The 576,716-nt window shown below is 40.2% G+C and overlaps 4 protein-coding genes across 8 annotated transcripts in view; 3 read left to right on the top strand and 1 right to left on the bottom strand.

The window, feature by feature from the left end:
- The window catches only part of LOC124790067 (adenylate cyclase type 9), a 153,062-nt gene extending 134,745 nt beyond the window's left edge, over positions 1–18,317 (top strand). Inside the window, exon 9 of the mRNA XM_047257632.1 lies at positions 15,580–18,317. Within this exon, the coding sequence (XP_047113588.1) occupies positions 15,580–17,366 (1,787 nt within the window). The 3' untranslated portion in view covers positions 17,367–18,317. The remainder of the gene's footprint in view (positions 1–15,579) is intronic.
- A 41,982-nt stretch (positions 18,318–60,299) lies between these two features.
- Positions 60,300–261,107, top strand: LOC124788273 (fatty acid hydroxylase domain-containing protein 2). Of its 4 annotated transcripts, XM_047255486.1 has the most exons (9): positions 60,300–60,509; positions 147,952–147,972; positions 158,127–158,301; positions 173,931–174,034; positions 179,278–179,423; positions 223,690–223,871; positions 224,278–224,550; positions 225,055–225,223; positions 259,834–261,107. In XM_047255486.1, exons 3-9 carry the CDS (start codon positions 158,135–158,137, stop codon positions 259,903–259,905), a joined length of 1,113 nt encoding a protein of 370 aa, XP_047111442.1. In that variant the 5' UTR covers positions 60,300–60,509; positions 147,952–147,972; positions 158,127–158,134; the 3' UTR covers positions 259,906–261,107. The 4 variants fall into 4 exon arrangements, with proteins under 4 accessions (XP_047111442.1, XP_047111441.1, XP_047111439.1 ...); XM_047255485.1 differs by lacking the exon at positions 147,952–147,972 and having other exon boundaries at positions 60,306–60,509; XM_047255483.1 differs by lacking the exons at positions 60,300–60,509; positions 147,952–147,972 and adding an exon at positions 131,857–132,093.
- Positions 261,108–292,821: 31,714 nt separating this feature from the next.
- LOC124787751 lies at positions 292,822–296,820 on the bottom strand. Its single transcript, XM_047254618.1, has one exon. It carries the CDS (start codon positions 296,588–296,590, stop codon positions 295,469–295,471), a length of 1,122 nt encoding a protein of 373 aa, XP_047110574.1. The 5' UTR covers positions 296,591–296,820; the 3' UTR covers positions 292,822–295,468.
- A 370-nt stretch (positions 296,821–297,190) lies between these two features.
- Positions 297,191–559,299, top strand: LOC124788353 (probable phosphorylase b kinase regulatory subunit alpha). Of its 2 annotated transcripts, none has more exons than XM_047255616.1 (25): positions 297,191–297,444; positions 308,407–308,565; positions 308,822–309,038; positions 356,297–356,379; positions 356,474–356,665; positions 390,519–390,707; positions 394,093–394,245; positions 405,120–405,293; positions 406,766–406,979; positions 414,396–414,505; positions 426,253–426,400; positions 449,361–449,433; positions 459,649–459,740; positions 472,410–472,574; positions 472,704–472,854; positions 477,324–477,460; positions 482,018–482,190; positions 484,588–484,710; positions 496,109–496,198; positions 516,211–516,349; positions 516,454–516,506; positions 529,578–529,736; positions 554,568–554,621; positions 554,697–554,900; positions 558,751–559,299. In XM_047255616.1, the coding sequence occupies exons 1-25, from the start codon at positions 297,367–297,369 to the stop codon at positions 558,976–558,978; spliced, it is 3,558 nt and encodes a 1,185-aa protein (XP_047111572.1). In that variant the 5' UTR covers positions 297,191–297,366; the 3' UTR covers positions 558,979–559,299. The 2 variants fall into 2 exon arrangements, with proteins under 2 accessions (XP_047111572.1, XP_047111571.1); XM_047255615.1 differs by lacking the exon at positions 426,253–426,400 and adding an exon at positions 422,730–422,877.
- The last annotated feature ends 17,417 nt before the right edge of the window (positions 559,300–576,716 follow it).

Here is a 576,716-nt window from a genome sequence, read left to right as displayed (position 1 = left end):
GTGGTTGGGAATGGAGTGAGACAGGGTTGTAGCCTATCCCCGATGTTATTCTATCTGTATATTGAGAAAGCAGTAAAGGAAACAAAAAAAAAATTCAGAGTAGGAATTAAAATCCATGGAGAAGAAATCAAAACTTTGAGGTTCGTCGATGACATTGTAATTCTGTCAGAGACAGCAAAGAACCTGGTAGAGATGTTGAACGGAATGGACAGTGTCTTGAAAGGAGGGTATAAGATGAACATCAACAAAAGCAAAATGAGGATAATGGAATGTAGTTGAATTAAGTCGGGTGATTCTGAGGGAATTAGATTAGGAAATGAGACACTTAAAGTAGTAAAGGAGTTTTGCTATTTGGGGAGCAAAATAACTGATGATGGTCGAAGTAGAGAGGATATAAAATGTAGACTGGCAATGGCAAGGAAAGCATTTCTGAAGAAGAGAAATTTGTTAACATCGAGTATAGATTTAAGTGTCAGGAAGTCGTTTGTGAAAGTATTTGCATGGAGTGTAGCCATGTATGGAAGTGAAATATGGACGATAAATAGTTTGGACAAAAAGAAAATAGAAGCTTTTGAAATATGATGCTACAGAAGAATGCTGAAGATTAGATGGGTAGATCACGTAACTAATGAGAAGGTATTAAATAGAATTGGGGAGAAGAGGAGTTTGTGGCACAACTTGGCAAGAAGAAGAGACCGATTGGTATTACATGTTATGAGGCATCAAGGGATCACAAATTTTAGCATTGGAGGGCAACGTGGAGGGTAAAAATCGTAGAGGGAGACCAAGAGATGAATACACTAAGCAGATTCAGAAGGATGTAGGTTGCAGTAAGTACTGGGAGATGAAGAAGCTTGCACAGGATAGAGTAGCATGGAGAGCTGCATCAAACCAGTCTCAGGACTGAAGACCACAACATCAACAACAGCAACAACAACAACATACTTGTTCCAATGGCAGGGAAAGCAGGTGTCATTTTGCTGGGTGCCAGGGCATGTAGGGATACTGGGAAATGAACAGGGCGATTGGGCTGCATAGTACAAGATGTGGCAAATTGTCCTATTCCGTTACAGGCTGTTGTTTCTGGATTACGTAGGAAGTGCATGCACAGGGTGTATTAGACCCGGGAGATCCGGGAAGAACCCAGGAATTTTTTAGAATTCCAGGAATTTTTTATTGTTTTAGTTTTCTGTTAATTTTTTGTAATTTTGACTGGTACGAACCGACACTCTAACTAAGGAGATTACTGTATGCCACTACTGCAGAGTAATACTTCAACAATAAAACATAAACGAGAGAAAAAAATGAAAATAACTTAAATTGCAAAGGAAATGCGCTGTATACGACGACGACACACAGTGCCCATGCAAGCATCTGCCAACAGCAAATTGTGTCAACAGTTTTAGGAAGACAATGCAATGCTTCTTAACAACAAATTGCCTCGGATGAGTGTGAAGTCACAACTGTTTACATTAGATTCGTTTTAGCAGCTATGAACGAGCTCATGTGCATGCGCAGTTTAGTCGCATTTGAGTAGTAGATTCTCCCGCTTCTGGCTACAGGAATGTGGCTGTTGGCTGCAAAAGCAGTCGCTTCAAGCATCTAGATGCTACCAGGAATAGGGGGCGCCAAATTCATATTCTTGAGGGGAAAAAAAAGACTTGTTTCACAAAGCTCCTAGCATCCAGCGAACGTTGGTCTATCGATTATTCATATGATTTTGATACGCATCCCTGTCAGTTTTTGAACACATTTTAGTTGATTACTGAATGAATCATAAGTTGGTGTTTGAATGTGTGTATAGTGTATGTGATGTCTCTGTCAGGAGAATCCTCGTCGCATCTGGAAATAAACTTTCCGCAGACAAAAGGGGACGGGGCTATATGAGCTGAGCAGAGTAAACCCGAACAGATGAATGCCAATCGCTGTCTGATTATGTGGTTGATTGGGTTTGCGAATGATCAGCATTGTTATAATTACTAGCGAAATCCATAAATTCAGACTACCAGAATGGAAATAAACGACTAACAGGAATAACAGGTGAGAAAGATTACACATTATCTTCTCGGGGTATCCAAGAAAATGAAATTCTGACAGAAAATTTTAGGCCAGATCGCTACACTAGTAAGGACCAGTTGAACAGTCCCCGGCTAGCAGCCGCTTAAGTTCTATTCTGGAAGTAATGCGGAAAACTTGTAGTACAGACATGTAACAACGCCTAACCGGAGAATAATTGGGGGATAACTAAATCGGTGATCCTGATAGGGGTAGTGAAGTTAATTGGTGAACAAATTTTGACAATGGTAGGAATAGCTACAGAATTGGTGATGATAAGATTGTTTGTTAGAACGAGGAAGGAGGAGAAACGGGTACATCACACATATTATGGAAGAATAAGACGATTCCAAATTTATATAAAAAATTTGCAACACTACTATTCGATCTCATGCTTGAGAAACTGGTGCGTATGAACGAAATGTGAAACTATTTCCTAACATAAAGCTTTTTGCTTGTAGTAGGCCTTGTAGGCATTTGATATTGGTACTTCGTGAATTATATTCTGTCGTGTTATAAAAATGACCATTTGTGCCAAAACAGTCTCGTTTATTTGGTGTGTGTTACAAAATTGCTGCAATATTAGAAAGGCCTATTTTGTTTTATCTAGCAGACAGTGACAAAATAGAAGTAATCAGATCGAAAAACCACACAAGTCTTGGGTATTATTTGCATTAACAGCTTTTTCAATGTTAGATAACGACATTTCGATTTTTCATGTAGCAAAACGTTTGATGAACTTTGATGAGGTAATAGATTATTTCGCAGAAAGGAAAGCACGCCATGTAAAGCTGTAGCAACATTAGAGAGGAAAAAATGCTAGGAGCTAAGGATTGAAGAAATGTGTACTTTCTTGTGAGACCTTAACTTTTCCCGGCGAATCAAATGTTCAAATAACTTACGGGTTTGCTGCCGGGTGACGTTGTCGGACGCTTACAACAGCCAAGCAAATCCGCTATTGCAGAACATTGCCTTGACACCGGTCATCCTATGGAATACAACAACACGGAGATTCTGGCTTGCACGTCAAACTATTGGGATAGTGTTATTAAGGAAGCTGTTGAAATCAGACTATCAAGCAACCTTATTAACAGAGATGGTGGATTTTGTTTAAATGCTGCTTGGAATCCAGCTCTGTCTCTCCTCAAAAAACAGAGGGACAAAATAAGTGCTACCTCACCTGTTACTTAATAGTAACCATCTATATTTCTGACGTTGGTTATCTTTGGTTGTGTTGACACTTGTTCTGTGTGTGCTATCTTCCTTGTTTCTCCTCTATGAACTGAGGTATTAAATTTGGTTGCACATTTTTTCTTCCTTGCATTTGTGCCTTGAGAATGGCAGGGTGTGCTCCTGTCGAAATATCGGCGGTGTCCGACGACGTCACCCGGCAGCAAACCCGTACGTTATTTGTGTACTTTCTTGCTTGTCCCTTGTCTTCATTGGTTTTATGCTTCCTATATTTAATTTTATGTCACACAAAACAGCAAGTTATTAGCTAATGGGCAATAAAGAGTGCAAATTTTCTGAAGAGTTCTTGTTCTCCCGATTACAAATAATCCCATCCGCTATTAATTGCGAGATTATTATTATTATTTTTATTATTATTATTGTTATTATTATTTAAGAGGGGCAGGCTGTCAAACCGGCCGACTGGGAGCAGGAGAGGCACCACGGACATTTCAATTTCCACTGTCCTGAATATAGTTGGATGGCATCCATTACAAAATATACACGTTTCGATTCCACAGAGCGAAATACAGTGACATGCGGTAGAAGAATGCGGAATAGAAGAATAGAAGAGGTGTGGCACTGCACTTTGGCACACTTTAAGACCAAATAACATGTCTTACATTTCCTCTAACACACATGTTTTATGTTTCAGACTTTTCAGAAACGTGTGTGCTGTAAAATGAACATGTTTTTGAAAATTTGATTTTTTTTAGTATTGATCTGGTTAGCAAATATCGTAGATCCGGGGCTCATGCGCAGAGCAGTCTGAGTTATAGTGGGTAGTCTCCACATGACCCGTGTTTACATTTAGTGATTTTGCTGCTTCCCCTTCATTTACTCTCACGTCAAATGAAAACAAAATGGATATCTGTGGCCGGGAGCTATCAAGTGAATTAAAATATATTCACATAATTATGGAGGGCTAAAATATGTTATTAGTTTCAGATGTTATTTCCACCTTTCTGATGCCATAATAAAGAACCAAACATGATATAATACAGTACTGGTGCTCCAGGAAAATTTACATCCCAGAAACCACACTGAAAAGCTTAATATCAGGTCGAGGTTTACTTCATTTGGAATCTGGACATAAGAATGTGCACTTTAAGTATGCAGTTTAAACGTGCAAATTTTAGTATGGTTCACGAAATTCCGATGCTCTTGGAGTATCCTCTGATGTCTTGTTTCTTTTATGACATAATGTATGATGTTTCAAGGTTTTACACGAACGTACATACGGGTTTTCTACGTCATGGTAGCTGCGCAAGCGCGGTGTTGACTGTTATCTGCACTCTCTGGCAAGTGCTGAAATGAATCTGTTTCTGACAGATTGCGGGAAAATATTGCAAATGGTAGTTTGAAAAGCATTACTTTCAAGGTAAATATCCTTTTACGTAAGTTGAACTACTTGTGAGACTGTACCATGAATTTCTTGAATCACAGAGCGTTTGACTCTCATTTAAAAATCAACTCTTTGACGATGAACCATTTAGAAGAATTTCCAACCCTGAAGATCAGACATTTATGTCATTATTAAAAATTTTACTTGCACATTTGTGTGATATATCTTAAAGTGTAACACGCGCAGAAAAGATCAACATTGTATGCGAAAGCTTAGCTTCTCTTGCAGCTTACTAACCTTAGAGACCAATAATATATGTGAAAGCTTTGCTTTTCTTGTAGCAACACTATGTATATTAATTTAAACTATTAACTTTCCCTGTTTATGTGTTTGTGCTACTTGACAGTGATGTTGCTGTTGGCTGACTACATCACGTGTCCTATGCTCTGCATATCCGCTGTCATCGGCTGGCGAGATCACATGACATGAGCTATGACTGGCTTACAAAAGTGCATCGCAGTCTCGATTTCAATGATTCAGAAAGTAACATGCAATGTTTGGTGGAATTCCAATGTATACTTCAGTAATAAGAAAATACGCAGCGTACATGTTGCTGCACATCCCTGAGTTCTGTTTTCTAAAGTGCCGGGAAATTCTATGCTCGTGTAGAAAACCATAACCATTCAAATGATTGATAAATCTTGAAGTTTTGAGGGAAAATACACTGCCACTTAACATGGAAAAAGTGTGGTTTTACTCGGGAGAAATCTGGGAATTTTTTTTCCTTGTCCGGGTACACACCCCTATGCAGGTCTGGGGTGAGGAATGGCTAGTGGTGACAGACAATGAACTGTGGTTGGTGAAGTCGACTGTCCAGCCGTGGCGTTGCTGCTGCGTATTACTCAGACGAGTTGAAGCCCGATGTCTTCACATCGGGCACTGCCCTCTTACATGTGGCTTCTTACTAAAGTGAGAGGATCCCCCATTTTGTGATGCTTGTGGCATACAAATCACAGTATGCCATATTTTAACAGAGAGCTAGTAGATAGTGTCGGAAGTTCCATGCGGCTTTTTGCGGATGATGCTGTAGTATACAGAGAAGTTGCAGCATTAGAAAATTGTAGCGAACTGCAGGAAGATCTGCAGCGGATAGGCACTTGGTGCAGGGAGTGGCAACTGACCCTTAACATAGACAAATGTAATGTATTGCGAATACATAGAAAGAAGGATCCTTTATTGTATGATTATATGATAGCGGAACAAACACTGGTAGCAGTTACTTCTGTAAAATATCTGGGAGTATGCGTGCGGAACGATTTGAAGTGGAATGATCATATAAAATTAATTGGTAAGGCGGGTACCAGGTTGAGATTCATTGGGAGAGTGCTTAGAAAATGTAGTCCATCAACAAAGGAGGTGGCTTACAAAACACTATCGAATATATTGCTTCCCCCTACTTATACCTCCCGAGGAGATCACGAATGTAAAATTAGAGAGATTAGAGCGCGCACGGAGGCTTTCAGACAGTCGTTCTTCCCGCGAACCATACGCGACTGGAACAGGAAAGGGAGGTAATGACAGTGGCACGTAAAGTGCCCTCCGCCACACACCGTTGGGTGGCTTGCGGAGTATCGATGTAGATGTAGGTGTAGAGCACTTTATACCGTGATGCAAGGGCAGAGGCAACTGTCAGTGGGGATCTGCCTCTATTTTAGCTGATGATGAGACAAGTGTGACTAAAGTTTTAAAGTTTTGTGATGTGTCTGGACTCTGCTCTAAGCTTTAAGGCTGGAGTTTTTAGTGTGTTGCAGAGTGGCTGGCTCCTCCTTTTTTTATTCTTGCTGTCAGCCAACCACGTCTGTCTGGTATATTGTTTTAACTCCTTGTTCCCCTTTCTTCCATTTCATTATGTTTTTATATTGGCATGATACTTCATTTCAGGCTTCTGTGTGGGTACACACATGGTTTTCAACATTGTGTTCCTTTTAGTTTCCTTGCTGTTTTGTACTCCTGTTTCGAGTCATTTTCTGACACTTACCTCAAGCAGTTTTCGCATAGGCACTGAAGACCTCGCTGTCATGCACCCATCCAAACGTATCCTCCACTTTCATCCCCAGCACCTGTGCTGTATTCTAAAAGCTGATAAAATGGATGCTGTATGAACTGTTCAGCTTGATTTTTAAATTATTAAGAAGTGAGTTTTTAATGTGTGTTCAGGGAGATTGCCTCGACTGAGTCTCTCTCATTGTAAGTCTCTGCCAACATCTTATTGAAGACTTCAGAAAAGCTACATAACTGTGGCTCCAAGTAGACAATGTAATAATCATCGTCAGCATGGACAGGAAACTGAAGCTCAGTAAATTGCAAAGACCGTTGTAGAAGATATAATTCTGAAACACAGAGCACCCTGTGTAATGATCTCTGACCATTGAAAAGTTTCCAGTTGAGAATAACATCAGAGGTAATCTCTCTTTTCAACATTGATGAACATCAAGAATGTATCTGTCAACATCTGATTAAAGACTTAAAAACTTCATTACCAGGGCTCCAATTAGACAACATAAAATACATCACCTTCGCGAACTGGAACTGGAATACAAGTGGTACATTGTTCCTAAGATACGTATATTCAGGAGATGTATGTATCCCAAAACAGCAATGAGTCAGCTGCACATAAGGCATCCTTCAGTGTTTTCCAGAGATGTTGGTTAGAACGTGACAAACTGGCTGAAAGGATTCGACTGAGTCATTAAATACAACAAGGGGATAATGTTATGTGTTCGGCAAATGTGTACTGTTACTTAGGTGGTACTGCCAGCAGTGATTCAATGGGATGCCCCCACCCCCTCCGAGCCATTGCTCAGGAAATGCCTCATTTAGAAATACACTAACATCCCCAATATTGTGGGGTGTGGGTATCATCCGACTGGAATATGATGTTGGGAGGAATCTGTATAACTACATAGTTCACCAACATGTCGAGATAGATGTGTCCTGTCACTCCATAAAAAAATGGATGAGTCACACATTAACTTTGGGTGTGCCCCTTTTGTTTTCAATCACTTCTCTTGGAGTCTCACTTCCCCATATTTGACAGTTACACTGGTTAACTTTGCCACAGATATGGATGGTAGATTCATCACTGAACAGCACTGCATTGAGATAGTCATTGTTTTAATTTATATGATGCACCATGCCAACACCAAAATCACATCATCTGCAGTGATCCTAAGGCTTAATGTGATGCAAAAGTTGGAGTCTGTAAGTACACATCTGGAGAGAGGTTTGTGCACAGTGTCATGCACCATAAAATGGGAGAGGTCTTGTTCCCTACTAGCTTGTCTAATGGATTTACCTGGGCTTCTAGCAAATGCTTAGCACACATGTTCCACAATCTCTTCGCTCACATGCATTTTAGCATGTTTTCCAGCATTTGAAATCAAACTTTCCATTTCTTGAAGGTTTCTGTCCCACAGATAAATGGATTTACATGGGGGAAGATCCAAGTTCCATTCTCTTCTTGCACGCCTTTTTGACCATCAGGAGTATGTCTGCCAGCTACACAGTAATGGTTTGTGCATATGCACAATATGACTCTGTGCTGTTCTTAAAATGGTGAGGATCACATCTTGCAGAGTGTCTATCGATTGCATATTTACCCAACAACATAAAATGTCGAATTCTTTCATTATAAGTATTTGTTTGTGTATAGCTCTAGCCCAGACACCCTGTATTTCCAATCATAGAAAACAAGAATTAAAAAGCCAAATATTACAAAAGTAGGGGAAGATAGTAACATTCCTCACTCTGTTGGACATGTTATAATCAAACAAACAAAATGATATAGCAGCCGTCTCCTTTTAAGGCACCAGCTTGTAGTTGAATTTATGGTACGAAGAGTGTTTGCGCTCAGGAACAAGCAGATATGGTCTTTAAAAATAACAAACCATGCATGCGTATTTCCTTCAGGCCACTCCAGCTATGAGACTTAAGTAATCTTGCTCTCATTCACACAGAAGACTTTTTCATCTGCCAGCATGATGCACAAATTTGTCATATTTGTTGTATATCTGTTTAATTACATACTTTTTAACAGAGTAGATTGTATGTTCTGTCGAGAGGACAGACTTAATGTAAAACTATTGATTATCATAAGTGAGCACAGACAAATGTAATGAATTTTTGTAGATTTTAATGTGATGAAGAATGAATTACTCAGAAGATTTTTGTCTTTTGGTCAGATGGTTCAATAAATCTCAGACAGTAATTTAGTTCATTCTCTAACATACATTTCAGTAGTCATAACTTGATTTTTTACCATGTTAATTACATGACAATTAATAAGACACTAAAAATATTGTGAACATTTCTTTATACACTGTTCGTTGAATAATAATCCAATCCACTAAAGCTGCTTTTTTCATGTATTTAATTTGCTGATACTAGTTTCAAGCAATGGGTCATTCTCAAGCGGTGCCTAAATACAATCAGACTATTATCTGCATTGTGTGTGTGTGTGTGTGTGTGTGTGTGTGTGTGTGTGTGTGTGTGTGTGTGTGTCTGTCTGTATGGTGTTTGGTTCTATTATGTAAAACTATTGATTATCATAAGTGAGCACAGACAAATGTAATGAATTTTTGTCGATTTTAATGTGATGAAGAATGAATTACTCAGAAGATTTTTGTCTTTTGGTCAGATGGTTCAATAAATCTCAGACAGTAATTTAGTTCATTCTCTAACATACATTTCAGTAGTCATAACTTGATTTTTTACCATGTTAATTACATGACAATTAATAAGACACTAAAAATATTGTGAACATTTCTTTATACACTGTTCGTTGAATAATAATCCAATCCACTAAAGCTGCTTTTTTCAGGTATTTAATTTGCTGATACTAGTTTCAAGCAATGGGTCATTCTCAAAGCGGTGCCTAAATACAATCAGACTATTATCTGCATTTTGTGTGTGTGTGTGTGTGTGTGTGTGTGTGTGTGTGTGTGTGTGTGTGTCTGTATGGTGTTTGGTTCTATTATGATTTTTACTTACATTATATGATCTTAAATGTTTTTTAAAATACAATGAACTTTGTGCATTGTTGTTACAATATTGATTTATGTGGCAGAGATATGGTTTGGTATTAAAAATATATCTTTCATGAAAATCAATTTATATTGTGTATTTACATGGAGAAGAAATAAAAACCTTGAACTTCGCCGATGACATTGTAATTCTGTCAGAGACAGCAAAGGACCTGGATAAGCAGTTGAACGGAATGGACAGTGTCTTGAAAGGAGGATATAAGATGAACATCAACAAAAGCAAAATGAGGATAATGGAATGTAGTCGAATTAAATCGGGTGATGCGGCGGAAATTAGTTTAGGAAATGAAGCACTTAAAGTAGTAAATGAGTTTTGCTATTTGGGGAGCAAAATAACTGGTGATGGTCGAAGTAGAGAGGATATAAAATGTAGACTGGCAATGGCAAGGAAAGCGTTTCTGAAGAAGAGAAATTTGTTAACATCGAGTATAGATTTAAGTGTCAGGAAGTCTTTTCTGAAAGTATTTGTATGGAGTGTAGCCATGTATGGAAGTGAAACGTGGACGATAAATAGTTTGGACAAAAAGAAAATAGAAGCTTTTGAAATGTGGTGCTACAGAAGAATGTTGAAGATTAGATTGGTAGATCACATAACTAATGAGGAGGTATTGAATAGAATTGGAGAGAAGAGAAATATGTGGCACAACTTGACTAGAAGAAGGGATCGGTTGGTAGGGCATATTCTGAGGCATCAAGGGATCACCAATTTAGTATTGGAGGGCAGTGTGGAGGGTAAAAATCGTAGAGGGAGACCAAGAGATGAATACACTAAATAGATTCAGAAGAATGTAGGTTGCAGTAGGTACTGGGAGATGAAGAAGCTTGCACAGGATAGAGTAGCATGGAGAGCTGCATCAAACCAGTCTCTGGACTGAAGACCACAGCAACAACATTGTGTATAAAATTTAGGATTGCCTCTTGTTTTAAGTTGTCTGTGACATATAAAAATGTTGTCTAAGTTCTTAATGTATTTTTTTTTAATTTCTAAGTTATGTTTGTCTGTTTAAAATGTTGTTAGGATTTTTTGCCAATGTGTATGTATTTCTATATCCTTTAAGATGTTCATGAAGTTTGCCTTTTTGGAACTATGAAAGATGGAGAGATTAGTGCTAATGTCTGTGGTAGAGTGTGGATTTTCTTTAGATGCATAACAAATGCAAAGAGATTCTTTTCACTTTTGTTTACTTGTTCTTTGTATTTTGTAATAACTTTCATCCTGTTTGTCCAATGTAGAACATGTCAGAATTGGTGCATTTAATTTTACATATTCCTGAATGGTCATATTTTGTAACTTTGTTCTGTGTATTGTCTTCATTCGTAGTTTATTCTCTGTGCAAATACTAATTTTAATATAACGAAATGTGTCACAAATTTTTTTCAGAAATATTCCACAGAGAATAAATTCTAAAAATTTTAAACAAACAAAACCCACAAAATCTGAAAAGTGACTGCGAAAAGTAACTGTGTAATTCTGAATAGACTGAAAAATCAGGTAACCACTTGCAAGTAAAGGTTTATTAGCCCTTGACCATGGTTTTGATATTTGTAAAAATACCTTCTTCAGAAGTATTGGTCCTAAAAATGCATGCACCAGTTACAAAATAATTTTTACAAGCATAATAGAATATTAATAGAAAAATATTTGTGAAGTAAACATACGCACTTATTACATCACATGATGCCACAGTAGATTAGATGAACCCGAGCGGCTCTTGTCAAAAACGAAATTGATGAATCAACAGTTATTGCAAGCCATGGCTTCAGATGGTGCCAGATCACATTTATCATGCTTCAGAAAGACTACTCATTAGTAAATGCCCTCAAGTAGAAGCTCTTTTCAACATGTAAATGCAATAGGTGTCACAAGATAAAATATTTGTGTAAGCTTCATATACCTTATTCCAGAGACTAAAGCCAACTGTTACAAATTTATGGCCTCAAGCAACCAAGAAAAATTGGGCTAGGAAGGGCACTAAATGAATGTGCATAAGAACTGCACCTTGGTTGTGTTGAACAACAGCATTTTATATTAAAGTACGAATGTCATTTCCTCTACAAGGCTGTTAAAAACATAATAAATTTACAGGTGTACATTATGTATAAAATTATTAATGCGTTTGTTGACAGAGTAAAATCACACACAAATTCAACATGCAGAAGGTAGATTTCTGTTTACAAAAGATCACGGTTACAAATGCAGGGGGAAAGAAGAGTAAAAACATAAGGTAAAACAACCTAACCAATAGGAAAAAACTTCTGCTTAACACTACGGAAGCTTATGCAATAAGAAAAATGGGGAAACAGTTGGCACTATGTACATGCACATAAGCACTGTGTCTTGCTGGTGTTAAAAAAGTAGCATAATTTTACAGTAAAGCTTTATGACAATTTCTTATAGAAGGCCACTAACAAATGGAACAGTTTTAGAGATATACATTAAATACTGCACACTAAAGCTCCGTGCAGTATCACTGTGCTACATAAATATTTTATGGATTTTATATTTAGTGTATACCTCTAAAATTCTTGCATTTTTCAATGGTCTTCTATAAGAATTGTCAAATCACTTTAATTTAAAATTATGCTATTTAACACCAACAAGACTCAGTGCTTTCACGCGTGTATATAGCACCCACTGCTTTCCCATTTTTCTTATCGCTTAAGCAGATTTTTTTCCTGTTAGTGACATTTTAACTTATGTTTTCTCTTCTTTCCCCATTGCATTTGTAACAGTGGTCTTTTGCAGACAGACCTCCACCTTGTGCACACTGAATTTATGTATAATATTACTCTGTCAGCAAATGTATTAATAATTTTATACTTTATGTACACCTGTAAACTTATTATATTTTCAACAGCCATGTAGAGGAAATTTCATTCGTACTTCATTATAAAAGGCTGTTGTCAACACAACTAAGGTGCAGTTCTTACACACATGTGTTTAGCATCCTCTGTAGCCCAATTTTTCATGGTCTTTTGGGGCTGTATATTTGTAGCAGTTGGCCTTAGTTTCTGACATAAGGAACATGTAGCTTACGCATTTATTTTATCTTGTGATGCCTGTTACATTTACATGTTGATGAGAGCCTCTACCTGAGGACATTTACTAATAAGTAGTCTTTCTGAAGTACAATACATGAGACCTGGCGCTATCTAAAGCCATGGCTTGCAATAACTCTTGTTTCATCAACTTCATTTATGACAAGAGCCGCTCAGCTTCATCTAATCTATTGTGGCATCATGTGATGTAATAAGTGAGTACATTTACTTCACAAATATTTTTCTATTAACATTTTATTATGTTTGTAAAAATTATTTTGTAACTGGTGTACACGTTTTTAGGACCAGTGCTTCTGAAGAAGATATTTTTACAAATATCGAACCCATGGTCAAGAAATAATAAACCTTTATATGCAACTGGTTAGCTGATTTTTCAATCTACTCAGACAATATATTGAGAACTTTGACAATATATTGAGAACTCTGACAAAATTTTTAACTGTTGTAGATAATTCAAAACCTAAGAGGCAGTCCTAGATTTTGCATATGATAGAAATTGATTTTTGTCAAAGATATAAATTTGAAAACATAAATACCTCTGACACATGAATTGACACTGTAAACAGACATGTGCAAATAATTCAAAACAAAATAAGGCACACATAAAAGACAGTTGTAATTGGCAAGCTTTCAGAGTGAGTGGCTCCTTCTTCAGGCAGAAGGGTTGAAGGGGAAGGAAGAGGGGTGAAGGAAAAGATGTGGAGAGATCTAGGGAAAGGGGTAGATTTCAGGAAAGTCACCCACAACTGCTGGTCAGGGGAGGCTTACCACATGAGATTAGAAGGAAAGAATCTTTCCTTCTCATCCCGTGCGGTAAGTCTCCCCTGACCTGTGGTTCTGGGTGACTTTGCCGAAATCTTCCACTTTTCCTAGACCTCTCCAGTCCTCTCCCTTCTGCTTCAACCCTTCTGTCTGAAAAAGGAGCCATTGGCACTGGCTCTAAAAGTTTGCCAATTACAATCGTCTTTTATGTGCGTGTTCTGTCGCCACTTGGTGAGTAGGTTTTTTATCTATCCAATTAAATTATTTTTTTTAAACAAAAGATTATTATTTCAGTATGACAAACAGCCAAAATTGTAAAATAGCTCTTTTTATTATTAGATGATGGCTAGTTTTGGGTTTTTATTCATAACCCATTTTCAAATCATCCATCAAGTTTTACAACTTTGGCTCTTTGGTTGAGTGTCATATTGAAATAGTATCACAAGTTGCTGACCCTTCAACATCCTAGAATGATAGGCATTGGTGAAAAAAGATTGTATCTTAAAAATAATGTTTAACCCTTTCACTGCTGCAGGTGAGCTCTTTGCATTCCATACTTAGGCTGCTTTTCTTGTGGCTGTACTGCTAGTTAAATGCTGGTTCCTATGCGGAGAGATAGCGTTCTAGCTGATATGAAATACTTACCGTCTGATTTTTCAAAACAATTGGGTGAAAAACTTTGGTTTTTACACATCTTACAATCTGACATCTTCACTGGATAAGGAACTGAATTTTTTTTCATTATCCATCATACTTACTGTGCTGCATCAAATTAAGTAAAACATTGCATGAAATATTAAAGAGGTAAAAATGCATTATGTAACTTTTCTTATGGTTGATTTTTAGCTCATACATTGCAGTGAATGAAATGTAGATAACATATTGAAATATTATTTAAAATTGTGAGCAGAAGATATCTCATTTCGTTCACATGTTATTGGGTTTTATATCTGAAGGACATCAAGAGCAATGTGCTCATACGTGTCCCTGCGCATCGCAAATCATATGGTCATAACAATCATCATATCACATAAAAAATTCAAGATACCATGACAAGGTTTCCTGCAAAAGATAGCACACAATGAGGCACATATATTGTGTTATAAACACTCACAACTTTTTTATTTGTGGAAGTAACTCATCCGCAGCAGTGAGAGATCGGTGGCTCAGGGTGCTCTCAGACATCCATAAATCTGTAGTAAAATCCAAGCAGTGCACGTATACGCTTCCACAGTACCTGGGGAATGGCATAGCAGGTCTTGTATAAATCCCACAACAGCTAAAGGGCTAAGAATACATGACATCAATAAATATTGTAAAACAAACAAAACTTATACATTTACATGTGTATGTAGTGCTATATGTAGTGATAATCGTTTAATTGAATGCAGGTACCACTTGAGAACGAGCTGTTGCACCAATCCAGAGTCAGCAAATAAAATATAAAAAACAGCTCTGTTGGATTATTATTCAACTATATGCGTTTCCTGCTAAAAATGTTGTTGGTGTCCAGAAATTTGTGATCATTGTTAGTATAATGTTGAAAATTACCATTCCTTTCTGATAACTATAAAGCAACTGAATTTTCTGTGATAGGAAAATAATCAGGTAACAATTGCAAAGTTACACTTTTACATTTCTTTTCTTGCATGAAAATTTTATTGTGCCTCCCTCAAATCTCTTAATTGACATTTGTGCAATGGTAGAATTAGTTAACAATTGATGATGGTGCTAGCTTTTTTCAGGTTTTGATTTCACTCTGAAAGAGTTTGATCACTTTTTTTGAGATAAGAACTCAAATTTGTATTATATATGTAAAAAATAATAGTACATTTTTTCATATGTGCAGCACCATTTGCAGCACTGTAGTGACACAATAAAAAGTTGAGAATGATTCACAGTATACCAGATTCATTAAAAATCAAGTTATTTGTGCTGAATATTTGAGACCTAGAAAATTGTCATTGTTGTTTTTGATTAGTCTGTTTTTAAACAAAGTACTGTTATGTCTCTCTTCTTTTCTAGATCCAGATCGGAGACCAGTTCAGTTGCCACCACCATTATCAGATAACTTGGGAATGTGTTTCCAAAGTCTTCGAAAGCAGTCAGATCTACAGTTGATAAAATGTGTGCAGGACAGCGCTACATCACAGCGAAGCTATTTTGTAAAGCCGCCTCTACGTGGTTTCTCATTGTTTTTTCGGCAGAAGGAAATGGAAAAAGAATATAGAGCCAATGCTCATCGTGTGACTGACAAGACTGCTGATTCTCCTCCAACTTTAGCTACTTCAAGATATAATACATACTTCGACATTCTCATATCTGCATTAGTTTATCTTGCAGTCACAGTTTCTCTTTTCCTGTTATACAGGCCCACAGTTGCTTGGATTTCTGTTTGTGTGGGAGCAACAACAGTGCAACTCATAGCAGTGTTTCTTTGTATCAGTCAACTGGTTGCAGCAAGACATGTGAGTTTAATTGGAAAAAGGATCTCCAAAAGACTCTTGAAAATTTTCTCAAGCTGGTACCCATGGCATTTTATTGGGGCTGTCCTTGTGAGCTTGCCTGTCATATCTGTTCTTGTAAATTTTGTATGTTTAAATTTTGAAGAAGCTTCAAATGCAGACTTTTATTATAGTTACTTGTTATTTGTCAGTCTGGTTCACTTTTGTAACTTTACCCAACTAAATTGCTGGATGAAAAGTTGCTTGGCCACACTTGCCGGAGTTTGCTACATTGCATTAATAGCTAGTCACACTTGCCCATTTTTTATTAACATACCAAGCAATTTTTCAACATGGCTTAGAAGTGTAAATGCCAGTAATGAAAGTATTTATAATTGGAATGGCCAAATAAAATTAGCTGTTAGGAACTCCATACATAATGGAATTGCTGCTTCTGAGTTGAGTACAAAAGAAGTAAACATTTCCAGAAAATCTGAAGCATTTCTGTATGAACATGTATATCACATAAATAATTTGTATCATGGAGAAATTTTTCTAGATGTTTTAATGTTACTCATATTAGTTTGGTTTTTGAATCGTGAATTTGAGATAAGTTACAGATTGAGTTTTCATGGAAATGTAGTAGCTGCAAGAGATAAGGCAAGGGTTCAGAACATGAAAAATCAGGCAGATTTACTCTTGCATAATATTATTCCGAAGCATGTGGCAGATCAGTTAAAGAACACTGCCAAGTATTCTGAAAACCATCATGATGTTGGTATAATATTTGCTTCTATTGTAAACTTCAATGAAATGTATGATGAATCTTATCTTGGAGGAAAGGAATATTTGAGAGTTCTTAATGAACTGATTGGAGACTTTGATGAATTATTAACAAAACCAGAATTTCGAAATGTAGAAAAAATCAAAACTATAGGAAGCACTTTTATGGCAGCATCAGGTCTGAATCCAGGTGTACGTAGACAAAGTCAGCATCCAAATCAACATTTGTTTGAATTAATGGAGTTCGCTATAGCTATGCAAAAAGTAATTGATGATTTCAACCGTAATTTATTAGAATTCAATTTAGTTTTGCGAGTGGGTTATAATTTTGGTGATGTAACAGCTGGTGTCATAGGAACAAAGAAACTGTATTATGATATTTGGGGAGATGCTGTTAACATTGCTAGTCGAATGGATTCAACAGGTATTCGTGGTAGAATTCAAGTTGGTGGAGCTTGTTTGCCCATATTGTCAGAACGATATGAATTTGAACCGAGAGGTTCAGTTTACGTTAAAGGTAAAGATCATATGGAAGTTTTCCTTTTAAAAGGGAGATGTGGAGAAGTAAGTGCAGTCAGTGGTTGAGAGGTGATAACGTAAATGTTAACTTGCAATGAATTTGGTACCATGTATCATTTAAATGCCAAATATTTTACACAAATTAAATCTTTCATGGTGAAGTATAATTATGGAGTCTATTCACTGCACAATGTAATGGAAAAAGAAGAAAGTATTCTTGATTGTCTTGATTAACTTGTACACTCATCTACTTTGAAGTACTGTCACTGAATTAAACTACTTTCTTGTACATCCTCCAGAAATCCAAATACCATCCTGATGCTTGTGCATAGGTCACCACATCATTATAATTTCAGCTTATATTTTTGGTGCTTTTGTAATGGCTGATCATTTTGTTATTTTAACGTGGTCTTCATAAACAATTAACTTGGAGAAACTGCCACAACTGGAGTGAATGAATGAGATTTTATATGCAGCATTCTAATATCATAATCATGCACAAGAGAACAAGTTAATTTGGATATCTCTCGTTGATTCAGCTTATCAGTACTGGGCCTCAATTACTGTTAAGAGGAGGCTGATTGATTCTTCCTATACATATAGTTAGTGATTCCTGTGTTGTGGCTCTCTCTCTCTCTCTCTCTCTCTCTCTCTCTCTCTCTCTCTCTCTCTTTTGTACAGTATTCATTTCTGTGCTATGCAACATACTGATAATCAGAAAGTAAGGAAAGTAAGTTTTCTGTTACTATAACATGTGATAGGACTTAGATATTCATGCTATTTCTTGCATCTCTAAGCCAGTCTTTATACAGTGATGCTATGCCAAATTGTACCACATGGAAGTATTATGAAGTTATGAGATCCCACATTAATTTTGTTTCTTAAACAAAATTTTATTTGGGAATTATTGTTTGTTTATTCCATGCTGTTCATCTGCTGCTGCTGCTAACAGCCTCCTGTGTTACATGAGCATGCACATAATTACAGTATCAGAACCTCATATTTGCATAACCAATAATCCTTTACAGTTTTTTTTTATTTATTTATTTATTTTTTTATTTAGTTGCTGATGCCAGAACTTAGTTTATGGTAAACTTAGTTTTTTCTCCTTCTTTATTCTTCAGTAGTATTGTTATTGCCCTGACACAAAAATCTGATTGTGTCATTTGAGTTTTCAAAGGATTTTGCATTTCACACATGCTTCATATACAATTGATGCACACCTGCCAGTTGGTGGAAATGCCCATTTGTGTTTCTGATAGAGAGAGGGCTGTTATATTGAATGAAAAGTACTTGAATAATGTCATAGGCAAAGGAGAAACATACATCACCGTCATCTGAAATATAATCAAATAGAGAAGATCAGTGTAGCAAAAATTTGATTTCTTTTCTGCAGAAAGTATGAATACTTTAACTTTATCGGTGGTAGTATGTCATTAATACACACACAATCACTAGGAAATGTTGTGTACTGTTTTCCTAACAGTTCCCCTTCTTAACATAAACAATGAACTCTATAAATCACAGACAGTGTCAATTAACTTAATTTAAAACAGAATGATGTTAATATTTGCAGCAAGAGAAGAAAGTCTTGACTAATAATTACCAAAAAGAGGGAATAGAAGAAGTGGTAAGATGAAAATGTTTTTAAGACACCTTAACACTCATTCAGGCTGGACCTTTAACATTTATTTTAACCAATTTAAAATATTTGTTCCATTGCAATGTTTTGGGGTTTTCTTATGTCATTTTTTGTGTATAACACAAATTTTGAGAGCTAATTTGTGTAAATTGTATGCATACATTATGTCTGATGTTACAAAAAACAAAAATGTGTGTGTTTTTAAAGTAAAAAAGTTATTAACAGGAAGTAAAAGGAACTGAAACAGTAAATTTATGAACAAGAAAACTTTCTAGGACAAGGCACCACAAGCAGTTGTAGTAGCATCTGCTTTACTGCTACTTTCTCACATGTCTTGACCATTTTGATATAAAGGGGAACAAGCTTTGTGTTTAAAACTATTTATTTCTATCAGAAGCAAATTAAATTTTGAGCTACTTATCTTTATTGATGCCAGTATTCTGAACTTCCTTGTAAAATCAGTGGGATATTTTCTTGACTACAAATAAGTGCTGAAAGTATTTTTTCCTTTGTGTGTCTGCTTTTATCACTGAAAAGTATTATTTTGTAATTATCTTAAGAGAAAATTAAGTGTGAATTTTTGCGTTATTGCTTCAGTGCAGTTCAGATTAAGAACTTACCTTTTAGTGCCATGTGCTTTGCATTTCAAAGTGGGAGGCTATTACATCTGTAGTTACTCCACGTCTTAATACTTCATATGGCATTATGATTTGCAATACTCAGTGAAATGAGTGGCATAAACATAGACAGCTCACTATACAAAGGAAGCAATTGCCAACACATAGAAAGTGATGACTGCTGTAGGTCCCCCCCTCCCCCCCTTTTGTGTGTGTGTGTGTGTGTGTGTGTGTGTGTGTGTGTGTGTGTGTGTGTGTGTGTCAGTGGAAGCAGTTTCCTGTTTGCTCATCATAACTTCCATTACATAATGAATAGTTGCCTTTTCTTGTGATATTTGTTATCCAGGATTTTCCATTGAAATGTTAACCAGATGTAAATAATTTTCCACTGTGCTGTTTATGCATGTAGTGCGATACTCGTCATCTCAATCATTGTTTGTCAGTTTTCAATGAAAGCTATCAGTAGTAGTTGTTTTGTTCCCGGTTTGCATCTGTATGAAATGAAATTTTTAGAGGCCTGGAAAGCTAAGAATCTAATGTTTGGTACACCACAATTCTACAGATACACAATATCATATTCTGCCATAATTTAATATCATTCCATTATTTGTATATGTAAGATCTGTTCTCTAAGGTTTTGAATTTTAAGGGACATTTGATGTTAATGATAGCCTGACCATATAAAGAGCAAAGCAGGTGCTACAGTCAAACTAAATTTTATCATTTAACATAAATAATTCTGATAAAAACATGTTTGGTGTTGGATAATCGTCACAGACACTGATAAATGGTAGTTCTTAAAGAACATTTCCTAAAATAATATGTAAGGAGATTTTCTACGTACTTGTGTTGTGCGTATCTATTTTTAAATGATGACACAAACTTCTGTAATCTCAGATGGTTTCTGTAATACTGTAAATTGTAAGAATAATGTAAAATATTTCTTTTGCTTGTTGAGAGTAATATGTGTTACATATGAGGGCTGAAGTTATATAATGAGTGCTGAATTTATGGGAGTTGAGTTACCATGTCATATGAGGTATGATTTTCAAAGGTATATATAAAGTATTCATCCCTGTTGCATCATCATGTTAATGTGCCTTGTACAGTATGAATAGTACTGGATTGTATCTCATTTGAGTTCCTAATGTTGCATTGATAAAAGATAAACCCGCCGTATTTCAGCTGATCAAAGTTGTCAGGCTATATTTCAGTACAGTATTATAAAGCACTGTGCCTTAAGAGTTATTTTTGGTTACAGTTGCTGCATCAAACATCTCTTCTCTTGAAAAATGATTGTGGTGAATTAAATTATTCAGCTTTATCTGTTTTTGCAAATTCTTTTTGTTGGGCAACAAGGATGTGTCTTCAATCAATTAGCACCAGTATTATGTTGTTATACCAATAAATAATTTAATGTTTATTTTTTTATGACTGTATTAGCTAGTCACATATGTTCAGAAATACTTAGTGTTTAGAGATCACTAAATAGTGGTTTAGTCGTTATATGTAGCAAATTTACAATTCTTAGTTATAAAATAATTTCTTTTGTGATTTTGTAAAGTAGAAAGGCCATTGTAATTAGCTGCCAGACAGAGTGGGAACATTTCTGTACTTGAACTATGTATGTAGTTAATACAGAATGTTGATCACAAATTATAGAAGTTTTTCCACGCATACTATTCAACTCAGCATTTAGATAATTATTTTTGAATTTTATATGCTTATCATATGCTGCTGACCTTATTTCAAAGTTAAGTGCTCTGTTGAGTTTCCAGTTAGGTGGAAATTGTCTAGATTTAAAAAACTGCACTACTGTATGGCTTATCAAAGTATGTGAATTTTATTATCTGTAACAGAAAGCAATAATGAATGAAATTGTGAAGTGTCTTGTAGCTCCAGAGATACTACTTATCCATTGATAAAGTTGTCTTGGAATATATGGGTCTGAAAACATTTAACTACGTGATCTAGATAATGCTTCATAATTCCCATTAATAGGGCATTCTTTTTTGTATTGTCAGCTTTTAGTCATAAATTTCTCAGCAAAAGTTTGTCAACAAAACCTTATATGTGAAGTCAGAAGTAGGTTTTGCAAGTGTACTGAAATCATATTCCATGATGACTTTGAGATATGTCAGAATATTTAGTTACACACACACAATAATAGTATTGCCATTCGTGTAAAGAGCTTTAAATAAATGTATGCATTGTTATGTTTTCTAATGCTTAAATGCCTGTTGTATCATAGTGGCCGTATCATTTTCTGTTTTTAAAAAAATATAGTATATATTACATCAATTAGTAGTGTGAAATTACACCATATAGTATATTCTTTTGGTTTTGTGCTTGGATTGCAGTTGCATGTATTCCACATGTTAAGTACTTTAACAATACAGAATGAAAACAATTGTTCTGTGACCTATTCATCACTTGACAATATATTATTTGCTAGAAGAAAAAGGTTGATGTTATTTATACAAAAGGGAATAAGAGGTACCATTTCGGAACTTTTATTCTAGAAGAATCATAAGTTTCTTTCTCTTGTGGATCAGGCAGAAACAAACATAATGTTAAAAATGCTTTCTTTTCATTCATTTATTGCTCCATTTCTCTCTCTTGTTACATATGATGATTGTTTCATTTGAGTGAAATAGTCCATTATATCCTATTCTCTTCATTTTCACTTTCACCCAAACACATTTAGAATGTTGAAGTTAAAGATGGAGTGGAAGTAGTCAACATTAGTTGTTCTTTTCTGAGCCTCTAGAAATATTTTTAGCTGAGGAAAAGTGGCCCCTCATTGAAGGTTACTTTTGGTAATATGTATAAAGGTGCATTCATAAAATCAACATTTTAAAGTACTGTAGAAGTTTCTCAAATTGAGTGTCACTATCTGTATCTATATTGCAATTCCATCAACTACAATGGACTGTTTGGTTTACAGCCTAAGGAATTACTGTCTGATAAGTATTAAACACTATTTACAGCATGTTCCCTACAGTATTTAATGCTACTACGTGTTCCTTTGTTTACAGTAGTGCTTGTGATGAAGTCAGGAATTTGTTATTCATTTCTGTATTGTTAAATGCTATGGAAATTGCCATAATTATTAATATATTCATTATCAAATGTCATTGTATAGTTAAATCATGCAACTGTCAATGTGTAATGAACACAACTAATGCTTTAGTGGAAAGCTAACAAGATGTTCATGTTTATCACATTTCAAGTTACTCAGTTAAATTGAAGCTGTTAGATGTTAGTGCAAGAAAGTAAAGACTTTTAGTAACTACTTTAACAAATATATTGCTCCGGCAAAATGATTCTAGCTCTGTATAGAATATATTTGACATATAAACCACTGCATATGATACAAAAAGATAAAAAAAGGGAGATGATACTTTTTAAACCTGTCTATTGGATATTGCAAATTTTGTATGCATTATTTCCAGTTGCAGAAATTCTGAAATTATTTTCTTTTGGTATACAACTTTTTATCTCACAGTTACAGCTTTACTACTGCAACTGGCATGAGCTTTTCTAGCCTTTGCAATATCTTTTTATATAATAAGATAGCTTTTTATATGTGTATTTGCCTTCTTTGGAGACTCAGTGAATTTTTATTGTTGTGACAATAAAAGCCAATGTTTCTCGTTAATATTATTCTTCTTTGTCATAAAATAATTTAAGAGCTCTTTGATATTTATTAAACTTTTTGCAGACTTCATGGAATGAAACATTGCCACACAGGAGAATGTGATGATCAGCTCAACAGCAGTAAAAACCAATGTGTGTGTTTCATCTGACTGCATAAATGTAAACTTTTTTTCTCTCCATTAAGGACTAGTGTTGTTCTTACTGCTTAAAATTAAAATTGCTGTGGGGCTCATATTATGAACATTGCTCAGATGAAACTTTCACTTCTGGTAGAAATCTAAACACATGCACTGGAGTGAGCTGTTGTGCATTTTGAGAAAAAAGCGTACACAGATGAACCAAAACATTATGATCACCTGCTTAATAGCTTGTTTGTCCGTCTTTGAAACAAAATACATCACTGATTATGCATATCAGGGATCGAACAGTTTATTGGTAGGTTTATGGAGGTATATGGTGACAGATGTCTACTCATAGGTCAAGTAATTCACATAAATAACGGGATTCTGATTTGTATATGCACGACACAGATATGTTCCATAGGGTTTACATCAGGCAAATTTGGTCACTGAAGCATCAATGTGAGTTTATTATAATGCTCCTCAAACCACTGCAGCATGGATCTGGCTCTGGGACATGGACAATTATACTGCTGAGAGTATACATCACTGTTAGGGAAGACGTCAAGCGTGAAGGGATGCAGGTAGTTTCACAGCTGCCATTGTGCATTCGATTACTACCACCGGGCCCTTGCAAGCATAGGAGAATGTCTCCCATAGCCTAATACTGCTCCCACCAATCTGTGTCCATGGCAAACTGCAAATTTTGAGCCAACATTCACCTCGATGACGGCATTTTGCGGAAATGATCATAAGACTTGGTGTAGTAAAATGTGATGCACCCAAAGAACCAACACATTTTCATTGATTGACGGTCGAAACCCGATGGCACCGCGTCCACTGCAGTCGCAAATGACAGTATCGTTGGGTCAACGTGTGAACAAGTAGGTCTGCTGCGGAGCTCCATGTTCAACAATGTTTGACAAATGGTGTGCTCCAAAACACTTGTGTGTGCACCAGCATTGTGCTCTTTTGGCAGAGATGCCACAGATGCCTACTTTATAGAGCAGACAAGCCTCCGAACCCCATGTTCTGTGAAATATCATGGATGTCCAACCATTTAGCTGCTATTGATAGTCTCACCGTCCTTCTACCTCTTTCCATAGATGCTCACGACAGTAGCACTTGAACACATAAACCAGCTTCACCATTTTTGAGACACTTGTTCACAGGCTCTGCATAATAATAATAATCTGCAATTTGTCAAAGTTGCTTATCTCAATGGATTTACCCATTTGCAGCCCATATCTTCACTAGGGTGATCCCCCATCTGTGTCTGCTCCACTTACATTCTTTTGTTACCGCATAGCGTGCCCACAGTGCCACCAGGCAGCATCCAACATTGTAGTGGGCAGTGGTCATAATGCTTTGGCCGATCAGTGTATACGATGTTTGACTGGAAAGTAAGTACCATCACTAGTATCACAGTTCCAGAGGTTTGCACTCTTCTCTCTGGTTCATTTTCTTCCCACTGGCGCCATTACAGCCAGATCGTGTTGTGTTTACATTTATTAGTGATCTTTCAAAATGTTTAAGATAACATCTGAGGCAACTGACATAATATAAGTTTGGAAAGCATAGAATGTTAAATCCACTGAAATTCATCATAGACTTGTAGAGATTTATGACGAAAATTTAATGTCTGATGAAATGGTAAGAAAGTGGGTGAGACAGTTCAATAGTGGATGAATCAGTGTTCATAACGAAGCATGGAGTGGGTGGCCTTCAGTTATCGTTGATGGTTCGGTTGAGAAAGTGAGTAAGAAAATTCATGATAACTGGTGGTTCACAATGAGAGTGCTTTGTGAGAGTTTCCACAAACTTCAAAAATTGTTTTGCATGAGATTGTCACAAATCACTTAAATTTTTGAAATTGTGTTCCATTTGGTTCAGAAAATGACTATGGATGATAAATGGGTATTCATTGGACAAATATATTATACTAGAACTGACATGTGATTAGATTTTCACACAATTTGGGTGCATAGATCCTGAGAAATCGGTATCCAGAACAACCATCTCTGGCCGTAATAACGGCCTTGATACGCCTGGGCATTGAGTCAAACAGAGCTTGGATGGCGTGTACAGGTACAGCTGCCCATGCAGCTTCAACACGATACCACAGTCCATCAAGAGTGGTGACTGGCGTATTGTGACGAGCCAGTTGCTCGGCCAACATTGACCAGACTTTTTCAATTGGTGAGAGATCTGGAGAATGTGCTGGCCAGTGCAGCAGTCAAACATTTTCTGTATCCAGAAAGGCCCGCACAGGACCTGCAACATGCGGTCGTGCATTATCCTGCTGAAATGTAGGGTTTTGCAGGGATCGAATGAAGGTTAGAGCCACAGGTTGTAACACATCTGAAATGTAACATCCACTATTTAACGTGCCGTCAATGCGAACAAGAGGTGACCGAGACGTGTAACCAATGGCACCCCATACCATCACGCCGGGTGATACGCCAGTATGGCGATGACGAATACACGCTTCCAATGTGTGTTAACTGCGATATTGCCAAACACGGATACGACTATCATGATGCTGTAAACAGAACCTGGATTCATACGAAAAAATGACATTTTGGCTTTTGTGCACCGAGGTTCATCATTGAGTTCATCATCACAGGCGCTCCTGTCTGTGATGCAGCATCAAGGGTAACTGCAGCCATGGTCTCCGAGCTGATAGTCCATGCTGCTGTAAACGTCGTCGAACTGTTCGTGCAGATGGTTGTTGTCTTGCAAACATCCCCATCTGTTGACTCAGGGATTGAGACATGGCTGCACAATCTGTTACAGCCATGCAGATAAGATGCCTGTCATCTTGACTGCTAGTGATACGAGGCCGTTGGGATCCAGCACGGCGTTCCGTATTACCCTCCTGAACCCACCGATTCCATATGCTGCTAACAGTCATTGGATCTCGACCAACGCGAGCAGCAATGTCACAATAAGATAAACTGCAACGCGATAGGCTATAATCTGACCTTTATCAAAGTCGGAAACATGATGGTGCGCATTTCTCCTCCTTACACGAGGCATCACAACAACGTTTCACCAGGCAACGCCGGACAACTGCTGTTTGTGTATGAGAAATCGGTTGGAAACTTTCCTCATGTCAGCACGTTGTAGGTGTCGCCACCGGCGCCAACCTTGTGTGAATTCTCTGAAAAGCTAATCATTTACGTATCACAGCATCTTCTTCCTGTCAGTTAAATTTCGCGTCTGTAGCACGCTATCTTCGTGGTGTAGCAATTTAATGGCCAGTAGTGCATGAGCTACATTGTTGTCATGAGGCGTGTGCTGTGTATGTCCATACACAATAAATATGCATTTTCAACCATTGGTCCCCTATTTCAATATAATTGATTGTGGGTCCACTGTCACCTGTTTCAAACGGACCCAGAAGGTTTGAGACACCCTGTATGTTGCTTCTTCCTATGTAAGGGGTTGTTATAATTAAAGTGCAGCCAGTCACAAAGGTGCAGTGTGGGCTGTAATTATAGTATCTCAGAGAAACTAGGTAGATATTCTAATGCAGTGATGTGGAACCAATTTAAGCTGGCAAAAAATAGTTGCAATTTTGGCCACATGTTCAAATCTGCCACTGTGAAATAAAGAAAGATGATTAGAAATATTTCTGTATGTAATGGATTAGAAATGGGACATGGGCAGAAAAGGTCAAACAAGGAAGAAAGGCATAATGTTGACTTTATTATTAACACCACTTTCACAATTTGTTCCATATGAGCACCAGAGATCTCAACAAGAATCTGTACAGTACCAAATTTTCACCTGGTGGACAAAATTAGAACCAATTTTCTTTCCAGTGTCAATCAGTTCCACATTAATGTGTTAGCTTATCTACCAAGTTTCGCTGCTATGCACTGAATCTGCATCAGTAGCTGCGCTTAAATTATATCCATCCAGTATATCTCGCAGAAAGACCATGAAGATAAATTAGAGAGATTTGAGTCCACACGGAAACTTACCAGCAATTGTTCTTCCTACAAACCATTCACAGCTGGAACAGGAAAGGAGGGTTGTGACGGGTACCCTCCACCACACATCACAATTTGACTACCAGAATACAGATGTAGATGTTTTCCTTTGTTACTACTTCTTGAGTCCTCAATAAAAAAGGTATCACCTTCATTCTCTGATTTGTCATCCACAATCAATTTTTGAAGGTTATTACATTACGTAAGTTGATAAATAATTTTAATTATGGTGTTATAAGCATTTTTCTTTGCCTGTGTAGTAAAGTTCCTGTTTGTACTCATTGATTCAGAAAGACAGGCAGGGAAGTGCACTTTCACCATTACTCTTCACTCTAGTGATGGATGATATAATGAGTAAAGTAGCACAATTAATTGGTGAAAGGAAGATGAAAGCTATGGAGTTTGCAGCAAGGATGTATCCCAAATCAGTAAAAAAGTTATATACCAGTCATACGGTGTCCTGACCCTGACATATGCATGAGAGATGTGGGTTACGAAAGGAAGAGAGAAAAGCAAAGTATAAGCTAGTGAGATGAAATTCTTGAGATACAGTATTGGAGTGACAGGGATAGACAGGTTAAGAAATGAGAGGATCAGAGAGTTAATGAAGGTGGAACCGTTACAGGAGGAGATAGAGAAATCAAGGCTGAGATGGTATGGACACGTTAAGAGAATGGAGGAGAAGAGGATACACGAGATGAAACTGGAAGGAAAGAGACCAAGAGGAATATTAAGAGACAGATGGGTGAAAGGAGTAGAGGAATGCGACCAGAAGAAATGAGAAGACTGGACCAAGGTGAAGACAGAGAGATGGTGGCAAGACAGAAGATGATGGAAAGGCCTATGTTCCATACAGACCCGGCCAGAGGCTAGAAACTGTCCAAGGTGGTGGTGGTGATGATTCTTGATAAACGTGTAGATGGGCCTGCAAACAGTCGTAACTGCACATATGAAGACCTTTCACGTATCACAACCTGCCAAGAACAGTAACACAATTCAAAAATTCAGTACTTGAGAAATCACGACTTGTAGAATAAATTCTATAAAACTTGCATTGAAGTACCATAAGCTTCCATTAAATTTTAAATAAGTACTGTGGCAGTAAATTCCATTATAATTTTTATGCATGTTGGGGTACTTCACACACATTTTTCATTGACAACATAAAGATTGCCATTTTTTGACTTGTGACACTTTCCTTGCCGGAGTGTGATATGATCATTGGATTTTTGTGTTTGCAGTAGAGTTATATGAGATATAGTTTTGCAGAATATCCATCCATAAATCACTGAGTAGAAGTGTGTAAACAGATAATTGTTATTTGTCACTGACAAGCCCAAACAAAACAATAAATGTTATGTGGAACAGCTAGGCAAGGTTTGGAGTAAACATCTTTCACCTTTTAATTTACACACTTTGTTTAAACAAGACCCAAAGTTTTTCAGTTAACAAAAAATTCCCAGTGTTTTAAGAAATTTAATTTAAATAAAAACATGTAATATAACCCACAGCCAAACTCAAGTGCTTGAGGAAGGTTCACAATTCCTAAGAGTAATGTTAAGCATTACAAATTACACTTTTATGTCAATTAAAAGCAACTTTTTTTAAAAAAAAAGTTTTAAACAGTTTAAGCAAAACAACTGTTTAAGAGACACCACCAACATATATTTTCAGGACATGCTTTGAATTATGTATGACTGCTTAAAAATATTGAAATCTGTATGATTCTAATGTACTTAATAACAATGTCTTTCAGTTAAGAAACAATAAGGAAACTCTTAAAATATTAATCATTTGAGAATAAGAAAAAAAAAACATTTGAGAGGCCCTGACAAAAGTACACTTTCAATGTAAGCTTTCAATAAAATTGTATAAATGCTGTATGTAACTCTTAATTCAGTGAGCCATCTGCCAAGCTGCCATCCCTCTGTTATCACAGGTCCAGGCATCCTTCCACTCCATCAGAATGGTGTCTTCTTATACAAGGCGTAGCCCTCATGCTGACAAAACTATAACACACCAAGGCATGTGTTAACAGCCAGTTCCATACCACTAGTCGAGAAGTAGTTTCGTTAAACATACATGGGAGAGAAATATAAATCGGGTGCGAAACAGCACAGTGTCTTTGTAAAACCACAGTCAGTATCGAAACACTGAGCTACCAGGGGCTCAAAAGGCAACGGGCAGGAATCAATGCTCACAACGCCACATGGCCGTATCAAACCAAAACACCAGAGAGGTGTTAAGGAGACCCAGAACAACCAAGAGGTGGCCGACAGATGCAAAGGTTAAAGCAAACAGCCACCTAACTTAGTTCAACTCAGAGGAGGCAGCTACTTGCACAATTAACAGGTGAAGTTAGTGATACACACCCATTACCCAGATGTTGGGTGGACCTTCATAATAATTTGATAAATATAACACAACTGCCAGCAAGGTGACACTATCCAGGCTCATTCTTTCAGGAATTCACATGAGCAACTGGCTAAGCCATAAGTCAGTTTTTGCAAATAGGGTCAAAATTCATGTCCGGGATCACAACACTACACCCACTCCACCAGATAACAGAAGTTAAAGGAGGACACTAAGTTGTGGAAAAACGACCAATGATCCCCATCAACTGGATGAAAACATCTGTGGCCCTCTCATTTTGAAAAACAGTGGGGCCATCTCTTGTCTGTTCTGGCAGTCGCGTACTAACTCCTACTGCCCCTTTCTTCTGGGCAGAGATGCTCCACCCGACTGCCCTGCATTGATCACGCCTCCTTGCGACCACCATCGCTGAAATCGAGCTGCTGCTGAGAGGTGAGTGCCTCCACCAGAACAAGAACATCTCAAAAGTGAACAAATGAAGGATAATACACCTTGTGAATTCAAGGAATGTGAGTTGCACCGCACAGTCTCCCCTGTCAAACCCACAGAAACTCCCTTCCCTTTCGATGTGTTAAGTGGTCAGGGAGGAGGCTAGTTCTCCTTAACCTGGGAAATGTGAACCCTGAACAGCTCACACAATTAAAGATTGTGCACAAGCAAGTTGACCGGACTCAGTACTTGGACATCTCAAAGGGACCCAAAAACTGGGGTACTAACTTACTAGAACAGCCCTTCCCCACTTCATGGTTAACATTGGGGCTGCACACAAAAACCTGATCACCTACCTTGCCCTAAACTCTCTGTACCCCTTATTATTATGCTCAACCAACCTCTGATGGGCCTGCAGAATGTTTCAATAAGCCTTCATCCAGTTCTCCTGCGGTATCTTAGCATCAAGTTGGCCAGAGGTGAATTAACTTGATAGCCCAACACAAGAGAAGCAGGGGCAGCCTTCAGTGACTCATGTTGGGCCCTGTTAAAGACAAAATTAAGCCATCCCATGGAGAGGTCCCATTTACTGTGCAAATTACTATGGAGTACAATAAGAACCCCTTTCAAGTTGCAGTTAACGTGTTCTGCAAAACATGGTTGAGGATGATAGGGTGTAGTTGTGATGTGGCAGATGCCTGCTCAAAATGAAATCTCCTAAAGCCCTTAGGTTTAAAAGCTGGGGATTATCGCTGACCAAATACCTCTGTGGGCCAAAGATGCAAATTGTCCCCAGGAGATGTCGAACAGTAATAGGGTCCTTAACCCTGTAACTAGGAATGAACCAACAGAACCTTCAGAAGGTATCCACTACCACAAGCACATACCGGTTACCATTGTGAGTGCATCGCAAGGGACCAACATAATTGATGAGTCACTTATCCAGGGGATAAGTTTCCCCACTAGATTGCAGAAGACCTTTAACATTAAATTTTGCTCATTTGCAGACTTCACAGTCACTCACCAACAACCAAACATCCTTATATAAGGAAGGCCAAGACACATGGTGCCTAATATTAGTAATAGTTTCGTGGACACTTAAATGCCCTCCAACCACCATGTGATGAAAGTACCGGAACACAGGCTGGACGAACTGACTGTGCAAACATATCTGAAAAATCACCTGATCCCACCCCACAACGAACTAGGCATTTATGAATAAGATGACTGGTCACCTGTTCCACATTCAACAGCTTATTCTTAATGGCCTTAATCCTGCAATGACTGTCATGTCTTTTCCTGAGGTCCACGCAAAGTTCTGGGACTTCGAATAGTATCCTGCCTGCACAATCCTCTGGGCTCGAATACTTCTCCAACAGCTGAACTCCAACCTCAAACATCCGACTCAAGATGTCAGCCACCTGATTTTCAGTGCCACAGATATGCTTCACCTTGAATGAGAAAGCCAAAATTCGGACACCCTACCAAGTCATACAATATATCTTATGTGGACATGCAGACACCCAACAGAGGTCATGATTATCTGTCTCAAACAAGAATTCACAGTGCTCAGGGTAAAACCTAAACTTTTCTAAAGCAAAAAGCACCATTAGTGCCTCCCATTCATAGACAGAATACTTAAGCTCTCCTGGTGACAATCTTCAAGACGCCTAGGTCACTGGTCCACACTACCCTTCCTGCTCTTAGAGGGAGGACTGCCACGAGTAGAGGCATCAGTTTGGACCACAAGAGGCAAATCAGAATTTGGTATAGCTAGGATGGGTGGGTTACTAAGAAGGATAGCTTCAAAGGATGCCTGGTGAGTTTGATCCCAACAGAAATTAACTCCTTTCCTACATAATTCGTTAAGAGGGGTGGCCTATTGTGTGAATATATGCACATATCAGCGGAAATAGTTGGCCATGTCAGTGAATCTGGTATACCCCTTTTTATTTACAGGAGGGGAGAATTTTTGGAGATCCATCATACATTCCTTATCTCTCCTAACCCCTTCGGCAGAGTCTAAATGGCCTAGAAAGAAAATCTGCTGGTGCGCCAAGGTGACCTTAGAAGGCTTCACTGCCAATCCTGCCTCTCTAAACTTCTCTAACACTGCTTCCAAATGCTGCAAGTGTTCATTAAAGGTAACACTATAGATAACATCATCATCCAAATAGGTGTATACACACTTAAATTTTAAGTCACCGAGCACCCCATCCAGTAACCTGGATAAAACAGTGGCTCCTGTTGACAGACCAAACGGAACTATGTTAAATTCAAAGAGATTCCAATCCGTACAAAAGGCAGTAATGTGCTTGGAATCTTCTGACAGCAAAATTTGATAATAGGCTTTCTTCAAGTAATAAATGGTGAAATACTTGCTCAAGAGAACCATGTGAAACAATTATGAATATCAGGTAAAAGCACAGACTCCAAGGTAACCTTTTCGTTCACCAACCTGTAATCAACTACGGGTCGGAACTCCCCCTTACTACCCTTATGAACCAAGAACATAGGTAACGTGTAGGGGGAGGTAGAAGGTTTTATGACCCCTTCACAAAACATACTGTCTATCAGGGCAGGCAGGCTCATCATCTTCGGGGGGAATAACCTGTAGGGCGACTGACAAACCGGAACATTGTCAAACAACTGGATTTTGTTAGTCATGCCGAGCCTATTGGTGAGGACTTCTGGAAACTCACGTCAATTGATCCCTTTATTGTGGCTCCAAATGACTCATTTCATAACACCCAGTAGCAGCCAATACAGAATACACTGGCAATGAGATATTGCATGAGCATAAACCGATTTGAATCTCAGGATATAATTTAAAATAAATAGTGCATTTTTGGCCATCCAATGTTAATCCAGCATAGTACATAAAATCACAGCATAGGATCAAATTAACAGACAAATTCTTAACCACTAGCAACTTAACTGGCCAGGACAACTTTGCAATACTCAAACCAACCTCAAACTCACTGACTAAAGGCATCTGATGGCCAATAACAGATCGACATTTCTGAGAAGAAGTTCATAAGGGAGCAAACGTACATAAAGATCAATACTACAGATATTAATGATAGCCCAGCAGTGATACTGAGCTTCCAGAATCAACTAGCTCACAGACTGTCTCCCAATTCAACTGAGCACACACAAAGCGTAAAGGCTCATGCACTATGTCCCCAATTCAGCGACAATGCCTATGAAAGGAAGCTATAAAATACTTTCCCAACTTCCGACACCATCAACTGCTTATCTCCCCTTTTTGCTGAACCTTGTACTCATGAACAACATGTCTCACCAGCCAGCAATTAAAACAGACTTTGGATCGTTGTCACGGGAGCACTGTTGAATTCAGGTTGAACCGAACAGCCACTAGCTACCAAACAACCAAAATATGATTGAAACTGCTGATTTTCAGTACAACTAAGCCCCTCAGTTCTGGAAAGTAAAGCACTTAGTTGATAAAAGGTGGAAGGTTTACTAGCAAAAGTGATGCTTGATCGATCCTTGGGCCTCATCCCGTCCAATATGTTATTGACAATTTGACCCTCGGGGACTTGCAGTTCTAAGGCCATTCTCGCAAGTAATTCTGTATACTCTGTATATGTCTGTGTAATTAATTTACTCCATGGTGTCATCCTTAGTAGGCATCATTAGAGATAAGTAGAATGGGTTGTCATGATAAACTAGTTTTAGTTTTCTTGTGGTGATTAATAGCTTTAAAATACTTGAGAGCATAAGAGATGCCTGCTTCTTAATCTATAAGTAGTACAAACCAATGAAGTAGCTTACACTAACCTCCAACACTGTCCATCTTTAGAACTGACCCCGCTTAAGCATAAATTTGGCTGCTAAGGACCATCTCCACAGGTGAGACAGTGTTTCTAACGTTTCCAGTGACAGGGCATTTATCGCTACGGAGCATGTTGTCCATGCACATATAGGCAACACTGTGATCTGTGTATTTTAGGAAGAGTATCTGGGCTTTCTGGGGAGTGGCAGATACTTTCATAATCTGTATGTGATTGAATTATTGCTTTAAAATGTTTAGATACATTAATGGATGTGATCACCATTTTAAGACTGAAACAGCTTTCATTATATTTAACAGGTTTCCATTTATCTTTTATGACTGTTACATTTAGTGCCCAAGTCAGTTTACTATCTAAATTCATTCCCAAGTATTTTACAACATTTTTAATTGGTAACGTAAATGGGCCCATCTAGATGTTCATTATATGAGGGCCTCTGTGCTTGGAGAAGAGGCACTCCATAGCTACGGGCTCATAATTTTTCTGTTGTCTGAAATGTATCCCTTGTCCTCACGACATATTTTGCACTCTTTGTTGTTTATCAGAGAGAAAGGATGTGAACCAATTGGAGGCCAACCCCCAGGCCCCATAGCAATGTAGTTTCAGAAGCAGCAAGTTATGCCTGATTAGATAAACACCTTAGACAAGTCTAAGAATATTCAAGGCTTAATTCATTCCTATCAAATGCATTTAGGGTCATCTTCATTAAATGAAAGACTGCTGTTTCTATTTATCAGTTTTTCCTAAACCCATTCTGAAGATTAGTCAACATGTTGTTCTTATTGAGAAAGTCAGCTAGCCTAATATACATTACTCAACTGATTACTTCAGAAGAACCTCTCAGTAGTGCCACTGGTGTATAAACATCAGATGGTGCAAGAAAAAGGATGTTGGTTGATCGATCTCCTTAACTCATATGATCTGATGCAGACTTTTATCCAACTAGGGTGCAGGGAAACAGTAGCACAGCCATAGACAATATTTTTACTCATTCTTCATTACAAGATGGGCATTCTATTAGTAAAAGGGTGAATAGCCTTTCAGACTATTATGCCTAAATTTTAACACTAAAAGGCTTTTGCACTCAAACAAATGTTACATATAATTACAGACTATTTAAGAAAGCTAATCCAATGGCAATAGAGAGTTTTTTAAACCTCGTTAAGGAACAAGAGTGGCGGGGTGTTTATAGTGCAGATGACATAGATGACAAATATAATGCTTTCCTTGACACATTTCTCATGCTCTTTGCAAGTTGCTTTCGATTAGAACATTCTAAATGAGGTAATAGCAGTGAAAGGTAGTCTGGGTGGCTGACTAGTGAGATGAGGATATTGTGTAGAACAAAGCGGGAATTATATCAAAATGTTAGAAGTAGTTACAATCGAGCTACAATAGTCCCTTACAAACAGTATTGTAAGATACTTAAAATGTTACTAGGAAGGCAAAGAGTATGTGGTACACAAATAGAATAGATAATTCACAGGATAAAATTAAAATCATATGGTCAGTTGTGAAGGAAGTGTCTGGTCAGTGGCACAGGGTCGACGATATAAAGCCAGTTTGTAGTAAAAATATTTCTGTTACTGATAAGTCAGATATATTTACAGTATTTAACAGTAATTTTCTGAGCATTGCTGGTGGATTAAATAAAAACTTAGTTTCTATGGGGAATCATATAACTCCGAGATTGATGTCTGAAATACTCCTCTATGATACTGACAAGAGGAAGATTGAGTCAATAATTAAATCACTGAAGAGTAAAGACTCTCACAGATATGATGGAGTGCCTAGCAGAATATTAAAGTACTGTGCTGCACATGTTAGCCCTGTACTTAGCCATATTTGAAATTTTTCCTGTAAGAATGGTCAGTTTCCTGAATGATTTAAGTACTCAGTAGTAAAGCCACTTTATAAAAAGGGAGGAAGGGATAATGTAGACAATTTTAAACCTACTTCTATGCCATCAGCATTTACTAAAGTTATTGCAAAGGCTGTGTATGTAAGGATAATTGATCACTTTATATCTCACAATTTGCTATCAAATGTACAGTTTTGATTTAGAAGTCGTTTAACAACTGAAAATGCTGTATTCTCTTTTCTCTGTGAGGTACTGGATGGGTTAAATAAAACATTTCAAAAGCTAGGTATATTTCTTTTTTCTTTTTTTTTTTTTTACTGTGTTGATCACAAAATATTGCTCCAGAAGTTGGACCATTACGGAATACCGGAAGTAGCTGACAACTGGTTCATCTGTTACTTTAGTAACAGACAGCAAAAGGTCATTATTCACAGTGTTGAGAATGGCTGGGATTGGGGTCTTGAGTGGGTACAGTCAAATAGGAGATGCAACAGGGGTCAGTGTTGGGACCACCCCTGTTCCTTATTTATGTAAATGATATGCCCTCTAGTATTACAGGTAATTCTAAAATATTTCTGTTTGCTGATGACACTAGCTTGGTAGTAAAGGATGTTGTGTGCAAATTGGCTCTGTTTCAAATAGTGCAGTTCATGACATAAGTTCATGGCTTGTAGAAAATAAATTAACACTAAACCTTAGTAAGACTCAGTTTTTACAGTTTCTAACACACAATTCAAAAAAACTCAACATTTTAATGTCACAGAATGGGCATATGATTAGTGAAACTGAACAGTTCAAATTTTGAGGTGTTCAGGTAGATAGTAAACTGTCACGGAAAGCCCAAGACTTAATGCTCCCATACCTGCTATTCGAATGGTATCTAAAGTAAGTGATCATTCAACACAAAAATTAGTCTACTTTGCTTATTTTCATTAGCTTATGTCATATGGTATTATATTTTTGGGTAACTCTTCCCATTCTAAAAGGATATTTTTGGCTCAGAAACAGGTGGTTTGGGCAATAAGTGGTGTAAGTTCGCGAACCTCTTGTCGACCCCTGTTCACTAGTCGGTGTATTCTGACATTGGCCTCTCAATATATACATTCTTTACTGTCATTTCTTTTTAACAATATCAGCTTATTCCCAAGAATAAGCAGCTTTCTCTCAGTTAATACTCAGCAGAAATCAAACCTGTATATGGATCGGAATTCCCTAACTCTTGTGCAGAAATGGGTGCAGTACACTGCTGCATCCATTTCCAATAAGCTACCACAAGAATTCAAAAATCTTAGCAATAATCCATGCACTTTCAAATCGAAACGGAATGGTTTCCTCTTGAGTGACTCCTTCTATTCTGTCCAGGAATTGTTGATTGTGTTTACTTAAACTTATGGCTTGACTTTTTTTGGATTCAAAAACATTTTATTTTTATCTGTTATTACCTTTACATTGTAATTTCATGTACTGATACATTCCATTACCTTTAAGATTTGCTCCTCAATTTGGTCCTAAATAAATAAAATGTACTATCCTTTTTCCAGAGTGCATGTATTATGGATAGTTTTAGGTTTGATGGAAAGATTCTTGTCCTGAAACAAGTATTATTAATGTCACTAAGCTTGGAATCTATACTGGTGAAACATCTACATCCGTACTCTGTAAACTACTGTGTAGTGGATGGCAGAGGGTACTTCCCACAGTACCAGTTATTATGGCTTCTTCTTGTTCCACGCGTGTCTGGAGCATGGGAAAAATGACTGTTTAAATAGCGCTGTGTTCACTATAATTAATCTTATCTTGTCCTCACGATCCCTACAAGAGTGACGCATAAGATTTGTGGTTTATTTATATATTCATGATTTAAAGCTGGTTATTGAAACTTTCTCTGCATAGTGTGCATCCACCTTCAACGTCTACCCATTCAGTTTCTTAAGAATATCTGTGACACTCTCCCATGGGTCACAAATATGTGATCATTCATGGTGCTATTCTCTGTATATGTTCAATATCCCCTGTTAGACCTATCTGGCACAGATCCTACACACTTGAGCAGTATTCTAAGATGGCTTGCATGAGTGTTACATCCAGGTACTTCTGTGTGTTGGACAATTGTAACTGTGACTTATATTGTAGTTATAGGATTTATGTTTTCTTGTTTTGTGAAGTGCATAATTTTACATTTATGAACATTTAAGGCAAGCTGCCAATCTTTGCACCACTTTCAAATCTTATCAATGCCTGACTGAATCTTTGTGCAGCTTTTTTTCAGACTACTTCATTATAGATAACTGCTTCATCTGTGAAAGTCTGAGGTTAGTACTAATATTATCTGCAAGATCATTAAAATACAAATTGAATACCAGGAGCCCCAATACACTTCCCTGGTGCACATCCAAAGTTACCTCTACATCTGCCAATGACTGTCCAATAACCTGCTGTGTACTCCCTATCAAGAAGTCATCAGTCCTGCCATAAATTTCACTTGATTTCCCTATGTTTGTGTAGTGCCAGTTAAATATATCGGTGATCTGGTGATCATCTTCAACAATTGCCTTAATTTTTAATTTTTGAGTTTCAGGTTTTACTTTTACTTTTTCCTTCTTTCCAAACTAATTTTGTTTTGTTTCTTTGCCTGTTGATACGTGAATCATTGCTTAGCCTTTTTGCTGTGAGTAAAACTTTGCTGTGGACACTTCAGTATTTTCTAAGATAGTTTTACTGTCACATTCATTCTGAAATGTCTGCTGAGATTTCTAATGGTGAGTAATGATTTTGAAATCCTTTGTAAACTGATGAGCCATAACATATGACCACCTGTTTAATAACTTGTCTGTCTGTCTTTGGAATGAAATACATCACTGATTCTGCATATCAGGGATCCGACAATTTGTTCGTAGGTTTTTGGAGGTATATGGCTAATCCCAAGGCTAGTTTCAGAAGCAGGCGACCAGGTCATGTAATTCACATAAATAATGGGTCACTGATTTGCGTACGGGGTGATGGTGCCTGATAGTGACCTAGATGGGTTCCATACATCTTACATCAGGCGAAATTGGTCATCGATGCATCAATGTTAGCTCACTATAATGCTCTTCAAATCACTGTAACACAGCTGGCACTGAAACACTCACAATTATACTGCTGAAAGATGACGTCGCCATTGGGGAAGACATCAAGCATGAAGGGATTCAGGTGGTTCTCAGCTATCAGCATGCCTTCGATTACTACCACAGGTCCCATGCAAACACTGAAGAATGTCTCCCATAGCTCAGCCAGCGTCCATGGTGTGCTGCATGTTTCAAGCCACTGTTCACCTCAATGACAGCGTTTGTGGAGACAACCAATGAAATAGCGTAGCAAAAATGTGATTCACCCAAAGAGCCAACACATTTCCATTGTTTGAAGGTCGAATCCTGATGGACCCATGCCCATTGCAGTCATAATTGACAGGTCACTGGATCAACATGTGAACATGTAAAGACAGTCTGATGTGGAGCTCCATGTTCAACAATGTACGATGAACAGTGTGCTCTGGAACACCTTGTGTGTGCACCAGCATTGTACTCTTTCAGCAGAGATGCCACAGATCACCATCCATCCTACTTTACAGATCAGACAAGCCTCTGAACCCCAGAATCTGTGAAGAGTCATGGACGTCCAGCTATTTAGCACATAGTGGTAGTTTCACTCTTCTAGCTCCTCCTGTAGATTCTCGCAACAGTAGCACGTAAACATTCAACCAGCTTCAGCATTTTCAGGGTACTCATTCACGAGCTTTGCATAATAATAATCCACCCTTTGTCAGAGTCACTTATCTTAGTGGATTTCCCCATTTGTAGCCCATATCTTTGCTAGAGTCATCCCCCGTCCATGTCTGCTCTGCTTACATATTTTTGTTACTGTCTCACATGTCTGTAACGCCATCTGACAGCATCCTGCATCACACTGTGTGATTATGATAATGTTTTGGCTGATCAATGTAGTATCCATGTGTTTATCATTAAGTTTAATTCTCCTTAATGGGAATGCCATGAAATAACAATATTTGAAGTGTGTGCTCAAATAATACTGTATGGTGCATTTTACAGTTTTTAGGAAAGTGACAAAAACTGTTACTTCCATAGAATTGTTGCAAAACAATAATTTAATAGCAGATATGTATTGTTTGTACATACAGGTGTTGAAAACACTTGGTTGTGCTTTTTGAAACTGATCTAAGCATAGTTTTCTTTTTTTTAAATAAGTAAGCAGTAAAACGTAAAACACTGCATAGCAATGGATATACAGCACTATTCCACATCACCCTGTACTCTGCTTTAATGATAAGGTTGTCTGGAATCCAAAAGCTGTTAGTAAGAAAATTATAACAAGATAAAAATTATATTTATTGCAAACTGATTACTTTGGTCTTAACAAAGCAATAGAACATAAGTTCATTATCAAGTTGAGACACAAATATGGTACATTAAACTCAGTTGTCACACTGCTGGTTTTTGTAAAAATGTCTGTTCATTAGTATTGGTATTTTGACATTAGCCTCTCAAATAATAATAATAATAATAAGCTACCACACAAATTCAAAACTCTTAGAAGTAATCCACAGTCTTTCAAATTGAGACTGAAGTGTTTCCTCATGGATCAATTCTTCTATTATGTTGAGGAGTTCCTTGAAAAATTAAGCTGATTCTTATGTTATATTGTTTACTGTGTTTACTTAAAATTATGACTTGACTTGTTTTGGGTTGATAAACATTTTATTTTATCTGTTATTACTTTTATATTATAATTTCATCTACTGACATGTTCCACGACCTCGGAGATTTGCTCCTCAGTTTTGTCCTGAACTAGATGTAAATAAATAAAAATATGAACTGCTTATTGAATTATCAGGAATCATTTTGATAAATAATCTATATATTCTGCAGAGGGTGAGATTGGGGTGCAGATATTCTTTTGAGAATATATTCCTGCTCTAATGGCTCATTTGGGAAACTCGAAATGCGTTCCCAAATCAGAGCTTGGTCGTCATATGATATGGCATGCGGCCTATTGAAATATTTTTCTCTCCCACCTTTAGAAGTGATTATTTCATCTTTTAGTTCACTTTGAAGAGTCTTTATTTGTCACTGGGTGATGCAGAATATGTCAAGCTATGTTTTTTGACATACTTCTTTTGACTGGACTTTCATTTGAATGTAGCTTGTTTCCATGAAAACTGTCTGTCTTACGTTTCTTTCATCTGGCTGGCATGTCTATTTCCATGGATTTTATCAAGTAAATGAACTGCTCATCGTATGCCATGGCATGATATTCTTCATAAAGCTTTAACTTAATTTCCGGGTTTCTATTCTTGCACCCTTCTTTTGAGCACATTTCTGTGTTGCATATATGATCCTGGATCATGCAGCCAATCAGTATTACTATCTAACAGTCAACTGTATTATCACATTTCACATTCCCTTTTAATAAAATAGCTGTGCTTAGATTGTGTATTATATTCTTTGTTGATTGTAACTACACAACCTTACTTAATTTTATTCAGGTTACATATTTTGCTATAATGATTTCAGAATATGTACATAATGTATACTGTTAGGGCCATGTACTCTACAGGGAACACATACTGCTGTACAGAACACATATGCTACTCTACAGACATGTACCTTTTTATGAAACTCATACAGCATTATTCTACTCACCTGTGTTAGAGTGTTGATACGGTGGAAGAGACCAAACAGCGATGTCATCAGTCTCATTCAACAGGGAAAGATGGGGAAGGAAGTTGGCCATGCCCTTTCAAAGGAACCATCCCAGCATTTGCCTGCAGTGATTTAGGGAAATCATGGAAAACCTAAATCTGGATGGTCGGACGTGGAATTGAACCATTGTCCTCCTGAATGTGAGTCCAGCGTGCTAACCATCTGTGTTAGAAGCTGTTTCACAGGATCTACTTTCCTTCTCATGATTTATGTTCCAATCCAGCATCACTGACCCTTTTTCTCTTAATATCCTGCCAATTACTGTTAATTTTCCTTATCTGCGCAGTATTTGCACATTTCAAACTGCTTGCATTCTTGTAACATACAGCATTGTTCAAGCAACAAAACAACATGAGGTTCTTCGCTGTTTAGTGCTGCCCTCCCACATTAAACAGGTCGACTATTACAGCAGGTGCTGCAGACTGCCACATACAACATTATTCCATGCAATTCTAGCTGGCCGGTGTGGCCGTGTGGTTCTAGGCGCTTCAGTCTGGAACCGCTTGACCGCTACGGTCGCAGGTTTGAATCCTGCCTCGGGCATGGCTGTGTATGATGTCCTTAGGTTAGTTAGGTTTAAGTAGTTCTAAGTTCTAGGGGACTGATGACCACAGATGTTAAGTCCCATAGTGCTCAGAGCCATTTGAACCATGCAATCCTACAAAATGTCAAAGTGTGCCATACAGCATTATTCATGCATACACTTCATTTATAGTCAGTGAAAAGAGGTCCATGTTTCTTATCTACATCATCATTGGGGTCTCAGTCCCAGTGCACAAATTTCAGTATGCTATTAAAAATTCCTACGTTGTTATCACATTTTTCAATGATTGTACATTTCCTAATGTTCCCATTCTATATTACATTTTAATGCCATGTGGTCAAAAAAACCAATATCTGTTACTTCAATATTATAGCCCCAAATAACTTCCTGTTTGTTGGCAAACATCTGAGTTAGTGTTGTAAAATCAAACAATAGAAAGTCACAATAACAAAAATTGTGAAAAGGATAGATTGCTCCTCCTCGACATTGAGTCGCAGACAGGCACATCGAAAAGACTGTTATACATTTAAGCTTTTGGCCAAAAGGCCTTCCTCTGAAGTTGAAAATGCACAAACATTCACACAAGCACAACTCTCACATATTATAGCCATTATATCTGGCTGCTGAGTCCAGCCACAGTGGTCAGAGACAATGGGCATATGTGAGTGTGACTTGCACTTTTGTGAATATATGTGTGTGTGTGTGTGTTTTGTGTGAATTGTACTTTTGTGAATGTGTGTGTTTTTTACTTCAGAGGAGGCCTTTTGGCCAAAAGCTTAAATGTGTAACAGTATTTTTGTTGTGCCTGTCTGTGGCTCATTGACTCATCTACACTGTAAAAGCAATCATCCTTTTCATGATGCTTTTGATCAAATGTTGTTTTGGACCCATCTCACTATCTAGTAATTTCATCCACAGCTGGCTGCATGTTGTATGAGCTAAAAATTGATATGAAAATCACCAGGCACTATTAAATATTTTGACATACCTCTTAATTCATGTAAAAGGTCTTCCAAATTAGCTAAGAAGGTCATTTGTTGGGGACTAGTAGATGCAAGTAATGGTGTTCCATATTCTGTCAATTCACATGTACACTACAGTCTCAGGCAACTGAAACCACACTCAGTTGCCTGAGACTGCAGTCTTGTGTGTGAGTTGCATTTGCATTTGTGTGTGTGTGTGTGTGTGTCTATTGTTGTCAAAGGCCTTAATGTCCAAAAGCTTTAATTGTGAGAGTCTTTTTGTTGTGCCTATCTGCGACTCAGCATCTCCACTATATGGCGCTATAGCTGCACAAATGGGTGTGCTTTGTAGCCAGTGCTCAACTCCTCTGAGATTACCATTTAAAATGACTTCCAGCTCACACAGTTTGCTGCCTAGATCTTGCGGATTTTTCAGTAACAATGTTTAGGGATTGACATTTAGATTTTGCGAGTTGTTGCTCTCCTTGGCTCTCTTCTTCTGATTGGCTGTCAATTGCTTCTGCTGGGTGCTGCTGTTGCTGATGATGGTGATAGCTCTGCTAATGATGGTGCTGATTCTGCTGAAGGTGGTGGTGGTTGTTCTGCAGAAGGTAATGCTCACCCTGTCCACTATATTTTCAAGAAAGCCACATTGCCCCCCCCCCCGCACCCGCCCTTGTGTTGTTCTAAATGGCGAGCACCTCAGGAAGCTCAGCATTCATTTGCTGGGTGGGGGCTTGCGGAACCTGGGTTTCCTGAACTAGGAACTGGTGAGCGATGCTAGTCCTCTGTAACCATAAGCTGTGGGCATGTTTCAGCGAACACTATGTGGAGCAGCATTGGAATGTTTTGTGTCACAGAGAACAGGGACCTTGGATAGACCACTCATATCATCATGATAGTAAAAATCTTTCTAAGAAAGCGCTCAATCTCAAGGTGTGCTGCACACTGACAAGACACTTAATTGTTGAGGTGTGACAGTCATTATCAGGCAATCTCTGGGGAACATGTATTTCAGTTGTACAAGGCTTAGTCAGGCAAAAGGGGCTGTGTCTGGATGGACACTCACTTCCCTAGCTGCTTGTGGAACTTCCATGAAGTTTAAATCACTTACTTTTACTCCCAGCAGTTCTGGTAGTCCATTGGGCAGTATTAATGCCCAAATCCTAAAGATGCCTCACATGGCTAGGCCACCTGAGACATCTGTGGATTTCAGTGCAAGCAGAAATAGTAACAGACCATATTCCATGACAGATAATATGTTTATCACTGTCGAATGTGTCAAAGATTAATTTGAAAAATGGTCACCTTTCTGCATATATAAAGTTCTAGAGGACTTAAAGGACAACTTAAATCCAGTAAGAGGCTGTGCAGTCATACACTCCTGATCAAGAAACTGAAGGCTACCCAAGTGCACAAGTTGTTAAATACTAAACTACTTGAAGAATATGCTATCAACCACGAGTTTCACACTGGGCTAAATTGTTGTAAAGGAGTTGTGATGTGCCAGGGCATTATGGGTATGGATCCAAGGAATTCTAACAGGAATGGGAAAGTGAACATGTCACTGAAGAATAGAGTTCCATGAAGAAAGTTGATAGTGAGCTTCAGAAGGCAGAGACTTTTATCCTGACAGTTAGTCTACTAATGTTGCCAAGTATATTGTGCCAGGCTTTTTCTGACTTCAATCTAGGCCCTATGTACCTAATCCAATGTGTTACTTACTGTGTTGGTCACACCACCGTGGGTTACAACTGTCAGGTAAAATGAAGATTCAGGTCCACTGCCCATGAAGCACGTCTTTAATGTACTGCCCACACATGTGTGTCAGTTGCTCCCAAGCACATCCAGTTTGGACTTGTCTTCAAGTAAGAGAATAAAATACAGGATGGTAAGTCACCCAATGCCTCTTCTATTTTGAGACAAAAAAGAATACATTTAAGACCACAGCGCCACCCACTTTTGTGAAGTTGTTTGCCTTAGCATTGAACCTACTTGTACAGAAGACTAATGTTGGTGCAAGACTTCGATAGCTGAGCAGAGCACATCAACCTGCACCTGTAAATGCAGCAGTAAGCCCGCTCCACTGGCCACACAGTCAATAGAAGAGATCCAGCAAAATGTTCCTCTTAAAACAGCCTTGACACCATCCCCGAAGTCCAAACTGGGGATGAAAACCAACAAACCGAAACGACCTGGTCTGAAGCTATCAGACCATGTGACCTTGGTTATGTCTGATGGATGAGACAATAACCTTACTATGGACGGTATGTGTGTTGATGTCTGCCTGAGGCTACTGGCGAGTCCATCAAGTAACCCTCCTCCTGCACTCCCCCCTCCCCTCTGCTGCAACATCACACTACCATGGAGGAAAGACAGAGAACAACCTCACCCTTAAGATGGCTATAATACTTCAGTGGTACTTGAATGGGCTCAGGACATGTGTAGGAAATATGTCTATTAGCTCAGGATAAAGTAATATGCATCTGCATTTTAAATTACCTGACACGCCTGAGCTATGTTGCTTCATTCTCCACAACATCCATGGCCTTAGTGCAGAGAGAGCTAAAGGATGAGTGGCTATATTCATGAACAATACCTATCATTCCTCACTTCCCTCCCTGACATCCAGCCAACAAGCAGTCGCTGTAACTGTGCATGTGCATCATAGCTTGACAATCTGTTTGCTCTACCTGCCCCCACATGAGGTGCTGGACTGAAGAGGCTCTCCATGACAACATTATTCAGCTCCACCATCCCTTCATCCTCTGTGATGATTTTAATTAACACACTGTGCTTTGATCCTCTGCAACCACATGCCTCAGGAATAAATCAGTTGAGAGCCGTCTTATGCCCTCATGTGAAAATTTGTTGAAAATTTGGCAGAGCATGCACTTCAACACTACTATCAATCTCTCACTATGCTCTCAAGCCCTTGCACACACTGCTCAATGGGAAGTGGTCGATAACTTGCACTCAAGTGACCTTTCCCAGTCTAAATTGACCTGCCAGACAGAGTGGTGCCCAAAAGAAAGACACTGTGATGGGTGCCCAGTAGGACAGACTGTATGCTTTACAGCCAACTTCCTGTGTTTTAACAATGTAAGAGCATCCATCCATAGTCTTCAGGTCAGCAGAAAAGGCTGTTTGCTTTAGGTGGAATGCTGAATGCCACTTTGCAGTCAGGGTTGTGTGGGCGGCTCTACATAGGTTCAAGTGCAGGCCAACAGCAGAAAATCTTGCAGTTTTTCAGGTAGCAAGGGCAAATTGTTGCTGAGAGTAAAGTAAGAAGAGTTTGTGCTGACAGCTCCTGACCACCATAAACAATTCCATTAAGAGTACAATTAATGAGAGACCAACAGGACGATTTACAGAAGAAGAGGAAGGTGCCTAGGGTTGTGTTATGGGGAATGGAAGTCTTCTAACCAACCCATAAGACACTTCCCATACTACAGTAGTCTGTTCTGTCACAGTTGTCAACACTGTCAGTCAGGATTCAGCTTTCTGACTCTACAAGTGGTTGCTGAGAGGGGCAGTTTGGACTTTAGTTCTATCACTAATCAAGAAAACAGCTGCACTTTCTCCACATGGGAGTTGGATTCTGTGCTACTTGCAGCTTGTGACACTTAATATGGTCACAGGAGGATCCATTATAGTATATTATGGCTTCTCACAGTAAAGAGTAAAGAAATCCTCCTCACCCTTTTATTCCTCATAAACTTTCATTTCCTTGAGTTTGCTGTTACTCCTGCATTAGAGAATTTCTGAAGTGTCCTCCTTAGTAAATCTACATGTTCCTCCCAGGTGTGGGTGATTATAAGACTATTGTCAACATTTACTCTCTATCTACTCTGTGAATTGCCACTCAAACTTGTGATGGAGGCCTAAGTTTAGTGATAGTGTCACATGACTATATGACTGGAATGTTTAACTGTTGACAGCAAAAAGGCAACAGTCATTACTGCTGTGGTGAGGCAGATGGGAAGATGGGTACACCGATATGTTGGCACCTATGTCTGTTAGGAATTGCAGTTTTGAGTAGTGCTCTGTGACAAACAGCCAATGAGTCATTTGGAGAGCCCATCACTGTCACTAATGACTTCCGAGAAGTACCCCATCTCACACAGAGGGATTGCGCTCCTGCACATCAGTGCCGGACTGCCTGTGGTACCAACAAACTTTTGGAAGGCAGTTAGTAACATTTCCTTGGTGAGTGGTAGCACTGTGATTGGCAACTGAAACACTGTGTTTTTGCAAAGTAGGACTTGCACAGTAAGTTTAGCAATTTATGCCTGCAGTGACGTGAAAATATTGTCTGACTGTGGGCAAATATCTGCTACACATGTGAATGAGTACTTCTCTGCAATACGGTCCACAGTTTGTACAAGCGTGTCAAGATTGCAGATGCATTCTGTAAATATCTTCTGCAAATCTAGTGACAGATGCAACAGCCAGATGTTCTGTAGATTGTCTTCATTGACTTGCTGGAGTCCACAGGTGGACTGCAGTAACTGTGAAGTCAAGGTTCACCTAACTCCTCAGTATGAAGTAACTTTTCTAGACCTTTTGTTTCAGGCTGTGACAGTTGTTGAGTATGGTGGTTTTAATGGTTGGTTACCAGTCAGTGCCTCATGATGAAGCCAAAATGTCCTGTACTTCTGGAGGAGGAGGAGGAGATTAGTATTTAATGTCCCGTCAACAAGGAGGTCATTAGAGACAGAGCACAATCTTGGATTAAGGAAGGATGGAGAAAAAAAGCTTCTGTGTCCTTTTGAAGGAACCATGTTGGCATTTGTCTTAAGTGATTTAGGGAAATTGTAGGAAACCTAAATCAGGATGGTTGGAAGAGGGTTTGAACCATCACCTTCCCGAATTCAAGTCCAGGGTGCTGACCACTGCTCTACCCTGTTTGATGTGTACTTCCATAGTCATATCTTCATTCAACACAGTGAAAACGTAATTGTACTCAGTTTCAGAAGCAGTCACATGAGCTAGTGCAAACTGGCTCTCAAGTTATGGAAACCGCAAGACTGGGTTTTGCTGCCAGCATTATGATGGTTTGACCATGACACAGTTAACTAGTGTGCTTGTGGAAATATCAACAATCTGTGGTGAGTCCTGCACTGAAAAATTACAGTTCAGTGTATGGAAGGCACTTGGCATGATTTCTTTGCGTCTGACATTTGAAGTGGCACTGCATGAAGCATCAGTTAACCCAAGAAATAATGTCGAGATCATTCACACACTCTCTCACTCACTTTCTGATGAGCCAACCTTGGCTCAACTTGTGTGCAGGGTAAGCATTGGCCACTATTCCTGCAGTCCCTCATCAGACCAGCCTATCGGATGCATAGGGCATCCCTTGGCTGTTGCAGGGTTTCAAGCCCATAACAAGTCAGGCCAATGTGTCATTGGCCTGTGGTGGATTGGGTGTCCCAGGTCCTGGGTGAGCCTATTTTGTAACCATTCAGTCTCACCATAAAACAGTCGTGCAGACTGGCAGAAGTGGTCCCACAATAGCAGGATACCTGTCTTCTTGTGCAGCTGGGTGGTTGGATAGCACCACAGAAGGCACAGAGTCAGCCTAAGTACTTGGTTCTGCACCCTATGCAGCTTGTCAACATGAGTGTTGGCAGTGTTGCCCCATACCACGGCAGCATAGGGTAGCAATGGTGATACTAGGGCCAGGTGCAGGGTCATGCCATGGTGAGGCGGCAACATCGACATCAGTTGAGCAGAGGGTGCAGGACATGAAGACACCATGCAACTCTGCTCTTGACTTCCTAGATGTTTGGCCTGCAGGTTGACCTCTAGTCCAGAGTGACCCCGAGGTATCTGGTGGTTCTGCTCCACCCTTGATCATGGTTGGCATAAGTCTGGAAGCAGCAGCCTTCTAGTGAAGACCTCTACCAGGCTCTTAGTAGCATTATACCTTAGCTACCATTTTGTCAACCACACACCCAGCATGTCACAGATTAATTGGACTTGTCACCTCATTTCAGCAGCGTCCATATTCCTGGTGAGCAGTGTGATGTCATTGGTGTAGAGAGCCAACTCACACACTCCACATGTGGAGTACAGCAGAGGTCCCAAGTGCAGAGTCCTGTGGTATTCGAGCCCATATTGGCCAGTGGGTTGAAATACCATCTTCCAGACAGATGTGGAAGATCAGGTCAGCCAGGTAAGACCTAATCAAGACCCTGTGTGACGTTGGCACCCCATGCACAAAAAGTTTGTAAATGAGACTGTCATGCCACATGGAGTCAAAAGCTCTGGATACATCGAGGAACACCATCCCAAGGCATTCCTGAGTCTCCAGAATTCGCATGGCCTCCTCCATCAACCACATGAGTTGGTGGATGGTGGAACGGCCCCCGCAAAACCCAAACTGTTTGTCCTAGAGTATTCACTCTTCTTCCATGTGCCACAGAAGTCATTTAGCATGCAACTGCTCATACTCCTTCTGTTGGAATTGTGTGAACAAATTATTTTGTGTGCGATGGCAGCAAAGTGCATCATGTGATATGTAGCAGACCTGGTGCTATTGTATGCTCTGAGTTTTATGTGTGTAATATAGTGTTCCTTGGTTGTTTGGTTCAATGTATTTTACCTAGAAGTGCAAATATAGTTAGGCACTAAATGTCTCTTACTCACTATTATTTATTCAACTGCAATGGTTCTGATAGGTTATGAGCCCAGCAACGCATTTGGAATAAGTATATCCATTATGTATTAGTCAGAAAGTATTGGAAAAGTACTAACTAGTGCACTTGCATGAAGTACAAGTTATCCTTACAAGATGAACGCAACTCTTTTGTATTATTCTTGGGTATAACTCTTTACATTAAGAAAGATCAGTGTTACTATTAAAATGAATACGACACAAATACCACAGGTTGAAAGATTTATGGGTCGCAAAAACTAGGCAAGGTGGAAATTTGCAGTATAACCGTATTTACATTTGGACAACCTATGGGATATGGTGGATGGGACAATGGAATCCACAGATCAGAATTATTCAAGTAAGGATAGGAAAGCAAAATGAAAGTTGATATTACTGGTTGACTCAGTGAATTCACGTTGAAAAAGTTGCGACAGTGAAAGAAGTCTGCAACAAATTACAAAGTGCTTTTGAGGATGGAGGTCTTACAATGAAAGTAGGATTATTACGAGAGTTAATTACCACTCAACTGGACAAATGCAAGAGAGTAGACAAATACATCAACAAAATAATAGCCATTTCGAACCAACTGAGAAACATTGAGTTTGAGATCACTGGCGAATGGATAGGGGCACTACTGTTGGCAGGACTGCCTGAAAGGTATGTGCCTATGATTATCGGGCTGGAAAGCTCAGGTACACCGATCACGGGCGACAGTGTTAAAGTGAAAATCCTACAGGATGTAAAGAGTACTTCAAGCTGTCATGTATTGGAGAAGGAAACTGCATCTGCTCTTTATTAAAAAAACAAAAGGAAGAAATCAGTGAGGTGCTACAGCTGTCAGAAGAAGGGGCATATTGCATCTCAGTGCAAAGAAAAATTAATACCAAGGTCAGGAACGCAGTAAAAGAGGTATGTTGCTGATAGCCCAGAGAGAGGGCCCAATAATAAAGGTAAGGCACTCTCATGTTTTTATTCTTTTAAGGATGTGGGTAATTGTTGACTGGAATGGATTTTAGACTCAGGTGCACCTGTGCGTATTATTAAAGACAAATCTCTTCTTGATGATGTTGTAGATGTGAGTCATATGGGAATATCTACTGTTGATGGCAGCAGGCTCCACTGCCATTTGGCTGGGAAGCTATACCTATATGTAAGTGTAAACTCTGATCCTAATATGGTTACAGCACATGATGTTCGTTATGCAAAAAGTGTTGTGACTAACCTACTGTCTGTAGGGGAAATTGTCAAGAAGGGAAACACAGTCACTTTTGACATACATAGAGCAAGAGTAATCAACAAAAATGGTGAAGTTATAACTACAGCAAGTAATGACAGGAGTATTTTTAGGTTGGATGTCATTGATAGTAAACATAGAAATATTAGCCATCCAGTATACTCGGTGGAAGGTTTTTTATGGCACTGCGGACTTGGACACCTAGATTTATTTATTTATTTAGATTTTTTCATGTGGAGCTATCAATATGATGGCTTTTGCAAATGTAAGGTACTTGTACATTATTTTAGAGCTCTTAAACTTAACCATTTAAAATTTTGTTGAGTGAATAGAGACACTTTCAATTAAGAATTCTTTCAGTTTTGATTTGAATTGCTTTTTATTACTGTTTTTCATGGACTCTGGCAGGTTATTGTACCATATCAGTCCATTAGTATATGGGCTCTGGTCTGTTATTTTTAATCTTGTTCTTTGTCAGTGGTATTTCTCTTTGGACCTAGTGTTGTGGTCATGTATATCACTACATTTAGTTACTACTGTTTTCTGTGAGACAAAAAAGTAATTAATTTATAAAGATACTAAGAGTAAATGGTGAAGTATTTGCGTTGTCTGAAAACATCACGGCAAGAGTGTTTATAGCCTAGTCCATGTATAATCCTTAACCCTCTTTTTTGTAGCAATAGTGCTCTGTTAAGGTGAATGTCTGCAGCGTAACCCCACATTTCTATACAGTAGCTAAGAGGGGGATGGATTGTACCATAATACACAGTTTTAAGCATGTGGGTGGACACCATTTTAGACAGTTGTCTAAGAAGATACAGCCCATTGCTGACTTTTTTGCATACAGCATTAATGTGGATAATCCACCAGAGGATTGAGTTCAGATGAACCCCTACAAATTTACACTTGTTTTCTTCCTCTGCCACTATGCCACATACCTCATTTATGCATGAGTGGTGTGAGCTGCCAGTTGTAAATATTTGCATCTGGGATTTATTTACATTGACCTTTAATCCTTGTGCATTAAAATATAAACTTAATTCTAGTATCCCATTACTTGCTGAAAATTTCAGTTCCTCACAATCTTTACCATGAAATAAAACTGAGGTGTCATCAGCATAATTTACAAGGTGCATGTTAATGGGGTGTACAACGTCATTAACATATGCAAAAAGAGGAAAGGCCCAAGAATTGAGCCTTGAGGGACTCCCTGCGTCCTGTTTCACTTGATGGTTTACTGAATCAAAAGCTTTTCTCAGGCCAAGGAATATTCCAGCTGTGTGCATACCCTGTTGTATATTGCTACATACTTCATGGAAGAAACTGGTAACAGCAGTGGCCGTGCTTAGGCCTTTCCTAAACCCATGCTGCGATTCGGTAAGCCTTTTTGTGCCTTGACAAAAATGTTGTGAGTTGTGATAGGATATGTTATGTTATGTTATGTTAACCGGGGACCTAGAAACGATGGAGAGGCTCCGTCCCCACCGTAGCCGCAGTGGTCCACAACCCCACGACGACTACTGCAGACCACTTCACCCCTCCGCCACCCCACATCAAACCCAGGGTTATTGTGTGGTTCGGCCTCTGGTGGACCCCCCAGGGAGCGTCTCGCACCGTATGAGTGTAATCCCTATGTTTGCGTGGTAGAGTAATGGTGGTGTACGCATACGTGGAGAACTTGTTTACGCAGCAATCGTCGACATAGTGTAGCTGAGGCGGAATAAGGGGAACCAGCCCGCATTTGCTGAGGCAGATGGAAAACCGCCTAAAAACCATCCACAGACTGGCCGGCTCACCGGACTGCGACACAAATCCACCGGGCGGATTCGTGCCGGGGTCTGACACTTCTTCCCGCCCGGAAAGCCGTGTGTTAGACTACACGGCCAACCGGGCGGGCTTGTGATAGGATAACTGTTTCAAATATTTTACTGCAGGTAGGGATTAGTGATATTGGTCTATAATTTGAAAATTTTTCTTTACTTCCCTTCTTATGGATTGACTGAATTACACTCAAAATGGGGTTGCTGAGAGGGCTAATAGGACCATTGTCGAAAAAGCAGGGAGCATGATAACTGATGCTGGATTATCAAAAGATTGTTGGGCAGAGGTGGTATCAACAGAGACTTATATTTGGACGATAGATCTCCTCCAAAAGCATTAAGTAATAGAAGGCCCTATGAGATATGGGTGGGAAGGAAACATGACCTAAGCAATATAAGGGTTTTTGGTTGTGATGCAGCGGTGCACATTCCAAAACAGCTGAGAGGAAAATGGGACCGAAAAGCGAGAATTAAAACGGCTACCAATTAGTGGATCCATTGAATAAAAGGATAGTTACAAGAAGAGATGTAGTATTCTTTGAAAATAGAAAGGACTCTGAAGAGGGCAAGACTACTAAGTTAACATCATCTAGTTCTGAGAGTGAAACCTTATGTGAAGAAGAGAAAGTGAAGGACAGGAAGAGGACAGTAAAAGGCAAATGGAGACTATTATGATGACAATGAGTTTGAGGACAAACAAAATGAAGAGAACAATGTAAGGCACTCTTCTCGCATACCAAAACCGAAAGAATATACAGATTTTGATATGTATGCAGCCCAGTCTTTTAATGATGAGCCAGCAACAGCAGCAGAAGCAATGACTGGCCCAAACGCTCAAGAATAGAAAGAAGCGATGGAGAGGAAATTGGAATCTTTATCTCAGAACGAAACCTTTGAATGTCTAAATATGCCGACAGATAAGAAACCATTACAGGCAGGATGGGTATTCACTTTGAAGAGCCCCGAAAATTCATCATCAAGATATAAAGCATGACTTGTAACTAAAGGATATTCGCAAAAACAAGAGGTAGATTACAAAGAAACTTTTTCACTTGTAGTCAAGTATGCCTCATCGAGATATCTTTTAGCCTTGGCAAAACCACTCCGTTTACAGGCCACAAGTGGCCCATCGGGACCATCCGACCGCAGTGTCATCCTCAGAGGAGGATGCGGATAAGAGGGGCGTGTGGTCAGCAGACCGCTCTCCAGATCGTGATGATGGTATTCTTGACCGAAGCCGCTACTATTCAATCGAGTAGCTCCTCAATTGGCATCACGAGGTTGAGTGCACCCCGAAAAGTGACAACAGCGTATGGCGGCCTGGATGGTCACCCATCCAAGTGCCGACCACGCCCGACAGTGCTTAACTTCGATAATCTCACGGGAACCGTTGTAGCAACTGCGGCAAACTTGTAGCCTTGGCAGCAAAACAAAATTTAAGTCTTCATCATGTGAATGTAAAAGCAGTATATTTAAATGGGAAATTGGAGGAGGAGATATATGTCATTTCACCAAGAGAAGTCATGAAAACCAAATCAGAAATGGAAAAGATTTGGAATTTGCGAAAAAGTATATGGACTTAAACAGAGTGGACATTGCTGGAATTGGTTCTGCATAAAATTCTAATAAATTTGAATATGAAGCAATCTAAGGCAGATCCCAGTACATTCTATAAAAGGAGAAGAGAAGGGACAATAATAATGGCAATATGGGTGGACGACTTCTTTATCGTGACTGAAAACGAAAGTCAAATGTGAATTTTTAAGAAACAGTTCATACCAAGTTAAAAGTGCGTGATTTGATTTGATTTATTATTGGTCCTGTAGATCATACAATTTGTACTGCAAAGCACATCATGATATAGGACAAGTCAATTTGAGAGAAGTTAAACGCTATGTAGGTACGCAGATCACCAAGGATGAAAAGAGACTAGAATTGAGCATAAATCAATCATCATATACAGAAAACATCTTAAAGAAATTTGGCATGAGTGATTGTAAGCTCATAACTACTCCAATGGAAGTAGGAGTGAAGTTAAATATAAATAGACAGATGTGGAATGTGATAAGAATGTTCCATATTTAGAAGCAGTAGGGAGTCTGTTATATTTATCTCAAACGTCACGATCTGATATTGCTTTTGCCACCAATGCAGTAAGCAGATATCGCAGAGCACTGAAAAGCTGTGAAAAGGATATTCCAATATCTAAGAGGAACTTGAAACCATGAATTAAGATACCATAGAGAAAGTAACCCAAAACTAGAAGGATACAGCGATGCAGACTGGGAGAGTGAATTGTGAGATAGGCACCCCACTGCTGGCTGCTGCTTTAAATTAATGAGGGGTCTCATTTCATGGTCCAGACAAGAACAAAAAAATGCATTGAGTACTGAGAGGCCGAGTGTATGGCGCTATCTTACATCACACACGAAACATTGTGGCTAAGAACATTAATGTCTGAAATAGAACCCACTTTAATCGTGGAACCTATAACGATCTTCTGTGATAATAAAGGAGCCATTAACCTAGCTAAAAATGATGTCGCTAGTGCTAGGACAAAACATATTGATATAAGGCACCATTTTCTTTGGGACCACATAGAGCGACAGAACATTGCAGTGGACTACCTGTGCACAGAAGACATGTTTGCTGACCTTCTGACAAAACCCTTGGACAAAGAGATTGTGGGGCTATTTGGTTTATCTTGTGAAGGAAAACCACAAAATACATGTTCAAAGGGCGGTTTTGGAATTGTATGAACAATATATTTCGTGTGGGATGGCGGCAAAGTGCATCATTTGAAATATAATAGACCTCTCTGGTGCTATTGTACACTCTGAGTTTTATGTGTGTTAAATAATGTTCCTTGCTTGTTGTGTTCGATGTATTTTACCGGGAAGTGCAAATATAGTTACTGTCACTAAATATCTTTTACTCACTATTACTTATTCAACTGTGCCGACTCTAATACCTTCAATAGCAATGGAAGAAGACTGATGGGCTGATAGTTGGTTGCCAGATGGGGATCCTTGTTGGCCTTGGGGACAGCTACTATCTCCGCATGTTTCCACGTGGTAAGGTAGTCCCCCATGTTGAGGATCACATTGAAGATGATGACAAGGGACTGGTAAGCCTTCGCCGGGAAGTAGCACAGGAGGATGCTGTGAATTCTGTCACCCCTTCCCACCTCTTTGGTGTTGAGCCATCTCCTCCTCTGAGACGGCGTCAGATTCATTCCCGTCAGACAAGGAAGTGGAGAGTTGTTCCTGCATGAGGCAGATGTGTTCCACATCCGTGACGTCTTCCATTGGAGAGAATGATGCCGCATGGTCCACGAGAACGCTGGCCTTCTCACATGGGCCGCTGAAGACGTCCGAACTAACCTGAAGCAGCGGAATGCGCCGCCTACGCCGAAGGAATAACTTGGCAACGTGTCATGCGTTGCCATATTGGGGATCCAGCGTGTCCACCAGATCCACCTATTCTTGGTTCCTATGAACCTCATCTGCCGCCTTGATCACACGGCGCATTCGGCTGAGGCTGGACGTTGGGGTCACCAAAGCGTTTTAACCCTGTGACGCATGCATTTCACTGCAGTGGACAACTTTTAATGGTAAATCCTCTGACGGTTTCAATGAGTCATGAGGCTGTAAATGCATGCAGGACACACCACCAGTAGGGAGTGCCCACTGCAGTGAACTGTGTGCATTTTCAGCCTAAGGACTGATTGAAAATGCCAAACAAGCGACCATTAACAGCTGTCGACTGTAGTAGACACTATGCGCCACAGGGTTAAATATGTTCATTTTATAGGCCACAATCGAACGCTAACAAAATTCGATAGTAGTTAATATGGTATCGATATTGTGTGCAACGTCACGTTTGCAGGAAATCTTGTGCAACATTACCTGGACACACAAAAGCCCGAGAAAATATCGAAAGACAAAACCAAGGAATATTTATATAAAACAAAGAATCAACATGCGTCAGCGGTCATGTTGTGGAGCATAAACACTTAGCATCAATCACATTTGACATTGCGGTGCACAATCACTTCAACTGTTTCGTTTAACATTCTCGTCGCACGCCAAGATTCGTTATGAAGGACATCATTCGCGCCTCCCAATTATGATAAAGCTGTTACCGGTCGTCAATATGTTGTTACAGCTTTCCAAAACTTCGCGTCGAGGTGCCCCTGACTTGGTAACATCTGTTACATTTAGCTCTCGGTGATTATTTCTCATAATTTAGTCTTTCCTCTTCCACGACTGTCAGCAAAGGTATATGCCTGTTGTTTGTAAACTTGTTGAGACATCGTATGGCGTCTACGATGTTCACTTTGCATTCTTCTATATTCTTTGTGAGAATGGGCCATTTATATTTCTATTTACAGTCGTGCAGTTTATACTTGGTACATTTTGGTTTTTTAAATTGAGAACACTGAACTTGTTATTTACTGGCACAAATTAATTGAAAGGCCAATTGTAGGGTATGAAAGCCAGCCACGTTTCAAGCGTATGAAATCGAAAGATTATTACACCCTTTGTCGGCATAAGATATCATTGGACCACAATTAAGGTCAAAGACGAATGTTGTAACGTATATGTTATGGCTCAAATGGCTCTGAGCACTATGGGACTTAACTTCTTAGGTTATCAGTCCCCTAGAACTTAGAACTACTTAACCCTAACTAACCTAAGGACATCACACACATCCATGCCCGAGGCAGGATTCGAACCTGCGACCGCAGCAGTCACGCAGTTCCGGACTGAAGTGCCTAGAACCGCACGGCCACCGCGGCCGGCGTATATGTTATACTTTTAACAAAATACAAAGGAAATATCCCACCGACAACGTGCTATTAAAACGATAAATTCACCCATACCAACTGCAGGAGCGAAAAGAAAATAATGGATGGTATTTATTAATTTGGGACAGGAAGACACGAGATACAGTAGCCCCTACTGTATGCCTAAAGGCGGCTACACACGTAACTGCGTGCTTGGCAAGCACCCTTGCGCAGGTGTGCTGGTCAAGCAAGCCTGAGGCGTGTGTAGCCGCATTAAATCAACACTCTCGTACCACACATGTGTGTAGATGCGTGCTTGAGGTTATCATATCGTGAGAAAACGCAATATTACTACTAATCTTTGGTGTTACAGTTTCTGTCATCATTATAGCCTGCTTTCTATCAAGGAAAACTATTTGTTTCTCAAAATTGCGAACTTCCCGTCTGGTCATTAACGTTTCTGTTCTCCTTCTATAGTCTTGGCAATTGTCATAATATACATTGGTCATAGAATATGAACCACGTGGTAAGAATGTATTACAGTCGCAAATGAATGTGATGAAAAGAGCAGGCCAGATGGCGGAGAGACCTCTCACAGTAATGAAAACAATCTGGTGTGAACTACCTGTATGTAACAACAAAGGAAATCAAGAATAAAAACTTCCAAATCGGAACGAAAGAGTCATAGCATGCGGAACTTGTGTAGGACGAATAGGAGGTATGTACGTCCGGAGGTCCTTCCCTACACCTCGCTGTTGCAATCGGACGTTACACCACGACACAGGCACAAATCTGAATACAGCGAACAGACACGTCAATAGCCGAACGGAAAATTCGCAATTTTGTGAAAATAAATGCAGATTTGAACACGGATCTCCCCTTTCGCAGTCCAACATTATCCCCATATACCCGCGATGCCGTTGCTAATGTTCGCTCGATGTTGGGCACTTATGCAGTTTAGCAGGTACGGAAAAAATTTTTCATTTTTTTTCAAAATTTGATCGATTATAGTCAAATTCGATACGCTGATTACGAATACGATATTTATTTTCGCCCCAGTCAATTATTTACATCAAAAAAATTGTTTTAAATTTTTTTAAAATTTTTTTATTTTTTTATTTTTCAATATTTTGTCGATTACAGTATACGTTCATTTTAACGGAACGGTAGGTACCTATTTTTACTAATTAACCACAATCAATACTCTTGCTCATCAAACGCCAGTGCAAAATTAACAAACTTTTAACTAAATTTAGCAAAATAAAAATAAAACGTAATCACTGTGCTGCTTCGGGATACACTAAACGAACGTGCTACACTAACTAATCAGTATTTTCAAATCATAGGCGGCCGCTGCCGCGGCCGCATTCCAAAAAAAAAAACTCCCAACCTAACCTCAAGTGGGCTACGCTACAGATCAATTTATGCAGTTTAGCAGGTACGGAAAAAATTTTTCATTCCAAATGTATCTGGCTTGGAGAGCTTTGTGGGTGAATATGTAAAGTTTGTTGGTGATTGTACTTTGTATTTTCATAAATAAAGTGATCTGTAGCGGCCGCCTATGATTTGAAAATACTGATTAGTTAGTGTATTACGCAATGTTGCGTCATCGGCAGCGCCGCGCTTATCGGGCAGAACATATCGCCGACGGTCAAGGGAAAATGAAAATTGATGTTATATTCGAAATCAGCGCATCAGAATTCACTATATCGACAAAATATTGAAAAATAAAAAAAAAATTAAAAAGATTTAAAACAATTTTTTGATGTAAATAATTGACTGGGGCGAAAATAAATATCGTATTCGTAATCAGCGTATCAAATTTGACTATAATCGATCAAATTTTGAAAAAATTGATAAATTTTTTCCGTACCTGCTAAACTGCATAAGTGCCCGATGTTGAACATCTTGAGCTTGGACCGTTCAATGTTTAGATTTTGCTTCTTTTCTCACAGTTCGGTACACCTTCTTCCTGTTTTCGTGCTTGATCTGTGTTCGGTTTTGCACAGCTGTCCACTGGACCATCTTACCACTAAATCTGAGGGGGATCCGATGGAGAGTTTCTCTTGTAAGCGGAGGTGTAAGAGTGATATAAGTGATGTGTATATATCTGCTACTCACAGAGTAACTTAATGTGAGAATAAGTTTTTCGTTTCCTTAAACAGTCTTTGCACAACATATCACGTTTCCTCTTTCATTTTTTTCGCATCACAGTGGCAAAGCCGGTCAAAACGAGAAAATCGTCGTCATCCGAGCTCCAAATATGCGAAGCACAAATTTATGCTTCAGCTGTGGAGAGACGAAAGGGATGCTTTCGTAAAGAGCTTCGTCATCCAGTTTCTCAATACTGTAGTTACATGTGTGACCACCTTTATTATAGATGAATGGAAGACCAGAATCGGAATGGCCAAAGGTGGATTTGAACTCAGTCTCCCGAACGCGGTTCCAGTCATTTTGAAACTGTAACACCTCGCTCGCTGCTCTTTTGCATTTCCATATCTTCCAAAAAATTAGGGAACATCATGAAAATTTATATTATACTGAATATGACTTAAGTTTTTGCCACGCTTAGGGATCTTATCTTCAAATCGCTCTTCACATCTATGTCTTCGTTTAAACTCTTCCACTGACTTGCTTTAGGGTTCAACTGCAGACAGTGAACGGAAGAGTACTGGGAAGGAGCACAGAAAAATACAAACTACATGTAGAACGCTTAATTTGCATTTCCCGCCCCCAGGTGGTGACTGTCGGTTGTTTTGGAACTGCTGGTCGGCATTGCGTTTGACAGGTCGTATAGAGGCGGCATAGGTGTAAACTTGGAGTGGTTTCTCGTAACTGCCAATTTATTCCTACAATGTAAAGGAGTGGACTTATCGTACAACTTTTAGACAGCTACTTGAAGCACTACGAGAAAAGTCAGGTATGAACCCTACCGTTTGAAGTAAATTAAACTAGCTGTTTTGTTTGGTTTTCCGGTGCGTGTATAAAGTGTAACGCTTCATTGTGTTTTAAGTGGAGGTCTACCCTTTTATTGACGTTTAATGTACGCCATATGTCTTTAAAACCGGTAACGCCAGTATGATACACAGTTAACACTTTTTAGACGCGTGATATAAATATTACGTCTAACAAATCAACAGTCTTTTTTTTTTGCTAACTAATTACCTGATGTGAATATTGTTTCGGTAGAGTACTGAGTCTAAAATCACCATCAAGGCTTCCCAATGAGTGTACTTAATTTTTTGTTCTCCTTCAGCATACTTCCAACTTTAGATTTTCTATCTGTCAGTCATTAAATGTCATAGGACAAGTGATAAAAAGACTGCACATTATTCATCCCATTCTAAACCAAGGTCTGTTTTAGTGTAGAGAAATGATCAATTTTTGTTGAAGTAATGTAATTATGGATATATTCCTTCTATTGTGTATGATATTTACAACTAGCTTGACTAGAGAAATGTATGCATTGATGCAGTAGTTAAAATAACTGACCTGTTAAACGGTTATAGAAAAAAGATGCTCAGAAGTGACTATTAGTACATATTATTCTTAATGCTGTTGTGCAATGAAGACTCTTTCTTTCTTTCTTTATGGTGAATACAGTTACGTACAAAATTAGCTGGTCCTAAATTAAGATAAACCAAGTGTGTTAACTTACTGATTTGCCTCTCTCCCAGAATTGCAGTAACACTAATTGTGAAAGTTTGTGAACTGAGCTGTTTGAGAAGGTTAGTTTAAGTTCTCTTTAATATGTACATTCAGAAATGTTTCAGATTCTGCCTTGTGTACTTCTGCAATTCCTTACATGCTTAAATTTAATATTGGTGTTGTACTTTTTGGTATGCAGGATTGAATATACCTCTTTTTCTGAAAAGTGACTGAGAGACTATTAGGAGAAGACCATTCAATAATCCATCTAAACACATTACTTACAATTTCCTCTATTGTGGTGTATCAGTTGGGATTTGTTACAGTACTTGCCCACTGTAAAAAGAACTAATTTTGTGTTATTTGTATTAAATGGAATATCATTAACATATGATTGAGGATGTAGTATCAAACCTTGTGTAACTCCATTGTCACTGATTACTGATCTCTGCCACTCCCCCTCTCCCTCACCCTAAAAGAAAATTCTCTATTTAAATTTGAAGAATTATGATATACAGTTTTCTGCATTCTTTTTGTAGTTTGTTATCTATTGGTAATGTTATAAAATCTTTGTTTTGTAACAAAATGTTGCGGTTTACACAATCAGATGCTTTGGATAGGTCACAGAAAAAACAGGTCTGGTTTGTATTATTTAATCCTTGTAGAATGTGGCAACTGATTGAATAGATGTTGATATCACTCCCATAATCTTAAACAACTCCACATTTTGCTCTCTCTGGGGAAAAAAGGCCAACTCAATGATGCTTTATCTACTTCAGAGAGAATGGTTCTGTTTATATGATTTTATTGGAAATACCATCAACTTCATATGGGCTTCTTTTCTTAGATTAGGAAGTGGGTGTTAGTACCATATAAAATCTTAGCATTCTCAAAATACTGCTTTGGTTTTTCTACTAAACTGTCACCTTACTGTCTTTACTACATTTAACAATCAATCATTACAAATATCTTCTATCTTTGACTTATTATCAATAACCCTTTCATTAAAGTTAATAAGAAATGGTACATTATTTTGTGATTTCTTACACTATCTGCCATTTTAAGACATTCATATGGATTTTGTCTATTATCCAGGTTTTTAATTTTAGACATAAAGTGCACACTTGTAGACTTTTTAATAACTTATCTTAATAACATAATAACTTCAAAAAAGCATACCACTTGATTGAGAGACAAACTTTATTTAGGGTCACATCTCCCACCACCACCACTTTTCTGAACTATAGACAGGAGTTATCATTACAATACATTCTCCACACCAAAAATTGTCCCAGCCTCAAGCTACGGAAACCTATTGCCTCCACACCCTCCACCCAACAATTTCCAACCCCTGTCCTATCATCTCCTCCCAACTTGCATCCCCTCACCGTCATTGTGCACTGCTGTCTGTCAATTTACCTATTGATGTTTTCTCCTTATCTGCTCTTCTCCTTTCCTTGCCCATTTTCCCTTTGCACCTTCACCCATAGCCTCCTGACATTGAACCAGGCAACCTCGTCTGACACTTACAGGCTTCCGTCAAGCATTACTGTTTCCTCTTCCCCCACCCATACTGTGCTATTCCCCCCCCCCCCCCCCCCCTCCCCCACCCAGTTGTTGCTACCATTCATTTCAGTTTGTCTGCCCTGCGCTGACAGAGATAGTGGTCATTTGTGTATCAGATATGGTTGCTTGTTTGAATGCAAGTGATTTTTTTTTTTTTTTCTTTTCTAATGAAGGCTTTGGCCAAAAGCTTGATGTGTAGCAGTCTTTTCCTTGTGCCTGTCTGCCACTCAGTGTATCACCTTTATGGTGAGTAGCAGTCTATCCTTTCCATAATCTTCGATGTCTCATCTTGGATTTTCCATTATATTTTCAGTAAAATAAAGAAGCAGTAGTGTAATATCTCAGCCTGAGCTTGCAAGTTTCAGCACAGCACAGGACAGGACAGTGTAGAGGAATTAAGGCTTGATTTAAAGAACAGTTGGCCATGCACTTGATAGATATGTGTCCAGTAGGTGTAAAATAAAACATAAGCCTGTAGATACAGAGATGTTTAATGAATGTGTCTGGCTGTCAAGAGACCAGTGTTTGAAGCTTGCAGTGATTACCATTGTAGCATAGTGTGAAATGATCTCTCACAGAACTCAAAGAAATTCTGTTGTACGTAAAGGCCGTTAGTGGCACCAAAGTTAGTGTCCAGTCACTCGCGAATGAGACAGAAACTGATAGTGAGGGCATTAAAGCACAAGCTCCAGGAACCATACAATTTTTTATTTTTATTTATTTATTTATTTTTTACTAGTTTGATGCAGCCCACAACAAATTTCTGCAGCCCGCAACATATTCATCTCCTGTGCCAACCTCTTCATTTCATAGATGATTTGCTGCATGTATTCCAATCTCTGTCTTGCTCTGCAGTGTTTACACTCTACAGCTCTCTCCAGTACCATGGAAGTTATTCCGTGATGTGTTAACAGAAGTCCTACCATCCTGTCCCTTGTTCTTGTCAGTGTTTTCCACTCTGTGGATAACCACCTCTTTCCTTACCTTATCAGCCCACCTAATTTTCTGTATTCTTCTGTAGCACCACATCTTAGATGCTTCAGTCCTCTTCTGTTCCTGTTTTCCCACTGTCCATGTTTCACTACCATACAGTGCTGTGTTCCAAATGCCAAACTTACATTCTCAGAAATTATTTCCTCAACTTAAGGCCTGTGTTTGATACTAGCAAGACTTATCTTGGCCTGGAATGCTCCTTTTGCCAGTGTTAATCTACTTTTTATGTTGTTCTTGCTCCTTGTGTCATGGGTTATTTTGCTGCCTAGGTAGCAGAATTCCTTAACATCATCCACATCATGGTCACCAATCCTGATGTTAAATGTCTTGCTGTTCTCTTTTCTACCACTTCGCTTCACTATTGTCTGTCTTTGATACTGTTAATCCATATTCTGTATTCATTAGATTGTTCCTCAGATCCAGTGATCGTTCTTCACTTTTACTCAGGCTAACAATGCCATCAACAAATCTTATCACTGATATCCTTTCATCTTGAATATTAATTCCAGTCTTGAACCTTTCTTTTATTCCCATCAGTGCAACTCCGATGTATAGATTGAACAGTAGGAACGAAAGACTATGTCCCTGTCTTACGCCCTATTTAATCCGACCACTTCATTCTTGGTCTTCCACTCTTATCATTCCTTCTAGGTTCTTGTACATATCTTATATTATTCGTGTTTCTCTTTAGTTTACCCCTTTTTTTTCTCAGAATTTTGAACATCGTGCACCATTTGACATTGTTGGAAACTTTCTCCAGGTCAACAAATCTTATGCATGTGTCCTGATTTTTCTCTAGTCTGACTTGCATTATCAGCAACAACATCAATACTGCCCCTCTGGTGCCTTTACCTTTCCTAAAGCCAAACTGATCATCATGTAACAGATCTTCAGTTGCCTTTTCCATTCTTCCGCGTATTATTCTTCTCAGCGACTTGGCTGCATGAACTGTTTAACTCATTGTGCAATAATTCTTGCACTTGTCAGTTCTTATGATCTTTGGAACCATGTGGATGATGTCTTTTGAAAAGTCTGATGGTATATCGTCAGTCTCATAGATTCTACACACCAATATGAATAGCTGTTTTGTGGCCACTTCCCCCCAATGATTTTAGAAATTCTGATGGAATATTATTAATCTCTCGTGCCTTATTTTGTCTTAAGTCCTCCAAAGTCTCTCTTCCCTGTCGACTCGTGATTCTTCTTCTTTCACGCCATCAGACAAGTCCTCGCCCTCGTAGATGCCTCCATTGTACTCTTTCCACCTGTACACATTTTCCTCTACATTTAACAGGGGAATTCCCATTGTGCTCTTAATGTTACCACCCTGGCTTTTAATTTCACTGAAGGTTGTTTTGAAATTTCTGTATGTTGAGTCATTTCCTCTGAAAATCATTTCTTTTTAGATTTCTTCACTTTTTTTGCACAGCACATTGATACTGACACTTCCGTTCTGGCTTTTGAGGGGTATATCCTCCCAGAAAAAGGTTATTGTGTACCACTGCAACTTGAAGCCCTATATCCCACCTTGGTCACATGTTTCCACAATGTGTCACAAATCCTATTTGTGGTGACTGTGGCCCTCCTCTCCATGTGAGGAGTTCTTGCATCCCACCACTCAAGTGCATGAAGTGTTCTGGCTCACACTCTCCAAGTTCACTGGATTGCCCACCTACAAAAAGGAAAGGAAGACTCAGGAATTCATCTGTCCTACATAGAGGCTCAACAGAAATTCAGCTATCTCCACCCAGTATCTTTAATGTATACCTTTGCTCCTGTTGTGTCCTTTCCTTTCCCTTGTTCCTACAGAGCTCCATCCTGTCCCCTGCACCTTTCCTTCTCTCGGACAGTTCCCATTCCCTCCCATCATGGAACTGCTCCTTTCTCTTGGTCAGAGAAGAAACCGTCTTCTCTGGTACCCTGTTGTGATGGGGCTCCCTCTAGTTATCCCCTCCCTGGCGTCTCCAGGACAAGAAGTATCTACTTGGAGCTGGATGGGAGACCCACACTCTGTAGACCTCAAGGCCATTCTTTCTCTCTCAGATTTGGATATTGCTGTGACTTGCTGTCTTCGTGAACACAGCTCCTCTTGCATTCTAAAGGAGAAGAAGAAGGTGTGCAAGTTATGAGACGAGGTTCCTCCGACACACCAGGGGGTGTTGTCCCCTTCCTCTCAGTCAGGGTCCAATCTCGCATCCGTGTACTTCACTCCATCCTTACCAGTGACTGACACTGACTTGGCACAGTGATTGATTCTGGTCCATTCGACATCCAGGCAGGCTCTTGTGCCACTTTCCTCCAGTGGAACTGTAATTGTTACTGTTGTTGCCTTCTGGAATTGCACCATCTTCTTTACTCTGTAGCTTGTTTTGTATCGCAGGTCTTATTTCGTGAGTACTCATCTGCTGACTCTTTGTGGTTCCTTCTGCCAGAATCAGGTCAGCCCTTTACAAGTCTTGGTAATGTCTGTACATTGGTCTGCACAGACATTGTTAGTTCCTGGGTTCCTCTTCAAACTGCACTGGAAGCAGTGGCCATTCGGATCCACTTAGACTCTGCAGTAACAATATATGATCTTTATCTCCCCCCTGACTGGCTTCCTATGCTCCCTGCTCTTCTTGCCCTCCTTCAACAGCTTCCTCCTCCCTTCCTTTTCTTTGGGGTGTTTTAAACCCATAAACCTCTGTGGGGTGGTACTGTGACCACTGAATGGAGCAGTATTGTTGAAGACCTGCTGGCGCAGCTTGATCTCTGCCCTAGAGCTCTGACACACTTTACTGTAGCATACGGCATTTTCTTGCCCTTTGAACTCTCCATTTGTAGCCCTAGATTTGTCACCTCTGTTCACCGGGGAGCTCATGACAATGTGTGTGACAGTGATCATTTTCCAATTGTCTTATCTTTTATTCAGCATAACTCATCTGGACATCTTTGCAGGTAGGCTTTTACTAATGTGGATTGAAATGCCTTTTCTGTGGCTGTCAACCCATCCGTTCCACCACACAATGGCACTGATGACTCCATTTGACTGACATCATTTCGGCAGCTGCTTCAGTGATTCCCTCTTCCTCAGAGTCTTCCCGACCGAAGACTGTCCTTTGGTGAACCCCCGAAATTGCTGCAGCTTGGAAAGACCATCAACATGCCCTCCAATGCTACAAATGTCATCCATCTCTTGACCACCTACTGGCCTTCATACAGCTTCATGCCCATGCCCAGTATCTAATTAAACACCATAACTGGATTTGTTGGGTACAATATGTCACTGCCATAGGGCCACATTCTCCCCCTTCATTTGTAGGGGCAAAGGTCAGGCACATTTTTAGCCACTGTCCTCCTACAGGTGCTCCAGGAATTTCCCTGAATGGTGTTTTCTTCACTAGTTGGTTGGTTGTTTCGGGGAAGGAGACCAGACAGCGAGGTCATCGGTCTCATCAGATTTGGGAAGGACGGGAAGGAAGTCGGCCGTGCCCTTTGAAAGGAACCATCCCGGCATTTGCCTGGAGCGATTTAGGGAAATCACGGAAAACCTAAATCAGGATGGCCGGATGTGGGATTGAACCGTCGTCCTCCCGAATGCGAGTCCAGTGTCGAACCACTGCGCCACCTCGCTCGGTCTTCACTAGTCTGGACTTAATTGCTGAGCATTTTGCTCAGCATTTTGACCAATTCTCATCATTGGTTCACTATCTGCATGCATTCCATCTTCTCAAACACCACCTGACGTCTGGAGCCTTGTAACACCCTATGTAGTGAGTGAGAATTCGCCAGTGCCCTTGCTTTCTGCCCTGACATGGCTTGTGGGCCGGACCAGGTGCACAACCAAATGATTAAACACTTATCAGTGGCTAGCCAATGTCATATACTTGCCTTGTTTAACTGTCTCTGGGGTAAGGGGGAATCCCTTCCTACTGGCGAGAAAGTGTCGTTATTCCAGTTCTGAAATTGGTAAATGCTTCTTTAAATGTATAGCTATTGTCCGATCATTTTAACGAATGCCATCTGCAAGTTACTTGAACATTTGGTGAGTCAAAGGCTATTTTGGATCCTTGAATCCCAGAACCCTTTGGCTTCAATGCAGGATGGTTTTTTCTGAGGCCGCTCTACTTCAGATTTAGTCCTCTTGGAGTCTGCAAGCCGAACGGCTTTTGCTCGGTGTCTTCACCTGGTTGCAGTCTTCTTTGATCTGCGTAAAGCTTGTGGTACCACATGCCACCACCACATCCTTGCTGCCTTAGATTAAAGTGGCCTTCATGCCCTGCTCCTGATTTTTATCCAGAACTTTTCTTCACATTGCACTTTTCAGGTACAGTTGCCACTTCCCGTAGAATGTCCCATATGCAGGAGAATGAGATATTACAGGGCTCTGTTTTGAGTCTCTCTCTCTTCTTAGTGGCTATCAATGGTCTGGTGGCAGCTGTGGGACCTACGGTGTCCACCTCTTGGTAATGGTGATGGCTTTCACATTTATTTTTGTTTGTCCACCATGGTCATTGCTGAACACAGACAGCAGGGAGTGTTTCACAATGCTTAATCGTGATCTCTCACTCACGGCTTCCAATGTTGGGCTGCCAAGACCTGTGTTATGTATTTTGTCATTGCTGTACAGTGCATCCTCATCTGGGTCTGTATCTTGATGGCCAACCTTTCATTGCAGTGGACTCTCATAGTTTTTTGGGACTTGTCTTTGATGCCCAGTTGACATGACTTCCTGATCTTCGTCAACTAAAGCAGGCATGTTAGTTGCTCCTCAGTGTTCATTGATGTGTTAGCAACACCAACTGAGTCGAGGACCACTCTACGCTACCACATTTCTAAAAAGCATAGTTCCAGTCCCATGTAGATTACAGGAGTCTTGCATACAGCTCGGAGCTCAGTGACACCCCCCCAGGGGGTCCACAACTCTTTTCTGGATACGTGCGTGGCGAGCACGGGGCCCCGAGCCATTGCAGCCTTCTTTCTCTCCCGGGCTGCATTTCCTTTCCCTTCCCCTCCTTTCCCCTCCATACCCCTTTCCCCTCGCCCTCTCCTCTCCCTCTATTGGTGTCCTTGCTTATGTTGGCCCCCGCTATCCTCCTGGTTCTGTTGGTTTTACACTCCGGCTTTGTTGCGTAATCATCTCCTCCTTTTGGCATTCCTTGGTCCCCCTCTGGGGTTTGACCTCCATTCCAAAATTTCTCTTCCGTAGTGTGAGCCATTTGGGGAAGAGCACCTTACCTAGTGTCTCCGACGTGTGCCCTCCTAGTACATTCCACCTTTTCTTTTACGTCGTTGTCTGATGCTAGGGTGCATAGCCAGCACGGTAGCCAGCCCGTGTGGTGGGGTCGCTATGTACCCTTTTGGTTGAGCCCCCTGAACACACAGGGATCACACTTCTGATACCTGAGCTGTGACCTCCTCATGCATGCCTTGGAGTGGTTGCTCGTCATCCTGGAGCATCGGAACTCCCGGCAATGGCTGCCGTGCCAGACGGCCCTTGCTGTGGCTGGGTGGCGCCCGTGAGGAGAGCCCCTGATCGGAGTGGGTGGTATCAGGGCGGACGCTATGCAGATGAAACGCATACGGGTCCAAACCTCTGGCCGCTCTTCTGCGGCCGTCTCTCTGCGTGGTACTGATTCCTCAAGTGCTGCTTCTCTTGCCCCTTCGGCCTTTCCTTCCGTGGCTACCCCCTGGGAGGAGGGTCAGGCCCGTCGTCTAGGGGCAAAACCTTTCCCCCGTTATCTAGTTTGCACCAGGACTGATGGAGATACTTTCACCAGTGTCAAACCTTTATTCTTTGTGGAACACATTGAAGACAAGTTCGGCGAAGTGGACTCCCTGAGCAAGATGCGGTCGGGTTCGTTGCTGATAAAAACTGCTTCGGCTGCCCAATCTGCGGCCCTTCGTGCCTGTACCCATCTTGGCACAATTCCCGTGTCCATTACCCCTCACCAGTCTCTAAATATGGTACAAGGTGTGATTTTTCACAGAGACCTCATCCTTCAAACTGATGAGGAACTGCGGGACAATCTCGGACGGCGGGGTGTTCACTTTGTTCGGCGTGTTCAGAAGGGTCCTAAAGATAATCGTATTGATACTGGTGCCTTTATCCTGGCCTTTGAAGGGGATACCCTTCCTGAGAAAGTTAAGATTATGGTCTATCGCTGCGATGTGAAGCCGTACATCCCACCTCCAATGCGGTGTTTTAAGTGCTTGCGTTTTGGCCACATGTCTTCTCGCTGTTCCCAGGACCCTCTCTGTGGTGACTGTGGACGTCCACTCCATGAGGGGAGTCCCTGTGTTCCCCCTCCTGTATGTGTAAATTGTCATGGTAGTCATTCTCCACGTTCAGCAGATTGCCCAGTCTATAAGAAAGAAAAAAAGATACAGGAGTATAAGTCCCTTGATCGTTTAAGCTACACAGAGGCCCGTAAGAAATATGCACGATTGCACCCTGTGTCCATGACATCTAGTTACGCCTTGGTTACATCTTCATCCCTTCCTCCCCCTTCCTTACCCCCATCCCGGACCCCTCTCCTTCCCCCCTCCCCTGCGGCTCCCACACCTCCTCCTCTGGGCGCTGCTCCCCCTCCCCAGCCGGAGAAGTGTCCCACTCCTTCGGCGTCTGCCGGTCAAGGGCGCCTCTCCCGGGATGCCCCTTCCCGGCACCTTCCAGGTCAAAGGTCTGCTGCAGCGCGGCGACCGCGAGAGCCGCGGTCTATCGGCCCCCAGGTCGCCCGGTCTCTTTCTGTTCCTGATCTTGCTGCAGCTGGCTCCATTATGCCACACAGCCCTCCTCGATCTCAGCCTGAAAAGAAGAAGAAACATAAGTCCCGGGACAAAGAGCCTCTGGTGTCACCGGAGGTCCCTTCCCCGACTTCACAACCGGATTCTGACCTGTCGTTTATGGATGTCGCCCCCTCCTTGTCGGTGACGGGTGGGGACCCGGCGGTATGACTGGATTTAGCGTGTTCAGCCCTCATTTAAACCATCGTTCTGTGGTTCTCCAATGGAATTGTAATGGCTACTATCGTCACCTTCCGGAATTGAAATCCCTTCTTTCGTCCTACTCAGCAGCTTGTGTGGTTCTCCAGGAATCTCATTTTACTGATGCTCACTCACCGACCCTCCGTGGGTTCCGTGTTTTCTGTCGAAATCGGGTCGGACCCTTGCGGGCTTCTGGTGGCGTTTGTACGTTGGTCCGTACAGACATTGCTAGCACGTGGATTCCTCTCCAAACTACATTGGAAGCGGTTGCTGTTAGGGTCCACTTAGACTCTGCAGTCACAGTATGCAATCTTTATCTCCCTCCTGACAGGACTCTTACACCTGCTGCCTTAACCACCCTTCTTCAGCAACTTCCTCCTCCCTTCCTCCTCCTTGGGGACTTTAATGCTCATCATCCTTTGTGGGGCAGTGCCTTTCCATCTAGACGAGGTCTTCTTATAGACCAATTTATTGCAGACCACGACCTGTGCCTTCTTAATGATGGCTCCCCTACTCATTTCAGTGCTGGTCATGGTACCTTTTCTGCCATTGATCTTTCTCTTTCTTCTCCCTCTCTCCTCCCTTCATTACACTGGTCGCCACACGACGACCTTTGTGATAGTGACCATTTCCCGTTGATTGTCACGCTCCCTTCCCGCTCCCCGATGGAGAGGTTACCTCGTTGGTCTTTCCACCGCGCCGATTGGCCTCTATATACTGCACAGGTCGAGTTTTCTCCCTCTTTGTCGGGTTGTATTGATGACGTCCTACGTGACGTGTCTGACGCGATTGTTCGCGCTGCTAACCTTGCTGTCCCGCGCTCATGTGGACAATTTCGTCGTCGGCAAGTCCCGTGGTGGAGTACGGCCATTGCCATTGCCATCCGTGATCGCCGTCGAGCTTTGCAACACTTTAAGAGGCACCCATCTGTAGCCAGCCTTTCTACCTTTAAGCGCCTTCGCGCTAAAGCCCGTTATTTAATCAAACAGAGCAAGCGGATATGTTGGGAACGATTCGTTTCTTCCCTTGGTTCCACTGTCCCTCTGTCACGGGTATGGGCTACACTTCGCTCTCTCCAAGGTTGCCATCGGCAGTCCACCCTCCCAGGCCTTCACCTCCCAGATGGCATTTGTACGGACCCATTAGTTCTCGCAGAACATCTTGCGACCCATTTTGCAGTGGCATCAGCGTCGGCCTCCTATCCAGGTGCTTTCCTTCATCAAAAACAGCAGGCTGAAGCTGTCACCTTATGTTTCACCACTTGTGAGTCAGAATCTTACAACGAACCTTTCACTGAATGGGAATTTCTTTCAGCTCTATCTTCTTCTCACGATACGGCCCCTGGCCCAGATTCCATTCATAACCAGCTGCTTCAACATCTCAGTGCTCCACAACAGCACCATCTTCTTCGGGTGTTTAACCGTATCTGGCTCCAGGGTGACTTCCCTTCTCAGTGGAGGGATAGCATTGTGGTTCCTGTCCTTAAGCCTGGTCAGAACCCCCTATCTGTTGACAGCTATCGGCCAATTAGTTTGACCAATGTTGGTTGTAAGTTACTTGAACGGCTGGTAGCCCGTCGGCTCACTTGGGTCCTCGAATCTCGGGATCTATTGTCCCCTTACCAGTGTGGCTTTCGAGAGGGACGATCTCCAATCGATCATTTACTTCGCTTGGAATCCGCAGTTCGGCAGGCTTTTTCCCAGCGCCGCCATTTGGTTGCAGTGTTTTTTGACCTTCGCAAGGCCTATGACACGGCCTGGCGCCATCACATCTTACTAACCCTTCATCAGTGGGGTCTTCGGGGCCCACTCCCGATTTTTATCCGCCAGTTCCTGATCCATCGGTCATTCAGAGTTCGAGTTGGTACTGCTTTTAGTTCTCCACGGACCCAGGAGACGGGCATCCCACAGGGTTCTGTCTTGAGTTTTCTTCTTTTCCTCTTTGCTATCGATGGACTTGTGGCCTGTGTCGGTCCTTTGGTCGCCCCTGCCCTGTATGTGGATGATTTCTGCATTTGGGTTAGTTCCTCCTCGATGCCATCTGCAGAACGGCAGCTCCAGGTGGCTATACGGCGTGCCTCTGCATGGACCCTCTCACACGGGTTTCAATTCTCTCCTTTAAAATCGCGGGTGGTCCACTTCTGTCGCCGTACTACGGTCCACCCTGATCCAGAGCTCTATCTCGCTGCACAAAGATTGCCTGTGGTTCCACAGTTTCGTTTCCTAGGTCTTCTTTTCGACAACAAGCTCACTTGGCTGCCCCATATCAGACTCCTGAAGGTAGGATGTTTCCGTAAACTCAATGTCCTTCGCTTCCTTGCCCACTCCTCTTGGGGTGCGGACCGTTCCCTCCTCCTCCGTCTTTATCGTGCTCTAGTTCTGTCACGTTTGGACTATGGTTGTCAAGTTTATGGTTCAGCTGCTCCTTCCACGCTGCACGTGCTGGATCCGGTTCACCATCGTGGTATCCGTTTGGCCACCGGTGCCTTCCCTACTAGCCCTGTTGATAGTCTCCTGGTTGAAGCTGGGATCCCCCCCCTTTCTGTTCGGCGGTCCCAGCTTCTGGTGTCTTATGCCCTTACTATCCGTTCTTCTCCCGCTCATCCATCCTATTCTATCCTATTCCCAGACCATGGACGTCGCCCGCCTGCCTCCCGCCCTCGGGCAGGTTTACCGGTTGGACTGCGCCTTGCGTCTCTTAACCGTGATTTTCGGCTTCCTTCTTTGTCCTGTCTTCCTCGCTCCCTCCCCTCCACCCCTCCTTGGTTAGTTCCTCGGCCTCGAATTCGGATGGATCTCCGCCGCGGTCCGAAAGATTCCATCCCCACAGTGGTGTTCCGTTCCTTTTTCAGCCAAATTTTATGGGAGTTTCGGGATGCTGTTGTTTTTTACACTGATGGCTCTAAATCTGCTGATCATGTTGGGTATGCCTTCACGTCCTTTGTTGGAACGGAAAATTATCTACTGCCACCCTCATGTGGGGTGTTTACTGCGGAATTGATGGCAATTTCCCGGGCCCTTACCTTTATTAAACAATCCCAACACAACCGCGTTTTGTTATGTACGGACTCGATGAGTGGCCTTCTTGCTATTGACCGGTGTTTTTCGCGCCATCCCTTGGTCTCTGCCATCCATGACCATCTCGCTGATCTTCACCGTGCTGCTTGTTCCATTGACTTCCTGTGGGTCCCGGGCCATGTGGGTATCCCGGGTAATGAGCTCGCTGATCGTTTGGCTGGGGGAGCAGTTACTTACCCCCCGTTTTCTGTAACCCCTCCTGCAGCGGATTTACGGCTTCACATCAAATCCCACTTTGCACAGTCATGGGCCAATTCTTGGGAGGCTACTCCACTGTCTAATAAACTTCGTGCCATTAAGGTGAATCCAGGCCCATGGCGTTCTTCCTTTCGCCTCTCCCGCAAGGACTCGACCACACTGTGTCGTCTCCGCATTGGCCATACCAGGCTGACCCATGGTTTCCTTTTGCGTGATGAGCCACCCCCGCTATGTGGTTGTGGAGCCTTCCAGTCAGTGGCCCACATTTTGGTTGAATGCCCCCTTCTTTTGGCTCTGCGTGCTAAGTACAGACTCCCCCACACTTTACCTTTGATGTTGGCTGACGATTCCCGGATGGTCTCTCTGGTTCTAGGTTTCCTCCGGGAGAGTGGTTTTTATTCTCAGTTTTAAAGTTTTTAATCTCCCTCTGGTGTTGGGGTAGGGCGGTGAGTGTTTGGGTGTCTCCCACTGTAGGCAGTGTTCAGAGATTCCCGATTCACCTCCCTGACCGGAATCCTCTTTTCTTTCCCTTTTACTCTGTTTTTACCCCTTCTTTTTAAGGCTTGGTTAGTTTTTCTATTCCCATATGTACTTTCTGCATTATAGCAGTTGTACCTTTTAAGTCACAGGTGGTCTTGTCTATGCTGCTTCAGCATAGTGTTGGGTTCGTTCTCTTGCCAACTTCCCTCATTTGTTTTTACTATTGACAACGTGACTGCCCTTTTACGTTTCCCCTTTTTCCGTTTTATTGTTCTGACTTTTCTGAGATGTCCTGTTAGCAGAATGGAGTCTATTTGAAACAAGAGACTGATGACCTTGCTGTTTGGTCCCTTTAACCTCAAACAACCAACCAACCAACCAGCTCAGTGACACCTTTTACATTACAGACGCTGGACCTGGACCTGATACACCATTGTGGGGTATCGCTGGCAACTGGCGCATTTTGGACTAGTCCCTTGATTACCCTCCTAGTGAAGGCAAGGATCCCACTGTCCCCCCAGGGGGCTCACTGCTTTTTTGTGGGTATGTGTGTGGCGTGCACAGCTCCCATAGCTATTGCAGCCTTTATTCTTTTCCGGGCTGCTGTACCTTCCCCTTCTTTCTCCTTCCCTGTCCTTGTTCCTTTCCCTTTGCCCCTTCTTTTTCCTCTCATGGTGTTCTTCTTATGTTGGCCTGGCTATCCTCATGACTTTTCTTCCTGTCACGGTTTTATTTGGTTGCTTTCCCTCCTCCTTTTTGGCTTTTCTTCTTTGGTCCCTCTTAAGGGTTTGACCTCTATCAGTAAGTTTGTAATCTGTAGTGTGAGCCAGATGGGGAAGAACTCCCTCTCTAGCGTCTTTGGTGTGGGTTCCTCTCTTCCTCGCCATTTTCCCCCATTCCCCTCCCTCCCCACCATAGCTCTTTTGCATCCTTGCTAGATTACCAACTTGGTAGCCAGTCCGTGTGTTATGTACTTATCTGGCTGAGCCCCGTGACTGGCCACTCTTCTGCGACTGCATCTCTTCCTCAGCATAGTTCTGTCTCCATTCCTGTTTCTTCGCGCTGCTACCCTCTGTGACTACGTTCTGGGAGAAGGGCCAGGACTGCCGTCTTCAGCGAACCCTTTCCACGGTCCCAGGTCTATACCAGGACTGAAAGGGGAACTTTTGCCGCCACCAAACCCCTTTTCTTTGTGGAACATATTGAGGACCTATTGACTGTTTAGAAGACACTCCCATGACTGTCGATCCTCACAAGTCACATATTATGACACAGGGTGTAATTTTCCATAGGGTCCTTCTCTTACAGTGTGATGATGACCTTATGGCTAATCTGGAACAACATGGCATTCATTTCACCCAGAAAGTGCAGAGGGGCCCTAAGGACCATCATTTAGACACTGGCACTTTCATCCTGCCTGAGGTGGTCTTTCCTCCCGAAAAGAAGTCTCAGAATCATAGTAACAAGGCATTAGTGGGCCATAAAACTTTCATTGTTGTGTCTGCCTGCTTCACTTGGTGGTGACGTGCCTGCCTCATGTGCAGCGGGCCCGGGTTCGATCCCGGCTGGGTTGTAGGTTTTCTCCCCTTGTGGACCGGGTGTTGTGTTGTCATTATCATCACCAGTGCTCAAGTCACCCAATGTGGCGTCGACTGACATAAGACTTGCACTTGGCGGCCGAACTTCCCCGAACAGAACCTCCTGTCCAACAATGCCATGCACTCATTTCAATTTTTTCATTGTCATCAAGTGATCAGGGAGAACCTTTGAGAAGATCTCCACTTTCTATATTCTTAAGGCATTGGAAGGTATTGCTGGGTTTCTAAAAAGTTTCAAACGACTTTGTAATGGAAAACTTATAGTCGAAACTGCTAATTCGAACAAAATGTCTAAGCTTCTGGGATGACTACCCAGTTGAGGCTGAGTTGCATAACATCCTTAACTTTAGTAAGGGCGTGTTTACCTTCTCCGATATAATGGAGGTGGACCCCGCAGAATTACGTGAAGAATGGAAAAATATGGGTGTCACGGAAGTGCAGAACTATGTGAGGAGAGTCAATGGCAGATTGGAAAAATCGGCAACATTTATTCTAACATTTAGTATTCCAGAATTACCTGAATATATCCTTACAGTCTATGTGTGTCTTAAGGTTAGCCCATTTGTTCCTTACCCATTGCGGTGCTACAAATCTCAAAGATTTGGCCATACTGCAGTGGGATGTAATGGGAAGGCTATGTGTGACAATTGTGGGCCTAGCTCATGAATCAGGCAATTCTTGTACACTTCCTCCGAAATGTGTAAAGTGGTCTGGGGATCACCCAGTGTGGAGCCGAAAGGAACATTCAGGAGTTGAAAATAGAGAGACACATACCCTATGGCAAAGCTAAAAAAGCTTTCAAAGCTATGCAACCACTGGATTTTGCTGCTTTTTTTTTTTTGCATCAGTCCTTAAGATGCCAATCGCTAAACTCGGACCACAGATTAAAGTATGAGCACATGCACTTGTCGATGTACCTGTGGGTAAAATGCTCCACTTGAAACTGAAGTCGTTTGGAAGCCGCCAGCAATAGGCTTACGACCTAAGCCACCAATTCATTACCCAACATCAGAACCCAACTAAGCCATCCCAGCAACCACCTCCTCCTGTCAGTAAAGAAAAAATCCTTCGAAAAATAGCTATAAGTCAAAGAAAGCAGTAGTTAAACCTTCGGATTGGTGAGCTCTCTTCCTTTCTGATGGGGACTATACTCTTGAGGATATGGACGTCCAATCACAGATACAAGATAGCAAGGAACCAGATAATGTTCCCCCTGACCCACTTGTTAAATCACTGCCTCCAAAGGAGAAAGTCAAGAGCAACCATCACTAACCAATGGCTTCCACAGGGACTTCTGTGTTGGAGAGGAATTAGAATGTATATCGCTCCCATTTGGAAGAACTGCAGTTACTAGTCCTGGAGAAACTATTGTGCGTCTACTTACAAGAAACACTTCTTAAAGTCACCGACACGTCTGCATTACGGGGCTATCATGCATACAGGAAAAACAATACTACTGGAGACAGGGCTAAAGGTGGAGTGGCTGTTTTCATTGATGACAGATGCCTCTCCTGTGAAAGTTCTTGCACGATTTAAAATCACACTGTGTTCGTTGTACCTTCCCCCTAATAATGCTTTGGATGCAGACGCATTGGCAGAACTCTTTTGGGCACTCCCATACCCATTCCTCGTTGTGTGGGACTTCAATGCTCACAATGTGCTGTGGGGCTTGGCTACCACTTACTCCAGTAGTCGGATGATCGAGTGACTCATCCATTCTGAGCATATCTGCCTTCTGAACGGGATCAGATGACACATTTTTCCACAACTTCAGGGTCTTTTTCAGCCATTGATCTTTGTTTTTGTTCCCCAGCTTCTGCGGACTCAGTTCAATGGGAAGTGACTCTAGATTTAAATTCTAGTGACCACTTTCCAGTATGGCTCTGTCTGCCAACTAGGACAGTGAGTGACAGGAGACCACACAGATGGATGACACAAAGGGCAAATTGGTTACAGTTCAGTCAACAGGCTATTTTTGAACAAAAGGATTGTGCACAGGAGGCGGTGGCCTATATCACTTGTGAGATCCAACAGGCTGACACAGAGTCCATCCCCAGGTCTAATAACCACCTTTGACGAAGGCCTGTACCTTGGTGGAATGACAACTGTCGATTGGCAATCAGGGCCAGACAAACAGTTCTGTGGAACTTCAAACGCTGTCCAACTACAGACAATCTTAATGCCTTCACATCTGCGAGAGCGCATGCTAGGCGAGTATTAAAAGAATGGGAGAGGGCTTCCTGGAGGGAATTCACTACTTTCATTAATCAGTCCACTTCCACTGCACAAGTTTGGGAAGCTGTAAGACAGGATTTCAGGTAAGGGTAGTATATGTCTGTTTATGGCCTTGTCAATTAATGGGGTCTTGGTGGACACCAGAAGATCATTCTGGGATCATGTAGTGTGTTCACACCAGAGCTGCTAGCTATTAACAGGGCCCTCCATTTTGTTACTCAGGCCTCCCTCCCCAGTGTTTTAATATGTACCAACTCAATGAGCAGCTTACAAGCAATCAACCAATGTTACTCTCATCATCCTTCTGTCTCTGCTATCCATGACCTTCTCTCTGCCCTCGGTTGTACCACTTGCTCAGTTGTCTTTCCCTGGGTCCCCAGCCAGGTGGGTATCCCAGGGAATGAACTGGCTGACTATTTGGCTGGAGAAGTCCATACTTAACCCACATTCTCTTTCATGATTCCAGCTGCAGATATGCAGATCTATGTCAAATCTCTCTTTGCTCAAAAGTGGAATGACATCTGATGCACCACTGCTCTCAGTAATAAAACTCTGTACAATCAAGGAGACTACTGCTGTTTGGTGCTCTTTCTCCCATTCCTCTCAGAAGGAGTCCACTGTCTTATGTTGTCTACACATTGGTCATACGAGGCTCACCCATTGTTTCCTCCTGCGTAACGAACCACCTTCACAATGCGATTGTGGAGCCAGTCCGACAGCATCTCATGCATTGGTGGAATGTCCCCTTCTGTTGGCCCTTTGTACGAAGTATAGTCCTCCAGATTCTTTAATTTTAATATTAGCAGACAATACACGGATGATTGAACTGGTCCCCAGTTTTCTCTGTGAAAGCAGTTTTTATTTCTAGATATAAAGTTTTGCTTTACTCCTGGAGCGGGGGTAGGGTGGTTGTGGTTGGGACCTCTCCATGTTTTCTCAGCCTGGGACCAAACCCCCATGGAAAAACCACTCTTTTTTTTCCAGTTTTTGGATTTGGTCTACCCTTACATGCATTCCACTGTGTGTGTTTAACTCCCTCATTTTATAATTTGACTCCCCTGACTGGATCCACCCACTTTTAGCAGACCCTCTCTCTCCTGTGACTAACTTCAGAATTGCAGGACTGATGACCATGGTGTTTGGTCCCGTAACCCCTCACAATTAATCAATCAATTATGAGTACCACCATTGCGTGTTCTGCACCAACAACAGTTGATGGCTTACCTGTTATGCGTCAGTTGATACCTGGAGCACCTGAACTACCATCTCCACTTTCCAAATACAGAAATCCACCTCCTGCAATGGCAACCTAGTTCTGCGATTACAATCGCCATCCACATCTGGTCCCTTTTTTCTGAACTCCAGCTTTCCTCTAACAATTTCTCTCCAGGGCTGCTCATGTACATTTCCTTGGTGCATTCCCTGTCCTCAGCCCAGTCTTATCACATGGTCCAAAAGATTCAGCTGCTCCTGAGGGTCTTTGCCACCAATTCTTCTCCATTCTTGGCACGTTTCAGGGTTCAGAACTAGTTTATTCTGATGGCTTGATGGTTGCCAGTCATTCTGACTTTGTTTACGCCCAAGCAGGATGTAATGAACTCTGGTCCTAGCTGGATGGCTGCAGTGTTGGAACTGGTAGCCATCTCTTGTACTCTTGAGCATATCCGTCCCTGCACCAGTGAGTCTTTCCTCATCTGTAGTGACTCCTTGAGAAGTTTATAAGATCTTGACCGGTGTTGGACATCTCTTGGTTATGGCTATCTAGGATTTCCTCTTAGCCCTCAAACAATGTGGCACTCAGTGATCTTTGTCTGGACTCTTGATCACATTGGGATTCTGGGGAATGAACTTGCTGATGGGCTGGCCAAATTGGCAAGCCACCTCTTAAGACTGGTATTATGCCACCAAATTCTAAGGATCTGGAATATGGAATGGCATACTCTGACTTTGCTGAATGAAGCATGGTAGATAAAGGAGACAACGAACTTGTGGAGATCCTCCATGCGGGCCTCTCGCAAGGACTCCATCATCCTTTGCTGGCTCTGCATCAGCCATGCTTGGCAGACTCAAGGTCATCTCCTTCGTCACATTGATACATCCCACTTTTGTTGTGGTGCTCATTTGACAGTGGTCCACATTTTACTGGACTGTTCTAACTTCACCGCCCTATGGTGAACTCTTCATCTTCCTGATTTGTGACCCTGGTGTTAGGAGACAATGCCTCAGTGGCTTTAAGGTTATTCATGAAGGGTTTTTTTCTCTAATGGAGTTCCCCTCTGCCTTGTTGGCCAATTTAGAGATTGGCAGGACATTCCGTTGCCTCCTGTGCCCTGACCAGGCAATGGCTATCGGAGCTTGGTGGTCTGCCCCCCAACCTCACCCTATCCATTTTTTTGCTCTTCTTCCTATTCTCCCGTGTTCTGTCTGAATTTGTGTTCTCTCTCTTCTCTCTCGTGCTTCTCTCACTTTGTCCATGTTTCTAGGCTTCATTATGTATTGTTGGGTGGAGTGCCTCTGGTGTGTGTGTGTGTGTGTGTGTGTGTGTGTGTAGCTGTCATTTCTCTTCAACTGAACTATTAATTACTACAGTATCTTTAGCTTTGGAGAACCTTCAAGCATAAGCATATCCCTTCATTCCTTAGTATTCCATATCCCATTTCTTTGCACATCGATTCTTCATATCTAGTTGCTTGAACTTTAGCCTACTCTTCATCATTACTAAATTGTGATCTGTGCCCATATCTGCTCCTGGGTATGCATTCCAAGCCAATATGTTTTTGGAACCCTCACCTGACCATGATGTAATCTAACTGAAACCTTTCCATACCTCCAGACAACCCTCATCCTAAGCTGATACTTCTTTATTTTCATTCCTTGACTCTTGAATTTTATCCATATTTTATTTGACATTAATATTAGATTGCCTGTTATTATGAAATACTGAACTCCCACCAAGGTTTTCCCTGTCAAAATTGTCATTTTGTCTACAATCATGAAAATGTAAATTCCTGTTCGTGTTTTCTCCTTTGCAATCATTATTTTGTTTACCATCGCAAAAAGTGAGCCCCCAAGGGCTAAGCATTCATTTCCTGGGTACAGGTTTGGCGACCCCGGGGTTCCTGAGCTGGGGACTGGTAAGCACCGCCAGTCCCCTGCAACCATAAGCTCTGGGCATACTTCAGCGACCACCGTGCGGCGCGGCAGTGGAACATTGTGGGTCTCAGGGTATGGGGATCTTGGCTTGACCACCCGGGTCGGGAGGATGGAATAAACTTCTATAAAAAAAAAACCTCAATCTCAAGGTGTGCTGCGCACTGATGAGATGCATGGCTGTGGAGGTGGAACAGTCATTAGTGGGCAACCTCTGGGGAACCTGCTGCACCTCAGTTGCATAAGGCTTACCTAGGCATGCAGGACTCTGTCTAGGTGGACTACTAGTTCCCTAGCTGCTCGTGGGACCGAGATGGAACCCTTGAACTTTTATTATTCTCCTCCCAGCAGAAAGGGTGGGCCGCTGGTAGGTTCCAACACCCACTCCAACAAGAGGGCTCATGTAGCCAGTCCTCCTGAATCAGTTAGCAGTAACAGAACACACACTGCTTTGCAGAATGTGTTTCTTATAGTTAAAAGAAAAGAGGGGAGTTTTTATAAAGTTTCACCATTTTATATACAGAAAGGCTTAGAAGGCATTGCTGGCACCTTAAAATCTGTTAAGTGCTTGCGAAATGGGACCTTGTTGGTTGAAACATCTAGCTTCCAACAAGTCAAGAACCTTCAGAAGGCACAATTCGTTGGGGAGTTTGCGATAGAGACTGAGTTTCACAACACCTTGACCTACAGCAAACGTGTTGTGACTTGCAGGGATCTCATTGACATTCCCCAAGATGAACTGAAAGCTGAATGGTCCCAGGAAGGCAATATACTGCTTGAATCTTTGGTGAAGGTATGTTCTCGAAACTTTAACAAAAGCCCTTACCGAGCTACTGAGCATCTCTCCTGCAGTGTGTTCCACTGGAGTTTATCTATCATCTCTGTAACGCTTTCGCGTTTACTAAATGATCCTGTAATGAAGCGCACTGCTCTCCGTTGGATCTTCTCTATCTCTTCTATCAACCCTATCTGGTACGGATCCCACACTGCTGAGCAGTATTCAAGCAGTGGGCGAACAAGCGTACTGTAACCTACTTCTTTTGTTTACGGATTGCATTTCCTTAGGATTCTTCCAATGAATCTCAGTTTGGCGTGTGCTTTACCGACAATCAACTTTATATGATCATTCCATTTTAAATCACTCCTAATGCATACTCCCAGATAATTTATGGAATTAACTGCTTCCAGTTGCTGACCTGCTATTTTGTAGCTAAATGATATGGGATCTTTCCTTCTATGTATTCACAACACATTACACTTATTTACATTGAGATTCAATTGCCATTCCCTGCACCATGCATCAATTCGCTGCAGATCCTCCTGAATTTCAGCACAATTTTCCACTGTTACAACCTCTCGATACACCACAGCATCATCTGCAAAACACCTCAGTGAACTTCCGATGTCACCCACAAGGTCATTTAGGTATATTGTGAATAGCAACAGTCCTATGACATTGTGTGGTTTCTGGGCCTAATTTTTGACTCCAGGTTGTCATGGCTGCCACACCTACAAGACTTGAAAGCCAGAACCCTGAAGGCACTGAACATCCTCAAGTGCCTCAGCCACAGGTCAGAGGGACTGGGCAGGGTGTGTTTTCTCCAGTTTTATTAGGCTTTTGTGCGTTTGTGGCTGGACTATGGGTGCACGGTGTATGGGTCAGCAAGGCAGTCTTATTTGCAGATCCTTGACACTGTCCACCATGCGGGGATTCGACTGGCCATGTGTGCTTATCAGACCAGTCCCATATCCAGCCTCTGTGCTGTGGCCAGGTAACTGCCACTTACCATCCAGCGGCAGCTCCTACTGGTGCACCAGGCTTGTAAGTTTCTTGCAGCTCCAACCTCGCCTGCTCACCATATTGTTGCTCATCTGCCTCTGGACCGTCTTTTTTTCCCACCATCCCCAGGCTATGATGCCATTTGGGATCCGTGTGCAACGTGTGCTGGAGTCCATCGGTGTGGAGTCCGTACGACACCAAATCCAGGGTTTTAACCGCCTGCCACCCTGGTTACTGAAGAGGCCCAGAGTGATTTTAGATTTGGTTTGGTACAGGAGAGATAGCACTCGTGCTTACGTTTTTAATGTGGTCTTTTTTGCCGTTTTATCTGAGCACCATGATGATGTAGCTGTTATTATGGATGAGTCTAAGAAGTAGGATGACTGTTGATTGCTCTGTCGTCTTCCCGGATCGTGCCCTCAAGGTCAGACTGCCTCCCGAATTTACCATCTTTGACCCCCCGCCCAGGGGGTCCACAACTTTTTTGTGGATATGTGCGTGGCAAGCACGGGGCCCCGAGCTATTGCAGCCTTCCTTCTTTCCAGGGCTGCGTTTCCTTCCCCTTCCCCTCCTTTCCTCTCCTTGCTCCTTCCCCCTTGCCCTCTCCTCTCCCTCTCTTGGCGTCCTTGGTTATGTTGACCCCCGCTATCCTCCTGGTTATGTTGGTTTTGCAATTTAGCTTTGTTGCATAATCACCTCCCTTTGGCACTCCCTGGTCCCCCTCTGGGGTTTGACCTCCACTATTAAATTTCTCTTCCATAGTGTGAGCCATTTGGGGAAGAGCACCTTACCTAGTGTCTCCGACGTGTGCCCTCCTAGTTCATTCCACCTTTTCTTTCACGTCGTTGTCTGATGCTAGGGTGCATAGCCAGCACGGTAGCCATCCCATGCGGTGGGGTCGCTATGTACCCTTTTGGTTGAGCCCCCTGAACGCACAGGGATCACACTTCTGATGCCTGAGCTGTGACCCTCATGCAAGCCTTGAAGTGGTTGCTCGTCATCCTGGAGCATCGGAACTCCCGGCAATGGCCGCCATGCCAGACGGCCCTTGCTGTGGCTGGGTGGCACCCATGAGGAGAGCCCCTGATCGGAGTGGGTGGTATCAGGGTGGATGCTATGCAAATGAAACGCATACGGGTCCAGAACTCTGACCGTTCTTCTGCGTGGAACTGATTCTTCTAGTGCTGCTTCTCCTGCCCCTTCGGCCTTCCGTTCCATGGCTACCCCCTGGGAAGAGGGTCAGGCCCGTCAGCTAGGGGCAAAGCCTTTCCCCCGCTATCTGGTTTCCACCAGGACTGATGGGGATACTTTCACAAATGCCAAACCTTTATTCTTTGTGGAACACATTGAAGACAAGTTTGGCGAAGTGGACTCCCCGAGCAAGATGCGGTCGGATTCGTTGCCGATCAAAACTGCTTCAGCTGCCCAGTCTCTGGCCCTTCGTGCCTGTACCCATCTTGGCACAATTCCTATGTCCATCATGTTCAGAAAGATCCAAAGGACAATCGCATTGATACTGGTGCCTTTATCCTGGCCTTTGAAGGGGATACCCTCCCTGAGAAAGTAAAGCTTATGGTTTATCGATGTGATGTGAAGCCATACATCTCACCTCCTATGCAGTGTTTTAAGTGCATGCGTTTTGGACACGTCTTCCCGCTGTTCACAGGCCCCTCTCTGTGGTGACTGCGGACGTCCACTCCATGAGGGGAGTCCCTGTGTTCCCCCTCCTGTGTGTGTTAATTCTCACGGCAATCATTCTCCATGTTCACCAGATTGCCCAGTATATAAGAAGGAAAAGAAGATACAGGAGTATAAGCCCCTTGATCGTTCAACCTACACAGAGGCTCGTAAGAAGTATACACGTCTTCACCCTGTGTCCATGACATCTAGTTATGCTTTAGTTACATCTTAACCCCTTCCTCCCCCTTCCTTACCCCAGTCCCGGACCCCTCTCCTCTCCTCCTCCCCTGTGGCTCCCACACCTTCTCCTCCTGGCGCTGCTCCCCCTCCCCAGCCGGAGAAGTGTCCCACTCCCTCGGCGTCTGCCGGTCAAGGGATGCCCCTTCCCGGCACCTTCCAGGCCAAAGGTTTGCTGCCACGTGACGACCACGAGAACCGGGGTCTGTCTGCCCCCAGGTCGCCCGATCTCTTTCTGTTCCCGATCTTGCTGCAGCTGGCTCCTTTATGCCACACAGCCCTCCTCGATCTCAACCTGAAAAGAAGAAGAAACATAAGTCCCGGGACAAAGAGCCTCTGGTGTCACCAGAGGTCCCATCACCGGCTTCACAACCAGATTCTGACCTATCGTTCATGGATGTCGCCCCCCTCCTTGTCGGTGACGTGTGGTGACCCGGCGGTTTGACTGGCTTTAGCCTGTTCAGCCCCCATTTAAATCATCGTTCTGTGGTTATCCAATGGAATTGTAATGGATACTACCGTTACCTTCCGGAATTGAAATCCCTTATTTTGTCTTACTCTGCAGTTTGTGTGGTTCTCCAGGAATCTCATTTTACTGATGCTCACTCCGTGGGTTCCGTGTTTTCTGTCAAAATCGGGTCGGACCTCTGTGGACCTCTGGTGGCATTTGTACGTTGGTCTGTACAGACATTGCTAGCATGTGGATTCCTCTTCAAACTACATTGGAAGCGGTTGCTGTTAGGGTCCACCTGGATTCTGAGGTCACGGTTTGCAATCTTTATCTCCCCTCTGACAGCACTCTTACATCTGCTGCCTTAACTGCCCTTCTTCAGCAACTTCCTCCTCCCTTCCTCCTCCTCGGGGATTTTAATGTTCATCATCCCTTGTGGGGCAGTGCATTTCCATCTAGACGAGGTCTTCTCTTAGATCAGTTTATTACAGACCACGACTTGTGCCTTCTTAATGATGGCTCCCCTACTCATTTCAGTGCCGGTCATGGTACCTTTTCTGACATTGATCTTTCTCTTTCATCTCCCTCTCTCCTCCCTTAATTACACTGGTCGCCACATGATCACCTTTGTGGTAGTGACCATTTTTTGTTGATTCTCTCTCTCCCTTCCTGATCCCCGGTGGACAGGTTACCTCGTTGGTCTTTCCAACATGCCGATTGGCCTCTATACACTGCACAGGTCGTGTTTTCTCCCTCTTTGTCGGGATGTATTGATGACGTCCTACGCGACGTGTCTGACGCGATTGTTCGTGCTGCTAGCCTTGCTGTACTGCGCTTATCTGGACCATTTCGTCGCCGGCAAGTCCCGTGGTGGAGTACGGCCATTATCATTGCCATTGCCATCCGTGATCGCCGTCGAGCTTTGCAACACCTTAAGAGACACCCATCCCTTGCCGGCCTTATTTCCTTTAAACGCCTTCGTACTAAAGCCTGTTATTTAATCACACAGAGCAAACGGATTTGTTGGGAATGATTTGTTTATTCCCTCGGTTCTACTGTCCCTATGTCAAGGGTGTGGGCTACACTTCCCTCTCTCCAAGGTTGCCACCAGCAGTCCACCCTCCCAGGCCTTCACCTCCCAGATGGCCTTTGTACGGACCCGTTAGTTCTTGCAGAACATCTTGCGACCCATTTTGCAGTGGCATCAGCATCAGCATCAGCATCAGCCTCCTATCCGGCTGCTTTCCTTCACCGGAAACAGCGGGCCGAAGCTTCCACCTTATGTTTTACCCCTTGTCAGTCAGAATCTTACAACAAACCTTCTACTGAATGGGAATTTCTTTCCGCACTTTCTTCTTCTCATGGTACAGCCCCTGCCCCAGGCTCCATTCATAACCAACTGCTTCAACATCTCAGTGCTCCGCAATGGTAACACCTTCTCCAGGTGTTTAACCATATTTGGCTCCAGGGTGACTTCACTTCTCAGTGGAGGGATAGCATCGTGGTTCCTGTCCTTAAACCTGGTAAGAACCCCCTATTTGTTGACAGCTATCGGCCAATTAGTCTGACAAATGTTGTTTGCAAGTTACTTGAGCGGATGGTAGCCCGTTGGCTCAATTGGGTCCTCGAATCCTTGGATCTATTGTCCCCTTACCAGTGTGGCTTCCAAGAGGGGCAGTCTCCGATCCATCATTTACTTCGCTTGGAATCCGTAGTTTGGCAGGCTTTTTCCCGACGCCGCCATTTGGTTGCAGTATTTTTTGACCTACGCAAGGCCTATGACACGGCCTGGCATGATCACATCTTTCTTACACTTCATCAGTGGGGTCTTTGGGGCCCACTCCCGCTTTTTATCTGCCAGTTCCTGTTCCATCTGTCATTCAGGGTTCGGGTTTGTACTGTTTTTAGTTCTTCACGGACCCAGGAGACGGGCATCCCACAGGGTTCTGTCTTGAGTTTTCTTCTTTTCCTCATTGCTATCGATGGACTTGTGGCCTGTGTCGGTCCTTTGGTCGCCCCTGCCCTGTATGTGGATGATTTCTGCATTTTGTTAGTTCCTCTTCGATGGCCTCTGCAGAACGGCAGCTCCTGGGAGCTATCTATATCTACATCTACACTTATACTCCGCAAGCCACCCAACGGTGTGTGGCAGAGGGCACTTTACGTGCCACTGTCATTACCTTCCTTTCCTGTTCCAGTTGCATATGGTTCGTGGGAAGAACGACTGTCTGAAAGCCTCCGTGTGCGCTCGACTCTCTCTGATTTTACATTCGTGATCTCCCCGGGAGGTATAAGTAGGGGGAAGCAATATATTCGATACCTCATCAAGAAACGCGCCCTCTCGAAACCTGGACAGCAAGCTACACCGTGATGCAGAGCGCCTCTCTTGCAGAGTCTGCCACTTGAGTTTGCTAAACATCTCCGTAACGCTATCACACTTACCAAATAACCCTGGGACGAAACGGGCCGCTCTTCTTTGGATCTTCTCTATCTCCTGCGTCAACCTGATCTGGTACGGATCCCACACTGATGAGCAATACTCAAGTATAGGTCGAACGAGTGTTTTGTAAGCCACCTCCTTTGTTGATGGACTACATTTTCTAAGGACTCTCCCAATGAATCTCAACCTGGTACCAGCCTTACCAACAGTTAATTTTATATGATCATTCCACTTCAAATCGTTCCGCACACATACTCCCAGATATTTTACAGAAGTAACTGCATTTCGCTACAATTTTCTAATGCTGCAACTTCTCTGTATACTACAGCATCATCCGCAAAAAGCCGCATGGAACTTCAGACACTATCTACTAGGTCATTTATATATATTGTGAAAGGCAATGGTCCCATAACACTCCCCTGTGGCACGCCAGAGGTTACTTTAACGTCCATAGACGTCTCTCCATTGATAACAACATGCTGTGTTCTGTTTGCTAAAAACTCTTCAATCCAGCCACACAGCTGGTCTGATATTCCATAGGCTCTTACTTTGTTTATCAGGCGACAGTGCGGAACTGTATCGAACGCCTTCCGGAAGTCAAGGAAAATAGCATCTACCTGGGATCCTGTATCTAATATTTTCTGGGTCTCATGAACAAATAAAGCAAGTTGGGTCTCCCATGATCGCTGTTTCCGGAATCCATGTTGATTCCTATAGAGTAGATTCTGGGTTTCCAAAAACGACATGATACGCAAGCAAAAAACAAGTTCTAAAATTCTACAACAGATCGACGTCAGAGATATAGGTCTATAGTTGTGCGCATCTGCTCGACGACCCTTCTTGAAGACTGGGACTACCTGTGCTCTTTTCCAATCATTTGGAACCTTCCGTTCCTCTAGACTTGCGGTACACGGCTGTTAGAAGGGGGGCAAGTTCTTTCGCGTACTCTGTGTAGAATCGAATTGGCATCCCGTCAGGTCCAGTGGACTTTCCTCTGTTGAGTGATTCCAGTTGCTTTTCTATTCCTTGGACACTTATTTCGATGTCGGCCATTTTTTCGTTTGTGCGAGGATTTAGAGAAGGAACTGTAGTGCGGTCTTCCTCTGTGAAACAGCTTTGGAAAAAGGTGTTTAGTATTTCAGCTTTAAGCGTGTCATCCTCTGATTCAATGCCATCATCATCCCGGAGTGTCTGGATATGCTGTTTCGAGCCACTTACTGATTTAACGTAAGACCAGAACTTCCTAGGATTTTCTGTCAAGTCGGTACATAGAATTTTACTTTTATATTCACTGAACACTTCACGCATAGCCCTCCTTACGCTAACTTTGACATCATTTAGCTTCTGTTTGTCTGAGAGGTTTTGGCTGTGTTTAAACTTAGAGTGAAGCTCTCTTTGCTTTCGCAGTAGTTTCCTAACTTTGTTGTTAAACCACGGTGGGTTTTTCCTGTCCCTCACAGTTTTACTCGGCACGTACCTGTCTAAAATGCATTTTACAATTGCCCTGAACTTTTTCCATAAACACTCAAAATTGTCAGTGTCAGAACAGAAATTTTCATTTTGATCTGTTAGGTAGTCTGAAATCTGCCTTCTATTACTCTTGCTAAACAGATAAACCTTCCTCCCTTTTTTTATATTCCTATTAACTTCCATATTCAGGGATGCTGCAACGGCCTTATGATCACTGATTCCCTGTTCTGCACTTACAGAATCGAAAAGTTCAGGTCTGTTTGTTATCAGTAGGTCCAAGATGTTATCTCCACGAGACGGTTCTCTGTTTAATTGCTTGAGGTAATTTTCGGATAGTGCACTCAGTATAATGTCACTCGATGTTCTGTCCCTACCACCTGTCCTAAACATCTGAGTGTCCCAGGCTATATCTGGTAAATTGAAATCTCCACCTAAGACATAACGTGCTGAGAAAATTTATGTGAAATGTATTCCAAATTTTCTCTCAGTTGTTCTGCCACTAATGCTGTTGAGTCGGGAAGCCGGTAAAAGGAGCCGACTATTAACCTAGCTCGGTTGTTGAGTGTAACCTCCACCCATAATAATTCACAGGAACTATCCATTCTACATCACTACAGGATAAACTTCTACTAACAGCGACAAACATGCCACCACCGGTTGCATGCAATCTATCCTTTCTAAACACCGTCTGTGCCTTTGTAAAAATTTCGGCAGAATTTATCTCTGGCTTCAGCCCGCTTTCTGTACCTATAACGATTTCAGCTTCGGTGCTTTCTATCAGCGCTTGAAGTTCCGGTACTTTTCCAATGCAGCTTCGATAGTTTACAATTACAATACCGATTGCTGCTTGGTCCCTGCATGTCCTGACTTTGCCCCGCACCCTTTGAGGCTGTTGCCCTTTCTGTACTTGCCCGAGGCCATCTAACCTAAAAAACCGCCCAGTCCACACCACACAACCCCTGCTACCCGTGTAGCCACTTGCTGCGTGTAGTGGACTCCTGACCTATCCAGCGGAACCCAAAACCCCACCACCCTATGGCGCAAGTCGAGGAATCTGCAGCCCACACAGTCGCAGAACCGTCTCAGCCTCTGATTCAGACCCTCCACTCGGTTCTGTACCAAAGATCCGCAGTCAGTCCTGTCGATGATGCTGCAGATGGTGAGCTCTGCTTTCATCCCGCTAGCGAGACTGGCAGTCTTCACCAAATCAGATAGCCGCCGGAAGCCAGAGAGGATTTCCTCCGATCCATAGCGACACATATCATTGGTGCCGACATAAGCGACCGCCTGCAGATGGGTGCACCCTGTACCCTTCATGGCATCCGGAAGGACCCTTTCCACATCTGGAATGACTCCCCCCGGCATGCACACGGAGTGCACATAGGTTTTCTTCCCCTCTCTTGCTGCCATATCCCTAAGGGGCCCCATTACGCGCCTGATGTTGGAACTCCCAACTACCAGTAAGCCCACCCTCTGCGACCGCACGGATCTTGCAGACTGAGGGGCAATCTCTGGAACAGGACAAGCAGCCATGCCCGGCCGAAGATCAGTATCAGGCCTGAGACAGAGCCTGAAACCTGTTCGTCAGACAAACTGGAGAGGCCTTCCGTTCAGCCCTCCGGAATGTCTTTCGCCCCCTGCCACACTTAGAGACGACCTCCCATTCTACCACTGGTGAGGGATCAGCCTCAATGTGGGCAGTATCTTGGGCAGCCACAGTCGTACTCCAATCGGGGGAAGTGTGGGATGAGCTGGCCGTCCCCGACAAACCCCCATCCGGACCCCCACAGTGATGCCCATTGGCAACAGCCTCAGGCTGTGTGACTGAAGCCAACACTGCCTGAAGCTGGGAGTGAAGGGATGCCAACTCAGCCTGCATCCGAACACAGCAGTTGCAGTCCCTATCCATGCTAAAAACTGTTGTGCAAAGAACGTCTGAACTAACCTACAGAGATCACAAACAATTAGACACAAAATTTAAACGAGTATTAAAATACAAAATTGCTTAGTAAATGCAGTAATGGTGCTACTTGCGCACTGCTGACACACTGCTCGGCGGCGGAAGGAGACTACACGATTTTACACTATTCAGGTACTGAAACGCGATGCAACAACTCTCAAATATTATAGTATGCCTGAAATTTATGAATTAAACAATGCAAGTACCAAAAACATGCAAAGACATTAAGAATTAAACTATGTAACAGATAAGTGAGCTAAGAGTATACGACTTGCTGCTGGCATCTGCTTATCCAACAGCGGCAGGGAGCACACTGCTATCCGGCGTGCCTCTGCATGCACCCTTTCACACGGGTTTCAGTTCTCTCCTTTAATATCGCAGGTGGTCCACTTCTGTCGCTGTACTACGATCCACCCTGATCCAGAGCTCTATCTTGATGCACAACGATTGCCTGTTGTCCCACAGTTTTGTTTCCTAGGTCTTCTCTTCGACAACAAGCTCACTTGGCTGCCTCATATCAGACTTCTGAAGGTAGGATGTTTCCGTAAAGTCAATGTCGTTTGTTTCCTTGCCCACTCCTCTTGGGGTGCGGACTGCTCCCTCCTCCTCCATCTTTATCGTGCTCTAGTTCTCTTTCGATTGGACTATGGTTGTCTAGTTTATGTTTCGGCTGCTCCTTCCACAGTGCACATGCTGGATCCAGTCCACCATCGTGGTATCCGTTTGGCCATTGGTGCCTTCCCTACTAGCCCTGTTGATAGTCTACTGGTTGAAGCTGGGATCCCCCCCCCCCCCCTCTCTTTCTGTTCGGTGGTCCCAGCTTCTGGTGTCTTATGCACTCGCTGTCTGTTCCTCTCCCACTCATCCTTCCTATTCTCTCCTGTTCCAAGTCCATGGACGTCGCCCACCTGGTTCCCGCTCTTGGGCGGGTTTACCAGTTGGGCTCCGCCTTGGATCTCTTTGTCGTGATTTTCAGCTTCCTTCTTTGTCCTGTCTTCCTCGCTCCCTGCCCTCCACATTCCCTCCCCCCCCCAACCATCCCCCCCCCCCCCCCACCACCACCACTTGGATTGCTCCTCGGCCTCGAATTCGGATGGATCTCCGCTGAGGTCCGAAAGATTCCATCCCCCGATGGTGTTCCGTTCCTTTTTCCGCCGAATTTTATGGGAGTTTCGGGATGCTGTTGTGTTTTACACTGATGGCTCTAAATCTGCTGTTCATGTGGGATATGCCTTCACGCCCTCTGTTGGAACGGAAAATCATCTGCTGCCATCTACATGTGGGGTGTTTACTGCGGAATTGATGGCACTTTCCCAGGCCCTTACCTTTATTAAACAGTCCCAACACAACCACGTTTTGTTATGTACGGACTCAATGAGTGTCCTTCTGGCTATTGACCAGTGTTTTTTGTGCCATCCCTTGGTCTGTGCCATCCATGACCATCTCGCTGATATTCACCATGCTGCTTGTTCCGTTGACTTGCTTTGCGTCCCTGGCCATGGGGATATCCCGGGTAATGAGTTCACTGATCGTTTGGCTGGGGGAGCAGTCACTTACCCCCCATTTTCTGTAACTCCTCCTGCAGCGGATGTACGGCTTCACATCAAATCCCACTTCGCGCAATCATGGGCCAACTCTTGGGAGGCTACTTCCCTGTCTAATAAACTTCGTGCGATTAAGATGACACCAGGCCCGTGGCGTTCTTCCTTTCGCCTCTCCCGAAAGGACTCGACCACACTGTGTCGTCTCTGCATTAGCCATACCAGGCTGACGCATGGTTTTCTTTTGCGTGATGAGCCACCCCCACTTTGTGGTTGTGCAGCCTTCCAGTCAGTAGCCCACATTTTGGTTGAATGCCCCCTTCTTTTGGCTCCCGCGCACTTTACATTTGATGTTGGCTGACGATTCCCGGATGGTCGACCTGGTTCTCGGTTTCCTCCGGGAAAGTGGTTTTTATTCTCAGTTTTAAGGTTTTTAATCTCCCTCTGGTGTTGGGGCAGGGCGGTGAGTGTTGGCGTATCTCCCACTGTAAGACGTGTTTGGAGATTACCGACTCCCCTTCCTGACCGCGATCCTCTTTTCTCCCCTTTTACTCTGTTTTTATCATTTTTTAGGATTGGTTAGTCTCCTTTTCTCCATACGCACTTCTACATTCTAGCGGTTGCACCTTTTAAGTCGCAGGTGGTCTTGCCTCTGCTGTTTCAGAGGTGGGATATTGGGTTCTCTCTCTTGCTGACTTACCTCATTTTGTTTTACCATTGACAACATGACTGCCCTATTACATTTTTTAGCCTTTTCCCTTTTATCGTTCTGACTTTTCTGAGATATTACAGTATCGGAATGGACCTCATTTAAAACAAGGCACTGATGACCTTGCTGTTTGGTCCCTTCAACCCAAACAAACAAACAAACAAACAAACCAACCAACCATCTTTGACGCTGAATTATATGCCATCTTGCGGGCACTGGAGCAGATGACTCTCCCCCAGTGTTAGATTTCTCATCTGTTCAGATTCTTTGAGAGCCATTTACTCTCTCCAGCATTTGTACCCAGCAGATAAAGGAACCCAGACTATCCATGAATGCCCTCCTCCAACTACAGCGACTGGGGAAGGAGGTGTCTTTCTGCTGGGTACCAGGGCACACGGGAATCTGGGGAATGAAAGGGCTGATGGAGCAGCCAAGGAGGCATGTCGTGACTGTCAGGTCTTTCCGTGTGCTATACCACTGCATGCCCTCACCTTGCTGCTGAGGTATAAAGTTCTGTCTCACTGGGAACATGAGTGGCTGGACGTGACAGACAACAAGCTCCGTGTCTTCAAGCGCACAACTAGGCCATGGCGTACTTCCTTCCAGCCATGCTGACGGGACAAGGTCCTCCTTACTCATCTTCCCATTGGCCACAGCCCTCTGACGCATGGATTTTTATTCTGGCGAGAGGACCCTCCGATGTGTGGTTCTTGTGGCGTGCAGATCACGGTGCACCACATTTTATTGGACTGCATTTTATTTGCTGACCAGTAAACTGCAGCGGATTTGCCAGCGGATCTGCAGTCTATTTTATGCAATGCTCAAATGAATGTGGTGTGCGTTTTAAGGTTCAGTGAATGGCCCCACGTTTTTAACAAGATTTTGGGGAGATATTTTTAATGTGTCAATGGGTGGTTGGCTCCCCCGAATTTTTTCGTAAGTGGTCAGCCAGTCACATTTCCCTGTGCTGCTCTTTTAGCTCTTTTGTGTTTTGTTTTCCCTCTGTTTTAATTTCTTGATTAGCTATCTTGCCTCCTCATTGGTTTTAGTGCATGTGAGAGTGCCTGTGCGATAATCATTGTGTGGTCGTTTTGTGTGCATGCATGTACGACAGTTTTCATTCTTATCCACATTCATTTGTTTTAATTGATGTCAGGGTGCTGATAACCTCACCGTTGGGTGCCCATAAGATCCCAAAACACACACACACACACACACACACACACACACACACACACACGTGACCCTTTTCATTTTCAGCCTGTTCCTTTCGTGGTAAAACCATCGCTATATCTTTCATTGTTATTTGTGTTAACATTGCTTACCTGCAACCACGTGACATGGGGCCTTCAAAATATTTCCAGTTTTATTTCTATGGTTCTTACTGTGGTGCACTTTTCTTTTAGTGACCAATTTGTGAAAAGTATCCATTTTTAAAGAGCAGTCCTCCTCCTCCTCCTCCTCCTCATCATCATCATCATCATCTCCCTTCTCTTTTCTGTGGTTGCTCATGGAGTGTACTTTTCACTTAGTTTTGAGTAACAACATGAATACAGAAAAAATACCTTACCCCGGGTCATGGGTATCCATGTGGCAGCACACACACATACAAAATAGTGTATAATTACGTCCACATTTGGAGCACTTGACCAAAAGTGCTGTTCATATTGAGTCTTTACCTATATGCCTTCTTTTTGCTACTGATAGAAATCATAGACGAAACTGTGTCTGACATGTGGGTCTATAATTAAAAATGTTATTTATCTTACTGTATTTTTAATTATTTAGTATAGAAATCGATCACTCACTCTTGCTATTGTGCTCATAAGATAATGATTTTGATACATTTACTGCAACTACAGAGGGTGTATAAGTGCAGCACTGAGGACCTAAGTCTAGAGTGTGTGTATTATTTTAGCCAAATGCATGTCTTAATTATACTTAAAATAATAATCAAGGATATCCATACATCATGGCAACTCTCCATGCTAGGGTTGATGGGCTTGGGTGTGGCATCTCGCATACTTTTTTTAAGACATTGAGGCTGATACTTTAATAAAGTATCATATCCCATTTACATCCGTAATAAGAGTTTTTGGTGTGCAGAGTAGCACTCTGTATGCTGCTTGTCGTTGTCCTTTCTGGATACATACCCCACCCCATGACCCAGGTGTATCCATGTCGCAGCACACTATACAGTGTAATTGGATTGCAAGTCCAATCATATTTAGAAGGCGTGACCAGATGATCATGAATACTAAGACATACTGATGTGAGATCTAAACCAGCAGCTTCTGGAGAATTAAAGTAAATACTGTTTACTTGTGTGGATGTATATACTGGTACATTCCAGATTATCAGGCCAATAATTGATTGTAAAATGGTGCTTGTACATCTATAGTTTTAATTATTTAACCTAGAAATCAATTACGTGAACTACCAAACTCCCCTGCTGGTGTGTGTGTGTGTGTGTGTGTGGGGGGGGGGGGGGGGGGGGGGGATAGAATAGGCTGAGATATTCCTGCCTGTTGTAAGAGGTGACTAAAAGGAGTCTCACACCTTTTGGCCTTTATGTGATGGTCCCCAGTGTGGTTTGCGGTGTCATTTTCTGTGCCAATGATGGCCATGGAATTCTTTGTGCCTCATATCTATCACATTAGCCAGTCTGCTGTGGTGGGGCCACCATTACCCTATTGGTTGTAACCTCCCTGCATACACAGGTGTTGCTCTGCAGATGCCTGCACTGTTAACTCGACACACATGCCAAGGCACAGGTGCCCGTCATCCTGGGGCATCGGGACTCCTGGCAATGGCCATCCTTCCAGGTGGTCTTTGCTGTGGCTGAATCGCGCCCGTGGGGATGGTCCCTGGTCGGAGTGGGTGGCATCAGGGCGGATGACACACCATGAAGCGTAGAACATCATCTCTTGCTGGTGGTCCACTGCCAGCTGTCTCTAAGTGGGCAAAGTCTAACTTTTAATGCTAAGGAATATGACCCCAAATAGTTTCCCTCCCTGGCCACACCATGGGAGGAACGCCAGGCTAGTGATGCCAGTGAAACTTATTCGCCCTGGTACCTCATATGTACGAGAGTTGATTGGGAATTTTTCATATTTGTGAAGCTGCAGTTTTTGTGGAGCATTTGGAGGACAAGTTTGGGCAGGTGGAGGACTTGTCCAAAATGTGCTCTGGGTCAGTCTTGATAAAAACAGCATCCTCTGCCCATTCACATGAATTACTTGCTTGTGACAAGTTGGGGAATGTTTCTGTTACCATCACACCCCATAAGACCTTAAATATGGTCCAGGGTATTATATTCCACAGGGACCTCCTTTTACAGTCTATGATGAACTGCGCACCAATTTAGAGCGGTGAGGTGTTCATTTCGTCCGGTACGTCCATCGGGGTCCGAGGGATAATCAGGTTGCCTCCGGTGCCTTCATCTTGGCCTTCAAGGGTGGCACATTGCCTGAGAAGGTCAAGGTGACGGTCTACCGCTGTGACGTGAAGCCTCCTCTGATGCAGTGCTTTAAGTGCTGGAAGGTCAGCCATATGTCTTCCCACTGTACTTCCAGCGACACCTTTCAGCCTTTATGTGATGGTCCCCTGTAGGGTTTGACCTCCATTTTTCAAAATTTTCCTGAAGAGCGAGCCAATTGGGTTAGGGTGCCTTACATGGTGCATCATGTCCATCATTCATTGAGATCTTGAGCCTACTTTCTCGTCGAGGCATTGCAGTCCCGATCATTCTCCATCTCTTGGGCGAGGACACCTTCCTGAGTGCATTTTCCGCCACCCACTATGCAGTGTCATTTTCTATGACCATGATGACTATGGAATTCTTTGCACCTCATATCCAGCACAATAGCCAGTCCGTTGTTGTTGTAGCCCCCTGACTGCACAGGAATCGCTCTACTTATGCCTGCACTGTGAACTCCCCACATATGCCAAGGAGTAGATGCCCATTACCCTGGGGTATCGGGACTGCCAGCAATGGCCATCCTGCCAGGTGGCCTTTGCTGCGACTCCTGTGGGGAGGGCCCCTGGTCGGAGAGGGTGGCATCAGGGCCGATGACATGCCATGAAGTGTAGTACATCATCTCGTGTGGGTGGTCCGCTGCCAGCAGTCTCTTAAGTGGGCCAAGTCTAACTTCAATGCTAAGAAATATGACCCCAAATCGTTCCCCTCCCTGGCCACACTATGAGAGGAACGCCAGGCTAAGGATGGCAATGAAGCTTATTTGCCCTGGTACCTTGTATGTACGAGAGCTGATGGGGACTCCTTTGTCTAGATGAAGGCTCAGTTTTTTGTAAAGCATTTAGAGGACAAGTTTGAGGAGGTGGAGGGGTTGTCCAAAATGCACCCTGGGTCAGTCTTGATAAAAACAGCATCCTTTGCCCAGTCACGGGCATTACTCACTTGTGACAAGTTGGGGGATGTTTCTGTTACCATCACGTCCAATAAGAGCTTAAATATGGTCCAGGGTATTATATTCCACAGAGACCTTCTTTTGCAGTGTGACGACGAGCTGCAGGCCAATTTAGAGTGGCGAGATATTCATTTCGTCTGGTGCGTCCATCAAGGTCCTAGGGATAATCAGGTTGCAACCGGTGCCTTCATCATGGCCTTCGAGGGTGACACATTGCCTGAGAAGGTCAAGGTGATGGTCTACCGCTGTGACTTCAAGCGATGTATCCCTCCCCCAATGCGTTGCTTTAAGTGCTAGAAGTTCGGCCATATGTCTACCCACTGTACTTCCAGTGTCACATGTCATGATTGTGGACGTCCATCACTTCCCAATACTCCATGTGCCCCGCCTCCCATCAGTGTCAACTGCTCAGAGTGTCATTCACCCTGCTTGCCAGATTGCTGGATTTTACAGAAAGAGGGGAAAATCATGGAATATAAGACCCTGGAATGACTGACCTACACTGAGGCTAAGACGAAATTTGAGCGCCTACATCCTGTGGCTATGACATCATCTTACGCCGCCGCTACGAGAACAGTTGTCACCTCTCAGAACCAGAAGACTACACCTGCCCCCTTGATGGTGAGGGGCACTTCCCTCCCTGTTGCTCCCGCACCACCTACTTTGGGAGCAACCCCACCCGCTTCCCCCCCTCCCCCCGCCCCCCCCCCACACACACCCAATAGGGATATCAGTCCCCACTTCTGAGCCGGAGAAGCGTAAGTTGCCTTTGGCTCCTCTTGCTAGGAAGGGGTCCGTTGGATCACTCCCTTCCCAGGTGTCTGCTGGTGGGAAAGATGACACCCGTTAGTTGCTGAAGAGCCCAAAAGCAGCTGGTCGTAGGGCTTCACGCTCATCCTCAGCCTCGGAGACTGAATCAGTGAAGTCCTCCCAGCTTAGCCAGGGAAACCCAAGGAGCAGCGAGAGAAATCTCTGCGCCTGCAGATGAGGTGGAGATTCTTGCATCTGCTGAGGACCGAGATCTCGCTGGACCCTCAGACGCTATGGATATAGACTGCTCAAGCAGAAAGTTGGTGGCAGCAAGTGACTCTGAGGCGTAAACTGCCTCATTGAATGTTCCATGCCTTCCCAGTCTCACGATGACGTCACCCTCCAGTGGAATTGTGGTGGTTTTTTCCACCACCTGGCTGAGTTACGGCAACTGTTAAGCTTTACACCTGCTTTCTGCATTGCCCTCCAGGAAACCTCGTTCCCAGCAATGCGGCCCCCTGCCCTCCATGGCTATAAGGGATATTACAGGAACTGTAGCGACTATAATCGAGTGTCGGGTGGAGTTCGCGCTTATGTCCTAAACTTAGTCTGTGGTGAACCTGTGCCCCTTCAAACACCCCTTGAAGCTGTGGCTGTCAGAATAAGGACGACACAGTAAATAACTGTCTGCAATGTATATCTTCCTCCAGATGGTGCAGTATCCCTGAATATATTAACTGCACTGATTGATCAACTCCCTAAACCTTTCCTACTTTTGGGAGATTTTAACGCCCACAGTCCCTTGTGGGGTGGCACTGTGCTAACAGACCGAGGCAGAGATTTCGAAACTTTACTGTCTCAGTTTGACCTCTGCCTCTTAAATACTGGGGCTGCCACACATTTCAGTGTGGCACATTGTAGTTATTCGGCCATTGATTTATCAATTTGTAGCCTAGGACTTCTCCAATCTATCCACTGGAGAGAACATGATGACCTGTGTGGTAGTGACCAGTTCCCCATTTTCCTGTCATTGCCCCAGCAGCTGGCCCATGGTCGCCTGCCCAGATGGGCTTTAAACAAGGCGGACTGGGAAACTTTCACCTCTGCTGTTATCATTGAATCTCCCCCACATGGTAACATCGATGTGATGGTTGAGCAGGTGACTACAGCAATCATTTCTGTGGCAGAAAACATGGTCCCTCACTCATTAGGGTGCCCCCGGCGAAAGGCAGTCCCTTGGTGGTCGCCGGAGGTTGCTGAAGTAATTACGGAGTGTCAGTGAGCTCTACAGTGGCATGAGCGGCACCCTTACCTGGAGCACCTCATAGCCTTTCAATGGCTCCAGGCCAGTGTTCACTAACTTATCAAACGACAGAAGCGGGAGTGTTGGCAGAGATATGTCTCGACCATTGGGTGCCATATGTCACCTTCCCAAGTCTGGGCAAAGATCAAATGTGTTTTTGGGTACTAGACCCCAACAGGTGTTCCCGGTGTTAACATAAATGACGTGTTACATACCAATGCATATGCGAGTGCAGAGCACTTTGGTGAGCACTATGCTCAAGCCTCTGCATCGGAGAATTACCCCCAGCCTTTCACACTCTCAAACGTCAGCTGTAAAGGAAAGTCCTCTCATTCACTACACGCCATAGTGAAACCTATAATGCCCCATTTACAGAGTGGGAGCTCCTCAGTGCCCTTGGACATTGCCCCAACACAGTTCCTGGGCCAGATCAGATCCACAGTCCGATGATTAAACATCTCTCATTTGATTACAAGCGACATCTCATCATCATCTTCAACCAGATCTGGTGCGATGGCATCTTAAAAGTTTGTCAGACTATTTTAACATGCACTAATGGGTAATTGGGCATAACTGGGTTTAGTTTAAAGCTTATTTAAACTCTAACTGTGGAAGACGCTTGTCATTTGGCCATAAGACATTTTGTTTTATTTTTCTTGGCTTGTTACCTTTGAACTCAAAGTACTGCAAGTGTTAAAGAAAAAATCGAAATTTTTCCGTTTCCTAGTATGCTATTATTGGTGTATTATTCCCGGTGTACAGGTTCTGACTGTTTTTAATAAATCATTGTTAAAATATAATTTATCTTGTGGTTCCAGTATCTTTGTGCTCTCCAACCAGGTCCATACCAGTAAATATTCTGGAATTCGAATCAAGAACAGCTGCCAACATGAGTAGCATAGAAGTAGATATTCCCAGAGTACTGGAGCAACTTAAATCTCTTAACAAAAGCAAGTCTTCTGGCCCAGACTGTATTACCAGCTACGTTGCTTTTCAGAGTATGCTGATACAACAGCTCCATACTTAACAATCATACACAATCGTTCGCTTCACAAAAGATCCATATCCAAAGATTGGAAAGTTGCCCAAAGATTGGAAAGTTGCACAGGTCACGCCAATATTCAAGAAAGGCAGTAGGAATAATGCACTAAATTACAGGTCCGTATCATTAACGTTGATATGCGGCAGTGTTTTGGAACACACATTGTGTTCGAAAATTATGAACTACCTCAATGAAAATGGTCTATTGACACACAGTGAACACTGATTTTGAAAACGTCATTCTTGTGAAACACAAGTAGCTCTTTACTTGCATGAAGTGTTGACAGCTATTAACAAGGGATTTCAAATTGATTCCACATTTCTAGATTGCCAGAAGGCTTTTGACACTGTACCACATGAACGGCTTGTAGTAAATTGTGTGCTTATGGAATATCATCTCAGTTTTGTGACTGGATTCATGATTTCCTGTCAGAGAGGTCACAGTTTGTAGTAACTGATGCAAAGTCATTGAGTAAAACAGAAGTGATTTCTGGCATTCCCCATGGTAGTGTTATAGGCCCTTTGCTGTTCCTCATCTATATAAATGATTTAGAAGACAATCTGAGCAGCTGCCTTAGATTGTTTACAGATATTGTTGCTTACCATCTAGTCATGTCATCAGAAGATCAAAACAAATTGCAAAACGATTTAGAAAAGATATCTGTATGGTGTGAAAATTGGAATTGACCCTAAATAATGAAAAGTATGAGGTCATCCACACAAGTGCTAAAAATAATCTGTTAAGCTTTAGTTACATGATAAAATCAGTCAAATCTAAAGGCCATCAATTCAACTAAATACCTAGGAATTACAATTAAGAACAACTCAAATTGGAAGGAACACACAAAAAATGTTGTGGGAAAGGCTAACCAAAGACTGCGTTTAATTGGCAGGATACTTAGAAAATGTAACAGATCTACTAAAGACACTGCTTACACTACGCTTGTCTGTCCTCTTTTAGAATACTGCTGCACGGTGTGGGATCTCTACCTCATAGGATTGACAGAGTACATCAACATAGTTAAAAGAAGAGCAGCACATTTTGTACTATTGCAAAATAGGGGAGAGAGTACCACTGGAATGATACAGGACTTGGGGTGGACACAATTAAAACAAGGGTGTTTTTCATTGCAGCAGAACTTCTCATGAAATTTCAACCACCAACTCTCTCCTCTGAATCCAAAAATATTTAGTTGATGCCGATCTACATAGGGAGAGATGATCATCATAATAAAATAAGGGAAACCAGAGTTTGCACCAAAAATATAGGTGTTGGTTTTTTCTGCATGCTGTACAAGATTGGAATGATAGAGAATTATTGTGAAGGTAGTTCGATGAACCCTCTGCCAGGAACTTAAACATGATTTGCAGAGTATCCATGTAGATGTAGATGTACCCTTTCAATAGTCAAGTTCACCCCCCTGCAAAATCACAAGCAATTGATGAAGATCACCAAGGGGAACCACCACTGCACTTCTCCCCTCCTCCCTAACACCCTTCCCCCAGGACTAACTGAGCACCCAGTCCCCATCTTTCTCTCTCGTAACTTGGGCACTTGAGTCAGTGGGATTCAGCATAGGTACAGCATAGGGAGAGATCTGATTGTGTATTTGTAATTACAAATTAATGTTGTTATGTTATGCCACATCACTCAAGGTCTGTTTGCTAATAACAATTAATATTACATCATAGGAGGCATCAGCAGAGACCAAACACAGGCTGGTATGTAAAGTACTCTCATTATTTCCCAATTTTATGTATTTTTCACCCATTTTTGTATTTTTTCATATTTTCCACAATTTTACGCATTTTCTGTGTTTTTCAAAATTTTGTGTGTAGTTCCACATTCTTTCATTTTTTCCACAATTTTATCCAATTAGTACCGAGCGAGGTGGCACAGTGGTAACACACTGGACTCGCATTCGGGAGGACGACGGTTCAATCCCGCAACCGACCATCCTGATTTAGGTTTTCCGTGATTTCCCTAAATCGCTCCAGGCAAATGCTGGGATGGTTCCTTTGAAAGGGCACGGCCGATTTCCTTCCCTAATCCGATGAGACCGATGACCTTGCTGTTTGGTCTCATCCCCCAAACAACCCAACCCCTTTATCCAATTACATGAGTTCTGTCTCATTGAGGAACACCATATGTAATTAATTCCCAAGCAGAGGAAGACTGACTACTTACTACACAGATATTTCACGATGACGCCCTGTGTTAGGTAAGACTCAAATGATTTTGCAGCATTACCGCTGACACCATAATATTTTAATTTACTTAAAAGAATGCTGTGGTTCCCGCAGCCAAAGGCTTTTGACAGGTCACAGATAATGCCAGTAGCCTCTAATTTATTATGTAATGAATTAAGTACAATATCAATGTAAGTGTAAATACCTTTCACTATATTGGAACCCTTAAGAAATCCAAACTTTGACTTTGACAATATATTATTTGCAGTCAGATGCTTAAGGAGATACTTGAACACAACTTTTTCAGATATCTTTGAAGAAGCCGGAAAAAGTGAAATTGGTTGATAGTTTGATGGTATCTCTTTATCCCCTTCTTGTAAAGAGGCTTAACTTCAGCATATTTTAGCCAATGTGAAAATGTTTCACTAATAATGGATTGATTACACAAATAACTTAAGATAGAACTCAACTCACACGAGCACTCTTTGATTAACTTCATTGATGTGTTATGAAAACCTCTAGAATTCTTGAAATCTAATGATTTTGTGATGGATGCTACTTCTTTGGGAGAAGTGAGTGTCATTTCCATTTTACAGAAGTTATTTTTGCAGACTAGTCTCGGATACTCTATTGCAATGTTCGCCAAACCTGATAGCCCTCAGCTGTCAGTAAACAGAAATAAAGTACTTGTTTAAGAGATTTGCAAGACTACATGCTTTTGCTACCAATGTCTCATTCATTTTTAGAGCTATCTGTTCCTCTTCTTCTTTTGCTCCAACTGTCTCTGTCTTCACTGTATCCCACACAGTTTTTATTTTGTTGCCTAATTTAATTACCTTTTTCTCATAATAAAGCTGCTTTGATTTTTGGATTACTTGCTTCAATATTTTGCAGTACTCTTTGTAATGCATTACAATGCTAACATCAGAACTGTTCCTAGATAGTGAATACAGTCTACTTTTTGTCCCACATGGTTTCTTTGTTCCTTGGGTAATCCACAGTTTTTTCCTTGACTTCTGTTTGATTTGTGTTACCTTTACGGGAAAGCAGTTTTCAAAAGCTGAAGTAACTTTATTAATGCATACTTTGTATTTTCCATTTGAGTCAGAAGTATTGTAAACATCTACCGAGTTCATCTCTTTGAGCACTCTCTTTAAATTCTCAACTTTTGGCTGATTTATTACCCTCTTGTACTCAGATTTAATAAACTTTTTATCCTGACACATTTCAACGTTTAACACAGGATGCTGCATGTCATGATCAGACAGCCCATTTACTATTGGTTTTGTGATTTGACTTTTCTTCCTAGATTTGTCTACAAAGACATTATCAATAGCAGTCTAGAGCATTTACATATCCTGGTTGCAAAGTATACAGTAGGAACTAAATTGAATGACAGTGTTACTGACTGCAATAATTGTTAATTAACAGAGCTTTTCAATAAATACACATTAAAATCACCAGCAGCCACTATTTCCTTTTTTTTTTTACTGTGAGAAAGTACAACAGAGCTTCCCGATTTTTTATGAAGAGGTTAAAGTTCCCTGAAGGTGCTCTGTATATAGTTACTATTATAAAGAACTTATTTTGAAATACTACTACTATTGCAAAACATCTCCAGACATTTTCCTTCGCCCTTCTTCCTTCCCCTTGAATCCTCTTCCCTGAAAAAGGAGCTACTGGCTCCGAAAGCTTGCGAATTATAAGTCTTTTATGTGTGTTCTGTTGCCTCTTGGTGATTAGATATTTTTATCTATCCAATTAAATAATTTGGTCAGTAACTGATTTGTTTTTGTTGTTATACTCTTTAATTTTCTACACCTATGATTCTTTTCCATATTTTAGAAACAATAACAAATCAGCTGCTTTGTTTATGAAGAAGCACTTCTTGTTTGCCACATTTTCATCTGCTACAGTTCTCAGAATTGCAACTTTCGATGCAGTTCTTGTGTTTAATGATGTTTATGTAGGGAGGATGAAGGTATTGGAGAGAGTGGGCTTTAAGGTAGGAAATTTCACTCAAGACATCTCAAGAAAAATAGATTTACAGTGCCTCCCTGCAGCTAGAAAGTCATTAGAGGAGCTGTTACAGGAAAGAAGGCAGAAAACAAGAAACCAGAAGAGAAGCCTTGCTGGGAAAGAGAACCCTGAGTACAAAAATGTGACCTTCTGAAGAGGTGACATAAGAAAAATCATTATATTGAACTTTAAATTGAATTTCCTGATTTTTTTTTTTCTTTTTTAAAAGTTTATGTACATTTTTCTCATAATTTATGAAGGTTAGAATTATGAGGGAATGTTACAAGACTAACCCAAAGAACATCCAAATTAGAAGACCCAAAGACAACAAGTTATCTCACTACAGGAAATAGCGCAGAAAATTGGTCTTGGAATATCCTTTGAAAAAACAGTCATCATGTTACTGACGCACCACTCATAAACAAAATTGCCATAGGAAAACAAAAAATCAAAATTGTAGATGTTGTTGTTGTGGTCTTCAGTTCTGAGACTGGTTTGATGCAGCTCTCCATGCTACTCTATCCTGTGCAAGCTTCTTCATCTCCCAGTACCTACTACAGCCTACATCCTTCTGAATCTGCTTAGTGTATTCATCTCTTGGTCTCCCTCTACGATTTTTACCCTCCACACTGCCCTCCAGTACTAAATTGGTGATCCCTTGATGCCTCAGAACATGTCCTACCAACCGATCCCTTCTTCTGGTCAAGTTGTGCCACAAACTCCTCTTCTCCCCAATTCTATTCAATAGCTCCTCATTAGTTATGTGATCTACCCATCTAATCTTCAGCATTCTTCTGTAGCACCACATTTTGAAATTGTAGATAAATTTAAATATCTGGGAGAAATCATAACATATAACCTCAATGAAAAGCCAACATGGCATAACAGAATAAACAAACTGACTGGGGCACAATATATCACCAAGAATGCCTGCAACAAAAAGAGCCTGTCAGTGGCAACAAAATTAAAACACTACAAAACGGTCACTCAGCCAGAAATAACATATGCAAGTGAAACCATCTTTGAAACAACTAACACTGCACAAATAGACAAAATACTCAAAGTAGAGAGAAGAACATCAGAACGTGCATCAACAAATCGTACCAGAAAGATGGACGCTGGAGAGCAGCCACAAATGAAACCGTCTACAAGGAAATAGAATCGGTAATGAGTACAATCAGGAAGAAACACATTTCATTTTTTGGACATCTAATCAGAACACCTGAGAAAAAGATCATCAGGAAAATAATACGAGGGTAAACTCAAAAGTAAAGTCTCCTATTTTTTTATAAGTACAGAGCTCTGTTTGTGTGGCAGCTGGTCACACTGTTATGAAGAGTGCTTCACACGCTGTGTGTAAACATGCGCATGCTGCGCTGAGGCGCTTAGTCTTGGCTTGGCAACCGTTGAGAATGGAGCTCCCGTCAGATGTTACCGCCAAGTGCGAATTGCGTGCAGTTATTTGGTTTTTGAACGCATAGGGCACTGCGCTGATTGAAATCCATCGCCAATTGACGGAAGTGTATGGCAAGTCATGCATGGATGTCAAAAATGTTCGTAAGTGGTGCAGAGAGTTTACAGCTGGTTGGACCGAAATTCATGATGAACAGAGGAGCGGGAGACCATCAGTTTCTGAGGAGACAGTGTTGAAGGTCGCCACTTCACCCTGGATGATCTCTGCACGTTGGTTCCTGAGGTGTCCCGAAGCACCACTCACAGAATTTTAACGGAAACACAACTGCTGGAAGGTATGCACAAGTTGGGTGCCACACATGCTGACTGAGGCCCACATGCAGCAATGATTTGATGCTTCCTGCGCATTTCTTCACCGCCTTGCAGCCGAACAGGACAACTTTCTGGACTCAATTGTCACGGGTGAGGAAACCTGGGCATACCACTTTACACCTGAGACCAAGCAACAATCACGCCAGTTCATAACTTTATGAACAGCATGGCGACAAGCTGGTATGACGTGGGCATACAGAAACTGCCACAGTGTCTACAAAAATGCATCTACAGAAATGTTGATTGTCGAAAAATAGCTAAATGTTCAAGCTGTAAACTGATGTAAACCATTGTAGAAATAAACAGGTCTATGTAATTATAAAAATATAGGAGACCTTACTTTTGTGATTACCCTCGTAGAAAAATTGTGGAATAGTAAGTGCAACATTAAGTGGATTACAAAAATCAAGGAAGATATGGATGAGATACAGATTACATCGGAAGCCCTAAGAACAAAATTGACAAAATCAGGAAACTCACAGACAAACAAACCAGACTGCAAATGAGAATCAACAGACAGACAATAGAAAGGGTGATTTCCGATGAAGAAAGAAGGATGAGATCCAAGAGAATGAAGAAGCACTGGGCTGACAGGAAACTGATAAATTCTTTGTATAAAGTTGGCTAGAGTGGTCCAATGAAGGCTGTAAAATGTGAATATTATTCGCGTTTTACAGCCTTCATTGGACCACTCTAGCCAACTTTATACAAAGAATAATAATAAAGTAAAGAGTAAATTTTGAAATTATGAGCGTAAGCTGAGATATGGGGCAAAGTTTGTGAAATTTGCATTAATTTTGTATTATACTTACAGAATTATAATTAAAAAATTATTAGGATTCTAATCGATATTTTCAAATAGCTTCATGAGAGAAGCTTACTATATGCAAAGAGATTAAACAGAGAGAATTCTGTAGAAATCTCTTGTATAATTTCTGAGGAAAAAGTATGTATGGTGTATTAGTTTTTGAAAAAAAATTTTTAAATTCCATAAAAATGTTAAATGTATACAATCCCAAGAGCGTAACAGGAAATGAGTGAATTTCATGTAAAGAATGATACAACATTTTATTGCTATATCATCAGAACTGTTAATTTGGTGCATCTTTTACATAGTGCGTGTTTTTCATTAATGTCCCCCCACAAGTTACAAGTAGGTGGTGTACAATACAATAAAATACAATACTATATAGAACAGTAAACAAGGTAACAGTGCAAGGCAAATTGGAGACAAGTGATTTAACAGTTGTATAATCTGAGTCTTCTATGGGCGGTGCTTTGATTTATAGCATCATTAAATATGTGACAAAGTACTTTAAGAAACAGATATATTATCTACACCTGTGGAATTTTTATTTGCATTTGGCTTATTACGTACACACTCTCTCTCTCTCTCTCTCTCTCTCTCTCTCTCTCTCTCTCTCTCTCTCTCTCCCCCTCTCTCTCTCTCTGACACACACACACACACACACACACACACACACACACACACACACACACAGCAAGCTCACTTCCTGACAGTCTTTTTGTTGTGCCTTTCTGTGACTTAGCATCTCTGCTATATGGTATGTGCATCTGACAAATTGTGTTCTTCACTACTTTTTGTAGAAAGTTCATGGCTTCAACTATAGGTCATTTACAACCAGTTTGATCTGTTACTATCCAATAATAGTTGATAAAGATATTGGCAACTATATCACCTTCATCTGCCATGTTTTATTAAGACATGCTTCAGTACTGCCTATACCTTCTGAAATTTTACCTGTCTCCCTTTTGACTACCTTTCAAATAGTTTGTATATTGTTATTTGAACTGTCAGTTTCAGATTTAATAAACATGCTCTTGAATTTTTAATTACATTATTTAGCAGTAAGAATTGGTCTCAACCGCAACTGGGAAGGAGGGGTGAAGGCGGTAATGTGCTACTCCCTTTTAATGCAGGTGTTGAAGCCCAAAGAGCCATAGAAATTAGGAACTTCATCAGAATGGCTGTGCCTTGTGTTACCAAGTTCCTGTTGATGGTCCATGATGGGATACGCAGAAGTGACTCAGTAATGAGGGAAGCTATTTCACGAAACTGCAACCGGAAAGATGCAAAACAGCTTTTACAGCCCTCACAGCTCACGGCCAACACAACTGTTCTGACTCCTGTGGCTATTCTCTCAGCACTATCCTTCCTGGCATGCTGAAATAATACAAAAGATGCAGTCAAGTGATGTCCTCTTAAGTAAAGAAATTTTGCTTAGAGGTGACCCCGTAATATAAACAAATTAAGGTTACATGTACACATTGAAAGTAAAATTATGTGCACATTTACATAAAACATATAAATTCAGAATTAAACATTTGTAGATGTACTTTACTGCGGTACAGCATATCTATAGGATTATATAGATTCCTTCCCTTGCTGTATGCCTTAGTCAGCACTGCAGTACTTTCTTTCTTTCTTTCTATGCATCATTCCATTTGTACAATAAGAAGCTATCATTATACATACTGCTTTTCTCAACAGCAATACAAGGAAGAGAATTTACATTTTTTTAATTACTTTATTTACAAAAAAAAAAATTACAGACTCAAAAATGTGTAAAATATCTCACACAACAGTCAAAGAGGCCTCAGGGGCTCACGTTTTTCTCGTCTACTGACCACAAGTGAAAACAATAACAAGTAGAAAGCCTACTCAAAAAGTAATCAACCATTCCCTTCAAATGTGTTTGGTGCTTATTAAAGAATTGGGAAATTTCAAAAGTGAATTAGTTGGTTTAGAGAAAAAAAAAAGGCAAGCACCGTGTCGCTTTGCTTGCTGATTGTTTCCGCGACACGTGTATGTCCCAAGTCTGATTTGGCTCTAATATAAGGCTGGGGATTATCAAAAGGCTGGAAAAAAACCAAAACAAAAACTAAGTGAACATGAAAGTGGCACTCATCACAGTACATCATGCTTAGAATGATGCAAATTAGAAAATGTGCTAAATACTAGTTCAACCATAGAAAATCTCTTAGAATAAAACACTGTAAGACAATAGAAGAACTGGACAGATGTATTACATTGTGTAATACTACTACTACTACTACTACTACTACTACTATTATTGAAGCAATTCTTTTTCTCATTGCATGATATTTAGCTTTGTCTCAGGCAGCCGAAATGACAATTATTTGGACATCTCAGAGTTTCTGGTGAAATTTGATCCTGCTCTGAAAGAGCATTTAAGAAAATTTGAAGTGTAACACCAAGGAGGGAAATGCATGGTTCATTATCTAACTCATGATGATTAGAACAATTTTTTTGAAATTTTATTCTCCAAACTATTTTAACGGAGATAAAATGTAACAAATTTTTGTTATGGTAGATGCGACATCTGATGAAGCCCAAACAGAGAAAAATTGCTTTATACTCCACTGTGTTGCCATAAGTGAAGACAATCAATACAGAATTAGAGTGCGTTTTCTTGACTTCGTTGACTGTGCCCAGAAGACTGATCAGTCAGTCACTAAAATGATTTGCAATGAGCTGAAATATTATGGGTTACAGTGTTCACACTGTTGTGGGCAGGGTTATGGCAGTGGGAACTATACGAGCAGCATCTCACTTCACAAAGCAAAAAACACAGTATCCTATGAATATAATATTAGTGAGTTACAGTTGGAATTTGTAAACTTGTACAAATTCTTGGGTGTAACACTTAGTAAAAACATGAAGTGGAGTGGTCACATAGACCCAATCATGGCTATAGCAGGTAGCAGACTTTAATTTATTGGTAAAATGCTATCAGTCTACAAAGGAGATTGCTTACAAATCACTTGTGCATCCCTTCTTAGAATATTGCTCAAGTGAGTGGGAACCATACCAAATAGGATTAGCAGTGAGCATTGAATGTACACTGAGAAGGGCAGCACGAATGGTCAGAGGTTTGTTTGACCCATGTAAGAGTGTGAATCAGATGTTGAAAGTCCTGGGATAGCAGACTCTTGAAAACAGGCAGAAACTTGAAAAAGTCTACTGACAAAGTTTAAGCAACTAACTTTAAATGTTGACTCTGAATTTACTACAGCCTGCTACATACCGCTCTCATAGGTATTGTGAGGACAAGATTAGATTAATGACAATGCACACACATGCATTTAAACAATAATTTTTCCCACAATCAATACATGAATGGAACAGGAAAAAACTGTAATAACAGGTACAATGGAATGTACCCTCTTCCATGCACTTCACAATGGTTTGCAGAGTGTAGATGTAGAAGTAGATCTGTCAGGGAGCTCAAGCACATAGATTAAAAGAAAAATCTGTCGGCAATTTTTTCTCCTTGTGATGCACATTCATTAGATCATTGTGACATCCACGGTGCAGAGTTGTGTGGATGTACTCACTTTTTTTGGAATTGATTCGGAAACATATACTTCAAGCAAGGGAACCAACAATACATGTTGAAAGTGCTAATATTATTAGCCTAGTGGAAGACTGAAAAAAAGAAAAGAGAAATTTTGGGATATTATTTATACAAGAAGTTGCAACATAGCTGAAGATACTGGAAAAATCCTGAGTTGAATGTAACAATTGGCAGCACAGGGAAATGGAAGCGCAAAATGAAAGAAATCACTTTGTAGATGAAACACCAAAAGAAAATTTAAACCTGAGCTTTGAGGGCAGTTTTAAACTAAATGTTTTCAATGTATTTTGGGTCTTCTATGTTGATGCATAACTGTGAGCTCTGGACTCTTAATGCATACATGAGACAGAAACCTAGAACTGAACAGCTAGGCATGGAAAGGGCTATATGGGAATTAACAAGGGAAAAAAGTAAGAGACATCAACTCGATTACCAACGTCAAAGAGATTCTGGAGAGAACATGTGCTCTGAAATGACACTGGGCCAGCCATGTTGGCTGAACAAATGACAACTGATGGACAAAGGTGCTGCTGTAATGGAGTCCAAAAGGCAGAGACAGGCAGATAGGCCGTAAGGAAGACCCCCAGAGTGATGGGAAAAGATGTGCAAAAGATCGCAGGAGTTAATTGGCTGAACATAATCTTAGACCATTGCTCAATTAAGAAGAAATTGCAGATATACCTTATTTCAGTACTGGGAGAGGCCACATCATTCAGTGATTAGATGATGATGATGATGATGATGATGATGATGATGATGATGATGATGATGATGATTACCGGATTATAAATACAAAATCAAATAGTGGTAATACAGAAGAAGCTGTAATAATTAATAAGAAAATAGGAATGTGTATAAGCAACTATAAGCAACATAGTGAATGCATTATCGTAGTGAAGATCGACACAAGACCAACACACATTGCTGGAGTAAAAGTGTTCACCCTTCTAGCTCCACAGACAACGAGGAAAGTGAAGGAATAATACAACAAATAATTCATTTCATTAAGGGAGATTACATTTGTGATGGATGACTGCTACTCAATAGTAAGAAAAGGAAAGGAAAGAAAAATAGCTAAAGATCGCGACGAGAGGGAAAGAATAAAACGGGAAGCTGGTGGTAGAATTTTACACAAAGCTGAGTTTAATAATTGCAAACATTTGGTTTTAGAAACACGAGAAAAAGATCTGTATATCAGAGAGACCTAGAGATATTGGAAGGTTTCAGACCGTGATACAGAAACTACATTTTCAACTACAAAACATTTCCAGGAGCAGATATGGATAGTAGTGCGGCTGGATATGGTCTGGGACAGCCTAAAGTGACGCACACATCAGCCAATTATTCTGCCTATAATGGCATCTGTGGTGTCATAAGGAGGGTGGGGAAAGGGGTAGGCCAATTGACTTATGTATAAAATGGCAGGAAATTAAAAAAATACAATTTGACTGACCATCGGACAGTCTAAAGTGTCATATATGTCCACAAATCCAAGATGTCTGACCTAAGGTTCATTTTGAGACCATCTTCATCAGTGTCACCTAAATCCAAGAGGGTGACCATGGCATACTAGAACAGTCCAGTATATTGTATAGGTGTGTGGATTCAAGATATCGGTCCAAGATAGTTGTTGGGTTTTCTGCTGACATCAAGTCACTTCTTCCAAGTTTAAAACAGTGTAGCCTGCACGTCTAATGATTTCCCCCATCCCTCTGATGTCACAGCCTGCCACTTTAAGTTTGAAATTAGAGATCATTTCTCTTAAGTTTATAATGGTGGGAAATTCAAAAACATTTGTCCTAAGTTTAAAATATCGAGAAATTAAAAAATCCACTTGTCCTCACTTTGATATCAAGAAATTCAAAACTCCACTTAACCTATGTTTAAAATGATGGGAAGCCCACTGATTGTCAGAAATATATCATTTGTTCTAACATTAAAATTGTATAGCTCAGTGGTGCAACCTGCATGGTTGTTAACACTTGTTACTGTCATGTCTAGTAGGATAGGAATAGGAGAGTTATGCACTTACATTTTATTTGGGTAAACAATCGTGCACATCTGCTTGCAGAACTTGTACCACATTACACCAGTTAGCAGACATGCTACACTTCACTGCCACTGCCATTGCTGCTGCTACATGCCTTGTAGCTGACCACCCTTTGCTGCCAGATGGTGGTCAACTGCATGCTATGGATGCAGGATACAATGTGGTGTCCTATCTCTGTCTGTGGCCAGACACTTTCACCCTTGTGTGTCTGAGCTTGCAGAATACCTGTGATGAACTGCTAGTTGGGATACCATATCATCTGGTATGGAATGTAGCATAGTCTGGTCACAATGCTAACAGCAGCCCGTGGAAAGGCATCACACCGAGGCTATTCAACTGATGCATGTCTTTACAGCTGCATCCTTAAGGCTTGAGGTGCTAGTGCATATAGCTGTAATGACTCAACTCCAGTCTGTGCCCTGGATAAAGTCCTGTGGTGTCCATGTACCCTATACCCCACTTCCATCCCTGCTTGTCAGAGCAAGCAGTAAATCTATGTCACTATACTATGTCATCAGTTTTGAATGTGGGCAATTGTCAGTTGCCTATTGTACACTATTGGTAGTGCGCCATCACCACAGCTGGCTGCATGATTTCACACTCAACCATGTTGTAATTTTAGAACAGAATGCAGCCAATAGTGTTAAAGGGATGCGGTGTCTCTGTTATGTTTATTGGAGCTATTTCAGGTCTCATAGGCATCTGGAATGCGTCACTATTAACACTCCGGAAATGATTTTCTGTGTAGAGTTCCACACACAGTAACCAAAAAACATGAAGGGATTAAACTCCAGCACAGTAATCATATAGGAACTGTGATTATTATTCATTGATTTCTCTTTTTGTAAGGCACAAGTTAAGATCCACAGAGTAGCGTGTTGGTATATCTTTTACGTCTATTAGTGTATCAATTCTGCATGACACTAGCCCTAGGTATATTGTATCAAATGTTCCCTGGTTTGGCAACTGCAATTTTCCATCATTCCATAGAATGCATGCTAGCCTTGAAGAGGTTGACTCTGAGTTAGATGGTATGCAAGTTAAGAAATTGTGCACTAGCAACACTGAACACCTGTAAAAACCTACAATGTGAATGAGATGATAATCCTACAGTCCTTAGATCCATATTGTAAAGCAAAATCTGCTGGACAATGCTACACAGATATGTTGGAGATGAACATATAAGTGGTGCACAGATATCAGCCTTTTTCTGACAATATAGACAGAATTACTTGATAGGGAACACACAAGGTATCTCTATTGTTCTATACAGTATAAAGGGGCATGGCGTTACGGGTACAATAATTTGTCAGCAGTGTCAAGTTCACTTCATGTTCCAATACACACCCTTTCTAGATACCATGACACTGTGCTCCACATAGTGACATAGGGGCTGTCTGCAGATTCATCTTGTGACAGTGAATTATTCCAGTTTTTTAAAGCAATGGAGTATTGTATATTTTATGCAAAGTCTGATGACTCAGCGGCATCAGACAATGACTGTGTTAGGAGGGATCAGAACTAAGACTATCAATCAGACCACTTTACCATTTGTACTGTAATCTGAAAACACATTATTTTTGTTGTGATGAATATACGAGCATATAGTACATAGCCTGTAAGGATCGCAAAGACAGGAGAAATCAAAGCTCGTACCTAGAGAATGTCATTGTTCTCCCATCATTCCCTCTGTGAATGAAAAGGAAAGGGAATGACTCAGTGACACAGAATACCCTCTGCTATATGTCACATAATGACTTGTAGAGTATATAAATTTGATTTGAAATTAGATGAAATAGAAATGTGTAGTGACACTGTGACAGATGCAGCTAAGAACACTTTGGTGCTTACAGTGACCACACAGTATTGGGAAAATGCATGGTTAACACAATGAAAAGTGAGGTCAAAAGATTCTGGATGAAAATATGTAAACATCAGGATGGAACCAACTGAAAAGCAGAAAGACAGCTATCCAAAACAACAGAATAGGAAATGGACATAGATACTGTAGTGCATTCATGTAGAATTTCAGTCAATTTTGCATAGAAATCAGTGAATTTGATGTCAAAAACCCTAAATAGTTATTCTAGCTTCCGTAACTGTAGTTGCCTACTTCCACCACTCATCCTCAGTGGTGAGGTTTAATAGCTATCAGGTGGACACACCACTTGTGCTCTCTGCAACATTGTGAAAAGTTGATCATCATTGTCACCAGAAATCTACCACCTCCAGAGAGGAAAAACTTGTTTATTATTATTATTATTATTATTATTATTATTATTTAATGTGTGTGTATGTGGGGGGGGGGGGGGAGGGCAGGCGGCGTGTACAAGCATGTGTGTTTGTGTGCAAGCACTCGTGTGTGCTCTAACATAGATGGTGCAGTGCATGATACACTCGAGCAGCAGTAGAACTCAAGTCGGCATGCAGACAGGCTCTATAAAGCAGCACCTGCTGTATTGGATCGACAGGGGATCTCAAGTTGATTCCGTATTTCTAGATTTCCGGAAAGCTTTAGACACCGTTCCCCATAAGCGACTTCTAATCAAGCTGTGGGCCTATGGGGTATCGTCTCAGTTGTGTGACTGGATTCATGATTTCGTGTCAGGAAGGTCGCAGTTCGTAGTAATAGATGGCAAATCATCGAGTAAAACTGAAGTGATATCAGGTATTCCCCAGTGAAGCGTCCTGGGACCTCTGCTGTTCCTGATCTATATAAATGACCTGGGTGACAATCTGAGCAGTTCTCTTAGGTTGTTCGCAGGTGATGCTGTAATTAACTGTCTAGTAAGATCATCCGAAGACCAATATCAGTTGCAAAGCGATTTAGAAAAGATTGCTGTATGGTGTGGCAGGTGGCAGTTGACGCTAAATAATGAAAAGTGTGAGGTGATCCACATGAGTTCCAAAAGAAATCCGTTGGAATTCGATTACTCGATAAATAGTACAATTCTCAAGGCTGTCAATTCAACTAAGTACCTGGGTGTTAAAATTACGATCAACTTCAGTTGGAAAGACCACATAGATAATATTGTGGGGGAGGCAAGCCAAAGGTTGCATTTCATTGGCAGGACACTTAGAAGATGCAACAAGTCCACTAAAGAGACAGCTTACACTACACTCGTTCGTCCTCTGGTAGAATATTGCTGCGCGGTGTGGGATCCTTACCAGGTGGGATTGATGGAGGACATCGAAAGGGTGCAAAAAAGGGCAGCTCATTTTGTATTATCACATAATAGGGGAGGGAGTGTGGCAGATATGATAAGCGAGTTGGGATGGAAGTCATTAAAGCAAAGATGTTTTTCGTCACGGCAAGATCTATTTACGAAATTTCAGTCACCAACTTTCTCTTCCGAATGCGAAAATATCTTGTTGAGCCCAACCTACATAGGTAGGAATGATCATCAAAATAAAATAAGAGAAATCAGAGCTCGAACAGAAAGGTTTAGGTGTTTGTTTTTCCCGCGCGCTGTTCGGGAGTGGAATGGTAGAGAGATAGTATGATTGTGGTTCGATGAACCCTCTGCCAAGCACTTAAATGTGAATTGCAGAGTAATCATGTAGATGTCAATGTAGATTGGAGCAGGATGCAGAATTGTTTCCAGATTTTAGTTTTCACTGTATCCAATACTTGCACCACTCATCAAGCCTCATCTAAGTGTTTTCAGAATACTGCTGTTCAACACTACTTCTCAATTGGCCACTGACAGATTGAAGCATGTTATCTCAATTGAACACCTGACATTGACTTCAAAGTCACAGTAGAAATAAAGAATGCCTGGCAGTGTACAAAGGTGCAGTTCATTGATATGGAATAGGATCAACTGTGCAGCAATCTGAAATAAGTATAAGATTGCATGACAATGAAATACAGTCCATTCCCTCAAGACATCTAAATCTTCAGCAGCAACAGTGCATCCACTGTCAACAAGTTTGGAGGTGATACGATGAAGCTAAGATCTCCAGACCTAAGAAAGCACTCAGATTTTATCCAAGAGCCATGAACCTGTTCGGTTTCTACAGTGCAATGTGGATCACAATCAAAAACTCTGTCTATGACGAACACATGTTAAACTGCACCATAATGTCCTTGATGAGGACAACAGCTAGTATTACTCATATGTACAGAATTTCCGTGTAAGTCAAGTTTACAGGTGGCCTACCTAAGTGCTCCAGGTGGTTTGTTTGCAATAAAAGGTAAATTTAAAGCATATAAAAACAGTTATGTGGAAATTATTGTAGAGTTGGTAGGGCTGATGAAGAAAAAAGAAAGGAAGAAAATAGAGATTTATTTCCGTAGTAAACCAAGTACAGAAATGTATTTTTACAATATATGAAAGTTCTATCAAAGTATTATATTTTTACAAGGTGTAATATGTTTAATCCCTTGACATCTAACAGTTTAGCTGTGGGAGAGAATGACTTAGTAGTGTCCGAGAGACTTTGCAGTCCAGTTGTTGAGATATCAAAGAGACTTAACACATCTTTGCGTGAAATGAAACTTAACGGTTCAGCTGTTGCAGTGTTAGAGTGAGACACAGCAGGTCATACATTTTTCAGTTGTTGTTAGAATTAAAGTTTGTATTAGAAGAGACAAAAGAACAAAAATAATTCAGTTAAACATTTTAATGTCAAAACTATTATTGATACTGTATGTACTATAACAAAAATACACTTCCTCTAACTAAAATAGAATTCCAACAGACTCCACAGATGAAAAAAATAGCACTATATATGCTTTGAAAGAATTGCACTCCCTTCTCTTCAAGGAAACAAATATTACTTGGGTGAACATTGTCAATAGCCCTCATAGCCACATACTGTTCAGATGATGATGCACTTTAGGCTTGGAGACTATACTACGAGAACTCAGATCTTACTGAGTTTACTTGAGACCAGTTGATACCCTCCTCCCGTACAGTACGACCTCAGAAGCACTACCTTCAAGGAGTGCAGCAATTACTGAGGTAAGGTAATAACCGCAGATGCTAGAAAATTTTGCCAGTTGACGGATAAAATGTATTATAGTCACTTCACAATTAATGGAATTTACCATCAGAATATTCCACAATATATTTCAACTGCAGGCTATCAAACAGACCATGAATGGAACTGAAGGGGATGGTTGCGAAAAAAGAGGTCAACTTCTTCAACGCTTTCTAAGGTGTTTAGTCATCGACTTAGGTGGAGAGGGGAAGTGTCATTGTTTGTTAAGATCAGAAGTTAACCTAATTTCTCACAGTCGCTCAGGTTACAATAACGGATCTCCTGCTTTTGTGTCTTCTTATTCTTTATTTTATTGTTATGCTTTCTTTCTTCTTCTTTTTTTGTGACATATTGCAAGTATGCCATGATGACTTCACTATATTTTTCCTAAAATCTTCTTCCATAATAGAGGCCAGATGTCTGAAAGTAAAAAATTGTTTAGGTTTTACTATATGTGAACAGAGAAAAAGTCTATGCTGTTTAGAAATAGGCCATTAATTGTTGAAACAACTTTCATTACGTGACATTTTTTACCAGTGAAAAAGTCAGCTCTATTGAAGGAGGAAGACTGGAAAAGAAAGAAGGAAACTTGCAATTTGGCTAACTGAAGAACTAAAAGAGCTCATGAATCTCAGTGACGCTGCACATGGGGCGTACAAACATGCCCCACACTTGAGAATCATACTACTTAAAAGCAGAAACTGAGCAGAGTGTCAAGCTGTGAAAATGCAAAACTCAGGCATGCCCATACATTAACTGACAACAGAAACAGACCAGCTGTCCTGTGGAAAAAACTGCATGGTCTTGATATAGGCAAAGTGAAAGCCGCAGGTTATCCCATTGTCCCAGCTGATGAACTGAACTGGTACTTCACATTACCTACAACCACAATTAAAACACGAATGAAACCAAGACTGACTGATTACTTCATAGGGGTAAACAACTAGAGATGAAAAGTTGTATCTAAAGCATTTTACTTGCAACACCCTTAAAAAAGCCATCATGTGTATCAGATCACCATCCACTGGACTTGATGGCATCACAGTCCAAATGGTGAAGCTAGTTCTTGATCCACTACTGGCCACAATAACAGGTATCTTCAAGGACTCCTTGACCACAAGTGCTTTCCAAGAGGCCTGCAAACAGGGACTTGTTAAGCCATACCTAAAAGGAACATTGCTGTAACTCCCTCTGATTACCAACCTATTTGCATTCTTCCTGCACTGTCCAATGCCTTAGATTTTAGAATGTATAGTCCACGACAAGTTCAAAAACTACCTAACTACAAACATACTACTAGACAAATACCAGTCAGGCTTCCTTAAACATTGGAACACATCTGCCTTAATAAAGGTGACCCGAAACTTGCCATGGAAGCACAAGAGGCAACTATCATCTGGTTCTTAGACTTTAGCAAAGCCTTTGTCACTATCAACTGTGACATTTTACTTTCCAAACATAGCAGTGCAAATTTCTTGCCAAGTCCATTGCAACAGTTTCAGTGAACAAAGTGTTGATGTCCAGCACCGTGAAGTCACAATGAAAGCAGATAGTATCATGCTTCCTCAAGAGTTCGGTATTAGGTTCTATACTCTTTTCATTGTATGTAAATGATGTATCATCAGTTTTAGTACTGCTGCAGATATCACATATACACTGATGACCTCCAGTTGTTTCTAAGTGTGAAACTAATAAACCTGAAGACAGCTATCAAGAATCTCAGTACCGACCTGCTTGCACTATCAAAATAGGCATAGGACATGAGGTTAAAGTTCAACCCATCCAAAACCCACGCAGTGCTGGTTGGATGTTCTAGGCTTATTAGCCCAAAATATCAGGAATCCCTATTTATCTCTAAATGGGCTAAGTATCAGTGTCTCTCCTTCAGCAAAGACTCTAGGAGTAATAATGGCTGAAAATCTAAATTGAACTGAGCACGTAACTGCAGTGTACAAGAAGGCATCACCATCTCTCCAAGCCCTACAAAAATATAAAAAGCTCTTCCTTTTTGACCTGAAAAAGAAACATGTACAAACATTTCTAATTACAGCGATATTATCCTGCAAGGCCTTCCTCAGGAAGGCTGCTGCACCTGGAATTGGTTTTGAATGCCTGTGTTAGTTATATCTGTGATGTTTGACTATTTGATCACATTTCACCATCATATGCACAGCTATCCTGGCTGTGTGTAGCCAAGTGCAAAAATTTCCATACCCTCTGTCTTCTCTACTGTTTTATCAATAAACTGTGCATATCATAATTACTCCTCGACCTTAATGCACTTGTCTGAACAACGTGGCAGGAACACTCTCTCCCTTCAGAGCAAAATCTTTCCTGTCTCGCTCCATCATTTAGCCATTTTCTTGAAGTCCAACTCTCACTATCAGTAGCAGGAGCAGGATCCTGGCTCTGGAATAACCTCTACAGCATCTGAAGACAGTTAATGACATATATACTAAAGCAGCAATAAGGATTACCATTGTCCCTGTATACAATTGTTACCCTTGAATGTCCCTCTTTCAAAACTGATGTTCCTCAGTTCCCAGTATTCTTAGCCTATGCAGTCTCCTTTAATTTCCTTTCCCTAGGACTTGCTATATAAGAAACCATCAATTTTGTACGGTTATAGATTTGTCTTATATCTGCTACTATGATTTTTATATTATTATTATTATTATTGGTGTTTTTATCACTACTATTACTACTGCTACTATTATTGTAATCACTGTTAGTGGCAGCAGCTGCAAAAGTGCAAGTATTGCCAGTATTAACTTTATTAGTTCATAGTCAGTATAATTTACTCACACTTCCATTTCACACACACAGGTCATTTTAATACTACTAGTCATATTAAAATTATTTGTTAGTTAATTATTTTATAAAAGTGCTACTGTATGTGTGAAATCTAGGTTCGATGTAAACATCGGTCGTTTGGCCCTAATGAGATCAGGTTAAAGAAAGAAAGAAAGAAAGAAAGAAAGAAAGAAATAAAATACAGCTCTGTTAGACATTATTCGTTACTGAGAAAGGAAAAATACAACGCATAATGTAAACAGGCTCTATGTTTTGCCTTATACTCGTAAATAGCGTGTGATATGTTCGTATATATGTATTTCCGCCAGCGAATAACTGTCATGTTTTGAAATGTTTGAACGACACTGTTCGTGTTGTTTCACTTGTCAGCAATTTTCTACGCAACTTTAACAAGAACGTGTCATAAAGTTTGTCTTTTAATTAATAAACTTTCTCTTTGCAAGTTCATGAGATATGATACTATGTTTCGACCTTTTTGTTATTACGGATGGTATCTAATAATGTCAGTTTCGTCTTCAATACTGGCGAAGTGATATCCGTCTAGTGTGAAGACACAAATATTTGGCGATGACGTCGTCCACCTTTCCGTATGAATCGGCCTTTAGTCCTCTCTTGGAAAGATTACATCATCTCTCTGAGAAAGTTAGAAGCGTAAATAGGATCGGTAAACAGTGGAAGCTCATAAGAAATACAACTATTGGGAAGTTGCTCGACGTGCAAGAGCGACACCTGAAAGTAGTGCTTATTGACCACTCAGGAATGGTCAGCATGCTTCTCAACGAAGAAAATAAACCATGGCAAGCCAAGAGAGTGATTAACATTCTACAGATTGTCATCTCTGCATGGCGAGCACAAATTTGTCAGCAGTTCCGTCAGGGCAAATGCGCTCTCGACGTATTTGAGAAGCATTTTCGATAAAAGTAGCACAGGGCAGAGGATATGAAGACACTATCCAAAGGTAACGTCAAAAGAAGATGAAAAAATGACTTGCTTGATTTCTACCTCTGAAGATTAGCAAAAAATCGTCAAAATGCTGCCCAAAAAGAAGGTTCCATGTCTCGATCAACTCACTAATGAATAAAACGACTACTAACGTTTTATTACACGACCGCCGCCATTGGCAATTACCCATTTCACGAACGTCTTCAATAAGATCAAGGTACCACAACAGTTCCAAACCAGTAAAGCTATGCCAAAGTGGCTTCCCCCTCAACATCCTATGATTTGCCGGTCCTGGCAGCAGCTACGGTCAGCCTGTGCCTAGGCGCATGTTCTTGCCTGGCATGTTCTCTGCGGGCGGTCGGGAAGTAACCTCATCCACGTGAGCTAGAACCATGGTAGCATCTTGTATTAAACTTGGTTTGCAATTTTCTCGAATTCCCATTTCATTTTCGAGACAGTTTTCATGTTACTTTATTCTCCGGAAGTTCCGACCCTCATGACACGCTCCCCTCCGTGCGCCCCCCCCCCCCCCTCCCCTCGTTCCCCCCAACCCATTTAACATGATCCTATCGTCAACGCCTGTAAAACGACTCATCAGAGCAGGAGTTCCCCAAGATGCAGTATCAAGCCTAGTTCTTTATAACCTGAACACGAATGATAAACCGCAGCCGGCCGGGGTGGCGGTGCGGTTCTAGGCGCTACAGTCTGGAACCGCGTGACCGCTACGGTCGCAGGTTCGAATCCTGCCTCGGGCATGGATGTGTGTGGTGTCCTTAGGTTGGTTAGGTTTAAGTAGTTCTAAGTTCTAGGGGCTGATGACCTTAGAAGTTAAGTCCCATAGTGCTCAGAGGCATTTGATAAACCGCAGCATAAAAAGCAAATGAATCTGCGTTATTTTCCTTTTCTGTGGAGAGAATGTGTGTATTAACGCCTTTGCAAAATGCTTTGAACAAAACTGAACACTGACAAAGAAATGGTGTTAAACTCTTAACTTAAACAAGGCACACTGAGTGCAGGCCTTTATACGAAGTATTTATTTAGCGTAAGGCAAAACTACATAAATAGCGACATATGGAAAACATAAAAATACGATGCACGAGCCCGCATAAAAGTAATGTTCCCGATTTTTTGTCAAAACTATTAAAGCCTTTTTAATAAAGCAAACGGTATTAACATTCGACATTTTTATTCATCGTGTCTACATTTTTGCAGCCCTCTGCCGCTAGAGCGGTGGCGGTTACATACGCCCCCCGTCCCTTGGGGACCTCGCGCACCGCACCCGCCAGTCATTCCGCACGCTATTCATTCGTTTCTTTCGTCAGTCGGGTCGACTGAATCGAGTTGCCAAGTAGTTGTACTTTCCTATGTAGCACGCGCGTCCGCGTCGTCTATTTTATACGTTTCTGGCCGAGCGAGGTGGCGCAGTGGTTAGCACACTGGACTCACATTCGGGAGGACGACGGTTCAATACCGCGTCCGGCCATCCTGATTTAGGTTTTCCGTGATTTCCCTAAATCTCTTCAGGCAAATGCTGGGATGGTTCCTCTGCCAGGGCACGGCCGACTTCCCACCCATCCTTCCCTAATCTGATGAGACCGATGACCTCGCTGTTTGGTCTCTTTCCCCCAAATCAGGCCAACCCTATACGCTTCTGCCTGGCCCACAGGAATCGGCTTATTGACTTAGCTCCGTTGAACACTCACCCTGACATTGATTGTCGTATTGACAATCTAATTAACCAATTTACCGTGAAGAACAGGCGCATAGAATTCATCAATTAAGGAAGAGAACCACAATTGTAACTTGTTTATATCATTAGATGACATTGTCTTGCATACTTGTATAAGTTTAAATAAAACTTTCTTAAACTTTGCATGTGACTTTATTTTTTATTACGGTAAAAGTAAAGGTAGCTAAAGATATCTTTAGCGCCCCCCTCCTTGTGGATTTTCTGTATCCACCACATTTCTGAATTGTAGCTTGTAACATGGCGATGTGTAACGCAACACTGTGTCGATGCGTGAGAAACAAGTTTCGAATTCGAAGAGTTCGTCCTCACATGGAGTACCCTCTCCTTCAGCACGACAATGCTATAACGCACACGAGTGCTGTGACGTTTGGAACACTCCGATGCCTTGGATTCACTGTCATACATCCTCCACACAGTTCCGACTCAACCCCATCCGATTTTTATCTGTTCCAAAACTGAAAGAACATCTTAAAGGACTTCACTTTGATAGTGATGAACCGGTGCAGGCAGAGGTGTGTGTGTGTGTGTGTGTGTGTTTGGCTCCGTTAACATTCCACTGTGACGGTGTCAACAAACTGTTTTCTCATTGGGAGTAATATGTTAGTCGCCAGAATGACTACGTTAAGAAATAAATACATTCACATGAAAAATATAAATGTTTTGTTTAAAAAACTTCAAGACTTTTCACGTAAATTCTGAGGTATTACCTTTCAGCACGCCCTCGTGAAATAAAATTAAAGCACGTGGACAGCATGTATTAATTTCAAGGTCCTTAACCAGAGAGACCTTATGAAGTCGTTCCAGTCTCCTCGAAATCTTGTTATTGGGCATTCGCAAATGGTAATGTGTTCTACTGTTTGCTTCGTTGCGGTACTCTTATTTGGAACTGTGTACGATTCCGCGTTCCCCAAGACAAGCTTTGCATCTTTCGTGCCTGCTTCCGATGCGTTTGAGGCGGCTCCACATTTTGCGCGGCAACTGCGTGCCTGTAGGCGGCAGGTTTGGATCAGTCTGAATCGCGAGGCACTGTCTAGCTAACAGTATCCAGTTTTGTCTCCAGTAAACTTATAAATCGCAGCTACCAGGTTGGTGGGGACTGTTGAGATTACACACAAGCTTTCTAGATGTAAGCCTGGTATTTGGAGGAGGAGAGAGAATTTTGCTGAAATCTTATCCATTTCAGGCCGCTGCCCGTTGTATGAGATCTGGTGGTATCATATTAGACAATATATGAATTCAGGGAGCTGGCGTTGATTTTTACCGATCTGTGACAATACTCATTGTGTGTTTCAGTTGGATATCAGTCTTGCTGGCGATACTGCTTATACCCCACACAGGAGTACTTGTGAGCCCCAGTTTGTGCAAGTCAGCTTTCTGATAATATAATTTGTTTAGTTCTTTCAAAATATTTTCTAAATGTCAGAGAGCTTTGTTTAGGATGCACGTTGTGATCTGAGTGGTCGGCAGATGCTGATATTAAGTTTTGTACCGTTATCGGCTAGTTGGTTGTGGAAGTGGAATACGCATACCTCTGCTTTACTGGAGTTGTACAATCTCTGCTGTTTACAATATCTGTTTAACATACTTAGATCCTCTCATAGAGTAAATATCTCTGGAGTGAGCATTGCGTTCTGCGCGCGCATGTTGTCAACGTTAAACCAGGATTGTCACGTGTTTTCGGGACTTCGTTGTGCGTGTGTGCTTTCTGCAGCGTTTGAAGTTTATAATATCAAGAGTTTTTGTTGTGTTTCACCGTTTGCTGATAGTGCAATAGCGAGGGTGAATTACTTTGTTGCTACGGATGCAAAGAAAAATATGTGAAAGGAGGGATAGTAACTTTTCATGGGTACATACCATGTAGCTTTAATTATAGTTATCATATTAGTAAGAGACACTGTATATGCTAAAAATTTCGAGACGCTTATAATTAAGGCTTGATTCTGTAGACCTATTTTTCTACGATTTTATGACTATATAATAGATATTACGGCTCATACAAAAGCTTACAAACAGTCGCTTCTTCTCGTAAATTTGCTAGTGGGATAGGAAAGGGAATGGTTAGTTGTTTCAGTAAATACTATCCTCCATGCATTTATCAGTGACATGTCGATTATGTATATACATTACTCAGTCTACTACTTATTTAATAAGCTGGGAGCAAGTACTTAAAAAGCGTTAAATAAAAGCCTCAAAGTGCCACCAGTAAGAAAAATTGTGCTTTAGGTCGCAAAAATGAGTAAATAAATACGCAGAAATACAAGAAAAAAGGACGAATTAGCAGGGTATGATCGCTAATGTGTGGCAAATTCCGTGTTTTTCGGACACTTGCAAAAGTACTACCGAACTGTCGTTTTGCAAGACTATCACTGCAAAAATGTACGTCAGGCTCTGTAATACTATAAAGTGCCGTATCATACCGAAAACTACCAAAAATCGAGTGCATCTGAACTGTGACATCTATCGCAAAGAAGCAGAATGTTATATCACTTGCCCTTAAAAGTTACGTAGCTGGTTTATTCCCGGTATCAAATGGATACTGTTAAAATGTCTGCGCAACATATATAAATAATCCATGACACGTACGAAAAGAATCCGTCTGTAAAGGGATGTAGTGACATTCTAAATATATAGGACGCTATACGGACACACGCACGACGTCCAGAGATCACGTGACCAGGCCGGCAATGTATGTTGACAACACAAAAATCTGTTCTGCGCATGTGAATGCTCACTCCAGAGATATTTACTCTATGGATCCTCTGTGAAACGTTCTTCTCGGTCTTCGAAAGATTTTAATTGTATTGATTGTACAATATCATCTGTGTATCAAAAGTTTAAGATGATGTTGCTGGGATGCTACAGTTTAACGTGCAATCCTCCTTGGCTGAGACAGTGAAGGTTAGACTAAAGGCAGACTGAAAATATCTGTGGTCCGGCCGGCACCTCTCGCTTCTAGGAATCCGCTTTACCACCAGACCACAGGCCCGACAGTGACAAGATTAACTACCGCCATTATTTCAGATTTCTGTCGATGAAATCTTCTCGGGTTATCAGCCGAGTGGTGGCGTTTAGAAGAATTCATCAGTGGAATTCGCCGAGAACGACTGCAATCGCATACAGATTTCGTCGCTGGGATTACCGCCAAGCAGAATCGATAGTTACTTTCACAGGCGCTGACTTGATTATGAATTATTACAACTCAGGTTAAAAAAATGAAATGTGGTATTATAGCATCATAAAGTTTACAACTCAGGATAGAGTAAAATTTCGGAACAGAGCTGTACTTAGTGATCCTGTACCCCTGATAGTACATCCAAACATTCACCCTCCACTTCTCTGCTTCCCACAATAAACTACCTAATCTACGTAGATTTACCACATTTTATAATTTTAAAAGTAGGTTTAATAATCATGAAGTATTATTGAAAATATTACATAAAAGAACTATTCAGATGACAATTGTTTCATACAACAATTTGAATGTTTCATTGTATTAAATAAACGACGGATTGTATAAAGCTTTCTAAAAGAATTAAAGTAAACCAAAATCTGTAAATTGTTGTTTGTGGCAGCTGCTGTACATTGGCCTATCGTATGATGGGTAATGAATATATTTTATAAGCCCCTCATAAATTAATAACATGTATTACTTTAATTAATTAGAAATGAAAGAAAAAGTTCCATAATTGAGAGCTGAGAAAGTATCCCTGATTTGAGCAAACCAAACTTATTGGCTATATTGTTTACGTCAAGTTTAGCAGCTGAATCGTATTTCATCGAAAAGAAAGCTAAATTTCAGTCTGCTTTCACAGGTGTTGACCTTGACTAGCTGTATCATCTTTAGTCCTTGGATGGATAACAGCAGTCTTCTGGACACGGCAACTTTCCGTTTCATCAACAAACTGTCTTCAAAATTGTGTATTTTGGTTTACGTTATGTGTAATCCTTGGAAATGCACTTGACTCTCTAGAAAAAAACATTGTTTGGTGCAAATCAAATCAATTATTTTCCTTTATTAATGTTGCAATTAATGTTGGAATCTTGCATATCTAATGCTTGGTAGGGGTCATTTAGACCTCTTACCGAACAAGCCATCTTTTGGATAGTGAATATCTTTGGTCTTAATGGCACATTGTGTTGGCAAGATTACTAACAACAGTAAACAGTCCAGCACAACTACACATTGTTGAAAAGTCAGTACTGCAAGAGCTACAAATGTATACTCTTTTGGAAGCTAAGTGTATTTCATTACGCCAAAATTTTGTGGTGAGCATGAATTTAGTTTCTTGTACAAAATAATTAGCGATAATTTTACCCTTTACTTACACCATATATTCCATATAACATGTTACAAGCAAAAGATCATCATCAAAGTCAGCACAAGAGATCAGAACTTTTAATCGACAGATCCAGAATGGTTTGAAGATAAAATTTCATTTTGATCAGGAACATGATAATAATTCTGAAACTGATGTTTCCCAGAATAATGAATCCACGTTTTCTAGCATTCCAAGTGAAGACAGACTACAGAAGCATTGATTTCTTTATTGGTCGTGGTACTAATTCGAGTAAAACACCATCATGCAGCAGAATTCAAGTACATGGTATCATGTAAATTCCACCTGAACCATTCTAGGAACGCATGGTACTATTTTGTCTCGAAAAGAATGTTGGAGGAAATGATGCGTGGTGCTGATTTATAAGGTAGGCGCATTGCTATTATCAAGGAAAACATGAGAAACTACATCGTCTTACGAAGTGAATGCATTTTTTGGATCCAGATCAGACAAAACAAACGAGTGTTGCCTCTACTACAGTGAAGAACCAACGAAGACATTGGGAGGAACATCCGCATCTATCCTCTGCGAACCGCTGTGAAGTGCATGGCAGAACATTCCACCAGCAAGACACTGGGAGGAATATCTTCTTCTACGTCTATACTCTGCTAAATGTATGGCAGAGGGTACATCGCACTGTACCAATTATTCGGGCTTTTCCCGTACTATTACTGTTTGGAGTGCAGGTAGAATGCCTCCGTGCGTTTTTTAAATAATCTAAACTTGCCCTGACGATCCGTAAGGGCGTAGTACGTATAGGATTGTAGTATATTGCTTGTGCTAGAGTCATAATTTATAGCCGGTGTTTGAAACTTTGTTTGTAGACTTTCTCGAGATAGCTTCCGTCTGTCTTAAGCCAGTTCAGTGCTTTCAACATCTCTTTGACATTACACTACGGGCCAGAAAAACCTGTGTCTATTCATGCTGCCCTCTGTGTATGCTCGGCATGTCGTCCTAGCTATGTTTGGTAGGGATCCCACACACTTGAGCAATGTTCTAGGACAGGTCTTACGAGTGATTTGTAAGCAATACAGCATTTTACCAATAAACTGCAGTCTGCTTTAACCACGATTGTGCCTGTGTAATCGTTCCATTTCATGTCCCTACTAAGATATTTGTGAGAGTTCAGATTCCAGCTGTGACTCATATCCATAGGTTGCCCAGGAAATATTACAAAGGATAAATTTTTCGCAAGTGTTCCGTTATTTGAAGAAATGTTGCAGGAAAAGATTACAATAATGGAAGCCTTGAAACAAAACAACAAGCAAATACCGCAGGAAACGAAGGCGTCGAAGTCCAGGGACGTTTCATCCTCATCGTATGGTTTTGAAGACAAATTGACAACTGTAGATTATGTACCAAAAAGAGTGTCATACGGCTAGTTCTCAGCACCACAGCAGATGAAGGAAATAAAAAAAGAGAGTTTATTCAATAATAAAACTAAATCAGGAGTTGAGTATCTTAACCGGAAAGCACCTACATACAAATACAAGGAATTGTCAAGAAGATAGCCTGTTGACTTACGGACAAACTTAATGAATGTAGCACCCATTAATACGACGAAAAGCACCCCCATGCCACATTGTACGTCCTCCACTGTCGGCAGTACGTTCTCCAGACATTCATGAAACCCAAACCCTTCTATCGAATTGCCATAGGGTATAGCGTGATTCGTCCACTGTCTAGTGGCAGCTCTCACTACATCACCTCAGCGTCCCTTAGCATTAACTACAGAAATATCTGGCTTATGAGGAGCTGCTGAATCATAGTATCCCAATCAGTCGTTGTGCTAATTAGACTGCCGGTAGCATTTTGGAATTCACAAGTGATTCATCCTGCAGATTTCATGCGATTTTTTACATTCGCCCGTCAGTACATGAGGTTTGGCTTTGTTTTGATTGAGCTGTGGCTGTTCTTTCGCATTCCCACTTCAAAAACACAATACCAACTGTCCACTTGGACAACTCGTAAAGCGTTGAAATGGCCTGAGGGATTTGTTACTCAGCTGAGATCCAATTAGTCCAAATTCTGAGTTACTGAGCTCTCCTGATCAACCCATTCTGACTGCTTCGGTACTGACATCACAATATTGATGGATCCGACTCTACATGGCAACTGGTTGTCAACTCCGCATTACGTAGGGGTGTCCGAATACTGTGCTATCAGATAGTTTATTACTTTGCAGCACTGTATAGTCCCCATTCCTCAGTCGACAGAAATCAACAAAACTAGTAAGCTTTAGGTGAAATCACAATTTGCTTCATCACCCGTCGACCTTTTAGATCCTAGAATATCGCATCGAAGTAGCGGCAGGAACTCTGTTGGTGGGCGTGAGCTATTTAGGTGGCAACTGTTTGAACCACGTGGACTGTTGTCACCTAAACGATGTTTGCGGTGGCCCTATGTTCTATTATGGTCGTCTGTATGATCGCACTCGGACGAAATGGCACTGGAGACATGACGTTATGACAATAGCGTGGATTTACACTCTCGGGCCGAGGGAAAGGCTTCTTCTCGAAGTCCAAAGATAGGGACGCAGGGTATAGGAGATCTTACTTACCACTCCCGGTTAGTTCTTAAACTTTTTTTTTTGTGCTTAGGCCATTATCGGGGACCTATTCGCCACCCTTTCGGTATGGCTCCGTCTTTGGGTAAACCGCGTCTAGACAGAACATGCTTACGCTCATGTCTAATATGCCCATTCAGTTTCTAATATTTCCGACAGCGAAATTTCATGCGGCAGCCGATAAAGGGCCAGCAAGTGCAGATTTTCTGTGATGTGATAGGCGAATCCTTGAACGAACTAATCAACAATCTAGGCCAGTACCATACATCCTGCATGGCAGTTGTAAACGATGAAAATCACTGTCGTACCGTAGATCAAGAGTGCTAGGTTCACTATAAATTACAAAGCAATCAAAACACACCGTAACTATAGGAAAAAATCACAGAACCATTGATTAGAAGGAAATATCTCCCGGCGTAATCTTCTATTAAAATCAACCTATGTAACAGAATGACAAATATGACACACCACGAAAGCCAATGCGTTGTCATGCGTCTTGAACGGGAGAAAGCGTCGTCAAAGCATAATGGATAAATGCCACTGATGAAGGGAAAGTAGAGGAAAAAAGGAAGCATTTATAGCTGTTGGTCCGTTAGGTAGTCCGCAAGTAGCACAGCTGAGGTGCAGAAGTTGCTACGAGTGCGTATGTGACACGGTAGTTGAAGAGCGAATGTAGGTGACAGAAACCGGTTGCGTGTGTGACGTTGGTTCAGAGCAGTGCTCTCCGTGTGGCGAGTAGGGAGAGGATGCGTCGTAACTGTCAGTTGAGCGTGCCACGTGATTGTACTGTCTACAAGTGTAGGTGCAACAGGACTGCGGTCCTCTTTAGTTGCCAAGAATCCGCCGACGGAAGTGTATGCAGCCACCGACCCCCTCCTTAATCAGATACGCATAGCGTGTTGTCATGATTCACAAAGGCATCGTGCAAGGGAAACAACGGAGACGACGTCACAGACAGAGAAGTACGCAGTCAGCATCTACATGTGTATAGCAAGGAGTGTAAAACTGCATCCTCAATGAATCACTTGATTTTTGTTTGGAATTGAACAGTAATGCTTAAATTGTAATTGAAACACAAATCACGTGTGGATTTTTTAATGTCACACAAATTGCAAGATATTAGCTTCGATCAAGCCACAGAATAAAGTGTTAGTGTCTTTCCCTCTGTCAGTGGCTTCCTTTCAGTATAAAGATGCCGACAGCCCTTCATACTCGAGCAGTATTGAAGTAAATAGTTGATATAGCGTCCTATTGACAACAATGTGTAGTATATTGCTAGAATACCAGTATTGTTGACTCGTTTTCTTCAAATAATCTATTGTCGTTGTAAAACAAAGAATTTGGGGAATAGCGTCGTAGACTTATTTTCTATGTGAAATGTATGCTACAGAAAAAAAGCTGTCACTGATGGATGAATTTCTGTTGCCTGTATGTATCTTATTAGTTCTGTAATACCTCAAATTGTCTTCTTTCCCGCTCTTCGCTGACAACATTCATGTTAGAGTGCTTGTTTGCGAGAAGGGGGCGGCGTTTAGGGTATTCTTGTAATTTTGATGTATGAGTGGGAACCAAGACAACTGTCCATATTTGGAGCAGATATGCATGAGCGGGAACCATGGCGACTTTTTTTTAACAAGCCCTTATGAAGATTTAAGAGTTAAAGAAGAAAGAGTATTCCATAACAGCAGAAAATACATACGAAAATAAAAGCAGCAGAAGTCTTTTTTGTTGATGACTGTTTATGTTCGTGGGTATTTGTATAGTCTGAGGTTATGTACCGTTAGGGAATGATTAGTAAACTTTAAAAAAAATACTTGTGGGTTTCAGTTGGAAATTATGACACTACACGGTTTGCTGTGTTGGTGGCCTGTGTGGACAATAGAAGTCAGAGAACAAAATCAAAAATTTTTCTTTGTTGAAGATTAATATGATCAGGCATTATGTCATTTACTACAGGCTATGGAGTGGAAACTTTTAATCTCAGTTGGAATACAGATCTTTATAATGCTATGCCTTTGTACCACTGCCATTCATGTTAGCTGCCAGCACAAGTGATTAGGAGACATTTACTTGTGTGGAACAAAGATTTGTGGGCATAAATATACCTGTTATCATCATATTACTCTTTCAAATAGGACGGTGCAAATTGCATATTACCTTTCTGTCATCATTTGGATGTGATGTACTAATATTATTACTACCGGGACAGTTTAAGTAAAAGAATATCATTTTATTGAGAGCAGAATGTACAGCAAATTATTTCAGCTTGTGCTTACTGCTGGGTGTACTGTTAATATACAGTGTGTAATGTGTGGAACTGCAGATACTTTTATATGTGGTACCTTGACATGTATACACGTCATTGTGTTGGTTGGTCTTTTCTTTCCTCTATGTCGAACAATCTTCCCACAGTCAAGTCACAAACTTAACAACTTGATATTTTCGGCATGGTTATAATGCCTGTCAGTATAGCCCAACTATTTTGTGTCCACACGTTGACAGTGCAACACCTGACTTGGAGCCGAGGGGGAAAATAAGCATTAATGGCTTGATCTTGCCACATGTACTTGGAGGTACCACCAAACCTAAAAACATATAACTTGTGATAAATATAATAATTTGTCGGCAAATGATGTAAATACTGATGTAGTAAGCAGAACTTGTTAATTGGCTCTGAGTATGGCATTTGTGAAAGAGACTCCACAGAGAAAGCAATACAGGACCTTACAACTGCAGTTCTGGCAGAGCTAAACAAGAAAAAATTGTCACGTTGATATATTGTGTGACCTTCTCAAAGGCTTTGATTGAGCAGAACACAAAATTCAACTTCGCCGACTAAAGTGTTACGACATTAATGGTGTCCCTCCTGCTTGGGTGGGTTCCACGAGACTCAGAGAGCCATAGACACCGGTTCCCAGGTTGATGCCGTGTTTCTCGACTTCTGCAAGGCGTTCAATACAGTTCCCATAGTTGTTTAATGAACAAAGTAAGAGCATATCGACTATCAGACCAATTGTGTGATTGGTTTGAAGAGTTCCTAGATAACAGAATGCAGCATGTCATTCTCAGTGGAGAGAAGTCTTCCGAAGTAAGAGTGACTTCAGGTGTGCCGCAGGCGAGTGTCGTAGGACTGTTGCTATTCACAGTATACATAAATGACCTTGTGGATGACATCGGAAGTTCACTGAGGCTTTTTGCCCATGATGCTGTGGTATATCGAGAGGCTGTAACAGTGGAAAATTGTACTGCAATGCAAGAGGATCTGCAGCGAATTGACGGATGGTGCAGGGAATGGCAATTGAATCTCAATGTAGACAAGTGTAATGTGCTGCAAATACATAGAAAGAAAGATCCCGTATCATTTATCTACAATATAGCAAGTCAGCAACTGGAAGCAGTTAATTCCATAAATTATCTGGGAGTACGCATTAGGAGTGATTTAAAATGGAATGATCATATAAAGTTGATCGTCAGTAAATCAGATGCCAGACTGAGATTCATTGGAAGAATCCTGAGGAAATTCAATCCGAAAACAAAGGAAGTAGGTTACAGTACGCTTGTTCGCCCACTGCTTGAATACTGCTCAGCATTGTGGGATCCGTACCAGATAGGGTTGATAGAAGAGATAGAGAAGATCCAACGGAGAGCAGCATGCTTCGTTACTGGATCATTTAGTAATCATGAAAGCGTTACGAAGATGATAAACTCCAGTGGAAGACTCTGCAGGAGAGACGCTCAGTAGCTCGGTAAGGGCTTTTGTTGAAGTTTCGAGAACATACCTTCACTGAGGAGTCAAGCAGTATATTGCTCCCTCCTACGTATATCTCGCGAAGAGATCATGAGGATAAAATCAGAGAGATTAGTGCCCACAAAGAAGCAATCCTTCTTTCCACAAACAATATGAGACTGGAATAGAAGGGAGAACCGATAGAGGTACTCAAGGTACCCTCCGCCACACACTGTCAGGTGGCTTGCGGAGTATGGATGTAGATGTAGATGTTCCTACTTTCATAACAGAAAGCTAAGGGTCTCATTAACTGTTCTCAGGTGGGAAGCTAATGTCAGACTGGCGAACACAACATGTGGAGTGCCACTAGGATGGGCACTGGGTCCACTCATATTTTTGAATGATTCTCCAATGTGGTTAATTGGCATTTCAGAATTTGTAATGTTTCCCTCTAATATACAGTTCATACTCAGAAATCATCAGGGGTCAAATCGCCCAATAACAAATGGGCAACCATCCCGTCAATGTTGCTGGAACCAGTAACAAAAATGGAACTCATAAAAGTAATTCAGAAATTAAAATCCAAGAAATATGTAAGAGATGATGAAGTATAAGATTGTCTAATAAAGCATGTGCATGAAGAAATAATTGGACCTCTTTTCGACATTGCAATCATCTCATTAAATGGGATTTCCATAGAAATTAAAAATAAGTGAAATGTTTCCAATGCGCAAGAAAGGTGAGAAAGATAACCCAAATAACTACATAATAGTATCTGTGGTTTCTCAAAAACATTAGAGATGCTGATGTATACTAGGATGACCATGTTCTTAGAGAAACATAGCATTCTGATTCCAGTACAATGTGTTTTCCGAAAAGGGAAATCTACAAAAACTGCTACCTCAAGCCTAACAAGAATCTGTTGTAGATGCATTAGAAAAAAGAGACTTTGTATCTGCTATGTTTTTACGTTTGTCTAAATCTTGTGGCACAATCACCAATACAGCACTAACCGAAAAACTTGAAAGCTATGGCATAACTGGATATGCACTGCAATAAATAAAATCATGTGTTAGTAACAGAAAGCAATAAGTGACGATGCAGTCTGGATGCAGATCTGAAAGCGGAAATATTCAGTATGATGCACCTCAAGGATATGTACTTGGCCCATTCCTGTTCATTGTATTTCTTAACAATATTGAAGTTATTGAGAATGATCAAAAGAAATGCTGCTGCATGTGAATGGCATGATATTAATGAATGTAGGAGAAAATCTGGAAACACTGGAGATAAGTGTGTTTATGTTGATACGTAACACAGTACAGTGGCTCATACAGAATGACTTAAGGGGATACGGAATCGGATTTTGGGTTAAAAAATCGAATTTTTTTTATTGGCGTATTATATTCTGCCATGTTTCCTCTTTAAAATGACGTATCATACATAGCTCTACTACAATTATAACTATTTTATTTTTATATATTTGTGAGATCGGGTATTGCGCTTTAGTTATACACGTCTCTCGTGGCTGACCATGAACTTTTTGGCAGTACCTTTAAAGTGACATGAATTCAAATATCCCGGTTTCCAGCGACTATTTATACACTAGTTGCCCGAAAATGATTCTCTCTGGTTTCCTCAAGTTACTCTTTGACTTTGTGGCGGGACTGTTTTGTAAACAGTGTGATATAAGAAAGTAGTTGTTGTTGAGTTATTTCGTATTTAGTGCTTCATTTTTCGCAGTGAAAATGCCTAGAGCTAAAGCAAAAGTATTTAAAAAGCGTGTGAACTGGCAAAAGAAAAGAAATAATGATTCATTAGCAAAGCAAAGCAGTTCATCATCATCACTGTTGGAAAATGTGAATCCACTTATTACTGATTTGCCGAACGAACTTACACCAAATGAAAACAGTGCTTCTCATAAAAAACTAAGAGATTTGGAAGAGAAATATAATTTACTTGATAGAGGGAATGAAGTTTTTGAACTCATTGATACGAATATATTGTGTGAAGCTCTTGAAAACAGTTTGTGCTGCAAAAAATGTCATGGAAACGTTTCTCTGAAAGTAGAATCCCATGTTGGCCTGGCTGCCCAGTTTAATTTAATATGCAGTGTTTGTAAATACAGCTGTAAGTTTCCAAGTTCGGTTTCAGTAACTGTAAATAATGGATACAAGAAAACTGAACTTTATAGTGTAAATATTAGGTTAGTTTATGGATTGCGAGCAATTGGTAAGGGCAAAGCAGCTGGTGATATGCTATGTGGTGTTCTAAATCTTCCAAGTGCACCTTCAAAGTTTGAAGCTTACAATTATGTACTAGGATCTGCAGTTGAAGATGTAGCACAGAAGTCAATGCAGGTTGCTGTGGAAGAAGCAGTGGAAGAAAATGACGGCAGTCGTGACCTCACAGTGGCGTTTGATGGCACGTGGCAGAAAAGGGGCCACACCTCCAACAATGGTGTTGTAACAGCAACTAGTGTTGATACTGGCAAGGTTATTGATGTTGCAATAATGTCTAAATACTGTAGGTGCACAGGCAGGCTGAAAAATGAACACAGTGATGACTGTATTGCTAATTATTATGGTAGTAGTGGTGGCATGGAGGTTGCTGGGGTGAAGAAAATTTTTCATCGCTCTTCACAGTGGTATAATGTTCGCTATGTCAAATATCTGGGAGATGGTGACTCTAAAGCATTCAAAGAAGTTTTGGAAAGCAAACCATATGGGAACAGTGTAAATATAAGCAAACTTGAATGTATGGGACATGTGCAGAAGAGAATGGGTGCCAGGCTGAGAAAGTTAAAATCAGTTATGAAAGGGAAAAAACTAGATGATGGGAAAACCTTGGATGGCAGAGGAAGATTGACTGATTCCATAATAGACCACATTCAGAACTGCTATGGCCTTGCAATCAGGCAAAATACAGGCAATCTTGAAGAAATGAGGAGAGCTATGTGGGCTTTATATTTCCACACCGCATCCACGGATGAGCATCCACAACATGGTTTGTGCCCCAAAGGTGAAAACAGCTGGTGTAAATACAATAGGGGACTAACAACAGGAGAGAAATACATTCACCACCACAGTCTACCATCAGCCATCATGGCAGAAATAAAGCCCATTTTCAGAGATCTGGCTGACAGAAGTCTTCTGATGAAATGTCTTCACGGAAAAACGCAGAACCCCAACGAGTGCTTGAATAGTGTGATATGGCATCGTCTCCCAAAAACAGTGTTTGTCGGAATTAATACACTACATTTTGGTGTGTATGATGCTGTGGCAACCTTCAATCTTGGAAATATAACTAAATGCCAGGTCCTTCAAAAGTTGGGTATGTGTGTTGGTTCCCGTACGGTACGTGCTATGTTCTTTTTAGATCAGCACAGACTAAGGCATGCTGATAATATAATCAAGACATTAGTGAAAAAAGCAAGACAGGTGCAGAGGGGTGCCAAAAGAAGACTTGAAGATGATTATGAAGACTGTGAAGGGGGTATTAGCTACGGATCAGGAATGTTTTAATCTTCTTTCTCCGTTTCCCGTAAGTTTACTTTTTACTTCATCTAGGAACATTATCTCAGGTACTGGTCAACCTAGAAGTCTGAAATTTTTATGACGTAGTGACATAGGTCCCTATTACATACTGAAACAACGATTTTTTAATTACTTGATTTACAAAAGACTTAGGGGTGATAGTCTAGTAAAAAGCGATGGAAAAAATTTACTTAAAAATAAATGTACAATATCTCTGTAAGAAAATACTTTGACAATAAACTGTTGTTTCAGTATTGTTGTAACATATGAATGCACATACAGTAAAATTTTTACCTCTCTGTCTCCAGTAGTTTGTGAGAAAATGTTCCCTATAGTAGGCATATATTAACATTGCGGGGATAGGTGATTCCGTATCCCCTTAAGGGTAGTTCCATGAGTAACAGAATGACACTCTGTAATTGTTTTTGCACTTTAAGCATAGAAAAGACCAAGAATCATGCTAAAAAACAAAAAAAAATTAATATTATATTTTCTGTGTAAGCAAAGGAACACATTTTATTTAATAGTTTGTTTCATTCATATAATTAGGCTTACATAAAAAAAGCTTTTTGGTAATGGAATGACATAATTCAGACATGCATATTGTTCTCATTTATAAGGCAACAATAATACAGCTTGCTCATTGCCCATAAAAATCCACAAAAATTATATTGTGAAGAGGAATAATTGGGAAACGAAATGGCATATAAGATAAATGCACGAAACTAATGTTCTACTTACTTTGTGTTCTGCCTTATGGCAGGTCTTGTCATGGGGAAGCCTCTTCAGAGAGGTCCACCGCATAAGTGTCTAGCGAAGTGATTCCAGTGGTGGTTTCCCGTTGCCTTCCACTAATGATGATGAAATGATAATGAGGACAACACAACACCCAGTCCTTGATCAGAGATAAAATCTGATGCAGCCGGAAATCAATCAAACCCGGGCCCCTTGGCATGACAGACTGTCACGCTGACCTTTCAGCTATTGGGGCGGACAATATTTTACTAACAAAATAAAAAAAAATTGCTGGTAACGGAATGACACTTCATAGCAATGGAATGACACTTTCTGTTACAAATTACCAGTTTTATTCTGGACTGCTAATTGGGTAGGGAAAATGGTACTTATTCCTCTGATCTATAGTAGGTGCAGCTAGTTTCTCAAAAATTTGGTCATTTGCTACCCAACATTTATCTTTCTTTGTGGGAAATGTAAATATACACTCCTGGAAATTGAAATAAGAACACCGTGAATTCATTGTCCCAGGAAGGGGAAACTTTATTGACACATTCCTGGGGTCAGATACATCACATGATCACACAGACAGAACCACAGGCACATAGACACAGGCAACAGAGCATGCACAATGTCGGCACTAGTACAGTGTATATCCACCTTTCGCAGCAATGCAGGCTGCTATTCTCCCATGGAGACGATCGTAGAGATGCTGGATGTAGTCCTGTGGAACGGCTTGCCATGCCATTTCCACCTGGCGCCTCAGTTGGACCAGCGTTCGTGCTGGACGTGCAGACCGCGTGAGACGACGCTTCATCCAGTCCCAAACATGCTCAATGGGGGACAGATCCGGAGATATTGCTGGCCAGGGTAGTTGACTTACACCTTCTAGAGCACGTTGGGTGGCACGGGATACATGCGGACGTGCATTGTCCTGTTGGAACAGCAAGTTCCCTTGCCGGTCTAGGAATGGTAGAACGATGGGTTCGATGATGGTTTGGATGTACCGTGCACTATCCAGTGTCCCCTCGACGATCACCAGTGGTGTACGGCCAGTGTAGGAGATCGCTCCCCACACCATGATGCCGGGTGTTGGCCCTGTGTGCCTCGGTCGTATGCAGTCCTGATTGTGGCGCTCACCTGCACGGCGCCAAACGCGCATACGACCATCATTGGCACCAAGGCAGAAGCGACTCTCATCGCTGAAGACGACACGTCTCCATTCGTCCCTCCATTCACGCCTGTCGCGACACCACTGGAGGCCGGCTGCACGATGTTGGGGCGTGAGCGGAAGACGGCCTAACGGTGTGTGGGACCATAGCCCAGCTTCATGGAGACGGTTGCGAATGGTCCTCGCTGATACCCCAGGAGCAATAGTGTCCCTAATTTGCTGGGAAGTGGCGGTGCTGTCCCCTACGGCACTGCGTAGGATCCTACGGTCTTGGCGTGCATCCGTGCGTCGCTGCGGTCCGGTCCCAGGTCGACTGGCACGTGCACCTTCCGCCGACCACTGGCGACAACATCAATGTACTGTGGAGACCTCACGCCCCACGTGTTGAGCAATTCGGCGGTACGTCCACCCGGCCTCCCGCATGCCCACTATACGCCCTCGCTCAAAGTCCGTCAACTGTACATACGGTTCACGTCCACGCTGTCGCGGCATGCTACCAGTGTTAAAGACTGCGATGGAGCTCCGTATGCCACGGCAAACTGGCTGACACTGACGGCAGCGGTGCACAAATGCTGCGCAGCTAGCGCCATTCGACGGCCAACACCACGGTTCCTGGTGTGTCCGCTGTGCCGTGCGTGTGATCATTGCTTGTACAGCCCTCTCGCAGTGTCCGGAGCAAGTATGGTGGGTCTGACACACCGGTGTCAATGTGTTCTTTTTTCCATTTCCAGGAGTGTATTTCCATTTGCGTCATTCTTTCTAAGAAATGAAATTTCTTAACCATATTCAACATAAATCAACTGCCCCACAAAAAATCTTGATCTGTTTCTTCCAGCATGGGGCCAGAGACAAATTCCCTTGATGCAAGGCTGTATGATTGATCAGGTCTTGTAAATTTTCTTTGGCTGAAGATCACTTTTTGAAATTGTGCACAAACCTCTGGAGAGATAGCGAGTAATGCTGGTACTCAATAATGTATGGAGCAATAAGTGTAACAGCATGGATGGTTTTGGTCTGCTCTATATGAACTATTCCCATCCACATTTGATCTAATTCCTCTTTATTCTCTGCAATTTGCTAGGCAGAGATATAAACAATGTTTATGCCATGACATCTTTCACATGCAATTTTTGCAAAGTCCTCAGCACCAGATAGTCTGTGTTTCCCAACTTTGCAGATATTCCAGACTGTACACTTTACAGTTCCACCATTCCCATCCATGACACCTTTGCCATGTGATGTGGCAAAGAAGTCTGAAGAAATATTTATTACATAGTGTTCTCTGAAGAATGTCAAGTTGACAAACAGGAAACAGTGCTTAAATTCACTCTGCACCATCACTCATGAATGTGACTGATTCTACCTCTGGGTTCATGGATATAATGTGCTCTACAATTTTACTTATGAAAGCATGCACTATTTATTTATTATGATCAAGTTCATCACTAACAGCAGCACAAGAATATCCATTTTGTGAGTCCCAAACATATGCTGTAAACAAAGTGATTTGTGGTTTTGACCAATGGGCATTCTGGAATTCATTCTACAGTTGAACAGTATAATTTTCTGCAAAATCTACTTGCACCAAGATGAATATCCTTGTTTGCAGAATACTTTTTGTTTTCAAAAAATTTTGATTGTTGTCTTTTAATAAATGTATTTTGTAAGAATTGGGGCAGCATGTTTGAAAGAGCCTCAAGACTCTGATCAACAGTACCATGAATCTCTTTGAGTGATTCGCTGGTTCACTGTTTGCCATTAGGTCCATTTGATCAGCTTCTTCATTAAGTTCTCATCCTAAGAATAATTATCTTTCAAAGATACATTTGTGCACTTTTCACATTTTGATATCACGAACTTCTTTCTCTTGACTGCAAACTATTATGCCAATCAAGTCAGAAAACGTGGTTCTCATTTGTGGAACAGCCTCGTTTATAACTTTCAAAAATAGCTTTACGTTCTTGTGGTAGTGGCAGAGACACACATTGTGTGGTGTATCCTGTAAGGTGCACACTAACTTTGGTCTCAATGCACAGAACTTGGACAATTTTATTGCCACGTCAGGGAATTCCTCTTGATATATAGCATGGGCTTCTTTCAACGTCATGATTATGTTTTTCCACCTTCCTTATTCTTCACTATCCCATAATCTTTCATCTCAGGAGTTGCCCATGAAATGTCCTCTTGAACATAAAAAGTAGCAACTGCTTCTTCTGTGCCTGGATTTAGGTGTTGAATCTGATTTTTCACCTCTTGCTCACCTGCTAAAACTCCATCAGAAGCGTCTAATTCAAAGACAACTTCTTTGCACTTTCTTAGACTTGTAGGTATACAGTTTTCCATATGTTTAACTGCTTTCCTCAATGTGGTGGGAGATTTATATGGACTATTGGTGTAGATGATGCAAGCATCACCACCACTGCCTTCACTGCTGTCTCTAACTTTATTTCTGAATTTTCTTTGGTTAACTTTCTTTTTTCTCCATGCTTCGTAAGTTGACCAGCAGTTAAACTTTGCCATTCAGCCTTTTCCTTTCCCTGTCCTTTCTCTTAATCTTGTCACTTAACTCTTTCTCGTTGAGTCATTTCTGATATTGTCTCATTTTCTCAGCTGATAACAACAAATGTAAAAATGAAATGTCTTGTTTGAGAATTATTGTCGAAACAGTGTAATTCCTAGAAATAAGCCAATGTCTGTTTTAAATGAAAAATTCTATTCAATATAGTGATCTTCTAACAACACAATACATAAAAATGTCTATTATTTAGTGACCTTCAAAGATAATCAACATTCTGTTGCAGTACATAGGAAGTCAGTCACTTCTTTTTCTATAGGCAATATTGAAGTTTTTTAATTAGGCATTGCTATTGCTTCCCGGAGAAAGCATAGGTTATGAAAGAATAAATACCGTTTATCAAAATATTAACTCCATTCTACATGTAGTATGAAGCCATTTAGTCATTTCATTGTAATCTTTACTAAAGAAGCTTAACAACTCACCTTTCAGCAGTTACTCTTCAGACTCACTGGCTGTAAGTTTCTTCTCTTTGAAAAGTACATTCTTGGCTTGTGGGACTTCCACATTTTCCCTCCAATTTTTGCTAAGAGTATAGCCAACATACAAAATTGCAGTATAGCCAACATACATAAGCGTATTTGACCTACAATATCTTAAATAATGTCAGTCAAATTCTGTTATAAAATTGTCATTCTGTTACCACTACAAAATATTGTTTATAATGAATATTTTTTCCTCTGCTCTGAGACTTTTATCTACCCCATAACTCTGTATTTGCATGCATATTTTCAGGATTCTATAAAATTGCATTGACCCTGAAAAACAAATTTCAAGTTTTTTTTTTTTGTAAGAGAATGACAGGAGACAACAATAAAAAATAGACCAACATGGGGACATTACTAATTTAAAAAAATCAATATAAGCTATCGGAATGGGCTGGCCTAAGATACTTCTAAAGTAAAGTTTTTCAGATAGATTCTGTTAATAAATTACTTTACTATGCATCATTGTAGTACTTTTGAAAACTAATTCCTTAGAGGGTCTAGAAGCTGAAATTTTAGACAAGCTATAAAGCCATTTGTTTAGTTCCAGCACTTCTTAACATGAAAATGAAGCTTCAAATTAAAAAAAAAAAAAAGAGAGAGATATTGTGTTTCAGCTAGCAGAACCGATAATCAGATATTTAATAAGAATATTTTTAATTTTTATGGTTTGTGTCCATGTTCTCATGGAACAGCCCTTAATTATAAATTTAAAAAAAGACAGTGTTAACTGTATTCACAAATAGAGAAAATGGAGATCACGTAGATTATTCATGGATGAAACAGGATTGGAAGAAGTTCTCTATAAAATTTTTAGCAATTACTGTTGACAGTAAGCTCCAATGGAGACAATTTACAGACAATATATGCTGCAAATTAAGCACCAAAATATTTATTATGAAACAGCTTGCACATTATGCTAATAAACAGCTGGTATATTCAGTGTACCATGCCCTGTTTGAACCATACTTACAATATGGAATTACCATATGGAGAAAGTTCAGCAGCACTAACACAAAAATAATTTTTTGTTGAAAAAAAGGCCATTAGGACCATTTTGAAGTAAAAACAAACAGACATATGCACTTACCAACCAACAATAATGACCTGTTATCACTGGAACAACGCATTAATGGTCATACACAGTGTAAAATTCCCTAGGTCCAGGTGGATAACAAGTTAAAATGGAATCAACTGATTAAGAAGTTGAGTTTAGCATGTTACCCTCTTAGAAGAATCTCTCATTGTCTCAGTTTATTTTGCATATTTTGACTCCTTGTTGTCTTAAGAAATTGTTTTCTGCAGCACTGCACTTAAAGTAAATAAAGATTTTGTTCTGTAGAAGCAAAAAATAACAACATTGTGTAAATCAGATAGCCATGCATCATGCAGTAACTTATTTAAGGATACTGGATTTCTTACAGCCACTTTCCAATAAATTTAGTCCTTAATGGTCTTCGTTGCTGATAGTGAAAATCAGTTCAATTTTCTTGGATAGGGGCGGTATGGAGAAAACTAGGCACAATTTTATACCAATTAAAACTCGAAACCATTGAAAAACTGAATGTATTAATGAACAAATATTTATTTAATATACATATCTTTATCACTTTTCTGTTACAGTGTGAAGGCGTTAAATAAAAATAACACTGTGGTAATAACATGATTACTAAGGAAGCTGCATGCACCTGTAACATAGGTTATCAATGCTCGTACTTTTTCAGTGAGTAGTGTATATGAATTTGTATATATTATTTTGTTGTTAGGCAAGTGGTGTTCAAGTACACATGAATAGTTCGTAAATTCATATTTTTAATATTATTTGACATTGGGCTGTAATGCAGGGGAAAAAAGAACACTGTGAATTCGAGGTACAATGTTTCTGGAAGCATTTATAACACTGAGCATTTTGGCATTTTCAGTTGTAGAACATAGCTGGATGGTGAAACATTTTCATGGAAAATGGCTCACTATACACATACTGTTAATCAAAAATTTAAAGTGAAATCACTGTTTACATGTTTAGAAACTTGTACACGGTTTTTCATGTGGTAGCCCCTAGTGAATAAGATTGTTTTGAGGATCAATAAATCTGGAATATTTAGAATGTCAACCTCAGTATAGTAATGTTCTCAAGACTTTATTTTTTAACCTTGAAGTTCTGTTCAAATTTACGTAGTAGATATAGTGTTTGCATCAATATGATGTGACCTACTAAAATTGGACATAAAATGGAAAATAAAATCCAATACTAAAGTTGGGCACAAAATGGAAAATTCCACACACACACACACACACACACACACACACACACACACACACACACACACCAAAAAAAGTTTTGTATCACCTCGGTTCTGAAAGGTCCGGAACCTGTACAGAATATTGGAATTGAGATCAACATAAGCATCATTTCCGCCCTTTTTATTGCTCATGAAAACCACGCATTGCATGTTGTACCACCACACAGCGAAATCTTCAGAGATGGTGGTCCAGATTGCTGTACACACCAGAACCTCTAATGCCCAGTAGCACATCCTCTTGCATTGATGCATGCATGTATTTGTCGTAGCATACTATCCATAAGTTCATCAAATTGGTCCAGATTGTCCCACTCAACAGCGATTCGCCGTAGATCCTTCAGACTGGTTGGTGGATCACATCGTCCATAAACAGCCCTTTCCAGTCTATCCCAGCATGTTCGATAGGGTTCATGTCTGGAGAACGTGCTGGCCACTCTAATCGAGCCATGTTGTTATCCTGAAGGAAGTCATTCACAAGTTGTGCACAATGGGGGTGTGAATTGTCATCCATGAAGACGAATGCCTCACCAATAAGCTGCTAATGTGGTTGCACTATTGGTCAGAGGATGGCATTCACTTATTGTATAGCCATTACAGTGGCTTCTATGACCACCAGTGGCATACATTGGCCCCACATAATGCCACACCAAAACAGCAGGGAACCTCCACCTTGCTGCACTTGTGGACAGTGTGTCTAAGCCGTTCAGCCTGACCGGGTTGCCTCCAAACATGTCTCCGATGACTGACTGGTTGAAGGTATATGGGCCATGTGGAGTGGCTGTGCGGTTTGAGGCACCATGTCACAGATTGCAAGGCTCCTCCTGCTGGAGGTTCAAGTCCTCTCTCAGGCACGAGTGTGTGTGCTGTTCTTAGCATAAGTTAGTTTAAGTAGTGTGTAAGTCTAGGGACTGACGACTTGTGCAGTTTGGTCCCTTACAAATTCACACACATTTGAACATTTGAAGGCATATGCGACACTCATCAGTGAAGAGAATGTGATGCCAATCCTGAGCATGTTGTTAGGCCCATCTGCACTACGCTGCATGTTGTCATGGTTGCAAAGATGGACCTCACCGTGGACGTCGGGAGTGAAGTTGTACATCATGCAGCCTATTGCGCACAGTTTGAGTTATAACACGTCCTGTGCTACACGAAAAGCATTATTCAACATGGTGGCATTGTGTCAGTGTTCCTCCGAGGCAAAATCCGTAGGTAGCGGTCATCCACTGCAGTAATAGCCCTTGGGTAGCCTGAGAGTGGCATGTCATCGACAGTTCCTGTCTCTCTGTATCTCCTCCATGTCCAAACAACATCGCTTTATTTCACTCTGAAATGCCTGGACACTGCCCTTGTTGAGAGCCCTTCCTAGCACAAAGTAACAATGCGGACGTGATCAAACCATGGTATTGACCGTCTAGGCGTCATTGAACTACAGACAACACAAGCCTTGTACATCTTTGGGTGGGTTCAGTGACAATTCTGAACAGTCAAAGAGACTGTGTCTGTGATACAATATCCAGAGTCAATGCCTATCTTCAGATCTTCAGGAGTTTTGGGAACTGGGGTGAAAAAAAATTTTTTGGTGTGTGTGTGTGTGTGTGTGTGTGTGTGTGTGTGTGTGTGTGTGTGTGTAAAACTAAATTACCATGTAGCATAATAGCTGTGTACAATTGTTTTTAATAATTATATTTTTATTAAAATGTGTTTTGCACAATGGATTTGCATAGTAACATAGCAAGTATGTAATATGAATCTCCAACACAATATTGCTATTCATTGTTAACTATTTTGACACCAGTAAGTAGTGTAAGTTTTACAGATACGTCTCTTACAGTTTCCACACACCAACTTCATCTTATTGTCAATGTTTGATGGTCAGGAATTACAGCACACACATTTTATAGTTTCCTGTGTTGTGAGATCATTCCAAGATTGCAATAGTACTTACAAGTTTGGGTTTTTCTTGACAACTTTCTGTTATTCATCCAACCATAGATAATGTGCTCTTGATGTTGCTGTATGAGTGGTTGTCCAAGTTCTGAGAACAGCATTTTTCTTGTCAGTTTATATGCATTCCAACTGGAACTTATTGCAATCCTCAAGCCACCATGATGCATCATACTATTAAGCATGACATTTTTGTTTTTCTTTCAAATGTCATTGACCAGAGAAGTGTCATTTGTGAAGTAAAATGACAAACTATAAATTTACCTCTCTTGTATTTTCTGTGAAAGTTCTGGCTAGTTTCTCTATGTAGTTCTGAGAAGTGTTAATTTCCTTTTTTGCAGCTGCTGACCAGATCTTGAGAAGTAAGTAAATTGTCAAAGGTTACATTCTGACCTCTTAAGTTCACTGATGAGATCAAGCACCTTGATTTTCATATGGTGATGCTCCCATTCCTTTGTCTGCATAAATCTCCACTTTCAATACATACGATGTTTCACTGTAACAAAGATCACATATGGTTTATTTGCAATATACTTTCTGTACCAATTGTTTATAGACAGTCACCTTTGCTCCAGAGGTATGTAATTTAGGAATTACTTCTACTCATTTCTTTCCAAATATTACGCAGTGCAGCAAATTTCACACAGTGCAGCAAATTTCACAGTGTGTTATTTTCCTTCTGTACTAGATTTCTTATGAGAGTACATAATACATGCTACTTTACTGAACTTTTATAATAACACTGTTACCCAAAACATTTTCAGCCTGGTTCCTTGTACCGCAGCTTTTTGTTTACTCGCCCATACAACCAATGTACACCAGCAAGAATTAACAGTGTGAATACGCTTGAAACAGAACACTGTCATTATTTATCCATTGTTGACCATAAATTCACTCACCTTCAGTATTTTTCCTCTCCATTAACTTCCTTCTCAGTTGTATAGAAGACTACTTCAAATGAATTTACTATGTCAGTTGTTCTATCAGCTGCACACCTTGAAGCTTTAATAATGTTGGGTGCAGCAAGAGGGTTATCTTGCAGAATTGGGTGTACTGCCATTCTGTTGCACAATTTCTTGAAGGAATAGTTTGTGTATTACTGACACAATGTTGACTGTAGTAGTCACTGCAGCCTTGCTTTAGAACTGTTGATCATCTTAGCTTTACAATCAGAAACTGAGTCTTCACTATTTGAAACATTTATATTCGCTTTTGTCTTGGCACCAGTTAGTGATTTATTTTCCGTAGTCATTATTCACAAACTAAGTTACAGCATTTCATCAGTCAAGTAACCCAGAGAACACTCTGCCAGCAGGATTTCATTTGAACAATAATGCAAAACAAATTGGCTGTTGATAATGGATCAATTAAATCTTTGACAACATACGGCTGTGAGAAGGCAGTAAAACCCATAAATATGTTGATTTCAGATGATAAAGGAATGGAATTTCTTTTTGGCCGTATTGACTTGAGCACTACATATGTAATAGTTAACTTTTGGAACACAACTATTTTAATAACCAAAATGTTTTGAATCACAAGTATCTCGTGCAATTATAGAAAAAGTCACTGAGTTTCACAAACATTTCTCACATAAAAAATAATAATAAAAAAGAATTTTACTTTCAGGCAACATACGCCTTAATAGAACAGCCGGGTTAAGGCCACAAATTATACTCATTGCTCTCTTTTGCATTCTAAATAAATTTTTGCTGTGAGCAATATTCCCTCAAAAATGGTTTATACTGCACAGTATGAATGCAGCACTTTTTGATCACTTTTAAATTTTGGTATAGCCATACAATAGCACACTATTGATATTCTGGTGGAAAAGTTTCTGACACGTGTATCCAATTTCAAGTCCTGCTGAACCTAAAAGACTCATAAACTTTGAATTTGAAGTGCTTACATCATGTGCAGTTTTGTCCTATAATTTTGCTTGGACACATTTTTAGTCAGATAGATAAAACAAGTTAGAGACCTCTTACATTGTTCACCTAAAGACAAAGGTGTTGGCTTATTTTTGAATATTTTCACTCGCTGTTGTCTTATGTTGTTATCTTCTGGGACAGTGTTCTCAGAGTATTTATTTAGCAGCAGTGAGAATATTGTATGAAATAGGTAACTCCACATCTTGCAGAACCCATTTTAAGTATCATGGGATTCTTATACCAGCTTCACAGTTAGTTTACACCTTAATTGTTTTTGTCGGTGACAATAAAAATCCGATGTCTATGGAATGTGATCTGCACAATTGCAATGCAAGATACAAAAATAATTTACGTGTAGACTTTCCTCCTTGTCTCATGTTCAGAATGGAACTGTCTACTCTGGTGCAAAGTCATTCAATGAGCTCAAACCTAACATAAAGTGAGAGATTTGAAAATTCTGCTAACTAAAAAAAAAAATCAGAAACATAGTTCACAAGCCACTGTTTCTGTAAATTGTCTGAATATCTAGATCAAGGCTTCAAAAATTCGTTTTACTAGATAGCAAACAGCATTGTACATTCCAAAGCTGCATGGTCAGTAGTAATATTTAGTAAAAAGGACTCTGGATTTACAGCTGTAGGTAACTATTTCTTTGGAAAATAAGTACGACCAAGCAAATATTAAGCTACCAGAATATGATAAAGAACAGCATGTAATATAACTGTTAATTTTGTAAGGGAAAAAAGTTTCACCCAACTGGATTAAGATAGTAATAGCAGAGAAACAGCAGGTGTACAGTGTAACTGAGAAGGTAGTATCTTTTTCCAGAGAAGCAGCTTTCTTTCCAGTTTACTTGGTTAAATTTAGAGGACATTTGAGTGAATAGCATTTAGAAGTATAGTGGTAGTTTATTATTAATACACTATAAAGTTAAGTTTCTATGATTTTTGTACATTTTAGTTCAGTACAGAACTTGAAATGCTGTGATAATATGTTCAGGGAACATATCTAAACACATTGACGAAGTCATTAATTGTGATTCAGTAATAGTTTTCTGTTGTGATATGAGCCTAACTGAGAACATCTTTTGCCATCAGTATTTGACCACGATGGTTCAACAGACCATTTACTTTTACATCTAAGTCACTGGAGGTATTTGGATCTAATAACAGGTTGTTAATGGCTGATGGGCTATTACCTATCTACTTTGTTGGGAACCTCACTGTGAGAAATAACCATTTTAGTGTGCTTACATTCTGCATTTAGTTAGATTCCTATCCAGTTCATCAAAACCATACAAAAAAGTATTATCACTAGTAGCTTTATCAGAATTTTTTGTAGATACTTGAAGGTGGGATATATCTGTGAAGGTAACATTGTTCTTCAGAATGGATAAATACATAATAATGAATGGAGGTGGACATTTATTTTAAAAGAAGCTTTGTTTACAAAAGGATGGATGTATAAATACTGCTTAACAAACTATTACTTCTACTTAAGGCAATTACTTTCAGTGCAGTTAAGAAGTAATATAAATTACAGCGCCGAACATATAGTAATTTTGCTATACTTAGTGCTGTACCAGAGGCCGAAGCCAGTCAAATGAAACAAAAAATGTATGGCTGTAACACTGATAGCATAGGAATAAAGTACAATTAACTTACTAAATGTCTGTAAAAATTGCATTTCTAAGTACATTAAAATATCTAGATTATCTAAGAGACATTCAGAAAATTATGGCAGACATAAATAAAGACAGAACCCAAGGTAAAAACCCAACATATTTTGCTAATTTTAGACTTTAAATAGTAAAATAGTTAATAGAATGCTGAAGCTGAACGTCTATAAAACACCAATAAGACTAATTAATTATTTCTTATGGGACTGTTTAATGCTAACAAAAGCAAATGAATGCAATTGAAATGATTTTGATAAGAAAATACTATTGAAAATGCGGCCACGTTGTTGAAAACAATCAATAGCATCTGAGCACAAATGAAGAAACAGGGAAATGATGACTGTGAATATGAAACACTGTTAGATTTAGAAAGTTGCAGAGACGTAGCTGGCCTGTAAAGAATGACAGATAACCATCTCCTCATAACAATACTGTGGGGGAGGATATTTTGTAGCAGCAAAAAGGATAGATCCAAACTGAGTTATTTAAATGGTGATAGATGGGATCTTTAATGGAAGAGAATGGTAACAACACAGAGTAATGGAGGTGAATACGGGAAGCTGGGCTCTTATACTTTATTGTAAGATGAGTCAATTTTTCATGATGCAATTCATTGTCTGCAACAGTTTGACACTCACTACTGAATAAAGGTTCTTTTCCCCCTGCATTAAGATTTTCAGTTACACCCACTTTGTTCCTGTATGTTTTCTGTTGTGCACCTAATTTACAATTGGTTATTGGTTCAGTTTTTTCTTCTCTCTTGCATTCCAGCTAATGATTATTGAGCTACAACTGGCTTCGATTATGTCATATAATTACTTGTTGACAACACTGCAACAAGATATGAGATGGAATTGACAGAAAGATTAACATGTCAGTAAAGCAAATCACAGACTGATTGAGAGAGAGAGAGAGAGAGAGAGAGAGAGAGAGAGAGAGAGAGAGAGAGAGAGACTGCAAAACATTCTAAGAGTGAAAACAGAACATACACAAAGAGGAGCAGTATGAGTGGTTACACACACTTATTTGCCTTGTGAGGAAGTGTAATAGGAAACATCTGAATTAGCAAGACATATTGTATCCCACTAGAATCTACTTTGTCACAAAAATAATTTTCTGTGAGGAAAGTCTCCTTTAGAGTATGCTAATAACAACTTTCAATTTATTTGTTTATTTAGTCTCTGCTTATGGGCTCTAGATGATAATTTTCAACTGAGAGCATAGGGTGCATCATAACAAAGAGTAAGACTGATGAATATCTGTGTGATGACTGCGTGTACCATGCTACATTACACCAAGGCTTAAATACAATGTATATACAATAAATGTGCAATAAAGGAAACTGCATTACACTTTATAGGCACATATGAGGTTTGTTAGAGGACATCTTCTAAACATTATGAGCTGCACTCACTATGTCTATTTGCCAAACCGGTATCCGGGTGTATAACCCATCACCAGTACCATCTGATGCAAGGGAACAAACATCTGTATGTACATCAATTTCTACAACATGACAACTATATATACAATAGCAAAAAATTAAGTCTGCTTACTTATGCTTCTGTATGGCAGCAACATGCCTGACAGCCTGTGTACTATGGGATAGGATAGATTACAGATTCTATAATTTTAACATAGACATGGTTGTGATTGAGTTCTAGGTGTCCACTTGGTGGTTTGCATTCTAGATGCACACCAATCTGAACGTCATAAAAAATTGACAACTGATACAGACGTCATTGCTACAGATAATGTAATGTAAGTAGACTTATGTTTCTGCTATTATATATACAATTGTCATGTTGTAGAAGTTGACACACCTACAGTTATTTGTTCCTTTGAATTAAATGCCACTGATTGGTGATACACCCAAATACCGATTTGGCAAATAAACATATCAGATGCAGCTCATGATGTTCAGAAGGTGTACTTTAATAAATATCTTAAAGTTGCAGAGCATCAAGCATTCAGATTTTTACGTATGAGGTTATTACATATTTTCTGTTACAGTATAGCATCTAATGCTGAATTTAATACTCACTCGTACTGTAGGGGAGAGTAGTACACAGTGAAACAAAAATTGCATTTATGATGATTTTGTTGAAAATATTTCTTACAGAACAAAATGTTTGTATTTATTTAAAAGAACAATTCATTGCCAACAAATATAATGTGGCACCTAATTAATAAATGAAATTAGAGCCCTAAAAAGACATTGCAAATATTTCACTGTGTATCACGCATAGTACACAGTGAAACGGTTATGATTTTTTACATTATTAATACTTGAATAGCGTAGGTCACACATAAAACATTAATATCTATGTTAAATACAATTACAGACATTAAAATACATAAAGTTTTGCCCAGTGAACATAAAGTCTACTAAAATTGACTGGACAGAGAATATAATTTTATAGTCTCTTGGTAGCCATATGCAATGATGAAGGTAGAATAAAAGTTCCTGATCCGTGGAACGACAGCTCATCTTTATCATTTTATTCATCAGTTTTGCTTGAAGCCCTTTTACTTTCACAATGCTTAGTTTTCTGCTTATTCGCTCTCTTTACACTTCTGTTATCTTTTCTTCTAAATTTTATCCTTATCCTTGAAAGTTTTTTTTTTCCCCTCAATAGCTGCCTCCTCAGATGCTGAAGTCAATATGATGCTTCCCCCTTTTGAGTGTTATTTTTTTATGAGGTGCTTTTGGGAAACCATGAAACTCCTTTGGTGAGATATAGGATTTGCTGGTGCTATTGTTATCAATGTATGAATGTCAACCGACTGCCTCAACATTTTGCATATCATCTTCCAAAGTTTTTGGAGGGGTCATGCATCCAATAATAATAATAATCCAGTGTTTCTATTGGATTAGGCACACCATCAGAATTTAAAGAGTGGTCTGAAACCACAGACACAAGGAAATCCAACTTATAGAAGATGCTAACATTAAGTGGATAAATTCCACATTTTCTACACCCAGAAGTTACATTTGTTGGTGTCACTGTCTTCAGAAACTTTTCATCGGCACATTCTGCAACTTTATAAACTGTGATAAGCCTGAATTTCTCTGCATCCATGAGTCTACAGTGGTTCACTGTGTATCGTATACAAGTGTTTCACTGTGTACTAAAGACAACATAAACAAAAAATTGTTCAAGATACATAACCTATGTATCTACCATCTCTGAAACTGGTCATTGCATAGCTGAAAGTGTGTATTTGAACATAAAATAGCAAATCCCTGTTAGCTGCATGTGTTATGGAAAATATTAAATTTATAAATAGATGTTCATTGTAATTTCTATCAAAAATATGCAGTAACATATAAAACAGAATTTAGTTCACCAAATTATCCATCATTACAGTCAAAGACGTCTCTAATAAAAGTCAACATACAGTGATATCAAAACGAAGAAAAAATATTACTAGAGACAGCTGAAATGGTATGTTTCGCTGTGTACCATGTTTCATTGAGTGGCACTCTGCGCTTTATACATTTCTCTGTGAGATACACTTTCAGATGAATTTTTTTAATTGATTCCTTTTCTTCCTTAATGCATTTTGGTAGCTTGTTAAAAACCTTTTGCCTGCTTCATTGGGAGCACTCATGGTCACTTTGAGTGTAATAATTACACCTAATAATAATTTTCCTCTCCTCTTGTTGTTTGGTCATGTACTTCTTTACTTACTTGTATGCAAGTCTGTCTGGGTGGTATTTTCATTACACACTTTACTGTTCTTTACTGGATTTTAAATATTCTTTTCAAGTAGCTAGCTTGTGCACTTTCCCATATATGGAATGAGTAGGACAGTTAAAGGGATACAAGTCCATATTACACTGTCCTGAGGACTTAACCATCCACAACTTTTGCTGTTTTGTGCATGAATTAAATCTGTGTGTTTATCTTTCTACAGAGTTCATCTACATGTCAAATGCTCATTTACAGTAGTTCGTAAAATTTTTGTGCTGCTTCCTTCTTTAATTGCCTCTCTATTTAATTTAATATTTGAGTTCTACATTTTGCTCTGTTTGGTTTATAAAGATTGTTTTTTTACTAGATATTTATGTGCAGATTCAATATTTAGCAGTGCTACCTTTTCAAGCTCCTCCTTTATCTCAGCTGCACATATAATTGTAGCATAATTGGCATACATTGTAAGTTTCTGCTTTGTATATTATGAGATTATTTACATAGAGAATAAATAGTATTGGCCCAAGCATGTAACCTTGTGATGCACCAAGTCTGATAATTTGTAACCCAAATCTGTAACTAATTATATCCCCCCCCCCCCCCCCCCCCCCCACTTGTACGCCTGATTTCTGTGCATTGTTTCTTATTTGTTATGTATGATTTGACTTTGTCATAGCATTTCCCTCAAATTCCATACCGATAGAGGTTCTCCATTAGCCTCGAATGATGCATGCAGTAAAACGCTTTAGATGGGTCCAAGAATGTCCCTCAAGTCTTCTGTTGCCTTTCAAGTGAACCCCAAAGATGTTTAGCTAAATCTGTTGATTTTTCTTTATCAGCATTTCATAGATTTTTGCAGAGGTGGAGATCAAAGATATTGGCCTCTAGTTTCCTAAGTCATCTCTGCTTCCTTTCTTAAATACTGGCTTTAATTTACTTGCTGGAAATGTATCTGCTTCTGTTGCACACTTCAGCATATGTGTTAAGGGTTTTAGTATACTTTCCTACATTCCTTAGATGAGATATGACATCATCCAAGCCAGGTGAATATTTGACTTTTAGTTACTTTATTAGATTTGAAACTTATGCATCAGTTGCTGGGATGAAAGCAGTGGTATGGTTTATATGTGGAATTTTCGGCATTGTATGTACTTTATTTTTTTATTTTTATTTTTTTTAATAATCAGTTCATCTTCTAGAGCTATACAGGGTGGTCATAAACAGTCTGAATAAGTTGTAAGGATGTTGCAGGATAATTCAATCGCCCTGCATCTCAGATATTGTCAAACTATCTATGTTCTGACCGCACGTGATGTCATATTTCAGTTTGTCTACACTCTACGAACACACACAACCTCAAAACTTATGCAACTAGTGTCGCCAATGTTGGAACACGCCGAAAGTGTTTAGTTTCACCGACGAGTTGCGCAAACGCGCAGCGCGCTTGTGCAGTGGCTGGTAGCACAGTTGCCTGCAATCTAGTGTCGTTGTGTAAACTATATTCTAGGGAGCTTGTGAAATATTTTATTTCTTGTGTGGAGTACCTCCCCAGGCTTCCAGCTGTTATTATTTTTTTCATTAGGATTTTGCTGACAAAACATGTAGCATTATAATAATAATTCAATAAAGGAAGAAGAATTGGTCGTATTAAATTTGCATCATTGCATATAATTTTCCTATTTTTCTGCCATTAACACCATTGTTAATTGAATTAAGTTTTGTGAGTAAATCTTCTACCTTTTTCACTCCCATATCTCCTGCTGACTTCCATGTCTTTATGTTAATGTCTATCAAGATTGCAGAATGATTCTCTAGTGTGGAGTTTTACTTGTGCATTACTGTAGTATGAAGAAATATTTGTTAGCAGGCGACCAATAGTAGTTTCACTAAGCATAGTTATTCTGGTGCCTTCATGTAGTTTAATCTTTAGGTTGTAAGTATGCAGTAAGTCCAGTAATGTCTTAATGTTGTTTGCATTTTTTCTTGGGTCTGTGTTCAAATCCCCCTCTACCTGCACCGCTAGCTAGCCCACAGATGGCTACCCACTCTCCCAGGAGCCACTAGACACTCCCCCCAACCCCCTCCCTGCTTCCTGCCACACACTATCCTTCACCCCAACCCACCGTAAACCCCTACCTCACCCCTGTACTCTCACCGTGGGCCAGGAAAAAGCTGGCAGTCGACTGAGCACAATGTAGGGAGAAAGACGTGTGATAAGTATGTTTTTGAAAGCTCTTGGTTGAATATTGTAGTTGTTCAGAGTAGTTTTATTTCACCATTTGGTGATTGGTAAAGGCCCAATACACAGCATATCTTCCCTGCAATTTTTATTTCCCCTGCTGTAGCTTCCAAGCTCACTTTCCTAGTATATTTTGTGGTATTTTGGATGACTTTAGTTGATTTGTAGGATTTTTATGCAATGTTCTGCTCAAACTGTTCATATTTGCATAATTTTTCAAGTTGTAGATGTCTACTTGGTTTCCTTATACCCCATTTTCTGTGACTACTAGAATGTTTTTCTTATGTTCCTTCAATAAAACTTTTAATTCATTTTTGTTGTTGTTTGTGTACTGAACATTCTGGTGAAATATTCTAACTGTTGCCTTTAATTTTAATGATTCTCTTCCTGAGCTCCCCAAGCTTCTTTTGCACAGCACTGATTTTCTTTACGTTGTGGCACTAAAACTGACCAATTTCTTAGCATTCAGTTTAAATTCTTGGCAATATTTTTACATCATTAACCAAGAGGAGTACTTTCACTTACGTATTTTCCTGATGTCTTCCTCTACTTATAAGATACAATAAAACATCCTCGCTCCTCTCGTAGGTTAAGTTAGCTGTTTTATATAATTTTATTACTATAGCTTATTCTCTGCCACATTTTTGTGTTTTAATGTTTATGACTTGGCCTGTATCATTTGTACGTTGTACCGCATAATATTCTCGGGGCTAAAGTAAATAAATAAACGTCTGTCAACAAGAATTAGAATTTTTCCTCCTGAAGGTTAGTACTCACCAGCCATTATGTCTCCTTATAATGTTTGCATTCTTATTGAGTATTGAAAGCACTAAAATGTCAGGATTAAGAAAAACAGTGATGCTATAATACAGAATATTTGTCGTTTTCTCTGCTAGTCATGTTTAAATAGGAAAAACTAACAAATGTATGGTTCATTTATATTCCCGTTAACTTTTTGTCCCATTTTTAGGTCACAATATGACTGAATTCCAGCCTCCATCACTACTGAACACCAAGAAGGATATTACTAATGGAGTGGTTGTGTCAAGCCAACAGCCAACTCTTCTATCATCACTGAGGAGTGTACTTTTTGTCATTAGTTCTGCTCTCATCGGTTTTGCCGCTTTTAGAAACACTCTAACATGGTAATACTCTTTTTATTCCATTATGTCACTTGAGAGTGAAATAACTATGACATTAATGCTCTTACTTGTACATGCTTTTGTTTGTGTAACACAGATAATTACACTGCTTAGGACTGGTGGCTAATAACCAAGCTGGTGTTTTGTTATACTGAGCTTATGTAGCATAATTTGTTTTGAGAATGAAGCTGTTAATTATAAACAAAATACATAGAATTTTAGCAAATAACTACTTCTTATTTGCTTTGCTAAGTACTTCTGAAGCTTAGACAGATTTTGTTAGTGATACAGCAAAAAACTGCTTAACTAGTGGAAAAAAAGCGACAAGAGGAGTTTGACATCAGATGAAACAAGTTAGTTAGTTATATCTAAAAACAAAGATGAAGTGACTTACCAAATGAAAGTGCTGGCAGGTCGACAGACACACAAACATACACACAAAATTCAAGCTTTTGCAACAAACTGTTGCCTCATCAGGAAAGAGGGAAGGAGAGGGAAAGATGACAGGATGTGGGTTTTAAGGGAGAGGGTAAGGAGTCATTCCAATCCCGGGAGCGGAAAGACTTACCTCAGGGGGAAAAAAGGACGGGTATACACTCGCTCGTGCGCGCGCGCACACGTATCCATCCACACATATACAGACACAAGCAGACCTATTTAAAGACAGGTTGGGCAGAGATATCAGTCGAGGCAGAAGTGCAGAGGCAAAGATGTTGTTGAATGACAGGTATGAGTGGCGGCAACTTGAAATTAACGGAGATTGAGGTCTGGTGGGACAGGAAGAGAGGATATATTGAAGAGCAAGTTCCCATCTCCGGAGTTCGGATAGGTTGGTGTTAGTGGGAAGTATCCAGATAACCCAGACGGTGTAACACTGTGCCAAGATGTGCTGGCCGTGCACCAAGGCATGTTTAGCCACAGGGTGATCCTTATTACCAACAAACACTGTCTGCCTGTGTCCATTCATGCGAATGGACAGTTTGTTGCTGGTCATTCCCACATAGAATGCATCACAGTGTAGGCAGGTCAGTTGGTAAATCACGTGGGTGCTTTCACACGTGGCTCTGCCTTTGATCGTGTACACCTTCCGGGTTACAGGACTGGAGTAGGTGGTGGTGGGAGGGTGCATGGGACAGGTTTTACACCGGTGGTGGTTACAAGGGTAGGAGCCAGAGGGTAGGGAAGGTGGTTTGGGGATTTCATAGTGATGAACTAACAGGTTACGAAGGTTAGGTGGACGGCGGAAAGACACTCTTGGTGGAGTGGGGAGGATTTCATGAAGGATGGATCTCATTTCAGGGCAGGATTTGAGGAAGTCGTATCCCTGCTGGAGAGCCACATTCAGAGTCTGGTCCAGTCCCGAAAAGTATCCTGTCACAAGTGGGGCACTTTTGTGGTTCTTCTGTGGGAGGTTCTGGGTTTGAGGGGATGAGGAAGTGGCTCTGGTTATTTGCTTCTGTATCAGGTCGGGAGGGTAGTTACGGGATGCGAAAGCTTTTGTCAGGTTGTTGTTGTAATGGTTCAGGGATTCCGGACTGGAGCAGATTCGTTTGCCACGAAGACCTAGGCTGTAGGGAAGGGACCGTTTGATGTGGAATGGGTGGCAGCTGTCATAATGCAGGTACTGTTGCTTGTTGGTGGGTTTGATGTGGACAGACGTGTGAAGCTGGCCGTTGGATAGATGGAGGTCAACGTTAAGGAAAGTAGCATGGGATTTGGAGTAGGACCAGGTGAATCTGATGGAACCAAAGGAGTTGAGGTTGGAGAGGAAATTCTGGAGTTCTTCTTCACTGTGAGTCCAGATCATAAAGATGTCATCAATAAATCTGTACCAAACTTTGGGTTGGCAGGCCTGGGTAACCGAGAAGGCTTCCTCTAGGCGACCCATGAATAGGTTGGCGTACGAGGGGGCCATCCTGGTACCCATGGCTGTTCCCTTTAATTGTTGGTATGTCTGGCCTTCAAAAGTGAAGAAGTTGTGGGTCAGGATGAAGCTGGCTGAGGTAATGAGGAAAGAGGTTTTAGGTAGGGTGACAGGTGATTGGCGTGAAAGGAAGTGCTCCATCGCAGCGAGGCCCTGGACGTGCGGAATATTTGTGTATAAGGAAGTGGCATCAATGGTTACAAGGATGGTTTCCGGGGGTAACAGATTGGGTAAGGATTCTAGGCGTTCGAGAAAGTGGTTGGTGTCTTTGATGAAGGATGGGAGACTGCATGTAATGGGATTGAAGGTGTTGATCTACGTAGGCAGAGATATGCTCTGTGGGGGCTTGGTAACCAGCTACAATGGGGCGGCCGGGATGGTTGGGTTTATGAATTTTGGGAAGAAGGTAGAAGGTAGGGGTGCGGGGTGTCGGTGGGGTCAGGAGGTTGATGGAGTCAGGTGAAAGGTTTTGTAGGGGGCCTAAGGTTCTGAGGATTCCTTGAAGCTCCGCCTGGACATCAGGAATGGGATTACCTTGGTAAACTTTGTATGTGGTGTTGTCTGAAAGCTGACGCAGTCCCTCAGCCACATACTACCCACAATAAAGTACCACGGTCGTGGAACCCTTGTCCGCCAGAAGAATGACGATGGATCGGTCAGCCTTCAGATCACGGATAGCTTGGGCTTCAGCAGTGGTGATGTTTGGAGTAGAATTAAGATTTTTTAAGAAGGATTGAGAAGCAAGGCTGGAAGTCAGAAATTCCTGGAAGGTTTGGAGAGGGTGATTTTGAAGAAGAGGAGGTGGGTCCCGCTGTGACGGAGGACGGAACTGTTCCAGGCAGGGTTCAATTTGGATAGTGTCTTGGGGAGTTGGATCATTAGGAGTAGGATTAGGATCATTTTTCTTCGTGGCAAAGTGATACTTCCATCAGAGAGTACGAGTGTAGGACAGTAAATCTTTGACGAGGGCTGTTTGGTTGAATCTGGGAGTGGGGCTGAAGGTGAGGCCTTTGGATAGGACAGAGGTTTCGGATTGGGAGAGAGGTTTGGAGGAAAGATTAACTACTGAATTAGGGTGTTGTGGTTCCAGATTGCATTGATTGGAATTTTGAGGTTTTGGGGGGAGTGGAGCTGGAAGTGTGCAATGAGAGGAGGTTGAGGTTTACTGGAAAGGTTGTGAAGGGTGAGTGAGTTGCCTTTCTGGAGGTGGGAAACCAGGAGATTGGATAGTTTTTTGAGGTGGAGGGTGGTATGCTGTTCTAATTTGCGGTTGGCCTGTAGGAGGATGCTCTGAACAGCCGGTGTGGATGTGGGAGAGGAAAGATTGAGGACTTTTATTAAGGATAGGAGTTGACGAGTGTGTTCGTTGGCTGAGTTGATGTGTAGGTAAAGGATTAGGTGTTATAGTTAGTTATATTACAATACAGAGTTAAAGATTAATATTTCTATTTTTTACCCCATTCCCATGGCATAAAATGCACATATTATATTTATAGTTTTATTTATTCCTATTTAAGAATTCATCTATGGTATAAGAGGAGTTGTCAAGGAGATATGATTTCAATTTATTTTTGAAGCCATTACTGCTGTCTGTCAGACACCTTATTTCATCTGTAATTTGTCGAAAATTTTTATAGCAGCATATTTTACCCCATTCTGTGCCAAAGGTAGGTTGAGCAAAGGATAGTGTAAGTCTTTATTTTTCTGGTGTTATAATCATGAATATCACTGTTGTTTTTAAACTGGTCCATGTTGTTGAGAACAAATTTCATTAGGCTGTTGTAAGAGTGCCCAATCTTTTAAAAAGTTGCCTACAAGATGTGCAACTATGAACCCCACACATTATTCTAACCACTTTCTTTTGAGCAGTGAATACTTTTTGTCTAAATGTTGAGTTACCCCAAAATATTATTCCGTATGACATCGGAGAGTGAAAGTATGCGAAGTATGTTAGCTTCCTAATTTCTGTGTCCTCAAAATTGGCAATTATTCAGATTGCAGAAGTTGCTGAACCTAGTCGCTTTAGGAGATCCAAGACATGAATTTTCCAATTAAGATTCTCATCTACACGTACACCCAAACACTTAGTATGCTCTACCCTGTCTACTGACTTCTGTTAATGTGTTTTATTTATTGAAGGAACTGTACTTTTTGCAGCGGATAATTGGATTTACTGTGTTTTTTCAAAGAAAGAGCAAGCGCATTTGCAAAGAACCAATTAATGACTTTTCCAAAGACCTTATTTCTATCATTTTCAATTGGACTTTCTTTTACTGGATTAATAATGATGCTTGTATCATCAGCAAACAGTGTCAGTTCAGCTTCCTGTTTGAATAGGAAGGGCGGTCGTTCACATATATCAAGAACAGAAGGGTACCCATGATTGAACCCTGTGGAACACCTAAAGTAATTTCACCCCAGTTAGATGAAGTGGCAAACTTATTTAAATCACTTGACCCATATAAGGAAACTTTTTGCTTCCTGTTCTATGGGCAGGACTTAAACCACTCATATGCTATTCCATTTATACCATAGATTTGTAATTTCTATAACATAATGTCATGGTTCACACAATCAAATGCTTTGGACAAGTCACAGAAAATTGCTATTGGTGAGATTTTACTATTTAAAGACTCTATTAAGTGGACAGTGAAATTGTATATTGCTGTCTCAGTGGAACAGCATTTTTGAAATCCAAACTGTGATTTACTAAGTATCCCATTACTGTTGAGATGGCTAACCACTCTTGAGTACATTACTTTCTCGAAGATTTTTGAGAGTGCTGTAAGGAAGGATACTGGCAGATAATTATTGACATCTGTGGTGTCCCCCTTTCTGTAGAGAGGCCTGACAATGGCATATTTTAACCTGTCTGGGAAAATACCTTGAGTTAGTGATGCATTACATATGTGACTCAGAACATCAGCTGTAATTGCTCCACATTGTTTTAATATCTTATTAGAGATGTCATCTACTCCAACAGAACATTTATTTTTCAGAGATTTAATAATTTTACTTATTTCACAAGAGGTCATTAGGTGAAACTTAATCTGACTAAATTTTTTCAAAACAGACTCTTCCATGTACTGCCTAGCTTCTTCTTTTGAACTGTTCTCACCAATTTTTTCTCCTACACTTAAGAAATGATAGTTAAATACATTAGCTACATGTGTAGTGTTGGTTAGGATGGTCTCGTTCTCTTTAACAGTAATGCTACGTGGCACAGTGGTTACTTTTCCTGTCTCCCTTCTAACAACATTCCATATTGATTTGATTTTATTGCCAGAGTTGTTAATTTCTTCTCTAACATACATATTTCTTGATTTCCTTACAACTTTTCTCAGTATGTTACAATAACTTTTATAGTGTGAAACTACTTCTGGATCTTTACTAGTTCTTGCTGTCTCGTACAGTTTTCTTTTTCTTTCTGAAGACACTTTAATACCTGTAGGAATCCAAGGTTTCTTTGAAAAGTGTGTGGTGTTATACTTAGTAATTTTCTTTGGGAAACAATGTTCAAAGACGGATATAAATTTATCAGGAAATATTTTGCACTTATCATTAGCATTTCGCTCATTATGTACATCTCCCCAGTTAACATTTATTAAGCTTTCTCTGAAGTGCTGTATAGATACTGGGTTGAGCGACCTCACACTTTTAATTAATGGTTTCCAAACTGTACACCCTGTTAGGTTTTGTAAGTAAATCAGTTGTGCATCATGGTCTGACAATCCATTTACCACAGGGAAAGCACGTGTTTGTTTTACATCCTCTTTCTGTACTAATACATTATCTATTAGCGTGCTACTGTCCTGAGCTATACATGTTATATGTTGTTAAAGCACTTCTAGTTCACTTTTCCTATCAGAATTACTTAGAACGTTTATATTGACATCACCACAGATTAATAACTTCTTTTTGTCTAACAGACAGCATAATAGGGAGTCACTTTTTTATGAACAGCTCCCAGTCTCCTAATGGGGACCTGTACACGGTTGCTAATATCAATACTACATTATCTAGCTGAAGTTCACATGCACAAACCTCAGTGATGATCAATGCAAAATTTGCTTACTTCTACAGTTTTGGATTTATACCCTTGTTTTATGAAAATGGCAACTCCTCCTTTATCCATCCTAGATCTAAAAGTGTAAGATGCTAAATTATACCCACTTATACTGAAACTATCCATTCCCACAGTTACATGGTGTTCAGACAGACGGATTATATCAATCTCATTCTTATTTTTGAGATCATCTAAACACACTGATAGCTCATCTACTTTATTTTTTATTCCCCTGATATTTTGATGAAGTATGTTGGTTCTGCCATTAGCTTTACCCCAATTAACTTTATGTGAAGTTTCTTTTATTCTATTTATCTTGATTGTTATCTATCTGGACTTTGGCTTTAACCTAAAAAACCTGTCTGCCTGAACCCATTAACCACAGGGATCAGCCTTTGTGTGACTGTGGACCCCCTAACAATTTCTGCTAATAGAGAAGCTAACTTACTTTTCCTCTTTCTATTCACGTGCAGGCCATGTTTAGTGTATCCCCACCTACCACTAGCATTTACTGGAACAACACTTATGTAAAATTTGGCCGGTGTCTGGAGCATCCTGTTCAGCTCAGTGTTAACATGCCTTACAGCAGTGTTTACCCAGGGCTGACCATGGCACTGAAAGACCTCCACAAACCCCACATTTGTGTGCTCAGTTTCTGCTCCTATTTTATCCAGGTCACTCCTAATACTGTATCTTGGATTCATAGCCAGGCTGTTTCCTGCTCCTCCAACTGTAATTATCTGATCTTCTTTCTCAAAGTCCCTGCATAGCTGACTTAACTTTTCTGTCACCTGGCTAAGGCTAGCACTTGGTTTCACAAAACTTGTGACCTGGTACCCTGCACCTAATTTCTCCTGAAGCTGCTGACCCACATCCCTCCCATGACTGCTGCCTATAAGCAGAATCCTTCATTTCTTATTCTTGTTTGATCCCAATCTGTCTCTTTTTTCTTTAAGCTAATATTATGCTTCAACCTACTTTCAACTGCATCTGGATGAGGCCCTTCCTCCACTTTAGATAGCAAGCCAAACTGATTTGCTAATTGAATTTCTGGAGTTTTTCAACTGTTTCCCTTTTTCGCCCTTTGCATGCTACCTATTCCCAGTTCCCAGTCTCTTTTTCCTCCCTTAACCTACATAATTCCAAGTTCGCATTTTCTAATTCAGCCTTAAGGGCACAAATTTTTGCCTGCTGTTCAGAAATTTTTCTCTCCTTTCTACATAACCTACACTGCCATGGAAGATCCTCATTTTCTACCCTCGTTTCCTCGCTGCTACATTCACCCCCAATGAAACCATAACTTACAGTCTACACAGAACACCCCCTCTTTCAAAATTCTACGGCAGCCACCACATTGGTCACACATGGTTTGATAGACAAACTTAACACAAAAGCAGAGAATAAGTTGGCACAAAACCACAGTAGTTTCGTAACCTGTAGCCCACTAATCCGTAAATAAACACTAATGTAAACAAACTTTTAAACTTACTTCCGAAAGTTTTAACTACCTGAACTCTGTATGACTGGCACGAATTAATTTGACTTTGAAGCGAGAACTCTAGTCAAAAAGGAAAATCTATACTAGCATGAAACTTACACCTAAAAAACGTAAACAAAACTAGTGACTACTGGCATTTTACAAAATACTTCCTTTTCGATCTAAATAAGGTCAGAAAAGTGAAACCTTCAATTGATAGCCTAGAGAAGTAGTATATACACTAGTCAAAAATGTAATATTAACTAGATTAGCTCTTATTTCAATATTAATCACTTAACTTAGCGAGAGTTCTATGTACGTGAGTCTGCCTAGCTCCAGAGATGATGCTATCACCTAACCAGTCTCTAATATCATCTTTCTTCCCTCTGTGTTTATGAACTGTAATAGTATATGTGATGTATCATGGCAGCCTGTGACCACTGGAGACAGTGCCATAGATTACTCCAGGGTAGTATTTACATAGTAAATACATTTGATACTAACCCACATCAATCCATTGTATGATAGAGGTTTAAACCTTTGAAACACATTGTGGTAATAAATAAACAGTGGCAGGTAAAAGTAAACTTGTTGTTTCATTTGATATCAATAACATTTATGGTAAAGGGTAACCAAAAGTGTTAATACGAGGGTTGGAACTTAAATAGTGGCAAATATTTATTCACAACCAATATAAAAGAGTTACATGTTTGCACCTGTTACTGTCCTTCAAAGTGGTCACCAGCGTTGTGTAGAACCCGTTGCCAGTGATGTGGAAGATGTAGTATACCATTAGCAGAGCCTGTTCTGTAGATAGTGCAAATGGAGCGGTCTACTGCCTGTTGAATCGCTGGAACAATTCTGAAGCGAATGCCACGAAGTGGTTCCTTCATCTTCGGAATCGAATCAGTCACAAGGACTTAAGTCCGGGGAGATAGCTGTGATGTATAGTGTGCAATCAAATATTTTGTGCTGCCAGTGTTACCACACTGTTGACTCTAATGCAATACTGTGGTAACACTGAAAATATTTCATTGCACAACATACATCACAGCTCTCGCTCGTGGAAAATTAAGGAGAAAAGAAGGAGAAGGTGGGAAACGATGTGGAACGCGTGTTCCAGTGAAGCAACATGAAAAAGCAAAGGGGCAAAGTTTTGGTGACACAAACCATTTATTAAGGTAGACTGTACACAGTTGTGCGACTTGCACAGTGATGGTTCTTAGTTTATCAGAGGTAGTGCAGGAACACACACACATTTAAAGTTCACATCTGTGGGAGCCTTCACTAAGGTTCACAAAAAGTTTGAAAGCTCAATGTAAACATTAAAACTTCATATCTAGCAGAGGCCATGGATAATGGTGAATAAAAGTAAAGGGGGACACTATGGTGAGGCACCGTCATGCGCGAAGTGGAAGATGCAAAGTTGTGTGCTAATTGAACGGGATAGCCCACAGGGGCACTCAGTGCTGGCATAAAGCAGTACAACGTATGGGACATTTACATGTGTCACTGCACATGGAATTTACAGCCTCCAGAAACAGAAGGTGGCTTTTCGAAATGTCTCTGGAAAATTAGAGGGAAAACCACTTGTGAACCACAACCCTCTAGGTCGCAACTGGCCGTGCTTAGAAAGCATGATACTTCCAAGCTATTTACCCAAAGCAATGCTCAAGGCTGACTCACCCAATTTGGCCTTGAGTTGTCGTCATGTGGCATTCCTCAGGTCCTTGTTGAAAGCATTGTTTCATAAATGGAAGCATTGGTTCACAAATGGTAACACTGGTACACAACAAAAGGAGGAGCATTTGCCCAGATGCTGCATCAACCATTCATCACTTGCGCATGCCGAAGGGTGCTTGCCTTGCATATGGATAGGAATTCTGGCAGAAGCACTTACAGGCTGATTGGGGGGGGGGGGGGGGGGGACAATCCATGTGGTAAGTGTCCATTATGAAATGGGTATATGGAGGATGTATGTTGTCTGCTAGGGCTGACTGTGGGTCTCACAAAATTTTATAGTTTAGGAAGTGCCACAGTATAATGTAAAACAAAGAAACAGTGGCAAATAAACCCAAAATTTCGAGATGCTGCAAGCTTCGGATTAACTAAATTTTTGCAAGTGAATTTGAGCAGAGGAGCGGTAGAAACAACTAAAAAAAATTGTGAAGCAACTGAGGAATGGAGGGAGGAAATGTAACCACACTCCAAATGATGAGAACCCAAACATCTTGGAAACAAAATAAGCATGAAATATAGATCAACAGAAACTCATAGAAAATTTGAAAAATCATAAAGAGAATGAGCAGGATGTAACAAAATTGTACAGGACACATCACAAACTGTTGTGAGACGAGCAGAAGTACTCTATCAGTATGTGAAGGATTGTTGTTTCCTAATTTGGTATTGATCCTTGTGAAAATCCCTGTTTTTTGTCTGATTTGTACTGCTACCCTCACTTGCTTTCAATCATATGTAAGTGTATAGAATGTTGTGTACTTCAGTACTTGGCTTATACATTTACATCGGCACACATACTCTGGAAACCACTGTGAAACGCGTGGCGGCAGGAACTTTCCGTTACACCCTGTAATAGTGTTACTTACCTTTCCACGATAGGAGTGTAGGAAGAATGACAGCTAAAATGCAGCCACTGTTGGTATGTTATTTTGGAGACTAGTATATTCCCGAATTTGTCACTTAATATTTGTTCTTGAAACTTTGTAATTAGGCTTTTGTGAAATTGTTGGTTCCTATCTTAAAGGGTTTGCCAGTTCAGGTTCTTCAGCATTACTGAGATGCTCTGTTGTGAGTCAGGCAGACCTGTGACCATACATGCTACTCTTCTTTATATGTGTTCAGTATCTCTTGTTAGACCTGTTTGTTGTAGTTCCCACGCACTTTAACAGTATCCTAGAATGGGTCACAAAGTATAAGTATTTTGTAAGTTATTTCCTGTGTAGTCTGACTATATTTTCCCAGTTCCTACCAATGAACTCAGTCTATACCTTCTTTACCATTTCATCACTGGACTCGCATTCGGGAGGACGACGGTTCAATCCCGCCTCCGGCCATCCTGATTTAGGTTTTCCGTGATTTCCCTAAAATCGCTTCAGGCAAATGCCGGGATGGTTCCTTTGAAAGGGCACGGCCGATTTCCTTCCCCATCCTTCCCTCACCCGAGCTTGCGCTCCGTCTCTAATGACCTCGTTGTCGACGGGACGTAAAACACTAATCTCCTCCTCCTTTACCATTTCGTATCTCCACAGATTGTTACATGAAAGTATTTATTGTGGTCATAGGACACTATGCTTTTGCATTTTGTGAAGTGCACAATATTACATTTCAGAACATTTAAAGCTTGCTGCTAGTCATTACACCACTTTAAAATCTCATCAAGATCTGTCGGAATAATTGTACAGCTTTTTTGCAGATATTACTTTATTATCTGCAAAAAGTCTGAGGTTAGTATTAACATTGTCTGCATAGTCAACTAATATGCGATGTGAACAGCAATGTTCCCAACACTCTTCTCTGGGGCACACCTGAAAGTATTTCTACATTTATTAAAAAACTAAAAACCCGCCTCGATTGCGGAAAAAGCACCTAGTGTTAAGTGTTAACCCAGGTTTCGGTGTAGATAACTACACCTTCTTCAGAACAACAATAAAACCCACAAGTGCCTTAGAAGACCTTTGTCAGTGATTAAAAGAACACCATAGCTATACATTTATAAACAAAAAAGAAAACACAAACAGTATATATGTACAAAGTACTTAACTTAATGGTGTACACTCCACCTCACATCGACCTATATTCGATGGGCTATGACCTGCCATAAAGTTTATGGCGGGTCATGGCCCATCGAACATAGGCTGGTGTGAGGTGGAGCGTACACCATTAAGTTAAGTAGTGGTTTTGACTTTGTACATATATACTGTTTGTTTTTCCTTTTTTTTAATGTATAATGTATGTTTTATTGTTGTTCTGAAGAAGGTGTAGTTATCTTCGCTGAAACCTGGGTTAACACTTAGCACTAGGCGCTTTTTTCGCAATCAAGGCGGGTTTTTAGTTTTTTAGTATATTAACCAACGATTGTTGATGCGCTGCGATGTTGAAGGTTCTTAATTTCTACAATTGTCGATGACTTTCCTCCCTCCCAAGAAATCTTCAATCTAGCCACAAATTTGCTTCGTACCCCATTAAATCATACTTCCATTAATAAATGTAGGTGTTGTACTGAGCCATATGCATTTCTGAATTCAAGGAACAGACTGTATCTACCAGACTCCCTTTATCCATGGTCTTCAGGATTTCATGTGAGAAAAACAAGGATTGAGTTCCACAGGACCAAATCTTTTGAAATCTATGCTCATTGGCATTTAGTCATTCTGCTTGAGATACCCCACTGTGTTTGAGCTCAGAATATGTTTCTACAACAGATGGATGTCAATGAGAGTGGATGATAATTTTGTAGATCACTTCTGTTTTCTTGTAGACAGGTGTGATCTGCCCTTTTTTCCCCGTCAGTGGGCACAATCTTTTGTTGAAAGGATCTGTGGTATATTATAGTTAAAGTGGAACTTCCTCAGCTACAAATTGTGTATAAAATCTGACAGGGATCCCATCAGGACCTGCAGCCTTGTTAAGTTTTATTGATTTTAGTTATTTCTCAACACCACTGACACTAATATTTGTATTTACTTTATTTTGTTCGTGATCCTTCTAAACAAACCAACAAATGTTACAAAAACAAATAAGTAATACTAGATTAGTGGTAAGCTGACAGAAGATCACACCAGTTAGCAGTCATTCCGAGTGAAAAATAAAAAGGAAACTATTATCTTCACAATTGTTCAGTCTCACATTATATTACATGACACACAAATTTTATAGTTCTAGGAGGTTTTTTCACTGTGACTAACTGTAAAATGACCCATCCAAAAGAAATTGCCTCAGAGGCTGCCTAAATTTGGACTTGTTAACAAACTCACATTTAATATCTGAAGGGAGAACATTGTGAACTTTTGTGCCAGTGTCTTGTACGCCCTTCTGCACCATCATCAGATGTTTACAATCGCTGGAAATTATGCTGCCTCCTTCTATTGTGTTCATGATATTCACTATTTCTTTTCTACAGCTTGGTGTTTTTTATTAATGAAACACACAAATGAAAATATAAATTAGAAATTATTAGTGAGAGTTTTTAGTTTCTGGAAAAAGTTTCTATAACTGCATCTACAGTCTTACTCTACTCATTATTCTTAAAACATGTTTTGGGCCAAGAATATTTTCTTTGCTAGTGATTGATTTCTCCAAAATATAATTCTGTATGTTATTAGAGAATGTTTAAGTTCTCACTCTCAGATATAATTTGTAAGGCAAAAATCGATGAGCTGAGTCTCTTACGAAGGTTTATTATATGATGAGAACTATTACCTGTGCAGTCAGTCATAACACTAAAGAACTTTGCTTCAATTCCTTCTACAGCCTGTGTGGAAAACTTAGCAGTTAGCTTTACCTCAGTTTTGGCAGCTGTAATGAACTGAATATAGTTAGTTTTTATTAAAGTTTATTGAGAGCCCATTGACACTAAACCATCGATGTGAATATTGCTGATATATCCCTGAAGATTTTTGCACACATTACTGTCAATTGTGATGTAGGTGTCATCTGCAAAAATAGTAAAATTTCACTGTAGCTCCTTACATTGTGGTAAGTCATTTATAACTATAAGGAACAGTAAAGGACTAAGAAGGGGTCATTGTGGCACTCTATATTTGGTGCTTCTGCATTCTTTTGAAGCCAGACCACCACAAAAATTGTCTGTACTGTCTAATACCACTTTCTGCTTCCTATCTTTGATGTATGATAGTAGCAACCTATTTCATACACCAATTACTCCTAAAAGGTTTGCTTTCAATAGTAGTATTTGTTGGTTCACAGTGTCAAAGACTTTTGATGAATCACAAAATAATCCTGTTGTCACCATTTTGTCATTTAGAGACTCCACAACTTTATTTATAAAAGCATAGATTGCTTGTTCAGTTGACAGACCCTTTTGGAAACCAGACTGCTGGGAATAATAAATCTATCTAGATAACCGAAAATTATTGTATACATGAATCTTTCTAGTACGCCTGAAAAAGCAGTAGAGAGATATATTGTCCTATAATTTTTCCGTTTCTTCATCATCTTGAAGAGGAATTTCACAACAACATTCTTGAGAGGTATACTGTCATGCAGAGTGAGGAGTTAACCATCAAGGTCAGGTAGCTGATTCAAAACTCAGATTTGCAGTGGTGCAAGAATTAAACTGTGGACGTATACTTAGCTTGCATGTAAAGGAACATTTGTAAATGGAGTTCTGCACTTTTACTTTCGCTTCTCTACCCTAAATTTCAGTCCCTATGTTGTCCATGAGTGTCTGAACACTAGCTTTAATGCCGTTGACAACCTTTATATTTGACAAGTATTTTTTTGGTCTTTGAGAGAGGTCACTCAATAAGATTCTACTACAGAAATCATTAAAGATTTTGTACAATACCTATCTTACAGCCAAACATTTTTCATTTAGCATGTCTATCTACAGTTGTATCCTTTGTTTTACACTTATTGTGCTGTACTCATGGTTCCTACAGAAGTTTCTTTACATAGACTTTATACTATGGAGGGTCCCTTACATCAAGAACTGCTCTAGTATGTACATATCTGTCCAGTGCATGGTTAACTACTCTTCTAAACTTGAGCTGCTGTTACTCTGCGTGCTCATTCCCAAAGCTTTTCACATATCCTTCCAGTGTGTGGTCAACTACTCTTCTAAACCTGAGCCACAGTTACTCTGCGTGCTCATCCCCAGAGCTAAAGGTTTCAAGTTCTTCTTTGAGATATGGCATTGCTGCCTCTTTATCCAGTTTACTGAACATGTAAATCATTCTTCTTGTTTTAGTTACAGTGTGAACATTGATAATGATTGTTGTTACAACTGTCTCCTGGTCACTGATCCCAGTTTGATTGTGGACATCCTCATAGAGATCAAGTCTACTTGTTATTCTGATATCATTGGGCTTTTGAACAGTTAGTTCTAAGTGTTTTCAGAGAAAGCATTTAGTATTGTTTTGCAAACTGTCATGTCCTGCACAGTGCTTACTAAACGGTAAACTGTCCTCCAGTGGTCACAGTATGATTGGATAACATACATGCTTATGAGCTAAGGTTGTCCTCAAAGTTTTTTCTTGTATCCTCTGGGGGAGGGGGATTGTCTTGGTGGTCAATATAAGGATCCAGTTGTAAGATCATGTGCACCTATGGCACAGGTCTTGCCCATACAGTCTCAGACGCAGCTTCAATTTTTAACTCTGTGGGTTTGAGTTTCTTGTCTATTGTGATAAATACATCTCCTCCATGTCCCATTAGCCTGTTGCTTTGTGTTAGATTCCCTTAAAAAATCTCACTATCAATTTTGGGTTTTAACCATCTATGTACCTAGTATTATGTGATCTCTAGTGCTTGTTAGGATCACTTCAAACTGTGGAACTTTGTTGTAAATGTTTAACATTTTATCGCCAGAAATTTAATATTCTTGGGTATCTGTGTTACACTTGTTTCTGCTGTGCCATAAACTCCCTTACAGACTGATATGTATGGCTCTGAATTCTCAGAAAATATAAAAACAATTTCTCAAGCACCTTTATTATTTAGGATATCTTATATGCATTGGAACACCTGGTTGTCTAAGCTCACCATCAATCTAAAGTAGCCATTAAGGCCTTCATCAACAATAGACCACACACACACACACACACACACACAGTGTGGTTTCAGTTGCCTGAGACTGCTGTCGTGTGTGAGAGTTGCGTTTGTCTGTTTGTGTGTGTGTGTGTGTGTGTGTGTGTGTGTGTGTGTGTTTGTGTGTGTGGGGGGGGGGGGGGGGGTAATTGGTGACGAAGGCCTTACTGGCCGAAAGCTTTAATTATGAGAGTCTTTTTGTTGTGCCTGTCTGCGACTCAGCATCTCCTATAGATGGCAAGTACCATCCTGTTATTTGTACCGTGAAGTGTTATACATTTTATATATTGACAGATTGTCATAGTTGTTTTTATTGTAATTAACTTTTACTGTTGTGATTTAGAATTATTTGTGTCTTTCTCATGATGGTGAAAAAGGCATCTGCAGAGGTTCTGGGGAGCATCTGGTGATTTCTGGCAATCACTTTGGGATCGTCTACTAGATGTAACAGGCGAGAACCCAGCAACATTTTGGGTGTATGGTATGTTACTTAGCAAGCAAAATATCATATAAAAAAAGCTTTGCAAGTATAATTCACCATTGTAACAAAAAAGTAGTTTAAATTGCAACAATGTTTTTATGTTTGATTCCAGTAACTGGTTTTGGTTTATGAGATCTCCTTCAGGCCAGAAGCTCCAGATGATATAGGGAACTAGTTCATGGAGCCACTCAGTAGTATGTACCAGTACTACACAATTGAGCAGTTGCGACAGGTTCCAGTAGTACTACCAAGTGGCTCTGTGAATTGACTCCTTATCTCATCCAATCTCTCTTGCCTGAAGATGGTCCTATGGGCTGAAATTGGTTACCAGAATCAAAAGTAAATAAGTTATTGCAATTTGAACTTCTTTAACTAAAACTGTAAGCACAATCACTGTAGTTCCACAATAGTTGTAAATAATTATTAAGTTTATAATGTTTGTAAGGTTACACCAGTTCTCACATGGTGAATGAAATACTGAAAGGATCGCCTAAGATCAGATCTTGCATATTTAAGTCTAGGTAGCATTTTACCCCTCTCTCAGTAAAGCACTATTAATGGGAAGCGATGAAATATAATATAAAAAAACTAGAGCACCACTGGTGATGCATTACACTCTCTCTTCGTTTCTCTCTCTACCCCTGCCTCCCCATGAGACTCCTGTCAAACCTACCACCTGTACTAGCATCAACTTTTCAGTCTTCAGTGTTTAAGCTGTTAGTGTTCTTTTGTTACTAACTTAGTATATCCTCCCTCACTCAAGAATAATTAAGAGTTCCAAATACACTGTTAATATGCTGTTAGTTGGAATTACCTTAATAAATGACTGCAAAACTGGAAAAAAATTGTGATTCGGTACATATTATTGTTAGTTTAGAATAGTAAGATTGTACCACTAAATGACTAAACGCTGTGTTAATGACTGGTGTGCAAATTAGAATGTGAATGCATATAGCTTTGTGCACAGAGTGAGACAGTCAGTACATTGCAGTCTAGCTAGTGTGTTCTGTCTGTGGCCCTCACCACATGCTCTACTTGTCTTCCTCCATGGCAACTGGCAATGTTCTACAATTTTAGTGGGTGTACTTTGTCTCATGTGGTAAATTACCCCTTGGTAATGCGCATTGACTCTTTACACACATTCATTTTGCCTCAAGATACATGAAAATTGTCTCCAGGAAATTATATCAAAAGTTTCTTACTGCATTTTTTTTATCTTTTATTTAGAATGGGACATTAATACATTTATTACCTTTGTTGGGACCCTTTAATTTTGCTATGTCCTATTTGTGGATCTCTCAGTCTTCTGTTATCAGTTCATAGGTTCCTCCTGATGCTCAATTACTCAAGATCTGCTGACCATCTATAGCTTGCAAGTAATTTCTTGTCTGGTGGGTATGAGATTGTAGCTGTCTTTGACAGTTGCCCTTCTTCCTTCTCTCCCTCCCTCCCTTCCTTCCTTCCTTTTCAAATGATGACTCTCGTTTCATTCTACAGTATTTCATCATACTATCTGTATTTGTTCCTTTTCAAAGGCCTTGGTCTTCTTTCAGTAGCCACTGCTATTGACTTTTCACAGGACCTTTCTTTTAGGTGTTAAAGTGTTTTAGCCTTTTTTCAGCTTTAAGAAGTTTAGCAAGGATTCCATTCCATTCTGTACTTGTACCCATGTTCAGGTCTCCTACGTCCATTCTGACCTCAATCTTCAAGTTGTTTTCATTCTGTTTTTATATTCCAGTAACTGACTAGGACCTTAGGAGTTCAGGGAAATATTTCTTCAAAACCTCATTTGTTGAAAAAGGAAAGAAGTTTGGAGTTTAATGTCCCGTCCACAATGAGGTCATTAGGAATGGAGCACAAGCTCATGTTTGGGAAGGATTAAGAAGGAAACTAGCTGTGTCCATTCAAGCAAATCATCCCGGCATTTGCCTTCAACAATTCAGGAAAATAATGGGAAACCTAAATCTGGTTGGCTGGGTACTAGCCACTTTGCCATCTGACTCAATCATTTATTCATATGGTGATGGAAACTCCTTGGTGAAATGTAAATAATATAAGACCTCATTGCCCTTGGGTGAAGATCTTGTCTTTTTTGTGGAATAATTTACTTCTCTTACCAAGAAAATCTGACTGAGCTGCTTATACCATTCTTTTGACTGTTTCCTCATCATTTTCTTTTGTGATTCTGACTATTTTTCCTTCACTATATTTGACCAAAATTGATGTTCATTACTCATGAATGCATTGTAACCTTATATGTTTTGTCATCTGTAGCTGACAATATCTTCACATTTTTTGTTGAACCACACTCATTTTCTATGTGATTATTTGAGAATTAACTTATGTGGTCTATGTATGATGTTATCCATTGTTATTTTCATATTTCTACTGCATTTGTGTATTACGCACCTTGTTCTTTCAGCAACTTCAGCTGTTTATTGGTGGTCCACATTAGATTTGTGTGTTATGACTGCAATACAAAGGAGCTATTTCATAACTGATTTCGGTTGCAAAACAACGATCTTCATATCTGTGAAAAGGAAAGGGGAATGGTTATCAGAAAGGGAAACATAACTAATAAGGGTGCATTGCTAACAAAAAATTGTGCCCTACTAGCATGATAGTCGGTTCCTGTGCACCACCTACACGAGTATCCAAACTCAACAGATAGTGAATGTGCAGAGATATACAGCTACAATGTAAGTACATGAGAGGAAAGTGCAGTTAAAATTTCCAGTTAAAAGTTACAGAAAAATCCAAATGACGAAGGGTAGCATTTTAAAAATTCTAGTATAACAATCTCCTAAAAAATTGACTGAGAAGTCGCACAAAGGCATTTATTACATGTCATTATTGGTTTATTAGACAGTATGAAAAAAGGCAAAGAAAAATTGCTCAGGAGAAGGGAAACATGGAAATACAGATGCCCTCTGTAGGTGGAGGAGGAAAGACATTTACCCACAGGAGTTGTTAAACCCGCAAAAGTAAAACTGACTGCAGGCCCCAGGGTACATAAACATCAGTTTATTAAAATGTATATAATGAGGAAAATTATATGGGATGAAATAAAATGAGAAAATATAAATGCTCTGTTCACGAATGAGTAGATACAACATATTCACGGATGTTACTTTTCATAGATCTGAAGGTGACTCTTCAATGACTAAAATCAATTATCTAAATGGTGTTTTATATTCCACTCAAGACAAATTAATAGTGAACTGTTACTGATGACATGTCTCCTTAACTGACTATGTCAATTAGTTGGTGTACCTCTCTACAAATATACAGTACATATACAGGGTGTTACAAAAAGGTACGGCCAAACCTTCAGGAAACATTCCTCACACACAAAGAAAGAAAAGATGTTACGTGGACATGTGTCAGGAAACGCTTAATTTCCATGTTAGAACACATTTTAGTTTCGTCAGTACGTACGCTCAATGGAGCACATTATCATGATTTCATACGGGATACTCTACCTGTGATGCTAGAACATGTGCCTTTACAAGTACGACACAACATGTGGTTCATGCACGATGGAGCTCCTGCACATTTCAGTCGAAGTTTTCATACGCTTCTCAACAACAGATTCGGTGACCGATGGATTGGTAGAGGCGGACCAATTCCATGGCCTCCACGCTCTCCTGACCTCAACCCTCTTGACTTTCATTTATGGGGGCATTTGAAAGCTCTTGTCTACGCAACCCCGGTATCAAATATAGAGACTCTTCGTGCTCGTATTGTGGACGGCTGTGATACAATACGCCTTCTCCAGGGCTGCATCAGTGCATCAGGGATTCCATGCGACGGAGGGTGGATGCATATATCCTCGCTAACGGAGGACATTTTGAACATTTCTTGTAACAAAGTGTTTGAAGTCACGCTGGTACGGTTTGTTGCTGTGTGTTTCCATTCCGTGATTAATGTGATTTGAAGAGAAGTAATGAGCTCTAACATGGAAAGTAAGCGTTTCCGGACACATGTCCACATAATATATTTTCTTTCTTTGTGTGTGAGGAATGTTTCCTGAAAGTTTGGCTGTACCTTTTTGTAACACCCTGTATTTGGCACTGGGTTTCCAATATTTGATTTATTGTGACATTTATCAGGGATATCAATTCTCCCCTATCCCTCAAAAATAGGTCATAGTGTGTTTTATATTCAAACAAGAAGTCCGAAGTACATGTATTATATTTCATAATTAGCCAAATAAAGGTATCTGTTTTGTTACAGTTTTATTCTAGGCCAGTTTTTGTTGGACGTATGGAACATAATCCTGGATATGATATTGGAAAGTGCTGAGTGAAATATAAATACTGGAAAGATTAAAAGTTATAACTCACTTCATAGTTGAGGCACTGAGTGGTTGTTGGACATGTAAACAAGATTGGACATTTTGCTGAAATTTCAGTTCCATCCTTCCAAATGAAGAAAACATATGCATGCACACGCATGCGTGCGCACACACACACACACACACACACACACACACAGAGAGAGAGAGAGAGAGAGAGAGAGAGAGAGAGAGAGAGGGGGGGGGGGGGCTACATTTTCCCAGATAACTACATTGTTCTGGCACTGCAGCTCAATTACTGAGCTAGAACAGTTTGGTTGGTTAGTACAATGTAGCTATATATTTCTGTGTGTTTTTTGTGTAAATCAGCTATGAAAGAAGACATTGTCTGAAGGCTCACCAAATTTTCAGTCTTTCTTATGTGCCTTTCAGTGGTTCAGTGCCTCAGGTAAATGATAAATGGTTACCTTTACTTTTCCTTAATTGAACACAAACTTAGATCATTTTGTGAATTAGTAGATTATGTACTCACATTGAAATATATGATATAAGAGTATTTTATGTCACTTACGCATGAATCAGAATAAAGATTGAAGAGGAGAATCAGAAGTTTTAACACACACAGAATGTTTGCCTGAAGTGAATAAATGTATAAATAGAATGACAAGTCACATGTACAGAATTCTTTGTGACAGAGAGAAAAGACTCCAAAGTTTAAACCATATTAATTGCAAATGTTTGTTTTTCTTAAAATATACCAGTTTGTTGTTGTTGCAGTGTTGATGATGATTGTTTATGGATTACTGTTATAAATGTCAAGGAATTTTTACAAAAAGTATTTTATTAACATATTTTGTAACATATCCTGTGATTTCTTTTTATGTCATTATATATTTCTTTCTGTCAAAGCCACTACATTCCCCATATTTTCACTATGTTTTGACAGGTACAACAGCACTAACAATTGTTGTCTACTGGACATTTGGGGGAATATACACAATATTAGATATTACCAACAAACCATCTGTCATCCGCAGGTATAAGATTCAACCTGGGACAAATGAGCCAGTGGACACAAAACGTTTAATGAAAGTGAGTATCTACATAATTAAATGAAAGTTGAACTTTTGTGAGAAGACTTGTATATGTTAAGATTTAGAAACTGAGTGTACTGATTCTGAAATTAAAGTGGCCATTGAAAACATTATGTGAAGAAAGCATAAAGAAAAGACGTAGAAAGTCTACTGCAAGAAAATTATGCCTGAGGGGACAACTAGAAGGAGAGAGACAAGGTGCAGGAGAGGTGTAGGATGCAGAAGTAGAATGCAGAATGTGAAATGAGATAATGAATGATAAACAGTAAAAATGAAGACCACTATCTATGCAGAAAATGTTGATTGTGAGGAGAAATTGAAAAAAAGAGAGAAGCTGATCATTCTGACAGTATGGGCTTCTCTGTTGATTAAGGTACTTGGCAGATTAACAGCTGGCATTTGAGTATCCAGTTCAGCTACTGAATTGTGGTCTTGTTATCCCTGTTTAGCAGTATCAGTGATTTGTATTCATTATCATTGAAAATCCCCCCTGCGGGTCCGGGGATTAGAATAGGCCCGAGGTATTCCTGCCTGTCATAAGAGGCGACTAAAAGGAGTCCCTCCCCCTCAAGGGGGTAGTTAGCGCCTGCGTCCGGAGACGGACGGTTTCATGACCTCTATTTGCGGTCATTTTGCTTTTTCACTTCTCGTTTCTTCCTTCCTTTGGTTGGTTCCTTTCTTTGCTCTTTACCACCTCACTGTCTTCCTTACTCTTTCCCTTGTCTTCTTCTCCTTGCCTTCTCATTGCCCTCCTCTCCTTGCCTTCTCGTTGCCTTCTTCTCCTTGCCTTCTCATTGCCTTCTTCTCCTTGCCTTCTCTGGTCTCCACCTCGGCGTTTGAGACAGTCTGTCCTCTCTCTCCCTCTCTCTCTTCTTTTTCCTCTTCTTCCTTCCTCCCTGTGCGCGCCTGAAGGCCGACCCACGCGTTCGCACGCGTAGCCGGTGACGGGGGTAACGCGTAATTCCCCGCCCTGGGTAGACATGTAAGGCACGCACGTACCCCCTGGTAAAGGCCAGGCCCAGGGAGGGGTGATTGCCTGAGCTGATACCTTCTGACCATGCCGATTGGTCCCTCCGTCTGTTTCACGGGAGGTGTGACCTGAGGTGTAAACATTCACCTAAGGCGGGAGTGCCCTCTGAGAGGGTCCCCACAAGGAAGGAGCGCGCCATCGGAGACGCTGGCAATCATGGGGGATTCCTCCGCAATGGATTTCACTCCATCTCTCTCGACTTCTGCCCAAAAACGGAAACTTGACCCGCCACCAGTGACAAAAGTACTACCGCCTGCCCCACAGTTCCTCGTCGTATCTTGCTCTGAGGACGGAAAGGATTTTTCCTCTGTCAACCCTTTCGTTATCCAGAAGGGCGTAGATGCCATAGCCGGATCTGTCAAATCTTGTACCAGGTTGCGTAACGGTACATTATTACTAGAAACTGAGAGCGCCTTTCAGGCACAAAAACTGCTTCGGGCCACACTCCTGTACACGTTCCCTGTCCGGGTGGAGGCTCACCGAACTTTGAATTCGTCTCGTGGTGTAGTCTATACTAGATCCCTCAACGGATTGACTGATGAGGAGATTCAATCTTTCCTCGCTGAGCAGGGCATGACGGCTGTCCATAGGGTCATGAAAAGGTCAACAATGACCTTGTACCGACCCGGACACTTTTCTTGACATTTGATAGTGTTAAGCTGCCATCGCGCATCAAGGCGGGCTACGAGGTTATTTCTGTTCGCCCCTATGTCCCGACACCTACGCGCTGCTACCAGTGTCAGCGTTTCAATCACACACGACAGTCTTGTTCCAATGCGACTAAATGTGTCACTTGTGGCAAGGATGCCCATGAGGGTGACTGTCCACCTCCGTCTCCTCGTTGTGTGAACTGTCAGGGTGACCATGCCGCATCCTCCCGCGACTGTCCTGTCTATAAGGACGAACGCTGTATCCAAGAAATTCCGGTCAAAGAGAAAGTGTCCACCTCGGCTGCTCGCAAGCCGCAAGCCATTGGCTAGTAGGAAGCCCACGCTGCTCCCAGCAGGGAAATACAGTACTGTCCTCGCCTCTCCTCGGACTACCAGGGAGGTGGCAACCCAGACATGCGATCTGACCTTCAGCACCACGGTCGTCCGTTCGGCCAGTGCTAAGATCGCGCGGTCGACGTCTCCTCTTCCTCCCATCACCCCACAGACACCAGCCCCTTCATCAGCTTCTGCTAAGACGAAGACCCAGAAGTCAGATGCACGGGCCTTCAAGAAGGAACCGTCCCGTGCCGACTTCCTACGTACCTCGACCCCCCAGCCTTCGACCGGTACTTCCACCAAATGACCTTCCAAGAAGGCTCATAGGAAGCACAGTTCTCCTTCTCCGCCATGGCGCATTTCTCCTCCTGCGCCACCCAGCGGTTGCCGCCCCAGGCCGTCATCCATTTCGCCTGGCCGCACCGCTGGTAGCTGAACATCTGGCCGTTCACCGGTGGAGGAAGCTCCCCCTCCTGGCCATCTTACCAAGATGGCTGATGAACCTATAGACCCAATGGACGATCACTGTCCGCCTACTGATAGCGGCGGCAGTGCTCGCTCGAAGCCAGGCCCTCAGCGGCCTTCGAGGTGACCCCTTCTTTCATCTTCCTTTTCTTCTTACGATGGCACTTATTCACTGGAATATTCGCAGCATTCGCTCCAACCGAGAGGACTTGAAGTTGCTGCTCTGCTTGCACCGTCCGCTCGTCGTAGCCCTCCAGGAAACGAAGCTACGCCCATGCGATCAAATTGCCTTGGCACACTACACCTCTGTGCGTTTTGACCTGTGGTAGGTATTCCGGCTCATGGAGGGGTTATGTTGCTGGTCCGGGATGATATTTACTACGATCCCATCACATTGCACACCGGCCTGCAGGCAGTTGCCATCCGCATCACTCTCCCCGCTTTTACATTTTCAATTTGTACCGTCTACACTCCATCGTCATCTGCCATTACCAGGGCAGACATGATGCAGCTTATTGCTCAGCTACCTGCCCCATTTTTGTTAACTGGAGACTTCAATGCCCACCATCCCCTTTGGGGCTCTCCGGCATCCTGCCCGAGGGGCTCCCTGTTAGCAGACCTTTTCAACTAGCTCAATCTTGTCTGCCTCAATACTTTTCTTTCGGACACATCTCACACCTATTCCCATTTAGACCTCTCTATATGTACTACCCAACTTGCACGCCGGTTTGAGTGGTATGCACTTTCTGATACATATTCGAGCGACCACTTCCCGTGTGTTATCCATCTCCTGCAGCATACCCCCTCCCCGTGCTCATCTAGTTGGAACATCTCCAAAGCAGACTGGGGGCTCTTCTCTGCCAGGGCGACCTTTCAGGATCAAACCTTCACAAGCTGCGATCGTCAGGTCGTCCACCTCACGAAAGTCATTCTCACTGCTGCTGAATATTCCATCCCTCACCCTACTTCTTCTCTACGTCGCGTACCGGTCCCCTGGTGGACCGCAGCATGTAGAGACGCTTTACGTGCTCGTCGACGTGCTTTACGCACCTTTAAACGCCACCCTACAGTGGCGAATTGTATCACTTATAAACGATTACGTGCACAGTGTCGTCGTATTATTAAAGAAAGCAAGAAAGCCAGCTGGGCTGCTTTCACAAGCACCTTCAACAGTTTTACTCCTTCTTCTGTTGTCTGGGGTAGCCTGCGCCGGCTATCTGGCACTAAGGTCCACTCACCAGTTTCTGGCTTGATGGTCGTGAATGACGTCCTTGTGGCCCCGGAGGATGTCTCCAATGCCTTCGGCCGCTTTTTCGCAGAGGTTTCGAGCTCCACTCATTACCACCCTGCCTTCCTCCCCCGCAAACAGGCAGAGGAGGTTAAGCCACCTAACTTCCGCTCCTCAAATCGTGAAAGTTATAATGCCCCATTCACCATGCGGAAACTCGAAAACGCACTTGCCCGGTCACGGTCCTCCGCTCCAGGGCCTGATTCTATTCATATTCAGATGCTGAAGAACCTTTCTCCTGCGGGTAAAGGTTTTCTTCTTCGTACTTACAATCGCATCTGGACTGAGGGACATGTTCCCGCATGCTGGTGTGAGTCTATTGTTGTCCCGATTCCTAAACCGGGGAAGGACAAGCACTTGCCTTCCAGTTATCGACCCATCTCGCTTACCAGCTGTGTCTGTAAAGTGATGGAGCGAATGGTTAACTCTCGTTTGGTTTGGCTGCTCGAGTCTCGACGCCTACTTACCAATGTACAATGTGGATTTCGTAGGCGCCGCTCTGCTGTTGACCATCTGGTTACCTTGTCGACCTTCATTATGAATAACTTCTTGCGGAAGCGCCCGACCGCGTCTGTGTTCTTTGATTTGGAGAAGGCTTACGACACCTGTTGGAGGGCGTGCATTCTCCGCACCATGCATACATGGGGTCTTCGCGGTCGCCTCCCTCTTTTTATTCGTTCCTTTTTAATGGATCGACAGTTCAGGGTACGTGTGGGTTCTGTCCTGTCAGACACCTTTCACCAGGAGAATGGGGTGCCACAGGGCTCAGTTTTGAGCGTCGCTCTCTTCGCCATAGCGATCAATCCAATAATGGATTGCCTCCCAGCTGAAGTATCAGGCTCCCTTTTCGTGGACGATTTTACCATCTATTGCAGCGCGCAGCGTACACGTGTCCTGGAGCGCTGTCTTCAGCGTTCTCTTGACCGTCTTTACTCCTGGAGTGTCGCCAATGGCTTCCGTTTTTCTGCCGAGAAGATGGTCTGTATTAACTTCTGGCGCTACAAAGAGTTTCTCCCACCGTCCTTACGACTCAGTCCCGTTGCTCTCCCAATCGTGGAGACAACAAAATTTTTAGGTCTTACATTTGACAGGAAACTTAGCTGGTCTCAACATGTGTCATATTTGGCTGCCCGTTGTACCCGTTCTTTAAATGTCCTCCGTGTTCTTAGTGGTATGTCGTGGGGAGCGGATCGAACCGTCCTACTTCATCTATATCGGTCGATCGTCCGCTCCAAGCTGGATTATGGGAGCTTAATATACTCCTCTGCATGGCCATCCATCTTACGCCGCCTCAACTCCATACAACATCGGGGTTTACGACTTGCGATCAGAGCGTTTTATACTAGTCCCGTAGAGAGTCTTCATGCTGACGCTGGCGAATTGCCACTCACCTACCGGCGCGATATACTGCTTTGTCGGTATGCCTGTCGGCTATTGTCAATGCCCGACCACCCGTCTTATCGTTCCTTTTTTGACGACTCTCTCGACCGTCAATACGGGTTGTATGTCTCTGCCCTGCTACCCCCTGGAGTTCGCTTTCGTCGCCTCCTTCAACACCTTAATTTTTCACTCCCTGCAACCTTTCAAGTGGGCGAGAGCCACACGCCACCTTGGCTCCAGGCTCAGGTCCGCGTTCACCTTGACCTCAGCTCGCTCCCAAAAGAGGTTACCCCCGGTTCGGTCTACCACTCCCGTTTTGTTGAACTTCGTTCGAAGTTCATTAATATGACCTTCATTTATACAGCTGGCTCAAAGACTAATGACGGGGTCGGGTGTTCCTTTATTGTCAGGGCACAAAGTTTCAAATACCGGCTCCATGACCATTGTTCGGTCTTCACAGCTGAGCTCTTTGCCCTCTACCAGGCTGTTCTTTACATCTGCCGCCACCGACATTCTGCTTATGTCATCTGCTCCGATTCCCTGAGCGCCATCCAGAGCCTCAGTGACCCGTATCCGGTTCACCCTTTCGTGCAACGGATCCAACGCTGTCTTCAGCAGCTGGTGGACGTCGGTTCTCCGGTTAGCTTTATGTGGGTTCCTGGCCATGTCGGTATCCCTGGGAACGAAGCTGCAGATGCCGCGGCCAAGGCTGCGGTCCTCCAGCCTCGGACAGCTTCTTGTTGTGTCCCTTCGTCGGATTGTAGCAGGGTAATTTGTTGGCGCATTTTATCGCTGTGGCATGCCGATTGGGCTGCACTCACAGACAACAAGCTTCGGGTCTTGAAACCTCTTCCCGTGGCTTGGACGTCCTCCTCCTGCCCTTCTCGGCGGGGGAGGTCGTTTTGGCCCGGTTACGCATTGGACACTGCCGGTTCAGCCATCGCCATCTGCTGACGGCTGCGCCGGCGCCTTTCTGCCCATGTGGGCAATTGCTGACGGTCCGCCACATTTTAATGTCCTGTCCGGATTTTAACACACTGCGTCTAGATCTTGGCCTGCCATGTACTCTAGATGCCATTTTAGTGGATGACCCACGAGCAGCTGCTCGTGTTCTTCGTTTTATCAATTTGACAAACCTCTCTAAGGACATTTGATGATGCTGTTTTTTAATCCTATGCCTGTCAGTCTGTCTCTTATCGTGTTTTCCCTTTTAGTTGTTGTTTTAAACTTGTGCCTCGCGGTGCATTCTTAACGTAGTCAGGGCGCTAATGACCATTGAAGTTGTGCGCCCTAAAACCACAAAAAAAAAAATCATTGAAAATATTTTCAAACATACAGCTGGCTCCAACCACCCATCTGAAGTTACCTTGTTGTAATTTCTGTTGCTACTGTTTTCCTCTGATCCTTCAGCTTCATTCTCATACATTCCCTCTGTTCTCTACATCTTATTTTTCTCACACACTTTTTTTTTTTAAAGTAGTGCTAGTTACATATGATTAAGCGCTTGTGCTCCCTGCCTGTCCCGACCTATAGGCATTTCAGGGAACTCAACCAGACTTGGCTGATATGGGATTTCCAAGTTAGGAACTGGTCAGTACTGCCCAGTTCCCTGTAACTGGGAACTTTGTGTTACAACTCGCACAACTTGGGAGATGGAGTGTCCTAGCATCTGGCAGCCATGACCTGGCTGCAGTCAAATGTGCTGCTACCTGACATCTTCCCCTTCCCGAGCATGCCAGCAACCAGCACATGGGCTTACAATACCCCTGTTATGACAAGCTGAACTACTACTATCTTTAATTCAATGAGTGATTAATGTACATAAATTGGTTTATGTCTTCCTTGGAAAATTGTCTGAGAATGATTGCACAGTTAGATCAACATCCTTGTTTCCTGTAACACGACTCACGACCCATCCTCTTAGCTTTACTTCCACCAGTGCACTCCAATTGAACACGTCTGGTCAATGGTGGCCGAGCAACTGGCTCGTCACAATACGCCAGTCCTGTAACGTCCTCTTAGCTTTACTTCCACCAGTACCTTGTCTCCTATCTTATAAACTTCACAGAAACTCTACTGCAAAGTTTAGAGAGCAATTGCCCATAAAAAGCAAAGGTCCCGAGTTCAAGTCTCGGTCCAGCACATAGTTTTAATCTACCAGGAAGCTTCAAATCAGTGCACACTCTGCTACAGAGTGAAAATTTCATTCTAATTTCTACGCTATTTGGAGTGTTAAATAAGCCACCACAGTGTCCACAAGAGAAAGTTGCCATACAGGTGTGAAAATGAAACATCCAAAACAATAAAACTGTCTCCTGACACAGAAGAAACAGATTCCACAGTTGTTCCTGCATGAGAGCCAGAAACAGCCATAAATGGCAGAATCTTCAATGCAGAAGTTGTTTGAAGATGAAATCATTAGGTTAAGCAGAATCATTCATGTGTTGGAAAACTGTGTTAAGCGCAAAAACGTGCACATCGTTAGACTCCATACAGAGTTATTACGCGATGAGGAAAGTGCCCATTGTAAGAATAAACAAACAAAAACATTGTGAAAAAGACAAGCTTATGTTAAATAATTGTTTTATTGTTAGGCTAAATCAGTATGCCATTGTACAGAAAACATGGAGCTAGGGGGAAAGATGAAAAAAAGTTATTTGCATTAAACTTATTGTACTTACATTACTCAGACAAACAGTTTTTCCTACACTGTTTTAGCCTTCCATCAGTATACGTCTTATAGAGGTATGTTGAAAATATACAAATAAAATATAGGTAAACTGTAGCATATCCTATCTTTCAAAGCAGAAAGTGCAGCACTTTTCAGAAACCGATAAAATTGTTAATTTTTCAGTGGATAAGATATCACTAGTGGAAAATTTGATATGCGATAGCTGTGCTGTTCATGTCATTGGGTTTGAGGGTGTTGGTCACATATGTACATCTAAGGTTGCCAATACTGTGTTAATCATAATGATTAATGGCATATTTTCCAATTTTAAACAGCCATTACTGTATTATTTTTCTAAAGGAGCAGTAGGAACCATCCATTTGATTGTATATTTTATGAAGTTGTCAAAAAGCTCACAGAATTTGGACTGGTTGTGAAAACGTGTGACCAAGACTGAAATTTTGTGGATTGTAGGCACAGTCTGGGAATCTCACCAGGTAGTCCGTGCTTAGTACATGGAGGGAGTAAGGTATACTTTTTTATGGCATCACACACATGACAAAAAGTATAAGGAATAATTTATTCAGGTTCATCTGTCAGCTCTACTCAGTTGGTTGTGAAAGGAAGTACTAATTAGCCCCAGAGATCACTAAAAAGCTGTCCAACTACCAGAATTTTCAAAAATGAAAGTGAACACTGCAGTTTCTGTGTTGAGCCATATACACTCCTGGAAATGGAAAAAAGAACACACTGACACCGGTGTGTCAAACCCACTATACTTGCTCCGCACACTGCGAGAGGGCTGTACAAGCAATGATCACACGCACGGCACAGCGGACACACCAGGAACCGCGGTGTTGGCCGTCGAATGGTGCTAGCTGCGCAGCATTTGTGCACCGCCGCCGTCAGTGTCAGCCAGTTTGCCGTGGCATACGGAGCTCCATCGCAGTCTTTAACACTGGTAGCATGCCGCGACAGCGAGGACGTGAACCGTATGTGCAGTTGACGGACTTTGAGCGAGGGCGTATAGTGGGCATGCGGGAGGCCGGGTGGACGTACCGCCGAATTGCTCAACACGTGGGGCGTGAGGTCTCCACAGTACATCGATGTTGTCGCCAGTGGTCGGCGGAAGGTGCACGTGCCCGTCGACCTGGGACCGGACCGCAGCGACGCACGGATGCACGCCAAGACCGTAGGATCCTACGCAGTGCCGTAGGGGACCGCACCGCCACTTCCCAGCAAATTAGGGACACTGTTGCTCCTGGGGTATCGGCGAGGACCATTCGCAACAGTCTCCATGAAGCTGGGCTACGGTCCCGCACACCGTTAGGCCGTCTTCCGCTCACGCCCCAACATCGTGCAGCCCGCCTCCAGTGGTGTCGCGACAGGCGTGAATGGAGGGACGAATGGAGACGTGTCGTCTTCAGCGATGAGAGTCGCTTCTGCCTTGGTGCCAATGATGGTCGTATGCGTGTTTGGCGCCATGCAGGTGAGCGCCACAATCAGGACTGCATACGACCGAGGCACACAGGGCCAACACCCGGCATCATGGTGTGGGGAGCGATCTCCTACACTGGCCGTACGCCACTGGTGATCGTCGAGGGGACACTGAATAGTGCACGGTACATCCAAACCGTCATCGAACCCATCGTTCTACCATTCCTAGACCGGCAAGGGAACTTGCTGTTCCAACAGGACAATGCACGTCCGCATGTATCCCGTGCCACCCAACGTGCTCTAGAAGGTGTAAGTCAACTACCCTGGCCAGCAAGATCTCCGGATCTGTCCCCCATTGAGCATGTTTGGGACTGGATGAAGCGTCGTCTCACGCGGTCTGCACGTCCAGCACGAACGCTGGTCCAACTGAGGCGCCAGGTGGAAATGACATGGCAAGCCGTTCCACAGGACTACATCCAGCATCTCTACGATCGTCTCCATGGGAGAATAGCAGCCTGCATTGCTGCGAAAGGTGGATATACACTGTACTAGTGCCGACATTGTGCATGCTCTGTTGCCTGTGTCTATGTGCCTGTGGTTCTGTCAGTGTGATCATGTGATGTATCTGACCCCAGGAATGTGTCAATAAAGTTTCCCCTTCCTGGGACAATGAATTCACGGTGTTCTTATTTCAATTTCCAGGAGTGTAGTGGCATCTGGTATTGAAATACTTATTGCACCACGCCATAATCTGCTACAGCTACTGCAGACTTTTCCAAAAATTGAATGATATTTTTAGCATTTAGCGCACACAGTATTAAACGTCGTGTAATTTTAAGGTATTGTGTTACCAGTGCTTCAACACACCTGGAAATTTTGAAGGCACTAAAGCCATGGATTCAGCCACGGAAATTTGTAGGTTTCTATGGAAAAAAATTGTTCCTCCAGGATTTTGTATGTAAAAGGACTTTTAGAAAATATGACTGCTTTGCACATGTTTGTTGTTGTTGATTCACATGGAACCAAAATGTATGTACTGTCACTTAAAGTTAACCAAGAGCCACTGGAAAACTTTTTCTCTATGATATGGCACAAGGGTGGTTTTTGCAGTGATCCATCACAGTGACAGCTTTGGGTTGCATTTAGTAATCGTGCATTAAGCAAATTAAAATGCATACACACAGTGTAGCTAGCTCCAATTGTGAGGGGTTGACTGGGGTTAGGCAATTGTAAATAAAAAGTCTGCTACCAAATTACAAGTCTCACCATTGTTGGCCATTAGTGATACAATTCCAGTAATGAGCCTAGCAAATATGGAAGGTCCAGTAAGTCTTGGAGAGGCAGACAGTTGAAAAAATTGTTTTCAATTCACAAGTGTTATAACTGTAAGACAATACTTGTACGTAGCAGCCAAGAACTATATTCAAATGACAAACTTTACTGTCACATTAAAAGTTATGAAGGCAACTTTGGCTGTCTATTTACTCGTACTGAAAATGTCGGAGCATTGTTGACTGATTGTGAGAGTCAAATGACTTCTGTTTCTGATGAAAATGCCCTCAAAAGTAACTGTGGTGCATTCTTTGTAAATTTATTGATAAACATTCTGAATTTTCCATGTGAGTGTTGTGCTGAAACAAAGACCATTTTAATGAGATTATTTGTTAAATGAGGCTATTTTGTATCATTAAATTGAGGACTCAAGACTTACTATGTAGGAGCAAGATAAAAAATAAGAAAGTGATGAAACTGGCTCATTTGGGCTGTTAATGTATTTTCAGTTTCATTAATTTATTTTTCTTTGCTGTTAAATGAATGTGTGTAATTGATAATCAATGTACTATAATAAAGTTTTAATCACATTTCTGCTCATAACTAAAAGAACCTGATGCCACAGAGAGTAAGATGAAAGTTGTAGCTTTTGGAAGCAGATGTCCTTCAAAGCAGAATGGAATGAAAAGTAGTGTGTCGCTCCTTTTTTATACCTGGACGAGCATATACAGGGTGATTATAACTAAAGTTAAACTTTCAAGTTACTGTAGAAATAACACCAGTGGTCAGAATGATGTCAAATTGCAATGGAATATTTTCAGAGAAGGGGGAAACGTACGGCAGAAGAAAAATAAGTAGTTACAAAATGTGACAATAGATGGTGCTGTAAGCATCTTAATTTAATAGTGGTCGTCTACAGATGACAAATGAATTATACAACAATGCCTAAGGTGTACGTTTGATGTTAAACAAACTGTACTACTCAGTGCGCATGGGTGTACAGGTGCGTAAGCCCATCCACCACAGCTAGGTTATATCACATCAGATGGGGAAAATCGGTTTTTAATTTTCCTGAGGCCCTAAACCGCATAAAACACATCAGTCAAAATCGTACCGGATTATTATTTTCCGTGTGACTGTAACAAAACATGTTCATTATGCTGGCCGTCGTTTTCCACAAGCTGAAATCAAGAAACAGCACGTTCCCCAACTGATCGAAGTGTTTCCGGGTTCAGAATGTGTTGCATAATGTGTGCCTTCAGTGCAACGAAGTTTGCAGTTGGAACACTGAACACATCATCTTTCAGATAGCCCCACATCCAGAAGTCACACGGATTAAGCTCAGGTGATCGGGACGGCCAGGCTGTAGGAAAATGGCGGCTGATAATTCTAGCATTTCCAAAATGGCACTTCAGCAGCTGCTTAACTGGATTTGCTATGTGCGGAGGTGCACCATCTTCCATAAAAATGATCCCATCCACACAACCATGTTGTTGAATAGCTGGAGTGACATGGTTGCGCAAAAGACCCTCATAGCGCTTACCAGTGATGGTGCAGGTAACAGGACCGGAAGCATCTGTCTCTTTGAAAAAATATGGCCCTATGATAAATGATGCCGTAAACCCACACCACACAGTGACCTTTCCAGGATGAAGTGATACTGGTTGTTTTGTATGTGGGTTGCCCATAGCCCATATTCAACAGTTCTGTATATTGACAAATACTGTCAGATGAAAGTGGACTTCGTCTGTCCATGAAATCTTCCACAGCCAATCATTGTCCATTTCTATGCGAGAGACCCTTTAGTGTCTGGAACTTCTGCAGAGCGACGTGTGCACATTCATCATTCTTGTAATACAGTTATACCAGCAGAGCGTGATCCTGCATTGAGACAGTCATGGCGAACGTCGCAGATGCGAAAGGAGAAAAAGCCGTGTACCCGGTGTGTTTATACCAACTTCAGTGGGTCATGTGCATGACAGGTATTTCCATTTACATATTCTGACACATACAGTGCCATCTATTGATCAATTTTCACAGTATTTTTTTTCTTCTGCCATGTGTTTTCCCCCTTCTCCGATAATATTCTATTGGAATTTGATGTCATTCTGACCAGTGGTGTTATTTCTACAGCACTTTGTAAGCTTAACTTTAATTATAATCACCCTGTTTATGCCTCTTACTTGTGATATACTGTATGTATTTTCTTACTTTGAGTGTAATAAGGTGCAATTACATGCATTTTATAGACTATTTCTTCGAACTTATTTCACTTCATTCATGTGTTTGAGATCTGTTTACTTTATTTACAATCTTTCAGGTCTCCTGTGAGTGTACTTGCACCCATGATGCTAAAATATAATAATTATTTTATAAATTATGTACACAAAAGATTAAAAAGAAACAGTATTGTTACGGTTCATCTTGTGTTGCAGGATGACTAGCTTTCTCTTCACTAGGGTGCTAGTGTTGCTCGAACTGTCAGATGGTAACAACTTTCACAGAAGTGGGTGTCGCGTCTGTATATATTAGACTGTATTTACACCCTTTGTCAGTTGTAAAATGTGGTTTTCATGTATAAAGATATAGCTATATAATTGTGTGTTTGTATATTAAAGAAAGTTCCAGCAGAATCTAAATATTTTGGAAGTGAAGGAGACCACTCTTCGAACAATAGAAGCATTAATTCATTCACAGGCATACAAAAAGAATGAAACCTTTGCTAACTTTCGGAAGAAATCATTGTATGAGCTGGAGTACCTGCTTTCGCAGGTGGCTCCACCTTTGATGAGACAGGATAAGCCTGTGACAAGATTGAAGTAGGATGTGCTGGTTGGGTGAATCAGGTCAGTCTTGCACCTGAGTCTTCAACAAGGATATGACACCTGTGGCAAGGGGATGTGTGTGTGTGTGTGTGTGTGTGTGTGTGTGTGTGTGTGTGTGTGTGTGAGTGAGAGAGAGAGAGGGGGGGGGGGGGGGATAGGCATGGACTAGGATGTCGTGTAGGTTGGGTGGGTGAGGATAGGGTATCATGAAGAAATGATCAGTGAACCTGAACCAGAGAAAGGATATGTAGTTTTGGGAGGCTAGAAAGGTTTCCTGTATATACCGAATAAACTGGTTTACATAGAAGGGTGCCATGTAGGTGCTGAAGGCTGTGCTGCAAATTTATATTTACCATCTCCTCAAAGGAGAAGTAGTTGTGAGTGAGGATACAGTTGTTACAGTGTATAGGTTTGAGATAATGTGTTTGGATTCAGAAGGACTTTAGGAGAGGTTGTGTTCGATAGCAGCAGGGCTGTGGTCATGGGGGATGTTGGTGTAGGGGGAGGTGGAATCAACAGTGAAGTGCAAAGATCTAAATGATAATGGATGCAGATGATTGACAGTTGCTGAAGGAAGTGGTTTGTATCTCTGATATGAGTGGCAGGCTATGGGCAGTTTTTTTTTTTTTTTTTTTTTTTTTTTTTGAAGCTCTTTGTCGACAAGAGCGGAGATTCTTTCAGTGGGAGCACTGTAATCAGCTACACCATGGCATACAGAATTGTTGGGTTTGTGAATTTTGGGAAATATACAGAAGATATTGATATGAGGAGGGAGATGTACTCAGGAGAGAGGTTTAGGAATGGGCCGAAGCATTTGAGTAGGGATTTGATGTTATGTTGGACTTCTGGGATGGGGTCACTATGGCAAAGCCTGTAGGTGGAGGAGTCAGTCTGTTGATAGAAGCCTTCTGTCAGCTAATCACTTCGTTTCATCACAACAGTGGTGGAGCCTTTGCTTGAAAAGAGGATGATTGAATCAAAGTCTGTTTTGAGTTTGGAGATAATTGTCCTTCCTCCTGTGAGAGGTTTTTGTTCTTGAGAAGTGATCTGGGGAAGGATAGTGAGGCCAAGTTAGAGGTTAGTAATTCCTGAATGGTGACCAAGGGGTGGTTAGGTGCATGCATGCATGCATGCATACATTCATTCATTCATTCATTCATTCATTCCACACAGTCATACATCTTATTCCTTATGTGAGCCTTCAGTGACATGGAATGAGCCTGGGTATAATAGGCAGAAGAATCCAATCCAGGTTACTTCTGTAAAGTATATTAACAATAAATCGTGACTAGTGCTAATCTGCTCACTCCTAACAACTAAGGGAATTATTTCTAAATTATTTTTTATGTTTGTTTCCAAATTTTATTTACCCTCTTAATATGCACAAAGTTGCTGCTGCTCCTCCTCCTCCTCCTCCTCCTACACTACTCCGATGCTGTGTTTATTTAATATATCTAAAAAAACTTACTTTATGCAGACTATTATTAGCTGTATATAAGAAACTTCCTGACAGATTGAAACTGTAGAGTCCTGCGGTCGGCAGGAAAGAACTAATTATTAAGTTTGAACACACTTTATTTAACTAAAACACCTTCCTGGCGTGCACTAATTTTCAAACTCAAGAACAACAGGAAACACAATAATTATTGTGGTGGCAAAAGCCAGATAAAAGTTACAACACAATGAAAAGAAATAACAAAAACCAAAATACTATGCTACACAAGTCCAAAATGGCATTACGCTCAACAAGATAAAAATTTCTACAAAAGATTAAGGCAAGTGTGTACTGGGCTAGATCTGGCATAGGTGTTGGCAGGAGATGTCCTAGCTGTAGGTACACACTGCCAGTCTGAATCTGCTGGTTTGCTTATAACACCAATTATGCGGAGTGCTGCACTTAGTTACATAAGTTCCAATTGCTGGATCTCTATCACATGGCTTTTCACGAAGTAGTGCTGTGTTTATGTGGAAAGTCTGTTGATGTTTACATTCATTGGGGATGTTTCTGATGTGAACTCTTGAAGGAAGGTCGGCAGCTCACCTTACTTGTCTGTTGTGCGGCCCCTCTAACAGATAAGGGGTCGCTACGACATTTCTTCCGCTGGAAAAACAATGCACAGCACCACAAACGTCCATAGGAGTGGGGGCATCCTGGTTCACGGCTGTCAGGGGCTGGATGCGATGACACAGCAGGGGCAGCTGGCGGCAGAGGCAGTGGCTGTGGCTGAGGCGCAGGTGGAAGCAGAGGTTCCATCACAGGGCAGCCGTCGACAGGCAGTGGCAGCTCCCCCTGGGCATCGTGGTCCACCAGACAGGGATGGAGCTGGTTGAGGTGCCGGTAGGTGACAGACCCATCGGCCCACTAGAGAGATGCCATCGTCCAGCTGGAGAGCCTGGTGATGACAGCAGGTACCCAGTGCGCCTGTGGATGATAGAAGATCCGTGCCCAGACTCCCTGCCAACATGGGAGGAGTGCGCCAGAGTGCGGGTTGGAAGATGAGAAGTCTAGGGAACAAGGATGGATAATGGAGAGTGGAATGGTCGACCGTGAAGTAGCTCTGCTGTACTTTTATCGGCATCCATGGCAATGCGGTATGTAGCCAAAGAAAAGAAGTATGGCCTCCTCCAGCAGGTGATGGCTCAGCAGCTTATCAAGTTGGGTGTTGAACATCTGCACAAAATGTTCTGCTTGGCCATTTGATGCAGGGTGAAATGGGGCGGTGTGGACGAGGGAAAATCCATTGGCAGCATAGAATTGCTTAAACTCAATCAAAGTAAACTGTGGACCGTTATCCATAATCATCATTTTGGGGAGTCCCTCGACAGCAAAGAGGCGCTGGAGAATTTTGATAGGCTCAGCAGAAGAGGTGTTCATCATACAGGATATATAAGTTATCTTGACCTAGAATTGGTCAGAATGAGCCACTGTGATCTGTGAAAAGTGCCTTTGAAATCCAGTTGGAGATGTTCCCATGGAGCAGCTGCATCTGGCCACGAAAAATACTGATGTGGGGGTGCTGTCTGAAATGTTTGGCATACGATAGAGGCAATGTCTTTATCCAATCTGCGCCAATGAAGGTGTTATCGTCGGGCCAGCTGTTTGGAGAGAACAATTTCCCCAATGGACAGCGTGGAGGTGGTCGAGGACATGGCGGCGCAATGCATGTGGTATGACCACCAGGGGAATATCTGAATTGCTATGCACAAGGATGACACCACTGCGGAAAAAGAGACTGTGCTAATGATCCCAAAAATGCTGGACTTCCGCATCGCAGATGCTATGATGGCTGTTCAGCCAACCTGCAGTGATCTGGTGGCGGAGAGATTGCAGTGTCTGATCCTGAGTGATGGCCTGCCATACCGCATCAGCATCCAATGGAAGCATGTCCAGAGCTGCATCCACGTTCGATTCCATATGGAAACAAACCAAGGGCAAGGTGTCCGACTTACGGTCTGCTCCAGCAGGCAGCTGGGAAAGGAAATCGGATTTTGCTTGCCTTTCAGAGGTGCGATAGACAATATCAAAGTCGAACGTTGCCAGGAATAGCGTCCAATGCTGCAGGTGGTGCGCTGTCTGGGCGGGCACTGCGGCACCTGGGTAAAACAAAGAAACCAAAGGTTTGTGGTCAGTCTGCAGAGTGAAATGACGACCATACACATAATCGTAGAATTTTATCAGGGCGAAAACCAGTGCTAAAGCTTCCTTTTCAATTTGACTACGTTTAGTATGAACATTGGTCAATTTTTTGGATGCGGAGCCCACCGGGCTCTCTACACCACCTACCACTTGCGAGAGGACTGCACCCAGGCCATATTTCGATGCATCGGTGACGATGAAGGGAAGGGTTGTAAGCAGTCAGACAAGGAGGTTGGGAGAGAGCTGACTTCAGACTTGTGAAAACCAGCTCATATGCTGTGTCCCAAACGCAATGCACACCCTTGCGCAACAGCCCGGTCAGGGGTGCCGAAATCTTAGCAGCATGAGGTATAATGTGCCGATAATAGTTAATTTGACCAAGGACAGATTGTAGTTGCTTCACATTGGTGGGAGGAGGTAGGTTTTGAATCACCTCAAGATACTCCTTAGAGGTATGTAGGCCATGGGCATCAATCGTGAACCTGAGATAACTGACCTTGCATGCAAAAAAATGGCACTTTTCTTTCCAGCAACACAGGTTAGTCTCAGAAAAAAACCTAAAACAGATGGTCCGCGAGGTCCACCGCGATTGAACCACCGTAAAATTTGCCGCACTGGGTACCTGACTTGTGAAGTGTTTCAAATAACATTGAAAAATGGCAAACATGAGGCTTTTGTACCAGAAAAGGCCATTAACTGTAATGTCCTGCAGTCGGCAGGAAAGAACTAATGATCAAGTTTAAACACACTTTATTCAACTAAAACGCCTTTCTGACATGCACCAATTCTCAAACTCAAGAACAACTGGAGAAACAGTAATTCTTGTGGTGGCAGAAGCCAGATAAAAGTTACAAGACAATGAAAAGTAATAACAACAACCAAAATACTACACTACACAATCCCAAAATGACATCACACTTAACAAGACACAGATTTCTACAAAAGACTATGGCGAGTGTCTGCTGAGCTAGATCTGGCGTAGGTATTGGCCGGAGGTGTCCTAGCTGTAGGTACACACTGCAGGTCTGATTCTGCTGGCATGCTTATAACACTGATTCTGCAGAGTGCTAAACTTAGTTACATTAGTTCGAATTGGTGGATCTCTGTCACATTGCTTTTAAAGAAGTAGTGCTATGTTTACGCAGAAAGTCTGTTGATGTTTACATTCACTGGCGATGTTTTTGATATGAGCTCTTGAAGGGAGGTCGGCAGCTCAACTTGCTTGTCTGTCGTACAGGCCCTCTAACAGATAAGAGGCCACTATGACAGAAACTCTGTGTTGCACTGAGACTTTAATCTGGGACATTTGCCTTCCACGAGCAAGTGCTCTACCAACTGAGTGATCCAAGTACGACTCACAACTTGCCCACACAGCCCTCCTCCCACCTTCCAAACTCATATAAGTTCTCTTACATTCCTTTCTTCCAGGAGTGGTAGTCTCACAAATAAATATCTGTTTAATATAGTCATCATTATATACACATCTTAGAATCCAAATATTGTGTTAAATTGTGTGGAAGGCCTAATGAGGTATGTAATATTTTCAGTTTTCGGCTTTATGCCAGGCTAATTCCAGTTGTATACTTGTCTTTATGGAAAAGTAATAAATATTGTTTCACTGCATATGTTGACTATAGTATAGGACACATGTTGAAGATTTGTTCATCATAAAGATAGCACTAGCCTAGAAGATTAATCATTCATGTGTTTTGTAATTTTGTTAACTACTAAAATATTTAAATTCTCTCTAAATGAACAGTGCCACAGCTTGAGATTCGTCGTGTAATAATGGCGATGATAATGTTCAGTGGGGTTATGAAATTAGAGTGAGTACAATCTCTCCAGAAAAATTAAAAGTTTCATCGTGTGTTTGATACAGTTACAACATAATGACAAGCTTCTGAAAAGATATCCCAAACAGGAGATGAAAAGTAATACTTTGTGCCTTTGGTGGTAGGCATGCATGCAACGAATAGCGATTCGTGGGTACCACGAAAGTATGACTAATACTTCACTAGCCCTACACATAAAGAGCAAGTTTCAACATACAGGGTGTTTATAAATGAATATCGCAAAATTAACGCGTTATAATATTTATTATGTTAAACTTACAGTTATAAATGATACGTCAAATGAAAGAGAAACTCAAACAGTTTTACCAAGAACCTTATAAGTGTTCAATGTGAGCACCATTTGTCACATGGCATACATAAAGTCTATAGCCGCGTTCTTCCCAAACCTTGATAAGTGTGTCTTCAGTGATTGTAGCAACAGCTCCTTCAATCTGGTTTCTTAATTCAGGGAAGTCTGCTGGTAGCGGAGGTATGTACACACAATCCTTAATGGAGCTCCAAAGGAAAAAATTGCATGGCTTTAGGTCGGGTGAACATGAAGGCCATGCAAATCAAGCCCTGTCATTGGGCCCCTTGCGGCCTATCCAGCGCTTGGATACAGTGAAGTTCAACCAATCACTTACTTCGCTACACCAGTGAAGTGGCGCACCATCTTGCTGGAAAATGAAGTTCTCTGGCTCGTCTTCTTCCAACTGAGGGAAGAGCCATTGCTCTAGTGTATCAAGGTAAGAAGTGCCAGTTACAGTAGGTTCACCAAAAAAGAAAGGCCCATAAACTTTCTGCCGAGATATAGCACAAAAAACAGTCACTTTAGGGGAATCTCATTGCATTTGTACCACCTCGTGAGGATTTTCTGAGCCCCACATGCGCACATTGTGAGTGTTAACATGTCCACTAAGGTGAAAGGTCGAGTCATCACTGAAGACAACATGATCCAGAAAAATCTTCATTGTCATGAAACATTTCGTTCGCGAAGTTGGCACGTAATCCATGGTCTGCTGGCTTTAGAGCCTGTAATAACTGTAAACATTAAGGACGTAATTGTACGCGTTTTCTTAAAACTTTCCGAACAGTCGACACGGGAATTTGTAATTCATGACTAGCCTTCCAGACTGATTTCTTTGGGCTACAAGTCAACCTCTCACTCGCTCAACAATCTCTTCACTAACTCTTGGTCGTCCTGTGCTCTTCCCTTTACAAAGGCAGCCCGTATCTTCAAATTGATGATTCCATCTACAAATGTTGTTATCACTTGGAGGATCACAACCAAACTTCAGCCGGAATGCATGTTGCACAGTAACTGTGGATTCAGTCTTTGCAAACTGCAAAACACAAAATGTTATCTGTTCACTAATCGCCATCTTCACTACTACCGCTGTCTAGCAGACTGTGGTGAAAACATTGCGTGCTGCGCATGCACACTGGTGCCAGACACAACTGTTTGAGTTGCTCTTTCATTTGACATATCATTTATAACTGCAAGTTTAATATAATAAATATTATAAAGTGTTAAAACACCAATATTTATTTGTAAACACCCTGTATTGTAGATTCTGATAGACACAACTGAAGCATCCCCCTGACGGGAGGGAAATATTGTCATGAAGAAGAAGGTGTAACTAGATGAATCACAAACACTAACTTCACTTAACGGAGGTTTATTCAGCACTTGCATATACAAGAGCACGGAGTGAACTGCCTGTGGCCAGACCATATACAATATATATATACAGCTACAGAACATTCCAGTACAATGATTCTTGACATTTGTAGATACTTCTAGAATGTATTTGAATCAGAATTATAAATTAAAATTGTACAGTTCACGTGAGTTTTGAACTCACAACCCTCCATGCAACAGTTCAGTATCATAACCACTACACCACGGTGTTACCCAGCTTCTTCTGCAACATTGCTTCCTCCTAAAGAGAACAGCGTCTCGGTGTTACGTCATCCTAGTCTGGGAACGAGTCATTGGTCCTGCATACTCCGACTGATGCTCGCCCTGGCAGTGATCTCTTAGAATTTCTTTTGCCGCTCCGCTCTTCGTCACTTTTCCATTTGTTGCCTGTCGCTAGAGCTGCAGGATCCTTCATTCGAAGGATGCGGACCGTATCTCTGATCTTTCATTGTCTTGTGTCGGGGCTGAAATCTTCAGCTTCATAAGAAACATCTGATAACTGTCTTACATCCTTATGTGGTCCAAAGTAGCGCCTTAGGAGCTTCTCAGAGGGACTAACATCCTGAACAGGAGTGAAGATCTAGACGAGGTCACCAGGCTGTTAGACAACAGGGCAGTGCCTCGTTTCATACCTTCAGTGATCGTTTTCTTGAGCCTGCAGCGTGCGGAGTCGAGCTAACTGCCGAGCTCCCTCAGCTCTGGTTAACACCTGGCTGATTTAGTTGTCATCCACGTCATCAGTTTTTACCATGGATAGGAACTGCAACTGCTGTGTTCGGATGCAGGCTGAGTTGGCATCCCTTCGCTCCCAGCTTCAGGCAGTGTTGGCTTCGGTCACACAGCTTGAGGCTGTTGCCAATGGGCATCACTGTGGGGGTCCGGATGGGGGTTTGTCGGGGACGGCCAGCTCGTCCCACGCATCCCACGATCGGACTACGGCTGTGGCTGCCCGGGATACTGCCCACATTGAGGCTGATCCCTCACCTGTGGTAGAGTGGGAGGTCATCTTGAGGTGTGGCAGGGGGCAAAAGACATTCCGGAGGGCTGAACGGAAGGCCTCTCCAGTTTGTCTGACGAACAGGTTTCAGGCTCGGTCTCAGGCTGATACTGATCTTCGGCCGGACATGGCTGCTTGCCCTGTTCCAGAGGTTGCTCCTCAGTCCGCAAGATCCAGGTGGTCGCAGAGGGTGGGCTTACTGGTAGTTGGGAGTTCCAACGTCAGGCGCATAATGGGGCCCCTTAGGGATATGGCAGCAAGAGAGGGGAAGAAAACCAATGTGCACTCCGTGTGAAAACCGGAGGGAGTCATTCCAGATGTGGAAAGGGTCCTCCCGGAGCCATGAAGGGCACAGGGTGCACCCATCTGCAGGTGGTCGCTCATGTCAGCACCAATGATGTGTGTCGCTATGGATCCGAGGAAATACTCTCTGGCTTCCGGCGGCTATCTGATTTGGTGAAGACTGCCAGTCTCGCTAGCGGGATGAAAGCAGAGCTCACCATCTGCAGCATCGTCGACAGGACTGACTGCGGACCTTTGGTACAGAGCCGAGTGGAGGGTCTGAATCAGAGGCTGAGTCGGTTCTGCGACCGTGTGGGCTGCAGATTCCTCGACTTACGCCATAGGGTGGTGGGGTTTTGGGTTCCGCTGGATAGGTCAGGAGTCCACTACACGCAGCAAGCGGCTACACGGGTAGCAGGGGTTGTGTGGCGTGGACTGGGCGGTTTTTTAGGTTAGATGGCCGCGGGCAAGTACAGAAAGGGCAACAGCCTCAAGGGGTGCGGGGCAAAGTCAGGACATGCGGGGACCAAGCAGCAATCGGTATTGTAAGCTGTCGAAGCTGCATTGGTAAAGTACTGGAACTTCAAGCGCTGATGGAAAGCACCGAAGCTGAAATCGTTGTAGGTACAGAAAGCTGGCTGAAGCCAGAGATAAATTCTGCCGAAATTTTTACAAAGGCACAGACGGTGTTTAGAAAGGATAGATTGCATGCAACCGGTGGTGGCATGTTTGTCGCTGTTAGTAGAATTTTATCCTATAGTGAAGTAGAAGTGGATAGTTCCTGTGAATTATTATGGGTGGAGGTTACACTGAACAACCGAGCTAGGTTAATAATAGGCTCCTTTTACTGACCTCCCGACTCAGCAGTATTAGTGGCAGAACAACTGAGAGAAAATTTGGAATACATTTCGCATAAATTTTCTCAGCGTGTTATGTCTTAGGTGGAGATTTCAATTTACCAGATATAGCCTGGAACACTCAGATGTTTAGGACGGGTGGTAGGGACAGAGCATCGAGTGACATTATGCTGAGTGCAATATCCGAAAATTACCTCGAGCAATTAAACAGAGAACTGACTTGTGGAGATAACATCTTGGACCTACTGATAACAAACAGACCCGAACTTTTCGACTCTGTAAGTGCAGAACAGGGAACGAGTGATCATAAGACCGTTGCAGCGTCCCTGAATATGGAAGTTAATAGGAATATAAAAAAAGGTAGGAAGGTTTATCTATTTAGCAAGAGTAATAGAAGAAAGATTTCAGACTATCTAACAGATCAAAACGAAAATTTCTGTTCCGACACTGACAATGTTGAGTGTTTATGGAAAAAGTTTAAGGCAATCGTAAAATGCGTTTTAGACAGGTACATGCCGAGTAAAACTGTGAGGGACGGGAAAAACCCACCATGGTTCAACAACAAAGTTAGGAAACAGAAGCTAAACAATGTCAAAGTTAGCGTAAGGAGGGCTATGCGTGAAGCGTTCAGTGAATTCGAAAGTAAAATTCTATGTACCGACTTGACAGAAAATCCTAGGAAGTTCTGGTCTTACATTAAATCAGTAAGTGGCTCGAAACAGCATATCCAGACACTCCGGGATGATGATGATGATGATGATGGCATTGAAACAGGGGATGACACACGTAAAGCTGAAATACTAAACACCTTTTTCCAAAGCTGTTTCACAGAGGAAGACTGCACTGCAGTTCCTTCTCTAAATCCTCGCACAAACGGAAAAATGGCTGACATCGAAATAAGTGTCCAAGGAATAGAAAAGCAACTGGAATCACTCAACAGAGGAAAGTCCACTGGACCTGACGGGATACCAATTCGATTCTACACAGAGTACGCGAAAGAACTTGCCCCCCTTCTAACAGCCGTGTACCGCAAGTCTCTAGAGAAACGGAAGGTTCCAAATGATTGGAAAAGAGCACAGGTAGTCCCAGTCTTCAAGAAGGGTCGTTGAGCAGATGCGCAAAACTATAGACCTATATCTCTGACGTCGATCTGTTGTAGAATTTTAAAACATGTTTTTTGCTTGCGTATCATGTCGTTTTTGGAAACCCAGAATCTACTCTGTAGGAATCAACATGGATTCCGGAAACAGCGATCGTGTGAGACCCAACTCGCTGTATTTGTTCATGAGACCCAGAAAATATTAGATACAGTCTCCCAGATAGATGCTATTTTCCTTGACTTCTGGAAGGCATTCCATACAGTTCCGCACTGTCGCCTGATAAACAAAGTAAGAGCCTACGGAATATCGGACCAGCTGTGTGGCTGGATTGAAGAGTTTTTAGCAAACAAAACACAGCATGTTGTTATAAATAGAGAGACGTCTACAAATGTTAAAGTAACCTCTGGCGTGCCACAGGGAAGTGTTATGGGACCATTGCTTTTCACAATATATATAAATGACCTAGTAGATAGTGTTGGAAGTTCCATGCGGCTTTTCGCGGATGATGCTGTAGTATACAGAGAAGTTGCAGCATTAGAAAATTATAGCGAAATGTTGGAAGATCTGCAGCAGATAGGCACTTGGTGCAGGGAGTGGCAACTGACCCTTAACATAGACAAATGTAATGTATTGCGAATACATAGAAAGAAGGATCCTTTATAGTATGATTATATGATAGCAGAACAAACACTGGTAACAGTTACTTCTGTAAAATATCTGGGAGTATGCGTGCGGAACGGTTTGAAGTGGAATGATCATATAAAATTAATTGTTGGTAAGGCGGGTACCAGGTTGAGATTCGTTGGGAGAGTCCTTAGAAAATGTAGTCCATCAACAAAGGAGGTGGCTTACAAAACACTCGTTCGACCTATACTTGAGTATTGCTCATCAGTGTGGGATCCGTACCAGATCGGGTTGACGCAGGAGATAGAGAAGATCCAAAGAAGAGCGGCGTGTTTCGTCCCAGGGTTATTTGGTAAGCGTGATAGCATTACGGAGATGTTTAGCAAACTCAAGTGACAGACTCTGCAAGAGAGGCGCTCTGCATCACGGTGTAGCTTGCTGTCCAGGTTTCGAGAGGGTGCGTTTCTGGATGAGGTATCGAATATATTGCTACCCCCTACTTATACCTCCCGAGGAGACCACGAATGTAAAATTAGAGAGATTCGAGCGCGCACGGAGGCTTTCAGACAGTCGTTCTTGCCGCGAACCATACGCGACTGGAACAGAAAAGGGAGGTAATGACAGTGGCACGTAAAGTGCCCTCTGCCACACACCGTTGGGTGGCTTGCGGAGTATAAATGTAGATGTAAATGTAGAATGCAACGCAACACAGTGTCCATCATCATAGTCGCTTCATGCCCATGCACCAGGAAAAATGGCGTAAATCGTGTGGTGTCTTGTTTGGTGGTGTTGTAGGCAAATGCACAAAAGGTAGCACCTCATCCCAGTTGTTCTGCTCAACATTGACGGACATTGATAGCATGTCAGCCAAGGTCTTATTAAGGAGTTCAGTAGGCCCGTTAGTTTGTGGATGGTAGGCAGTCGTCATGTGATGAGTAATGTTGCACCGACGGTTAATCATTCCAGAATGAGGTTTTCACTCTGCAGCGGAGTGTGCGCTGATATGACACTTCCTAGCAGATTAAAATTGTGTTCCGGACTGGTTTATCTCTGTCACAAGATTCGATTGAAAAACTTTCCCACAATCCGTAATTAATGACCTTGGGGCACCATGTTTCAATATGATGTCTTCCACGATGAATTTGGCTACCTCAGATACTTCGGCTGTTTTCACGGCTTTTGTAATGGCATAGTGTGTCAGATAATCAGTGCAAAATGTAATCCATCTACTGCCACTAGCAGACGTTGGAAATCATCCGAAGAGGTCAGTCCCAACATGCTGGAAAGGCGTTTCGGCTGGTGGAATTTGTATAAGTTGGCCAGGTGAATTCTGAGGAACTGCCCTTCTCCTCTGGCACTCTTGATAGTGCGACATATAGTGACGGACACTCCTAAATAAATCTGGCCAGATAAATCTCTTGCAGATTCTATCATATGTCTTAATAAAACCTAAAAGTCTGGCCTCAGATGTGTCGTGAAATTCTGTAGAACATCTAAGCTCATGTGTTTAGGAATCACTGGTAGCCACCTCTTTCCAAATGGATCAAAGTTTTTCTTGCAAAGTAATCCATTAACTTCCTTAAATTGTCCTTTCACATCCTCTGACTGATTTAAGGCAAGCATAATTTGAGATATTTTGGTGTCCTTATTCTGCTCAGCAGAGAGATCCTGAGTGCAGCAAGACAGTCACTATCTTCATCAAAGTCTTGATGGTTTTGCACAGGGTTTCGTGAGAGACAGTCAGCATATTGGTGTTTCCTTACACCTTTGTACACAGTGGTAATGTGATACTCTTGAAGACGTAGTGCCCACCTGGCGAGTCATCCTGTTGGATCCTTAAGACCTGTCAACCAACAAAGTGAATGATGGCCTGTAACAGCTGTGAATGGCCTTCCATGGAGATACTGTCGAAATTTGTACGTGGCCCAGATCACAGCAAGACATTAGTTTCTCTTGGCTTTTATAAGTGTCCTAGAAGCATAGGCTATAACCTTCTCTTTTCCATCAGAAATTTGCACCGTAACAGCACTGATCCCATAACCACTGGCATTTGTGTGTAGTTCTGTAGGTGCTCTCTCATCATACAGAACAAGTACAGAGTCAGTCATCAGAGCTTTTCGCAGCACATCAAAAGAATCTTGTTGAGCTCCACCCCAGATCAATTTAGCATCTGCTTGTAACAACTCTTGGAGTGGCCTGGCTTTGATAGAAATGTCTTTGATAAAATGACAGTAATAAGAACATAATCCTAGGAAGCTTCTCGCATCTCCAATACTTTTAGGAATAGGAAATTCCGTTATAGATCTCACCTTTTCTGGGTCTGGCCGCACACCTTCATTTGACACAAGGTGTCCAAGTATTTTGATTTCTTTTGCTCCAAAGAGACACTTTCTTGGATTAAGTTTCAGTCCGTCTTGTTGGAGACACTTAAGAACGACCCTCAGTTTTTTTATATGTTTGTCAGATGTCTCTGAGAATAATATAATGTCATGTAGATAACAAAGACACATCATCCACTTCAGGTGACGTAGAAGATTATCCATCACCTGTTCAAAAGTTCCTGGTGCATTACACAAGCGAAACGGCATTATCTTAAACTCATACAGGCCCTCAGGGGTGATGAATGCAGTTTTCTCACAATCAGCCTCATTTACTTCGATTTGCCAGTATCCCGAGTACACATCCATGGTTGAGAAAACCTTAGGTGCTTCAGACATTCTAGTGTATCTTCACAAAAGCACCAACTGCCATCCTTCCTCCCGACGAGGACCACTGGTGACAGCCCATTTTCTCTACCTCGTCGCGAATTATTCGACGTTCCGTTGCTGACACACGGTATGCTCTCTGGCTTATTGGTTGATGGTCTCCAGTGCTAATCCGGTGCTTCACCATCGATTTGTCTAATTTGCTCTTCACCTGTGGATTGAAGCATTCATAGAACTCTTGAAGAATGGCAAGTAGCTTCTTCTGTTGTTCCTTAGTGAGATCTGGTGATAGTCGAGTTAGAAGATCTCGTCTCGTAGTGGTAGCGCTAATTTCGCCCACAGACTCGGCGTGGTCGGTTTCTATGATGTGTTCAGCTTTTCTTCAATTAATGGCTCAGCGTTTGCTACACACATACGTCTTGGAAGGATCTGCAGTTTCCCGGCGGTAGTTAACTATCCACAATTCACCGAATCCATTCTCAAACGAGATGACAGAGGTTGGGATGACCAAGTTATTTCATTGGTATGCTTCTCTTACATTCCGCTACAAGATCCAAGGGGTGATGCATGGCGTGCCACATGACAGTTACCTTTTTAGCACTGACTGCAGGAATGATCACTTCATCCAGCACACAGTCTCCACACACTCGAATCCACATCTTCCTGTCCACAGTATTTCATCTTGTCTAGCATAATCTTCGAGCGACCACAATCTATAATTGCCTGAGAAGCTTTCAAAAAGTCCCATCCAAGAATGACGTCACGACTACACTCTTGTAAGATGAAGAATTCTAAGGGCTGTGCATGGCCACTTATAACTACATGAATGTTCCCATTAGTCACCTTCAGCAGAGATTTTTTTGTTGTCGACGAATACAGTTTTCTGCAACTGGCGATGGTACTTCTCCGAAATGACTGAATATGATGCTCCAGAGTCCTCAAGAGCTTGGGTTGGTCAGCCAACCATGAAGATATCAACGTAGTTTCCTATCATTTTTGTAGTGATTGACGGCGGAGGATTTTTCTCTTCGGCAGTCTCACCTCCAAGGAAGATCGCACCCTTTAGTTTTCCAGGTTGCGGCAGCTAGGTGATCGACTGGAGCTTCTAAACGGCGATGGAGACCTTGATTGGCATGTTGGGAAGCGTACTCTCCAGCGGCTAGCTTGCGGCAATGGTGACCGATATTGTCCTGCACCCACATCTTCTTGATTATCTTCATCATGCCGGAGTTTTGGTCTGCTGTCTTCTGGTGCAGACGTCATCAAATACCTGTCGCCTTTCTCGACAGTAGCGCACCACATGTCCCGGTCGTCCACAGTGGAAACATACTGGTTGATTATCCTTGGTGCCCAAACAGGTTCCTCATGCGGCATTGTAGGAACGTAACTCCACCTGGGTCTCGACTTTTTCACTGTTCTAAAGGGAAATGAAGGCTGAGAGATTGGGTTCAATGTCTGTTCCACTTCTTCCCTTATGACCTCTTGGAGTGTCTTGATTTTTTGCTTGGCGTGCAATCCAAGTTCCTTCTGAACTTCCTCTCTCACTATCCAACAAAGAACATTTGAGAAATCCGTTTCTTCCTTCATCACAGACATCAATACGACGTTTGGAAGCCATTAAAACTTCTTATGTGTAATTCTTTTTTGAGGCATTGTCTCAATATACTGGCACCATTTTATGAAGTCGTCTACTGTCGAAATTTCCTTCATGTGCAGGACTTGATACATATCCTCAGCAACGCCCTTCATCGTATCTTTCTCCTTCATTCTATGATCCACTATTTTACACAGCTCCAAGACATCTTGAATGTAGGATGCTGTAGTTTTTCCTGGACGCTGTGCCCTGCACTTTAATTTATCTTTAGCCTTGCACTTCTGTCATTGTGTGTCGCCGAAATACATGTGCAGTTCTGCCTGGAATACTTCCCAGCTTGTGAACTTCTCTTCATTGTTCTGATACCATTGCTTGGCAGTGCCCCCCAAGTAGAAAACTATGTTAGCCAAACACACTGTATCATCCCATTTGTTAAATTTGGTTATACACTTATATACCTTCAGCCACTTGTTTGGATATTGGCCATTGTCACCAGAGAACCCAGAAGGCTGTCTCAGGTGGTGGACACTGTTGCTGTCATCGTAATGTCCTCTTTCTTTTCTGTCTCCGATAGACTGTGATCTGTTGAATGTGGCTCGAACTCTGGCTTCTCGCCATGTAAACGTCGGCTCTGTTGTGGTCTGCTGGGAGCCACGGTGCCGTCAATACTGTGCGCTATAACAAGTTCCAATACACAGTGCCTCCACCAGAATACTGTCACGTAGAAGGAGGTGTAACTAGATGAATGACGAACACTAACTTCACTTAACGAGGGTTTATTCAGCACTTGCACATACAAGAGTGCGGAGCGAACTGCCTCTGGCCAGAACACGTACAGTACATATACAGCTACAGAACATTCCAGTACAGTGATTCTTGACATTTGTGACTACTTCTAGAATGTACTTGAACCGAATACAGAAATTAAATTCATACAGTCCGGGTGAGTTTTGAGCTCATGACCCTCCATGCAACAGTTTAGTATCATAACCACTACACCACGGTGTTACTCAGCTTTGTCTGCGACAATATGACAAAATCAGAGACCATTCTGACATAAGTTGTGATGGTATTACTAGACATAGGTGCACAGGCAAGTTTCATAGGATAATATCAGTTCACAGTCTACATTCCGTAGAATACCAGTCCTGGGACATAGTCCTGAGAAGGGCCCCCTGCCAGAGTAGGTGAAGGCTCCAGGGGGTGGTGGCTGACGGCTCAGTGTGGTTACCATTGAGTGTCTTACTTTGTGGGTGCTGGAGTGGCATCGTGGTATGATGTAGATCCAGATGCTGCACGAAGGCGGTGAGTTTGGAGAGATGGAGCCACTGGGTAGGGCCAGTGTGAGCTATTTGCTATTTTTGGCCACAGTCTTAAAAATTGGGGTAGTCTGAGAAGTTTCCAGTCTCAGTATGAAGATAGCAGCACTCGTCGACAAAAGCTTGGGAATTTGTTTGCACAGGCCTAGTAAGAAGCGCTACCAAAATTTGAGGTATTTTGGATGTGCAGATGTTTGACAATCATTTTAGTGAGTTATTGCATGTGTTTTTGAGAAAACGGACAAAATCGAATATGAGTTGTCATTAGATTTTTGTTTCTGAAACTCATTACACCTACATAAATTAAAAACAAGTTGAAGGCTGTTTACAGAGACACTGCACCATCATTTATCACTGTGAAATTTTGGGCAGATGAATTTAAACGGGGCCGTGCCAATTTGGGTGTTGATGAATGTTTGGGACAGCCAAAAACTGGAACAACTGGTTATAATATTGCTCAAGTTCACCAAATGGTGCCAGAGAATTATCAGATTAAGGTGAGAGAGATAGCAGAGTCTGTGGGCATATCTAAAGAATGTGTTTGTCTCATAGTGATGGAAAATTTAGGGGTGAGAAAGCTGACGGCACGTTGGGTGTCATGATTGCTCACTCTGTGCTGTCTCACAACTCAGCAGTTGTCATGGTGAAAATCCATGAATTGCATTATCAGCTGCTTGGCTGCCCTCCTTACTCACAAGATCTAGCCCCCCAAGCGCCACTCCCCCCCTTCCCCCTTTGGCTAAAAAAAGTTGATCTCAGAGCATAGAAATCATCAAATGAAGAGGTCATCACCTTTGTAAACAACTGTTTTGCTGTGAAAAACACTAACTATTATTTGGACAGGTTAAAGAGATGGGATAACAACTAGGAGAAGTGTATAAACTTACAAATATATCATGCTAAAAAATAAATTTGAAGAAAAAATATCTTATCTTACCTTGTTAGGCCAGACCTTTTCATACTACCCTTGTATATGTCTGACGGAGGATATTCACATGGCACTTGGTGAGCATGTACTCGTGGATGCAACGTAGTGACCACGATTGCAGTGCCATTGTCATCGATGTGGACTCTGCCAGTGGGTGAGGCTTGTATCACCTGCTAGAGAATAGCCCATCAGCAGGCATGCTTATATTGTTGGATGCAATGTTGCCATATACGCGGTGCTTGCACTGACTAGTGTTTCAATTGCCCGGTGTGTCTGCTGTCTCCGGGGGTGGATGCCTGTGGCACTGGAGCATGATCACCCACTGATCATGGGTGTTGCATTAGTAGCTGTAATGGCAGGGATATAATATTCCTTACACTTAAGGTAAAATGTTTGGTGGAATCATCTTGATATTGATTTAAAAATTGTGGATTGCCCTCATCCTTCCCCTACCCACCTTGGGGGTGGAGAGTGGGTGGGGGGGAGACGCAGTGCCAATCCAAAGATGGAGAGCACATGCTGATGGGTGTCCTTACAGTTAGCGGCACCTTCCCTGTGTCGTCATAGGAGATGTCAAAGTGTGTGGGGAGCCTTGGCAACTGCAACTCTGACCCTTGAATCCAGAACCCAAGGTTGTGAAGTGGTTTCTGAAAAAGGTTGTGGGTGACCTGTGTGCAGCCGCTAGAGGAAGGTAATGTTGAATACAGCTTGGAAAAAAGAGAAAGAATGCCGGATAGTTGTTGTAAAGCAGGTGTGGTCTGATGGAGGCCAGCTGGTGGTACAGAGCAGTCTTCAAAGGAGTGACTGCAGAGCCAGGTAAGATCAGCTGATGGCCCACATCGACAGTCCCAGTGACCAGCTGAAGCCATTTGGCGAGTTGTGAGAGGTCCCATGGGCAACAGCAGCGCCTCAGGCAAAAGAGACCAAACTCTGCATCGCAGGCTGCCGACCACAGGCTAAGAGGCTGCATCAGGGAGAGGGTCTCATATCCAGAAGCTGAGTTGTCACAGGAGAGGAATCATGCTCTGGAGAAGAAGCGATTGCATCTGCTGGAAGAAAAATGATTCCATAGGACATGCTGGTGGGGTGATATGCTGATACGCTGGAGGGATGTTGGCAGCTGGTGGGAGGCAGGGCTTGATGAAGAGCAGCTGCTGGAGGTGTGACAGTGTGTGAGGTGTGTAGACTGGTGAGGGTTTAGTGACCGATGGGAGGCAGGACTTGATCAAAAAATGCTAGGCAACAGCTGAGAATTCTGTGGGACAATGGTCATGGGGTAATGGTCACCAAAGGAATGTGTAAAGATCCTGAAAAGGGGAAGGGACACACCAGGACGTTTTAGATTGGGCCTGGATTGATGGGAATCCCGAGGATGTGTGAAGAGAAAAGCTCATGTCCAGGATGTGTGGCATGTGAAGGAGCATGCAAGTAGAAAGAGTGGTAGGAAGTCCTGAAGTGATGTGAAGTCCTGAAGTGATGTGAAGACATCCCAGAAGTGAGGTATGTGTAAGAGCATAAAAAGAGCACGCAAGGAGATTGGTCATGAATGGCATGCTGTGGGGGGGGGGGGGGGGGGGACCAGGATCTCCATCTTGGAAAAGGGATGAAAATCTAGGAGAGGTTGGAGCACTGGAGAAAATAAGGAAAAAACCATCACATGGGTGCAAGTCACCCAGAATAGAGGAGGCATGAAGTGCTGCCCCAACCTTGTGCCTCATGAGGAAGATTAGCAATGTTTGGGGCAAGCTATGGCAGAGGGGTGGGGGGAGGGGGGGGGTCCAGAATTGGGCTTGGCCAGGGAAGGGTAGCAGCGAGCTGGAACCATGATGGAAGAAAATCCTTCCATTGTGTGCTGAGGATGCCGGAGAACACCTGGAAGAGAGGAAAAGTTGAAGCATGGAACCCAGATGTGAGGAGGGCATGAAATGCTTTCATACTTGTGAGGAAGACTGACCAAGGCTGTATCTTCTTGGTGAAGATGCAAAGCAGCAGAGGCAGATTGTGTTCAGCTGAGGAGAGCAGCATGTACATCTGACACAGTGGCAGCCCAGTCCAGTTGCTGTGATACCAGATAATTGTACTGGGAATGCTGACTTGATCCATGTCACCAACCTTTGTGTTGTGCAGTGGCAGGCACACATGCAGTGAATGATGATTCCCAGGTAGAGTGTTATGTAACATGTCAGTAGCACAACACATAATGAGCAAGATTCAATATAATGTAGATTCTTATAGACTCCTTAGAGGATCCTCCTGATCTGATGGCCATATGGGGCAGTCAAAGTCCTTTGTGACAGTACTACTAGGCACACGATACAGTGTAAGTTCCACAAAAGAATACCAGTTCACTGTCTACTTTCCACAGAATAATACCCGGCTTGGGACACTGAGCCCACAGCTCTTGATGAGCATATAATTCATGGATGCAACATAGTGCCAGCAATTGCAGCATGGCTGTCATCGATGCGTGTGCTGCTGGTGGGCAAGATCGGTGCCTCTAGTGATGTCGGCTGGAGATTAACATGTCAACAGGCATGCTTATGTTGTCAGCTATAATGTTGTGATACAGTCAGTGCGTGCACCGCCCGGTGTTAGAGTTGCCCAGCGGGTGCACTGTCTCTGGCGGAAGACCTGCAACAGTTGTACATAATGACCCACTGGTTGTGGGTGTTTCGCAGGTAACTGTAGTCACAGGTGATCAGCTGGGATTTAATGTAATATTAATACTGTTTTTGATTAGTGGCAAAGAAAGATATGGAGTAACAATTTTGACATGTAATTGTATGCCACAGTTAAATTTCATCAAACATTGCACATTGGCCAATCTTAGTGAGATAGGAAAAGGAAATTACTGGTATTTATAACATTGCTCACTCATTTAGGTCATTAAACTACAAAGTATCAATGTGTTTCTGACCATTTTTAGGAAGAAGTTTGGAATGACATTAAGGTGATTGGCTATAATTCAGTCACAAACAGATAAACAAAAAGGAGGTAACAAGATAAGACAAGTTCAAGCATTTGTTACTGAAGGAAATACAAAACTGTCCCATAGTGAGGTGGGTCAGAAAATGTTACCAGGGTCTGTTCATTAATGAGCCTGCGTCTTTGGTCACGTTAACTGTGTGCTGTGCATACTGACAAAGGTGTATAGGCTGAATACAGAAGACCAAATCATCATTAACAAAGCAAGTATGCAAGCAGGACAGGAGTGTGCAGTGTTACGTATACTGCAGTAGCCCTAACTGTGTTGTAAACACAATGAGTGTAGATATGTGATACCTAAGGTTCCCAGTAGGCCACCATCACACTTATAACTGTCTCTCCTTTTAACTCTCTTTTAATAAATAAGGGGGCTATGCTCGAAAGGCATAATCAGTCTTAAATGATGATGATGAATAAATGGGTACAGACGATCACCACTGCCATCACAGACACATTAAAACTTTACTGCCTGCATACTCCCCTTCAGCTCCCATAACTCTTTCCTAAAGCCAGTAAACAGCACATCTGTATCAAAGACGATACTCTGTGGGTCATATCAAAATATTAACTAGGAGGGCACCTGGTGACATTCTTCGACAAGCCGCAATTAGTCTTATCAGGATACTTCATTGTGCAGTATTTGGCTAATATGAATATTCTCAATCTGTAAACCCATGTATTGGCTCCATATCCGTGTGTGCACTAGTATAAATTATTGATTTATTCTAACTTTAGTGGCAATCAGAATCTATTTTGTGCTATATTCATAATCTTTTGTCTGGTTACAGTTACTTTATTACTTGCTCGCTTTACATGAGCCGTACGAGTTTGCCTTTAATTAAGAATGATTCTTGAGTAACATTTTTTCGTGATCTGTGAATCAGTTGATTGAGAGATTCCTTGAGAAAGAGAATCACAATTTGAATAATATATGGATTTTTTGAGGCTACTATAAGTTCATTTACATCAAGTATGTAGAAGTTTCATTGTGTGTACTCTTCTCTCTTCATTTTGTCTCCTAGAATTTCTCAAAATGTTTAGCAATAGGTAATCTCTGTAGACTACATGTCCTTTAACTTGCATCATAGCAGACAGTTTCCTCTAACAGGTATTTTAAAACCGTTGGTGAGGAGGCTTGTATGCCTCAGTGATACAGATAGCCGTACCATAGGTGCAACCACAACGGAGGGGTATCTGTTGAAAGGCCAGATAAACGTGTGGTTCCTGAAGAGGGGCAGCTGCGTTTTTAGTAGTTGCATGGGCAACAGTCTGGATGATCGACTGATCTGGCCTTGTAACACTAACCAAAACAGCCTTGCTGTGCTGGTACTGCGAACGACTGAAAGCAAGAGGAAACTACAGCCGTAATTTTTCCCAAGGGCATGCAGCTTTACTGTATGGTTAAATGGTGATGGAGTCCTCTTGGGTAAAATATTCTGGAGGTAAAATAGTCCCCCATTCGGATCTCTGGGCGGGGTCTACTCAGGAGGACGTTGTTATCAGGAGAAAGAAAACTGGCATTCTATGGATCGGAGCATGGAATGTCAGATCCCTTAATCGGGCAGGTAGGTTAGAAAATTCAAAAAGGGCAATGGACAGGTTAAAGTTAGATATAGTGGGAATTAGTGAAGTTCGGTGGCAGGAGGAAAAAGACTTCTGGTCAGGTGAATACAGGGTTATAAATACAAAATCAAATAGGGGTAATGCAGGAGTAGGTTTAATAATGAATAGGAAAACAGGAATGCGGGTAAGCTACTACAAACAGCACAGTGAACGCATTATTGCGGCCAAGATAGATATGAAGCCAACGCCTGCCTACCACAGTAGTACAAGTTTATATGCCAACTAGCTCCGCAGATGACAAAGATATTGATGAAGTGTATGATCAGATAAAAGAAATTATTCAGATAGTGAAGGGAGGCAAAAATTTAATAGTCATGGTTGATTGGAATTCGATAGTAGGGAAAGGGAGAGAAGGAAATGTAGTAGGTGAATATGGGTTGGGGGGAAGAAATGAAAGAGGAAGCCGCCTGGTAGAATTTTGCACAGAGCGTAACTTAATCATAGCTAACACTTGGTTCAAGAATCATGAAAGAAGGTTGTATACATGGAAGAAACCTGGAGATACTAGAAGGTATCAGATAGATTATATAATCGTAAGACAGAGATTTAGGAACCAGGTTTTAAATTGTAAGACATTTCCAGGGGCAGATGTGGACTCTGACCACAGTCTATTGGTTATGAACTGTAGATTAAAACGGAAGAAACTGCAAAAAGGTGGGATTTGAGGAGATGGGACCTGGATAAACTGAAAGAACCAGAGGTTGTAGAGAGCTTTAGGGAAAGCATTAGGGAACGATTGACAAGAATGGGGGAAAGAAATACAGTAGAAGAAGAATGGGTAGGTTTGAGAAATGAAATAGTGAAGGTAGCAGAGGATCAAGTAAGTAAAAAGATGAGGGCTAATAGAAATCCTTGGGTAACAGAAGAGATATTGAATTTAATTGATGAAAGGAGAAAATATAAAAATGCAGTAAATGAAGCAGGCAAAAAGGAATACAAATGTCTCAAAAATGAGATTGACAGGAAGTGCAAAATGGCTAAGCAGGGATGGCTAGAGGACAAATGTAAGGATATAGAGGCACATATCAATAGGGGTAAGATAGATACTGCCTACAGGAAAATTGAAGAGACCTTTGGAGGAAAGAGAGCCAATTGTATGAATATTAAGAGCTCAGATGGAAACCAAGTTCTAAGCAAAGAACGGAAAGCAGAAAGGTGGAAGGAGTATATAGAGGGTCTATACACAGGCGATGTTTTTGAGGACAATATTATAGAAATGGAAGAGAGTAGATGAAGATGAAATAGGAGATATGATACTGCATGAAGAGTTTGACAGGGCACTGAAAGACCTAAGTCGAAACAAGGCCGCAGGAGCAGACAACATTCCATTAGAACTACAGACAGCCTTGGGAGAGCCAGGCCTAACAAAACTCTCCCATCTAGTGAGCAAGATGTATGAGACAGGTGAAATACCCTCAGACTTCAAGAAGAATATAATAATTCCAATCCCAAAGAAAGCAGGTGTAGACAGATGTGAAAATTACCGAACTATCAGTTTAATAAGCCATGGTTGCAAAATACTAACGCGAATTCTTTACAGGGGAATGGAAAAACTGGTAGAAGCTGACCTCGGGGAAGATCAGTTTGGATTCCGTAGAAATGTTGGAACACGTGAGGCAATACTGACCCTACGACTTATCTTAGAAAATAGATTAGGAAAAGCAGACTTACATTTCTATCATTTGTAAACTTAGAGGAACCTTTTGACAATGTTGACTGGAATACTCTCTTTCAAATTCTGAAGGTGGCAGGGGTAAAATACAGGGAGTGAAAGGCTATTTACAATTTGTACAGAAACCAGATGGCAGTTATAAGAGTCGAGGGGCATGAAAGGGAAGCAGTGGTTGGGAAGAGAGTAAGACAGGGTTGTAGCCTATCTCCAATGTTATTCAATCTGTGTATTGAGCAAGCAGTAAAGGAAACAAAAGAAAAATTCGGAGTTAGAATTAAAATCCATGGAGAAGAAATAAAAACTTTGAGGTTCGCCGATGACATTGTAATTCTGTCAGAGACAGCAAAGGACCTGGAAGAGCAGCTGAACGGAATGGACCGTGTCTTGAAAGGAGGATATAAGATGAACATCAACAAAAGCAATACGAGAATAATGGAATATAGTCAAATTAAATTGGGTGATGCTGCGGGAATTAGGTTAGGAAATGAGACGCTTAAAGTAGTAAAGGAGTTTTACTATTTGGAAAGCCAAATAACTGATGATGGTTGAAGTAGAGAGGATATAAAATGTAGACTGGCAATGGCAAGGAAAGCGTTTCTGAAGAAGCGAAATTTGTTAACATCGAGTATAGATTTAAGTGTCAGGAAGTCGTTTCTGAAAGTATTTGTATGGAGTGTAGCCATGTATGGAAGTGAAAGATGGACGATAAATAGTTCAAACAAGAAGAGAATAGAGGATTTCGAAATGTGGTACTACAGAAGAATGCTGAAGATCAGATGGGTAGATTACATAACTAATGAGGAGGTATTTAATAGAATTGAGGAGAAGAGGAGTTTGTGGCACAACTTGACTAGAAGAAGGGATCGGTTGTTAGGGCATATTGTGAGGCATCAAGGGATCACCAATTTAGTATTGGAGGGCAGCATGGAGGGTAAAAATCATAGAGGGAGACCAAGAGAGGAATATACTAAACAGATTCAGAAGGATGTAGTTTGCAGTAGGTACTGGGATATGAAGGACTTTGCACAGGATAGAGTAGCATGGAGAGCTGCATCAAACCAGTCTCTGGACTGAAGACCAAAACAACAACATCCCAGAAAATCTATGAACCATGAGAATAATCTCTGGTAATTATTTTCTGAGTGGTTCTACCTACCCGTTCCTCTCACATACTGATTACTTCTGTAGTCCCTAAAACCTCTTGTAATGGGTGTACGCCATCCAAATTCATGAAGTCGCAAGAAATAAATTGGTCACTACAGGTATTTAAATGTATTTGTGGTGTCAGTTATTATTCCCATGGCTTATACCTTATCAGAATCTAGAGTAATGCTTGTTGCGTAGTTTATTGTGTCTTAAGTTGATTGTCCCTTCATAATTTAACGAAAACTGTAGTTAGACATTTAACTCCGTCAGTTTCATTCAATTCTTGCATAAGAAGACACCTTTATTTTTGCACAGTGGTTTTTGGTGAAAATGATTCAATGACTTTGCAAGTAAAGGTGCTTTATCTTCTCCTTTTTTTTTAAGAGTAACAACTTCTGTTTGTTCTTTTGGTATCAGAATTCTTCCCTGCATTAAACAATCATTTAGCAAGTTTTCCATAACTGGTATTGTTTTATCTTCAGTCACCTTGAGAACCTCAGCTCTTAAATTGTCAGATAATTTATACTCTTATTTCTTCTTTTATGAAAGGGATTGGAGCAGTATGACTCTCATAGCTTCCATCCATCTTTGCCCAAGTTCATTGCCACATCAATCCACAGTCTGTGTGTGAGATATTGGAAGACATGTTATGCCCTTTCATGTTCTGGTGAAGTGCTAGACTCCAGTACTTCACCCAAAGATGAAAGGAGAGTAAGAACCTTCTGATATGTTGGGAACACACTACAGATTGACCCTGAAAAAAAATCTGAGAAGATTTTATTTCATTAATGACCTGTCCCAATCTTATGTAGCCTCTTTGGCATTAGTGTTGACAAAATTGTCAGAGCCCTCATATTATTGATCACATTTCTGTAGTGTATTCCTCAAGCATTTGGAATTACTCCATTGTTAACATAATGTATACACCAATTATTTCTAGTTTTAATAATTTTTCCTTTTTCCTTGTTCTACTCTCTCTCTCTCTCTCTCTCTCTCTCTCTCTCTCTCTCTCTCTCTCTCTCTCTCTCTGTGTCTCTGTCTCTGTCTCTGTCTGTCTATCTGTGTGTGTGTGTGTGTTTAGCTTACTGATCCAGGAGCTAAATAGTGTAACCTTTCTTAATTTTCCTGATTCCTCTAGCCATGACCATAGAACAGTACTAACCACCTCTTTATATGTCTGAAAACTTGCATTAGCTTTCTCATTGTCATTTTTATGGTTTTATGCAATGTTATCACTCTGTCATCAACAAATGTGTCTTCTGCCTTTCCTTCTTATAAATTCACCTCACTTTTACAAAGTGAGAAGTCTGCCTGAACATCAACAATTGTCAAAAGGATAGATTGCTACTCACCATGAAGATGACATGTTGAGTGTCAGACAATCACAATGAAAGGACTATCACACACTGAACTTTCTGTCAAAGTCTTCTTCGGAAAAGAAAGGAAAACACACATGAGCGCTCTCTCTGGATGTTGTGGGCAAACTGGCAGTCCAGCCACAGCAGTTGGATATAGCAGTCGTGTGTGTGTGTGTGTGTGTGTGTGTGTGTGTGTGTGTGTCTGTCTGTCTGCAATTCATCGTGTCACCTTTACGATGAAACAAGTATTCTTTTCTTCTAGTTTCCCTCAATTAGATTACCACCCTAAATACAGGGTGTCCCACTCAAACCTCTCCGATTTCAAGGACCCAGGAGAGAAAAACCACAGTAGATATGACAATGAAAAATGCACCACATTCTAGAGAATCTCAAAGAATTTATATTCCCGTGTCAGAGCATTTATACTCTGCAAATCACATTTAATTGCCTGGCAGAAAGTTTATCGAACCACCTTCACAATTCTCTATTATTCCAATCTCGTATGTCGCGCAGAAAGAACTAACACCTATATCTTTCCATACAAGTCTGATTTCCCTTATTTTATCATGGTAATCGTTTCTCCCTATGTAGGTCGGTGTCAACAAAATATTTTCGCATTCGGAGGAGAAAGTTGGTGATCGGAATTTCGTGAGAAGATTCCGTCGCAATGAAAAACGCCTTTCTTTTGATGATGTCCAGCCCAAATCCTGTATCATTTCAGTGATACTCTCTCCCCTATTTCACGATAATACAGAACGTACTGCCCTTCTTTGAACTTTTTTGATGTACTCCGTCAGTCCTATCTGGTAAGGATACCACACAGCGCAGCAGTATTCTAAAAAAGGATGGACAAGCGTAGTGTAGGCAGTTTCCTTAGTAGATCTGTTACATTTTCTAAGTGTCCTGCCAATAAAATGCAGTCTTTGGTTAGCCTTCCCCACAACATTTTCTGTGTGTTCCTTCCAATTTAAGTTTTTCGTGCCAAGTATCATCGCCAGAGTCCAGCATGGTCGCATGAAGTGAAAATGATGACTCCACAGCAGCATGTTCAAGCAGTAGAGTGGTTTGCAGAAACAAAATTACCAATTACTGTGCAAAGACATTATCGTCGTGTGTATGAATGTAATCCATCTGATGTGAAAACAAATAAGGAATGGTACAAGAAGTTTCTGGCAACAGGAAGTGTTCTGAAACACTCTGGCAGTGCACATTACGTAGTTTCAGAAGAGACAGTGGAGGACATCAGACTAACGTTTCTCAGAAGCCCACGTAAGTAAATTAGTCAAGCATCTAGGCAACTTGATGTACCTCGACCAACATCGCATCATATAGTTCACCAGCATCTTTGTATGTGTGCTTACAAATTGCAAATTCTGTAACATCTGACGCCGAACGACAAACCACACCGACAACAATTTGCTGAGGATATGCTGCAGCGTATTGATATGGATGCCAGCTTTCTGGAAAGATGAGGCAACCTTTCATCTATCAGGAATGGTTAATAGGCACATTGTTTGGATTTGGGGTTCACAAAATCCCGACATTGTCATTGAACATGTACATGATAGCCCTAAGCTAAACGTCTGGTGCGGTCTAATTCACGGCAGGATTGTTGGACTGTTCTTCTTTGCGGAACAAACAGTGAATGGGTCAGTGTATTTGGACAAGTTGGAACAGTTTGTGTACTCTCAGATATGAGACTTGCAACCCAACATTATTTTTCAACAAGATGAAGCTCTGCTGCATTGGTCAATGGCTGTTCGCAAGTTCCTGGATAGGAAATTTCCCAGTCGTGGGATCGGATGCAGAGGACTCATTGCCTGGCCACCATGTTCACCCGACATTACACCGCTTGATTTCTTCATGTGGGGATTCGTGAAGGACTGCATGTATATGTGACCAACATGGACAATATGCCTACGTTGTGACATCATATCACTAAAGCGATTGCAACAACAACAGAGGAAATGTTACAAAGAACCTGGCAATAAATTGAATGTAGACTCGATATTTATTGTGCTACAAATGGTTCACATATAGAGGTGTATTGATGATAAATAATAAATTCTTTGAGATGCTCTACACTGGTGTGCATTTTTTCATTGTCATATCTACTGTGTCCCCCCCCCCCCCCCCCCTCCCCTCTCCCTTGGGTCTTCGAAATCAGGGAGCTTTACGTGAGACACCCTGTAATATTGGGATCACTTATTGTAGTCCCAACTCAACTGATAATTGCACAATATCAGAAATAATTTAGTTACTCAAGAACTTTATACCAGAATTAAAGCTGGTATGCACTTTTTTTCAGACATTAATTTGGTTATGTTATCTACCTGCCACAAATAATTTGCAATTGCTATGTACATGTAGGTCTAGACACCTCTTGTTGTTCACAATGTTGAGTGTGCTGTTGCATTCACACTAACCATTTCAATACCATGACTGTACCTTCACCATATTTATGGGCTGTGAGACGCCACGATTTAGGGAACCATGAGCCTGTGCTACGAGGGTAATCCCAAAAGTAAGGTCTCCCTAAGATGATGTGACTTACCAAATGAAAGTGCTGGCAGGTCGACAAACACACAAACAAACACAAACATACACACAAAATTCAAGCTTTCGCAACAAACTGTTGCCTCATCAGGAAAGAGGGAAGGAGAGGGAAAGACGAAAGGAAGTGGGTTTTAAGGGAGAGGGTAAGGAGTCATTCCAATCCCGGGAGCGGAAAGACTTACCTTATGGGGAAAAAAAGGACGGGTATACACTCGCTTGCGCGCGCGCGCGCGCGCGCCCGCGCGCGCCCGCCCGCCCGAGCGCGCGAGCCGCGCGCCCGAGCGCGCGCTGCGCGCGCGCACACACACACACACACACACACACACACACACACACACACACACACACACACACACACACACACACATATACAGACACAAGCAGACATATTTAAAGACAAATATATATAGACACAAACACACACACACACACACACACACACACAGACCTGTTTATTTCTACAATGTTTTACATTAGTTTTCAGCTTGAACATTTAGCTATTTTTTGACATATTCACCATTTCTGTCGATGCATTTTTGTAGATGCTGTGGCAGTTTTTGTATGCGCATGTCATACCAGCTTGCTGCCATGCTGTTCAGAAAGGTATGAACCTCTTCTTTCACCTCGTTGTCGGAGCTGAATCACTCTCTGGCCAAATGTTCTTTTAACTTACGGAACAGGTGATAGTCACTGGGTGCCAAGTCAGGACTATAGATTGGGTGGATGATTATGTTCCACTGAAACTGTTGCAGGAGAGCAACGGTTTGCCGAGCGATGTGTGGGCGAGCATTGTCATGGAGAATGTGTACATCCTTCCTCAACATTCCTCGTCTCTGGTTCTGAATTGCCTGTTTGAGTTTTTTCAGTGTCTCACAGTACCTGTCAGACATCATCCAGGGTGATCTGCCAACCTTCACGCATGCTTTGCTCAACCTTCAACACTGTCTCCTCAGAAACTGACAGTCTCCCGCTTGTGCATTTCAGTCCAACCAGCTGCAAACTCGCTACACCACTTACAAACATTTTTGACATCCATGCACAACTCACCATACACTTCCATCAATTGGCGATGGATTTCAATCAGCGCAGTGCCCTTTGTGTTCAAAAACCGAATAACCTCACGCAATTCGCACTTGGCGGTAACATCCAATGGGAGCTCCATTCACAACGGCTGCCAAGACTGATAGCATGTTTACACACAGCACGTGAAGCACTCTTCATAACATTGTGACCAACTGCCACACAAACAGTTCTGTATGTATAAAAAAAAAAAAAAAAAAAAATAGGAAACCTTACTTTTGGGATTACCCTCGTAGATCTCTTTAAACACTGTATGATGTAGCCTGGAATCTTTTGAGCATCTAGAATTTCATTGCCAAAACATGCACGAACAAGCATTAGTTTCTTGTATCGCAAACAAAGCTTAAGATACATTTAAACAAATTTGATTCTGGGCAATAAATTGCAACGACTCTGTTTTGGAATAAAGTATTAATATGATTACCATAAAACATCAACTGCAAAACATACAAATTATATAATATAATATTTTGTACACAAGTGTAAATATTCCGAAACAACAAAGTATCCACAGGGGACAGAAAAGACAAAAGGAGTATTGCTCTGATTAGTATGGTATTGGAAAACATAAAGACATATAAGGAATGACAACCACATATAGTGTTAGCAATATATAGGCTCATCTCAATTATTGCTGTAGTGGTTCCATATAGAATCACAATCTGATAGATTAGACTGAAAAGAAAAAATACTATAATTCAATATTGTGTATTAAACTTTTACAGTGAAAACACATGGAAATATTTGTTTTGATAGACATGACCTGCGTGTTTCTAGATCTTAAATGCATCAATATTTACTCATCATTAATAGTAAAAAAAAAAGTCTTTGGAGAAAGGAAAATTCTGCACTTTTCTCATAAAAAAGATTGAATTTGCTGGCAGTTTTCTTCATAAAACTTATCCATGTACAGGTGATAGGCTGGGTCGTCTTTAACCAAGTTGTTGTGGGTCTGCCGACAGCGTTCCTCAGCTACTTGCTAATGCAGTGGAGAGGCTTTCCGTCATTACGAGAACTGCCTACTTTTCATTGGGTTCTAGCTGAAATGGCAGTTCATATCCTCATGGAAGAAGTTGGATTCTACTATTCTCATAGGTAGGAAATAAATAAGATGTTAATCTTGTTGTGATATAAACTATTTGTTTGTACTCAGAAATTGGTGCTGATTATTAACACTGTGTGCGATTCTTTTCAAAGAAGAAGAGAAACTGTGACTGCTGGAAGGTACTATAAAGTTCCTTGAACAGCACAAATGTGAAACAATTATACTATTCTGAAGATTTGCTATGAGATACAGACACAATCATTAGTTTTAGTATGTTTGTTATATTAGTTGCAGTTCCTACTCACTGAAGATTGCTAAATAATTATTATTCTAAAAGTTTAACGTCTGCATATGTCATTTTCTGGGAAACCTATGATGTCTGAACCAGTTAACTTTTGCTTATTGTTTGTTTTGCATTTGTCTCAATGAATTTTCACTTGAAATATTATGTTACAGGTTGTTGCATAGCCGTCAGCTTTATCGCCACATCCACAAGAGGCATCATGAATGGACAGCTCCAGTTGCTGTGACAGCAATTTATTGTCACCCGGTGGAGCATATTTTTTCAAATTTGTTGCCACCTTTCTTAGGTGTTTTTATTATGGGGTCACATGTTGCAACAGCCTGGCTGTGGTTTTCACTTGCTATACTATCAACATTGAATGCTCATTCAGGCTACCATTTGCCTTTCTTCCCATCACCAGAAGCGCATGATTTTCATCATCTTAAGTAAGTTTATTCTTTATTATCATCATTTACTATAGTGTTGCTGTTGTATCTTTGCAAAGAAAGTTTGAACTGACATTACAAAAGCTGATATATCGATGAATTAGTGTGTTACATTGCAGATGTGCCCTGAAATTTACTGACAGGTTAAGATTGTGTGTCAGACAGGAACTAAAACCCAGGTCCTAGTGTTTTGTGAACTATGTTGTAATCTCCTAAGCGATCCAGGCATGACTCATGACTGCCTTCAGACTGTTTATTTTACTCCTAAGTTAAATGTCACTTTTCTAATAATAAATTTGAGGTGACACAGAGAAACAACACAAAGACAGAATAATAGGGGATTGAGGAACAGAGATGAGATGTGGTCATTTTGAATTGCTCTCATGTGTTCAGCTTTACATTATCATCCAGATGGTGTGACTTTTGCGGGATGATTAATATTAATTTGTTACTTTCATTTTGAATTAATAATGTAAATCTACATAATAGAAATTTTTTGCACAGGTTCAACCAGTGTTTTGGTGTTTTGGGAGTCCTGGATCGCTTGCATGGTACAGACACCGTGTTTCGTAGTACACGGGCTTATGCACGGCATATAATGATGCTTAGCCTCCTACCAGCACGGGAAGCATTTCCAGATGAAACCAAATGCAAACCAAAATTTGTGCAGTGTGTAAGTGAAAATTAAATAATTGGTTGAAAGTGTTGGAGCACTATATATTTTACACAGTTGTACTTCATTATCTTGCACTATTTACTCCTTGAATATAATTATCATATAATTTTCAGTTTTCACACCCGCAGCCATCATTTTATGATCTGGATTTAAATGACAATATCCAATTAATAATCCATCTCTTAACACACAAGGTTCTTGTTGATTTTTCTTTCTAATTTTTCTACCTTAGTTATGCAGCTTGTTTTCAGTGATGAACAGTTGCACCCAAGTTGCTCAAGTACCTCGTCAGAATTACAAGATTCTATAAGTGGATCAAGTAATCAATTTCATTAATGGTGATCGTTTCCTACAGCTTTCCCAACATAGTAGTTACAAACAAAAAATCAATTTTATAATGAAGGAAAGATGCTTTTAAGCATCCTCTATTGATATTTTAGAAGCACACTCTGTAATCAGACCACAGTGTCCCAGAAACTTTGTGTAGATAAGATATGGTTAATTCCAGAAAACACTGTATTTTGTATTTGTTTTCACTTAGCAACACGTGGTATCGAAACAGAATTACTGCAGGATCCATGTTAATAGCTATGAAAATTATCTTGTCTTCATGTACAAGTGTATATAGAAGTTTATATGATCTACAGTACTACACGTTTCAATTGTTTCCCACAGCCACTACACCATTCACAGTCCTCAGTAAATAAGTAAAAATAAAAATGAGGAATAATTATCTATATGCTGCTGAAGTTGGATTCACCTTCCATTTCAAAATAGATTTGCTTGCTGATCATTGGCTGGGCCAGTCACAGAGTTTCTCAGAGAGGAGAAATACGCACTGGATATCCAAATTAATCCAAGCAACAACTCTGAAGTTACCAATACAGCAAACAATGAGATAGCAACATCAGCGTGAAAGTTCTTACTGTAGTGTTCACAGTACACTAAAGAAATTGGCAAAAGCACTATTTTTGTATAAATCTTCCTCACAGCTTGTGGAATTTATGTTCAAATTTTTCGATATCTTGTTATTTCACTGCAGCTGTAAGGTAGTTGATGAGAAAAATAGATGGAGCGCATTGTGGAGATGAAATACTATAAACAAAAATTGAAATCCCAGGCCTTGGATGTTAAGGAATATTACATTGAATAATTCTGTGAACGCTATGCCACATTATTGAAGTCACATTCATTCAAGATGACAGTGCTAAAAGTTGTAGATACCCAAAGGGAAGCTTTTTTTAAATCAAGCACTGGAAAATAGTTTTGTCAAAAGTATTTACAATCTTTATTTTCAGATCTTCTATGTAACTTTAATGACTAATGATAGTGTGCATCTAATTGTACTTTGCCTTGTTGTCAATAGTATTGCACACTGTGGGGAAGAAGACTATAGTGAAACAAACAGTGTCATCTGTACCTGTAGTTACAGGATTTGATGAACAGATGACAACGATGAAACATCGTAATTAATTCGACATGTAATGTAAGGGAGGAAAAGAGTTAAAAAATTGTAAACGAAGATATCAGTAAAGATGTACTTTGCAATAGGTACACCCACAAACAAGAAGCTGAATATTGTAGTTCTGATTTTATATTAAAAAAAAAAAAAAAAAGGGGGTGGGGGGTGCACAGGCGCGCGCGCACACACACACACACACACACACACACACACACACACACACACACACACACACATGCATACATTACATTTTGGGCTACATCCTAACTGGGCTGAATGGTTCTCTTGGATAGAGCAAGTGAACTGGATGCAGAACTGGTGAGAAGTTAAAAAAGGACAAGGGCGAGAGAGAGGGAGGGAGAGAGAGAGAGAGAGAGAGAGAGAGGAGAGAGAGAGAGAGAGAGAGAGAGAGAGAGAGAGAGAGAAGAGCTAGTCGGAAAACAAATTCTTATTCACACTGTAAAACACACAAATATACTAATGTTCAGAAAGAAACAGAACACCTTGAACAACTAGAGGTAGGATGTTCATATTCACAGAACATGTGTATCAGTATATATTTTAGTCACCCCAGTACAGCATGTGTTGCCTAGTAGGCACATATCTGCCATGGGCTGGGATAACTTGATCTGTGTGTGATGGCACCGACATGCAAAAGGTGTGAATGGCATCGTGTAGTAGCCATTCTTGCTGCATTCAACTGGTTCCAAAGTTCATCTGTGGAGTTTGGCATTGGGCCACAGCACTGCAACTGTCATTTCACCAAACCCTACACATTTTCCATTGGCAACAAGTCTGGTGATCTGGCGGGCCAGGGCAAAATATACATGTTCATGCAGCAGCATATGGTTGTGCAATGTCTTGCTGAAAAACGGCGTCTGGGGTGTTGTGAAGAAATGGTATGGCTACGGGCTGCGGGATGTCATTCACATGCATCACACTGGTCACAGTGCCCTGGGGACGTGCACCAACTGTGATTTGTGGTTGTACCCAATAGCACCCGCACAATAAGGCCTTGAGTTAGCACTGGTTCTCTTGTGCGAATGCAGTCCCTGTGATGCCGCTCCCTCTCTCTGCAACCAACCAATATGTGGCCATTATTTTCAAACAAATAGAACCTGGATTTATCCAGAAACACTACTTGATGCCATTCCTGTCCCCTGTTACATCATTCCATACACCATTGCCATCTAACATGTTTCTGCCCATTCGTCAGAGGTAGGCGGAGGAGTGGACAACATGCACGTAACACATAACGAAATAAATGGCGGTTGACTGTCACCCCTGTACAACATGTTACACTGTCCCACTGTTGTGCCAGAGGTGAGGAGGACACATCTCTGTCCTGCAATGCCATTCGGATGAGGTGTCGATCTTCTCAAGGGATGGTCTGGGTGGTGCAACCTGACCCACCTTGTCGTGTTCTACAGCTTTCCATGAATTATTTTGCACACACTCGTTGCACTGCAAAAACAGTTCATCCCACAAGAGCAGTAATTTCCCAGATGGATGCATCACATTATCTCATGCTAATAATGCACCTTCTTTCAAAAATGCTGATTTGACAGTACAGTTTACAAACATGTCTGCAAGGCATCCTGCACGTCTGCTCAAGTCACACTGATCCATTACCTTCGGTTTTTAGTGACAATGAGAGCTGCAGGTACATTTTACCAGTAGGTAGTGTTGCACCGCGATATCGATGTTGACCTTGAATCTGTGGGCTGACGTGGTTCAAATGCTAATCATTTCTGCCGAACATATTAATATACATGTGCTGTGTACATGAAAGTCCTGTCTCTAGTTGCTCAAGGTGTTCTGTTTTTTCTGAACCTGAGTGTACCAGTCCAGATTTCGTTTGAAGTAGAGCAACCTATTGCTTGGATCATTCGCTTTTTAAGCTGTGTAATAAATGACAGTGGGAGGTGAAAGGGGGGGGGGACCATGTATCCTTGCATTATTGCCATACAAAATGTTGTGCAGCAAGATTAATGAAATGAACTGTTGCAATTATAATGTTATCATCTCACTAAGTTGTTATGAGCTCAAAGGCAAAAAAACATTACATGAAACAAAAACGTAAAAACCATTATTGTTGTTGAAGTAAACTGTCATATCAATTATTCACTATCCACTGGATGCACAAGTCTTTAATAGCTTTAAATATTCTGAACTGAATAACTGTTCTGACTGAAAAATAGTTTCAACTGTTCTGTTGCGGCCCGTCGATGGTCGAACCCGGGACTCCAGTTGGCAGAGCTAAAACCCGGGTTTTTCTTCAGGAGGTCGAGCAAGTTCAATAGCTTCAAGGGGCAGTGCAGAGTGATACAGCAGTATTTGGAAGTATTCCTTTATTCAGCTAGTTCACAGAAGCGTAATGTCGGCACGCAGCTCGATGATGGAAGTCAGCTGCGCTCACCCGGTCACCGCTCACTGAGGCATAGTGACTGGCACTGCTCTACTGCCCACGATTCTGGACACTGTTACAGTCCCTGGTCTCCACCACCCTCCGTCCCGTTTGGCCTGCTGTGTCCGACCACAGGACAAAGGTGGTTGTACTGGTCACCTGTGGCCCTCGGCCACTGCTGCTCCCAGGACAGGACCAGACTCGAACCCGTGCCCTCCTGGACGCTGTGCTGAAACTTGCTGCTAGTGGTGCTTGCCTCATGGCAACACCCGCCATTGTCCCTAACGCTGTTTCAGTGCTGCTGCGACTCCCACAGCGTACACTTCACCCGTACCCTGGTATGCCAGGTGGGAAGCGAACATGGCCCGTCCTGGACCCGCTGTCACTGTCTTCCTTCAGGCAGACCGTGAAATCTCCAAGTACCCAGCTGCCATTCCGTCCCACCCCAGTGTTGTGTCCCTGGAGGCGGAATACAGCCCAAACAAGTAAATAGAAACAAAGTACAGGTTTGCACAGAATATTTACATCATCACTGCCAGACTGGCTCCTATAAGCATAGACTCTTGACTGACCTGGCAGTTGTAACGTTCTAATGTGTTCCAATACTTTATTAACTGTGATAGATCCTTCCTGTGCATTAATACAGGAATGCAACGTTTCCAAAAACACTGAATTTAATGTCAGGTTTAAATATCTCCAGAACCCCTTCTGGATAAAACAACATTCCCTGTTACAAAGTTAAAGCTGTTTCACCCTTACGTGATGCTGGAAGACGGAAATCCTTCCCCACAATTTCACAAACCGTACCATTTATAATTATTCCACTCTCCCGCAGTTGCAATCTCCTTATTTTATCTGCTCTCTGATTGGTATAACAAGTGACCATCACCCATATTGGCATAAATACCAAATATAACCAATGCCTCCCTACCTTCTGGAAGTAGGAATGTGTCGATAACACCTCTTTCTCACAATCTGAGCCATTCATAATCCCCAGGAACAATCTAACTTTGCATGTACTACTGTCCAAAAAAACTGGTCGATTAGGGCAAATCATCACTTGTACTTGCATACAATGCTCCATCTCCTTTAATGGTAGTACTCCGTGAGCTTCTCTGTTCGCCGAAATAAAAAGTACGTCTTGCGTCCTAATCTGCACCCATTTCCCCGTTCTCCTTCCATTTCACTGGGTATGAATGAATCAACTCCGACTACTGAAAAATTGACATCGATGTAAACTCACGCCCCATCCGTCCTCACCTCTGCCAAGGACACATGAAAGAATATTGGTATAGTGGCCCGTGTTACTTCCACTACATGTTCTATATCTGGTGGAAATTGCCTCTTTGCTAATTGTAATCCTCAAAAATTCCCTATCGAACTCTCTGAAATTAACCCCCCCCCATATAATGACAAAACTAAAACAACAAACAAGAAAAACGCAACTATTATCGGACCCACAAAAAAAACAAACACCACGCAAATTATCCCTTGATACAAAACACAAAATGTAAACATGCCATACAATATTAAACATATAATAATTTACTCCCTCCATGCTCCATGACCGTAATGCATACGGAACATTATGCGTTCGCTGTTGTTGCTCTGCCGCGACCTTCTCCTTCCGTTTGCTTTGCCTGGCCTCTGCAATTGGGTCACTTCCTTGTATTTGAGGTAATCAATCTGCCATTCCTTTAAAAGCCTTTACTCTACTTACGTGGATAACGGATGTTTTTGTTGGTAGGTGCACTTTAACATTTACAGGCGAAGTCATCTCCACAACCTGGTATGGTCCGTGGTACTTTGTCAAGAATTTTTACGTCTTTCCATTAGGTGTCTATGGATTCGTGTTTAGTACCCATTGACCTACCATGTACTGTGGTAAAGGTCCCGACCCCTTATTCTGTTCTTCCTGCCCTTCTAATGCTTTCGTACTGGCCTTCTGTACCCTCTTCCAGACTTCCTGTATTGTCCATGCAAATTTCCTCACTACGTCCCCTTTAGCTCCGGGTTTCGCACATAGAACGTCAAACAGTGATGGCATCTTTCTTCCATAGACCACCTCGAACAGTGACATTCCGCCACGTACAGAAGATCAATGTCCCTGTTGTTATGGTTTCCATTCACTTAACAACTTAGCATTATGAGGGGGTAGTTTGTGTTGTTGCCCTGGATGACAATTAGGCAAAATGTTTGTCAGGATTTGTAAGCAGTGGGACCTTGAGGTATGGCAATACGCAAACACGAGAAGTAAGTTTAAACAGTTTTATTAACAAAAGCTGATTATAAAACACGCACGCTACGCACACCGATCATCACTGTTTCTGACATCCTAACAGTGGCTAATTACGGTCGTATAGAAGGCTCCATGGTGAGCTAAGAAAAGAGACATATTCGCACCCGAGGCCACGCTAGTTAATCCTGTGTGCTGTGGACGGCGGCCAGTGGCATACTCTGCGTCGCAGTTCCGACCGGACGCGTGTCTACTGACCGAGCAAATTGTCAGCATTCCAGACAGGTTGGCTGGCGAGCACGTGTTACATACCGTACGGCTGCATGCATGTTACATACCGTACGGCTGCATGCAATCCGTAGGCCCTTACATCACTCTCCCCAGAGAAAAAGAGCAACCATAGGTGGCTCAAAACGACCTCCTGGACGTTACAAATCTATTTCGCTGTTTGTGGCATCGGAAGGCATTGCAGCATGTATTTCATTTGTAGACACAGTAACGTTCAGTACAGGGAAGCATGCCTTCAGCATGACAATTTCATACATGACAAATGCTGTTGATGAAAGACAAATTAATAAAAGCAATAAAAACACAATACTGACAATCAAGTATGCATTAACAGTACTGGATGAATCGAAGGACTTAATTCTATTTGCTGCTTCAATGAAGCTGAACTGATTATTGGAAGAGATTACCTTTTCATGGATATCCTTAATTAAATTACTGTCTTCAGAAAAACTTGATAAAGAATGCTTTCCATATGTTAATATGTATGAATCATTGTAATAAACAGATAACATTCACGTTAATGGCAAATGTCCAGTTGCATGAAATGTAGTTGGCAATACACTAGGCATATCAAATAGTTCACATGATAAATCACAATGTGTGGCATTCAAGATTAATCCACTATTATTCAATTTGAGTGTAAAGGGTAGCTCATGTGTATCATAATTTTTACATGTAAATGTGACATGAAGGGTGGAGTGAAATGAGAAAATTATATCTTCAGAACACCATTTAAGAAATGTATGATAAAGGTGTTAAATTTATATGGCAATCATCTCTTGGGGGATGATTCATAAACAATTCTTTCTCACAGCTCTACGCTCTACTGTCTAAGAATACTGCTGATTCAGGGCAAATTAACTTATGACTACGTTTACACATATGCAAATCATTTTCATTTAGGGACACAAAATATGTTCGATCTTTGCTGATCAGTAGATAATCATTCAGTATGTACTTTACATGAATACCTGTCTGTCTCCATTTCTCAGGGTAAGTATAAATCTTATACATTTCAAAATTATGGTTTGCTCTAGCAATGGGTATAGATACAATAACAGTTAATTCATCTTCAATCATTAAGAAGTGTGAGGTGGTTAACTTGTAGTAAACATATAAATTGTAAGACTTAACAGGGTAAATCATAGTAAATTTTGCATCTAGTTTTCGTTCAACTGATAGTAGAATCTGAAAAATTGTTCTGGATGTAGTAGTATATTGCTCAAACAATCATTTGAACTACACTACTGGCCATTGAAATTGCTACACCATGAAGATGACGTGCTACATACATGAAATTTAACCGACAGGAAGAGGATGCTGTGATATGCAAATGATTAGCTTTTCAGAGCATTTACACAAGGTTGGTGCCTGTGCTGACAACTATAACGTGCTGACATGAGGAAAGTTTCCAACCGATTTCTCATACACAAACAGCAGTTGACCGGCGTTGCCTATTGAAACGTTGTTGTTCTGCCTCGTGTAAGGAGGAGAAATGCGTACCATCACATTTCCGACTTTGATAAAGGTCGGATTGTAGCCTATCGCGATTGCGGTTCATCGTCTCGCGACATTGCTGCTCGCGTTGGTCGAGATTCAATGACTGTTAGCAGAATATGAAATCGGTGAGTTCAGGAGGGTAATACGGAACGCCGTGCTGGATCCCAACAGCCTCGTATCACTAGCAGTCGAGATGACAGGCATCTTATCCGCATGGCTGCAACGGATTGTGCAGCCATGTCTCAATCCCTGAGTCAACAGGTGGGGACATTTGCAAGACAACAACCATCTGCATGAACGGTTCGACGACATTTGCAGCAGCATGGACTATCATCTCGGAGACCATGGCTGCGGTTACCCTTGATGATGCTGCATCACAGACAGGAGCGCCTACGATGATGTACTCAACGACGAACCTGGGTGCACGAATGGCAAAACGTCATTTTTTCGGATGAATCCAGGTTCTGTTTACAGCATCATGATGGTCGCATCCATGTTTGGCGACATCGCAGTGAACGCACATTGGAAGCGTGTATTCGTCATCTGGTGTATCACCCGGCATGATGGTATCGGGTGCCATTGATTACACGTCTCGGTCACCTCTTGTTCGCATTGAGGCACTTTGAACAGTGGACGTTACATTTCAGATGTGTTACGCCCTGTGGCTCTACCCTTCATTCGATCCCTGCAAAACCCTTCATTTGAGCAGGATAATGCAGGACCGCATGTTGCAGGTCCTGTACGGGCCTTTCTGGACAGAAAATGTTCGACTGCTGCCCTGGCCAGCACATTCTCCAGATCTCTCTCCAATTGAAAACGTCTGGTCAATGGTGGCCGAGCAACTGGCTCGTCACAATACGCCAGTCACTACTCTTGATGAACTGTGGTCTTGTGTTGAAGATGCATGGGCAGCTGAACCTGTACACGCGATCCAAGCTCTGTTTGACTCAATGCCCAGGCGTATCAGGGCTGTTATTACGGCCAGAGGTGGTTGTTCTGGGTACTGATTTCTCAGGATCTATGCACCCAAATTGCGTGAAAATGTAATCGCATGTCAGTTCTAGTATAATATATTTGTCCAGTGAATACCCATTTATCATCTGTATTTCTTCTTGGTGTAGCAATTTTAATGGCCAGTAGTGTACTTTCTAAGGCTGTTCTTAAGTTAAGGGCGTCAGTTCTAGTATTTGTTAAACTATCAGTAATCCTTAAAAAAAGTGTGTTTAAGTCTAAGTGTCCAATCATAGCATTTAATCCTTGGAATAGTTCTTGGATATTTGTGTTCATTTCGTTACGAATTACGTGGAAATGTGAGAGAAATTGCTGTACAATCTGTTCAGTGAAAACTGTGTGGTTAGTAATACAGGGTGTATACAACCCGGGACAACTGGGAGATCTGGGAACAACCCGTGAATTTTTTCATCCGGGAGAAAACCGGGAAAAACCCGGGAATTGTTTAAAATTCCAGGCGTTTTTCATTTAGTTTTCAGATAATTTTTGTAACTTTGACTGGTAAGAACCAATACTTTAACAAAGGAGATTACTGTATCCCGCAATTGCATAATGATACTGCAGCAACAAAACATTAATGAGAGAAAAAAAACTAAAATAAAACTTAAGTAGCAAAGTAATTGCATCATATACAACAAAAAAACAGTGCTGACACAAGCAACTGCCAGCAGCAAAGTGTGTCAAAGGCTTTAGGAAGACTATGCAATGCTTCATAACAACAAATTGTCTCTAATGTGCGTGACGTGACCACTGTTTAAATTAGATTCGTTTGAGCAGTTGCGGGCGGGCTCTTGCGCATGCGCAGTTGAATCGCGTATGAGTATTATCTTCTCTCGCTTCTGGTTACAGAAGTGTGGCTGGGCGCCACTACCTAATATTGCTCCGGTTCGGAAATATAGTAAATCTGGGGCTGATGCACAGAGCAGTCTGAGTTGTGGTGGGTAGGTGGGTCGTCTCCACGTGACATGTGTTTACGTTCAGTGATTTTGTTGTTTCCTCTTCATTTATCACTCCCATGTTAAATGATAACAAATAGATTTTTGTGGCCGGAAGCTATCAAATGAATATAATTCTTTCACATAATTACTGAAGGCTAAAATATGTTAATAATTCCAGATTTCATTTCCACTTTTCTGACAGTCAAGCTTAATCGCCTTGCAGAACAATGAAGTTATTTTTGCCGGTTTGCTAAAGAGATTTGGCTTTTATTAATCTTTTCTGCTGAGGCAGTCAATGTATTTGAAACGAAGTGTTTATTTCACACTATTGGCTAGTTTCAACTATTCGCTGCATTTCCAGTGCATGAATGGCATTATGCCATAATAAAGAACCAAATATAAGGTAATACAATACTGGTACTCCAAGAAAATTTACATAGGAATGTGCATTTTAAGCCGAATTATGCATTTTAGTATGGTTCACGAAATTCAGGTGCTCTTGAAGTATCCTCTGTCATCTTGTTTCTTTAATGTCATAATGAAAGATCTTTTAATGTTTTAAACGTACGAACATATGTGCTTCCTGCGTCTTCGTAGCTGCGCAAGCGTGGTAATGCTTGTTATCTGGCGCCCCCTTGAAACTGCTGAAACGAAGCTATTTCTAACAGGTCGCGGGAAAATATTGCGAATGGTGGTTCAAAAAGCGTTACATCCACAGCAGATTTCCTTTTATGCAAGATGAACTACATGCGAGAATGTACGGTGAATTTCTTAAATCACAAAGTGTTGGAGTCTCGTTTAAAAATCAACTTTTTGAGGACGACCATTTAGAAGAATTTAGAGCCTAGATCATCAGACATTTACGTCGTTATTAAAAATTTTACTGGCACGTTTGTGCGATGTGTCTGAAAGTGTAACATGCACAAAAAAGATCAACATTATACATGGGGAGCTTCTCTTCCAGCTTATCAATCTTAGAGACCAATATTATATGTGAATGCTATGTATATTAATTTAAACCATTAACTTTTCTTATTTGTGTGTTCGCGCTACTTAAGAGTGATCTTGCTATTGGCTGACTACATCACGTGTCCTATGCTGTCATCAGCTGGCAAGATCATGTGACATGAGCTTTGACTGGCTTACAAAAGTGCATTGTAATCTCCATTTCAATGCTTCGAAAAGTGATATGCGGTGTTTTGTGGAATTCAAATTTATACCTTCGTAATACGAAAATATGCACCGTACATGTTGCTGCACATCAAAAAGTGTATTTTCACCTGGGAAAAAGTGTATTTTTATCCGGGAAATCCGGAAAAAAATCCGGGAATTTTTTTTCCTTGTCCATGTATACACCCTGTAATTGTTCTTTGCATATTCTTTAACACGATAATTACATTAGAGAGGTTAGTTGAATCTGTACTGGACTGTTGTTCAAGAGCTAATATTTTGCCTTTAACTTCCAGTAGATCTCAACTAGTTAAAGTACCAAATACAATACGAAGGATACTCCCTCCAAAATCAAACCAGTCCTAATTAAAGTTTTGTGTGGCAAAAGCTTTAAAAAACAGTAAATCTCTTGTTCATAATTAGCAAATGTAGACCCCAACTGCATTTTTGGCTGTGATCCAGTTGTTATACCAAGATGCACCCATTTCCAAAATTGTATCATTTCCCTTAACTGAACAAATTACATCAATTTGCTTCTTTACAGAATTGATCTGTTGCTGGATTTCACTCAGATTGTACTTAAGGACAAGTTTTGCATTAGTTGAAACTACCATGTCTGATCATGGTTCAAACAAAACACCTGTACACTGTGGTACTATTACTACAGCATTAGTAGAATACGCCATCATAGTAAACATTAGAATAAAAATGATTATGGTTAATTAGTTCTAAATACTAGAGTTAACAATAAACATAAAATAAATGAGTTTCTTATGGTAACCTGTGGAATAAAAGGTTTAGTTTCACTTGTGCAATAGCTTCAATACTAAATTTTCACAACACATTCACATAAGCATATGATGAAATAAACACACACACATTGCACTCTCACGCACTAAACACGTTTACGCAGATTGTAGGGGTGTCTGGAACAGGATCGCTCAGAACGTGGCGATGCCTCGGCCTCAAAAGTGTGTACTGCAGGCTCACGATTCTCGCTTCCTGGGTTTGAGAACAGCAGGCCTGCCTCTCGGTCGGTCCTCGTCGGCTTGCGATACTACAAGAAATCTACCCAGAAATGGCTTTACGTGGTTGACATGAATGACAATCGAACTAAAGGGCAGTTGGAGCTTAAGAGTCACTGGCGACAACACCTCCAAGATTGGATATGCTCCTTTCCAAAACTTCTTAAACTTTTTGACGTGACTCTTCTTTAACACCACGTTGCTCAGATACACAAGATCTCCAACTTGATACTGTGGCATTGATGCTTGGCAGTCGTGTTGTCTTGCTTGCTGAAGAAAGGATTGATGATTTTGCTGTTTCACTCCCCTCCATGCTTCCTTTAGCTTGCATGCTAGATCCCTTATGTGTTTATTACTGATTATGGCAGTCGATCATGCAAAGTCCAAGGATGAATGCATTCTTCTTTCGTACACGATCTCATATGGATTTAGGCCAGTTGAGCTGTGCATTTTGACATTGTTACAACTTACCAACTACGGTAAACAGACATCCCAATTGTCATGTTTTCTGCACACATAATGCTAACTATTTTAATAATTGTTCTGTGGACTCTCTTGTTTTTTCCATTTCCTCCAGGGTGTGCTGGTGTAGTCCTTAACTGAGTTATTTGCATGAGCTTACAAGTCTGTTTAAGTAAGACACTCATAAAATTGGCTCCTTAATCACTAATTATACTTAATTGTGATCCAAACTTAAGAATCCATTCTTTTACAAAAACTGTAGCTGTAGCCTCAGCACTCTGATCAGGTATTGGTATCATGAGAATGTATTTAGAGAAATAATCTAACTTTGTCAATATGTATTTGTTTTCATCTTTGGTCTTAGGCAACGGTCCTACAACATCTAGTCCTACTCGTTCAAATGGTTCACTTGTCTCTGGCAGTTCTTGCAATGGTGCTCTACTTTTTCCTATATTATTCCAGCTGTTACAGGAATCACATTGTGAAACAAACTAAAAAATGTCAGCTTTGCGGCTCGTCCACCAAAACATTTGAGCTCGCAATGTCCTGATAATAAAGAATCCAGTTGCTGTCTCATGATTTGCTCTTTCGTGCTTTCTGGAATAACTGTGCAGTTTCCTTTACTAGTAATTTTGTGCATTAATCCATCTATTTTGACAAAAGTTGATCATTTTTCCATAATTTGCCTTGTTGATCTTCTTCTTGAGCTGCCTTTAACTCTTCTTCTCGACTTACTGTAACACAAACATTGACTTTTCAACTCATTGCATCAGCATTCACATGTTGTTAACCAGGTCGGTGAAAAAACCTTAAATTGGTACTCACTCAGTCCTAATGCCCATCTGGTTAATCTGGAACTTGGATCCTTTAAGATCAATGACCATTTAAATGCGGCATGATCTGTAATAACTGTAAATTCTCTTCCTGTTAAGAAACAGCTGTTATGTGTTATACCAAAAACCAAAGCACAAAACTCCTTCTCAGTAGTAGTATATATACATTCTGCTTTGTTTAATTGTCTGGAAGCAAATGAGGTTGTATGTTCATGACCATCAACTTCTACATCTACATCCATACTCCACAAGCCACCTGACGGTGTGTGGCAAATAGTACCTTGAGTACCTCTATCGGTTCTCCCTTCTATTCCAGTCTCGTATTGTTCGTGGAAAGAAAGATTGTTGGTATGCCTCTGTGTGGGCTCTAATCTCTCTGATTTTATCCTCATGGTCTCTTCGCGAGATATACGTAGGAGGGAGCAATATACTGCTTGACTCCTCGGTGAAGGTATGTTCTCAAAACTTCAACAAAAGCTCGTACCGAGCTACTGAGCGTCTCTCTTGCAGAGTCTTCCACTACTTCCTTTGTTTTCGGACTACATTTCCTTAGGATTCCTCCAGTGGATCTCAGTCTGGCATCTGCTTTACCAACAATTAATTTTATATGGTAATTACATTTTATATCACTCGTAATGCCTACTCCCAGATAATTTATGGAATTAACTGTTTCCAGCTGCTGACCTGATATATCGTAGCTAAATGATAAAGGATCTTTCTTCCTACTGCACCATGCATCAATTCTTTGCAGATCCTCTTATATTTCAGTACAATTTTCCATTGTTACAACCTCTCGATATAATACAGCATCATCCACAAAAAACCTCAGTGAACTTCTGATGTTATCCACAAGGTCACTCCCATGTGTCACACCTGAAATCACTCTTACTTTGTAAGACTTATCTCCATAGTTGATATGCTCTTACTTTGTTTATTAAATGACTGTGGGGAACTGTATCAAACGCCTAGCAGAAGTCAAGAAACGCGGCATTTACCTGGGAACCCGTGTCTATGGCCCTCTTGAGTCTTGTGGACGAATAGTGCAAGCTGGGTTTCACATGATCGTCTTTTTCGAAACCCATGCTGATTCCTACAGAGTAGATTTCTAGTCTCCAGAAAAGTCATTATACTCAAACATAATACGTGTTCCAATATTCTACAACTGATCGACATTAGAGATGTAGGTCTATATCTGTTCGACGTCCCTTCTTGAAAACTGGGATTACTTCTTGGGACAAGATTGCATCTATGGCAAAATTGGATGCATCTGTTGAAAGATCCAAGGTTTCCACTAAATTTGGTAAGGGATAAATGTCGGGTGGTCACAGCATTCAAAGATCAGTAATCAACACAAAAACGAAACTGTGGTTCTTCAGAAATTGATTTCTTCTTTACAATTACAACAGACAAACACTACGGTGGGTCTGAAGGATCTCTTGGTTTTATAAATCTGGCTTCTAATTGTTCTTTAACCATTTCTTCTACCAACTCTCTTTGACTGAATGGTATTCGGTAAGGTTTTGTGTGACTGGGGCTGCATTTCCAGTATGAATATGATGCTGAACTAAATGAGTGAAAGGTAAACTTGTACGTTCTCTGAATAAATCTGCATACTTCAGCAAAACAGGTGCTAAAATCTTCTGTTCATCAACTGTTAAGTGTCCTATCTTTTTCCAAATCTTGCACTGCAGTTCATTATTAACTTCGTTTCCTTGTTGTAATTTTGTGGTACTGTTACAAAAATCTGTGTTTATAAGTGCAGCATTTGTTACCTCATGTGGAATCTTTATTACGTCACTTTTATTTGCGCTAGACACTTCAGCAACTTTTGTTCCTCGTGGCAAAACAATATCCTCATTGCTCATATTTGTTATTGTAACCGGGACTTTTGCAACATTCTGTCTCACCATTGTAGTGACATCTACACTTCTAGCAACATAACAATGCATTGTATTCGGTAACTCACTTTTCTCGGATCGCTCAATTAATAACAAAGTTCCTTCCTTACATTGGGGTGACTTACCTTCAACGTAGATTGTCTTTCCTGCTCCCTAGGGAATTTGCTGAGGCTGATCAATTTGAACATCAACTTGGACGGTTTGAACTGATGCATCGTTTGGGCGGTCCATTCCCACAACGTCAGTATTGCTGCTCCTTTGAGTACGATCTGAAGAAAGATTTCCTAGGTTGTAGTTGCTAGGGACTAGTCTGATCTTTCTTTCTGTGACAAATATCTCTGCCTCATTAGCAGACAAAAAATCAAATCCAAGTACACCGTCATAACGCATTTCGTTATTTGAAACTACTTGTACTCTTGCTGTGTGTTTATCTTTACCTTTATTTTCACATTCATCTTGCCCTTGGCCAAGAATTAACTCTGCGTCAACTTCTCCATAGTTACGGAGCTTTCCTCCATTTAACCCTCACACTTTTAATAGCGGTGGTTTCAATTTATCCCATTTATCTATGCCACACCACATTGATGAGGTCTGTGCTCCTGTGTCAATAAGTAGTTCGATGTTTCTCCCACGATATACAGCACCTATCACAAAGTCATTTTCGGTCTGATTTTCATTGGAATTAACAGGAATCACTGTCTCCGGCAAGGGTTGGATGGAGTCCCCGTACTCATTTAAAGATCTGGCAGATTGTCTGTTGTTCGCATTACCTTTCTTCTTGTTGTGACAATCTCTCGAAACATGACCCTGCATCCCGCAATGATAGCAGATTCGATTCTCTTTACAATCCTTACGCTTGTGACCCAGCTTATTGCATCTATAGCATTGTACTGTTGTGTTGAAAACTCTGTATTCTTGTTTCTGCATCTCATTCAGTCGTCTTAGTGCTTCAACGAAACCAACAGCTGGTTCTACTGCTCCCTGAAACGTTTTACATCGCGCCATTTGAACAGCTTTGCTTACTTCCTCTCCTTGCAACCCATGAATGAATGTGTCCAAGCCTCTCTGGTCGGTTTCGAACAACTTAATGCAATTTTCATTTTCTTCTTCTACTAACTCGTACGTTTGAGTGTTGATGTTTCGAATTCTGTCAGCAAACTGTTAGATAGATTCATCTCGTTGCATTCACAGGCTGTAAAGCTGCTCTCAGTAAAATCTGATCGTGTTTTTATGTTTAAATCTTTGAACAACAATCGTTCTAAACTTATTGTAATCTTCTGTTTTAACACAAGTAGGCTCCGCACTAATGAAATCTTGTGCTGCTCCCTGAATTCTTAATTTGGCAACCACGAGCTTATCGGAATCTGTCCACGATCCTAACTGGACGGCATGTTCAAGTTTACGAAAAAACACTTTCATATTATCTTTGGATTTCCCGCTAAACACTGGAACTGATGGCAATAATGAAAAATTCTTTATTGTTGTTGTATTTCTACTGCATGAACTATCATTTGACAGGTCTTTCAGAATGTTACACTCACTTCTTTCTGCTTTTAATTGCCAAATCTCTTCTTGCAGTTCATTAATAACAGTTTGTAGATCGACAATGTTACTCTGACTGGATTGCGACATTTTGTCTAATTTATCACCAATGAGTCACACAAATGTAAAATAAAAATCCATCATTGCGTTTCGTATTCTAGCCAAACTGGAGTAGACCAGCCTGAATTCCAGCGTTGGATGTCCCTGCATAGTCGTAAGATATTCATGCTGCTGCTCGAAGTTCACGTTGTCCTGCAACTCTTCAGGACTGCAGATGTTCCATAATTATCCCCATGCAGCCACCACTTCTATAAGGGGGTAGTTTGTGTTGTTGCCCTGGATTACAATTAGGCGAAATATTTGTCAGGATTTGTAAGCGGTGGGTCCTTGAGGTACAGCAATATGCGAACATGAGAAGCAAGTTTAAACAGTTTTATTAACAAAGGCTGGTTATAAAACGTGCATGCTACGCGCACCCATCATCACTGTGTCTGACATCCTAACAGTGGCTAATTACAGTCGTATTGAAGGCTCCATAGTGAGCTAAGAAAAGAGACATACTTGCACCCGAGGCCGCACTAGTTAATCCTGGACGATGTGGACGGAAGCCAGTGGCGTACTCTGCGTCGCAGTGTGGCCGGACACCCATCTACTGACCAAGCAAATTGTCAGCATTCCAGACAGGTCGACTGGCGAGCGCGTGTTACGTACTGTATGGCTGCGCGCAATCCGTAGACGTGTACAGCATTTTTGAAATTGTCTTATGTACTCGCTCTGTTCTCCCATTCGCCTGTGAATGAAATGGACTGGTCCGTAATTTTTTAATTCTCAATAACTGACACAACTGTGTCATTAATTCGGACATGAAGTTCATTCCCTGATCTGTAATTATGGTATCAGGCTCCCCAAACTTCAGTAACCAGTTATTGACTAAAGCTTGTGCTACTGTACTTGCCTGTTGGTCTGGTATTGTGACCATGGCTAGAAACCGTGAAAAGTGATCAATTATAATTAAAATGTAACGATTCCTTACCAGTGTTTTGTTGCATGGCCCACAGATATCTAGCCTGATAAACTCGAAAGGTTTCGAAGCATCCGGTAACCGTTGCAATAGAAGTCTTGCGCTGTCACATCCGCTCGCTGCACACACACACCACACAATTTGCCACGTATTGTTCCACATCCCTTCTCCGAGTGCGCCACCAAAATCGTTCTGCTACTCGTCTTTCCATTGCTCGGCAACCTCCGTGCTCTGTAAGCACATGATCATGGGCCTGCTTTAAGACTTCCTCTCTCAAACTCTTTGGTACCACTACCTGTGGTCCATACCTGGTAACTCTACACAACAAATTTCCCTCCACAATGAAATGTGGTTAAGCTCTAAAACCCTGGCACTCTTCATCCTCTGCTTGTCCCCTTTGCCATTCTCTGACACTCTTACCCATTATTTCTAATGCATCTAACTTGCGACTTAATGCATCTGCATTCCTGTGTTTCTTCCCTGGGTTATGAATTACTTCAGAGTCAAAAACACTTAATTTTAGAGCCCACCGTATTAACCAACTAGAAGGATCCTTGAGTCCCAGTAACCATCTCAATGCCACATGATCTATCATGACCTTAAACTTCCTACCATAAAGGTAACAATGAAAATACGTTACTCCATATATTACAGCCAACATCTCCTTTTCCGTTGTGGGTAATTCCGCTCTGCCCTATTTAACTGTCTGGAAGCATATGCCACTGGATGCTCCTGTCCCTTTACCATTTGACCCAGAACACTTCCTACTGCGCCATTTGAAGTGTCACATGATAAGATGAAGTCTACTTCAAAATTTGGAAACACCGACACAGGACCAGAAACTAATCTCATTTTTAATTCATCGAAAGCTTGCTGGCATTCCTTAATTGATTGAAATTTAACCCCTTTCTTTAAAAGCTTTGTTAACAGCTTGGCTATTTTAGCAAAATCTTTTACAAATTTACAATAATATGAACACAACCCAATATACTATTGTAATTGCTTCGTTGTATGTGGTGTTGGAAAATTTTGAACTGCCTGTGTTAACCGAGGATTGGTTTGAACCCCTTGTTCACTGATTACATGACAAATATTTGACCTGCGTCTGCACAAAATTACATTTTTCTAAACTTAATGTTAATCGTGCTGACTGCAATCTTCTAAGGACTTGTCTTAAATGCAATACATATTCTGGTATATCCTTCGAAAATACTATAATGTCATCTAGGTAAGCCATACATGTCTTTGGTTTCAATCCCCTTAAAATCCCATCTAATAATCACTGAAAAGTGGCTGGTGCATTCTTCAACCTGAACGGCATACGTATATACTGGTAGTGTTCCCCAGGAGCAGTTAAAGCTGTCTTTGCCATATCCTCTGACACTACTTTCAACTGGTGGCATCCACTCCGTAAATCCATCACTGTAAAATACTTACATTGTCCCAGATTATCCAATGTGTCCTTGATATTCGGAATCGGATATGCACCCGAAATGGTTTTTGCATTCAGAAACCTATTATCACAATGAAACCTATATTTCCTTTTACCATCCACCAACTTCTTATGCATGAGAACTACATTGCTTAAATCCGGACTATCGCTATGCTCTATGATTCCATCCCATAGTTGTTGTTCTAGAAATTCATCTAGTAGCGGTTGCATATGACGTGCTCACCTATATGGTTTCCTAAACACTGGTGTATTATCCTCAGTTGATATGTGATGCTTCATAATCGGTGTTGCCGGTAACCTACCCTCCGTTCCGCATAAATTGCTAAATGTCAATAACAATTCCTCCAATGTGACCCTGTCGTCTCCCTGCAAAAGCTGTAGTTTTCCCCTCAATTGCACTGCATCGACATTTTGCTAATGGCTCGCCTCTAAATCCTCCCTGTTGAGGTCATCTTCATCAAAGAACCCCAATGTGACCAATAACAACCCTTTTGACAAGCTAAAATCTGCTCTGCCAAAGTTACCTATACTTACAGGAAACCTATAATCTCCTTCCACATAACTTGCGTGAGCTAAACTCCTCCGCATAAAACAGTGCACATTATCCAACTCCTCATTACTCGAGAGTGGTTCCACCATGTACAACATCTCCTTTGGTAAGTCCATATTTATCGAAGCCCAGACTACCTTCCCTGTACCTGCCGGTATGTTATCCTGTTGATCGACCTTTAATGAATCCGTTCACAGTTTAGCTGGCGTCATCTTCACGTTAAGTGTGCCTTGCAACATCAGTCCATTTGCAACAGTTTCCTCTATGCAAAACATTGTTCCACTGAGTTCCACTGTTTGTTGCCAAAGATCTGTCTTCGCACAATGTTTGTCAAGGAAGTCCAGTCCAAGAATCACCGAATACCCCTCACCCAAACACGGTAACACCTCTACCTGCTCACTAAACTTAGTTCCTGCGGTCACAAATTGCAGTACTGTCATACCCAATGACTCCACTTTATTATCCCCCACCCCACATAACCTATAACGTGGTGGCTCAAGCTGCCTCCTGCTATCCAGGTCTAGACTAATAACAGACACGTGTGCCCCCGTGTCAACCAGAAACCTCTGTTTCCTTCTGTTCACCAAGCCTACTAAGCAGCATTCCGTCTGTGCACCTAGAAGCGCATTATCTAATTTCACTGGGACCGCCCCTCCAATGGTTGAAGCAGTCCCTTCTCGTTTACCGGCTGCTGTCGCAGAGGTTCCTCCCTATTTTTACTCCTGCAGTTCACTGCCCGGTGACCCATTTTCCCCACATGAGTAACACTGCAGCTGACGCTGACACTGCCTCCTAATATGCCCTACCTGGCCACAACTAAAACACTTAATTTCTGCTGCCAGAACTTTATGCTCCACCCTTTGCTTCGTCGCATAATCTACCTCCTCTTAAGTATGTGGCAATCCTTAGAACCATTGCAAGATCACTGGGATTCTCCATTCTCACCTGACGTGACATCTTCTTCCTCGCAAAAGCACATCTAATGCCCTGTTCTCAACCTCCTGTAACAGCACTCTATTCGTCTCCCCATTCGGTGACAGTTTGAACGTTTGTGCATTCAGCTTTTGAACCCTGTTTGAGAAAACCTCCACAGTCTCATTTCTTCTCATAACTAACACTCTTAATTTTTCCCAAAAAAACCTGGTTCTATTCTGGTGTAACTCAGCCTCAAGCTCTGAAAACATCCCCATATTGTTCAACATTTCACAGTACAGTACGTATGACTTGGCATCTCCTATGAAACGTAACTTCGCCACTCTCAACATCATGACGTCCGACCCCCATTGGCCTCAGCCATTGTGATAATTAAGGAATACTGACACATCCTCCGTTGTTTTACCCGAAAAGGGTTTAATCAATGCTGCAATTGTCAGGTCAAATGGTCTATGACACTCCCCGACCTGCAATTTACTTTCACCCAACATTCCTTCCCCTACTTGCAATGCCTCAAACCTCCCCGCTAATTCTTCATATTTTTCTTTGTCCCTTATCCTTGTCTCCAACAATACCCGAATTTGCTCAGTTAGAGCAGCTACAGCTTCCGCTGTAGTCATGCCGCAGCTTCCGCTGCTTGCCGTGTTTCCACCATTCCTGCTTAAAGCTCTACTGTTAGTATTAATTCCACTCTGCTTCTCCTAAGACATGGTTCTTGCGGTGAATCATCGCCCAACTACATTCTGAACACTTGTACACCAAACGTCCAAATCTGTTACAAATAAAACAACTGTTTGGCACCCACTTTGTTCACGGTAATCTGTGGCCTGACAGGTTACAAAAATTACATCGCTTAGGCACTATGTTGTCATGTCCCCCATTTCCCCTGAATTCAGTAAATCTACAGGCTCCTCCAGCCTTACAAAAGACACCTTCAAAAAGTCCATCCTAAGTAACAAAAGAATGACACATAAACAATAAATCAAACGTCACTCATCCATCCCCATCATGCTCGTGCGCAGGTGACAGTTCTGCTTTCTTCCCTATACTGGTATGGACGAACACTCCCAAAACGACAAAACGTAATAGGAAGTGTACGACCACCCATCACGAACGCAACCAAACACCTCCGCTACCCCTCTACACAGGCACACCTCAACGCTACTTGCTTGACATAAGATGTGGGAATGGAAATCTGGTACCAGTGTTGTAACCGTCACTACTTGTGACACAACTGTTGTGGATCGTCCATGGTTGAACCCAGGACTCCAGTTGGCAGAGCTGAAGCCGGGGCTCACCACGCTGTTTCTCGCAGGAGGCTGAGCAAGTTCAATAGTGTCAAGGGCCAGTGCAGAGTGATACAGCGATATTCGGAAGTATTCCTTTGTTCAGCTCGTTTACAGAAGCGTAATGTCAGCGCGTCGACCGCGCGCTGTTCCTTGAGTCCGGCTGTTTCAGCACTCCTGGACTGCCGGCACCACTGCTGCTGTCATCAAGATTGCCCGACATTGGGAGTCAGCCGCGGTCGCCACTCACTGAGGCATGGTGACTGGTGCCGCTCTACTGCCTGCAATTCCGGAGACTGTTAGAGTCCCTGGTCCCCGCCACCCTCCGACCCGTTTGGCCTGCTCTGTCTGACCATGGGACAAAGGTGGTTGTACAAGTCACCCGTGGCCCTCGGTCGCTGCTGCTCCCAGGACAGGACCAGACTCAAACCCGCACCCTCATGGATGCCGTGCCGCAACTTGCCACTAGTGGTGCTTACTGGATGGCAACACCTGCCGCCGTCCCTAATGCTGTTTCAGCGTTGCTGTGCCTCCCGCAGCGTATGCCTCGCTTGTACCCTGGTACGCCAGGTGGGAAGCGAACGTGGCCCGTCCTGGACCCGCTGCAGATTGCTGTCACTGCCCTCCTTCAGGCAGACTGTGCAGTCTCCAAGTACCCGGCTGCCGTTCCGTCCCGCCCCAGTGTTGTGTCCCTGGAGGCGGAATACAGCCCAGACAAGTAAATAGAAACAAAGTACAGGTTTACTCAGAATATTTACAACGTCACTACCAGACTGGCCCCTATAAGCGTAGACCAGCACAGGTCTGACCTGACTCTCGACTGACCTGACACACCCCTCCAGCTAAAAGTGCCTGACTATTTATATTGCTTTTTCCCTCGCTTCTGACATAGTGTCAGAGAGAGACAGAAACTATGGCAGGGGTAAATTCCCATACGTCAGCCACTTTCACATCGCCACTCCCGGCTCTGGCCTACTGCCTTGCCTCATACATCGCAATAACTTAAAGCAATGCTGCAGTTCCCTGCCTCGTTGTTGCTTCACTCCAAACAAATCGTACATGCAATGCGTCATTGCAGCTCTGCGCCATGTTTGCTCTGCCTGGCATACTGGCTGCCGACTATTACCACACACTGCCAGCGGCCCCAGACTTCATCGCCCACATGCGCCTTTACTGAATTTTTAACAAAATTCTCTTTCCTACAACTAAGACTAATACTAGTGCAACAGTTCACTGCTGTCAGTGAAATTTTAAGTTTGTTATCATCAACCTCATGAACTTACTTATCAGCTAGATAACCACACTGTGATTTCAGGAAACAAAGGGGTTGTGCTGTATGATGCACATCATCTGCCCTTTAAGATATTTAATGATTCTGTTTAGATACCCAAGGCCAACCTCCACGTGTTTAATGTTCAAAGGCTGGTAGCGCCTTACAGGTACATTTATCACCTTGTAATAAGGGTTTTAATTTAAGATCCGATGACATTGTTGTATGGCCACTGTGCAGCTGATTACTGTAATACCATATATCACATGTTTATTTCAGAATTTGATTGAAATCATTTAATTAATAAAACATGCTTCCCAAACACATGAAAGATGTAAAAGAATCAAATAACACAAATGTAAAGCTAACAGTAATGTAATGTGTTGATCTATACTTTTGTCTCAACATTATTGTGCTTCATTGCATCTTTTAATTGGTAAACAAACATTTATACTTGTGTATAACAAAATGTGCCTACATCTAAAGATTTCACAGCTAATAGTGACCTATTTTAAAGAGATGATGCTTATAGTTAAGTATTTATTGTAAGCTGTCATATCATTTTCTGTTCAGCATCGAATATATCTACGAGGGGTGTTTGAAAAGTCTGTGCAAAAATAAAAACTACTTACATGTTTTGGGGAAACCTTTTTTATTTTTTGTCATAGTCTCCTTTTGGACGTATACACTTCGTCCAACACTGTTCTAATTTGTTGATCCCTTCCAAGTAATAGGGATTGTCCAAGTGTGCAAAATAGCTATTAGTTGCTGCAATCACCCCCTCATTTGAATAAAATCTTTGTCTCGCCAGCCATTTCTTCAAATTGGGGAACAAATAGTAGTCCGAGGGAGCCAAGTCTGGAGAATAGGGGGGATGTGAAATGAATTGGAATCCTATTTCCATTAATTTTGTGACCACAACTGCTGAGGTGTGTGCTGGTGCATTGTCTTGATGGAAAAGGACTTCTTTGTAGTCCAATTGCTGGCATTTTTCTTGCAGCTCGGTTTTCATACGGTCCAATAACGATGAATAATATAAACTGTTCTAATCGAAGGTGCAGAGTCACCGTAACATTTATCAAGCTTCTCTTTAGTCTCCGGAGGTGTTTTGCCTTTCATAAAGTAACTTTTAATCACCACACGAAATTCTTTTTCGTACATTTTTTGACAATCACTTGACTTCCTTGATTCACATGAATGCCAAACACAAAGAAATAGACCAATATGGCTGAAACTTGGTGTGCATTCTTTCCAAAGGTGCTACTAACTAAACATGACCTCGATACATGCCGGTGGTGCCATCTCTCGGTCTTTGCACGGACTTTCCAGACGCCCCTTGTATAATGAACTGATTAGAGTAATTTAGTCATTTTTGGCATTTACTCAAAGGCTACAAACAATTCCCATTATAAGGCTGTCATTTGATGGCTGAGTACTTGTAATTTCAAATGAGGTCATTCATTTGTATGATTCACTGTTTCTGAAACAAAAGTTGCACTTAGACTAAAGTCTGATAAAAATTACTTGATAGTGGACACTTTGCATTGGAGCTGGTTTCCTTTAATCAGAGCGCTCAGTGTCACGCCTGAACCGTTCACTCTTGCCAAAGTGCCACAACAATTGATCAGTTTAATTCCAATTCCTTGTCTGGCATTGTTTCTCGATGTGTTTAGATCCTGAATCATGGGTCTGGCACTTTTATTGCATATTACAGCATAAATAATAAACCCCCCCCCCCCCCCACACACACACACACACACACACACACACACACACACACACACACACACACACACAATGATGCTAATGAAATACATACATTTCGTACACAGCACTATCGAAACACTATGTAATACTTCCACACAAGATGCAATTCATCATCACATGTGTGGTTATCATATTCACAGAGATCATCTTAACATTAGATAAGCTTCACACAACATTGAGTGAAACCAAGTTTTTGAAGGGTGCAGTTCATCATTGCGACTGGGTGGTCACTGTCAGACATACAGCAACTTAACTCAGTGTTGTAGTTTAGTGTAATGGTTAGCGTATTAACCTGCAGAGCTGAAGGCTGTAAGTTTTGTATCTCGCAAACTACTATAATTTTTTTAAATTTCTAAATCTAATCAAAAGAGTTTATCATTTCTATTCAGTTAATTTGTTTAAATGTAACTTTTTATTTCTGATGCTCTGCCATGTCCTTTTCATCATTGTATTGACTTTTTTTATATTCTCTTATTTTTCTGTCTATCATTCTTCTTTTGTCTGGAATTTACCTGTGTTGTCTATAAAGTGCACCCAGGTGCCAACGAGGACTTCTCAATGGTTGTGGTAATACGGCAGCTTGAGCTGCCCATGGTAACCCATGATAGCGAGAAAGTAAGTTGCTTTTAGCACTGAAACTGAATTTCTTTGGTCTTCAGTTTGCTCATAGAGGTTAGCTTTAATAGCTGTGAACAAAGTGCTCATGATTTTAGTTCTGCCACAAACTGTTGAACACTGGTTTCTTGGATACACTACACATCACGAGGCTGTGGTTAGCTTAGGACATGAGTTTAAATTCAGTCTAAAACATGTCTGCTGCTGCAGTTCAGTTATTGGTCACTTAAAATCAGCTGTCAATAGAGCATCTCTCATTTCCGACATGCCGTGCGGTGGCCACTTCCACCATTGCTCCATGTTACACATTAATAACATTTGTGAAGTGATTTGTCGTGTTTGTGTGTTACCTATAGGCGGTGGCCACGTGGCAACACCATAGTGGCAAGTGACAGACGTCAACTATCAAGCAATTTTAAAGACTATAATATTAATGTATTGTAATTAATTGTGTGTTCTGGTGCCTGTAGTTGTAGTTTATTATTATTCTGTCTGTACAGTCTATATGGTTCTTCTTATCAAATTAATCTCTTGATTGAGATTTTCTCTTGTTATAACTCCATAATGTGTATTGACAGTTACTATGATGTCTGGATTTTCAATTGGCCACTAGTCTATTTTATTTACCCCCCCCCCCCCCCCCCACCCAACCCTCAGATGGTACTATAAGTGCCTATGTTCACTCTGCTCTAATAGAGTGTAAGAGTAACAAGGCAACATGTGATGAGCATAAGCATGATAAAGGACTTGCACGGGAGTCTATCACACAAGCCTGTAGAGCTATTGTGTAAAAAAAAAAAGGGTGGGAATTGCATTTTTTTTCCTTCTTCCAGTTTGGTGTGGTTGGATTAGTATGGTCACATTCTGATATTGCACAGAGATCTGTTTGCATTCAAAGTTTGGGAGTTGTGCCTGTGAAGTCCTCCAGCAGTATATGAGAGTTGCTCTGAAAGTAACCACATTTTTTTTCTTCAACCATTATTTATTGAACACAGTGAAATGCATAGAGAAGAAAGAATGAGGTTTCTTCTACACTTCCTATTTTTACATGCAATCCTTGTCTCATTCTATGGCCTTCTTCCAGCAAGGCACGATGTTGTTTATGCCATATCGTATCACTCCTTATTCTGGTCATGAAACATCCACACTATCTTTGCTTGATTGACAGCTTCAGCGCCAACTGCTGAGTCATTATGTCTCTGTCCTCATGAATGAGCACTTCAGCAAACTGTTTGTTGTCAGGTCCAACAGCTGTGGATGACCTCCCTGAATGCTGCGAATCTTGGAGCTCTGCGGAACCTCCTCCTCTTAATGGCCTCAGCCTCTGCGCCCAGCAATGAACTATACTTCTCTTGACTGCAGATGCTCCATAAACTGCACAAAAATGTTTGTTAAGCTTCCTGACGGAGTTCTTTCTCTGCAGTGAGAAATTCAATGACGACATGCTGCTTGTAGCGTACAACACTTACAGACACCATATTGAAACATTCTATCTGTTGGAGGAAATGGAACATTCGCATGCACACTCCAGAAACTTCATGTAATGCCAAATAAAGGTTTGTATTCTTACCATTGTTTTTGGCTGAGAAAAAAAATGTGTTGCATTACTTTCTGTGGAACTCTTATAAGAAAGGAGAAAGAGAGTAAAGTAGGTAAAGGGCTAGTAATATCTTATCCCAAGGAAGAACTCAGAACATTTGGCTCAATAAATGATCACACAGAGGAACTGTGGCTCAAGTTTAGAAGAGTAGTTGACCAAGCATTGTATAGATATGTAGGTACTAGAACAGTTCTTGATTAGAGGGACCCTCCATGTTATACAATCTCTATAATGAAATGTGTAAAGAAATAGTGACTGCTGCACAATAGGTGTATAATGAAGGACATGACTATAGATAGAGAGGTACTAAATGAAGTATGTTTGGCTGTGAGAACAGCAATGCAACTACTATACCATAATGGGAAAACCTATCACAATATCCAAAGAAATTCTTGTCATACAGAAAGGCTGTAGGTCATACCAAATTTACCTCTTAGCTAAAATTAGAGGGGGTGTTACTCTTTTCAGCCTTTGTTTTAAAATTATGTAAAAGAAAACAAACTCGTATAAAAAGAAAGTGGAATGTCAGAACTCTGCTACAAGCAGGAAAACTAGAAAACCTTAAAAGAGAGATGGAAAAGAATCATATGGACCTCGTAGGAGTTGCTGAGGTAAGATGGAATGGACATGGAGAGTTGCAGTCAGATGAATATGTATTCTACTACTCAGGAGGAGAAGTAAAAGGAATTAATGGAGTAGGAATGATTATGACAAGGGAATTGGCTAAATGTGTGGAATATGTAGACTATGCAAATGACCGGGTTATTGGTGTAAGGCTGAAAGGAGCACAAGATGATTTACTGATTGTCCAGGTGTATATGCCAACTTCAGAACATGATGACCAAGTTGTAGAGGAAACGTACAATGTAATAGAGAGAATAATGGACGAAAATAAAAAATGCTGCAAAATAGTAATGGGAGACTGGAACGCCATTGTGGGAGAAGGGAAAGAGGGAAACATAGTAGGCAGTCATGGTCTTGGAAAGAGAAATGACAGAGGTGAATGGTTAATTGACTTCTGCAGGGAAAGGCAGCTGATAGCGGCAAACACATGGTTCATGAACGATAAGAGGAGGCTCTACACTTGGAAATCACCAGGGGATAAATACAGAAACCAAATCGATTTTATACTGGTAGAAGAAAGATACAGGAATGGAATCAAGAAGGTGCACACATTACCAGGTGCAGATATTAATAGTGACCACAACTTACTTATGGCAGAAATAGAAATAGGAATGAAAAAACTGAAAAAGGCGACAATGGTGAAGAAGTGGGATCTTGAGAAGATAAGGTCCAACAAAGAACAAATTACAGAAATGCTGTCTCGGGATTTTCTAAACACATTACGAGACAAAGAAGCACGTGATAATGCCAACGAGTACTGGAATATGCTGAAAGAAGGAATCATTAAAGCAGGACAGCAAAATATAGGATATGTAAAAGGGAAAAGGTCAAAAAAACCATGGGTCACACAAGAAATGATTTCCAAGATGGAGGAGAGAAGAAAATTGAAAAACCAGAACACTGAAGATGCAAGAAAGATATACTGAAGGTTAAATAACGAACCGCGAAGAGAAACAGAGCAGGCTAGGAAAAAATGGCTAAAAGAGGAATGTGATGAAATTGAAGAACTGGACAGGAAGGGAAGATACGACTTACTATACAACAGAGTAAAGACTATGACATGGGAACAAAACAGAGCAGGAAGTGCTACTATGGAAATTTTGAGTAAAGACGAAGAGGTAGTGTACAAAGACCGTCACGATGTTCTCCAGAGATGGGAAGAATATATAAAAGAGCTATATGACACAAATAGCAAACCAGAAACTCTGGAACTTGAATCTCACAACAGTGTAAGTGATGAAGAGAAAGGACCGACCATCATAATGGAAGAAGTAAAGTCTGCCATTGCTGCAATGAAAAATGGCAAAGCAGTAGGTACAGATACAATACCGGGAGAAATACTAAAATACTTGAACCACAATGGAATAAGAGAAATATTGAAGTTATGTAATAAAATATATGACAGTGGTGAATGGCCTGAGGACTTTTTGACAACAGTAATGATTCCATTACCGAAAAAACAAGGAACCAAGAAATGCAGCAAGCACAGGACAATCAGCCTCATTTTACATGCAGCCAAAGTGATGTTAAGAATAATTAATAAAAGACTTGAAAAAGTAATAGAGGAGAATCTCGGCGAGGAGCAGTTTGGCTTTAGACGGAATACGGGCACCAGAGATGCAATAGGGCTCCTACGAATCTTGGGAGAAAGGTTTATTGAAAAAGGAAGAGACCTGTATATGTGCTTCATCGATTTAGAAAAGGGATTTGACAACGTGGTCTGGGACAAGCTGCCGACTATTATGAGGGAAAAGAGAGTGGACTGGAAAACCAGAAGACTTATAAACTCATTATACCTTAATCAAAAAGTTTCAGTTAAAGTGAGAGGAGAAAGTACAAACTGGATCAGACTAGGGAAAGGAGTAGGACAAGGATGCTGTTTATCACCTACTCTTTTCAACCTGTACTTGGAATATATGATTGACCAATGCTCATTAGATGACAAAGGAGTAGAAATTGGAGGAAGAAGAGTAGGGTGCTTGAGATTTGCTGATGACATGGTCCTTCTAGCCACAGGGGAAAAAGAATTACAGGATTTGGTGGACACCATTGCAACTAACAGAAAAAAATATGGAATGAAAATTAACACAAATAAAACAAAAGTATTGGCAATAGGAGGAAATAAGGAAATAAAAATTGTGCTGAATGGAGAAACACTAGAACAGGTGCAAAATTGTAAGTATCTTGGAAGCAGGATAGACACTGACTGGAAGTGCACCACAGAAATTAAAACAAGGATAGCAATGGCAAAAGAGGTGTTTTATAAGAAAAGGAGAATCTTCTGCAGCGGTCTGGACAGAGAACTCAGAAAGAGACTCATAAAATGTCTTGTATGGAGTGTTCTTCTATATGGCGCTGAAACATGTACTATGAGGAAAAAAGACAGAGAAAGGCTGGAGGCTTTTGAGATCTGGACATGGCGGAAGATGGAAAGAATAAGTTGGATGGACGGAGTAAAAAATGAAGAGGTACTGAGAAGAGTGGGAGAGAAAAGACAGTTACTAGATGTAATAAAGAGAAGAAAAAGAAATTGGATTGGGCATATATTAAGAAAGAATGACGGACTGATAAAAACAGTTTTAGAAGGTTATGTAGAAGGGAAAAGGAAGTGAGGAAGGAAGAGATTCCAGATACTGAATGACATGATGGACGGCACAACATACAGCAGCCTTAAGAAGGAAGCAATGGATCGCAGAAAATGGAGAGGCAAAGGACCTGCTAATATAGCAGATAACTGATGATGATGATGATGATTATGAAACATCAGACTGAGAGTAGAATACTTTTATTTCAGTTTCAAGCTTTTCTTTGTCAGTCATGAGAAATCTTTCAGTTACCAATACCAGCTCCTCTGCTTCATTTTTAAAACCAGTGAAGCTTTCTTGTTGAACAATCCAGCAGCTATTAAGTGCTTAATGGAAAATGCCTGCCCCTTATATCAATGCATATTCAGTCACATGTTTCTTAATCTTCTGCCCTGAGTGCTTGTGATTGTTTCTCACAGTTCATTGAGTCTCTTAATTCTAAAATATCAGATTTATTTCTGCATGAGGTGTAATTTGATGAAAAAGCTCTAACTAGAACTTGAAATTGTCATCGTTCTGGTATTTTAAAATTCATGTTTCTTCTGCAGTGGCTTGATCTGCATTTAATGTTGACTGAATTTCTGTAAGGCTGTTATATAAAGGTCACAAATTTTAAGGAACTGTGTTTATGTTTTGTATGTTGAAGTTCCACTTTGTAGAGGAATGGGGCGGAATGCTTGTGTCCGTACCCTTCTTGAGAATGGACACACATTGCAGTGATGTTGAAAAAACTGTTGGAATAGAACCGTCAGAGTGTTAGAGAAAAATGTTCTTGCGTTTTGTGTAATACTTGCTGCATTACTCATTGTTAGAGTAAGTTGATGTGCATAACAGTGAATGAAATGCACATTACTGTAAACTGCATTCAATTTTTCTTGAACTCCTGCTTTGTTACCTTTCACGACATTTGAATTGTCAGGAATATGTCCAGTTGTTGTAAAATACATTTTGATATGCCATCTACAGTTTGATTTTGTGGAATAAAGAATCTCTAAAATGGCTCCAGTATTTCTCCATTCAATACGTACTGTAGAAAAAGAACGGTTTGAGAGCATTCTGAAACATCTGCTGTGTCAGTAGCGATGACAGCTGTAAAAGAAGCTTCTGAAATCCATCCTCCTCGTGGTATATTTATAGCAAGGAGTCGAGGATCTAATCTTGAATAGTCTTAGAAACACCTTCAAAGACTTAACTAGTTTGTAATTGGTTCTTTAAATTGAAATCTGATTTATGCATAAAATTTACTAATCGTATAAATACTGCTGGATGTGTGGATCATCTTTTTCATCACGTCCATGTCAGAGAGTTGCTAAGCGTTCACAAAAGAAAATACAGTCTTAGTTTGGAGAACATTTCATAGTTCTTTATAACCTGCACATTATGCTCATTGACTGACACTCTGTGAATTGCTAAGAAGTTCTTAATATTTTTCTTTCATTTTGTTTATATTTCTGAAACTGTCTTCTGCCCTCTTTAAGTCATCTCCAAACAGGAAACACAGAGATCAAAACAGTGCATTTTTTACTTCACAGCCACAAAGTCAACTTTTCTGCTGGCAGCTACGAATTGCTCATCCATGGCTGACATATTAGAATATCAAGTGTTGAATGACTCGTTTCTTAATTGTAACCTTCTCATGGAGAGAAAGCTGTAAAAACTTGAGCTGTTGAAATTCACTTATAGTCAAAGATCTTATTTCTTGGCGATGAAAGTCCATTCTCTGTAAAATAAAAGAAACTGGAAAATGAATCAAATAGAATAACTGGAAGCTGGATGATAATCTAATTCTACAGTTTTATCACATTCAAGAATACTGTATATTATTTTTAAGCACATCATGTATGAAATTTTAAAAAAAAGTTCCCTCCATAACACCAGAGTTGGCAGTTGGCACTGCGGGAGTGACAGTATTCTGACTCTTTCACAGCCTCATGTGCATCTTCTTATGTGCACATGGCCACTATGGCCAGACACCGTCCTGCGAAACTGTGAAGCGCACAATTCCTTTTGTATCTTTTCCATAAACTTGGCGATGTCTACTGGCATTAAGCTTGAGGATTATATATTGTGTAAATATAAAGAAAGAATTGAAGAAAAAATGAATTACATAACATGTTCTCGTTCATATCAAGTGGAAATAGGGAATGCTGCAGTTCCACAGTGCCTGTATGTGTGCTGCTACTAGTCTGTACACAAGAACGGAAACTCAGAGTAGCATTACATAAGCAGAATTTATGTACTCCATTTCCAAATGTTTCTTTGCAACGGAAGATGCATAAGTACTACCTCAATTTGATTCGAACATTATTACAGAGGTGAGTGGTGTAGATACTAGTATCAGTGTCATTGAGAAACAGCTGAAATCATTAATACTGAACAAGATCACAGGGCTAAATGAAATTCCTCTCGAGTTCTATACAGAATTGTCAGTTTTGTTGAGTTCAAGCAGAATGTGGTTACTGAAGCAGAATGACCTCCTCCATGCCAATGAGCGCGGATTATGAAAACATTGATTGTCTGAGACTCGATTTCCATTTTTATCAGGTGACATTCTGAAAGTCTTGGATCAGGGCAGTCAGAAAGATATATCCTTTTTCCACTTCCAAAAAGCGTTGGAGCATTACACCAACAGTTAAAAATGAAAGTACTATCAAATAGGAATCGTACTGGATTGAAAATTTCTTCGTATCACTTTATCTTGGATGGAAAGTCATTGACATATATAATTTCAGACATGGCTGAGGACAATGTTAATTGTGACCACTGACTTTTTGCAGTTGATGAAGTTCTCTTAAATGAAGTACTATCCTAAGAAAGCCACATAAATATGCAGTTAGATCTTATTAAGATTGACATCTTGTTTTAAAAATGTTCCAAATTGTAAAAGTGTACACATCACAAAATGCAGAAGTATAATATCCTATAATGACAATCTCAGTGAGTCACAATAGGAATCAGTCAGTTTGTACAAACAACTAGGTCTAGGCCTAACAGTTTGTGGGGTTATGAAATTGAACAATTTGATAGACTCAGTCATAGGTAAAGCAGATGGCAGACCTCAGTCTTTTGGCTCAGTTTATTGTTCATATGTGAGGGAGCTATACCACATAACAAAGGATGCTAAACATATACAGAGGAGGACAGCATGAGTGATCACAGGTTTCTTTGTCAACAGAAATACTGAAGAATCTGAAGTGGCTGATGCTATAAGTTAGATGCAAATTATACCTCAAAAGTCCAGCTACAGACTTTCAAGAACCAATATAAAGTGAGGAACCTAGAAATGTACTACAGCCTTGTATGCAGCACTCCCACTGCGACTGTGAAGACAAGACTGAATGACATACCACATGCACCAATGCATTTCAGCAGTCATTCCTGCCAAGCCCCATACACTGATGCAGCAAGAAGCTATATTGCATGGTACAGTGTGAAGTACCCACTGCCATGCACTTTACAGTGGTTTGTAGAGTATTGATGTAGGTGTGTATGGATTTTACAGATGATATTTTCACTATTCAGACATGACATCTATCAAAATGTAGGCATTGTTGGTGTTTATTTGCCATGGCAGAGCCATCAGAGAAGTGGAGGTCAACAACAAGATAGTCTATAAGCTATTATTTTTTTATTGTGTATTGGGGTAGTATTTAGAAGAATGCTTTTTGAAAAGCCACACCACTACATTCACCTGTTTACTCCTATCCATATCTCTTAGCACTTTATGCGAAGAGTGCTAGATGACATTTTGCATGATTGGGGTTTTTGAATTTTCAAAATCCCTGCCAGCTGCCATTGAGAATTTTTTTCCCAGTAGGATATTGTACCTGAACTTGAAATACATTCTACAACACTTATAAAGTCTGTGGTTACTTTGCAAGGGAGCTCTACTCATGACTAGAGCCTTGAGGTTTTAGAAATTTCAACTGCCTGTTAAGACAAGTTTTCAGAAGAGTAGATGGTCTGCTGAATCCTTTGTCCCATCATTATTTTTCCTTCTTACCATTTTATCCAGAGATTATTATTTACAGTGGTACCCTCATAAACAACACATTGTTAACTTTATGGTTTAGTAATAACTGGAATTTAAACTCCAATTTACTTGTTCTTCAATTTTGTTTTTGCTTTTAGCTTACATCAGGGAAGCTGAAGCAAGATGGCTGCAAAACAGATATTGAAAGAAAGGAGTATACAAATATTTAATTTCCAGAATATTTATGTTGTTAACATTTCTTTCTGTATTACAGTGTGAGAAAGCTTTCATTGTAATTTTTTATATACAAAAACTGTATTTTGTTATATGCAATGATCTGTAAGTAACCAGTCTGTCCACAGTGCTTATGTTTCCTGTAATATTAAATATGTGTATAAAGAATTCTGATCAATACAGCTATGTTGACATACACGATGAGTATGTCTTATATGGAGTATTTTCTAATTTGATTGTTTTTAATTTATTTCATTTTATGTCAGCAGATGTTTGGTAGTCTTTAGGGGTCACACAATGCAGTAATAAAGATAACATTTGTAAAACATTTGTCTCTGTTCCTGAATTTAATTTTCTATAAAAAATCTGTGTGATATGAATAATAAACTTAAAATGTAAAGAGATGATTGAAGAACTTAAAAAGAAATTGGAGGCAAATTATGTAACAGGTTGCAACCTTATAGAATCTGTTTGGGTGCTGTGAAAGTATTAGAATAATTATCTTTTCACTCTCTGAAGCGATTGGGTGCAGTGATTTACTTTGTTGTAAGAACTCAACACAGTTTTTGTTATTTTGTAATACTGTATACTTAATCTTATGACCTAATTGTAGGCCCTAAATTTCTATTATTTAATGTGTTCCTGCATATTCTGCAACATACACAAGCCACAATGTCATCAAATTTACAAAAATGAGAAGATTAAGCTTGTTTGAAACAATTACATTTCCTGTGGATTGTGTTTAATCCTTTGCTAACACTTTTTTTCTCTGTGGGAAAAAATGGGTAATCACTATTTGAGCAATAAAATCGTTCATACAGTTAATTTTCTGAGTGACAATCTCCATAAATTTAGAAGTTTAAGCCATTTCCATGCTGAAGAAGAATGTTAAGTATTACTCATCTTCAATATGATCCACTACCGAGAACTGCAGAAACCATATGTTGGTATTTGTTATTGGATTTGTTAACTGCCTGTTGAAATGATAATATTTAAAGTATTTCATTAATAAATGTCCTTCATGAAGCTTTTTTTTTTACTCTCCAAGTATTATGTTCAATCAAAACCAAATTGTAATTTATGCTGTGAAACATATTCTTGTGATATTTCTGTAATTTTTTACCATGTATGCAGATTTTAAGAATAAATTATTGTATGTCCACAAGATTGTGTCATACAACAGAAAGAAAATGTGTAATTATCTGCCATTATTATTATCACGATGATTTTTTTTTCCTGGTGGATTTTCTTTTTTTATTCAAAGTGGCAGAGAAAAAAGTTGTCAATTAAAGCACAAATATGTTTTTAAGTTCGATCTTCTATGTTTATCAGTGTAAAATACAAATCTTGAAAATACTGATCATAACATACAGTAGTGCAACAGCAAACAACAAGAGCAAAGTCTGAGACACTGAGTCACGAAACTCCCAATGCTTTTCTGCAACTTCCTTACTGCAGTGTTGTCCAACTGTCTTGTATAAGCACACTGTGAAATGATTGTGTATACTGTGAGGAATGCAGAAGCAGCTTGAAAATGAAAATGAAAATGAGGTCGTAATTTGGAGTTTACTGTGGTACAATAAATATGGAAAGGCATTTTATAATGTGGTAAGAAATAAAATGTTTTCCCTCTTTTAAGCAGTGTGGTATCAAAACCAGAGTGAGTTGGAAACCCACTCTTCCTTCAAAACCAGTTAGCATAGACTGTACTGGCAGGTTTGTGTAAGAAGTTAAAACCAGCATAGGTGTTAAGGACAGTTAATTGCTGATATTTATTTGGTCATAGAAAAGGGAATGAGGGGATTAAAAGACTGTTGTTTGTCAAGGTTAGCACAGTATGGGTAATTGATGAGACAGCTGTGATAGCAGAAAGTGAACAGGAATTAGGTTTTGTGCTAAATGTAGGTTAGGATATGCACATAAATAAGAAGAAATTATTTAATTGGATAGATTGATTAAATAATTCAGTAATAAATAATTTTATCAATTATTGATTTTGTTGTTAAATAAGAAGAAAGTGTCACAGGTTTACATGCCGGAAGACTAAATGTTACATCCAGGAAAGAGAATCTAGAAGGGATAAATACATTTTGAAATGTGGGAAGCAGAATAGATACTCATGATAAGTACGTGTAAAGTACAGAAGCAAGAGCAAAGCAAAAGTGTCTTTTAAAAGAGTAAATAGTGGCTAATTATGGCTCTTCCTTTCAGACCAAGAGGAAGAATTATATAAATAAAAGAATGGATATTGTGATTTTGAGATTGAGATATGTTAAATCATTGTCTGCTACTGGAATAACAGGCTCAAAATTTCTAATTTGCGACCGCCTGAATAATAATTATTACAAGCATGTCAATTTAATCGCAGTAAGACATCAGACTGTGCAGAGAATTAATGACTGCAGGCTCTGAAAAAATTTGCTGCTGTTAGCAGCAGTCGGCATGAGATATAAAAAATGGTTGCCAGTTATTTGTCAGCAAGCAGTTACTCTGCAAAATGTACTTACAAAAATTCATCTGCTGTGAAAATGGTGATTATCATTCTTTGAAAAAAAACACACTTATGCGATTTCATGTTAATATACTTATTGTTAACAAAAGTTACAAATCCTTACATAGGTAGTGGCCAAGGCAGGACAGTGATAAGTGTCTGTCTCTAAAGAACAAGTAAGGGCGAGTGATTAAAAACAAGTAATGAATAACTTACAGAGATTCAAAGATAGCATTTTGTTCATTTTCATTGCAGTCACTGATATACACCAAGTCTGCCTTCTCCGCCCATGAAAAGTCATTGGATTACATATTTTAAATGTATAAAATACAAATCACTTGATGTATCTTTTCATAGTATTTGGGAATGTAAAAATCATGCCTAGTTTTGAATGGGTTAAAATGAAATCCGTAAAGAAACTCGTGAAACTAACTACAGTCAGCGCAAAGCTTTAGAAAGTACATGGTAAACACATTGATACATTCAGAATTGTTTCCTTTTGAGCTTAAACCTATCATGTCACAATTCGTTTCTTGTCACAAAGGATTTTTGATGATATGATTACAATTTGGCTATTGTGAACCGTATTTGTTACATTGCACTCAGATTTTATTATTATATCTTAATATTAAGAGAAGGTGTGATATTAGTTTAATTGCATTTTATTATTCATTTTGAAAATCTGGCCTGGTAAGAGTAGGACTTGCACATTGAGGTGGTCTACTCCGGGACAAATAATGCAGGACCGACGCTTGTCTTTGAAGCCACAGACGATTGATGACATCATGTCGATGCATAGTAATCTTTCAAAGTAAAAAGGTACTTGTACAGCTTCTCTTACTTCACTGTATTTTTTGGGCTTATCTGAATTAGTTACAATTTTTTTCATCTGATTCTTTCTTTTACAGAATTTGAATCAGAAGCAAGTGATCACATAAACTGTAAGCTTGTTGACACCAGTGCCTACCAATTTAAATTGTATATTACAGCACTGAAGGTGGTCACTAAGTGACCGAAAATCGATTTTGCAGTTAATAAAACAAAAACAAAAAGGTACGACCAATGCTGTCTCTGCTTCCAAGTATACCCATTATCTGGTCGTGGTGCACAGGACACCCCATGGAGTCGCCAATCAATAAGCAACTTTATGGGTTACTGTTATGTCCCATTTGCTGATTAAAATAGATGTGGCTGTACTCTTTAAATCTATCAGAAATGAGCTGTCACTATCATTTTTTTTTTTCAAGGAAGGAGAGAAGTTTTAACTTCCACAACACACATAAAGCGTAGGTGTTTTGGAGACTTGGAGATTACAAGAAGCTATTTTAAATGGTGTCAGAAAGGTTATTATATTTTCCAACATCCTCTTGTCTATATAATCAATCAAGTTATCTGGATTTTTCTCTGACACAATTGACAGAACTTCAAACCATTGTGAATTAATAGACTCAAACATATCCAATTTACTATTCCATCGTGTGTCTATATCTCCTTTCAACGACATCTGAAGGCGATTCTGAAGACCAGATCTTTTAAAGAAAGTTGTGATAACTTGACAGGAATTTATTAGTTGCTGCACGTCACTCTTCTCATCATTCGGGTCTCCTCGAGTCGTGTGCTCCAGCACAGTATTAAGAATGTGTGCTGAGCACGAGAGCCTCTTGTATTTGGACCTCTATCCGTAACGAACACGATGTTATTCACAGCACTGAATAAATCGAATGACCGTCGTATCTTAATTAATTCAAGTTTAATGTTTTCTCCTGCTTTTTTAATCTCACTCTCAAAATTTCTGGTGCACAACACTCGATCATCAAGTTTCACTTCTTGATAATTAACATAATGTGCAGTCACTCCCATATAGTTTATTTTATGGTACGAATCAGTCCATAAATCGACAGTTAGTGCTCCACCTATATCTCTTAATATATTCTTCACTTCTGTGGAAACAGTTTCACGCAGACGATCGGCCGTTTCCTTCGAATTTCTGGATGTGGTGGTTGGATGAGGTAGCAGTTCCTTAGCACTCACTGCACCGTACTTGGCCCCCACATCAGTAAGAAACTGTGCTGTTTCGAGAAACCGAGATCCACACACAACTTCGAAATGTCTTTGCTGACAAGATTGATAAGTTTTTCTGTCACGACTGTCTTCAAATTTGGCGGAACTTCAGGAACTTTCACGTCTCTCTTGGTATTTAAATAAGTAATTATGCTACTTTGTCCAGCCTCACACGAATGTTTTGGTAAATTTGAAGTTCCACTTTAATGTCCAGTGTAGGAATATACCTTTTTACATGCAAAACAAGCCACTATATCTTTTATCTTTTCGTTACCATCAAATACATATACGAATTTTTTCCAAATTGGCAATTTCAATTTGTTTTCCTTCACTAATGTAAAATCACCTTTTTTCACCTTACACGAAATTGTATCCATTGATATGGTGTTCATTTGAGGAAAGAACTCTCACTGATATTTGCTACGATGCACGTTGTCACTCGGTCACTACGAAGCGCTAACTGAAGGCAGCGTAAAATTGCAACGGGCACCTGTCTGGTAGACAGTGGGCAGGTTTGCCACCCAGAGTGCACTTCACAGGCCACGCAAAAGACACGGTCGTGGAAACGGATTAGGCGCAGCTCTCTTGGGTACAGCTATGTCGGTCATAGCCTGGGGCTGAGGACAACAGACATCTGCTCTACCCGGGCCCTGCAAGATTCCAAGAATGTCAACAGACTTGAAGTTTTCAACTAACATTGCAACATACGTACTGGGCAGATGCCTTGCTCATTATCCGCAGATGACCCGCGGATATCCGCGCCGGTCACGATTTTATCCACCAAGTAACAAATACCGCGGATATCCGCATCCGTGCAGACCTCTAGCCATAGCCTTTGATTACATTAACTTAGAAGCAAATGTTTGTTATTCTGCCAGCGGACCATAGACCTTAATCTGTGACATAAATTTCAATTTATCTACTTGTTCGTGAGGGAAAAGGGGCTTTGACAGACGGATGGACAGACAGTCAGATAGCGAATGACAGTTTTTTCATGTGATATAATTACATATTCACAATTTTCAGATTTTTTTCCTTTACTTGTACAGTGAAACCTTTCAGCTTGCCAAATTTCATGGTTCTAGACCAAGGGGAAGTACCCTAGGCATTTTAAAGATTAAATTTGCAATTATCAAAATATGCGACATAAATGGCCTTATCATTTGATTGCATTGACTTAAGAAGCTAACTTTTATTATACTGCCAAGAGAACATATACCTTAGTGTGCAGCTTGATTCATGTACCTGTTCATGAGAGAAAGCGATCTTAACAGACGGACGGACAGACAAACAATCTGATATCAAATGACAGATTTTTTTGTGTGATATAATTACAAATTTACAATTTTCAGATTTTTTCCTTTCATTATAGTGTGAAATCTTGCATCTTGGCAAATTTCATTATTCTAGGTCAATGGGAAGTACCCTATAGCTTTTAATGAGCGAGTGTGCGAATATCGAAATATGTATTATACAAGTGTGATTTGAAAAGTTCTCAGAATCACCACAAGAGGTCAGCGCTAGTGCAAAGTTGTTCATGTGATATTCATTGGACTGCTGTGTGTAAACACGTACCACCTCAGTGGTCTTGTAAGAGAGCTGTGGTGGTGACATGGCTCTGTTGTTCCCACATAGTAATTTGTAAAGACTGAAAAAAAATCAAGATTCGAGCAATGATTAAGTACTTCATAAAGAAAGATATGAAAGCAAAGGACATTCATGCCAATTTCCTGAATACACTGGGGGTCTCTGTTCCTTCATATTCAACTGTTGCCAAGTGGACAAATGAATTAAAGTTTGGTTGGGAGAGCCTACATGATGATCCTGCAGTGGTCGGCCAAGATGTGTCACTACTCCAGAAATCATTGTGAAAGTGCACAAAATGGTCATGGAGGATTGCCGGTTGAAAGTGTGTGAAATTGCTCACGCTTGCCAGATGTCATGTGAAAGTGTATATCACATTTTAACTGAAGAATTAGAAATGAAAAAGTATCTGCAAGATGGGTGCTGCGACTCTTGGCGCTGGATCGAAAACGTGCCGTCGCCATGGCAAAATTACACGGACTAAAGTATGAATTGTTGCCAACCCGCCTTATTCACCTGATATGGCTCCCACAGACTTCCATCTCTTCCCAAAACTGCAAATTTTTCTTGGTGAATGAAGATTCACTTCAAACGAAGAATTGGTAGCCGGAGTTGACACTATTTTGCAGGCCTGGAGGAAACTCATTTTTGAGATGGGATCAAGGCACTGGAACATCATTGGACCAAATGCATTAATCTACAAGGAGACTACATTGAAAAATAAAAAATATGCAGTGATGTAAGTACTTTTTTCTATTCCCTTCTGAGAACTTTTCAAACCACCCTCGTAAGTGGCCATATCTTTTGATTGCACTGACTAAGAAGCTTCACTTTTTTTTTTTATTTTGTCAAGGAACCATAGATCTTTATCTGTGTCATAAACTTCAACTTGATACGCCTATCTGTTCCTGAGAAAAAGTGCTTTGAACAGTCAAACAAACGGACAACAAATTGATCCTATAAGGGTTCCATTTTTCTGATTGTGGTATGGACCCTAAAAATCACCAGACCGTTTAGTGACTGGGAGACATGGAACAGCATTAAAAATAGAAATTTCCCAGTTAACAGTAATGGAAATTCCTGGATGGAACAATACGTATAATAAGGGTAAGGCAGCCAATCACGTATAGTGGATTGATGCATGGAGCACAGAAACACACAGCAGAAAACAGTATTCACACTACGTAAAATAAGGAAAGACAACCATGTACCTTTAGTGAACTGATAACTACATTACTGGCCATTAAAATTGCTACACCAAGAAGAAATGCAGATGATAAAAGGGTATTCATTGGACAGATATATTATACTAGAACTGACGTGATTACATTTTCACGCAATTTGGTTGCATATATACTGAGAACTCAGTACCCTGAGCAACCACCTCTGACCGTAACAACAGCCTTGATACGCCTGGGCTTTGAGTCAAACAGAGCTCAGATGGCGTGTACAGGTACAGCTGCCCATGCAGCTTCAACATGATACCACAGTTCATCAAGAGTAGTGACTGGCGTATTGTGCGAGCTAGTTGCTCGGCTACCATTGACGAGACGTTTTCAATTGGTGAGAGATCTGGAGAATGTGCTGGCCGGGGCAGCAGTCAAACATTTTCTGTACCCAGAAAGACCTGTACAGGACCTGCAACATGCGGTCATGCATTATCGTGCTGAAATGTAGGGTTTCGCAGGGATCGAATGAAGGGTAGAGCCACGGGTCATAACACATCTGTAATGTAACGTCCACTGATCAAAGTGCCGTCAATGCGAACAAGAGGTGACCGAGATGTGTAACCAATGGCACCCCATACCATCACGCCGGGTGATACGCCAGTATGGTGATGACGAATACATGCTTCCAATGTGCATTCACCACAATGTCGCCAAACGCGGATGTGACCATCATGGTGCTGTAAACAGAACCTGGATTCATCCGAAAAAATGACGTTTTGCCATTCGTGCACCCAGGTTCGTCATTGAGTACACCATCGCAGGCGCTCCTGTCTGTGATGCAGCGTCAAGGGTAACCGCAGCCACGGTCTCCCAGCTGATAGTCCATGCTGATGCAAATGTCGTCGAACTGTTCGTGCAGATGGTTGTTGTCTTGCAAACGTCTCCATCTGTTGACTCAGGGATCAAGACGTGGCTGCACAATCCGTTACAGCCATGTGGATAAGATGCCTGTCATCTCGACTGTTGGTGATACGAGGCCGTTGGGATCCAGCACGGCGCTCCGTATTACCCTCCTGAACCCACTGATTCCGTATTCTGCTAACAGTCATTGGATCTCGACCAACGCGAGCAGCAATGTCACAATATGATAAACCGCAATCATGATAGGCTACAATCCAACCTTTATCAAAGTTGCAAACGTGATGGTACGCATTTCTCCTCCTTACACGAGGCATCACAACAACGTTTCACCAGGCAACACCGGTCAACTGCTGTTTGTGTATGAGAAATTGGTTGGAAACTTTCCTCATGTCAGCACGTTGTAGGTGTCACCACCAGCACCACCCTTGTGTGAATGCTCTGAAAAACTAATCATTTGCATATCACAGCACCTTCTTCCTGTCGGTTAAATTTCGCGTCTGTAGCGCGTCATCTTTGTGGTGTCGCAATTTTAATGGCCAGTAGTGCAGAGCACAGAAATACACAACAGAAAACAGCAGTCACACACTTTTTAAGTTAACATCAAATTCATATTCTTGACAAAAAAGACATTGTTTCACAAAGCGCTTAGCACCCAGCACATGTTGGTCTATCAATTGTTCATTTGATTTTGAATTGCATCCCTTTAGGATTTTGAACATTTTTGAATAAATTCTAAGTTGATTTCTGAATGAATCATAAGGTGATTTTTGAATGCGTGCATAGAGTACGTGATGTCTCTGCCAGGGGAATCTCCGTCTGAGCTAGAAACAAACTTTCCTGCGGACAAAAGGGGACAGGGCTACACGAGCTGAGCAGAACAAAGCCGAATGGGGAATGCCAATCTCTGTTTATATGGTTGACTGGGATTGCGAATGATCAGCGTTTTTATAATTACTAGTGAAATCCATAGGCTGAGACTACCAGAGTGGAAATTGTGATTGTGATTTTTATTGGTCCCGTAAATTACCTTTTGTACAGATACGTACTTGTAACATAGGACAGGTCATTAGCCTTACAATCTAGATAATATGAAATATAAAAATATATAAAATAGCCTACACATTAAATATACATAGGAATTTTCACAGTATATATATATAATATTACGTCGTACACAGTGACTTATGATGCAGTATATTCATAATATTACATGCTACAAAACGACTTATGATACATGATATATACAATTAGAATAATAATTTTGTGAGCTATAATTAGCTTATATTATATATCAGTGGTTCCTAATTATAGTTAATTTCTTTAATACTGATTTCTGTTGCTAGTTCTTTTTATGATGCATGAGATTTATCACTCGCAGGATGAACTTTTGGAGTGGCAATTTACACACACAATACTATTAGGTCACAAGTTATAGATGTATCTAAATACTGTATTGAACAGCACTTTGAAAGTTGTGCAGTCAAATTAGAGATTGAAACACAGTTCCTGATCATAGTAACAGTTTACAGGTCACCTATGGGAGACATTCAAAAATTTCTCTTTCAGCTAGAAACAGTTCTTACTAAACTTTACAAAAACAATAGTAATGTCATCATATGCGGTGACTTTAACATAAACTTACTCACAAAAATAACAACCAAAAACTATTGGAATCACTACTGTTAACCTTCAGTCTGCTCCCCATGATCTCATTCCCAACAAAAGTATATGGGCACAGCAAGACCCTGATTGATAATCTGTTCCTAGATCCCACAAATTACAATGAAGTGATGACACGGGCAGTAACAAATGATCTGTCTGATCACGATGGTCAAATGACAACCCTAAAACTTGCCAGCAGAAAAACAACACATGACCATTGTAACCAAGTTAAACATGTTAGATCAATAAATGCTGAATCTACTTGCTTGTTCAGAAATAGTTTATGCCATGAACAATGAGAGGAAGTATACCAGGCTGACACAGTGAATGAGAAGTTCAACTCATTCCTGAACTTATTCCTTAAACATTTTGAAGCTTCTTTCCCCCAAAGACAGATTAAGATCAAACCAACCTGTAGTAAAAGGAAAGAGTGGCTAACTACTGGCATAAAAATATCATGTAACAAAAAGAGAGGTCTGTATGTACAACAGAAGACTAGTACAGACCCAGCAGTAAAGTTACATTACAAGAAATACTGTAAAAATTCTAACAAGTGTAATCAAGAAGGTCAAACAGTTGTACTATGCACAAAAAATTAGCAATTCAAGCAATAAAATAAAAACCATTTGGCACATCATAAAAAGTGAGACAAATAGGAACATAAAACCTGACAATAATAAACACAAAGTTGCAGCCTCAGATTTCAACAATTTTTTTCTCTCTGTAACTGAAAAAACAGTGAACCATAATAAACAGGCTCACACAGAAGCTATTGAACCACTTAACCACATGCAAATAACATCTAAAGTAGCACTTCAATTCAGAAGTACAACCCCTAAAGAAATTGAAAAAACCATAAAATTACTCAAAAACTCAGATTCCTGTGGATACGGTGGCATATCAAGTAGGATTTTAAAATCATGTGCAGACTTAATCAGTTATATATTGTGCTATTTGTGCAACTAATCTATGGAAACTGGTGTGTTCCCAGATAGATTAAAATATGCAGTAGTGATGCCCATCCACAAAAGTGGAGCAAGGGATGAAATATCCAACTATCGGCCCATCTCCCTGCTGCCAGTATTCTCAAAGGTATTTGAGAGAAAAGTGTATGATAGGATTTATAGTCACACTACACAAAATGGCTTACTGGCTCCTACACAGTTCAGCTTTCGTAAGGGCTCCTCCACAGACAAAGCGATATTTAACCTAACAGATGAAATTTTAGGTGAACTAAATTACAAAAGGTATCCATTGGGGATATTTTGTGACCTTGCCAAGGCATTTAATTGTGTAGATCACAACACACACTTAAAAAAGCTGCCACATTATGGCATTAATGACAAATCTTTGACTTGGTTAGAATCATACTTACAGAACAGGAAGCAAAGGGTTGTCTTAAGGGGGGACTGGAACAGCATTAACATCAGACTGGAGAAATACAAAGTATGGAGTCCCACAGGGCTCAATTCTTGGGCCATTAATTTTCCTGATCTACATTAATGATCTACCAATTAACAACAGAGCAAAAATAGTAATGTTTGCCGACGATACAAGTATCCCCGTAAAAAGACCCAACTCCACAATGCAGGATACAGCCATGACAGTCTCTACTCAAGTACACAAATGGTTCACTGCGAATAGCCTAACCTTAAATATTTCAAAAACCAATATGATACAGTTTCTGACAAAAAATAAAAAAATAAAGCTCCTGAAATATATGTTAACACTCACAAAATTAATGAAACCACACATACAAAATTCCTAGGTATCCAGATAGACAGTCGTCTAAGATGGAAAGAGCAAATTGATCAGCTGGTCAAAAAACTTAGCTCAGCGTTCCTTGCACTAAGAGCTCTCCTTCAGTTAGTAGACAGAGAAATAATGTTGTTGTCATATTTTGCATATTTCCATTCTGTTCTCTCCTATGGCTTAAGCTTCTGGGGAAATGCTGCAGGTATTGAAAAAGTCTTCAGAATACAAAAACGAGCAGTGAGGCTAATATGTAGGGTCCCTAATGGGACATCTTGCAGAGCTCTTCAAATCTCTCAGGATGCTTACCATCACAGGTCAGTATATATACTCACTGATGTTATTTGTAGCAACAACAGGGAACTGTTTCAGAAAAATTGTGACATCCACAACCATGACACAAGACAGGTGAAAAATTTTCATCAAACCTCTGCAGCTCTCACTAAAGTATATAGGGGAGTTACTGAGTCAGGTATAAAGGTCTTCAATAAGCTCCCCATAAATATAAAAAAGGAAATAAATAATGTACAGGTTTTCAAAAGGAAACTAAAATTATTTATCATTGAACAAACTTTCTATAAAATGAATGAATACTTAGAGTTATGATATACAAGAGTGGGGGAAACTGCCTAATAAAAGCACTCCCTTAAAGATAAAGTGTGATGCTGTTACTTGTAGTTTAACTGAAATTGTGGTCATAAAATGTAAATTTATCTGTTTCATTACGAGAAAATGTGAACTCCCATGTATCCCACTCTCTTGAGCATTCACTTAAACCTCTTCTTAAGGAATGCAGTTAAAACTTGTATTCATTCAAACCATGACCATGAAGAAAATTTACTTCCTTATATATGTCAGTAGCATAAAAATATGCACTGTCACTTATTCTACTATTTTAAACAATCACTTAAACTGTTTTTGGCATAATGCAGGCTTTAATACTGCATGCAAGTAATTGTTCTTGTAAAATAAACCAATGTCTGTGCAATGTGATGTATAAATGTTAATGTACTACTGTAATTGCATCAATTGACTTGTCCGATATTACTTGTACACTGGCTGTATAATATGTAGTCAACAGGACCAAATAAATAAATAAATCAATGTTTGCTAATGTAGTCAGCTACACTATAAAATTCTCCTTGTATCAGAAACTTTTTTAGAGTTGTGGGAAACGTTTTCTCAGTTGTGAGGTCTTGTAATTTCCCTGGCATTGCTTGTATTAACTTGATGCCAGAGTATTTGGGTCCTTTTACAAAAATCTTAAGTCTATGTGGAATGCACTGCAGTTGTTTTTTGTTCCTTGTGTTGTGTGTATGAACAGTCTCATTAGTATCCAATTTTGTGTGATCATGTAACGCACTCACAACGGTCTTGAATAAGTACAATAATGGAAATGTTAGAATGTTTAGTTCTTTGAAACAACTTTTACACGATTATTTTTGCTTCTTTTTCAAGATAATTTGAATGGCTTGCTTCTGTAGTGTGAATATTCTCTTCGTTCCTGTGATAGTTGAGTTCCCCCATACTGCGATTCCATATTGCATGTATGGTTCAAAAAGTCCATGATAGACAGTGCGCAAGATGTCTCAGTGAGTATACTGAGCCAGTTGTTTCATTATAAATATTACTGAGCTTAGCTTACGGGAAACAGTATTTATCTGCTGTTTCCAATTTAGCTCACTGTCTATTGTAATGCCCAAAAACTTAACTGAAGCTGCTACTTCCAGTCCTTTTTCATCTAAGAAAACATCCATATGTTCTTCTTTTTGTTTATTTTTGAAGACCATGTAGATAGTTTTTTTTTCAGATTAATAATTAACTCATTTTCAGAGAGCCATTGTGTTGTACTACTGACTGATATGAATGTATTTTGCTCAAGTGCCTCCAAATTGTTGGAAACATTTGGCGCAGTCATATCATGTGCATAAAGTATTTTTTTATTTCATTTTCACATGTTTGTATATTATTCACAAATAAATTGAAGAGAACAGATCACATTACAGGTCCTAGAGGTACACCATGCTTAATGCTTCTAACTTCTGATATGTATAAGTTGCTAATGGCTACATATTGCCTTCTGTTACTTAGATATGGTGTTATCTAGTTTGCTTTATGTCCATAAATACCAGTATTCTCTAGTTTCTTTACTAGGACTGTATGATTAACTGTGTCAAACGCCTTTCATAGATCAAGAGAGACTCCAGACACTACCATCTTGTTGTCCAAGGCTTGTACGATTGATTCTGTTAATGATACAGTTTCTGTTTCCGTTGATTTCCCTTTCTGATATCTGTTCTGTGCTGGAGTTATTACATTATGTTTTTTCAAATAAGCAGTTAGTCTGTTTAGCATGAAAATTTCTAATATTTTGGAGAGGCCTGATACTAAATATACTGGCCTTTAGTTGTTAGGGTCGTCATGCTTTCCCTTTTATATACAGGTACTACTTTAACTAATTTGAGTTTATCTGGAAATACTCCTTCTTGGAAAGAACAGTTGGCAATATCCAGTGGTGGCATAATTATTTCTGCTGCCACCTGCTTGATTAGGTAGTTTGACACTTCATCATGTCCTGCAGACTTTTTTGCTTTTAGCTTTTTCATAACATTTGTCAGTTCCTTTTCAGACACGGGTTTCAGGAACATTGAGTGGCTTGGCTTATCTGTCACAATAGTTTGATAAGTTCCTTGGCTATTATATCCATGCTTTAGTTTTTCTATTGCATCTGTGTAAGTTATTATTCACGATGTTGACAATATTTGTTTTATCTGTGATGATTTTGTTATTTACTGTCATAGTTTCTATTTCATTTGTTTTCTGTGAGTATTTTTTCGTGCCCCTCTTAGAGTTCCAAGTTGCTCTCATTTTATTTGTTGATTTTGAAATAGTCTCATTAATTAATTTCACTTTTTTTCTTATCAGCTGGCTGTATTTCTTCTTGTGCTGCCTGTAGGTTTCAATATTTGCTATCTGTTTCATTTCTCATAAGGTAGCTCTCTGTTCTATTATTTCCTTCATGATCCACAGTTTATTTTTGAGATTTTTTTCTTTTTCTCTTGGTTTTTGTAAATGCTAAATTGAAGTAATGCGTTATGGTGTCTTGGAAAGCATTGTATTTTTCACCTGTACCCTGGGCTTGAAGTGTGTCTGTCCACTGTTCTTTTCTTAACATCACTTTGAAGATGTTAATATTTTGTTGGCTGATAAGCCTAATATCTCTTTCTACACTTTTATCTTCCTTTTGTGAGTTCAGATTTCCACATACTTCACAAAGCTATCCAAAATGATCAGAAATTCCTGTTTGTATAACGTTTGTTGTATATTTATTTATTTATTTCTTGTTCCGTAGATCCAGTTAGTGAGTCAATCACAAGGATATGGAACGTGTCAAATTGTACAGGTTTCAATTTAAACTTACAATAAATACAAGGGCAATTCAATGGAAAATTGTACATAGTTTAAGTAAGACATACTATAAATAAAGTAACAGATACAATGTCAGCTAGATAACATAACTACCATTTGACAGAAAAAGGAGTTTCAAATAAAGGTTAAAGATAAGAGCACAAAGTTAAATCAGATATTAGACCTACAAGAGTAAATACATGTACAGCCAATCTGTTGTTACAAAAAGTGCGCTAATGCCCAAATGCACAATAAAATCAATTGAACTACTTCTAGACACAATAAGTTTAGTGATGGTATACATTTTCTTTCAGGTATTCATCCACAGTATAATAAGATTTCTCTGTCAGGTAATCTTTGAGAACTTGTTTAAATTTTGGCAGTTCTGTATGAACACATTTGATATGTAGTGGTAGAGCATTGAACAGCTTAATGCTGGAGTAGTAAACTCCTTTTTGTACCAGAGTGAGACGTTTCATTTCTAAATGTAGATTGTTTTTGTTTCTGGTGTTATAACCATGGAATTTACTGTTGTCTTGGTAGATGGAATAATTTTTGCACACAAAGGTCAGCAAGGAAAAAATATACTGTGAGGCAGTTGTTAGGATACCTATCTTCCGAAACAAGTGCCTGCAAGAGTGTCTTTGATGGACCCCACACATTATTCTGATTGCTTTTTTTTGGATGGTGAAAACTTTTTTTGCAAGTGGTTGGTTCCCCCAGAATATGATAGCATATGACATCAATGAGTGGAAGTAGCCAAAGTAGGCAACCTTAATAGTGTCAACTTCAGCCACTGAAGAAATTACCCGTAAAGCAAATGTTGCCGAGCTAAGTTTTTTACATACATGAAGAATGTGAACCGACCAATTACATTTACTGTCTATGTAAGCACCCAGGAATTTTGTGTCTTCAACTTTCTGTATTGGTTGATCTCTACATTTTATGTTAATTTCATCGGGATTACTTTGTGATGTATGGAACCTCATATAATGAGTTTTATCTGCATTGAGCGAGAGACCATTTGAGGAGAACCAATTTAAGATGTCATTAAAAACAGTATTTGTAGTTTTTTCAAGATCATGATCAATCAAATCGTCAATTAGAATTGTGGTATCATCGGCAAACAGGGTAAATTTGCTGTTTGTCTCAGAACAAAGAGGAAGATCATTAATAAAGATGAGGAAAAGCAGTGGGCCCAAAATGGAGCCTTGAGGCACACCACACGTTATCGTGCCCCATTCAGACGAGGCAGGTTCTCCAGAAGAGCCATTTAGCATTACAGTCTGCTTCCGATCCTGTAGATATGATTGTAGCCACAAGCCAACAGTATCACCTAAACCATAGTATTCTGCCTTTTTCCAAAGAATTTGGTGGTTTACACAGTCAAAGGCTTTCGTAAGATCACAAAAAATACCCACTGGAGACATTTTTTTGTTAATGGCTTCCAAAACTTGGTTGCTGAAAGAGAATATTGCCTGTTCAGTACAAAGACCGGCACGAAACCCAAACTGCTTTTTGCTTAAGATACTGTGGAAGTTGAGATGGTCTACAATCCTCCTGTGCATGAGTTTTTCTAGAATTTTCGAGAAGGTAGTTAATAGGAATATTGGGCGATAGTTTGTAACAATGCTTTTATCCCCTTTTTTAAAGAGAGGAATCACTACAGCCAACTTAAGTCTGTCAGGGACAATCCCATCTTGTAGGGATGCATTGAATATGTTGCATAAGACGGGACTAACAAATTTATAACAGTGTTTCAGTATTTTACTAGAAATATTGTCCACACCAGCAGAATTTTTATTTTTTAATGATCTAATTACTCTTATGACTTCGCTTACAGTAACTGGAGGTAAGGATAACTGTGGGATTCTGTTGCTAATAGCTTTCTGTAAGAGGGACAATGATTCTTCCATAGAACCATTACAGCCTGTCTTCTCTGCTGCTCTCAAAAAGTGGTTATTAAAAATTTCTGCAACCAACTCAGGTTTCTTTATGATACTGTCCCCTGTATTAATCTCTACCTGAGACATGTTCCCTGTTGTCCTCCCAGTTTCCCTCTTTATTACATTCCATATAGTTTTAATTTTATTTTCTGAGCTTTCAATTTCTGATTTTATGCACATACTTTTAGATTTATTTATAACCTTCTTGAGAATGCTACAGTAAAGTTTGTAGTGTTGTCGTTTCTTTGGATCATTACAAGTCCTGAGAGAACTGTATAACATCCTCTTTGTTCTACAAGATGTTATTATCCCTGTAGTGATCCAAGACTTCTTGGCATTGCCTATATGACTATTTCTAACTACTTTTTTGGGAAAGATGGACTCAAATACAGACATGAATTCATTTAAAAATGAATTGTACTTTTTGTTTACATCTGTTTCCCTATAAACTCGGCTCCAGTCTATCTCTTTTAGGCTATCATTGAATTTTTTAAGGCCCTGTTCATTTATTATTCTAAAAGATTTCCAAGAATGCTCGGAACTGTTGCACACACTGATGTAATTGAGCCTAAGCAATTGACCACCATGATCAGAAAGGCCAGTGATTGGATGTACAGTGATCTCATTCCATGTAGACTTATCTATAAATATATTATCTATCAGACTTTTACTGTTAACAGTAATCCTAGTTGGGAAATCTACTATTGCCATCAGATTATAAGACTCCATTAAATGTACTAAATCAGCTTTACTATTGCTCTCATTTAGGAAATGAACATTAAAGTCACCAGTAATTATCAAGTTCTTGGACTTTGAGTACAGTATGGATAATAAAGAATCTAAGTGCTTAAGAAATACATTCAAATTCCCTGAGGGAGATCTATACAGTGCTAACACTACAGCCGTGAAGTCATTTACAGTAATCTCAACACCACATACTTCAATTTGTTGCTCTATACAATGGCTCTTTAAATCTAATGCATTGTAAGATATGTTGTTTTTTTACATAAATTACCACTCCACCTTTTTCCATGATGTATATGCATTGCTATCTATATTAGAGATAATATTGTCAATAACTGACTCAGTTTCCAAAGTCACTCTTGTTGGTTCCATAACAGTTGCCTTCATGTTGTATTGTAGTAGCAGCTCCTCAAATTTTTGCTTTCTCTGTCTCTCTTCCCGTATCAATGTTAAAATTACCACATATTACACAATCTTTCATTTTGTTTTTTTTTTTTTATAGTAGAATGGACTTTTTTTGAGGAAAGGATTTATTTTGCCACTTTGTGATCGGTACACACAGAATACTCATAACTCATCGTAGACCATACCTGTAATTTCAAAATCTTTTTCTTTGCATTTTGGTAAGGTTTTCTATGTATCATTCATACTACTATCATAATTCTCTGCTGATTGGACAAATATTGCTACCCCTCCACCTCTATATTCTTATCTGCAAAAATAGTTTACAAGAACATAATTTTTCTGGTAAGACTGCAAATTTCATTTTCTTATAAGCCATATTCACTTATACAAAATATGTCTGGGCATATTTCATGTGCCAGTAGTTCTACTACTAGATATTTATTACACATGTATTGCAAATTTTGATGCAGAATTCTGAGCTTAATTTCTCTCTGCTTACTAATAAAATTCTCAGTCTCTATTTGATTAGCATGTTCATTTTTCTTGCCATTAACTTCCAGTTTTTTGCTTCCCTTGGCTGTACCATAAAAATCATCTCCCAAATGTTGAGACATCATCTTTTTTCTTACTAAAGTTCTCATTGGCACTGATTCACTAGGCTTTCCTTTTTTCCTTTGTGCAGCAGTTTGCTGCTGTTCTTCATCTTTGTTGCTTTTGCATTTTGGACTTAGTTCCAGTAATATATGCTCTTCTTCTGTGATGGATTTTGGGTTTTTATTAGGTGTCCATGTTTCTATTGTGGGTATGTTACAATTCAGCTCAGTCTCATTAGGCCTATCAATTTTTTGTTGCTCTTGATCAATAGTTTTGCCTTTCAGATTAATTTGCAATGATATTGCTTTTTCTGGTGCTGGTGCTGAATTGGTTCTGTCATTTCTACTATAGAGCTCTCAGAATTAAACTCTTTTTGGTTTTCAATTACTGTCTTCGTTTCTACTGTGAATATGTTGCAATTCAGGCCAGTATTGTTAGGTCTAACTATTTGTTGTTGCTCTTCATCACTGGTTTTGTCTTTTGGATTAATTTCCAGTGACATTATTTCTTCTTCTGCAGCATATATTGAATTCTGATTTTGTTTCATCACTTCTCCTGCAGAGATCTCACAGTACAGCTCAGATTAATTTTGGGTAACTGTTTTGGTTTCAATATATATGTTAGTTGCTGTTGATGTATTCCTATTTGCCTCACTTATCACCTCTGCTTTCAATCTTCTACACAAAGCAATTTTTCCTGTCGATACCAGATGCTGCCCATGCCGTGTATAATCATTTCTGCTCAGAAAAGTGTTAACATCAATGACTGTAACATGATCATGCTCAGCTGCAGCTTTCATTATTTGACTGTTTAATTTATAATGTGAATTGTTTTTGCTGGGAATGTCATATCTGTAAGGGATTGTACACAATATTAATTTCGTCTGTACTGTGTTGTGTATTACTTCAGTTACAGCTTTACGAAATAGGTATGGTTTTTCTCCATTGTAGCTGTGGTTTGTTCTAGCAATCACTATTACACTGTCAGTTGTTGTGTAACCTTTGGTCTTTTCATTAATGTTTTCTGTAACTTTGGACCAACGTGCACCTGGCTTTATAAATGAAGTTATGGTGTAATTCTTTTCTGGAATATTATTCAGAATCTTTGTGCACTGTCTACCATGACTGTCACTTAGTAGCAGAATTTTCCATTTTGGGCATAAATTCTTTTCATCTTTTTTCGGCAATTCCACTTTGCTTGAGTTCCTGCCTGTGTCCTTGTTTAGTGTGATGCTTGACGATCGAATATTGTCGTTTCTTCCACATAGATGTTTTAGCTGTCTGTAGCTGCCATTCTTGTGATGGGATTTTTCATTTTCTGCTCTGGTGTTAGCCTGCATTTTTTTCCTGTTAGTCTGTATTTTTACGGAACCCTATGTTTACCGATGTGATAGTTCATATTACGAAATTCTTCATCTGAAGTTTCTAAGTCACTACTGACGCTGGTAATCATAGCTTTCAGACGTTATATCTCTTCCTGCACTCGCTTTATATTATCACTTTCCGTTTCGTTTTTGGTTACTATTTGTATTCACAGCTTTTTCAGTACTAGACAATGACATTTCGTTTTTTCATGTAGCAAAACGAGTAACAGGAATAAGAGGTAAGAAATATTACGTATTATCTTCTCGATGTACCCAAGAAATTGAAATTTTGACAGAAAGTTTTGGCCAGGCCTTTACACTAGTAAGGGTCAGTTGTACAGTCCCCGGATAGCAGCCGCTAAGGTTGTATTCTGGGAGTAGCCCGAAAAATGCGTTGTATAAACACTTAATAACACCTAATCGGAGAATAAACGTGGGATAACTAAGCCAGTGATTGTGGCAGGGTTAGTGAAGTTAACTGGAGAATAAGTTTTGACACTGGCAGGAATAGTTACAGAATTAGTGATAACAAGGTTGTTTTTTAGGACGAGGAAGGAGAAGAAACGGGGACATCACACAAATTATGGAAAATCATGACAATTCCGAATTTGTATAAAAATTTCGTACTACTACTTTTCGATCTCATGCTTGAGAAGCTGGAGCGTATGAATGAAATGTGAAACTACTTCCTAACATAAAACTTTTTGCTTGCAGGTGGCCTAATAGGCATTTGATATTGGTACTTTGTGAATTATATTCTGTGGTGTTATAAAAAATGCCAATACAGTCTTGTTTATTTGGCATGTATTATAATTGCTGCAATATTAGGAAGGGCTATTTCATTTTATCTAGCAGACAGTGACAAATACACGTAATCAGATTGAGAAACCACACCAGTCTTGGTTACTATTTGTATTAACAGCTTTTTCAGTATTAGACAATGACATTTTGTTTTTTCATGTAGCAAAACGTTTGACGAACTTTGATGAGGTAGTAGATTCTTTCCCAGAAAGGAAATCACGCCATGTTAAGCTGTAGCAAGAGTAGAGAGAAAAAATGCTAGGACATTTTAAAAATATCAAAAAGCATGATTCTAACTCCAGAAATAATAGTGGTCCTAGGACAAATTTCAAAGCTGTTGTAATACGTGCAGGGACGAATTCATTACAAAGCAACAGCCAGGAAGAAATAATCAATCAATGAAACACGAAACATAATTCGCTGTGCCAAACCTGTTTAAAATAGTGGCATTAGGGAACAGTGCGATGAACTTGGTACAATTTTCATTGACCCAAACAAATTCCTGAGTGACAAATGTCTGGGTATGGATGGTGTTCATTTAAATAGACTTGGTTCAATGAATTTTAGTAAAATGCTTGTTGATATCTGTAGAATAATTAAAAATAAACTGATACTGTCTGTAGGGGGTGACAAATCAAAAATATCTTCTCTAAATAAAAATCATGAAAGTAATCAAAATATAGAAACTTCTCAAGCAATTTTGGAGCCTCACCATGGCACACAACAGGACATGACACAGAATATGACTAAAAAACTTTCTCATATTAACAAAACACTAACTGTGATGCAAGTGAATTTATGTAGCATTAGGAATAAATTGTTGGAACTGGAGCATTTCTGCATTGATAAGAAAGGAGATGTTGTTTGTGTATCAGAGCACTGGCTGAGGAGTAATGAGGTAGATTGCTTTATTCCTCAGGGATATGTTGCTGCAGATGTAATGTGTCGGGAAGTGAAAAAAAAATGTGGGACAGGCATTTTTGTTAAAGAGTGGACAATAATCAGAAAAATTGATATTAGCCCATACTGTTCCGAAATGGATGGGGAATTCACCTGTGTAAATCTTGTGGATCATAACCTAATTATTTTAAGTCTCTACAGATCACCAAGTGGTGACGTGTGTTTTCTTTGAGAAATTTGAATTAATCATGGAAAAGTTGTTAAACTCTAAATAAAAAATTGCTATCTGTAGGGACTTCAATATAGAAATGGGTAATGGTTGTGAGCAAGAGACAAAGTATTTTTTCAACCTCCTCAGAATGTTCAATCTATATTGTAGCAATAGAAATGCCACACGTGATGGATCATGTATAGATAACATCATTGTTAACTTTGATAGGGATTTGTACACTGTCAGTATTGTAGGTGGGGGATTTGCAGACCATGATCCAATACTCCTCACACTCAACCAAAACAAAACTGAAGGACTCCCCTCAAACACAGGTGCCAATGTTAAGGAAAAGGTAACGTGGGTTAGAGGGCAGAAGGAAGAAGTAGTAAACCAGTTCATTCAGAAACTCGGAGATATTAAGTGGGGCTGTATGTATAACTGTCAAGTGGGAATAAATAAAACTGAAACTGCTTCTGAGAACTTAATTAAAATTTATTTAGATTTGTGGTATTCTTGTTCTCCTCTTATAAAAATCAATCATAAACACCAACTTATAAAGAAAAACATTAAGTGGTACACAGATGAACTTACCAATTTGAGGTAAAATATGTTATCGTTGTACCACAAGTATAAAAATTCTCGTAAATATGGAACGGAGCAGAAAGATGAATTGTACAAAGCATATCTTGAATGTAAGAGAACCTACAGAACTAAGCTTAGAATGGCAAAAAGAACAGCATACGAAAGATACATTGAAGGGGCTCCTAATAAGTGCAAATCTGCATGGATTGTTGTTGCACAAGAGCATTGCAGGAATGATGAACGTAGCATAGCTCTTGACCTGGATAAAGTTAATAGTTTTTTCATGGACTCTGTAAGTGATATTAAGAACAAAATTGAAACAACAAACACTAATGCAAGTGATCTACTTAAGCAACAACAACCTGCAAACAATACCTTTAAATGGAGGACAATCGCACCCACTGAGATTACAAAGGTAGTAGCAAAGTTCTCAAACTCCAAGAGCATGGACTACTTGTGGTTGTCCAATTACATAATTATAAAAACATTACATATAATTAGTGAACCATTGGCCTTTCTGTTTAATAGGTGTCTAGAGTTTGGAGTCTATCCTACAACTCTAAAAATATCGAAAGTTATCCCAGTGTATAAAAAAGGGGACAAACATGATCTCAAAAATTACCGACCAGTTTCAATAGTTCCCATTTTCTCGAAAATATTTGAATCTCTTATTTATAACCAACTTTGAGTTGCATAACTTACTCTCTAATAGTCAATTTGGCTTCCGCAAGGGAAGAAATACCTCCACTGCTGTTTTTTCAATTGTGAATGAAGTAATAACAGTCTTCGAGAATAAAAATAAAGCCTCACTTCTTTTATATGATTTAAGTAAGGCGTTGACTGCATTTCTCATGATATCTTACTTGCTAAACTCAAATTCTATGGTGTACAAGACTCTGCATTGGCAGTAATTGAATCATACCTAAACAATAGGAAGCAGTTTGCCTCTGTCAGAAACAAAGACTCACATTTGCTAGAAATTAAGACAGGAGTCCCACAAGGTTCTGTCCTTGGGCCATTCTTTCTTATAATTGCAGTCAATGATTTACCCCATTGTATCCCCAATACTGTTATCTGTTATGCTGATGACACAACTTTGCTTGCTCAGCATGAGAACATATCAGTTCTGCAAGATATGATGCAAGATGGCCTGAAAGCAGCACTAAATTGGTTCTCATCAAATACACTGCTTTGCAGTCCTGATAAAAACCAACAGATTATACCAGGATTGTCAAAAGAGGTAGAGGTGAAAGCAGTTAAAATTCTAGGAATTCATGTAGACTCTTAAGTTAATGTGGGAATCACACGTCAACCATACCTGCACAAAATTGTCTCAAGTTATGTATTTAATGTGGGAACTGAGAAGCCTGGTGACAAAAGAATATTTAAGAGTTATTTATTTTGGACTCTTTCAGTCACATATAGAGTATGGACTGCTGATATGGAGACACTCTCTTCACATCACTGAAGTTCTAAAAATTCAGATGAAAGTGATACGGGCAATGAGCAATTCTGGTAGATCAGAGCACTGCCGGCCACTGTTCATTCAGCTGAAAATATTAACAGTTATTAATCTTTATATATACACCTCAGCATTGTATGCAAAAAACAATATAGCAGATTTTGAAATGAGGGAAAACATACACCACCATAATACCAGAGGCAAAACAAAATTAGACCTACCTAGGCACAGGCTGACAAGAACAGGAAATTTCCATGTAATCAATAGTCTAAAAATATTTAATAAACTTCCATTTTCTTCTCGGTTGGCTCTCATAAGTAGCTTCAGGAGCAAGCTACTAAACTGGGAGCTGTTTCCAGGCAGTAGTTCATTATAGATAACTGGAAAAAATGTGAACTTGCTATTGATATTGTATTAATATACAAGACAGAGAGCAAGGGTCCCAATGCACTTCCCTGGGGCATACTTAAAGTTACTTCTCCATCCAAGATAACTTGTTGCATCCTCCCTAACAAAAAATTCTCAGTCCAGTCACAAATTTCACTTAATGCAACCTAATGTTATATTTTTGATAATAAGTGTAGGTCTTGTTCTGAGTCAGATACTTTTTGGAAGTCAAGTAATGTTGCATTTACCTGACTGCCTTGATTCATGGCTTTCTTGACGTAATGCAAGAAAAGTGCGAGTTGGATTTTCATAGAAGCAATGTTTTCAGAATCCATGCTGGGTAGTGTGGAGTTCATTCTGTTCAAGGTACATCAATAACCTCATTATGACTGAGCTCCGAGTACATTCTAAGGTTCTATACCATATTGATTTCAAGGATATTGAATGACAGTATAATGGGTTTCATCTACTACACTTCTTGTTGACTAGTACGAACTGTTCTTTCTCCCAACTGCTGGAGACAGTTTGAGTGATCTATGGTATATTTCGGTTAAAACAGAGACTAAATCACATTTGATGTGATTACTACTCTTTGTTTCCTCTCCAAGAGATATGATTCAAACCATTTCAAAGCAATATCCCTTATTCCATACCGGCTGAGTTTGAAAAGTATCAGAGCATGGTTTACAGAGTTGAATGCTTTTGTAAAATCACAGAATATTCCTGCGACCTTAGCTTTCCTTTCTAGTGATGAAGTAATTTTTTCAATAAATTCCCCACTAAATGTCCCCATCTGCTGCTCAATGTCTCCTCTATGTGGTGAGTAGCAAACTATATTAACTTTTATTGTTATTCTATACACAGTGAAGTGCATGAAAAATTTTTGGGGATATTTACATCTACATCTATACTCTGCAAACCACCATGACGTGTATGGCAGAGGTACATTCCATTGTACCAGTTGTTAGGGTTTCTTCCTGTCTGTTCACATATGGAGCACAGGAAGAATGATTCTTTGAATGCCCATGTGTGTGCAGTAATTACTTTAATCTTATCCTCAGGATCCCTATTTAAACAATAGGTATGGGGGTTGTAGTATATTCCTGGAGTAATTATTTAAATCCAGTTCTTGAAACTTTGTTAATAGACTTTCTTGGTACAGTTTATGTGTATTTTCAAGTCTTCCAGTTCAGTTCCTTCAATATCTCTGTAACACACCCCTATGGATTACACAAACATATGACCACTCATGCTGCCCTTCTCTGTATATGTTCAATATCGCCTGTTAGTTCTATCTGGCATGGGTCCCACACACTTGAGCAATATTCTAGAACCAGTCGCAAATTGATTTGTAAGCAATCCTCTTTATAGGCTGACGGTACTTCCCCAGTATTCTACCAATAAACTGAAGTCTACCATCTGCTTTACACATGCCTGAACTTATGCGATCATTGCATTTCATATCTCTAAAAAGTATTACACCCAGGTATTTGTATGAGTTGGCCCAGTTTACCTATGACCCATTGATATTATAGTCATATGGTACTACAGTTTTTTCATTTTGTGCAGTGCAAAATTTTACATTTCTGAACATTAAAACAAGTTGCCAATCTCTGCACCACTTAGAAATCTTATTAAGATCTGGCTAAATATTTATGTACCTTTTTTCAGATAGTACTTCATTACAGGTAACTGCATCATCTGCAAAAAGCCTGATTCTACAGTTAATATTGTCTGCAAGGTCATTAATATACAACATGAACAACAAGGGTCCCAACCCACTTCCCTGGGTCCCATCCAAGATAACATGCTGCATCCTGCCTACCAAAAACCCCTCAATCAATTGTAACCATCCACCATAAAACATGTCATGGTTTATGACACCTTACTACACTGAAGATGTATTTAGGTATGTTTTTTATGCAACAAAGGATATAGATTTTAGCCAAACAAGAAGGGTATCCTTAGGAATTGTATTGTATTGTATTGTTTATTGGTCCTGTTGTCTACATAGCAGCTTATGCATAAGACATTGGACAAGTCAGGTTATAAATATACAGGCTGAAAGTCATTTCAAGGCATACATATTTAAGGTTACAATAATACACTTTACATGTAAGTATTTATTTAACACATTTCATAAATTTAAATATTCTTCAGTGGAGTAAAAGCAGTGATGCTGTAAATATGGCTTTAGAGATTTTCCAAATGTATTGACCTCAGTGATAGCTTTTATGTTTTCAGGAAGTTTGTTATAAAGCTTAACTCCCATGTGAAAAGTACCTTTTTGGCACAGTGCTGTGCTGATTTGAGTCATATGTAAGTTTCTGTTTCGTCTGGTAAAGTGATCATGTATATCACAGTTTTTTTTTTTTTTTTTTTTTTTTTTTTGCAGTCTCCAGTCCTCGCCTATTACATTTAATTTAAAGAACAAAAGGGTTTCCATAATGTATACACATGGTAATGGAGGAATACCAGATTTCTTGAACAGGGGTTTACAAGAGTCTCTAGGCTTGCACCCAAACAAGATTCTAATGGCCCTTTTTTGTAGTTTAAAAGTCTATTTGCTGTTTTAGAGTTTCCCCAGAAGGTGACCCCATATCTAAGATGAGAATGAAAGTATGCATGATATGCATTCAATACTGTTTTCTCACTACAGCATGATTTTAATGAACAAAGAAGATAACATGTTTTCCTCAGTTCTGCATTGAGATATTCAATATGCTTGTTCCATCTGATGTTACTCTGCAGCCAAAGTCCTAAGAATTTGGTTTCAATATTGTTACCCACTGGTTCGTCATTGATAGAGATTGATGGGATAAACATGTCCTTGTTAGGATCATTGTGGAATTTTAGAGCAATGGTTTTCTTACTGTTTATTACAAGCTGATTACTTTGTGCCCAGCTGCTAAGTTGTTTCGTGACCTTTTTTACTGTCTGCTGTAACTGTTCGTCGTCGTCGTCTCCTTTTAATAGAATCGTGGTGTCAGCTGCAAATATGATTGTTTTGTGTGCATCAACATTTAAGCTTAGATCATTTATGTACAGAAGAAACAGAAGGGGTCCCAATACTGATCCTTGGGGTACACCACATTTAATTTGTTTATAGTCAGATAAGTGATTAGATACAGTTTTTAATTCAATATTTGTGTGCTTGATGCACACTGCCTGCTTACGATTAGTCAGGAAGGAACTGATCCACTTGTTGGACAGACCTCAAATACTGTATCCTTCAAGCTTTGATAGCAGAATTTTATGGTCCACCATGTCAAAAGCTTTTGACAAGTTAATAAATACTCCTATTGTTTCCTGTTTTTTGTCCATCAGGTTTAGGATGGAATTGATGAACTCATAGACAGCAGTTGTCGTTGACCTCTTATTTCTGAATCCATGTTGTTCATTACATAGGATGCTGTTTTTATTTATAAATTTCATAAGTTTCTCATACATAACTTTTTCCAGTACTTTAGAGATGCAGGAGGAAATTGTGATGGGTCTGTAGTTATTTACATTGTCTTTATCCCCTTTTTTATATACAGGAATAACTTTTGATGTTTTCAACACATCAGGGAAAGTGCCTGCCTGAAGTGAGCAGTCACATAAGTGTGTGAGTACTTCAATTAGGTTTGATGCGCTCTTCTTTAACATTGTTGCAGGTCTACCATCAATACCTTCTGATTTGGAATTTTTTAGTCCTTTTATTGCTTTAGCTACTTCATCTTGTGAAACAGAACTGATGTACATTGATCCTCTACATGCAATTATTTTATATTCATTTGCCTGGGTGCTCTTAAAGTTTGATTGTAACATCTTATCAGCAACACCTGTGAAAAAGTTGTTAAATGTGTTGGCTACTTCTAAGGGGTTTGTTACTTTTTTATTTTTATGTGATAGTGTTATATTTTTGCAAGATTGTCTGTATTCTCCACATTCTTTTTTTATAACACTCCACATAGCCTTTGATTTATTAGCTGAATTATAAATGATTTCATCATTATGCATTATTTTTGCTGCTTTTATTACTTTTCTTAATATTTTGGCGTATTTTTTATAGTATGCGTGTACTACAGGTGAGGAATTTTTTGAGTTACATATTTCATTTCGCAGTCTTTTCTTCTGGCATGAAACCCTTATGCCCTTTGTGATCCAGCTGTTTGTTCTAGTCCCCCCTTATTGTTAATGTTTTCAGTGGGAATGCAAGTTCAAGGAAATGGGTTAAAGTATCAATGAAACTGTTGAATTTTTCATTTATATCGTTCATTTTGTACACTCCTGGCCATTTTTCTTTCTGTAATAAGTTGTTGAAGTGGTTTACATTACGCTGATTAAACTTCGATATGCTGTTCTGAAAGACATGTTGTTAATAATACTGCCTTGTACTTTTATGCTTAATATTTGAGCATGATGGTCACTAAAACCAGCATTGAAAGTTTTTAGTGAAGTGTTGTGTAAACTCTTCTTGACTAGAAACTGATCAAGAGCTGTTTGGCAAGTTTCTGTTACTCGGGTAGCTGCTTTATACTTCAGCCTTTAAATTGCAGGACGTTGCAAGGTTCAAAATGGTCTCCCTATTTCCACTATTTGTGAGGAAATCAATATTGAAGTCACCATAGATTATCAATTCACAATCCATTTTATTTACTTTATTTAGAAATGACTCCATTTTGTTTAAGAAAAGTTCAAAATTCCTGTATGGTGATCGGTAAACTGTAGTAATAAGCAGGTTGAACTGAGTAATTTTTATAGCTGCAGTTTCATAATCCTTTTCAACATTTGCCCTTGTTAAGTCAGGTAGTGTAATAAAATCTATATTATCCTTTGTGTAAATTGCTACCCCACCCTGTTTGGTGTTTTTCCTGCAGCCAAAACAAATTTGTTTATTTTCGTTTTCTGGATTAAGCCAGTGCTCAGAAATGCATAACACAGAGCTGTCATTAAGTTCATGTGTTAACAGTACGTTAATTTCATCAATCTCATTACGGAGGGATTGCACATTACGGTGATAAATTTTTAGTTCGGGCGTATTCACGATTTGGTAATTGGGAATCATATCTACAGCATCACATACCTCTAGTTTAAATTAGGAATCTCAGCAGAGTTGTATTTTCTTTCTTCTTTCTTGTTTATTTTGTTTTCCTCGCTGTTGTTGGAAGGATGTTCAGGAAGCTGATAGATTGTTCTATCCCTCACAAGTCTTTCTTTAATTATTTCACTAACAAACCTTTTCCCTTCATAGTTCAAATGCATTCCAGGAAAGTTAAGAATTTCCTTGGAAAGGAATCTGAGAAAATTATTGCACCATTTAACACTTGAGATTGGTTATGTCAGTACCATCTGCTCACAGAGCTATGCGCAAACTCAATGTTATGGTAGTGTATTGACTGACTAATTCAGATACTGTTGTTTGACAGAAACACTGCGACAGGCTACTACAGTCTGTCCATGATGTGGAGAAGCTGATCCTGAATTGCACTTTTTGCTTCATTATCTGTGACCGCCTTTATTGTGATATGTGTAGTTGTAGAACAATCAATGTTGGAGTCCTGAAAATCCTCATCAGTTGCAACCAGAGCCTCTGACAGATGTGAAAAAAAGATTTTGGTGTATAATTATTGCAACATGAATTACTGGACTGATCTTTTTCTGCAAGACTATTACTTCTGTTATGTACATGAACATACTGCAACATTTTTTCTGAAAACTAACAAAAAGACCTACTGTTATTTCGCTCAGAACAATCTAAGAGCAAACATTATCAATTTTTTACAGCAATGTTATGAGGATAGTTAGCATAATCCCAACAAAATTTATTATCAAGTTTTAATCTCAAAATTTCAACGTTGTCAATTTATACTGTCTGCCTGTCACCACATTTTAGTAGTATTCTGTAAGGAAACCTCTTACAGGTTGTGATCTGTTTAGAATGTGTTTTTCTTAATTTCGTAGCAAAGAATTGACAGGAAACCTTTTATTAATGCACATGATATAAAGTTTTGTGTGTGTGTGTGGGGGGGGGGGGGGGGGGGAGGATTATGGCTGGACGGACTGGCGAAATGCTATTCACATGTCCCACGATCATAGAGCGCTCCTCACACTGACTAGTAGATAGCAGTCAGCCTGTTAGATCAGGCTTAATGCCTAATCCATGTGTTGCATTAGAAACTGTCGGAAAGTTAGCTTTCAGCCAACAAGGTCTTTGTCAAAAATAAACATACACACACATGCAACTCTGCAACTCACACTGACGACAACAGTCTCTGGTAGCTGGCTCCAGCAGGTCTCTTGTTCTTGGGACATTATCATAATGACTAGAATACCTTTGAAATTTAGATGTTGTGGTGGACAGATTATATTTCAGTGTGAGATATGTGAGCTGTCAAGTAACACTACATGTCTCGACAAAATGTTTATAGTTAAACAATTCTCTCTTTTATTTCCTTGTACTCCACTATAGATGTATAATACTATCAGGTGAAACATGTTTAATAAAACCAACAATAAAAATTTTGTTGGGAAAAAATTGAGATTAATAAGTCTTGTGCGTGTTATCATCATAATGTATAGTGAACATTACTTTTTCTGTTGGAGTGAGGATCATTTTCGTATTACTAAAATTATTTATAATGGCTGGTTTCATGTATTTCATGATAGCATATACTGAGAATGACAGCCCACATTTTCAGTAACTGTTATGCTTATTTAACACTGCACACATCTGTTGTATCATTTACTGTTTAAACTATCAGCCCCTCCTCACCACTGGTTCTACCAGTTTCCTCCTTCACTATCTCCAATATTGGTTTTAGAAAAATTATATTAAAATCACCGGGAATCTTTTTGTTTTTACTTTTAAATATAGCTTCAAATTGATTTATGGATAGATTACAAAACCCTTAATATGTGTATATTCCTAAATATATTGCAGTTCACGATATGTAGAGCAATTCCTCCTTTTGCCATTTTTGTTCTATGAAGTGATACACTAACCTAAAACCTGTAACACTTAACATATCTACATATAGTGCTCACATTATGTTCAGAGGTTCTATTTTCTATTTGGTAATGGTCACCTTGTTTCAACAGCAACTATCTTGGTTTTTTATAATGTTGTTTATTACATGGGAAATAATTTGTCTGGTGGTCTCACATCGTGAAAGTTGTAGTTTATAATTTTGGTGCCCATCTTCGATAAGTAAGTAGTGGACAAATATTTTTTCTTGCAACATTATTGCAGAAACGTAAGGAAGAGATGTAGGATAAGTCATCTGCCTGCCACAATAATCTAATGAATGTTCTGGTGTGGTACAAGTAGCATTCTGGGAGGAGGGATTTTGTTATTACTATTGAATACAAAGTAAACCACTTTAAAGTTCACTTCCAAGCAAGATTTACTCAAGGCATTATTTACAATCACATTACATTAGAAAACAATAAAAAATTATTGACATATATACAATACAAAAATATGTTGAAATTATTTATGCGAGCTAACAAATCTAATACTAAAACTGCCAACCTTTATTACAGTATTAAACAAGATGTTACTGATTTGCAAAACTAGATACAAGTATTGCAGATTACATTTGAATATGGCAGTCTTTATCATTAATGTGTAATTTCTGACACTACATTATCTCCAGCCTTTTGAAGGCCACTCCAACTGAATTCTGTGTTATAGTGCACATCACGTGATGCCACACTCGTTTCGTCATTATCTCCCCCCCCCCCCTCCCCCCCCCAATTTTAAGAAATATTAAAAGCTAAAGATCAATCATAGCAATACCAGCAAGCTGTAAATGCGAATTCATACATAGTGCTACTACCTTGCAGCAACAAAACACTGATATACCCATCAAACAATCTATTCAAATTTTATATAACCTCCAACCATTGAGATACCCATCACACAATCTATTCAAATTTTATATAACCTAAGGATCATGTTTATACAGCTCTTGAATGAGCTACATTATAGTCATACAAGGGCTATGAGAACAGCAAGATTTGTACAATAGGATATGTTCATTATCTGTGCCCTCATGCAGAGACTTTTTCAGTATCTAACATCTTGTAGAGTTGTTACACTGATATATAATTTCAGTGGCCTCGGATTCACACAAACTATCATTGACACAAGCAAGCTTGGCGGTAACTTAAATGACGAACTGCATTACTAACACACCATAAAAAAGTCATGTATAATATTAAACCTTGCACCCAATGATGATTAAGGTTTACAGTAAAGACAATTTTAATTGTTGGTCCCAGTATGTACTAATTAAAAAAAAAAAAAAAAAAAAAAAAAAAAAAAAAAAAAAAAAAAAAAAAAAAAAAAACTGTACAAAAAGGCTGACAATCATAATTGCAGACACTTAAAATTAAAGTACTTCTTTACAAGGTATGTATGGAAATGTTAAATGCAAGGACCATAATAAGGAAAGGGAAATAACTGGAAACAAATCAGGCAAATTAATCACAGACTTGAATTTTATTAGTATATAAGCAAACAGATTGTCACTTTCCTTGTTGTTGGACTTTTGAGTAATGAATAGAAGGATTAAGACATTAGTGAGATATTTCAGTTTCTGAATAGTCCAATTTCTTAGAATAGGAAATACCTGTAGATACAGACACCCTTGGTTAACTGCTTAAAAGTTTTGCTATATGCAGATTACCCAATAACAGTTCAAAAGTTTTTGAAACAAAAACATGTTTTCAACTGTGCTCATAGGTATATGACTGGCTCCAGCTTATTAATGCAGCAACATCTTACAAGCTCTAAATACTTGAGAAAACACTATAAAACTAATTAACCCAAACAAAACTCTGTTTCAGTACAAGGCGCATTATGTTTTCCATTTATTAACAAAATACATAGAGGTTCTGTACACTTAAAGTTGTCAGAATAACTCACTTGATCTCAGAATGTACAGCATTGCCTGCTAACCTTACAACATACTTTTTAAGAATATGGGTACAAATAGTTTGCGCTATGGCAGATTTACCCTGTTTTTATGTTACTGTGAGTACCATCTGATGATACATGTGTTTTCTAAAGCAGAATTCAAACATTTCACATAACAAACTTTTCCAAGTTTTCTTACATTCATCCACGTTTTCTGTCAGGAAATCTTAAAAACTGAGGGCACATTAAAATCCCCCTTTTTTTTTTTAGCTAAACAATAGCTGAAAATTTAATAATCATGAGGGTTTTGAATATTAAATGAAATATGCCCAACTGATATAACAAAAAGTTCATGCCCATTTATATTGCTACATATTACATCAATTGCATGACTTACAATTCACAAGCACAAGTTTGGAAACATTTTTAACATTTTAAAGAGGAAGCAGTAAGTTAGGGGGTTAACAACCTTCTTACTGATTGGTGAGGATTGAAAATAAATAAAAGATCTTGTTTCAGAGTCTACTTTAACATGACGACTGTCACAAGGCCACAGAAGGTCCTTCTAGCTGACACCATGCACTTGCCACCAGCCACAGTAGAACTAAAGCCTGCTGCCGAGGCCTGGCGGTGAAACATTCATCAGTATGAATGCGGCAGTCAATATGTTTAATAAATATAACAACTTCTTTCTGATCATAAAAGCATATTCATTCTCATATACAACTGAAAAACACATGCTTTCATGAACAAGTGGTTTCATTAGCTCAAAAGCATTTCAGTTTTACTATGTTTGGGTGACTATGGCAATAAACATGGAACATGTATTTGGCTGCATGTTTAGTCTCATTCTGAGAAGTTGGTATCTGTAATTTATTTTAAATTTTCTGTGTAACCACCAGCAAAGCAACTCAAAAAGTTGGTCTCTGTATAACAATTTGTGAACTGCAAAATTCAGTAAAACAGTTCTCGACTGAGTGTTTTTGTCTTGATAGAACAGATGTAATAAAACTAATGGATACATTAGTCTTTATTGGCTGAGGTTGTAAAAGATCCCATAGTAAAACAATGTGCTCTAAATGTAAAACAACATAACTGTACAATACAGCTAAGACCTTGAGCACTATATCATTGAAATAGAATGTAATCAAGAAAGAAGAGCTCTACAACAAAACAGTACAGGGTGATTTCTCACATGTACTGATGCTTTTGTTCTTGCAATACTTCTTTAACATGTTGAATACCATATGGCTGCCACCAACTACAGCAGAAGACTGTGCTGAGGCTGCCAGCAGCTTCGTGGCAGTCGTAATGTTAAATATAGAATAGGCAGTGTTGATACAAAGCAATGTTCTTGCTGCATCTTCTCTTTGTTTCATGCAACATTGATTACGCACTATATGTATATATTATTGTCATCAAAAATGTGTCAAATCCTAAAATACAAACTTCAACTTTTTCAAACAATGGCTACACTTTTGACTATCAGCTTAATTTCCAGCAAATAATAGAGGTCTTAGTTGTATAATTGTCAAAGGCATTTTATTCTTCAGAACAATGAATTTTCAGCTGTGGTACGATGATGCAGATGACTTTTCTTTCTTTTAATTATTGTAATCTAGGAAACAAACACATATTCTTTTAGTGTATGTAATGGCATCCATAAATGATAATTCTGAAAATGAAACACTAAAATTTAAACACATTTTACAAATTTCTATTATGGTTCTTACTGAAAGTTAACCAGTATAACCCTAATTTGTATTACAGCAGATAAATTACTGTTTTACTGGATTTTAAAAAGGAATACATATATAATATGTAGCTAGGTAACCCACAGTATTTTCCCAGATAAAAGGCTGAAAATAGCTTTTTTGTTACCAAAGCACTGCTATAATTTACCTGCCATTTACAACGTTCCATCACCAGTTCAGTTTCCTTTAACATCACAAGAAGTCTAGCTGCAAAGTTTGAATTTTTAAAACGTTCAGTCGTGAGAACTTTATCTACAACATTCTGCAACTGACAGGTACACAACATGTTTCAACATACAATTTTTTTTTGTAGGGTTTAAAGTCACAGTGACAGTAAGGTCATTAAGGACGGCACAGGAGATATATATATATACACAATATGTAAAATGTCGGGAAATGAAATACATTCCAGTTATCGCAGTCACCTTCTTTTTTCCAAAACAGCAGTGGTTGTGAATTACTCATTGTACATTCCATCAATAAGAAAGTCCATTTTACTATAATGCCTTCGTTCCCAAAATTCTGTTCCTTTTCTGTAAAAAAGCATTGCTAGGACGACTACTACAGGTACTGCTAAAATTAACAAAACCACAGGTATTACAAAGTCACTTTTCTCTGAACTTGAAGACTGTGGACTTTTTTGTTGTTTCATTTCAATGTCAGTATCTGAAGTAACAAGTGGCTTGGACTTTTTCTTCAGAGGGGGGTAAGCTCTATACACATCACGTGAATTGGATTCGTTTAGGGTTGCTTCGCTTTTGAAATCTGTAGAGTTAACGCTATTATTGGCAATTTTGAAATAATCATGGTTACTGCTGTTACCTGTACTTTTGAACTCTATAGTGTCATTTTTTAATCCTGTGGTTGAAGTACTTGACTTTTTACTGCCTGTTGTGTTACAACATGAAACACATCTCGGGTCTGCTGTATAGTTTCCAATGTTTTGTTCAGAACTGTGCGTTTCACAACAGTTGCATGCCGATTTCATTTCTGTGTTGTCATCGAGGTCAACAAATGGTTCATACGGCTCTGCTCCTTTTCTCGGCACAATTTTTGGCGAGACGCCCTTTCTTGGTACCACAGATGGATGATCACTTACTTCTCCCACATTTAACGGGAAAGAATCTTTGATAAAATCAGTTGCTTCACTCGGTACCAGTTTGGTGGTTTCGCCAGCTGCTGCTGTACTTACAGGTATCTCCAGTAATCCACCTTCGGTTTGAATAGCTTCATGGAAATTATTAGAATGATTTGGAGTTACACCAGTACCATTGTCAAACAAAGTTTGTTCTGAAATGGTTTTTTGAACCAATTCCTTCGGTCTCTTCGATTCTGAAACTATTGTATCGTTGGCAATCACAGAAGAACCTCCTTCTAAGGCAATCGGACGATGTTCAAAGTTTTGTTTAGAGCCATTTACAGATTTTGCATTGGGCCCAAAAAGCCCAGTTATATCGTACACATCTGTTTTAGATACATCCTGTTGCAAACTGTTGGGCTTCTCTGTTGTTAGTGGAGTATTATCGGCCGAGAGCACTGCAGCGAAGCACAAAATTTCAGTAATACGAAACAGTAACATTTTCACAGGCCCTAATCAACTGTCATAATATTTTAGACTGCAGAAACTCACAACACACAAGCTCCGACGTTATCCACTACACAACTGTTCCCTACTTCCCTTCCAGCTGACAGCAGGATAGCAAACTTTTCGACAAAATATCTGCAGCGTAGCTGGATTTCCACACTCAATGAAAACTTGCACAATGCACATGTATACCCCCGTTACAGGACGTGCCAGGGAACTGGCCAATGAATTGGAAGTGAAGTACCCTACTGGCTACCAACTGGCATGACAATCATAAAAGTATTAATCTTCGACGCTTTCTGAACCTTTAAAAATGCATATAGATAACGATAACGATTTTAGCATGAAGTATAAAGAGATATTTTAAATGAACCGAATTTACCGGTACCTCATCTGGGCTGCAGTTGAAATGAGTGCACTAAGTATGTCAGAAATGAAAGGATCAATACGTTATACATAGTGATGAAAAAAAAGTGTACAATAATAAAATTGAAGTCGGATCCTGGACAATTTGTACACGTTTGCGTTCAAATGGCGGATGTCAAGTTTTCAGATCCCCAGGAACGTTGGCTAGTCTGTATTTAAATTTGTCTCAGCTGTTATTATTTATAACGTAGGCGGTGAAGGGTGTAGGACAGGTCAAAATAATGTAAACATTGGGGCCGTGCTATTGTTTGACACAACGACTGTGCCGTTTCTTTAAAGAGCCTATAAAGGGCAGAAATTATCTAACACTTACAAAGAGCAGTTCAGCAATAAACTCTGTAAATATGAGGAGCAGGAGTAATTCAGGTGTTAGGTTAGATTATTACCAACGAATTGTACAAAAAATTGTTATGAGCCATCAAGTGAGTACAAAACCCAGTAATATCTTGTACATAAAAGTATTGGTATAAGTGTCAGTTTTTTCCGTTTGTTTATGAATCTTGCTGCTTGGCGTATGACGCCTTTCTTCTCATGGACAAATATGAAATGGGACAGACAATATAGAAGTTATGAAACTTCAAGAAGAAACTGAATAATATAAGTCACTGCAGTTATTTTGTTGGTATTTCGTAAGCATCAAATAACGCTCCCTCTAAGATAACACGCCCCCTTCCCCCCTCCCCCCCCCCCCTTTTTCCAAAACTGTTTGTGGCATGTAAAATTTGGCGGTTTTATATGAAATCACCCATAAAATCACCGTGTGGAAGCCTTTATATTGTTGTGTGCAGTTTAGAATGTGAGACGCAGGTGATTTAAAATACGATATTAACCCTAATTATTAGATAATTACAGACGCAAAAATGTAGTTTCTACATTGCTGTAGTTTTAACGGAGGGGTTACGTAATGCTGTAATAAGTAGCATACTTATGTGTCTTTTACAATGTTTTTGCACTTCAACATATCATCGTACATTCAACATCCAGTACTGGATAAAGTTGATCTCTAAATTTTTCCATGCATTAGTCTTTAGCTTTGTGCAAGTATGTTTTCCAATGCCATAGAACCACCTTTCATTAAAACATCATCTTGGACTTTACTTATCTGTTGAAATTCAGCAAGTAACCTTCCTGCCATCCTTTTGCCGTGCTGTATATCCCATAACTTCAGTTTCATTTTCATCATGGCTGTAATTGCATCTTGTATTTCATTGTTCTTCCTGATACATTTTTTGGTTTTCCTGACTGTATGAGTAATTACTGACATGGATCACTCCGTTGCTTGGAGAATAACCCTTTGTTTTAAACAGAGCTTGGTTATGAAATCTCCTGTTAAATTTATAGAAACAATCTATGTCATTTTTGCTCTTCCGTTTACTTGCTTTCCAATTGATTCTTCAAATTTCCTAATTACAAAAAATGCATCAGATGGACACTTATTGACTTATTTGGAGTTGTATGCAATAGTCCAGACTGGACTGTAATTATGAAAGACAAGACTTGTCACCTTTTTGTGCAGAGAAATTAAAATTGTAATTTTTTAAGAATGAAAGGAAGCAGTAACTAACAAACATCCAGTTTAAACAGAACATAAGCTCTACTGGATATGCTATTATAGTCACAATTTTTTAGCACAAAATTGGAGAGACCATAAATGTCTTCTAATTCTGAGTAACTTAATTTTTCTATTGCAATTTTAATATCATAGATTTCAAGAAAGTTTTACAATCAGTTTCAACAAAAACATATATTAAAACAGTAATGAATATATAGGCCCACATCTCAATTAGAGCTAAATAGAAATGAGTTGCACTAGGATACTCAGTATCATCGAAACTCTCTTGGCAGGCCTAGAGAAAGTTTCCCGAACTGAGAAATTCTGTTTATGATGTAGAACTGTTTTCCTGTGGTGATTACAAACTTTTGACAATGAAAAGAAGCACTATACAGAACAAATTCAACAGAAAAAATCTTCTAGAAGAAAATCAAGACTGAGATAATGTGTAGTATACACATAACATAACTTGACACATTTCACAGGGGATGCTCCAATAATAAGCATGCAATCACCACCTAGCACATTGACTGCTGCAGAGTTAGGAGGGTGGGTGGAGGGATGTGCAGGAGGAACAAGCCTCACCTCCTCATTGAATTACAAACAGTACACTAAAATCAACACTGTATTCAGAATGCCTAACAGTATGCTACAATGCTATGTTATGCTCTATTGTTTCCTAGCTAAGGTTGGCAATGGACATAAACAATCTGAACTGACTCAGTCACCCGACTTCCACAAATTCCTCTGATCCCATAAAATAAAGAGGGCCAAATAATACTGTGTATGTTATGCAAGTACCACTGTGACAAGAGTGTATAAATTATCAACAAAAAATGGAGGCATGACATCCACTCCTTATTAATAACATTTCAACTTAGTGGAATAATGCCATTGCAATCCATAGAGCGCCTAGCTCCGATGCTGCCATTGTCGATGCATATAAATAATATCTTTTGTGTGGACTTTGCGCTTGGCATAATATTGTTCAACAGTAATTGAGAGTCACAAACGCAAGAAAGGGATAGTACAGAGTCCCCTATGGCAGCAAAACTTCAATTCATTAACAGTCTTACTACCATTATATCTGGGTGTGTTACTGAAGTTGTCTACAAAAATCTATTATTTGTTACTTGTGGAAAAATGTAAAAATCTGATGAATGCATTGCAGTTTGCTGCTTTACTGAATAGTGGTAGCTTATTAAATTGAGACTATTAAGACAGGATAGTGATTATGATGTGCTATGTAAATTGTCCCAAGGTTGATAAATTATTGCAATTATTGCTTCTCTTACATCAGGAGCAGCTAGTGCCATCATGGATCTAACGGGTTTCTGTGAGCTTCCCCATTCGGGGGTGGGGTCCTGAGGGAAACTGTTGAAAACCTGGAACAAAGCTCTGTCGGTCTTCGTTCACATCTCAGAGATTCAATTAATTCAAATGATCATCATAACATACCACTATCAAATTTTAATTCACTTCATAGTATGGTTTGTCCATTAGTGGAGACGGAGCTTCCAGCTCGGAGACAATTGAGCACGGCATTGCCACGATGCCTCCGTGAAGCCAAAGGGTAGGTGGAGATAAACTTGAGAAGATGGCCATAGCAGTACTTCGGGATATCAGCAAGGGTGTGGGATGATCAGGAACAGGGTTGATCCTTGAGATGAACAAATGTGTGAATCAGATTCTGAAAGTGACATGCCCACAGCAATGGTCAGAGAACCTGAAATGCTTTTGAAATACATAAATAATTTTCAAGGACACTGCAGTCTGTAAAAAGGAAGATTAGTACATACAATCTGTTAAATAATGTCTGGTTTGCATTGAAATCTATTGATTCGGAAGTGGTAAGTAAAAAATCCCGTTCATTCAGACTGAAAAATTTATTGCGAGTTTGAGTTGAGTATATGTTATGCAATTTCATAACCAAATTCTCTGTAGAATATGGTCCATTGCAAACTGATTGATAACCGTATCATACTGGTACTGAGTGTCTGGTTCATTCACCATTTCATTATAGGAAACAGGATTTACTAACACACTGTTCTCAGTACGACAACAACAATCAAGACTGTGTTGGCCGATTGTTGAACTGCCTTCTGGTATAAACAGCTGGGAATCTCATTCATTGCAAACCAAAATATTTACCTACATCATGACACAGCACTGACATGACTGTTAATTGTTCCACGTATTACAGATCACAATATAACATTATCTTCAGTAGAAGTTCCTTGTCTAGTGTCTGTCATTTGTGTTGGTTTGTCATGGACTTCATTGTTATCAAATTTCTGAAAGCATAGGGATAACTTGACATTAACATATCATTATGAATCTAGCTCATCATCATCAATCAAACGAGACCACACACAAAACAGACAGGTGAAACCAAGTAAGCAATTCCACAGAAGGATCGTATTTCAGAGTACAAAACACATAACCATCATAACCTACTATACATGTGGCAGTTTGATATTATTCACAAAATACAAACAAAACCACTTGGAAACCAAAACTATCTTTCATGTAATTGCTCCATCTGGAGTGACTGAATTGTGTACTTCTCTGATTTGGATAGGGAAGATGAACTACTCCTATTATCTTGAAGTTATTTATTTTCTCTATGTGTTAAGAATAATATAAATAATTTGAAAAATCTTAGTACTATTCAACATCACCACGAGTAATCTAATCAACTGCAGCTAATGGAAAACAGTAAAGTATCATTATTTTAATCTGTGGTAGACCTGTGAAAAAAATATCATCTTTAGTGTGTCAATGTACATATTTTTAGTCACTCTGTACATTGTGATACCTACTGCAATTGGCTTAGTAATAACATATTAATATATGAAAGATCTCTTATATTTTCTTACTAAACATCAGTGTAGAGCTTATATTAGGCACATAAAACATACAGTTCTCGAATTGAAGATCAATACTTCACATTATACGTTCATTTATTCCTTTAGGCATAGTGTTCTCAAATATCTTGATGATGGCAAAGCCCTCTAATCCTGTGGCTGTTTGGATAACCAAGCAAAATAGGTTCAAGTCTTCAATAATATATTTTCCTCACCTTGAAATCATTGCACACATACTAGCCTTTTGTCGTAATTGTGTGATAAGTCTTTCCAGTGCCTAATGTTTTTGGATGACAATTTAAGTTCGAAGTAAATATACTAACTTCCACTTCTTTTATGAGATGACTTGCTTGACGTGCTCGGCCAACTTTCCTTGCTGCTGCAAACTTGCTTTCACTTTCTTCTCCGAAGTATGCTGCTAGGTACAGGAATCTCTTAACTCTTTCTACTTATAAAAATAAGTAGACATACAAATATAATAGAGGGAAACATTCCACGTGGGAAAAATATATCTAAAAACACAAATGATGTGACTTACCGAACGAAAGTGCTGGCAGGTCGATAGACACACAAACAAACACTAACATGCACATGAAATTCAAGCTTTCGCAACAAACTGTTGCCTCATCAGGAAAGAGGGAAGGAGAGGGAAAGACGAAAGAATGTGGGTTTTAAGGGAGAGGGTAAGGAGTCATTCCAATCCCGGGAGCGGAAAGACTTACCTTAGGGGGAAAAAAGGGGTATACACTCGCGCACATACACACACACACATATCCATCCGCACATACACAGACACAAGCAGCTTCACAGTGCTCCCTACCCTCTGGCTCCTACCCTTGTAACTGCCCCCGGTGTAAAACCTGTCCCATGCACCCTCCCACCACCATCTACTCCAGTCCTGTAACCCGGAAGGTGTACACGATTCAAGGCAGAGCCACGTGTGAAAACACCCACATGATTTACCAACTGACCTGCCTGCACTGTGAAGCTTTCTATGTGGGAATGACCAGCAACAAACTGTCCATTCGCATGAATGGACACAGGCAGACAGTGTTTGTTGGTAATGAAGATCACCCTGTGGCTAAGCATGCCTTGGTGCACGGCCAGCACATCTTGGCACAGTGTTACAACGTCCAGGTTATCTGGATACTTCCCACTAATACCAACCTGTCAGAACTCCGGAGATGGGAACTTGCCCTTCAGTATATCCTCTCTTCTCGTTACCCGCCAGGCCTCAATCTCCGCTAATTTCAATTTGCCGCTGCTCATTCCTCACCTTTCTTTCAACAACATCTTTGCCTCTGTACTTCTGCCTCGACTGACATCTCTGCCCAAACTCTTTGCCTTTACAAATGTCTGCTTGTGTCTGTGTATGTGCGGATGGATATGTGTGTGTGTGTGTGTATGTGCGCGAGTGTATACCCCTTTTTTTCCCCCTAAGGTAAGTCTTTCCGCTCCCGGGATTGGAATGACTCCTTACCCTCTCCCTTAAAACCCACATCCTTTCGTCTTTCCCTCTCCTTCCCTCTTTCCTGATGAGGCAACAGTTTGTTGCGAAAGCTTGAATTTCATGTGTATGTTTGTGTTTGTTTGTGTGTCTATCGACCAGCCAGCACTTTCGTTCGGTAAGTCACATCATCTGTGTTTTTAGATATACAAAGATATACAAAGTTTCATTTGCTTCAACTAACGACATATATTTCAGCTTCAGACATTTTACAAATCCCACTCTTCATGTAAATATATACTGCTTCGTAAGCCTCTCATGTCTCCAAACATTAGAAAAAACTAATTTACGTATAAGAGAAAGTTGGCATAAACACCGTGTCCAGTCTCAACCTGATCCGTATTACACGTCTTCCCTTCAACAAGACTAAGACAAGAGTTTTTGTTCAAGAGTACCTTCTCAACTGTTCTTTTTTAACTAACAATAGTCACTGACACTGTTATCACAGAGTAACATAAATACTCCATGGTCTTCTCGTACGCCCTTGCACTAAAACTTTCATGGACCGCCCGACAGGTACTTGGTGTTGTTTGACTGCCATGTCTACATTCTTCTCATGACTGAATTTCAAAACTGCACACACAAAGGTGATGCACAGTAAGTAGGATTCTATCATCCCACACTCACTTCTAAAATATCGTGTGTTCGAGACGGTAGAAGGCAGAGTGGTTCTGGAATTTACGCTGAAATTCTCGAAACACTACATATCCCCCCCTCAGATAAGACACGCGATATTTTATACACAATCATTATGTCAATAATATCACTCATAACAACATTTCATATCATAACAATATACTTTTCTTATACATGTTTATACATTGATCTTTCACCTCCACAACAATCTTTTTTTTCTTCTCTAGAACAATCTATAGCTGAGCATTTCTTTACTCTGTTCTTACTTTACTTTGATATCCAGACATCAGCATTTATTTGTGGTTCAGTCAGCTTCCCCAGTATTTGGGAATTGTAAAGACTCTTTCCTTATTTTCAATCGTAAAGTTCAGGTGTTCATGAACATGAGTAATCTACTTTCCGTTCTTCTTTGCTTTTCTTTTCTTTCTTTTTTTATTTTTTTCTACTTTTCTTTGGTATATACTATTTTTACTATTTTTTTGTAGTTTGGAAGAACTCTGGGCAAAATGAAAGTGTTCTTTTTGACACTCGTAAACTTACATGAACCGTAACAAATGTTAGTTGTGCATAGAATTCAAACTTTCGAGAATAATGCCTATAAAATTTGTGACTTTTGTCACGATACTGTCCCCTTTTCTTAGGAAAGGTTATTAGAAACCATGGAAACAAGGAAGTACTTAAATGATAGAAGTTTGTGAATATGGAAAGAGGGAAAAAATAGATAGGTCCTCAAATGAGAAGTAAGAAAGGAAGGGGGGGGGGGGAGATATGGTTGCTAAGATCTAAGAAGAGAAAGAAGATAGCCCCAAAGACAAGAAACCCTTCCCACACCCCATCCCCAGGATCCCTACCCCTCAGGTACTTGAGTGAGACGCCGGAGGAGGGTTGGTGTTAAATCATCTCCTACAGAACGGACATTCCTACCTTCACCCTTGAGGTCCCCAAAGGAAATCTTAGCAACCCTATGGAAATGGCGATGGTGAAGGATCAGGCACACTGGTTTGCAAGGTTTGTCTTAAAGGTGTGATGTGTGTTTTATGTTAGCCATGTTTTATTTGCTCCCTTAAACCATGCTTTTATTTACAATACCCACCCCTTTCAAAACCTATACAAACCCTCCCATTTACATCACATCTGATAAAAGGTACAAAGTACTCTATACAAAACACAAAATTTATACACTATGGTATCACAGCTGTTTAATTATTCACCTCATATTAGATTATCCATAAATATAATACTCTATTCATTTTATTTTATCTCTATATCACTTTCTTTCTTATTCTGTGATTCTCCTAAGTTTTCTTTATCTTGTAGCTGTATCCAGTTTTCTAAGCACTATGACTGTAAGATAGTTTAAGCTATTAGTAATAGATGACAGAATAGTTTAAGATTTTTAAAGGAATTCGGTGCAGGAAAACTATTTTGGAAGAAACACTAAAAACAGCTCGGGATCCGATGGTAGTCACTCTGCCCGTTAACTCACAATGTTAACATCCCTGGGGGACAGATGACTCTGCCCGGGTCCCATGGATCTGAGATTAACTTTTCTTGTGCACTAGCAGACCAGTATTTTTCTTTAAATTTCTTTTGGAAGTCTCCCCAAGAAGAAAAATTCTAAGTATTCACGGTTCCTCATTCTGAGGCCTTCCCAAGAAGGTACCCCACAGCACACTCTTATCATTTTAGAATCTTCCCAATTCTTTGGCAAAGCTTGGTTGAATCTATTCAAAAAGTGGGTCAGATGTACATGCCTGTCTGGCTTAAATTTAGGGAATTGCCTGGATAATCCTGAATTAGTCCCCCATTGCAGATCAGTCATCACTTTACTAGTTAATACCACATTAGGTGAAATTACCCTTTTGTCTAATTTATCCCTGGATAAGGTTGAATTCTTTCCTTAGGTCCTCTATACCTTTCTTGGTATCATTAAGTTCAGAAGATAGAATAGGAGATACATTTCTGGATGTTACTCTCTCGATAACTTTTTGAACTATAATTTCTTCCACCCGTTTGTCCAAACTACTTATATTTATGATATCAGAGTTCGCCAATTTCTCTTTGAAGTTCCTTTCCACATTATCTACTCATGTATTAACACCTGTAATTTGCGATCGAATTATTGGCATTAAATTATCCTGCTTATCGACCCACACTTTCAAAGTACTCAACCCTTGCTTTACAGCATTAAATTTAACATTGCGCACATTTTCAGAGGATCCTAATTTTTCATTAAGCTCTGATTCTACAATATTACATTTGTCATCAATATTCAGTTCTAACCTTTTTGTAAACTTCTGAAAATTATCATTCTGTTTCTGGCTATAGCCAGTGACCATTTGATTTACGTGACTGGTCAAGGAACTAGTCAATTCATTCTTTAAATCTAGTTTTAAATTCTCTACCTTACTATTTAAGGCATCGAATTCAGTCTTTAAAGCATCCATGCCTTTGCACAGATTACTAAATTCTTTGCTTTGTGAGTCAACTTTGATATTTAACAAACCTATATTTGCCCCTTGACTACTTAAGGTTTCACTCTGGTTATTTAATTGAGAATGTACTGAGTCTAGTTTTACACTTAGTCACATTTTGAGTTTTGATTAAATTTACTATCTCAGACCAGTCAGGTACTTCCTTACTAACTTTCATAGCCATAGCTGGTTCTCGAGTTTCCTTGACTCGTTGTATGTTACCCATGTTCTTGCAAGCTTTTGATCTTGTAAGCATTTAACTAACTTTAAGTATGGTAACCACACTAATAAAGTTCACTGAACAGTTTGTACCACTTTGTACTAAAAGAATAAAGTTCTGTTTTACGCTCACCCGGCAGGGAATTTTCGCTGCGTTGGTGAGCAGATGTGGAGGCAGGTCAGCACCGGTGAACAGTAGCTGCTGCCGGCAGTGTCAGATGTTGGTTTCCGCGTCTGTGTCCCCACGATGTGTATGTGAGAGCTCTACACTCTCCGCACTGGATCTTCATAATCGAAGTGTTCTTGGCATATATCTTCTTAGAGAAACACACTGGAATCTTCTTCTCTATTTCTCAATTCAAAATTTTGTTCCTTTAAGTACTTGAGCATGTTCCATTATCTCGGAGTAAATTCTTTGCCATTTTTGGTCTTAGAATTCTTGTTTTTTTTTTTTTTTTTTTTTTTCCAGTCCTTTCTCACTGGTTGCCATATTATAACGGTTTTGACAACAATTTAAGTGCGAAGTAAATATACTAACTTTCACTTCTTTTATGATATGACTTACTTGACATACTTGGCTGACTTTCCTTGCTGGTGCAAACTCTCTTTCACTTTCTTCTGTGAAGTATGCTGCTGGGTACAGGAATCTCTTAACTCTGTCGACTTATAAAAATAAATAGACATACAAACTTTCATTTGCTTCAACTAACCTTTATTGTCAATTACTGGTTTCGAGACAAGAAGTTATTACATGTCCCCTATCAAGATCTGAAGATGGTAAACATGCTTACCAAAACCGATAATCAACAATAAAGGTTGTTTACAAGTGATCTTCGCTAAGAAGTTCACTTTATCACAAGCAAAAGATTTATGTGTCTCAGTGTCCTCCATAGCACCTCAAGAGTTATCCTTTGAAAGGTTTCTTCATTAGACTTGTTCCTGTGTTGAGTCACTTGGGCTTGTTATTCCCCATAATTAGTTGTCCGGAGTGATAAGGTCTTGGCTTCACAGTGGCCATTCCAGTGGAGCTGGAGATGGACCACAACCAATCCAGTGACCTCAAAACTGTTCATCAACGGACTTGTACACCTGAACAGTAAAGTTTGCTGGAGCTCCACCCTACTATAACTACACATGATCTATGACTCCCTTGTGTTAGAACTGGGGTACTTATCATGTTTGCACATTTTCAAATAGGAATTTTCATTCATATAACTCAAAGGAGTATAGTGTGTACAGGTACGTGATGACATCCTTGCCAATATCATAACATGAAATGGGTGCCTTTCTAACTCTTGCATGTAAAGGGGATTTTCCTTAGACCACAAAATCATGTTCCTCCTATTTGAACTGTGATATTTTGCCTATTCATCAGAAAACAGCAAACACCATAATCGAGACACAGTATTTGGAAATCACACCAACAAAGTATAGAAGCCTGCAACTGACTGCTCCGCGTCATTTCAAATAATTTATTCACATACATTGATCTAAATCCTTTCATTTCAAATCTTTTTATCAGATTTAAAGTAAGGAAGCCAATAAAACAAGCATTTATTTTCATAATTGTATGAAGTCAAGTCTTTCAGACACCATACACAGTGTTTTTTTTCTTTCTATTTTTACTTCAGTAACAAGAGTGCAGTAATATTATTCACCAACAAATGGAATTAAACTTCACAGCTTGTTTGTAAACAAGGGACAATTTTCAAACAATCAAGTGCCAGATTTATTAGGACATGATGTGAGACCAGTGGCCATTCTTACTTAGAGTTGGTGTAATTTCTCATTATTTCTACAGTTCTCTATGTTTGTTCATATTTTAACTGAGCGCTATGACACTGATGGATCTAAAGAGGGAAATTCCCTCAGTTACTTTGTTGCATTCCCTGAAACACATCTTAAAATGCATCACCCAATTGAATTCACACTTTTTCATACAGAAATGCATTGAATTCTGAGGGTGTTGTATCTGATGTGAGAAGGGTAGGGAGCAAGGCAGAGAAAGAAAGGGAATTAGTTCTTAGTATTTTACAAAAAATATCTTAATTGGTTTAACTGTTGCAAACACATCCATGTAGGTTTTTTATGTGAATCATTATAAATGCCTTCTGTTTTATAATTTGCAGCATCCTGTGACAGGATTGTTCCCAGCAAGCCCTGAAAATAATCATGCATGGATACGTGACAATGTGTACTGTATTTTGGCTGTATGGGGTTTATCAATGGCCTACAAGAAAAATGCAGACATGGATGAAGACAGAGCAAAGACCTATGAGTTGGAGCAGGTAAGAAACATGTTCATTTATTTATCTTGTTGTAATTGGCACTGATGCTTCTATAGTTGATGTGAAAATTTTGTAAATTACAGCTAATTTTTTAAAAACATAACAACATTGAACCAACATTTTTTATGTATTTAATTTTGTCACTCAGTAAGTATTTAAAAACTGTGAAAAAATTAATAAGATTTGTATGATTCTTAAATACTTCACAAAGAAATGTGTATCACTATCAGAAATCTGCTCTATATTTCTTACACAGAGTTGTGTGAAACTTATGCGTGGTCTGTTAATGGCCATGATGCAACAGAAAGATAAAGTGGAGAAATTTAAATCAAGCCAAAACCCACTTGATTCACTACATGCAAAGTACAGTTCAAGTACAGGACAAACAGTTGTGGCTGACACTGAATGGGGCCATTTACAGTTGGATGCTGTTTCCTTGTACCTACTGATACTAGCTCAGATGACTGCTTCAGGTATGACATTGAAATGTTGATATAACATCTTGAACCCTAGAGGGGTCTACTTAAACATAAGTTAACTATAAATAATGAAACAGCAATTTAAAAATACAAGAGAAAAATTTTAAATGATAAATTTCAGTATTTTTATTATGGTGTAGGAAATCCTATGTATTTTGTGTGAACAAAATCACTTTCTCTTAAGACATAAGACCACATTTTCATTGCAACTTTTCCTAATAGATTTCATTCAACTTGCTCCATTAAGTTTCATTTAATTCATACTAAACATTGTTGTCCAGTTGAAAACATTCACAGTTATTGCTAAGTAGGAAAGAAGCAATAAGTAAGGACAAAGAAGCTAAAGGAAACAAATGACAAGAACCTACAAATGACAGAAACGAGATTGTGTGTGGGTGGCGGGATTTTGAGGGAGGATATAGAAATGAAAAGAATTGGTGTACATTCAGATCAGATGGGTTGCAGATACCATACATATATTGTAGATTCGGATCACATCTGTGAATGTCAGGAATCAAATTCATACCCTAGAGTCAGATGACATCTATTAAATTCTGAGGCTTTGATGGAGGCGGGAGATGTCTATGTCACACCGTGCATCAAGCAGGCACAAGAATAACAGCTTTATCTTATAGGGTTTTATGTGTTTATTTTTAATGGATTTGGTTGAATGTGTTGTCCATCCTTGATACTTGCCAATTATTATGTGATTGTCACAGTAAGCTGAACTACATTTGCATGTCAATTAAAATCTGTCACTGCTCATCTCTAAAGTGGCTTTCTTCTAGATGAAACATGTTTTACCATTGATGATGCTGGAATAGTCATAGATAAGAGAATGTCTGGATTTAGCAAGGATGTTAATTGTATGGAAAAGAAATGAGAAACACATTAGAGAGATTTATTCAGTAAAAAATCTTGAATACTTGGTGCTCCTTTCCTAGTAACTATTTATTGAAGGACATCTTCTAACACCATGAACTGCACTTAAAATGTTTAATAGCTAGGCAGGAATTCAGTTTTATAACTCATCATCAGTTGTATGTGCATCAACATGTTCAATGTGACAATTGCATACATAACAGTGGGAACATAAGTCTATGTACATTATGAATCTGTATATCAATGACATGCATGTTGTAACAGGAAGGTGGATGTAAAGGCATTGAGCGACTGATTGAGCACGAGTTGGAATGCATTTTTGAGCTACATTTATTAAGATATACCAAGTTGACCCAATCTTAAGAAAACAACTATAAAGTACCACACTTTGTAAATATAGAGTGGCCTAGAACAGATTGATGAATCAGAATGAATACCTGAGCCAATATAAACATACGTAAACTAATAACCATTGATATAGCTGATCCAAACCATCTGTCATTGTATCAATCATAAACTTTGCCAGTAATGCACAAATGATTGGAAAAAATTAACACACACACAGCAGAAAATTAATCATTAACTGACATTAACAAGAAACTAGCCAATAGGCCCCAAAATTGCTGACTGCTCATATTGGCATTAATCTCATAAGCATGAGAAATGGATTTAATGAAACCTTTGAAATGTAGCAATTCTTAAAGTGGAAAACTAATAATTAACATCAGTGAATTAGGAAGAGTTTCTTAGGAAAATCCTGAAGTGAAGCACTCACCGAGTCAGTCTTAGTTGAATAGTTGTACGTTACTATGAACACTTTGAAATGCACTGCCTTCAAGAATCCACAACATGCAAAAAACATAGGGACTTTAAAATGATTCTGTCAAATATATCCTCACCATGAGTAGTTCATGAATTACACTTTGCAGAACAAGCATACACTAAAACAGTACCTTAAGATTTAAAAGACAAAGCGTATCTTCCCTAATTTTTTGCGTGCTGGTAAGAGGCCAAGTTCCTCTTACAATCACATGACTGCACCACTCAGGTCTCATGGAAGTTACACAACTTCTGACATGTCTTACTTTTCCACTATGACGTGTAGCCACCACTCACAAGTCAGAAGGGCAATAGTGTGTCCCACCGGATAAATGATGTCAATTCAGCCAGGGCTAATGCATGCCTCTGAGCACAATTCTCACACACTGTTCTCAGAGCTGTTCTGCCAAACCTCCTGGACTGATGGACAGCATGGGCATATGATTCCAGAGACCAGCTGTACGGTGGACAGCACAATCCACAGTCTGCCCAAGTTCATGGTCACATTGTTAACTGTCAGCCACCATCCTGGCTGTTACTCCCTGCTCCACCCATAGCTGCATCCTCTAGCATGCACTAGCACTGTGCTACCTCATCATGCCTTCAGGTGGCGCAGACAATGAACCTCGTTCTTGCAGTAGGAAAAAGGTGGCACTAGTGCTGATATGGCATATAGTCAGCTGCCTTCCCCCCCCCCCCCCCCCCCCCCCCCCCCCAGATCTTGGCCAGGGCCAAAAACATCCTTCATTAATTCTTAGCACCCAGCTTAATCGGAGTGAGGTGAGCTGTAACCTTCTTAGCAGTGCGCTGATCTAACAGCACTGTTACCAGGGTAAGAAATCTTCTAATACACAATGGCCCTCTATACCAGGGCAAAAATGTTTTAGAGATTCGTTCTGCCTCATTACTGACCCCCTGCAAATTATTAATGTAGATAACATCACCAACTTGGTAACCATTTGGCTGGTGCTGCTGATAACAACTCGTAGCTTCCTTCGTGTGGGCCTCCCACATATTTCTCTTGGCCAATCTGCACAGTACAGCAATCTATTGGTGATTCTTCCCTCCAGGTAATAGATCCTCAATTGCCCACAAGCTGTACAGTGGAGTTGCCAACTGATAACCCTGAAGTAACTTGGCCAATGTTGATCCATGAGCCTCATGCCATGGCCAAATAGGGCAGAGAACAGTCATGATTACTTTGATTCTTATGGTAGTAGGCAGTCAGCATAGATCTGAAATTGTGATTGAGGCACTCAATGTAGGAGAGGTTAGGATAATATGGGGTCATCGTCATGTGATGCACTCCCATCCCTAAACAAAATTGTTTAAATACCTTGGTGGTGAAACAGCTTGCATTTTCAGTCATGATGCATTTCTGCTGTCCAAAGTTCCCAAAAATTGTACTTAAATTCTAAGTGGCCATGTTTGTCATTGCCCCTCCAGTAGGTAACAACCATATGAATCTGGTACAGGAATTAATACAAACCAAAATACACTTGTTCCCACCCCTAGATCTCAGCAGGGGACTGACAAAGTCAATGTACATATTTTGAAATGCATTATCAGAAGACTTCAAAGCCAAGTACCTGACCTTGGTATTCTGAGTTGGTTTACTTGGAGCACATACCTGACAGTTCGCTACCCTCTTGCAAATCTCCATGTCCATTTCATTTTCAGCCATAAGGAAAACTGCCTTATCTTCTCCTGTATTTTGAGTACCCCCAGCTGCCCCCCCCCCCCTCCTCCACCTCTCACATGTCAATGGGGGGGAAGGGGGGGCTCATGGAAAAAATGTAAATAACAGCACAATCAGTTCTTCAGGTGCTACAACCTTCGGTTGTTCCAGGCTGTGCACCTTACAGCACAGCACCTGGTCTTTCATTAAGTAAGGATTGACATACTCACTATCTTGAATTATCTGCTTGATGACCCTCAGGTGTTCATCCTGAGCTTGAAATTCTCTAATATCTCTGAACAGATTAAGGATTTGAGTCAGGATGGGACTAGTTTAACCTGCCTGTTCCTATTCACCATCTGGAGGATGATCTATTGGACTATCATTCTTCTGTTCATATGTGCGACTTAAACCATTGGCCATCGTGTTCTCAGAGACCTTGATACTACAGACCTCAAATCTAAATGTGAGAATCCTGGTAGCCCCCCTTGCAATTCATCGTGTCTTGTGGGGCCTAGTGAGTACCCAGCTTAGAGCGTGATTATCAGTTTCCAGGATAAATTACTGATGTTACAGGTGGTACTTGATTTCCTGCATCCCCAACAAAACAGGGAGGGCTTCTAGCTGATATACAGAGTACTTTCTCTCCTACTCAATTAACCCTCTAGAGGCTGTAATAAAACAGGCTGTATTGGGTCATGTGGAGTACCCAATACAGCAGGTTCCGTTGTATGCAATACACCCTCAAACAGATGTGGGTGGTGTATAAGGACACTTAGTGAATAAGGTCCCTTAGTGCAACAGTGTGAAATAATTGTAACGAAAATGTTAAACTGTGTTACAGACCAATTAATGTATGTAGTTAATCAGGTAATGTAATGTACAGTTAGGATAAGTCGTTATCACTTTGAGATGAATTTCGGGATGTTTTGAAGAGAAAGAACAAGTTCTGGAGTCAGAGTAACCCTTTCATTCAGTTTTATAATTATAATTCAATCAGTAAAATTGATTGTTTACCATAACACAAATTAACTGTGTAAACCGTTAAGTTTGGAAAAGCTTAACATTTATGTATCTTTGCAAGTCAGGACAACATATTCTTACAGAAATCACCAACTAAAAATCTGTAATTGAACTCGTAATTAATGTTTCTGGAACATTCAGTGCAATGTCCACATATTATGAAAACTAGAGATTTGTTTAAATTGGAGACATAACCTGATTCAGAAAGTCAATTTGTATCATAAATAATCTTATTAGAATGATTCATTAATCTTTTGTAACACAATTTAAAGATTTTGTGATGTACATAATTATTCTACAGTTTAGCCTTCAAATGTTGCAAAAAGTCAGTTTGAACATTTGATTTGTAATTTTGTGTTGTAGGAATATTACCAGCTCAAAATTGTTTAATAAAATCGCATAATTAATTAAATTATGTAAAGATATATCGAGAATGTTCTGGACTGAATAGTAAGAACTCAATTGTATGTTTCAAAACTGCACTTGTAAAAGATCGTTCATTTTGGAAATATGCATTATCATTGTACTTGTCTTAATTTTTACTGAAACTCTCTAATGTCAGTTTTTGGTGGATTGACTTACTGCAATTGTAACATCAAACATGAAATAACATAATAATGTCAAAGAACATATTGTTAAAAGATGTGTAAATACACCTTGTCCAAAGCCTTGGAGAAGGACGGAGTGTGGTTGAAGGAATAGCTGGTGTGTTCTGCTGCCTGTATAAAGTTGTAACAAATAAACAGTTGTTGACAACAGATTAATTGGTGTATGTCTGGTAGTGACCAAAGACTTTCTGCAGTGAAGTTATCACCTCCAAAAATGTAAAACATGGTACGATCAGCGGTACGATCAGCGGTACGATCAGCGGTACTATGTTAAACCTGAATTGATGGGATTGCTACATTAGATTTGGTGAATGGAGCTGGTATGAGAAGTTACATTAGCTTTGACGTTGGAGCTGGGCTTCTGGACCTGGTTACATTTTAAGGCATAAGCAATAGCCTTCTGCTCACCTCCTTTTTTTGTAACAGAACCCTGCCGAGTCCTTGTGCCGAGGCACCGGTTTGTAAAAGAAATTCTTTATTAAAATCTGGTAGAGGTAACACTGAAAATCGACCTGATATCGATACGCCAAGCTTTCACCGTGGAGGACGTGAGGCGCAGCGCACGGAACTGTTATGAACGTGCATGCTGAGCAGTGCATGCGCAATATCACCTCAGTACGGCTTTAAATAGTGGAGCTCAGCGCGTACTCGCCAGTACTACTACAGTTGCACTCACCTGAAGATGGCCAGAAGTCTCTGCGCCAAAATATCGTGGCAGGACGTTACTGATATCCGTCAGTATTCCCATGTTTTTATGGAACAATCAGTACGCAGGGAAAGCTTTAAACATCACATCAAGCAACTCTACAGGATGGAAGTGATGGAATGTATTCGAAGGTTCGACAAGTTACGTGAAAGAAGAGCGAGGCTGCTGAGCTCATTGATATTCTTATTAAGTTGCAGAGACAAGGGCGTTATTCCTACGTTTGCCAAAATTGTGCATTTCATAAATACCACTGCTGCAAACAACATCAAACGTAAAGCAAGTGTCGCTTTGGTGAGAGAAAGGATTCATTTTAGTTGGCGTGAATTGGATTCTGTGTCGAAGGACCTGTTCCACATACATTTGGAATTGGCAGCAAGACTATCTTCTCTGTCGTGGGACTAGGTGGATGGTGTGACATGGGCTAAAGCAAACTGGAGCCATGATAAAGCTTTGTTGAGGCAAACTGCCAAGATTGACAGACTTTCTAAACAGATGCAACAGGAAGTTCCAACTCGATGATCTGCTGTTAATTTGACAGAGAAAACTTTAGATGACGTGACTGTGTCTGTGCCAGCAAAAGGACTGAATTTTGCTGCCACACCCGTTTCACTGCCACTAGTGGATTTCATCAGTGCCATCGAAGAAGCTGTACGCCGTCTTGATGCAGATGAAGTGGAGGAAGTTCGGCTAGAGTCTTGCCATGTATTGACCAGGGGTGCACCTATGAAGAGTAACATCTCACCCGTGGAGAGGATTGCCCTCCGTATCTCACGAGTAGATGTGGATACAGTAGTCTTAAAATCTGACAAAGGAAATGCTACTGTCCTCATACCAAGGGATGACTATATTAATAAGATCAGTGTTTTATTATGTGACTCAACATATCACAAAATTGATAAGGATCCCACGAGCCGAGTGGTACGAAAAGCGGCAGAACTTTTATCAAATAGTTCTTCACCGAAGGAGGTCTTCAAGAGACTGAAACCAAACAGTTCAGTTCCACCTAGGCTATATGGACGGCCTAAGATCCACAAGGAAAATGTGCCATTATGTCCAATTGTAAGTAACATTGGAGCAGCCACCTACGACCTAGCAAAATTCCTGGCATCTTTGCTCAAACCTGTGATAGGCAAGTGTACACATCACATAAAGAATTCTGGTGATTTTATCAGTTGACCTCAGTCACTACAACTGCAAAGTAACAACTTATTGGTCAGTCTTGATGTGGTTTCACTTTTCACAAAGGTGCCTCTGGTGGACTCACTACACCTCATTGGCAATATGTTTGATGCAGACATTACAGCGTTGTTTGAGCACACTCTCTCCTCTACATATTTTATATTTAACAACGAATTTTACGAGCAATCTGACGGTGTCGCCATGGGGAGTCCTTTGTCGCCCCTGGTGGCTAATCTTTTTATGGAAGGTTTTGAGGAGAGAGCACTCGACTCTGCCACTTTTAAACCGACAGTATTTTGGCGATACATTGACGACACTTTTATAGTGTGGCCTCATGGTCAGGACCGTCTCAAAGAATTTTTACATCACATGAACTCCATACATGAAAGTATAAAGTTTACCATGGAGATAGAGAAAGATGGTTGTCTGCCATTTTTAGATATCTTGGTGCAACAGAAGAGTGATGGCACACTTGGTCACTCGGTGTACAGAAAGCCCCCTCATACTGACCTTTATCTACAAGCTACTAGTTGCCACCATCCAGCACAAACAATGGGCGTTCTAAAAACCTTGATCCACTGTGCCCATACTATCTCTGACACTGACAGTCTTGAAGCGGAACTGGAACACCTGCAAAAAGTATTTCTGGAGAATGGCTTTTCACGTAGGCAAGTGAACAGATTGATGCAGACCTACAAACGACGGAACAAGAAAGAGGAAGAGGCCTTCAGGTGGACTCCTTATCTACCATTTATTGGGAATATTTCTTCACAGATAGGCAGAATATTGAGAAAGTATCAAGTGAGAGTCATCTTTTGCCCTCCTTCCAAAATTTCATCACTGGTGGGATCCGTTAAAGACGACCTGGGCCTGTGTAAATCAGGTGTTTACAAAATTCCGTGTGAATGCGGCAAATCATATATATATATATATATATACAGGGCAAACAACACGAACTGTGCAGGAACGCATTGTGGAACACCAACGGCATACTCGCCTTCTCCAATCCACCAAGTCTGCAATCGCCGAACATTGTATTTCCACAGACCATTCCATGAATTACGACGACACAAAAATTTTAGCCCATACATCAAACTTTTGGAGCTCGATTATCAATAAATTTGTGGAAATAAGATTGTCTGACAACGAGACTCTCATCAATCGAGATAGCAGTTATCAGCTAAACTCTGCTTGGAATCCTGTTGTAGAGAAACTTAATAGTCGACTTAGTTATGTACATAAAGGAGAAAATCAACCTGATATCGATACACCAAGCTTTCACCGTGGAGGGCGCAAGGCGCAGTGCACAGAGCTGTTACGAACGCTCACGCTGAGCAGCGCACGCCCAGTGTCACCTCAGTATGGCTTTAAATAGCGGAGCTCAGCACGTACTCGCCAGTACTACTAAAGTGGCACTCATCTGAAGATGGCCAGAAGACTCTACGCCGAAATATCGTGGCAGGACGTTACTGATATCCGGCAGTTCTCCCGTGTTTTTATGGAACAATCAGTACGCCGGGAAAGCTTTAAACATCACATCACAACACTGGCACAGATTGTAATGCCCACTTAGGTGCTAAGAATGCAGCCTCCTGAGAAGGACCCCCAATACATTTATACCCCTACCGGTAGATTTCGTTCAGATGAGCCGCTTTCTCAGCAAACCCATCACTGAACTTACAGAAGAAATTGCTATTCTGACAAACTGAGCAACCTGTTTAACATTATGTGAACCAAGCACTTGATTTATAATTTTCACTCAATCTGGATCGATGAGGATCCCCTCTCCTGACACAATATGTACTGTGAATTTCATTGAAGGGGATGCAAAATGCACCTTCTCAGGATTTACTGTAAAGCCTGCCTTCCACAACTGCCCAAACTCTTCCTCCAATGTACCAGGTGCTCTTGAATAAGTTACTCTGTACCACTAAATCATCTAAATGGTAGTACACAAACTTGAACTTCACATGAGAAAATACAACATTCATTGATCGTGACAGAAGAGCAGCCCCTCTTGCCAGCCTAAAAGGAACTCTATTAAATTCAAATAAAGTCCAGTTAGTGCCAGCACAGTGACTGACTTGGATTCGTCATCTAAAGTTATCTGGTTGTTCGCTTGGTTTAGTGTGGTAAAAACCCGAGCCCCTCGGAACCACCCAAAGGACGAGTGGTTCCCGATAATCCACTACAGACAGAGATTCCCCCCATCTATTTAGGCACTAGAAATATTGGTGCCCTTTAGGATGACTTAAAGTGATGAATGACACATTGATCAAACATTTTCTTTGTTTTTTTCTCTTAGTATCTTCCTCATTGGTGGAAATAACCTATGCAGTGTCACCTTAACTGACGCCTGGTCCACTAGCTCAGTGCCACCGTGTGCATGTGAGTGACCCCCAGTTTCTTTGTTACAACAGATGGAAATTGGAAACAAACAGCTTCAATTTTGTGAATTTAGAATTTCTCGCCGAATCTCGATGATGAAGTCCTCTTGGGTAATCAGCCAAGTAACGGCATCATTCTGCTGTATAGCAGCTGGACCACAGGCCTGTCTGCATTGGTAGTGCCAATCGAGTACCTCCAGAAGGGGTTTCATGGCCATGAGATGGGGGAGGGGGAAGAGTTGTGGCTGGTGGTGGGGGCTCCCTGCATGCAGGCGGTTTGGGCTTCATGTCCTGGTGAGACCAAATGGAGAAATTTGCAGTGGCAGAATGCAGTCTCAGTTAAAACAGTACGTTTGATTTCGAGCAAACAAAGCTGCTGTGCAGGGCGAATGGGTTCTGGGATTCAATCTTCAAAAGAGGCTGCTGAGGTAAGTGTCCATGATAACTTTGTCAACTAGGATAGCAGTTTCCAATTTAGCACTGCATGGGATGCAGCAATAACAAAAATATGACAGGAGTATTTGATGCAAAACTGCTGAAGGTAGCAATTGGAATGGGCAGTCCCTACCAGGACATGATGCACAAACCAACCAGCATGCAGGGAGCCTCCACAACCACCGGCTGTCCTCCCACCATGGGCTGTGACACCCATTCTGGAGGCACGCAATTGATGCTGCCGATTCAGCCGAGGCAGGGGAGCCTGTGGTCCAGCGGCTATAAAGACCTGGACATGACATGAACCCGACACCTGAGCCTGAAGATGACAAGTAGAAAACTTGGTGAAACATTGCCACAGAACGATGCCTTGACTTGGCTAATAACCTCAGAAGACTTCATGAGCTTCAGTTTTGTTCTCAACAAACACATTCAAATTGTTTAATCGATCATTACAAGTACCTGACTCCCCATCAACCATCCTGATTTCTTGGGATTGCTTCGTCCTGACTACAATGGCAATAACCTCACCACAATGGCAGAACTTGAACAGAGTTCTCAATTTCAATATGAAATATAAGCTCCTCGTGGCCCAAACTGTAATTAAACCCATATTCCCAATGAAGTCAGTTCCAAGTATGCAAGATGTCGCCAGATTTTTTTAACAGTCTTCATATTAGTTTTCCACAAAAATTCTCCCAAGGCCACCTTAACCAGCAAACTCCCTTTAACTGTTGAACTTGATTTGTCTGCCATTACAAATAATCCATTTTCCAATGACAATCCTTCCCACTTACATTTACCTCAATGTTGGGTGAACCAGTCAGAATCAGTTGCCGAGATAGTACTCTGTAAATCCAAGTGTGGATGTATCTGTAATCACATATATTAGTTTATACTTTCTATGATACAACAATTGTCATAACTAAGGCTGCAATGTCTTCTTCATAGAGCCCTGTTTCATGTAACCTGGCCTATTACAATTCCAACATTTTAATTTCGTGTTTTCCCCTCTCATGGAATCTTCTTCCTCAGTACCTCCTGATTGTACCCTGACCTGGACAGTATTGCCCTCTGTATTCACTTTCTTGCTCACAAAATTCTTCCCCTCCCATTTGTACCTGCAATAGTTGAGGTACTCCGTAGCTTGAATCTGTCAGATCAGATCCTTGAATTGTAAAAATGTACTAACTATCTGACACAATTTTAGCCTCTGCCTACTTTCAGCATTCAACCCTTGTAACAAGTTTGTTATGACGTATTCCTCCGTGTGATCACGAACCAATGCCAATATGCTTCTCGTAACTCAGGCAATGTATTCCACTGTAGGTTCATTACAACCTTGCTCTTTTTCATATTGCCAGTAAACTATTTCCCTCAAAGCTCAGGGAGGACTGAGCCTGATTATTCAGTGCCTACAGTCTTGCCAAGTATCTCTATGTTGTGTGGCTTGCAAAATCAGGGTTTATAAGCTCTGGGACAACTGGGAAAGAAAACTGGGAAAAACCTGGGAATTTTCTAAAATTATGGGAATTATTATTTGTTCTAGTCCTTAGTTAAATTTTTGTAATTTTGACTGGTAAGAGCTGGTATACAGCAAAATGTGTGAAAGGCTTTAGGACGAAGACTATGGAATACTTAATAACAGCAAACTGTTTCTGATGAGTGTGATGTCACAACTGTTCACACGAAGTCCTTTTTGAACAGTTGCCAGGGGGCTCATGTGCATGCGCAGTGGAGTTGCATATGAGCAGTGCCTTCACCCACTTCTGGCTATTTGAAGTGTAGTTGCAGCAGTAGCAAGAAGCAGTCAGGCTACAGAGAAAAATTTTTCTGTCGTGTCCAAGCTGCCAGATACACGCATGAACAGAGCAGTCTGGGTTTTAGTGGGGAGGGGGATAGTGACTTGTGTTTATGTTTAGTGATTTTGCTGTTTTCTGATGTCCTATTACCTCTTCACTTACAGTTCACATGTCAAATGAAAACAAAGCGGATTTCTGTGGCCAGGAGCTATCAAGTGAATTAAAATACATGCACATGATTATGGATGGCTGTTATTAGTTTCAGTTTTCTGATTTTATTTTATTTCCACCTTTTTGGCAGTTAAGCTTTAAACCCCTTGCACAACAATGAAATTATTTTTGTCCGTTTGCTAAGTAAACGTGGCTTTTATTAATATTTTCTGCAGATGCAGTCAATTTATAAGAAACTAAGTGTTTCATTCCACACTATTGGCTATTTTAAACTATTCACTGAATTTCAAGTGCGCATTTTCATCTTTTGACATGTATAGCATTATGCAATAATAAAGAATCAAAGATAAGACAATACAGAACTGATACTCCAAGAAAATTTGCATCCCAAAAAGTGCACTGGAAAGCTTCATGTCAGGTTGGGCATACTTCACTCTGAATCTGGACATCTGAATGTGTCCTTTAAACTGAATTATGCATTTTAGTATGGTTTATGAAATTCCTATGCTCTTGGAGTAGCCTCTGATGTCCTATTTCTGTTATGACCTCATGTAAGCTCCCTTAATGCTATATGTGTATGAACATACGGGCTTCCTATGTCATCGTAGCTGCCCAAGTGCAGTAATGCCTGTTTTCTGGTGCTCTCTAGCAGCTGCTGAAATGAACCCATGTCCAAGAGGTCGCGGGAAAATATTGCGAATTGTTCTTCGAAAAGCGTCATGTGCAAAGGAAATTTTCTTCTACGCAAGATGCACTATGTTACATATGAAAATGTGCAATGAATTTCTTAAATCACAGAGCGTTTGGCTCTCATTTAAACTTAGAACTTTAAGGACCAGCCACTGAGAATAATTTTGTGCCCAGAAGGCCAGACATTAATGTCAGTGTTAAAAATTTTACTGCCATATTTGTGCGATGTATCCTGAAAGTGTAACACATGCTTAAAAGACCACTGTTATACGTGAAAGCTTAACTTTTCTCTGCCTCTTTGCAGATTTTACAAAAAAACTTTTTTAGTAGATGCTTCATATTCTAGCCATGTATATTTGATCAACCAAGTCTTCTGAAATGATCTTCCCTTACCGGATTGTCCATTCGGCTGTGAACGGTTCTTGCCTGAAACCAACAAAGCAATTGACGACACAATAATTGTTGGAGGTTGACTTGCATTATCATCAACTTCCAAGCGCACCTTTTTGGTAACATATTTATCCATTGCAAACTTAATTCACAATACACTAAGAGACTAAAGTAAACGAATACAATATAGTCACATAAAATAGTCCACTAGACACTAAAGCCAGAACACTAAACACGTCTGCAGTGTGCACTGAACAAAACTGTCCACAATGAATGACTGCGACAGCAGGGTGGGCTTTATATAGCCATGGCATTGTAATGTCTCGAAGCATAAAGGCGACGTGAGATGGAGGGTTCCAGGCGCTTCTGCTCCAGTCCCTTCGATGTTACCAAGGCTGCAGCACTGGCCCACCGGCGCCAGACTTCACCTGAAGGTTCGCGCACTGGGACAAATTTTAAGTGTGCCTGCAGCACCATAACACTATCGTGATTCACACCACTCGTTTTCAGTTAACCTGCTTACTACCATAATAATTAAAGTTTTAAGTCACATTACTGATTGTATTTTAAAATGTAACCACCATTAAAAAAGGAAAATAAAAAATTCCAACATAATTTTGTGATTTTACAAATCATAATATAACTAATAATTTTCTTATCTAAAAACAAAGATGATGTAACTTACCAAACGAAAGCGTTGGTATGTTGACAGAGACACTAACAAACACAAACACACACACAAAATTCAAGCTTTCGCAACCCACGGTTGCTTCATCAGAAAGAGGGAAGGAGAGGAAATACGAAAGGATGTGGGTTTTAAGGGAGAGGGTAAGGCGTCATTCCAATCTCGGGAGCGGAAAGACTTACCTTAAGGGGGGAAAAAAGGACAGGTATACACTTGCGCGCGCGCGCGCGCGCACACACACACACACACACACACACACACACACACACACACACACACACCTGCACATATACAGCCACAAGCAGATATGTCTGTATATGTGCGGATGGATATGTGTGTGTGTGTGTGTGTGTGTGTGTGTGTGTGTGTGTGTGTGTGTGCGCGCGCGCGCTCGAGCGCTCGATTGTATACCTATCCTTTTTTCCCCCTAAGGTAAGTCTTTCCGCTCCCAGGATTGGAATGACTCCTTACCCTCTCTCTTAAAACCCACATCCTTTCGTCTTTCCCTCTCCTTCCCTCTTTCCCAATGAAGCAACTGTGGGTTGCGAAAGCTTGAATTTTGTGTGTGTGTTTGTGTTTGTTAGTGTCTCTGTCAACATACCAACGCTCTCGTTTGGTAAGTTACATCATCTTTGTTTTTAGATATATTTTTCCCACGTGGAATGTTTCCCTCTATTATATTAATATTTTTTTTTTTTAATTATTGGGGGGAGGGGGAGGGGGCCTCCATCCGCCCAAACAAATTTTTGAGGGAGCTCAGGCCCCATGGAGTCGGCGCCTGTGTGGATCTGACGAATAGGCCAAAGAGTCTATTTTGCATTAAGGCCAATTGTTCAAGGTGTAGTTTGTAACATTTACAATCTGTTCCATTTTTGTATATATTTTACAATTTTATACTTTTTTTATATTCTGTAGCACCCTCAGTACATGGGGGTGTGGCTGTGAGCCATGTCCCTTGGGTTGATCTTAAAACCAGTTTCATATTACCTTCATGTTCATACAAAATATAGAAAAATTTTAACCAAAACAGCCAATGGCTTGCTGACCAGGTTAGATACTGCATTCAGTATTAGTTACTACACTGTTTATTATTACATTACTTATGAGTCTGTTTAACATAGTCGTTTTGTGCTTCTTGCAGTTTAACCTTCACAGCCTGTCTTGTTACTTCCTTTTCCCTTAGCCCTAAATTTTTATGTTCTTCCAAATTCACACTATATGGTTACACAATCACTCTCTTATGCCCTGGGGATCCAGTCTGCTGGAACCTGGACTATTGGTGGTTTATCCTGATGGTCGGCGCTCTGTCTCAAAAGAATAAAAGGTATGCACAGCAGAGTTAGAGCCACTGTGACACTTGGTATTGTGGCACTTAGAATCACTGTCACACGTGATTGTCCTCCTACTAACTGTTCAGCTGAAATGGGTCCTCCCTGGTCACGTCCTGACATAAGATCCTTTCTGTCTAAGATTTTTGCCCACCACACCCAGAATAGCTTTTCGTCGCCCTCCCAATCTCTGCAACATCCTTGTCAGACACTATGCTTCTTCTGTACCCATCTCTGTTCCCTATTCCCCCTAGCCCTGTAACTGTTACCACTACAAGACTTGCTCATGCACCCTCCTACTACCACCTATATCAGCCCTGTAACTTGTGAAACATATACTATCAAAGGGAGAGCCACATGTGAAACACAACATATCTCATATACCAGCTGTTATGTAAACAATGTTCAGCCTTTTACATCGACATGACTACCACCAAGTTATCTGTAAGGATGAATGAGTGTAGACAGAGGGTATATAATGGCAACACACAATATCCTGTTGCAGAACATGCTCTATAACTTGACAGTCGTGACCTCAATGCCTGTTTCACCACACACACCATCTGGATTCTTCCCTTATACACCAAGTCTTCAGAACTCAGCAGATGGGAACTAGTGCTACAACATGTCTGTGGTTCTCACCAACTGCATGACCTTAACTTACATTAATTTCTTCCATCTCAGCATTTCTTCACAGTAACTACTTCTTTATTGACTCTGTTTTGGTTTTTTTTTACGTCTTTAATCTTTTGACCTGTCTATTTTTCGCTGTTCGCCTCCCACCTTTGTTATCCACAATGCACTTAGCTTTTCACTCTTATTAACTCATGAATGGTGTTTTAAGAGTAATCTCTGTCTTGCATATTGCGCTGTCTTCCACCTTTAAGCTCTCAGGTTTTCAAATCTCGTCCAGTGCAGTTCCCAACAATCAGTCTCTCCTTCTCATCCTGTCCCCTGACCTGGGGTTATGGGTGACTCCAGACTCTACCCCTTTTCCTAAACCTCTCCAATTCCTTTCCCTTCGCCTCTCTTCCTTCCCCTTCAACCCTTCTGCCAAGCCACTGGCTCTGAAACTTGTGCTCTGGCTGGTATGTGTTACAATGGTCAGACACACTGTGACTGTCCCCCTTTGACAACATTGTAACTCATCTTCAATCATTATTGCAGGCCTGCTACCATCTTCCAAAATTAGTAATATCGTGCGGATCCTCACCTGCACAAATTTTCCAAGAACTCCTCACTTTATTGGATATGTGTGAATGGCATATCACTTAAACGTTGCATGTCTTTCTACTACCGTGAGTCAAATTAGATTACACAATCATGCTTGGCCATTTTTCACTTTACTGTTGTTGTGACTCGCATTCATTCCATTCTTGACCTTTATGTATCACAACCTGAGGACAGGGGTAGGCTACTGCCACTAGCAAGCCCATTCACAAACAATAAAAATAACAGAAAAGATTTTTACACTAACATAACATATTCACTACAATCCTGTACATGTGCAAACATAAAAAAAAGGAATTCTTGACAAATACCCCTTCTTTTCAAAGCTGCACAGGCCCAACCACGTCTTCCTGTCTCTTTCTTTGATTCCTTCTCCTTGCATTCTCTCTGGCTCCACCGTTGAAATTCCTGGACTCGATTCCGCACTACCTCAAAAAGGCTGCGTTTGTCCAATGTGTACTACTGTCATTCTTGCTGTCAATTGAGCTTGATACCCTATGCCGAACTTCATCTCCCCTTTCAGTGTATAAGTACTGGATAACATCATACAGTGCTCTACTTTATACTGTGGTCTACTGGCCATATGTTTCACTGATTCCTACTGCTTCTGTAATGCCTTTGTATTTGCCATCTGTTTCCATACTTCCCATACTGTTTTCACAAACTCATGTACTGACTCTCCAGCTTTACCTTTCTTTGCCTTTATGAAATCAAATGGTGGCGGTATTTTCCGACCATAAACCACCTCATACAGGGACAACACAGTATTGGTGTGTACTTTTGAATTATACACAAACACGACATAGCTGAGATATGCGTCTCAATCACTATGATGTGCATGGAATGGGAAGTGAAGAGTAGGAAGGCAGGGGTGGTATTGGGTGACAAAGTAGGCACTCCTTTATAGCTGGTTCTTGGGGGTGTGTGGAGATATATACCCCAGATTAGAACAACTGACACACATCTTTCATCAGGGCTTTGATTATCTATCATCATGGCCCTATGTGAGGGACATCTTTCCCAATATCCTTCCCACCCCTCCTAAAGTGGTGTTCCTTGCCCACCCAACCTCCACATCATCTTATTCCAGCCTTACGGCTCTCCAATTCCCAACCTCTTGCCACAGTGATCCTACTACAGACCTTCCACAGGCTTATCATACCCCATCAGGTGCTGGGCCATCTGTGAAAGCAACCATGTCATATACCAGCTCTGGTTTGACTATCAACCAGCTGTCCACCACAATGAATGGCCCTACCAAACTGTGACCAAGAGCAAAATGACCCATCCTGTGGCACAACATGTAGCTGAACATAACATTCTTGATTTTAATGACTGCACCACAACCCACACCATCTGGATCCTCACCTCTATCACTAGCTTTTCTGAACTGCACAGATAGGAGTTATTCTTAAAACACGTTCTCTGCCCCCAAAATTACCCTGGCCTCAACCTACAGTAACCTACTACCCCCTAACTCTCCACCCAAAAGTTACTGCCCCCTCTGTCCTATCACCTCCTCCTGATTCATATCCTCCACCCTCATTGTACGCTGTTCTCTGCCAACACATTTTCCCATACTCTGCTTTCCCACTCCCAATCCCCTTCTCACCCTCCTCCTCCAGTCCCTCACAGCCTCTCAGTGTTTGCCATATAACATATGCACGCTTCGCCTGACAGTGCTCTTCTTTCCCCCAATCCGTACCCTGCTATTCCTCCCCCTTCCTCCCCACTTCAGATTGCTGTTTTCATTCAGTGCAAGAGTTGCACTGTGAGCAAAGCAGTCTTAGCAGCTTTAGATAGCAGCCTTGTTTGTGTGAGGTATGTCTGCTTTTGTGAATGCATGTGTGTGATTTTTTTCTCTGAAGAAGGCTTTGTTCAAAAGCTCAGTGTGTGTCTGTCTGCAGCTCAATTGTCAAAATGTAATATTTTACGCGTGTGAATGCATGTCAAAGATCGTGGAGATACAATAAGGGGAAATGGTGCTACATACTTATGCTATATTGTGTTGTAAATCTAGTGCCATCGTATTTGATGTCCCAAAACATTAGCAAACTACTATTTATAGGTGCTTCTTGTTCTTAGTTTCTGTCATGTGCACATAACCATTGTTTTAAATAGTAAATGTTGCAATGCTTTTGTGAATATCGCAATATCATTTTCAGAAGTTTCTCTAGTCATGATTGCATATTTGATCCAGTAGTATTTAGCCTCGTTAATGTAACTGTGCTTTTGTTATAAGAAAACAATTAGAGACATAAGAGACAATAAGTGACAAGGCTGCTTTGATAATCCAGTATTTTCTTTACGACAGCGTTTTTCTTAATATGAGCCAATGAAACTGATATTCGGCCTGAGTCCTCTTCCCAAAAATACTGAGGATATGTTTTGATATGTTTGCTCTCTTTCCAGTCTTTCCTTCTCACAGCATTCACCTAGAGAGCTTTTAGAGTTGGACTGACAGGAAATCTAAAGTTTAATAACAGAAAGAAACACTACTTTAAAAGTACTCAGCACAGCTAAAATCCATGTATATAAAAGATAATATCACTTGAAAGAGTCCAATTACAAATGAATTGTGATTCCTTTATGCTTTAGACTCTAATTAGATTGAATAGTAGACTTGTAAATGACCCATGCTGGCATATTTTCTTTACCAAAACACTTCCATCAGAAGCTAATGATCAGGGCAACTGACATGGTGGACATCAGCTTAAAGTTTGTGACATCATGGAATCTCCTCTTATAATATCTCCATGTCACACATTCATATAAATATGATCTCAGAAATAAAAAAAGACATGTGATATGGACTCTTTGGCCTATCTCTCTGTTCTGTGTTCACGTTATATGACAGTTATGTCAAATAACTGAGAAATGTCACTGCCTAAGAATTCACAGCAGTAACATAGACGACAACATGTATACTTTGAGGTAGGATGTATTTTATATCCTAATGTATTAACATAGACATGGTTGTAATTCTACATCTACATCTACATCCATACTCCGCAAGCCACCTGATGGTGTGTGGCGGAGTGTACCTTGAGTACCTCTATCGGTTCTCCCTTCTATTCCAGTCGTGTATTGTTCATGGAAAGAAGGATTGTCGGTGTGCCTCTGTGTGGGCTCTTCGCGAGATATACGTAGGAGGGAGCAATATACTGCTTGACTCCTCAGTGAAGGTATGTTCTCGAAATTCAACAAAAGACCGTACCGAGCTACTGAGCGTCTCGCCTGCAGAGTCTTCCACTGGAGTTTATCTATCATCTCTGTAACGCTTTCGCGATTACTAAATGATCCTGTAACGAAGCATGCTGCTCTCTGTTGGATCTTCTCTATCTCTTCTATCAACCCTATCTGGTACGGATCCCACGGTGCTGAGCAGTATTCAAGCAGTGGGCGAACAAGCGTACTGTAACCTACTTCCTTTGTTTTCGGATTGCATTTCCTTAGGATTCTTCCAATGAATCTCAGTCTGTCATCTGCTTTACCGACGATCAAATTTATATGATCATTCCATTTTAAATCACTCCTAAGGTGTACTCCCAGATAATTTATGAAATTAACTGCTTCCAGTTGCTGACCTGCTATATTGTAGCTAAATGATAAGGGATCTTACTGTCTGTGTATTCGCAGCACATTACACTTGTCTACGTTGAGATTCAATTGCCATTCCCTGCACCATGCGTTAATTTGCTGCAGATCCTCCTGCATTTCAGTACAATTTTCCATTGTTACAGCCTCTGGATATACCACAGCATCATCCGCAAAAAGCCTCAGTGAACTTCCGATGTCATCCACAAGGTCATTTATGTCTATTGTGAATAGCAACGGTCCTATGACACTCCCCTGCGGCACACCTAAAATCACTCTTACTTCGGAAGACTTCTCTCCATTGAGAATGACATGCTGCGTTCTGTTACCTAGGAACTCTTCAATTCAATCACATAATTGGTCTGATAGTCCATATGCTCTTACTTTGTTCATTAAACGACTGTGGGGAACTGTGTCGAACGTCTTGTGGAAGTCAAGAAACACGGCATCTACCTGGGAACCTGTATCTATGGCCCTCTGAGTCTCGTGGACGAATAGTGCGAGCTGGGTTTCACACAATCGTCTTTTTCGAAACCCACGCTAATTCCTACAGGGTAGATTTCTAGTCTCCAGAAAAGTCATTATACTGTAACATAAAATGTGTTCCAAAATTCTACAACTGATCGACATAAGAGATATAGGTCTATAGTTCTGCACATCTGTTCGATGTCCCTTCTTGAAAATGGAGATGACCTGTGCCCTTTTCCAATCCTTTGGAACGCTACGCTCTTCTAGAGACCTACGGTACAGCGCTGCAAGAAGGGTGGTCAAGTTCCTTCATGTACTCTGTGTAAAATCGAACTGGTATCCCATCAGGTCCAGCGGCCTTTCCTCTTTTGAGCAATTTTAATTGTTTCTCTATCCCTCTGTCGTCTATTTCAATATCTACCATTTTGTCATCTGTGCGACAATCTAGATGAGGAACTACAGTGTAGTCTTCCTCTGTAAAACAGCTTTGGAAAAATATATTTAGTATTTCGGCCTTTAGTCTTCCTCTGTTTCAGTACCAGGAATTGGGTTCTATATATCCACTTGGTTGTTTGCTTTTTAGGTGAACATCTAACTGACATGCATGTCATTCGTGTAGAGATACATAATGTAAGTAGTCCTATGTTTCTGCTGCTATGTATACAATTGTCATATTGTATATATCAATGTACATAAAATTGTTTGTTGTCATCTGTGTCAGGTGCCACTGATGATGTAAGCTTATGGCTCTTGGTGTTTAGAAGATGCCCTTTAACAAAGATATGTCAGGTACAGCATAGCTTTAGGCTGGCTGACTTTTGCATAGGCATGTTCTTATGTTTAGTAATCAGACATTACACTGGAGACAACAAATCTAGTAGGCTTGGAGTTGTCGCCACCTTGAAATAGTTTTATGTAAAGCTCTGTTTTCACACTACAACAAATAATTCAGAACAGCAAAAATGAGAACAACCTTAGACAATAACCAGCTTAAAAGAATATTTAGGAAAAGTAATTACATGTGGTGTACATATCAAAGGAAGGTTTGTTTTAAATAGAGAGTAAAACAGATTGCATGGAGAAATAAACACATGCCCCTGTGGGGACATGGAACATTGGACATGGAACTGTTTGGCACCTGATACAACACTTAACACTGAAACATAATGTTGTACGGTCATGCCATGAAACCGCTATCGGTGATGACTGTAGAAGACATTGTGGCAGACATTACATTAGCCCCCTTGGTGGAAGCAGAACATCAGTGTCGAGGAAACGGGCAGGGAAATGTACCCTGTATTCAGAACTGGTTGTTAATGCCAGTGGTTGTGAGGTGTTCAGCCATAGCCGCATGTGCAACAAAGAGCAGGTTGCAGGTTCTGGAGGCAATGGTTGTCTTTGACTGGTTATGGATGGTGGTGCTTCCTGGAACACGTACACAGGCTTGACTCTATTAATGGAGACAGTCAAGTTCTTCCGTCCCATAGAATGTCCATACTCTGTGCACCTCGTCATGAGATGCAATACGGGCAGGTGTACGGTGTCTATAAAGGTGGCTTCACTCCCTTGGCATGGAGCATGACGTGTGAGAACATCTCTAAATCATAGTGCACATAACATTGGGGTGTACCATAACAAAAAACTTTTGATGGGTTGATTCAAGCAATGTGTTGATGTAGCTGATGTAAGAATTCCGGTTGGTCTTGCATGGCTTTAAACAACATTTTTGCATTGACGAACTCACCTGGAAGATGTAATGTCTTAATGTGAACTAGTTCTGTGGCTGAGAAGTCGATATCTGATTTGTACATAGTCCTCCGGTCCAGAACTGTTATTGACAGTCGACCAGGTGACCTTATGACACATGAGTGCCACTTTCAGTGAATGGTACCAGTGTTCCAGCATGTCGTTACTGGCCGGGACATAACTCATCTTATGGTGTTTACAGCCACAGCACTTGGCCTGGTGACTGAACAATTCTGATTCAGATTGTTGCCCATGATCAGTGGTGATATGCTGGAGACAAACCAACCTTGCTAACCAAATTGATGCAAATGCAGAGGCTAATCTGTTGCCTGTAATGTTATCCAATGGTACTGCCTGTGGCCAGTGCGTGAATCAGTCAGTCATGGAAAAAAAGTTGCGGTTACTATTTGAAGTTGGCAGCAGTCCTACAACATCCAGGTGCATGTGGGCAAAACACGCCATCATGTCTGGAAAATTATCTTATTGGAGCATGATCATGACAGGATACCTTGCTTCTTTGATATTGTAGGCGGGCTTGTGTCCATTGCTGGCAGTCTCTTTCTATCCTGGGCCATTTGTAACATTTTACCAAGAGATGAAAGGCAGAGTGTGTCCCTGGGTGGCAGTTTTGTGAATGCTGTGAAATGCTTGCTTGTGGAATGCCAGTGGTAAGAGACAGTGGGATCTTCTTCTGAAGACATTGCAATACAGTTTTGAATTTGCTCCAGGAATGTCAACAGGTTGCAGCTGCAGTGATGAAATAGCATCGTCAATGAAGGCACAGAGTTTGTTATCCTCTGGAAGTGCATGTGATAGTGCAGCAAAAATTGATAGGGCTTTCCATGCTGCTGATGTGCAAAAGACAGTCATCTATGATGATATCAATACCAGAGGTATGCTGAATGTCCATACTGAATTGTGCCATGAAGTCGAATTGACTGAACTTGTGTGGAGAGCAGTTAGTGTTGTCCTGCTTAACGCATAAATCAAAGGCTTATGGTTGGAAAATATTGTGGATACACAGGCCTCCATCTGTGGATGAAAATATCTAACTGCCTGATATACAGCCAGTAGCTCACAATCATAAGCACTACACTTCTTCCATGACTGTGATAGTTTATGTATGTGGCAGGGGATAGTGGCTGCCAATTGTTGTAGTGCTGTGCCAAAGGCTGTCTGAGCAAGAAGCGTTGCATTAGCCATTCCTTGCTTAACATTGTCGAACACGGTACAAATTGCTTTGTCCATTGTACTGAGGAATTGCCTTTCACTTTTGGTCCTGCAAGCGCTGCAGTCAGTGGTTCCTGTATTTCAGCAGTGAGTGGCAAATGTCAGTGATTAAAGTTGGACGTACCTAAGAATCTTCGCAATACTCTGTTAGGGGCAATGAACTATCTGAGCAGATTTTGTGTAGCAAGAAGCTACCTTCAGACTGTCCAGAAATGTATTTAGCTGAATTCAGAATGACGCTGTAATGTTTTGTGTAGGTAAATGCCTCTGGCAGGTCTTGGTAATGCTGTTCCGTGTCAGCTGAGAACACAAGAATGTCATCCAAATATGTGCAGCAGAATGAAAGACCTTGAAGGATGGAATCTACAAACCTCTGCCATGTCTGCATCACATCCCTCAGCCTGAATGTCATAAACATACTCTCAAAAAGTCTGAAAGGCATTATGATTACTGTCTTTGGAATATCATCCTTGGCCATTGGTATTTGTGTCCAAGCCTTCGTGTAATCCAAGACACTGAAAACGGTCGCAGAATTTGTTACAGTCTCTAAGCAACCACAGTGGGTACTGAACAGGCATTGTTTTTGCATTGAAGGTGTTGTAATACCTGCAAGGGTGCCAGGTTCTGTTCTTTTTGGACACAAGCTGCAAGGCAAAGGATCATGGGCTGCTTGACAGTCTGATGATGCCTTTGCACAACATAGTGTCACAGTATGCCTTGGCTGTAGTGGGGAGATCAGGTGCCAGACGCCTCAGTCTACACGGGACAGGCAGTCCATAGGGTATCTTAATATGAGACCCATTATTATGCAGAATTTGTTTCATAGTACAAGAGGCCTGATCAGGTTTGTAAAGTTTTTCAGCGCAGCAGTATACTCACCTTCATGTGCCTTTATCAGCTCCACACTGTGACAGGTGGTACTGCAGGGGAACCCAGCGGCAGCTAGCTCAGTGACACTGTCAACCAGTCAAGCATTGGCCACGTCTGGGGGAAAATTATAGTAGGCCAAAATAACCGCACCAATTATCACCTCTGTGACATTGCGATGGTGAAACTCCAGCTGAATGAATGACATAATCCTAGGTTCAAATCCATGTTCTCTGTTCTGTGTGTAGTTATGAATGAATTATTGGCAGCTGTTAAACAGAAAGCAGTAGGTGGCCTGCAGTGGCACTTTGAAACTCGTGGACCAGTGCTTAAATCGGAGCCAGTATCAATGGATAACTTCAGACCGGAGCCACAGTCACTGATGGATAGGTGCTTTGACAACAATAGTTGTCGGCTGCACCTGGGACCGACTGCCGCTGGCATCTGGGTAGCTACGTGGTATTGTATATTTCTTTGCTTGATCACCAAATCGTCATTAGTACCAACATTATGACTGCTCACCACAAGACAGCTTGATGTTGCTGGCTGACATGCTCCAGGAACATATATGATAGCATTTCCGACCATTTCCTGTACCACCTTGAGACAACAACATGTGACCTGTGCACACGATTGCTCCGCTATTGTTGGTAGTATAAGATGCATATGCTACAGTCACCCGTGCAGATGTTCTGTTGCACTGGGCTTTGACTGCACGTACCTGTGTTGGGGTGATGGCCTCCTGTATTCGGTGGGTGAGTGCCACCACTGCATCTAATGGCCTGTCCTTCTGTGATGTTGTTATCGCTATCACCTGTGGTGGTAACCTGCTGTGGCACAGCGTATCAGTGTATGTGACAGATTCCCCAGAATGGTAATAGTGCTCACTTTGCCACGAGGATGTCTCAAGTCTTGTGAGGATTTTCAAGCTCCTATGTCTTCCTGGATATGTGCTTGTTGTATCCTGTCTTCTTGTGAGACTGCAACTCGATGTATAAGTTTGAACTTCAGTTTGCCGTAGGATTCTGCCTGCAGAGGTGCGATGTTAACATCTTGTACTTCTGCTGTGAAACAATGATCCAGCTGGCTCACCACAAGAACAAACTTTGTCACATCATCTGTAGTTCCAGCGTAACAGAAACCTGCTTCCGCCTGTGCAAACCATAGCACCAGATGACGGGGCCAGAATGGAGGTAGGCAGACTCCTAGACAAGAAATGGCTCTTCAGATATCTTGCTGTTTTGTAAGAAAAGGCTTGCTGCAGATCTGCTCTTCTCTCTAAATCATGTCAGGATCACCACTTGTCGTTTACAGCACAACTTTCGGCTGATTGACTGTTGCATTTGCATGTTCTTATGTTTAGTAACCAGACATCACACTGGAGAAAACAAATTTATTAGGCTCAGAGTTATCACCACCTTGAAATTGTTTTATGATACAGCTCTGTTTTCTCACTACAGGAAATAATTCAGAACAGCAAAAATGTGAACAGACTTAGACAGTAACCAGGTTAAAAGAATATCTAGGAAAAGTAATTACATGGAGTGTACATTTTAAAGTAAGAAATGTTTTAAACAGAGAGTAACACAGGTTGTATGGAGAAATAAACACAGCACCCGTGGTCATTTGATGTGGAACTGGTTGACAGCCATGATGCACCGGTTACAATACTCAACACTGAATTATAACATTGTATGATAGTGCCACAAAACTGCTGTCCATGATGACTGCAGACGACATTTTGGCAGGCGCTACAGATTTATTTAGTCTTTTCAGCAATCTGTTGATGTCAAAAGGGCAATGAGACACTTCTCTAGCCCATGAGAGGAAAATAGTGGATAGGTTTGGTCTCAGAAAAAATGTAGCCTCACTGGTCTGGTTGACTGGTGCAGGAATGTTATGTAATTATACCACCATCTTGGTTCACAGACAAATTTCCATCATTTAAGCCACCTCGCTTAATACAATGAGAATACAATTTGGCACCAAAAAATATATACTTCATAGAAACATGCTAGCCGTGTGGTCGGACTTGCGGTTATGATAATGACACATACACAAAGGGCATAAAGTGTGCTAATGAGTTGTGTGATGTGTGTAACTGATGTCAGTATTTGACACTCACCTGAAGATGTCCCGGTGGTGCTCGTATAAAATACTGTGCATAATAACAAATCACGACCAGCTGTGCTCTAGGAACATCACATGATTCTCATGTGACAGTTTGTGGGAAGGGCATTGGTTCATGTGTTACAAGATATGAGAAAATACACAGCAAGAGAATGACATTACTAATTCCTTAAGTTTTTAGTAACATTTTGCGACCATGGCACAATACCAAAATTTTCAAGGGTAACACACTTAATCAAGATTGCTGCTGTAAGGAAGATCACAGAGGAAGCTAATTTTGCTATAGCAAAATTCATTATATAAGATGAAACTTAGAATACTGTTTTGGAAGAATTACACCATCTATATATACAGATGGTAACATATCTTTCTTCTGTATGAAGGGGCTGGATTGATGGTGCGACCTGGGCCAGGTTTGAATGGAACAATTAGTGTTCTGTGACTCAGCAGATGTCAATATTTTGTCACCCATTGCCTAAACAGCCAGCACCAACAGGTGATTATGTCACATCCATAGTCAGCTTCACAGACAAAAGTATGGACAATGCAACACTGTCTGTATTAGGTAAAGGCCTGAACTCTGAACCAATACCCTGGAAGTACTACTTTTAATAAGTTTTGTCACTGGTGTTGGAGAAGCTGTGTAATCCCATTCTTTCGATGCTACAAAAGAAATTAGATGGGAAACTTCACATGCACTTATGAAAGTTCTTCCAATATGAAGCAACATAACTTCCGTGGAAAGAACTGCATTATGGAGTCTTGGAGTATCCTAGGTGTAGTGATACTCAAGGCTGGTGAAGGTAATGTGACAGTTTTGGTATGTTATAGCCTCTGTGTTAATAGGAAACATCATTTATTAAGTGCTCTGTGTTGCAGAAGATTGACTGTGACCACATAGATTGATTGCAATGACAAACTCTAGCACTCCTGAATTATTCTTTATTACTTAAAGCTATCATTAAGCATCATTGTGTTTCAAACAGATTGTAAGGTCTTCCTAAAGTTAATGAAGAGGGTCTACCATTATACCCAATAGTAATTAGTATTGTTGCTCCTATGTATTTAGCTAGACATCTTGCTCCCAGTGTGTGCACCACATATGCAACTTGGCTTACTTCATCTACGCATTTCAAACTGCTTAGTTAGCTTTGATGTGAGTTCACTTTTTACAAGGGTCCCACTTGCAGTGTGTCTGGTAATAATTGTAATAAATTTCAGGTGAACATCACAGCCTTATTCTGGCATTCTCTTATGTAAACTTACTTCAGCAAGGATTCTTTTGAATAGAGGATTTTGAGGAGAGAGCCCTGCAATAAGTAGCCCTTTCCTGAAAGTGTGTTGGTGAAGCATTCACATTTGGCCCCATGGAGGGGACAAATTAGTGGAGTTTTTGCACCATCTTAACCACATTCCAGCTAGGCAGGATCCTCCAGAAGTTTCACATTTAAATGGTCTTATGTACAGTTAAGATTACAGACCTTCGTGGATTGGTGAAGGATGATTTATTATTGGGGAAGGCTGAACATATAAACACCTTTTAATCTGTGGTATGGCTTATACAGATCAGACCAAATGCAGTATGGAAGAATGTTGTATAGAACATAAGTGCCGCACTTGCCTTGTGCAACCGACAGTATGTCTTTGCTAAACATTGGATATGCAGTGGGCACACAACAGAATCTGGTAAAACAACAATTTTGGCTATTGCTAATTCTTTTTGGGATTCCATTAGTGGAGAATGCATGGGGATGCACATGTTGCAAAACCTTATTAGCCAGTACTGCAGCTACTAGTTGGGTAAAATGTGAAATCTCATTATTTCCAAGAGTTTCTTTCAACAAAGGACAAAATGTGTTGAGGGCCTTGGTGAGAGGCAACCCAGCAGATGAATAAGTTATGTATTTCCATTGTGAGGGCACTGCCTCCTGGCAGTGTGGCCAGTCCTATAATTAAGATCATTATGCATGCACAAAATGCATTCAGCCCATTAGTGCAAGGGCATGCTGAAAAGTAACGCCCTAAATTTTTTAATATGAAAACTTAAAGCTTTTTAAATAACATAGATGTTAATGTTCTACATCCTCAGTCTTCATGCCTACGTATTTGTAGCCTTCTTCCGATAACAGCACCCCGAATAGTAATGTGTAATGTGGCGGTGTGTAATGTAACTATGTTGGTTCATGAGAAACAGCATGCTGTAATCGAGATTCAAATTCGAACAAGTTGTCCTCACATGTAGTACCCTCTCCTTCAGTATGACAATGACCACACACGAATGCTATGACATCTGAAACAGAGAGACCCTTCAGGTTCTTTGTCGTTGATCATCCTCCATATAGTTCCCATGTGCCTCCATCCAATGTTATCTATTTCCTGAACGTAAAGAACAACTTCAAGGCAGTGGCATAACTTAATTTTGGGGACCCCATTCAAATAATGTTTGGGGACCTTGTTTAATAATAAGCCTTCAAAGAACAGATATAAAAATATCAGACATTCGCATACCATAATTCAGGATGAAAGTAAAATAAACTCACTTATTGATGCACTCATTAAACAAACAAAGTCTTCAGTTTTCTGAAGTGAGGCTACATGCTGAAGCAGAAACATATTGACAGTTTTCCCACACTTTGGACTCAAAAGCTTGTCGACAATGTCATCCAAGTTAAGAGAATGATATGTTTCATGTTCGTTGTTTACGAGTGCTAAAGCAGTTAATGTAGACTTGGACATTGAGTTTCTAAGAAAAATTTTGATTTGTTTCTTTTTAGAAAACGATCTTTCCGCCATAGCAGGAGTAACTGGCAGAGTCAAGTACAGCTGAACTGTGCATATGCGAGGGAGACTACTTGCAAAAAAAAAAAGTATTTTCTTAAAAAAAATGCAAGAGCTGTAATTGAGAATGTGTTTCCTTTCTTCCTATTTGTTTTGGCATAAATGTTTTTAGGGTAAAAAGATCATTTGAAAGTTTGATGATCAAATCTGATTCATACTTACTTCCAGCTTTACTGTTTTTTCTGAATATCTTTATTTTATGACTGGAAAATGTAAACAGTATGTAGAAAAAAATTATCATTAACATTCTGTAGGTTGGTAAAGGGTGTAATAGTTGAATTAAAATATCAACAGAAGCATGGAAAACTGTGACGTGAATAGACTTAAATGCATCCACAGTCCTATGATATGCTGAAAGCTCATCAAAAAAGTTCTTCACTTTATGGACACCTTTTGAGGCCGACATTGAATCAGTGCTACAAACTTTAGATTCTTCTACTACTATTTCATAACTGTTTCTTAAGATGACTAGATTGTTTCTTTGTGGTTTGAAGAAGGTGAGAGCTATTCTCTCTGTCAGCATTAGGGGTCTGCAGTAGTTTGGAAACTAGATTAATATTTTCCAAAATCTTACTTTATAATCCGAGAGGCAGGACAAAATCAAACGTTTCCATATTTTTTTATTAGATAAGAACCATGGACCTTGCTGTTGGTGGGGAGGCTTGCGTGTCTCAGCGATACAGATAGCCGTACCGTAGGTGCAGCCACAACGGAGGGGTACGTGTTGAGAGGCCAGACAAACGTGTGGTTCCTGAAGAGGGGCAGCAGCCTTTTCAGTAGTTGCAGGGGCAACAGTCTGGATGATTGACTGATCTGGCATTGTAACACTAACCAAAACGGCCTTGCTGTGCTGATGCTGCGAACGGCTGAAAGCAAGGGGAAACTACAGCCATAATTTTTCCCCGCGGGCATGCAGCTTTACTGTATGGTTCAATGATGATGGCATCCTTTGGGTAAAATATTCCGGAGGTAAAATAGTCCCCAATTCGGATCTCGGGGCGGGGACTACTCAAGAGGACGTTGTTATCAGGAGAAAGAAAACTGGCGTTCTACGGATCGGAGCATGGAATGTCAGATCCCTTAATCGGGCAGGTAGGTTAGAAAATTTCAAAAGGGAAATGGACAGGTTAAAGTTAGATATAGTGGGAATTAGTGAAGTTCGGTGGCAGGAGGAACAAGATTTTTGGTCAGGCGAATACAGGGTTATAAATACAAAATCAAATAGGGGTAATGCAGGAGTAGGTTTAATAATGAATAAAAAATAGGAGTGCGGGTAAGCTACTACAAACAGCATAGTGAACGCATTATTGTGCCCAAGATAGACACAAAGCCCATGCCTACTAAAGTAGTACAAGTTTATATGCCAACTAGCTCTGCAAATGACGAAGAAATTGAAGAAATGTATGATGAAATAAAAGAAATTATTCAGACAGTGAAGGGAGACCAAAATTTAATTGTCATGGGTGACTGGAATTCAGTAGTAGGAAAAGGGAGAGAAGGAAACGTAGTAGGTGAATATGGATTGGGGGGAAGAAATGAAAGAGGAAGCCGCCTGGTAGAATTTTGCACAGAGCATAACCTAATCATAGCTAACATTTGGTTCAAGAATCATAGAAGAAGGTTGTATAAATGGAAGAAGCCTGGAGATACTGACAGGTTTCAGACAGATTATATAATGGTAAGACAGAGATTTAGGAACCAGGTTTTAAATTGTAAGACATTTCCAGGGGCAGATGTGGACTCTGACCACAATCTATTGGTTATGAACTGTAGATTAAAATGGAAGAAACTGCAAAAAGGTGGGAATTTAAGGAGATGGGACCTGGATAAACTGAAAGAACCAAAGATTGTACAGAGTTTCAGGGAGAGCATAAGGGAACAATTGACAGGAATGGGAGAAAGAAATACAGTAGAAGAAGAATGGGTAGCTGTGAGGGATGAAGTAGTGAAGGCAGCAGAGGATCCAGTAGGTAAAAAGATGAGGGCTAGTAGAAATCCTTGAGTAACAGAAGAAATATTGAATTTAATTGATGAAAGGAGAAAATATAAAAATGCAGTAAATGAAGCAGGCAAAAAGGAATACAAACGTCTCAAAAATGAGATCGACAGAAAGTGCAAAATGGCTGAACAGGGATGGCTAGAGGATAAATGTAAGGATGCAGAGGCTTATCTCACAAGGGGTAAGATAGATGCTGCCTACAGGAAAATTAAAGAGACCTTTGGAGAAAAGAGAACCACTTGTATGAATATCAAAAGCTCAGATGGAAATCCAGTTCTAAGCAAAAAAGGAAAAGCAGAAAGGTGGAAGGAGTATATAGAGGGTCTATATAAGGGCGATGTACTTGAGGACAATATTATGGTAATGGAAGACGATGTAGACGAAGATGAAATGGGAGATATGATACTGCATGAAGAGTTTGACAGGGCACTGAAAGACCTGAGTTGAAACAAGGCCCTGGGAGTAGACAACATTCCGTTAGAACTACTGACAGCCTTGGGAGAGCCAGTCCTGATGAAACTCTACCATCTGGTGAGCAAGATATATGAGACAGGCGAAATACCCTCAGACTTCAAGAAGAATATAATAATTCCAATCCCAAAGAAAGCAGGTGTTGACAGATGTGAAAATTACCGAACTATCAGTTTAATAAGTCACAGCTGCAAAATACTAACGTGAATTCTTTACAGACGAATGGAAAAACTAGTAGAAACTGACCTCGGGGAAATCAGTATGGATTCCGTTGAAATATTGGAGCACGTGAGGCAATACTGACCCTACGACTTATTTTAGAAAGTAGATTAAGGAAAGGCAAACCTACGCTTCTAGCATTTGTAGACTTAGAGAAAGCTTTTGACAATGTCGACTGGAATACTCTCTGTCAAATTCTGAAGGTGGCAGGGGTAAAATACAGGGAGTGAAAGGCTATTTACAATTTGTACAGAAACCAGAGGGCAGTTGTAAGAGTCGAGGGACACGAAAGGGAAGCAGTGGTTGGGAAGGGAGTGAGACAGAGTTGTAGGCTCTCCCTGATGTTATTCAATCTGTATATTGAGCAAGCAGTGAAGGAAACAAAAGAAAAATTCGAAGTAGATATTAAAATCCATGGAGAAGAAATAAAAACTTTGAAGTTCGCCGATGACTTTGTAATTCTGTCAGAGACTGCAAAGGACTTGGAAGAGCAGTTGTACGGAATGGACACTGTTTGAAAGGAGGATATAAGATGAACATCAACAAAAGCAAAACGAGGATAATGGAATGTAGTCAAATTAAGTTGGGTGATGCTGAGGGAATTAGATTAGAAAATGAGACACTTAAAGTAGTAAAGGAGTTTTGCTATATGGGGAGCAAAATAACTGATGATGGTTGAAGTAGAGAGGTTATAAAATGTAGACTGGCAATGGCAAGGAAAGCGTTTCTGAAGGAGAGAAATTTGTTAACATCGAGTATAGATTTAAGTGTCAGGAAGTCGTTTCTGAAAGTATTTGTATGGAGTGTAGCCATGTATGGAAGTGAAACATGGACAGTAAATAGTTTGGACAAGAAGAGAATAGAAGCTTTCAAAATGTGGTGCTACAGAAGAATGCTGAAGATTAGATGGATAGATCACATAACTAATGAGGAGGTATTGAACAGAATTGGGAAGAAGAGAAATTTGTGGCACAACTTGACTAGAAGAAGGGATCGCTTGGTAGGACATATTCTGAGGGATCAAGGGACCACCAATTTTGTATTGGAGGGCAGCGTAGAGGGTAAAAATCATAGAGGGAGACCAAGAGATGAATACACTAAGCAGATTCAGAAGGATGTAGGTTGCAGTAGGTACTGGGAGATGAAGGAGCTTGCACAGGATAGAGTAGCATGGAGAGCTGCATCAGACCAGTCTCAGGACTGAAGACCACAACAACAACAACAACAACAACAACAAGCTTCTTCCTCCCCTGCCTCCTCCTTGCTCTTTAAAATGATACTGGATAGACGCTGCAAAATTAGTATGAAATTCAATTAAATTGGTAACAGTGAATCAAATGTGGAAGATTGTCTAGTTGGACACAGTTTCTTCAGAGTCATTGAAACACATCTGTCAGTTGCAACAGTTCCATTTATTTGGTCCATTGAACCAAGTAATTGCTAAGTAAAAGATAAATGTGTTATATTTTCTCATGAAACTGTTCCATTTTCACTATATTCATAATGAAATCATTTAGTATCAAATTTAAATTATGTGGAAATCCAAGTACTGTTGAGCATTATGTGATGAACCTGGAAGACTGTGATATAAGGATGTATGCAGTGTGACTTATGAAAGTATAGGTTGGTTTGTGGAGCATGCACATATAGCCGATGTGGCTAAGGCAACCACTTGTGGTAAGCGGGAATACCGGATTCAAGTCCTGGTGCAGCACAAATTTTCATATGTCAGTGTTGACTAGTAGATCTGTACCTAATACAGCTAATGTCAAGAAATTTACAATTGGGATATTAATTTTGAGGTGTTTCGTACAGCTGTGGATCGTCAACAGTGTCTGTTCTTTCAAACATGTATCGAAGTTTAAATTATATGTTGAATAATGTGTAAACTCAGCATTTATAACCTGAGCTTTAATTCTTGACTGCGGATCTGCATATTTGCCACTTATACACTGGTGTCCAAAGTTAAAGCAACAAACAGAAATTTTGCAAGGTTGTGTTTATTTTTCCACAAACACTATAAACAGGTGATAGTAAAGTAGAAACAAAGTAAAGCATACAAAACTGCAACATGCGTAATGGTAGACAAAAATATCCTTCATTTTTTCTAACTTAACAGATTTGCACACACTTTCCGAGAACTGGCTGATGTGCTCAGTATGTGGCATGACCTGACAACAAAGGGGCATGCTGTAAATGATATCATCAGTCTCATGTTGAGGCAATATTTCCCATTCTTCCTGCAGAGCTACTTGCAGTCATGACAGTGGTTGGTGGATGCTGATGTGTTGCAAGCCATCTCCCTAGTGCATCCCAGACATCCTCTATCGGATTCAAATTGGGGGAGTGAGCAGACCACGCCATGCTTGCAATATCTTCTGTTTCCAAGAAAACATCAACCACCCGTGCTCTATGAAGTCGAGCATTATTGTCCATCAATATGAAGTCTGGGCCCACAGCACCTTGCAACAACCGCAAATGCGGTCCCAAGATTTTGTCACAATACCTGACAGCAGTTAAACCTTGCTCATTCACCCATACAATTTCATGGAGAAGGGTTAGAGTGGTAAACATAATCCTTGCCTACACCATTAAGGATCCTCCTTGATATCAGTCTCTTTCCACAATGTTTGGGTTCCAAAATCATGTTCCACGTTCCCTCTAGATGCAAATCCATTGAGAATCACTCTCCAGACTAAACCGGGACTCATCTGTGAAAACAACATTGGCCCACTGTTCGACTGTCCAGGTGCATGTCGATGACTCGACTCTAGATGCTCCCTCCTGGGAAGACGTGTCAGAGGTAGACATACAGCAGGTCTCTGACAATTAAAGCCACTATGCACCTTCTGCGCACCGTTTGCCTTGATACAACATGTCCAGAGGATGGTGCAAGCTCACATGCCAGTTGCCGTGCAGTACTAAGGCAGCACCGTCTTTCCCTCACAGTAGAATAATAGTCCTCTCTTCTGGTCACAAGTGGTCAGCCCTGCCCTGGTCCTCAGGATACAGTTTCAGTCTCTATAAACCATCATTGCATCCAAGAAACAACATAACAATTCACATTTAGCCATCAGGCCACAACGGTTTGCGACTGTCCTACTTCCTTTCTGTCTATGGCCCTCCATCGTAGAGAGTCTTGTAGGCATCTTTTCTGTGCCATACTGCACCATCTGTGACTGTGTACCCAGTGATTGTGGATGTAGGGCTACCCGGCAAACACTACCTTGTTTCATATGTGCCCTGACATCATCATTGGCATGGTTGTCCATTGGCCAGAATGCCATCTTCCATGCAGGACATGATTGTACTGACATCTGGCTGATAGTTTGTACGAGGGTAATCCCAAAAGTAAGGTCTCTTACTTTTTTTGTAAGTACATAGACCTATTTATTTCTACAATGGTTTACATCAGTTTACAGCTTGAACATTTAGCTATTTTTTGACATAATCAACATTTCTGTTGATCCATTTTTGTAGATGCTGTGGCAGTTTTTGTATGCTCATGTCATACCAGCCTGCCACCATGCTGTTCAGGAAGTTATGAACCTTTTCTTTCTCCTCGTTGTAGGATCTGAATTGCTTTGTGGCCAAATGTTCTTTTAACCTAGGGAACAGGTGATAGTCACTGGGTGCCAAGTCAGGACAATAGGGTGGGTGGATGATTATGTTCCACTGAAACTGTTGCAGGAGAGCAACGGTTTGCCGAGCAATGTGTGGGCAAGCGTTGTCATGAAGAATGTGTATGCCCTTGCTCAACATTCCCCTTCTCCGGTTCTGAATTGCCCGTTTGAGTTTTTCCAGAGTCTCACACTACCTGTCAGCATCAATTGTGGTCCCAGTGGGCATTAAGTCGACCAACAATACCCCTTTCCAATCCCAAAAAACGGTTGTCATGACTTTACCGGCAGACTGTGTTTGTTTGAATTTCCGCGCCTTGGTGAAGAAGGGTTGCCGCCACTGGTGTGATTGTTGCTTGGTCTCAGGTGTAAAGTGGTATGCCCAGGTTTCGTCACCCATGACAATTGAGTCCAGAAAGTTGTCTTGTTTGGCTGCAAGGCAGTGGAGAAATGCACGCGAAGCATCAACTCATTGCTTCACGTGGTCCTCAGTCAGCATGCATGGCACCAATCTTGTGCACACCTTCCGGTAGTTCAATGTTTCCATTAAAATTCTGTGAGCAGTGCTTCGGGAATCTCAGGAACCAACGTGCAGAGATCACCCATGGTGATCCGCCGATCTTCACGAATGCTTTGCTCAATCTTCAACATTGTCTCCTCAAAGATTGATGGTCTCCCACTCCTTTGTTTGTTGTGAATTTCGGTCTGACCAGCTGCAAACACTCGACACCACTTACGAACATTTTTGACATCCATGCCTGACTCACCATACACTTCCGTAAATTGGCGATGGATTCCAATCGGCGCAGTGCCCTTTGCGTGCAAAAACCGAATAACTGTGCACAATTCACACTTGGCAGTAACATCCAGTGGGAGCTCCATTCTCAATGGCTGCCAAGCGCATGTTTACACGCAACGTGTGAAGCACTCTTCATAACAGTGTGACCAACTGCCACACAAACAGTTCTGTACTTGTAAAAAAAATAGGAGACCTTACTTTTGGGATTACTCTCATATGATTATACCATGAATGAGACACAGGGTGGGGAAATAGCAGTTTGTTGATTTAATTTTGGATGCCAGTGTAGAAGCAGCACCATTGTAGCTTTGACCTCTGCACCTATCAAGTTGTACGTTCATCATCATCATCATCATCATCATCATCATCATCATCATCTTGGACAGTTTCCAGTCACTGGCTGGGTCTGTCGGGAACACAAGCCTCTCCATCGTGTTCTGTCTTTCCACCATTCCCCCTCTTCCACCTTCGTCCAGTTCTCTCCTCTTCTCGTCACACATTCCTTCACTCCCTTCACCCATCTATCTCTTGGTCTTCCTCTGGGCCTCTTCCCCTCCAGTTGCAGATCAAACATCCTCTTTGGAATTCTTCCCTCATCCATTCTCTTCATGTGTCCATACCACTGCAATCTTGATTTTTCTATCCTGTCCTGTACTGGTTCCTCCTTCAGTCTTTCCCTCACATACACATTTCGCAAACTATCTCGTCTTGTTACACCCAACCTGCTCCTCTGGAACTTCACTTCACTAGCCTGTATTCTACTTTTGTCGCTTTTGTGCATTACCCATATCTCACTTCCGTATGCCAATATGGGGACAAAGTAGGTTCGGTATATAATTCCCTTGGATTTCTGTGGCACCTCCTTGCTCCGAATAAGCCCCCTAATGCATTTGTAGAACTGCCCTGCTTTTCTGCACCTTTCATTTATTTCCATTGCGTTTCCCCCCTTACTTTCAATCACGCTTCCCAGGTACTTGAAGTTCTCTACCACTTGTAGTTTTTCCCCTCCACAAGTTATATCCACATTTGGCCTGTTCGTCTTCCTTGTTGTGACAATTATTTCACTTTTCTTTGCAGAGAAATGCATTCCATATTGTGCTGCCGTTGCCTCCCATGCATCTAACTGCTCTTGCACCTCCTTCTCGCAATTTCCCCATAACATCAGGTCATCGGCAAAAAGCACTGCTTTCATTTTATGATCTCCAATTGCATCTGACACTTGCTGTAGGATTTCATCCATAACAGTAATAAACAATAAAGGCGAAAGTGCACTTTCCTGTCGCAGCCCATTTTCCAGCTTGAACCATGCAGTACGTTCCCTCCCCACTTTCACACAACTCTCACTTCCCTCATACATTTTTCTGACTTTTCGTGTTATCTCTTCATCTATCCCTTTTGCGTTCAGCACATCCCAGAGCTTGTCCCTACAGATACTGTCATACGCCTTCTCAATATCTAAAAGGCCATGATTAAGTCCTTCCCGTACTGCAGTTGCCTTACCGCAAATATGAGGTCCGTTGTTGATCTTCCCGGTCTGAAACCGTACTGCTCCTTTTGCAGTCTACTTTCAATACTGCTTCTTATTCTCTTCTCCAGGATCTTTTCATAGATTTTTCCACAGTGGCATAGCAGGGTGATTCCTCTGTAGTTCTCACATCTCCTTTTATCCCCTTTCTTGAAGATCGGGACTATAATTCCTTTCTTCCAATCCTCAGGAATTCTGTTCTCCTTCCACACCACCCTCAGCACTCTGTATAGCCACTGGGTTCCTACTTCTCCTGCTGCTCGTATCATATCCACTGTTACTTCGTCCCAACCTGGTGCCTTGCCCCCTTTCATCCTCTTTATGGCTTCTTCCACTTCATTCCAAGTTAGATCATCAATTTCCCCACTATTATCATCGTCTGCTGCCTTAGGCTCTCCATCGCTGTTAGTTACCCGCTTGGCGGCATTCAACAGATCTTCAAAGTACTCCTTCCAAATCTTTTTGAGCTCATGCATTTCCTCTACAACTCTTCCATTATTATCCATGATCCTCAGGCACTCGCTTCTGTCATTCCTCTTATTTCTTACCATGGTGTAAAGTACTTTTTTGTTCCCTTCACTGTCCTCTTCTAACATTCTTGTCCATTTTTCCATCCACTTCTTCGTCTCCGCCCTTACTATGGTCTGTGCCGCTTTCTTGCTTTCCTTATATTTTACCCTAGCTTCCTCTGCTCGGGTCTGGAACCATTCTCTGAAGGCTTTGTTCTTTCGAAGTACTGCCTCTTGACATATGTTGTTCCACCATGGGGTTTCCTTACTTCTCCTCTTTGTGCTAGTTCTTCCGCACACAGTCTCAGCTGCCTCAACTAGGGCCCTCTTAAAATCTCCCCATTCTTCTTCCACTGTTCTCTGATCTTCCTTTGGCAGCTTCTTCCTGATCAGTGTCTGGTACTGGGTCCTCCGTTCATCCTCTTTCAGCATCCATGTCTTCAACCTTTTCTCCTGTATATCTGTTGCCCTCCTATCTTTTTTCTCTCTCAGGGTGGCTACCAACAGCCGATGGTCACTGTCTAAGGCCTCAGATGGAATGACCTTAACATCTGTGAGGCTGCTCATCATCTGCCTATCCACTAGTACATAGTCTACTACTGAAGTTTGGGACCAGTCCCCACTGTACCAAGTTATTTTGTGACTACTTCTCTTCTTGTACCAGGAATTTGCGATCGTCAGCCCATTCCTCTTGCAGAATTCCAGCAACAATTTTCCTTCTCTATTTTGGTTCCCCCAGCCCTCTGGTCCCATTATCTCCTCGAATCCTTTCCTGTCTGTGCCAACATGTGCATTGAGGTCCCCTATTATAATCTGATTACCTCCATTTAGCTGCTTTTGCATGTCATCTTCAAATTCCTCCTTCTCCTTTTTTGTACACCCCACCTGTGGGGCATATGCTTGGATGATTTCAATGCTTTTTCCTTTCACTCGTACTCTGGCTTTTATCATTCGATCATTGATACCTTCCACCTCCTCCTGCAGACCCTCTCTGACCACTATTGCCACTCCATTTCTTCCCCTCTCATTCCCTATCCAGTACAGTTTACATCCTTTACTTAGTGGTTTTTCACCAACTCCTCTCCACCTAGTCTCAGCAAGACCCAAGATGTCCAATTTCCTCCTTTCCATCATTTCTACAATTTCTTCTAACTTCCCAGTTAGAGTCCTTACGTTTAAGGTGCCCAGTCGTAAACCATCTCGTAATCCTTTTCCATTGCGTGGTCGGTTTCCTTTAAATCCGTTCCGTGATCCGAGGCATGTTCCCTTTTTAAAAGCAGTTGATTTATCCACTACTGGCTTGCTAGGCCTATCCCAGCTTCACCAGAGCCCCATTAGCCGTCACGTTTCAGGGTTCCCATAGAGCCTTCTCAGCTACCGTAGCGGTCCTGGGGCACACGAAGTCCCCGCTGTACATCGCCCCTATAGGCAGTCCCCTACTTTGTGCCGTTGCCCATCTCCCACGACTTGGACGAGGGCTTGGACTTATGGGAGACTCTCTAAATGAGTTATTATTAGTTATTATTTCATTTTTGAAACTTGCAGCATCTTGGCCCCTTACTTCAAGAAATCCTTAAAATGAGTCCTTTATTTCAAACTCCTATCTGTCTGGTTTTCTTAAAACTAAGTACGAATATCTTACAACAATAGTACTGATGATCTCTTCTAAAACACAATCATTTAGCAGCTGTGTCTTCTAATTTTGAATTTGTGGACTCGAATATTTAATTTTAGTTGAAAGGCATTCTCTCAGTAGAGCATGATATTTGAAGAGAAAGTCTATCGCACTTAAAGACTGCCACCCTGTTCCCCTATTTCAGATTCACGATATTTCCGATTCACGATGGCCACAGAAAGCTGATGTTCTTGTTACATCCAGTATTCTAGAAAGTATAACTTTCATTTCCTAATGCCCCTCATTGAAAAAGTGTATTAATCATTTTGTCATGTTTCAACGTGCTGTAAGTAACATATGCATTTAAGTATGCAGTGCAAGTTTAATGTACTTTTATTTTCTTGATTAGAGCTTGCCAATCATTAATTTTCCCATCATGCCATACTTTTTCTCCATCTCCAGATAATCAGCACGCTGCACAGAATAGTGCATTTAAAGCAGGGCCATGCTGTAACTAAAATCAATCATTTTTCTGATCTGTTTTAGAAAAATTATGGTAATAATCACTGCCAAAAGATCTTTTGGTCTTAGTGTCTGTATGGGAAGGAACCTGTGGCTGGTGTGGCCTGCTATTTTAAAGTTTTGTGAAATCTTTTGATTCACTTTATCTTGGAATAACCCTCTGTCCGTGCTAAAATGTGCATTTTGCTGGTTATTGTAAAGCTGAGAACAACAATCTGCAGGTGGTCTGTTTTCAAATTGTGTATCACCAACATTTACATCTGATTTATTTTCACAGCCGATACCATGTCCTCTATGAACTTGCAGACTGCCAGAATCTTCCAGTTTCATTTTTGCAACTCAACTGACTTTCAGTTTCCGCTTTTAAATTGTCCAGACTTTTCTCCAATTTTGCTTTCATTAGTAATTTTAGTATATCCCTATTCTGGACATGTTGCTGATCATTGGAAAACTGTATCTATCTTCATTGTCTTTTTAAATTCTTCACTCCAGCAGACTTATAATTTCCTCTTTTACCTCTTTCTACACGTTATGGTTTTATATTAATGCAAACCTTTAACAGCAGTCCATATAAGAAAAACCATCAATACCTTTTACATTAATGCAAGCACAGCTTAGATGCAGAGGAATTAATCTGCATTACACATGTAACTGATGTTTACAATGGTAATGTTCAAGTCACTTTCCATTAGCCGTTTACTTGCACTGTAACACTGTGTCTGTCACAAAAGTACAAAAAACTTAAAGATTGCTAATAGGAGTGCCCGTTGTTGTCAACAGCAGTTGAAGGAAATGCATAACAAAGAAGTTATTGCATTTCAGAGCACTGGCTAGGTTTTTGGTCACTGCTTGTGTAGAAAAAAGGGAATGGTGGAACCTGTACTCCACACATAGTGCTGGCCGTCACACACTGTAGCCGGCCGGTGTGGCCGAGTGGTACTAGGCGCTTCAGTCCGGAACCGCGCGACCGCTAAGGTCGCAGGTTTGAATCCTGCCTTAGGCATGGATGTGTGTGATGTCCTTAGGGTAGTTAGGTTTAAGTAGTTCTAAGTTCTAGGGGACTGATGACCTCAGAAGTTAAGCCGCATAGTGCTCAGAGCCATTTGAACCACACACTGTACCATTCTTGATAACATAAAAAACAAAGGCACAAAATGCATCCTGGTACACTTTTGATTGCTTTTCTGCAATGTGTATTTCTCCCTAAATAGAACACAGTGACATATTTTTAAATACATTACTAATTAAGTTGAAATTCTTTCAGAGACAGCAAAGGACTTGGAAGAGCAGTTGAATGGAATGGACAGTGTCTTGAAAGGAGGATATAAGATGAACATCAACAAAAGCAAAACGAGGATAATGGAATGTGGTCGAATTAAGTCGGGTGATGCTGAGGGAATTAGTTTAGGAAATGAGACACTTAATGTAGTAAAGGAGTTTTGCTATTTGGGGAGCAAAATAACTGATGATGGTCGAAGAAGAGAGGATATAAAATGTAGACTGGCAATGGCAAGGAAAGTGTTTCTGAAGAAGAGAAATTTGTTAACATTGAGTATAGTTTTAAGTGTCAGGAAGTCATTTCTGAAAGTATTTGTATGGAGTGTAGCCATGTATGGAAGTGAAACATGGACGATAAATAGTTTGGACAAGAAGAGAATAGAAGCTTTCGAAATGTGGTGCTACAGAAGAATGCTGAAGATTAGATGGGTAGCTCACATAACTAATGAGGAAGTATTGAATAGGATTGGGGAGAAGAGAAGTTTGTGGCACAACTTGACCAGAAGAAGGGATCGATTGGTAGGACATGTTCTGAGGCATCAAGGGATCACCAATTTAGTATTGGAGGGCAGCGTGGAGGGTAAAAATCGTAGAGGGAGACCAAGAGATGAATACACTAAGCAGATTCAGAAGGATGTAGGTTGCAGTAGGTACTGGGAGATGAAGCAACTTGCACAGGATAGAGTAGCATGGAGAGCTGCGTCAAACCAGTCTCAGGACTGTAGACCACAACAACAACAACAACAACAACAACAACAACAACAATTCAGTTTGACCACCGCTCCAAAATAGAATCCTCTCCCAGCACCTCGAGGTCTGCTGGGGCGTCATTGATGACACAGCTTTGAGGATTTCGCTTTAATAGTGATGAAGTAATGCAAGCAGATGTGAGGTTGTGACCCTGTCAACCAAATCTAACATTCGAATGTAATGTAACAATGAAAACAATCAATTTTTGACTAAATAATTTAATTGGAAACAGTGATAGTATCAACAAAATAGTTTGTAGAATGTTAATAATTTTCCACATTTGTAAGTCTTCCAACAAATGGTTTGATAACTTAGTTCACAAGTCTGTGGAACCATACTGGCTAAAGCATGATGCTGGACAAATCAGCATTCGTGTTAAGACAGCTTTACCTTATGGATGCGAGTATTACTTAAACTACATACTCTACAATGAGATGATCAACACTGATGTTCTTATTATTGTTCCTCCTTTTTTTCATTTTGAGCATCTCTGTACCATGTTGCTTTTAATCAATACCTCGTGCAATATTCCTTCATACTCTGTTTGCAGGCTCCTCCACTTCTCTGCTGATACTGTTTGGACCTAATGTCTTGTCCTACTGTGTGAAAATGATAACTATTTACTATGTACCACAGTGCTGCAGGGGAAGGCAAGATGAATAATTTGATATAGGGCATTTGTGATCTATCAACCTGGGACTCCACCTCATTTTGACCTACAAAAGCCACCTAAGATAATACATGTGCACACTGTGTGAGATTTTTTGTGTCCTGTCCCCTTCTTTCACCACCAGCTTAGTTGGTCTTAACTGTTTGATGCTAATGTCTTTTTGTCACTAAACTCATCCGTGAATATTAAACACTTCTTGGTCTTGCATTTGCAATGGTGTAATTGACATTTGCATAAATTTTACCTCAAAATTTTGTGAATTTTAATAGCACAAAATTAAGAATGAAATATTTTGTTCCTCTGATCTTACTGCAAAACAGCTGTGCTCAGAGGGGTTAATCTGTCAAAATTCACAAAATTTTGAGGTCAAATTTACATAAGCATCAAATTTACACTTTGTAAGTGCGAGGAACCATGAACCGTGGACCTTGCCACTGGTGGGGAGGCTTTCATGCCTCTGCGATACAGATAGACGTACCATAGTTGCAACCACATCAGAGGGATATCTGTTGAGAGGCCAGACAAACATGTGGTTCCTGAAGAAGAGGAGCAGCCTTTTCAGTGGTTACAGGGGCAACAGTCTGGATGATTGACTGATCTGGCCTTGTAACATTAATCAAAATGGCCTTGCTGTGCTGGTACCGCGAACGGCTGAAATCAGAGAGAAAGTACAGCTGTAGTTTTTCCCGAGGACATGCAACTTTGCTGTGTGGTTAAATAATGATGGTGTCCTCTTGGGTAAAAAATTCCAGAGGTAAAATAGTTCCCCTCCTTCCCCCTCACTGTCCCACACCCTTACTCCCTCACTCCCTCTCTTTCCTTCCCTCCCTCTTTCCTTCAGTGTCTCCAAGGCCCCCCCAATTTTTATCCAGAATTTCCTGTCACTCCGTACTTTCCATGTCCAAGTTGGTGCCTCCGATAGTTCCCCCCATATCCAGGAGAACGGGGTCCTGCGGGGCTCTGTATTGAGTGTATCACTATTTTTAGTGCCCATTAACGGTCTAGCAGCAGCTGTAGGGCCATACATCTCATCCTCTCTGTATGCAGACGACTGCTGCATTTCGTACTGCACCACCAGTACTGGTGTTGCTGAGTGACGCCTACAGGGAGCCATCCACAAGGCGCAGTCATGGGCTCTCACCGTTCATCCGGAACCAGTATGTTACCTTCATGATGATCTGCTCACTGTAGTGGAAACATATCGATTCTTAGGACTGGTTTTTGATGACCGATTGACATGGCTACCTCACCTTCTTTGTCAGCTTAAGCGGAAGTGCTGGCAACACCTCAATTCCCTCCACTGCCTAAGCAAAACCAACTGAGGTGCAAATCGCTCAACTCTGCTGCGTCTCTACAAATCCCTTATTCAATCCTGCCTTGACATGGGAGTCTGATTTATGGTTCAGCAACACCCTCAGCGTTGTGTCTACTCGATCCAGTGCACCACTGTGGTGTTCGCCTAGCGATGGGAGCTTTTAGAATGAGTCCGGTGACCAGTGTCCTGGTGGAGGCAGGAGTCCCTCCATTGCAGGTCCATCGTGCACAACTGCTCGCCAGTTACGTTACACACATTCGTAGTTCTCCTGAGCTGGAGTCCTTCCCTTTACCACCTCCCGTCCAGGTCTGTCCGCATAACCTGTGTGGTGCACACCTAGGCCGCAGATTCATCTGGACTTTGTACATGACCCTTAGGACTCAGTTACTCCTGCTGCTCTCCGCTGTCACTTCCTCTTGATTATTGATGTGTTTTGGGGCTCTGAAGTGATTTAAACCGACGGTTCAATGGCTGATGGTCATGTTGGCTTCTCCTGTGTCCAAAGAGGCCATTTTGAACAGCTTTCCTTGCCAAATGGCTGCAGTGTATTCACTGCAGAGCTGGTGGCCATCTCTCGTGCACTTCAGTATATTCATTCATGCCTTGGGGAATCATTTCTTCTGTTTACTGACTCGTTGAGCAGCCTACAAGCTGTCAACCAGTGCTACCCTCGCCATCCTTTGGTAGCGTCCATCCAGGTGTCCATCTATGCCTTGGACCGGTATCATCGTTCAGTGGTGTTTCTGTGGACTCCAGGGCACGTTGGAATCCCAGGCAACAAACTTGCTGACAGGCTTCTGGACATGGGCATCTCTGAACCTGACCTGCGTTCTGATTTACGCCATAGGGTTTTTCGGCTTTGGGAGATGGAATGGCATAACAGTACACACAACAAACTGCATATCATTAAGGGGACTACGAATGTGTGGAAGGCTTCCATGTGAGCCTCTTGTATGGAATCAGTTGTCTTCTGCCAGCTTTGCATTTTCCATGGGTGGGTCGCCCACGGTTACCTCCTGTGCCATGAACACCTGCCTGAATGTCAGTGCGGCGCCCGGTTGACAGAGGCCCATATTCTGGTGCACTGTCCCACTTTGACTGCCCAGCAATGAAATCTTGGGTTACCAGACTCGTTGTCGCTAATTTTATCTGACAACCCCATCACCAGCTGATTTAGGTTTACGTTTTATTCCTGAGGGTGGGTTTTATCATTTGATCTAAGTTTTAGCGCATGTCCTTTGTCCCTCTGTCCTCCAACCTAGTGCTTCTAGGATGGAGGTTTTAATGTGTTGCATAGTGTCTGGCTTCTCCTTTTTTATTCTCATCATCAGCCAGCCATGGTAATTTGCTTTGTTGTTTTAATCTCTTCATCCCGTTTCTTTCATTTCTGTGGTTTTCTTGTCCCCTTTTGTCCATTTATATGTTTGTTGCCCTTCATCATTGTTATGATTTTTGCTTTCATTCCGTTTTGAGTTGTCAGCATCATTTGTTTTATTCTCACACTTGTGGAATTGTTTTATTCGGAACAAGAGACTGATTACCTCGTAGTTTGGTCCCTTTTCTCTTCTTTTAAACCAACCAACCAACCAACAAATCACTCTCCCTCTCCTCCTTTCCTGTGTCATGGACATTGTTTCTTAGTTACTATGTTTTATAATAGCAGTCATAAAAGCTTCCATTGCAAAATTATGCAATGCTTTTAGTGAAGAAACAATGTTCACAACACGCAACCAAATGTAAACATCTGAAGATGGGATTTTAGGCATCTTGAAACATTGTCATGGAAAAATAAACACCTATAAAAGCAAGAGCTAATTCATTGTAAATTACTTTCAGGTTCAATAGTTGCAATGTTCTAATACATCCACGCTTTCTCCCAAGAATTTCTTCTGTAGGCCAGATTGAAACCAGTTGCAAGCTGGATTCAGTTGCCTTTCCTCATTTTCATGCATTGTTTCCATCCCGGATTTTTTGTCATTGTAGTAATAGGTCCAGTTAGTGTGTTATGGGAATGTAATTTACTGAAATGGGTTGAACAGTAAATAGTATTTTATTTTATTTATTTATTTGTCCTTTGACTGTTCAACACAATAATATAGGACATGTTAGATATTAAACAGAAACAGTAAAACTCAGGTCAGATCAGGTAATTGTAGGCCAAGTTGGCAATGGAACAGGATTGGGTAAGGATGGGACAGCAGGTTGGCCACAGCCTTTTATGCCCTTTTGAATGGAACCATTTCAGCATTCAGCTTGGCAACTTTGGTAACCCACTTCAAGACGGCTGGATGGGGGTTCAAACCCTGCTCCTTATGAATCTGAGTCCAGGTTCCATTGCATTAAAACCATGCCACATTGCTATGTTTATGATTTGGAAAGGAATCTGTCAATAGAACCACGTGTCCCTAGTCTAAAAGTAGTTTAAGATTATGCACAGGAAGTATAATCAGTGTTATAACTAGAACGTGAAGTTTTGTTGTATTACGCTTGATGTAATATGTAAGTAGTTTAGGTCTTGTAGCTACTAAAAGAATTCAACACTGGTGAAACAGTTTATGTAAAGAGATTTAAGCTCTTTTACTTCCTTGAGCTGTCCTGATCTGTGTTATTCAGGGTTTTCCAAATAACTGTAGGTGAATGCTTTGATCACACTTAAAAAAAAAAAAAACGACTCACGTCTTCCATAAGTAACGTTTTGATATGTCCTGCAGTTTTCTGGGTACATAACAAGACATTTTACAGGTAGAAATCAATGAAATGGCTCCTCCCTAAAATAAATGAGGGGAAAAAAAGAATGACAGAGCAGTATAAATAAAAAAATAAATAATGCATCATTTGTCAGTATCACCAGAGATATTTTCTGAAAAGTTTGGTACTCTGTGACCAATTTCCAGTTTGGACTTGGAAAAGAAATACAAAACTTTTATGAAAATAATTTTTTTATCTGTTTGTACAACATACAAAGCAAAATGAGATTAATGAAATAAATTTCTGGGAAATATCATTTCAGTTAAAAATTTGTGATTTTTTTTATTATTTTGAAAATATAATTTCTTATTCCTCTGTTAAAGGTCTGCAGATTATTTTCAATTTGGATGAAGTGGCATTTATTCAGAACCTGGTATTTTACATTGAATCGGCATATTGTACACCGGTAGGTAAATTGTGTTACTATTAATTCCAATGAATATATGTATTAGAACCATGTTACATTTTTTTAAAATATGTGAATTTCATTGTGCTTTCAGGATTATGGCATATGGGAAAGAGGTGACAAAACTAATCATGGTCTTCCTGAATTAAATGCTAGTTCAATTGGCATGGCAAAAGCTGCCCTTGAAGCAATGAATGAGTTGGATTTATTTGGTGCACGTGGAGGGCCTTCCTCAGTTATACATGTTCTTGCTGATGAGGCTCAAAAGTGCCAAGCTGTACTTCAGGTAAAAAGATTTCATGATTATTATTATTATTGTTTCTTTCATTTCTCAGACGTTATGTCTTGTTAAAAATGGAAAGTGACATGGACCTTGATCAAGCGTGACTTCCTTTTAACTGTATGGTATATGTTGCATTGCATTTAGGAACTTTCAGGTAATTGAACATGTATCAATAATTACAGATTTCTGTAGTTGTATATATACGTTTGGATGTAGCTGTATTGCGTTGATGTACTGATGGATATTGTGTGGTATTATTATTATTATTATTATTATTATTATTACTATTACTATTACTTATATCACCACCACCACCACCACCGCCACCACCACTTGTAAATGATTGTGTTACACGGTGTATACAACCAGGGACAACCAGGAGATCTGGGAAAGACCCGGGAATTTTTTCATCTGGTAGAAAACTGGGAAAAACACAGAAGTTTTTTAGAATTCCGGGAATTTTTCATTATTTTAGTTTTCAGTTAATTTTTGTAATTTTGACTGGTAAGAACTGCTACTCTAACAAAGGATATTACTGTATCCTGCCACTGCAGAATAATAGTGCAACAACATTACATGGACGAGAGAATAAAACCTAAATTGCAAAGGAAATGTGCCATATAAAAAAACACAGAGCTGATACAAGTGTCTGCTGACAGCAAAATGTGTGAAAGACTATGTAATGCTTCATAACAACAAATTACCTCCGATTTGCATGACGTCACAACTGTTTACATTAGATCCTTTTAAGCAGTTACGAGCGGGCTCATGCACCTGCGCAGTTGAGTCGCGTATGAGTAACCTGTGGTATCTGAACTGGTCGAAATTTTGAGGGGGATGGGGGGGCAAACTCATATTCTTAAGGAAGAAAACCTTGTCACAAAGCGCCTAGCATCTAGCGCACGTTGGTTTATCGATTATTCAAATGATTTTGAAATGAATCCCTGTTGGTTTTTGAAAATTTTTGAATACATTCTAAGTTGATTTTTGTATGCGTGTGTAGTTTATGTGATGTCTCTGCCAGGGGAATCCTCGTTGGATCTAGAAATAAACTTTCCTGCTGACAAAAGGGGGCGGGGCTATACGAGTTGAGCGGAATAAAGCTGAACAGGTGAATGCCAACGGCTTTTTGTTTATGTGATTGATTGGATACGCGAATGATCAGCGTTGTTTAAATTACTAGCGAAGTCCATAGATTCAGACTACGAGAGTGGAAATAAGCGATGAACAGGAATAATAGGTAAGAAAGATTACGTATTATGTTCTCAGTGTATCCAAGGAAATGAAATTTTGACAGAAAATTTTGGTCAGATCGCTAAACTACAAAGGGCAAGTTGTACAGTCCCCAGCTAGCAGCTGCTAAGTTGTATTGTGGGAGTAGCACGGAAAATGCGTTGTATGAACGTGTAATAACATCTAACCGGAGAACAATCGCTGGATAACTAAATGGGTGATTCTGGCAGGGTCTACTATTGCCGTGATTTGAAATATCGTAGATCCAGGGCTGATGCACAGAGGTGTCTGAGTGTGGTGGTGGCGTGGGGGGCGGCTATTCTCCACGTGATCCTCGTTTACATTTAGTGATTTTGCTGTTTGCTCTTCGTTTACTGCTCTCATGTCAAATGAAAACAAAGTGGTTTCTGTGGCCGGGAGTTATCAAGTGAATTAAAATACATTCACGTAATTACGGAAGGCTAAAAGTGTTATTAGTTTCATATTTGATTTCCACCTTTATGACAGTCAGGCATTGCAGAATGATGAAGTTACTTTTGTCGCTTTGCTACCAAAATCTAGTTTCTATCTATCTTTTCTGCTGAGACAGCCAATTTATTTGAAACGAAGTGCTTACCACACTATTGGATAGTTTCAACTGTTTGCTGCATTTAAAATGCACATTTTCATCATGTAGCATGTATGGCATTATGCCAAAACAAAGAACTCAATATGAGACAATACAGTACTGGTAATCCAAGAAAACTGACATCCCGAACATCACACTGAAGAGCTTAATAAGAGGTCGGGGCCTATTTCGTTGGCAATCTGGACATACGAATGAGCATTTTAAGGCGAATTATCCATTGCAGTATGGCTCACGAAATTCTGATGCTCTTGGAGTATCCTCTGATGTCTTGTTTCTTTTATGACATAATGTAAGATCTTTTAATGTTTTACACATACGGGCTTCCTACGTCGTCGCAGCTGCGCAAACGCGGTGACGCCTCTTATCTGCCACTCTCTAAGAAACTGCTGGAACAAATCTATTTCTAACACATCGCTGGAAAATATTGCGAATTGTGGTTTGAAAACCGTTATTTTCAGAGTACATTTCCTATTATGCAAGATGAACCATGTGCGAGAATGTATGCTGAATTTCTTAAATCACAGAGCATTTGACTCTCATTTAAAAATCAACTCTTTGATGACAATCCATTTGGAAGAATATCCAGCCCAGAAGATCAGAGATTAATGACGGTATTAAACATTTTACTGGCACATTTGTGTGATGTATATTAAAGTGTAAAGCACGCAAAAAAGATCGGCATTAGATGTGAAAGCTTAACTTCTCTTGCAGCTTACAAATTATAGAGACTAATACTATATCTGAAAGCTTTTCTTTTCTTGTAGCAGCACCATGTATGTTAACTTTGGTAATTTCCAAGAATGATTGCCTCTGGAAGTTGCGGGTCCAAATGATACATATCGAATGTGCGATCCTAAATCGAGCAGGCGACTCTGGTGGCGAATGTTATGAGTATGTTTACAGTGGTCACTACAGCAATGACAAAAGAAGAGCGTCACAAAAATACTTGTAATTACAAAGGAGACAACTTACCTCTCTCGTTGTCGATATTGTCGTCATGTGAAAGTCCATGTCATGTGTATGCTATGGGAACAATTCCCTTTTTGCCATTAATTCCCAGAGGTGTGTAACTTAGAGCAACTAAGAGAATGACGGAAAACAGATAAAAGTGATGATCACAAATAATTGATCATAACGCTCGCCACCAGAGTCGCGTGATTGATTTAGGATCGCACATTTGATATGTATCGTTTGGACCCCGCGACTTCAAGAGGCAATCATTCCTTGAAATTGTGTGTTCGTGCTACTTAACAATGATGTTGCTATTGACTGACTACATCATGTGTCCTATGCTCTGAATATCCCCTGTCATTGGCTGGCGAGATCACGTGACATGAGCTATGAGTGGCTTACAAAACTGCATTGCAACCTCGATTTCAGTGCTGCGGAGAGTAAGATGCGGTGTTTGGTGGAATGCGAATTTATACTTTCATAATACGAAAATTTGCAGCGTACATGTTGCTGCACATCAAAGAACTTTCCAAAACGTGTTTTTTTCCTATGAGTTTCATTTTCTAAAGTGCTGGGAAATCCTAAGCTGTTGTATAAAACCATAACCATTCAAAAGATTCACATGTTTTACAGTTCTGAGGAAAAGTGTACGGTCACTTAACACGGAAGAAGTGTATTTTCACCCGGGAGAAAGTGTATTTTTAACCGGAAGATCCGGGAAAAATCTGGGAATTTTTTTTTCCACGTCCTCGTATTCACCCCGTGTTAATTCTCAGAAAGAAAACTATTTTAATGTGTTACTCTTGAGTGTTTCCCCTTGTGTTGTAATTGCATTCCTACATCTCAAGTTCGCCCCTGTGATAATTTTTTGTCATATTTGTCAGTCTTTTCCACTTTTGAGTCTCAAAATTTCTTTCTGTGTTGATAAGATTCTGGAACATTTTGTTGTGTGAAAGGGAAAGCACAGTCTTTATGCACTGGTCTTGGACATGTGTGGATTGAGGTTGTTTTTGGTTTTCCTAAATCATTTAAGATTAGTGTCAGAATGAATTTTTTTTTGTAGAGGACACAGTTGTATTTCAGTGTGAGCTTCTGCTCGAAGTCTAATTACATATTCATTGATGAACTGTTAATTTTATTTCTTTCTAGTGAAAAATGTATTTTTTAGGGTAATTACAAACTTAATTTGGCTTGAGGCAAATCATTACATCTTAAATGCATGGATCATCATTGTGTGGTGTGCATTATGTATGCAGGAAAAGTCTTCCTCAATTCATTCTTTGAACATTGTGTGGTTGCTGTCATAGTGACATTTGCACTTAAGTTAATTTACATAATCTGCAGTCTCTATGTATTAAGTGAAAAGTGTGAAAATGCTTGACCAAAGCCAGTTTCATTGTAAACTCCATAACTTGACAAAAGAACACATGACAATAGCAAAGTAATGTTGGTCTTGTGGGCAGAAAAGATTACTGTTCCAAGGCTAAACATTTCAAAAACCCACATGATGAGTTTTAAAACCAAACATTCAAAAACTGAAGAAATCTGTGTCGCTCACAACAATCAAAAAATGGAAGAACTTGATTCAGTCAGGTTCCTGGGAATAAACTTTGAGTTGGAATTCTCATATAGAATATCTAGCAAATAAATTAAAAAGCTTTGCATTTGCAGTGGAAATTTTAGCCTGTGCCACTGATATGGCCACCAGGAAAATAGCACATTATAACTACTTTGAATCGGTTATTCGATATGGAATAATTTTTTGGGGAAACTTGGAAAATGTTACACGAATTTTAAAGTTGCACAGTCGAGGGCATTATGTTGACCATTAAAGACCTAAAAATATTAACTGTCGCCTCTTTATACATCTTTGAGGTGGTTCTTTTCCTACGTAGCAGAACTGATCTATTAAAAAAATCATTTTGAACACTCATATGACACAAGACATAAAGAGAGCTTTATGCTCACCTCTCATCGCTTAATACCGAGTGCTCAGACTCCACAGTATATAGCCATGAAAATTCGCAACTCAATGAAAGGGTGTGATATAATGAATATGAAGATAAATATTTTAAAAAGCATGTTACATGATTTTGTATTTGAACGATGTTACTACTCTGTGGAAGTGACACTTTGAGTTGTATCCCTAAAATGGAATAAAAATTTATGATAGTTATAGTAAATGTAAATACTGTAAGTTTGACAAATTGCAAGTAAGTAAACGCTCCACAAAGTATTATTGTAAGTGTGACAAAATTTTAAATAAGCAAATTCTAACCTTGACATGTCTCCTGTACATCAGACACTTGTTCTGAAATTGTGTATGTTATGAGATGAATAAAAGACATTACACATTTCACATTTTTATCGTGAAGGGCAGGAAGAATAACCCACTCCTTACTTGAGATTTTGCTTACATGTAGTTACACTTGTTTGAGTCACCTCTTCAGACAGGCCGTTTAGCAAACTTTGATGACTTTCTGAGTGTTGCTGATTAAGTTCACATATGCTGGATACTTTGGTTTAATTCTAAAAGCCGGTCCCTTTCCTGTAATAGGTCTTACAGTGGCAAACAGTGACTTATTCAGGGAATTAACAATGGAATATCAAGCTGTTGAATCTCGTAGGTGGTGAAACTGCCAACATGCTAACACTTACAACTGGGATACTTCAGTTCTCTTGAACCTAACAAGGTTAACCTCGTTGTTGCAGATGCTTTATTGATCAAGTGCACCACTCCTGTAGCTTAGAGAAGAAGCATTGCAGCTGAAGCATATGAGTCTTAGACTATTTGAAGAGTCAGTTTCTTTGTGCATTCCTTTGTAAATTTATGAAAAGATTTGATCATCCACTTCCTGAATGAATTTTGGCAGCTTGTTTCATAGCTGGTTCTGATCAGGTTGGGACTTGGTTGAATATCATAGTGCCATCACAGTCCAGTAAATTACCTCTGTATACACTGTTCACCCGTGGCAGATTTACTTGACTTTTGAGATATACATAGCAATAATGTGCTATGCTCTGGGATTTTGGTTTACATCAGACCATTGTTAAAGCTAAAAAAAAAAAAAAAAAAAAAAAAAAAAAGATTAAAATGCTACATTTTTCATAAGTGAGTGTAATCCCACTTAAATTTCTTTTTATTTTATTTTTTATTGAAGTTGCTATTGTAAATATTTTCTGTAGATTTAAGCAAATTGTGATACATTTCATAAATAGTATAACGAGTGGTTTCTCACCGTATGCAAAATATTGTACTTCATGCCTGTGTAGAAATCTCTTCACAGTCAATGGACAAAGACATATAGTTGTGTAAACAATTAACATTGTAGTTACAGTAGTTCCACCACAAGTGGTGGTAACTAAGCCATGTTACAGCTGGCCTCACACATAGGCTGCCTGGGAACAAAGATGCAAGATAACAAGCCACAGAGCAGGCAGATGTCAGTTTCTGTTCAGGCAGACACCTCCAGCAGACCATTGCTAGCTACTGTGTGCCTGTCTTCTCCACCACTGCTGCTGGATTCTGAATATGACTTTGCTCCGATTGGCTGGACTCTACCTAATTCATCTCATCTTGTTGTACTACCATGGGAGTTTGACTCTGTCAGCGGTGATCAACTACAGATGAAACACTCTTGAAACATTTCCTCATGATATCTGTGCTATTGTGGCCTGTGTTGTGTGGGAAAACTGAAAATTCTCGCATTGTTGTTATTGTGTCTTGTGATAGATTCCTCTGAACTTCTGGAATTTCGGATGTCAGATCCCTCTTCTGTCCTTGTTTCCCTGTGGCCATTAAATTTTCCTGGATACAAAAATATGATAATTTCAGTTGTAATAATATTGGATGCCCAGTAAAGATCATAACTTTAAAAGTGTTTGTGTATTTTATGTAGATTACAGCAAATGGTGATGAGGTATTAGTCTCATGTGCAAGACAGCTACAATATTAGTGACCATAAATGTCATGTGTTCAGAGCAGTATGTAGCTCTAGCCAGTTTATAAGGATAAGACACTGTGTCAAAAACAGAAGCACCATTTCTTAAAATCTTCAAACAAGAACAGAAACAACTGGGGCTACAGGAAAAATTACATGAGCAGCATCAGCATGTGGTCCATGTACAGCAGGAGCTCCAACTGCAGCAGCAGATGCAACATATGGAGTAGCAACTGTCTCAGTCTGAGGTCACCCCATCTTCCTCAATGTAGCTCACACTGGCCAAATTCCCTGCTTTCAGCAGCAACAATGAGGCATGGTATTCTTATTCAGCACACCTGCCCTTATTCAGCACTCCTGCCTCCATGTAGTGGGACACATTACTAACACTATTGTCACTGGGATTACTTCCTTGCCTGATGTGGACCGGAAATGTTTCAGATGAAAGAGAAGCTCTCCCCTGAGCAGAAGCTCATGGATAAAATAGCCACTACTCTTGACTGGCAAATGCATGTGGTGTTAGAATGACAATGTTTTTTTCAATGTTTTGAATAACCAAGACAGATGTGGGCCACCAAACTCCAAGGGCTTAGTCAATGCTTTAAATAATTTGCAGAACAAATGGTTGTGCTAAATCTGATGCAGTCAGCCTTGTACGAAACATATTGGTTCAAGATGTGCTCTGCATGAAGACTGGTTTGATTCCATCAAGTTACCACATCCTGTATTGGAAGAAAACATAGCAATCACAAGAACAGCGAGCTCTGTTTCTGACATAACACTTGTCAGAATTCACCTCACAGCTTCATCCCCCCCCCCCCCCCTTTCCCATTCCCTCCACCCTGGGCCAGCCTGCCTCACCAGCATCAAAATGAGCTTCCCTCCTGCTCAGGATGCTCCCATTGCCACAGGCATGATCAATATTCCCACAGCAGAGCTCGAAAGGCTCACATTGCTGCTGTCTGTCACAGTACCAGATGACTGACTGCACTGCTGTCTTGATCAGTAGCTGTTGAAAGGAAGAGGGAAGGAAGAAATATTGGGTTTAACGTCCCGTCGACAATGAGGTCATTAGAGACACAGCACAAGTACGGTTTCTGTCAAGGATGGGGAAGGAAGCTGGCCATGCCCTTTCATAGGAACCATCCCGGCACTTGTGATTTAGGGAAGTCATGGAAAATCTTAATCTGGATGGGTGTACGTGGGTTTGAACCATCATCCTCCCAAATGCAAGTCTACTGTATTAACTACTGCACCACCTCGCTCGGTATGTATGTTGAAATCATCCACATGAAGCAGGATGGTTGTCAGGCACCTATAGGTACTGTCTGACTCCATATTGCTGGCCAGCGGGTACCATTTCCAGTAGATACAAGCACTACAACAATGTTGTCAGTGTTTTGTAATAGGAAATTATAAGGATGTCCCAGATATAATTGACGAGGACTGTTCTACTGCATTTAGTTTCTCAATTTTCAGCTCTGTTCGTATGATGTAAGAAGTTTCTTCCTTCAAGAAATCGGCAACATCTGTAACAATTTCCCCTTCCTCTTTCAACAATGTTTGGAATGTGCAGAAGGGTTTTCAACACACATCACTCTTTGTGCCATTGCCATTCTATGATTTATACTTGCTCATCCTACACCTCATGTTTTCAGGGAGTCTGTACAAAATAAATTCTTTCATCTTATGGTCTGGGGCATTCTGCTCCAAATTCCATCAAGTCTCTGGTCATCTCCCATCATAGTGGTCCACACACCAGATGGATCTCTTGGCATCTGTGATGACTTCACAGCCACAGTCAATGCCCAAGCTATAACAGTTACTTTTCCACTGCCAGAACCCGAAGAATTATTTTCTCATCTTGCAGGTGGGCATTTCTGCTCAAAGATCGGCCTCTCTGAACAATACCTCCAGCTTTGACTTGATGCAGAGCCTCAAATATTTATGGTCAACAATACACCATTTTGATTAACCAGTATTGTAGTCTGCTATTTGGTTTTTCAGGCCCCCAGAAACATCCAAAGGCTTCTTGTTGTTGAAGTTATTTGGACAATATCATAGTAACGAGAAGGTTATTTACGCAATCTCTGAAAAGATTTGACACAAACAGTCATCTGGTAAAACCTATGAAAGTGCTCATTTTTTCGAGCATGAGCAGCATACATAGGGCATATTATGAGAAAATACAGTGTTATCCCAACAGAATCATACCAACAAGCCATACGAAAATTACCTGGCCTGAGCAGTTTGAAAGATCTTCAATCCGTACTTGGTAAAATAAATAGACAGTTCGTTCGAATGCTGCCACCATAGCCACACTGTTGAGCAGACTCTGGAAAGCTGGCAAGCTTTTTGAGTGGATTTCAGAATGAAAGCAAGTCTTCCCTGCTCTCAAGTGCGATCTAACACAAGCTCCATGACTCACCCATTTTTCCTCAAGTGCTCACTCATCCTGGCAACAGATGCCTCCCACTGTGTAGTTGGAGGAATGTTGTCACTTCACACAAAATGTCCAATCACATGGGCATCTGAAACTATGTCACCTGCTCAACAAAATTACTCATAGACTGAAAAGGAGATTCTCTCCATCATATATGGCAGGTTGTTAGAGCTCAAGTGCCTGCTCACAGATAGTGGGGTGTCTGGGTAGAGGTGGACAGCGATGGGCAAACAACTGATATACAGGCAATCAGGGAGCTGACATTAGTTTATGCAGTCATACTACACTGAGAGCATCTGTGTAGGCAGAGATGGCCAATGGCTTGTGGCCCAGACAGTACATGGCATGAATGTGATGCAATAGGATTGCCTGGCTGGTACTGTAGTAGCTGTGCCTCTCTGCGGGCAGGCTGAAGCTTGCTCACACATGACAGCACAATGTACAGTATCATGAAACTGCCTGGAGATGGTACAAAGTCAGTAGTAGATAGCAGCATCCAAATCTTGAGGAGTGCACAATAATTAACAGTTCATCACTTGGTGTAAACATAGTGGGAGGTTCGTGTTGGGCAGTTATACACAAGTGTAGATGTCCCTGGTGTTGGCAGTGGTAGTTTTGAGTTGTCGAGCACACCCTATGTAGTAGACTCATGCTGGAGGCTGATGGTGGAGCCTGGCTGATACTGGAGCCTCTGATGTTGATCCCCACATCTGTGGCTTGTGAACTTTAGCTCAGCACATGAAATAACATCCATGGTGTGCAGGTGTGACAAACTGCTTGTGAGGCCAGTGTAGTGTACTGATCTGAAGTGAGGCAGATGGCGAAAGGTAGTGGTAAATGTGGGTTTACCACACCCTTCCCCTCCCAGGTGGTAGGAAATTTGCACTCCCCACTGGGTCCAGGTCATGCCATGCAGAGGGCAGGGTGTATGGCTTCCACCTCCTCTGCAGCCTCCCACCCCTCCCAACAGCTCAGGATGAAGGAGTTCCCAGTTTGCATGCACCCAAATTTAAGGAGGCTGAAAGTGAGCTGGTGGACAGTTGCTGCCTTGGGTGAACAGCGGTGGGAATATGGGTGATAATGTCTGAGCTCCAGAGTGGTGGCTGCTGCTCTGGTCACCCTCCAGGAATGTTCCAGGCTTTGGTAGCTCAGTATGAAGTGTTGGTCTGTTCCATTGTGGGGAAGCCAATGCCAAGGCCAAATTTGTCGCCTGTGGCTGTGCTGGCTTGGAGCAACTAACAGTGGAATTGGATGGGAGTGGGTGAAGGAGGATGTGATGAAGGGGCTAGAGGATAAGCTCCTCTTCCACTGAAGGGGAAAAGGGGAAACTGGAAGGATTGGGGTGAAAAAGACTTGGGGGCGCAGTTGTGTAACCGGAGCTGGTTCTGGCATCGGGTGATGGTCCAGTCTTCAGTATCAAGCATAAAAATTTGACAGCCTTGTTGCTGACGAATTGTGGCTGGGGAACACCGATCTCATTGGCCGAACCCCTTGGGCCCATACCCACATGGCAGGTTGAAACTTTGGTGAAGGAAGATGAACCGGGGATGGGGCAGGAATGTTTTATGTGGGCAGCAGTGAATGCAGAAGAGAATGTGGTTGATGTCCATGTAAGAGTTCTGTCAGGCTCTTGTGTTGCCTGATATGAACTTAAAAAAAAGTCGGGTCTTCTTCCATGGAAGCATCTTGGATGCACTTCTTTATCTGCTGTTTGAATGTCCAGACAAAACTCTGTGGCTCTTCAGTTGATAGGGGATGAGAAAGAGGTGAACAGACATGCTTCACTCCATTCTTAGTACAGAAATTCTCAAAGACCTTCGCCCATAATTGTGAAAATTGTCGGTCATTAATGTCTGCAGCAGATCCTTGGTGGCCAAAATCTTTGACACTGCTTCCACTGTTTATTCTGCCATGCCATGGTTGTATGGCAGTTAACAATGTATGGGAACCTGGAAAAGCATCAAAGACAATGAGCCACGTGGTATTCAGGAACTGGTCTGCGAGATAAAGGTGAATTTCTTCCCACGGCTTGGTGGGTGCTGGCCAAGGCAAAAAAAAACCTATCGTGGGCCACCTGCTGTTCTGGACATCTGTTGAATTGACTGACTAGACTTTCTGCTTCCCAGTCAATGCTCACCCAACAAGTGTGGCATCTAGCAAGGAGCTTGGTCCTGGAAGCCCCCCAATGCCCATGATGCAGAAGCTGTAGGATTTGTTGCCATAAGGCATGTGGAATCACTTCATGCAGTGCAGTATGGCCTGTAGTTAAAAAGGATCACACCATTGACTAGAAGCAAATGGTGTCACGGCCGATAGTAATGCTGAAGAGGAATAGACCATTGCCTGGCAAGTTAGTCTGGCCACCCACTCAAGATGAAGGTGTGAACTTGTTTGAGAGCAGTGTTCATTTGTGCGGCAGTGGTGAATGGGAAAGTTGTATGTGACTTGTTGAGCCTCATCATTCAGACAGAAACAAAAAATTTACTCTTGATTGAACTTGCAGTCAATCTCCATGGGTAGGTAGGAAAGAGCGTTCACATTTGTGTGCTGGAACGTGCTTCTGAAACTGATTTCATAGGTATATCATGAGAGGAACAATGTCCAGTGCTGGAGCTAATGAGCAGTTCGATGTGGGACATTAACTGTTGGGTTGAGCAACAATATCAATAGCTTATGCTATGATACCAGGTGAAAGTTCGTGTCATAAGAAGAACATGAAATTTCTTGAAGCGAATATAATTTCCAGTGCTTCTTTCTTGATTTGGCAGTGTTTCATTTGTGCAGAGGTGGGTGTTTTTGAAGTGTAAATGTGTGCTCTGAACCATCACCCTCTTGGTGAATGAGGATAACCCCATCATGTGGTCTGATGCATCTGCCACAACCACTATCTGCTTCCTGAATTGGAAAGTCACTAATCAAGGTGCTGAGAGTAGACACTGTTGGAGCTCTATGAACATCTTTTCACAAATTTTCGACTGCATGAAAACCGCTCCTTTCTTAAACAAATCATGTAATAGATGAACTATCTAAGATGCTCCTGGATTGAATTTTCCACAATATGATATTTTTTCCGAGAAAGGCTTCAAGTTGCTGGAGGTTTGCCAGCTGAGACATTGATGCAATCAGTTCAGCATGTTTCTGCATTGGTAATATACCTTCATGAGAAAGGACGTGGCCTAAATACTCCACTGAAGGCTCAGAAACAAATCACAGTTTCTGAGATTGCACTTTAATCATAACTCTTGCAAAACGAAAAAAAAAGTGACTTCAGGTTCACAAAATTCTGCTCAGTGGAAATTCCTGTGATGACACTGTCATACAAATAGTTAATGCAACCTGCCATATTGTGAAGCAACTATTCCAGGAACCACTGGCAAATTGTTGGGGCACTGGAGATCTCAAAATCCAGCCACTTATATTTGTATAAACTGTGCTGTGTGTTAATCACTGTTATCTTCTGTGAACATTCATCTAACAGGAGCTGTAAGTACACTTTGGCAAGCTCAATTTTAGGAGAGCAGTTTTTCATCTGTCAGTTTTACGTATAGTTCCACAGGCTTTGGAACAGGGTATGTATCTACTTCGGCTTGAGCATTCACTGTGGGAAAGTCTGAGTTTGCCAGATGGTTTCCTGTTGGTAATAAGGGGAGTAGGCCACTGACATGATGATATAGGTTCTATCACATATGATTCTTACAGCCTGTCTAATTCATCCTTGGCCTTGACGGAGTGCCAATGGAACTGTCCAAGAGCAAAAAGATCGAGGCCATGCCGTACATTCCAGTGAAGTGTGAGCTTCAAAATTCCTTGTTTTTCCCAGACCATAAGAAAAAATGTCAGGAAATTTGTTGCAGAGTGCATCCAGTCAGTGATAAGGAATATTCTCGGAGACCAAGTTGACTGTCAGTGACAAAAAAACCAAAAGACTTAAATACATCCAGACCAAAGGTATTCTCAGTATCAGCACTGTTGACAATTAGGAAAGTTACATTCCTGTTCACAATTTTGTAAATGGCTTCTGTTTTGATTTGACCTTTCAATAGAATGCTTTGTTTGTCACTGGCTGCCACAGTAAATTGACCTTTCAATGGAATGCATTGTTTGTTATAATTGATCATCTATCAAAATGATGGAATTTGTGCAGGTGCCCGTGATTGTAAATATGATTGGAAATTTATGAGACATCTGGTGGCACCTGTAACGACTTGAAAGCTGACTGTCCTGCCAGCCACCCATATAGAAATGGGTAGTTTATCAGAGGAACTTTCCTGAGTGGATAGTGTAGAACACATAATATTAATTACTTCTTGATGTTGTGATCGTGAGGCTGGGCAGCTGCCTGACAAATAGATAAAGGTGACCATCATGCTCATTTAGTACAAGTTGCCCACCAGAAAGGGTAATCATCTCTGGCATGCTTCTGGAAACAGTCCCGGCAGGTAAGGCTGTCGCAACATGGAGTGGCATGAGACCAACTGTTTACAAGCTGCGAGATTTATGCACTGTTCCCAGAATGAAACTTTCACTCCACACCAGCATGTATGTTGATACAAAACTTCCTGGCAGATTAAAACTGTGTGCCAGACCGAAACTTGGACTCGGGACCTATGCCTTTCAAGGGCAAGTGCTCTGCTAACAGGACTACCCAACTGCGAATCACGACCCGTCCTCACAGCTTTATGTCTGCTTGTACCAGATGAGATACTGGCTGTGACGACAGGTCATGAGTCGTGCTTGGGTAGCCCAGTCACCAGAGCACTTGCCCATGAAAGGCAAAGGCCACAAGTTGAGAGTCTCGGTCTGGCACACAGTTTTAATCTGTCAGGAAGTCTCATCTGCGTTGGTGTTTGTGTATTGCCATGAAGTCAGTGCTGGCTTCCAAATCTGACACATGTCCAAGTTCACTGTTTACTGCAGTAATGTACGCCCAGGAATATAAATGGCAACCCTCTGCTTGTGTGATTCTATGGGACTGTGCTAAACCCAACATCTTGGCTAATGAAGGGTCAACAAACTGTAAAGTCTTCAACCAAAACTCCGTATTGGTTGCATGGATGATCACGTCCTCTCCTTAAGATTGTCTGGTGGTACATATAAAAAAACTTGTATCGGCGACTTAGCCCCTGGAGTTCAGCCAGCTGTGCTCAATAGATTTGTGCCAAGTTATTAAGATATATAAACAGCTTGATAATTTTAACAAAAAGGAGAAGCAATTTGAATTAAATAAAATTTAGATGCCGACTTTGCACTGACTGCATGACAGTTGAACTGAGGATGAGGTTATCCAGAGATAATCATGCATTCGACATCTCACGACTAATGGTGAGGCCCTCTATGGAGCTTTATAAATTCTGGGACCCGTCTAGCCCTTGCTGCAGTTGCCCTTTTATCTCTGAAGACGTCTCCTTGTAAGCTACCCATTGAGAGTATGCAGAAATATTGTAAGTAATTATAGCAAAACCCATCGTGATATCGTTTGGGAAATTACTCCTCACTTCCTTGAAAAGTAAATATAAGAGTTAAAATTAGAATTGTACATTAATATTTTCGAATTAGTGAGAAGTACTTGTCCTTTTACTTATTATCTGTTTATTGCCCCCTTCATAGTTAAATTTCATTGTTGTTGGCACAGTACTTCCAGTGATATGAGCCTGCTTCCATAACAGACTTCAGGGTATCAGTTTTTTAATATGAGTAATTAAATGTAATGTTTCAGGCCATTTGTGGCATTGTTCCACAGTTTATTAGCAGTCTTGTCACATGTTCTGAAACACATCATCCTAGTGTATATAGCACTATTACAAAAGCTTGTTGAACACAATCCCCCCCCCCCTTCCCCCAGGAGCCAAAAACATCCAAATCATCATAAGTATCAATGAAACAAAAGCTGCTCATACTGATTGCACACTTCTAATTGACCTCTGAGTGGAGAGTGCTTTGAGCAGAAGCTTGCAATCGGCTCATAGCACATTGGCTACTGAGACAAGCCCTGCCTCCTCCTTCTAGAGCAGCCAGCTTACAGCTTATAAAAGGTATGAAAGTGTAATACGTTAATCCGTAATGCATCACAGAAGTACTCTAAAGTTGATGGCGAATCGCTACAGGAAGCAGGTACAGCCTCTTCACTCACTTTTGTAAATAAATATTAACAGCCATTGCACACAACATCACATAAGGGTGATCACAGTATTCAAAACAGCTACTTATTGTTATGGTATATAGTACTGTTACGTACCTAATGTCGGCAGCAACCATAAGCCTTCTGGAATGGCGTGAAGTCAGCTGACTTCTACTGATCACAGAGGGGCTAAATAAAAGTGCATGACCAGTACGTATTTCAAATACAAATTATGTTTAGTTTAGTATTTTAAATGGTATCAATAATCGATATCAATACTGGAAACAACAACAACAACACCAACAATCATCAATGTATCTGGTTACATGAATACACAAAATACGTTCAACAGTTTTGAAGTTTACATTATTTGAATTAAAAAATATTTTGATACATGGAACCCATGGCCAGCAATTCATTACAGAGTAATAATATAATTATGAAATACTCCATTTGTTACTGCAATCACCCTTGTTTCTGTGAAATTACCTACAATAGTGAACCAAGTCATCCAACACAAAAGTAGAGTAATGCCACAACTGTTAGACAATACAATAGTACTGGGATGCAGTTGCTGTTGCTGCAGGAACTGCTCAGCATAACATTGTAGCATCATTGTGCTGCTCTTCCATTCCAGTCCATAATCGGACTCCTTTTGATTTTGCTGAGGGTGAGTCTGAATTGGTTTCAGGGTTTAATACTGAATATGGTGCAGGTGGTTTTACTTTAATTTTTTTTGGCTGAATATACTAGAATTGTTTTTATGATACTGTTGTTGGCTCTAAGTTTTTTAGGTGGTAATTTTTATTCTTTTATATTTTTTATTAAGCTTGATATTATATCTTTCGGGTTTATTTGAGTTCGAGGTACTTTACCCCTGTTTTGTTTGATAGGTTAATATATCTGGCTTGAAAGATCTTTTTACCTTTGTCTTTGAATTTTTTTATTTCCTTTGTTGGTTTAAAGATTTTATTTGTTACATTTATCTAGTGAAATTTTTTAATAAAACTTAATAGAACAGTTAAACTTCTAGTTGTATGTTTTCAAAACATATGCTTTTCCTACGCTAATTAACTTATTTATTTTATTCCTTAATTGGTTTGACTCATGCATTTGCAACATGAATGTTAATTAATAAGTATGTAAAGTAGATAATTGTTAAGATTTATATATGGTTCTTCAACTAGTCGTTTACCAATTCATGTTAATAAACATACAACTACTATAATTCAGAATAGAATTTGATTAATAGGGTAGAATTGAATACCTCGGAATGGTGTTTTGTTGTAAGATGGTAAAATTATTAAGATTCAAATTGATAGAAATAATGCAGTAACACCTACTAATTTATTAGGAATTGATCGTACAATTGCGTAGGAAAATAGGAAATATCATTCTGGTTGAATGTGTACTGGTGTTACTAATGGATCTCCTAGTAGTTAAGGAATAATTAGGCATAATATAATTAATAATGATGATATTAATACAAATGTGATAGAATCCTTGAAAGTAAAGAATGAGTGGAATGGAAATTTTTTCAATATCTCCATTTAGTCCTAAAGGGTTATTAGACCCTGTTTGGTGAAGAAAGAGTAAGTGGATTGCTGCCATAGCTGCAATAATAAATGGTAATACAAAATTAAATGTAAAGAATCGATTTAATGTCGCGTTGTCAACAGCAAACCCACCTCATACTCATTGAACTAAGTCTGTTCCTAAGTATGGAATTGCTGTTAATAAATTAGTAATTACTATTGCACCTCATAATGATATTTGACCTCAAGGTAAAACATTTCCTATAAATGCAGTTGCTATAACTAGGAATAGAATTACTGTCCCAAATATTCAGGTGTGCATATACATATAAGATCCGTAATAGATTCCTCGCCCTACATGTAAGTAAATGCAAATAAAAAAATATAGATGCTCCATGTAAATTTTGAATGATTCAACCGTTATTTACGACCCAGCAGATGTGTACCGCACTACTGAATGCTATTTCAATATTCAATGTACAGTGTATTACTACAAATAGTCCAGTTACGATTTGAATTACTAAACACATCCCTAATAGGGACCCAAAATTTCATCAAAATGAAATATTTGTTGGTGCAGGTAAATCAACTAAGGAATTGTTAATAATTTTAACTAAAGGATGCCTTAATTGTAGGGGTTTGTTTATTAGTAAAATTATCTTATTTTACGAATAGGTCCCTGGTTAATATTAGTAATTTTAACTAATGCTAATAGTGCTAAAATAAATAAATTATTATCATTATTGTAATAATATTTGGTGGTCTATTATATAATTTTTCAAAAGATATTGTTATTTCTTGATAATTGATTGAGTTATAAATCTTTATAGTTTTGGTATTTTTGAAGAAGTCTATAAATATTATCATGTCTAAAATAATTAATGTTGCTGTGATAAAGACCCATATTGTTAAAGTGATGATTATAGTAATTGATTTAGGTTGAACCATTTCTTTTGATGCAGTTCTTGTGATATAAATAAATAGGACTAATATACCACTAAGAAATGTCAAGAATAAAATATATGATAATCAATAACTTTCCATTATTGTTCCTGTTATTAATCCAACAAGGAAGATTTGAACGATAATGAAGAGTATTATTGATATTGGGCATCTTAGTTTAATAAAATCAATATTTATTCCATTTGATCTTTTCAGGGGTTAGTTTATTTAAAATATCGGTTTTGGGGACCAACGATGGAAGCTTTTTCACCTCTGAAGTTTTGAAAGTGGGGGCTAGACTTATTTCCGTTTTACAAGACCAGTGTTTTTTTAAATATTATTAAAACTAATGTTTATTTTCTCTGTTTTTACTTCTTTATTGTTTTCTTTAAGTATGCTTTCATTTGTTAGATTTGCTGGTTGTATCTGATTTATACCCTTTCTTTCAACTAAGTTTGTTTGATATAAACCTTTGAAGTTGGGTTATTATTCATCAAAATTATTTGATTATGGTTGGGGTGAATTATTCGGCGGTCAGGATTTGTATAGATTATTTATTTAATTAATTGGTTATATTCAAGGGTGATATGATTCAAATTTTAAGATTTATCTTTTAACTTTGATTTTTTGAATATTTATTTTAGTAATGTTATTTTTCTTATACCTACATAGCTTATAATTAGAGCATGACACTGAAGATGTTAAGGAGGTATTTTTACTTTTAGGTATTTATAAATAAAATTTATATTATTTTTACACTGAAAATGTAACATTTTATTTAAACTATATAAATGTTAGAAATGTTAATGTTAGCAGCTTTTATAGTGGCTTTACATTTCCTTAATTGTAACTTTATAGTTCAATTATATTATTAACAGTAATATGCCTCTTTTTGGCTTCAGTTCATTAATAAGAAAAAAAGTATATTATTTACCAATCTTTCAAGTCGAAACTGACTGCAATATTTTACTTCTTGTTCTATTTAAGGTCGATTGATTATATCAGTACTTTTTGAATGCAACCCAAATGTTATAGTTAACTGCAACCCTCTATTCTGCTCATTGTAAAACTCCTTGGTTTCAGTCCTAATAGGACTAGAATGAAGAATATTGTTGATACTGTTCAGATTATAATGTCTGAAGTTTTAAAAATAATTATGATTGGTAGGATTAATGCAATTTCTACGCCAAAGGTTAGAAATATTATGGCAATTAAGAAGAATCGGAGGGAGAATGGTATTTGTGCTGATCTTTTTCGATCAAATCTACATTCAAATGGTGATCTTTTTTCCTGGTCATTAATTAATTTTTTTGATAGTGCCCTTGCAAGGATTATAGTGATTATTGGAATAATAAGTCTAATGAAAACTCTTGTAGATAGAACTAGGATTTTTTTCTTGAGTTATAACAATCTTTCTGATTGGAAGTCAAATGTACAATTTATACTAGAAAAAAATTATCTACTTCATCAATAAATTGAGATATATAGGAATAATCATACTACATCTACAAAGTGTCAATATCATGCTGCTGCATCAAATCCAAAGTGATGTCTTGGTGAGAACTGATTTATTGAGTATCGAAATTAGCAAGTTGTTAAGAAGATTGTCCCTAAAATTACTTGGAGTACATGGAATCCTGTTGCAACAAAGAATGTTGATACATACACTGCTTCTGCAATAGTGAAAGGTACTTCTCAATACTCATATGCTTGAAGTATTGTGAAATATAATCCTAATAGTACTGTGGAGAATAAGCCTTGTAGTGCTTGAGTGTGGTTAGATTCTGTAAGACTGTTGTGTGCCCATGTTACAGTTACTCCTGAGGCTAAAAGAATTGTATTGAGTAATGGAATTTGTATAGGGTTGAAAGGTTTAATTCCTATTGGAGGTCATAGTATTCCTAGTGCAATTGTTGGTGCTAGTCGTCTGCTGAAGAAGGCTCAAAAGAAAGATACAAAGAATACGATGACGCAATAAATAAAATTATTCCTCATCGTAATCCAATTGATAAAAATCCTGTATGTAATCCCTGATATGTTCCTTCCCGGACAGTATCTCATCATCATTGAATTATAATTAATAAGGTAATTCCAAATCCAATTATGAATAAGTTAATATTAAATAGGTTAAAATCATTTTGCTAATCCTGATACTCGGACTATTTCTCCAATTGCTCCTGTTAATGGTCAAGGTCTATAGTCTGCTTAATGGAGTGGGTTGTTTGAGTGAGTTTTTATCATAAGTTTAGTATACTTCTCTAGAATATAAAGTTCTTAAAATTGAGAAAAGGAGTATTTGTCCGATAATTAGTAGTGAAATTAAATTTATTGCTATAGATGGTCCTGTATTTCCTAATAAGGCTAATAATAGGTGTCTAGCAATTGTATTTGCTGCTAGTTGTATTACTAGTGTACCTGGTCACACAACATTTCTAATTGTTTCAAGTAATACTATAAATGATATTAATGCAGGTGGTGTGTCTTGAGGTACAAGGTGTGTGAATATGTGATTAGTGTGATTGATTCATCCAAATAGTATAAATCTTAATCATATAGGTAAAGCAATTGCAAACGTTAATGCTAAGTGGCTTGTTTTAGTAAAAATGTAAGGGAATAATCCTATGAAATTATTGAATAATATTATAATGAAAATTGAGCTAAAGATGAATGTTGCTCCATTAAATGATTTTGGTCCTAATAATGTTTTATATTCATTATGTAGGGTTAAGTTTAGTTTATTTCAGACGATATTAATTCGTGATGGTGTAAGTCAAAATATTGATGGGATTAATAATAATCCTAGAAATGTTCTAGTTCAATTTAATGATAAATTGAAGATATTAGTTGATGGATCAAAAGTTGAGAATAAGTTTATCATTTTCAGGTTAGATTTTTTATCTCAGTTGTTCTTTTTTCTGCTCTTTTAATTAAGATTAGGTTTAAATGAGAAAAAGTTTATTTGATTAAATAGAATTAAAGTGGCTGAAAATACAAGGAATAGGGAGAAGCAAAGGGGCCCGGGTTCGATTTACGGCTGGGTCGGAGATTTTCTCCGCTCAGGGACTGGGTGTTGTGTTGTCTTCATCATCATCTCATCCCCATCGACACGCAAGTCGCCGAAGTGGCGTCAACTCAAAAGACTTGCACTAGGCGACAGGCCTACCCAACAGGAGGCTCTAGCCACACGACATTTCATTTCACTTGATGAATAAATTTACTGAAGTTCTTTCAATTACAATTGGCATGAATCTGCGGTTTGCTCCACAAATTTCTGAGCATTGGCCGAAGAATAGTCCAGGTTAGGTTTATTGTGAATGTTCCTTGATTTAGTCAGCCTGGTGTGGCATCAATTTTAACCCCTGGAGCAGGTACTGCTCATGAGTGAAGGACATCCGAGGCTCTTGTTAATACTCGTACTTCTGTATTTATGGGAAGAATTGTCCAATTATCTACGTCTAGAAGTCAAAATCCATCATTTTCTAAATCATGCTCTGGTGTTATAAAGGTATCAAATTCTATGTCTATAAAGTCTGAATATTCATATCTTCAGTATCATTGTCATCCAATTGTTTTGATTGTAATTATTGTGTCTACTGAATCATCAAGTAAATATAATAGTCGTACTGAGGGGAGTGCGATAAAAATTAAGGTGATTTCTGGTAATGCTGTTCAAATAGTTTAAATTAGATGTCCATGAAGTATATTCTTTTTGTGTAGGCAATAAATGTTGTGTCTAGACAAGACAGCCTAGACACAATGAGGGGAAGCGGAAAGGCACGCGCTTAAAAGTACGTAGCTTCTGGAATACTTAACTTTAATCCATAATTGTAGAACATCGCTCTTGATGATACATGCTTCATATAATAAATATCAATTGAATACGGCGCCTTGCTAGGTCGTAGCAATTGACTTAGCTGAAGGCTATGCTAACTATCTTCTCGGCAAATGAGAGAGTCTTCGTCAGTGTAGCATCGCTAGCAAAGTCGGCTGTACAACTGGGGCGAGTGCTAGTACGTCTCTCTAGACCTGCCGGGTGGTGGCGCTTGGTCTGCGATCACTGACAGTGGCGACACGCGGGTCCGACGTATACTACTGGACCGCGGCCGATTTAAAAGCTACCACCTAGCAAGTGTGCTGTCTGGCGGTGACACCACAATAAATACTATATATATCTTAGGGCGTAGCCTACAATTACTCTAATTAATAATAATACGACCATAGTATGGACATGGAAGAATGATAATTGCTCCATTAATGGTGAAGCTCCATCTTGAAGTGATAAATTTGATTATGTTGCCATTTTGGGTTTCTAATAAAAGGTAAAACCTTTATTTGTAGAGCTTAAATCTACTGCACTAATCTGCCATATTAGAACCTAGAAATTAATGGTAATTCAGAATAATTATGTTCTGCAGGTGGATTATTTTGTAATCATTCTGTTGATCTATTATATTAGCTCTAAATATGATTGCTAGGTTTGTAACTATTCTTTCTCATATAATTACCATAAATATATCTAAAAATAAAGATGATGTAACTTACCAAACGAAAGCGCTGGCATGTTGATAGACACACAAACATACACACAAAATTCCAGCTTCTGCAACCAACGGTTGCCTCATCAGGAAAGAGGGAAGGAGAGGGAAAGACGAAAGGATGTGGGTTTTAAGAGAGAGGGTAAGGAGTCATTCCAATCCCGGGAGCAAAAAGACTTACCTTAGGGGGAAAAAAGGACAGGTATACACTCGCACAGACACACATATCCATCCGCACATACACAGACACAAGCAGACATTTGTAAAGGCAAAGAGTTTGGGCAGAGGTGTCAGTCGAGGCGGAAGTACAGAGGCTAAGATGATGTTGAATGACAGGTGAGTTATGAGCGGCGGCAACTTGAAATTAGCGGAGGTTGAGGTCTGGTGGGTGACGGGAAGAGAGGATATACTGAAGGGCAAGTTCCCATCTCCGGAGTTCTGAGAGGTTGGTGTTAGTGGGAAGTATCCAGATAACCCGGACGGTGTAACACTGTGCCAAGATGTGCTGGCCGTGCACCAAGGCATGTTTAGCCACAGGGTGATCCTCATTACCAACAAACACTGTCTGCCTGTGTCCATTCACGCGAATGGACAGTTTGTTGTTGGTCATACCCACATAGAAAGCTTCACAGTGTAGGCAGGTCAGTTGGTAAATCACGTGGGTGCTTTCACACGTGGCTCTGCCTTTGATCGTGTACACCTTCTGGGTTACAGGACTGGAGTAGGTGGTGGTGGGAGGGTGCATGGGACAGGTTTTACACCGGCGGTGGTTACAAGGGTAGGAGCCAGAGGGTAGGGAAGATGGTTTGGGGATTTCATAGGGATGAACCAAGAGGTTACGAAGGTTAGGTGGATGGCAGAAAGACACTCTTGGTGGAGTGGGGAGTATTTCATGAAGGATGGATCTCATTTCAGGGCAGAATTTGAGGAAGTCGTATCCCTGCTGGAGAACCACATTCAGAGTCTGATCCAGTCCCGGAAAGTATCCTGTCACAAGTGGGGCGCTTTTGGGGTTCTTCTGTGGGAGGTTCTGGGTTTGAGAGGATGAGGAAGTGGCTCTGGTAATTTGCTTCTGTATCAGGTCAGGAGGGTAGTTGCAGGATGCGAAAGCTGTTTTCAGGTTGTTGGTTTAATGGTTCAGGGATTCCGGACTGGAGCAGATTCGTTTGCCACGAAGACCTAGGCTGTAGGGAAGGGACCGTTTGATGTGGAATGGGTGGCAGCTGTCATAATGGAGGTACTGTTGCTTGTTGGTGGGTTTGATGTGGACGGATGTGTGAAGCTGGCCATTGGATAGATGGAGGTCAACGTTAAGGAAAGTGGCATGGGATTTGGAGTAGGACCAGGTGAATCTGATGGAACCAAAGGAGTTGAGGTTGGAGAGGAAATTCTGGAGTTCTTCTTCACTGTGTGTCCAGATCATGAAGATGTCATCAATAAATCTGTACCAAACTTCGGGTTGGCAGGCCTGGGTAACCAAGAAGGCTTCCTCTAAGCGACCCATAAATAGGTTGGTGTACGAGGGGGCCATCCTGGTACCCATGGCTGTTCCCTTTAATTGTTGGTATGTCTGGCCACAGGATCAACATAGTTCAGCTTTAACCAACACTTTTTTGACTTTTTTCACACAAGATCTTCAGTTGCTTTCTAGTTCACCTGTATCTTTCTCCATATATTTTTATTTTCATTTTCATTTCAGCCTCATGTTACACTTTCCACCTTCTAATACCATGTCACCCTCACAACACCCCCACAACGACCCCATTAAGTTTTATTTACATTCCCTCCACAAACATGCCTTCGCCCTAGCCAGATTACACTCCCATATTTTATTTTCTCAGGCTTGTCTGACATTTAGCATTACCCCCAAAGGCCTCACACTTAAAGTTCCCATCTCTGGCTGTAACCCTTCTTTCCATCAGTCCCTATACCAGTTCCAAACTGAACAATCCATTGCCCTCACCCACCTAATCCTTCACCTATACATCAACTCAGCCAATGAACACACCCGTCAACTCCTATCCTTAATAAAAGTCCTCAATCTTTCCTCTCCCACATCCACACCGGCTGTTCAGAGCGTCCTCCTACAGGACAACTGCAAATTAGAACAGCATGCCACCCTCCACCTCAAAAAAACTATCCAATCTCCTGGTTTCCCACCTCCGGAAAGGCAACTCACTCTCCCTTCACAACCTTTCCAGCAAACCTCAACCTCGTCTCATTGCACACAGACCCAGTGTCTCCGATTTACTCAATCTCCCACTTCCAGCTCCACTCCCCCTAAAACCTCAAAATTCTAAAATCCGAAACCTCTCTCCCAATCCGAAACCTCTGTCCTATCCAAAGGCCTCACATTCAGCCCTACTCCCAGATTCAACCAAACAGCCCTCATCAAAGATTTACTGTCCTACACTCGTACTCTCTGCTGGAAATATCACTTTGCCACGAAGAAAAATGATCCTAATCCTACTCGTAATGATCCAACTCCCTAAGACACTATCCAAATTGAACCCTGCCTGGAACAGTTCCGTCCCACGTCACAGCGGGAGCCACCTCCTCTTCCTCAAAATCACCCTCTCCAAACCTTGCAGGAATTTCCAACTTCCAGCCTTGCCTCTCAGTCCTTCTTAAAAAACCTTAATCCTACTCCCAACATCACCACTGCTGAAATCCAGGCTATCCGTGATCTGAAAGCTGACCGATCCATCGTCATTCTTCCGGCGGACAAGGGTTCCACGACCGTGGTACTTGATCGTCGGGAGTATGTGGCTGAGGGACTGCATCAGCTTGCAGACAGCACTACACACAAAGTTTGCCAAGGTAATCCCATTCCTGATGTCCAGGCGGAGCTTCAAGGAATCCTCAGAACCTCTGGCCCCCTACAAAACCTTTCACCTGACTCCATCAACCTCCTGACCCCACCGACACCCCGAACCCCTACCTTCTACCTACTTCCTAAAATTCCCAAACCCAATCATCCCGGCCGCCCCATTGTAGCTGGTTACCAAGCCCCCACAGGACGTATCTCTGCCTACGTAGATCAACACCTTCAACCCATTACATGCAGTTTCCCATCCTTCATCAAAGACACCAACCACTTTCTTGAATGCCTGGAATCCTTACCCAATCTGTTACCCCCGGAAACCATCCTTGTAACCATTGATGCCACTTCCTTATACACAAATATTCCACACGTCCAGGGCCTCGCTGGGATGGAGCGCTTCCTTTCACGCCGATCACCTGCCACCCTACCTAAAACCTCTTTCCTCATTACCTTAGCCAGCTTCGTCCTGACTCACAACTTCTTCACTTTTGAAGGCCAGACATACCAACAGTTAAAGGGAACAGCCATGGGTACCAGGATGGCCCCCTCGTACACCAACCTATTTATGGGTCGCTTAGAGGAAGCCTTCTTGGTTACCCAGGCCTGCCAACCCGAAGTTTGGTACAGATTTATTGATGACATCTCCATGATCTGGACTCACAGTGAAGAACTCCAGAATTTCCTCTCCAACCTCAACTCCTTTGGTTCCATCAGATTCACCTGGTCCTACTCCAAATCCCATGCCACTTTCCTTAACGTTGACCTCCATCTATCCAATGGCCAGCTTCACACATCCGTCCACATCAAACCCACCAACAAGCAACAGTACCTCCATTATGACAGCTGCCACCCATTCCACATCAAACGGTCCCTTCCCTACAGCCTAGGTCTTCGTGGCAAACGAATCTGCTCCAGTCCGGAATCCCTGAACCATTAAACCAACAACCTGAAAACAGCTTTCGCATCCTGGAACTACCCTCCTGACCTGATACAGAAGCAAATTACCAGAGCCACTTCCTCATCCTCTCAAACCCAGAACCTCCCACAGAAGAACCCCAAAAGCGCCCCACTTGTGACAGGATACTTTCCTGGACTGGATCAGACTCTGAATGTGGCTCTCCATCAGGGATAAGACTTCCTCAAATCCTGCCCTGAAATGAGATCCATCCTTCATGAAATCCTCCTCACTCCACCAAAAGTGTCTTTCCGCCGTCCACCTAACCTTCGTATCCTCTTGGTTCATCCCTATGAAATCCCCAAACCACCTTCCCTACCCTCTGGCTCCTACCCTTGTAACCACCACCGGTGTAAAACCTGTCCCATGCACCCTCCCACCACCACCTACTCCAGTCCTGTAACCCGGAAGGTGTACACGATCAAAGGCAGAGCCACGTGTGAAAGCACCCACGTGATTTACCAACTGACCTGCCTACACTGTGAAGCTTTCTGTGTGGGAATGACCAGCAACAAACTGTCCATTCGCGTGAATGGACACAGGCAGACAGTGTTTGTTGGTAATGAGGATCACCCTGTGGCTAAACATGCCTTGGTGCACGGCCAGCACATCTTGGCACAGTGTTACACCGTCCGGGTTATCTGGATACTTCCCACTAACACCAACCTGTCAGAACTCCGGAGATGGGAACTTGCCCTTCAGTATATCCTCTCTTCCTGTTACCCACCAGGCCTCAACCTCCGATAATTTCAAGTTGCCGCCGCTCATACCTCACCTGTCATTCAACAACATCTTTGGCTCTGTACTTCCGCCTCGACTGACATCTCTGCCCAAACTCTTTGCCTTTACAAATGTCTGCTTGTGTCTGTGAATGTGCGGATGGATATGTGTGTCTGTGTGAGTGTATACCTGTCCTTTTTTCCCCCTAAGGTAAGTCTTTCTGCTCCCGGGATTGGAATGACTCATTACCCTCTCCCTTAAAACCCACATCCTTTCGTCTTTCCCTCTCCTTCCCTTTTTCCTGATGAAGCAACCGTTGGTTGTGAAAGCTTGAATTTTGTGTGTATATTTGTGTTTGTTTGTGTGTCTATCAACATTCAGCACTTTTGTTTAGTAAGTTACATCACCTTTGTTTTTAGATATATTTTTCCCACGTGGAATGTTTCCCTCTATTATATTCATATCAATTACCATAAATATAATGATTCCTACAATAGAAACTGTAGATCTAATTCTTGACACTACATTTCATGATGTATATGCGTCTGGGTGGTCTGAATATTGTCATGGTATACCAGTTAATCCTAAGAGTGTTGAGGGAAGAATGTCAAGTTTACTCCAATGAATATAATTGTGAATTGAATTTTTAATCATGTATTATTTATGGTTAGCTCTGTGAATAGTGGGTATCCTTGAATAATACCTTCTATAATTGCGAATACTGCTCCTATAGATAATATGTAATGGAAGTGGGCTACTACGTAATATGTATCATGTAATACAATGTCAAGGGACGAATTTGCTAATACTAATCCTGTTAACTTACCAATTGTAAATGGGAAAGTTAACCCTAGAGCTCATAATAATGGTTGTTTAAACTTGCATTTAGTTCCATATAATGTGGCTAATCATCTGAATACATTATTTCCTATAGGCACGGCAATAATTATTATTGCTGATGTGAAGTACCCTCATGTGTCGACATCCATTCCTACTGTAAATATATGATGTGCTCATACAATAAATCCTATTAATCCAATTGATAGTATGGCATAGATTATACCTAGTGTTCCGAATGATTCAATTTTCTCTCTTTCTTTGCATACAGTGTGTGAAATAATACCAAATCCTGGTAAAATTAAACTGTAAACTTCTGGCAGTCCCAAGAATCAAAATAGATGTTGATACAGAATTGGGTCTTCCCCTCCTGCAGGTTCAAAGAATGATGTGTTTAGGTTTGGGTCTGTTAGTAATATGGTAATAGCTCCTGCTGAGACTGGAAGTGAAAGAAGAAGAAGAAGAAGAAGAAGAAGAAGGGTTGTGATGGCTACAGACCAAACAAATAAGGGTGTTTGGTCTAAAGTTATACTTTCTGATGGTATATTAATTGCTGTTGTAATAAAGTTTACTGCACCAAGAATTTATGATACACCTGCTAAGTGTAATGAAAGAGTGGCTAGATCTACAGATGCGCCTCCATGTGCAATAGCGCCTTCTAGAGGGAGTATACTGTCCGTCCGGTACCAGCACCGTTATCTTCTACAGAAGATGTAAGAAGAAGGGTTAATGAAGGTGGTAGTAATCAAAAACTTATATTTTTTATTCATGGGAATGCTATATCTGGTGCACCAATTATTAGTGGTGCAAGTCAATTACCAAATTCACCAATTATAATAGGCATTACTATAAAGAAAATTATTACAAATGCATGGGCTGTAATAATAACATTATAAATTTGGTCATCTTCAATTAGTGATCCTGGTTAACCTAATTCAGCATGAATAAGTATTCTTATTGATGTTCCCACTATTCCTCCTCATGCTCCAAATAAAAAATATGAAGTACCAATGTCCTTATGGTTTGTTGTGAATAATCATTTTTGCGGTAAGATAGGAAAGGTGGCTGACTGTAAATTTACTTATGAGATACTTTCTCTCTTACCATAGTTGGGTCTTATATTCAGTTATGAGTCTAGACTGCAATTCTATAGGTGTAAAGTTTTACTAAGGCCTAAAAGATTATTCTTTTAATTGTAACTTTGAAGGTTATTAGTTTAATTAATGCAAGTCCTTAGCATAATGAGATTAAAGTTGATGTTGAAATCTTAATTAATGTAAGTCCTTAGTATAATGAGATTAAAGTTGATGTTGAAATCTATCCTATTGTTGAAATTATTACAGGTATAGGAAGAATAATTCTTGATTTTTGAGACTTTATCTTTATTGATCACGAATTTTTGCTATGTGATATAATTAGAACTGAAAATCTAATTCGTATATAGTAATAAAGTGTAATTGTAGCTAGTACAATTATAATTATTATAGTGATTGTTATGTTGTTTTCTTTGAGTGATTATATAACAATTCATTTTGGCAGGAACCCAAGGAATAGCGGTAAGCCCCCTAGAGATAAGAGAGATAAGAATATTATAAATTTAATTTGAGTTTTCATGTTTCTGGCTGAATAAATTTGGTTTATAAAGAACAAATTTATTTGCTTAAATAATAAAACTGTAATTAGTCTTAGTAAAGAATTCGTTTTATATGATCATTCCACTTCAATTTGTGTGAGGATTTAGAGAAGGAACTGCAGTGCAGTCTTCCTCTGTGAAACAGCTTTGGAAAAAGGTGTTTAGTATTTCAGCTTTACACATGTCATCCTCTGTTTCAATGCCATCATCATCCCGGAGTGTCTGGATATGCTGTTTCGAGCCACTTACTGATTTAATGTAAGGCCAGAACCTCCTAGGATTTTCTGTCAAGTCGGTACATAGAATTTTACTTTCGGATTCACTGAACGCTTCACGCATAGCCCTCCTTACGCTAAATTTGACATCTTTTAGCTTCTGTTTGTCTGAGAGGTTTTGGCTGCGTTTAAACTTGGAGTGAAGCTCTCTTTGCTTTCGCAGTAGTTTCCTAACTTTGTTGTTGAACCACGGTAGGTTTTTCCCATCCCTCACAGTTTTACTCGGCACGTACCTGTCTAAAATGCATTTTATGATTGCCTTGAACTTTTTCCATAAACACTCAACATTGTCAGTGTCAGAACAGAAATTTTCATTTTGATCTGTTAGGTAGTCTGAAATCTGCCTTCTATTACTCTTGCTATACAGATAAACCTTCCTCCCTTTCTTTATATTCCTATTAACTTCCATATTCAGGGATGCTGCAACGGCCTTATGATCACTGATTCCCTGTTCTGCACATACAGAGTCGAAAATTTCGGGTCTGTTTGTTATCAGTAGGTCCAAGATGTTATCTCCACGAGTCGGTTCTCTGTTTAATTGCTCGAGGTAATTTTCGGATAGTGCACTCAATATAATGTCACTCGGTGCTCTGTCCCTACCACCCGTCCTAAACATGTGAGTGTCCCAGTCTATATCTGGTAAATTGAAATCTCCACCTAAGACTATAACATGCTGTGAAAATTTATGTGAAATGTATTCCAAATTTTCTCTCAGTTGTTCTGCCACTAATACTGCTGAGTCGGGAGGTCGGTAAAAGGAGCCAATTATTAACCTAGCTCGGTTGTTGAGTGTAACCTCCACCCATAATAATTCACAGTAACTATCCACTTCTACTTCACTACAGGATAAACTACTACTAACAGCGACAAACACGCCACCACCGGTTGCATGCAATCTATCCTTTCTAAACATCGTCTGTGCCTTTGTAAAAATTTCGGCAGAATTTATCTCTGGCTTCAGCCAGCTTTCTGTACCTATAACGATTTCAGCTTCGGTGCTTTCTATCAGCGCTTGAAGTTCCGGTACTTTACCAATGCAGCTTTGACGGTTTACAATTACAATACCGATTGCTGCTTGGTCCCTGCATGTCCTGACTTTGCCCCGCACCCTTTGAGTCTGTTGCCCTTTCTGTACTTGCCCGAGGCCATCTAACCTAAAAAACCGCCCAGTCCACGCCACACAACCCCTGCTACCAGTGTAGCCGCTTGCTGCGTGTAGTGGACTCTTGACCTATCCAGCGGAACCCAAAACCCCACCACCCTATGTCGCAAGTCGAGGAATCTGCAGCCCACACGGTCGCAGAACCGTCTCAGCCTCTGATTCAGACCCTCCACTCGGCTCTGTATCAAAGGTCCACAGTCAGTCCTGTTGACGATGTTGCAGATGGTGAGCTCTGCTTTCATCCCGCTAGCGAGACTGGCAGTCTTCACCAAATCAGATAGCCGCCGGAAGCCAGAGAGGATTTCCTCCGATCCATAGCGACACACATCATTGGTGCTGACATGAGCGACCACCTGCAGATGGGTGCACCCTGTACCTTTCATGGCATCCGGAAGGACCCTTTCCACATCTGGAATGACTCCCCCCGGTATGCACACGGAGTGCACATTGGTTTTCTTCCCCTCTCTTGCTGCCATATCCCTAAGGGGCCCCATTACGTGCCTGATGTTGGAGCTCCCAATTACCAGTAAGCCCACCCTCTGCGACCGCCCGGATCTTGCAGACTGAGGAAACCTCTGGAACAGGACAAGCAGCCATGTCCGGTCGAAGATCAGTATCAGCCTTAGACAGAGCCTGAAACCGGTTCATCAGACAAACTGGAGAGGCCTTCCGTTCAGCCCTCCAGAATGTCTTTCGCCCCCTGTCACACCTCGAGACAACCTCCCACTCTACCACAGGTGACTGATCAGCCTCAATTTGGGCAGTATCCCGGACAGCCACAGTCGTCCAATCGGGGGATGCGTAGGACGAGCTGGCCGTCCCCGACAAACCCCCATCCGGACCCCCACAGTGATGCCCATTGGCAACAGCCTCAAGCTGTGTGACCGAAGCCAACACTGCCTGAAGCTGGGAGTGAAGGGATGCCAACTCAGCCTGCATCCGAACACAGCAGTTGCAGTCCCTATCCATGCTAAAAACTGTTGTGCAAAGAACGTCTGAACTAATCTACAGAGAGCACAAACAAATCAACACAAAATTTAAACGGTTATTAAAATACAAGATTGCCTAGTAAATGCAGTAATGCTGCTACTTGCGCACTGCTGATACACTGCTCGGCGGCGAAGGAGACTACGCGATTTTACACTATTCAGGTACTAAAACGCGATGCTACAACTCTCAAATACTATAATATGCCCGAAATTTATGAATTAAACAATGCAAGTACCAAAAACACGCAAAGAAATTAAGAATTAAACTATGTAACAAATAAGTGAGCTAGGAGTATACGACTTTCTGCTGGCAGCTGTTTATCCAACGGTGGCTTGATTAGCTTACCATTTTACATTAAGGTGTATGATGCACATTAGTTTTTGATACTAAAGGAGGTAGTTTAATTCTGTCTTATGTAATTTGTTTAATGAAGGTAATTTTATGTACTTATTTACTTTACTTTAGTATCAAAAACTAATGTGCATCATACACCTTAATGTAAAAAGGTAAGCTAATCAAGCTAATGGGTTCATACCCCATTTATAGAGGTATCAATCCTCTCCTTTTTAATGACCATCAACTCTACAAAACTTCTCTTCCTATCAGAATTAATGATAGGAACGATCCTGTCCATTTCATCAAATTCCTGATTTGGGGTTTGAATAGGACTAGAGATCAACTTACTTTCATTTATTCCACTTCTAACAAGAAATAAAAACATAATCAGAGGTGCATGTTGGCCAACTCTTCATCAGTAAATATAGCCATACCATTGTGTATTACCATTCTTGTAAACTAACAATGCCACAAAAATTAACTCAGTACAGAACCGAGCAATATTGAATGCGAGCTAGAAGACAAAAAGTATAATGGGTACTTGTGTCGCAAACACTAGATACCCTGAGCAAACAGTACACAGCACTGTTGTGCACCATTTTGAGTGCAATACAGATACAAGGCTAAGTAGGGCCAGTAACCAAATGAAATGCAGTAACTCTATAATGAACTACCAGAGACCCTTATCCCTTATACCAAAATAGAAGATAAGCCCCATCAGGATTATAAATGTAAATATGTAAAAAATATATTTTATGAAAAATTTTTTGGATCATGATAAGTTTATAATTTTCTTTACCAAACACTGTAAGTATACCACTGACCTGTTTCATTAAATCCTGCACTCAGAGACGAAGCGTTAAGGAATAATTTCTTTCTATATCAGCCACAGTCTCTTGGCAAGGAAGTTTCAATGAAATGTTGGGGATTACCATACCTAGTGAACCATTGGCTGTACCACAGTGGTGACACTAGTTCCTGTCAATCACCAAAGTTAAGTGCTGTTGGGCTGGACTTGCACTTGGTTGGGTTACTGTCCAGATCTGCCAAGTGCTGCTGGCAAGTGGGGTGCACTCAGCCCATGTGAAACCAGTTGAGGAGCTACCTGATTGAGAAGCAGTGACCCTGGTCACGAAAACTGCCAATGGCCAGGAGAGCAGTGTGCTGACCGCATACCCCCTGTATCTGCATCCAGTGACACCTAAGGGCTCAGGACGGCTCAACGGCCGGTCGGTACCATTGGGCCTTCAAGGCCTGTTTGGACAGTGTTTGTTTGTTTTATGAGCCACCATGAAGAGATTTGGAATTTAATCTAACTGTGATCAGGAACTGCTTACCACGATCTCTATTCTGTTCCCTTTAGTGACAAAATACTATCATCGAAAATTTCAGTCACCACAAAGTTTCAGACCAGCTACCTATGAGACAAGTGCCATCCTCCCAGGCTATGCTAGTGCCTTCAGCTGTATCTCTGACAAACAAAATAAAATTTTTGCTAAAGTTAGAGTATTATTGGTGACATCCAACAAATAACTTGGAAGAGTTACCATCTTGCAATAATTTTGTTATCATTTGTGGTATATAAAGTACGATTTGTTTGAGATGTATATGTAATTAAAAACTTAAGATCCCACGGAGAAAAGTTGTCAAGATGTAGCATTATTTTCAGATGTTTGTTGTTGTCATTTGTACTAACCAGTGTAACAGAGAGTTTGTGTTTTTTTGTAGTGCTTAACACTCACATCTTTATGCTGAGTTCAAATGTGTAATATATATTTTCTTTATTAATTTTTTGCAGTCTATGTTACCTCGAGAATCAAACTCAAAGGAGTTGGACAGTGGATTGTTATCAATTATTAGTTTCCCTGCATTCGCAGTGGATGATCCGCAACTGATCCAGCTGACACGTTCAGCCGTTGTGTCAAAGCTACAGGGGCGATATGGTTGCAAACGTTTCTTAAGAGATGGGTATAAAACACCAAAAGAGGTATATTAGTGATTATGCATTGTAAATGTTAAAAAAATTATAAGTTTGAATCAAACTATAAATTTATAATTGTAAAAAATCTGTGATACACAACCAGTAACGTCTGTCACCTTCTCCCATGTAATTATGTTATCACTTCAGATGTGTGTAGGCTATTTGCATCCAGTTAAACAGTTTGCAAAAGAGAAACAATTTACAGGTTGGAAACAATTTTAATGTGGTCCTAAACTGATTTTCCTAAATTTCATACATTTTACATCCATAAACAAGAGCTGAAAACCTTTTATAATAGTATATATCTGTTTTTGACAAAATTATGATAGGGGTAGATTGCTTCTCCCCATATAATGGAGATGTTGAGTTGCAGAGAGGCATAACAAAAAGACTAGTAACAGGCCTTCTTCTGAAACAGACAACATACACACTGTCAGTGGCAGCTGAGGCCAGTTGCTCGTAGTCTGGTCTTCTGGCCAAAAGCTTATGTGTTTAATAGTCTTTTTGTTGTGCCTGTCTGTGACAACATCTCGGCTATATGGTGAGTAGCAATCTGTCTTTTCATAATTTTGTCATTATTCTGTCCGGGATTTTCTATTGTTTGATACATCTGTTTTTGAGAGATATGGACTTATTAACTGCAGTTTACTAGCAAATCACTCTGTTTTGTAGTATTTTACTTGGGTATCTGAACAATACAGGAATTTACATCAAAAGGTGATTTCACTTTAGTGTCAGATCAGTACCATACACCTAGAAAATACACTCCTGGAAATGGAAAAAAGAACACACTGACACCGGTGTGTCAGACCCACCATACTTGCTCCGGACACTGCGAGAGGGCTGTACAAGCAATGATCACACGCACGGCACAGCGGACACACCAGGAACCGCGGTGTTGGCCGTCGAATGGCGCTAGCTGCGCAGCATTTGTGCACCGCCGCCGTCAGTGTCAGCCAGTTTGCCGTGGCATACGGAGCTCCATCGCAGTCTTTAACACTGGTAGCATGCCGCGACAGCGTGGACGTGAACCGTATGTGCAGTTGACGGACTTTGAGCGAGGGCGTATAGTGGGCATGCGTGAGGCCGGGTGGACGTACCGCCGAATTGCTCAACACGTGGGGCGTGAGGTCTCCACAGTACATCGATGTTGTCGCCAGTGGTCGGCGGAAGGTGCATGTGCCCGTCGATCTGGGACCGGACCGCAGCGACGCACGGATGCACGCCAAGACCGTAGGATCCTACGCAGTGCCGTAGGGGACCGCACCGCCACTTCCCAGCAAATTAGGGACACTGTTGCTCCTGGGGTATCGGCGAGGACCATTCGCAACCGTCTCCATGAAGCTGGGCTACGGTCCCGCACACCGTTAGGCCGTCTTCCGCTCACGCCCCAACATCGTGCAGCCCGCCTCCAGTGGTGTCGCGACAGGCGTGAATGGAGGGACGAATGGAGACGTGTCGTCTTCAGCGATGAGAGTCGCTTCTGCCTTGGTGCCAATGATGGTCGTATGCGTGTTTGGCGCCGTGCAGGTGAGCGCCACAATCAGGACTGCATACGACCGAGGCACACAGGGCCAACACCCGGCATCATGGTGTGGGGAGCGATCTCCTGGGGAGGGGACACTGAATAGTGCACGGTACATCCAAACCGTCATCGAACCCATCGTTCTACCATTCCTAGACCGGCAAGGGAACTTGCTGTTCCAACAGGACAATGCACGTCCGCATGTATCCTGTGCCACCCAACGTGCTCTAGAAGGTGTAAGTCAACTACCCTGGCCAGCAAGATCTCCGGATCTGTCCCCCATTGAGCATGTTTGGGACTGGATGAAGCGTCATCTCACGCGGTCTGCACGTCCAGCACGAACGCTGGTCCAACTGAGGCGCCAGGTGGAAATGGCATGGCAAGCCGTTCCACAGGACTACATCCAGCATCTCTACGATCGTCTCCATGGAAGAATAGCAGCCTGCATTGCTGCGAAAGGTGGATATACACTGTACTAGTGCCGACATTGTGCATGCTCTGTTGCCTGTGTCTATGTGCCTGTGGTTCTGTCAGTGTGATCATGTGATGTATCTGACCCCAGGAATGTGTCAATAAAGTTTCCCCTTCCTGGGACAATGAATTCACGGTGTTCTTATTTCAATTTCCAGGAGTGTATTTGTAGTACTCACAACCAGAAAAATGGGAAAATTTAATAATATCAAAATCTGACAATACTAATATGGTATTGAGTGAAATACAAATTATGAATGGAGATAACCATTTACTGTATAACTGTGAAGTTGACCAGTCCATGGGTGCAGATGTAAGGTAGGACTCACTGTTAAACTTTGTGTTCATATCCTTCCAAACGACTAATAAACAAGAAACACAGACATAGAGATACAACTGCTACATTGATTTAGTTGGCTTCATTGTTTGAAAACTTAGCTATGATTTCTGTATAGTATACTTTTCCCTGAACAAAATTCAGTTACTGTATGTTTGGCCTCCATATTGGATGCACGCAAGAACTGGCATATTTTGTATTTACAATAGCACTACTCATTTTGAGTGTGGTTACGTTTTGGATCACTTAATGTACATCAGTGTTTTGGTTGAGTTGAATTGCCACAGGCATATCAGAAGATGAAATTGTATAATTTTGAAATCAGTCTTGTAAATTAAACGCCACCAATAAAATATCCGAATGGATTATCCCATAACAGTATATTAATGAAATACAGCTGAAACACCTAAAATTTCAACCATGAAGACAGATGATGCCAAAAGAGATTTCTACCCACCTTATTTGGCTGTTACCTTTACTCCTTCCATTATTTATGTCTGATAACAGAGTAGAGGTGGCAATTAATGTATAACTTTCATGATTTATTTTGTGTTCACCTCTGTGGACAGATTTAATGCTTAGAGAATATTCCTCCTTCTGTGTCAGGTATTATTAGGCATGTACAAGAAATGAGATGTATCCTGCAATCCTCTAGTATTTCAGTTTTTGCAATGAAATAATTGTTTTTGTAACTTTTAATGCCTTTCTAAGTAATAGGGATAACAGTTTATTTGTATTATTGTGGTATTGGAAGACTTTTCTTTTCAGTTAGCGTGTTAATTTCATGGTGCCTATGTGTTGTAGTAGACTCACCTTGTCATTCTCCTTTCGCAAATAATACAGGCTTTGTATTTTGGGGAGTATGAGTTATTTTTTTAAATTCAAAATCTAGGGCATTTGGTGTCAATTTATTATCGCAGCAATCCTCTTGAAAACTAATTTATCATGTTCATAGACCTCTTTGTAGAACTGTAATGTAAAGATTAACCACTCTCAGCTTTGCTTTTTCATTTTCAATACGATAATTTGTTTTATAAATTGTTACTCTTGTATTAAAGGATCCAAACCGCTTGTACTATGAGCCTTGGGAACTGAGAATGTTTGAAAAAATAGAATGTGAATGGCCATTGTTCTTCTGTTATTTGATACTTGACTACTGCTTTCAAGGAAATAAAGAAGCTGTCACAGAATATGCAGAAGCATTGGAAGAGGTAAGTGAAAAGTCTAAATGATTTACTAAAAATATGAAATAGTGACTTTCTCATGACATGTTTCCACTTTGGCACTTTGCAGCTACATTGTAGACTTTCTTGATATCCTCATCAGCCTTCCTGTTTATTGCTTCATTCTGGAAGATTTATACCATCCATTATCACAGTTGGTTACTGAAAAATGTTGTTCATTTGCTGTTCATTTCTCTCTGTCATTGGTGAATATTAATGTGCATCTACATCCATATTATATAAACAACTGTAAAGTACTTGGCAGAGGTTGCTTCCTCATGTGTCCTTTGTAAGGGTTTCTTCCCGTTCCATTTACATATAAAGCAGACGGAGAATGGCTGGTTAAATGTTCCTGTGAATGCTGTAATCCATCTAAACTTGCCTCTGTGATTGATATGGCAATGATACACAGAGGGCTTTACTGGATTCCTAGATTCCTTATTCAATATTGGTCCTTTTAACCTTGTAAGTTTTCGCGGGATTTCAAATGTCTATCTTCAAGTGTCTGCCAGGTCAAGTTTTTCAGCAAATTATGTAATTCTGTCTCTTGAATAAAACAAATCTGTGACCATTCGTGCTCCCTCTTCATTATACATTCAGTACACCCTGTTAGTCTCATTTGGTATTAGTCCATGAATCTGAGCAACACTCTGAGGCAAAGCACGTGAATGGTTTGTATGCAACATCCTTTGCTGAATGAGTGCATTTTCTCTGGACTCTTCCAATGAATCAAAGTCAGCCACCTGCTTTATCTCTGATTGAGCTTTTATGATGATTTCATTTTATATCTCCCACAAATTGTCATATGCAGATATTTCTACGAGTTGACAGACTCAAATTGCGATTCATTGATATCTGTGCAACTTTATTCAGATGCACTTCATTATAGTACACTGCACCATCTGTGAAAAATGTGAGGTCTGTAATGTTTGAATCAGTATTAGTGGTGTGTTGCTTGACACAAGTTAGGACAATTAAATATGTAGCTGAAACATTGCAAAATGATAAGAAATAGAATGAGTACGTAAGGTCTGTGTAGGGAAGGCGAATGTTTGACTTCAGTGTATTGGAAGAACTCTAGGAAAGTGTAGCTCAACTGTAAAGTAGACAATTTTAACAACACTTGTGGAAGGTGTTTTGACTACTGTCAGAGAGTTTGGGATACCCTCCCGATTGCATTAGAGGGAAGTTAGGGGGTTTCTGGGCAGTCTGCAGTGAGGAGCAACTCCAGAAAGACAAATTCCCAGTGAAGACAATTGTTGACCTGGATCAGCACCAAACATTGTCGCAGGGCACTTATGAGAGATGCAGATTCTGGGACTCAACAGAACATTTGCAGGAGAAGCCTCTTGGAATTCAAGGGTCTGATTAACACTATTTATTTATGATCAGACTAATTAATACACCGAAGACTAATTCTTAACATTAGAAATAGCAAAGGAGGCAAGTGGTTGCTCAACAGGAGCACAAACTTGAGAGGAGCACTCAGAGTGAGAAAAAAGGACATGTCGGAGCTTACCAGGGCTGGCCACGAGTGACATGGGGTTGCCACACCATCAGTCTAACTGAGAATCCCCTCTGAATACAAAAACAAGTTTTTTTTTAAAGAATCATTGTGGCACATGATTTCTCCCTTCCTATAGTTGACCCACCAATCCACCGGCACTTAACAAGCTTCAGCCAATCTGGTGAGTCGTTCTGCGCCTCCAGGGCACCTCCGGCCAACTGCATTTAGATTCCTCCCCTACTCCTGTTTGGTAAGTAGGGACGCTTCTGAATTTTACATTAACAAACTCCAAGATTGGTATCAGTAATATTCAGCTGAAAGTTAAATGTCACTGACACTCCTATTATGGTCAGCAACAACAGTGTTTTATGTCATTTGGCCCTGCCATCTGTTCTTCTGTGAATGGGGAGTGTTGTAGTAGTACTCTAACCCGTGTAAACCCAATGACATTGCAGTTCTCAGGAGCAAGTATAAAACTTGCTGCCACTGCTAAGACGTGCCTTTTTGTTGCCATCTTGTACAATGACAGCATCTAGATGGTGACTGGAGTTACCAGTTAATTCTCTGAGGTGTAACTTCTCCCTTGGGTCAGCTGCCCAGAGCATCTGCAGTTTCCAGAGCTAAACAGTACCACTTTCGCCTGCTCTCTGCATTGGGTATCTGGTCTCCTACCTTGGAGTGTCCTTGATGGCTCCCAATAGCCTTAAGCGTATCAACGTACAAGTCATGATGTCATCAATGTATGACAACCAAAACAGTTCAGAGGTCTGATTTGTTACTGTTAGGTTCAACCAATATACGAGTATTACCGACAAGTTCTGTGAACTCAAATGTGAGTCCCTGTAAGGAAGAAGACATCCTTTCAGCAAAACACTACTGAGAAAGTTCAGAGAACTGGCATTTGCGACAAGCTTCGGAACAATCCTACTGCCACCAACAGACATCTCAAGTGAGGACTATAGAGTCAAGGTAAGAGAAGTCGGGGATTGTATGGAAGCATATAGACAGTTGTGTTTCCCTCACTCCATTTGTAAGATTCAAATTCAGATTCTTTATTTGCCATTGACCACATTCAGTGAAATAGGCTTTATAATGATGTCAAGATACATAAGAAGTTACTATATTAGTGTTTACATAATAAGTACAAATTATTTATGCTACATTAATCAGTTGTACAGTATTGCAATCATAGACCTAAAAACTCAATTTCTATGTTAAAAGTATCCAAGAATTCTGTAAGACTGTCGTATGGATTGTCTATTAACCATTTGTGCAGTTTACTTTTAAAATTATTGAAATGTGTATTGAGTGCAGTATGTGGTAATTTGTTAAATAATTTCAAACAGTTCACTTTGTGAGATTTGCCCATTTTTGTCAGCCTATGTCTAGGAATGTCAATACTCTCTTTGTTTCTGGTGTCATGAAAGTGTATATTCTCTCTAATATTAAATTTTGTTCTGTCCTTTTTAGCATGTATCAGTGATGCATAAATATAAAGATTTATCACTGTCATTACTTCCACCCCAGTAGCTGAATGGTCTGTGTGACGGATTGTCAACCCTCTGGGTCAGGGTTTGATTCCTAGCTGGGTCGGGGAATTTTCTCCACCCAGTGACTGGGTGTTGTGCTGTCCTCATTATCATCCTATCATCCTCATCGACTGCAGGTTGCTGAAGCGGCATCAAATTGAAAGACCAGCACTCGGCGAACGGCCTGTCCTATGGAGGGCCCTAGCCATACAATTAAATAAATAAATAAAACTGTCATTATTTCCATTTTGATGAATAAGGGAGGGCAGAGTTCCCTTCTACCAGTCTTGAACATTATTCATAGCACCTTTTTCTGCATCAGTAGTACATCACTGACATGACATGAGTGGCCCCATAGTAACAGCCCATAAGATATATGAGATTGAAAAATTCCAAAGTAAGCTGTTCTGAGATATTTGTTATTCACTAGATCAAACAGTTTCCAGTTGAGATAGGACACTCTTGATAACTTTTTGCAGACCTGGTTGATTGGGGGTTGGCAGATAAGTTTGGAATCAATGTGTATTCCAAGTAGTTTTATGGATTTAGAGCCTAACCTCGTTAGCCAGTCCTAACTGCAGAGGCTGAGTTTTCTCTCGTTTACATGGTAGACATTTGTTAGCCGAGAACCAGTTTAGTGTTAAGGTGAGAGTGTCCTGTGATTTCAGGACAGGGAATGATTAGCAGTGCTACAAGGTGCCCACCACCATGCCCTGTATGGTGACTTGTGGATTGTGTATGTAGCTGCAGACGTTGTTATTAATGTTGTCTGCCAGGTCATTAATGTACAGCATAAACAGCAAGGTTCCCAACACACATATCTGGGGCACACCTGAAGCTACTTCTACAATTATTGTCAGTGACTCTCCGTACAAGATTATGTGCTGTGCCTGCTCTGCTGAGAAACATTCAGTCCAATTACAAATTTTGTTCAATACCTTGTTTGATCATACATTTGTTAATAATCGTCGGTTTGGTACTGAGTTAAATGTTTCTTTTTTGTTTTGTTTTTTGATATCAATAAATGCTACATGCACCTGATTAGCATGATCCAAAGCTTTCAGAACATCATGTGTGAAAAGCACAGGTTTTGTGTGATCGTTGTTTTCAGAACCCACAGTAGTTGGTGTGGGGACTGTCATTCCTTTCGAGATATCTCATTACTTTTGAGCTAAGGTTGTATATATAAGAGTCTACAATGGATGGATGTCAGTGATATTGGATGGTAGTTGTCTGGACTTTTTGGTTACTCTTTTTGTAAGTGGGTGTAACCTGTGCCTTCTTCAACCAACTGGGTATAGTTTATTGTCTGAGGAACTGTGTTACATTACGATTAAGAGAGAGTCTAACTGAGCTGCAAATTACATATGTCAATTCAACCAATTTGAGAAAATGTTCCAGCTGATAGTCTCAGATTTGGCTGAAATTTAGCACAACAATGCTACCAAGTGTGGAACACTCATGTACAAAATTTTAAGTTCCCCTGCCAATTACTTCCAGAATTATGGTTTGTGAAAGAAGGTGATGTGACCCAGAAATTGCAACCCACATCTGGCAATCTATCTTCAGACCCAACTTCAGGTCTTAATAACTTTGGAACTATTCCACGCAGTCCAGTGAAATTTTTACAACCCAGTAACATCCATTTAGAGAACACACTCCATGAATCAAAACACCAACAACATATTTCTGACAGAAAATAAAAAATTCCAAAATGTGATTAAAAAATGTAATACGTTAAAAGATACATATTATAGGTGCCCTCTGTGCCAAATATAATTCACTCAAAAGGGTATAAATTTTTTTGTGGTAAGCTTAATGGGGCCTAAACACACACAGAACTCATCATGCCCATATCAGTCACAAAAACTGAGTTACATGCACACTTAAACACAAAAATTTGAAAAATTGCTTGAAAAAGATGGATTTTCGAAGTGTGGTAGCACAAAAGGTACAAGTGATATCCAAGCCAAATTTCAAATACTGCATAAGTAGACCATAATATAATATGTGGCAAAATTTCAACTTGTTATTGCAAGGCATTTGTGTACAATAAAAGTTGACAGAGATGTATTTGGTTATGTTTCTTTTAAAATGCTTTAGCAAGTAATAGTGATGATGCAGACAGCTTGTTTCAGATAAAGCTGCGGCAATTGTTGGGAACCATTAGGCAACAGAAAGTTGAACAATGGTAGTTTTTAGGGAAAGAATGAGTCATTATTAGGCAGGAACAACAAAGGAAACAAGCAACAATTACAGGTTACTCATGTTTTTAAGTTTCTAGTTCAGACTGGTCAGTACTGTTGTGGAAAGTCAGTATGGAGGCAGAAGAGTGTACTAGTGGTGCTTGTTCAAACAAGTTACAGTATTGGTAGAGCGCAAGCATCTGAATGTCGTAAAACAACATATGGAACAAAATGTGGCATTCGCTTTGTACTGTATGATGTGGATGACTCGGACCAAGATTTGTTGCTATGGAGATCTGTGATACACCCTGTGGGCACAAGAAGTACAGTTCAAGGAAACTTTAGTGTTTGTTACCATCATATGAAAGTGTTTCTGGATAAGTGTTAATTCCTACAAAGAAGTTGTTTTGATCCATTTCGGATTCATAAGAAGACAGTGGAGTGTAGCCTCAGAGAAATTGATATAAAATCAGTATTGAAAGTGAATCAGTGCATGGGACTTAACACGAAACCAGGACAAAAGTTATGTTCCAGGTGTGTTACACTGCTAAAAAATGAAGAATATTCTGATAATTTACATGACAGTGACAAAGAGTATCAGCCACCAACAACCACAGCGGATGAGCAATTAAATACTTCAGTGACTGCTCTTGGTTTTTCTCCCATGAAGACACACAAAGTTGGGAAAAGAGACAGGCCCAGCTGTGGTAGAAGAAAACTATAAGAAGCTCAAATGGAATTAAAACACAAAATATCTGACACACTAATGGTGGAAGAGGAAGAACTATCTGCTCCAAAGGAACAGAAATCATGCCAGAAATGCTCTGATTTGGACAAAATTGTGCATGATTTGAAAGAAAAATGTGGCATATCCATAAGCAGGAAAAAGTAGCTATTCTTACCGTTGGACCTTCCGGCTGGTCTATTGACTACACTGCAAAGGAATTCAATGTTTCTACATATATGGTAAAGCAAGCTAGGAAAATAAAAGTAACCCAAGGAGTGCTTCCACAACTTCAACAGGCTCAGGGTAAGCAATTGAGTTCAGAAATAAAGGTGCTAGTGTCGGAGTTTTATGAAAATAATGACTACAGCCGAATAATGCCTGGAAAAAAGACTATGTAATGGTGAAAATGGGAACTGTACGTGTACAGATGCAAAAAAGACTGTTGCTATGCAACATATCAGACCTATATGTAGAATTCAAGGAAAAGTATCCCAGTACCAATGTAGGTTTATCATCTTTTTTCAATCTTCGGCCAAAATGGGTTGTGCCTGTAAGTGCAAAGGGCACACACAATGTTTGTGTATGTGAGACCCATCAAAATGCTAAGCTGATGTTTGCTGCTATAAAGGATTCTGGTCTGGATTACAAAGGTGCAATGAAGCTGCTAGTGTGTGACATCAGTTCCTACCAGTGCATGATACACAGGTGTGAAAAGTGTCCTGGTAAGGCAAATCTTGCACAACATATGAATAACAAACTGTATGGTGAACTCCTTATGGATGACGATAAACTTGTTTCTTATAAAGAGTGGACACACATGGATCGCACAAGTCTTGAAACAAAGCAACGTACAGTGGAAGATTTTGTTGAAATGTCAAAAAACGGACAAACTGACCACACACAGCTTCACAGCAACAGCACAATCCGCTTATCTCTAGTTTTGTAAGGATAATTTGAAACAAGATGAAATTATAGTAATACTAGACTTATCTGAAAATTATGTATTTATAGTTCAAGATGCCACCCAAGGATATCATCGGGACAACAGTCAAGCAACTCTCCAGCCATTTGCGATTTACTATAGAGGTGAATCGGGTGGGTGATGTGTCTGTCATGAACCTGTACGTTTTTAGTGACTGCTTAATTCATGATGCCATTGCAGTTCATGCCCACATTCACACTGTCATGGCATATGTGAAAAACAAGCTGCCTCGCATACATTTTGTGAAATACTTAAGTGATAGGGCAGCTAGTCAGTACAAAAACTGTAAAAATCTCAAAAATTTATGCATGCATTACCATGATTTTCAGATTCATGCAGAATGGAATTTTTTCGAAACAAGTCATGGTAAAAATGTATGTGATGGTATTGGTGCTACCATTAAGCGCATGGCATCACAAGCTACTCTGCAGCACCCTACAGAAGGTCACATTCTCACACCTCTTCAATTATTTACCTGGGTACAGAAAAATATCTCTGGCACACAATCATTCTATGTTTTGAAAGATGAGGTGAAATCAGTTGAAGAGTTGCTAAAAAGCAGACTAGAACACGTTAAAACTGTTGCAGGCACAAGGAGCCATCGTCACTTCTCTCCAGCAGACTCTGATAATGTGCAGATGAGCAGACATGTGTCTTCACAGTGTGTCTGACTCAGGATTCAGAAGAAAAAGCAGCAACATACAACCAGGTTGCTATGTTATTGCTGTTTATGATGACAAATGGTACTTAGGATGTGTTGCAGAGTGCTGTGAAGCAGAAGGTGATGTATTTGTGAACTTCATGGCACCAGCAGGACCAGCAAGATCATTTCATTGGCCACATTTGGCAGACAGGTGCTGGATTCCTTTTGAACATATTCTTATGACAGTTCCAGTTCCTACCACAGTGTCAGAAAGACAGTACAATTTGACGGGTTCGAAGCACAATCGACTGGTTTTTAGCAGTTAAGGTGCAGTAAACATTAATGATAGGTTGTGTTAATCTGTCTGTCTGTTGTTGCTTAGTGATTAAACAGTTGTGGGAGAGGCTAAGAAGAGGCAGAACAGTTTATGATATGTTTTTACAAAATTGTGTTGTGGAACAATGGCCACATCACCAAATACATTTGTCAACTTCTATTGTACACAAGCATCTTGCAATAACATGCTGAAATTTTGAGATGTATATCATTATGGTCTACTTATGCACTGTGTGAAATTTGGCTTGGATACCACGTGTCCCTTTTGTGCTACCACACTTCGAAAGTCCATCTTTTTCAGGCAATTTTTCAAATTTTTGTGTTTAAGTGTGCATGTAACTCAGTTTTTGTGACTGATATGGGCACGATGAGTTCTGTGTGCGTTTAGGCCCCATTAAGCTTACCACAAAAAAATTTATACCCTTTTTGAGTGAATTATATTTGGCACAGAGGGCACCTACAATATGTATCTTTTAACGTATTACATTTTTTTAATCTCATTTTGGAATTTTTTATTTTCTGTCAGAAATATGTTGTTGGTGTTTTGATTCATGGAGTGTATTCTCTAAATGGATGTTACTGGGTTGTAAAAATTTCACTGGACTGTGTGGAATAGTTCCAAAGTTTTTCCCCAAGACCTGAAGTTGGGTCTGAAGATTGATTGCCAGATGCGGGTTGCAATTTACGGGTCACACCACCTTCTTTCACAAGTCATAATTTTGGAAGTAATTGGCAAGGGAATTTAAATTTTTGTACGTGAGTGTTCCACACATGGTAGAATTAGTGTACTGAAGTTCAGTCAAATTTGAGACAATGAGCTGGAGCCCCTGGTTGAACTGACATGGAATGACCCATATATCAACTGACAGTTATACCACTGTGCTCTGGGCCCTTGTTGATTTTAGCAATTCCTGCTGTTTCTAAATGCCACTGGTACTAACATTTATATTACTCATCTTTACAATAGTTCAAGAATTAAACTGGGGCAGTACTCCCGATTCTTCGTTTGTAAAGGAGTATTTGAAGATAGAGTTCAACATTTCTGATTTTTCTTACTACCCTCAATTTTGGCTCCTGTGCCATCCTTGAGTGTCTGACCACTACCTTTGGTACCAGTGACTGCCTTTACAGTTGACCAGGATTTCTTCTGCAAGATTCCTCTGTGTTAGTCATTTAAGACTCACACAAGGTTCATTTGACAGCCAAAAATGTTAAATTCAGAATCTCCGTACCTGTGTTTATCATTTAAGGATTGTTGATGTAATATGTTTCTGACACTTTCCTGTTCATTGTGCTGTTAATACGGGTCATTCTAAAAAAGGGCATGTTTATAGTGTGGCTTGTGTAATTGTAAAGTTTGAGTTAAGTTATTACATTGCCAAGAAGAAATATTGACATTAATGAGCATCACCTCTGTTATTGAGCTGTTTTGGGTAAGTTTTAATCATTTGTAACTGTTATTTTTATCAACTGATTATACATTAATAGTAAATTAACACTAAGGAGATAGGAAAGTCTAACCTCAAAAGAAGCAGCTCAACATCTAATTTTGTGAATATTTCTCACCTTCGAAGAAACTGACTTTCCCAGAGGTGAGAATTTAGTAATGTAGTGTTGATTAGGGATTAAATGATAAAATAAGCTCTCTTATTTATCAAATTAGAAAAGCTATGTCCCTATATAAGTGAGAAATTTGTCTTTTAGCTAGACCTTGACATTTTTAAAGATGGTTTTCAAAATGTTAAAAGGTTAGCCTCATGCAACAAAAAGATCCCATTTTATTTACTTTTTAAAAAGTAGTGATGGAATTATGTAGCTCATATATGCTTGCTGAGTAAATTTATATTAATGTTTCATATAATAGCCTAATGTGTTATAGTTTTTAAAGCTATTCACTGCACGCACAGTCTTCCTTTGGGCTACGGCCTGAGATTTTTAAGGCAATTTGTGTGTACTCCCTTAAAAAGAGTGTGTGTCATGGAGTACAATGTGAAATCGTGTCAGTTTTAAATCCACTAAACATCAATAACCAAGGACAGTACTACTTTGATGAGTTGAAAAATTGTTATATTTTGGCCTGATGTACCATTTGTATCTTGATATATTCATATTGTAATAGTACAAACAGTAAAGCTACATCTACATGGTTACTCTGCAATTCACACTTAAGTGCCTGGCAGGGGGTTCATCGAACCATTTTCATACTACTTCTCTACCAGTCCACTCTTGAATGGCGCATGGGAAAAAGGAACACCTAAATCTTTCCATTCGATGATTCATTTTATAATTCAGTGACGATTATTAACCTCTAACTTATCCAATATTCAGATATTTTAGGCAGTTATCACCTCCATTACTGCCAAGCTTCTTTACTATGCTGAATAAATTTCCTATTTTTTTTTTTTTAGTATAATTTTTTTGGAACCGGTATTTGAGTACTGATTTACTTGATTGTGCTAACATAAAAATATATAAAACTTAATTATTTTCAAATTTAAAAAAAAAAAACTTTTACAAAGTGTGCCTGATTTTGTAGAATGACCCATGTATCAGTTTTCAATAAACAAGTAACTGTTGAACATACGTCACTAATGTGCAGACTGCATCAAACTTGAGAGAGTTTGAACAGTCTTCGAACATACTGCAGCAGTACTGGTCACAAACCATCTTTATGAACACGTGATATTGTTGTAAAAGACAGTAACTTCCAGTGGTCAAAGTTTAGCTGCACATTTCGCTTCTAAATATGTCGATCTAGAGTGAGTAGGGCAAACAAATTCATGCTTTTTACCATATACCCTCTCAGTCTGTGCATTTCTTGACATATCCTTGTATCTATATGGAGCTGTGTAAGTTGATTGACCCTAATATTTGTATAGGAAAGTTTAGTATTTCCTGGTACATATTATTTTTTACCAACAAAATTTCTATCCAGATATTTTCTCTGTGCAGATATTGATTCGTACAGAGGATGGTCTACGACTGGTGCCAGAACTCTATGCAGTGCCTGGTGACAAAGTGTCTGGAGAGTATCAAGAACCAGGAAGTCAGAAACGCATCGCTGTTGGTCGTTGTCCTTTTATGTGGGCACAGTCTTTATACATTCTGGGCAAGCTTCTGCAAGAGGTACCATTACTACAGTTTCTTCTTTTGTTTCTTTGACCATTTGATTAAAACTACACTTCAAAAATCTGCCTAATAGATTATCTTGTGCTGTAAATTATTGTTATGAATATATTAAATGGGGAAAGAAACAGGCTGCAAATTAAATATGATGTAATTGATTTCTTTCCATGAGTTTGTATCACTTTTTAACCTAGTTTATGAGATCAGTATTGTCAGGCTGTAACGACAATTGAATTCTATTCCAAAGTTTCCAATGAAGTACAACACTTAGTATTGAAAGCACATTTATTACAAACACCACCATACAGACAGAACAGAAATGACCGTCTGGATAGAGAGTGCCACTATTTATACAAACTTAAAACATTCCAGATTCTGGAAATATTATAAACATAAGAAATTTCGAGAATCTTCCAGAATTAATAAGTACTAAATAGCAAATAATTTCTGGTGATCAGGTATGAACTGACAACCCACAACATGTCAGCCAACAGTGCTAACCTTGACACCACATTTACATGTAGCACAGCTTGCAACGATATGACTTCATACAAATGGTTCTTGTTAAAGCAAAAATAGAAGAGGTACTTTAAATGAAAGTTTAAGGAACAATTGATAAATCTGTATGTCTGCAAGAGTTCATCTGTTAATAATTTTGTGCGACAGACATACAGACAGACTGGCTGGCCAATACTTATCTTCAACAGCCAAAATTCTTAGCACTGTTGATAGACACATACCGAAATAGAAAGAAACCATCCTAGCTTTTGGAACTACCAGTTCCTTCCTCAGTGAGGACTTAGGTGTAGGTTGGGAAGGGCGGGTTACTCAGATGCCAGTATGAGATGTATCCAGCTTCTGTGAGAATGTATGGGACAAAGATGAAGCGGGAAATGTCAAAGATAATCTCATTGTCTTTTGAAGTTTCCCCTCATGAAATGACTATTCCATGAGATTTCAGGATTTGAGTTAAATGATGTCCACTTCTTGCCATGATATTATTTCTGACAGCCAGGTAGCCATCTTAAGGCTTATTATAAAAGGACAAATCTTCACAATTAAGGGTCATTTAGCAAGTGCATGAGATACATTAAGAAAGAAATATTAATTCAGGTAATAGTTAATTATGTCTGTTTCAGGATTCTGTACTTAGTCCACAGCTTTGACAATGTTCTCATGACTCATATTTTAGAGTTTAGATGATGAGATACATTGCAAACCATAATTATCTCTCTGAGGTTTTTAATTACTGTATTTCTTCATTTGAAGATGTGATAACAGTATCGCAAACTGGTCATGTATAATCTTGGAATAATGGATTGTCAGCAGCTAGTGCAGTGTCTGGAATTTTTTTTGGAAGATTGTAACAAATTTTTAAAGAAATTTTTTAACTTCTGAAGAGTATTTTATTATGTTGCTGATGTTAATGGTGAATCTTTTTATTGATTTCTTGTCTCATTTGCATTGCACAGGGTTTCCTGGCAGTTGGAGAGCTTGATCCGTTAAATCGTAGATTGTGCTCTGAAAAGAAACCTGATGTTGTTGTGCAGGTTGTTATATTAGCTGAAAGTGATGACATCAGGGAAAAATTAGCACAGCATGATATTACTGTCCAAACAATAGCTGAAGTTGCTCCCATAGAAGTTCAACCTGCACGTGTTCTGAGTCACTTATATACATATCTTGGTGAGTGCAGATAAATTAGTTACTACTTCAAAACTGAAGCAAAAAGTCAGCAGCAAGCATGCATTGTCAAACATAAAACATTTTCTAGAACATCTCACGTTGGTGCATCATACTCTCACAAGGCATATTTGTAAACTAAAGGCAGCCATCTTTACCTACCAAAGATAAGCACTATACTGTAATGTAGCACAGCCCCAAATGATAATACTATCATAAAATCTGTAAATTTTGTATTTCAAGGCCTAGAAAATTATAAAAACCTATACAACACCTTTGTTTCATTGTGTGCATCCATTTCGAATACCAACATAAAATTTTATATCTAATGCCTCTAATGAGAATAAGTTGCTGGCTGCTCCTCAAGGAGAACATCACTAAAGTGGGTCCATAAATGCCCCTTGAACACTTAAGTCTTCACATTTAACACACTGGTGCACTACTGTGTTAAAGTACAAAAAATCTCAACTTCCTCTATATTTAATAGAAACCATCTTTTGTCCTCAAAGTGCTGTACTCTCATGTTGTCTATGATGTTATCCAGTTAGTGCTGCTCATTCTTGAGTGCTTTGCCACCTCTTGTGAGCCATTCTGTTTATTAGTATGCACTTTAAACCGTAATTTAAAATTTCTACCCTTTTCGCAATCCCAACACTTTCTTTCATAAACACACATGCTGCAGCAGCACAGTTACGTCCGTCCATTACCTGCACCTACCTGTGAACACATTGCAGCAGATCGCTGGTAGGAAAGCCAAGCAGAAACCTACTGTACTGCAACTCGCACCATGCTGCATACAACTTAACTATCCTAAGAATCAGGAAAAGGTCTTAATTTTGAATGAAAGGTGGAAATACTGGCAAAACTTCAGTATATTCTGAACCAAATACTAACAAAGAGATAGAGGGGCTGGCCAGTACTTACCTCAGCTCGGTACAGCCGATAGATACACAAAAAACAGAACCAAAAATTTACGTTCCTAGCTTTCTGAACAAATGTTCCTTCATCAGGGAGGAGAGAGGGGAAAGAAAGGGAAGAAGGGAAAGTGGATTCAGTTACTCACAACCCAGGTTATGAAGCAACAGGGAAAGGAAAACAGGGAGGGTAGCAAGGATGGAGGCATGGTTGTCAGAGGGAAGCCAAAGATATTCTACTGTAAGTACTGTGCCAGCTTCAAACCAAAGAGGGTGCATACAGAAGTAAAGAGGTATATAGTATAAAGATAAACTCAACTATGTAGGATGAAAAGATGCGTGAATGGCTAAAGAGGAAAGGGAAAGAGGAGAAAACTGAAGAGTAAATGGGAGTGAGGTTGTTTAACATAGGTTCAGTCCCGTGCCATTAAGGAGCTGAAAACAGACTTCTCTAGTGTCATCCTCCCGGCAGATAAAGGCTCCACAACTGTGGTACTTGACCGTGTGGAGTATGTGGCAGAAGGACTGCGTCAACTCTCCGACACCTCAACCTACAAAGCTGTTACCCAGGATCCCATTCCCTCCATCCAGACTGAGCTGCAGAAAATCCTAAAAATCCAAGGTCCCTCTCAAGGCCTCACAACGGCTTCCATAGACTTACTCACTCCACGTGAGCCACGTACCCCTATGGCTCCGTCCTATGCCAACCTCTTCATGGGCCGCATGGAGGAGGCTTTCCTGAAGACCCAACAGCTGCTTCCCCTGACCTGGTATAGGTTTATAGATGACATCTTTGTGGTCTGGACTCATGGTGAAGAAACACTCCTTAATTTCCTCCATAACCTCAACTCCTTTTCGAATCTGAATTTCACCTGGTCCTTCTCCAAAACCCAAGCCACCTTCCTGGATGTTGACCTTCATCTTATTGAAGCTCACATCCACACCTCTGTCCATATCAAACCCACAAACAAACAACAGTACCTTCACTTTGATAGCTGCCATCCATTCCACATCAAACACTCCCTTCCCTACAGCCTAGGTATTCGTGGCAAACGTATCTGCTCCAGTGATGAATCCCTCAACAATTACACCAATAATCTGACCAGTGCTTTCCTCTCCCGCAACTATCCTGCAGACCTTGTCCACAAACAGATCTCCCGAGCAATACATTCCTCCCCGTCCAACAACAATGTTCCTACCCCCAGACCACACAGAAGCATCCCCCTTGTCACCCAGTATTATCCTGGCCTCGAATACATCAACAAATTACTCCGCCAGGGATATGACTTTCTCAAGTCAACCCCTGAAATGAGATCATCCCTTGACAAAATTCTCCCCACACCACCCAGAGTTGCCTTTCGTTGCCCCCCTAACCTCCGTAACATCCTTGTTAAACCCTACAATATTCCCAGACTACCTTCTCTACCCAGCGGTTCCTACCCCTGTAACTGACCCCGCTGCAAAACCTGCCCCATGCATCCCCCCAAAACCACCTACTCCAGCCCCGCTACTGGTAAAACATACACAATTCAAGGCAGGGCCACGTGTGAAATTACACATGCAATTTATCAGCTGACATGCCTGCGCTGCACAGCCTTTAACATCGGTATGACAACAACTAAACTGGCTGAGCGCATGATCGGACACAGACGAACTGTCCGCCTAGGAGATGTCCAATACCCAGAAGCGGAACATGCTCTCCAGCGTAATTCTAGGGACCTAGGAACCTGCTACACCGTATGTGCCATTTGGCTTCTCCCACCCAACACCAGTCCCTCTGAACTGCAGAGATGGGAACTTGCACTCCAACACGTCCTTTCATCCCGCCATCCCCCTGGACTGAACCTACGTTAAACATTCTCACTCCCATTTACTCTTCAGTCTTCTCCTCTTTCCCTTTCCTCTTTAGCCATTCACGCATCTTTTCATCCTACATAGTTGAGTTTATCTTTATACTATATACCTCTTTACTTCTGTATGCACCCTCTTTGGTTTGAAGCTGGCACAGTACTTACAGTAGAATATCTTTGGCTTCCCTCTGACAACCATGCCTCCATCCTTGCTACCCTCCCTGTTTTCCTTTCCCTGTTGCTTCATAACCTGGGTTGTGAGTAACTGAACCCACTTTCCCTTCTTCCCTTTCTTTCCCCTCTCTCCTCCCTGATGAAGGAACATTTGTTCGGAAAGCTAGGAACGTAAATTTTCGGTTCTGTTTTTTCGTGTATCTATCGGCTGTACTGAGCTGAGGTAAGTACTGGCTAGCCCGTCTATCTCTTTGTTAGTATTTGTTTCACATGTTTATATGTATATTCTGAACCTTGAGATGTGCACATTCACTGCCAAGCACGTGCTAATCTTAACATAGTCATGTACAAACCCTTTCATTCATGTTAGCAAGTTTATGATGATGTATTTCCCGAAATCTAAACAGCTTTGAAGCACGGATTGTTCTTAAATGAAAATGCTCGCCATACGATTAAGTTTAACAGTGTCTAATGCACTCAGGCTTTTAGTCAACGGTCTACACAGTATTCCAAGCTTTTCTCACACACAAAATTACTTAAAAAATCCATACTTTCTAAAAAACACACTGGAGTAAATATGCCTTTACTTTAAAACACTTTTGAAACATGTAGCACAACTAAAACCTACAAATTATAACTTCCTATGGAGCTCATCCTACACACGACCGTACCATTGAAAGGCTGAGCTCAGACGCCCTTAGACTGCTGTAAGCATTCTATATCTCCAAGAGAAAAGACGTGTGAAGAATACTCCACTCTAATTGGTCAGTTTTCTTTAAGGCCAATAGAAAAACAATAATCTCCCGCCTTAGCCCGCAGTTTTCATGACTAACCAATCAACAGATAACACACTTTCGAACTGAACTTTTTCCTGAAATAAATATTTAACATTCTGATATTTTGTTTTACTTTACGTTTTTAACTATTTTCATTTGCACTGGAATTAACTTTCCTTTTACCATCAACTTACTTAACATATTATGATACAAAATTTCCTGTCATCTGCATTCACACTGTTTTAAAACTTTCTCACACTAGTTCGTACAGCGTTCGTTAGTAGAACAAGGATCTACATATTTACTTTAGACCACATTCATGCATCATTCACACTACTGAAAGCACATAAAAAACTGTACAAACATAAATAAACAAAAAACCTTCAAGAAGTAAAGATAACAGTTCACAAAAACTTTCTCTTGATCTGTTTCTTGAATATGTCTGTGCACTACTGGACTCTGGTGGTCAAAATTCTTAACTACATTATAGTTATTTCTGTTTAGTCCAGTCCGCTACTGTTCTCTAGTAGATGAAAATTAGAACTACGTACTCGACTGAACCCACTTCAGACCATCTGTCTCTGTGCATGCACGAGTCATTCTCCCAGTACACAGGCTCAACACCTTCCACATCCAGTTCTCCCCTGTACCAATCTGATGCTGCAGCGTCTGCTCCAGTTTGTCATCGATCCTGAATGCAATTTTAATCCCTTAGTTGTTAAATAATCTCAGTAGTTTATATGAGATAATTCCCCAACATGGCATGATTGTTTCTGTGAATTTTTATGTATCCAGTTTAGCAATGTGTTCTTTGAGAAGCAGGCACAAACTTATTCTGATTAGCAGCATTAGGTCTAATATTTTATTTTGGTATTCAGTATGGATGAACACATCACAACATAGGTGCAGTATTGATTTACTTATTTTGCTAGGATTTGACATACAGCATTAAACAATTTTATGATTGTTTGGGGGATGCAGCAGCTACCATTAGTTTGCACTAAACCTTGTGAGAGTATGATACACCAACATGAGTTGTTCTAGGAAAAGTTTCTTGTGTTTGACAATGCACATTTGCTGACACCTTTTGATTTTTGATGGTGCCTAATAGCGTAGAAGCAATATAAATATTTACATGGTCATCAGTATGTGTAGATTACAATGTTTTAATTTGTTTCCTTGTTTTATAGTACTTGATAATGGGATGACTTAGCCTCAAAACATGTTGTGATAAATATTTCACAACTGGTGCATAAGTAATGCTTCATGAAACAGTTGTGTGATGGATTCACCACAGGAAACTGTTCAGCAATCTAGAATCAGCAGATGAATTTGCAGATATATACACTCCTCAAAAGTTTACAGATCAGTGTACAAAAGCTGGGACGGCAGTGAATGTAGTAGATGCAGACTAAATTACACTCATGACATGTTGAATTAGAGATACCTACCTTGTAGTATATTGCATCCTCTTCTGCCTTGATGTGGGAACACATTGTGGTGTAAGGTAATGAAAGTGATGGGAAGTCCTAGTGATCCATGATTGCTCAACTTCTGTCCAGAATTTCTGGTGTTTGATTGGAGCTGGATTAGGGCATCCATTTGTTCCATTTTTCACGGAACAGTCCTGTCTATTTCCAAGATGTTATGAAAGTTCTTTTGGGGATGCTCAAATTCCTGCAGTTTTGTGATTCTGTTTGGCTAAAGTATTTTATGGTAGCAGATCTTTGATTAGTAATTTTTGCACATTGTGCTGGTATGTACCAACATGTACCTGCACCCACCGTTCAGATAACCTTTCTTCATAGTTGTCAGATGGTTTTGTTTTTACTTTAATACTAACCTTCATGGGCAATGACATGTACCATAAAGAGGTCCATGGCTGGGGCATTGGCTCCTTTACCATGAAGCAAGATGTTCATTCTGGATGATGTTGTTGTTTGCGGGCATTTCTTATCTCATTTATTGGAAATGATTTTTTGCACTGTTGCCTCTGTATCTGTTGTTAAAATTTGCCATGTTCATTCCATGCATTACCTCAGAAATGAGATGTTCTCATATCTAGGGCACCTTTCATCTGGCCTCAATCTAATATACTGTATATCTAACCCGTACTGTCCTTGGTTGTCATCTCACCAGCCAGTTCAAAGTCTGCTGTGATTGCACTCACGTAACACCTCAATAAATTTCACTTTCTCTCCAATACTACAGCTACTCAATTGCACATGACTGTAAATGTGTTTCACTTTAAAATGAAGACACCTGTTTTGGATTATATCAGTAAACTACCCTAAGTTGTAGCAGAGAATGTGACAATTTTGACTTGTTCTATGAATTTTATCATGTAAGTGCTTGTATTGAAAGCGATAACCTTTTTCAAAGTTACTTTTTGTTTTGTTAATAAGCAAAAGTAATGTAAATCCTATGACAATGACAAATAATATGTGTACAAGTTTGCTACATCTACATCCACATCCATACTCTGCAAGCCACCTGACGGTGTGTGGCAGAGGGTACCTTGAGTACCTCTATCGGTTCTCCCTTCTATTCCAGTCTCGTATTGTTCATGGAAAGAAAGATTGTCGGTATGCCTCTATGTGGGCTCTAATCTCTCTGATTTTATCCTCATGGTCTCTTCGCGAGATATACATAGGAGGGAGCAATATACTGCTTGACTCCTCGGTGAAGGTATGTTCTTGAAGCTTCAACAAAAGCCCGTACCAAGCTACTGAGTGTCTCTCTTGCAGAGACCTCCACTGGAGTTTATCTATCATCTTCATAATGCTTTCACGATTACTAAATGATCCTGTAATGAAGCGTGCTGCTCTCCGTTGGATCTTCTCCATCCCTTCTATCAACCCTATCTGGTACAGATCCCACGCTGGTGAACAGTATTCAAGCAGTGGGCGAACAAGTGTACTGTAACCTACTTCCTTTGTTTTCAGACTGCATTTTTTTAGGATTTTTCCACTGAATCTCAGTCTGGCATCTGCTTTACCGACGATTAATTTTATATGGTCATACCATTTTAAATCACTCCTAATGCCTACTCCCAGATAATTTATGGAATTAACTGCTTCCAGTTGCTGACCTGCTATATTGTAGCTAAATGATAAAAGATCTTTCTTTCTATGTATTTGCAGCCCATTACACTTGTCTACATTGAGATTCAATTGCCATTCCCTGCACCATGCGTCAATTCATTGCAGATCCTCCTGCATTTCAGTTTAATTTTCCATTGTTACAACTTACTAGTTAAGATTGGAGAGCGTACAAAGTGAAATGGACTACACTTTTCAACAACTGATGTCAAAGCAGACAGCATAGTTTGTATTTATACACTCTTAGTTTATGATGAGAGAGATGAAATAGAAACAATACACATAGTTACTTTTTACTGTTCCATTTGTCACCAGTGTCATTTTCTTCTTAGTATTTGTAAGGAATCTGCTGCTGTATTATGCTGACACTTTTCAAATGGCGTCACTAAACTACCTAAACATACTAGATAATTAATTGCTTATGCCTGTTAAAGAATTTCAATTTATTTTTTTAAATCTGCTCTGATCTTTACACAGTACAATAAAATAATCTGTTACTTTAGTATGTGTATGCAGGAGTCCTCTAAAAAGAGACGCTGCATTATTACAACATGTTTTGTGCAAGGGGTAATACTCCATGTATGATACAGCGAAATCTTTCCAGGTCGAAACAAGAAATTGGGACTTACAGGCCGTAAATCTCATGATGTTGGTATTTTGAGTACAAGCAAGTTGTACTCACTTCATGATCGTATCTTTGCATTCACACCACAGGTAACATTGCTATATTTACACAAAAATATTTTTTCTTGTTGTTTTAATCCCATCTGCAATACTAATATTAATTACATGGTGGAAATCACAAATAGTTTATGGTGCACTGCTGTTTGTTTTGCTTAATATATTACGTTGAAATGTAAATGGCTACAAAAGTCTTGAGCACAAATACGTTTTCTTTGACAATACCTGATATATACTGAAATTGTCTGTCTGTGTTGTAACATAATTTAAAATTGTCCAGCAGCAAAGCTAAGGGAAGACAAATGTGTTGAAATGTAGCAGTTATAGCTGAAAGCATAGCAAATCATGTGAATTCGTGTGTCAATATAGAGCCAACATATTAAACATGAAAATAAAGGTGCCTGCTAAATGTGGGCAAATGTGGAACTTATGGATTCTATCACAGCATTTGAACACACGAGTTTAATATACAGTGCTATGAACTGGTACAAACACATGAAATCGGCAGTAGTTGTGCAATGGAAGACATATTTGTTGGAATAATTCTGGGAAAGTGTGCTGCATGTGTAAATGAAACCACATACAAGATGCTAATGCAGCTTACTCTAGAGTACTGCCCAAGTGTTTGTAATCCCTATAGAGAACACTTGGTTCAAAAATCATAAAAGAAGGTTGTATACATGGAAGAATCCTGGAGATACTAAAAGGTATCAGATAGATTATATAATGGTAAGAGAGAGATTTAGGAACCAGGTTTTAAATTGTAGGACATTTCCAGGGGCATATGTGGACTCTGACCACAATCTATTGGTTATGAACTGTAGATTAAAACTGAAGAAATTGCAAAAAGGTGGGAATTTAAGGAGATGGGACCTGGATAAACTGAAAGAACCAGAGGTTGTACAGTTTCAGGGAGAGCATAAGGGAACAATTGACAGGAATGGGGGAAAGAAATACAGTGGAAGATGAATGGGTAGCTCTGAGGGATGAAGTAGTGAAGGCAGCAGAGGATCAAGTAGGTAAAAAGACGAGGTCTGGTAGAACTCCTTGGGTAACAGAAGAAATATTGAATTTAATTGGTGAAAGGAGAAAATATAAAAATGCAATAAATGAACCAGGCAAAAAGGAATACAAACATCTCAAAAATGAGATCGACAGGAAGTGCAAAATGGCTAAGCAGGGATGGCTAGAGGACAAATGTAAGGATGTAGAGGCTTATCTCACTAGGGGTAAGATAGATACTGCCTACAGGAAAATTAAAGAGATCTTTGGAGAAAAGAGAGCCACTTGTATGAATATCAAGAGCTCAGATGGAAACCCAGTTCTAAGCAAAGAAGGGAAAGCAGAAAGGTGGAAGGACTATATAGAGGGTCTATACAAGGGCGATGTACTTGAAGACAATATTATGGAAATGGAAGAGGATGTAGATGAAGATGAAATGGGAGATACGATACTGCGTGGAGAGTTTGACAGAGCACTGAAAGACCTGAGTCGAAACAAGGCCCCCGGAGTAGACAACATTCCATTAGAACTACTGACAGCCTTGGGAGAGCCAGTCCTGACAAAACTCTACCATCTGGTGAGCAAGATGTACGAGACAGGCGAAATACCCTCAGACTTCAAGAAGAATATAATAATTCCAATCCCAAAGAAAGCAGGTGTTGACAGATGTGAAAATTACCGAACTATCAGTTTAATAAGTCACAGCTGCAAAATACTAACGTGAATTATTTACAGACAAATGGAAAAACTGGTAGAAGCCGACCTCGGGGAAGATCAGTTTGGATTCCGTAGAAATGTTGGAACACGTGAGGCAATACTGACCTTACGACTTATCTTAGAAGGAATATTAAGGAAAGGCAAACCTACGCTTCTAGCATTTGTAGACTTAGAGAAAGCTTTTGACAATGTTGACTGGAATACTCTCTTTCAAATTCTAAAGGTGGCAGGGGTAAAATACAGGGAGCGAAAGGCTATTTACAATTTGTACAGAAAGCAGATGGCAGTTATAAGAGTCGAGGGGCATGAAAAGGAAGCAGTGGTTGGGAAGGGAGTGAGACAGGGTTGTAGCCTATCCCCGATGTTATTCAATCTGTACATTGGGCAAGCAGTAAAGGAAACAAAAGAAAAATTTGGAGTAGGTATTAAAATCCAGGGAGAAGAAATAAAAACTTTGAGGTTCGCCGATGACATTGTAATTCTGTCAGAGACTGCAAAGGACTTGGAAGAGCAGTTGAACGGAATGGACAGTGTCTTGAAAGGAGGATATAAGATGAACATCAACAAAAGCAAAACGAGGATAATGGAATGTAGTCGAATTAAGTTGGGTGATGCTGAGGGAATTAGATTAGAAAATGAGACACTTAAAGTAGTAAAGGAGTTTTGCTATTTGGGGAGCAAAATAACTGATGATGGTCGAAGTAAAGAGGATATAAAATGTAGACTGGCAATGGCAAGGAAAGCATTTCTGAAGAAGAGAAATTTGTTAACATCGAGTATAGATTTAAGTGTCAGGAAGTCGTTTCTGAAAGTATTTGTATGGAGTGTAGCCATGTAGGGAAGTGTAACATGGGCGATAAATAGTTTGGACAAAATGATAATAGAAGCTTTCGAAATGTGGTGCTACAGAAGAACGTTGAAGATTAGGTGGGTAGATCACGTAACTAATGAGGAGGTATTGAATAGGATTGCGGAGAAGAGAAGTTTGTGGCACAACTTGACTAGAAGAAGGGATCGGTTGGTAGGACATGTTTTGAGGCATCAAGGGATCACCAATTTAGTATTGGAGGGCAGCTTGGAGGGTAAAAATCGTAGAGGGAGACCAAGAGATGAATACACTAAGCAGATTCGGAAGGATGTAGGTTGCAGTAGGTACTGGGAGATGAAGGAGCTTGCACAGGATAGATTAGCATGGGGAGCTGCATCAAACCAGTCTCAGGACTGAAGACCACAACAACAACAACAACAACAACATAGAGTAGGCATTACAGTAGACGTTAACAGAATCCACACACACTGCTAGGATCATTACAGGTTCTTATAGTGCAAGTAGAAGTGTAACGGAGGTACTCAGGACACCTAAGTAAGAACAACTTAGTTCTCCCAATACACTGTTGGGTGAACTTACAGAACCGGTATGTGACACAGATTGTGAAACTATTCTTCTTCATCAATCCTGTATCTCACTGAAGTACTGTGAGACTAAGATGATAGAGTAGGCTTTGTATAGAGGCATGCAGGCAGTCCTCTTTTTTCCCCTGCGAGTACATTTTTGTTGACTGGAACATGATAGGGATAAGCTCATACTGGTAGGAAGTACACTTTGCCAAACACTGTAGACTGACTTACAGAGCATTTATGTAGCTGTAAACATATGGTTTAGCAGGAGAGGAAAGTATACCACAGCTAATTATAAAGTAAAAGGGGAGACAGTAATGCTCACTGCATCCATAGAATTTGATAAGCCATACATGCCTCTTTGGCTGTATGAAATTGTGAGCACAGATCTAGGCATGCTTCAGTGATCTCGATAAGGCTCAGCAGAGAATGTTGAGTGTCACGAGAAGAGATGATCTTGACTTAACCATCCACGTTACAAGGATGGTACAAACCTAAAAAAACTTCACTCTTAGAGTTTCCTGTTGTGCCAATGAGATGGACAGCTGTTGAGGCGGAGCAATCTGTAGCCTGTAGCAGCATCTTGACTGGGCAAGGTGGACCCTCCGTTGTCGATCCCTGCATCCATATCTCAGTGGCTTGAGTAACATCTGTGGTGTGCCGGTGTGGCCAGTTTCTCATACGGCTGGTGCAGTACGTGGATCTGGAGTGAGGCATACTGCAAAAGGTAGTGGTAACTGTTGGTTTTCCATGGGGTGAGGATGGAGGGGGTATCGATACCACCACTTGATCCGACCTCGAGCCGGGCGGAGAGCAAGGTGTGCAACCTCCATCTCTTCTGCAGCCTCTGTGGTGGACACTGGAGACAACGTCATGACCACAACTGGGCTCTGGAGTGGCAGCCACTCCACTGAGGCACCGTCTGGGGATGTCCCCGACTGGTAGCTCAATCTGAAGCAAATTGTTGGTCTGCCCCAGGGTGAGGAAGCTGGCATAGAGGCTGGACTCACCCCCAGTGGCTGTGCTGACCTGGAACATTTGATGGTGGAATTAGAGGAGGGAGGAGGATTTGGTGGAGTGGGGTTGAGGATGAGCTCTTCTTCCACAAAATGATATAAAAACAGGATGCGATGGTGGGATTGGGGAGAAAAAGATTGGGGGGGGGGGGGGGGTGTCAAGGGGCATTGTGTAACCACAGCTGTTCCCGGCATCAACTGATGATCTGGTCTCTAGTACCAAGTGTAAAAAGCTATTGTCCATGATGCTGATGAATGATGGCTGGAAACCACTGATCTTGTTGGCCAAACACTTCGTCCCACATGGATGTGCCGGACCAACGGAACTTTGGAGAGTATGTCCGAATAAACCTCTCAGCCTCTCCATTTAAGTGGGGATGAAAAGGAGGTGAACAGATGTGCTTCATTCCATTTTTAATGCAAAATTTCTCAAAGACCTCCACTAATGTTTGCAGCACCGTCGATGGCGAAAATCTTCAGCAACACAATCACTAAGTATTCTGCTGTTGTTGTATGGCAGTTAACAATATATGGGAACCTGGAAAAAGTATCAATTATGATGATCCGCATGGTATTCAGGAACAGGCCTGCAAGATCAAGATTCATTCATTTGCAATGTTTGGTCGATGCTGGCCAAGGCAAAAAAAAACTTGTTGGGGGGCCACCTGCTGTTCTTCACATCTGTTACTTTGATGGACAAAGTTCTCTATTTCTTGGTTGATGCCCATCTGATAAGCATGGCATTGAGTAAACAGCTTGGTCCTGGAAGTGCCCCAATGCCCCTTATACAGCAACTGTAGGATCTGTTGTCGTAAGGCTTGTGGAATCACTGCATGTGTTGCAGTGTGGTTTTTGATTAAAAAGGATGACATCATTAACTAAAGCAAATGGTGTTGCAACCCATAGTAATGCCAAAGAGGAGAAACTGTTGCTGGCCAACTACTCTGGCCACCCACTGAAGATGAAGGTGCAAACTTGTTTGAGAGCGGCATTTGCCTCTGTGGCGGTGGTGATGCAGACTGATCCCATAATGGGAAAATTGTCCACAGCTTGTTGAGCCTTATTGTCTAGGCAGAAACAAAGAATTTCTTCTTGATGGAACTTGTAATCTGGCACCAAGAGGAGGCAGGAAAGAGAATCCACATTTCCATCCTGGGATGTGCCTCTGAAATTGATTGCATAGATTTTTATTGAGGAACAATGCCCAGCACTGAAGCCAATGAGTAATACGGTCTCGGACGTGAGATGTTGGGTTGAAAAATGTGGTCAGTGACGTATGGTTCATTACCAGGTGCAGCTTGGGGCCATAAAGAAAGACATGAAATTTCTTCAAAGTGAATATGATTTGAATACTCACTAAATATGGTGCTATACCTATACTATAGTATAGCTATACCTGTACTATAGTACATCTGATTCAGCCTGATGTTTCTAATGATTTAGCTTGAGAGACAGTGGACTATGATGTCCATCTGAGGCAACCATCCAGTCCCTCAACAAGACCCCTCAACCAAAAAGTTTTTCATCTGCTCTGAGTCTCTTAGTACTTTACAAGCTTTGTAGCAAATGTATGCAACAGAGAAAATGTCCCAGTTAATACAAGACAAACTACTTCTTTGTCAACAACAGGGGAAATAGATGTCATTCTGCTAGGTACTAGAACATGTAGAAATTAAGTGAAATGAACTATCATATGTAGCAGCCATGGAAACCTGGAGGGAACTCAGTATAACTCTGTATTCCATTTTTCTTCAGGCTGTCCTCTCACTGTTGAGTCAAAAAGCAAAGCATCTGCGAGAAGAAGAGAGGCAAGGCATAAGCGGCAATAAGACGCGGTCAGTGTAGCCAAGTATTTGGCTGTGGCGTACTTCATACGAGTCACTCTGATGGGATGAAATCGCTCTGACCTGACTCCCAATAGGATTGTGTCCATTAACATATAATGTTTGGCTTCCTGGTCTGGTGAGAGGAGACAACCACTCCTTCCCCTCACTCTGCAGTGACTGTGATGTGCTATCATCCTATGCCACATGTTAGATGATACTCAATGCCCCATCACAGTTAAACTGTCATCTCTTTTAACAATCTGAATAATTTGTTTTGCCTCGTCAGACAGTTTTGAACTCTTCAAAATATGTGAAGCTAATGTGTATATAAACTTGTAGTAATGTGATGGATGTTGGTTGTGCATCTATCTATCTATCTATCAATCATCATCATCACCATCATCATCATCCTCAGTTGTGTATTTGTGGTACAAGATCGCTTTCCATCTTTGTCTGTCCAGGTACACTTCTTCCTCTTGACTTGATGCCACTCTACTCCTCTTTTTTCCATATACTGTTTCAATTAAGTGATCAGTTTCCTGAACTGACCTGTAGGCATCTTAGGTTTCAAGGCTGTATGTAGTTATGGGTAAAAAATAAGTAAGGTAAAAAATTTTCTTGAGTTTTAATTCTGTTAATGATTTCTGTGAAAGAATTGGCTTTTTGAGTTATGACACTACCAACATACTGAAAGTGGTCCACATTTTCTAGCTTCTTTTCTTGATCAGTGTTCTCAAATTCTTGTTTGTTGAGTGCCATCACAACCATTTTTGTGGGGTTAATTTTTGGGCTAAAATTGGTAGTCCTGCATTTTATTTTTTGGTGTATTTCTTCTTCTGTGCTCGTCCTCATCATCACATCTTATGCAAAGGTAAATGCATTCAAAGTCATCGTCAGTTTTTGTTTCAGAGACATCGTTATTTCATCCATATAGTGATGAGTTGAAGCTGTGACAATGCATTGCCCAGTTACACTCATTTGCCTGTGGCAAACCAGTCATAGCAACCATCTCCTGTCTGCACGCAGCCTTGGCAGAAGGTCCACAATGTTTTTACTTTTTTGTGTCTATCTTGGCTATAATAACGCATTCGTTATGCTGTTCACACTATCACACGCACATTCCTATGTTCTTAGCCATTATTAAACCTGTTTCTGCATTACCCATATTCGATTGTGTGTTGATAATTTTATACAATTATGATATGAACTGCCTTCAAAAGCAGATATTTCAAGTCATCCACAGTGAAATTATATGAAAATATCAGAGGAACACCTTTTGTGATACAATGCATTTCTTTGCATGATCTAGTTTCTCTGTAAGCTTGAGTGTTTTTTTTTTCACCCATTCTCTTCTGATAAATACTTGTGTAACCATCCTTATTTACTTGTTCCATGGTTTTCTTAAATCGCTCCAGGTGAATTGTGACAAGATGGCTTCACAAATCCCTATGACTCTGTACTGTATCCATGTCCCGCTGTCTCTCATTTCAGTGACCATACTGAAATAAACGCAGCCTATAACGTAAGTGTGATTTGTAGCTATGCGTTACAAGATGAACATTGATGACAGTGCTCTGCACAAATATACATGTCATGCAAATTTTATTTGATTCGAGGATGATATATCCACTTCTGTAGCTATAGATGCACTTAAATTTGGACTGTGCCTAAAACTCGTTGGGTGGTGTAAAGTATTTTGAAATACAGCCCAGTGGAATAATGTCTTTCTTCAAATTTATCAAGACTGTGGTGTTCGCCTAGAAGAAAATATTGATTTATTCCCTTGCTTTGGAGGGCAATAGTGCTAAAAATAGATACTGTCACACTGAGGAGTCCTTTGATGCGGGTGGTACTAAAAACTATTGATTTGACTAAATTACTTTTTCAATCCTCTGTTGTCAGTCCAAATTAAAACTCTGCCATACATGAGCTATTGACAGTTTGTCATGTATTCATTTGACTTTACAAACTGTTGATGTAGGTATGTCTATAATGGCTGAAAGCTCGTACCCAGACTAATTTCACAATAAAAGAATGACAGCATCACAGTACATCCTGTTGTGCTTCTTTTTCCTCTGTTATAATGAATGCAGACTATAGCCATTTGTACCTTCCTGTTGTTGATGTTTTTGTGTCCACAATAATCTTTTCCAATGGTGTCTCGATTATACAGTTTTGCTCACTTTAATGTAAGAACCTCATTTATTTTATTGATATTCATATTAATAAGTTATTTCCTTTTGTTAATTTTTGTCACTTTATCTTTAGTGCAGCATTTGCTATTCTTTTTGCTTTTAGCTAACTGATCTGACACAGTTCTACATAGCTTCTGATTATGAATTGATGATCGATATTTTCAAGAATGAATTTAACTTTCTGAAGTCAGCGTGGCAGAATATGCTTGGCCGTCCACTTGTTGTGATGATAATAAGAAGTGTTCACTTAGGTATTTGTTGCATTTATTGTTTGGTGTTCAACAGTTTCCTCTTAAATATACTGATGCACCGTACAGTGAATAATCCATTCTGATGTGGTCTTTTGACAGAGTGGAAAAATAATAAGCTGAGATTTATCTACTAATAAACAGAAACCAATCTAAATTACCTGTCTGGAATGTGCAGCAAGTTTTGTGCCCTGGATGTGTATGAATGTCAACTAAACAAATTAATGTTGGTGTTAGAGCATGTAAACCTCCCCACTCAGTGAGTAATAGGACAATTAATCACTAGTTGCTGTCCTTTCTGACTGACAGTACAACTGATCTGATACAGCATATATATGAAGATACACTGAATATACATGCTGGAGAAAACTGATGATTATGTTTTAACCAAAGTGAATTTAATTCTTAGCAATTTTTTTCTATGCCAAAGTAATTCACTGCACCTGCTTTATGCTGAAGTATTAATGTGATTTGGATCCCAGAAGACATGATGACAGTCATAAAAATAATAGTGTTTTACAGAGTTGCAGTTCTGTTTGAATGGAAGTTTAGAAGAATGTAAATCTGTGACTCATGGTCTATTAATTGTGTTTGAAGAAGGGTTTCATGTGTACCTTTATAAAATGTTTCATAGTTTGATTTTATTATTAAAATCTCATCTTGTAGCCAGAATTTTAGAAACAGAGAGAGTGAAATCAACAATAATCTACTAGAGAAAATTAGCACAGAAGTATAGTAGAGTAAGTTACCACAACGTGGATGTATTAGAGATAACTATTTTCCATGGGAAGAAAAGAAACCAATGATTATGGAATCCTGTCATTGTAAAAAGATCATTTCTTATTATTTTTAGTAATATCTTTGGCCAAAGAGGTGTGATTACTTGTCAGTCAGCAAAATGGGAGCAACTTTAGCAGACTGACAAATACACGATGTTGCACATGGCTTTAGCATCATTATAGTTGTTTCTTTCAACACCTGACAAGAAGACACTTCTTTAGTCACAAATGTTTGTTATATTTCATTTTTATTTTTACATTGAGTGTGTATATATCTTTTTACCTCAGTTTGTTTGGTGTATTATTTTGGGCCTTTCCTTTAATACAGTCGTTAGGTCAGTTGGCATGACTTTTTAATACTTTTGATTGCATTTAAAATTTGAAAAACTAGTAGCACTTTTCTTCAGCTCAGTAATAAAAAGCATGTACTAAAATATTAGTATGTGTGTACATATGATGCATCCGTATTATGCACTAAATTTCAGAAAAAAACTTGCTCAAGTGAGATAGTGAAACAAGTTGTATGGAATATAAGTAGTTGTTTCTAACCATTTTATATCTCTAACTGATAATTGATGTGCTATCTTATGTTCAGACTTTCGCATAAAACAATTCGTAATTAATATGAATATGTTCCACTGTCTCGAAGCAGATAGTAAACTTTTTCAAAATGTCATAATTATCCATTCAAGAAAAATTTTGCCAGAAGAATCGAAGAGGGAGAATTCAAGTAAAATGAATTTTCTTTGGCTTTTGCTATTATCGTTTGTCTATTTATGTAGTGAAATCATTAATTTTTCTTCCCCCAGAGTAAAAAGTTGTTCATTTTTAATGTTGTATTGCATACATATAAAAATTTTGAATAGTTTCTTCAAAAGAGGCAACTCCATGTGAATTATGTGCTAAATTGTTTTGATAACTGTTGCAATATCTTCATTCACATTTGTTACCTTAATTTTCTGTTTGCGCAACATATGCAATACATTAACAAAATGAAAAACTTAATTTTTGGGAACAAAACGAAATAAATCCCTGAACAGATTTCGTGTAAATGCTGATACTTAAAAGTTCCTCTAGTAAGTTAACTGTTACTGAGTGCCGCATGCTTACTACTTCTGTCAGCTGAAAGACAGATTCTCCACCACATGGGAACTGCAACCTCATATGCATTTAAATTTTTGCCACATTAATTCAGTCTGTGTTTCTCTTTTTTTTATACGAGGTACGCCCACGAAATAAGTTCCGTTTGGTTATATAAAACAAACGTGCACAGATGCAGAAAAAAATATTTATCATACAAAAATCTACAACTGTTAAACTACTTTTCTACATAGCTTCCAAAATTTTGTAGGCACTTGTCATAGTGTGGCACAAGTTTTTGTATACCTTATTCATAGAAGGTTCCTGCCTGTGTATTCAACCATGGGGTATTGTGCAGCGCAATTTCTTAATGGTCTCGCAGTAAACATGTGCATTGATTGTTTGGCCTCGTGCTAAGAAATCAATCAGCAAAATGCCTTTTCTGTCTCAAAAAACGGTGCACATGACTTTTCAAGGTGTCAAGATTTGCTTAGGCCTAACCTTCAATGGGGATGAAGTGTGCCTCCATTCCATTGATTGCCGTTTTGTTTCAGGGGTGTTGTATGATACCCAAGTTTCATCCCCCGTGACTATCTGAGAAAGAAAACCATTGCCTTCTTCATTGTAGCATGTCGAAAACTGAAGTGCACTGCCAATCCGTTGTTTTTTGTGTTGTTCAGTAAGAATTTTTGGTACCCGACTTGAGCAAAGTTTTCGAAATTTAAATTTTCAGTAACAGTTTCATGAGTTAGTGATCGTGAGATTTGCGGAACTTCCATAGCAAGGGCATTAAGTGTAAACTTATGGTTGTGCTTAATCTTCAATTGTGTGAACCAGTTCATCAGTAACCACATACGGACATCCACTTCATTCTTCAATGTGCACTTGATCACGTTCTTCATGGAACAGTCTGACCCATCTTATAACCATTGAATCACTCATAGCATTTTGTCCATAAACCTCGCAAATTTACCGATGAATTTCCATTGGTTTAACTTTCTTTACATTTAGAAAACAAATCACAGATCTGATTTCACACATAGTGGCATTTTCAATTACAGCTGACACTATAAAGAAGCACTACAAAGCACACGTCGGCAGCAGCGATCTGAAAATGGCGTACATGTCTTCTCCTTGAGTCAGAGTAACTGCCGCACATGCTCGGAACTGCGATCATAGCGCTGCCATGAAAAGAAATAGAAATGGAAGTTACTTTGTGGACAGCCCTCGCATTAATTCATGCTCTGTACCTATGTGTATTTGCGCGAGCGTGTGCATGTGCATATATGTGTCCGTGTGCAAGTCTGTATGTGCAAGTGCCTGAGGGAAAACATTCACTCGTGCATATGTGCAATAGTGCATGCATTTGAATATATCACTGTATGAATGATACTGTCACATACCCATGTTTGTGCTTCCTTCTTAAGTTTCACCTTTTAGATATTGCAGGTGTATTTTGTGCTCCTTAAATAATCCATCCATGTCTTTTTTTTTTTTTTTTCTACTTGATGAAGTTTAGAAGTTTGACACGGAACAATATTACACGGTAAATGATGTTGACCTGCTCATCAACAATTTCAAGAATGACCTAGCTTTTCTTACCATGAATTGGCGACACATGCTGGGGAGGCCAACAGTCACAATAATTGGCCACAATGGCTTGCTAGGTAAACATATAATTTGATTTTTACAAAATAATTCCTTTACAAATATTACTGAATTTACGGGAAAATGCCTGAGAACAATTATGGAGTCAAATGTTTGTACTTTTACTGATTATGTACAGGAAATAATTGTATGAAGAAAACAATTCACCGTCATCCATTTAATTAAAAGCTTTGAAATGTTGTACATAAAATTTATGCTTTTCACATTTACTTATCATTAGATCTCTGTCCACTGTATGACTGACACCCATCTTTGTCTTTATGTCAAAGACACCATGTATAATGGAGTATTGCCTGATTTTTGAATATAAGCCTTTTTGGGCTACGTATTCAGTTGTGGAAATCAGGATGTTATTTTAGTTAGTATAGCATGGATTGTGCACAGTCTTTACAGGAAGGAGTGAAAACGTGCTGAGGGTAAAGTGCCTCTTGCAGCATTTAGCAAATAAAAAATTACTATAGACATAAAATTTTGGTAAGTCTGTCAAAAATAATGTGAAATATAGCTTTAACATTAACAATTGCCATTAATGGTATAAAAACCGGGCAAGTGTGAATAGGACTCCCACTCTAGATGTTCTGTACAAACTTAATTGTGTGTGTAGATAGTTAATGCATAGGCTTTGATGAGTGTGCACGTGTGTGTGTGTGTGTGTGTGTGTGTGTGTGTGTGTGTGTGTGTGTGTGTGTGTGTTTGGTGGGGTGGGCTGGGGGGGGGGCTTCTCAAAGGATTTGCCCAAAAGTTATTATTTTTCATGTGCCTGTTATTGACAACTCATTGCATCTGCTATTTGGTGAGTGTTGTAATTTACCTTTTACATTCTAATTGTTATCCTTGTATCACTATGCATTAAATAGTTGGTCATTTGTTACAACTAGATTCATTTTGAATTGCCGTTTACTTTGTATATTTCCACATAATCACTGTAAGCATTCCACAGAACATGGCTAAAACTCCCTAAAGTTAATTATTTCATGATACTGCTATTTTGTACTTAAGATAAGCATTTATTGAAAATTCTAAATGGCCCTATTGTTCCATATGCTACACTGAAGGCTACTTGCTCTTTCTCTGCTTACCAGGTAGTAGTATTTTGACACACCATAGATGCCTACTGCATCAAGCCAAATGGTGTAAACACCAGGGAATTCAGCCAGACATTGCCGTCCATCGGTCTGGCAAACTTGGGGTTTCTGAATTGGGGACTCGTGATCACTGCCAGAACTATCAGCTCTAAGCTCTAGCCATGCAATTACTGCACACTACAACATTGAAATGTTGTGTGTCACCATATCTTGAGTTGACACTGAACTGTAAAATTACCAACTTCAAGGAGCAGTGTGTCAATGGTGTGGATAGTTATTGAGGTAAAAAAAGTGTAGACCTCCTGATCAGGCATAGTCCAAATTAAGAGCTACACACAGCATTTCAGGTAGACATTATAGAGGATCAGAAGAAGTGGTTAAACAAAGAAGTCATTGAAGTTCATAACGTAATGTGTCGATTAATGGTATTTAAAAAGAAAAAAGGGAGGGAGAGTAGCATTCTCTCTGATGATTGACTCACAAGCTGGATTTATTTGGCTAAAAGTAAGACCAAATATCTCAAACCTTATGGTGCTTTAATTGACAGAAATTTGAGCAAATCACTAAGAGCTGTAATGGTCCGGAAACATTTGGATGCACTGGCCCATACTTCCATTTGAACTGCCTAGGTGAACATTAGGTGGGAATATGTAATGCCTCATCTTCCGTAAAGAGAAGGATCCAGGAGCTGAAGGTGCAAAAAACATATCACATACTAAGGTAAAGAAGGAATACAAGTCCCTTCAGCTTCCTACATCTGTCACAGCCACCCTCAATAAAAATACTGAGAAAAAGTTTTTAGCAAAGCCGACTCAGGCCATGGGTATTAATATAAATGCTCATAAAAGTGCCCTTGCAAAAATAAAATTACTAACAAATCTGCTGTTGAACCAAAACAGTTTCACAGATCACCACAACTCCAGCATTTGTTGTTGCATGCCTCATTCTAAATTGGCACCATCGTAAAAAAGGGAGAACTGATGAAATCCAGGAAAAAAATGACAACTACAAGATCATAAGTTGGTTACATCGGATAATGAGTTCTCTGTGACACACATTGAACTCAACTCAAATGGATCCACTTAGTTCTCCTCTTCCTGTGCTAGTAAACCTTGCTCAAGCAGGCACTCGTACTTCTCCTCTTTCTGTTTTCTGTTTTAGTAAACCATCAAGTTCACATATCTCACATTCTGTCCTTGTATATGCTGCTCAGTAGAAAGTGAACAATGAATTTCACTCAGTTGCCTACGTCACTGTCTAAAGCTACTAAACAGATGGAACAGAACTCAAGAAGAAGCATGTAGCATGTTCAGCAGAGCAGACTGGAAATTTTACAGCCAACTGATTCTTTCCAAAAACCAAAACAGTGACCAGAACTAGAAGGATCTTGCCACAAACATTTATTCCTAAGTCTTCAAGAGACTTCATATGCCACATATCCTAATATGGTATGACCAGTGTTGTTCTGCAGTTGCGGATTAGCGTGCAACTATGCAATGGCTCAGACGCCAACCATCTGTTGAGAATCTTGCAACTTTTTGAATCGCAAAGGCAAAGTCTTGAAGAGCAATGATAGGAAGAGAAAAAACCATGGCATGTGTTCTTAGATTTGAAGTATCATACTACTACCACCACAGAAGTGAGGGAAGCTACAAGAGAGATACCTGGCAAAAATGACAGGTCAGCAGTAATTACTATACTGAAGCAGGGGTATCCTTAAACTACACCAAGTGACTGTTTAGATTATGTCAAAATATTTTGTTTCAAACACTGTCACTATAAACCAGAATTCAGATTTTTCTTGCTGTAGAGCATATATGGTGCTAGTTGGAACTTGTATCCCAACAACACAGGAGTACAGGAGTCTCTGTTTCCATGTGGAATTTTTCCTTGTGCCTTATTTGAAGCCTAGGAGACTGCCCTGGCCGATCACTGAGTCCACTACAGCAGTTTTAGAGAACCTTGAAAACCAAGCAGATAAATTCTCATTGCTGTTTTTAATCTTGTTGACAGGAGGAAATTACTCTTTTTAATTAGTAACTCCCATTGTGGGTTCAGATGATAATGTTCAACCTGTGACAACCTCACCATCTGGAGGTGCCAGTACAATATTTCCAGCACAATTAATCTCTTGTTGGTGTATTATCCATTACTGAGAGAGTCTATGACAATATTTGGAAGCGTAATGTCCTTGGACAGCTTCACAGATTGGGCTTTTGGAGACACCTGCCCAGTATCATGTAATCCTTTGATTTAACGTCTAAAAAAGTGGCTGGACACAGATACACTTCACCAGAGAGAGAGAGAGAGAGAGAGAGAGAGAGAGAATGGTGTCTGTTGGGGATGTATTTTAATTATGTCTGTATTTGTTATAGCCATCAATAGCATTACATCCAGAGTTAAGACTCTCAGCCAGTTGTTTGTGGATGACTTTGCTATATTCTGTTCTCTTTCTGGATTTGTAATAACCATTGGCCATTATAATGGGTAATTGGAGGAGTGGACACATAGGGTAGGTTTCAAATTGTTATCACATACCGTGTGTATATATCAGTTTTAGTTGTTACATCACCTTTTTAACTTACTCATACTCTAAATGAGAAACACTGTTTTAAATCTTAAGAACTTGTTGACGTTTCTGGGTTTCATTTAAGTGAATAGGCTTACATGAGTACCACATCCAGTGGATGCAAAGGCCAAAGATCTAAAGGCACTGCATTTACTAAAGTCATGGAGAGTAGGCTGAAAGTACCTGATCATAAAATTCTATACTGGCAGAGAGACAAGTAGACCACCCCAATTCTGGCACTATTTGTTGAGACTGGTGAACAATTACCTGTTATCCAGTGGCTGCTTCTCATGATGATGCATAATACATAATACGTACTATCAATCCTGGGCTCACCAGCATTCCGTACTATTACTTGCCCTTGAGTTGAGTGAATAACTATGAACTGACGATAATAAACAAGACCATTCGAGATTGACAATAAAGAGGATCTAATGGTGCAGTCTATATTATATTACCATCCTGTTCCCGAATTATTTTAGAAAGATTTGTACTGTGGACATAGTTAAGTGCATATTTGATGAAATTTTAGCACAGCACCACAACTGCATTGTAGTTAACAGCAGTGAGCTGGACTCAGATGCATACTCTGGTATTATCTGAGTGTGTGCTCAAGATATGTCTATCTATGCATAATCTGGTATTCTCTGAGTGTGTGCTCAAGATATGTCTACCTGCTGAATTCACTTTTTACGTTCAAGTATATATCTGAGTGTCACGGCACTGAAGCAGGTGAGGTGTAATTGTGGCACTAAATTCCTCATCTACTCTGACTCCCTTGGTACCTTTTAGGATTCCATGTTGTATACCCAGCAGGTAAAGAAGTCCATACAGGTCAGCATATCCTACTCTTTCTACAGGGGTGGGTAGGGATGTGTTATTCTGCTGAGTAACATGGCGTATAGAATTCAGGGAAATGAAATAGTAAAGAATAACTGTGTGGGAGGTAATGTGGCACAGTGTGTAACAACAACAACAACAGCAACAACAACAACAACAACAACAACAATAATAATAATAATAATAATAATAATAAAATATACAGTGTAATGTGGAATCCGAACCAAGAGTCTGGTGATGCAGCTAATGTGGTACATGTTTTAGCATTTAATGGTATTTCTGATCTCAAACTTTCTAGGTAGAAGACTTTAATGGTTAGACAGGCTCACAAGTTCAACTTTTTCGCCTTCTGTAGTCTACCAGGCACTATACCAGATAGAGTGATTTAATGACTGGTTGTTCTACCATTTTATCAATGGATTTTATACATTCACTATAGGCCAAGTTGCATGTATTTCATTGTATCATTGAGGAAAGATGAATAAATGCATCTAATGTTGGGACTGCTTTCAGCTTTAAACTGGTATTGAGGTATAATCTAGAGATATTCATTGATTTCTATAATGAAACTTGAGTGAAATAGAGGTAGAAGAAACTGCTGTGTACTATGCCAAAGCAAAAAGAAATTCTTTTCTTGGCCAGCATTTGTTGATAAAAAGAAAGAATGTAAATTTCATACAAGGAGATGCATACTTCATCAGTTCAGTGTTTATGTTGTTGATTCCTTGTGTCTTCCTGTTGTTAATTTTTCATAACATATCCTCTATTTTTATTTTTTATTCTGTCCAATCTCACCTCTTTCAGGTGTTACTGTTTGTTCTCGTTAGATTCTACTTGTTTGCTTCTCATTTGTCATAAACTTCCAGTAGTAATCTAATCATTGTAACTTACTTATCACTTTTATGTTCATATTACCTTCTGTATCATTATTTGAATACTTAATTGTTTTATATGCAAATTCTTGTCTTCCATAAATATCGTATTCTGCTACTGAAATTAATTTGGCCTAGATCTACTGTTTAATTGATCTCCAGAGTTGACTTGCTTCTGTTTTTAGGGTCATGTATTCATCATTAATTTCTGTTCTCTTGTTTTACAGCCATCTAAGATTTTCAACTCTGTTCTCTTTAATTACTTTCTCAGTATCTAATAGCTCCAGAGGCAACATTTCAATCATTCTGGTATTTTAATTATTTTTTTATTTTTTGTTGACTTGCAGAAATTTGCACTTTATTATTTGTCGTTATATTTATTCAGTCAGTCCTCTCATTATTTTCTTATGAATATTTTTGTGAGCAGGTAGATTTTTGACTTCTGTTTGAGTACTCATACCACAGGGAACTTTCTTTACTAAAGACAATCTACAGACATAGAATGCCACTACTTTACTGTGACTAATTGTCACTCTTAGTGCAGTTGTCAGTTACACAAATTATAAAAGGGATATATGAAACAATTATGAAAAGGATAGATTGCTACTCACCTTAAAGATGACAGGTAGTTGCAGATAGGCACAACCAAAACACTCTTATACACTGTGCTTCTGGTCAACGCTTTCTTCAGAAAAGAAATGAAAACACACAATCGGGCACGCTTCATGCACACATGACCACTGTATCTGGCTGCTCTGGCCAGACTGCAAATATTGCGTTGAATGAAAGCATCAATTTGGAGTGGGGCAGGGAAGGGGGAGTGATAGAAGGGTACGGGTGGTGGGAGAGAAGAGCACTGCCTGCCGGACTGTGCAGGGACTAGAAGGTGCAGGACAAGGCTCCCAGGTGGATTGTCCAGAGACTGTGGGGAAGGGGGGAGATGGAGAGCAGAAAATGAGAGGAGCAGAGAGGGGAAAGACTGGCAGAGACCAGTGCACGGTGAGGCTGAGGGGACTTTAATTGAGAGGAGGTGATAGGACAGAAGGGATGGAAGCTGTGGATGGAGAGTGTGGAGACAGTAGGTTACTGTAGGTTGAGGTCGTAATAATTTTGGGAGTTAAGAATGTGTTGTAAGGATAATTTCCATGTTCACAGTTCAAGAAAGCTGGTGGGGAGGGGAGGATCCAGGTGGCCTAGGTTGTAAGGCAACTATTGAAATCGAGCATGTTTTGTTCAGCGGCTTGTTGTGCCACAGGGTGATCCATTGGGGGTGGCCATTCATCTCTGCTGACTGCTGGTTGGTAGTCATACCAGTATAAAAAGATGTGCAATGTTTGCGGCCGAACTGATTATGACATGGCTGCTTTCACAGGTGGCTCAGACTCTGAGTGGGTAGGATAAGCTTGTGGTAGGATTGGAATAGGAAGTGGTGGGTAGGTGGATTGGGCAGGTCTTGCAACTGGGTCTGGGATGTGATCCCTACAGCAAGGGGTTGGGATTGGGAGTGGCCTAGGGATGGACTAGGATGGAGTGGAGGTTGAGTGGATGATGGAATATCTTTTTAGGAGGGGTCGAAGGACCTTGGGTAGGATATCCCTCATTTCAGGGCACAATGATAGATAATCATAGCCCTAATGAAGGATGTAATTCAGTTTTTCCATACTGAGGTGGTATTGGGCAGCGAAGAGTGCATTTCTTTGTGGCTGGTTCTGGACGATTGCAGTGGTGGTAGGAGGATTGGGAGTGTGTAGGGATGTGGTGCAGGAAATGTGTTTATGGACTAAGTCTGGGAGATAATGCCTGTCTGTGAAGCCTTTGTGAGACCTTCAGCTTACTGGGAAAGGGAGTTCTCGTCACTGCAGATACCCCTTCCATTGGTTGCCAGGCTGTATGGGATGGATTTCTTGGTGTGAAAGGTATGGCAAAAGTTGAAATGCATGTACTGTTGATGCTGTATGGGTTTAATGTGAGCATAGGTGTTGATGAACCCATGAGAGGATGAGGTCAACGTCCAAGGTGGCACATTGCATTGAGGAAGACCAAATGAAGTGGATGGGAGAGAAGGTGTTGATGTTATGAAGGAATGATTATAGGGTGTCTTGGCTGTGAGCCCAGATAATGAAGATATAATCAATGTAGCCAGTTATTGTGTCCCACTGAAAGAATTTCAGCCCTCATTGACAAACACCTCCAACCAATTGCCCAAAATCTAGCCTCTCATGTCAGAGACACCAACCACTTTCTTCACTGACTCTCCACCATCCCTACCCATTTACCTCCTGGATCCCTACTCATCACTGTTGGTGCCACTTCCCTATGCACTTAACATCCCTCATACCTATGGACTTCCCACTATTGGACACTACCTTTCCCAACATCTTTCAGACTCTAAACTCAATATGTCACTCTACATGTATCTCACTAACTTTATCCTAACACACAACTACTTCTCCTATGAAGGGAAGTTACACAAACAAATCAGTGGCACAGGCCTGTGCATCAGTGTGGCACTCTCCTATGCCAGCATGTTTATGGACCATCTAGAGGGAACCATCTCAGCCTCTCAAAATTCCAGACCTGTGGTCTGTCCAGGGTCACTGATGATATCTTTGTGACCTGGACACGGGGCCAGGAAACTCTATCTCCATTCCTTCACAATCTCAACACCTTCTCTCCCATCCACTTTACCTGGTACTCCTCAACCCAATGTGCCGTCCTCCTGGACGTTAACCACCTCCTCTGTGATGGCTCCATCCACACCTCTGTCTATGTTAAAATCACCAACACTACCTGCATTTTGCCCGTTGCCATCCCTTCCACACCAAAATATCCCTCCCATATAGCCTGACCACCTGGAGATGGTGTATCTGCAGTGAGACCCAGGTGCAAATACCTGCCAATCCACCCACCCAGCACTTCCTAGTTCAGTCCTGTGACAGGATAATCCTAATCCATCAGAGGGCAGGCCACCTGTGAAAGAAGCCATGTTGTATACTAGCTCTGCTGCAATCATTGCACAGCTTTTTATATTGGTATGACTACCGACCATCTGTCAACCAGTGTGAATTGCCAAAGTGGCCCAGTGGGAAGTGGACCACCCTGTGGCACAACATTGCTGCTGAAAATAGCATGCTTGATTTCAGTGGCTGTTTCACAGTCCAGGCTATATGGATCCTCTCCCCCACCATCAATTTTTCTGAACTGCGCAGGGAGTTATCCTTACAACACATTCTCTGCTCCCAAAAAGTATCCCAGCCCCAGCCTGCAATAGCCTACTGTCCCCACAAAATTTCTGCCCCTTCTATCATACTACATCTTCCCAATTTATTTCCTGACACCCTCATTGTGTGCTGCTCTCTGTGAATGCACCCACCAATTTTCCTTTCTCTTCCATCCCCCCCCCCCCTCCATCCCCCCCTTTCTCTCCAACCGCTCCTCCCATCTCTCACAGCATTGGGCAGCCTTGTTCTGCTGCCGTCTTGTCCCTGCATGCTTTGCCAGGAAGTGCTCTTCTCTCCTCCCACCTGTACCCTCTATCCCTCCTGCTTCCCTGCCTCACTCTAGATTGCTGCTTTCATCAACACAATAATTGCAGAGTGGCTAGAGATAGTGGTTATGTTTATGTAAGATCTGCCTGCTTGCATGAATGTATGTATGTTTTCCTTTCTCTCTAGAAGAAACCTTTGGCCAAAGGCTCAGTGGTAGCAGTCTTTTTGTTGTGCCTGTCCGCATGACATCTTTGTGGTGAGCAGCAATCTATCCTTTTCATAGTTGTTGAAAAACTATGTGTGGATTAACTTTTTACGCAAGGTTTGAACAAAAAGATGCGTGCTTTACCATAAATGCAGATGCTAACCAAGCCTGTATGCTGCACTGTTGTATTCTACCATAAATAACACTTGTGCAATGTACTCAATATGTTACAAGTGTCAGTTTTGATCAGAATAGTATTCTATGTAGTTGGGATCACATTATGTTGGATCTAAGTAAATTTGAATGTAACCAAACTGTTGGTGCTTGTATGGTGGGAGTGTCTATAAACAGGGGAGCCAAGGTGTTTGGTATTTCAAGAGATGTGGTGTTGAAGATTTTTTCCACATACAGGGAAAGTGGAGAAATATCATCCACTAAGTTGTACAGGTGGAGCTTTGTCTTGACTTACCATAACAAACAATAGTCAATGTGGATGATTGTGGTGAAACATAAGAGGACGATAGCTGTAAAAGTCACTGCAGGACTGAATGTCACACTCACAAATCCTGTAAGCACCAAAATAGCATCAAGGAAGCTCCAGAAGAAAGGAATTGCAGAGCGAGCTGGGAACCACTCTTCAGTGATGCAAAAGCTCATGACTGGAAAATGTGGTGCTGAAGCCAAGAAAATTAGACTTTGGAGTAATGGAAGAAAGTCATTTGATGGGATGAGTCTTGTTTCACACAGTTTCCAACTTCTGATCCAGTTTACATGCCAAGAGTGAAACATGGTGGGGCTTTGGTGATAATTTAGGCAGCCACATCACTGTATTCCACGAGCTCCAGGGATACTCTGCAAGGTCACATTATTGCCAAGGATTATGTGACCAGTTTTGCTGATCAGGTCTATGCTATGGTTCAATATTTGTACCACAGTGGTGGTGGTGACGATCCAGGTTGACAGGTCCTCTGTTCACACAGCTTGCTTTGTCCGGGACTGGGCTTGTGAGCATAAGGATAAATTATTTCATCTATCCTGACCACCACAGTCATCAGATCTCAATGTTACTGAGCATTTGTGAACTAGAGAGAAATGTGCGTGATTGTGATCCACCTCCTCCATCATCACCTGAAACTGCCAAAATTTTGAGGAGTACTGGTATAAGATTCCCTTTAAAACTGCACAGGATCTGTATTTATCCATTCTGAGATGAGTGGAGGCTGTTTTGAATACCAGCATGTTTTCTACCCTGTATTAGGCGTGGTAATGTGTTATGTTTTTGGTATTTCCATATTTTTGCTCAACTTGTGTATCAACGTACTGTGTACACAATTGCTCATCTCTTCAGAAGATTTAAGGCTGACTTCCCAGGTTACAAATTCTGTCATATTGTTTATGGTCCTTGATGTAAATTTGGTTTGGAAGGTGGTGATCATTTACTCATTTAAACTTATTGGTCATATTATTGTTGGGGAGATGTGGTCTACATTCTCAAAATACTTGAAGCAATAAAATTCTCTGATAGTTACACCTTATTAATAAGTAAAACATTATTGATTTTGAAGTTAGGGTGTTACCTGTTGAATCAGTGAACTTGTGTGTGGATAATAATCTCATGCATGTTGCTGCAGTGACAAATATAACCAAATTTGTAATAACCCATAAAAGATTATAACTGTTAGATAACAATTCTTTGTTTGATAGAAGCAAAAGTATAAGTAACAAATGAACAATACTCAAATGTGTTGGTTAAAAAACAATGTTCTGCAATATTGGAAACTTACCAACAAATATGAATGCTAAAAGCATTGTTAGCTTATGTCCGTATTGTTCAGAGCTCTTTACTGGAACGTAAACAAATTTCTCTAAACCAAGTGAAGTGACAATGGCACCCATTTTCACAATTGGCATGGTTTCAACATAAAACCATGCATAAAGGTACTTGGATGGTACCTGAGAGGCAAACTGTAAACCAGATAGGCCATGTATGCATCCACAAACAAACAGCATCAAAGATACGCAAACCTGTAGAGGAGCAGACTGTAACACTTATGATTTCCAGGTGATAAGTAACATGAGCATTAAATTTAAGAAGGTGTGTAGAACAGCAAAGCAGACTACATATTGTGATATACGAGGTGCTACCTAAAATACCCAAGAATTTCATTGTGAAAAACAGAAAACTATACTTACATCCTGATGTCCTCTGTCATCTCCAAAGTAGTCACCTTGGGCATGTATGCAACAATCCCAGCGTTGCTCCCATTTTTGGAAGTACTCCTGGAAGTCTGCAGGGTGAATGGTGCTCAGGACCCATTGCAATACCATGTGGATGTCTTCAGTCAAGTCAAAACGTTGCCCTTTGGATGTGATTTTCATCTTTGAGAATAGGTGGAAGTTGCATGGAGCTAGAAATGCCAAGTAGGGATGGTGGGGGACCATTGCTAGTTGGTTTTGGCAAGGAATTCCTTCACAATGAGCAAAGTATGCACGGGTGCATTGTCATGATGCACCAACCAGTCTTTATTTTTCCATAATTCTGGCCATTCACACCAAACATTTTCCCTCAGTTACCTCAAAACCTCAAAGTAAATCTGTCTGTTGACAGTTTGGCCAAGTGGAACAAACTCCCCAAACATGGAAAAAATATTATTAGCATTGACTTCATGTTGCTGTGAGCTTATCAAGCTTTTTTTGTCCTAGGAGAAGATGGTGTTTTCCATTGTGATGATTGCTTCTTTGTTTCAGGCTCATAACTGTAGACCCAAGGTTCATCACCTGTTACAGCTCTAGATAAGAATTTTGGAAACTCTCGAACTCTTTGTTGCAGTTTAGTGCATATCTGAATCTTGAGGTTTCATTGGTCACTGCTTAGAAGGCAAGGGACAAACTTTGTTACAATTTGTCTCATGTTCAGTTCATTGGCTAGAAATCATTGACATGTACCATAAAACAGCCAAAACTATTACAAACATCGTGGACTGTCTGCCTTTGATCATTCTGAATCATATCACGCACTTGCATGATCATTTCTGGTGTTGTGCATGTTGATGGCCACCCAGAATGTTTATCACCTTCCACAGATTCTCTGCCTTGAACCACTCAAATGTTCTTGTTTGATTCAGGGCATTGCCACTAAATGCTTCTGTCAGCATGCAGTGGGTTTCACCTGGAGTTGTCTTTGACTTGAAACAGAATTTGATGCAAATCCAATGCCCCTTCACATTATCCATGTCATAATCTGCAGAAGCACTGAAACACATCCTGACATGCACCACTACAACTCACAACTGAATGTGCCAAACATGAGGCAACTTTGTGCCGCAGTAGCTAAGACATGTACCTCGAGACGCATAGCAGCAGAATGTCATATTGCTACTGGTTTGTCTGGTACAATGAAATTCTTAGATATTGTGGGTAGCACCTTGTAAGTAGATTAAAAGAGAACAGTTTAATAGAATATATGAGTTAAAACTAGCAAAAGACGTAGTTAAATGTGGTGAAAAGGTAGGAGACAGTGGTATCAATAGTGACTGGTCTCAAATTAAGGAACTGGTAAACAGTGTAGTTTTTGAAGTTCTAGACAAACAGAAGAGGTCTGGTTGATCAATCAAATGTGCCAACAAAAAACAGAAGAGATGATGGTGGCTAGGAATATGCTGGTAGAAAATATGAAGGATCAGGAGCTACAATATAAATATTTCAGAATATGGAAGAAAACAGTAACTATATTATTGCAGTAGAGATGGAAATATTACAGAGAGCTAATAGAAGAAGCTGAAGAGGTCTGTATAAAAGGTAGCACAGAAATATAAAGAAAAGAAAACTTGTATTGAAGACATATATGGTAATATCCTTATGAATGAGACTGAAGTAGAACAGCGATGGGCAGAGTCCTTCACAGTATTAGTAAAGTATTATGACTCTAATTGGTCTATTTTGAGTGAGGCACCAGACATTGGTAAAGTAGAGATCCACCAATGAAGTAGAAATATGATAAATATTAAAAAACCTAAAAAAACAATAAGGTATTCAACCAAGATCAAATTGCAGGAGAGCTAATTCAGGTGGTGGACTGGTACTGGTTCAAATAGTTATGAAACTGTTAAAAATGTTTGGGAATATGAGAAATTGTCTGACAACTGGAAAATGGGCATAATCTGTCCTATGCTAAAACACGTGACCCTGATACATGCTAATTATAAAGGGATTGTACTCCTTAATGCAAGCTACAAAACACTATCTTAGTCTGTACTGAAGAAAATGATCCCATTTGATTTATAGGAGACTATCAGTGCAGTTTTAAAAGACCTAGCTCAACTACAGATCAGCTTTTTGTGCTCAGACAGGTAATTGAGAAAGGTTGGGAACTTAACGTTGATATTCACATGGTTTTTGCTGACTTCAAAAAAGTGTTGTGACAGCATATATTTGGACACAGTCACCAATGCTTTGAAAGAGTTTATTTCCACAAAAGTTAATATGCCTAGTACATATGGGTTTAGAGAAATTCAATTGTCCAGTAGAGGTCAGTATAGAAATGTCAGAGCATTTTCGAGTCAGAACTAGTCTTAAGCAAGGAGAAGCAATATCTCCATACACTTTTAGAAAAAAAGAAGGAAAAGAACGCAAAAAAATTAAGCCCAGCTGGAATAAGACTGAGTAATAACACAGTAAATCAGCTTGCACATGTTTGTGATGTTATTCTAAGCAGTGATAGCAAAGAGAAATTGCAGCTCATGACAGGTTTTTACAGTAATTTTCCAAGGGAAGCAGGGTTACAAATTAACGAGAACAGACCTAGTACATGGTCATATGCAAGGCACTCAGTGATTGTACACCACTGACAGTTGGTGAATTCTCTTTCACTTTTAAAACAGTAGACACATTTAAATATTTGGGAAGCATTTTTATCAAACAGAATAGAATAGAAGTTGGGGTTAAGGCAAGGATAACAGTGGCAAATTGAGAGCCATTTCGCGAAATTTTAACATCAATCTACACTAACAGTGTAATTCTCCATCTAGCTCTGTATGGGTGTGAAACATACACAGGGTGATTATAAAGTTAAACTTTCAAACCGCTGTAGTGATAACACCACTGGTCAGAATGATGTCAAATTGCAACAGAATATTATCAGAGAAGGGGGAAAACATAAGGCAGAAGAAAAATAAATAGTTACAAAATGTAGCAATAGACAACGCTGTAAGCATCATAATAGTGGTCGACTACAAATGACAAATGAATCATACAATAATGCCTAAGGTGTACATTTGACGTTAAACAAACTGTACTGCTCAGTGTGCGTCTGTGTACAGGTGCGATACTGTTAGTTACGTAAGGCCATCCGCCACGGCAAGGTCATATCACATCAGATGGGAAAAATCAGTTTTTAATTGTCCTGAGGCCAAAAACAGCATAAAAAGCGCCAATCACATCGGTTTTTAATTGTCCTGAGGTCAAAAACCACATAAAAAGCATGAATCAAATCTGATTATTAATTTCTGTGTGACTGGCGCAAAACATGTTCAATATGCTTCCACCGTTTTCTGCAACAAGTTGAGTTTGAGAAACAGCATGTTCCACAACTGATCGAAGTGATTCCGGGGTCATGTTCAGAATGTGTTGCACAAACGCAGCTAAGTTTGCAATCGGAGCACTGAAGACAACATCTTTCAGATAGCCCCACAGCCAGAAGTCACACGGATTAAGATCAGGTGATTGGGATAGTCAAGCTGTAGGGAAACGATGGCTAATAATTCCAGCGTTTCCGAAATGGCACTGCAGCAGCTGCCTAACTAGATTTGCAATGTGTAGAGGTGTGCCATCTTGCATAAAAATGATCCCACCCACACATCCACACTGTTGGAAAGCTTGAATGACGTGGTTGCGCAAAAGACTCTCATAGTGCTTACCAGCGATGGTACAGATAACAGGACCGGAAGCACCTGTCTCTTTGAAAAAATATGGCCCTATGATAAATGATGCCGTAAACCCGCACCACACAGTGACCTTTTCAGGATGAAGTGCTGGTTGATTTGTGTGTAGATTTTCCATTGCCCATATTCGACAATTCTGTGTACTGACATATTCTGTCAGATAGAAGTGGGCCTCGTCTGTCCACAAAATCTTCCACGGCCAGTCATTGTCCAACTCCACTTAAGAAATTCTAAAGCGAAGGTCTCTCTCTTGCTGGCAGATCAACAGGAAGCAACTCGTGCACATGGGTAATTTTGAATGGGTAGCAAAGAAGTATGTTTCGTAGGATTTTACACACCGTGCTCATGGCTATGTCCTTCAAGCAATTCTCTGTGCACCACACGTGTGCACACCACCACTTGTCTCCTCCTGCATTGCTGTGACCTCTACTTCCACTGACCTCGAATCACTTTGTTTCCTTCCTCTACCATGTTGCACACCAAAAGAACCCTTCTTTTCGAATTTCCACGGCAGTAATCGGACCCACGCCTTTTTCCAAACCCTTCAATGTCTGGAACTTCTGCAGAGTGATGTGCACAGTCGTCATTCTTTACAAGCAGAGCACGTTTCTGCATTGAGACAGTCATGGCGAACATCACAGACGTGAAAGGGGAGAAACCCCCCCCCCCCCCCCTCCCCTCTCCAATAATATTCTGTTGCAATTTGACATCATTTTGACCAGTGGTGTTATTTCTACAGCGTTTTGAAAGTTTAACTTTAATTATAATCACTCTGTGCATTAAGGAAAGCAAAAAAATGGCTCTGAGCACTATGGGACTCAACTGCTGAGGTCATTAGTCCCCTAGAACTTAGAACTAGTTAAACCTAACTAACCTAAGGACATCACACACATCCATGCCCGAGGCAGGATTCGAACCTGCGACCGTAGCGGTCTCGCGGTTCCAGACTGCAGCGCCAGAACCGCGCGGCTACTTCAGCTGGCATTAAGGAAAGCAGATGAGCAGAAGTTGCAGGTCTTCAGGAGAAAGATATTAAGCAAAATGTTTGGCACCAAGAGGGATCCTATGTCTCAGAAATGAATGGTATTAAAAAAAAAAAAAAGGAAATGGCAGAGCTTTATTCACAAGCTGAAATTGCTCAAAGGATGTGCGCAGGACACGTAATTAGGATGGAAGAGGAAAGACTGCCGAGACTAGCATTCTGAGGATCTGTGGAGGGTAGAAGGGGCAAAGGAAGACCACGGACACAAAGGATGGTATCACCAAGGGTACGGAGGCAATGAACCCATGAATAGAATGGACCATGGAAGCCAGGAACAGAAACAATTGGTGGAGGTATATAGAACACACACAAGGTCTCCAAGACTAAAGCAACAATTAAGAAGAAGAAAAGAAGTTCTTAATGTGACCTAATCCCTGTCTCATGTCAGTTTAAGAATGAGAAGACTAGTGTCTAAATTTTTGTATGGATGTTATTGGATAGTCACACTCCATTTATCATTATGAGGGGGGAAAAAGAAAAAAGGTAGGCACTTAAAAAGAAAATGCTAAAAATTAAAAATCTGCCGATACACGAGATTTCTACTGTCTTTCTGCTTGCTTATTTGTTTGTCAAATGTTGAGATTTATGAAATAATTATGGCAGAGTTCCATTTTGTCCTTTTACAAGACAAGCAGATATCAAGCAAGGGGTATTTACTGTTATTAAATGCTGAATTTTTGCTGTCTATTATATCCTCAGTCACTGTGGAAAGGTGGAGAATGCTGATTACACATGTCAGCCTTAGTGTAGTGTCAAATAATTCAGAGAAATAAGGTACCTTGCAAGAATCATCAGATTATAGGTTGTAGATGGCACCCAAGACTCTTAATTGGTTCTTTTCTTTTTGTAATGGGAACCAGAATCAGAAACCTGAAACTTTTATGTATGCTTCAATAGTTGATATCTACATCAATGACAGAACATTATTACATTCAACACTACTTTTTGCACATAGTGCAGCCTTGCTCAAGAGATCTGACATGGCAAATGTTAACAACATTTCACCTGCTATTAAGTGCCCACTTTTCAAGATCAAGACTGAAATCAAAAGTACGCAGAATTATTATTTTTTCGTCTTTCTATTGACTCAGCTGTGTAGCAAGCTGATATTTCATTCAGTAGTTTTTGTACTGCATCATAGTCAATGTCCTAAATATTTTTGTACTTCCATTGCTTGCCCTACCTCTTAGGAGCTTAGAAGATCAGAACTGTCACATCCTCTTCACTATGATGAGCATCAAAGGTGACGCTCCCATCAAAGCTTTGCAATCATCATATGGGTTCATGTGGATATTCAGTTTTCTTGAAAGAGAAGCCCTCATCATTGAACTGCACCTCAGGACTGTTGCGGAGTTTCATATGGAGGATGTGAATGGCATCTCTGTGTTTTTGCCTTGTTGATGAAGGCTCATAATGCTCGACTTCATATATAATGCCTGATAAACATTACAGTAGCGCTCAAAGTGGTGTTTTAGTAACTTTTCCTACAGTTACACATTCCGCACAGGTGTAAAAATCCTTATGAAGTCATCTGAACTGTATCTCTATGACCAGTACTTCGTGTTATAGCAACTGGGTGTCCAGGATCCATATGCAAGCCAACCATATTGTTTCTTAGTTCTTGGATGGACTTAGTTGCCATTCACTAGATGCCCCATGATTTTTACTTCTTGTGTGGTAAAGAGGCGCTTTCCTGGACTCAGGCAGAGACCTGCAATCAGAGGCTGTCAGGAATTAAAAAGGCAGTCTTTCCTTGGTCAGTCTCGTCAATCACGATTTGCCAGTAACCAATTAGAAGTCAATTGCTGAGAAATACTTTGTTCCTCTCAGGTAATCTAGGGTGTCATTAATGCATGGTGGCTGATAGACACTGATTTTTGTTATTTTGTTCATTTGTCGCTATTCACTGCAGAAATGCCATGTGCCATCCTCCTCCTTCACAAGGACTGTGGTAGAAGACCAAGGGCTCTGAAGGTTCAGTGATGTTATCGTGCAGCATCTTCTCCACTTCCTCGTGGATTATCAGCTGGTGGCACCCTACACAAGCACTGGATAATTCATGGATGATCCCCAACGTTGCTATGTTGTTTTACCGTTGACCATTTGGTCTGTCTTTTCTCCACTTCAGCAGAGCGTCAGTAAATTGATGCAGGGCTGCTAACACTCACCAATGTTGCTCCTTAGTCAGGCCAAATCCTTTTGGCTGTTCTATAGTAGCTTCCTCCCGTACTTTATCTGTAGGGATAGAGGAGCACGGTTCTTTATTTATGGTATTAAGCTGCTCATTTGGACTGGTTCAATTGTCCCTACACCTGCATCTTTAGGGACGAGCTGTTGCTGCTCAAGGCAGGTAGTGATCCGAAGTTCATCTTCACCATGTACAATGCTTATGACTTTCCTTGGCACATAGATTTGTTTTATGAGCCTGAGTATTTTTTTGCAGTTGATGAAAGCTCCATAGTTTAACTGAGCACCTAGCGTGAGGACCTCATTGATGATGACGGAATGATGGCAAACAATCACCCAGACAATCTTTTTTGTGTGTACTTTTTTGGTTAGCTACAGTGATATGGAGTTTTGATCTACCACAGTCAGTGTCTCTTTCTGCTACCTGCAGGAATTCCCATTCAAGAATGACGTTACAACTACATTCTGATAAAAGGACAAATTGAAAGGGTTGTCTTGTGTCCTTGATAAGTTATTCTTGCAATATATGTTCCTTTCAGCTGGACATATTTCCTGTTTATACTTCAGTAAAATCACTTCATGTCTAGGAACATATGAGGTGCTATCAAAAAGTTTCTGTTTTATGTCATTGCTGCAGCACGTGTGTTGTGTAGCATGACTTTGATGCGAGTATATAAGTACTGACAGGTAGGCAAGAGTTTAGTGTGGCATTCATATTTGTGATGTGCCTTTGGTACATGCGGTAACATTATTAACAGATGCATCCAAACAGGACCAATGTGCTGTTATTCTTTTCTTGGCCACCAAAGGACAAACATCAGCAGACATCCATCACAGAATGAAGAATGTGTATGTGGTAATATGTCTATCAACATCGTTGTGGAATGGTGTGCCAAGTTCTGTGATAGTTACATTTTTACAGAATCTGGCAGGCCAGCCTCACTGAAGTGGGAGACACTCGAGCATCTGCCATGTAGTCCTGATCTCTCCCCATTTAATTATCATGCCTTCATTCCCTTAAAAAAGACTTTGAAGGGCCAATGATTTCTGTCTGACAAAGATGTTCGGCAGGCAAGTAGGGAATTCTTCAAGCAGTTGGACATGATGTTTTACCAAACAGGTATCCTCAACATTGTGTGTCGGAGGGATGGATTGCAGTAGTGCTTATGTTGATTTTGCCAGATTGGCATACCGATTTTGGACTATACCACCATTGAGTAGAAGCTTTTTGATCGTCACTGATAGTATTCTTTAGCTGCTGAAGATAAGCATTTAACATTAGAGAAAAGGATGCTCTTGAATCAAGTAGAATCCAAACAGGTTGGCTGTTGAGAATGATGTTAATCAGATTTACTGACTTCTTGGTGACTGTTGTCTATTTAAGATATTCATATGTGTCACCTTCATCATGCCTTGCTTAGTTTTCCTTAACTCAGCGGGTAGGGATCCAGCTGGTACCTCCATAAGGGGACAGGGAATGGCTATGGTATGTTGGGGAGTGACCTCGTACAGGATACGGTGATATTCTGTGTCGTACAGGTCACCTATAATTGTCTGCAGTTAACTCATGAATTAGCATTGAGATGATTGACATTTGATGGCACAGAGTTTGTCAGAAACTTGCCTTCTTTCTCTCCTGTAGCTTACAAGTCCAGGGTATCTGTTATGGAAACTGGCATGTTGTCCTCTGTCCTCAAAATGTCTATTCTTCTGCAATACATTACACTTGGCAGAGATATTGATTGTACCTGAGTTGGTTGGAAGCTGGATTGTCATTTGACAGTTGCTGTATAAACCTGAGTTGGCAGAGTCCATTCTTCATGGAGCATTCAACTGGTGGTGGAGATTGGTCCTAAACTCAATACATCTCATCTTCAACATTCTCTATTACTCCAGCCATATTAGGTAGACATTCATTCCTGATATCTCTCACTTACTTGGTCTGAGTGTTCTGGCTGCCATAAATTGTTGTATCTCTTCTGTTACAACCTGGTGTATGAGAGAAGTGAGGTCAATGTGGCCTTACACAACTGCCATAGGGACTACATTCAGGAGTCAGTCGTACCCGTTTCATCGGACTCTTTTTATGTTGCTTATTCTTGATGTGCTGGTACCACTTGATGAATGTGTCCTGCTTGGTACATGTATTCTGAGACTCTTTTCACCAAGTGTGAAGTTCTGTTGGCTTCTGTCATATTCAGATTCAGTTGTTCTTTAGCTAAATGGGCTTGCTGCTGATTGCTGCTAAATCTTTTCTTCAGTTTCGCCTGTGGAATTTATCCCGTCAGTTGAGCTTCTCTTTGTTGTTCTCAACGCACTGCTGGGCTATACCACCCAAGTAAAAGTACATATTTCTCAAATTGTCATCCAGCTGTTGTATTTCACAGCTTAGTCAAATCCTTATGACCATTTTGTTGGGTCTTGTCTAGTGTCTCCAGAAAACACATGAGTACGTGTTGTGCAGCTGACTTACTGCTGTTTTGAAATCAGTTGGTCTCCTGAATCCATGAACCATGGGAACAATGTTCCCATATAGGTGACAGCATTTAAATTGCCTAATTGGAGCTGTGGTGATGTAGATGTTTTTGAAGTACCCAACATCTCCTCCAAAAATAGTCACATTGTAACCCGAATCAAGTCCAAGTCGAAAAGCAGGGACATCAGGGACTTAGCATGCAAGCACATTTATTATGAACACCAATTGGACTAAACTACTGGATGGAGAATGCAGCTGCTTATACTAACATTACAACTATAATAAATTTCAAGAACCTTCCAGAACTGATAGATACTAAATGACAAATGACTGCCAGTGATCAGGTTTGAACTGGTGACCCAAAGCACACCAGCCAGTGATGCTAACTGCTACACCGCATTACATGCGCTGTGGCATGTGGCAAAGAAGTTGTGCTGTATACAAGGATGACACAGTAAGAAAATTAGGGTTATTTGTTTATTTAAAAAAAAGTTAGAAAAACATTTCTCTGGCAGTTTTTTTCCTACAAACATACTTAACTTTGCCACATAATTGCTATTCACTTGTTAACTCTTACAGTAACTTTAAACTGGCATCTTCAACTCCTCTGGATAAAAGTTCTTTGCACAGGAATTGAATCAGTTGATATTGGTGGTCTGTAGTTTGTAGTAATCTTCAAACAGTGGTTGACCAACCCATAGTTTGAAGTAGAAGAAAAGATTATAATCACTGATGTGAGGTCAGAACTTTTGGGTGAGTTGTTGAAAAATTCTCAATGGAAATGCTTAATTTTATTCTTGGTAAAGGCAGCAGCATATGGATACATGACGACATACAGAAGACCATCCTAACACTATCCAAGAATTTCCACAATAATTGTGTAAATATTTATGTGTTCAGCATCAGGAAATCAATCAGCCAGGATACCAACCACGAATCATTGATTTGATTGCAGATTTTGGTCTGCTTGCTGCAAAATTTCATCAGTCTGGATACTGGGCCTGCCACTCATGCTCCTTATGGTCGCATTTGTACAGCCAGTTTTTAAGTGTTAGCAGCATTATTTGACCTTCCTTTCACTCATTAATGTAGGCTCATGAACTAGGCATAACTCACGATGAATTTGGGCTTTTGTGGATATTTTTGTACACATAAATTGAATATAGCACATACTTTACAGTTGATGTGACCAGTGATTTTTGAAGCCATTATTATTTGCTTTCACTCTTAGTCCAGTGACTATTGGATCAAAACAGTGACTTTTGTGGTTTTACAATAAATCAATCAATAGATGGTTCCACATGAAACTTCATTGTGAGCTGATAGCATTTAAATTTAGACCGAGAGCCCTTACATTTTTAATAAACCATGAATAGATTTCAACTGGTAAAAGTTTGAGGAGAAAAGATGACTGATAAGAACTTAGCTTCATGAGACAAAATATTTAGTAACAACAATAGACTCGTATAACAGGATATAAAATGACACAAGCTTTCAGAATGTTAGTTGTTCCTTTGGGAGGAGAGAGATGTTGGTGAAGATCAAAAGGGAAGAGCAGGTCACTCCGGACCTAGGTTGAGTAGGGCATATGTACTGTGGTGAAAGTTGACCTTGTTTCTATCCTGGCTCAAAAAATGCATTCACTTAATCCATACAAATTGTTCACAGCCTAATCATATTAACAGTGAAGACTTTGTAATCCATTGAAGAGTGATAGGTTTTCACACTTGAAATGCAATGCGCCGCACTGGTCTACCACTCACATAACAGAAGGAATGTTGTGTGTGGGGGGGGGGGGGGGGGGGGGCTGCCTGTCTGCTGTCTGTCTCTCTGCAACTACTTTGGTTAGGTTGAGCAGCTTAGGTATTCAGATGTATTATTCTTTGTGCTAAAATATGTTGGTTCCTGTGTCAGTACATACTTTCTGTGTTATTTACAACTAAATTTATTTGACAACACAGTCCATATCCTAGACTGAAAAACACAGTACTTGGAGAATCATTCGTTTACAAACATTGTTGTTTTGACATTATGTGAACTTCAACATAACAATATAATTGTTGTATTTTTTAAACAAATTGTGCTTTGAAAAAGTGTGTAACTAACAATATAACTGTTGAAGAATAAGTATGCTTTGCTTATAATATCATCTAATTATGTGAATATGAAGTCCTTTGATTCCATGATCACCAGTATAAAGAATTGACTGTTTCTTATCTGACAGTCAACACATTAAATGTTTTTGGTTCTTTCCAGATCAGGGAAAAATACCACTTGCATTGGTGACTACTATGAAGAAACTGAAAAGTGGTTACATTAATGGAACAAGGTGAGACCATCTTAATTTTCGGTGGTGTAATTACAAAAATCATTGTTATCTTATGCACAAACGAATTTCTAGTTTGTAATTGTATTTCTGCCTCATCTTCAAACTTCACCATATTGTCCAAAGTAACACTTGACGGGTGTTGAGGTTTTAACAGAACTGACTATAGTTAGTTTTTTGTTGTATTGGTCAGACATAAGAGTAGTTGTTATGTGTGATAAACATTTATATATATTCCGAAGTGTGTACATTAGTGCATGTGACAGGAGCTTCATAAACATGATAGAGTATCATTTGCAGCCTGTCACAGCTCTTAATGTTAATTGCCTCTTGTGTGACTCTTTTCTTTATTAAGTGAAAATGAATTTAATAATATTATTCCATCTCCAGTAACGATATTTTATTCTTTTGATAAGTATAATGTACTTCAGAAGTTTGAATAGCTGTACTGATGTTTTTGATGGTATCATCTGATTCAGTTTTTCACATAATATCAAAGAACTGTCATCAGTCTTATTTTTTTGAGAATTGTGTCTCTCTGTTTATGAATGGAAATTCATTGTAAATAACAATTCACAATATTCATGTCAGACCCAAAAACATGACATACCATGGGTTGTATGTTGTGTGGTCGGTAAATGCAAGAGTAGTACAGATTAGCCAGTAAGAGTGGAAAGGCTCCAGATGACATAGAGTTTGCTGCAGCCAATAAGTTTAATTTTCATAGTGTGGATATACATCTGCCATGCATGATGCAAATTTAATTCCCGTCCACCATTTTTCTGCAGTCAAGGGCATCTTCTGATTTATGACTACAGCTGAAATTACCTTTAACTAACTGCAAATACCTCATGCTAGCCTTATTTCTTCTCCAAAAAACAGTAAGCAGTGCACTGGCAGCAACAACTGCTGACATTTCAATTGAAATATGGATAAACTTCTCAGTGCCAATAAAACTGCAAGACAATTAAAAACCTGTTGGTGTACTCAAAATAACTTCTCATTACTCACAAACTGAACCTAAATCAATGCAATTTCAGCAGGTACCACCTGAAGTTTATGTAGTAAACTTCGAAACATGTTATGGTTAACTTATAGAAATGGTGACTGGTGCAGAAATCCTGTATTTTTGATTGTATTTTAAGCATTCAGCCGTAGCTGCAAAAACCAATCCACTGTGAACGAGAATATTTTTAAGAAAATTTTGTGTTACAAGTAATTAACACAAGTAGTTCAATAATAATAATAATAATAATAATAATAATAATAATAATAATCACTCAAAAAATTATAAAATAATTTATTGTTATTTCATTTCTACAGTCTTATCATTGTCATTTCATTTTTGCAATGTTTTTATTGAAATTCTATGTTTGTAATGTTTTTGCTGACCTTTAAATAAGATGAGCATGATATACAGTTGTCTTGCAACTTTACCTGTCTGCTCAAAAGATTTCGATTTAGAGAAATTATTTATTCTGCAGAATCCTTGAAGTGCAGGTTTTCCCCAAATTCAGTTGCTGTAGAAAAGTGGCCACTGTTAATAAATAAAGAACTTCTCCGTAATCGTAATGAGTGTTCTTTGGTGATATAATTTGACAAACTTAAGTAGCTATGCGTCGTAACAGAATAAAAATGTAGGATCCGAGTCAAATTCCTTATTTGCTGAGAATACTATGATATTTTACCATTAGCCTGAAGTTCCAAAAGCTGCTTCAACAAAACTGTTATGTATGTTTTCATTATTTAACATATCAGAATCTAAAATAAATAGTCGTAATTTTCAAATGAGGAACTCAGATTTCTAACTTGTACTCTATTGTATTATGAATTGATATTATTATTATTATTATTATTATTTATTTATTTATTTATTTTATTTTACATTGAAGAGTATAACTGTGATCAGCATAAATAGGTGAACTAGGCATCAAAAGACTAAAATGTCACCAGAAGATTATAATAATAATGTAACTGCTTAAAAAATAGAAATTATTGGGGTGTGTTAGTGTCTCCAGACCTAATCAGAAGTGGGAATCGAAGAGCTCGATTTCAATGCATTAGGCTCCTCTTAATGTTCTGATCACTGTAGAAACAGTGGCCAAGTTAACTTTGGTTACTGCAAGTAGCGCTGTAACTTGTGCTAGCTGCTCTATGAAATTTTATTTCATAGAGCATACAGCTATTGCTGTTTAGCACAGTGTTATCAACTGTGATTACTGTACAATTAATGTCATTAGATCCTTCATACCAATATTACCTTATTTTAATTGTACAAGTGTTTTTTTTTCCCCGTGTAGCACTCTGCTGTTCAGCACCTACTCCTTCTGTTTCTCATGCAGGGTGTCCATAATTAAAATTCCAGTTTCAAATTGCGGTAGAAAGAGAATGACATAAAATTTGAACAGCATATTATTGATTCAGCTGGACATGTCGTGGAACAAATAAAAATTAATAAAACTTTTATCAATATATGGCACAATAAGCATCTTAATGTAAATGGGGTTAGCTACAGATGTTAGATGAACTGCAATACTATGGCTATGCTTGAAGTTGCACATCACTTCATCCATACTGTTCAATGTGCATGACTACACAAGTTTGTCAGTCAATAGTTGTGGCACTGTTAGTTAGGTAAGTCCATTCTTACCACATAGGAAGGGAAAAATTGGTTTTTGATCTCAGGACCATTAAAAACCAATTTTTCCCTTCCTATGTGGTAAGGATGGTTTTTAATTGTCCTGAGATCAAAAACCACATAAAAAGTAAACTGATATTGGTTTTCATCTTTCCTGAGGCCAAAAAACTACATAAACATCAGTTTTTAATAGTTCTTGGGCCAAAAACCACATAAAAACCAAAATTACATTGGTTTCCAATTGTCATGAGACTCGCACAAGACATGTTCAATATGATGTCGACAGTTTCCTGCCCCAAGTTGAAATCAAGAAGCAGAATGTTCCACAATAGGTAGGGCGGTCCCGGGTGTCACTTTTTGAAATTGTTGTGCAATGCGTGCCTTCATTTCAGCTATATCTTTAATTGGAGCACCAACCACATCATCTTTCGGATAACCCCACAGCCAGAAGTCACACAAATTAAGATCAGGTGATCTGGACAGCCAGGTTGTAGGAAAATGATGGCATAATTCTAGCATTTCCGAAATGCCTCTGCAGCTGCAATTCACTGGTTGTGTACTGTGTGGAGGAGTGCATAAGAATGATCCTATCCACACATCCATGCTGTTGAAGGGTTGGAATAATGTTGGTGAGCAGAAGATATTCTCAAAGTTTTTGTCAGTGACAGTACAAGTAATAAGACCTGCAGGTCTCATCTGCTCGAAAAAATATGGCCCTACAGTAAACAATACCGTAAACCAGTGATGGGAACAATCGAATGAAAACAATTGATTCAGTTGGTTGTTGGAAAACAATTGACTCTTTTGCTTATAGGTTTACCTGTTGTTTGAATTTGTCATTCATACTTGAGTAAAACTAGCCTGTGGAAGCAACCAAAGGAAAACAGTCGTTCAGCTGGTCGGACTACTCATTCATTCTTTTGAATCAAACCAGTCTGTGTGGGCAACTGAATTACAACAGTCAAATCAGTCAGTTGTCACTTTACACGTCGGTTGGATAGTTTTTTTCCGAGTAATAGCAGTGTGTGGGAGCAACCAGATGAAAGCATTCGACACAGTTTGCATTTTGTATTGACTGAATTATTCATTCTTTCTTTTCAAGTGGAAACAGTCAATAGTTTTTCTGTCACTTCAACCATTTATTCATTCTTTCAGCTGAAACCACACTTAAATTTTTTAGTTGACTGTCTGTTAAGTCTTCAGAATGAAACCAGCCAGAACTAAAGCAGTGGATTACACCACCAGAGGGTAGCCCTACCCCCAGAGTTAAGCGAAGACATACGTCGAGGGGAGGGGGGGGGGGGGCGGCAAAGTTAAAATGAGCATTATACATGTTCTTTTCATTATGTAGTGAATGGAGTAACTGATTATTTTATTGTTGTCAATTAAGTTGTTTCAGGTGCCATTAACTCATAACTAATTAAGCTCGCATATCACTGGGATGGACCTGCCATTACTTAAATTGCCAACTTCAGACAAAAACTTTGAAAACTCAGGACATCTGGGTCAAACTGAATTGTTTTCCTACACAAACAGTCTTTAGACGGTAAGTTGGCCGATGGCCTTGATGTACCGCTAGGAGTGGTGTCATGAGAGGGGGAATGTTTCCTTGCCTGCATTTCAGTGCTGACAATGCCAGCAGGCGCGCTCCTCCCACCAATCAGCTGATATAAATTACACGTGAGAGAAGCAAGGATTTGTGAAAGCCCACTTTAGAGACATCCTTGTTCGCACATAGTACTCACTTGCAGTAAGAAATATAAATGTAATTTATTTCTATTTTAATACAGTTCAATGAGTAGAAGTCAGATGATGTTTAAAATATTCAGTTGTTTGGTGGACGGGAGAGTGTGGCTTCTCATTCTCTCAGTAATGAAGTATGGAAAATACAGTGTATTCCAAAATTATCTTTATAGCTGTGAGCATATATATTTCAAAAATGGGGTGGAGTAGAAATGTGCAGTGTGTGGTGTGATGTTCATATAAACCCAAGGTGCTAGTAGCTGCTTAACAGACTTCATTATGTTAAGGTGACCATATTTTCTAGACCAAAATTCAGGACACATTAAAATTTTTTGATATTGCAAAAAAAGTCATAACTAAATGTAATAAATGTATACTGTCACTTTAATTTGCTTCAAAAAGTACACTATTTTATATTTTATTAGTACCTTCTAAGATGAAGTTATGTGAGCAGACATATATTTTTATCTGTGCCACAAATTTTCTGCAGCATGTCTGTATTCTTCAACAGCATATGTAAATATTCAATTCAAGTTTCGTCATAATTCGCTACATTACTTATTTAGCAAATTACCCTCTTAATACCAGCATACTGATACAGGTGAAATGAACACCTAATTCAGGATAAATCATTTCAAAATAGGTAATCTGGAGTAAATATGTGCCCCAAATTACTTTTTAAAAGTTTGGTACAGAGCTAGAAAAATTGTGACTGTCATGAAAAAAAGGGGGAGCAAATGGCCGCCAAAAGTGTGTGTGCCGTTTGTAGCACACAGGAATTCTAAGTAATATTTCAGTATCATGTCCGGCCTATTGTGTCGTTGTTAAGGTGTGCTGTTGCTTTTCTGTAGGACCAGGGTGTCAGATCTGGTCTGTCCCAACTGTTCTACACACAGTGCCAACTGCTGGGTGTGGCCAGTCAATAACCAACACGGAGAAAATAAGAAGAAAGAAACAGATTTAGGTGTGTGTGAACATTAAGCTGCAAACTACACATTTCTACCTATTTCCATTTCTGAAATACACGTGATGCAACTTGTGAAGATCATTGTGGATCATCCTGTATTTGTATAGGAGAATGTTTATGCATGCTAGCCATTCAGTTTTTTTATAGACCAAAATAAAGGAACTCTCTACAGGTCAGTCTTCATTTAATAAATTGTAACTAATGTTTATGACAATCTACTTTTTCCCATTCATTCGAATTTCCCCAGACACAAAGAAAGGTTTGAGTTTACTATGGACAATTGTATAAAAATCCCTTCAGTACATCTGTGGACACCCTCAAAATTAGGACCAGTCTGGGGAAACCCAATGTTGCAAAATTATAACTTTCTCCAAAGCTAATTAACAGAAATATATTTGTGCACCTAGTAACACTGAGCAAGTACATTCACAGCTTACTTTGACATTTGTATAAGATGTTATAATGTAATTCAACTGAGCAATTTTAAGATATTATTTAGAGTGTGTCTGGTCACTGTGTGTCAGACTAGGGAAGACAAGAGCCATCTCGATTTGATTCCCTGTCATTTTACAACAATTTCTGCCTCACTTACACAATACACAGACGCTTACAACACAAAAAACATATGCACATATTAACACAATTACACAGAGACATTTCAATACACGTTTATGGTTAGAGGTAACCTTGTGTTGCATCATCAAGATTATTGTAATCAAAATATCCACGGGTGTGCTGCCGGTCTATAGTGTCCAACGGGCACAATATTTCGGCGATCATACATGTCGCCATCATCAGGTGAACTGACGGACTGAGCTCCTGTGAACGTGCCGGCACGGAGATCCGTACGCTATGGCTGCTCAGAGGGAACTGGGTTCAGTCGCGGCGGCGGCCAATTTAAATACCCTCCGCCCGCGGCACGCTCCCTCCGCCGTCCGCGCCATGGTCGCGCGGTGGAACAGATTGCAACGGCGTCTGAGATGACGTCGGTATGATGGCTCTGTCCGCCGTGGTCATCACAACTATACGTTTGCTCGATTTACTCTTGATTAACCCAATCACTGGTTCCCAAGCCTTGCTAAGATTATAGCCACAGTCACGGTTTCATCAATTTGAGTGGCATGGTGTTGAGTGATGATGCGGTCTCGGTTTTGCAGAAAGGTCTCAACTTCGCTCCCACCCCCAAGTTCACTCCGGTCGCAGAAATTGTTAGTGCTGTTGAACAGGTTGCAGCTCGACTTCCGCCAGAATCAGCCGAGGAAATACGTCGTGAAACTTGTCGTGCGTTGACGAAATCCAAGCCGATGAAGTCAAATATCAGCAGTAAAGAGAGGGCGGCCATTCGTGATCTGAGGGAGCGCTCTGAAATTGTTGTCTTACCGGCTGACAAAGGCAATGCTACAGTTGTTGTCTCCCATAACGACTACACTGATAAGATGCAGAGCCTGCTAAATGACGATTCCTACCGGAAGATCAGCGTTGACCCTGCAAAGAAGGTGGAGAACAAGACGAGGGCGCTTCTCAAGGACGCAGATTTACCGGAGGGTGACGCTAAGAAATTGTTACCCCAAGGTCCGGTACCACCTAGACTATATGGACTCCCGAAGGTTCACAAAGAGGGGGTACCATTATGCCCCATTGTCAGCGCGCACTATCTCTGACGCAGAGAGTCTACCCCCAGGAATTGGAACATCTGAGAACTGTATTTCGAAAAAATAGGTACTCAGAGTGACAGATTCAACATGCTCTCCGCCCAGCCACTGCAGCACAACCTGTTGAGATGGATGAAGTCACGAGGGAGGAGGTAGGCACTGCATTTATTCCATACACAGGCACACTCTCGGGGAAAATCGCCTGCATTCTGAAGAAACACCGGGTCGAAACTGTGTTTTGTCCTCCAAATAAAACTCGTGCACTGGTGGGGATCGCCAAAGATGACCTCGGTTTGAGGAAGGCCGGCGTGTACCAGATTCCGTGTCAATGTGGCAAGTCGTATATTGGTCAGACGATGCGTACCGTCGAGGATCGATGCCGTGAACACCAGAGGCACACTCAACTGATGTATCCGAGCAAGTCGGCGGTCGCTGAACATTGTTTGTCGGAAAATCACGCCATGGAGTATGACCGCACGAGGATTCTGGTACAGATGTCGAGATACTGGGACAGCGTTGTTAGAGAGGCCATCCAAATTCGCACCAATGACGACCTCGTAAACCGTGACTGTGGCTATAATCTTAGCAAGGCTTGGGAACCAGCGATTGGGTTAATCAAGAGTAAATCGAGCAAACGTATAGTTGTTACGACCACGGCGGACAGAGCCATCACACCGACGTCATCTCAGACGCCGTCGCAATCTGTTCCACCGCGCGACCGTGGCGCGGGGCGCGGACGGCGGAGGAAGCGCGCCGCGGGCGGAGGGTATTTAAATCGGCCGCCGCCGCGACCTAACCCAGTTCCCTCTGAGCAGCCATAGCGTACGGATCTCCATGCCGGCACGTTCACAGGAGCTCAGTCCGTCAGTTCACCTGATGATGGCGACATGTATGATCGCCAAAATATTGTGCCCGTTGGACACTATAGACCGGCAGCACACCCGTGGATATTTTGATTATCAAATACGCCGGGAGAAACTCACGAATCACAAGATTATTGTATTTTGATTGTTGAAAGAAGCTGCAAAGTTTGAAATACAGGAATGTATTTTGTCTGTACTGTTTAAATTGAGACAAACAATACTGCAAGTGATTCTGATGTGCCAAAGCCTTATTCAAACGACTAAGTTAGATATAATCCTCAAGATAAATTCAGTGCAATAAAAAATATCTGCAAGGATGATTCACATTATGAAACTATATTAAGGAAAGAAATTCAGAGGAAATTGACAAATAATGACAAAAATTTTTCACAAACAAATACTTCCCACAAGTGGCAGTATATGTTTAAAATACCTCACTTCAGAATTTACGAAAAAATAATTATCAGTGTTGGGTGCTAAGCGATGGGGGGATAGACAGAGACAGAGAGAGAGATAGAGATAAGAGAGAAAGAGCTTCAATAAATTTAAATTAGAATTAATTATTTAAGTAAAAACTTTTTAATATAACATGTTTTAAAATGAACTAAAAAGTATTAAATAATTTCCCCTAGCCCCAAGCAGATTCCTGACATCCTACAGATAGTTCTGAAAATTTGAGCTTGTGAATTTTTAATGTCAAACCTTGTAGAATTTAAAACAAAAAATGTGGGATGCATGCAATAGGTAATTGATGCATGAATAGTTCACCTACATCGTTAACAATTTTATTACGCTTCAGATGATATGAACTGCTCTGTGATTTTTCTCAATGATAGTTACTAAATCTACATTTCTCACTATTGTCTATTGCATGCACACCATGTTTTCTGCTTTCAGTTTTACAAGTGTTGTCATAGCTATTAAAAATTAACAAGCACAAATTTTCAGGACTATCTGTACAGCATTAGGAATCTGTATGGGTCTAGGAGAGATTATTTAATACTTTTTAGTTTGTTTTAAAAACACGATATATTAAAAAAGTTTTATATTCAAACAGTTATTTCTTGCTTCTTAGTCTTGTGTGTGTCAAACTTTTCAATTGCTTTTAAACATGTTATAGCAGACACATGTTATAGCAGACACGTGTTATAAGTTTCGGGTTTATTTTTAGTTTCTCTTCAGCTTAGTCAAGGAATATGTTGCTTCCTCTTATGTATATCTCACAAAAGACCATGAATGTAAAAATTAGAGAGAATCAAGCTCACACAGAAGCTAGCAATAGTCATTCTTAACTGCGAAATAGTCAAAATCGGTGAGTGAAAACATTCATGCATCTGATGTGGCCATGGAGACTGGTTTTATTTGGTTGTTTCATACAGCTGGATAAAGAGACAGAACAAAAAAACAATTGCCTGCCCTGTCAGTCGTTAAAAATAATCGGTTGTCCCATTACTACTGTAAACCTACGCCACACAGCCTCCTTTGCAGATTGAAGTGGTACCATTTGATGGACATGTGGCTTTTCCATTGCTCGCATTCTGCAGTTCTGCATATTGACATGTAGTTTGGGATGGACATGGCCTTCATCTGTCCACAGAATGTTCCGTGGCCATTCCTTGTGCACTTCCATGTGAGCAAGCAATTCCGAAATGAACATTTTTGCTGGCAGGTCAGCAAGAAGCAACTCCTGACCATGGGTGATTTTGTATGGATAGCAATGCAGGATGTTTCATAGGTTTTTATACACCATGCTCGCAGACATGTCTAACGTTCTGACAATTCCCCATGCACTGCATGTTTGCCCATGACCACTTGAGCCCTCCTGCAGTGCAGTGGTCACATCTTTGACAGATGTTGTATCAACTGGTTTCCTCCCTCTGCTACATTGCACTTCAAAAGAACCTGTCTTTACGAATCTCTAGATTCTTAGCAGGCATCAGACCTGCGCCATTTTCGTACCCTTGAGTGTCTGGAACTTCAGAAGGGCTATTGCCTCACAGTCACTGTTCTTGTAAAGTAGATTTACCAACTATCTGTGAGCCTTCAAGGAGACAGCCATGTAGGGTGTCTTAAATGCAAACTGAGGAACAGTCGTGTGCCATGCATCTGGTGTTGTACATTTCTGAAGGTTACAATTTTTTTCCCTGATGTTTCCCTTTGCATCAATAATATGCTGATCAAATTTGATGTGATTCGGAGCTGCGGTTCTTTGTCTACAGCATTTTGAAATGGAACTTTAACTACAGACACCCTGTATTACTGTTTTAATTAAGCTTTTGAGTGTAGTATGTATGCAGAGAAACAGAAAATTACTTAATTATTTGAGCTCAAATTTCGGTTTTCTTTCTCTTTCAGAGTGACTTTGGGCTTCTTGAGAGATTTTCTAAACACTTCTTGTATAACAAACTTGAGTTTTCTTGGTAGTCAGGAAGATGGAATGCCTGATCGTAAGTACTTGGTAAATGCTCACTGAATCAAAGCAAACTGAAACTTTTAATTTCAATATAGGAAGCTATTTTTCTGTGCAATCCACTGTACCATAACTCTGATAGAATAGCAATACACCTTTACTATTGTTCTGTGTATTAGCCTATTTCTGAATAATATATTGCTATGACCCACGTAAGTAGCACAATCATAGTTGTCTGTTGTATTGATTTAGCATTTGACGTTCAAAATTAACTAGCCTTCCTATTTGGGTATCATATTAGCACTTTGTTTCTGAATTATTTTTATTGCAGGTTAAGCTAACATGCTTATTAGATGGAAAAGTGAAACAAATGATTCTATCTTCATTTGGTAAAAAATTCAAGTTAAAATTTATCATAATGTCTGCACAGTAGATTATCTGTTACTATAGGAACTAGAGATAAAACAATGTTGCTCTGTTACGACTTGCATTAACCTCTGGACACAGATTAATGTTTCTCAAAGTTATTTAGCTAGTTTCGTGTTCCATGGATCATTTTGCACAGTAAATTGTAATGATATGGAACGATTCATAACAGTAGGTTAGCTCCCCACACTGTCCACCCCTCACATTCCGAACCCCTCTGTCCTATTGCCTCCTTTCTATTCGCATCCCCTCACCCTCATTGTGTGCTGTCCTCTGCTAATCCACCCACCCATCTTTCGTCTTTCCCCTTACCTGCCCGATTCCTTTTCCACTCCCCCTACCTGCCTCCATCCCCCCTCCTGCCGTGTGCATCCCTGCCCTCCCTCCTCTTCCCTCTCCTCTCTCACCTCTCCACCATCTCACTGCCCCACAGCCTCCCAGTCGTCTCATGCTTCCATCTAGTCCAGTCCCTGCACGTTCCATCAGACAGTGCTCTTCTCTCCATCAACTCACGCCCTGATATTCCTCCACCTTCACTGTCCCATCACAAATTGCTGCTTAATGTGGCAGTTTCATTCTGGTCCGAGCTGCAGGAGATGGCTGTCATGTGTGTTTGAGGCATGGTTTGCATGTGTGTGTGTGTGTGTGTGTGTGTGTGTTTTTCTTTTCTGAAGAAGGCTTTGCTCAAAAGCGTAAAGTGTAACAGTCTGTTTGTTGTCCCTGTTCGCAACTCAGTGTGTCATTTTTAGGTTGTGTAGCAATCTGTCTTTTCCCTTATAATGTTGAAACTTCATGAGGGAAAAAATATACTGTGAAGCAGTAATATGAATGCCCAACTCCATAAACAGATGTCTGCAAGATGATTACGGGTGAGCACTGTTGTGACTCGCCGATCATTCAAAGCGCCGCCGTGCAATTACGCGCGTCCTCTATGTGCGGCGCTGTCTGCCAGCCATGCAGCAGCTGCGCCACCTAAGCGGCCAGCCGAACAGCGGCCGCTAGACTGGGACACAGTGCTCATTTGAATGCTAACGTGTACACATGTCTTGCTTGTCAACTTGCCCTGTGACTTATATGTGTTGTGTCGTTCTGAAATATATGTGTTAAACTTGACGTTATAACAATTGGCGATGAGGGTGGGATTTTTCCTTTTCACCGTTGAACCACAGGTTTCCATGGCTACTGTCGAGCAACTATTGCAAAATCTCCTTGAACAGCAAACGCTTCTAACAGCGGCGATTAGTGATTTCGTCGCGGCGTCAAATGCGGGGCGTTTCTCGTCGTTGGCTATACCTCCTTTTCCTCCTGATGACGAGACGACGGAAGACTGGTCTGATTATGAAAAACGTCTTCGACAGCACTTCTTGGCATTTCATTTCACGGACGAACAACCATGTAAGTCTCTGTTCCTTGTATCGGTTGTTGTCGCAGTTGGCTCCTTTGAAGGATCCTGCGTCTTTGTCCTTTGCTGAAATGTGCTCACTTCTGTCTGTCTATTTTCAAAAGCAAATGCATGTGGTAGCCTCTCGTGTTGCCTTTTATCGTTGTCAAAAACAGCCACATCAATCCTATTGCGCTTGGGCTGCTGAACTTCACGGCCTCAGTCGAAAGTGTCAATTTGTTACTGACGTTCACAAAGAATCCTATGCCGATTCCATGGTACGGGATGCTATTATCCGGTCGGCGCCCGACAAAGAAGTTCGGCAACGGGCCCTTCAGTTGGCAAATCCGACTCTAGATGAAGTTCTCTCCATTGCGCAGTCTTTTGAAATTTCTCGCGCTGCTGGGGCCCAAATGGAGGCGTGGGGTGATGTCAGGGAAATACAACCTCTGTGCGCTGTTGACAATGCGTGCGGCGCATCCCCGCCGGCCGACGTGGCCGCAGTGCACTCCCCAGCGCAGCCTCGGCCTAACCGTAAACAAGCCGCTAAGAAACTGCAGCTAAACCCCCGGCAACTTCCTTCATGTCCCCAACGTTGGGCTGTGTGTCACAATTGCAAAAAGAAGGGTCATGTGTCTTCTGTTTGCAAATCCGACCGCATACATGATGTTCATGAACATGGCGTTGATTCTGATTCTGTGTTGTCTGTTAATTGCACTTCTTCCCTTTCAGGGAAGTTATTCCTCACTGTCCAAATCCTTGGTCGAGATGTTCGCATGCAGGTGGATACTGGTTCTGCTGCCACTATAATTAATTCTCAGACGTATCTTCAGTTGAGTTCTCCACTCCTGTCACCTGTCACTCGGCAATTACGGACATGCAATAAACAGAAGATTTCTCTCTTGGGACAGTTTAATGCTGAGGTATCTTACAAATCCGTCGTTCGCACTGTTCTCATATTTGTGGTCGACCAGAGCAACGCAGAAAATCTTTTTCATTTCGATGCCTTTCGCGTTTTTGGGTTCTCCATAGATGACTTTGTCAATATTATCTCTGATGCTATTCCTTATGCTCAACTGGATTCCTTGTCAACGAAATTTTCGTCCCTTTTTACTCCTGGGTTAGGCCATGCAAACGACTTTGAAGCTCATATCACGCTCAAACCCACTGCTCGGCCTAAGTTTTTTCGGGCTCGGCCCATTCCTGTGGCACTTCGTGGTCAGGTAAAACAGGAGTTGGATCGTCTCACTACTTCAGGGGTCTTGCTTCCTGTCACTTCCAGTGAGTGGTCCTCTCCTGTCATTGTCGTTGCTAAGCCAAATGGTGATATTCGTCTCTGTGGTGATTTCAAAGCCACTGTAAATGCTCAGTGCCTCATTGACACTTACCCTATGCCCCGTCCTGAAGAACTGTTCACTAAACTTGCTGGAGGCCAGTATTTTTCTAAAATTGACCTGTCAGAAGCTTATCATCAACTTCCTCTCGACGCTGCTTCCCGGCTGTTTCTGGTCCTTAACACGCCTTTCGGCCTCTATCAGTACCAACGCTTGCTGTTCGGGGTTGCTAGAGCCCCTGCTCTCTTTCAGCGATTCTTGGAACAATTATTGCTCCCTGTCCCTGGGTGTATCAATTACATGGACGACATTGTTGTCACTGGCTCCACCACTGAAGAACATCTTCAAAATCTCCGCACACTTTTTCATGTCTTACAGACTGCCGGTCTGAAGTGTAATCTTCAGAAATCACAATTTTTTCAGGCATCTATCACGTACTTGGGGTTTCAACTCTCTCGGGATGGTATTCGTCCGCTTCAGCAAACTGCCACTGCGGTCGATGCCCTTCCTTGCCCTACATCTGTTAAGGGACTGCAGGCCTTCTTGGGGAAAATAGCATACTATCACAAGTTTTTACCGTCTGCGGCTTCAGTGGCTCAGTCGTTGCATTGCCTGTTGCATAAAAACGTGCCCTTTCACCGGTCCGCGTCATGCGATGCGGCTTTCCAGAAATTGAAGACTATGCTGAAACAGGCCCCGTGCCTGGCTACTTATCGACCTGGCCAACATCTTGTTCTTGCCACAGACGCCTCTCAATACGGGGTCGGTGCAGTCCTTGCGCACCGTTTTTCTGACGGTTCGGAACAACCCATTGCTTATACCTCCAAAACGCTCACGGATGCCCAACAAAAGTATTCTCAAATTGAGAAAGAAGCTTTGGCCATTATTTATGCTCTTCATAAGTTTGGTGTTTTTCTCTATGGCTCAAAATTTCATTTTGTTACGGATCACAAACCACTTGTTTCCTTGTTTCATCCATCAACGTCATTTCCCGACAAGGCTGCACACCGCCTCCAGCGTTGGGCTCTTTACTTGTCTCGTTTCAATTATGAGATTCATTTCTGGCCAACGGCTCAACATGCAAATGCTGATGCTCTGTCTCGCCTTCCCATGGGTCATCAGGCATTCGATAGGGACGAACTTTCGTGTTTCCACCTGGATGTTCCCAAGCAGCGGGTTGTGGATGGGTTCCCCATCACTGGGGACAGGCTGGCGGCTGCTATTGGTTCTGACCCTACCCTCTCCCGGGTTTTACGCTGTATTCAGAAGGGTTGGCCAGATCGCCCGTCCGCTAAGACTTCTGATCCGTTGCGGAACTACTACGCTTTGCGCTACTGCCTCACAGCTAGGGATGGTGTTATCCTCCTTTCCACTGACAATGCTTCGCCGCGTGTTGTGGTACCTGCGTCTTTGTGTGCTTCGGTCTTGCGCCTCCTTCACCAAGGGCACTGGGGTGTGTCTCGCACAAAATCTCTGGCACGCCGTCATGTGTACTGGCCTGGCATCGACTCTGAAATAGCACACATGGTCGCTGCCTGCGGCCTTGTGCGTCACAGGCCGCTGCCCCGAAGTCATCTTTGTCACCGTCGCCTTCGCCTGAGAAGCCCTGGGAGTGCATTCATGCTGACTTTGCGGGACCCTTTTTAGGTACTTATTGGCTCCTCGTAATTGACACCTACTCTAACTTTCCTTTCATTGTCCGTTGCACGTGGCCTACCACCGCGGCAACCACCAGTGCTCTCACCCGCATTTTTTCTTTGGAAGGCCTCCCCTCTACTCTTGTTACTGATAATGGTCCGCAATTTGCCTCTTCCGAATTTGTGGATTTTTGTGCTCGTCACGGCGTTATGCATGTCACGGCCCTGCCGTTCCATCCACAATCCAACAGTGAGGCTGAGACTGGTCCGCACATTTAAGGTTCAGATGCGGCAACTTCCGACTTCTTCTGCTACTGATGATGCGCTTCTCCAGTTTCTGGCATCTTACCGTTTCACCCCCATGGGCGACCACAGCCCGGCTGAGCTCTTACATGGCCGATAACCCCGCACGCTACTTCATCTTCTGCGGCCTTCCACCTCACGGCCGCGGGTGCCTTCACTTGGCCGGTTCACCGCCGACGACCTCGTCTGGGTACGGGGAAATGGCAGGCGGCCAAAATGGAGCCCGGGCTGCATCTTACGACACCGTGGCAGATGCCTGTATGAAATCCAGATGGACACGGGTGTTGCAGTGCGTCATTCGAACCAGCTTCGGCCTCGTGTGCCGGCAACGCCTGTTCCGAATGCCGCTACACCACCTTCGGCTCTACCTGACGCTCGGGATCTTGGCATCTCTCAATACTCACAATGCAGCCCTCTCACCGTCATCGCGATGCCAGCACAAGAACGGACGCCACCAGGAGACGTGCCCATGCAGGAACCGGATGACCATCCTCTGTCAGAGCAAATCTACTCACCTCCTCCCCCAACGGACGCCGACACATGGCCCATGTCTCCTGTCATATCAACTGGACTTGCTGCAATGGGCAGATTGGTGCATGGGGCCCCAGCAGATTCGATCCCTACGTCTCCTGTCATCTCAACCTGTTATCATTGGGGACACTTCCGTCTGTACGGGAAGCCTCTTCCTCGAGACTTTACGGCGAGTCAGACAACGCCTATGGACGTTAGCCGTCTCCAGGACACCTCCATCAAGACCAGTGCAACAATTTCAAAGGGGGGAAAAGTGTTGTGACTCGCCGATCATTCAAAGCACCGCCGCACAATTACGTGCGTCCTCTACGTGCGGCGCTGTCTGCCAGCCATGCAGCAGCTGCGCCACCTAAGCGGCCAGCCGAGCAGCGGCCGCTAGACTGGGACGCAGTGATCATTCGAATGCTAACGTGTACACATGTCTTGCTTGTCAACTTACTCTGTGACTTATATGTGTTGTGTCGTTCTGAAATATATGTGTTAAACTTGACGTTGTAACAAGCACCAAATAAGTTCAAATTGTTATCTAGGATTTGTTCTCACCACTATGACTTTGTGGATGATTAATTACTATTGTACTTTTCACTGACAAGCAACTTAAAGCTTCCTTCTTTCAGAAAATATAAAATAATCTGTCAAAAATTCACATCATCATAATATTTAACTCTACATCTGACGTTACTATTTTCCACTGGGGCTTCATTGGCAGACTATGTCCAACACATTTTCATTGGTGTGAAATAAATAAGGGTTGGGAAGAATGCAGTGAGTAGAAAAATTGGATTGGAAAGGAATAATGACCAGAGATAAAATGTATTATTTCAGTTGTGTCCTACTTTCTTTTTAGTTGTAATCAGTATAGCAATTGTTTGAAGTATCCTTCTAGTAGACAATTTTTAAAATAACTTTTTTCAGGTACTTACATAATAAATTATGCCCACCCCCTCTCTAATTCATTAACATGCGTAAAAGTAGATCATGTGATGTACTTCACGATGTATCATGGAGGTGGCAGAACTACGTAGACGTACAGAGTCAGACGATACAGCACGATGGAAGTATTTGGATTGTATTGATTATCTCATATTTAGTTAAAAATGAATAGAAATAATTTATAATATGTATTAAAAGTAGTGCACACACACACACACACACAGTAATAAAACTTTACACTAATCAGCATATGTGTGATAGCGATCATGACTAAATCAAAACTGGTTTAAAGATAACATGAATGTTAACAATGGACACTGGATTTCTTGAAAAAGCTGCAAGATGTTTTCCTGGCGAACAGCTGTTTGTGTACACACAATGCGGTCCAGCGATCCAAAAAAGTTCATACAGAAAATCCACCTGCTTACACCAGGCCTCCACATTGAGCATGCACAAATACAAACACCAACAAATATTTTGTATTTTCTTCTAAATAATAGTGAACAATACAAAATTCATTAATATGCATAAAAATATATTATATAACATATTTCAGTCTGCGTCGTGGAGGTGGCCGTACTACATAGTGGTTCAGTGCCTGACTAAGTACCCCCTCTGTAGCCTCATGATATATGGTTTTAAAAATTTCATTGAGGCTATGAACATCTAACATTAATTGAATTTGGTTTTCATAAATCATAAACATGTATTATTTTTCTATATTTCTTTGTATTAAGAACTACTCTTTTGTTGTAACTTCAGTGATTCTTAATACAATCCCATAGTCTTTCTCTTCTTCACAGTAAATAAACTAATGGCTAATAGGTGGTGCATTATGAACTGTTTCATAGCTTAAATACTGTTGGCAAATTAATGATTTGCAATTAATTTCTCAAATGTAATGACTATACTGTTAACTTAGACTGACACATGTGGATAAACTAACTCAGCTGCTCTTGCAACATGAAAAGAAATTGACTTACATTAACAGATTTTGTGGATAAAATGAAATACATGGTGAGATGAAAAATTTTGCTCTTGTAACAGTGAAAAGAAAGCTAATAACTAACATTTTATAATTCAGCCTTTTTGATATTGGTTCAGTGTATTCTTGCGTATACAACATTTTTTATGTGTGTAAATATATATAGTCCTTCTACAGGGAAAGACTTTTAACATTAGTTCATTTACAAGTCATCATTAATTGTATATCTATTTTACGCTCCATATAAACAAGCTTCTTATCCCTTAAAGGTGAATTACTAAGCTTAATTATATTTGAGCTAAGCCACAAAAAATGAAAAAATTGGCTTTGACAATGGCATGCAGTATCAACTCATATCATGACACTGGCAAAAATATATGTGCTTTACTTCCCCCTCCCTCCCCTCCCATTAATTAATGATGCATTCTCTGACTTGGATAATCGCAATTAACTAGTTATGCATGGCTAATGATTAGTGAGTGAGTGTAAGCTCTAAGATGTAGTTCACATGAGCGCAATACTGTTGTGTAACAATTGTAAGCTATGTGAACATTGTTATTAATCTGACAAACTGATGAAAATAGGTTCTGGAATGCCTATGACCAGTGAGACAGTGCTCTTAATAGCTTTAATTCGACTCTAAATTTATAATCGCTGGATTTACTGGTTAACCACACACGTAATCCAGTTCTTTTAGATTCCTCAAACATGACAAAACAAACTTCAGTGTAGTTAATAATGCTACAGTTAAGCAAATCACCCGAAAATTTATATGAACCTGATCATAATAACATTCAGACCTTCCAAAGAGTGCAAAATCCCTTCTTGGGTAGAAGTTTACATTACATTCAGAGAGTGATTACAGAAGCTACACCAAGAACCAGTGTGTTCAAATGTATTGCTGCTGTCATATTCCTGTATTCTTATTAACCTATGCTTTCTCTTATTTTAACTTCCAACAATATTAGGAAGAGGATAGATTGCTGCTCACCCTGAGGATGACATGTTGAGTTGCAGACAGACATAATGAAAAGACTATTACACATTATAGCTTGCCACTACTAGTGTTACATGATATTTGTTCACTTAATGCAGCTGGTTGGGCTAAATAGAAAATCACTGTTTAAAACATGTCACTTTATTCCAGTTAAGTGGTCACATCCACACTCCAGCACTGCCCCAGCGGTAAAGACCTCAAGCCACAATGATTTGTTCTATACTGAAGAGCGAAAGATAATGGTATACCTGCCTAATATCGTGTAGGCTCCCCACGAGCACACAAAAGTGCCACAACACAAAGTGGTATGGCCTCAACTAATGTCTGAAGTAGTGCTGGAGTGAACTGACACCATGCAGGGCTGTCCATAAATCCCGAAGAGTACGAGGTGTTGGTGTCTCTTCTGAACAGCACGTTGCAACGCATCCCAGATATGCTCAGTAATGTTCAAGTCTGGGGAGTTTGGTGGCCATTGGAAGTGTTTAAACTCAGAAGAGTGTTCCTGGAGCCACTCTGAAGCAATTCTGGACGTGTGGGGTGTTGCATTGTCCTGCTGGAATTGCCGAAGTCCATCGGAACGCACAATGGACATGGATGGATGCAGATGATCAGACTGGATGCATATGTATGTGTCACCTGCCAGTCATATATATACATTCAGGGGTCCCATATCACTCCAACTGCACATGCCTCACACCATTACAGAGCCTCCACTATCTTGGAACAGTCCCCTGCTGACATGCAGGGTCCATGGGTTCATGAGGTTGTCTCCATACCTGTACACATCCAGCCACCCAATACAGTTTGAAATGAGATGTGTCTGACCAGGCAATATATGTTTCCAGTCATCAACAGTCCAATGTCATTGCTGATGGGCCCAGGCAACTTGTAGAGTTTTGTGTCGTGCAGTCATCAAGGGTACTTTAGTGGGCCTACGGCTCCGTAAGCCCATATCGATGACGTTTCTTTGAATTGTTTGTGCACTGACACTTGTTGATGGCCCAGCATTGAAATCTGCAGCAATTTGTGGAAGGGTTGCACTTCTGTCACATTGAATGATTCTCTTCAGTCGTCATTGCCCCCGTTCTTGCAGGATCTTTTTCCATCCGCAGTGATGTCAGAGATTTGATGTTTTACCAGATTCCTGATTCTCACGGTACAATTGTGTAAAGATCATACAGGAAAATCACCACTTCATCACTACCTCGGAGATGCAGTGTCTCCTTGCTTGTGTGCCAACTATAATACCATGTTCAAACCCACTTAAATCTTGATAATCTGTCATTGTAGCAGCAGCAACTGATCTAACAACTGTGCCAGACACTTGTCTTATAACACAGCTCCGTATTCTGCTTGTTTACATATCTCTGCATTTGAATATGCATGCATACCAGTTTCTTTTGTGCCTCAGTGTACATCCCCAGTCCCTGAAAGTTAATTTTGTAGATGAAATTTCAAGAACTTGGGTGTAATTTTTCGTAAATAGAAGTAGTTGCCTAACAACTTTGATGGATTGCAGTGAATTTTTTAAGAGTATATTCTCCTTGGTAGTTTGTCAGTGAGTTTCCTTTAGTCTAGATCCAGTTGGTAATTTGTCTAAAAATAACTTCAAAGTTAGGCTTTAGGTCAATTTGTTTTCATGAGGCAATGCCACTTAGACAGGAAAAGTTGTCACTAACTTTGTGTTATAACACACACTAGCTTTAGTTTGTCAATCTACTGATGCTTGCAGTGGACAGTTGGACAATGGCACTGCAAAAATTTCCAAATAAATAGTGTTTCAACAGCTAGATCAATGTCTGTATCAATCACAAGATTGTCAATGCCATGACCATTTCAAAGGTATGTTGAAAAGCAAACACCAAACTGTCCAAGAATGAAGCCGATCATTAACCAAGTTAACAGCCACTGTGATACTGATATAAGTGAGTAGGTATATCCAAATTGTGAACATAAATACATCACTGGAGTCGAGGAGAACTTGGAAAGCCCTTTATCCATAGCTTACTGTCACAAGTGCAGCACTAGCAGTGGTGCTGCTTGGATTTGCATTATTCACACGTGGTGCTCTCCCAACAGTCTTGGATCTTTCCTTGTCTTCGTTCATGTCAGTGTTCAGCAAGGGCACTAAACCCCTCTCTCCTCTTTTAAGAGCCAGGAAGTTTAGTCCTGGACAATTCTAGATAATTGGCAGAGGGAACTGGCTGTCACTTGTAACCCCACAGCCGGAAGCTCATGTGCTGGCTAGTAGCAGCTAACCAATCAGTGCTGAGTAGGATCGTGATGCTGATGATAGTGCAAAGGGCTGATGTTGCAGCTGGTGGCACCTGGGATGATGTGATATGATGGGACATGACGGCATGGCATGGAGGTGTGATGGCAGTGCTTTTACCAAGGACGCGTGTTGATCACAGTGCTGAGTGCTGTGACTATAATGTGAAGAGGTAGATGTTGGTGATGCCTGTGTCAATGGTCTATCAACTGATCTTGGTGTATCCTGTATGTGGCGTGTAGTTGCATACGTAATTTTGCAATTTTTTATTCTCCATTAATAGTTTCTAAGTGTAGGTGAGGTGCTTGCATATTAACTATTGTGGGGGTGGGGGGAGTTAATGAATGTAGTAGAGTTAGGTAGCTTCAGAGTCCAGGCCCTAATCTAAGCATCAGGAATATTGGTGCCTGCACCATGGATAAAAGAATCTGCATACACATGGTTTTAACATTTAAACTTGCAGTGTGAGATAAGTTCCATTGAATCTGCTACCCAAATAGCATAAGACAGTGAGACCACCTTACAACATTGTAGAAGTGTGATCTAAGTGGCCACAACATGCATCTGAGTACAAAAATATTTGAACAACAGCTACAAATTGCTTTTTAGGTTATTCTACTATGATCTATCACAGGACTAAGTTTACCACGCAGCCCATAGCGGTGAATACTGAAGACAGAAAATATTACATTATAAATCAAAAACAGTTATTTTTTAAGTGCCCTGTTGTCATAGCCTCTTGAAATGGTGAAGACCGTGACATTTTTGTGGTTTGATGAGTTGTGAGCAATTATTGCTATTTCTGCTCCAGTAACTGTATTGTACCTGCAGGAATTATCGGTGGTTCAGGCATTCTGTATTTTATATACACCAAAATGCCTTGCTTGGTTCACTTAAATTATGTCCAGCATGCCCAGTCTGTTTATTTGATATTTGCTTGAAAAGGTGGAAATAATGACAGTGAGCCAAGTATAGCACTCTCATGCAGATGTAGTTGCAGCCAAAGTATGGAATGACTGAGCCATGACAATGTCTGCAGGTATAAGTAGAAGGCACTGCAGCTTCCTGGCATCAGTTCCTAAGTGTGCCTGATGATGAAAATTCATTCTGTATTTGAAATTATTTTTATACCTGACATGACTATGCGGCCATTCACCCGAGAACTTTTCCTTTTGTTACATATTCATTATACCATGGGAAGGTGAAACATGGAGACACTGATTTGCTTAGTACATGATCCTATATCCATTATTATCTCATTCAAGAGTAACTTAACAGTTTAAGACCATATCACTGAAGTGATGATTGTTAGTATAATATTAGTTTATATAATGAAAATCTGGAACACTATAGTCATTACTTCAGTAGAAAATATCCAATATTTTTGTTATAAAAATGAGTACTGCTCTCCTGTGTTTAATACTTTCTGCTGTAAGTTGATGCTGATGTGGGTTTGTAATAAAAAAAATAGTGTCACATTCCTTTCATTTAGATGTAAAACTTGCATTACTCTTCGTTCTTTCCTTTGGAATGTTGAGAACCTTTTGAACCCTGGCATAAAAAATGACTTCATAGAAAGTGTCTGCAAGATATTGTTTTGCACCAATTTACATCTGCCTAATTAACAGGAAACTGAGATTATAGTTTATGTACTGAGTGGATAAGATATTTTGGTTCAAAGTATTTTGCAGATCTGTTTGATAAGCAGTCTTGTGCATTTACATAAATCTATAATTTTTTGTTTTCATTCTGTTGCATTGTTAGATGATTTTGTTTCTTGAAAATATTTGGTGACTGAATTAAATATTGTTTTGATATTAATAGAGTCTCTAAATAAAATTAACGTAAATGAACAATTGAAATAAAAAAAAACTGCTATCTTTATCATATACTTCAAAATGTTTTAGGTTTGAACCCTCAAGTTTATAAATATCTGGAAGAGCACTTACTTAAATCAATTACACCACGTTCAACACTTCTAAGCCGTACACCCACAAAAAAGGGCCGCAATTACAGAAGACGCATGTCAGTGAAAGGAGCTATCAAGAAAACAAGGTCAATAGCAGTTGAACGTAAGTTTTTATTACAACATATATTTACAAAATACATTTTAATGGACCCTATAGTTATTGCTAGTAACATCTTAAAGGTGTTACAGGTATTCCAATGATTTAGTGAACAATTTGATAATTGCTTTGCAGCTGAATCTCTTAGCCTGCAGCCAGATGAGAGACGACAGTCTGTTATGCACATACCACAAGCAGACTTGGAAATAATAAAGAAAGAAGCTCGTTCACCTTCACCAGAAGAGCCTTTATGGAAACAACAGACCACTTCATTCCACAGGCATAGGTTAGTATCTGTACTTTTATTCGTTCATTGATATTTGTTTTCACTATTAATGGATCATATGTTTTGTTCTGTATCAACCAAACCACTGTAAATCCAAGAAGTTTCAGTTGTGAACAAATTAATTCTGCTGTGAGTGTAAGTGGATATTAGCAGTGAATTTCTAATTTTCGTAGAGACTTTTCATATTATGTATTTTGGATTTACACAGCTTTACAAAATATCCATGTCATTATTTTCTGAGATAAATGACAAACAGCAGCCCCATAGAAGAAAGCTATGAATAAGAGTACATCAAATATATCATGCTGAAGCACGTTCTGTTGACAGGTACCAAAACATAACAAAAGAGGGATAAAAATATCTGGACAGGCTTAAGGGAGTAATACATGCTTTTCAGAACAAGTTTTAAGAGACCATTACTCAGAAAGGCATAACTAAAAGTCACTGTCTTTGTCTTCTTAACTACTTCTCTGGTCTATCTGCTTCAGCTGTTAACAATTCCCTGTAATAATTTGTTTCCATTTTTTTCTGCAGTAATAAGTGAAAAAGGAACCTTAGGTATCCTACAGCCCGAGATTCAATAATACATAAATTACAACTCTTTCTGTGCCAATGCAAGTAGGCAATGGCTAGTAAATATTTATAGCAATATAGAAAAATCTACTCACTGATCAGCAAAAGCAGCAATAGTTGGAAAAATGGAGGAAGATTTAAAAATGCCAGCTTTGGGGCTGCTCCTCCTCGCAGAAAAAAGGAATGCACTGGAAGAAAAAAGACTGACAAGACTTAAGGATATGGGAAAAAATCCCACTCATGAGCCTTTATTAAGGGACAGAGAAAACAAAAATTCCTTACATTTATAAAACTTTCCACCCTTTTAACTTGAAATGTTAGAGGCCAGAATGGAGAATGTAATATATGTTTGGATAAATACAAGAAAAGAATGTTTTTCCAAAACTGGAACAACTACATTTGCACTCAGAGCAATGTAGAATAGATACAGGTAATGAATATCAATTTTATAAATGTGTGTATTCCTTCAGTGGCAGCCGATAACATAATGGGTGTGAGTAAAAACAGTGGAAAAAAATGAAGAGTGAGTAGGAAGTCACAACTTGCACATTAAAAACTGTTGTTGTTGTTGCTGCTGCTGTTGTGGTCTTCAGTCCTGAGACTGGTTTGATGCAGCTCTCCGTGCTACCCTATCCTGTGCAAGTTTCTTCATCTCCCAGTACGTACTGCAACCTACATCCTTCTGAATCTGCTTAGTGTATTCATCTCTTGGCCTCCCTCTACTATTTTTACCCTCCATGCTGCCCTCCAATGCTAACTTTGTGATCCCTTGGTGCCTCAGAACAAGTCCTAGCAACCGGTCCCTTCTTCTTGTCAAGTTGTGCCACAAGCTCCTCTTCTCCCCAGTTCTATTCAGTATCTCCTCATTAGTTATGTGATCTACCCATCTAATCTTCAGAATTCTTAAAAACTAGAGGAGTTTATTTTAACTTTGATATTTCCTGTGCACAGTCAATTTAAAGAAATATCCCTATGCAAATTTTTGAGTTCCACTTACAACACATTGCACGTGTCAGCTGAACTGGAAAGGATGTAATCTTAATACAAAACTCTGCTACCACACTAATATTGGCTTCACAGTTACTAAGGAAAAACTAAAGTGATCTTAGAGCTAGTTAATATTTATTTTTGCTTTGTAGTTTTATTGCTATTCTTTGTGGTTAATGTAGTATAAATTAATTGCAAACTGGATATTAACTGCTCAAGTGCTGTGAGAATATTGAACTGAGTGGCAACAGTATTACTAACCGCTACTCCTTTTCTTCAGAAGTTAAACCAGCGATCATGCCCTTCACTTTCCGTGTCACATAAAATTATTTATGTAATTCCCTAGAGCCTGGAAATAATGCATGTGACTATATAAAGAACAATAAAACTGTAATATTTTGCTGTTAGAATTCTTTAATTGAGGTGATTTCTCAACTAGTAATTGGTCTCATTGCAATCTTTTTCAAAATTGTCTTAATTCATATTACCAACTTGATATTCATTTGTTATACTGTAATGGATATTCAGGCTGCTACTCTCTTGTTTTTTCCTTCTGAACTATTTGTGGCAGACATTAAATTACACTTTCTTCACTGAAATTTTTGCCTAAAACATGCTCCACAGCTCTAATATATTTAAAGAAACTCATGATATTACCATCAGCTGCTATTAGTGAATTATGTGTTACTGACAACTGGTTTCAATAGGAAGTGGTATTCTCAAGTCAGTGTAGAACTACATTGTAATAAAAACCTCTAGGTATGCTTAGGTTAACACGTAGAATGATGTGTCCAGCTTAACAGCTTGATTTGTTCAAGGAAATTTACATTAAAATGTGAAAGTAAGCACTGCTCGGAGGTAGAGGTGTGTATGCACTGTACCAAAATGTATAGAAACTGCCCATCTCCAATGTTAATCAGTTTCAACATTGAGCTAGCACTAAATGAAATGAAAGACAAATTTAGAAACGAATTTAAAGTTCAGTGAGAATAAATGAAAACATTAAGGTTTGCCAATGACATTGTAATTTGATCAGAGATGAGGAAAGACTTAGTCGTGCAGTTTCTTGAAAAGAGAATATAAGTTAAACATCAACCAAAGTAATAAAATGGCAGTACAGTATAGTTAGATTACACCAGGTGACTCAGATGGAATTGGTTTAGGAAATGAGACACTGAAAGTAGTAGATTAGTTTTGCTATTTGGGGAGAAAAATGAATGAGAATGGCCTAAGTAGAGAGGATATGAACTGCAGGTTGACAGTAGCAAGAAAAACATTTAAAAAAGAGAAAAAAATTTAATATCTAATATAAATTTAAGTGGTAAGAAGTCTTTCTTAAAATATTTGTCTGAAGTGTAGCCTTGTATGGAAATTAAACATGGATGGTGACTAGAAGACAATAGTAGCTCTATAAATGTAAGGCTACAGAAGAATGCTAAAGTTTAGATAGGTGGGTTAGATAACTACTCAAGAACTTCTGAACCGAATTGGGAAGAAGAGACATTTACACCACAAGTTGACTAAAAGAAGGTATCAATTGATAAGACACACCTTAAAGCATCAGAGAATAGTCATTTTGGGAATTGAAGGAAGTGTGGGAGATAAAATTTGTAGAGGGAATGAAGGCTTGATTGCAGTAAAAGTGTCCTATCATGAGACACGGACAAGAAACTGTTTGAATTTCATGACATCACAGTGAGGAATTTCACATTCCATTACATTTCAAAGTGCGAAAAGAAGATTCAGCCAAGTCAGATTTTTGGCTCCTGAAAACAATCATGGCCAATGACATACTGTGTCAGTTTTACGTCACAGATAGAACTTAAAGAGATGCCATATTGGATTGAGTCATGTGGAGTTGAAGTCATTGTTATAGAACTGAACTCCATTTTTGGTTGTTTTTTATTGTAACACATGTGCTATAAAAATAAGCTGTTTCAAAGCAGTAACACATTGAGGATCTCTTGAAAACGCATCAGTTTTGGTGCAATTTGTAACATTTTTGGTGCAATTTGTTATAATAAAATGACAGGGAACTACATATCGGTAATTAAAGCTTCTTGTAGTTGATGCGTTTCATGTTGTATCATCCACATTATGAAAGTGTCCCATTTCAACTCTGTGCTACCTAGATGATTTCTCAGAAGCACATTCCTATGTTACAATTTGTTATGGCTAAATATCAAATTATAACATCTGTGGTTCCAGCCTTGAGACATTTGTAAAAAATTTTGTACCACATAATAAATTGGCTGTTATTATGATGCAACTGTAGCATAATTGATAGTGTCATGAACTATAAAGGACAAAATAGCAGTTTTGCTGGTTCAGTCACAGTTTAAAAGCAATAACAACATTCATAAATACAGTAGTAGAAGGAGAAATGGTGTACGCTATACATCACTCCGCCTTAGAGTGGTACAGAAAGGAGTGAGGTATTCAACTATAAAAAATTTGTGACCTCCTATTGAGTGCCATAAATAATTTAATGGATAATAAAATCGACTTCAAACAGAATGAAGTCACAACTGCTGGCCAACACCTTCCACTCCATAGAAGACTTTCTCAGTGTGTTGTAGTATGATTTGTGTGTGTGTGTGTGTGTGTGTGTGTGTTTGTGTGTGTGTGTGTGTGTGTTTGTCATCGTGTAAATGGTCAGCATGTTGGCGTACACAATGAACTAAACTTGTAAACCAGGCTCACTCCAAATCATAGTTGCAATTATGATCCATGGAACATGCCAGTAACTAACTAACTAATTAAAATTGTGGTTGTCACATTTGATTTTGTGCAGCTATTAATAGCATTATAGTGCGTGCACCTGAATTCAAATTTTCACTGTTATTTGCTAATGAATTGACATTTTGTATCAATGTCATTTGTTTTAAATTTCTATTCCATACTTTCAGAGGTGCATCAGAAACTCAGTATGCAGACACAGAAGTGGAGGAGCTGCTTACAATGCTTAGAGAGACTGAAAACCTTGAGGAGCAAGGTGATATACTGCAGTATTTGGTGGATTCTCAAGGGTTGAATTTCAATACAGGTACGTTACAAAGACGACAGTTTAGAGAAACGGTATGAGAAGACAGAAAATTTGTGTATTATTCTTTACAAGGTGGGCCATTGTGTATTATATACTAGAAGTAGTATCACACATTATTGCTTCTCCATGGCATATACATGCATTGTACTAAGCAGTTCTGGTTTGTAAAAGCCTTGTTCCATTGGTTCCCTGTAGTTTTACCAATGCATTTGCTGCAGATCTAAATGTGGAAGAAACTGGAGTGCCCTTTGGTTAAGCAGTGAAGAGGATAGAGTAATTCCTTATGTTTGTGTATTTCTTGTAATATCATGGATGATCTCCCACATAAATTTTTTTGCTCTGAAGTGAGATTTGGCATGTATTTGTGGTAACTTGTCCATCGATTGCCATAGAAAACTATTTGGTCAATGGGACAGAGCTCCACTATGGCACTATCTTCGACTGGCAGTTTGCTCTTAGAAGCAGCTGAGTGCACATGCTCTCTCATGTGTACCACAGCATCAGCACATAAGGTGTACATTATCTGCAGTTGCTGCACATTCACTCAGAGTATCCCTAACGGGACATTCTCCACATGGGTGAGCCCAACATGACATTGACCCAGACACGATTATCTCACAGTTATCTGATGACAGAAAACTTACTGTCACAGCTGCAAGGAAACAACTTCTGCTTCGTATTGCAATACAACTCCAACTATGATCTCATCACCCTCACAGCCCATCTCCTTGCCTCCCTCACCCCTCTCCAAAGCAGAGCTATCAGACTAATGAATGACCTCCACCATTTCCAGTATCAACTGCATTAATACGACACAGACAGTTATGCCGTGCTTCCTTTGCCACCAGGCCAAGAAATGCTCAAACTGTGTGCTGTTCAAAAAACCTGTCAAACCACAGATGGTCACCCACGCCCGCACGAATATGTCATCTGCAGCCACTTATAGGTACTCCTGTGTCCCCCCCTCCCCCGTGCTCCGCACTCCCACAGGGGACTCCATGGCGATTCAGCCATCATTTGCCTTAGCAAACCCTTTAGTCAGTGGGCCACAGCTCCACATCAACACTATCTTTGGCTCGCAGTTCTAAACAACAGCTGTGTGCGTGCACGCTCTTCTGTGTACCACAGTATTGGCAGATAGAGAGTACATTACCTGCACTTGCTACTTGCATTGTTCACTATAAGTATTGCTACCTGAATCCTCTCCATAAATTTGAAAGCTCTCCTTTGAACCTTTCTTTGAACCTTACTGTCATGCTGTGATGTAAGGGAATGGGAAGCAGTACTGGTGGACAAGTTTCTTGAGAATTTATGAACCAGATTCTTACATGGACAATCTTTTTTCAGAATTCTGTGGGTGAATTGTAATTTGTCATTTACCTGTTTCATTATTTGCTTTCCACGTTCATTCACCATAGACAGATATTTAAAAAAATGTTTCTCAGCTGTTTGGTATATGATAGTGCTTTCCATGGTTTACTATTGTTCTAGTAGTCAAGTAATATAAGGCCTTTCAGTCTGTCTATGAGCATGGCTTATGTTTGCTTCTATCATGACCACTTTTGGATTCATTACACAGTGATCAGTCTGCTTAGGTTCTTCTGAATTTTTAGTACATGTATTTTCTGTACCAACGGCCTTGCCGCAGTGGTAACACTGGTTCCTGTCAGATCAGTGAAGTTAAGCAGTCGGGCTGGGCTGGCACTTGAATGGGTGACCATCTGGTCTGCCAAGCGCTGCTGGCAAGCGGGATGCATTCAGCTCTTGTGAGGCAAACTGAGGAGCTACTTGATTGAGAGGTAGTGGCTCCAGTCTCAGAAACTGACATACGACCTGTAGAGTGGTGTGCTGACCACATGCCCCTCCATATCCGCATACAGTGACGCCTGTGACTGGATAGTGGTAACTTTAGCCAGCTCTCTCATGTCACAATTAAACCCTAGTCTCTTCATGAATATTCTTAAGATTATTGACACTAGATATGTTCTGACTGTTTTTATTCTGCACTCAATAATCAATGTTATGGTACAAAAACTAAAGATCACCACATGAGCCCATTCTTGAATCCAGTGAAATAAAAGAAAATTATATGTATTCATGTTTTTCTGTTGATGTTCTTCCGCATGAAATCCTGTGCTCTTCAGCTCTCTAAGTTTGTTGTAATTATCTTAGGAAAATTGTTATTTATTTATTTATTTAATTTTATGGAGTCTGCCCTTGTATGGTGACCATCTGCCATGCACTGATTAGTAATTGCTACAGGAAACACAGGATGCAGTGGTTAAAAATCATTATTTTTAAGTATTTTTCATGTTTGTTTCCTAGTTTATAAATACGGACTTACTTCAAAGAGCACATACTTTCATAAAAGTAGTATATATGTATGCACGTAGATATGAATATAATAGAGGGAAACATTCCACGTGGGAAAAATATATCTAAAAAGAAAGATGATGAAACTTACCAAACAAAAGCGCTGGCAGGTCGATAGACACACAAGTCTTTCCGCTCCCGGGATTGGAATGACTCCTTACCCTCTCCCTTAAAACCCATATCCTTTTGTCTTTCCTTCTCCTTCCCTCTTTCCTGACGAGGCAACCATTGGTTGCGAAAGCTAGAATTTTGTGTGTATGTTTGTGTTTGTTTGTGTGTCTATCGACCTGCCAGCGCTTTTGTTTGGTAAGTTTCATCATCTTTCTTTTTAGATATATGCACGTAGATATTTAGATACATAGTTGACACACTACATAGTTTATAAGCATGGACACAGATAGAAAGAACTTATACGTAATGTCTTCTACTTGCCTTCCTCATTTATAAAATCATCCACACTGTAGTAGCATTTGCTTTTTAAATATTTTTCACTGTTTGCACCTGTAGGTTCTGGCTTGCAATCCTTCAACTTTGAACACATTTTATTGCTAAGCTTCAAAGCCATGTAATATGGAGTATTTTCAAATAATTAGTCTGTGGCAAGGTAACATGTAATCTTGTTTGTGCCTCATTTCATAAGCATGTTTGAATGAATTTCCTTCAAAAAGATGGGGGGCTTTTTAATTCAAAGAGAAATGTTTCATATACAAACATGGAAGGAATTGTCAGTAAATCAAGGCTTGCAAATAAAGGTTTCCATGATTGTGTATAGTTTGTTCCAGTCATAACTCTGATAATTTTTTTCTGTAGCTTGAACACATTGAGGAGGCTTCCTTTTTCAACTCCCCAAAAAAAATATGCCATGTCTTTGGTCCTGAAGTGGGATTGTATGCCATTTAAGTTGATCTCACCAAGGAGATGATAAACTTTAACATCAGAATGGAATAACAACAGTTGGAACTGACAGATTGCTACTCACCACGTAGAGGAGACATTACATTGCAGGCAGGCACAATGAAAAAGAGTGCTAGATACATCCAGTTATCAGACTGAGTCCTGCATCAGCCCTAGAAAACACACACACATTCACTCAAGCCCAACATACACACTTGGCCCTAAGGTCAGACTGACAACATCCAAGGTAGACAGCTGTCTTTGCTGGGGTGAGTAGTGGGGGTACAGAAGAGGCATGCAGTGGCCAGATGGAGGGATAGCACGGTAGGAGTAGGGGAAGAACAGGATAGGGCTGCTACTGGGGGGGGGGGGGGGGGCGGGGGGTGCTGAGCAGAAAATAGGGAGGGGAAAGGACTATGAATGTGGATTTGGGGGAGGGGAGGGGGGGTAGATGTGTGTAGTACCAGAGTGGGAGCAGGTAAGAGGATAAGCAGGTGGGGAAGACATGGAGGTTATGGAAATGTAGGATATATTGCAGGAAGAGTTCCCACCTTCCAATTCAGAAAACTTATGTGTGATTTGACATTGAGTAGTTGTATGAAATATTTCTGAAGTCCTGGTCCAGCACAAATTTTCTCTGCTTGTAGCACATCTTGACGCACACAGATTAGCACGAATGCAGGAACAACCCCCTTCAGTGCCCAAAGCATGCGAGGAATTTGTTTGGACCAGTATACATTGGTACATGCTGATGGTAGAGTACAAGTGTATTGAAAATAACTCCTAAGCAATGCATTCTGCTTACCAGCAAGACTCTGTTGGGCGGGAGGTGGGAGGTTTTTCCATGTGACGGGTGTTTCCATTGACTGTTTTGGGCCCGAGTTCATCTGCCATTGTCTCTCACCAGCAAATATTCTGGAAACCTGCTATTTGATAATATATGTCTTTTTTTTTCCTTGGTTCCATAGTAACTATGAATTATTGAATGACTCCTTGATGCCAGCAACTATTAGGTGTTATACACTTTCAATCATAAGCCATTTTCAGTTTTTTATCATAAAATATCTTGCCACTTTAGCTGAAGTTGTTGTTACAAAGAAGTTATGCCAGTGATACGCTGTATACGCAGGCAGTTGACTTCTGGTACAATTTCGTTTATGTAAACAACCAAAACAGACAGACACATAAATATTTTGTGGTTTCTTTCTACCCCTTTAAACTTCAAGGAGGGAGATTTTAGTTTAATCATCAGAGCATTATATTCTAAAGTTTTTTTCCTTGATCTCTCAGGAATGGAGGAAGACAAGAAGCCTGTTACCGTGAAGGATTTATTAAAAGTGTTGTATGAAAAGGCTTGCCAGCAAAAGTTATGGGGATTAGTTCGCCATACAGCTGGAATGCTTGGAAAACGGGTTGAAGATCTTGCCAAGGCTGTCACTGATTTGCTGGTTCACCAGAAGCAGGTATGTCAATTGCAGTATTGCTCAATTTCATGTGTATTCAAGCTCAAGTGAAAAAAATTGTAAGAAAATATACTGTGTGCACTTTGAGTGCAGCTCCTGTTGGTTGTGTTGTGAAAACTGGCATATAAATGCCCCTAATCAGTCTCAAATAACCTCAACCTCAAATTTGTCAACATTTTGTATATACATTTACTTAAAGGGCAGCAACAGGTTCAGACATAAAGAAGTATGCAATATAATATAATAAAGTGCAGTATAATATAACATAACATAACATAATATAAACATTTGTCCACTCATCCAAGTTTAATACTTCCCTTACTCACCACTTCTAATAGCAGACACTGCTAATAATCTCATCCAAACCATTTTGTAAATTACCTCTCCCAGTCACATGACCCTTTTTTTCCTTTTATTTCATGTACTGTAGTTCCACTTGTCCTGTTATAAGTTTTACTTTGAATAATTACAAGTGTGTCATTTACCTGTTTGGTCTCACTTCTTTTATCATGCAAGTTGGTAATATTGGACCTCTTAAGGGCAAGATTTTCTTGTTTAGTCACCCCCCTTAGAACATGTCACCAACTTTTCCTGTATTTTGTTCACTCACTTTTCCTCCCAGAACAATTGCTGTAATGTGTCACCTAGTTCAATATTTAATTTGTAACACATTTTATCCAACTTAAATATTTTACATGGCATTTTTACTGAAATAATCCCTCTCATTTCAGTCAAGTGATAACAGATATCATCTTTCGAAACCAACCAAGATACTCTACAGTTATACTATTTTAAAACTTTTGCTCCTACAAAAATTTCTCAGCCACACACATTCATCTTTGCACCTGACAATGCCGTATCAACTGAAAACTGCTTTGTAAAATAATAAATATTGTAGAATATTACACCAGTGTTGTTTGATTTTTCATTTATAATTGCAAAATATTCTTCCAGGATCCAACTGAACAGTCAGTTAATGTAATATTAATTCATTTATTCATTGAAGCACTTACATCCTCCTATGAAAGACAACTCATAGGGTTCAGGGATGAATTAAAATTCGTATTACAGCAGAAATCCTGTTGCAGTAAAACATTTTACTAACAGTTAATTGAAAACGGGCAACTGCACCCCTAAAATCGAAATGTAGGTACAGCTAAATGTCAGTGTGTTGTATCAAACTAACTGTTGATGAGTGGGTTGTCAATTCAGAGAGATGAGTAGTATGGAAGAGAGGGGGTAGTCCAGTAAAAAATTGGGGGGAGGGGGAAGAGTATAGTTGCACAAAGAGTTGGTAGGAAAGTATTTGGGAGACAGAAAGAAAGCATCAATGCTTCTGAACTGCGCATGTGGAAACTTACCGTCCAGTTCCTCTCTGTTCCTGCAATCACCTTTCTCTAAATATCTGCTAGTTTTCAATCTTTATCCTCAAATTCTAATCTCTCATTTGTTTCCACCCCTGTCCGAAAGCCTCTCACACTCTCTGCCCACTCAGTTCGGTTACCACTAATCATCTACCATTTTACTACTACTACCATTATCTTACTCCCTTCTTGTCCTATACATTTCCCCCTACCATCTCCCACACCCCTCCCTACTGCCACCCTCATCATATCATCCTTAGCCCGTCTGCCTCATCCTTATTAACATACATGTTTACTTTCTTCTTCATCCATCCGTGTCAACAACTACCCATTGACTGTTTGTTGCCATGGTAGTGATTACCTTATCTGTTATACACCTGTGTGGCAACAACATATATGAAGGAGAGTTGTTGACTATCTTCATTTTTGTACATTGTTTCTGCCTCGTAACTTTGAATTATTGTAATATAAAGAACGATCTGTCAGTAAAGGTGGGCAGCTTATTTGTCAAGTGTACCTGCTGCACTCCATTACATTGAAAAAAGATTGTGAAATAATCTCTTTCAAATAATGAGAGAAGCCACTGTTTTTTAAAATGCCACTGCTCTTCCAAATGTATAATTAATTTCCTGTTAATCTGTTATGAAAAACATGACAATCATGTGTTACATGAATGTAAGCATACTGGTATGGACAATGTACGTTGTTTCCTACACTGCTTGTGAAAATCTTAAACAGCTACTTCAATTTAAAATAGTTTTTTATGTGTTTGACAACAGTCACATTGTATTGGGAAATCTCTTTCCAGTATTTGGTTCTCAAAGGTCAACAAAATGATAAAGGTAACAAACATAGGCTTCTCTTGCTGTTGTCCATTTCTTGGGTCAATATCACTTTCATGTATTTTCATCATTGTTTTGTATGCTACGTATTTCAGATCATGGTAAATGGTGCTCGACATTAGCTGTAACATGTTTATTTTGATAATGATGACTATTAGATTCCTTATGGAAGAATATTTTTTGCACTTTAGGTCACAGTTGGTATGCCACCAAATAATGAACACACTATAACGGCACCACTTCCTGAGATGGAACTGAGACAAGTTATTCATCAAGCTTATGGTGATGATGAAAGTACAGCAATGCTTACACAGGTAATCATAAGTGTTATATAGGTGACCCCTACATCCTTCTGAATCTGCTTAGTGTGTTCATTTATTGGTCTCCCTCTACGATTTTTACCCTCCACACTCCAGTACTAAATTGGTGATCCCTTGATGCCTCAGAATGTGTCCTACCAACCGATAAAATGTTTATGAATCTTAAAAAAGACTTCAACATATAAGTTTATGTAAACACAGTAAATAATTTAACACAGGAACCAGCGTAATTTTTCAAGGAACTGGTCAACAGAATAGGGGGAGTGACCCATTAGAAAACTCTTCAGTTTAGACTTGAAAGTGCATGGATTACAGCTAATGCAGCAGAATACTGCACACTTTTCTCCACAAGAGTCAAGGACGTGTGATCCAAATGCAGACTGGATTTCTGCCTAATATTAACTGAGTGAAAGCTGCTAATTCTTGGGGATAAGCTGATATTGTCAACAATAAATAACAGTAAAGAATATATGTATTGAGAGGCCAATGTCAGAATATCCAGCCTAATGAACAGGGGTCAACAAGAGGTTTGCAAACTTACACCACTTATTGCCAGAACCCCCCAGTCCTGAGCCAAAAATATGCTTTGAGAATGAGAGGAGTTACCTCAAAATATAATACCATACATCCTAACTGAGTGAAAGTAAGCAAAGTAGACTACTTTTTATATCAAACCATCACTTACTTCAGTTACTGTTTTAATATTAAAAATGGCAGCATTAAGTCTTTGAACAAGATCCTCAATCTACATCTACATATATATACTCCACTAGCCATCAAGCGGTGTGAGGCGGAGGGCACTATTCATGCCAAAGTCATATTTCCCCTCCTCTGTTCCACTCTTGGATTGTGCGAGGGGAAAAAACCGCTGTCTGAATGCCTTGGTATGAGCTCTAATTTCCCTTATCTTTGAATGGTGATCGTTGCACGATTTGAAAATTGGTGGTAATAATATATGCTCTACATCCTCGGCGAAGATCGGATTTTGGAATTTAGTGAGCAGCCCCTTCCATTTAGCACATCGTCTATCTGCAAGTGTGTCCCACTTCAAAAGTTCTATGAGATTTGTAACACTATCGCGATGGCTAAAAGTACCACTCATGAACCTTGCCGCCCTTCTTTGGACCCTCTCAGTCACTTGAATCAGACCCAACTGGTAAGGGTCCCATACAGACGAACAATACTCCAAGACTGGACGAACTAAAGTATTGTAAGAAATTTCCTTTGTTGACGGAATGCATCGCTTCAGGATTCTATCAATAAACCACAATCTAGAGTTTGCCTTACCTGTTACTTGTGTAATCTGGTCATTCCATTTAAGATCATTTGGAATAGTCACACCCAGATACTTGGCGGATGTTACCGCTTCCAAAGACTGGGCATTTATTTTGTACATTAATGGGGATTTTTGCTTTGGTATACACAGTAGGTTACACTTGCTAATATTGGGAGATAACTGCCAGTCATTACACCACACATTTAATTTCTGCAAATCCTCATTGATTTGTTCACAACTTTTGTGTGATACTACTTTCCTGTAGACTACTGCATCATTGGCAAACAGCCTAATGCTGCTGTCAATACTATCAACCAGATCATTTATGTAAATCGTAAAAAGCAGCGGATCTATTACACTGCCCTGGAGCTCACCTGATGTTACACTTGTTTCTGTTGAAGTCACCCCGTTCCGGACGACACACTGCTCACTGTCTATTATAAAACTTTCTATCCAACCACATATGTCATCAGATAGACCATAAGCGCGCACTTTTTGTAGCAAGCGACAGTGTGAAATTGAGTCGAAAACCTTCTGAAAGTCGAAAACCTTCTGAAAGTCGAAAACCTTCTGAAAGTCGAAAACCTTCTGAAAGTCGAGAAATATGGCATCAACCTTGGAGCCAGTATCTAGAGCCTGTTGTAAATTCTGCACAAAGAGGGCCAGCTGTGTCTCGCAAGACCGCTGTTTCCTAAAACCATGCTGGTTTCCGCAGATGAGCTTCTCAGAGTCTAGAAAGGTCATTATGTGTGAGCACAAAATATGTTCCATGATTCTACAACAAATTGATGTCAGTGAAATTGGCCGATAATCAAGTGCATCCGATTTTCTACCCTTTTTATAGATTGCTAAGACCTGGGCCTTCTTCCAGTCCCGTGGAACTTTCTGCTGTTCCAGTGATCTCTGATAGATGATGGATAAGAATGGTGCTATATTTGTAGCGTAGTCAACATAAAATCTTACGGGATACCATCTGGGCCAGGTGCTTTCCTGGCATCTAAGGAACTTAACTGTTTTACAATCCCAGATACACTAAACACCATGTCAGCCAACCTTGCATCGTTTATTCGATAATTGAAAGGGGGAATGGTGCTGCAGTCCTCTACCATAAACGAGGTTTTGAAAGCTAGGTTTAGAATTTCGGGCTTCTGTTTATCATTGTCGTTACATTACCCATACTGTCAGCAAGAGAAGGTATTGAATTATTTGTAGCGTTCATAGATTTTACGTACAACCAAAATTTTTTGGGGCTATTTTTAGTATCTGCAGATAAAATCTTGCTTTCAATTTCATTAAAAGAATCTCTCATTGACCTTTTGACAGCCGCTTTCATTTCGCATAATTTCTGTTCGTCAGCAAGGCAGTGACTACGTTTAAAACGACTGTGCAAAATTCTCTGCTTTCTCAGCAGCTTCCTAATATGTTTGTTGAACCAAAGTGAATCCTATTCCTCCCCTGTCTTTTTGCTAGGCACATATTTCTCTAGCACGTGGTGGACAGTACCTTTAAATTCCAACTAAAGATGCTCAATATCTTTGTGTCCCAGGGTGAATGCGTGGAGTGAAGATATTCATAAATGACATTATGTGCTTTGCCTAACAAGAAAACTCTATGCTGATTTTTTATTTTTATTATTATTACACCCCCCCCCCCCCCCCCCCCACCACACCCCCCCACCAGCTTCCACTGACATATAAGCCACAACAATATTATGGTCGCTAATACCGTCTTCTAGATTAACTTCCTCAAAAAGGTCAGGTCTGTTTGTCACCAAGATATCTAATATGTTCCCATCTTGAGTTGGTTTTCTAACCAGTTGCTGAAGGTTGCTGAATATAACATTTTCAGTTGTTTTAAACCACTTCTGAAACCAAACTGCATTATATAGCATATTATGTGAAATAAAGTGATCAATTATCCTTACATAACCAGCCGTTTCAATAACTTTAGCAAACACTGATGGCATAGAAATAGATCTAAAATTATCTACATTATTCCTTTATCCCCTTTTATAAAGCAGCCTTACTACCAGGTACTTCAATCATTCAGGAAACTGACCATTCCTAAAGGAAAAATTACAAATATGGCTGACTTCAGAGCTAGTATGTGCAACACAGTACTAGCTGTTCTATTTACATACCACATACTCTTGGCCTTCCTAATAACTTTTTAAGCACCTTTACAGAACTGTTTGTAATGGGCTACTGTAGTTTGATTGTGACTACTTCTTACATTTTAATACAATTCCCAATTTGTTCTACCACTAGTCAGCCACCGAGGCTGCCTTTTACTGCTAGTACCCTATTTAGAGCATTCTAATGGAAAGCAACTTTCAAAGAGCATGAGAAATGAATTAAGGAAAGTATTATATTTGTCATCTGTGTTATCGGCACTATAAACATCCAGCCACTTTTGTTCCTTAATCAAGTTTGAGAAACTCTCTATTACCATTGGATTAGCTTTTCTTCATAGCTGGTAATTATGCATTGCATTTGTTTGAGTACAAAATTCTTTTAGTTTTAAAATTCACAAAGGTCTCCTATGGAGCCCTCGTTGAAATAATTATTTAGTATTTTTTGTAAATAGGTTCCATTACAAGATCAGATTAATAAAAAAAAAATAGAGACAATTTAAAGAACTGCGTAACTCTTAAAAAAGGTTCGTTTGGTCAGTGAGATAGTATCACAGAAATGCTCAACAATCTGTAATGGGAGACAGTATGCAGTGCTGCAGTGTACTGCCTACACAAGAGTTTTCATGCACTTTTCGATGAAGTCCTCTTCTGCAGCCATACCTCCCCTGAAGCTACATGCAATGTTTCTTCGCATGGCTTTGCACATGTTGACAGAAAAAATAGTTCAAATTCCAGGTCTTGCTAACTACCAAATGAGTGAAAGAAGTTGAATTAAAAGTCAAATATATTGTCACTTTCTAATACAAACTATGTCACCCAGTCTGTGTTAAATATAATTTGGAAAGCGACTTTCAGTGTACACCACAGTTACCCATAGCAATCAGTTCATGGTTTTTCACCCTGAAATGATACCAAAAATACACATGGATTGTCTGCATATTGAAGTCTCACTCAGTGTTCTTCAGATTTTTGCTTTGAACTCTTGGTTAGAATCAAACAATGGAAAGCCCAGTTTGGAATATCAACAATATTATGAAAAGGATAGATTGCTACTCACCATAAAGATGACATGTTGATTTGCAGAAGACACAATAAAAAGCATGTTACACATTCTTTAGAAAAGAAAACACACACACACACACACACACACACACACACACACACACACACACACACACACAATCATGCTTGTGAAATAACTTTCACACTTCTGAGCAATGCTTTGGACAAAAGCTCAATATGAAACAATCTTTTCATTGTGCCTGTCTGCAACTTGACAGTTCTTGGTTAAAATGGCAAAATTATTCAAATGGAAGTCACAGGTCACACAGAAAATCTGCAGTTTGCACATTCATCATTTATGCTGATTATGTAACACTTTCCATTATGCCACAGTCTTTTAACTCTCAGATTTGTTCATTATTAAAATGTTTTTACATAGCTCAGTCCAGTCACATCTGACTGAGTCCATCAGACTGCCAGTTGCTTTAGTGCTTGCATGAAATTGCTATCTTCTGATTGTGTGCATTCGAATGTAGCCAACCAGGTTTCAGATTTGATCTGTATATCCCATATTTTATATAATCTCATATTTTATGTTCTGAACCAGCCACTTTAGACCAATTTATTAATGTTGAGTTTGAGGTAAACAAAGTCACATTAATGCCCTCTTTACGTGTCTAAATTATTGAAATACAGTTCTTGTTTTACCAACAGCATAAACTGCCAACTTACAATAGACAGATTTCCCCAACATATGTGACGCATTCACACGGTACAAATCCATGTTCCCAAGCTTTTACACACTGTTACTTACAGCTACAAATATTATGTCATACGCTACTTATTCCATAATCTGCAGTTTGCACATTCATCATTTATGCTGGTTATGTAACACTTTCCATTATGCCACAGTCTTTTAACTCTCAGATTTGGGTGAAGGTCACGGTTAAAGCAGGCTCAGACATGGTAATTGCATGTCTCTATAGGCCCCCTGGCTCAGCAGCTATTGTGGCTGAGCACCTGAAGGATAATTTGGAAAATATTTCGAGTAGATTTCCCCACCATGTTATAGTTCTGGGTGGAGATTTTAATTTGCCGGATATAGACTGGGAGACTCAAACGTTCATAACGGGTGGCAGGGACAAAGAATCCAGTGAAATTTTTTTAAGTACTTTATCTGAAAACTACCTTGAGCAGTTAAACAGAGAACCAACTCGTGGCGAAAACATATTAGACCTTCTGGTGACAAACACAGCCGAACTATTTGAAGCAGTTAATGCAGAACAGGGAATCAGCGATCAAGAAGCGGTTACTGCATCGATAATTTCAGCCGTAAATAGAAATATTAAAAAAGGTAGGAAGATTTTTCTGTTTAACAAAAGTGACAAAAAGCAGATTACAGAGTACCTGATGGCTCAACACAAAAGTTTTGTCTCAAGTACAGATAGTGTTGAGGATCAGTGGACAAAGTTCAAAACCATCGTACAATATGCGTTAGATGAGTATGTGCCAAGCAAGATCGTAAGAGATGGAAAAGAGCCACCGTGGTACAACAAACGAGTTAGAAAACTGCTGCGGAAGCAAAGGGAACTTCACAGCAAACATAAACATAGCCAAAGCCTTGCAGACAAACAAAAATTACGGGAAGCGAAATGTAGTGTGAGGAGGGCTATGCGAGAGGCGTTCAATGAATTCAAAAGTAAAGTTCTATGTACTGACTTGGCAGAAAATGCTAAGAAATTTTGGTCTTATTTCAAAGCGGTAGGTGGATCAAAACAAAATGTCCAGACACTCTGTGACCAAAATGGTACTGAAACAGAGGATGACAGACTAAAGGCCGAAATACTAAATGTCTTTTTCCAAAGCTGTTTCACATTGGAAGAGTGCACTGTAGTTCCTTCTCTAGATTGTCGCACAGATGACAAAATGGTAGATATCGAAATAGACGACAGAGGGATAGAGAAACAATTAAAATCGCTCAAAAGAGGAAAGGCCGCTGGACCTGATGGGATACCAGTTCGATTTTACACAGAGTACTCGAAGGAACTTGCCCCCTTCTTGCAGCGGTGTACTGTAGGTCTCTAGAAGAGCATAGCGTTCCAAAGATTGGAAAAGGGCACAGGTCATCCCCGTTTTCAGGAAGGGACGTCGAACAGATGTGCAGAACTATAGACCTATATCTCTAACGTCGATCAGTTGTAGAATTTTGGAACACTTATTATGTTCGAGTATAATGACTTTTCTGGAGACTAGAAATCTACTCTTGTAGACCAAGCGAGGTGGCGCAGTGGTTAGCACACTGGACTCACATTCGGGAGGACGACGGTTCAATCCCGTCTCCAGCCATCCTGATTTAGGTTTTCCGTGATTTCCCTAAATCGTTTCAGGCAAATGCTGGGATGGTTCCTTTGAAAGGGCACGGCCGTTTTCCTTCCCAATCCTTCCCTAACCCGAGCTTGCGCTCCGTCTCTAATGACTTCGTTGTCGACGGGACGTTAAACACTAACCACCACCACCACCACCACCACCACCACCACCACCACTCTTGTAGGAATCAGCATGGGTTTCGAAAAGACGGTCGTGTGAAACCCAGCTCGCGCTATTCATCCACGAGACTTAGAGGGCCATAGATATGGGTTCACAGGTAGATGCCGTGTTTCTTGACTTCCGCAAGGCGTTCGATACAGTTCCCCACAGTCGTTTAATGAACAAAGTAAGGGCATATGGTCTATCAGACCAATTGTGTGATTGGATTGAAGAGTTCCTAGATAACAGAACGCAGCATGTCATTCTCAATGGAGAGAAGTCTTCCGAAGTAAGAGTGATTTCAGGTGTGCCGCAGGGGAGTGTCATAGGACTGTTGTTATTCACAATATACATAAATAACCTTGTGGGTGACATCGGAAGTTCACTGAGGCTTTTTGGAGATGATGCTGTGGTGTATCGAGAGGTTGTAACGATGGAAAATTGTACTGAAATGCGGGAGGATCTGCAGCAAATTGACGCATGGTGCAGGGAATGGCAATTGAATCTCAATGTAGACAAGTGTAATGTGCTGCGAATACATAGAAAGATAGATCCCTTATCATTTAGCTACAAAATAGCTGGTCAGCAACTGGAAGCAGTTAATTCCATAAATTATCTGGGAGTACGCATTAGGAGTGTTTTAAAATGGAATGCTCATATAAAGTTGATCGTCGGTAAAGCAGATGCCAGACTGAGATTCATTGGAAGAATCCTAAGGAAATGCAATCCGAAAACAAAGGAAGTAGGTTACAGTACGCTTGTTTGCCCACTGCTTGAATACTGCTCAGCAGTGAGGGATCTGTACCAGATAGGGTTGATAGAAGAGATAGAGAAGATTCAATGGAGAGCAGCGCGCTTCGTTACAGGATCATTTAGTAATCAGGAAAACGTTACAGAGATGATAGATAAACTCCAGTGGAAGACTCTGCAGGAGAGATGTTCAGTAGCTCGGTACGTGCTTTTGTTAAAGTTTCGAGAACATACCTTCACCAAAGAGTCAAGCAGTATATTGCTCCCTCCTACGTATATCTCGTGAAGAGACCATGAGGAAAAAACCAGAGAGATTAGAGCCGACACAGAAGCATACCGACAATCCTTCTTTCCACGAACAATACGAGTCTGGAATAGAAGGGAGAACCGATAGAGGTACTCAAGGTACCCTCCGCCACCCACCGTCAGGTGGCTTGCGGATTATGGATGTAGATGTAGATTCCTTCATTCCCCCAAGTAAGAAACAAATAAAATTGGTATAATATTACATAAAACATAATGTCAATGAAAATATGAAAAAATGGAGTATTTAAGAGGAAACTGTTTTCCCTTGTTACTGAATAGGAAGTTATTGTGAAATAACCGATTCATGGAACTTCTGTATTGCAGGTTTGTATGATTTTGTGTATCTCTAAAAATTCAATATATACAAAAGCTGAAATTAACACAGTTGCTGGATACATATCAAATTGTTCTACAAAGTTCTGTTCCATTTGTTGTATTGCAGAGGTGGAATTTAAGGTATAATAACGAGTTAATATTTTGTCACTTGTAAGGTGGTGACATTGCTCGGCAAGAGCAGCAGGCAGAAGGCCTCTGTTACATTGAAGCCATGACTCATCACATTTATAGCTAGTTGTCTGATTCTATATGGGCAGTGTATTTGACTATTCCTCAACTACACGAAAGATCTTGTGTACCTTGGAGGGCTTTATTCATGGAAATTGCAAGAGCCCAAATTCTAGCCTGAATCTAGAAACACATATTGCATATTAACCAGAATTATAAAGCAAAAGGAGTTTGCCATCATACAGATGTTACTGACAACTGTTCTTCATGTTTACTATCCATTGAGTGCACCAAGCTTTTTCTCATTGTGTGTGACATTCTGGCTGCAGTAAAACTGTGCAGCTAGATCAAATCAATCATCCTTTAACTGATGACTTTCATCAGTGGTCAGTGTTAAGATCCTCTCTGTTTGGTGAAGACCCTGTCTGTGCTGTTTGCACTTAATGCTTGCTTTCCAGTGTGCGAACTTCTTTATTTATTAAAGCATGTTGCTCTTGTCAGTTGAATCATCTCAGAACACATTCATATCTCTTAGTTTCTGTACAGTAGACAGTAACAAAAACATAACCCTCATCAATTGCGTTGCCAATTCTAAACGAGAAAATGGAAACATTTGATACATTTCTTTCCTACATTGTTACTTTAGAAAGTTATTAATGGAGTCCCCACTCAGTGCTTGATTTCTGAAGTCCTTTTGCACTGAGGAAAAGTTGCTTGTAAGCATACATTATTAAGAGAACACTTGCAAATTATGTATTACTGTAGTTCAGAAATAGTGTCACAGTATGAAATGCCTGTGTGAAGTGAAGTAATGTTTTCAAACATTCCTCTGTTTGAATCTTATGTTCTTCACACTTAATTGACTTCACTGCCCTGCAAACAATACTTTAAAAAGATATCAGATAAAGTAACTTTTCAGCAGGAAGTTGTACAACTTTCTGTTGCTGAAGACAGTGATCTGAAAAGGAAATTAGAGATGTGTGTGTATCCATTTTGAACTTCTTAATATGTCCTGTGAACACTTGTGTTTTCTGATTCAGTGAAAGCAATGTGTAAGTCCCATTTTTCTGTACATGTTAAAGAAATTTCTAGGCTAATTATTGGAGCTGTTAAATAATACACATTTTAGTTGATATCATTTTATAAAAGTGTTTACTCTTCTCTTCTTGATTACACAAACTTCAATGTGCGACCCATATATTCCAATTATTGAGGTCAACCACTCCAGTTTCTTCAAACTATTGCACGAATCAACGACCTGCATTAGTGCATATGAAATCTTCTGTAACTGATGAATAATGCTGTTACTTGGCAAATAATCAAAGAAGATATATAATTGAGACCCACTGAGCAAACCTGCATTCTCATATATAGTACCACTTTTTTATTTGTATTATTTTGTAAAGTCATTTCATTTGCTGTTACAAAATAATTGTAATATCTAAAACTTCTCTTTCTAATAATGTAACTATGACATCTTTTATTCTACATGTTTGAAAGTTTTACAGTGTGTAGATACACCCTTTAGGAACAATATTTTCATTTCTCGAATAATTTCCATCCCTCTCAACTGCCTTACGCCATCTTGGAACCAGCACCTGTATACCCCGCACTGTAAAATTCTGGACCAACCTGTTGGAGCCACTGTTTGGCAGCGTGCACAGGGGAGTCATAATCTTCAAACCTTGTTCCACGAAGAGAGTCTTTCAGTTTCCCAAAGAGATGATAGTCACATGGAGCCAGGTCAGGACTGTAAGGCGGGTGTTTGTGTTGTCCATCCGAGTTTTGTGATCGCTTCCATGGTTTTTTGACTGACATGTGGCCGGTGCATTGTCATGCAACAGTCAAACATCCTGCTTTTGCCGATGTGTTCGAACACAACTCAGTCGAGCTTGAAGTTTATTCAGTGCCATCATGTATGCATCAGAATTTATGGTGGTTCCACTAGGCATGATGTCCACAAGCAAGAGTCCTTCAGAATCGACAACACCATAGCCATAACTTTTCCAGCAGAAGGTGTCGTTTTGAATTTTTTTTTTTTTTTCCTTGGGTGAATTTGCATGATGCCACACCATTGATTGCCGCTTCGTCTCTGGTGAAAAATGATGGAGCCATGTTTCATCACCTGTCACAGTTCTTCACGAAATTCACCTCCACCATTCTCGCACTGTTCCAGAAGTTCGCTGCATACCGTTTTTCATGTTTCTTTGTGAGCCTCTGTCGGCATCCTGGGAATCCACCTGGCACAAACCTTTTTTAACGCCAACACTTTCAGTATTCTGCAAACACTTCCTTCCTCTATCCCAGCTTAGCATGACAATTCGTTCAGTGTGATGTGCCTGTCAGCAGTCACCAATTCGTTAATTCTGTGCACATTGTCTTGAGTGTGTGCAGTATGAAGCCTGTCGCTGTGAGGACAATCCTCAATATTGCCGTTCCCGCTTTCATCACGTAACCTGCTTGCCCACTGACTAACTGTACTGCGATTGACAGCAGCGTCTCCATACACCTTTTTCAACCTCTTGTGGATGTTTCCCACTGTCTCGTTTTCACAGCACAGGAATTCTATGACAGCACGTTGCTTCTGACGAACATCAAGCGTAGCAGTCATCTTGAAGACATGCTGTGACAGCGCCACCCACAGGAACAGGTTGAACTAAGCTTGAAAACAAGCAGGAAGGATGTATCTACACACTGTAAAACTTTCACGCATGCAGAATGAAAACTGTAGTTTTACAAAAATAGTGTGCATTTCTTTTGGAGTGACCCTTGTATATATTATGAACCCAATAAAAAAGAAATCGTCAGAGTAATGTAGTTAAACAAACATGTCTTTCCTTGTTTGTGTTTCTTTTATAACTTAATACTAACTACAGGATTTCTCTTCACCCTAGGAACTTTTGGTCTACTTAGCCATGTTCATAAGGACAGAGCCTCAGCTGTTTTTAGAAATGTTGAGATTACGTGTTGGGCTTATAATACAGGTAAGATGAAACCTTTTTAATATTTTTTACGTAAAACTTATTGCAAAATCCTGAAATTATATGCAATTAAGTTTTTTGATGTCAAGCTAGGTGCAATTCTTGAGCTACATATGTAATAAAAAAACTACTTAAGAAAAACTTGGATAAACTTTAGTGTCTGATTTCACTTGTCGGCTTTGACCTATGACATCATTCTTAAGGCAAAGATGCTGCATAGAGGAAGTCTATGAAAGCAGGAGCGAATCTAGAAGTCGGGCAAGGGGGGGGTGGGGGGTCTAACAGTGGAGGGGGGGGGGGGGATGGAATATTGAGAGATTGGGTCCTCCACTGACAAATTTGTTAAAATTTGGTGTTGCTTAAAGTAGTCTATGGTAACTGTTTTGGAGTTCGGGGTAAAAACGGGTCTACAGAATGTGTGTGCCTGGGAAAATAACACAATTAGACCCAGATGTCTGGTGATTTCCAAGTTTTTGTCTGGGGTCAGCAATTTGAGTCTTAGTAGGCATACCCGGCATATTTAGCTTTCTTGATTATTGTAAGTGGCACTCGTACATTAATAAACATCCGTTGTATATTAATAAATAATAAGAGTACAATAGAAAGAAACATTCCACAAGGGAAAGCGCTCCCGGGATTGGAATGACTCCTTACCCTCTCCCTTAAAACCCACATCCTTTTGCCTTTCCCTCTCCTTCCCTCTTTCCTGATGAAGCAACCGTAGGTTGCGAAAACTTGATATTTGTGTGTGTGTGTATGTGTTTTTTATTGTGTCTATCTACCAGCACTTTCCCATTTGGTAAGTCACAGCATCTTTTTGTAATATATTAATAAATAATAAGAAGCCCATTTTAAGTTAAATTATGTTTATTGGTCTAGCTAGTAAACTATTTGCCGCTCTTATTCTTTTGTTAGAATGTGTTTGAAATACATTGCAACCTATATTGCCACATAATTATAAAAAACATGATTGAATCTGTTGAAGCCATATATTCGCTGATTTCTGAAGTCATTTTATCCAGTGTAATATGATACTCCATTGGGGGGGGGGGGGGTGGGGGGCTGCAGTAGGCCCCAAGCGCCCCCCCCCCCCCCCCCTTCCCAATCACAATCACTGCCCTTGTATGATAGGAACGGATCATACGCATAACCAAACGAATGTAGCATGCGATAAAATTACTCAGATTTAATGCGCTTATTATTTACACATGAATTACATATAAGTGACTTGAAGATAAACGAAATAAATAAGAACAAAGGGGGAAAAATTTATGAGTGATTAGAATTGTTATCATAATTTATGAGAGTAGGGTGGCATAGAGGACCATTAAACAGCATTATCATATCGCACATGGTGAAGTTGTACTATTATAAAATTGCATTAATTTTAATATTAATTATTCATTCAAAAGGGAGAGGCGCAGGATAGTAGGGGTTTTGAGTGGGGAGAAAGTAAATTACAACAGAACAATGGAAAATAAAGTGAATGATAACAAATACGAATTTCTAACATGAAGTATGGAGAAATCAACACTCTTAAAACAGCAGGTACACAAGTAATGAAAATGCATATAAAGGAACAAATATTGAAATTGATAACTAGAATTGATCTATATATGAGTTTAATTCTAGTCACCATTTCAAATATTGCTAACTTTTTTGCAGAAGTTCAGGAAGCAGCTATGAGTGCAGAAATGGTATTGTATTTAGAAAGTGACCTGGAAAAACGATGTAATTAATGAACTATCGAATAGGTAGAATTTGGTAACTGGAATTGACCTCCTACATAGGAGGTGAATTTTAGTTACCGATTTACCGATTCCAATGTTTGTAGCTGTTTCGCAATAATTCAGAGAGCAATCGCAAATGGAAAAATCTTATTACATTTGAGGCAGAACCATCGAATGGCTGTGATTAGTAACTGGAATTGACCTATATACCTAAATTCCAGTTGTCAGTTCCATGCTTTCCATTATAAATAATATATCAGTACACGTCAGTTGTAGTTATCAATTCCACAAATCATTATTTTTCAACGTCTTTGCAGTAATTATGTACCATAGTATGTTGTAGGATTTCTATTTTGCTGTTACTTTCTGTACTACTGCAATTATAAATTGTTTATTTGTCACGGAAGGACAAAGAGGGAAGCAGTAATGGAAATACTGAAAGGAACCACTACAAAAACACATTGTAAAAATGCAGAACTTGCATACCTTGGAACTGACAAAAGAATTAACCTATATAGGACAAATTTATTAACCCATTTCAAAGAACATTATTGTCCAAAGTGGTAAAGAAAACATTTCTAAACATGAAAATCGTTACAAACATCACTGTACACTCAGAAAAATAAAACGCAAAAATGACAAAACCTTGGAACCAATGACTATACTACACGTAAGTCATACTAGCTATACAATAGCTCGAAAACAACAAATGGTAGAATTTATACCTCAAGAATTGAAGTAAAAGTAACAGAAGTATAGCAAAAACACCGAAAAGGAAAACATAATACTGGCCACATAAAAAGAAATCTACCACATATGAAGTTTCAGAGGAGTGAAAGAGCGAGGCTGACAAGAAGAACAAAATAAGGACATAACAAGAAATAATAATGTTAGAAGATTTAACTATAACGAAATAAGCAAAAACCAGACCAACTTAAAAAATTAGTAAGAAACAAAAACTGCCAGGCATGAAAGAGGCACCACCAATTCTTCCCTACCACCTGCCACCAACCATTTTAAAATAATAAAAATAAGTCAATCAAATAAACTCAGTCCGCAGCTTGTGGTCGTGCGGTAGCGTTCTCGCTTCCCGCGCCCGGGGTTCCTGGTTCGATTCCCGGCGGTGTCAGGGATTTTCTCTGCCTCGTGATGACTGGGTGTTGTGTGCTGTCCTTAGGTTAGTTAGGTTTAAGTAGTTCTAAGTTCTAGGGGACTGATGACCATAGATGTTAAGTCCCATAGTGCTCAGAGCCATTTGAACCAATAAACCCAGCAGCACAAGATATAACAACCAATGCCTCACCCTACCATTCTATCCAGAAAATATTAAAATGACAGAAAAACCTCCCCCAGAGAATCAAAAAAGAAAAAAAACAAACGAACAAACCTCAACATAAAGCAAGAAACAAACGTGAAATCCACCCACACCTAACAAAACATTTTGCTGACTATTTTCATAAATGCTGGAAATACACAATATTCTTTAAGGAATACTCTTCCTCCAATAGTATTCATCCAAATGGCCTTTCAGAACTGAAATCCTTCTCTTTTGCCTCCCAGCAACAGATTTTACAGCTCCCCAATACCCCTCGATAATATTGGTACATGCCCGCGTCTTGTAATCTTTAAGCTGAATATTGTGATTTACAACCAAATAATGATAAGCTCTGTCACCCAACCCCTTGTATGAAGCAAACCCATCCAACATTACCTTATTCCACATATTCTTCGATTAAAGATGTTAACACTTCTTTTGTACAATTTGGAACGACCCTAAATACAACATCAGCACAATCCCTTCCAGAAACTACTCCTCCAAAACCCAAAGCCCAAACATCTCATGCCCCCTTTCATACTTTCTCTTTCCATAACATAATGTGACTCGTCTACTTCAACTCTAAACCCCCCCCCCCCCTCCAATGATCCCCTGTACTTTATAAATTCCCTGCAAACGTCTATACAAAATGAAAACCAGTCAACTGCGGTGCCACACACAACTCCTGTCTCATGCATGACAGATTTAGAAGAATATTCATAACAAAAATAGTACGTTAACATGACTATTATTATAAATTCAGCCTCTATCTTTCGAACTAGGTCCATCTGTGTATAGACTTCCATATATTATTTTTTCTGCATGTCCACATGTATTCATCGGAAGTTCTCAAAGTGGAACCTTTGTCAACACCATAGGGATTATTGAGGAATGGAATACAACCCATCAGCTTTGACCAAAGACATCGGATGTTACCAGAGACAGCAAAGACGAATGGTGAGAAACTAAAGAGTTCAGGACAGAGAAATTCATATTTCGAACATAACGTTAAGTGTATCGCTTCTTTGAGTCCTAGTGTTCTATGCTTCAGTTATGCTGTATAGCTCAACTGAAGAATGGGATACTAGTGCAAAAAATAAAGAAAAAAGGGACAGAAGATAGCATGGAATACCACAGTTGACATGTATGAGTTGGGTCTCAAACTTCAGTTGATCTGTCTAGGTTATTTGGGTAAGGGATGCAAATTTATTGTAGGTCAACTTTTTCGCCTTCACTAGCACTATTATCCTATTCTTCAGTTGACCTATGTAGGTCAACTAAAGTATGGGATAAAAAATTTACAATTGTTCCTTTTTTTGCTTCCGCTACTGCTAGTATCCTATTCTTCAATTGATAATGTACTAACAAAGGCGAAAAGAACAACGTATGTAAAATTTGTATCCCATACTATAGATGACCTATGTAGGTCAACAGAAGAATAGGATACTAATGCTAGTGAAGGTGGAATGCATTTTTTTTTTTCTTCTTCGATACTAATAGTATTTTCAACTGAAAGTTATCGTAGTAGTACTAGCAACAGCGAAGAAACCTACAACAGGAAAAATTGTACCTCATTCTTCGGTTGACCCATGTAGGTCAGCTGAAGAAAAGATACTAGTATTAACAAAGGCAAAAAAAGTCAACATGCATAAAATTTGTATCCCTTACTTCAATTGAACTTTATAGGTCAACTGAAGAATAGGATACTACCTCTGTATTTCAACTGAGATACAGGATGCCAATGTTACATACAGTATGTTGCTTTTTTTCATCTGATGTAAGTGAACTGAAGTACAGGATACAAATTTTTCGTATGGCGGTCATTTCGCCTTTGATGATGGTAATATAGAGTGAAGAATGTTGTAGTAATACTAGTGCTAGTGAAGGCAAAAAAAGCAACAACTGTAAAATTTGTATTCCGTACTGTTGGTGAATCCTGCTTCAAGTCTTCCATATTCATAGGAATAGATAAATCCACCCCTACAAATGAAAATCAAAAAATAGAAATTGTCCAGAATGAAAAACACTTCTTCCAAAATATCTCAGACTCATTAAGAATGAAAATAAATACCGAATGAACTGGAATGAACAAATGATTTAAATTAATACAAGCGACAAAAATTTTACGGAATGTCTAGTGCTGTCTTTTAAAAGCATCGTTCATTTATTTCGATTTCCAATGATGATGCCTCACCATGGAACATAACCTTCGACCATAGATACTAATAGACTGGGCAAGCAGTGCAGCGGCTATACATCTGGCGTGGCTGCAACATAGAATCACGTGACTGTTGGCAGAACGTCGGCGGGAGTTCAGGGCAGCATTCTGGTTCCTGATTTCACTTCCAGTATTTCTCAGTGGATTTCCTGCTAACTTCACCACATTAAATGTAGCTTATGTAAACACAGCTAGAAGTGATAAATTATTGCGTAACCACTATACAAATTTAGTTTTACAGCCATTACTTCACAATGAACTTTGTGAACTGCTGAAACACTTTCGATGTTCGGCAATATATTCGCCGCGAATATTTCAGTGTTATCAATTATGAGATCATTCTCTACTAACAATACGCGTTATGCACTGCATAAAATGTAAATATTGCGTGTGTGTGTTTTAGTGCCTTGGTTGTTGAAAGTGTTATAGACTTCATAAATTGGCATAAACAACGAAACCTGTAACGTAAACACACGTGTTCACATCGAGTGTAACGAACTCAATTGTGTCGTTCACCCACAAAACGTAAAGCAGTTTCTTTTGAAAGCTCTTTTTTGGTTTAAACAGTTTGTTTCGTAGATGTATCAAATAAGATATCTACAAAATCTGTACCTACTTACATGAATACTTGTTCCACAGATCATGAATACGATACTTCGCAATGATGTGTCAGTTTAATGAAAGGTAGACCTATCATTACATGACAATTCTTCCAATCACTTATTTATACCTAAAAAATCGTCTACTGAGTAGGAAGTGTCATTCATAGATTCTTTTAGTTTGATTTTAAATGCTGGTTGGCTATCTGTCAGGCTTTTAATGCTTTTTGGTAAATGACCAAAGATTTTTGTAGCAGCATATTATTTATCCCATACATTACAGCTTATTATCTGGAAACTAACATAGGCCATGCAACTACCTTTTTGCAAATGGTATTCAGTATTTGTTTCTGATATTCGTATGTTTTGTAACTGGGAAGTACAAAATAAAACTAAACCCTGATGAGAAATCAAACCCCTAACTTGTTTTTGCAAATTGTTCTTTAAAATAATACCAGAATAATTCACCCCTTTTTGTACCAAAGTCAGATTTAATCCAGGATAGTAAAAATCATCCTTTCTTCCGATGTAGTAGCAATGCACATAGCCATTGCTTTTGGAGTAGGAAGGGTTATTGGTAATAAATATCTCTCTCTCTCTCTCACACACACACAAAAAAAAAAAAAATATATATATATATATATATATATATATATATATAATTTTTTTTTTTTTTTTTTTTTTTTTTTTTTTTCTCTCTCTCTCTCTCTCTCTTCTCTTCAAAGTGCTTCGAACAGATGCGTGTGTGTGCAGTAGGCTTGAAATCTTTTCGTTTCACTGCCTGTATCCACATCTGATCTGCCTGCGCCCTTCATCCTTTGGAAACCTATACGAAAGAGACAAAGCAGCTTTGTAGCTTACCATTTCAAGAAATATATACGATTGCACTGTGCGCCTGGAAACACACACAGCACTTCAAACCGCCAATTTACGTAACTGTGGCGTTCTGGGTAAGGATATGATACACACAATAGTTTATCAGTATTCAAGAAATGCCGCTAAATTATACTAATAATACTTACACGTGAAATTTAATGTTACTTCCCTTCACAAAACGCTCGGTACAACCATAAGCACAACAGGATACCACCATTGTTTTGCCAATAGTCACGTGGTATAGCAGTAGAGATGTTGGTGCCACGAAATATACGTCATGACCAGTCTACCAATATCTATGGTCGAAGAACATAACTGACTTATTATCTATGGCTTGAAAATAAAGACATTAATATCTATGAATAAACTGTGACATTGTTGGTCAAAGCTGACAGTTTGTATCACGTTCCTTCGTTGACCCACACTATATAATTACCGCAAATGCTGCACTTGCAAAATTCTGCAATAAAGCCCAATGATTGTAAAAATTTTGTAATAGGTTTATGGTCAGTCATTCCATCAAGGAGAATTTTCACTGTACAGCCTACTGACTCATTCATGATGTAAAGCAATTGTGTGAGAAATTGGAATCTGATAAATCACAAATACTTTCATCAAAAAAACAAAAACAAAACAAAAAACAGATAAGAAAACAGAATGATGTACATGGGATTTTTGATATATGCGCGTAACGAAGAAATCCAGAGAAGTCATTTAACATTCATAACTACAATCTGTGGTACAAACAAAATAACATCACACATTACATCATTGGTCAAAGCCAACGGATGGAATTGGACACTAGAATTGACCCAAAAACTTTATGAATGAATTACAAACACTATGAAAGAAAGATAAATATGTTATTGTAGTGGCCAAAATATAAGCCACACTTTCTCCCAAAATTCAACCATGAAAAAGATGAATGCATCTTACCTGTGTGACCATAAAGACATCGGTATATTTTCTTAGTGCAAAATGGAGCAGCTATATTGGTAGTGTTTGGAAATTAATCATTGTATACGAGGTAATAATGTAGCCATCTTCATTTGTTAATTTTTCATTTAGCTAGTGGTCATTGAAATGTTCATAGTACTGTAATATTACCCGACAGAACAAGCATTTCTTTTCTCTAAGTAAAGAGTAAAAATTTAGTCTTCACCAATGAATGGTAATGCCTAAAAAAATCTTCAACAAACTTTGGAATTCAGCATAATTATTATACAAATTTCAAACTTCAGTTATTCTTTAGGTCAAAAATGCATTTAGTATAGAAACTGACAAAAATCTGGCATTGGATTTCTTTGGAAAATAACCTGCAAATTGCCATTTCATAATGAAATCTTACAGAGGGCCAAAAGCTTGGAAATATCCAGAATTTGAAGCTAGGATTCTTTCTGTGGTACAAGAATAAAGGAAAGATGGCTCTCTCGACAAGGAATCCAGTAAAAGACCTTGGAAATTACAAAGACCTTAAATGTGCCACAGACACCATTCTGTGGGTGTATTGTTCAGATCACAAGTTCCTGTGTGGAAATTTTTCTCTGTCCAGTGCAGTATGTCACTAGCAAATAGATTGCCAAAAGATTTTGCCAAGAAACTCATTGACTTCAGAGGCATATATTTCTGATGTGGCAATGTCACTCCTTGTGTCCTCTGCACCAGTTGCCTAGCTGTTATACATTATATCTGCATCCAAAACAGCAGGTGCTTGATGTAATCATAAAGAAGTTCTTTTGACACTGTCTCTGAAAACACTATTCCAGTTGGCTTATAGAAGGGGATCATGCACTCACTCCATTTGACAAGATTAAGAAACCATCAGTCAGCATTACGTGTGAATGGATTTTCTCTTCACAGCAAACAGTATCACTAGATTCTGTCATCAGAGTATTCAGGAAGTGCTGTATGTCAAATACCTTGGATAGTAGTGAGGATGACATACTTTGGGGAAAGAACAATGAAAACACAGTCCTTTATGAACCAAATAATGGTAATGAAGATAGCAGTGACATTAGTGAAGATTGTGAATATAAGGTGGCTATTTCTGTGTGATTGAACAACATTAAAAATTTTAAAAAAATTAAGTGTTTCCATATTGTGAACAGTTTTTTTGCAAATGAGTAAATTTTTGTCTGCTGAGTTTCTCTCGTTGTTTTTTCCCTTTAGAATTAAAGGCATGACTTATATTTGGGCCAATCTGGTATTTATCGTTGAAGTTACATTATGTAACTTGCAGCGGTGATGTGACCAGCACTTATAGTAATTATTGTGTGTGTGTGTGTGTGTGTGTGTGTGTGTGTGTGTGTGTGTGTGTGTGTGTGTGTGTGTGTCGGGGGGGGGGGGGGGGGGGGCATGGGCGCATGCACACGTGTGTGTTCTAATACTTATGGTAAATATAAACATGGTGTCGTACCTGCAGACTGATATGTATTGCACCTGCCTTTGTCCAGGCATGACAAGGAGCTGTACTAAAGGTTCTGTGGTCACCGTTACTTACCTGTAGTACCTGCCTGACCATGTTGCTGTATTTTGAGACTGCAGACTCCTGTCAAAAAGATGCAAAAGTCCATTCCAGCTGGATAGCTCAAACATCAATTACAACAAAATAGATTTATGTACTGTTCCTTTATGGCACATGTATTTCACCTCTGTCATATACTTTCCATTTCATATTTTGCTACAGCATATGACTTTAACAACGTTCACAATACAGATTGGTCTTTGTCATTTCTGCTTTGTACGTCCTTTCTGGTTTCTCTTGACATGTGATGTCATGATCATTCTCATGCTCAGCGATGTTCCATGGTCCACAGCAAATCTCTGATGTGGAACTGCATTTTCATGCAGGTTGTATATAGTCAGAAACAACCGGGAAATCCAGGAAAAACTCGGGAATTTTTTCATGTGGGAGAAAGCCAGGAAAAACACAAGAATTTTGTATAATTCTGGGAATTTTTCATTGTTTTAGTTTTCAGTTTTTTTTTTTTTTTTTTTTTTTTTTTTAATTCTGACTGGTAAGAACTGAAACTGAAACAAAGAATTTTTTTTACTCTGCTACTGCAGAATAATACTGAAGGAATAAAATTTAAACAAGAGAAAAACCACGGAAATGAAATTTAAATTGCAGAGAAAATGTGCCATTTATAACAAAACATAGCTCACAAACAAGCATCTGCCAACAGCAAAATGTGTCAAAGGCTTTATGCTGGAAACTATGCAATACTTTGTAACAATTGTTTACATTTTCGTGGGAAAATATTGTGAATGGGGATTTGAGAAACGTTACTTACAAAGTAAATTTCCTTTTACGCTAGATGAATTATGTTACATGTGAGAATGTGCAGTGACTATCTTAAATCGTAGAGTGGTTGAATCTCATTCAAAACTTATCAGTTTGAGAACCACCCATGTAGAAAAATTTCAGTCCCAGAAGACCAGTCATTTATATGATTATTTAAAATTTTACTGGCACATTTGTGTTCGATAAATCTTAAAGGGAACACATGCAAAAAATGACCAATATTACATGTGAAAGCTCGGCTTTGCTTATATCTATACTATATATACAATAATTTAAACCATCAACTTTTCCTATTTGTGTGTTCACGCTACATAACAGTGATGTTGCTGTTGGCTGAGTACATCCCATCTACTCTCATTGACTGGCGAGATCTCATAACATGAGGTGTGATTGGTTGACAAAAGCTCATCACTATCTTGATTTCAGTGTTTCATAGACTAACATGCTGTATTTGGCAGAATTCATATTTATGCTTTTGTAATAAGAAAATACGCAGTGTACATGTTGCTGCGCATCAAAGCTCTTTCCGAAATATCTTTTCACTGTGTTTTGTTTCCTGTTGTGCCCATAAGTTCTATGCTGGTGTATAAAATCTTTACCATCCAAAGGATTGATAAGTTTTGTAGCTCCAAGGGAAAATATAGTGTTTCTTAATGCGGAAAAACTATAATTTCACCCAGAAGAATGTGTATGTTCATTGACGAAAAAGTGTATTTTCATCCGGAAAAAAGTGTATTTTTAACCAGGAAATCAATCAAAAATGTGGGATTTTATGTATTGTAATTTTAATAAGTATTTGTTTTTGGGATGCATACTGCGCAGTAATTTTTCTGTTTCTTTTGTACATTTTATGAGAGCGAAAGTGGATGCAGCAAATTTGCAAGGCAGAGGCAATGGGCACCCAAATTCCTGTGCATGGAGCCACCTGTCGGTTGCGGCAGTTATTTACATATATTATTGACCTATGGAAAAAAAGGAGCAAGTGGTAATCTAAAAGTGATGCAGAAACAGAAAAATTAACTCTTGGAAGAAGTTTTATATTGTTGGTTTTTACAAAAATGATCAAATGGGCAACTGCCATCTGGTCCTTTGCTGTGTGAAAAGGTGTTACAGTTAAATAAATAAATAGGTGGCAATGAATTGTTTATGGCAAGTAAAGGATTGTTGTACAGATTTAAATCTCATCATGAAATTTGCGAATTGGAAGTACAAGGTTAAAAAACGTGAGCTATTATAGATGCAGCAAATTCTTTTAAAGATGGTTTTAAAACAGAATTGGGTGAAAGTGGCTGTGGTAGAAGAAGTCAGATGAAATTGGAAATTAATACTATCAAAATCTTTAGCTTTTGGTGAGAGAGTTCAACTCCAGGATATAAAACTTAGTGAAGATTGAGTAAAAGTATTACTTTGTGCAAACACTACTGAGACCCATAAAATATCTTTGCTCTTTATTGGAAAATCCAAAAACTTCAGATGCTATGAAAGTACCACGATTCCCTAATTTGTAAAAACCAAAAAAGTGCATGGATTAACACTAAAATATTTGTTGATTGGTACGCCAACGCTTTTTTTATCCCTGAAGTAAAAGAAATTCAGAATGAAATTGGTAGACAAGGAAGAGTCCTACTTTTACTGCATAATGTGCCAATCCCTCCACCAGCAGAACTGTTAGGAAAAAATGGAGTATTGACATTAAAATTTTTACCTCCTAATATGACATCCTTTCTTCAAGCAGTGGATCAAAGCATTATTGAAACATTGAAATGATTTTATAGCAAACAACTTTTACACAGATTTTTATCTGTAGATGAAGGTAACATAGCAGCCATTTTGTCATTTTTTAAGCGAATGAATTCAAAGAATGTTGTTACATTGTTGTAGAGGTGTGGGATTTGATCGAAAGGAATACTTTGAACAAAGTTTGGAACAGAATGATAGAACAGGAGCATGGAAATTCAATAAGCAGTACAGAAGATTATTATGTTCTCGAGGATATAAATGAGCTAATGACAAATACAAATATGCCAGGAATTTGATGCCGATGATATGAAAGCGTGGCTCACTTGTGACAGTAATGCTCAAGATCTTCAGACCATTGAAAACATATTGCAGGCAAGCAAACAGCAGGAAATTCAAAAATATGAAACTGAAGGATACATAGATACAGAAAATGATGCAGTACCATCTCATGTGTAAGCATTTCAAGTTCTGGAAATGGCTTTCAAATGGTTCGAAAAACAAACAGTGTGTGATACCATGAGTTTCCTACACTTAAAAGATTCATGATGTAGCAGTAATAAAGAGAAAAAATTGTTTACATGAAAAGGCAATTACCAAATATTTTAAACAAAATTAAACTACAGTGACTGACTTATGTGACTTTTGTAAGATATCTAATTATTAAGGTTGCAGTATTTCAGTAATTTTAACAAAATGTGTATGTATGTATGAAAATGTGTCTGTAATCTCTTAACAAACATTGATTTTTGTTGAATTTATAAATTTAATTCACTTGTGTTGTTTTGAGTAAACATCCTGATTGTGTATTAACAGAAAGATGCAAACAATGAAAACTGCACCAGTTAATTATTTTTGATGCTTAGCACAATTCATTTTGAGATTTTATTCTCATTTTCAAGTGTATTTGTGCACATAAATATGTTCGTAAACAGACAGTGTAAGTGATGATTTACATGAGTGTGACATTCTGTGTAATGGAGGAGGCACAATACTTCAAAAAGACACAAGAGAGGCTGAAAATCATGCATGCAAATGTCACCATATTCACGTAAACAAATGTACAAATGCACTTGAAAATGAAAATAAATTCTCAAAATGCATTGTGCTAAGCATCAAAAAAATGAGTGACTGGTGCAGTTTTCATTATTTACATCATGAATGACTCAGTTTGAAGGCTTTCCTGGATCATTTAATATGATGAGCGAAATTAAGTACCTAGAAAGATGACCATAAAAATATACCATATGCGGGGGATGCAGGTCGTCTTTCTACAGTAAACAATACAAAAATTGCTTTTTTTCATACATTCAGTTATCTGGGTTTTCAATTATCTCAATGACTTACAACCACAATAGTCCAGTTAATCATGTCTCCACTGTACAACCAATTAACCCCCTTATAACAGTTAGTCTACCAACACAAACATACGCATTTTCTACACGGCATGAAATAAAACTTGATAATTCTTCATTATGAAGGTGGGTTTGTCCTCAGATGATTCTGGGGATATGGGATATGCTCTGCTGTGCTTAACTATGTATCATCAAATTCATTATCAACTTATTCTTGGTTCAGAAGAGTCACATGCTGAAGGGTATTTATGAAAGTTTTACTGCTACCAATGAACCTATGCTATTAATGCCACAAGTTGGTAACAGAGCTCAGACCTCTGTCTTCTTTTTCATTTTTTAAAGGTTTCAGAATCCCACCTGTCCATTCATCCTCATAACCAAAGCTTATAAGACATAGTTTGCAAAAGAAAGTGACATGCAGTAGGGAACTGATTTTGAGTGAAAGGATAGTGGGCCATAATTTTACTAACAAATATAATAAAAACTAAGCCACTTTATTGCTACAACAAAGAAATCTAACATTCTCAGCAACTACCAGCAGAGTTTAATTTACTAGTGAATTTGCTTTTTTGATGCAGGGCAACTGGTGGCAGAATTTACCTGACCTCTAAAATAACATTCGAGAAAATTTTTTAAGAAAGACAGCACCTACAACCAGAATTTAATTTGCTAATGATCTTTTCTTTTGGAATCAAGACAAATGGTGCTAGAATATACAAAACCTCTAAAATAACATTAAAAAAAAAATAGGGAAAGAGTCTTAAGAAAAATTTTCTGGCACCTTGGCATTAAATCAAAGCGTTAACACATATGTTTAGTAATTGTTGTGGCGTTTAACAACTCATTCCAGATTTAAGCTTTAGAAACCTACAGAAATAATCATCAACTGACCCTTAACATAGACAAATGTAATGTATTGCGAATACATAGAAAGAAGGATCCTTTCTTGTATGATTATATGATAGCAGAACAAACACTGGTAGCAGTTACTTCTGTAAAATATCTGGGAGTATGTGTACGGAACGATTTGAAGTGGAATGATCATATAAAATTAATTGTTGGTAAGGCGGGTACCAGGTTGAGATTCATTGGGAGAGTGCTTAGAAAATGTAGTCCATCAACAAAGGAGGTGGCTTACAAAACACTCGTTCGACCTATACTTGAGTATTGCTCATCAGTGTGGGATCCGTACCAGGTCGGGTTGACGGAGGAGATAGAGAAGATCCAAAGAAGAGCGGCGCGTTTCGTCACCGGGTTATTTGGTAACCGTGATAGCGTTACGGAGATGTTTAATAAACTCAAGTGGCAGACTCTGCAAGAGAGGCGCTCTGCATCGCGGTGTAGCTTGCTCGCCAGGTTTCGAGAGGGTGCGTTTCTGGATGAGGTATCGAATATATTGCTTCCCCCTACTTATACTTCCCGAGGAGATCACGAATGTAAAATTAGAGAGATTAGAGCGCGCACGGAGGCTTTCAGACAGTCGTTCTTCCCGCGAACCATACGCGACTGGAACAGGAAAGGGAGGTAATGACAGTGGCACGTAAAGTGCCCTCCGCCACACACCGTTGGGTGGCTTGCGGAGTATCAATGTAGATGTAGAAAATCCGACATCCACTGGCAAGTAAAACAGATTGCATGTAATTAGGGGAAAAAAGCAATCCCTAAAATACAATTAGTTGGTTGTGCAGACAAGGTGTTTGCGTAGGCCCAAGATAGCTTCTACCTTTTGTTAATTAACAACACCCAACCTTGTTGGCCAGCTGATTTTTTAAGCTCTTGTTTTAAAACTGTTAATAGAGAGGACTGATATTTATTTTACTCAAGATCATTTTAGTGGAACTCACAATATAAGCCACTTGTGTACATAAAGTATCCTGTAACATGTAAATTACTAGTTACAATTTTAGAAAAAATTACGATATCAAAAGACACTGGAGAAAATTGGAAAAAATCGAGCCGTGCGCTGAAATCACATTATATACTGTGTAATTGGGATAACACCAGTTGTGGCCAAACTCAGTCGAGAGGCTTCCACATCACAAGTTTAATAGCCAAGAATACACAGTAAAATGACTTAACTGGAATCACTTCAAAAGCCACAAAAACTGCTTTACAGATGACAATGGATAACCAGGATGGCAAGTAAAAAAATAGCCCTTTTCACCCAAAAACGACAACAGTTGTGACTAATTGAATGCTCACTATGATTTCCAGGGAGTAAGAATGCAAGTCAAGAACCACCCAATCAGTGGCTGCATTTGGTTCAGCACATCCACCCGTCACATTCATGTTCAATCATGTGGAACTGGCTGACAGTATCCAAATCGATGCCACAGTGTACAGAGTCTTCTTCCAAGTGATCCAGATCCAAGTACAAATAGGTGCACAAGCAACACACCTGAATAACTTCTACATTGGGCAATCTCCACTGATCAGACTGACAAAGGGCATCATATAACTCACGCTGGTTAATGTTTCAACAGTAGCAGTGACCCAAAGATCTTATCACCCATGACATCATGCAGCTTACTATCTGCCGTTGCCCCACAAGCCACTTGACACCCTATCAGACAGAGAGAGAGACACCATACCTGCAGTCGCACTTAAATGTACCTAATCATCACTGCACTTCCCTCTGACTCTCCCAGTGCCAGTGGTGCTTCCAACCAGAGGGATCTATTAATATTAAATCACACTATAATGTACCCACATGGAACAGAAAGTCTCATATTCTCTTACGTGGAGCTTATGGTAGTCTGTTAAATGATACTGGCTCTAATAGATAACACATTCTTATTAGTTTTCAAAGTATGCAGTAAATTTCGTAGTGAATTCTTTGGATTCATGAGCCCAGTTTCTACAGTTCTTCTTTACTGATTACTTGTTGGTCTTAACACTCTTTGCTTGAACTCATCTTGCCCCAGCCTGTCTTTATTTGCTTCTTAATTATATCCTCCTAAGACCAGGCAACTTCCACTTTTCATTTTTTGCCCCTGTCTACAGCCTTGAAAAAATGATCAGTCTTATTTCCTTCTATTGTAAACAGGAAAAATTCCTTTCAACATTTAATGTAACCTTTTTCTACGTTAGACAGTCTATGCCCATAAATATGATGCCCACAATTACTCCAAGAACCCACCGTTCATTATCATACCACCAACTTTAAATTCAACATAAACTTGTAGCATAATACAGGGTGCTTCAAAAAGAATATACATACTTTAAACTCATATATTTATTAAATTGTAAGACAGACAACTATGACACTTGGGACTCATATTTATAAATCTCTGAAATTTAGATTACAGTTGTTCAATATGTCCTCCAACAGCAACATGAGCAATATCACATTGATATTCAGGTTCCTCTCATGCTTGGGTAAGCATGTCCATCATCACTGATAGCAGTACAGATCTGGTTCTTCAACTCTTCTAAGTTCTGTGGTAGTGTGTGTGCATAAATGTTGTCCTTAAGCAACCACAGAGGAAGTAGTCATAGTGCATCAAATCCAGTGGCAGTGGATGCCAGCTGAGATGTGATTATTGGTCACATGGTTGTTTGACAGCCAATCCAATGGCCCAATCGAGTTTCATTCAGATATTCACGCACATGGTGACTCCAGTGAAGAGATACCCCATCTTGCTGAAAAATGAAGTTGTCCTTATTTAGCCAAGGAAATAACCAGTTTTGTAACATAGTAAGATACTGCTGACTGTCAACCATGTTTCCATCAAAGAAGAATGGGCCAGCCATAACTGTGCAAAATACATTTACTCTGGGTTAATCTTGTACATGATCAACATGTGCATGTGAGTTCTGTAGGCTCCAAATTTGGACATTGTGTTTGTTTACTTTGTCACTAAGGTGGAATGTCACTTCATCACCAAACACAATGCATAGTGCAAAAGCGTTATCATTGTCAATATCATTCTGAAGCTCATCAAAAAATGCCACATATTTGCATTTGTTGTCATGACGTAGAACCTATAACAGCTGTAACTTGTACAGCTGCATAACCGACTAATAGTCAAAAAACATTGTTGTTGTAGGTGGTTGTACCTCGCATCTGGTGTGACAGGTTGATTTTGTTGGACTACATCGTAAAGTTGTTTGAGTTGTGCTACATTTACATCAGAAACATGAGGGCAGCCAGGACTCCTTCCTTTACATGCACATCCCCTTGCTAAACAATGTCGATACCATCAGTGAATGTTCCATCCACTCTGAGGATCAGTTTGATACTTCAACCTGAATCATCTTTGCGCTATAATTCTGGGATTACACTTCACAAATTCGAGAACACAAAGCAATTTCTGCTACAGAGTGGCCATTTTGCAAGATATGATGGTAACCAAGCATACAGAAGAAAACCAACATGTAGCGACACTGAATATGAATTAGACAATGTACTGGTTCCTACAATAACTTAACCATGCTGCAGTGATCGTTAATTTTGACAACATAATACTTTGTAATATGTATATTCTTTTTCAAACTCTCTGTATTTGTATCCCGTGTATTTCAGGATTACAGCCAGATGACTCTGTGACTTCTTGCCACGATATTTTTGGCTGACAACCATTCAGCATCTTTAGGTGTGTGTTTAGCACTGGAGATTGCTAGTTCACATCACTAACTTTATACTAAAAATTTGGTGCAGAGATGTATGTGCAAAGCCATTACATAAGTGACCTCTGTTGGGTTTCACACTCTCTTCGAATATTGCTCCACGTATGGCACTCAGTTTTGCTTGCTATTAGCATCACAATTTCACTGTCTGTTCATTCCTTCATCCAGTGCATAATAAATGCATATTTAATTAAGTTCCTGTTGCTAACTTGCAAATAATACTTGTCCACTCGCATATTAGAGACTGACCCGTCTTCTGTTAGTATCACTAGACTTGCTTAATCACACACTGCCAATCGGAGGGCTTTCTTTTTTTTCTCCCACCCCCTAAGTTCTCTCTAACTTTGCATTTGGTTAGATGAGCACCTTCTATCCATTCATTCATCCATAATATCAGAAAACTACTTGTGCATATTACAGTTCATCATCCTAATTCTTCTATCATAATAGTATGAGCTCAGTGTACTAGTAGTTTTAAATGAATGTTAATCAGTTCAGAATAATGGCTACAAAATGCTTGTCAGCCCAGCATATATTTCAGTGTCATCAGCCATCCTTTTCTGCTTTGTGCTAAATATAGCTTTTTACTGAACTAACATTTTGCCGAAAATTATTCAGCATGTTCATTTAATGTGAAGCCACACCAGATGTATTTTCGGCATAACAGAGATTCTAAAAACACACAGAGTATATAGTGGGATATTTTGAGATACTAGCCTTTTCTCCCACAGCTTCACCCACGTACACATTCTAAGTGTATATTGAACACACCCCTATGCGTCCACCTCTCCCTCTCGCTATCCACCTCATCCTTCTCCCCACTATCTTTGTCTCTTCATCTCCTCCCCCCTCCCTCTTTGTCCATTGCCTCCACTCCCTCTCTCTGACCATATCTTCCTCCCCCTCCCTCTGACCACATCTTCCTCTCCCCTCCTTCTTACAATATCTTCCTCCCCCTCTCTATTTCCATCTCCACCCCCCCCCCCTTCCTTTCGATCTGCACATCACCCCTCCACACCTTGCACCTGCCTCATACATCTCCCCCCCCCCCCCTCTCTGTCCTTTTCCTCCTCTCTGTGACTCTGTCCATTCCCTCTACTATCCATCCCACCTGCCCCCAGGCATGCCATCGGCATGTTTAACCCCTGTAATAAAGTTCAGTAAAGCTCCCACAACAGTTTAACCCCTGTAATACAGTTCAATAAAGCACCCACAACATGTTTGTCATGCATGGCAGTCTACACAGTAGGGACTTTAAATTAATTTATTTGCCCCTGACATACAGGCTGCCATCGGAAGCAGATCAATACAATGAGCCAATGCTACTCCAACCCAACATGCCTGCTAGTCAGGGCAACCAAAATGTCAGGGTCTGGAAAACCATTTCTTATCAGTGACATGTAGGTTGAGAGAGAAGGCATGAATGGTGATGAATAGAAATGATTTCTTTTCATGTCGTAGTACTGAATGTGGTGGTGATGGGGGCAAGTAATATTGTAGGAAGTCACACCACACGATATATTATGTAGTAGAAAGTGAAACATGGGTCTGTGTGTTCAAAAGTCATGTCATCTCCCATGCAGAAGACCACCCATTGATATTTAGGGATCCCATTTAGAACTAGCTACCATAGAATTGATATATTGGTGTGTAAAGAAAAAGTAAGAAATTGAAGTTATGGTTTGTTCAAGGATACGTGGTTGATATGTGATTACGTAGGCTTTCCCGGCGTAATAAGTCTTGAAAGTCTCTTCGGGTTTGCTGCCGGATCCTAAAATCAACTTGACTCGATATTTCGGTGATCCAACTGTTCGCCATCTTCAGGAAAATGCTGCTTATGCTGATGAGTCCTGCTGAGAACAGTTCTCAGCGGGACTCATCAACATAAGCAGCATTTTCCTGAAGATGGCGAACAGTTGGATCAACGAAATATTGAGTCAAGTTGATTTTAGGATTCGGCAGCAAACCCGAAGAGACTTTCAAGATGTGGTTGATATGTTTATACCAAGCCTGTGGTTACTTTCTGGGTGGAAATCCGTACTCACTAGTAGACTGTTTTATTTAATCTGCTGAATTGTGTCATTAGGCATACTTGAATTGCTTAGTTGGCATAGTGTTTCTTGTGAAAACTTCACAGATCATATAGTTCCTTATTTGTTCTGTTAATTGCTGAAGTGATGCATCAGTTATGAATGTATACTTGTTTCAACAGTGTCTTATTTCACCTAAGGTTTTCTTCTCCTTCTCTCCAGGTAATGGCTACAGAACTCTCCCGCACACTCATTTGCACTGGAGAGGAAGCCTCAGAACATCTGCTTAATTTGTCACCATTTGAAATGAAAAATCTGCTTCATCACATCTTAAGTGGAAAAGAGTTTGCTCTAAGCAGTGGTAAGTAGTGTTCTATATGCTGATAGCAGTGCACTTGATAATCCTTGAAAGAAATGTATTCCCAGAATGTATAATGCAGCTTTCTTTTTTCAATTTTTATATAGTTGGACATGGCAACTTCTCCGTAATCAGCAGCAAATCGAGCCGTGTTAGTAAGGTTGGTATCTTATCTTAATAATGTGAACATTGCTTTTATATAAATGAGGAGAAGTAATTGGGAAAGTGATTAAGAAATGCATGGTAAAACTATGTTTGCACACATAGGAAAACAACTATTTGATGTAAAAGAACAAGTGTTTATATTTGAGCAAGAATATGTAGTAAGCAGGAAAACTAGTTACACACTACCAATATAAGTGAGGTGGTTCATGCATCAGTGCAGCTTCAAGAGGCAGCATAATAGTGGTAAGGATAATCAACACTTTATCACATGTAATTCATAATATGTAGCTTTGATAATTGTGTTTATTTGTATTGTCCTTCATTAAGTGTCTCACTCAATGTTTGTCTTACTTATAACAGGGTAGGCCATGGCATGCAAAACTTTACACATGCACAATGTGCTGCATGTGTCTAGTTCAGGGCTCAGTCTGTGTTGGCACTACTTGGGATTTCTTGGCTTTGCTAGGTCCATCTCAGCACTGCTGGGCACAGTGTGACATTTTATTCAGCACTGTTTCTTCTGGCATTTGGTGTAGCATTTCTTGGTCAGCAGGACGTTTTTCTATTCGCAGAATTCTAGTGTCAGTGCTGTTTATTCTTCACTATTTGCTCATGATATAAAGGACATTTACCATTCAAGCAGCTATTTGCACAAAAATCAGAAGTTTAGTATCTATCAAACCTTCAAAAATGAATGGGAGTCACAGCTATTTTTTGAAGGGAAGGATGAGAATTCTCAATGCCTATTATGCCATCACATAATCAACAGGTAACACAAATTTTCTGTACAGTGGCATTAAAACACTGTGCACAAAGAATTTAAGGATGATTTTTATGAGATTTGTTGTTTTGTACATCAAGAAATGCTTTTGGTAAGTTTGCAGGCAGGTACATGTGATGGAATTGGTGGTACAAATAGTAAATTTTCTGTAGTCACATGCTTCAGTACACAGTCAGAGTCAACAATTTTTGATTGAATTGAACAAAGACTAGGAGACTGATGGGGTGTCTCAGAGCATACGGTGTAATTGTAATGTATTATAGCATCCAAACTAATTAAGAAATTCACACCATGTTTTGCTTACGTGACACACATCTCACAAACTTTTCGCACAACTGAGCTGATTTCGACATGTGCACCTTTCACTGCAGGCACAACATCCAGTCTGTATTCAAGCTGTATCCACACCCAGTGCAACATATCCACATCAACTGTGGCAATGGTAACAGTAATTTGGTACTTTAAATTACTGATGTGTTGACAGGCATTTGGTAGACTCTGTCCTTAACTTACGCCCATGGAAAGAAGGCCATGGGTGTAAAGTCAGGTGACAGAAAATGGTAGATTGTTTAGAAAATTTCCATTGTCCTCTGAATGGCGAAGAATGATCACAGTGAATTTCATATCTTATGGCTTCTTGTCTGGTTTTAGTGCGTGTAACAGTTGTAGTCGGTATGGATGCGTCTGTAGACATTCCCGAAGAACCCGGTACATGGTTGCTCTAGGGATTTGCAACTCCTGCGACACCCTCCGAACAGACTTCTGTGGTGGATATTGAAAAGCCAATGGTATTTGTTTTTTGTTGGCTTCACTTTTTCTGGGTCATCCAGTATGAAACTTCACATCAACGCTTCCTGTCTGCATAAAATTTCTGTACCAACAGCATCTCAACATTGGTGAGGGTGGATGCTTCACTTCATATGCTATGTTTGGATGTTCCTTTGATCCTGCATGTTTTATTTGGTCTGAATAAACCATTACATACACTAAGCCTTTTCTTGAACTGTTCTCATTATGCTTCCTCACAACAATCTGGAACACACACCAACAAAACTATATGAGTTTGTGTGTCACATACGCCAAAAGTGGTGTGAATATCTTAATTTGGGTGTTATAACACACTGAAGTTGTAGCATACCGTTTGAGACACCCTGTATATTACTGTGAAGGGCATTGGTTAAGTCAAGGGGCACGCCTATAACAATATTTCAATTTAAGAAACACTATTGTTGCATATTTGAATGAAAAAGAAAAGCAGGAACCAAAATTAGAAAATCCAGAATGGACTGCAGACCTTGTATTTTAAGTGAACATGCCTGGACACTGCTCTTAGTAAGGTGTCACAAGGTGAAGCAGTTTTTTTTTTTTTTCCTGATTTGACAGGGAAAGTGGATGCATTTAAAAAGGAAATCACATTGTGGAAGGAACAGCTTCTGACAAAGAACACAATCATTTCCCTAAGCTCACTAGGTCACGGAAAACAGGTATTTTGAAGAATTCACTGTGGCTTTGAAAGAATTACAGGAAAAGTTTTCGAATTGTTTTCAGGACACCACCAATTTTTCATCTGTTTTGAGATGCTTTTCAGAACGTTTGCCGTTTTATTCAAAAGCACCCCTGTACAGGTGCATGTGGAACTGATTGTGCTGCAATGTAATTTCCATTTGAAAGACAAATTAAATTAAAACTGTCCTGGATTTCAACAAAGATGTTTTCAAGAAGAGTTTCCACACCTCTACAATGAGGTTACAAATGTGATATCAATGTTTTGATCAACATATGGGTGTGAAAGGCTGTTCTCAATTATGAAACTATATATGTCACGATTACATATCAGTCTGAGAGGTGAAAACCAGTGAAACTGTCTGCTCTTGTCCATTTGCTTACACTTTCATCCAATTATAAATTTTATTATATGTCCAGTGAGCCAAAAATAATTAAATACTACTGATAAGTTATTTTATTCAGTGTAGTGTGGTAGTGGGGTAAATATGCAGTTAGGTGAGAGAGATCTGCATGAGTACAGAGGTTTTGGCCGTCCATGCCTTTTAATAATATCACGCATGAGCTGTTTAGGTAGCTCTGGTATTAAATTTCACGATTACGATATAATTTTAGAAATTTATAGCCTTTTTGTCCCTAGGAGGTTTTTCATTTGTTTCATGACTTTCATTCAAGTGACATTGACAATGAAGTAGTTGTTGAAGTTGTAGTGTGCAGCATACTCAGCAACTGCAGCTACTGTTTTCAGTTTGCCAGAGATTGAGGGTGATCAATCATGTGGGCAGATAGCTGTACCCAAATAGAACCATATACAGTTACTGCAGTACCAGTATATGACAGGACTGCTTTTACATATGGCTGTGATAGGACTGCAGTAGGTGTTAATGATTGGTTGTAATGGAGCAGATCTTGCATCTGGACCATCCATAGGGGAATGAAGAAAGTAGTGAAACTTAGGGTCCAGGTTTGGAATTAAAATGGGCTAGCATATTTCGTAGGTTGGATGGGTGATGAGATTTTGCTTTGGGTGACCATTGGTCTCTTGAAAAGAAATGATGGAGCAAATCTGTTTTTATACTAACTGAGCAGGATATTGTCTGTTTATAAAACCTCTGACAACATTAATAGCGTATTTGGATATCTCCTATTTCCCTTCACACTGTAGGTGCCATGGCTGTATGATAGGGATTTTTTTCACATGGAACTACTTACAGCTGTCAAAATAAAGGTGCTGTTGATTATGCATTTGATACTCATCTGAAACCTAAGCAATATTCTCAGTCTTGTGTATGTGCCTATCAATGACTCAATTCCTGAACTATACGATGAATTGTAACCTTTACTCCTTGCTTTATTTATATTACACCAAGAACTTTCAATTACCATATAATATTTCAGTCTACTAGATATGAAATAATACATGTTTTTAGGCCTCCTTTTTTCCATAGAGCTTGTATTAAATGAAATATTTTTACCAATCCATTGAAACTGTTGCATAATCTACATACTCTCGTGTTTCCTTTGTCGAATGCCTCTTTCTTAATCTGCTGATAACTTTGACCATTTTACATGTCATCTATCATTCCGAGATGCTGCTTCTTGTTCCCTCTAATCTTTCCTTTGCTGCCTCTTTATTCATGACAATTTCTTAACAATATATGTCTCAGCTAATATGTTTTCTTTGTTCTTTTCATTATGACTTGTCTTTATTCCTTCCTCCACCTTTTTAAATTATTCCTACAGTTCCTGTTCTATCATTACCTTTCTCTTTATGCACTGTTCTCACCACATTTTAAATATGCACAAGTTCTTCTTTCTTGTTAGCTGAACTACACTCCATATGAAAAACTTCATGAATATCTTTCTTAATTCTGCCATTCTTTTTGCTATCAACAAAGGTTTGCTTTTACAAAAGCTTTTATACTTTAGATATGCCATTTGTTATTTCCTCCAGACAGTTTGTTTCCATCGCTAAACTTGCTAAATACCTACGTGTATCTTCATTCCACACTCTTTTTCGCAATTTTCCACTCTCTCCGCCATAAATTGTAGTTTTTCCTCTGATTCTGCCAACACTGCTTGAGCATGTGGATACTTAATAATTTTTATCCTTTTTCCTGTTACTATATGTCCTGAATTTTTAATGCTTCAAAAATATACTAAAATCAAACTAACTTGTTATGTTGATGTTGCAGCACTTTATGTTTAACAAATTCACACAAACTCAACTCTCTCTCTCTCTCTCTCTCTCTCTCTCTCTCTCTCTCTCTCTCTCTCACACACACACACACACACACACACACACACACACACACACGACCACTATGTCTGGCTGCTGAGGCTAGACTGTGAGCAACAGCACATGATAGCTGGGAGAGGGTAGCATGACTAGATGCAGTGGGGAGGATAGACAGAGGTGGGGGGAGGGGGGGAGACAGAGAAGTAAAAAGACTGTGGGTGTGTTGGTGGAATAGAGGGCTGTGTGGTGCTGGAGTGGGAACAAGGAAGAGGATAGGTGGGTGAAGGACAGTGACTAATGAAAGTTGAGGCCAGGAGGGTTAAGGGAACCTAGGATATATTTCAGGGAGAGAACCCACCTGCACATTTCAGAAGAGCCGGTGTGTTCAGGAAGAATCCAGATGGTGGAGGCTGTGAAGCAGTCATTGAAGTGAACAACATCGCAGTCACCAGTGTGCTCAGCAATTGCATGGTCTGGCTGCCACAGTTTGTCAGTGGCCATTCTGGTGGACAGACAGCTTGTTGGTTGTCATGCCCACATAGAATGCTGCACAGTGGTTGCAGCTTAGCTTGTTGATCACGTGACTGCTTTCATAAGTAGGTGTGCCTTTGGTGAGGTAGGTGATACTTGTGACTGCACTGGAGTAGGTAGTAGTGAGAGGATGTATGGGACATGTCTTGCACCTAGGTCTACACTACTGGCCATTAAAATTGCTACACCAAGAAGAAATGCAGATGATAAACGGGTATTCATCGGACAAATATATTATGCTAGAACTGACATGTGATTACATTTTCACGCAATTTGGGTGCATAGACCCTGAGAAATCAGTACCCAGAACAACCACCTCTGGCCGTAATAACGGCCTTGATACGCCTGGGCGTTGAGTCACACAGAGCTTGGATGGCGTGTACAGGTACAGCTGCCCATGCAGCCTCAACACAATACCACAGTTCATCAAGAATAGTGACTGGCATATTGTGACGAGCCAGTTGCTTGGCCCGTACAGGACCTGCAACATGCGGTCGTGTATTATCCTGCTGAAATATAGGGTTTCGCAGGGATCGAATGAAGGATAGAGCCACGGGTCGTAACACATCTGAAATGTAACGTCCACTGTTCAAAGTGCTGTCAATGCGAACAAGAGGTGACCGAGACGTGTAACCAATGGCACCCCATACCATCACGCCGGGTGATACGCCAATATGGCGATGATGAATAGGCGCTTCCAATGTGCGTTCACCATGATGTCGCCGAACACGGATGCGATCACCATGATGCTGTAAACAGAACCTGGATTCATTCTAAAAAATGACGTTTTGCGATTCGTGCACCCAGGTTCGTCGTTGAGTACACCATGACAGGTACTCCTGCCTGTGATACGGTGTCAAGGGTAACTGCAGCCATGGTCTCCGAGCTGATAGTCCATGCTGCTGCTAACGTCATCAAACTGTTCGTGCAGATGGTTGTTGTCTTGCAAACATCCCAATCTGTTGACTCAGGGATCGAGACGTGGCTGCACGATCCGTTACAGCCAGGCAAGATGCCTGTCATCTTGACTGCTAGTGATACGAGGCTGTTGGGATCCAGCACGGCATTCCGTATTTCCTTCCTGAACCCACCGATTCCATATTCTGCTAACAGTCATTGGATCTCGACCAACGCGAGCAATAATGTCGCGATACAATAAACCACAATTGCGATAGGCCGGTCAACTGCTGTTTGTGTATGGGAAATCGGTTGGAAGCTTTCCTCATGTCAGCATGTTGTAGGTGTCGTCACCAATGCCAACCTTGTGCAAATGCTCTGAAAAACTGATCATTTGCATATCACAGCATCTTCTTCCTGTTGGTTAAATTTCTCGTCTGTAGCACATCATCGTCGTGGTGTAGCAATATTAATGGCCAGTAGTGTATTACAGGAATATGGGACATGTGGTAAGGAGTTGGGAGCAGGGATTGTATAGCGTTGGACAAGGATATTGTATAGCTTCCATGGGCAGTGGAATATCAGTGTGGGAGGGATAAGAAGGATAATGGGTAGGACATTCCTCATTTCGGGGCATGAGAGGTAGTCAAAATACTGGCGGAGAATGTGATTCAGTTGCTCCAGCCCTGGGTAATAATGGCTCCTCTTTGGCTGGACGGTGACACTTTAGGAGATGGGGGGTGATGTTTCATTTTGCCTAATTGTTTGGTTTTTTCTGTTGTTGTTGTTGTTGTTGTTGTTGTTGTTTTTATTGTGGTCTTCAGTCCTGAGACTGGTTTGATGCAGCTCTCCATGCTACTCGATCCTGTGCAAGCTCCTTCATCTCCAGTACCTACTGCAACCTACATCCCTCTGAATCTGCTTAGTGTATTCATCTCTTGGTCTCCCTCTACGATTTTTACCCTCCACGCTGCCCTCCAGTACTAAATTGGTGATCACTTGATGCTTCAGAACATGTCCTACCAACCAATCCCTTCTTCTAGTCAAGTTGTGCCACAAACTTCTCTTCTCCCCAATCCTATTCAATACCTCCTCATTAGTTATGTGATCTACCCATCTAATCTTCAGCATTCTTCTATAGCACCACATTTCGATAACTTCTATTCTCTTCTTGTCCAAACTATTTATTGTCCATGTTTCACTTCCATACATGGCTACACTCCATACAAATACTTCCAGAAATGACTTCCTGACTTTTAAATCTATACTTGATGTTAACAAATTTCTCTTCTTCAGAAACGCTTTCCTTGCCATTGCCAGTCTACATTTTATATCCACTCTACTTCGACCATCATCAGTTATTTTGCTCCCCAAATAGCAAAACTAATTTACTACTTCAAGTGTCTCATTTCCTAATCTAATTCCCTCAGAATCACCCGACTTATTTCGACTACATTCCATTATCCTCATTTTGCTTTTGTTGATGTTCATCTTATATCCTCCTTTCAAGACAGTATCCATTCCGTTCAACTGCTCTTCCAAGTCCTTTGCTGTCTCTGACAGAATTACAATGTCATCGGCGAACCTCAAAGTTTTTATTTCTTCTCCATGGATTTTAATACCTACGCCGAATTTTTCTTTTGTTTCCTTTACTGCTTGCTCAATATACAGATTGAACAACATCGGGGAGAGGCTACAACCCTGTCTTACTCCCTTCCCAACCACTGCTTCCCTTTCATGTCCCTCGACTCTTATAACTGCCATCTGGTTTCTGTACAAATTGTAAATAGCCTTTCGCTCCCTGTATTTTACCCCTGCCACCTTTAGAATTTGAAAGAGAGTATTCCAGTCAACATTGTCAAAAGCTTTCCCTAAGTCTACAAATGCTAGAAATGTAGGTTTGCCTTTCCTTAATCTAGCTTCTAAAATAAGTCGTATGGTCAGTATTGCCCCATGTGTTCCAATATTTCTACTGAATCCAAACTGATCTTCCCCGAGGTCGGCTTCTACTAGTTTTTCCGTTCGTCTGTAAAGAATTCGCATTAGTATTTTGCAGCCGTGACTTATTAAACTGATAGTTCGGTAATTTTCACATCTGTCAACACCTGCTTTCTTTGGGATTGGAATTATTATATTCTTCTTGAAGTCTGAGGGAATTTCACCTGTCTCATACATCTTCCTCACCAGAAGGTAGAGTTTTGTCAGGACTGGCTCTCCCAAGGCTATCAGTAGTTCTAATGGAATGTTGTCTACTCCCGGGGCCTTGTTTCGACTCAGGTCTTTCAGTGCTCTATCAAACTCTTCACGCAGTATCGTATCTCCCATTTCATCTTCATTTACATCCTCTTCCTTTTCCATAATATTGTCCTCAAGTACATCGCCCTTGTATAGACACTCTATATACTCCTTCCACCTTTCTGCTTTCCCTTCTTTGCTTAGAACTGGGTTTCCATCTGAGCTCTTGATATTCATACAAGTGGCTCTCTTTTCTTCAAAGGTCTCTTTAATTTTCCTGTAGCCAGTATCTATCTTACCCCTAGTGAGATAAGCCTCTACATCCTTACATTTGTCCTCTAGCCATCCCTGCTTAGCCATTTTGCACTTCCTGTCGACCTCATTTTTGAGACATTTGTATTCCTTTTTGCCTGTTTCATTTACTGCATTTTTATATTTTCTCCTTTCATCAATTAAATTCAATATTTCTTCTGTCATCCAAGGATTTCCACCAGCCTCGTCTTTTTACCTACTTGATCCTCTGCTGCCTTCACTACTTCATCCCTCAGAGCTACCCATTCTTCTTCTACTGTATTTCTTTCCCCCATTCTTGTCAGTTGTTCCCTTATGCTCTCCCTGAAACTCTGTACAACCTCTGGTTTAGTCGCTTTATCCAGGTCCCATCTCCTTAAATTCCCACCTTTTTGCAGTTTCTTCCATTTTAATCTACAGTTCATAACCAATAGATTGTGGTCAGAGTCCACATCTGCCCCTGGAAATGTCTTACAATTTAAAACCTGGTTCCTAAATCTCTGTCTTACCATTATATAATCTGTCTGAAACCTGTCAGTATCTCCAGGCTTCTTCCATTTATACAACCTTCTTCTATGATTCTTGAACCAAATGTTAGCTATGATTAGGTTATGCTCTGTGCAAAATTCTACCAGGTGGCTTCCTCTTTCATTTCTTACCCCCAATCCATATTCACCTACAACGTTTCCTTCTCTCCCTTTTCCTACTGCCGAATTCCAGTCACCCATGACTATTAAATTTTCGTCTCCCTTCACGATCTGAATAATTTCTTTTATTTCATCATACATTTCTTCAATTTCTTCGTCATCTGCAGAGCTAGTTGGCATATAAACTTCTACTACTGTTGTAGATGTGGGCTTCGTGTTTATCTTGGCCACAATAATGCGTTCACTATGCTGTTTGTAGTAGCTTACCTACACTTCTATTTTTGTATTCATTATTAAACCTACTCTTGCATTACCCCTATTTGATTTTGTATTTATAACCCTGTATTCGCCTGACCAAAAGTCTTGTTCCTCCTGCCACCAAACTTCACTAATTCCCACTATATCTAACTTTAACCTATCCATTTCCCTTTTTAAATTTTCTAACCTACCTGCCCGATTGAGGGATCTGACATTCCACGCTCCAATCCATAGAATGCCAGTTTTCTTTCTCCTGATAACGACATCCTCTTGAGTAGTCCCCTCCCGGAGATGCAAATGGGGGACTATTTTACCTCCGGAATATTTTTTCCAAGAGGACGCGATCATCATTTAACCATACAGTAAAGCTGCATGCCCTCGGGAAAAATTACGGCTGTAGTTTCCCCTTGCTTTCATCCGTTCGCAGTACCAGCACAGCAAGGCCGTTTTGGTTAGTGTTACAAGGCCAGATCAGCCAATCATCCAGACTGTTGCCCCTGCAACTACTGAAAAGGCTGCTGCCCCTCTTCAGGTACCACACATTTGTCTGGCCTCTCAACAGATACCCCTCCGTTGTGGTTGCACCTACGGTACGGATATTCGTATCGCTGAGGCATGCAAGCCTCCCGACCAACGGCAAGGTCCATGGTTCATTGGGAGCGGAAAATATGTATAACTGTTTTTTCTATGCTTTCTGTATACTCTGTTGCCACCAATCACAAACATGCTCTGTCAGTTAGTTCGTTGTCATTTCCATAATGCTTTCCACACAGGCTGGGAAAATTTGGTAATCACCTGAGGCCAAGTCTGGGCTACGAGGAGGATGCTAAAAAACTTCTCAGTTAAACTGTTGAAGCAAATCCTTCATCAACATAGCAAAATGTGACTAAGCATATCATAAGGAAGCACAATGTTGTTGGACAAGAGTCCATACCATTCATTTTGAGCAGCACAGTGTAATGGGTCTATGATCTGACAATAGGCTGTTCCATTCTCTCCTCAAGGCATGAAGTCGATGCGTAGGTTGCCCTTTCGATCCCAAAACTCTGTGGCCATAATCTTTTTGGTGCTCAGAACTTATTTTTTTTGTGATGGCTTGAGGGGGGGAGGGAGGGGGGGGCATTAATGATACCATTCCATTTACTGTCATTTTGTTTCTGGACTGTAATGCGAGACCAGATCTCATCACCAGTAGTAACATAGTAGTTCAGAATTTCTTCACCCATCTTTGTCTTATTGAGGGAGGCGGGAGAAATTGTTCATAATTCTCTCTCTCTCTCTCTCTCTCTCTCTCTCTCTCTCTCTCTCTCTCTCTCTTCTGGCATACACTTTTCTATGGCCCAAATCACCTCCAGTGATTTGATAAGGAACTGATTGCACATTTTTAGGAAAGCAAAAGCTCAGTCCATCATTAGTGAAATGTCTGTCTACCCTTTTTTTCCCCTTAATCCTTGATTTCAGTTCATCAGTCACAACAGAAGGTTGAGGGGATTGTTGTTGGTACTGAATATTTGTTTGCCTGCCATGAAAAATGATGCGCCATTTTTTAACTAAAGCTTCATTCATCATATTTCAATATGTTTTGTTTATCTGTCAGTAAATTTTGATAGAGTGGGTTTTTTTTCATTCAGAAACTGTTTTACACTATGAATCTCACACTTGATGAGATCATTATTTTTATCACGCATTCTAAAATCTCTGAAATAAACGGTAAATGATTGTTTTTGCTCATTGTTAGCATTGTGGTGGCACCGACAACTAAGGTCTATGACATGACAGTGGGGTGGGAGTGGGGGGGGGGGGGGGGGGGGGGTTTCATCAGGCCAAAACATCTACACAGATAGAAGTTAGTGGGTCTATTATGATATAATTTCATATGAAGAAGAAACAAAGACATATGGTTGTGAAGAAAGTGACAAGATCCTTACTCAGAATTGATGCCATTAAGTTCATTTTCTTTTGGGGTTTGCACTTGAAAGACAATGATCCAGGTGGGTTGAACAAAAGCAGGAAATTATGTGCATTAACTCTGATTGCTTGCAGGTAGCTTCCACCTAGTATTTTGAAAAATATGAATGAAATTAGATATGGAAGAATAGGAGGAAACAAAACCAAAAGTATTGTAGAAAATGCAAATTTGGCATAGCAGAGTACATTGCATAAATCAGAAGAATTTATGGTAGAATAATATCAGGGATTAGGGGCAATAAAGGAGCATAATAAATAATAAGAGAGAGAGACAAAGGAAATTTGTTGTATAGGAAGATATGATGCAAAAATCTGTAATATAGTAACAAGTCTGTAATTATTACATACAAAAATAGACTGTATTACAGGCCACTAAAAATGGTTCGCCAGTAAAAAAGTGAAACATCTACGGCACAATAAATACAGCTGCTCATTTAGTTGCATTAGACAAACCACATCCCACGAAAGTTTGTTCAGTTTGCATCTGTCAGTAATGTGAAAATATAACTGAATCGTACATTTCATTCGGTATATTCTTGGCTACTGCAGGTACTTTTCTCATCAAAGACGAAGCAAGCCCCTTGGTTTGCGTGATACTCTAATGACTATTGTTTGTGAGATCCCGTCTATGGGGTCACAAAGACATTGTAATACTCACCCTGTGGTGATCATTTGTATTCCTGACTAACAGGACCAATTAATTTAATGAAAATGTATGCTTTTACGGAAGAAGAAAGCTGATAATGTCAAATCCATTAGAGCGGGAGTGCTGCACTTCATAATCATTCTGAGGTTTTAATTTCATCAACTAATTCTCTGCTACTAAAAATAACTCTTTTTCCCTACTCCTTATGTGTCTCCCAAAAAAATAATTTAGGGCATGTTATACTTCCATCCACTGGCTTGCATGTAAACATGCATTTGGTTCTCATTTACATTTACATTTACATAAAATAAATTCATACACAAGTATTTATAACTATATGTTGAATTATTTATACACAAGTTTAGGTCCACAAATTCTGTCCCCCTCTTCCTATTTCTTTGCAGGTAGTGGTATCAGTTATCAGGGATGTAGCTTATCATGACAATTATGATGAAATTGAGGAAGGTTTGGAGGGAAAAGGAGGATGCTACAATCAGCAAGCGACTCTAAACTTAAGGAAAACCACTGTTATGAGCACAAATAGGTGAAAGTCGCTCACATCCTTTGAGTATAGCATCACCATAAGTTGCTAAGCCGCTATAGTCAGTGACCTGGCCAGATATTTTCATGCGCCATTCATAGAGAAATAATCTTGAATAATGGTTTGAATCTGAGCTGAATAGGAAGGCAAATGCCGTATTAAATTTTTACTTGAATTTTGTTGTTGTTGTCCAAACAGCAAACATGAAACAAATATGGAGTGAGGGGGCAGGGGGCAAATAATATAAGCATCAGTATTTTCTGCCTTGCTCACGTTGGTATTAGTTGTATTATCTAGTACTCTGAAATTTAGTTTTGTCTTTGTGTATGATGGCCTTTGTTAATTGCTGTGTCCACCTTAGAAACATTGTGCATTTCTCTTTTCCACAGAGCATTCCTGTCACATATATTTTATTCGTATTTGATAATACTGTACTTGCCTGCCTTTCAGATTAAGCAGTGTACAGGACTACATAAATTGTAATATTTTATGCAGTTTGTCTGAATTTATTACGTGCTAATGATTACAGAAGAGCCAGATTGGTATCTTGCTGGGCTCAGACCTAGAAGGGAAAGATGATGTGGAGCCAGATCGGCAGGGCCAGTGGCTTCGCCGGCGAAGACTAGATGGAGCATTGAACAGAGTTCCACGAGACTTTTATCCTCGAGTATGGGGAGTCCTAGAACGCGTACGTACATTTCTCATGATCATTATTATTAGTTTTTACCCTTCAAATGTAGTTACTGCAATGGGCCTAAAGTACAGCATTGTGACTGAAATATGCATATTAATCTTCTTGCATACACTACTGTTAGAATCATTATGTTGTTGTTGTTGTTGTTGTTGTTGTTGTGGTCTTCAGTCCTGAGACTGGTTTGATGCAGCTCTCCATGCTACTCTATCCTGTGCAAGCTTTTTCATCTCCCAGTACCTACTGCAACCTACATCCTTCTGAATCTGCTTAGTGTATTCATCTCTTGGTCTCCCTCTACGATTTTTACCCTCCACGCTGCCCTCCAATACTAAATTGGTGATCCCTTGATGCATCAGAACATGTCCTACCAACCGATCCCTTCTTCTGGTCAAGTTGTGCCACAAACTTCTCTTCTCCCCAATCCTATTCAATACTTCCTCATTAGTTATGTGATCTACCCATCTAATCTTCAGCATTCTTCTGTAGCACCACATTTCGAAAGCTTCTATTCTCTTCTTGTCCAAACTATTTATCGTCCATGTTTCACTTCCATACATGGCTACACTCCATACGAATACTTTCAGAAATGACTTCCTGACACTTAAATCAATACTGTATGTTAACAAATTTCTCTTCTTCAGAAACGCTTTCCTTGCCATTGCCAGCCTACATTTTATATCCTCTCTACTTCGACCATCATCAGTTATTTTGCACCCCAAATAGCAAAACTCCTTTACTACTTTAAGTGCCTCATTTCCTAATCTAATTCCCTCAGCATCACCCGACTTATTTCGACTACATTCCATTATCCTTGTTTTGCTTTTGTTGATGTTCATCTTATATCCTCCTTTCAAGACACTGTCCATTCCATTCAACTGCTCTTCCAAGTCCTTTGCTGTCTCTGACAGAATTACAATGTCATCGGCGAACCTCAAAGTTTTTATTTCTTCTCCATGGATTTTAATACCTACGCCGAATTTTTCTTTTGTTTCCTTTACTGCTTGCTCAATATACAGATTGAACAACATCGGGGAGAGGCTACAACCCTGTCTTACTCCCTTCCCAACCACTGCTTCCCTTTCATGTCCCTCGACTCTCATAACTGCCATCTGGTTTCTGTACAAATTGTAAATAGCCTTTCGCTCCCTGTATTTTACCCCTGCCACCTTTAGAATTTGAAAGAGAGTATTCCAGTCAACATTGTCAAAAGCTTTCTCTAAGTCTACAATTACTAGAAACGTAGGTTTGCCTTTCCTTAATCTTTCTTCTAACATAAGTCGTAAGGTCAGTATTGCCTCACGTGTTCCAGTGTTTCTACGGAATCCAAACTGATCTTCCCCGAGGTTGGCTTCCACTTGTTTTTCCATTCGTCTGTAAAGAATTCGTGTTAGTATTTTGCAGCTGTGACTTATTAAACTGATAGTTCGGTAATTTTCACATCTGTCAACACCTGCTTTCTTTGGGATTGGAATTATTATATTCTTCTTGAAGTATGAGGGTATTTCGCCTGTTTCATACATCTTGCTCACCAGATGGTAGAGTTTTGTTAGGACTGGCTCTCCCACGGCCGTCAGCAGTTCCAATGGAATATTGTCTACTCCGGGGGCCTTGTTTCGACTCAGGTCTTTCAGTGCTCTGTCAAACTCTTCACATAGTATCTTATCTCCCATTTCATCTTCATCTACATCCTCTTCCATTTCCATAATATTTTCCTCAAGTACATTGCCCTTGTATAGACCCTCTATATACTCCTTCCACCTTTCTGCTTTCCCTTCTTTGCTTAGAACTGGGTTTCCATCTAAAGGAGTTTTGCTATTTGGGGAGCAAAATAACTGATGATAGTCGAAGTAGAGAGGATATAAAATGTAGGCTGGCAATGGCAAGGAAAGCGTTTCTGAAGAAGTATCTGTCTTACCCCTAGTGAGATAAGCCTCTACATCCTTACATTTGTCCTCTAGCCATCCCTGCTTAGCCATTTTGCACTTCCTGTCAATCTCATTTTTGAGACGTTTGTATTCCTTTTTGCCTGTTTCACTTAATGCATTTTTATATTTTCTCCTTTCATCAATTAAATTCAATATTTCTTCTGTTACCCAAGGATTTCTACTAGCCCTCGTCTTTTTACCTGCTTTATCCTCTGCTGCCTTCACTACTTCATCCCTCAAAGCTACCCATTCTTCTTCTACTGTATTTATTTCCCCCATTCCTGTCAATTGCTCCCTTATGCTCTCCCTGAATCTCTGTACAACCTCTGGTTCTTTCAGTTTATCCAGGTCCCATCTCCTTAAATTCCCACCTTTTTGCAGTTTCTTCAGTTTTAATCTACAGGTCATAACCAATAGATTGTGGTCAGAGTCCACATCTGCCCCTGAAAATGTCTTACAATTTAAAACCTGGTTCCTAAATCTCTGTCTTACCATTATATAATCTATCTGATACCTTTTAGTATCTCCAGGGTTCTTCCATGTATACAACCTTGTTTCATGATTCTTAAACCAAGTGTTAGTTATGATTATGTTGTGCTCTGTGCAAAATTCTACCAGGCGGCTTCCTCTTTCATTTCTTAGCCCCAATCCATATTCACCTACAACGTTTCCTTCTCCCCCTTTTCCTACACTCGAATTCCAGTCACCCATGACTATTAAATTTTCGTCTCCCTTCACAATCTGAATAATTTCTTTTATTTCATCATACATTTCTTCAATTTCTTCGTCATCTGCTGAGCTAGTTGGCATATAAACTTGTACTACTGTAGTAGGTGTGGGCTTCGTATCTATCGTGGCCACAATAATGCGTTCACTATGCTGTTTGTAGTAGCTTACCCGCATTCCTATTTTCCTATTTATTATTAAACCTACTCCTGCATTACCCCTATTTGATTTTGTGTTTATAACCCTGTAGTCACCTGACCAGAAGTCTTGTTCCTCCTGCCACCGAACTTCACTAATTCCCACTATATCTAACTTCAACCTATCCATTTCCCTTTTTAAATTTTCTAACCTACCTGCCCGATTAAGGGATCTGACATTCCACGCTCCGATCCGTAGAACGCCAGTTTTCTTTCTCCTGATAACGACATCCTCTTGAGTAGTCCCCGCCCGGAGATCCGAATGGGGGACTATTTTACCTCCGGAATATTTTACCCAAGAGGACGCCATCATCATGTAATCATACAGTAGAGCTGCATGCCCTCGGGAAAAATTACGGCTGTAGTTTCCCTTTGCTTTCAGCCGTTCGCAGTACCAGCACAGCAAGGTTGTTTTGGTTAGTGTTACAAGGCCAGATCAGTCAATCATCCAGACTGTTGCCCTTGCAACTACTGAAAAGGCTGCTGCTCCTCTTCAGGAACCACGCGTTTGTCTGGTCTCTGGTTGCACCTACGGTACGGCTATCTGTATCGCTGAGGCACGCAAGCCTCCCCACCAACGGCAAGGTCCATGGTTCATGGAGAGGAGAATCATTATACAGAGAATTTTATCATCAGTAGCGCAGTACTAACAGAAACTTCAGTTTCTGACATAGAGTATAAATATGTCTAGAGCGAACATGCAGATGCGCAGAATAGATTTTTGTCTTATCAACATACACTGCCAACTTGCTCATGTGACCTCAGAATGGTGTCCTGTAGATTTTGAACATCATTTCATCACTTGTACAGATAGATTCCCTATATAGGTGACATGGGTTTAATACAAGCATTTTGTTGTCTTAGTAACAATTTGCAACTGATGCCCTTAAACTGGGCTCCTAGCTTTGAAGAGCAAAATGAAGGGGCATTTTGTTTCTTTACAGCAAGTGTCACAACTCAGATGTGCCTCTCCTTCCTTCTTTTTTTTTTTTTTTTTTTTTTTTTTCCCCTCCAGCCACTGCTGTTTATCAGTTTTATTTGGCATTTTATCATATATCTGAGTCCATTATAGTAACTTTTGATGTGATGATGTTGACAAAACCACTTCATAATAAGACAGTTCTTTTGAAAGTGTCCTGAAAAACACAGAATTTGCTGCACAATAGCAGCTGTATAACCTGTCTCTTCATTATTTTCTCAATTTTTATGTCTTTATATTTCTCTTTTTTTGGAGGCTAGCTCATAATTTTATTTGCTGGTAATGCTTTCTTGTATTTATTTAGTGCATTTTATGTACAAGGTCCCATTGCATTAGAGAATGAATAACAAGAAAAAAAAATCACACAGTTGGAAAAAGTACTACAGAGCCAGATATACAACAAATATTACATACGAGCTGACAGAACCTTTCTTTGCCCAGGTATTTATATTGGCAATTTTCAATTAGAAAGGAAAACAAAATTTGAACTTTGTTTTTAGTGAAGTATCGAAAAAAAAAATTATTTGCATGTATTTGTGAAAACACCTTTGAAATTATGAAACAGTTGTACAAAGAAGTATGCAAAATGTACAAATGTATGACTACAGCATCCAAATTAAGAAAAATTATCCTTGAAAGTTTCTGTATGCTGGGCACAATTGCTTCACATGTCTGCAGTTTGTTTTGTCTCTATGGCAATGCCTCTTCATAGCTCTTATCATTTTTGCCTAAATCCGTTTGTGCTTAGGAGTTGAAAGCTGTCAGAAGCAGTGCCAGACATCAGGGATTTCCTTAAGTTCACTCGACTGTAGGAGTGTTTTAGTATGTGTTGAACTGTTTGTTATACAATGTTATATTTGTGTAGGTATATTCAGAGACATAAGTGGATACTTTCAATGAAATATATTGTGAAGAGCATTAGTAGCAAAGAAGTAATAAATTTAAATGTCTTGCATGATGTGGCAGTTTTTTTACACATCTCATTGTTTATGACATCTCATCTCCTAAATTATGGTAGGTAGGTGGTTATTACCCTGACGTCAATTGTTTCCTGACATTAAGGGGCTGAAATCGTTCCAGTGGTTTAAGAGGAGATGTGGGGTGCTAGCGCGCGCGCACGCCCGCACGCGCACACACACACACACACACACACACAATAGAAGAATTCATGGCACAGCAAGCTATATAACAATTGCTGTTTATTTATGCAGTTACACGCTACTGAGCAAAACTTAACAATGGAAGCAAGTTTTGCGTGATGTGTCACTACTAAGTAGCATAGCATGGACTGTACATAGAAAGAACTGCTACAGTATAGTACAGAAGGTAACTGAAAGAAATACACAATGAGATGAACAGAAATGACACTTTTATTCAAAGATAATAATTACACTGAAGTCACCATGATTTATGATGTTCCCTTGGATATTACAAGAGGCAGGATGTGGTTCTTAACACATCGACTGCCAGCTATGAATTATGTCATACCTGATGACCAGACCACTGGTTCCAACTAAGTTAACTTGTAGGAAATGCGTTTCTGCATAAAGTCAGATATGTAAACATTCGTAGTAAAGATATGCGATTTACAGGTCGTCAGGGACAGGTATAATAAATTGTTTGGGAATGGTTTAACAAAATTTTTATTTTCACATTTGGAATAAACTAACAGAAAAGTGCATACAATAATTCATACAAATATGTTAGCTTTAGGCATAAAATGTACACTTTGTGTCACTAATGGTAATGAAAATAAAAGTTCTTTTACTGATGATATGTCGTGAAGTATTCTTCCACGCCAAGAGCGAGCTTTTCTTCACAAATGCTACAAAAGTACTGTGATTCAAGGTGTTTCTTTTGTTTGTGCACACTTTGCATGTCTTTGTTGGGTGCACCTTTTTCTTAATGGTGAGTGTTGCCTCTAAATAATGAAAGCTGCCATTTGTCCTGATTGTCTTTTAAGTGTCTGGCATGTTATCTTCAGTCAGTGGCTGAATAAATTTTTCTGTAAAAGCTAGAGACTTAATACTGTATGTAAATTGAAGGGGGATGACTGCTATCAGCTGCAGCAGGACATTAAACGGAATCAGTGGTGACAACCAAAAATGTGTACCACACTAGGCTACGAACCCGGGATCTGCTTACTAAGCAGTGCACCATCTGGGGCACAGCGTTATCACAACTGTACGGTCCACCTTGGTATGCCTCACAGCCGATGTACACTTCCACCGAGCATCACACCTATCCGTAGTCGCTGTCCATTTTACTCCTATTCACGAGTTAGAGATCCCCACAGGAGGTCAGACATATTCATGCATTTGCACTGAAGAAAGTGGATCCATTGCCCAGTCAGCCTTATGAATTATTTGAATGCAGTGTGTAGAGAGACTGACTTAATACTTACTCTTTCCTGCAGTTATAAAACTGATGGGCATTGTGCAGATAACGTTCCATTACATGTAGAACAAGTGTTATCAGCTATCCAATAGTTTTTCACAATGCTGAATAATATGACAGCATTTGATTTGACTGATCAGCACCAGCTATGCCATTGTTATAGTTTGTGACTATGTTGGTTTCAAGGAAACTTCGCTGTTTCGATTGTGAATTTCCATCATTTCAGCATGGTGCATATTAAAAATGGTCAGGACTTCCCTTTTGTCCTTCCATTTACAAACAACAACACTGTCATCCACAGCTCGTGATTGTGCGGTAGGGTTCTCGCTTCCCCTGCCCGGGTTCGATTCCCAGCGGGGTCAGGGATTTTCTCTGCCTCGTGATGACTAAGTGTTGTGTGATGTCCTGAGGTTAGTTAGGTTTAAGTAGTTCTAAGTTCTAGGGGACTGATGACCATAGATGTTAAGTCCCATAGTGCTCAGAGCCCTTTGAACCATTTGAACAACACTGTCATTTCTTTTCCATACCATCTGACCTTTCTTCAGTTTCATAGTAATTAACAATTTTGGATTTTCTTTTCTGGTGTTACATAATGTTCCACACAGATAGGTTTTGTAAGTCAAAAACAGTATTGTAAGTGATATAGAATTATAAAAATTGTCCATATGAAGCAAATATCCTTTGTTCAAGAAAGCTTCCATCAGCTGCAAAACAACTTCAGATGCATGACCCATCGTGGCCTTCTCCTGTGATTTGCCACAGCAAATTTTTATTTTGAGAACCTCACCATTAGATTCACAAGGTTCGTGAAGTTTTGCACCATACTTGTTTCTTGTTTTTGATACACTGCCTGAAAAACAGACAGTTGTGCCACAAAACCATTGATTCATCAATGCAGAGATTCCTGTTTGGAATATTATGCTACTGAAATGGTCCAAAATTGGTTTAATTTTGTGTAGTTGTTCACTGGATTGCCATGAGTGGTCTGAGAAATGTAGATATCTCAGTAAAAGCTGAAATCGGTTTCTACTCATAACAGATCTCCAGAATGTGACAGTGTAAGAAGGACTTGTCCTCCGGTGCAACAACAGCCCCAAAAATACTTTCATTTCCACAATGTCTGTATGCGTCCATCTCAGGAGCCTCATTAATGTCTTCCCATGTTCTTTTCCGTCCTGGCTCACTTATGGATTTGTTTGTTCACATCATGACATTAAGAATTCTTCAAGGAAAAAAAGGAAAAAAAAAAAAACTAACAAATCAACAAGTGCGTTAACACCAAATTTTATGTCTAATTTCAGTCCCACATCCTTGTTGAATGCAAATACTGGTGGATCTTGAGGAGTGTCACTCCTGTAGTGGCACTACCATTTGGGATAGGAAAAGTCAGTTTTGGTGCAAAATTTCAGAGCACACAAGTTACAGCCAGGCATGGGCATGCTGACAGTAAGTTACGCTACCAGTGGTTGTGAAGTAGAATGGAGGCCACAGGGCCGTAGACCTGCTGAAAAGAGTAAATGCAGTAGTTTGCATGGCGCAAGTTACAGGCAGAAGGGGCCCGCTGCCCTACCGAGGTCTTATGAGTACGTGACTCGGAGCAGTGCAACAACAAAACAGAGATGCACAGCCACATATAAATAGGTGCCGGTTTTCTAACAAGGCATTCAAGTGTGGCAGCTCTCATGGACAGCGGGTGTGTCACGCCACCAGCTGCACACAGCAGCAGATGGGGCACCAGCATTCCAGTCCCCGGCGGGTCGCTGTTTCGACCGTCTGAGGCTGATGCGGGGTCCGTAGCCAGCCAGCGACTGGCCACGCCACTGCTCACTACTGCGGGCAGTCGTCTTGGCTCCCAACACGCACCGGAGACATCCAGGGTGAGGGCGCAGATTCGAACACTGGATCGCGGTCGCTCGGCACTGCGTTCTTAGCCACGCCAGTGGAGGGAGCGCGCCTTGGGTCACCCTGCAGCGGGTGGCGCTGAGTGACAGAGGCGAAGGCCGCTGAGTCCCCTGCCGGCACATCCTGCCGATGCCGCAATTCCGCTGCCGTACAAGGCTTACACACAGCAGTGCGTGCATGGGTCGCTGAGGCAGCCATTCCGCGCCAAGCCATTTTGCAGAAAGCGAAGTGGTGTCCTCAGCATTACAGGACCTGGTGCTGCAGACCAAGAAGAACAGGGGCACTGTAGTTGGAAACAATAAATCACTTGGAAAGCTTGGACAAGTCTTAATATGGTGCCTTCCACCTCTTCCCACTACATTTGGTGTTCCTGTTACATTCAGTGTCAGAAGTTGCCACTACATTTGGTGTCAGAATAGCGGACATAGTCTGTACAGTACGATGTTTGAGCCCACTGCCTGCATTACAGTCACAAAATGTGGTGAGTGTTGACCAATTTTTCTTTTTGAGTGTTGGAGACATTTTCTTTCTTTTTTGTTTGTGTTTTGAGTATGGCTCTTGGCAGGCCATTTTGGATGTTTTGCATAGGCATATTTATTTATTTATTTATTTATTTATTTTTTTTGTCAGAATAAGTGTTAGTGTAGATGGTGTTTTTCGTGGCATTTGATTACTTTTGTATTGGTTTATGATGATACTGAGTGTGATGATATGGAGCTGTAGGAAGTCGGGTTGTTCTTGTAGTTAAATGTTTTGTTTCGGGACTAACTGAGAACGAAAGCAACACAATGGCAGAGTCAGGAACGCAAGGTGTGCTGGCACCAGTAGCAGTATGGATTGTGTTGGAAAAGGTAGCACAGTTGACAGTGGACAATACACAGTTGAGGAGTGAATTAACATCTAGAAGTGAGCGGGAAACCGTGTTGGATCAGTCGTTGTTGCCTATGATTCTGCAGCAGGAGATTGATCTAGCTGCCACGAGTTTGATTATTCTGTTTTCTGGCATCTGAGGATGTGCGTTCGTTTGTGGAGGACTTGGAAACTTCAGCTATGATGAATGGTTGGTCGGATGAACAGTTGTTACATGTAGCCAAGATTTAGATTAACGGGTGAAGCGAAGGATGTGTAAGGTGTTCTGAGGCCTTAAGGAAGGCACAGTTTAAGCAGTTAAAGGAGGTGCTTTTACAGAGGTACAAGAAACAGAATAGCACTTGGTACTTTAGGGAGAGCTTGAGTACAATGACGAAGAGACAGGGGGAGATGGTAGAGAAATTTTCGAACAGAATAAGAGAAATTAACGAGTACACTTATGAGTTGGGTCAGAGCAATGAAGCTAATGGTGTTCTGTTGCAGAAGGCCGAGCAAAGGGGACTTGATGTAATTTTGAGAGGGTTTCCTGTGTATATATCGCGTAAAGTGTGTGAAGGGACTCCGAAAGATTTGTATTCTCCAATGTGAGGAAATAAATGCGGCAATGGGGGTACGTGATAGACAAACTGTTTACAGCGGGTATAAAATGTTATAAGAATGGTCGTACAGGAAATGTGCAGAGGCAATGTACCCAGTCACAGAGGAATAGAGGAAGGGGTGGAAATCAGCAGCTTGGAGGATGGAGAAGTGGAGTTAGTAGAGGTGAACAATCGTTAAACGGCAGAGGGAGCCCAAGACCCACCCAAGGGAGCTCCTGTTTAATTTCAATGCTACAAATACGTATGCAGAGGTAGGACATTCAGTGGTAGGAGCCATAGGAACTAAAATGTTGACGATTTTGTTGGACACAGGGGTGCAAGTGTCAGTGGCTACTACAAGTTTAATGGGACGAAGGAAGTTAGACCCACCACGTTATAGGTTGCGTGGAGGGGGGATAGCGAGGTCACACCTTTGGGGTCAGTGGCAGTTGACTTTCGCATAGGTAAATTCCGATTTGATGCATGCATGGAGGTAGTACCATGGGTAAGCGAGAGCTACGATATGATCCTAGGAGTAGATTTCTTGCATCAACATCATGCCAAAATTGATCTTGGACAATGAACTGTGGAATTTGGTGGAATGTTATTTCAGCTAGGGGAAACTGTTGTCGATGGAGAGCTGTCGCGAGGGGCGTTCAGCGTAATGAACAAACCAATTGGACCGCGTACATTAGCATTAAGGGTTAATTCTCATGAATGTGTGTCTGGTGGCACTGGGAAGTCGCTTTGGGTAAGTGTGGAGTCGAATCAACCTGTGGGTACAGTATGTGTTATTGAACCATACGAGGATAATGAATTTTTGTGTCCATTGGGTTGATTTGTGAAACGTAGTATTGTATGCGTACAGGAGGGGAACGACGGGTGAGTAGTTCCCTTGAACGTGGATAATTTTAGTGCTGCAGATGTGAATTTGAGAAAAGGAGTTTTAGTAGCAAATTTGGATGTACCAGATGATGAAAACTGGTGTTCAAGAGGTATGTGAAGGGCTCAACCACTAAATGCCGATAGTACTGCATTGCGTAACAAAATTAAGCATTTGAAAGGAGGAGAAAGAGAGCATATGGAAGAATTATTGTGGGAATTTAAGGACTTGTTTTTTCTGCAAGGGCCGCTGCCAACAACTCCACTAGTTCAACATAGGATACCAACAGGGAATGAAGCACCTGTTTACCATAAACCATACAGAATACCAAGGTATTTGCAGTCGATTGTGGAGGATTTCATTGATCAGCAGTTTGCAGACGGTATTATAGAACACAGTAATAGTTGCTGGGGAGCAGGCATTGTCATTGTGCCTAAAAAGTCTATGGATGGAACTAAGAAATGCAGGTTCTGTTGTGACTGCTGATACCTCAATAATAAGACAGTAATGGATGCATACCACATTCCAAACATATTGGGGACTTTGATGACTTAGGACATGCCAGCATTTTTCTATGATGGATTTGACAAGTGGTTATCATCAGTTAGAAGTGGCTCCAGAGGATCGCCCAAAAACTGCTTTCTCTACTCCTGGAGACCATTACCACTACATCAGAATGCCATTTGGTTTGAAAAACGCTCCAGCAACATTTCAGAGGTTGCTAGACTGTGTCTTGAGGAGTTTGAAACCATGGCAGTGTCTTGTCTATTTGGATGATATTATAGTGTTTTCAAGTAGTATGGAGTAGCATAGACAGCGGTTAAGGGAAGTCTTTATGAGGTTGAGAGCAGCTCATTTGATGTTGAGCCTGGAGAAGTGTTATTTTGCATTAGAAGAAGTAAAATATTTGGGTCATATCATCAGAAAGGACAGAGTGCGAACAGATCCGAGGTTGGTACAGGCTGTAAGGGATTTTCGGGAACCAAAAACAGTTAAGGAAGTGCTGTCATTCATCGGAATTTACAGTTTCTATCGAAAGTTCGTGAAGGGTTTTGGAGATTTAGCACGCCATTGACGCGATTGTTATGGAAGGGTGTGAAATTTGAGTGGACAGAAGAGTGTCAGAAAGTGTTTGACAAACTGAAAGAAGTGATAACATAAAGTCCAGTACTTGTGTTTCCAGATTTTGAAAAGGAGTTTATACTAGCATGCGATGCATCAACTCGAGCATTAGGGTGTGTTCTTAGTCAGGAAATTGATGGGAAAGAACATCCTGTAGCCTATGCATCTAGGCGTTGAATGCAGCAGAGAGGAATTACTCAACGACAGAGAGAGGGGGATGCTTAGCGTAATCTATCAAATCACATATTTAAAATGTTATTTATATGGGAGAAGATTTCAGGTAGTGACAGATCTTGCTGCATTGAAGTGGTTGTTGGGGTTGTAGGATCCGTCCACTAGACTCGCTGGATGGGCTGTGAGGCTTAGTGAATTCGACTGTGAGGTGATGCACAAGCCTGGGATGAAGCATGGTAATGCGGATGCACTAAGTAGGAAGGTGGCAAAAGTAGAAGTCATAGGTTATGACCTAGTGGTATGGCAAGAATTACAGGATGCTGACAATGCTTGTAATTTGTACCGGACAAAGCCACAATTTAATATGTATGGCGGTCTTCTGTGCAGGGAAACGAAGTTAGGGCCAAGGGTAGTAGTGCCAGCGAAGTTGAGAGATGAGATTTTAAAGGAAACACATGGTCACGTGTTATCTGGTCATGGTGGGTGTAGAGTGACAAATAGGTGAGTGGCGAAAAGGTGTTGGTGGAGAGGTAGGAAAGGAGATGTGGATCAGTATGTCATGAATTTTATACCGTGTGTGCAGAGTGCAGATTTGAGTCAGAAACAGATACAGCTACAACGATTAACGGAAGCAGCATTTTCTTTGTTTGGGACTGATGTCGTAGGACCCATCAGGTGAACACCATCGGGGAACAGATTCGTTCTGACAATAATAGGCCATTTTTCAAGGTATGTGGAGATGGCAGCTATGCCAAATCAACAGGCAGCAATTGTCGCGCAAGCGTTAGTAAACAACTGGATTTTGAAGTTTGGTATACCGGAGACAGTAATTACTGACCAAGGAACAAACTTCACGTCAGATTTAATGAAGGAACTGTGTAAATTGTTGAACGTAAAGAAGTTGAGGACGAGCGCATTGCATCCACAGGCCAACGGAAGGACAGAATGAGTACACAGAAAAATTGGGAAGAGATTTTATGTGGATTCTCATCACCATCAGTGGGACGAGTATTTGAAGCATATTGTATGTGCATATAATGCAAAAATCCACACAAATACTGGTTTGTCTCCATATGAGGTAGTGTATGGGTGAAAAATGCCATCACCGTTTGATTTGGTGAGGCTACGGACAGGAAGGACCGGTGAATCTCTACGTCAATTCACGAGAACAATTTGGGATGTTTGGAAACAGCTACAAAAGGTAAATATGAAGGCTTTGGAAAGGCAGGAAGACGCAGTGAAGTGGAAAGGATGTTTACCGCAGTATAGAGTAGGGCAAAGGGTAATGCTGTCCAGCCCCTATATGCAAAAAGGGAAAAGGAAAAATTTCCTCGTGAGGTATCAAGGGCCATACGAAGTTGTTGAAACCACAGCCCCCGTTAATGTTAAGCTTCAGCTGCCAACTAGAACAACGATAGTACACATTGGGCAGTTACGGCCATTTAGGGGTTGCCCTGATGTGATTCCAGGCGTGTCACAGGGAGGAAAGAGGAGGAAAGAGAGAGTGAAGAGAAGTGCTAAGCACAGAGAAAACCAGGAAGATAGAGTACAGCATGAAGTACCGTATGCTTTGTGATCCAGAAAATAGTAGAGTATTTGTAGTTTTTTTTGTTTTCTTGTTTTGTATCATTGGGTTTGCATAGATTAATTAGGCATTGTATATTCATATGTTTTCGAGAATTGTGAGCCTGTTAGGGACAACAGTCTTTTTGAAGAGGGAGGAAGGGTGATGGTGATGGTGATCCCTGCCCTCAGGTCACTGAAAAGGGGAGCGTTGAACAAGTTGGTAGAAGTGAAAACTAAGGAGGTATAGCTGATTTCAGCAGCTAGCAACTAGTATGCAGAGATGACAAGGGAGGAATTATGAAGCTGCCATAGAGGAAAGGTAACGGTATGTCCAGCCAGAATGGTAAGCACTAATCCGGATACGTGCATGGTGCAGTTATTTTCAGCCAGGAGAGAAGAAATAGACTGTCCAAGGGACATCATGGAGCCAAAATTGAGCTTGCAACAGGTTGGGATGCATTGGATCTTCTCCATCTATGAAAAATTAATAGTAGTAGCAAGTTGTTTTGAGCAGTGAGTGTGGTGTCACCGCCAGACACCACACTTGCTAGATGGTAGCCTTTAAATCGGTCGCGGTCTGTTGGTATATGTCAGACCCGCGTGTCGCCACTGTCAGTGATTGCAGACCGAGCGCCGCCACACGGCAGGTCTAGAGAGACGTCCTAGCACTTGCCCCAGTTGTACAGCCAACTTTGCTAGCGATGGTTCACTGACAAATTACGCTCTCATTTGCCGAGACGATAGTTAGCATAGCCTTCAGCTATGTCATTTGCTACGACCTAGCAAGGCGCCATTATCAATTGCTATTTATCTTGTGATGCATGTACCGTCAGACCGATGTTCACCAATTATGGATTAAAGTTAAGTATTCCAGTAGTTACGTACGTTCTTTGCTACTATAAATTCCCTTACCTGTTCCAGACCTCACGCCAGCCTGCGTGAGCTTAAACGCGTGCCTTTCGGCTACTCGTCACTGTGGATTGGCTGTCTTGCCAGTCCACAACAGTGAGTATTTGCAGAAGTGAAACATATAAAGCTCGAGGGGAGTGGAATTTTAATCAATGGAACTGCATGTAACGTAATAGGACCAACCTTCCATCTGCTAACATCAATTTCAGGAGTCATGCAATTGAATGTTACACAACCACAGCTCTACTGGCCAGAAGCCACTTTAGAGTTTTTGCCAAGGCACAATCTGACCTTGTTAAATCAAACTCGGCAGCCAGGTCTGTTGAGATCTGTAAACTAGTTCGTTTCAGAGCAGGAGGGGCGCATATCAGCTGAACAACTTGTGCAACATGTCGCGCAGTATAGGGAAAACGACTATTTTGAGCACATCTGTGCCAAGTGTCTTCGCAGCCTTAACTTTGTTATGTGTTGTTTTCATTCTGATCAGGCGGAGAGCCAATTCCAAGAGGGAACCAAGGGTAGTTCAAGTCCCAGTGGACTGGATACCGAGGGCGTGAGATGAGTAGGTAAGGGGTTTATTGAGCAGTGGTCATCCAAAAAGGAATTTTTACATTTTGTTTTATGCTATGTGTTTAAGGAGCACTAGACAACATTTAAGTTTTCTAAAAGCAAGGAAATATGTCATAGGTGCCGACCCAAACAAGTTAAGAGGTAGTTAAAGGTCAACCCGGGGACCAGGTCTTTCTGAAGGGGGGAATAATGCAGTGGCACTATCATTTGGGATAGGAAAAGTCAGTGTTGATGCAATATTTCAGAGTGCACTAGTTACAGCCAGGTGCAGGCCTGTTGACAGTAAGTTACGCTACCAGTGGTTGCAAAGTAGAATGGAGGCCACAGAGCCTGCTAAAAAGAGTGTACGCAGCGGTTTGCATGGCACAAGATACAGGCAGAAGGGGCCCACTGGCCTACCTAGGTGTTATGAGAATATGACTCGGAGCAGTGCGTTAGCAAAACAGAGGCACACAGCCACGTATAAATAGGTGCCGGTTTTCTAACAAGGCATTCAAGTGTGACATCTCTCCTGGACGGCGGGGCATGTCACACCACTGGCTACACACAGCAGCAGATGGGGCACCAGCATTCCAGTCCCCAGCAGGTCACTGGTTCGACCCTCTGAGGCCGATGCGGGGTCCGTAGCCAGCCAGCAACTGGCCACTCCACGGCTCACTACTGCAGGCAGTCGTCTTGGCTCCCAACACGCACCAGAGACATCCAAGGTGAGGGCCGCAGATTCAGATGCCGGATCACAGGTGCTCGTTGTCACCGCGTTCTTAGCCACGCTGGCGAGGGAGCGCGCCACGGGTCGCCTTGCAACGGGCGGCACTGAGGCGGCAGAGAGACGAAGGCCTCTGAGTCGGCTGCCGGCGCATCCTGATGATGCCGCAACTCCACTGCTGTACAAGTCCGAACACAGCAGTGCGTGCACGGGTCGCTTAGGCAGCCATTTCGCAGACAGTGACGTGGTGTCCTCAGCATTTCAGGACCCAGTGATGCAGACCGAGAGGGGCACTGTAGTTGGAAACAATAAATCCCTTGGAAAGCTTAAATGAGTCTTAATACGATGCCTTCCACCTCTTCCTGCTACATAAGGTGTTCCTATTACATTCAGTGTCAAAAGTTGCCACTACACTCCTCTTGTCACTATTATTTGTAGTGCGTGCTATTTGGCCATCCACCTCATCTTCTTCTTCATTGCATTCACTGTTATCTTCATTTGAGTCCTCACTTGAATGCTCGCATGAAGATGGTCGTAGGAACTTTCACCATTCGAGAATTTGTGCATGAACTTGTCCCATTCTGATTTGTTTATGTTGGCTGGCTGGTCAAGTTCTAATCACTCAGTTTCCTCTTATTACTAGCCATTTTACAAGGAAAATTGAACACAGATAATGATAAATGTGAGTGAATCATCTACAATGAAGGATGAACAATTTCCGATGCAGTTACAAGAAAGACATGATTTGCATTGTCAAACATGCTTAGAGATACACAAGCTGGTGATTTATTGTTGTCAGTGAGCTATCTCATAGTGAATATCTGAGCTGAACGTTCTACTCTGTATGCAACTACAAGATATCTCGCAGGTTTTTTAAAGTTGTGATGATACAGATGGACTACAAATAAGATGATGAATCAAACTGTATCAACCACTTTACATGGCTTCTGGGAACAGTTTACTTATTTTTGCTGTGGCAGTCAATCTGTTAAAAGGGGGTTGTGATCACCATGGTCAGCAATGAATGCTCTGCAACTTGCTCCAAGCTGATCACACTATGGCATTCCATTCTGCCACCGGCATGACTGTCAACTGCTGGATGGCCATTGGTGCATGTAGACATGCTAAAATATGTCCCCCCAATGCAGCCCACATGTGTTTGATGAGAATGGACAGGGGAATGGACAGGCCAGTGCATTTGTCGAATATCCTCTCATTCCAAGAGCTCCTCCACCTACACTGTTCAGTGTGATCACAAATTGTCATCCATAAAAATGAAGTCACCACCAAATGCATCCCTGAAAGGAACACATGGGGAAGGAGTACAGTATCACAATAACATTGCTCAACGAGTGTAACGTTTTCAAAGATTTAGAGGTCAGTACACCCGTGCAACATTACGCCTTCCCACACCATAACGGCTGGACCACCAAAATGATTCTGTTCAACAGTGTTCCTGGGTGCTTTATGTGTTGCCGCCTCTCATCACATGAGGGTACATCCAGAATTACACTCAGTCTGAATCTGCAGTCATCTGAGAAGAGCATGGAAGCCGACATCTCTTTGGTCCAGTCCCTATGCTCTTGCCATCATCACAAATGGTGCCGCAAATGTGCAGGTGTCTGTGGAACACAAGGCACTGGTCATTGGGCAAATAGTCGAGTCCCTTGTAGCAACCATGCCACTGTGGAATGCATTTGATTGTCTTGTGAATGTGTTAAATGTGGTTGCAATCACACTTGCTGTTTCACACAGGTCTCTTCTTGCATGCTTCACAATTTAGTGATCATCTGCAGCTGTAGTTAACCATAGTCCATCACCACCTCTCTTTCAGGCAGTGGTGCCTATGATTTGAAATGCTCCCCATGTATATGAAACAGTACTGTGAACAGTACCAAACTGCTGGGCTACATTTGTCGCATTTTGTCCTCCTTCCAGTTTCCCAATTATTCATCCCCAGTGAAGTCATCCAGATACTGTCTCTGGGCCATGTTGTAATGAAGACCAACACCAGAGTGCATTGTGACTGGTCACTGATTAAAACACACTGTCTTTTCCCATTCCTTCGACTGCCTCATGTTGCTGGCCTGGCCCCGTTTGGCACTACAGTCACATTATCCTCAGGCCATGTGATATGTCTACCTTATGTATATAAATGGAAGACCTCTGAGAACATTCCCCAACACTTTCATTCATTTCAATCAAGTAGTTAATAAGTTATGTTACTTTATCTATCTCATCCTTAAACTTTGCATAATCTCATTGACTGGAGTAGAACTGTCTTCAGTGATGAGTCCTACTTCGAATTGAGCCTCAATGACTGGCGAAGACATGTCTGGAGGCACCTGGTCAGCTGTGGTGTTATAATCTGACGACACCTGCCATGTGGCCGGACAGCCAGGAGTGATGGCCTGGGGTGCCATTTCTTTTCATAGCAGGACCCCTATGGTTGTCATCTCTGGCGCCCCTTACAGTACAGCAGTATGTCAACAATATTATGTGCCCCTTTTTGTTGCCGTTCATAGCAAGCCATCCTGGGCTTACATTTCAGTAAGGTAATGACTGACTGCACACAGCAAGAGTTCCTACTGCCTGTCTTCATGCTTGCTAAACCCTACCTCTGCCAGCAAATTCTCCAATCTCTCCCTAATTAAGAATGTTTGGAGCATTATAGGCAGAGCCATCCAACCATCTCAGGATTTTGACAATTTAACATGCCAGTTGGACAGAATTTGGCACGATATCCCTCAGGAGGACACATGACAACTCTGTCAGTCAATGTGAAGCCAAATCACTGCTTGCATATGGGAGTAGACCAACAAATTACTGACTTGCTAAGTTTCTGAAGCTCTTTCTCTTGAATAAATCATCCAACTTTTCAGAAATTGTAATCATTTGTTTGTCTGTACATGTACATTACATCTACCAACTTCCATCTCATTCGGGTATTTCTTTCTTGGTGCATATTTTAAACACAGCTGGTGGCAGGTGTTGCCCATTCAGTAGTGATGCCCAACAGCTCAGTGATGTGGTTTTCTAGGGTGCACTCATGGGCATCAAAGATAGCACTGCAGTAAGCTCACTGCAGCTCTGCACAGTATGGTGGTGCATGTAAACAGTTGTCATGGCCTTTCCACCAGAGGAAGCCATGGACGCTGGTGTCCACTCACAGAAGCAGTTACCGCACCTTCCTGAAACAATGACAATGCGCCCGGAATATACGTAGCTGTCTGCTGGGGGCAATGACCTTTTGCATTGACGAATATGACCAAATGTGGCCTGGTTTTCTAGGCTTCTCAGCATCTTCATAGCATCATGTTGTCCCAGCTTTTCTTTTCAGGCTTTCAGTTCATTACTTTCTGCAGTGGTTGGCAGAATGGTGTTATGCTCCCTTTTCAGGGAGATATTACTGCTGAATTTGTGATTCAGACACCTTGCTCAAGTGACATGTAGCAGTGGCCTGAGGTGTATGCCACGCTATTGCAATATCAGATCTCTTGGCTATTTGACATTCCGATACAGAGACTGCACAAGAGCCTGCCTTGTCTTGTCACTAGCCAGAGAGAGACTTAAAATTTTTTATATTCATTCAGAATACCTTTATACAGTGCAACAGTTCTGTACCAGGATTGTGTAGATAATGTATTTATGATGCATGCTGTAATTTCACCCAGTACATTATTTAATAATTTCCAGCTTCCATTTACTTCACATTTCTTCATTTCATGTTGTTATTGGAATATGTTAACTTTTGATTTACTTTTAATTTTCTGTACTGTAAATAGTTGTTGCTAATTGCTTCCACCCCCTCTCAACCCCTTCCCTCCCTTAAAAAGACAAACCTGACTAGAAATAACACAGGTGTGATCTATTGGAATTGTATCAAAAAGAAAAAAAATTAACTCCTAGATAGCCTCTTTTTGGTTGACATCTGTTTAAAAAATTGATATCTTTCAAGCTGTCAGGAGACAAACCCAGTTTAATTCTGACAACACCCACAGAATGCAGTGCTCACTCCAGATATCTTTCTACTCTATAGATTGCAAATACATTTCTGCATCCACTTTTGATGATAAATAGCATCCATAATGAAACTATTTGTTGGTTATCTCATGTTAGCTCCCGTTAACATCAGCTTATTTTGGCAGAGGATTTAAATTTTGTGTTTATTTAGTGATGAGGAAGAAAAGTGTGTGACTTCGATACACTAAATAGTAAAGTAGTTACTTGATAAATATTAAAGATTCATTGATGGGGTATTCTCTGTGTAGATTATTTTTATATAAAATAGTATTTGTCAGTCAATTTCCTTGTATATGTCAGATGTGGACTAATCAATCAGTTGAACTATTTGCACATAGATAAAGGTGCCTATTTCATGACGTGACTTATTTAGTGAGTTCTTAAGATTGCTTCAGCAGCTGTCTCTCAGATATTATGTGACAGTTATAACGTTAAAAAGTTTTTGCTGTTTTGGATAATGTACTATACTACTTATGGATACAAGACTAAGAAATCAGAGCTCTGTTAGTAGGTGTATACTAGGTTTAATGTTGGTACATGAAAATCAGTATTGAACATTGTAACTGATGATGAACTGTGACTAGACCAATTTAACTGTGAGCTGAAATGGCAGTTATTTGCACGGATGTTAACAGTGATACATATCCAACAAAACTGAAGTCAGCAAAGAATGTGGAGATAAGAATGTTGTGCACTTTCTTTGATGTGACTGATCCATCACAGTCTGACTTGAAAATAGCAGTAGAATAACCACAGAGTATCATGATGGGATATTATGCCTTGCTAAGTCTCTTTGATGAATGCAGGAGAAATGACCAAAAGCATGCCATTGAGAGACCTTGTTTCACCAATGACAACTTCTATGCTCTCAGACAGAACAAACCAAAACCAGTTCGTGAGGAATTGTGAACCCATCTTAGAGACCAGACCCAGCATATTCTGTCATTCCTCTCACTCCAAAAGTGAAAGCTCCCTGGAATGAAGCCACTTAGAAGATATAATTTGTTGTGATGGAAAGGCAAAGTTTTAGAAAAGCTGGATTTTTCATTGATTTCTCAGAATGATAATTACCTCTTCACAACAATATTAACAATATCTTTGAGATACAAATGTAAAATGAGAGTAGGAAAATATCTAGGCACAAAAAAGTTAATTGTAGTGCTGAATCCCAGTGATACAAAATGTCTGACAGATAGCAAAGTAAAATACAAAAACAAACAGTAAAAGTTTCTCCTTGACAACTTATTTTATTTTGTAGTAAAATTTATATTATTGTAACGTGTAAAAAAAAGTGCTTGGTGGGAATTGCTAATGCACGTCTGTATGTTTTTTTAAAAGCACATGCAAATGATCAGCATGTAGCCATATTTACAAAATAATTTGTGATTATCATCATCATCATCATCATCATCATCATTTAAGACTGATTATGCCTTTCAGCGTTCAGTCTGGAGCATAGCCCCCTTATAAAATTCCTCCACGAGCCCCTATTCAGTGCTAACATTGGTGCCTCTTCTGATGTTAAACCTATTACTTCAAAATCATTCTTAACCGAATCCAGGTACCTTCTCCTTGGTCTGCCCTGACTCCTCCTACCCTCTACTGCTAAACCCATGAGTCTCTTGGGTAACCTTGCTTCTCCCATGCGTGTAACATGACCCCACCATCTAAGCCTGTTCGCCCTGACTGCTACATCTATAGAGTTCATTCCCAGTTTTTCTTTGATTTCCTCATTGTGGACACACTCCTGCCATTGTTCCCATCTACTAGTACCTGCAATCATCCTAGCTACTTTCATATCCGTAACCTCAACCTTGTTGATAAGGTAACCTGAATCCACCCAGCTTTCGCTCCCATACAACAAAGTTGGTCGAAAGATTGAACGGTGCACAGATAAGTTAGTCTTGGTACTGACTTCCTTCTTGCAGAAGAGAGTAGATCGTAGCTGAGCGCTCACTGCATTAGCTTTGCTACACCTCGCTTCCAGTTCTTTCACTATGTTGCCATCCTGTGAGAATATGCATGCTAAGTACTTGAAACCGTCCACCTGTTCTAACTTTGTTCCTCCTATTTGGCACTCAATCCGTTTATATTTCCTTCCCACTGACATTACTTTCGTTTTGGAGATGCTAATCTTCATACCATAGTCCTTACATTTCTGATCTAGCCTTGAAATATTACTTTCCAGACTTTCAATCGAATCTGTCATCACAACTAAGTCATCCTAATATGCAAGACTGCTTATTTTGTGTTCACATATCTTAACCTCACCCAGCCAGTCTATTGTTTTCAACATATGATCCATAAATAATATGAACAACAGTGGAGACAGGTTGCAGCCTTGTCTTACCCCTGAAACTACTCTGAACCATGAACTCAATTTACCGTCAACTCTGACTGCTGCCTGACTATCCATGTAAAGACCTTTAATTGCTTGCAAAAGTTTGCCTCCTATTCCATAATCTCGTAGAACAGACAATAACTTCCTCCTCGGAACCCGATCTTATGCCTTTTCTAGATCTATAAAGCATAGATACAATTCCCTGTTCCACTCATAACACTTCTCCATTATTTGCCGTAAGCTAAAGATCTGGTCCTAACAACCTCTAAGAGGCCTAAACCCACACTGATTTTCATCCAATTGGTCCTCAACTAATACTTGCACTTTCCTTTCAACAATACCTGAGAAGATTTTACCCACAACACTGATTAAAGAGATACCTCTGTAGTTGTTACAATCTTTTCTGTTTCCATGTTTAAAGATTGGTGTGATTACTGCTTTAGTCCAGTCTGATGGAGCCTGTCCCGACTCCCACGCCATTTCAATTATCCTGTGTAGCCATTTAAGACCTGACATTCCACTATATTTGATGAGTTCCGACTTAATTTCATCCACCCCAGCTGCTTTATTGCACTGCAATCTATTGACCATTTTCTCCACTTCCTAAAATGTGATCCTATTTCCATCATCATTCATATCCCATTCTACCTCGAAATCTGAAACATTACTGATCGTATTTTCACCTACATTGAGCAACTCTTCAAAATATTCCCTCCATCTGCCCAAGGCATCCACAGGATTCACCAGGAGATTTCCTGACCTGTCCAAAATACATGTCATTTCCTTCTTACCTCCCTTTCGAAGACTGCTAATTACACTCCACAATGGTTTTCCAGCAGCTTGACCCATAGTCTCCAACCTGTTTCCAAAGTCTTCCCAAGATTTCTTCTTGGATGCTGTAATTATCTGTTTGGCTTTTTTTCTTTCTTCAACATAACTTTCTCTGTCTACCTGAGTTCTAGTATGTAGCCATTTTTGATACACCTTCTATTTCCTTTTACAGGCTGCCTTGACTGTGTCATTCCACCAAGCTGTTTGCTTCATCCTACTTTTACACACTACTGTTCCAAGACATTCTTTAGCCACTTCTAGTACTGTGTCCCTGTACCTAGTCCATTCCTTTTCCAATGACTGTAATTGACTACATTCAACTAACTGGTACCTTTCTGAGATCACTGTTATGTACTTGTGCCTGATTTCCTTATCCTGAAGTTTCTCCACTCTTATCCTCCTACATATGGACCTGACCTCCTGCACCTTCGGCCTCACAATCCCAATTTCACTGCAGATTAAATAATGATCAGTGTCATCAAAGAATCCCCTGAATACACGTGTGTCCCTCACAGCCTTCCTGAATTCCTGATCTGTTATTATATAGTCAATGACAGATCTGGTTCCCCTGCCTTCCCAAGTATACCAGTGAATGTTCTTATGTTTAAAAAAGGAGTTTGTGATTACTAAGCCCATACTGGCACAGAAATCCAAGAGTTGTTTCCCGTTCCTGTTGGCCTCCATATCCTCTCCAAATTTACCCATAACCTTTTCATACCCTTCTGTTTGGTTTCCAATCCTGGCGTTAAAATCACCCATGAGCAGAACACTGTCCTTGTCCTTTACTCTAACAACTACATCACTGAGTGCCTCATATAAACTATCCATCTTATCTTGATCTGTCCCTTCACAATGCGAATATACCGACACAATCCTAATTTTCTTGCTAGACACTGTCAAATCTATCTACATCAGTCGTTCGTTTACATACCTTATTGCAACTATGCTGGGTTCCATTTCTTTCCTGATGTAAAGCCCTACACCCCATTGTGCTATTCTTGCTTTGACTCCTGACAGGTAGACCTTGTATTCTCCCACTTCCTCTTCTTTCTCACCCCTTACCCGAATGTCACTAACAGCTAAAACATCCAACCCCATCTTACTTGCAGCCTCTGCCAGCTCTACCTTCTTCCCAGAGTAGCCCCCATTGATATTAATAGCTCCCCATCTCATTACCATTTGTTTGCCAAGTCGTATCTTAGGAGCCCCTGGTTTGTCAGTTAGAGGTGGGACTCTGTCACCTCTAAAGGTCCGAGGCATTTTGCTCTGATTGCTGCCAGCATCATATTTAAAGTACCAGGGAAGCAGGTTGCTAGGCTTACTTTCCCCGAGTCCCATTGGGTATTACCCCTAACGGTTGAGGGACTAACCGGTGGATTTGGTAGTCTTTGCCGTATGAGCACAAAGGTGACCACGACTCAGAATATGTCCGAGATGCCCAGCCTTATTCCAAAGTATCTGGTATCCCGACTGTCGGGACTACTTACTTGGCCACTCATAATTTGCCAGTGTTTCATGAACTAGGACATGACTACAGGAACCCACATCATGAACCACGAACCACCTAATTTGTGATGTGAATATAAAATCACTAGTCCCACATAATTACTATTAATTGTTCAAATGATCTCTGCAAGTTGAAACTAACTTATTAACTAACCAACCAGCTAACAAGTGGTATTTAATTTGTATCAATAAAATAATCTTTGTAACATCCTTTATACCTTCCCCTAGTAGGAGGGTTCTTTGCTGTGGTTTAATGATAATTAACATGGGTATGTCCGCTGCCTCCCCCCAAAAAAGATCATCATAAAATTAACTCACTCACCCCTCCCTCTCCCGCTAACCTCACAGGTAGACGTACCAATTCAGTTTCAATTGCAGAAAAGTGCAACATGTAATGAATACTGATTAGTCACAACTGTACCTAAAAAGAAGTTGTCATGGAATCAAGACTATTTCGCCATTCACTGTGAAACAAATATAAGTTGCACCCTCCCTTTCCCCCATCATCATCTTTGCTCAGATCCTGAATATGCCCTTCATTATTATTGTGTAGTTCATAGTGCCTTTACAAAGTAAGGCATAATTGTGACACTAAAATGGTATTAATTTCTCAATTTTAGTGCCAGGGATTAGCTATTGAAGGACAAGTCTTACCTCAGCATCTGACTCAGGAGGTAAGTGTTTTTGCAAATTGCTGCACATTCTAGTTCATAAATATAATTCATCACTAAAATGATGGCTTTTCACAGATGACTTCAGGAGAACTTAAGTTTGCATTGGCAGTGGAAACTGTTCTTAATACTATTCCACAACCCGAATATCGCCAGCTGATTGTTGAAGCTTTGATGGTACTGACCTTGGTTGCTGAATATAATGTGGCTGCCTCCTTAGGAAACATAATAACAGTGGAGAGTCTTGTACACAAAGCGAATCAAATATTTCTGGAAGATCAGGTAAGATAACTCTATTTGTTGACACTTTTACAGGTTAAATGTTATAAATTATATAACAACATGTCACAGTTTTTGTTCTTTTCTACCAAAGAGGACTAGTGTATCCTCAGAGTCTTTCACAGCTGCATGACTGAATGAAATCATCTTGCAGTAGGGTTACACTCCGAAGTTGAATATAAAAAGTTTTAATTATCTTGTCCACAACAAAGTTGTCTTAAACACCTCAATATGTAGAACTAAAACAATGTCCATTGACAGTCATCACCAGTTTTAACACAAGTATTTAAAACACAAGTATGACAACATCTACATCAAGAAATGTCAGGTTTGTATAGTATTTCCTGCAAATGTGGTGGTATTTATGTAAGACATGCCATTCACACTGTGCTGTTTGGAGAGACACACATACTTTATAAAAATCTACTGAAATGAAAAGTCTAGAATCTTGCAACAACTTATTGCAGTTTGATTTTAAAAGTGATAGCACTTATATATACATCTATATATATATATACTCGGCTAGCTGCCAAGCAGAGTGTGGCGGAGGGCACAATTCGCACCAAAGTCATATCCCCCCCCCCCCCCCGCCCCCTGTTCCACTCGCAGATCGCGTGAGGGAAAAACGACTGTCTGAATGCCTCAGTACGAGCTCTTATTTCCCTTACCTTTGAATTGTGATCATTGCGTGATTTGAAAGTTGGTGGTAATAATATATACTCTACATCCTCGGTGAAGATCGGATTTTGGAATTTAGTGAGCAGCCCCTTCTGATTACGCACCGTCTATCTGCAAGTGTGTCCCACTTCAAACTTTCTATGAGATTTGTAAAGCTCTCTGAATGGCTAAATGTACCAGTCACGAATCTTGCTGCTCTTCTTTGGACCTTCTCAATCTCTTGAATCAGACCCAACTGGTAAGGGTCCCATACAGACGAACAATACTCCCAAGACTGGACGAACTAATGTATTGTAAGCTATTTCCTTTGTTGAAGGACTGCATCGCTTCAGGATTCTACCAATAAACCACAATCTAGAGTTCGCCTTACCCGTTACTTGTGTAATCTGATCATTGCATTTGAGATCATTTCGAATAGTCACACCCAGATACTTGATGGATGTTACAGCTCCCAAAGACTGGGCATTTATTTTGTACATTAATGGGGATTTTCGCCTTGTTATGTGCAGTAGGTTACACTTATTAATACTGAGAGATAACTGCCAGTCATTACACCACACATTTATTTTCTGCAAATCCTCATTGATATGTTCACAACTTTTGTGTGACACTACTTTCCTGTAGACTACAGCATCATTGGCAAACAATCTAAGGCCGCTGTCAATACCATCAACCAGATCGTTTAGGTAAATTGTAAAAAGCAGAGGACCTATTATGCTGACCTGGGGCACACCTGAAGTTACACTTGTTTCTGTTGAAGTCACCCCATTCAAGACGACACACTGATCACTGTCTGTTAGAAAACTTTCTATCCAACCACATATGTCATCGGATAGACCGTAAGCGCGCACTTTTTGTAGCAAGCGACAGTGCAGAACTGAGTCGAAAACCTTCTGAAAGTCGAGAAATATGGCATCAACCTTGGAGCCAGTATCTAGAGCCTGTTGTATATTGTGCACAAAGAGGGTCAGCTGTGTCTCGCATGACCGCTGTTTCCTAAAACCATGCTGGTTTCTGCAGATGAGCTTCTCAGAGTCTAGAAAGGTCATTATGTGTGAGCACAAAATATGTTCCATGATTCTACAACAAATTGATGTCAGTGAAATTGGCCGATAATCAAGTGCATCCGATTTTCTACCCTTTTTATAGATTGCTAAGACCTGGGCCTTCTTCCAGTCCCGTGGAACTTTCTGCTGTTCCAGTGATCTCTAGTAGATGATGGATAAGAATGGTGCTATATTTGTAGTGTAGTCAACATAAAATCTTACGGGATACCATCTGGGCCAGGTGCTTTCCTGGCATCTAAGGAACTTAACTGTTTTACAATCCCAGATACACTAAACACCATGTCAGCCATCCTTGCATCGTTTATTCGATAATTGAAAGCGGGAATGGTGCTGCAGTCCTCTACCATAAACGAGGTTTTGAAAGCTAGGTTTAGAATTTCGGCCTTCTGTTTATCATCGTCGTTACATTACACGTACTGTCAGCAAGAGAAGGTATTGAATTATTTGCAGCGTTCATAGATTTTACGTACAACCAAAATTTTTTGTGGTTATTTTTAGAATCTACAGGTAAAATATTGCTTTCAAATTCGTTAAAAGAATCTCTCATTGTCCTTCTGACAGCTGCTTTCATTTCGCATAATTTCTGTTTGTCAGCGGGGCAGTGACTGCGTTTAAAACGACTGTGCAAAATTCTCTGCTTTCTCAGGAACTTCCTAACATGTATTTTGTGCCAAGGTGGATCCATTCCCTCCCCTATACTTTTGCTAGGCACATACTTCTCTAGCACATGGTGGACAATACCTTTAAATTCTGACCAAAGTTGCTCAATATCTTTGTGTCCCGCGGTCAATGCTGGGAGCTGACTATGAAGATATTCATTAATGACAATTTTATTTGCTTTCCCAAACAAGAAAACTCTATGCAGTTTCTTCCCCCTCCCTCAACTTCCACTGACATAGAAGCCACAACGACATTATGGTCGCTAATACCTTCTTCTGGATTAACTTCCTCAAAAAGATCAGGTCTGTTTGTCACCAAGATATCTAATATGTTCCCATCTCGAGTTGGTTTTCTAACCAATTGCTCGAAGTAGTATGTTGAGAGCACTTCTAGAATAACTTCACACGAATCTTTGCTTCTGCCCCTGTGATAAACATTTATTTAATTAGGACAGAATAATTTCAGCAGAGATCATGGTTACACAGTTGGTATGGATATTGGATATGTGGGAGAGCTGTAGAGACTGAACAAGAACAAAAACAATACTTGACAGTTACAAACATGTGGTGAGATTGGTAGTTGGTAGATGGCACTAGTTCCTCCTGCTCCACAGTGTCACAAGGTAGGGTGGTACTACCACACAGTTCATTACTCACCCCTCTCTCTCTCTCTCTCTCTCTCTCTCTCTCTCTCTCTCTCTCTGTGTGTGTGTGTGTGTGTGTGTGTGTGTGTGTGTGTGTGTGTGTTCAGATTTTTCAAGATTTCTGATATCCTGTCCCATGAGTTGAACAAACCTGTTACCATTTGATTTCAACTTTTAAAACTATTTTTAAGTAAAGAATCTAGGAGTATACTCTCCCCTACATATTACTCCTGCATAGACAGCAAAGACAAGAGTAGGCTAATTGCACTTCACACAAAGGCATTTAAGCAGTCATTACACCTGCACTTAGTACACAAATGGAATGAGAAGAAACCATAATACATGCCTGGCAGTGGTGTGCACAAAATATGGATATAACTAAAGGTAGTTATAGCTTAAGGAAGGGATTTTGGTATTCGGATGAATAGTACAGTGTGGTTGAGGTTGAAGTCTAGAGGTAAGTGGAAGATGCAATGATAAATTAGACAGGAGTGACAGCAAAAGATTACATTTAGAATGAGCCATGAGAGAAGTGTAGAAGTAAAAAAATCATTCAAATTAAATGTATATCCTCCTTTCATATACATAAGAAAGATCCTGTTGTAGGCTTTCCATTCCCTCAAGTTTTCTTTCATCATTATAAAATGGTTGTTTGAAGTTTGACCGTAAGAATAATAGTTTTCATTTTATAAAAAAGTATTTTATTTTTACTTGATTAATGTATTGAAGAACAATGACAGTGCAGTTGGAGAAACTTTTAAATTGTTTACTGTATGATACAAAAAAAAATCTCTTTTTTTTATAGATGAGAGTGGATGGTGATGCTACGTTGTGTTGTGCGAAGCCTCGAGAGCAACGTGAAATGATGTCTACGGGTGGGTTGCTGTGTGGTGGCGCAGCATATATCTGTCAACATTTTTATGACAGTGCCCCTAGCGGCAGTTATGGAACCATGACATATGTGACAAGAGCTATTGCAAGCCTACTGGATTGTCTGCCACGTGAAGGAGATATGGACTGTACAATTAGTTAAGAGCAAAAGAATCTCAAGCAATGATGTGTAAAACACAAACTCCAAAGTATCCTCCTCTCCATTTAGTTGTACTTCCTTGATTATGTGCTACCTCAGAAAACAAAGTGCCATAGTTTTGAAGACTAAAGTATTTCATGCAGAAAATGTTGACAAATGCGATAACAATGTCATTTTTGCCAATAGCTGTAGACTAATAAGACCAGATATTGTCAGAATACATTGAAAAATATATTTGTTAATAGATTCCCACATTTTTAAAACACAAAACATATTTTATTAACTGTACAGTCTTAAAAGTAAATAAATAAAATAAAAAAATTACTGATTGAGGTGGTGCTATGTTTAGTACACTGACTCGCATTTGGGAGGACGACTGTGAAAATCCCACATCCAACCATCCAGATTTAGGCTTTCTGTGATTTCCCAAAATCATTCCAGGCAAATTCTGGGGTGGTTCCTTTGAAAGGGCATGGCAGATTTCCTTCCCCATCCTTGACACAATCCAAGTTTATGCTCCATCTCTAATGACCTTGATGTCGACAGGTTACTAAACTCAATCTTCCTTCCTTTCCAAAAAAAATTAACTATAAATTATTATTAATGAATAAAATTTCTGTGTCAGCATGTGATGCTGCATGTACTGAAATTAAGAACTGATTGTTACTTAATGTTTTTTCAGAGTCAGTGGTTTGGGACTGATAATAAGGATTACAACAGTAGAACCCATCTGAAGTGGTTTTGCAGTTGTTAGGTAAAAGTGTAACAACAACTGATGCATTCAGCCAATTACAGTGGACCATAAGTGGGACTATATTCATCTAATATGAAATAATATATCAGGTACTCTGACACAGAAGCTATGGATCCACCAAACACGATACTCTATGCAAATTTTTGCATAAAAGAGATGCATGATAAATAAGCACTTTTCTTTATTGCCTAAACATGAAATACAGTTTCTTTGTTGCCCAAATGTCACAAGAGATTTTCAGCACATATATAAACACTAACATTTTCTCATACAAATAATAATAGATCTGTTATATGTTCATAAAGCACATTTCCAGGTAAATAGTTTCCACCGTTATCCATCAGTTACCTATCCTGTAATAGAGCATGACCCCATTCCAAAAATATAATATGAAGTTTATTTCTAGTTAATATTTATTATCCAATTTTCTTTTGAAAAAAGGAATATGACTCAGAAATAAGTAAGCTTAACCCCTCCCACTGACAGCAAGACTTTCAGAGGTGAAGCTTTTCTCAGACTAGGCAAGGATAAGGAAGGAAAAAGCCTTGTCCTTATTAAAAAAAAAAAAAAAAAATTTCTTTTCCTCCCCCCCCCCCCCCCCCCTCCTTGGTTCTTTCATCCTTCTGTAGGCCATTGTAGGGCTTTTCAGCAACTCTGTGACTGTTAATAATAGTGGCTCAACTCTTTACTATCTTAAATGATTTCTCAATCTGTCCCAATTTCCTGTAGGTCTTCCTCTTAGCTGTTGTTGTTGTTGTTGTCTTCAGTCCTGAGACTGGTTTGATGCAGCTCTCCACGCTACTCTATCCTGTGCAAGCTTCTTCATCTCCCAGTACCTACTGCAACCTACATCCTTCTGAAATTGCTTAGTGTATTCATCTCTTGGTCTCCCTCTACAATTTTTACCCTCCACGCTGCCCTCCAGTACAAAATTGGTTATCCCTTGATGCCTCAGAACATGTCTACCAACCGATCCCTTCTTCTAGTCAAGTTGTGCCACAAACTTCCCTTCTCCCCAATCCTATTCAATACTTCCTCATTAGTTATGTGATCTACCCGTCTAATCTTCAGCATTCTTCTGTAGCACCACATTTCAAAAGCTTCTATTCTCTTCTTGCCCAACTAGTTATCATCCATGTTTCACTTCCATATATGGCTATACTCCATACAAATTCTTTCAGAAATGACTTCCTGACACTTAAACCTATACTCGATGTTAACAAATTTCTCTTCTTCAGAAACGCTTTCCTTGCTGTTGCCAGTTTACATTTTATATCCTCTCTACTTCGACCATCATCAGTTATTTTGCACCCCAAATAGCAAAACTCCTTTACTACTTTAAGTGTCTCATTTCCTAATCTAATTCCCTCAGCATCACCCGACTTAATTCGACTACATTCCATTATCGTCGTTTTCTTTTGTTGATGTTCATCTTATATCCTCCTTTCAAGACACTGTCCATTCCGTTCAACTGCTCTTCCAAGTCCTTTGCTGTCTCTGACAGAATTACAATGTCATCGGCGAACCTCAAAGTTTTTATTTCTTCTCCATGGACTTTAATACATACTCCGAATTTTTCTTTTGTTTCCTTTACTGCTTGCTCAATATACAGATTGAATAACATCAGGAACAGGCTACAACCCTGTCTTACTCCCTTCCCTTTCATGTCCCTCAACTCTTACAACTGCCATCTGGTTTCTGTACAAATTGTAAATAGCCTTTCGCTCCCTGTATTTTACCCCTGCCACCTTTAGAATTTGAAAGAGAGTATTCCAGTCAACATTGTCAAAAGCTTTCTCTAAGTCTACAAATGCTAGAAACGTAGGTTTGCCTTTCCTTAATCTTTCTTCTAAGATAAGTTGTAAGGTCAGTATTGCCTCACGTGTTCCAGTATTTCTACGGAATCCAAACTGATCTTCCCCGAGGTCGGCTTCTACTAGTTTTTCCATTTGTCTGTAAAGAATTCGTGTTAGTATTTTGCAGCTGTGGCTTATTACACTGATTGTTCGGTAATTGTTCACATCTGTCAACACCTGCTTTCTTTGGGATTGGAATTATTATATTCTTCTTGAAGTCTGAGGGTATTTCGCCTGTCTCATACATCTTGCCCAGCAGATGGTAGAGTTTTGTCAGGACTGGCTCTCCCAAGACCGTCTGTAGTTCCAATGGAATGTTGTCTACTCCGGGGGCCTTGTTTCGACTCGGGTCTTTCAGTGCTCTGTCAAACTCATCACGCAGTATCGTATCTCCCATTTCATCTTCATACATCCTCTTCCATTTCCATAATATTGTCTTCAAGTACATCGCCCTTGTATAGACCCTCTATATACTCCTTCCACCTTTCTGCTTTCCCTTCTTTGCTTAGAACTGGGTTTCCATCTGAGCTCTTGATGTTCACACAAGTGGTTCTCTTATCTCCAAAGGTCTCTTTAATTTTCCTGTAGGTGGTATCTATCTTACCCCTAGTGAGATAAGCCTCTACATCCTTACATTTGTCCTCTAGCCATCCCTGCTTAGCCATTTTGCACTTCCTATTGATCTCATTTTTGAGACGTTTGTATTCCTTTTTGCCTGCTTCATTTACTGCATTTTTATATTTTCACCTTTCATCAATTAAATTCAATATTTCTTCTGTTACCCAAGGATTTCTACTAGCCCTCGTCTTTTTACCTACTTGATCCTCTGCTGCCTTCACTACTTCATCCCTCAAAGCTACCCATTCATCTTCTACTGTATTTCTTTCCCCCATTCCTGTCAATTGTTCCCTTATGCTCTCCCTGAAACTCTGTACAACCTCTGGTTCTTTCAGTGTATCCAGCTCCCATCTCCTTAAGTTCCCACCTTTTTGCAGTTTCTTCAGTTTTAATCTACAGGTCATAACCAATAGATTGTGGTCAGAGTCCACATCTGCCCCTGGAAATGTCTTACAATTTAACACCTGGTTCCTAAATCTCTGTCTTACCATTATATAATCTATCTGATACCTTTTAGTATCTCCAGGGTTCTTCCATGTATACAACCTTCTTTCATGATTCTTAAACCAAGTGTTAGAATTTTGCACAGAGCACAACTTAATCATAGCTATCAGGCGGCTTTTCTTTCATTTCTTAGCCCCAATCCATATTCACCTACTACGTTTCCTTCTCCGAAGTCCAGTCACCCATGACTATTAAATTTTCGTCACCCTGCACTATGTGAATAATTTCTTTTATTTCATCATACATTTCTTCAATTTCTTCGTCATCTGCAGAGCTAGTTGGCATATAAACTTGTACTACTGTAGTAGGTGTGGGCTTCGTATCTATCTTGGCTACAAAAATGCATTCACTATGCTGTTTGTAGTAGCTTACCCGCATTCCTATTTTCCTATTCATTATTAAACCTACTCCTGCATTACCCCTATTTGATTTTGTGTTTATAACCCTGTAGTCACCTGACCAGAAGTCTTGTTCCTCCTGCCACTGAACTTCACTAATTCCCACTATATCTAACTTTAACCTATCCATTTCCCTTTTTAAATTTTCTAACCTACCTGCCCGATTAAGTGATCTGACATTCCACGCTCCAATCCGTAGGACGCCAGTTTTCTTTCTCCTGATAACGATGTCCTCTTGCGTAGTCCCCGCCCGGAGATCCAAATGGGGGGACTATTTTACCTCCGGAATATTTTACCCAAGAGGACGCCATCATCATTTAATCATGCTGCATGTCCTCGGGAAAAATTACAGCCATAGTTTCCCCTTGCTTTCAGCCATTCGCAGTACCAGCACAGCAAGGCCATTTTGGTTATTGTTACAAGGCCAGATCAGTCAATCATCCAGACTGTTGCCCTTGCAACTACTGAAAAGGCTGCTGCTCCTCTTCAGGAACCACACGTTTGTCTGGTCTCTGGTTGCACCTACGGTACGGCTATCTGTATCACTGAGGCTCGCAAGCCTCCCCACCAACGGCAAGGTCCATGGTTCATGGGGGGTCCTCTTAGCTAACTAGTTCAATTCCTCATTAATAAAGTTAACATCAGAATTTTGTTTGAGAGTATGTTGCTATTCATTCAACATAAGTGGCCAAAAAACTGTAATTGCAGTTTCCTTATTCAATCTGTTGTATTTTTCCTTTAAATTGGTCGATTTTATTTGATGTCCCCTTTGTCCAAATGCCATTTTCATATTTTGGTCCCTGAATTCTTCTTTCTTGTTTTTCGATTTTTTAAATTTTTTATTTTATGTTACTTTATTTTTTTAACAGCGTATAAGCTTGAAGACTTTTGGACATCATATTGCAGAGTCCAACAAAATCAGTGAGGAAATTATCACAAGAAGCTAAAGTCTCTTGTACGACAATAACTAAGGCCATAACCGAGGAACTGGGGATGTATCCATGTAAAATTACTGCTGTGCAAGAATTGTGTATTGTGTGGACCATGTAAAACAAGTAGCAAATTGTGAATGGTTTCAGCGATTTATTAACTGCCACGGAGCTGGTGTTTTAGTTCAAACCATTTTCATTAATGAGGCACGATTTCACCTATCTGACTACATTAATTCCCAAAAGTCACGAATTTGGTCATTGTAAAATCCACATGCCTTAAGAGAAATGCTGCTGGATACAGAGAAAATCAGCGTGCGAGGTACCATAGTGCAAGTGTGAATTGTAGGGCTGATCTTTTTTGATACTATTGTCACTTCTGATATCTATCGTTACCATGTAATTTATCCATGTATTGCCCTGCTGAATGAACACAAGATTAATCATTCATTTTTCCAACAAGATAATGCTACTGCTCATATGAAACATCAGTCCCTACGACTTTTAGATAAAATCTTTGGACAGTGAGTAATGATGAAAGGTCTGTTCCCACCTGACTATTTTCTTTCGGGTGCAACTAAAACATTTGGGTATCATAATAACCCAAAGACAATAGATGAACTGGAGACAGTGATAATTGATTTTCCGCATTTGATTACATGCGAAAAATTGGTAAAGGTGTTTGCAAATAAATGTAAACATGTTAAACCATGCCCTCAAGAAAGGGGAAAACATTTCCAGCACATACTGTGATATTGGTGAGTACCGTTTGTTTAATTGTAATCAATGTAATTAACTAATTTTGATGTTTTAATTGTATTAATGTAGGATCCCATCTTTCAACATAACTGCAGCCACCAGCAGTGAATCCTGCACCCTCGCTGTCTAGCGACATGAATGTGCTGCCAGCCTTACACACCCGACAAGGCGAGACACGGTTTTTATTATATCTGTTCAGATCTAGTTTGTATATTCCTTACAGGTCTGCTGTTTCTTTGTTAGCTCCCCAATTTACCTTACCAGTTTAATGATGTCAACTAAATAGTGTACAGGTAGGAGATAGTTCTGAATCTAGATATAAATGTTGACTGTTGACTCCAGATTTGTTTCCTTCGATATACTGTGTCTTCTCCTGATTAGTTGTCTTAGTCTATCCATCTAATCTTTTGCTTTCTTCTGTAGCATCACATCTAAAAACCCTCTATTATATTTTTACCTTTTGTACAAGTCTATACACCACACAAGTATCTTCAGAAAGACTTCCAACACTTAAATTTCTGTTTGATGTTAGCAAATTTATCTTTTCTTTTACTTGTTGTTGTCAGTCTGCATTTTACATTCTCTCTACTTTGGAAAACATCACTTATTGTGCTCCTCATACAGCAAGTCTACTCTACTGTTTGTATTGTTTCATTTTCTAGTCTAATTCCATCTGCATTGTCTGATTTAATCCTACATTTTTTTAAATAATGTTCATCTTCTAACATCTTTTCAAGACACCATCATTCCATTCAACTGATCTTCCAAGTCCTTTGCCAAGCCTGACATAATTATGTCATCAGCAAACCTCAAAGTTCCTCCCCCCCTCCCCCCCCCCTCCCTGCTGAACTTCAAATCCATTTCCAAATTGATGGAAATTCCTGGATGAAACACCCCCCCCCCCCCTTTGCCACACCCAGGATAGCATGTGCTGCTTCCTGGATGGGGAGAAGCACTGGATCAAATCTGTCCAAAGGATAAAGATGAGGGTCGGTGTGCCAGCCAGCCTGGATGTGATTTTTAGGTGGTTTCCTTTATCCCAGTAGGTGAATACCAGCCTGGTACCCAGGTCCCACTTCAGTTCCATGATTCACAGATATTTGGAAAACTTTTGCTCAGCTTCATATGAATAATATTTCATGCAGATAGTGGCAACATGAATGTTCCATTTGTCTAGCTCCAACAACCATTCTTATAATAGAGGGAAACATTCTACGTAGGAAAAATATATCTAAAAACAAAGATGATGTGACTTACCAAATGAAAGTGCTGGCAGGTCGACAGACACACAAACAAACACAAACACACACACAAAATTCAAGCTTTCGCAACAAACTGTTGCCTCATCAGGAAAGAGGGAAGGAGAGGGAAAGACGAAAGGATGTGGGTTTTAAGGGAGAGGGTAAGGAGTCATTCCAATCCCGGGAGCGGAAAGACTTACCTTAGGGGGGAAAAAAGGACGGGTATACACTCGCGCGCGCACACACACATATCCATCCACACATATACAGACACAGGCAGACATATTTAAAGACAAAGAGTTTTCGCGTCTTTAAATATGTCTGCCTGTGTCTGTATATGTGTGGATGGATATGTGTGTGTGTGTGCGCGAGTGTATACCCGTCCTTTTTTCCCCCTAAGGTAAGTCTTTCCGCTCCCGGGATTGGAATGACTCCTTACCCTCTCCCTTAAAACCCACATCCTTTCGTATTTCCCTCTCCTTCCCTCTTTCCTGATGAGGCAACAGTTTGTTGCGAAAGCTTGAATTTTGTGTGTATGTTTGTGTGTCTGTCGACCTGCCAGCACTTTCATTTGGTAAGTCACATCATCTTTGTTTTTCCAACAACCATTCTCTATTCAAAGTCTGTTAATTTCTGTTGTGCAGCCCTAATCACATTGGATGCCTTTTCAAATGAATCACCTAAGTACAAATGACAGTTTGACCATTGCAATGACCTTTTATAGCTTGTGTGTGATGATGCTACCCCCATCTGTAAAAATTTAATAGTCATGGGTGACTGGAATTCGAGAGAAGGAAACATAGTGGGTGAATATGGATTGGGGAAGAGAAATGAAAGAGGAAGGTGTCTGGTAGAATTTTGCACAGAGCATAACTTAATCATAGTTAACACTTCGTTCAAGAATCATAAAAGAAGGTTGTTTACATGGAAGAATACTGGAGATTCTAGAAGGTATCAGATAGATTATATAATGGTAAGAGAGAGATTTAGGAACCAGGTTTTAAATTGTAGGACATTTCCAGGGGCATATGTGGACTCTGACCACAATCTATTGGTTATGAACTGTAGATTAAAACTGAAGAAATTGCAAAAAGGTGGGAATTTAAGGAGATGGGACCTGGATAAACTGAAAGAACCAGAGGTTGTACAGTTTCAGGGAGAGCATAAGGGAACAATTGACAGGGATGGGGGAAAGAAATACAGTAGAAGATGAATGGGTAGCTTTGAGGGATGAAGTAGTGAAGGCAGTAGAGGATCAAGTAGGTAAAAAGACGAGGGCTAGTAGAAATCCTTGGGTAACAGAAGAAATATTGAATTTAATTGATGAAAGGAGAAAATATAAAAATGCAGTAAATGAAGCAGGCAAAAAGGAATACAAACGTCTCAAAAATGAGATCAATAGGAAGTGCAAAATGGCTAAGCAGGGATGGCTAGAGGACAAATTTAAGGATGTAGAGGCTTATCTCACTAGGGGTAAGATAGATACTGCCTACAGGAAAATTAAAGAGACCTTTGGAGAAAAGAGAGCCACTTGTATGAATATCAAGAGCTCAGATGGAAACCCAGTTCTAAGCAAAGAAGGGAAAGCAGAAAGGTGGAAGGAGTATATAGAGTGTCTATACAAGGGTGATGTACTTGAGGACAATATTATGGAAAAGGAAGAGGATGTAGATGAAGATGAAATGGGAGATACAATACTGTGTGAAGAGTTTGACAGAGCACTGAAAGACCTGAGTCGAAACTAGGCCCCGGGAGTAGACAACATTCCATTGGAACTACTGACGGCCTTGGGAGAGCCAGTCCTGACAAACCTCTACCATCTGGTGGGCAAGATGTATGAAACAGGCGAAATACCCACAGACTTCAAGAAGAATATAATAATTCCAATCCCAAAGAAAGCAGGTGTTGACAGATGTGAAAGAAAAGAAAAATTCGGAGTAGGTATTAAAGTCCATGGAGAAGAAATAAAAACTTTGAGGTTCGCCGATGACATTGTAATTCTGTCAGAGACAGCAAAGGACTTGGAAGGGCAGTTGAACGGAATGGACAGTGTCTTGAAAGGAGGATATAAGATGAACATCAACAAAAGCAAAACGAGGATAATGGAATGTAATCGAATTAAGTCGGGTGATGCTGAGGGTATTAGATTAGGAAATGAGACACTTAAAGTAGTAAAGGAGTTTTGCTATTTGGGGTGCAAAATAACTGATGATGGTTAAAGTAGAAAGGATATAAAATGTAGAGTGGCAATGGCAAGGAAAGCGTTTCTGAAGAAGAGAAATTTGTTAACATTGAGTATAGATTTAAGTGACAGGAAGTCGTTTCTGAGAGTATTTGTATGGAGTGTAGCCATGTATGGAAGTGAAACATGGACGATAAATAGTTCAGACAAGAAGAGAATAGAAGCTTTAGAAATGTGGTGCTACAGAAGAATGCTGAAGATTAGATGGGTAGATCACATAACTAATGAGGAGGTATTGAATAGAATTGGGGAGAAGAGGAGTTTGTGGCACAACTTGACAAGAAGAAGGGATCGGTTGGTAGGACATGTTCCGTTCTCCTCCTTCATGTGTATGTTATTCTATACAGTAATATTATCAGACTTTTTATCAAATACTTATGCTTAGGGCATCAAATCTCAAATTTATATTCAAATAATCTTTAGAACACTAGCAAACACCCCATCACATATTAAATTTTTAGGAGAACTGTCAGAATCCTTTGAAATCAACACAGGTTTGAGACAAGGAGACAGTCTCTCTCCGATCTTGTTCAACTTTCCAAATGGAATCAGGGTAGGCCACTAACAGTCTGGGCTTACATTGTGTTTGCAGATGATTAGTTGCAATTTGCAGATTCTCTGCAAAAAAAAACTATAACAGATTGAAGTCCTCAAGGAAACAGCAGTGAAAGCAGGATTGCAAACATCTTTTGAGAAGACACAATATATGAACATAAATGCCACTGATCCAGTCTGAACAATGAGGACCAAATATGGCAACATCAAAAGAGTTAAGAAGTTAAAGTACCTAGGAGGGATTTTGACTCCAAACAACAATGAAAAGGCGGCAATTGAAGAACAGGCAAGAAAAATGGAAATATCATTTAGATTGTGTCAGAACACATACAAATCTAAATCACTCTCATACCAGCAGGACATGGTGGGGGGGGGGGGGGGGGGGGTGGGAGGAAATTCCTTAGAAAGATTCTTGGGCCTAGAAAAATATCTAATGAATTTACGCTCCGCCTAAGATCAAATCAAGAACTTTATCAACGATTTGAAAATATCACCACCACAATGAAGAAAAGAATGCGGTCTTTCTGTGGGCATATTAAAATAATGGAATCAGAAGAGACTTGCCAACAAGATTCTTCTCTTCCAGGAGAACAGGAAGACACAAGTTCCTAGAAAAATGTGGGATCACAGCAGATGAAATTGTGAACAGGCAGATCTTTAGGAAAAAGGTTGCAGAGGTGGAGGATTTCTTCGAGGAGAAAACAAGGAAGAACAGAGTATTCTCAGCAGAAGAACGTGCACGAGTGAGCCAATGGAGGAAGGAAGAGAACTTTAGAAAGTGAAGAAGTTGTGTAAACGTAGCCCATAGACGGCTGTAACAAAAATAAGTAATAATAAAAAAGTCTTTAGAAGTGGCATCCTTTATGATTTTTCTTTGTCTGTAATCATCTATAAATTTAAATGTGCTTTCTTTGGATTTAACAGATGTTATTGTACATAAATCATTTCACAGCATAACCTCAACACACTACACAGTGAAACACACATTGGCTCTAGCTGCCTGTCATCTGCTAAAAAATGCAAAGATTCCCACCAATGGTGGGAAGCAATGCACTCTATGCATGGCCTCCATTTCCAGGAAATTATGCATGTGTAATTCCACTGTTGGAAATTTATGCACATGCATGAAGTTGAATAGAAAAATGACATTGTTTGGACGCACAACAAGCAGCCAACTAGATGATACAGCAAAGGAGAGCAGTCTGTGGCAGCAGCCAATATCAAGATAAAACAGGGTAAAGTGTTATTGTCATTCAGTGGTTAACTATTTTGTCAAAATGAGTGATAGGGCGAAGGCAAGGAAGTGTTTGACAGTGAAACTTTGAAATAGGTGATTGACACTGTACAAAGAACAGCTTTCAATCCTTGTGTGCAAGGGACAGTTGTCAGTGAGATTGTACAGTGAAGTTGAGGAAATAAATTGTGATGTAAATATGGTAGGTAAAGTAATTGTGTTTGCTGGGTGTCAAATATCCATGGCTTCTGTTGTGTACTCTAGTGGAATGGTGAATATTTGTTACTATGATGGTGAAGTTTTCACCCCAAGTTGCAAAAAGAGATGATGGAGGAGGAGGTCAGATTCATAGTGAATCCACCGTTTGATATGAGGTTCATTAAACTCTGATGAACACACTATTTAGCACATAGTACTTCCCTGAGCTGGGTGATTCTATCCTTTTCTGGAATCACTTCATTCTTTGACTGCCCTACCCTTAGCTTGTAGCAAGGGAAAATCTATTTCCTACTATCCACAAATGTATATAACGAATCAGTATGCTCAGGATTAAATTTTCTATTAGTAACTTTGTATTAAAAGTTCAGTATGATAATGCATGTAGACAAGATATTACTCGTGAGAATATCAACCTCGACCTCATAAGTGATATCGGAATGCCTCTGGCTGGACTGGCATGGATGATCTTTAGCACAGAGAGGAGAACAACAACAGCAGTGCAGTCTCGGTTAGCTTTCAATGTAGGTGGATGTAAAGTTACTCTGTTGAATAAAGTGTATGTATGCAACGTTGTCGCATCTTATTGAAAGAACAGTTCCTGTCATACCATGCTCCACTCTTCCCACACTGGTGACCGCTTACCTGTTGTGAAAGGTGCATTGAATTCACTACCCAAATGTTAATACAGTCAAATATATAACGTTGCAACAATGTGCCCATTACACAATGCATCGCCCAACTCTGGATTACAGTGAAGGTTATGCAGTGTGGTCAGTGTGCAAATACAATGATGGAAACTGAATGCATCGACAGTTTATGACAACAATGGCCTAACCCCACCTCAACAATCATGGCCAACAACAAATCTTCTATTGGCCTTTGAGAACAATACTACCACACACAGTGTTCTTAACTAACAAAGATTACAACATAAATGTAAAGCCACTTTTGTGTCTTCTGTGCCTTCCACAGCACAAATCGGACATGAGCAACCACATACCATGCCACCACAACTAATTGTGTGCCATGAACATTCGGCAGCCATATTGCCTACTGCACCAAACAATACTACAATTTCTTAAGCCTCATGTCTCAGGTTCTGCTCACACCTCAAATTACGACAGTTTGACCTCACTCATCTGGCCTTATGGTTCACAACAGTGGACAGCATTTTCCAAGCAACTGGTGTTTTAGATGATAATTCAAAACATGTTAACCTGCTCTGCCATCTGACAGGACAGGCTGAACTAATTATCGAGCTTATCCTGTCTCCACCACATGCAAAACAAGTACAGCACAGTAGACTGTTCTCTTGCAGACTTTTTCTCAAATCCTGAAACAACAGCTGCGTGAGGCTATCTACGAACAGCATCTCCGTGACAACATGCCCTCACAACTTTGGTGTTACTTCCGCACAACTATTGATTGTACTCTCATGGACCATACTGATCATCAAATTACTGACAGAGGTGTAACATGACGATCGCACGAGTTTGAACCTCTAAAAAATGACTCACACTGGCAGATTGCATGTCCTCTGTGATACATCGGCGAATATTAAACAGACAGACAGACAGATGCCACCCTGTGGGGCACTGTACCAATGAAGTCTTGTTTGCCACCCATTCTCTGTCAGCCCAACACAACATGAGTGTGTTGTGTTGATACATTTTGGCAGGGAGTAAAGTGACTACCTTGCCTGCACCATGGACCAATGACAAACCTGTTGTCACAGCCAAACCATGGCCATCAATCTGCTGGTTCCACAGTGAATTCAGACCTGCTGCTCACAAATGTCATGCTCCCTGTGAGTTCTCAAATTACATCAGTGGACGGAAATAGCACCATCCACATATATACAGCAAAATCTCGTGTCACCACCACAATGATCACGCAAGGTTGCCTCTTTGAGTCTCACCACACTACACAATGGTACTTTTTAATGGGCATGGGTCTTACCAAACAGCAGCACATCAACCTTTGAACAGTCTTCCATACCTACTTCATTTGCCGAACTGTTCAGAGATACCAGTCTACAGCACTGCTACTCGCACTGTTCATCTATAAATGAACCTTCTGTGTACCAGGACTTTCCATTTAACAGATGTCAATGAACCAATCATCAATATGGACATTCTATAGTTCTACCGGATCCTGCCCGATAAAGCACAGGTGGCACCACAAACCTCTGGTGGATGCTATCGGGAACCTGTCTCAAGATGATCCAGATATATAGAAGTTACGGTACAGTACCCCACTGACATACATCACATCCATGGTGCGGACAATATCATTACAGACTACCTTCAGTGCAAGTTCTCTTTGATATAACTGCAGCTGAACAAATGACCCGAGCATCAAAGACCTTAACAACCATGACACAGACTTCACACTGAACACTGGTCTCTCCCCATGTCTCACACAACCCTGCTGCGAGACATTTTACAGAACAGGCATGGCGATTAGTGACCTTATAATGTGCCGTGAGATATTTTAGTGGGTACATAACCTAAGTCAGTGTGGTGTGAAGTTAACGGTGTGCCTAGTCGTGGACATATTTGTATCAGCCAACATCAAGTGAGATTCTCTGTTGCCACTGGTCACAAAGCTGTCTCGTGTGCCAGCATAGCAAGAAAGGCTGTGTCGCACACAGCCTCACCTCGGATGCTTCCCCATCCCAAAGACGGTTTCGACATTGTTGGACTTCTGCGAGAGTTGGAAGGATTTTGATACCTTATGTCTGCGAATGATGGGATGTCATGATGGGTACAAGCCATATCCATGCATGACAGCACAGCCAAGACAAATGGACTTGCATTTGTTGAGATGTGGATCACCCACTTCTTCACTCTACACTGGTTATCACTGATCAGTGCTGCCAGTTTGAATTAGTCCTCTTCAGCACCCTGTGTAGCACCTGTGGGATCACTCATGCAAACTACTGCATACCACCAGCAGAGTAAAGGCTTCATTGAGAGGTGGCACAGGATCATGAAGGCAGCCCTGATATGCCAGAGCAGTTCCTGGATCAAGTCATTCTTGTGGGTCCTGCTCAGTGTACAAGGATGACATACGGCCATCTCTAGCAGAGGTCTTCCATGGTGAGCCACTTGTCTTACCTGTGGACTTTGTTCAGCCTATGGCTGACACAAAATGGCAGATTTACCTACAACAGTCATTGTGTTCAGCAACATATTTGGAACATGCACGTCTCGTGCTGCCCCCCAACTCATTCGACCCTAAAAATCTTTATACACAAGAACCAAACAGTACTCAGTACTCCCAGTAGTGGGCTGTTTTGGGATAGTGATCTCTAAGCAACACCCAAACGTCTCTGGCTAGTACAGCATGAATGATCTTTCAACAGAGAGAGGAATGACAGTGCATTCTTGACTAGTGTCCGATGTTGATGGATGTGAAGTTACTGTCTCCAGTGAAGCGTATGTACATTAACTGTGTTGTGTATTACTGGACGGCCAGTTCCTAATGTACCGTGGTCCACTCTTGCCACATACTAATAGGAGAATGGAATGGATTAATTGTAATGATGGAAATTTTGTGTTGATAAGGATTTATTTCAGCTAAATATGAAATTTAGAATAAGAGGTAATCCAAGGTATATGGAAACGCTAATTACCAGGAAATACTGAATATCAAACAAATGAAAATCCAGGATGGAATAATGACAATATTATGAAAAGATAGATCACTACTTACCATATAGTGGAGATGATGAGTTGCAGACAGGCACAACAAAAAGACTACTAAACACATTAGCTTTTTACCAGAAGGCCTTCATCTGAAATAGACCACCCCCCCCTCCCTCCGCAATAAGTGCGCACGTGCGCCGACACACACACACACACACACACACACACACACACACACACACACACACACACACACAGAGAGAGAGAGAGAGAGAGAGAGAGAGAGAGAGAGAGAGAGAGAGAGGCCAGTCGGACCCTGGCAGCCAGAAACAGTAGTCATGTATGTGAGCTGCATTTGCGTGAATGTGTGTGTATGTTGTGTATTTCAGAAGAAGGCCTTCTGGCTGAAAGCTTGTGTGTTTAGTAGGCCTTCTGTTGTGCTTGTCTGCGACTCCACATCTTCACTGTATAGTGAGTAGCAATTTATCCTTTTCATAAGATTGTCAAAATACTGAGTGTGAAATTTAATGGAAATGTTATAGCAGCAGAAGGAAAAGATTTTTAAAAGTAATATGTAGTTCAATTCCAACTGTAAAATTATATACAAGTGAGAATGTGATTCATTCATTTTAAAGCGAAATTAAGTTCAACTGTTTGTATGAAAACTCATTTCTCATCTTTTCAAGAAATGTGTGAAATACATTAAACCCTTAAGGCCAAGACAAAGAATGTTACAGAAAAATAAATAATGTTGTCTTCAATAAAGTGTATCAAGAACAAAATGTGTCGTGGAGTTGCCCTTCAGGTGTGAAGAAAGTTAAGTGTGTATTAAAGTAAGGTTCTGGTCTGTTATCTAATAAACTGATCGGCCAGAACATTATGACCATCAACCTACTATCGAAATAAACCGGTCCAGGCAATAGCAGTGTCACGTGGCGAGGTATGACTACTGATCACACACATGCACAGTGCATGTAGTATCGGTGAGTGTAGAATGGGGAAGCCATGCAACCTATCTGAGTTTGAGCCACGAGCATTTCAGAAACTGCACGACTTGTCAGGTGTCCAAGGAGCACTGTGGCGAGCTTCTGTAACACGTGGCGAAACCAAGGTGAAACCACGTTCAGACACCGCAGGGGTGGGCGGCCACCCCTCATTGCAGAAGTCAGACGTCATAGGATAGGCAGACTGGTAAAACAGGACAGGCAGTGAACTGTGGCAGAACTAACACCAGGCTTTAATGCTAGGCAGAGCACAAGTGCGTCCGAACATACAGTGCACCGAAAGCTCGTAACGATGGGTCTCCGCAACCGACGACCCATGCATGTGCCAGTGTTAACACCATGTCATTGGTAACTACAACTGAAACGGGCAAGTGACTATTGGCACTTGACATTGGTGTAGGGACAGATTGTTGCATGGTGTGATGAGTCCTGATACCTCCTTCATCATGCTGATGGGAGGGCATGAATCCATCGTCTCCCATGGGAACAGCTCCGTGACAACGGTACTGTGGAACAGAGACAAGTTGCAGTGGCTCCAATACGCTATGGGGAACATTCACACAGGCAACCATGAGTCCAGTGGAACTTGTGCAAGGAACCATTACAGCCAAGGAGTATCGTACACAGGTTGCAGACCACGTACACCCCTTCGCGATAATCGGGTTTTCTGACGGCAGTGGTATTTTTCAACAAGATAATGTGCCATGTCACAAGGCCAGGAGTGTGATGGAATAGTTAAAAGAACACAGTGGTGAGTTCTGTGACGCATCGCTGCTGTTACCTGTGGCAGAGTCGGACATATCGGCTATTAGGTAAGTGGTCATTATGTTCCGGCTGATCAGTGTAGAAGGTAAGGTCTTGTCAATATGATTAGATTAGGTTCAGTTTTCGCTCCACAGACCCAAAATTGAGATGATTCTTGAGAGTGTGGAACAAGTCCAAAAGTATAACATAAAGAACATATAACATTTGTAACATAATACTCTCTTCTCTGATCTTTTTCAGGAGATTGTCAAAATCTGTGAATTCATTACAGTAAACTGGAACTGCTAATATTTACAGAATTTACACACTGTCAGAATCAAACATAGTAATGCAACTTTTAATAAATTAAATACCTGATCTTGACTGTTGAGGCCAAGTGCTGTCAAAACTGAGCCCTAACAGACATTTTTACTTAAGCTGGTCTAACAGTCCATGTTAAGACATACATCTATAGATTACGAGTTACCTATCAAAATGTCTTTCAGACTCTGCTTAAACTGTGCTTTACCTGATCGCAAGTTTTTAATGGTTGCTAATGACTTATTGAAAATCTGCATTCCTGAATATTGGATCCATTTTTGGACCAAGACAGTGATTTTAGGCCTTTATATAGTTTGCTCTTATTCCTAGTATTGAACTACATATTGAGTTATTGGTTGGAAACAGAGACACATTACTTGCAACAAATTTCATAAAGGAATAAATATACTGAGTAGCAGTGGTTAGAATACTAAGTTCCTTGAACAGGTTTTTATATGATGATCTTGAATTTACACCACAAATGATTCTTATTACATGCTTTTGCATGCTAAAAACTTTTGCTCAGGTTGATGAGTTACCCCAGAATATGATCCCTTATGACATAATAGAATGAAAGTAAGCAAAGTATGCAAGGTTTTTTTATTTTTATATCTTCTGCATCTGACATCATTTGCAATGCAAATACAGACTTGTTTACGCACTTCAACAATTCTGTGGGTTGCCCGTCCCAACTAAATTTATTATTAAGTTGT

Source organism: Schistocerca piceifrons, chromosome 3 (assembly GCF_021461385.2).
Source record: "Schistocerca piceifrons isolate TAMUIC-IGC-003096 chromosome 3, iqSchPice1.1, whole genome shotgun sequence".
NCBI lineage: Eukaryota > Metazoa > Arthropoda > Insecta > Orthoptera > Acrididae > Schistocerca > Schistocerca piceifrons.
Note: the sequence above shows the minus strand (reverse complement) of the source record. Positions and strands in the feature narration are given on the sequence as shown.

What these genes read in the sequence shown, in the direction of transcription:
- LOC124788273 (XM_047255483.1), top strand. Translation starts at nt 132,036, where the DNA reads ATGATTCACAAAGGCATCGTGCAAGGGAAACAACGGAGACGACGTCAC. An exon ending in GGATTCTACTATTCTCATAG is followed by an intron (nt 223,872 to 224,277) that starts GTAGGAAATAAA and finishes ATTATGTTACAG; the next exon opens with GTTGTTGCATAGCCGTCAGC. An exon ending in CATGATTTTCATCATCTTAA is followed by an intron (nt 224,551 to 225,054) that starts GTAAGTTTATTC and finishes TTTTTTGCACAG; the next exon opens with GTTCAACCAGTGTTTTGGTG.
- LOC124788353 (XM_047255616.1), top strand. Translation starts at nt 297,367, where the DNA reads ATGAGGAGCAGGAGTAATTCAGGTGTTAGGTTAGATTATTACCAACGA. An exon ending in AATCGGCATATTGTACACCG is followed by an intron (nt 356,380 to 356,473) that starts GTAGGTAAATTG and finishes TTGTGCTTTCAG; the next exon opens with GATTATGGCATATGGGAAAG. An exon ending in AATCGAGCCGTGTTAGTAAG is followed by an intron (nt 516,507 to 529,577) that starts GTTGGTATCTTA and finishes TAATGATTACAG; the next exon opens with AAGAGCCAGATTGGTATCTT.
- LOC124787751 (XM_047254618.1), bottom strand. Translation starts at nt 296,590, where the DNA reads ATGTTACTGTTTCGTATTACTGAAATTTTGTGCTTCGCTGCAGTGCTC.